The 525,840-nt window shown below is 39.4% G+C and overlaps 1 protein-coding gene and 1 pseudogene across 7 annotated transcripts; one reads left to right on the top strand and one right to left on the bottom strand.

Annotated features, from left to right (window-relative positions):
• Positions 1-45,009: 45,009 nt before the first annotated feature.
• On the top strand, positions 45,010-367,111 carry Enox2 (ecto-NOX disulfide-thiol exchanger 2). Of its 7 annotated transcripts, XM_039100556.2 has the most exons (16): positions 45,010-45,167; positions 46,452-46,511; positions 181,271-181,414; positions 199,572-199,673; positions 281,379-281,513; positions 292,284-292,439; positions 301,951-302,157; positions 312,979-313,212; positions 317,650-317,862; positions 320,528-320,634; positions 336,952-337,066; positions 352,034-352,215; positions 354,132-354,239; positions 358,465-358,576; positions 364,003-364,088; positions 366,003-367,111. In XM_039100556.2, the coding sequence occupies exons 4-16, from the start codon at positions 199,667-199,669 to the stop codon at positions 366,132-366,134; spliced, it is 1,794 nt and encodes a 597-aa protein (XP_038956484.1). In that variant the 5' UTR covers positions 45,010-45,167; positions 46,452-46,511; positions 181,271-181,414; positions 199,572-199,666; the 3' UTR covers positions 366,135-367,111. The 7 variants fall into 7 exon arrangements, with proteins under 7 accessions (XP_038956484.1, XP_017457887.1, NP_001413977.1 ...); NM_001427048.1 differs by lacking the exon at positions 199,572-199,673 and having other exon boundaries at positions 45,033-45,167; positions 358,468-358,576; XM_017602398.3 differs by lacking the exons at positions 181,271-181,414; positions 199,572-199,673.
• LOC134484113 (eukaryotic translation initiation factor 4B-like) lies at positions 190,876-192,815 on the bottom strand (annotated as a pseudogene).
• Positions 367,112-525,840: the final 158,729 nt, after the last annotated feature.

Here is a 525,840-nt window from a genome sequence, read left to right as displayed (position 1 = left end):
AAACCAGGTAACTTATTAATGCCACAAATTTGTTAGTAGAAGTTCTGGGGATTGGAAAGTCTGAGATCAGGAATGTCAGCATGGTCTAGGTTCTGGTGAAGGGTCACTTATGTGCTGCATACAAGCAGCTACTTGCTGTGTCCCCAGCAGAAAGAGCTCTAGTTCTCTAGCTTATTATAAGTGACCTCATCCCATTGTAAAGACTTCATTGGCATGATTTAGTTATATAGTAGATTCATCTCAATAGAAATTTTTATTTCAAAATATGGGTTTTAGAGAATAAAATGTGTCAGTCACAGGATTAAATGAATAGGATGTATGTATGTATATATGTATGTATGTATGTATTATGTGTGTATTGAATACTTTTAGAATAAAGTAAATAAATAATTTTTTTATTTATTTTTTTTTCTATTTCCAATTTTATTTTGAATGCTCGTGCTTTTTCTTTGTATACTCGCAAATACTTTGGACTTCACTTTTTTTTTTTATTTTATTTTATTTTTTTATTAACTTGAGTATTTCTTATATACATTTCGAGTGTTATTCCCTTTCCCGGTTTCCGGGCAAACATCCCCCTCCCCCCTCCCCTTCCTTATGGGTGTTCCCCTCCCAACCCTCCCCCCATTGCCGCCCTCCCCCCACCAGTCTAGTTCACTGTGGGTTCAGTCTTAGCAGGACCCAGGGCTTCCCCTTCCACTGGTGCTCTTACTAGGATATTCATTGCTACCTATGAGGTCAGAGTCCAGGGTCAGTCCATGTATAGTCTTTAGTTACTGGCTTAGTCCCTGGAAGCTCTGGTTGCTTGGCATTGTTGTACCTATGGGGTCTCGAGCCCCTTCAAGCTCTTCCAGTTCTTTCTCTGATTCCTTCAACGGGGGACCTATTCTCAGTTCAGTGGTTTGCTGCTGGCATTCGCCTCTGTATTTGCTGTATTCTGGCTGTGTCTCTCAGGAGCGATCTACATCCGGCTCCTGTCGGTCTGCACTTCTTTGCTTCATCCATCTTGTCTTATTGGGTGGCTGTATATGTATGGGCCACATGTGGGGCAGGATCTGAATGAGTGTTCCTTCACTCTCTGTTTTAATCTTTGCCTCTCTCTTCCCTGCCAAGGGTATTCTTGTTCCCCTTTTAAAGAAGTGAAGCATTCACGTTTTGATCATCCGTCTTGAGTTTCATTTGTTCTAGGCATCTAGGGTAATTCAAGCATTTGGGCTAATAGCCACTTATCAATGAGTGCATACCATGTATGTCTTTCTGTGATTGGGTTAGCTCACTCAGGATGATGTTTTCCAGTTCCAACCATTTGCCTACGAATTTCATAAAGCCGTTGTTTTTGATAGCTGAGTAATATTCCATTGTGCAGATGTACCACATTTTCTCTATCCATTCCTCTGTTGAAGGGCATCTGGGTTCTTTCCAGCTTCTGGCTATTATAAATAAGGCTGCAATGAACATAGTGGAGCACGTGTCTTTTTTATATGTTGGGGTATCTTTTGGGTATATGCCCAAGAGAGGTATAGCTGGATCCTCAGGCAGTTCAATGTCCAAATTTCTGAGGATCCTCCAGACTGATTTCCAGAATGGTTGTACCAGTTTGCAACCCCACCAACAATGGAGGAGTGTTCCTCTTTCTCCGCATCCTCGCCAGCATCTGCTGTCCCCTGAGTTTTTGATCTTAGCCATTCTCATTGGTGTGAGGTGAAATCTCAGGGTTGTTTTGATTTGCATTTCCCTTATGACTAAAGATGTTGAACATTTCTTTAGGTGTTTCTCAGCCATTCGGCATTCCTCAGCTGTGAATTCTTTGTTTAGCTCTGAGCCCCATTTTTTAATGGGGTTATTTGTTTCCCTGCGGTCTAACTTCTTGAATTCTTTGTATATTTTGGATATAAGGCCTCTATCTGTTGTAGGATTGGTAAAGATCTTTTCCCAATCTGTTGGTTGCCGTTTTGTCCTAACCACAGTGTCCTTTGCCTTACAGAAGCTTTGCAGTTTTATGAGATCCCATTTGTCGATTCTTGATCTTAGAGCGTAAGCCATTGGTGTTTTGTTCAGGAAATTTTTTCCAGTGCCCATGTGTTCCAGATGCTTCCCTAGTTTTTCTTCTATTAGTTTGAGTGTGTCTGGTTTGATGTGGAGGTCCTTGATCCACTTGGACTTAAGCCTTGTACAGGGTGATAAGCATGGATCGATCTGCATTCTTCTACATGTTGACTTCCAGTTGAACCAGCACCATTTGCTGAAAATGCTTTTTTCAATTGGATGGTTTTGGCTCCTTTGTCAAAAATCAAGTGACCAGAGGTGTGTGCGTTCATTTCTGGGACTTCAATTCTATTCCATTGGTCTATCTGTCTGTCTCTGTACCAATACCATGCAGTTTTTATCACTATTGCTCTGTAATACTGCTTGAGTTCAGGGATAGTGATTCCCCCTGAAGTCCTTTTATTGTTGAGGATAGCTTTAGCTATCCTGGGTTTTTTGTTATTCCAGATGAATTTGCAAATTGTTCTGTCTAACTCTTTGAAGAATTGGATTGGTATTTTGATGGGGATTGCATTGAATCTGTAGATCGCTTTTGGTAAAATGGCCATTTTTACTATATTAATCCTGCCAGTCCATGAGCATGGGAGATCTTTCCATCTTCTGAGGTCTTCTTCAATTTCCTTCTTCAGTGTCTTGAAGTTCTTATTGTACAGATATTTTACTTGCTTGGTTAAAGTCACACCGAGGTACTTTATATTATTTGGGTCTATTATGAAGGGTGTCGTTTCCCTAATTTCTTTCTCGGCTTGTTTCTCTTTTGTATAGAGGAAGGCAACTGATTTATTTGAGTTAATTTTATACCCAGCCACTTTGCTGAAGTTGTTTATCAGCTTTAGTAGTTCTCTGGTGGAACTTTTGGGATCACTTAAATATACTATCATGTCATCTGCAAATAGTGATATTTTGACTTCTTCTTTTCCGATCTGTATCCCCTTGACCTCCTTTTGTTGTCTGATTGCTCTGGCTAGAACTTCAAGAACTATATTGAATAAGTAGGGAGAGAGTGGGCAGCCTTGTCTAGTCCCTGATTTTAGTGGGATTGCTTCAAGTTTCTCTCCATTTAGTTTAATGTTAGCAACTGGTTTGCTGTATATGGCTTTTACTATGTTCAGGTATGGGCCTTGAATTCCTATTCTTTCCAGGACTTTTATCATGAAGGGGTGATGAATTTTGTCAAATGCTTTCTCAGCGTCTAATGAAATGATCATGTGGTTCTGTTCTTTCAGTTTGTTTATATAATGGATCACGTTGATTGTTTTCGTATATTAAACCATCCCTGCATGCCTGGGATGAAGCCTACCTGGTCATGGTGGATGATTGTTTTGATGTGCTCTTGGATTCGGTTTGCCAGAATTTTGTTGAGTATTTTTGCGTCGATATTCATAAGGGAAATTGGTCTGAAGTTCTCTTTCTTTGTTGTGTCTTTGTGTGGTTTAGGTATAAGAGTAATTGTGGCTTCGTAGAAGGTATTCGCTAGTGATACATCTGTTTCAATTTTGTGGAATAGTTTGGATAATATTGGTATGAGGTCTTCTATGAAGGTTTGATAGAATTCTGCACTAAACCCGTCTGGACCTGGGCTCTTTTTGTTTGGGAGACCTTTAATGACTGCTTCTATTTCCTTAGGAGTTATGTGGTTGTTTAACTGGTTTATCTGTTCCCGATTTAACTTCGGTACCTGGTATCTGTCTAGGAAATTGTCCATTTCCTGAAGATTTTCAAGTTTTGTTGAATATAGGTTTTTATAGTAAGATCTGATGATTTTTTGAATTTCCTCTGAATCTGTTGTTATGTCTCCCTTTTCATTTCTGATTTTGTTAATTTGGACGCACTCTCTGTGTCCTCTCGTTAGTCTGGCTAAGGGTTTATCTATCTTGTTGATTTTCTCAAAGAACCAACTTTTGGTTCTGTTGATTCTTTCTATGGTCCTTTTCGTTTCTACTTGGTTGATTTCCGCTCTGAGTTTGATTATTTCCTGCCTTCTACTCCTCCTGGGTGTATTTGCTTCTTTTTGTTCTAGAGCTTTTAGGTGTGCTGTCAAGCTGCTGACATATGCTCTTTCCTGTTTCTTTCTGCAGGCACTCAGCGCTATGAGTTTTCCTCTTAGCACAGCTTTCATTGTGTCCCATAAGATTGGGTATGTTGTACCTTCATTTTCATTAAATTCTAAAAAGTTTTTAATTTTCTTCTTTATTTCTTCCTTGACCAGGTTATCATTGAGTAGAGCATTGTTCAATTTCCAAGTATATGTGGGCATTCTTCCTTGATTTTTATTGAAGACCACTTTTAGGCCGTGGTGGTCCGATAGCACGCATGGGATTATTTCTATCTTTCTGTACCTGTTGAGGCCCGTTTTTTGACCAATTATATGGTCATTTTTGGAGAAAGTACCATGAGGAGCTGAGAAGAAGGTATATCCTTTTGCTTTAGGATAGAATGTTCTATAAATATCCATTAAGTCCATTTGGCTCATGACTTCTCTTAGTCTGTCGACATCCCTGTTTAATTTCTGTTTCCATGATCTGTCCATTGATGAGAGTGGGGTGTTGAAATCTCCCACTATTATTGTGTGAGGTGCAATGTGTGTTTTGAGCTTTAGTAAGGTTTCTTTTACATATGTAGGTGCCCTTGTATTTGGGGCATAGATATTTAGGATTGAGAGTTCATCTTGGTGGATTTTTCCTTTGATGAATATGAAGTGTCCTTCCTTATCTTTTTTGATGACTTTTAGTTGAAAATTGATTTTATTTGATATTAGAATGGCTACTCCAGCTTGCTTCTTCTGACCATTTGCTTGGAAAATTGTTTTCCAGCCTTTCACTCTGAGGTAATATCTGCCTTTGTCTCTGAGGTGTGTTTCCTGTAGGCAGCAGAATGCAGGGTCCTCGTTGCGTATCCAGTTTGTTAATCTATGTCTTTTTATTGGGGAGTTGAGGCCATTGATGTTGAGAGATATTAAGGAATAGTGATTATTGCTTCCCGTTATATTCATATTTGGATGTGAGGTTATGTTTGTGTGCTTTCATTCTCTTTGTTTTGTTGCCAAGACGATTAGTTTCTTGCTTCTTCTAGGGTATAGCTTGCCTCCTTATGTTGGGCTTTACCATTTATTATCCTTTGTAGTGCTGGATTTGTAGAAAGATATTGTGTAAATTTTGTTTTGTCATGGAATATCTTGTTTTCTCCATCTATGTTAATTGAGAGTTTTGCAGGATACAGTAACCTGGGCTGGCATTTGTGTTCTCTTAGGGTCTGTATGACATCAGTCCAGGATCTTCTGGCCTTCATAGTTTCTGGCGATAAGTCTGGTGTGATTCTGATAGGTCTCCCTTTATATGTTACTTGACCTTTTTCCCTTACTGCTTTTAATATTCTTTCTTTATTTTGTGCGTTTGGTGTTTTGACTATTATGTGACGGGAGGTGTTTCTTTTCTGGTCCAATCTATTTGGAGTTCTGTAGGCTTCTTGTATGCCTATGGGTAACTCTTTTTTTAGGTTAGGGAAGTTTTCTTCTATGATTTTGTTGAAGATATTTACTGGTCCTTTGAGCTGGGAGTCTTCACTCTCTTCTATACCTATTATCCTTAGGTTTGATCTTCTCATTGAGTCCTGGATTTCCTGTATGTTTTGGACCAATAGCTTTTTCCACTTTACATTATCTTTGACAGTTGAGTCAATGATTTCTATGGAATCTTCTGCTCCTGAGATTCTCTCTTCCATCTCTTGTATTCTGTTGGTGAGGCTTGTATCTACAGCTCCTTGTCTCTTCTTTTGGTTTTCTATATCCAGGGTTGTTTCCATGTGTTCTTTCTTGATTGCTTCTATTTCCATTTTTAATTCCTTCAACTGTTTGATTGTGTTTTCCTGGAATTCTTTCAGGGATTTTTGCGATTCTTTCACGGATTTTTGCGATTCCTCTCTGTAGGCTTCTACTTGTTTATTGATGTTTTCCTGTGTTTCCCTAAGGGAGTTCTTCATGTCTTTCTTGAAGTCCTCCAGCATCATGATCAAATATGATTTTGAAACTAGATCTTGCTTTTCTGGTGTGTTTGGATATTCCATGTTTGTTTTGGTGGGAGAATTGGGCTCCGATGATGCCATGTAGTCTTGGTTTCTGTTGCTTGGGTTCCTGAGCTTGCCTCTCGCCATCAGATTATCTCTAGTGTTACTTTGTTCTGCTATTTCTGACAGTGGCTAGAATGTCCTATAAGCCTGTGTGTCAGGAGTGCTGTAGACCTGTTTTCCTCTCTTTCAGTCAGTTATGGGGACAGAGTGTTCTGCTTTCGGTCGTGTAGTTTTTCCTCTCTACAGGTCTTCAGCTGTTCCTGTGAGCCTGTGTCTTGAGTTCACCAGGCAGCTTTCTTGCAGCAGAAAAGTTGGTCTTACCTGTGGTCCCGAGGCTCAAGTTCGCTCGTGGGGTGCTGCCCACGGGCTCTCTGCAGCGGCAGCAACCAGGAAGATATGCGCCGCCCCTTCTGGGAGCTTCAGTGCACCAGGGTTCCAGATGGCATTTGATGTTTTCCTCTGGCGTCTGAGATGTGTATGCAGAGTGCAGTCTCTTCTGGTTTTCCAGGCGTGTCTGCCTCTCTGAAGGTTTAGCTCTCCCTCCCACGGGATTTGGGTGTAGAGAACTGTTTATCCGGTCTGTTTCCTTCAGGTTCTGGCGGTGTCTCAGGCAGGGGTCCTGCCGCTCCTGGGCCCTCCCCCACGGGAGCCCAGAGGCCTTATACAGTTTCCTCTTGGGCCAGGGATGTGGGCAGGGGTGGGCAGTGTTGGTGGTCTCTTCCGCTCTGCAGCCTTAGGAGTGCCCACCTGACCAGGCGGTGAGGTCTCTTTCCCACGGTGTCTGGGAGCAGAGAGCTACTGCGGGCCGGGATCCACGGGTGTGGGACTTCTGGTAAACACAGGACGTGCCCGGTCCTAGAGGAATTCTGCCTCTGTGTCCCGATTTCACCAGGCAGCTTTCTTGCAGCAGATAAGTTGGTTTTACCTGTGGTCCCGAGGCTCAAGTTTGCTCTCGGGGTGCTGCCCACTGGCTCTCTGCTGCGGCAGCAACCAGGAAGATCTGTGCCGCCCCTTCCAGGAGCTTCAGTGCACCAGGGTTCCAGATGGCCTTTGGTGTTTTCCTCTGGCGTCCGAGATGTGTATGCAGAGTGCAGTCTCTTATGGTTTCCCAGTCGTGTCTGCCTCTCTGAGGTTTTAGCTCTCCCTCCCATGGGATTTGGGTGCAGAGAACTGTTTATCCGGTCTGTTTCCTTCAGGTTCCAGCAGTGTCTCAGTCAGGGGTCCTGCCGCTCCTGGGCCCTCCCCCATAGGAGCCCAGAGGCCTTATACAGTTTCCTCTTGGGCCAGGGATGTGGGCAGGGGTGGGCAGTGTTGGTGGTCTCTTCCGCTCTGCAGCCTTAGGAGTGCCCACCTGACCAGGCGGTGAGGTCTCTTTCCCACGGTGTCTGGGAGCAGAGAGCTGCTTCGGGCCGGGATCCGTGGGTGTAAATAAATAATTTTACAACTGTTATCAGAACAAAAGTTTCGATGATATGAGACAATACACACGCCACTCCAGCCAGACCTCACTCAAAATCTAAAGCCTTAGCTAGAAGAACAGGACATTTACTACTAGGTGGTATCTGCTAGACATAACAGGGATGAAATCTTAACAATATGGTTGGCTAAACAAGACCTGCACAATGGCAACACTAGTCTACATGCCAATATGAATCAGGAAAACTTCACAAGGTTCCATCTCTAACTAAATGAACAACCACAGGTTATCAATGGCATTTATGAGAGGGAGAATCAGCTCTCTCCAGGGATGAGCTAGGGGATGGGGTTCAATCTCAAGTGCTCAGCCATAAGCACATGTATGTGCGAGCAACATTAAATGAACTCAGTAAGGTGTGTTTGTGTGTGTGTGTGTGTGTGTGTGTGTGTGTGTGTGTCTGTTGTGTTGTGTTTTGTAAAACATTAATAATGAATTTGATATGGAGTTGAGGGAACAAAGGGGGACTTAGAGGAGAAGTTGGAGGAGTGGAGATAATAGAAGATAATATATGAAATTCAAAAAACATATCTTCCACCCTTGCCAGGTTATAAAGAAGCTCTCCAAAACTTCAATGATCATGGCAGCGCCAGAGAAGACTGAGACTCTCATCCTTCCTTCGCAGCAGTGATCTCAGGCCACACTCCTACACTGTCTACACAACTGTGTATGGTCTTGGGCTCTTTTGTGGAAGCCAGAATGAAAGGGCATGGCTTTTTTTTTTTACCCACGGAAGCAAAAGAACTGTAGTATTGGGTTCCTATATCCAGAGGAGGAAGTTTGAGAATTTGTCTTTAAATTTAAATTTAAGAAGCTTTAAGACTTTTTAAAATTACCCGCAATTCTCTGTGTGGGTATGTGCATGTAGGCATGTAGGTGCCCAGACAGTCTAAGAGGCATCAAATGTCCTGGGGCTGGAGTTCCAGGTGGTTGTAAGCTGCCTTATGTAGGTGCTGGAAACCAAACTCATGCCCTCTACAAGAGCAGTTCACACTCTTAGCCACAGGGCCTTCTCTCCTGCTCCTTAAACTTTAATTTTTAAAGTGTCAGAACTATCCTAAAAGAATGGGTTTTAAAAGTTCTTTAAAAAGGAAAAGGAAATGACCAGAGAGAAGTCATCTTGGAAAATCAACAAAGAAATCACAAAAGGGAAAGTGTGGTTAAATATCAGAGACTTTTCCTATTCCTTTCAATTTTGAGTATATGTAATATGTGGATATATGAATATATGAATGGATTATAGGATATGGTTCATTTAGTACAAAAATGGTTATCTCAACTTCCAAAGGCCAAGAACCCACAGCTGTTCTATCCAAGAGGCTGATGTGTCAGCAGTACGAATCTGGCAGAAATACTGGCGGGTTCCTGAAGAGCTGGTGATGTTAACTCTATGTTAGAATTCCAAAGAAGCAGGTTCTAATACCAATGCAGGCTGGCTCGGCAACAGGATGGATGAACTTGCCAGTGAGAGTGAGGGCAAGCAGGCAAAATGCAAAAGCTTCTTTCTTCCATATCCTTTTTATAAACTGCACCAGAAGGTGTGTGGTCCAGATGTAGAATAGGTAGGTCTTCCTGCTTCAAAAACTCTAATTAAGAAAACGCATCAGAAGTTCAGATTTTAGTGGATTCCAGATGTAGCCAAGTTGACAACCAAAAGTAGCCATTGAGGGTTAATAATACTTAAGATCACTGTAAAAATTGAATGAAATATGTTATTTATAACATTTAGCATGTTTTTTTATCTAGCACATTATAAAGACACAAGTAAATGATGATTGCAATTTCAAGCAGATTTTTAAAATCTTTGCAAATGGTAAACAATTCTTCAGTATAAAAGCTTATTCTTCTGCTTATAATTGTGCCACTTATTAAAATATGGGCATTTGTCTTTAAATACTCTCTTCTAGATTTAGCTTCAAAACATAAGGTTGAAACTTGGCCAAACATATTCTGATCTTGTTGACAGTTCTCTGCTACTTACTCATTCCCAGTCTTGTAGCAAAAATTTTAATAATGCTTTTGAATTTACTTAATACTGAATAGCATTCTTCAGTAGCTTTCAATTTTATAGTGTTTATTTTCATAAATTATATCTTTCAAATTATTTTTTCTCCTTTATACAAAATTAAGTTATTGGAATGAAGTTTTTTGCAATATCCCATTATATTTTCTAATATAGAGAGTTCATATAGTGATTACCTGCTCTTTTATTCACGAGGTTGACATTTTTCACTTTATTTACTTGGTAAATCACACTATGGGATTTGCCCATTCATATTTTTACTTTCTGAATTGATATATTCTTAATTATTTTAGTATTTCTTCTAAATACATATATGTGACTGCTTGATTTATATATTATATATATGTGCATATATATGATATATACAATTTTCCATAAGTAGTGCTTTAACAGTTTTCCATAAGTTTTAATGCAAATGTCTTTTTAAATGTAATTATTGTTTGGAAAGTAACAGCATACAGTTTTGCTAAATTTTAACAAATGTCATTAGCATCATCAAAATCATTATATAAACTATGTTAATTGTGGGGGTACATACATGTGATGACAGCACTCAGGAAGATGATGCAGGAGGATCAAATATTTAAGTCTAGACTAGGCTACTTAGCAAGACTATGTATCAAGAAAATTTCATAGACTATTATAGTTACAATGGAGTTTCTCCCAACTCCTTTTACAATTATTACCTACTTCCAGATAGATGAAAGCTAAATCCTGAATCATACTCAGTTATGTAAAAAGTCATACTTTTCTTATGCATGATACATTTTTGAGACAGCATCTCAGACATGCACTACCATATCTGGCTGAATTATACTTTTGATAGATATTTAAACTGTTATGCAAGTTCAGTTATTCTGAACAATGCTTTAGTGGCTGTTCTTGGGATGTCTTGAGGCTATATTCTTTCATGTAATAATTATCTAGAATTGAATTGGTAAGTTATATATTAGGTATTTGCCATGGTCAATTTTATGTGCACAAGATTACATGTTGACCATATATTTGTTTAAACATTGCTTCTAGTTGTTTCTCTTAGGACATCTATAAATTAGACTAACATTTAATCAATAGTTTGAGTAGAAGTGAGCCCAAGACCATCTAATAAGGACCTTTTGAAGGAAAAGCTAAAGGAAAGGTGAATTCTCTCTCTCTCTCTCTCTCTCTCTCTCTCTCTCTCCTATTGATGTAAGACATCTGTCATCTCCTACTCTGTATGGGAGCTTTTGAATCTCATGTCTTTAATGCACTGAAATTGTTATCAGCAGACCACTTTCTTATGCCCATTTCTATCAGCCTCCAGTCTGAGATGGAATTATATACTATACGATATGCAGATGACATAACATAGGACTTCTGGACCTCCTATAACACATGAGTTAGTTCTCATAAGAAATCATCTTCTTACTTACTTACACAAATGTCCTATGGAGAACGTTAACATAAATTTCTAGAGTTGGAAGAAAGTAAGGGAAAAAGGAAAAGCAATTTCATTCATATTTCATTTTCAGCAATGTGTGAAATACAGTTTCTCTACAATCTCTGAAACATTTGGTATTACTAAAGTAATACCCATTTGATATGTGTATAATCATATAATTGTGTTTTTACCTCAAGATGTAATATTGTGGAACATCTTTCTGGGCCACTTACATTTCCTACACGCAACCAATTTGCCAGTGTGGTTTCTGATTGCAGTTCTTCTTGGAAACAGAATCTTACTGTACAATTGAGACCAGTCATGAACTCATCAAGTTCTTGAGCCAAACACCTTGTGTTCATGATATATTTTGAATATAATGCTTACTGAATTTGTGTTAATAGTATTTTGTTACAGTGTGTGTGTGTGTGTGTGTGTGTGTGTGTGTGTGTGTGTGCTGTTCATGACAGATGTTGGTTTGATGTTTGCTCTTGTAATGCTTTCACTACATGAAGACTTGATGCGTAAATTGTGAGACCAAACACAAATGAAATGTGGTTTCTGTAGTGAAAGCAAAAACAAACAAACAAACAAACAAACAAATTATTGGGTTGGAGGATTGGAGAGATGGCTCATTGACTGCTCTTCCAGATGTCCTGAGTTCAATTCCCAGCAACCACATGGTGGCTCACAACCAATTGTAATGCCCTTTTCTGGTATGTCTGAAGACAGCTACAGTGTACTTGTATACATTAAATAAATAAATCTTAAAAAAGAAACAAAAATATCAATAATATCTCTTAAAATAGTGTATTACACATAAAATATATTAATAATAGAGATATTAAAATTTCATGAAAGGCAATATAAACGTGAACGTAAAAAAGGTTGTACATGTTTATATAACATCTTCTCACTGTGATACATTGCTTATCATGCTTATATCTAGTGAGTGTCTTCCTATGTAATGGCAATGTAGCTTCAAACTCAATCTTTCTGTTTCAACCTCTTAACTGGAAGAAATACAGGTGATCTCACCACTAAGCCTGCTTCTTTCTTTTCAGTTTAAAGCTTTTAAACTCACTTTTCTGAAAAATCATTTATTGGAGTCTGAGAATGTGTTCTCTTTGCAACCACATTTTCTTTCTTGATCATTAAAACATTTGTATTAATTCTCTTGATCTTCTCTTATTGAAAATAGATTATTTTCTCAGGCAGTATATACACTGATTACAATTTTCCCTCCCTCTATTATCCCATCTCCCCTCCCCTCCAGATCCATTCCTTTTCTGCCTCACATTAGAACAGGTATCTAAGAGATAACAACCAAATGTCAAACTAAAATATAATAAGATATAGCCAAAAGCACCTCATCGAAGTTGGCTAAAGGCAAACCAAGTGAAGGAAAGGAGCCCAAGAGCAGGCTTGAAGTTCTTATTGTACAGATCTTTTACTTGCTTTGTTAAAGTCACACCGAGGTACTTTATATTATTTGGGTCTATTATGAAGGATGTCGTTTCCCTAATTTCTTTCTCGGCTTGTTTCTCTTTTGTATAGAGGAAGGCAACTGATTTATTTGAGTTAATTTTATACCCAGCCACTTTGCTGAAGTTGTTTATCAGCTTTAGTAGTTCTCTGGTGGAACTTTTGGGATCACTTAAATATACTATCATATCATCTGCAAATAGTGATATTTTGACTTCTTCTTTTCCGATCTGTATCCCCTTGACCTCCTTTTGTTGTCTGATTGCTCTGGCTAGAACTTCAAGAACTATATTGAATAAGTAGGGAGAGAGTGGGCAGCCTTGTCTAGTCCCTGATTTTAGTGGGATTGCTTCAAGTTTCTCTCCATTTAGTTTAATGTTAGCAACTGGTTTGCTGTATATGGCTTTTACTATGTTCAGGTATGGGCCTTGATTTCCTATTCTTTCCAGGACTTTTATCATGAAGGGGTGTTGAATTTTGTCAAATGCTTTCTCAGCGTCTAATGAAATGATCATGTGGTTCTGTCCTTTCAGTTTTAAACCCATGATTCTTAAAAAAACTGTTTGCATTTGGCTATTGTTAGTCTCTGTGCTTGTACATGTGTGTGTACTTGTAACTATACATATGTATGTAGATGTGTGTAAACATGTGGAGGTCAGAGAACAACATCAGGTGCCATCCATCAGGAGACATCCACCTTGTTTGTTGACAGAGGGTCTATAAATGGTCTAGAGTTCACCATGTAAAGTAGGGTGGCTAACTAACTAGAGAGGCCAAGAGACCTACCTCTTTAACATCTGGATAGCGCAAGCATGTGTCACTACATCCAGCTTTTCCCATGGATTCTGGGGATCAAATTCTATTCTACATGCTTGTATGACAAGCTCTTTGTAGATGGTACTGTCTCCCCAACCCCAAGACAATTTTTAAGGTAGAGATATATATCCAAGAGGGTCTCTAACTCATGTAATTTGCCTGGCCCAAGTACTGGAATTACAGTTGTGAGTCGCCATGCCCATCACAGAAAAAATTCAGTAAAGACCTAGTGCTTCAAATGAATTAGTTTCTTTTTAAGTATATATATATATATATATATATATATATATATATATATATATATATATATATATATATATATATATATATATATATTTTAAGTATATATATATATATATATACTTAAAAAGTATGTATTATATATAATATTCTAGGTAACATTTTAAAATAGTTCCTAAAATATCAATATATATGAACATGGTGAGATATATTTATTATATGGCACAAATGATCTTCAAATCAGAAACTTATACAGAAGCTAATAAAATCCTATCGACACCTTTGGAGGCAGCCATTTTCTCAAGAGAGTAAGAGAATTGGAAGGTAAAAGGATTTGAAAAATGTGGGAGGGAATTTAACATAAGGAATCCTGCTGCTGGCTATAATTCTTTGCAAAGGCTTCTATTCTCTAAAGTTGATTTGTCCCCATTTAGATGGAATTCACTAAGACTTATCCACACTCAAGGGGATAGAGGTGCTGATAACTAAATTCTATCTCCTAGCGGAGTGAGACTGTACAAATAAAATTATATAGAGCTGTTTTATAAAGATGAATTGCCTCATTCCCTGTTCATTTATTTAAACACTTATTTATACAATTAAAGATCCAAATATATTCACTTCATATTTTAATTATAACTTAGCCCTTAGAATTTTCCATGTCTGTCCAATTGGAAGTTTTTTGTTATTGGTCATTTGGTCCTTTGATATGAGCTGTTTTGTTAAACTTCTTTCCTTTCTGGTGCTACAAAATAATCCACATTCCTTATACTTTCCCTGAACCATTTTTCAAATGTTATTATCCTATTCATGTTATTGATATATGGGCGATCTGTTTATTTATTTTCAACTTTGTCATATAAATTTATTTTACAATTAGTATGTGCATCACCCAAGATAAACCAAAGAAGGAGAAAAATAGGGTGCATGGGGGCATTTGCATAGACATTTGTTCCAAGGCATGGCCTATGCAGCTGTGGGGGCTAGATAAGCGATCCTAGAACATTAAGTCAATAAGTCATAAGGCAAAGAGCAATGACAGGCAGGTAGGGGCTGATGCAGATGTTTAGAAGCATAGCTTCTTTCTTGGAAGATTTCAAGCTTGACTTGCATTCCTAAATGATTTTAGTCAGGCCCATTGCGTTTATCCATGGTAATCTCCCTTATGTGAAATCAGTGGGTTAGAAGATTAATTTGCATGTGAAAGACTTTTTTTTAGTAACAACCTCTAGATTAGTGTTTGAAAGAATAGTGGGACTGCAACTTCACCAGAATAACACATCATAATCATGCTGTGATGTACTTACTGTGTCCATTTACTGGCAACTTCTCTTTGCATTTAAGCTGGTTTTTCATTTTGTACCAGTGGATATCTTGGTGTCAGTGCCTTTCGAATGTTCCAGACTTCTCTTCCCTGCTTATCTTCTATTACCTGAAGATTAAGACTCAGTGTTTGTTATCCTTTGTATCCATGTGTTAACTATGCAATAATAAAATCATATTATTTAAAGTTGCAAAGTAAAGAAATGTTTTTTTAAGAAATAGGGCATGTAAATTGTCTGTAAACCCAATACTTAGAAGCTGAGGCTAGAGAATAGAAGATCATAATTTCAATGCTAGCCTTAGATACGTAGCAAAACTATGACTCAACAAACACTATATTTTAATTTTAATTCATATGCTTTACCTGATTAAATTATATAAATATTATGCAAATTATGTTCAGTCATCCACATTTGTTCCTGGTGGGCTTGGAGGACAAAAGAGGCCATTTGGATACCCCTGGAACTGCAGTTACACACAGTGATGAGTCATATGGATTCTGGAAAATCAACCTGGGTCATCTGAAAGACTTCAAACTTCTCTTAACCAATGGACCTCTCAAGGCTCAGGGATCTATGCAGAAGAGGAGGCAGAAATATTTGTAAAAGCCAGAGTTAAGGACAACTCCAAGGAAACAGTATCTTCCCAGACACAACAGAAGTAACACATAAAATCACAGAGACTAACCACATATTTAGGACCTGCACAGGTTCAAACCAGACAGAATCCCAGTCCTGAGAAGAAGTGGATACAAATGGCCCACCCCTATCCATGAGGATCTCTGTATAAGAGCTAAAAAGAACAAGAAATTGAGGGAAGATCTGGGAAGAGTTGGAGGAAAGAAATGAATATGACCAAAACATATATGAAGAATTGAAAAGAAATGAAGTCGATGCTGTCTAAAAATGATAAATGAAAGGATATAGAGTCTAACTGGTTTTTTGATTCAAGAATGAACTTTATTTTGGTGCAACAAAAGTGAGGTATTTGGGGTAATGCTGATGGTGATGACCCTATTAGTGCTTATGTGCTTTTGAAAATTATTATTCTGTTTTTGTTCTTTCTGCAGCTTAAAGCTCTCTATAGTACACCCGTCTTCCTTTTCAGCAAGTCTCAGTTTCCCAGAAGTAGGAGTTTCATGAAGCTTCCTCCTGTGCTCCCAAGAGCATTGTAATTAAATTCTCATTTTGAGATAAATGTACTTTCATATGCATGTCTAATGAGTAATAATTAAACATCCTGTATACCCTTTCCCCAGCTTCCCCCTCTGGTATTGTGTTAAATAAGTATTTAAAGCAGAATAATTATGATAGGTACATGGACAGTCAAGGTATACAACATTCACATCACCATCATGATTGGCCATGATGTACTTCTATATTCATCTTTATTTCTCTCCCCCTACTTCCTCTTTAATTTTTCTCAATCCTTAATGCATACATACATACATACATACATGTGTTTATATATGTGAATGTCTATTAAGTAAATGGAATTATGTAGCATGTGATCTTGAGACTGGTTTAACATAATTCTTTGGAACTCTTTGTGTACGTCACTGTGTATATCAGCAATTTGCTCTGTATAATTTTATTGTTTTATTGTATTACAATAACTTAAAAATTCACTTATTAGCTGATTTGTGAGTTGTTTCCAAGTTTTAGCCATCACAGATATAGGTTTTATGAATATTTATGTGGTTGTTCTGTGTGGAAGTAAGTTTCTTTTTGGATATATTCAGGAGTGTGATTCCTGGTTATATGACAAATGTTTAATTTATTTTTTTACATATCAAGTGCTTTATTTATTTGGAAAAATACATCCAATTGGACATCATTAAGAACATGCCTATGTTTAAAATAACATGATTTTTATATAATAGTAATATTTTTATTTTTTGAAATTATTATATAATTACCTCATTCTCTCCTTTCATTTTGTTTCCTTTTTCCATCCTCCCTTTCATTCATCCCCCTTGCTGTCTTTCAAATTCGTTTTCTCTTCTCCTTTAATGATGCTACATACACATATACACATACACACACATACACACAAATATATATATATATATATATATATATATAGAGAGAGAGAGAGAGAGAGAGAGAGAGAGAGAGAGAGAGAGAGCGCTTGCTCAGTCCATGTAATGTTAGCTGGTAACATTACAATACTTGGTAGTATTAGATAACCAAATTCGGGCCCTTTTGTGATATTTTTACATGGAAGCATATACTGCTCTCTTCTCTTTTGGACACGAAAGAGAAGTGACTTTCCTAGAGAATATGTGAGTTTGTATTAGTAATGTATGAAAGATTCAGATTCCAAGTATTCACAACATCATGACACTTTATCTATTTCACTCAGTTTTGATAAGAGAGTCTGAAAGAGTTACCCCTCATGTATCTGTGACCAAATACCTGACAAGAAGCACCTTAGCAGAAGAAGAACATTTCTTCTTACAGTTAAAGGTGATACAATCCATCTTGTCAAGGATTCCGGTAGGAGCCAGGAGTGGTAGACAATATTAAGGAAACTGCGTCTTCAAGATACAAGGCTGATATTCACATGAACTCACAAAGACTATGACAACATGAACAAGACCTGTGCAGACCTGAGCCAGGCAATGGGAGGACATCCCACTCCTAGCCAAGAAGGTATTTGCAATTGAAATCTATAAGAGATGAAAAATCAATTTCATTGAAGTGACACTGGGTATATCAACAACTATTCAACTATTCAGAGTATGCCCTACGCAAACACAAATCAGACTCCATTGTTTTTGTTTTTGTTTTTTTTTTACTTGTTTGTGCTTCTTTTTCTTCTTGTTGTGATTTGGTTTGTTTAAAGATCACACAAGAGCATGAAGTTAGATGGGTACAGAAGTGGGGAGGACCTATGAGGACTTCAGGGCAGGGAATAATACCATATTGTACAAAGTTTTTAAAAATAAATATAAACATTAAAAATTGGCCCAATTAAGATAAATCACCATAGCAAATCTCATCATGGAAGTAGGACAGCTGGAACTTTAATATGTTGTTGTTCTGAGTGTAAGTTACTTCATCTACTTTGGAAAATTATTTGGTAAAATGCTCTAAATAAGCCTGTGCCATGATGTAGTGATTCCACGTCTGAGATTTTTTCCAAAAAAAAATGAATGCATGTACATTTCTTTCATTCAAATAAATAACCACCCACCTATGTTCATGCATGCAACTCGAATAAAGTGTGGTGGTACACACACACACACACACACACACACACACACACACACAGAGAGAGAGGGGGGGAGGGAGAATTAAGGGGGACTTGTGAACGAGGAGGACTCTAATAAGAGGAGAAGATATAATATATAATAATGAACTAACATCTGCATGAACTTGTGAAAGAATAAATAACTTTTTAAGGAATGAATGTATATGTCTTAGTTGGGGTTTTATTGCTCTGAAGACATACCATAACCAAGGCAACTTTATTATTTTTATTAATCATTCCATTTATTTACATCTCAAATGATATCCTCCTTCCCTCCACAACCCCCCATCCAATATCTGCACTCTCCCCACACCCCTTTGCCTCTATGAGGGTGCTTCCCCACCATTCCACCTTTTCCTGCCCACAGCTCCAGCATCTCTGTACACTGGGGCATCAAATGTCCACAGGACCAAGGGCCTCCCCTCCCATTGATGTCAGACAAGGCCATCCTCTGCTACATATGTATATGGAGCCATGGATTCATCCCTGTACACTTCTTAGTTGGTGGTCTAGTTCCTGAGAACACAGGGTGGTCGAGCTAGTAAGGCAACTTTTATAAGGGACAACATTTAATTGGGGCTGGCTTACAGGTTCAGAGATTCAGTCCATTATCATCATGGCAAGAAGCGTGGCAGTATCCAGGTAGGTATGGTGCTGGAACAGAAGGCAGTCAGGAAAAGACTCTCTTCCTTGCTGGGCAGAGTTTGAGCTCTAGGAACCCTGAAAGCCTGCCTACACAGTGACACATGTCCTCTAACAAGGGCACACCTACTCCAAAAAGGCCATACCTCCTAACACTGCCACTTCCCTGGGCCAAGCATATCCAAACCACACACACTGTATATAAAAAGTATGTATACAAAAAGTATTTCAGTTGTTTTACTCCTAAGAGTCTCAAAAGGAAAACAAAAAAATTCCATTGACATATTAACAATAGACAGGACAAGTATTATAGTCACATGGTAGACTGTTACACAGAAATTTTAGAACATGCCCCCAAATGGAGAATACTATGAAAAACTATTTAATGAATATCATTTAGATAAAATGGAAATGTTCTTCAAGAAACATTGCTCACTAATAATGGTATTAGAAGAAATGAGAAATATGTTTAGTCTTTTCTATTAAGTAATTTTGTTATTAAAATGGTTTCCACAAGAAAAATTTCAGTTTCAGATGGTTTTGTACGTGAATTTAATTTTATGTTGACCTCTATGGCTACTCATATGATTAAAAAATAATTTTAACACTTATTCTCTCCAAAGACAGAGGGAAATGTTTCCCAATTAACATTATAAAGTCAGTGTGTTATCCTAATATTCGCAAGTGTTATTATGCTGTGACCAGTGATTTTCAACCTTTCTTCTGTTGTAACTCTTTAATACAGTTCCTTATGCTGTGGTGACCCCCAACCATAAATTATTGCCATTGCTACTTCATAACTGTAATTTGCTGCTGTTATTAATCACAAAGTTAATATCTGATATGTAGGATCTCTGATATGTGATCCACAGTAAAGGGTGTTTTTATATAGGAGAATGGGATGTTTCAGAGGAGCATGAACTAAATAGGAACCTATTTCAAAAACCCAGCAACAACAAAAACATAATGTAAGAAAAGAGAATAATAGATCATTATTCCACTCCTTTTTTTTTTTGGATATTATCTTTACTTACATTTCAAATGTTATCCCTTTTCCTGATTTCCCAACTGGAGTCCCCCTATCCCTTCTCCCTGCCCCTGCCTCTCTGAGAGTGTTCCCCCACCCAACCACCCACTCTTTCCCATCTCCCTGCCATGGCATTCTGCTACACGAGGCATTGAGCCTTTATAGGGCCAAGGGTCTCTCCTCTCATTGATGCCCAATAAGGTCATCCTCTGCTACATATGTAGGTGGAGCCATGGGTCCCTCCATGTGTACTCATTGGTTCGTGGTTTAGTCTCTGGGAGCTCTGGGAGTTCTGGGAGGTCTGGGTTGGGTGGTATTGTTGTTCTTCCTATGGGGTTGCAAACCCCTTCAGCTCTTTCTGTCCTTTCTCTAACTCCTCCATTGGGGACCCTGTTCTCAATTCAATGGTTGGCTGTGAGCACCTGCCTCTGTATTTGTCAGGCTCTGGCAGAACCTCTCAGGAGACAGCTATATCAGGCTCCTGTCAGCATGCACTTCTTGGCATCCGCAATATTGACTGGGTTTGGTGACAGTATATGGGATACATCCCTGGGTGGAGCCATCTCTGGATGACCTTTCCCTCAGTCTCTGCTCCACAATTTGTCAACGAATTTCCTCCTGTGAAAATTTTGTTCCACTTTCTAAGAAGAACTAAAGCATTGGCATTTTGGCCATCCTTCTTTTTGAGCTTCATGTGGTCTGTGGATTGCATCTTCCGCAATTCGAGCTTTTGGGCTAATAGCCACTTATCAATGAGTGCATACCAAGTATGTTTTTCTGTGATTGGGTTACCTCACTCAGGATGACATTTTCCAGTTCTATCCATTTGCCTATGGATTTCATAAAGTCATTGATTTGATAGCTGAGTAGTATTCCATTGTGTAGATGTACCACATTTTCTGTATCCATTCCTCTGTTGAAGGGCATCTGGGTTCTTTCCAGCTTCTGGCTATTATAAATAAGGCTGCTATGAACATAGTGGAGCACGTGTCTTTTTTATATGTTGGGGCATCTTTTGGGTATATGCCCAAGAGAGGTATAGCTGGATCCTCAGGTAGTTCAATGTCCAATTTTCTGAGGAACCTCCAGATTGATTTCCAGAATGGTTGTACCAGTCTGCAATCCCACCAACAATGGAGGAGTGTTCCTCTTTCTCCACATCCTCGCCAGCATCTGCTGTCACCTGAGTTTTTGATCTTAGCCATTTTCACTGGTGTGAGGTGAAATCTCAGGGTTGTTTTGATTTGCATTTCCCTTATGACTAAAGATGTTGAACATTTCTTTAGGTGCTTCTCAGGCATTCGATATTCCTTAGCTGTGAATGCTTTAGCTCTGTACCCCATTTTCAATAGGGTCATTTGATTCTCAGGAGCCTAACTTCTTGATTTCCTTGTATTTATTGGATATTAGTCCTCTATCGGATGTAGGATTGGTAAAGATCTTTTCCCAATCTGTCTTAGCAAGGGTAAATCTAGTATATTTTGAGAAATTGAGTTATATATATATATATATATATATATATATATATATATATATATAAACTGATTTCCCATGCTGCAATAGATGGTACTATACTGAAGCACATATGCAAAGCTCTAATTGTAATCAGTGGTTTGTCAGAAAAAAAGAGAATGTGAAATTGGACGGAAATGTGACAAGGTCATTGAGAAATTTAGGGGGATAGGTAGTGGATATTTATAAATACTTTGCAAACCTTATTTATAATAGCCAGAAGCTGGAAAGAACCCAGATGCCCTTCAACAGAGGAATGGATACAGAAAATGTGGTACATCTACACAATGGAATATTACTCAGCTATCAAAAACAATGCCTTTATGAAATTCGTAGGCAAATGGTTGGAACTGGAAAATATCATCCTGAGTGAGCTAACCCAATCACAGAAAGACATACATGGTATGCACTCACTGATAAGTGGCTATTAGTCCAAATGCTTGAATTACCCTAGATGCCTAGAACACATGAAACTCAAGACGGATGATCAAAATGTGAATGCTTCACTCCTTCTTTAAAAGGGGAACAAGAATACCCTTGGCAGGGAATAGAGAGGCAAAGATTAAAACAGACACAGAAGGAACACCCATTCAGAGCCTGCCCCACATGTGGCCCATACATATACAGCCATCCAATTAGACAAGATGGATGAAGCAAAGAAGTGCAGACCGACAGGAGCCGGATGTAGATCTCTCCTGAGAGACACAGCCAGAATACAGCAAACACAGAGGTGAATGCCAGCAGCAAACCACTGAACTGAGAACGGGACCCCCGCTGAAGGAATCAGAGAAAGAACTGGAAGAGCTTGAAGGGGCTCGAGACCCCATATGTACAACAATGCCAAGCAACCAGAGCTTCCAGGGCCTAAGCCACTACCTAAAGACTATACATGGACTGACCCTGGACTCTGACCCCATAGGTAGCAATGAATATCCTAGTAGGAGCACCAGTGGAAAGGGAAGCCCTGGGTCCTGCTAAGACTGAACCCCCAGTGAACTAGACTGTTGGGGGGAGGGCGGCAATGGGGGGGGAGGATGGGGAAAGGAACACCCACATAGAACGGGTGGAGAAGGGGTTAGGGGGATGTTGGCCTGGAAACTAGGAAAGGGAATAACATTTGAAATGTAAATAAGAAGTACCCAATTTAATAAAGATTGGGAAAAAAGAAATACCCAATTAATAAAGATGGAGAAAAAATAAAAATAAAAATAAATACTTTGCAAACGTGTGAAGTGTGTGTGTGTGTTAGTTGTGTAGTTATATTTTTAAATTCTGTGACCAAGAACCATTCCTAATCAACTTATAAAAGAAAGTACTTAATTCACAGACCACAGTTCAGAGGATTAGAGCATGGATTACTGTGGGGAGTATAGCAGCAGGCAGACCATTATGGCATTGGAGCAGTAACTAGGACAGCAACAACCAACCACAGTCAGTACAAGGCACTTTCACTCAAACCCCCACGTGAGGTTTATCCCATGGCAGGAGTATTTTAACATTGGAGAGGCAGTGAAATTTCCATATTTTTTGAATATAAGAGAAAATCTACATAAAAACTAAACGTTTGCAGAAAACATGCTTGGTAAAATTTGCTAAACTTATCTTAGCAATTGGGAGGAGAAGACAATTTCTTTAACTTCACAAAGGGTACACACACACATACACAGACACAGACATAGACAGACAGACAGACACACACACACAGAAGCAGCGGTCAGGAGAGAAAGAGAGAGAGAGAGAGAGAGAGAGAGAGAGAGAGAGAGAGAGAGAGAGAGAGAGTTAGTTTGATGAACAAAGGAATGCTCTATTCCTATTATCAGGAAAAAGCAATGGCGTGTACTACCATTGCTTTTGTTGAGAATTGTAATCCCAGTCACAAAAAATGAAACAGCAATATGAAATAAGAAGACTATATATGAGACAGGAAGATATTAACTTCTATATTATGCTTATCATTACAGAAAATTTGAAGCAATCTAAAGAAAAGGGTCACTAAAACTTATGTGATGGTTGCATCAACATACATGACACCAATATGAACGTATCCGTTGCAATTCTGTATAACAATGAAAATATAGAAGTGATCTTAGAGACAATTCCATTTACAATGGGATCTGAATATAGAGGGACAAACAGGTATTAATGTTGAAAAAGTATTTCATGAGATCTCCCCAGTGAAAACCAAAAACATTAGCAAGAGAAAGTAAGAGCAGACCTAAATAATATGTAGCATATTCCAGTTGAATTTTATGAAAAGACTCAAATTTGTGTAAGTCCTTTCCCATGTTAACTCCTTGGCACTAGTCAAGATCCTAAAAGTTGATAAAGTAAATATTTAGCATGTTTATTGCAGACACCACTATCACTCGATGTTGGAAAAATAATGCTATTCCGAGTGAACCTTGTATGTAAAAATTAACTATCAGCTCACACTATAATCCAACATCAACTAACCCTAGGAAAAAAATCGAGTAATGTTTTCATTTTATTCAAGGAAACAAATATTACTTAAGAAGACCACATAAAACACGAGCAAAAAGTTAAAGATGTGCTGGAGCTATGGTCCAGTATTTAAGAGCATTAGTTGCTCTTCCAGAGGACCCAGGTTCAATTCTGAACATCTACATACGGCACAGAAAAGGCTCTGCAACTCAATTCCAATGATATACTGCCCTCCTCTGGACTCTGTGGACACTGCATGCACTTGGTTCACAGACATTTATGTATCCCAAATTTCACATGAAATAAAAATAAATAAGTCCTTATAAATGAAAGATGAATTCAACTTCATTTTTCTAAGACTAATTTTTAACTAAAAAACACAAAGTTGTTAGAAAAGCTTAACAATCTTATCAAAAACTGTTTGTCAACATACTGGAGTTTAGCAAAATGCAAGAATGAAAAATGCAGAAGCTGTGATTTTATAAATTTGAGCATAGACTATATGGCATTACAGGTTCTCAAGCTAAAGGGGACAAAATCATAGCAACATAGATACAGGTAGGGAATCATTATGCTAAGCAACATTGACCAGACACAGAAAGATAAGTATCATGGGACCTAAAATTATTGGTTTTATAGAAGCTAAGAGTAGAATGGGGGGTTCTCAGAAGCAGGAGAGAATGCAGTAGGATGGGGGTAGGAAACTTAATGATAAGTTACAGTTAGGAGCAAGAAATTCTGATGTCTGCAATACAGTGACTGCATGTGGCCATTATATATAAGCATTTCAAACACCAGAAGGATGCTGAACATTTTCACAACAAAGATTGACAAATATTTTAGAAAATAAAAATGTTTAACGTGGTTCAATCATTAAATAGTGTGTCCATATACAAACTATTACACAGTACCCCATTAATATGTGTATTTTTTTAATATCTTGAATTTTTTTATTAACTTGAGTATTTCTTATATACATTTCAAGTGTTATTCCCTTTCCCGGTTTCCGGGCAAACATCCCCCTGTTCCTTTACAAACTTCCCTCCAAGGCAGTTGGTTTTCTCTCAAAGGAAATTGCTACAGACCACCAAACATGCATAAACAAGTAAATAATGAGTAATAATGCCAATAGAATTGGTAAAACTCCAAATATATGAAAAATAATTTGTGATAGATTTGTCAAATTTCAGCTACAAATAATTTCATATGTTTATTAAGATCAGAGTAGTCACCACGTAGTATTTCATGAGTATACATAATTAAGTTCAATTAATCATGAAGAAAGAATATTTTTATAACTCAATTGGAAAACATTAAGACAAGTTAATCTATTTTGATGAGTGAGGTCACCATGTAATATTAGTCATGTGCTCCAGGATACAGGCACAAGGGAATTTAAACAGAGTCTTCTTATTGTCTCCTTCGGCCTAAAGTAATTTTTAAATTGGTGTAGATGATCACCTATATGTAAGGATTGGGTTGTTCTTTTAAAGATTTTAGTTTTCTTCATACTCAATTGCACTTTCTCAAAAAGAGAAGAAACAATTGTAGAAAGCCCGAGAACTATGGATCTACAGAACTGTGATTCTGGGCAAGATTTCTCATTTGTCTAAACTTTTGTTCTTTATCTGTTGTGGCATCCATCTAAATCCAACATAAATCCAGCATAACTCATGTCAATGCAGATGACGAAAATGTATTGGAGTCAAGCCACTATTGGTCGATTGATCAGGGCCACAGGGCAGACCCGAGAGCTGAACTACAACCCTGAAGGGGAAATTTCAAATCATATTTTAAGGATGAGGCCACAAAGCAAGGGGGAGCAGGATGGACTGTAGCATTATCCAATCTCATTTTGACTTAAGGGGTTCTACAAGGGGATATCCACTCAGGATAGCATTAGTAGCTTCCTGGGCCTGGGAACTTAGTTTGACCCCACCAACAAGATGGAGAAGTTGTCCCTGAGATGTCTGGACTCAGACTGTTTGCATAGAACAGAAGCTGTTCACATATTGGGAAGTCCCCAGCTTCCCTAAGGCCTGGGTCCATGGCTTTAGTTTGTCCCTATGAATAAATGGAGTCTGAAAATGAGACCATAGGACTTAGAATAAGTCACAGTAAGTGGTCATTCCTAACATATCCATGAAAAGGAAGATAATATTGGGGACATCGTGATTATCGCGTTTCCAGTTGGGATGATTTATAATCTTCTACCTCTATATTGAATGATATTATAAACCTTCTGTTTAGAATGTAATACATTTTTGTTATACAGAAATATTATATTTAACCTGATTTTGGCAATATTGAAAATTATTTTTGAAATAATTTATTATAGTCAGGTGCTTTTACAAATAAATGTGAGCATAACAAATTGAAATTTGAACAGTTGGGCAACCTGTATTGATTACCCATTTTCTTTTTTTTTTTTTTTGAATTTCAGAAATATTGATTTTATTTCGTACAAGTTATTTAATTGGGATTGAACTAACTAAAAGTAGTTAAATATTTGTGAATATCCTATAAGCATATTATGCCTAAATATTTAGCAATATATTTAAATTATAATCAGCAGAGACTTAAATCTATTCGATATGTTATATCAATTTTGTTATCACTTTGACAAGGACTTATTTTTTTTCTTTTTTTTAATTTATTTAATACTTAATAATAATTCTTTGGCTTCCGGGCAAACATCCCCCTCCCCCCTCCCCTTCCTTATGGGTGTTCCCCTCCCAACCCTCCCCCCATTGCCGCCCTCCCCCCAACAGTCTAGTTCACTGGGGGTTCAGTCTTAGCAGGACCCAGGGCTTCCCCTTCCACTGGTGCTCTTACTAGGATATTCATTGCTACCTATGATGTCAGAGTCCAGGGTCAGTCCATGTATAGTCTTTAGGTAGTGGCTTAGTACCTGGAAGCTCTGGTTGCTTGGCATTGTTGTACCTATGGGGTCTCGAGCCCCTTCAAGCTCTTCCAGTTCTTTCTCTGATTCCTTCAACGGGGGTCCTATTCTCAGTTCAGTGGTTTGCTGCTGGAATGTGCCTCTGTATTTGCTGTATTCTGGCTGTGTCTCTCAGGAGCGATCTACATCCGGCTCCTGTCGGTCTGCACTTCTTTCCTTCATCCATCTTGTCTAATTGGGTGGCTGTATATGTATGGGCCACATGTGGGGCAGGCTCTGAATGGGTGTTCCTTCAGTCTCTGTTTTAATCTTTGCCTTTCTATTCCCTGCCAAGGGTATTCTTGTTCCCCTTTTAGAGAAGGAGTGAAGCATTCACATTTTGATCATCTGTCTTGAGTTTCATTTGTTCTAGGCATCTAGGGTAATTCAAGCATTTGGACTAATAGCCACTTATCAGTGAGTGCATACCATGTATGTCTTTCTGTGATTGGGTTACCTCACTCAGGATGATATTTTCCAGTTCCAACCAGTGGCCTATGAATTTCATAAAGCCGTTGGTTTTGATAGCTGAGTAATATTCCATTGTGTAGATGTACCACATTTTCTGTATCCATTCCTCTGTTGAAGGGCATCTGGGTTCTTTCCAGCTTCTGGCTATTATAAATAAGGCTGCTATGAACATAGTGGAGCACGTGTCTTTTTTATATGTTGGGGCATCTTTTGGGTATATGCCCAAGAGAGGTATACCTGGATCCTCAGGCAGTTCAATGTCCAATTTTCTGAGGAACCTCCAGACTGATTTCCAGAATGGTTGTACCAGTCTGCAATCCCACCAACAATGGAGGAGTGTTCCTCTTTCTCCACATCCTCGCCAGCATCTGCTGTCACCTGAGTTTTTGATCTTAGCCATTCTCACTGGTGTGAGGTGAAATCTCAGGGTTGTTTTGATTTGCATTTCCCTTATGACTAAAGATGTTGAACATTTCTTTAGGTGTTTCTCAGCCATTCGGCATTCCTCAGCTGTGAATTCTTTGTTTAGCTCTGAACCCCATTTTTAATAGGGTTATTTGTCTCCCTTCGGTCTAACTTCTTCAGTTCTTTGTATATTTTGGATATAAGGCCTCTATCTGTTGTAGGATTGGTAAAGATCTTTTCCCAATCTGTTGGTTGCCGATTTGTCCTAACCACAGTGTCCTTTGCCTTACAGAAGCTTTGCAGTTTTATGAGATCCCGTTTGTCGATTCTTGATCTTAGAGCATAAGCCATTGGTGTTTTGTTCAGGAAATTTTTTCCAGTGCCCATGTGTTCCAGATGCTTCCCTAGTTTTTCTTCTATTAGTTTGAGTGTATCAGGTTTGATGTGGAGGTCCTTGATCCACTTGGACTTAAGCTTTGTACAGGGTGATAAGCCTGGATCAATCTGCATTCTTCTACATGTTGACCTCCAGTTGAACCAGCACCATTTGCTGAAAATGCTGTCTTTTTTCCATTGGATGGTTTTGGCTCCTTTGTCAAAAATCAAGTGACCATAGGTGTGTGGGTTCATTTCTGTGTCTTCAATTCTATTCCATTGGTCTATCTGTCTGTCTCTGTACCAATACCATGCAGTTTTTATCACTATTGCTCTGTAATACTGCTTGAGTTCAGGGATAGTGATTCCCCCTGAAGTCCTTTTATTGTTGAGGATAGTTTTAGCTATCCTTGGTTTTTTGTTATTCCAGATGAATTTGCAAATTGTTCTGTCTAACTCTTTGAAGAATTGGATTGGTATTTTGATGGGGATTGCATTGAATCTGTAGATCGCTTTTGGTAAAATGGCCATTTTTACTATATTAATCCTGCCAGTCCATGAGCATGGTAGATCTTTCCATCTTCTGAGGTCTTCTTCAATTTCTTTCTTCAGAGTCTTGAAGTTCTTATTGTACAGATCTTTTACTTGCTTTGTTAAAGTCACACCGAGGTACTTTATATTATTTGGGTCTATTATGAAGGGTGTCATTTCCCTAATTTCTTTCTCGGCTTGTTTCTCTTTTGTATAGAGGAAGGCAACTGATTTATTTGAGTTAATTTTATACACAGCCACTTTGCTGAAGTTGTTTATCAGCTTTAGTAGTTCTCTGGTGGAACTTTTGGGATCACTTAAATAAACTGTCATATCATCTGCAAATAGTGATATTTTGACTTCTTCTTTTCCGATCTGTATCCCCTTGACCTCCTTTTGTTGTCTGATTGCTCTGGCTAGAACTTCAAGAACTATATTGAATAAGTAGGGAGAGAGTGGGCAGCCTTGTCTAGTCCCTGGTTTTAGTGGGATTGCTTCAAGTTTCTCTCCATTTAGTTTAATGTTAGCAACTGGTTTGCTGTATATGGCTTTTACTATGTTTAGGTATGGGCCTTGAATTCCTATTCTTTCCAGGACTTTTATCATGAAGGGGTGTTGAATTTTGTCAAATGCTTTCTCAGCATCTAATGAAATGATCATGTGGTTTTGTTCTTTCAGTTTGTTTATATAATGAATCACGTTTTGATGGTTTTCCATATATTAAACCATCCCTGCATGCCTGGGATGAAGCCTACCTGGTCATGGTGGATGATTGTTTTGATGTGCTCTTGGATTCGGTTTGCCAGAATTTTATTGAGTATTTTTGCGTCGATATTCATAAGGGAAATCGGTCTGAAGTTCTCCTTCTTTGTTGGGTCTTTGTGTGGTTTAGGTATAAGAGTAATTGTGGCTTCATAGAAGGAATTCGGTAGTGCTCCATCTGTTTCAATTTTGTGGAATAGTTTGGATAATATTGGTATGAGGTCTTCTATGAAGGTTTGATAGAATTCTGCACTAAACCTGTCTGGACCTGGGCTCTTTTTGGTTGGGAGACCTTTAATGACTGCTTCTATTTCCTTAGGAGTTATGGGGTTGTTTAACTGGTTTATCTGTTCCTGATTTAACTTCGGTACCTGGTATTTGTCTAGGAAATTGTCCATTTCTTGTAGATTTTCAAGTTTTGTTGAATATAGGCTTTTATAGTAAGATCTGATGATTTTTTGAATTTCCTCTGAATCTGTAGTTATGTCTCCCTTTTCATTTCTGATTTTGTTAATTTGGACACACTCTCTGTGTCCTCTTGTTAGTCTGGCTAAGGGTTTATCTATCCTGTTGATTTTCTCAAAGAACCAACTTTTGGTTCTGTTGATTGTTTCTATGGTCCTTTTTGTTTGTACTTGGTTGATTTCAGCTCTGAGTTTGATTATTTCCTGCCTTCTACTCCTCCTGGATGTATTTGCTTCTTTTTGCTCTAGAGCTTTTAGGTGTGCTGTCAAGCTGTTGACATATGCTCTTTCCTGTTTCTTTCTGCAGGCACACAGCGCTATGAGTTTTCCTCTTAGCACAGCTTTCATTGTGTCCCATAAGTTTGGGTATGTTGTACCTTCATTTTCATTAAATTCTAAAAAGTTTTTATTTCTTTCTTTATTTCTTCCTTGACTAGGTTATCATTGAGTAGAGCATTGTTCAATTTCCACGTATATGTGGGCATTCTTCCCTTATTGTTATTGAAGACCAGTTTTAGGCCGTGGTGGTCCGATAGCACGCGTGGGATTATTTCTATCTTTCTGTACCTGTTGAGGCCCGTTTTTTGACCAACTATATGGTCAATTTTGGAGAAAGTACCATGAGGAGCTGAGAATACTTTAGGATAGAATGTTCTATAAATATCCGTTAAGTCCATTTGGCTCATGACTTCTCTTATTCTGTCTACATCTCTGTTTAATTTCTGTTTCCATGATCTGTCCATTGATGAGAGTGGGGTGTTGAAATCTCCCACTATTATTGTGTGAGGTGCAATGTGTGTTTTGAGCTTTAGTAAGGTTTCTTTTACGTATGTAGGTGCCCTTGTATTTGGGGCATAGATATTTAGGATTGAGAGTTCATCTTGGTGGATTTTTCCTTTGATGAATATGAAGTGTCCTTCCTTATCTTTTTTGATGACTTTTAATTGAAAATTGATTTTATTTGATATTAGAATGGCTACTCCAGCTTGCTTCTTCTTACCATTTGCTTGGAAAGTTGTTTTCCAGCCTTTCACTCTGAGGTAGTGTCTGTCTTTGTCTCTGAGGTGTGTTTCCTGCAGGCAGCAGAATGCAGGGTCCTCGTTGTGTATCCAGTTTGTTAATCTATGTCTTTTTATTGGGGAGTTGAGGCCATTGATGTTGAGAGATATTAAGGAATAGTGATTATTGCTTCCTGTTAATTCATATTTGGATGTGAAGTTATGTTTGTGTGCTTTTCTTCTCTTTGTTTTGTTGCCAAGTCGATTAGTTTCTTGCTTCTTCTAGGGTATAGCTTGCCTCCTTATGTTGGGCTTTACCCTTTATTATCTTTTGTAGTGCTGGATTTGTAGAAAGATATTGTGTAAATTTGGTTTTGTCATGGAATATCTTGGTTTCTCCATCTATGTTAATTGAGAGTTTTGCAGGATACAGTAACCTGGGTTGGCATTTGTGTTCTCTTAGGGTCTGTATGACATCTGTCCAGGATCTTCTGGCCTTCATAGTTTCTGGCAAAAAGTCTGGTGTGATTCTGATAGGTCTGCCTTTATATGTTACTTGACCTTTTTCCCTTACTGCTTTTAATATTCTTTCTTTATTTTGTGCGTTTGGTGTTTTAACTATTATGTGACGGGAGGTGTTTCTTTTCTGGTCCAATCTATTTGGAGTTCTGTAGGCTTCTTGTATGTCTATGGGTATCTCTTTTTTTAGGTTAGGGAAGTTTTCTTCTATGATTTTGTTGAAGATATTTACTGGTCCTTTGAGCTGGGAGTCTTCACTCTCTTCTATACCTATTATCCTGAGGTTTGATCTTCTCATTGAGTCCTGGATTTCCTGTATGTTTTGGACCAGTAGCTTTTTCTGCTTTACATTATCTTTGACAGTTGAGTCAATGATTTCTATGGAATCTTCTGCTCCCGAGATTCTCTCTTCCATCTCTTGTATTCTGTGGGTGAAGCTTGTATCTACAGCTCCTTGTCTCTTCTTTTGATTTTCTATATCCAGGGTTGTTTCCATGTGTTCTTTCTTGATTGCTTCTATTTCCATTTTTAATTCCTTCAACTGTTTGATTGTGTTTTCCTGGAATTCTTTCAGGGATTTTTGTGATTCCTCTCTGTAGGCTTCTACTTGTTTATTAATGTTTTCCTGTGTTTCCCTAAGGGAGTTCTTCACGTCTTTCTTGAAGTCCTCCAGCATCATGATCAAATATGATTTTGAAACTAGATCTTGCTTTTCTGGTGTGTTTGGATATTCCATGTTTGTTTTGGTGGGAGAATTGGGCTCCGATGATGCCATGTAGTCTTGGTTTCTATTGCTTGGATTCCTGTGCTTGCCTCTCGCCATCAGATTATCTCTAGTGTTACTTTGTTCTGCTATTTCTGACAGTGGCTAGAATGTCCTATAAGCCTGTGTGTCAGGAGTGCTGTAGACCCGTTTTCCTCTCTTTCAGTCAGTTATGGGGACAGAGTGTTCTGCTTTCGGGCGTGTAGTTTTTCCTCTCTACAGGTCTTCAGCTGTTCCTGTGGGCCTGTGTCTTGAGTTCACCAGGCAGCTTTCTTGCAGCAGAAAAGTTGGTCTTACCTGTGGTCCCCGAGGCTCAAGTTCGCTCGTGGGGTGCTGCCCATGGGCTCTCTGCAGCGGCAGCAACCAGGAAGACCTGCGCCGCCCCTTCCGGGAGCTTCAGTGCATCAGGGTTCCAGATTGCCTTTGGTGTTTTCCTCTGGCGTCCGAGATGTGTGTGCAGAGAGCAGTCTCTTCTGGTTTCCCAGGCTTGTCTGCTTCTCTGAAGGTTTAGCTCTCCCTCCCACGGGATTTGGGTGCAGAGAACTGTTTATCCGGTCTGTTTCCTTCAGGTTTCGGCGGTGTCTCAGGCAGGGGTCCTGCCGCTCCTGGGCCCTCCCCCACGGGAGCCCAGAGGCCTTATACAGTTTCCTCTTGGGCCATGGATGTAGTCAGGGGTGGGCAGTGTTAGTGGTCTCTTCTGCTCTGCAGCCTCAGGAGTGCCCACCTGACCAGGCGGTTGGGTCTCTCTCTCACGGGGTCTGGGAGCAGAGAGCTGCTAATATGTGTATTTTTATGACTCCTTTGCCTTCACTAAAAAAATCAAAGTCTTCAAAACATAAAGGTCAAAATATCAGCAATCAACTAGGAGTATATCCAAATATAGAAAGATAATATAACAAAGGAAAGGTGCACATTCCAAATCTGTATGCAAAAAGTTGTTCTTCAACATCTGTATTCATCAGACCAGAAAAATGTGAGCTACAAAGTGAAGCATCCCCTCCACCCTTGCCCACAGCAATTAGAATAGCTAAAACAAGATAAACATCAATAGAAATGGCACTATGAACAAGAAACCATTTATAGTCTTGTGACTGCGGGAAGGGATGAAATCTTGATATGACCATATTAGAATATATTTTGGTATATATATACATATATTTTTTCATGTAATGAATCTGTTGGGGGTTATTCATGAAGTGTATGCATTTTCCATATCAAGAAACAAGAAAAGAGGAATTATATGATGTGATAGAGAAGTTTTAATAGAAAGTATATATGTGGAAATATAAAATTATTAGAATTAATTTTGTAAACCTCGTAAATACTGTTAGTTTAAAATCCGGCATGTTTTAGAAATGCTTTCTGAATCAAGTATAGGATTTGCTTAAAGTAATCCTTTCTGATGGGAGAAGATAGGTGGGAGGACACAAAATGATTTGGACTCTCTGTATAATCATTACAACTTGATGATAAGTAAAAGAGGTTTTATTATCATATTATCTTTACTTCTCACTTAACTGAACATTTTCCACAATAACAAATACCTTCCATCATTTGGAGAAAAAAAAAACAGGCCAGGTTTTGTGGTCACAGAATCTAGGACGGTCCCATAAGTCTGCTCTTATAAGCAGTTAGCCGAATAGCTAGCAGGCATACATCAGGTGCTCGATACCAACTGATTGCCTTTGCCCCTGCTCCTTTCGACCAAGCTCTTCCTGATTTCTCCATTTGGTCAGTACACATAGCATTTGGCCTTTTGCTTCCCATGGCGCAGCATGTTCTAAAATGTATAGCAGTGTACTCTTCCTCCTAAGGACATGAGGGGATGTGATGTGTAGTTTGAGGTGATACACTAATGCTAGCACGCTGGTTCAGTGCTGTGGGCTGGTGATGTCCTTCGTCACTCAAGCCCTGGGTTGAGAAGATGACTAAAATATACCTCCTGGCTGAAGAACTAGGTGGTTTTACACTGAATCGCCTTTTCCTTTGGTTGAATGTTTGAAGGTAGAGGTGTCCAAGGCAATGGTCTGTGTGACACCTCTCCCTCCCTTTTCTTCCACTGGCACAGCAGCCTCCTTGACTCAGACTCAAAAGTGCTCAGGGCACCTTCTTGGTATTTCAAATTCCATCGTGTCATCACAAGTGTGATGGACAGCAGCGACCATTTATAGCATAGTGATTAAAAGCTTAAACAGCCTGCTACTACATAGCTCCAAAAATTATCGAGCCATTCCGAGTCTCACTTTACATATCTGAAAAATGGAAAGGTTGTGATAAGTGGCTGTTATTCTCAAATGGGAAGAAATGCATATAAAGTTCTTAGCACAACATTGGCATGGTATAAGCAGTTACTGTGGACTATCTGATGCTGTTACAGACGAGCCTCTAGAGTAGTCACATTTCACATTCCTTTGGTCATTTTCACACTCGCCAGCCTTTTGGGGCCCCTAGTTGATCCTAACGTTCCTCGGTGCCTAACTGCTCTCCCACCCTGGTTCAATTTCATGTACCCTCTTCCCTTCCAAACGTAACTGCCCAATTTTTTTGTAACCTGACTCACTTTGCTCTTATTGTCCACCAGGTGGCGCCAGAGAATGTTACAAGCCTGTCGGCTCGGCTCCATGTGAATCTTCAGAATAATTTGTTTTAGGAGGTGGGCTTCCTGGAGGAATAAATGGCACTTTTTTTTTCTAAGGATATTTGAGGAGTTTTGTTTAAGGTCATCCTGAATTTGTGTTTCACTTCATGGACCATCTTAGCCCATAAGGTGTTTGCTACCCGGCCTGAACTTTTCATACTTTCTTTTTTTTTGTTCTTGGGTTCAGAAAGGCCTTTGTTTTAAAGCAAGCACCCTCGCCCTGAATGCTTTCAAAGGGTGCCTAAATTTCCCTTAAATCTCTTAAACTATATTTCCTGGGATCCATCTACCTGCACTTCTAACAATCTTCCCCTTCCTGTAAAGCCACTCACTGTTGGCTTCCTGGGGTGGTGGCAGTGGGGAGGGGAGTGGTTCCTTTAAGGGCTCTTCCAGAAGAAAGAAAATCAGGTACCCCTGGTTGGCTAGATTTGTAGGGTGTCTGACTCAGGAATCCTCAAAATACTAGACTGAAATTTTTATCTGATACACAAGAAGCTATTTTGGAATGAAATACTATCCAGACATCGGATTCGCCATTAGAAAGGCTCCAGGGAGGCTGAGAAAATTCTGAGAAAAAGGGTGATGCAGACCGTTTCACATGTTTCCATTTGTACAACTGTATGGTGGAGATCACTATCGTTCCAGCCAGGTAAGATTGTTACAAAGAAAAGGATGTTATTGCCTGTAAGGCATGTAGCAGTGCCTGGCATGTAGCAAATGCTATCTTTCATGTGCCAAAAGCCATGCAGTCCTCTTGTTGTTGGGAGTCTTTGCAGTACCAAGGTCCCGCATGCAGAACATTTAGGAAGTTATTCTTTTCTGGGCCTTCACTGTCTTTACTTCCAGGTATTACTGAATTCCTCTCGGAATATCTCACAGGAAGGGAGATAGCACCCACCATGCTGTTTTTGTTCTCGTTGCTGTTGTTGGTAAATACTTACTTAAAATCAATGATCAGCAAGGCATTGGATGCTGTATGAATGAGGCAACCTGTGCTACTTGAGAGGTATCCGAATGAGAAAATTTTAGCATCGACATGAAACCTGAGGCCTTATCCCCTGTACCAGTGTGGTTCTCAACCTTCCTAATGCTGCGATCCTTAATACAGTTCCTCATGTTGTGGCGATCCCCAACCATAACATTACTTCATTGCTACTTCATAACCGTAATGTTGCTACTGTTCTGAATTGTAACACAAAATCTTTAATATACAGGATATCTGACATCTTCACATCAAAATGTAGGTCACAAACCACTGCCCTATCCTATCTCCCACTCCCCTCTTATTTGTAGCTCAAACCATTGTGTCTCTCTATAGCTTTCCAGACTAGGTAGAGTGTTTATTGCCTCACTCTGTCACTCTGTGTCACATGCTGCTTGATGGTTATTGTTTCAGGACAATGGGAAGCACCAAACATTTAAAGTTCTAAGTGGTAAACCATCATTTGACAGAAAAGGACCTCACTGCAACCCAGACAAAGGAGGGAACTTGCTCATGGATATGAAGTTAGCAGAGAGTTTAGGTTTTGCAAGGACAAGGACAAGGACTGTGATTTCTAGTCAACTTGCATATTATCTAGTAGATGTAAAAGCAGCATCTTCCCTGCAAAATGGGACCCGTTGCCCTCTAATCTACAACACCAGGTTACATTGTGATCAGAGCTGTGGAAGCCATAAGGAGCACATGAAGGCTTGAAGAAGACTAAGTATTCTGATCGTACCCTGACTCTCCTCACTCCTGCTGTCTGGAAGTCTTTATAACCTTTAGCTTTCTAGGCTCTTTAAATCCATCTCAAAAAAAATGAGATTATATTTGCAGGTGCAATTCCTGGTCCTTGTAGTCCCCAAAGCATTAAGAGTTTCCCACTCCTTCATTATTTCCCACTGGGTAGTCAGAGTATGCACCCAGCACAGTACTGTGGTGAGAGTGGGAAGCAACAGTACAGTTGCCTCTGTGCTTGTGAGCTACGTCAATTGCATTCTGTACTGTCCACTACTGCCAATACAATTTGACTAGTGCACCTTGCACACCTCTTGCCTCCTGCCTGTGTTTATCAACAGGCTATGCCAGCGTTTCTTAACCTGTGGGTCCCGACCCCTTTGGAGGTGTAACTACCCTTTCACGAGAGCCGCCTAAGACCACCAGAAAACAGAAATGTGCATTGTGATTCATAGCAGTAGCAAAACGACAGTTATGAAGTAACAATGAAAATAGTTTTGTCATTGGGGATCATCACAACACGAGGAACTGTGGTAAAGGGTTGCAGCATTAGGACGGGTTCGAATCACTGGGCTATGTGCTTTATCTGAAATGTTCAATTTCCCTCTTTTCCACACTGTCCAAGCGTCACCACACTGACCATCTGCTCAACTACACCAGGCAGATTATGACGTCAACCCTTCTGTTCAGCTTCTCTATCTCTCTGAGGTTCAAATCACTGCGGCGGATGACACAAGGTTGCTTACCACTGAAGTCGTCCCTGTTTCACTCTGCATCGAGTCCTGACGTCTATCAAAGATAATTCCTGGTGATAAATTTTAAAAAAGGCTTCAACAGAGAGTTTGTTCTCTTTAGGTTTTAATTTTTGCTTTGCTACTCATAAGCTGTGTGACATTACAAATACTTCCTCTCTGAACATGTTTCCCCAGTTGAATAAAGAAGATAATAATAACACACACTACTTTTTCAGAGTTGTGAAAATAAAATAACACACAATAAAGTCAAAGTAAGATGTCAGTCTCACATATATAATACAGATGGAATGCTGTCATACAAAGATATAGAGGTTTGGAGTCTGAATAACACTGGATTTTCAATCTGGTCCTTTATCAACCCCTTCAAGCTTCTTAATGAGATTAGTGGGTTTTCTTATTTGTACAGTGGACATAATACCACTCACATAAATGTCATGAAGCTACAATGTGAGAATGAGAGTGACAATATGAGCCAGGAGAGTGGGTTATGCACATGTAACCAGGGCACTTGGGAGCCAAGACAAGAGGCTTATGATTTCAAGTCTAGCCTGGTTGAGTCATGGCATCTCATCTCACACAAGAACAATCAAACAAGAAAGAAAAGAGGCATGCGTGCTGTGGTGGATCGTCTGTGCCAGCTTGATACAAGCTAAAGGCAACTCAGAGGCCAGAACCTCAATGTAAGAAAATGTCTTCATAAGATCAGGCTGCAGACAAGCTCCCATGGCATTGTCTTAATTAGTGACTGATGGGGGGGGCACCAATTGTGGGCGGGCCCACATCTGGCCTGTGTTCTATATGTAGACGTCTAACTCTGGATTTAGACATTTAGCTTAATTTGGGACCAATCTCTTGACCCAGCCAAAGATAGAGTCCTTAACTCTAGCCATAAACTAATCTCTTTCTGGTCACACTCTGAATTCTTAACCCTGAGAAAATTGAGTCACTGGACCTAATTACATACTCACTTCTGAATTGTAGCCTAATTATAAATACCTATAGCTGGTCCAGAAAAAATATGCCATGCTCTGCCCCTATTGTATTCTAACCATGAGCCCTAAATGAGAATCCAATATAGTATCAGACACATCCCCTAAACTTGCCTCCAGTCTGAATGACTAGCCTAAGCTACAGATTGACCTACCCCTGGAATATAGTTAATATTTCACACAAGCACACACACACACACACACACACACACACACACACACACACACACACGAGGGATCAACGTGGTACTGTGAACTATTACCTTCAGCACAGACTGACTTTCTAACTCAGTCACAACCTGAGATCTGATCTTGGAAACTAAACCAGCTACAATTTCCACAGACTTAGCACTAACCAGAACATAACTCCAACACTGGCAAGAGAATGACTACTAAACTTGGACTCAGACAGAGACGAAAACATGTACAGAAAACAAACTCTAAACTTGGCCTAAGACTGCTGTGATTGTGGCCAAGAAGTGTAACCCAATCTTCTATAAAACCTAAGGTTTATCCAGACTACAGAGATGCCTTAAACTGACAGACAGAAGCTTGACTATGGCCACAGACTGAGAGTTAACCTTATTTAAAGACAAAATTCAAATTCCTAGCTAGGAATGGGCTTGTAAATCTGACCATGGAATAATCTACTTAGGATAGACTGAGGCCTATCACTGGGCACTGATTTAATTCCTAAATATTAAAGTCTCAAGCTGGTCTTAGATAAGATCTCAAATTTGTATCACAGAGTGAATCTGTAATTCTTATCATAGACTGAATTTATAAGCTTATCTAACCTAACTTTAGAAACTGAAAGTAAATCTACCCCCTATCCCAGACACACACACACACACACACACACACACACACACACACACACACACACAAAATCAGCCAAGTAGCTAATGAGCGATCTTATATCTTAAAGATAAAGTGATAAAGTGAACTGTATTTCTGGTTAAATATTACTGCCAAAATGGATCCAAACTGCAACAAACCACAGATTTAAACTTGACCCTAGACATAGTAAAATTTTCTAATAGCAGAATCTAAACTGCTTGCTAGAACTGGGATGGGACCTGAAGCAAAATTTTAAATGTAAATTAAGGACAAACATGACAAAGATAATGCAAACATATCTCATATTCTTCTTTTTTAATCTTTATTAACTTGAGTATTTCTTATTTACATTTCGAGTGTTATTCCCTTTCCCGGTTTCCGGGCAAACATCCCCCTAATCCCTCCCCCTCCCCTTCTTTATGGGTGTTCCCCTCCCAACCCTCCCCCCATTGCCGCCCTCCCCCCATAGACTAGTTCACTGGGGGTTCAGTCTTAGCAGGACCCAGGGCTTCCCCTTCCACTGGTGCTCTTACTAGGATATTCATTGCTACCTATGGGGTCAGAGTCCAGGGTCAGTCCATGTATAGTCTTCAGTTAGTGGCTTAGTCCCTGGAAGCTCTGGTTGCTTGGCATTGTTGTTCATATGGGGTCTCGAGCCCCTTCGAGCTCTTCCAGTTCTTTCTCTGATTCCTTCAACGCATATCTCATATTCTTACACTGAAATCCACCAACATATTAAAATCTGTATCTAAGCACAGACTAAATTTACCAAAGTGAAGAACCGAATGCTATCACTGGTCACATCCAGAGCACTGACCCTTTAAACCATGACCACAGTTAGAAACCTAAAAACTAACCTCCAATCATGGCTAGACAGTGATTCCTAACACTATTGGGCTAAATCAAAACCTGCTTCACAGTACTGAAGTGGTCAAGACTGACTAATAATATTAACCATAGAGTTTTAAGCCAATAAATAAAGTTCACCTTATTTGTGGCCACAGACTGAGTTCAGGCACTATACTCATAAAAGTCTCTGTTTCCAACAGACAACAGGGCATGGACATTTTGGGTTTCAATCAAGTGAGTGGGCTGATGATCCCCAAAGCCTGATGATGGTGAAGCTTCTTAACTTGAATTCAAGCTGGATCCTGTGAGTTTTAAATTCTTATTCCAGCCTTTTCCACAGACTGCCATGTTCTGATAAAAAGTTCTGACACCTTTAGCTTTAAAAGTCTCCTTAAACCTTACCCTAACTATTGCTAACCCCTTAATTTTTGAGAGAGTTTAAATAAATAGCATAGCCTCAAGCACTCAGTAAACAGACACTCTAGAAAAGGTAAAAGTTGAACCTCTACCTTCGGATTCTACAGGTCTGGGATGGTTGGAGTTGTCAAGTTGACAGAATGGATTTCTAGGCTTGCTTTGAGGGAGTATCTTGATTATGTTAGTGAGGTGGGAAGACCTGTCCACTATAGGTGGCACGATTCCCTGGCTAGGATTTTGTAGTATATATAAGTGAAGAAAGGGGGCTGAGAAGCATGCACTTATCTCTGCTTCCTGTTGTTAATGTGATAGGATTGGTTGCTTTGAGCTGCTGATGTCTTGACTTCAGCTATCATAATGGACTATACCTTGAACGGTGAGCCAAAACAAATCCTTTCTCCTTTGAGTTGCTTTTATCAGAATATTTTATCAGAGCAACAGAAAAAGAAACAAACTTAGAGACAACATTGAAATAATAACAGAGATCAAAGTTACAGAGTCATATTTTGTCCACTGAATGAAGACCAATACTAGCCACTGAAACACAACTCCTAATGGAGGTAAACATCTTAACATTGACTAAATTCAGAAATCACAAATTGAACTCAGCCAAAAATTCACCTCCCATTCCTATTCATATTCACAGTTGAAATCCTGACCACAATGCATGCTGTCCATAGATAAAATTTTAGATATGGTTTTAAAACTCCAGGGCACTCCTTTGGCTCTGGTGTAATTTGCCATTTATCTAAATGTCCAAATGTAAAGATGTGATTTCCCCAAAGTGACAGTATTGGGAGTTGAAGCATTATGAGATGTTCTTGGTGAGGTCTGACCTTAGAAGGGATCGTGGAACATTGTTCATCTTCTCTCTGTTTCCTGGTTTGGAATGTAAATTCCCAGTTCATTAAGAGGTCCAACCATTTGTATGCAGTGTATTTGCCAGAAAGTTTTAATCAATAGTACTGTTTGATTTTAGAATTAATCTGCCAAAACTATGAGCTAAATAAACCATGACTATGTTGTCTTAAATATTTTATTGTAATATAGCACAAAGCTACACCACAGATCATGTCCTACCATGACACCATACTGGATATGATACACTGGATGAACCTGGTCATTGAATATAGACTATTATCTAATTATGGGTCAAGCATGATCTCTATTGTTGACATTGATTGACACTTTACTTGATGAATGGATCACTGAATATACACTGTATTTATGTTCCTGTATAACCTTTCTCTAGGCAGCAGAATCACTATAAATTTGAACTCCAAACAGAGATAAGTCTGGCTTTTATTAAGTCTCAATTCTAGAAATAAAAGTGAATACATGTTGGCTGTGATCTGTACATGGATGGTCCAGAGACAGCCCTGGTGGCAACCTTATAACCAGAGTTCTTACACATTGTGCTTCCAGTGATGTATAATCCAGTCCATTCTGGATTACTGTCCACCTCAGTATGAATTTTTACACTGATCAAAGCTTCATATTGGTCCATTGGCTAAAACTATAACTCTGTTCATTAGTAACATTTGCTTGATGGCCCACTACCATGTATCCACAATGGCCTGTAACTATAGCTACAGACCAACTTACCCTGATACAAGTTTTAAGTTAAACATTCACATGTAAACCTGAATCTAACTGTAACCTGATGAGGTCTACACTGTCTCTGTAGAGAGTGCAAAAGTTTTCCTTTAACTACTCTCTGAATCCATACAGCATTATTTACCAATATTTCAGAAATGGGCCACCACTTCATAGATTTGCCTTACTATAGAATAGTGTGTCAAAAAGTATCCTAACAGTATGAATCAGCGTATAGGGTTTCTACATACGCTTTAATAAGCCATGCAGGAAATCTATACATATACATACTCAAGGTAAGTAGTATACGCATATATCCATATATACAATAAAACATACAAGTATGTATGTATATATATACACACACTACACACACACATATACACACATACACTCACCAACATATACATACACATATACCCGTTGTTCTTGTTCCTTTATAAAACCCTAATTAATATATTGTCTTGTTTGTATCCCTTTTATACCCCTCTTTTGTCTTACTGCTTTATCTAAGACTTCAAGCACTATATGAATGGAGAGGAGAAAAGTTGACATCCTTGTCTGTTACATAATTTTTGTGGAAATAATTTGAGCTTTTTCTCTGTTTAGCGTAGTGTTGACTGTGGTTGGTACACCAAGAATTTTATCATGAAGGGATGTTGGATTTTATCAGAAGCCTTTTCTGTATCTAATCAGAAAATTATGTGGTTACTACCTATGAGTCTACTTAGGTCATGGGTTACATTTACTGATTCACATATGTTAAAACATCTCTGTATCACTGGGATGAGGCCAGCTGGGTGGTAGAGGATGAACCTTTTGATGTGTTCTTGAATTTTATAAATTCATATTCCCCTAAAAAGAAAAATCTAAAATAATGAATAAACTTCTAGATTCATATGACTTACCAAACTTGAGCTAAGACGATGTAAGCAATATAAAGATACAAATGAGATATAAACAATGGATCACTGAGCACATACCTGATTGTACTCCTGTACAATATTTTGCTGGGCAGCTATCTAAGTATTTTACTGAGTATTTTCAACTATGTTCAACAGGGATATTGGTCTGGGTTTATTTATCCATTTTTAGTATAAGGGTAATACTGATTTTATAAAAAAAATTGAAAACATTCTTTCTTTCCTATTTTATGGAATGATGGTAGGAGTATGGATATTAGTTCTTCTTCAATGGACAGGAGTATTATATGCTGGGTCCATCTGGTCTTAGGAATTTTTTAGCTGGGAGAGTTATTACTCCTGCTTATATCTCATTGGTTGCTGTGTGTCTTTTTATATTACTTCATCTTAGCTCAAGTTTGGTAAGTCATGGGTATCTAGAAGTTTATCCACTTCTTTTAGATTTTTACTTTTAGTGTAATATGAACTTGTAATGATTCTCTGAATTTCTTCACTGTCTGCTGTAATGTCTTCCCTTTCATCTCTAATTTTGTTAATTTGGATCGTCTTTCTTCTCTCTTTTGATTAATTTACAATCCATCAAGTTTTGTTTGTTTGTTTTGAAACATGGTCTCACTATGTATCCTTGGCTGGCTTAGAACTCATTATGTAAACCGGTCAAACCTTGAATTCATAGAGCCTTGCCTGCCTCAACATCCTTAGCACCAGGAAAGATGGGCACCACCACACCTAGCTCTCAGTTTTCTCTTGCTTTGAATGTAGGCATTTAGTGCTATAACCCTTCCCCTTAGCCCAGGCTTCATTGTGTGCTATTTATTTTGATGTGCTGTGTTTTCATTTTCTATCAATTCTAAGAATTTTCTTCTTGAGCTTTTTGACCCAATTATCATCCACCAATGTGTTTTGTTTCTTTGTGTTTGTGTATTTCCTATAGTTTTTTTATTGCTGTTGATATCCAGCTTTATTCCACTGTGGTTCAAGAAAATCATTCTTTTCTTTGTTTTTTTTTTTCAGCCTTGATTTGTGTTCTAATAGGCTAATTTTGGAGAAATTTCCATGGACCGATGAGAAGAATATGCACTCTTTAGTGTCTGAATGTAATTTTCTGTAGATGTCTGTTTAGACTATTTGATTTTTGATGTTGTGTAAGCTCCAGAATGTCTCTGTTTAATTTTCATCCAGATGACCTGCCTACTGGTTGGAGTGGGGTATTGAAGTCACTCACTTTAGATGTGTTGGTATTAGTATGTGCTTTTAGATCTAATGTGTCTTTTATGAAGTTAGGTTTATCAGTGTTTATCCGTCCATTTATTTACTGGTCTCTTTTCACATAGTTTTACTTAAAAGTTGTTTTCTTAAAGATATATAAAGTTACTTTCTATTGCAGTTGCATTGTTTGTCTGTTATGAGCTATATCATTATACCAGAATATGGCACAGCCCCATTGATCTTCATTGCAAGAATACAGCTTCACTGCCTATTTATTTAATAGATAGGTTTCTTTTGGGATCTCCTACATCACATTTCTACATTTAAGTATGACAAGTTCTAAGGAAAAATCTGATTCCTAATTAGAAGTATCTAGTTTTCTAATGACTCTTATAAAGGGCAAAGGTACGTTTTTAATTAAAATTTTAATCTTAACAGAACAGAAATTGTGTGTGTGTGTGTGTGTGTGTGTGTGTGTGTGTGTGTGTGTGTGTGTGTGTTGATAGCACATGTGTTTAATTATGTATCTTAAGAGATTTAGGCAGTAGGATTCTTAACTTAATGGCAGTTCTGCGCTAGATAGCAACATTCTGCCTAGAAAAAAAAAATTAACCGTACTCAGACTTCAAGTGAAAATGTCAAATTATGTCAGTGTAAACGTGCTTTCTCAAAACATAAATATTTTTATAGTATTCAAGAGTCTAGAACATTAATCTGCCTCTGCAAGCTCTTTATCCTAAACTTGTTTGAGGAGCCTTGCACACTAAACTACAATACCCATAATACTCTCCGGTTTTTGAACTCGGGGAATTTTTCGGAAGCTTGGTGTGAGAGGAATTGTGGGTATCTAGAAGAAAGTATTCTGACTTCATCTCCCAGAATCCTCTAGCGTCCCTTGAGTAACTCAACCAGAGCAAATATTGGATAGTTCGGAGGAAGAAAAGTCTCCAGTGACTTCAAACTACATTTCCCATGAGGACACACTCTTAGGCCTCCGCATTTTCCTAACGCTGTAGCCAATGGGCGAGGCCTCAATAGTCACCCTGTAGATTAGAGTCCAGCTATTGGGCCCCATTGCCTGGCCTAGGCCATCTAATAGAATGTGCACAGTTGGGAAGACAGTTGTGGGGCACGCAGCACTCTGAGGGCACTCCGGGTCCAGGAACTTCCGAGCCGGCCCGATTTTCCGCGGCTGTTTAAGGAGTAGCGCTTCGGTAGCCGGGGAGCTGGAGGTCAGCGAGGCAGAAAGCCCGAGTGGCAGTGGCTGGGGACTGTGGGACCGAGAGGGTCTAGGGAGGAGGGTGCTTCCGGGGCCACCGTCTTTGGCGCCTAACTCCGCCCAGCCCTCTTCTTCAGGGGTGGGGGTGTTGTGACTGGGAGTTAGGGAGTGGGCACCAGTTGCCTGAGCATCCAGAGCACAAGCACGCCACCCTCCCAACTCTTTTGTTTTATTTCCGATCACCACTCGTCCCCCCACCCGACACCCCCCCCCCCAGCATGTGCTCCTTCACAGAATGAGAGAATCTCCAGTAAGTGGCATCTGGATTCTCTTTCATTCAGGAGTTGGGTGCTCTGTTTTTTCCTCTCTCTCTCTCTCTCCTCAATTTGTTGTTCAGGTCTGAGCACCTACCACTGCAAGTACACATACATAGAAACACACCCCAGCCCACCCCACCCTGCACCCCTGTTCCCTCTGGGTGAGTGGAAATTCCTTGCTGTACCTAGGGCTTGATTTTCTGTCACTTTCCATTTCTGCTTCCTGATAATGAAGTTCCTTTCCTTCCTTCCTTCCTCCCTCCCTCTCTCCTTTCTTTCCTTCTTTCTATTTTCTTTCTTTTAAATCGACTCATTTCTCTTTACTGTCCTTTTTCAACTAGTCATTGGAGTGGAAAAGGTGTTCTTCAATTTCCAGAAGGGATAGGAAACAGAAAAAAGGAATCTTACTTTTGAGAAATACATAAGTAAGGTTCAGGACAGTGTTCTGGTGGGAATAGAAGGCAAATTGGACCATTTAAACACCTGAAACATTTTAAGAGCTTCCAGCAAAGTCCAACACCAATATTGATAGACACGCAGTGGGCACACCATCTAAGAAACACAGTATAGAGTGGGAAACACAATGCATTAATTATTGTGTATTACAAATGTGTGCTGAAACTTCCTCTTCCCTTAGAACAAGAGTTCAGAAAAGTAGTCTGGTGTGCTTTGTTGATACCTTTAATTTGGGCTTCAGTTGAATAAAGGAGATTCAAAAGGAGCAACAGAGGAAGAAAATGCTTCCTGATGATGCAGGACTTGGAGATTAAGAAGTAGTGGGTAGAAAAGGGAGGAGTGTATGACAGAGGTGCCTGTGGTTATATAAGGGAGGACTATATTGGGAGATAATACTAGGATAATATTGGGAGATCATAGTAACATGACAGGTTGAAGAAGATACAAAGTTTGGATTTTATTCTGTATTGAATAAAATTAAAGACAAAAAAATTAAGACTGGGTGATTTTCCTTTTCATCCTAGGGGAACCTGATTTGAGATCAATTCTTGGAGAACACAAAGAAGTGTGGTGGTGTGTTCCAGGTGTGAGTTTAATTTAAATATAAGGAGAAACTTTTGTCTTGTAGATGTTTTGTTTGTGGCTAATCTTTGCCACAACGTGTATTCTTCAATTAGAAGGCAAAATCGCCACAAACATATTTTCTTGAGAAATGAGTTTGCTGTCCTCCTGTAGCAGATACCTGAATTGTAATCATCTGATTAGATGACAATAATGACTCCTACTTATTGAGCCCACATAATGTCCCAAGTATCATAAACACTTTGCTACATTGTCTGAGAGTCTCCTATGTACTATCATTTCCATTATTTCTCTAGAAGAAGAAACTAAAATGGATATTTTAAGCAAATATTTGAGGACAAATAGATTGGAGGTCATCGAGGTGGAGTTTTAGTGTACAGACTTCTGACTTGAAAACCCATGCTCTTTCCCGCATGGTTTCCTAGTTCTGATGTACATTTTTGTTCTTGATTTTCCAACTGTGGCAAGGAAAGGATTGCTTTAAGGTACAATTGTTTATCCTGGAAGAAACCCAAATGAGTCCTTTGGATTTTTGTATCAGAGTGTGTCTGCTATAAAGTAGTTGCCAATACCAAATTAGCTTAACTATTATAGCCATAGTTGATTATGTCTGCCAAAATTATATCCAATGTATCTTTTTCTTAATTAGATGATTCCATACAGAAACTATGTCCTACCTTTGAACCATTTGGATCTAGACATTTCTTTGGAATTTATTTCATTTCTGTTCTTTGAAAGGGACCCAGCTTACTAGATACCCTCTGGGACCTGAGCACACACAAAATGTAAGAAGATGCAATCAAATACACGACCTGAACGGTCACTGGGTTTAGGAGAGCTAGGTGATCCATACAGTGGAAAATTGTAGGATAACAGAAACAGGTACAAAGCTTTGTGTCATGGTAGAGGAAAGAGTGGCTAATCAGAGGAGAGGGTTTTGGAGATGTCTTTGGTAAGGAGGTGACATGACATCGAGGCCTTGAAAGGTAAAGAGTTTGCCAGGCAAAGAAGGGTAGACGGCAGTCCTTGGGAGATAAGGGAATCACTGTGTGAAAGACATGTGTCTATATAAGAGTAGAATAAGTTTTTTTCAATATGATCAGTTTGTCACAGCTTGGTACAGATGGTCTAGGATAAGGAAGGTTCAACCAAAGTATGCTACAGCACTTTGAGGGTGATTTTTTGAAGAATCAGCTGTAATGCTATGAAATATGAATGTGTTCCCCCAGGCCCATTGGCTCTCAAAATGGGGGGCATGGACCAGTGGTAGTCATTTTGTGCTTCCGCACACACTTCCAAGTTTCATTCGTTGCATATTTGAATGTTTCTGATAAAAAAAATCTGGATTAGTTCATCAAACCTAAGGTAACATAGGACTTGATTTAATAAAGTAGAAACTATATTAGTCTTGAGTTGATCTAAGGACAAATAGTAAGTAAGTAAGAGTATGAATATATTCTATATCACCAAGTTATAACCTCATATAATTAGATGTAAGAAATCTAGTAGGCAATAGAAAATAACTTGACATTTTTAGCAAAGGAGAATCACTAGCACACTTTCACTGGAGGGAGGCTTGATCAGTGTACGAGGAGAGTGTTTTCCTTCGGAGAGATAAGTAGTGACTGGGAGAGGAGGAAACAGACTTAAGAGATACTTACACTTATTAGCTAGAATTAGTAGGAATTGTACATGTAAATATTATCCTATTAGTGTTGCTACTTGCTTGTCCTTTATCTTTTATGTTGGGCGTAATATTGCCAGAGCATGCTATTTCATACATTAAGGTAACAGTCAGGGGAATGGTCACTCTTCAGGAGAGTGGATTTGGATTATACAAAAGCACCCCTCTTGCTTCACTGAGTGTTACTGAGACCCTTCAAAATTCAATTGAAATATGACCATCTCTGTGTAGCCTTCCCATTAAACAATCCACATATGTATGAATAGACACACAATGCAAGGTTCATGATCTCCCTCTGAGGGACCTATACTGCCTACCTCTCTTCTGGAGCAGATCATACTGTAGTGTTCGTTCTGTGGATCTTTCTGTCTCAGTAGGTTGTAAGCTCCTGAGGGCAGGGACCACATCTTGTTCCTCTCCATACACTTAGAAAGAGCACCTGGAATATTAGACATCTAAGAAGTGATTATTGTGTGACAAAAATGTAACAAACATCTCCATGAATCCAACTGTGGACCTTGGTAATGCAGGAAATTAAAAAGTATGGAAAATGTAAATTGACAGGTACAGCAGTTTTCTGCACTTGTTCCTTTTACTGAACCTAGCAGTTAAAACTCTCATACTTTGACTTTTAAATTTTTTAGACATTTTTGTTTTCTTTTTCAGGCCATACAACTCCCAGTGGAGTATAACATATGCCAACTTAAAGGTGTACTTAACTTACACATGGCACATACATAAGTCTTTGTATGTACACACAGAAAAATTGCTGTACTATTAAATATATACAAATAGGGGTTTGCCACAAATGATAAGATTACATATGACTTATACTTGTATCTCTTATATGTATTTATTATCCTAATTTTACAAAGAAACATTTATTATTTTGAAATAATTTTTGTAATACTGGATTTCTACTAGCTCTAGACCAACTTTCTTCCCATCTGTTTTACATATAAAAGATATTTTATAAATCACAAATCTGATGCTATTCAGCCTCAGAACTATATAAATAGTTCAAAGGCTGCCCACCATCCTTGGGATAATATCTACAGTTTTTTAGCTGGCTGATGAAAGCTTTGCAAATCACCTCCAGTAGCATCAATTTTACTTCATATAACTTATTTTTTTCTTGGGATTGTAGGCTACTGTCAGGAAGATGTGAAATGTTTGTAGTTGACTAAATGTTGATGTAGATTATATAGAACACACAAACTACTGGTATTCTATCCTCAGAACAGCGTATTAAATACATCCAATAGTTATTACTATATTAAGTTGGCTGGCAGAGACAAAATTATGTGAGTTTGAGGACAGCCTAATCTATATAGTAAGTCCCAGACCAGCTGGAGCTACACAGCAAAACCCTGTTTCAGAAAAAAACATATTACTATTTTACAGACAGGGTAGATTAATTTAAATAAATGATAGAAGCAAAGTTATAATAAGGAACTTTGTTAAGAAGAACCATCAACCCCCTGCGGTGACTTAGTGTTTTGCATTTTCCTGCAATCACCTGTCTTTGTCATTCCCTCCGGCAAGTTATATGTGATCATAGCATAGCAAGAACAGTCCAAAACTGATGTGGTTTTAACATGTACTGCTTTGCATCATGTAATGTACAGAAGCCTTTCCTTACACAATACTTCAGGCAAGGGAAGTGGACCAGCTCCAATTTCTCTGCATTTCTCTCTGATTTGGAAGTCTGTCTTTGGGAACAGGGGTGCTAATAGAAAGCTAGAGAAAATCAGGATAAAATTGAGTATACAAGAAGGAGTGCATGCCATGGGGCCAATGTCATTGGTTAATTTCTTTTTTAATGCCATGTGAATGCATTTTTCGTAGTGTATCCCCGGGGAAGATGTTGGTTGGATTATACAGTTAATCCTATTTGTAGAATATAGCCCATGCATGCACTGTATTCTTGTGTTAAGTGATCTTAGACATATATATGGGGATTACTATAATGACATACAATTACATGAATGTCAGGTATCAAATTTTTCTCTACAAAAGTATATTTGTTGTCATATAGTCACTTAGTATCCTGCAGCCTGATTTATCCTTCATTTTCCTTACAGAATAATAACCATTGTGCAAAACTAGATGATCTTTAGAGGACAGAAGTTATGGGCATAAATCATCTGGAAATGAAATAATATTTCTTTGCATCGACTATGATATCCCTTTTAAGCCCATTAGTTTTACAATTAACATGCCTATATACTAATAAAAAAGAATCTGTAATTCTCCAGTTCAACATCAAAATTACAGTTAAGGTTTCAAATTATTCCGTGAATTATTGCAGGCTTATTATATGGAATTACTGTTCCAGGCTCTACACCACATACTCATAAATACTCATTTTGATGTCTTGGAGTTTGTGTGTGTGGTGTGTGTGTGTGGTGTGTGTGTGTGGGTGTGTGTGTGTGTGTGAGAGAGAGAGAGAGAGAGAGAGAGAGAGAGAGAGAGAGAGAGAGAGAGAGAACTTAAAGAGACAGACACACAGAGACAGAGATATTAGTGAACGAACTTCAAGAGTTAGGGAAAGAAAGAGAACATTTAACAAGCAAGTCCATCTTCTAAGTATACATTTACCCAGCTGAACATTGGGGTGTGCCAGAGGGGGTTCATTTTTCTTTTCCCCTTTTTCCCTCTGTGGGATAACTAGGCAGAAGTAAGCTACCAGAGAGCTGATAAGCAAATGAAACACTTGTGTGTTTGTAAACAGTATTACCTAAGAAAGGCTGGGGTTCTGCAGCTCTAGCCCTACACAAGCTTGCCAGTGATGTGAGAATTATGATTGTGTCAGCTTTTCCAGGGCTTCTGTCTCTGCTGCAGAGATTTGGCAGACACCTCAGACAAATTTTATGTCTCTTAAATCTTCCTCAAGCGAGACTTGGCCCTTAGATTTATATGTACAAAAAAAGTGAAGTGTTTACCAGTTTGACATTTTTGAAGATCAAAACAGACTCAGTTGTTTTTCTCTTTTAAGTTCAGCAAAGCACTTCAGTTTAGTCTAAAGAAAAAGGATCATTTCTGTGTACCAACTTTTAAGAAACAGCCCCAATGTTGACTAGAAGTCAACTGATCAGACACTCGAAGATGTATAATCTTCCGCTTAGTTTGTTTTTCTATTTCTTGCCTACAAGGTTTAATGTTGAGCTGGCCTTAATTTTCCTTCTTTAAACTTTACTGATAACATTGTAAAATGGAGACACAGTGAAGTGCACTGGTGATGTCTGATGAACAAAGATTTTTTTAAAGCTCTGTTTACCTTCTCTTTGTGAAGTTTTGTTTACTGGTCTCTTAAAAATAGTGTTCTTGGCACAATAATGATAGGTGAGAATAGAAATTGGAGAGCATTCAATGACTATCCATTAACAGGGCTTGTCGAAAGGCATCTGTAGGCAGATCACAAATGAAAGTTTGGCTGTAATTCAGAGGAACTGAAGCATTATATGGAGAATATTATATAAACAGTTTTGCTTCCGTGGCATACTGTGAAAAACAAAGATGGAGAACTCCCTGGTAAGGCCCCTTCTCATCTGCTCCAGCTGCTCTTTTTAGCAACAACAACTGCCAGGAAGAATTTCCTGGGATAGAAACAGTTCCACAGGAAGACCTCTTGATATATCCTCCTACTGTTTCTTCTTCAGTTGCGTCATCAGACACACTTCACAAATATAGTGCCCACGTAGTATTCTAATGTTCATCTTGCGGGTGATGCCGGGGACAGTGAAATGAATGTGTCGTGAAAGCAGAAAGGGAACTATTTGGGGATATCAGGAAGCGGACTGGCCAGAAAGGGGGTGGAGAACACAGCTAAGGAGGAAAGAACAAAGTGTAATATTTATGTATGAAAATGCCACAGTCATACCTACTTCTTTCTCTGCTAACCAAAAATTTAGTTTTTTAAAGGTGCTGAATTTTGAAATCAAGGAACTTCTGATATTCAAGGTCATTCATTTGATAAACATTTGATCACTTACAAAGCTCTGAACCTCATGCTAAGCACTGAAAATATAATATGGAATTATATATAATCTTAATGAGCTCCCAGTCTAGCAGGGGAGCTAGAACTTAAAGAAATAATTATACTCAATATATATAAGGGTGCTCAAAAAGTGAGGTATATACAAGGCTTCCTAGGAACACAGGGAAAGAATTACTGCTGGGTCCAGGCAATCTGTAGATCAAAGCTTTGACTTCGCTGGATCTGAAGGAGTGAATGGGAGTTGCCTATATTCTAGGTCAATAAAGAAGTGGCTAGCAAGGGCCATAGCAGGAAGACCAGCACATGAAAAGGCATTCGGGTAAACTTGGAGAGTTGTAGTAAAGGTATGATGCTGTATGTATTCTACAAGGAATGTGTCAGAGGGATTCAGAAGAGGAATGTGTTAAGTTCATAAAATTGCGACTAAGTGTGGTCATTGTCTCATAGGCACAGAGTTTTAAGTAGGGGAGTAAAATGACTGGATTAGAGGATAGGAAAAAGACAGAAACAAAGTCCACTTGAAATTTAGCAACTTTAAAGAGGTGTTCTCACAATTATTTACCACTCTCCAGCAGAAGTGTAATTCTTTCAGGGTACAGAGAGTAATATTGTCGCCTTATATATACACAAGACATACCTTCCTGTGCCTCTTCATATATTACTTAGTTGATTATTCAAGTTTTCTACCTCAAATCAGTGATCTTTGCAGCAATTGGGGTTTGACTACCACAAAGGGAATCTGTTTCAGAGCCCAACAGCTTCATTTCAAAAACATTATGTGAATCTTATTTACTGCTTGCTGGGTCAGACGAGTTGAGGGCACAAGGAGGGAAAGGGATATAGACTGAAATGTGTAAGGAAGTGTCTGCCTGGAAAGTGACCAGTGTCCACAATGCTGGAAACTTCTATGGGCCAAGTCCAAATGTGAAAAATATAAGGGACAGAAGTATATAGATATAAGCCAAGTGCATGTTGAAGGTACATTTGCCTAAATGTACTATTTAGCTAATGAGTTTTAGTTAATTTTCTTTCTCTGACTCAGAAGCCATAAATAGCTTCTTGTTGTCCTTAGGAGGAAGGCCAGATTTTGTAGCCTGGCATTGTCTGCAATTTAGCTCCAGCCTGTTTCCAATAGTTATACTTCTCTCTTAACAGAACTACGGTCCAGGCAGTTACCGTTTTCAGATACCACTTTGACATTCCTTCATCTATATTGTTAACCTGCAGTGGGCAAGGACTAATGTTTTAGAATAGTATCTACTATAGTGTCTTGAACATAACTGTACAGCCACGGTCTTTCTATTGGTTGATGATTGTTATTCTTCCACCCATCTGCCATTCTTTTTAATATCTATCACTATAGGCCTCACTGAAAATGGTAACTGTAACAGCATGTGGCATATTTCTGTGATTTTGACATTTGGGAGGTTGAGGCATGGTCATGACTATGACTTTAAGGCCATCCTGGGTTCTATAGTGAGTTCGGTGGCCAGCAAATCAACCAACCATCCAATAAAGGAATGAATAAAATTTTAAAATGACAACTGAGATACCGAATGAAATGGATCACTGCTCAACAAAGTTGCCTTGTAACTCTGTACTATGTATGTATATTTGTGTGTGTGTCATACATATGTGTTTACACTGGGGAGCATGTGAAGGCCAGAGGAGGGTTCCAGGTGTCTTGTATTACTCTCTGTATTACTCTGAGGCAGGCTCTCTCCTTTAACTTGGAGTTCACATTTTTCAGATTGTCCTGCAGGCAGAAAGCCCCAATGAGCCTCCTAGTTTTGGCCAAAGCTATGGCCCCTGACAAAAGCCATCTCTCTAGTCTTTTAAGCACTTTTAAATATGGAAAAATTCATTCAGAATCACTAATTTTGTGTAGCCTGATGTTTGGCTACTGCTAGGGCTCTTCTTACTTCCACCCATCTCCACTCCTCTTCTCCCATTTCAACCCCCTAACACTAAATAAAGAGGAAACAGGATAGAGGGGAAAGGGGTTGGTGACATTATTGTTAGACTGCTTCCTACTGATTAGGGGCAAGTTTGATCTTTGCCATCAGCATATCTAATTTCTTCTTGTTTTGTGTTTGTACACTACTAGTTTACAAACCACAATTAAGCAACAATGCCCCACTTTTCTGTGTCAAAGCATTTATGCATCCACTGAAAAGTCCCCAGAATTCGAGATGTCACCAAGTTGTAGGAACTTTTTGCAGATGGCAAAATCACACTCCTGCTAGAACACAAGGCAAATCATCATTAGCTGCTGTGGGCGATCTGAAGCAGACCCACATCCCACATCTGGGATAAACACAAGAACCCATTCTTATATTTCTGTGTTTTTCTAAGAAACAAAAATTCTCACTACAATTTTGCCCTAATTGCCTTATGCTTTTACAATGTATGACTATTTTCCTCTGGGAATTTGAAGTTTAATCAGGTACACTTTTTATCTTTAACCTCTAATTATGAAAAATATCAAATGTAAGACAAAAGCTGAAAAAACTATATTATGAGCCCTCTCATAATAATCATGTTATTGTACTTAATTTCTGAATTTATATTTTGTCTCTTGGTCTGTCTGTCTCTCTGTCTTTGTGTGTGTGTGTGTGTGTGTGTGTGTGTGTGTGTGTGTGTGTATGTTTGTGTGTATGAGAGAGAGAGAGAGAGAGAGAGAGACAGACAGACAGACAGACAGACAGACAGTTAGTTGGTATGTATGTGTGTATACCATAGCATATACATGCAGGTTAGAAGACAACTTGTGGATCAGACTCAGTTCATGAGATTTGGTGGCAAGTGCCTTCACCGGCTAAGCCATTTTGCCAGTCCCTGTATTTCTTTTTATTACCTGCATTGCCACCTATTCATCCTCTTATGCCTTTCAAACTAAGTTTTACCATAACTACAATTTTTCTAAATACTTCAGTATTCATATCATTAGCTGCATAAAGAAATGTTTTTGTGCTCTGAAATCAATCAAACCCTCCAATTATACCTGCATTCGCTATATGCTGCCAAAACTCTAATCTGCTTGGATGTTGTAGGTCTGCTTTTCAATGGAACATGTATTTCTTTGACTAATTTTGAAATGTCCTCCTGTTTTATCTAGTGCAGTGCCAGGCACATAGTCCATAAATACCACTTGATGTTGTTGAACAGAGACAGCGTTAGGTCATGGGGAAGAAATGCTAAAAGTCAGAATACACAGAGGAAGGGAGGGGGAAAGGAGTGTATTAGAAGGTCACAGTGGAATGGGAGGTAGTCATTCAGGACTTGAAGTATTCTGGGAAGAAGGATGCTACAGTTCACTAAGTACTCCCTGCAGTACCTCTATTTTCTTAGCTCTCTCTTTAGAAGCAGTGGTTCTAGGAAACTAGACAAAATTGTTGCTTGGTATAGCACATGGTAAGTCTCCTTGTTAAATACCACCAATTAATATTTCGTTCTCCTTTATTAACCAATGCACCTTAATTTTGGACACCGTGGTTGGGCTATCTGTGCTATATCCTTTAGAGCACCTGAGCTCTGTAACCCTGGTTTCTGTTTTCCTCATAACATTTCCTCTTTTGCCATATCACTTAAGTTACAAAGAGAACTCTAATCTGCTTTGATTGAGCAGTAATTTTGTGTCAAGTATTGTGCTAGCTGCTATCACATCAGTAACACTTTACAAAAATCTGACAACACACTTCTTTCTCCATTCGCCAGACACCCCAACCCCCACAAACAAAACAAAACAAAACACAAGTTAGAATTCATGAAGCTCAAGTCTGTCCACCTAGAGAACCTAACAGTCTCAAGTATTACATTAGATCATCTGATGGCATTTTAAAACATCAATTAACAAATAACCACAACAGCACAACCAGGGACCAGAGAGGTGGCTTAATGGGTTAAGATACTTTCTGCCAGTCCTGATGAGCTGAATTAAACCCCTGGAATTCACAAAGTAGAATGAGAGAACCACTCCCTTTGATCCACACGTGCTGTATGTAATATTTATGTCCATGTGCAAGCACACAAGTGCACATGAGCGAACACAAAGACAATAAACAAAGGTTAGAAAAGACAAATAGAAATACAAGGAACTCTACCTTTACTTGGTGGCTCAGCATGTGATTTATTCATTAAGCATTTTCAGTTGTATGATTGAATTAGAAAGTATGCCCTAATCATTAAGATGTTGGTTTAGTAAGGATTCTGGTTGCTTGAGTTCAAATCTCAATCTTTTCATGGTAGTTGATTGACTAAGTTCTCATTTAACATAAGGTGGCCAATTTTCTTGCTTAGAAATGTATATAATACCTAAACAACATTGTATTGTGTGGACTGATTAATGCAACTATTTGAAATACTGTGCCGTGTCTAGTATACACTAGATGATCACCATATTTTAGATTACTCCCCTCCTTTCATATTTTTTTGGGGGGAATCACACTGTTCAACTATAACTTTCACTTGAAAATGACAAAGTTGTAAATGTAACTTTTATTGACTAAATGTAATTGTCTCAGAGGCTGACTGCTGAATAAGCTCACCCTTTCTAGTTCTTTCTGAACTCTGGCTGGCTGGTTCAACTCAACTGTTTTTGCTCAAACTTCTCTCCGTGCTAACTGATACAAACTGGCTTCTCTTGCCTTCTCCCTGAATTTCTCTGGTCTCAAAGTAATTTTGGCAATTTGTTTTAATCTTCTAGCTCCTTCTGATTCTCTGACTTTAACTGCCTCTGCTGAACTGCACTGTACAAACTGCACAAACTGAACTCCACTGCATTGTTTGAACTTAACATCACTCTAGCCTTCCATTTCCTGACATCTCTGTCAAATCTTTCTCTGATTCCTCACTGTGTCTGCCCCTGTTGGATTGATTATATATCATTTCAAATACCGCTGCTTTCTTTCACAAACTAACTTTACCTTCACTGTTTAAGATTAAAGGTGTGGGGCTGGGGATTTAGCTCAGTGGTAGAGCGCTTACCTAGGAAGCGCAAGGCCCTGGGTTCGGTCCCCAGCTCCGAAAAAAAAAAAGAACAAAAAAAAAGATTAAAGGTGTATACTAAGGGAGTGTTTGTATTCCAGCAGATTATACTGTAATCCAGAATGTGACTGAATTTCTGCCAGATCACATAGGCCTAGAACATTTTTGGACCTGATCCCTTGCCAGAGTAGCTATGTTACTGGATTAAAATTCCTCTACACAAAGTGTCCCTAAAACATTTTTTTCGAGCAAATATCTTTTTAAAAAAGGACTGTTGAGGTGCTTTTTCTTTTGAGTCTTAACAAGACAAGCTACCAACTCTTATGTAAAACCTATTTCAAAATAAGCTATGTAAAATAGGAGGTATCAATTCACAAGACAGCTAGTTGTGGTAAGGATAGGCACTGAGGGAGTATTGACAAGTTGTATAGCTTGGTGTTCTTATGCGACTCCCAACAGGATGAGTCTTTTACCTGACTCTTTTGCCTGCTCTTGGGACCCTTTTTTCCTGCTGGGTTGCCTCCTCCAACTTTGTTATGAGGGTTTGTGCCTAGTCTTATCAAAAGTTGATATGCCATGTTTGGTTGATATCCCTGGGCAGCTGGCTCTTTTCTGAAGGGAAACTGGAGGAGGAGTGGCTAGAGGAGAGATGAGTGGGGACTGGAAGGAGAGTAGACAGGGGAAACTTCAGTTGGGATGTAATGTATAAGAGACGAATGAGAGCAAGAGAGACTTGTGATGAGTATCTGTGCTTCTTAGCTCTCGGGGCCAAGTTGCGATGTCATTTAATTTTTTCACTACACTAGATATTGACAATACTAGCACAGGCCGTTTCAAAGCCAGCAAGACAAGGCTAAGAGAATGGAAGTGACTTGAACAAGGTCAAACTGCTAAAAAAATAAAAATGAATAAAACAGAAGAGTCTGTTCTCCTGATTCTTTTCCCCTTTGAGAGCTTTTAAGCTTTTAAGTCTGCTTACAGTATGCCCTTTACAGAAACTTGAACTGTATGTTCTATGAGGGTTTGTCAAATGTGATGGATTCCAAAAACCTGAAGGTTAGTCATGGTTCAAATTAGTTCATTATTTCTTACTTTACTGTATTCTTAAATTTTCATTTTAAGGTTTAGCAAATTAATGTTGTTCCTTTCTGTTGAAGTTTATGGCTTGGTTCAAATTCTTGATTCAGTTACATCTTCCATTGGGACTTTTGTTTTTGACAAATACACCTGGAATCCCAGATGGTTAATGACCTAATTTATGTGACCAGTGACTTGCGATATGGAGTGACTGCTGAGGGGAAGCTCAAGGATCTCATTCATGCTTGGGTTTTAACATTTGAAGTCAGGGTAATATGAACATTGCAGTAGTTACTGGCATTTCGTCTCCTCAGGATACTTTGATTTTCCATTTTGGCTCATGTGGGTTGAAGGAGCTGCACACCCCACCTCACAGGAACACACATTATTGTCATTGTGAATAGTCTATCAGTCGTCTTTTACACAGGGCCCTTATATTTGGACTGAAGGAATAGTGCTGACAAAAGAAATCATTTTTCTAGTCCTTTTGCCTTTACTTTGTGTGGCACTTCTGAGGAACTTGAGGGATTTGAATTTCAAACTTGAATTTGTATAAGTTCTTTATAATGCCCAAAGATAGAACACCCTGATTCCAAAGTACAGCCATTATTTCAGTCCTATCATGCCCAATTTAAAGCTTCAGCAACCGCCTTTTGTGGAATCCATAGTTGGGCTGGTACCTTTCTTTGCAGCCAGCCATACTAAGGTGAGCTTGTGATAGAGGGTTGTAGCTGGGCCTCTGGGGATCTGTACTTGACATTTTAGGCTTTCTGTACGCCAGTGGAAGAAAGCAAACGCTGGCGTTAGGACCTCCAGTGTTGTGAGCTCTTGTTTATCCATATAAGCAGCTGGAAGGCGAGGTTGCAGCTTTGGTTATAAAAAGTATCACTCACAGTGCTTCCAAAGGGAAGCAGGAAAGATTTGCCACGATACGGCAAGTGTGTGATTAGAAAGAGAAGTCACTTATTCTCTCTTCTCCTTTCTCCCCCTGCTGGCCTGTTTCCTCTCTCATCTTTCTAGCCTCTCCTTCCCTTTTCCCCTTAAATGGCTCTTTTGGTCTTAAGCTACTAGTCAGGTAACCCTTTGTGTTTCATATCATCTACTTTCCCCGTTGATTTAAAATAGATTTCAGATAAATATTTTACTGGCATTTTTAGCAATGCCAATGGTATTTTTTTTAGCAATGCCAATGGTATTTGAGAGAACAATTAGAAAGTTTTCTTTCTTATTGCAAGGATTGCCTAAACACTTGTTTGAAGTCACAGATGGCACTGGAGGGGGCCAAGATGAGCTGACATCTGATATTTCTGCTTTTTTTTTTTGGCCGTTTCACATTTGTCTCATGTGGACAGACACACACTTGGGTAACCACCATACAGATGGAAATCAGGACATGTGGGATTTGGCTGAACCAGAGGTCCCCAAACATTGCCTGGATCATTTAGTACCCCAGGTGTGGCCACCCCAGGACTTCATGTGCTAAAATTGCGTCCCAGTATAAGCCAGCTGGTCACTGTATATATAGTATCAAGGCAACTTGTAGCCTTAGAAAGCATGACTTTTGATTTTTACCTTGTGGATTTAGACATAACCAACTTAAATCTTTTCCCTACATAGTGAGCATAGAGGATGTGGCAGGTAAATAGAAAGGTTTAGCAAAAGGAGACGTTTATGTTTCAATAGTTAGTTTCAACATTTCTTTTTACAAAATCCTTTTCTGGAGACGTCTAAGAACAAACAATGATCCTAACTTTAAAATTGGAAGAATTGAACAGTGCTTTTTAAAAAAAAATATATTAGTCCTTTCTGCCTACCTGTGTGAGAGCGGTGCTTCACTTGAGCATTTAAGCAGGAGTTGGGTCCTAGTGCACTAATCACTTTACTCAGGTGTCTGTCCCTTTCCAGTTTACAGAAGAGCCTTAACTATTATCTCCTGAGCTTCTTAGGATAGGTAAAGCAGTCCGGCTCCCTACTGGCATCTCCAACTTATAAGTAAGGAAGCTTAGGCTCAGAGCAGTTTTGTTTCTTGTCTGTATCACAAAGCTGTAGAAATGGAATCCCTACTTTCCCTGAAACCCGCCCCTAGATGTTCCTTGAAGTGTGTCATTTTCTTCATAAGAAAGTCCTTCCTTGCTGTTTCTATTCATAGATCATTTTAAAAATCAGTCTGAAGAAGTGTGCTTCACTTTAGCAGATGAACAAAAGCAAAGCATTTTCTGATTAAGGTCACTTAGCATATGAGTCCTGCAGTAGCCTTGCTTTCTTAGCTTGGTTTTAAATGAATTGTTTGGAGAGAGATTGTTTTCAGTGTTAAACAGATGCACAAAAGTTGTCTGATTATAGGTGAGGATGCTGCACCTGGAGAATGGGAGTAAGGTTGAAAAGTTGGCTTAAAATAATTAGCCTCTTGTGTTTTTGTTAAGAGATGCCATGTTCAATAGAATTTAATTTCTTTATACTTCCCGTGCTGTCAGCTTTTAAAATATAATTCTTTAGTGAAAAGGAGCAAATATCCATTCAGAGTGTTGATCTGTCAGGAACAGGGGTAGCCAGAGGGAAAAGAAAGTAGAGGGGTGACTGTCTATACCCTGAAGTGTGGGTAAGTGTTATTTTGTTTGGAGCTGCGAGCTAAGATTTCTTTTAAGGCATGCAAATGGTAAAGTTGTGATTTGTCAACTGCACGCTGTTTCTTTAGGCACTGATGTATGAAATCCTGAACGAATTCTCCAATGAACATACTGCTAATTGCTTCTCCACCTGCTCTCCAACCTCCCCTCACCCCACCCCCTCCACTCTCAATTCAGCCTATAAGTGTCCGTCATTGGAGATGGATGGTGACACATGCAGTAATAGCAATTCATAAAAGGCAGTTCCAGCCCTTGTCTTCAAGGCTCCTGGATTTCCCACTGCCTGCTTTTGTGTAAGTGAAGTGGATGGAAGTGCTACTGGCATCAGAATCCACCTCCCCGTGCTCCGGCGCTAGAGCTCAGTTGCTCGGCTGGAGCTGAGCTTAACAGAAGCATCGGATCTGAGCAGAATTGTAGCAGCAGTGATTTTCTCCCCCCTCCATGGGGGGTGGGTTAGGGATAGTGTGTAGTGGGGGCTTAGGTTGTTTTAGCTTTTCTTTTTGAGGACAGAGACGGTCGGGAGAGAATAACTCCCGGCAGGATACAACGTGAAACAGTTCCCTGAAGAGTGTAACAATGTTCCTGGTACAGTATACAGGTATAGTATGTTTTATTTTCTCTGAAATTTCCCTGTGGTTTCAAAGTGAATTTCTTTCTTTTCTTTTGCTTCCTGTTCTTTTGGACTGAAAGACAAATGGGCTTCTAATAAGCTAAACAAAAAAGCTGCCTAAAACTCGCCTGTCCCTAGCTATGTGTGTGGTAGATTGTTGTGTGAAATCTGGGGTTTCTGTTAAATTGGTAGTCGCGATCTCTTAATTGTGCATGCTACTCTGCTGTGTTCTTGTATTGAATTTCTCAAGTCTTACGTCTGCAACTGGTAGTATGTGATAATGCCTACAGTGTTTGCACACAAAACAGTGTTTTGGAAGGAAAAAAGCAATTTTTAAACTCTCAGTATGTTGCTTTTCTCTTGAGTTTTAAGCTGCTGTATTTGTTAATTGGTTGTATGGATTTCCATGTACTTAAGAGTGAGGAAACTTCTAATGGGGAGCATTCCAGGGTACATCTTTTACACCAATTTATTTTCCTTTCAGTATTGAACTCAGGGTGATGAATATCGTGTATTGTTGTTGTTTATTCTGGTAGAAACCAAAAAGTGCTGGAAACAGCAAGGGTAAAAATGCATTCCTATGACACAGTATTGTAACGTATCATCAGATCTAAAATGGTCCTTTAAGTATTTGCTTAAGCGTTCAGAAAGATATTGGTGTATACTAATGCACTTTTGGGCTCTAGTTAGACACTTATGCCTGTTCCTTTAAAGGGTTACTATATAGCAAATCAGAAACCTTGAGAAAGTTTCACTTTCCCACTGAGCAGAGCAGAAGCTTACTTAGTTCCTCTTGCCACGATTTTTGATAACTTAGGATATCATTTACTGTCAAGGACTTTCACCTACATTCTTGGTTCATTCTTAAAAGAATGTGCTCACGTGCTGAAAAGCTAACAGATCATATTGTGTTTTGATGCGTGGTTTGACATTTGATTTCACCCCTCATTAATTGGGCAGCATGCAGATGATGTAGCAAAGGGAATGAGAGACTGTATTTCAAGGGTGCATTGAAGAGCATACAGTGAACCTGACTTAGTGCCTGGACCAACAGCTGCTGAATTGAATTGTCTGCAATTAAAGCAACAGCAGGTTTGTGTAGTCTCCCTGCAGCCCATTTCTTTGAATTTATGGCTTTGGTTTCCTTCCAGGGTTATCAGTTGGTGTGTTTCTCTAAGTGTTGGAAAGTTGTGCTTGTTAGATGTTTTCTCCATATACCAATGCAGGTATGACTCCCAAAGAGCTTATCTGTACATTTTAATGTGCGAAGTTGCTGAGCTTGTACTCCTTCCTCTGGTTAAATCCAGACTTGTCCCATTTTTTATTATATCATTTTTAATAAATTAAATAGATATATTCTCACAGAAAACATCACTTTGTTCAATACCTAGAGGTTTCCTGTGTGTTGGTAATACTGGTCTAGATGTCTGCAGTGAAAACTGGACTTTGTTATGCTCCTGGAATTACTGCATCTGGGAAGCACTTCTCTTTGCTAATACACTGTTTACATGAAAAGACACGGTGACATCCTTTTGTCATGTCTCCACTGAAGTGAGCACGTGAACATCTCAAATTCAATCAGGTGGCCTTAATGATAACATTTTATTTGCCTGTCAGTAATTGATATGTTTAATTCTTTAAGGGTTTTATTCTGTTAAAGTTGTACTTGCAATACAGCTGTTGGATCACAGTGGATGTGTAAAGCATTTCTACCATGAATAGCTCATACTCTCAGTTGGAGATCTTAACAATCTTATGTGGCAATAGTGGCTAGGAGATCTGTATTTTGTAGGTAAGAAAACCGAGACTCAGAGAATAAGCAGCTAGCCTCAGCCTGAGCCTCAGAGTATAAAGGTCTTATACCTAGTCAGTGCCAGAGCCTGAACTCACAGGTTAAGTCATGTGATTAAAAAACCTGTGTTTATTTTTTCTCTCTTATACCACACACCTCTTGTAGATAATGGGTCCCAAGTAAATTGAACATATGCAACTAGTTGGGAAAACTATGTTTAGTTATTTACAGAAATAATCTATGTTTTGATCACACACTAGTTAGTGTTTGATGGATTATATAGCAATATAAATGAAAGTAAAAATTTATAATTTTGAGGAATCAAATTCTTGCCTAAGTTAAAGGTTAAATTCTTGTCTAAGTTAAAGGTTAAGGTAAAATGTTTTTCCATCTAAAAAATAATTTGTTGTAATATTTTGCTCAGTGGGCTTTTGGTTTTCATAAGTGTGTGTATATTTTTAAATGTCCTGGCTATGAATGTGAATGTGAATGGCTGTGAATGTGTATCCTGGCTATGAACGATTTCAAAATTAGAATATATTTTTTGTACAGATAATATATGTAGCTCATTCTCCCTTCCTCCCTCCATTCTCCTCTTTCTTCCTCCCTTCCTTCCTTCATTCTTCACTCCTCATTTGTCAGTCTGCCTAGCTTTTTAATTTGCTTTTTGCAGTGAACAGTTATACTTTGTGTACCACCAAAGAAGGGAATGATGCTGTTTAAAGATTTGTTAGAAATTCAGCAGAGGGACCCAACATTAAGTAATTCATACTATAGCTCTCTGATCAAACTTTTTTAAAAACCCTTTCAGGAGACATTATTCAAGGGATTGTTCTTACATCAGCTTATTGAAGATCCCATGTACTAGGGAAATGACTGTGCACTTACGCCATACACAATTTTCCCACATTTAACAGTATTCAGCAATGTTATTAAGGAAATGAGTCAGACCAGGTGGCACACACTTGCAATCCCTGCACCCCAGAGGCAGGGGCAGGGGCAAGGGCAGGGGCAGGGGTAGGGGCAGGGGCAGAGGGTCACCAAAAGTTCAAGGTTAGCTAGTAATACAGAGTGAGACCCTTACTCAAGGCTAATCAAAACAAGAGGAAAGAAAATGAATTAGATGTAAGACAACTATTGTTATGACATGTCATTCAACTTTTAGAAAAATGGCATACAAAGATGACAATGACTATATTGCTTCCGTCACTGTGTGGTTAGAATTTATCTTCATCCAAGATTATGTCCTTGATGTTTGTCCTGGTTGGTTAAAGGAAAGGAGGAATATATGAATGAGATTTGGTAGTTTATAAAGGAGGAAATGTAGGGGACTAGGTCAAGATTACAGAATGGAGAGTTGGGAAATCTTAGGCATATAATTGGAAGCTCCATATTAAAAAAATCTTGATTTTTAGTGGAAAATCTCTTGTGCAGTTAGAAGCTCTGAACAATACCCCTTTTCCCTACCCCCAACACCTACTGATTCCTTTTTGTGGAAATGAGCCCACTGAATTTAAATAAAAAAGAGCTTATTGGAGGCTTTTAAAAGAAATCGACATTTTTTTTTATTGGTGAAGGAAAAAGAACCTTTGATCTGTATAATATTCATGTCCCTGCACTGAGCCCCAGAAAAACTAGAAAGTCAGATTTGTGACTTCAGCTCTGCAGGATCGTACAGCTGGGTTGTGCCGGATTACTTCAGTACGCTTGTTAAGTGTGTTTTAATGAACTAAAGTGCAGGCCTAGCTCACTCAAGAAGAACACTGTGAATACTTACAGATTGTAATTACTAATTTTTAGAAAATGACTTAATATACTCATTAAGAATAATACTCAAGGGCTGACAAGCTGACTCACCAGGTGAAGGTGCTTGTCACGAGGCCTGGTGACTTGAGTTTGATCCCTAGGACTCACATGATGGAAGGAGAGAACCAGTTCCTGCACCTATTTCCATGGGGCACATCCCCCCCCAAAAAAGTAAAAATAATTTAAAAATGAATAATAATCAAAGCATGCTCTTTATGCAGGACCATATATATACTACCGATGATTCTTGGGATGCTAAACAGGATTAATGACAGCCTAGTTATATAGCACTTGTACCTTTTAATTTAAAGGATTTCTGTGCACTGTACAGTTAAGTGGGATCTCCACTCATGCATAGACATTTTTGAATGATTACTGTGTATCAGGCTATTGTTTTAAATAAATTCATTATATGTATGAGGCCAGTAATAAACCTTTGCAATACTTGAATTAGCTAGATAGTAATATTTCCATTCCAATGTTTAAAAAAACTGAGACACATACCTATTTTTTTTCTTTTCTTTTACTCCTGGCTTGTTTGGGGACTTGCATGCGATTCCTTTGGCAAACAACTGAATTGAACGTAACCCAGTACAGTCTTTTAAGTAACCTGCTTAGTAAGTCTTAAAATTACTAGACATCATAAGTGAGTTGTTGTTTTGTTTTTTTTTTAATTGCTCTTGTTTGAGATGTTGTCTTACTATGTACTTCACACCTGTTTCAGATCTTCTATGTAACACAGACTAGCCAAGATCTTAAATCCTTCTGCTTCCTCCTTCTTAAGTACTGGTTTTTTATCATGTAGGCACTACCACATATACTATATCGCCTCAAGATTTTTTCACGGAAAGTTTGGCCCAGAATGCTTGTTGTTAACCACATGCAATCTGTGAAGAGTCTAAGTATACTTCACTGAAGAAGCTGTGTGCACTAGTGTGCAGTCAAAAGCTGGTATTCAATTGCCCATGACTCCAGAAGGCCTAGGCAGTGTAGAGCCATCTGCTCACCAGACCATTGAAAACATTTTTACTTTCTTTTTGATCCCTGTCATAGATACTCTTTATTGACAGAGTCACAAAGGATCACTGAACTCCCAGGAGTTTCTAAATGCTGTCACTGTTCAGGTTGTTTCTTCAGATTTTCAGCTTTGTTTTAGAAAATCATTCATATTCTGTTGTTTTTCTCTTAATATTTAGCTTTTTTGCAACAAGAACCATTGCCAAGGAGTTTAATTTTTCTTCCATGCAGCCAAGTGAACAATCATAGCACATCGTCTCAGCTTCTTCTACCTGTCGCACTACCTATTCTGTCCAGATATGATATTATATATATATATATATATATATATATATATATATATATGTGTGTGTGTGTGTGTGTATAGATGTATATAATACTTATACTATCACTTTGCATCTCAATTTTTTTGCTAAATAATTTTTTTCTTTAACCAAAGAGACATTTCAGACAATCTCTAGGCACATCCAACTCTATGTATACCCTATTTCTTTCTTTCTTTCTGGGTCGCTGGGTACACTCCATATTTTAAAGCACCTGTGCTTCCTCCACGCTGTTCTCCACATTTAAATGACACCTTTCCACATCTCCAGCAATGTTACAATCACTTGACACTTAAGATTCAGCTCAAATCACACCTGCTATTGAATTATAATGCTTATCTTTGCTCTGTCTTCCCCTGGTAGACTGAGTTCTTGAAGCCATTAGCTGTATTTTTACCCATCTTTAGAACAGTCTAGTGTCTCACACGTAAGCATTGACATATAATATTAGGCCATCTGCAGCTGCACCAAGGTTTTCCTCCTCTCCTACTAGTTCAAGTTTCAGAATCATTTCAGAGTCCAGACTCTCTGTTGTATAGGTATATATTTTGGGTAGATAGATGTTTCTACTTTGCACAGATATTCTAGAATATTCTGTTCAACAGATTTATTCCTAATGCTTTATTTTTTCTTATCTATACATAATCTTTGCACAGATCCACTGTGCCTTCAATGTTTTTGGAGAACACTTAGTAATTTTACATAGAAAGTCTATTTTATATATATATATATATATACATATATAAATATATAAATATTATATAGTATATATTCAAGAAAACAAATCAGTATATATATTTATATATTTATAGAAACTGACAAATACGGACACATATATACACATATACATATACACATACATGTATATATAATGATAATTGGATTTTTCTCCATGGTACTATGTTAGGCAAAACTTTTAAAATTTAAATTGCATTTATTTTTAAAGGTATGCATCATCATTGCCCGTACATTTATTTCTAAACTAGTACATAAAAAACCAAAAATGTTACCAACTAATGGGGTGCTATGTAAATTAATGTTAACATATCCATATATTTTGTAATGTTCAAATTAGGTTAAGTATATCTTTCCCCACAAACATCATTTCTTTTCACTTGGTCAGAGGGGAAAGTGGGTTGCAATATAGTCCAGGTTGGTGTGTAACTCTCTATGCAGTCCAGAGTGACTTCCCCCTCATTATTTTCTTGTGTCAGCCTCCCAAGGGTTGGGATTATAGGTTTGGCCTCCAGGCCCAACTCATTTATCATTTCTTGATGGTGAAAACTCCATCAATTGTTTCCTTCCAGACATTTTAGATATACAACTCATAGCTGTTGTCTTTGACTTCTTTATTATGAAATAATACACCAAGTGTCTTTATCTCTACTTATAACACTGATCAACCTCTACCCACTCTGCCCTTCCTCCGCTCTTCTGAGAAGCCTTTGTAACCAACATTCCATTCTAAACTTCAGTTAAATAAATTATTATCGGCATACAAATGAGATTGTGCATACAAATTAGATTGTGCAGTGTTTGTCTTTCTATGTCTTGATTTTTATGACTAACAAAAATTCCATTCATCATTCATTCATATTATTGGAAATGAGAACATTTTTCTTCTTTGTGGCTGAATAATATTTCATTGTATATTAGTACCATATTTTCTTTATCCATTTATCAGTTGTTAAAATTAACTGAAATAATTTGATGCACAATCATAACATTTATTTAAAATATAGTTTAGGAACTATCTGTGACTGCATTATCTAGAACATGTTTTAAATGCACATTCCTGGATCCAGACCTAACTTTTTTTTAGTAATAACCATTTAATAAAACCCCTCAAATTATTCTTCTGCACAATTGACTTGTGATAAACACTTTCAAAGTAAAACATAAAATGTTAAGTGCAGATCTGTACTTTCTATGGTATGAACACTATTTAAACTTGCAATTGAGATAGTTTGAGTTTTGGTTCTATCATTGTATAAGCCTTATCCTTCTGATAGTTAACCCAGTACTATCTGAGAAATCTATTTATGATGATAAAATATTCTGACCTATCTCCTTCTAACACAGTAGCCACTAGGGAAATGTGGCGTGTAAGCTTGGAAAGATGGCTGTTTCAACTGAATGCGTTCTTTTATTGGATTTTAGTTGTTGGATACACTATTAGGAGTGCAATTGGAAAAGCCTTGGTGATGGTATCAGTGATGATTGTATCAAAGGCAAATCAAACAGGGACTCCTTTGACATATAGGGAATTGCATTTCTTTTGATGGATAATTTAAATTTTAAACATGGCCTAAAATGACTTATTCTCAGAAGTGATTTACAAATTATGATCTCAATTAAATTTAAATGAGAGCTACACTGCATTTCTCATCAGTACTGTTTTTCTCATCATACTGGGTGCTGTTGAGTTCTGGCTTGATTTCTAAACTAAAGTGTAGTTAATCAGAAGAAAGAGCTCCTAGCTACAGTGCTTAGATCATGGATACTTGCATGCATTTTAGCTCTCATAGACCTTTTCAGGTTCCTCTGTTAGATTATTCCACCCTTCAGACACTCATGACTCACTACTTTCCTGGTTCCATTTCTTCCTCTGACAAGTCTTCCTTGAACATGTTATGCCCTTTCCAGATCATTTCACTACTTAAAAGAACATTAAAAGTTTGGAAGCCTTTGAATGAGAAATACACTGTGGACTGAACACAGACATGCTACCTCTGCTTTTATTATTATGTGAGCTCATGCTTATTATTTGTTCTTGGTGGCTTTAAAAAAGCCCAGGTTCAAAGTCTATAGTATTATGAAAAAAACACATGGTAATATACTTAAAGATCTCTGTCTGCTTATCTATATGGTGATAATTATGACTTCTTGACCCGCCCTATGTTGCCTGGATCCTAGTTCTTCGTGTTCTTTTCAAATGCTAAAAGATATGCACATCCTGAAATTCCCATTCCTTCCCTTGGCGTTCCTCACTTTCTTTGTAGGCTTTCAGTTTTCAATGAACAGAAGAAACCCTCCTCTTTTTTGTATCATTTAAATTCATTCCCAGAATTCACTGTTGTATCTATCCTCACTGGGTTGCCTAGGGGAGTTCAAACTAGTTTTTCTTAAAGCTTTTAAGCATTGCCAAAGACCCCCCTGCAGCACTCAGAAAATAAGTTCTTTTGTTTTTAGGACTAAAAAGAGTGTAACTCAGCTACAGTTTTGAGAAATATGTAAAGTCAAAATACATTTGATTCTAAAGGAAAAGTTTAACCCGTTCTCTCTCCCTTCCTTTATAAAACAGCCCTAAGTTTTGGAGACTAAGAAAAGAAACTATATTAAGAAATTGAGACATTTGTGTTTTCAGTAACAGAAGTTCTGTATGATCAAGCCCCTTCATTATTGAAGTTTATGAGAAATGTGTCTTAAAGGTATACTGTAGGACTTTGTTAGGATTCTTTCGTAAATTATTTTTATTTACTCCCCAGCATCCCCAACAAGTGTTAGTTGTTCTTCTCATTCTAGGTTGCTATAACAATAGCTCTGTTTACAGCTCTGGTTTTAAACTGCAAAGTCTGCGTTCTTGTAGAACTCCTGTGTAATTGTGAATGGTTGTGCTCCTTCGTTCTGTGTCGAACATGAGGAGGAGGAGAAGTGGGGGAGGAGGAGGGTGGGGAGGAGGAGGAGGAGGAGGGGAAGAGCGTTATCAGCGTTAAGGTGTTCTCTTGAAAAAATCTCAGATCCGTGAAAGTGAGAAATGTAAAGAAAATAGCCCATAATTCTACTAGACCAGAATTGGGATGTGGCCAGTCGGTGCCTCTGAGAGTTGTAAAGAATGTGTTTAGATTCTTTATATATTCTCCCATTGCCACTCCTCTGCCCTATACTCCTGGCTCTTCTCACCAAATATCGTTGGCATTTTCATCGTTGGCATTGTCTTAAACCCTGTCACCTGTGGGTTTGGACGCAGAAGAGGTATGAAGAACATCAGCTTTTACATACTTGACCGAGTCATCGAAATTTGCCCAGCTTACTTAGTGGAAGTTGTATAATCCTAATTCACCTCCATTTGTGATACAGAATGAGAAGAATGTAAAACAATTATGACAGTGCATATTTAATAAAGCTAATAATATTCAGATTAGTAAGTTGACTACTCTGGAAAAGATTTTCTTCTTTGCTTCTATGTTACATTTTTATCATGATTATTAAATATTGAATGAATTGATTTCAAACAGGTCATTAAAAGTAAATTTGTTTTAGGCTTTTATAACTCTGTGGGTGACAGGCTTAGTATATTAGAGGTATGTAATGTGATATAGCAGTTTAAAAGCCAGTAGAGTTTTGAATAAGTGACATGGCCATTCTTGGATTTAAGACAACTTCTTAGATCCAAGTAATGCGAATCCCATTTTAAACTGTAATAAGACCATGCTGGAGTTTGCTTTCTCTACAGTTGTGATTCTTGAAATGGAAGAAAAGCAATTGGAATGCTTCAGGGATTTGTGGAGAGTGGGTTATGAGGGTAGGACACAAAGTAAACACAATAAAGATAGCTTGAGTAATTCATGAATATTGGCACTCATGGCTATTTTGAATGGTGTGAGCAGTAACGAGTACAATCTGGCACAAAGGGGATGAGCTTGGTCAGAAATATGATCATTGGGAAAATAAGCCTGGTATTACAATAATATCTTTCCCTCTCAGTAGTGTTCTCTGAGTGCCCTACTCATGACGTTTTTAATAAAAAGGAAACAAATAGTTTGGGACTGAAGTGAGGAAGGCATAATTTTTCGTGAGTATTTATATCTAGGGGCTGACAGTGTGGTTCACTACTAGAGTGCTTGACTAGCATGTGTGCAAGCAGCCCTGGTTTCTATCCCCAACCCTTGAAGAAGAGTCCTACAAAGCACTGAAAATACCAGAATTAACACTCATACACGGAGATGCCTTCTGTGGTACTGTTGCACGGTAGGGAAAGAGTATATGAGTTATGCTCTATATGTTTCGTATACCTACAAGAAAGCATTGGGGATTTCTTTTTACAGAGAGAAGTAGTAAATGTTTGAGGAGCCAAATATATCTATTCTGATATAAATGTTACATAATGTATACCTGTGGTGAACAGTAACATCTATATCTTTTAATTTATCAGTTAAAATCTGAAAAATTGCATGTATTTAATATGAAAAGAATACTAGCCTAGCAACAAATTCTGCAGAACATTCTTTTTGGCTGGCCTCTCATGGAGATAAGCTGTAGAGAAGATCTTCACTCTAGCATGAAATATGATCTAAGGCAGTGCCCTTCTTGGACGTTCTCCACAGGGATTTATTACTGGAAATAAGCAAAGGGCTGTGTCAAAACATTAGAACACAGTTCCAAGGCATGAAACTAACTCAAGGTTAACATGAGTACAATTTCACTGTGGATGGTTTCATTTAAAAATTTTGATACAGAGTATTTTTGCATGCCTAAGTTGTCAGTAAGCACCTGCTACGTATGTTGACTCCCCTTGACCAATTTGGTACAGGAAGAACGTGATGCTAGTTGGTCTTTTCTAATCCCTTAGGTGCTATTGGTAGGCTTCCTACAAGAATATTAGACTATCTATTAGTACTATAAAACATGATAGATGCATAACCAGATTTCTCATAGTGTCTGGACTTGAATGCTCTCAATAGAGAGCAATTCAAGAACTTTTAAAAGAGACTGCTGCCCCATGAGGTTTTAAGTCTAGATCATAGTGCCAAATGATTTCCCTTTATGATCTCAACTTAAGGTTCTCAACAGAGAATGAAGTATTGCAGTATGACCAAATGCCAGTTTCTTATGGCTTTATGCCAAACTATTTTAGATGTCCAGCCAAATGGTTCATTCTAGAGCTTTAGAACTAACTTATAAATATCAACAGCCTGCATATTCCATATATGGGGAAAGGCCAGAAGTTGGTATAAAGAAAGGACACAATCCACAGTGCTTTGCAGTTGTTAACTGTTATTAGTCTTAAGTACAGGGTAGGATATTTTTCTTGATGAAACTCATGTTACCCTTAAAGCTGCAGACAAAAAGTAACTGCGATTTAACACACAATCAATCTTTATGAAATGACTGATCCAGAGACAACTTGTGTAGATTAGAGATGGCCTAAACCACAAGATCAAGTTTTTTTATTTTATAAGAAATTATTATTGTGATTTACAACTTATATGAACATATGCAAGTATTCATTGAATCTTGGCTAATGTTGAAATTACTACATGGGGGAAAATATAGATACAAGTTTTGATAAACTTTGTAATATGAATTTTAATACAACATATATACATAATCTGTTACATATACCCATCTACTCCATTCTTAACTGGTCAACTATGTTTACGTCTGGAAACTACCAATAATTGGGTTCGCCCTACTTGAAGATGAAAAATTTGAATTTTAAATGTCTCCAGTTACTGAACATTTATGTAAATGAATCAAAATCTTCCCCTTTTCTTAGGCATGCTAGCAAAAACTACACAAAATACTATATGAACTGGATGCTCTGTTGTGCCTTGTTTCGCACATTCCTTAGGACCACACCAAGCAAACAACTCTGCTTCTATATGGTAGCCCCTTGTGATGGTTAGTGTTCATTGTCAGCTTGATAGACTTTTGAATCACTCGGAAGTTGGATCTCTAAGCCTGCCTGTAGGGCATTACCATGATTTACTTTATTGAGTTGGAAAGACTGCTTGCATCGAATTGGAAAGACCTACCCACTGTGGGTGTCACCCTTCCCTAACTGGGATCCCCAACGCTCTGAGTGGGGCAATGGAATTATGTAGTAGCATGCACGTTACTTTTCACTGTGGAAATTCCTACTGCCTTGACTTCCCTGAAATGGTGGACATATTCTGGAACTGTGACTAGAATAAGCCACTTTCTCCTTAAGTTGCCTTTACAGCAACAGGGAAAAAACACTAAGACTTCTATCAAATGATAGCAAAGAATCATGTATATGCACCCCAAGTTTTGTTTGTTGTTAAAAGTTTTATTGAGGTAATTTTTACATACCACAGAATTCACCCATTTTTAAATAAATAATTCAATCAGAACTTTAGTGTGTTCATAGTTATCTAACCATCACAATTATTTTCAGTTATGTATTTGCATGTATGTGTTATGTGTTGTATGTGCACACACACGTGTGAGCATGCCATGGTGCATGCATGGAAGACAGAGGACAACTTTGAGGAGTTCTCTCATTCCACTAGACTACTTTACCTAACTAAGCCATTTCACTGACCCCCAAACTCTAGTTTTTGAACATTTTCAATATCGTCAAAGTACATAAACCTTGATGCCCTTTAGCCATCACCTTGCAACCTTCTATATCTCATTGCTATCCCACTGTGTTTCAATAAATTTGCCTATTTTAGACATCTCCAATGAATTAAATCATAAATCTGTGGCTCTGGCCTTAGTTGTCTAGCTGGAAGGTTTTTCTTTTTAGAGAACCACATCTATACTGAGTTTTGGTTTTCATATTGGGAGTTAGCCTTCTAAAATGTATTTAAAAGTATCCCTTCCTCCTTTGTTTGTTTTGGAATAAATTAAAGTGCATGAGTATCATATCTTTGATATTTGTCAGAATTCAGCTGTGACAGTGGCTGCTCTTCGGCTTTCTTTTAATTGTGACTTTCCATTACTAACTCAGTCACATTACTTGGGACTAGTCTATTTGGGCTTTCTGTTTCTTTATGATTCAGTCTTGTTAAGGTATGTATATGTAGACATTTTTTGTCCTTTGCCTTACAGAAGCTTTGCAGTTTTATGGAGTCCCATTTGTCAATTCTTGTTCTTAGAGCAGGGGAATGTTGGGGGAGGAGCAGTGGCAGTAGGGAGGATTAGATGGGGGGCACTTTATGGGGGAGGGGATAAGGGGCTTAGGGACAGGAAACTGGGAAATGGAATAACATTTGAAATGTAAATAAAGAAATATATCCAACAAAAATAAGGAAAGAAATTTTTTCATTTATCTAGATTATTAACTTTGTGGACATATAGCTGGCAATAATAATCTCTGATGTGAGTTATAATGTTTTCTATAAATCTTTACTTTGTTAGTTTGAATAGTAATTTCTATTGAATGTCTATTTCTTTTCAAAGAACAGGCACCATCCATTCTTTAGCTGTAGGTGTTTACATCCATATGAGTCAGCTGCTGGTTAGAGCCTCTCAGAGGACAGTTTTGCTAGGCTCTTCTCTGCAAGAATAACAAAAGTATCATTAATAATATCAAGGCTTGGTGCTTATGCATGTGATGGGTCTCACATTGGGCCAGTTATTGGTTGGCCATTCCCTCAGTAAGTTGTCTACCTTACATGTATTTGTACGTTTTCTGTTTTTCCTTTGTTCTAGATTTGTTGCATTGTAGTCAGAAATATACTTAATAGAATCAGTGATTCCTACTTTGGACCTCCTTTCCCTAAGTCTCTCTTTCTCACACACATACACACACACACACACACATACACACACACACACACACACAGATGCACACAGACATACACACACAGATACACACACAGACACACACATACACACAGAGACACACACATACAGACATACACACACAGACACACACACAGACACACACATACACACAGAGACACACACATACAGACATACACACACAGACACACACAGAGACACACACATACAGACATACACACACAGACACACACACAGACACACACACACAAACACCACACACACACACACACACACACACACACACACACATACACCACAAAACTGTATGGGGGATTTTATGTACAAACTAATGCATGTCTCAGTGTTTAAGAAATTGTTGAGTATTGCTTTGGCTCCTACCATCTGATCTCTTCTGGATTATGTTCCCTGTGTTGAAAAAAAATGTGTTCTTCAGTGTTGGAGAGGGTATAATTTAACTCTGATGTTTCTCTGTTGATTTTTCTGTCTGGATGTTCATTGCTAAAGAAGTGATGGTCCCCAGATATTGTGTTCAATTCTACCATTTTTTTTGTCATTACTATTTGCTATAGATAGATAGATAGATAGATAGATAGATAGATAGATAGATAGATAGATAGATAGATAGGCAGATTTAGGTATATATACACATTTACTTTTATTTCTCCTTGATAAATTAAGCCCTTTATCATTACATAATAAACGTTCTAGTTTCTTTTTATTGCTTTTAATATAAATTCTATTTTGCCTTACTATGGCTATCATTCTTGCTCTATTTCAATTTCCATTTCCATGCACCATTCACCAGCTATGCACTTTCAGTCAGTCAAGGTAGTGTGCATTTCTTCTAAGTTGGTTTTATTCATTTTTCCTTGATTCTTTTTTATCAGATATTTTTATTTACATTTCAAATGATATCTCGTTTCCTAGTTTCCCATCCATAAATACCCTATCCCATCCCCCCTCCCCGTGCTTCTATGAGGGTGTTCCCCAACCCACCCACCTACGCCTTCCCACCTCCTCACCCTGACGTTCCCCAATACTGGGGCATTGGCAGGACCAAGGGCTTCTCCATCCATTGTTGCCCAATAAGGCCATCATCTGCTACACATGTCTGTCCGTGTGTACTCTTTGGATGGTGGTTTAATTGCTGGGGGTTCTGGTTGGTTGATACTGTTGTTCTTATGGGGTTGCAAATCCATTCAGCTCATTCAATCCTTTCACAACCTTCTCCAATGAGAACTCTGTTCTTAGTTCAATGGTTGGCTGTCAGCATCTGCCTCTATATTTGTCATGCTCTGTCAGAACCTCTCAAGAGACAGCTATATCAGGCTCCTGTCATCATGCATTTCTTGGCTTCATCAATATTGCCTGGGTTTGATGGCTCTATGTATATGGGCTGGATCCCCAGGTGGGCCAGTCTCTGGATGGCCTTTCCTTCAGTGTCTGCTCTACATTTTGTCTCTGTATTTCCTCCTGTGAGTATTTGGTTCCCCTTCTAACAAAGACTGAAACATCCACACTTTGGTCTTCTTTCTTCTTGAGCTTCATATGGTCTGTTGATTGTATCTTGGGTAATCTGAGCTTTTGGGCTAATATCCACTTACCAGTGAATGTATACCATGTGTGTTTTTTGTGATTGGGTTACCTCACTCAGGATGATATTTTCTAGTTCCCTCCATTTGCCTATGAATTTCATGAAGTCATTGTTTTTAATAGCTGAGTAGTACTCCATTATGTAAATGTACCACATTTTCTGTATCCATTCCTATTTTGAAGGACAACTGGTTTCTTTACATTTTCTGGATATTATAAATAAAGCTGCTATGGACATAGTGGAGCGTGTGTCCTTGTTATATACATTGGAGCATCTTTTGGATATATGCCCAGTAGTAGTATAGCTCGGTCCTCAAGTAGAACTATTTCCAGTTTTCCAGGGAAATAGATTGATTTCCAGAATGGTTGTACCAGCTTGCAATCCCACCAACAATGGAGGAGTGTTCCTCTTTCTCCACATCCTTACCAGCATCTGTTGTCACCTGAGTTTTTGACCTTAGCCATTCTGACTGGTATGAGGTGGAATCTCAGGGTTGTTTTGATTTGTATTTCCCTGATGACTTAGGATGTTGAACACTTCTTTAGGTACTTCTCAGGTGGTCAATATTCCTCAGTTGAGAATTCTTTGTTTGCCACTTTGCCCCATTTTTAATATGGTTATTTAATTTGGAGTCTAACTTTTTGAGTTCTTTGTACATAATGGATATTAGCCCTCTATGAGATGTAGGATTGGTAAAGATTTTTTCCCAATCTGTTGATTGCCATTTTGTCCTAATGACAGTGTCCTTTGCCTTACACAAGCTTTGAAATTTTATGAGGTTCCAATTGTCAATTCTTGATCTTAGAGCATAAGCCATTGGTGTTTTTTTCAGGAAATTTTCCCCAGTGCCCATGTGTTTGAGGCTCTTCCCCACTTTTTCTTCTATTAGTTTCAATGTATCTGGTTTTATGTAGAGGTCCTTGATCTACTTTGACTTGAACTTTGTATAGGGTGATACGAATGGATCAATCTGCATTCTTCTAAATGCTGACCTCCATTTGAACCAACACCATTTGTTGAAAGTGCTCTCTTTTTTCACACCAGATGATTTTAGCTCCTTTGTCAAAAATCAAGTGACCATAGGTGTGCAGGTACATTTCTGGGTCTTCAATTCTATTCCATTGATCTACCTGCCTATCTCTGTATCAATACCATACAGTTTTTATGACTATTAGTCTGTAATACTGCATGAGGTCAGGATGGTGATTTCCCCATAAATTCTTTTATTGTGGAGGATAGTTTTCGCTATCCTGGGTTTTTTGTTATTCCAAAAGAATTCGTAAATGGCTCTTTCTAACTCTATGAAGAATTGAGTTGAAATTTTGTTGTGGATTGCATTGAATCTGTAGATTTCTTTTGGCAAGGGCCATTTTTACAATATTAATCCTTCTAATCTATGAGCATGGGAGGTCTTTCCATCATCTGAGATCTCCTTTGATTCCTTTCTTTAGAGACTTGATGTTTTCTTTTTTTTTCTTCTTTTTTTTTCTTTTTTCGGAGCTGGGGACCGAACCCAGGGCCTTGTGCTCACTAGGCAAGCGCTCTACCACTGAGCTAAATCCCCAACCCCGAGACTTGATGTTTTCGTCAAACAAATCTTTCACTTGCATAGTTAGGGTCACACCAATGTATTTCATATTATTTGTAACTATTGTGAAGGGTGTTCTTTCTCTATTCTTTCTCAGCTTGTTTATCCTTTGAGTAAAGGGAAGCTACTGATTTGTTGGAAGTAATTTTATACCCAGCCACTTTGCTGAAGGTGTTTATCAGGTTTAGGACTTCTCTGGTGGAACTTTTGGGGTCACTTAACTATACCATCATATCATCTGAAAATAGTGATATTTTTACTTCTTCCCTTCCAATTTCTATCCCTTTCATCTCCTTTTGTTGTCTGATTGCTCTGGCTAGGACTTCGAGTACTATATTGAATAGATAGAGAGAGTGGGTAGTCTTGTCTAGGCCCCGATTTTAGTGGGATTGCTGCAAGTTTCTCTCCATTTAGTTTAATGTTGACTACAGGTTTGCTGTATATTGCTTTAACTATGGTTAGGTATGAGTCTTGAATTCCTGATCTTTCCAAGACTTTTATCATGAAGAGGTGTTGAATTTTGTCAACTGCTTTTTCAGCATCTAATGAGATGATCATATCATTTTTTTGTTTGAGTTTGTTTATATTGTGGCTTATGTTGATGGATTTCCATATATTGAACCATCTCTGCATCCCTGGGATGAAGCCTACTTGATCATGATTGATCATCATTTTGATGTGTTCTTGGATTCGGTTTGCAAGAATTTTATTGAATATTTTTGCATCAATTTTCAAAATGGAAATTGGTCTGAACTTCTCTTTCTTTGTTGGGTCTTTCTATGGTTTAGGTATGAGAGTAATTGTGGCTTTGTAGAAGGAATTGCTAGTGTTCCTTCTGTTTCTAGTTTGTGGGATATTTTGGAGAGTAATGAAGTCTTCTGTGATGGTCTGATAGAGTTCTGCACTGTACACATCCAGTCCTGATTTTTTTTTTTTTTGGCTGGGAGACTTTTAATGACTGCTTCTATTTTTTTTAAGGAGTTATTGGATTGTTTAGATTGTTTATGTGGTCCTGATTTAACTTTGGTACCTGGTACCTGTCTAGAAAATTGCCCATTTCATCCAAATATTCCAGTTTTGTTGAGTAGAGGCTTTTGAAGGAGGATCTGATAATTTTTTGAATTTACTCAGCTTCTGTTGTTATGTCTCCCATTTTATTTCTGAGTTTCTTAATTTGGTAACACTGTCTGTGCCTTCTGGTTAGTCTGGATAAGGATTTATCTATCTTTTTATTTTCTCAAAGATCCAGCTCCTAGTTTTGTTAATTCTTTGTATATTTCTTTTTGTTTCTACTTGGTTGATTTCAGCTCCTAGTTTGATTATTTCCTGATATCTACCTGTCTTGGGTTTATTTGCTTCTTTTTGTTCTAGAACTTTTAGGTGTACTGTCAACTTGCTAATGTATGCTCTCTCCAGTTTCTTTCTGGAGGTACTCAGCGCTATGAGTTTTCCTCTTAGCACAGCTTTCATTGTGTCCCACAAGTTTGGCTATGTTGTACCTTCGTTTTCATTACATTCTAAAAAGTCTTTAATTTCTTTCTTTATTTCTTCCTTGACAGAGTTATCATTGAGTAGAGCATCTTTCAGCTTCCATGTACATGTGGGCTTTCTGTACTTTTTGTTGTTATTGAAGACCAGACTTAGTACATGGGTGACCTGATAGGATGCATGGGATTATTTCAATCTCCTTGTATTTGTGAAGGCCTGTTTTGTAAACATTTATAGGGCCAATTTTAGAGAAAGTATAATGAGGTACTGAGAAGAAGGTATATTCTTTTGTTTGAGGATGAAATTTTCTATAGATATGTTAAATCCATTTGGTTCATAACTTCTGTTAGTTTCTCTATGTCTCTGTTTAGTTTCTGTTTCCATGATCTGTCCATTGATGAGAGTGCTGTGTTGAAATCTCCTACTATTATTGTGTGAGGTGTAATGTGAACTTTGAGCTTTAGTAAGCTTTCTTTTATGTATGTAGGTGCCCTTGCATTTGGAGCATAGATATTTAGGATTGAGAGTTCATGTTTGTGGATTTCTTTTGATGAATATGAAGTATCCTTGTTATCTTTTTAAATAACTTTTGATTGATTATTTTATTGATTGTTAATTTTATTTGATATTAAAATGGCTACTCCTGCTTGTTTTTTGGGACCATTTGCTTGGAAAATTGTTTTCCAGGATTTTACTGTTAGCTTGTGTCTGTCTTTGTCACTGAGGTGTGTTTTCTGCATGTAGCAAAATGCTAGATCCTCTTTAAGTATCCAGTCTGTTAGTCTCTGTCTTTTTATTGGAGCACTGCATCCATTGATGTTAATAGTGATTTTTGTTTATTGTTGTTTTTGTTCGTAGAGGTGGAATTATGTTTATGTGGCTATCTTCTTTTGGGTTAGTTGAAATTCGATTACTTTCTTGCTTTTGCTAGGGTGTAGTTTCCCTTCTGTGTTGGAGTTTTCATCTTTATCCTTTGTAGGGTTGGATTTGTGGAAAGATATTATATAAATTTGGTTTTGTCATGGAATACCTTGGTTTCTCCATGTTAATTGAGAGTTTTGCTGGATATAGTAGCCTCGGCTGGCATTTGTGTTCTCTTAGGGTCTGTATGACATCTGCCCAGGATCTTCTTGAGTTGAAAAGTCTGATGTTATTCTGATAAGTTTGCCTTCATATGTTATTTGACCTTTTTCCCTTACTGCTTTTAATTTTCTTTGTTTTGTGCGTTTGGTGTTTTGACTAATATATGACGGGAGGAGTTTCTTTTCTGATCTAATCTATTTGGAGTTCTGTAGGATTCTTAGATATTTATGGGCATGCCTTTCTTTAGGTTAGGGAAGTTTTCTTCTATAATTTTGTTGAAGATATTTACTGGTCCTTTATGTTGGGAATCTTTGCTTTCTTCTATACCCATTATCTTTAGGTTTGATAATCTCATTGTATCCTGAATTTCCTTGGTGTTTTGGATTATGACTTTTTTGCATTTTACATTTTCTTCGATGGTTGTGTCAATGTTTTCTATGGTATCTTCTTCGCCTGAGAATCTATCTTTTGTTGGTGATATTTGCATCTATGACTCCTGATCTCTTTCCTAGATTTTCTATATCCATGGATGTCTCCCTTTGTGATTTCTTTATTGTTTCTATTTCCATTTTTAGACCCTAGATGGCTTTTTTCAATTCCTTCACTTGTTTATTTGTGTGGTCCTGTAATTCTTTAAGGGATTTTTATGTTTCCTCTTTAAGGGTTTCTACCTGTTTACCTGTCTTGTCCTGCATTTCTTTAAGGGAGTTATTTATGTCCTTGAAGTCCTCTAACATCTTCTTGAGTTGTAATTTTAAATCAAAATTTTGCTTTTCCGGTGTATTGGGGTTATCTTGGGCTTGCTCTGGTTGGAGAACTGGGTTCTGATGATGCCAAGTGGCCTTGGCTTCTGTTGATTAGGTTCTTGCCCTCGCCTTTCTGCATCTGCTTATCTCTGGTGTTAGGTGGTCTTGCTGTCTCTGTCAGAATCTTGACCATCCTGTAAGCCTGTGTGTTACCACTACTGGGTGACCAGCTCTCTACCAGGGGGATCTGGGTATAGAGAGCTGTGTCACAGTGTCAGCTCTGGGAGCAAGTGGAAACTGAAACATTCCTGTCCCAAACTGCTCCTGTGTTCCTGTATCCAGAAGGCTCCAGGAGGGTTCCTCTTGGCCCAGGAATGAGTAGAAGTGGTTATCTCACCTATGCTCTCATGATTGTCAGCCCTTCTGGGAATCCCTCTCTATGCCAGCGAGATCAGGGTACAGAGAACTGTTGCACATGGTCAGCTCCAGGTACAAGCAGAAACTGGAAGGATCCTGTCCCAGACTTCTCCTTGGTTCCTGTGTCCTGAGGGCTCTTGACGGGTTCCTCGGAGCAGAAGTGGTAGTCTCACCTGTGCTCTCAGTCTTGTAGCTACTTCTGAGAATCCAGCTCTCTCCCCACAGGATCTGCTGTGGCACAGGGTCAGCTCCGGGTGCAGACCAGTTTTATTTTTTATCCATCCAGTCACTGCATGTCTTTTAATTGGACTATTTAATCCATTTGCATCCGAGGTAATTATTGATAAGTAAGCTCTTACTTCATTCACTGTGAAACTTTTTTACTAGCTTTGCTGTAGTTGTTTTCTTTCAGATTCCTTTTCTTACTCTGCCTCCATGTTTATGTGAGTTGCTATAGTAGTGTGGATTGGATTCCATGCTTGTTACAAATTGGTCCATTACAAAAAATGTCCATTAGAAACTTGCTTTGTAGCTTGATTATAGCAAACTATTTTGAGATGGAAATGGGTTATTTAGGATCTGCCCACTGTTACATTTTAGCAGCCCAGTGCCCATTTTGAGAGCAAAGTCCTAAGCTAAAAAATGAAGCCTAGTGTGTACTATTCAACCTCATGTGGAGACACATTCATAAAGGCAGTTCCTTGGCCACCTGGACTGATCTTACTGTGATTCACACCATAGTCTAATAGCTATGAGTACTCCAAGTCTTAGTGGTGCACCAAAATATGTGTCTGTCCCATTGGATTAAGATCTCTGTTGGTGTTGGGTCCTTCTCTTCTAAATCCCTGTCTATGATCACTGAGATGACAATAGCTAGGTGGTCTGAGGTTGGAGGATTAGTTGTAGAGATAATTCCTTGGCCACAAAGTTTAGTGCTAAGCTTGGTTGATCTAAGTATTACAGCGAAACTAGTGTTTCATAGTGTTAAGAGTAGGGTGTTCATTTGAAACTGTGCTTTACCCCACCCCACTCCACATGCGAGCAGCTCTTTTGGTGCTGGAGCCAGTCTGTGATCTTTGGCCTTTGTATAATAGCATCTATTTCTACAGGATACTCTGTCTTACCACAGAAGACCTTAGACATGTCTCCAAGACAGCTCTATATGAGGATTTGTGCTCTGCCTCTTTAGTGGCTTGAGTACTGTCCTCAGCTCTATAGCAGAAGGTTGAAGGAGGTGTGGTGGATTGATCCCATTTCTCTTGGCCTAGTGCAGTTGGAACAGCACTGTTCATATAAATATTGGCCTGGGAAAATGAACAGTGTACAGCACTGACTTTCACCACGATAGGTGATGTACTGTTTTAACTTCAACACCTAGATTTCATTAATTGCCATCCCTCAAATGGGAGGTGCCTTTCTTCTGCATTGCTTGTCAGAAAGGGGAAAAAAGAACAGGGCCTAGAACTTCCTTGCCTTTTCTGATGCATTTGCTTATAATGCTCTTTTACCTAATTTCCTTAGTTCTGGTGATGCTAGTTAGGCACTTGGTATGTTTGTGGAGAAAAATCATTGGAGCGTCTTGGCTGTCATATTACTTGTGTCCCAGTAAGTGTTTATTTCTAGCACTGATCTATATATGCCCTTATGCTTGTATCGTCCTACCTTGATTCTTAGCCTTTGTAGTAATATTTGAATTCAGGAAGTGTGAGTTCTTCAGTTTCTTTGTCAAGAAAGTGTATTTCCTTACTCCGATCTTCTTCTTCTGTGTCTTGTCCCCTTGTTTGAAAGTTGATTCCACATTTGCTTTTGTGTTGTGAAGCTTTACCTCTGCATGATTTCATAGCACACATGGAACTTTGACTGTGTGTTCTAACAATCTTGTGATGCTAGATTATTGATTTTCACCCTTTCCCCCCTCACACTTTTCAAAACAAGTATTCAGTTGTTTTACAAAAATTTATAATTCCTTTATACCCCATGCTTCAGAGGGTACTCAAATCACACGGCCATGTGTTCCTTGTCCGTGACTCTTTTGCTTGCTCACAAGACCCTTTCCCTCCCACTGGCTTTCCTCATCCAGCCTTAATATGAGGTTATGTACACAGTTTTATTGTAACTTGACATGCCATGTTCTGGTGATATCCCTGGGAGGCTCTTTTCTGAAGAGAAATGGACTAGCAGTTGATCTGGGGTATAGGAGAGATGGGGGAGGACTGGGAAAAGGGAAGGGAGGGGGGCTGCAGTGGAGATGTATGAGAGAAGAATAAAAAAATAAAACAGTGCTTTTAGGAAAAGTCCAGGCTATAGCAAATAACACATTTATTAGAGAATAGAGAAGAGATAATAAATCCCTAAAAATGAATGGCATTTAGTCTGTACTTTGGACTTACTCAGCTGGAAACCCAGAGGTATCTTGTTCTCTTTTGCTTTTAAAATACTGGTTCTCAACCCTTCTAATGCTGTGACCATTTACTGCAGTTCCACACATTGTGATGACCCTCCAACCATAAAATTATTTTCATTGCTATTTCATAGCTGTAATTTTGCTACTGTTATGAATCATAATGTATACCTGTGTTTTTCAATGGTGATGGTCTTAGGACCCCTGTGAAAGGGCCATTTGGCTGTCAAGACCCACAGATTGCAAACCACTGCTTTAAAAGCTTACTTTGTCTTTTTTCTTTCCCTTCCTTTCCTTCATTCTTTCTATTAGCATTATGAAAATTAGGAAAATTAGAAATGAAAGTTCATAATAGCTTACAAACATTAAGTCTAGACTAATATTGAAATCATGTGGAGGAAAAAATTTAGAAGTTGAAGAGACATTGCTTGAAAAATATTTCATAAATATTCTCATATGAACATTGATAAGTACTATGCTATAATTGTTGAGAATCATTTAGAGAAATAAAAATGGCTCCCTATTACCGATGCAAATTTTATAATTTTAGCATATGTATCTATGCAGTGGTCTGCAATATCCTAATGAATGCTTTTGCCTTATACAATGAAACAGGACAAAGCTACTGCTAAAGAAAATAGAAAGTTGCCAAGAATAACTTCTCTGGTTATTTCCAGTCTTTGCAGTCCATAATATCCACCAATTATGATTATCAAATAAGGGTTAAAATTTCTTACAAATAAGGGGGAAAGCAGGTAACCATGCATTTCATTAACTCTAGCTTTCTGTAGGGAAAGAAAACACATTTTCCTCAAATGGGGAAAGAGCAGAAAAATACATTGTGAGGCTTTCTCTAGAATCAGATTCTTTCCCCACATCATTACAGCACTTAGTTTATTATCTCTCTTTTCTTTCTATTGTGATCTCATCCTTGCTCTAATATGCAAATGTTTTACAGAAAGGGTAAATGTCAGTCATATTTTAGTGCTTATTGATTAAATATTTCAGGTCAATTTGTATCAAAGGTTTCTGTTCCTGATTAGATTAGAAATGACACATGGGGATCACATTCAGAATGCCTCCGGATGTAAAGAATTCATTTTGGGCTGGGGATATAGTTGGTAAAGCGCTTGCCAGGCAAGTATGAAGACCTGAGTTCTATTTCTAGAACATATGTTTAAAAAACCATGGTGGCAGCATATGCTTGTAGTCTCAGTGCTGGGAAGGTGGAGCTAGATAGATCCCTGGAGTTTGCTGGCCTACCACCAAGCTTGGTGACCTCTAGGCCAGTGTGAGGAGCTCTGAAAGCACAAGGCACCTGAGGAATAACAACAAAGCCATCTTTCACCTACAGAGAGAGAGAGAGAGAGAGAGAGAGAGAGAGAGAGAGAGAGAGAGAGAGAGAGAGAGAGAGAGGAAGGAGGAGGAGGAGGAGGAGGAGGAGGAGGAGGAGGAGGAAGAGGAGGAGGAGGAGGAGAGAATAGGACAGGAGAGGAGAGGAGATTGAGACTCAGGCACAATAAAGGAGCTCAAGAGTTGGGATAGGGTTAATGTACATGGTGTTGATTAATTTGATCTCCCTCTTAAGCTTTCTAAATTTCAACCCACTTGATCCAACTCAAATCCTATACCTCATAGGAAAGCCTGCCTTCCTTTGAGTAGTCTAATTTCCCCCTTCTCAGGAACTGTAATCGTATTTATTAATACTACCCCCAATCTAATGTTTGATTAAGTATTATATTCTCCTGTTCTTTAATGGGCTTATATGTGCTGAACTATTCTCCATTATGTGAGACTGTTGGTAGATTTGCAGTATAATGTACTATTGGAGAAAATGATTCTAAATTCTTTTCTTAATTGAAAATGGATTTAAAAATATAATATATTCTGATTATGGTTTCCCCTTCCTCAACTCCTCCCAGATCCTTCCTGCATCCCCACCCACCCAAATCCACACCCTTTCTCTCTTTCAAAGGTACCCCCCAAAACATAATTAGCTGAAATAAAAACAGATAAACCAGAATAAAACAAAACAAACACAAACAAAAGAAAAGAACCAAAAGAATAGCTCAAGAAACAGGGAAGCACACACAGGAATCCCATAAAAACACCAAACTAGAATCCCTAATGTATGTGCAAAGCCTATAAGGGCACGGGGGAAAGCCCTCACATAGCATTAAGAAACAAAAACCCTCCAAAAATCCTATTTTGGCTGTATCTATAAGTATTTTGGAGTTCCTTTGTGTTGGCTATCTATTGCTAGGCATGGAACCTGGTCTTAAGAGTTGCTTGTATCCCCCCATAATTGCCCAGTGGGACTCCACTGGAGAAAACAAGTTTTTCATTTGCAGGTGGTTATCCATTAGAGATAACTTCTGGGTTAAGGATATAGGCTTGTGTCCACTTCTTTTCTCGATGGTGGGACCCCATCGGGGTGAGATCTGCTCAGGCCCTGTGCATGCTGCTTGTACCCAACATTGTTTGGGTGGCCAGGTAATTGATACTAGATAGGCTAGGGTTCTAGGGAAAAACCAAATGCCACTATTCTGCTAAAAAGGAACGAAGCAATAAAATGACTCCTAATGGCATTCTGCTATATCCATATGTCTGTGTCTCACTCAGCCATTATCAGAGAAGCTTCTTCTTACAGTAGATGGGAACTAATAAATGATTGTAAGCTCTTGCAAGCAAAAATGGTATTTTTCTTACTTCCTGCTTCGGTATTTATTCATCATGACATATTAATCAATACATTTAGATTTATGGAAAAATCAACAAATTGCAATTGTAATTAAGTTTTCACTCAATGCTATCATCCACCATAAAACACCCTATGTTTGCAAGTAGCCTGCAGGACTATGATGTGTATGCTGTACAGAAATAGCTGTAGTCACTCTGCCTAAGTTGGCAGCATTCTTTTCTTGCTCATTATAAGCTTTTTGCAGCAAAGCAGGTAGTTGTAGCTTTTCATACTACAAGCCATTTCTTTTGGCCTTGCTATTTTCTTTTTCTCACAGTGACTACTGGGAGCATTTAGAAAGACCACCTAGTAGCTTCATACAATAGCATAGGGACACTGACAAAGATCTATAACACACTGGCTAGCTATTTTGTTTTTCTTGTTTCTTAAATCCTCTCCATAGAGCACAGAGGAAAAAATGTTAATTTAGGTATAGCCATTTGATTAAATTTTTTGACATAGACTTAAGAGAGCAAAAATAAGAATACCCTTCTAGAAAGATACAGCAGCTTTTAATTTTCAGCAGTTTGTTGAACAAGAAAACATAGTCCCATTAGCAGAGTGTGTGTTAAAGGGATTTATATATTTAATTAATCCCCCTGCACTTCTTCGCCCTTGTACGTCTTCCTTGTAGCAGCAGGTAGAACACAGTGCTGACAACTAAACACCCTGAGTTGAAGTTTAAAATTATGAGTGCTGTATAATGAAATGGTGATTTTTATTCTGTCCTGGTGGTAGAAATGGATTTGCTGATGTGTAAAATGAGACAAAGATAAATAACAAACAGATGTTCTCACAAAATGTTCATTAAATCCCTGCCTAGTAAAAGATGCTGGATTACATGTGTTCAAACTCTAAATGTGTTAGAGAATAAGGAGCTTTTATACCTTAATGCTCAATTTAGGAAAGACTATATAACTTTCTCAGTAAAAATCATAGTAATCAGTGACTTAGAGTCTCTTCCTCATTTCAATGTAGCTTGTCATGACTGTTTTTAAACTTTTATTATTGCTTTTCACAGGTCCAATTATCCAAGCAGACATCACTTTATTGGGGCTTATAATGTGGGGTTAAGCTTTTATTTAGCTCCAGATAGGGGTGTTCCACAGGTGGAAATTACAGCTTTCACTTGGACCACCTGTATGTGGTGTGAATATGTGATAATGGTTGTAGGGAGCTGCGAAGGGGGCATGGCAATAAGACCACCCTTTATCATCCTGGGACTCTTCTATAGTCATAGCAAAGGTAATATTTTCTGCTGTTTTAAGTGATGGAATGTCTCACCCTGCCAGGCAGTGCAGGCAGTTCTTTTAAAAACGATATATTTAATTGTGTATATGTGGGTGGAGGAGTATGTGTATATGAATGTGTCTGCAGAGACCAGAGGCCGGCTTCCTCTGGAGCCAGATTTACAGGCAGTTATAAGCTACCTGCATGGATAATGGGAGCAAAACTCGTGTCTTGGAAAAGAATAGTACATGTTCTTAACTGATGAACCATCTGTCCAGCCTACAGTAGGTAGTTCTTGATGCATCGTACTGCTTTCAGCAAGGCCGACTGGGCACTAAGTCACTGATCTGATGTGTTAAGTGTTAGTTAGTTGTGCTCTTCAGAGAAGTTATACATGAACTTTATGCTCCAGTGAAAAGAAATCCCTAGTTTTATGTGGGAAAGGTGGTACCAGAGAAAATATAATACTTGGTCCTGTTCTTGAAAGGTGGTAGAAGTCATTAGGACTGGGAACCAAAAAAAAAAAAAAAAAAAAATCAGAGGGAACTGCATGTGCAAAACTACAGAACCTGAAACAGTATGAGAAACTTTTGAACCCTCAATGATTCAGCTTGCCTTTGTGTCTCAGGTTACTTTTCTATAAATAGATATGGTAACAACACTATCTTATAATGATGAAATGATTTAATATATGTAGTTTAGAATACTTACTTGTGCATGGTAAATGACATAAAATCTTAGTTCTTATGATTTGATGTCTGTTGTTTGTTCTGTGGTTAGGAAAGTGGAGAAATGTCAAGTTGAAGGAATTAGTGTGCAGTGGGGAACAAATTATTTACTTACACTATACTAAGGATGAACATTTTCCCTCTTTTAGCTGAGGGAAAACTGTTATGGAGTTTTGTTCTGAATTTGAAATATGTGCCAAGACTTGAATTTTTAGAAAGACCATTCTTTTGCCTTTTAAAAGATAAATTTGCATAGAGAGAGAAGGGAGAAAGATTTGGAAAACTGTTATATGTGTGGTCACGTTTAACTATTTGAAGCAGTCCAGAGAAAAGATGATGGAGGATCTAAATTAGAGGAGTGGTGGTAGAAATGAAAGATGGGTGCAGTCTGCATGGAATGGAGCAAGTGTGTTCTGTTTGGCCTACAGTGTTTAAATTTGGATCACATTATAGGGAACGCTTGTTCTCTAATTTGACCTAGGCTCCTTTATTTTATTATATTTCAAATTTATAATGCTTGGCTGGCTCTTTTGTGAGCAGGGGAGGAGAGGAAAACATTAAAAATGACACCTAAAATAGGAAAAGAGAGATCATGAAATTGGGAGGGAATTAGGGACTGCTGTAGGAATACCTGCAGGGAAGGAGTAGAGAGGTTAGATATGGTCAGGATACACTATACATGTATGGCATTTTCAAAGCACTTAAAAGTGAGTCCTAGAAAGGCAAAATAAAGGCTACTTTGCAATTCTCTATCACAGTCACAATGGTTATCATGAAACAGATGATGTGCTGGGAATGTCGTTCACTCATTTAGTAGACATTGTGCTTAGCCTTCATGAAGTCTTGGATTCAGTCAACAGCACCCCATAAAACCAGAAATGGTGACGCAAATATGCGACCCTCTCTCCAAACAAAATAAACAGGGAAGAAGAAATAAACAATAGAAGAGGAGGAAAGGCTATCCTGTGAACAACCTAGGCCATTCCTGGGTGTATAAACAAAGGACATCAAGTCCTAGCACAGACATACCTGGTTGTTGCTGAACTATACACATTGGCCAAGATGTGGAATCTACCTAAATGTTCACCAGTAGATGAATGAATAATGAAATATGGGGCATGCATATATATATATATATATATATATATATATATATATACATATATATACATATATATATATATGAATGTAATTCATCAAAAAAAGAAAACTGAATCATAGCATTTACAAGAGAATGGATGAAAGTAGAAATTATCTTAAGTGAAGTATCTCAGACTTGGGGTGAATATTATGGTATGTTTTTTTATATGTGGATCCTAGATTTGATAGATGTTTGTATAGTACATGTCATGAAACTAGAAAAATCATGAGAGAGGGTCTCATAGTATTCTATTACTCTAAAGAGACACCACGACCATGTTAAGTGTCATAAAAGAATGAATTTAATTGGTCCTAGCTTATAGTTTCAGAGGTTTAGTCCATTGTCATCATGGCAGGAGGCATGATGGAATGCAGGCAGACATAGTTCTGGAGAAGGAGATGAGAGTTGGTGTCCAGGTCTGTAGGGAACTGGAAGAGAAAGACACTGGGACTGGCTTGGACTTTTGAAACCTCAAAACCCACCCCTAGTGAGACACGTCCTCTCACCAGGCCATACCTCCTAATCCTTTCAAATAGTGCCATTCCCTGGTAACCAAACATTTAAATTATGAGCCTACTGACGTGATGTTATTGTTATGCCTATTGGTGCTCTTGTACTCTTGTCATAGCTCACCTGTGGAAGTCAGCAGATGATCTCCAGGAATTGGTTCTTTCCTTCTTCTACCTTTATATGGATTTCAGAGATTGGAATCAGGTTGCATCTTACATGGCAAGCATGTATATATCTAAGTCATCTCAGCAGCTTGAAAAACAGATCTTAAGGGAGCATTGGGGATGGGGAAGGTAACTGAATGCATACAGAATGAAGAGGATGGGTGTTAGGTGGAAAGCGGACTATCAGGAGGAGTGCAGGGAAGGTAGTGTATGATCAGGGAAGAAGGATAAGCCATAACAAATTAGAAAGAGAAATTTATCTATTCTATTTATAAATATCAGAAACAGGCCTGAAGTTGAAGAGATAAATCTCCACTAAATGTATAGATTTGGGAATCATTTATTAGCTTACATAGGACAGCTGAAACAATTTCAGCCAATGATAGATATAATGTGGGGCAGTGCCACCAGAAAGAAAACCTTGTAAGGTCAAGGGGATTCAGGAACCCTGGCAATTGTCATAATGGAGAATGGTAAGCATTTAATTCTATTCCTGATTAGGTTTCTGTCCTGGAAGATATGACCATGAAACCCCATGGAGAGGACTGTGACAATCTGTCACATAGGACAACCTGAAATCCTTCTATATGTAGATGAGGCATCCCTAACATCTCAGACCAAGCCAATAGAAACCATCTGCCTTTAGACCCCAACACACCCCCAAATGTTTTTAAGGTCCTATCCACAAGGAATAAAGTGTGTGAGTTATTTCACTGAAGCCCATCTGAGACTGCCTGTCTTAGGGAGATGTAACACTCTAGAAAAGGAAATGTTCTCTTCATGCTCATGAGTTTGAGCCCTTGATGCATAGCTGGTGATGCTCTTTTGGTAAGTGGGGCCCCTTTCCACATGGGACCTGCCTAGCAGACATAAGGTTGAAGGGCCATAGAGGCAGGGCTTATGAATTATAGCTTGCCGCTGTGTTGGCCCAAGTCTCTCTTTGGTTCATTATTCATCACAAATATTAAATGTTCCAACCACTTGCTCCCATCATCATGAACTCACCATTCCTTTCCCACCATGATGGACTGTGCCCTCTCCAACAATGAGCCAAATAAGTTCTTCCTTTTTCAAGTTCCTTCAGCTGCTTTGTCACGGCAGCAAGAAAAGTAACACATAGCTTGCATTTACAATGCTGGGAAGAAAAGTCCGAGCTCAGTACCAAACCATTGAAGGGCCCAGATGTAATGCTAAATGAAGAGAATTTCAGGCATAATATAGACCATTTGCTCTGAAAGTATGGTTTATGGGTCCCTGGGGCTCCCCAAGATTGTCCCACAGGCTTTAAAAATGTCAAAGCAATTTTAAAAATAATTCTAAGATGTTTCTTGCTGTATTTGCTGTGTTAACGATTCACTGATGGTGCAAAAGTACATGTGAATAAGACTGCTAGTGACTTGGCAAGAATTATTCTGCATTATTTCGTAATTTTATTCTTGGCTATTGCCTACTCAACATTAGGAAAACAAAACTGAGCTCAATAATGTAAATGTGAAAGCTATTTTCACTTACTAATATTGTTTTTTATAATTGATAGATACTGATCTTATTAATTTTAACTTCATGACATTTTAATATCCTGTATATCAAAACTAGGAACTATTTCTGATGTGTCCTAGAATATAATGATGTCTCTGAGTGTAAACCACTTTCATGAATGACTTGCAAGCCCAACTCACAGAGTTTTACATGAGACTCTAGCTTCCCTTAAAACTGACAAAGCATGGTTATACTGTGTTACTGGGTATTTGGAAGGCATAAATCCCAAAATAAAGTGGGCCTTTTATTTTAAGAATAACAACTTCAGACTTGATTTGTATTTCGAGTGAATAAAAGCAAGATCCAAAAGCTGGGGGGTGGGGGGGAAATTATACGCCTAACAGATAGAAGAGCTAGAATGCAGACCTAGTGTGCCTTTGACACTATAAAGAATATGTTAAGTATCCTAATGAACTATTTGCTTTCATTTTGAAAATTCAAGGCACTTCATTCCTCATTATACCTTGTCTTATTTAGGGTTTTACTGATGTGAACAGACACCATGACCAAGGCAACTCTTATAAAGGACAACATTTAATTGAGGCTGGCTTACAGGTTCAGAGGTGCAGTCCATTATCATCAAGGCAGGAGCATGGCCGCATCCGGGCATGCATGGAGCAGGGGGAACTGGGAGTTCTACATCTTCAACTGAAGGCTGCTAGTGGAAGACTGCCTTCTGGGCAGCTAGGGTGAGGATCTTAATAAGACCACGCCCACAATGACACACCTACTCCAAGGGCACACCTCCTAATAGTGCCACTCCCTGGGCCAAGCATATACAAACCATCACATATAAAATAAATATATGAATATGAAAGTATAAGAAATGAAGAAAGGAAAATAGAATAATAGAAGGAAGAGAGAGGGGAGGAGAGGGAGGAGGAGAGGAGGGAGGAGGGATGGATGGTGGAGGGAGTTACATAGTTCACAGTTCATAACATAATGTTTAAAAGGCAACCATAAAATCAGTAGATGCACTGTTGTGATTTTATGGTTCAAGTTTCAGTATTTCTTTTTTGTTATAGTTGTTTTATCTGTGTTTTTATATATATTAAGGCTTAAAAGAAATTTTATAAAATATTTAGAGATCAAGATAAACAGGTCTTCGTAGCATGGATGTTGCTTGCAAAAACTCTGGAATTGCATGTACATGGGCCCCAAAACTCTTAGCTTTGTAATGGTATTGCTTTTCATAGTTCTATTTAAATCCTATGTCTTCACAGAATCATCATCAGCTTATTTAATAGAAAGTATATAAATTTTGTGTATTCTAACAAAAAATAACAACTAACATTTTATTTCTTGCCAAGGACAAGTATAAACTTTCAAGTTCAAATTAGACTTTTGATACTTATTTCTGCCATCATGAACTTGAGAGCTTCCCAATACTTCATGACATTTTTGATGACGCCAGCAGTAATATGAACCAATACGATTTTCAAATCTTGTGTAATTAAATATGTCACCATCTGGAAGATTTTTGCAACTAAGCAAATAAATATTTGTTAAATGATTAATATATGATGATATAAAATCACACTTAGAAAAATCTTTCAGTGTGCAGAGATGAAATCTGATTTTAATTCAACTAAGTCTGTTTTAATATTTTTAATTTACATTTCAAATGTTATTCCCTTTCCTGGTTTCCCCTTCAGAAAATCAGTATCTCCCCCTTCTATGAGGATCTTCCCCAACCCACCCACTCCCTCCTTCTTCCCCAACCTGGCATTCCCCTACAAGTCTTGACAAGATCAAGGGCATTTCCTCCCATTAATGCCCAATAAGGCCACTCTCTTCTACAAAGGCAGCTGGAACCATAGGTCCATCCCTGTGTACTCTTGGGATGGTGGTTTAGTTCCTGGGAGCTCTGAGAATCTGGTTGGTTGATACTGCTGTTCTTCCTATGGAATTGCAAACCCCTTCAGCTCCTTCAGTCTTTTCTCTGACTCCTCCATTGAGTCCCCATGCTCAGTCTGGTGGTTGGCTGTGAGCATCCACCTCTGTACTTGTCAGGCTCTGGCAGAGCCTATCAGGAGACAGCTATATCAGGCTCCATTCAGCATGCACTTCTTGGCATCAGCAATATTGTCTGGGTGTGATGGCTGTATATGGGATGGGTCTCCAGGTGGGGCAGTCTCTGGATGGTGTTTCCTTCAGTCTCTGTTCCACACTTTGTCTCCGTATTTCCTCCTGTAAGTATTTTGTTTCCCCTTCTAAGAAGGACTGAAGCATCCACAATTCAGTCTTCCTTCTTCTTGAGCTTCATGTGGTTTGTGGATTTTATCTTGGGTAATCCGAGCTTTGGAGCTAATATCCACTTATCAGTGAGTGCATATCATGGGTGTTTTTTGTGTTTGGGTTACCTCACTCAGGATGATATTTTGTAGTTCCATCCATTTGTGTATGAATTTCAGGAAGTCATTATTTTTTTAAATATTTCTCTATTTTTTATATCCAGCTATACCTATATCTCTATCTATAGCTTTTTTTGGGGGGTGTTCCCCTCCCAATCCTCCCCCCATTGCCGCCCTCCCCCCAACAATCTAGTTCACTGGGGGTTCAGTCTTAGCAGGACCCAGGGCTTCCCCTTCCACTGGTGCTCTTACTAGGATATTCATTGCTACCTATGAGGTCAGAGTCCAGGGTCAGTCCATGTATAGTCTTTAGGTAGTGGCTTAGTCCCTGGAAGCTCTGGTTGCTTGACATTGTTGTACTTTTGGGGTCTCGAGCCCCTTCAAGCTCTTCCAGTTCTTTCTCTGATTCCTTCAACGGGGGTCCTATTCTCAGTTCAGTGGTTTGCTGCTGGCATTCGCCTCTGTATTTGCTGTATTCCGGCTGTGTCTCTCAGGAGCGATCTACATCCGGCTCCTGTCGGCCTGCACGTCTTTGCTTCATCTATCTTGTCTAATTGGATGGCTGTATATGTGTGGGCCAGGAAGTCATTATTTTTAACAGCTCAATAGTACTTCATTGTGTAGATGTACCACATTTTCTGTAACCATTCCTCTGTTGAAGGTCGTCTGGGGTCTTTCCAGCTTCTGGCTATTATAAATAAGGCTGCTATGAACATAGTGGAGCATGTGTCCTTGTTATATGTTGGAACATCTTTTGGGTATATGCCCAGAAGTGGTATAGCTGGGTCCTCAGGAGGTGGAATGTCCAATTTTCTGAGGAACCTCCAGACTGATTTCCAGAGTGGTTGTACCAGCTTGCAATCCTACCAACAATGGAGGAGTGTTCCTCTTTCTCCACATCCTTGACAGCATCTGTTGTTACCTCAGTATTTGATCTTAGCCATTCTTACTTGTGTGAGGTAGAATCTCAGGGTTGTTTTGATTTCATTTCTTTGGAAACTAAGGATGCTGAACATTTCTTTAGGTGCTTCTCAGCCATTCCCTATTCCTCAGCTGTGAATTCTTTCTTTAGCTCTGTACCCCATTTTTAATAGGGTTATTTGATTCTCTGGAGTCTAACTTCTTAAGTTCTTTGTATATATTAGACATTAGCCCTCTATCACTTGTAGGATTGGTAGAGATCAATTCCCAATCTGTTGGTTGCCATTTTGTCCTAATGATAGTGTCCTTTCCCTTATAGAAGCTTTGCAATTTTATGAAGTCCCATGTGTTGATTCTTGTTCTTAGAGCATAAGCCATTAGTGTTTTTTTTTTTTTCAGGAAATTTTCTCCAGTGCCCATGTATTTGAGATTCTTCCACACTTTTTCTTTTATTAGTTTGATTGTATCTGGTTTGATCTGGAGGTCCTTGATTCACTTGGACTTGAGCTGTGTACAGGGCAATAAGAGTGGATCGATTTGCATTCTTCTAAATGCTGACCTCTAGTTGAACCAGCACCATTTGTTGAAAACCCTTTTATTAGATTACTTGTTTGCTTTTTCTAGGGTATACTTCCCTCCTTCTGTTGGAGTTTTCCATATATTATTCTTTGTAGTGCTGGATTTGTAGAAAGATATTGTGTAAGTTTGGTTTTGCCATGGAATTCCTTGGTTTCTCCATCTATGATAATTGAGAGTTTTGCTGGATACAGTAACCTGGGCTGGCATTTGTGTACTCTTAGGGTCTGTATGACATCTGTCCAGGATCTTCTGGCTTTCATAGTCTCTAGCTAGAGGTCTGGTGTAATTCTGATAGGTCTGCCTTTATACGTTACTTGACCTTTTTCCCTTACTGCTTTTAATATTCTTTCTTTGTTTTGTGCATTTGGTGTTTTGACTATTATGTGACAGGAGGAGTTTCTTTTCTGGTCCAATCTATTTGGAGTTCTGTAGGCTTCTTGTATGCTTATGGGCATCTCTTTCTTTAGGTTAGGGAAGTTTTCTTCTATGATTTTGTTGAAGATATTTACTGGTCCTTTGAGTTGGGAGTCTTCATACTCTTCTCTACCTATTATCCTTAGGTTTGATCTTCTCATTGAGTCCTGGATTTCCTGTACGTTTTGTGTTTTGCATTTTCTTTGATGGTTGTGTCATGTTTTCTATGGTGTCTTCTGCCCCTGAGATTTTCTCTTCTATTTCTTGTATTCTATGGGTGATGCTTGTGTCTATGACTTCTGGTCTCATTCCTAGGTTTTCTATCTCCAGGATTGTATCCTTTTGTGATTTCTTAATTGTTTGTATTTCCACTTTTAGATCCTGGATAGTTTTGTTCAATTCCTTTACCTGTTTGGTTGTATTTTCCCAGAAGGACTTCTACCTGTTAACCTTTTTTGTCCTGTAAGTATTTTTTTGTGGGGGGGCTTTATTTATTTATTTATTTATTATTGATATTTTAATTTACATTTTAAATATTATTTCCTTTCCTGATTTCTTATCCATGTGCATCTTGATCAATGGCTCTGTCCATGTGTAGTCTTTTGATAGTGGTTTTCTCCCTGGGAGCTCTGGTTGGTTGATATTGTTGTTCTTATGGGGTTTGTAAACCCCATCAGCTCCTTCAATCCTTTCTCTAACTCCTCCAACAGGGGGCCAGTACTTAGTTCAATGGTTGGCTGCTAGCATTCTCCTCTGTATTTGTCATGCTCTTACAGAGCCTCTCAGGAGACAGCTATATCAGGCTCCTGTCTGCATGCACTTTTCGGCTTCATCAATATTGTCTAGTTTTGGTGGCTATCTACATACTGTATTTTCTTTAAGGGAGTTATTTATGTCCTTAAAGTACTCTATCATCATCATGAAATGTGATTTTAAATCAGAGTCTTGCTATCTGTGTGTGTGTGTGTGTGTGTGTGTGTGTGTGTGTGTGTGTGTGTGTGTGTGTGTTAGGCTGGATCCCTAGGTGGGGCAGGCTCTGAATGGCCTTTCCTTCAGTTTCTGCTCCAGTCTCCATATCTCCTCCTATGAATATTCTTGTTCCCCCTTTTTAGAAGGACTGAAGCATCCACACTTTGGTCATCCTTCTTCTTGAGCTTCATGTGATCTGTGTATTGTATCTTGGGTAAGTTGACCTTTTGGGCTAATAAATCCACTTATCAGTGAGTGCATACCTTTGTGTGTGTGTGTGTGTGTGTGTGTGTGTGTGTGTGTGTGTGTGTATGTGTGTGTGTGTGTGTGTGTGTGTGTGTGTGTGTGTGTGTGTGTGTGTGAGATTGGGTTATCTTACTCAGGATGATATTTTCTAGTTCCATCCAGTTGCCTATGAATTTCATAAAGTCATTGTGTTTGATAGCCTAGTAGTACTCCATTGTGTAGATGTACCATATTTTTTGTATCCATTCCTCTGTTGAAGGTTTCTTTCCAGCTTCTGGCTATTATGAATAAGGCTGCTATGAGCATAGTGGAGCATGTGTCTTTTTTGTATGTTGGATCATCATTTAGGTATATGCCCAGGAGTGGTATAGTAGTATATCCAATTTTCTGAGGAACCTCCAGACTGATTTCCAGAGTAAAATTGTACCAGCTTACAATCCCACCAACAATGGAGGAGTGTTCCTCTTTCTTCACATCTTCGCAGTATGTGTTGTCTCCTGAGTTTTTGTCCTGTATTTCTTTAAGGGAGTTATTTACGTCTTTAAAGTACTCTATCATCATCATGAAATGTGATTCTAAAATAGAGTCTTGCTTTTCAGGTGTTTTGTGATATCTTGGACTTGCTGTTGTGGCAGAACTGGGCTCTGATAATGCCAAGTGGCCTTGGTTTCTGTTGCTTAGGTTCTTGCACTTGCCTCTTGCCATCTGGTTATCTCTGGTGTTAGCTAGTCTTTCTGTCTCTGACAGTGTGTGACCCTCCAAATCAACCTGTGTGTCAGCCCTCGTGGGAGACCAGCTCTCTCCTAGTGGGATATGGTTACAGAGAGCTGTGGCACAGGGTCAGCTCCAGGTGCAGAGGGAAACTGGAAGGATTTTGTCCAGACTACTCCTCAGTTCCTGTGTCCTGAGGGCTGTAGGCGGGTCCCTCTGAGCAGAAGTGGCAGTCTCACTTGTGCTCTCAGGTGTGTTAGCACTCCTGGGAGACCAGCTGTCTCCCAGTGGGACCTGGGTACAGAGAGCTATAGCACAGGTCACTTCAGGGCACAGACAGAAACTGGAAGAATACAACTAAGTCTTAACAATTCATTAATATATATTCATATTTCCATTGCTCCTGAATAAACTACTATTGTCAAATTTTAATGTATTAGTAAAGAATATCAAAATTCTAGAAAAAATCCTACTCAAATACTTCTTTATTATCTAGCTCTATATTTGGGAGGCTAGATTTTCTTTGTTCACTTCTATTGAAGACCACAGAACAGGTTTAATGCCAGTACACTAAGTTTCTACATAAAATATCATAATAAGCCAGTATTATGTATAACTAATGTATACTAATATAGCTTTAAAAATAATTTAAAAGAAATCTCACTGTTTTTTATAAAACTAAACTTGCAATACAATGCTGTAATTATCACTGCTTTTACTTGTGATTATATTTATAAATGATTTATGTTAACATACCGGATTTGTTATTTTTCAAATAAATGAACATAAAACATACACACACACACACACACACACACACACACACACACATATATATATATATATATATATATATATATATATATGTATATGTGTATATATCCACCAAAAACCAAAGTAGTTTAAAAAATTTATCAAAAAAGGGCTTGCCAGAATAGAAATTTGGAGATCAGAGGACAACTTACAGGAGTCTGTTTTTTGTTTTTGTTTTTGTTTTTGTTTTTTTCTTTTACCATGTGGGTCCCAGCAATTGAATTCAGGTCATCAGACTTGGCAACAAATACCCACTAGACCATCTTGCTGTCTCCCAAAAACAGTCTTTGGGGGTCCTTCATATCCTTCAAAAATAGAAAGGGGTCTCAGTACCAAAAAGCATTGCAGCTGAACTGTTGTTATAGAGGACTGAAAGTTGTGAGGAAAATATATGGTAAAACTATCACATTGTTAGCACCTGCATTTTCTATAAGGAAATGGAGACAATGGAAAATCAGAATATGGAAAAATATAATAGGACCTAGAGCTAGACTGCACTAAATTAAGTTGAAAACTAATATGGATTTGAGTGATTAAGAATCCTTTAGACATAGAGACTTAAGCATATCTAAGATTTTTGTAACACAGGAAAAGAGGTACATTCCAAGCATGATGACCAATATTAGGAAATGTTCCAGATATTAAAAACACAAATAAGAACAAGTAAACTATGAGAGAATAAATAATGTTGGTTAGTAGTGAGAGTTTTGTTGGATAAACAGTATCAAGCCACATTATGAAAAAAAAATCTTAAAGAGCAAGGTAGGAGATTAAGTTCTTATTGGCAATGGGAGTCTCTCATAGGTCCATAATTTAGTATGAGGGTATTATGAAAGTGATATTTTATGAAATTTTATCCAGAAACATCATAAAATTGAGATTGGAAAGAGAACCTAGTAGTGGGAATTGAAAATAAATAATGGCTATGAAAGATATTAGAGTGATGTAATGAACAGAACTTGATTGATTGATAAAAGAAGATTAATTTTAGACTAGATTAGAAGTTAGTGAGGCATTTGACAAAAAATGAAGGAACCTAGGTAGATTTATTTCAAGCAGTTAATGACTGTGTTGTTATTTATTTGTTGAATGTCTTAGATTATCTTATTAGAACTATGGATGTTTTGGGACTAATTATCGTGAAGTGATCATTGTAGTTGAAAAAATTAATTAATTAAATGAGGAGCAAATTATGTAAATAAGGAGCCTAGGAAATACGTCCTTATCTTATTAGGTTTCAAAGGGGCAGCCAGTAAAGGAGGCTAAACACATGACTGGAGATTTTTAGAACAAAATAATATTATATTGGAGACACCAATTCAACAGTTTCACGAAGATTGGATGAGTCGTGCAAAGGTCTACACAGAATAAGATGTTTCACATATAATGTAAGTTCTCTGAAAGTTTTCTTTGTATGTCCTCTGTTTTATTTAATGATATTTCCAAAATGCCTGCAAGTAGATTTGGTACATAATAGGTAATGAAAAAAATATATACTTGGCTACCAAATGCCAAAGTTTTTTAGTAAACCTTATAAACACATCTAAGAAAATTAATTAATGGGAATGTCTTCTGATACAATCCTCTTTCTACACATTGATTGTTTCTGTTTGTTTATCAGACCCTATTATTGGAATTCAGCATAGCATTATTGAAATGCACAGTGAAAATAAGATAGATCAGTCAGCTTTGACTCATATATAAGGCAGCCCAAAGGTACACAACATAGGGGTGTTTGCAAACCTCCCCAGGCTACTGCACAGCTCCTGGCCTTACATTCTAGTCTTTTTAAGTTGTGGTCTTCATCTGAGTAGGACATAACCTTATTTTTATGAGGTCTTATACATATATCATCCTACATCAAAGTGAAGAATGCCTAAGAGATTAAATAGTTGTAATTACATTCATTAAGACATTTGATTTGAGCTTCAACTTATTTTGATACTAGTTCATGAATGTCAGTTGTACATCTTTCATAACACCTATGTATTGCTTTATTAACCCAACTTTTGTTGTTGTTGTTGTTATTATTTTTAACAAAACTAATATCTAATTTGGTAATTTGTTTACTTCACTTTAGATGTTAGTAACCATAATTTATTATAAAGGGGAAAATAAGTGATTTTAGTAGAAAACAGTAGTTATCTGATATTTTTTTATTCCCTTTTAAGCTAACGATATGAGAAATTAGTATTTTGAGGCTAGGTGTTTTATTATCCATCAATTATTCTGTAACAAATTATGCCAAAATGTAGTATGTTAAAGAGGTACATCTCAATGTTTTTAAGGGTTCAGAATCTAGAAATAGTCTAGTTAGATGGCCATGCCTCCTGAGGATGCAGCTAAACTGACTGTTGTGGTTCTTATCTCACCATGAGGGTTCGCCAGATGTACTTTCAAACTTCCAGTTTTGCTTCCTTCAGACCGTAGTCCCTTTTTCATGATCTTTTCACAGGGCTGGTCAAAAAAATTGCAGGGACCATTCCAGAGATTGTAACTCAGGAAAGAATACCCAAGACAGTAAGCAGAGGAATTTACAAATCTAGTTTCAAAGATGATATATCATCACTTTGAAGTGAATCAAAGATGTGTTAATATCAGACAGTGAGGATCACTGGTGTTGGGGTAGAAATCTCGGTTTGCACCTGGACAAAGCACACAAAGCCAACATGGTTCCATGTGGACAGGTTTAATGAGAGAAGGGGAGAGGGGAGGAAAGGCCAGCCGTGAGCATGTGGAGGGAAGGGGATGGTAAAGAGAAGAGAAAGGGAAGAGGAGGAGAGCAGGGAAGAGAATAGAACAAAGAGAGAGCAAGAGGGAGAGGAGGGAGAGGAGGGGGCAAGCACCCCCTTTATAGTCAAGCATAGCTGGCTGTTGCCAGGTAACTGTGGGGCAGAGCATAACTGGCTGTTGCCAGGTAGCTGTGGGGGTGAAGCTTAGACAAAAAAAAACAACATTCCCCCATTTTGGTTTAATTTAAACAAGAAAAGTTAGAAAGGCAATGGTGAAGCAGGAATAGGGTCACTGTGATCTCTGACTACTTCCTGCTTGCTTTGGGGTGACATGTCTCTAGGAAACCTAGAGAAGTGGGTATGGAGCTATTTGTTCAGTCTTAGAGTTGACTGTTTCCTTTGTTGATCAGGGTCTGTGGCACCATCTGAGGATAGGTCAGAAGGAACAGGTCCAATAGAAGTTCTTTGTCTGTGAGAGGAGATTGGAACATCTGGAGGTCTACCTGAGAAGCTGGTAAAGGAAGCAACATGTCCGTGTTAGTAGGTTGGCTGGCTAGAAAGAGCAGAAGGGCTGCTGGTGAGCTTGAGTTTGGGCAAATGGGTGGAGTAAAACAGAGGCTCCCAACTTAGCTAGAAGATCCCTTCCCAATAAGGGGACCAGGCGTGTTGGCACTACCAAAAAGGAATGGGTGAGAGGTACACCCCTAAAAATGTAACTATGTGGTGGGGTTTGGTGAGGAAGGTAAGGTTACCCCCTACCTTGACAATGAGGAAACGGGTGCCCAAAACTCTGTTAGGACTGACCAAGTGGCCCCAATGTGCAAGAGGAAGGAGATGGGCTACCCACACATACTATGATGGTTACACAAGGCTCTGCTGGTGATGGCAGTGGTCAGGTCCAGGGAACTCAGGCCTCTTCATTGGTCCATAGCCAAGCTTAGGAGATCAGCTGAAGGGTTACTTGGACGTGATGTCCTTCTGTCCTGTGGAACATGAGGGCAATCCACAGCCCAGTATCCCTCTTGATGGCATCTAGGACATGGCCCTCTTGGTTTGTGGATGTTAGGGTAAGCCCTTGCCCAATGACCTTCTTGACTACATTTGTAGCAGGAGCCTGGTGGTCTCCTAGCCTTGGAAGACCCAGAGTTCCAGTCAGTGGCTGAGGCTGGTCCGACAGCCATTGCTAGCATATGGTACTGTTGTCTGTGAGCCTTCTCATCTCTCCCATGGCACACTTTAAAGGCCAGTGCCAAAACTTCTGCCTGTGGAGTTAGGGGCCCCCCTCTCTACCATTTAAAGTTGTCTTTTAGGCCAGGATTGCTCTGGGAAAAGAAATAGGTCATCAGAAGTTGTTTACCTTATGGATTTTCAGGGTCCAAATTAGTGTATTGCAATAAAGCCTTTGTAGGGCGTTCTAAAAATTTGGATGGGCCTTCTTGTTTTTCCTGGATGACCTTTTGCAGTTTTTCTAAATTCACTGGTTTTAAGGCTGCTCTGTGGAGACTGCCCAGGAGACAGGTTATAAATCTATATCTGGCTAGGAAACCACCTGTGGAATTATAATTCCATTGGGGATCTTGGTCAGGTAGTACCTCAGATCCAATAGAGTATGTTCCATTTATTTGATGTATCTCATCTGCATGTATTTTCCACTGCTCCCAAACTTGCCAGCATTCCCCAGGAAGTAAATTATTAGTAAGAATCATATGGACATCATGAAAGGTCAAGCTGTAAGATTGGGTAATGTACTGGAACTCTTTAATAAAGGTGGATGAGTTAGAGGCATAGGAACCCAGTCTGCTTTCTATTTGAGAAAGTTCATTCAGCGAAAAGGGACATGTACCCTAACCAGCCCATCTACAGGGCCACCTCTCTTAATGGAAGGACGGGTGCTGGGTCAGGCATCTCTTGCATTGAGGGGCTTGGGGGTCTGGCTATGGTCTTGGAGTGGATGATAGGAGGGGTGAAAGTGGGTGCCAGTGTAGGGAGATTGGAGTGTCCTGCAGCTGGCACAGGAGGGGAGGGGTCTGGAGAGATCGATCAAGGGGCTCTGGGGTAACCTGGTGAGAAGGAGAAACTGAGGTGGCAGCTTGGGTTTTTGGAAGTGTGGAAGCAGGCCTGTGGTGAAGAGGAGGCAGTTGTTAGCTGGGGCAAGAGTTGTACTGTCATCTGGTGCCTGTTTCATGGCTAAGAGGAGTTGGCCGTGGCTACAAGAGGAACACAGAGAGTGGTTAGAGTGAAGATACATGAATGCTTGGACATAAAGAATCTCTTTCCATTTACCAGACTGCTGACAATAATTGTGAAGATCCCATAAAATTGAGGAATTTAGAGTGCCGTTATGCGGCCATCTTGAACCATTTTCGAATGAATACTGTCCAGACACTACTGCATAGGTGTATCAATTTTGGTGTCGTCCTAATTTGAATTTGGGGGTACGTTCGAAGACCACAAATAGCTCATTGGGTGAAGTCACCAATTAATTTGCACCAGTGTCCCAGGAGGAATTAATGGTAACAGTAATACTCTGCCAGGCCAGGTGTCTGAGTCATCACTTAGATTCCTGGAGGCTATAAACGACATATCCCAGACCCACCAAACAGTGTTCCTACCCAGGCCTGGGATTTCATGTTGGCTTCAAGAGCCCAGGGTGGGAGGGGAGCAAGGAATTGCTTTTGAGGGAAACTCCACCCAATGATCGAGGTCCTGTCGCATATGTTAGCTAAGAAAATTCCAGTAATCTCAGAAAAGCTGGCCAGGCTTTATCTGGGAAATTGGGGTCCTCCTTGCCCACTGGAATAGACCTACCAATCTGCTAGTGTTTGTGTGGAAGTTGTAGCTGCAGTCTGGTAGCAGGAAAAGTGGCGTGGTTGGAGAGGGCCTGTCTAAGCGGCAAGAGCTGGCACCAAGTAGTGAAGCAGGGAGGGTAGTGGTCATACAGAAGTCTGCATGCATGCCAGCTGAAGCAGTAACTCACGTGGTGGAAGTTCTGAATCCCACAGCAGCCAGCAGGTGGTGGTGGTCGGATGGCATAGCTGGCATAGAGGAGGCAGCAGCTGCGATGAATTCGGGTGGTGCCCGCGGAAGCAGTGGTGGATGTAACAGCAGGACGCAACAGTGGGAAGCATGGCGGCACACATCTCTATCCCTCCTCGTCAAACTGATTCCTGGGCCCAGGGTGGGCTGAGGGCCAGTGGACGCTGTGGTGGGAACACGTGGCTCCATCCCTCCCAACCAGGGGCCGAGGCTCTTTTCGAACATTGGCAGGCGGCAGAGGCAAGTGGTGGCAGAGGCCTATCCTCTGCCCCAGGTCTGCCGCGGTGGGGCAGCAGGCCATGTAGGCACATGGAGATCAGTCACTGAGTATGGGTCACCAATGTTGGGGTAGAAATCTTGGTTTGCACCTGGACAAGGTGCACCAAACCAACATGATTCCATGTGGAGAGGTTTAATGAGAGAAGAGTAGAAGGGGGGTTATGAGTAAAGGAGGCCAGCTATGGGCGTGTAGAGGGAAGGGGGACGATGGGGAGAGAAGGAACAGGGACAAAGGGGGCACAGGAAGAGTAAGAGTAAGAGAGCAACAGGGAGAGGAGGGGGCAAGCAGTCCCCTTTATAGTCAGGCACAGCTGGCTGTTGCCAGAAAACTTTGTGGGTGGAGCTTAGAATACCAACAATTGTGACTCATGTTAGAAGTTGTCCACCACAGATTATTTGGCAACAAATTTACCTTTATAGCATAGAACTGAGGTTATGGAAAAAGGAAAGATACAGACCCATTTTTCCTGGTATATCTGTTTTTAAACGGTTTTATCGTTTTCATTATTTTTTAGTTAGCATACAAAATAATAGGTTTTATTATGGATCTCTAGTAATGAAACTAGGAACATATTCTATCTGCTGAAGCATGAAATGTTGAAGTATATGCTATAAAGAAAGAAGAACTTAGGAAGTTGTAGGAAGCTTGTGCACGTGCGCCTGTGTCTGTCTGTGGATGGTTATGTAATTATATGCATATATTAATATATGTTCACTAAGATACATATAAATCACATAGGCAGGCTTTTTATTAATATTTTTATTTTGTTTTATTGTTGTGTTGGGAATTGAACAGTAGGCTTCAAGCAGGCTTGACAAGTGCTTTTTCCCACAGCTATGCCTAAGTTCTGTATACAATCTTTAAAGGCACCTTGTACTTACTACAATACCAACTGAGAAGAAACTGACAAGCTGAATCCGAAAGAGGTCAACATAAGGAAATAAAAATTTTCAATTTACTCCCGTACTTCTAATTCCCTGAAAGACAGCAAAAATGTTTGATATTATCAGCAGCCCTATGTACATTTCAATATTATTATTGAATTAATGGAAGTTAGTATGAACTGAGATACAGACTGCAGTTAAATATGGCCATTGTGTGCTGATTTGTGTGCTGATTTGAAGGCAGAGAAAGAGAGAAAATTTGACTGATCATATAAAAAGTCAAATTTTATACAGATATAGATTTGCTAATAGTTCATATCTTTTCCTATGTTACATTTTAGATTAATAAGGGAAATCATTAAATGCACAGTTTTGATCATGGGATGGTAATTTAGAAGGAAGCAGAACAATGCTATTTTTCAGCAGATCTTTAAATCCAATTTTTAATTAAATTAATTAGGTGAGGACTAGGCTGTTCTTTCTGGATCCTGAAATTATAGGTATTAATTCAGATTCACAAACCATATCCCATTTATCCCAAATAAAAGATACAACCCTGTACTTGTCTACAGAGAAAAGGAAAGGATTAAAGGACAAGAAAAGTGTCTTATCAATTATAAGACCTGTCTGTTTGAATCTGAGGAAAAAATTATGTTTAACATAATTTGTAGGATGTGTATTTGTGTACGTTCATTTCAAAAGGGATGTACTTCTAAATTAGAATTTCCTTGTTTGGAAATAGACACATATTTGATATCCCAAAGGAAAACATTAAGTAAAAAATGAAGAGTTTTGGATTAAGTGGTCTTTGAGGAGACTTCCTAGCCTTGACATTTGGAATGATTGTTCAATTTAGGTATTTGAGGTATAATTCTTGATTAATTTTCTTAAGAAGAATGCAAAATCAAATCTATATTTTTTTACTTTAAATTTTGCCACCTGAACATTCTTCTTGAATAAGCTTTAAAAGATTGGTAGATTTTTAAACTGTTTTAATATATTCTTTGAGAATTCCATGTAGTATACTTTGATCATACTCTTTGCTTCCTCCACCCCAAGATCCTCACATACCTTCCTACCCACCTGACATCATGTTCGTTTTCTCTTTTAAGAAGTAGACTCTGGTTTGTGTTGGCCAGCTACTCTTGTATATGGGGTCTGCCCTGGAGTGGTTGATAAACCCAGTGTTACTCCACTGAAGAAACCTGATTTTTCCTCTTCCAGCAGCTATCAGTTGTCAATACTTCTTAGGCAGGAGTGAGACTTTGTGAATACTTCCCCACCTCCATGCTGGGACTTTGATTTTAGCTTGTGTAAGTCTTGTGTGTGCTGTCACAGTCTCTATGAGTTCATATATGCAGACAGTGTTTCCTTAGAACTTTCACATTTCCTGACTCCTCTTCCTTAGACATCCCAAGCCTCAGGAGGAAGGAGTATGATAAAGATGTTTCATTTGTGGATGAGTGCTCCAATGACTCTTACTCTGTATATTGTCTACTTGTAAGTGTATGTGTATGTTTTACTCAGCATCAACTCTCAGAAGCTTGTTTGATGAAAGTTGAGACATTACCTTACCTGTAGTATTGCAATAGCTTCTTAACGTCTCCTTTTCTTCTTGTGTTTAACAAAGGTTTCTTTCTCCTATTCTCTCATCTCCTGTAGGTTTTCTTTGTTACTTATTCATTTATTGATCATATATACTTATTGTGTAGTATGACCTATCCTCTTCTCTGTGTGTGTGACAACAGTACTTACCAGAAGAAACACTGTCACAGCAAACTTTTAACTCATTCTTACAGTATTTTTAACAATTAGTATTATATTAGCTCTCTAAGATTTAACCATCTTGTGTATTGAAATTATACCATTACATAATACCCTCCTTTCTGTTTCTTCCCCTTAATCCCTAACTACCATCTCTAATAGTCTGATTCTATGAGTTTGGCTACTTTTGAATGATGGTGAAACTCCTACCATTGTATCCTACCATTCTATTACCCCTTCTCTGTCTGCTTCATTCCTTTAGGTTAATATTCTTCAGATTTACTCACATTGTTCCAAATGAATGTTTTTTGAATGTTTTTCTTTTTAGGACTGAATAATATTCTGCTATTTTTCATATATACAAATATAGTATGTATAGTTTGATAGTAAGTAGATTTTCTTAATCCATATATAGGAATTGTATTTGTTTCCAGGTCTCAGTTTTTGGTTAGACTATTTCAGTGATCTTAGCACTCTAGATACCTCTTCAAGATACTTATTTCAGTTCTTCTGGGTGTATGTACAGAAATGGGGCCAATGCACTTTAGCAGTTCAATTTTAATTGAGTGGGACTGGGACAACATACTATTTTTCTATTCTGACCATACCAATTTTATTTTGACTAGCAATATATAACTACTTCTCCTTATTCTTCGTAACACTTTCTATCTTTTCAAAATTATAACCAGCCATATGACTATGTAGTAATGACTTTATTGTGGTTTTGATTCGCATATTTCAAATGATCAGTGATGTGGAACCCCTTTTAATATACCTGCTGTACATTTTACCTTCTTCAGTGAAGTGTTCATTCATGCATTTTTTCCAGTTTTTAGTCACTCTTTTTAATTGTTATCGAGCTGTAGGAGTCCCTTCTATGTTTTGAATAATAATGTTTTATCAGATGATTGTTTGTTTTGCATATAGTTCCTATCATTATATGGGTTGTCTTTCATTTTATTGTTTTCTGTTTTGTGTAAAAACTTTGGCTATCTAAAGAAGTGATTATTAAAGCCATTGCAAAGTACAAGCCAAGATTCCTAATAGAAAGCTATTCCAGGAACTTAGGCAAGAGTTGATCATTATTGGAGTAGGGTGGAAACAACTATTAATATCGCAAAATATGTAAGATTTTTTTTGTACGGAATATGAAATGGAGACAGCAAGAATGAATCCCATAGCTTTGGCCCTATAGGAGGAGATGATACTTGCTATGGTGTGAAAGACTGTAGATAGATTAAGTTTGGCATGAGAGAGTTCAGATTTAGACATGTCACTTTTAAATCCTTACTAGTCTCGAAGTGGCAGTTAGGTAGTGTATGCATTAAGAGTATGAAGAAGAGGTCTGGATTGGAGCTGTACATTTAGGGTACCATCACTATATCTATAATTAAAGCCAAGAGTTTGAAGGCAAAATGAAAACTATAAGGATTGAGCCCTGTGCTAGCATACTGTTAAAATGTTGCTAGCAAGAGGAAGAGTGTGCAAAGATAACTGAAAAGAAGTTGCCATTAAGTGGTAGGAAGACCATAACTTTTGACGTTTTGAAATTATGGAAGTTGAACTTTGGACCCTAAACTTTTGTTCTACTTTATCTGTTACCAGTGCACTATTGTCCTTTGTTCAGCAGGACTGTCATTACTTGTCTAACCTGCAGAGTCTTTTAACTGACCTTCTTGTCTCCATTCTGTTTTCTCTAATGTACCCACACTGCCAGTCTTCTTAATCTAAAACAAATTTAATCTTAAATTTAATCTTGTCTCTCTTTTGCTCCAAAAAATCTCTTTGTACTTTCTGCATATTCTGCTGCTTTTCTCTTTCATGTCTCTACTTTTCTTTATGTCCATCACTGTCCCTGCTCTCTACATCCCCCATCACCTGGCTAACACTCAATTCTTCATCCTTCAGGAAGTCAGTTTAGGTTCTCTTCCTATCTGCATAATCTTCTCTAGTTTCCTGTCTATAGTTTCGTTTGGTCTTTGCATATTTCAGTTGTTGCTATGGCTTTATTTTTAATTAAGATGAAGCTTTTTGACAGCATCATATATAAACAATCCATTTACACCCATACTTCCCGCCCTTCCTATTCCATTAGTTGGAGTGTATCTGGTTTTATATGGAGGTCCTTGATCTTCTTTGACTTGAGCTTTGTACAAGGACATAAGAATGGGTCAATTTGCATTTGTCTGCATGCTGACCACTGGTTGAACCAGCACCATTTGTTGAAATTGCTGTTCCACACACACACACACACACACACACACACACACACACACACACACACACTGGATGGTTTTAGCTCTTTTGTCACAGATCAAGTGACCATAGGTGTGTGGGTTCATTTCTGGGCTTCAATTCTATTCCATTGATCTACCTTTCTGTCTCTGTACCAATACCATGCAGTTTTTAATCACTATAATACAGCTTAAGTTCAGGGATGTTGATTCCCCCAGAAGTTCTCTTATTGTTGAGAATATTTTTCGCTATCCTGGGTTTTTTATTACTCCAGGTGAATTTGAGAATTGCTTTTTCTATATCTGTGATGAATTGAGTTGGAATTTTGATGGAGATTGCATTGAATCTGTAGATTGCTTTTAGTAAGATGGCCAATTTTACTATGTTAACCCTGCTGATCCATGAGCATGGGAGTTCTTTCCATCTTCTTAGGTATTCTTCAATTTCTTTCTTTAGAGGCTTGAAGTTCTTATCATATAGATCTTTCTTTTCTTGCTTGTTTAGGGTCACACCAAGATTGGGATGAAATCTTGCTGTATAGTCTAAGCTGTCTTTGAAATTCTCCTGCTTTAGCCTTCAGAGTTCTTTGATTACAAGTGTGCATCACCATGCCGCTATTCTTTTTAAGAAAAATTTTGTCACATAAGCTAAAATGGTTAACTAGTCAGTAGGTTTCCTAGTGAATCTTTAGGATTTTTTTTTATCTATATAATCAAAAATTCGTAGCCTTCTTTGACTTCCCATTTTCTTCCTCCCCTAGTTCTCAGCTACCACTTTCTACTTTCATGAGTTAGACCATTTTCTTGTTTGCTTTGTTTTGAGTTAGGGTCTCACTTCTGTAGCCCTTGCTAGCTTGAAACTCCCTGTATAATCCAGGCTGGCCTTGAATTCACAGGGATCTGACTACCTCTGTCTTCCAAGTGCTGGGATTAAAGGTGTGCACTACTGATCAGTCTGTTAGACTGCTCTTCATTCATTTTCTCTTTTTAAAAATTAATTGTTTACATCCCAAGTATTGCCCCTTTCCAGTCAGCCCCCAGAGTACTTCAACCCATCCCCCCTCCCCTTTTCCTCTGAGAGGGTGCCCCTCCCCACCCTTGCAACTCCCTTCTGAAATCTTTACAGAATTAGGTGCATTCTCTGTGGGTCCAAACAAGGCAGTCAGTCCTCTGTTACATATGTGCCTGGAGCCTTGGACCAGGCCATGTATGCTCTTTACTTGGTGGCTTAGTTTCTTGGAGCTCCCAGGCCTGGGTTAGTTGACACTGTTGGTTTCCCTATGTGGTTGCCATCCCCTTCTAATTCTTCAATCCTTCTCCTAACTCTTCCATAGGGGTCCATGACCTCAGAACAATACTTGGCTATAAGTATCTGCATCTATCTCAGTCAGCTGCTGGTAGAGCCTCTCAGAGGACAGCCCTGCTAAGCTCCTGCCTGCAAGCACAGCATAGCATCAGCAATAGTGTCAGGGATTGGTGCCCATCCATGGAATGAATCCCAAGTTGGGCTGGCCACTGGATGGCCTTTCCTTCAGTCTCTGCTCCATTTTTGTCCCTGCATCTTTTTTAAAGTTAGGAACAATTCTAGGTCAAATACTTTGAAGATGTGGTGTCCATATCACTGCACTGGGGGCCTTGTCTATCTACTGGTCTTTTCAGGTTCCTTCTCCCCACTGTTGGACATTTCTCCTATGCTTATTCACATCGAGTCCTAGGTTCCTCTCCCATCCCAGGTTCCTGGGACTTTCTAGAGGTTTACTCTACCCGCTACCCGCAGCAGCAGCATATTTCCATTCATTCTCCTTGGCCTCTGCTTCTCTCCTATCTCCAGCCCCATAACTGATCCCCCTCCTCTTCCCTTTCCCACCCACCTCTCTCCCTCCCTCTGTCTCCTATGCTCATTTTGTTCCCCTTTCTTGGTTCTAGCATCCTTACCTAGGCTTTCCTTCTTGTTAAACTTCTAACAGTCTGTGGGTTGTATCATGGGTATTTTTTACCTTTTAGCTAATATCCACTTATCAGTAAATCCCATGCCTGTCATTTTGGGTCTGGGTTACATTTCTCAGGATGATATTTTCTAGTTTCATCCATTTGCCTGAAAAATTCATGATGTCCTTGTAACTGACCATGGTAGCTTGTTCACTTTTTAATTGGAGAAGTATTTCATTTGTATCATCTACAGCTAGCATATTACCTGGCCAACTGATAAATATTTTTGTTACTTCCATTTTCCCCTGTATTATGGATTAATCTGTGATCTGGTGAGCCCTTCATGTTATGCATTCTACTCTAAACACCTCTTGTATCATCTCACAATTTTTGATATAGTATATTTTTATTTTATCTTAGATTCAAGTGCTTTTCCATTCACTGTGTTCTTTCTTTGACACAACAACCATTCATAATTTTCATATATTTCTGTTGATTTCGAATTTAATTCCATTGTGCTCAAATATGTGTATTCTATGATTTGAATTTATTAAAATGTATGCTATGACATGAGTGGAACCTGTCATGAATGGGCTATGATATTTTAGCAACTATAACTTTAGTTCCCTATGGAACTAAGATCTTTAGATTGTAGTGCCAAATGTCTTGGGAACTGGGAAATATTGCTTAAGTCACTTGAAGAATAGTGAAGCAAGTTACTCTCATTTTCACCCCTAATAATTATTGTCATATTCATGAATTATGGTGTTGAATAAGTATCAACCATATCTTAGGTATTAACTAAGAGACCTGGAAGATACTCCTTCTAGAATACATTGCCTATTAATCGGTGCTGTAGCTCAGTCTTTAAAAAGACATTTTATCAGTATATCAAATCTACTTCTTCAGGATGGTTGGAAACATGAACATACTGCATAGTCTATAACATGAGTGTCTTGAACTAATCCATGCCATGATGATAAATAATGTCTCTCATACTTTCTTTTTAATAAAACTAATAAAACTGTATCCTAGGGAAGCAATGCCATTTTACATTTTTATTAGCAGAATTTAAATCGAATAAAAAAGTAGTTGATTACTCTCATAATGTTTTTGCCACTATTGTACCATTGGGCATGCCTTGCCAGGCTAGTCATTTTTGCAGCTTGCCAAGTTTGCAGTAGGGTAAGATTACTTTTCTTCTCTACTGGAACACACAATGAAAGCTTAATGGAAGCTAGCCCATAAGGATGTAGCTTCCGAGTCAGTACTAGTTTGATATTTATTTTCTTCTCTCATTAGCACTCATCCACTGTATCATCATCTACAAATATCTTTATTTCTTCCTCTCAGATTTTAACATTTTCATCTTATTACACTGGGCAGAACTTCCAGTACTATATATTGAATATTAAATGGATGGTGATGAGAGATATCATTTCTATCATTAAGAGGAAGCTATTCAGTTATTAGCCTTTATATAATATGTTAATAGGAGCTTTTGTAGATATCCTTTAACAAGTGGAAAAAATTCCTTCAGCTTTTCTGTGTTTTCCAAGGTCTTTAAATAATGTATTAGTGTTGAATTTCTTGAAATGCTTTTTCTACACCAACTGCAATAACTCTATGATTTCTCCCATTTAGCATTTTAGTTTGATGAGTTCCATTGATTGATTTTTGAGTATTAATGCAGCCTTACATCTCTGGATCAAACCTTTCTTGAATATAATATATAATTTTTCATGTTTTTCTTTGAAAATAGATTTTTCTCATACATTGTATCCTGATTATAGTTTTCCCTCTTTCTACTCCTACCAGATCCTCCCTACCTCCCCCCGCCCCCATCCAGCTCCACTCCCTTTCTGTCTCTCTTTAGAAAAGAGCAGGCTTCTAAGAGATAATACAAAACAGGACAAGATAAAACAATACAGTGTGAAACCAAAGCAGTCACATTGAAGTTGGGCCAGACAAATCAACAGAAGGAAAGGAGGCCAAGAGAAAGCACAAGAATTACCTACCTATTCACGAACTCAGGAATCCCAAAAAGCTCAAACTTAAAGCTATAATATACACAGAGGGCCTGGTGCAGACCTAAGTAGCCCTGTGCTTGGTGCTTCAGTCTCTGTAAGCGCATATGACTTTTGTTCTCCTGCTGTCCTCCATCCCCTCTAGTCCTCACACTATTCTCACCTCCTCTTCTTCAGGGTTCCCTGAGCTCAATGTGGAGGGATTTGACAGAGACAACTCATTTACACACTCTCTGCTCTAACTTCTGGTTGGTGGGTCTCTACATCTGTTCCCATCTGCTGCCAAAGAAAGCTCTGATTATGACAAAAATTTTAAAAAATTAATTAAAAAATTTAAAAAATTAGTTTTAATCTGAGTCTGGCCTTAAGGGTTCTGAGGCAGGGTGATTGCCATAAGTTCGAGCCTATCAACTCAAAAGGAAAAAGATCCTATTTCAAAAAAAATAAATAAATTACAAAACTCTAAATTGTAATATTATCTTTATTGGAATGTTTTCATTATACATAGTACTGGGTTTTATAAAAACAGTGTCATTCAGTTGAATCGTGTAATTTGACCATGTTTACTTCTACTCCTTTATCTTACTTCCCTCTTTTTCTTTCTGCTATTGTTCTTCCTTCTTCCAGTCTTCCTTCTGCTTTCATGTTGTGTGCATGCGTGTGTGTGTGTGTGTGTGTGTGTGTGTGTGTGTGTGTGTGTGTGTGAGCTTCTGTGTATCTATAAAGAATTTTAGTACCCACCAGTAATGAAAGAATACATATTGTTTTTTATCTTTCTGCATATGGCTTATTTGCTCAGCCTTATCTTCAATTCTATCAAATTTCTAGCACATGACATCGATTATTCTTTGTTGGTGGCTGATAATGCTACACACACACACACACACACACACACACACACACACATGCACACACATATGCACAGGCACACACATATAGTGGTCATAGTTTTTGTCAACTTACAGACAGACATAGGAAGAGAATCTCTGGGGGGGGGGGTTCTTGATTGCAGATGATGTGAGAGGGTGAGCCTAGTGTGGGCAGTGTTACCTCAGGACAGGGGACCCAGGGCTGTAAGAATAAGGTAGGTGAGCAAGCTAATAAAGCAGCATCCCACAGTGATGTCTGCATCAGTTCACCCTTCAGCTTCTGCCCTGGCTTCCCTTAATAATGGTCTCTAACCTGCAAGATGTGAAAGATCATTTCCTCTCTAAGTTGCCTTTGGTTATGGTGTTTATCATAGCAACAAAGACCAAATTAGGGTGATGCCCCAATCCTTTAATCTCTTCATCTCTTAGTGGACAAATAGGCTTATTCCATATCTTGGCTAGTGAGAGTACTGCTACAGTCAGCACTGATCTATGGGCTTCTCTATATTTTTTCTTATAGTCCTATGGATATATAACCAGAAATAGCATAGCTTGGCCATATGGTAGCTCTATTTTGTTCTTTTGAGGACTCTCCATATTGATTTCCACAGTGGCTGGACCAATGTGCATTGTCATTAGCAATGTATGAGTTCCCTTCCTCCCTCATCCTTACCAGTATTTGAAGTTGCTAGTTTCCTTGATGATAGGCATGGGGTGTTATGACATCTCAGTATGGTGTTTGATTTGCATTTCCCTAATGGCTAAGTATATTTAACATTTTTCATATATTAATTCCCCATTTGTATTTCATGTATTAAGAACTGTTAGTTCATTTCGTTAGTACATTTATTGTGCTGTTTGGTTTCTGATGCCCAGTTTTTATGCTTTATATAGTCTAGGTAGTGATGCTCTGTTAGGTATACAACTGGCAAAGCTTTGCTCCTTTTCTTCAGGCTAGCTCTTCTCTTGATTAATTCCTTTGTTGTGCATAGTTCTATATAAATGTCATGTTATCTCATTTGTCAATGCTTGGTATTACTGAAGAGTCTTGGACAGAAATTCCTACATTTTGCTTAGAAGATAGAAGCAGTTACCAATTTGGCCAGCTGCCGCGGATGCACTATAACTCATATGGTCTTTTGAATAGCTGGAACCATTCCAAATGCAAGTCTCCCAGATGAAGCTCACGACCTTGAATTGCATTTGTATTTTACAGAGGCATGGTGAAAATTAATAAGAGGAGTTAGAGATGTCATCTGTGGACTTGGCTACTGACTTTGTTTTCCCCTCAATATGCCTTTGTAGCAGGTACCTATGGACATCTCCATAAACTGCAATGTCTATCCTTGTCATAGCAGATGCAGACATGCAACCTTCCCATAAGGTGCCATTGAACCATGGAGAAAAGCTAGAATGAGTTGAGCTATTTTATTTAATCCATTAATTTGATATCTCTCTAAATTCCTCTGGTATTAGCCAAGCACAGTAGATTAAAAAAAACATGCTTTATACCTGCCAATGTTTATAAAAATGTCAACTTATATGACATATTTAAAATTACTGACTATGCTAACACAAAAAAATGAAATTTAAATTTTCCTTAATCTGCTTTCAAACTGTGTGTCTTCCAGGGACACGTAGTTGAGATTTAGAACAGTTATGCACACTTGTCCTGGGTAACATTGATCACCTGGCCCTTTCTGCAAAGATTTCCCCCAGAAGGTCTATTGTACTTTGAACAGGAAAAGCTTTCACTAAAATGTTCTTTCTCCAATAAACTTTCCAACAAATTCGCTGCCATAGGGGCTGTTGTCTTAATTTTATTTAAGTGCTGGCTGGCCGATTTTGAATCCAAAGACAAAAGAATGTTATTATTGGGCAGAATTTAAGGTTCAGAGGAGAAAAATAACAGTTGCCTTCTGTTTGACCTTTCTGCCTTCTCACTGTTAATGAAGATGAGAGGAGGAGAGAGAAAATGTTTCTTATTTTAACTTGACTTAGCTACTTCGGAGACTTGCATCATATGGAATTGTTACATATAAAGAAGCTCGTTGCAGGACAAAATTTCTGTCAAAGCCAAAGTCAGTCTAATGGCTTGTTCCTAACAAAATAATATTTTAAATAGCAGAGATGTATTTTGCATTGGCTTTGACGACTCAAATAGAGGGGCTAACATGATTGGGTAAGTTTTTTTGGTTTGTTTTTATTCTAATAAATTATCACTGTTTGTAATTGTAATGGTAGATTAAATAATGGAGAAATGTGGTTATTTTTCCTGGCACCCTGTACATACATGAAAACATTCTGTAAAATATGGACTGTACTATAAAATCTTCACATTTTTGGATGAATTCAGGGAATGTAGGTGGGCATTTGTTTACTTCACTTGAGTGCTTGCTTCCCAGGCAATAACAACAAAACAAAAAAGATACGGGGCTAGACCTTTACTACAGTGGGCACTTGATAGCATCCTATTCCTTCAAATCCCTGTTAAACAGCCTCCTCATAGTCTTGATTTGGATTTGCTCCACAAAATGGAAAGCTGTTTTAAAGGTAGGAATATTATTTTGTGGTTTCTTATTATGCTGTATATTCAACAAATACTTAGTGATCTGGGTAGAGGAAAGACTTTGGAAGATGTAGGTAAGGAAAGTTTTAGTTCCTCATAGAATACAGGCATTGGAAAGAACCTTAAAATTTATGTGGCAAAAATTTCAGTGTTCCAAGTCAGTGTAAATACCTTTCAGGGAGGAGGGGATGCCCAGTGGAGGGGAAAGAGGCATGGGGTTGTTATGATGACACTGTGGTTCAGGTATAAGATTTCCTCATTTTAGTCTTTTAAATGTCGGATGTTCCTTATTTCAAGAAAGCATTGGCTATTTAAAGAAACGCAAATAAAGCCAGGTATGAAAGTACATTCAGGACCCAGAAGACAGTCTGGTAGATCTCTGTATGTTCTCAGCCAGCTCAGTCTCCATAACAAGTTCCAGGCAGCCCAGACTACACAGTGAGACTCTATAAAAGGGGAGGGGAGGGAGGGGAGGGAAGGGAAGGACAGAAGGAAAACTGACTAGTCTAACATCTTTATGCATACATCCACTGATGTCTAAGTTTATTTTATATTTTAGCTATTGTCAATTCTGCTACAGTGAATATGGGGGTTCAAGTCTCTTAAGTAAAATGAGTAAATTTCCTTTAGGTTGTTACCCAGTAGTACAGTATTTGTATCTATACATCTCTATCTTTTAGCTATGCCCAAGAATATGAGAGATCTGTCCATGTTCATGCATATAATTCATAATATTCTTAAAACTAAACCTAAATCTTCAGATTGAAATTTTGTGGGGTTTTGACTTTTGATATTCTGTTGAGTACTAATTTTCACTTGCTGCTCAGCACTGTGTTTACCACAGAGACAGCACAAATGAGCAAGTGTGAAAGCTGTGGACATAATGACATAAAACTGTAATTGTTTTAATGCTGATGCTTGTGCTGTTGTGCTGTCCTTGCTTGACTGCCATCTTTCCTGATTAAAGCATCATGGTCTTTCTTAATGTATAACCATAATCTCTCCCCACCCACTGTCCTTTCAAATATATTTCTCTCTTTTATTTTTTGACTATATTCCTCGAGGCAGATTTAGAGGACCAGAAGCAAGAGAGGTAGTTCTAAGCATAGGTATCATATAAGTGCTTTGAAATTTTATTTATGTGTGTGTGTGCAGGCACATGTGTGTGTTTGTATATCTGTGTCTATATATGTACCACAGCATGTGTTATTGTCAGAGAGCAGCTTGGGATCATGAGTTAGTTCCCTTCTTCCATGTGGGTTCTAGGGATCAAACTCCAGTTGTCAGGCTTAACAGCAAGCTCCTTTACCTACTAAACCATTTCACCAACACATAAATGTCTTTATCTTACACATTACTTATATAACCCTTCACAGTTGTCTTTTGCCACAATTAAGAAAATAAATTGTGGATAGAGATCATTCATTAGTTGAGAGTCCTGGCTATTCTTCAAATAAAAATAAAATTCTATTAATAACACTAATTGTACTGAGATGTTTTTGTGAATTCACATGCTACATGTTCTGTGTGCTTTAATCAAAGCACTGTTGAGGGTCTTTAAGATGACTCAGCAGGTAAAAGCACTTGCCTAAGTTACTACTTACTGCTTTGAAAAGGCACCATAGCCAATACAACTCTTATAAAAGAAAAAAATTTAATTGGGAATTTGCTCACTTACTCTATGACATAGGATTACTCTATGATCATCTTGGCAGGAAGCAGACAGGAATGGTGCTGGGGCAGTAGATGAGAGCTTTACACCCTGACCTACACTTTCTCACATCCTACAGATGGATCTTCAAGGACAAGAATATTTTGCCAGGATATTTTCTTTATGACATTATGACTCCCTCAGGTTTGGGCTAGTGTGACCAGCCTCTGCTGCCAATGCTTCTGCCAGTGAAATAAAAAGGAGGAAATTGGTTCTGAGGACAGACGAAATTAGATTTTGTTTTCTAGCATATTCTTGTTTTGGAATACTAGGATGTCATTCTTATTAGCATTGTACTAGTGGAGAAAAATATTAAAATTCAGAGTTGAGGCTTCTAGTTAGGTAACAAAAATCCAACTTCCACTTGTAAAGTTCATGATAGGTATGCAATCTTTAAGGCTGTTTTCTTAGTTTTTTTTTTTTTTTACTCCTTTTTATTGGTACTCCTATATTTTTGTTATAATAAATATAAAATATGTCCCATCATTTTCTATTATTTTGGATTAGGTAGGCTTTCTTATAATAGGATTTATCAAGGTATAAGTTTGATGTTAGATATTGAGTCTTATTTTAGAAGTATAGTTTATTAATTCTTTGAGAATTTTGTATTTATCTCACTCTGGCTCTAATTCTTAGAACTGTTTTTACATTGCCATGCCTATTTTCATGTCCTTTTTAAAAACAACCCCTGGAGTCAAATTTATGTTGCTTGTAATTCAATATTTTATCAGTGTTTATCTTCATTTTATAATATTGATAAATTAAATTATAGTTTTATATTAATATTGCTTTTTATACATATATCTTAGAGTAAATATCACATAACAATTTTGAACATTATATAATAGACAACAGTTTGCATATATCATAGTAAAGAAATTTTGTAACCATCTTAGAAATGAAGGTTGTAGTTCTAAATCATGTGGTCAGAGTTTTACTCCTTTTGAAGTTGCTATGTACCTGGGTGGACAGAGGACTTATGACTTTGTCCATATTTTAGTCCTGACTTTTTTGATGAGCTTTCTATTATTGAAGGGTTTTTGTTTTGTTTTGTTTTGTTTTGTTTTGTTTTCATAGAGCTTACCTAATTGATACTACACAGCTGATGCATCAACTTAGCTGCTTTTAATAATTGGATTCAAGGCAACATCTGTCTGTCAGAAATTGAATTAATGCTTAAGTGTCCTATTTATATAATGGAATTACATATTTTCACAAAATGGATCAACTTGAAAACAAGATATGTCAATCAAAAACACCAACTAGGAACATATTCAGCTAGACCTGGCAGTTGTGTGTTAGTATACATAAACAGTGAGGGACAGACTCCAAAAGCTCAAAGGGCCCTGTATTTCTATGTATTCATTTGAAGATATGAAGTATGTCACACAAATACATAAAGAGGTTGTAACAGCACTTTGCCTTCTACTAAATTAGACTTCTATGCTTACTTTACTCTAAGTCACTTGAAAGGCTACTGTTTTGAAGATTTACTTTTTAAATGTCTGAGTGTTTGCCTACAAGCATGAGTCCCAGGCACGCACATGGAGGCCCGAAAAAAGTGTAAAATCCATTGAAACTGGACTTACTGGCAGTCCGAAGCCACCATGTAGATTCTGTAACCTGAACCTGGGTCCAGTTGTAAGAGAGCAACTGCTCTTAGCTACTGAGCCATCTCTCCAACCTCTCAAACATTCATTTTTAATGTGTGTGTGAATTTTTTTCCCACGTACACAATTTGATACAATTTTCTCAGGAGATTTTAGAGTACTTTTTTATATCTCTTTCATTACAAAATCCTAAATTTGGCCCTGGACTTGTGTTTTCACAGTTTGAACATTATTTTCTTACCCTCTTTTGTAATGAAACCCAACTTTCTTAATGGGGATTTTTTTCAGATATTATCTCAGCCTGTTGGTTTTTAAGTACAAATTTTCCCTCTCTGCTTAACTCCTCCCCCATGGACCCACCCTCTATATTATAAATATACACATTAAGCAGAACCAGTAGGCCAGGATTCATATTTAGATAAAATAATGCAAATACAATTCCACATGAAGCTTGTTGGTATGGAATACTTCATTTCAGACACAAAACTGTGTTTATAAGAAACTTAATATTTAAATTCCATATTTATAGAAACAAATTTTACTTAAAAGTACAATAGTAGCCTGACATTTTACAAGGCTACCATGTGGAATGGTTCTGTAATACAAATAGCCTTTCCTACATTTTCTGATTTTAGACTGAATAAAGGAATAATGAATTTTCTTAAAGTAGGACACGCTGTACCCAGAGTTCTTATTTCGAGAAATGACTGTTTTGTCAACCCAATTTCTTGGTCTTGAGATTTCATTGTATTTCATTAGCCTACTGATTCAGATGTACCTTCCTGACTCCTGATCTCTGCTTTGCTGTTATGTAGTGTGTTTCAAAATATTTGTGCATTTACATATTAAATATAGGAGAAATTTTGCAGGAGCCTCTTAAACATGTATTTTATTTTCTATACAGCGGTTTCTAAGATCACTGGGAATAGGGTGCATTGCTAAGGTTTATTTTCTTTTAAATATTGTTATTTACTAAATATTTTCTAATTGTTTTAATTTTCTCTCTTAGTTTTTTCATCCCATACTAACTACTGTTTTCACTACGAGGTATAATCACTTCTAGAATTAAATAGTATCTATGGAACCATGTTGAAAGTTCTGTTGGCTTTGTTTAGAATAGAAAGTGACACTCATCTTTCTTTTTTGGCACTGAAACAGGTTAGCCTGTCTTCAATGTTAACAAAGGATGTTGGTCCTTTTGAATTGTTTTAAAAAGGCTCTGCACTGGTGATCTCATTTGTTCTTTTCCTTTTCCTTTTCCTTTTCACTACTTTGTTCCCTTGGACCCACTTGCTCCTTTATGGGGAAGAATGCATCAGAGGCTTTCTTTGCTTTTGCTTTTACCATGATATGTAGACCAGTTTATGGAGAAATACATCAGGTTTTTTGCTGTGCATTTAAATTCCCCACTTCCCTGTTCCATTCGTATGTGCAACTGAAAGACAAAGAGATGAATGAAGGGCCATTTTTGTCACCATAAGTTTTTGAATGCATACATTAGCAAGCACACATATCATTAAATATGGGAAGCAAAAGTGGTAGTATATCAACTTTGTCCACAGAGGAGAAAAAGGTTCACTGTCTATGAGAACTAAATGGAAGCATATCTTTCCTTATTAATCAAGCAAATTAGGAGATGGGAACTGCCTTTGTAGGCCATCTGGTTCTTACCCCCCACCCCCAGAGACTAGTAGATATGATCTTTTCATTATTTTGCTTTTTGTGCTGGTTTCTGTTACATGTTTTCATAGTTTTGTAGTAATTTCAAATGGTTCTATAACTATAGTTTCTCCACTTGTCGTGACTAGGGAATTCAGGTTGAAGCTCATTCTGAAGGCAGTATCACTTTTTGTTTTCATCTTGCAGTAAGCCTATGCCAGTTTACTGTGATTCAAACTTTAAAAGGTAAATAACTCACTTGTTTCTTTACATTTTAAATTTTACCTGTTCTGGAGTACTCATATAATTTTAGTAATTTTCATATCATTATGTAATTTAACATCATGAACTTCTCAAAACTGGACCTCAACTTTATTTTTATAAAACTTAGAAATATGTTTTCTTTTAAAAGCCCCCCTTCCCTTTGTCTATCCACACATTCCTGTGATAGTTTCAATTGTCAACTGCCACAATGGAGAATTACCTAGGAAGAGTCTCAATGAAGATTGTGAAGATCACATTTGCCTGAGAGGGATTTTAATTGGCTTAAGTGAATTAGAAAGACCCATTCTGAATGTGCATGGTACCCTTTTATAGGCTGGGCTCTGAACTGTGCAAAAGTTAACAACAAGCAACAACAGCAGCAACAACAACAACAGCAGCAGCAACAACAGCAATAACAATAATAAAAGCCAAATAAGAAGTATGAGTGCCTTCATATATTTCTTTGTGTTCTTGACACTGGATGTAATCTGCCTAGCTGCTTCAAATTTCTCTCTTGAATTCCCTGCAATGGTGGACTATAACCCAAGATTGTGTACTGAATAAACCCTTGCTCCTAAGTTACTTTTTGTTAGTGTATTTTGACCATAGCAACAGAAATGAAACATATTGCCTCCCTCCTCACTCACTTCTGTCTTTCATTTAGAGTCTTGCATTCTTTTTCTCAGATCTCTCTCTCTACCTTTCTCTCACATATATACAAAGAAATGTATTATGTCTTAACCTTTACAGAACCTACCTTCAAATGTCTAAACCAGATTATCACAATGCTGTTAGGATGACAGGGAGTAAGTGTAGGTGAGAGTTGAGATGGTTTGGGAGATGAAATTTAGATCTGGTAAGAAAACTGAAAGTTACTGAGTTTCTAAGATAGGAGGAAACATACAGAACTTATCCTTGATTATCAAAATGAGAAACATGCGGCCTCAACAGTTCATTCCTAAGGCAATTGACTTCTAGAATCTATTTACCTTCCAAACATTCCAATACTAGAGGAAAATAAAGATTGTGGATATTAAGAGTATGGGGTAAAATCCTTGAATTTCCAACTGCCCAGTAATTTCTTAAATTATTTATCACATATTTGATGGCAAACAGTGTTGTGCCAGTTGTTATTCTGTTTGTTCCTGTACCATATAGTCCAATTTTAGTTGGGGGTCATAAGAAAAACAGTCAGTCACAACACAGAATGATGTTTGCTTAGCAGTGTATGATATCTGAGTATATAAGAGCTACCTTTATTGGAATCTAAGAGACCTGTGATGGCTTCTTAGCAAAGATTTCCGAAAGCAATGTAGACAAGGAAATGGTGAATTTAAATGCACAGCAGTATAGTGCTCTACATATCATGGTAAAGTAGAAAGAAAACCAGCCTCAGGTGCATTCTTCCAAAAGCAGCAAATGAGACCAAGGATTCAGCTAGATCGTGTAGAGTAGTTAAGAACTGACCTTGACAAGCTACAGAGTATGGACAAGCTATACAGATGAGAAGGAAATAGGTGATGGAGGACCTTATTGCCATGCCAGGGACTTTGAGGGTCTGTGGTCCAAAAGCAGTAAATAGTCAAGAGAATGACGAGATCATATTTTTGCTTTAGGAATGTCACTCTGCAACTGAGGGTTAGTGACAGAAAGACATATGAGGAGGCTATTATATAGTTCATCTTGACTGATCCTGAGGTAGAGGGTAGAAGATAAAGAGCCAATACACCATAAGATGTCCATATTGAGAATAATTATGACTAAAGATCTGCGAGTTTGGCATTAGTGGCATTTCTGGAGAGATGATTTCAAGTTTGGGGTCAATCACTGTCAATTGTAAAATCAGTTTACCTTATATCTTATGTTCCTTCACACTCATTTATGAATCTTGATAACTATAGAGCCCCCATACATAGAACTTGTATGCACTGCTTAAACATAGTTTGAAGAAAGTCCACAGACTTGAAGCATACCAAGGGACTTTTATGGTGTCCAAGTTTAAAACTTGTAGATGTAGAATGAGACTGGAGTGCCATAAAAATGGGACACTGGGGAACACTGTACAGGAAATGGGTAGACATGAAGACTTTGAAAGAAACTGAGAAAGAGAAAGCCAAGAGTCCCCACGTATTAGAGAAAGCCAGGGAAAAGAGAGTTTCAAGAAAGCAGGACTGATTCATGGTCATTGGTGACCCAGTTGAAAGGTAGGTAAAGACTACAGTGTGATCACTGGCTTTGGCAAGAGTGGCAGTAACCTTTCCAGGGCTTTCAGTAAATTACTGTGGACAGAATTCTGAAGGCAATGATTGAAGCATGGCTGAGGAGGGAGAAAGTGGAAGAGCCAATGTAGGCCATCTGCTCCTAAGAGAGCAGTGTTTGCAGTGGGGTGTGGGGCATGTCTTTGTTAATTTAGGACTTTATAGAGCAGGCTGAGAGGGGTTTTTGGTATTTTCTCTGAACTACCTAATTTTTTGATTTTTTAAAAAGGTATACTGTGTGGAAAAATGGGTTTTTATTGATATCTAATGAGTATGCCAAATAATAATAAATGAATTGTGGGTTTACATTTTTATAACTTTATATCTCTCTTAGTTATGTTTAAGGATTTGTACACTACTCAGAATCCACAATTCCTTTAGCTGTACTAAATTAGCATTGTAGTGTGTATATTCAGGCTGCCCTTGCTGGATAAGAGAGCCAATAAGGCTGGACTTTGACCCTTCAATCAGGAGCCAGCTTTGTAATACCCAGCTTAGTAATCATGGGGGCTTTATGTTTGCATGTGTGAGCCTTAGTTAAGCTTTGTCATAGGTTTCCAAAACAGCTGGGGCTTTGGACTATGAAGACATTAATTTGTGTCTAGGGGCTATGCATAAATCAAACTAGGAAAGAGGGGAGGACTCACAAGGAATTTCTTTCTTTGTGTGAGCAGCTCCCTGTTAACTGTTTAATTGAGGAGAAGAAAAGAGTCCTATGACAATTGTAGCATTAGTGATGTACTATTATCTTTGCTTCATGAATACTTGCTTGGAGTATGCAAGGCCATAAATGCTGCCTTTCCTAAGAAGCTCCCCCCTCCCCCCACTGCTTTCTTTGACCTTCAACAGAAATGTAGACTCCGTTTCCACAGTTCCTGTTGATTCAAAGGGAGGCTTAATATGGGTTAGTGGTGGTTGTTAGTTTAAACTTTAGTAGTCCTTTTTTTTTTGTTTTTTACCATCTGTTGTGCAGTTGTCACAGGTTGGGAACAATAGCAAAGATCCCAACCAGGTAAAGCCAAGTAGTAACAAAGCCCCTTAGAAATACTGCTGCCTCTCCTCTCCAGCCTTGCAGCACATTATTTGGAGGCAGCATATACCATCTTGTAAGTACATGTCATGTTAGAGTGAACTCAGGACAGGGTGTGAGCTCCACTCAAAATGTGTGTTACAACTGCTTAAAGTACCAGTCTAAATCCCACTGTCCTAAGCCAAGGTGTCTTCCTTCCCCACTGTTTTGGATTTATCCTTTAGCCACTGCATGTATCTAACAGAAATGACAAAAATTTAGAGCAAGGAAGAGGCTTTCTGTATTTACTACCTTTTTAGTCCAACAGAGTGATAGATGAAAACAAATATACACTGCGCAACAGACTCAGAACTCCCATTCTGCCATTGTATGTGTGATTTACCAAACATTTGGCACCCAAGAATAAGTTTCTAGAGGTAAAGCACTGTATTCTCTAATAAAATAGTTGTGTGATGCCATTTAAAGTGTCTAAATACTAAAACACATACCCCAATGACTTTATATAGTGTTTTCCAAGTTAGAAGACAAAAAAGGAAGACAGAAAAAAATCCATAGGGTTTATATGTTTTAAGGATTAGTTTAAAATAATTATAAACAGATACATTAATTCTTAGAGCTACTGTTGGGTATCTTCAGGTTTCATACAAGAAAAAAGTAGAATGGTAGTAATAATGTCTATCACTGATTGCAAAGTGGGAAAGAGTCTCGATCATATGGGCACTGGGGAAAACTGAACAGAACTCCAATAGCTTATGCTCTAAGATCAAGAATAGACAAATGGGACCTCATAAAACTGCAAAGCTTTTGTAAAGCAAAGGACACTGTCATTAGGACAAAATGGCAACCAACAGATTGGGAAAAGATCTTGACCAATCCTACATCTGATAGAGGGCTAATATCCAAGTTATACAAAGAACAAACAAAGTTAGACTCCAGAGAGCCAAATCACCCTATTAAAAAATGGTGTACAGAGTTAAAGAAAGAATTCACAGCTGAGGAATATCGAATGGCTGAAAAGTACCTAAAGAAATGCTCAACATCCTTAGTCATCAGAGAAATGCAAATCAAAACAACCCTGAGATCCTACCTCACACCAGTCAGAATGCTTAGGATAAAAAACTCAGATGACAACAGATGCTAGTGAGGATGTGGAGAAAGAGGAACACTCACTCCTCCATTGTTGGTGGGATTGCAGACTGGTACAACCATTCTGGAAATCAGTCTGGACGTTCCTCAGAAAATTGGACATTCCACTACCGGAGGACTCAGCTATACCACTCCTGGGCAGATACCCAAAAGATGCCCCAACATATAACAAAGACACATGCTCAACTATGTTCATAGCAGCCTTATTTATAATATCCAGAAGCTGGAAAGACCCCAGATGCCCTTCAACAGATTGAATGGATACAGAAATTATGGTACATCTACCCAATGGAGTACTACTCATCTATCAAAAATAATAACTTCACGAAATTCATAGGCAAATGGATTGAACTTTCTAGTTCATCCTGAGTGAGGTAACCCAATCACAAAAAGACCACACATGGTATGCAGTCACTGATAAGTGGATATTAGACCAAAAGCTCGGATCACCCAAGATGCAATCCACAGACCACATGAACCTAAAGAAGAAGGATGACCAAAGTGCGGATCCTTTAGTCCTTAAAAATGGGAACAAAAGTATTTATAGGAGGGGATATGGAGGCAGAGTTTGGGGCAGAGACTGAAGGAAGAGCCATTCAGAGCCTGCCCCACATGTGCCCCATATATATACAGTCACCAATACTAGATAAGTTTGATGAAGCTAAGAAGTGCATGCTTTCAGGAACCTCATATAGATGTTTCCTGAGAGACACGGCCAGAACATGTCAAATGCAGAGGTGAATGCTATCAGCAAACCACTGAACTGAGAATTGGATCCCTGTTGGAGGAATGAGAGAAAGGACTGGAAGAGCTGAAGGGGCTTGCAACTCCATATGAACAACAATGCCAACCAACAACAGCTCCCAGGGACTAAACCACCACCCAAAGATTATACATGGACCGACCCAGGGCTCCAACTGCGTACATGGCAAAGGATAGCCTTGTTGGTCACCAATGGAAGGAGAAGACCTTGGTCCTGCCAAGGTTGGAACCCCAGAGTAGGGGAATATCGGGGGAGAGGAAGGGGGGATGAGTAAGGGAACACCCTTATAGAAGAAGGGGAGGAGGATGGGATAGGGGACTTATGTCCAGACAACTGGGAAAGGGAATAACATTTGAAATATAAATAAAAATCCAATAAAAAATAAAAATATAAAAGGTAGATTCACAAACTATCAAAAAATATATACTTACTTTAGAGTGTTTTTTTTATTAAAATATGTACCTTCTTGAAAAACAAAGAGTTCACAGTAGGCTGTGTTGTGCTGTACATCTCATTTAACAGACTCAATGGTCACTTGACTGCTTCATGACCACATAGAATCATTTATTTACACCATTCAGATTTTATTAGTACACTCTATGACATCTCTTAATGCATTTCTCAGAGCATATCCGTATTTTCAGGTGTGACTGTGATGTGAGCAAAAATGGTAAGGAACCAAAAATGAAGCAAAAAAGGTAAGGAATGTGTGTGTGTGTGTGTGTGTGTGTGTGTGTGTGTGTGTGTGTGTGTGTGTACGTGCGCATGCTATAATATGTGCTTGTGTGCATGGGTGTGTATCCATAAATGAATGTGTGGACTGAAGATGTTAATGGTGACTGTCTTCCTCTAAGGCTCTCTACCTTATTTTTTGAAACAAGGTCACTTGTAGAACCTGGGACTTACTGATTGGCTACACTGTCTGATCAGTTAGCCCTCAGGATCTGCTTGCCTCTGCCAGTAAGCACAGACAATACACATTTATGACAGCACAATTGGATTTCCATGTGATTGCTGGTTGTCCAAACTCAGGGCTCATGATTGTATAGCAAGCACCTTACCCACGGAGTTATCCCAGTCATACCTTCTTGCTGCAGGAATGTGAGTTTTAATAAACTGTTCTTAGAGAATAATAAAACAATTGAATAGAGCTCCTTTACCCATGGAGTTATGCCTCCCTCCCTCCGCCAGCATGTAATCTTGTTGTTAGAGTATTAAAAAAAAAATGACTAGAGCCCCTTTAAAAGAATGGTCTGCACATGGCAAATATCTTATAAACAACTCATTTTATATGCAGTAGAGACAAAAGCTATTGCCTTGTAGTGATTTTGACTCTCTCTTTAAGGTTTAAATTAATAACAAAATTTTAAGTATTATTTCTGATGCAAAATGATGGGTGATATATGTTCTCGGACTTTCAATGTACTATTTGATATTGAGCTCTGAGGAATATAGTATTTTCAGAAGGTCAAGTTGCCAGCCATTTCCTATATTGTCGCTCAGTTATAGATAGTGAACTTTCCACTTCCACTTAAATATGCAGCGGTGATCTTCATACTTCTGATGATCTTCACAATTCATTGCTTGAACATTATATACACATAAGGCATGGAGAGGGAAACGTTCCACTTCAGTTCTATAGTGAAATTACAAAACCTGATTAACACTTTTTTCCCTGCTCTATTCTTCACAGAAATGGAGTAAAATAGCAAGGATGGTATGGAAAAGAATAAATCTTTAATTAGCCATAAGTTTATGAAGTAGAGCTATATATGATTGGGCCCAGAAGAGACATCAGAATTTGTATACTCAAATGTTCCTTTTTATGAGTTAGTAAGTTATCTAATCTAAAAGGTTAAACGAGTGATCCAGGATCATACAACATAGATAGAGTTTGATCTTGAGTCTATGAATAGTTTTTTTCTCTTTGTTATCTCAGTACTCCATGCTGTCAACAAGCATTGGAGTCCATAAGGACAGAACACTGGCTTCATGTGTTCCACACCTGTATATCCTTAGGGTCTAATTAAAACTTACCAACAGAATCAAAACTCTTAAATTTAGTAAACTGTTTTAGAAAACAACCATATAAAATGAATTGGACGAAAAATTTTAGTAGTTTGTCTTAAGGGGTATTCCCTACCTGGATATATTTATGTGATATCTAGGTGCCATTGTCATGCATGCTGTGAAGAACAAAGTTAAAAGTAAGATAATTTCAGAGGACTATAACTTGTGTTGTGTGAAAGTGCTGGGCATACATACTATGTTAGTCAACATTTATACTCTTTCAAAGACAGGCTTCCTGAGTCCTAGGCTGGCTTCAAAATCTCTATGTAGATGAGGATGACTTTGAACTCTAATATGCCTGCTTTCACCTCTTCAGTCCTGAGATTGCAGTGTTTAATATCACACCTTGTTTAAGAAGTGCTGGGGATATAAGCTAGGCCTTTGTGTGCTGAGGAAACACTGTAACAACTGTGCAACATCACCACTTTACATTTCACTTTTGTTACTCTGTACATGAGCTCTAAGCATAGGAAACTATAAGTTAACAGAAAGAAGCCTTTCCAAAGGTGTTTGAAGAAACAGAGAAACCAGTGGACAAGGTCCAGAGAAATCCATTGGTAAAAACTGATTAGTCCCCGAAGTTCTCTTTTCTAATCACAATAATTTATAGTCCAAATGAATTAAGTACCCTCTTTTTAGCTCCAACTCTCTCATTTTATATTAATAATCCCGTGCATTAACCTGCCATATGGTTCTTTCTTTTCCAGTCCTGCAATAATATCATGTACTATTCATTCAGATACTTTTGTATTTTTATTATTAGTCAGTTACAAAAGCCATCAGGGAAGTCATATAGCATACTCACTAAAAGCATAAGAGTTTCATATAATTTAAAATCATGAACAAGAGCATGCCATGAGAAAAATAACACAGAGATATAACTAAATAAATAGCTAACTCTTCTCTCTCTGCCTTAGAGTCTATCCATTTTTCTTTGTCGACTTTTCTAAAATAAAGTAACTCAGGAAAAAAAAAATGAGCTCTCTGGGAATTCCATCACTGTCAGTGGCAAACACAAGGAGACATTATCATTAACCTCCCTTTGCTCTGTTGCTCTTTAGAGCTTTGACAAAGCAGCTAGCAGTGTGACTTATCATTGTTTCTATGTCAAACATGACAATAGGTAGTCACCTGGGAAGGCAACAGGCAGAGGGAAGTAAGCCAGGAACTGCTGTGGAGAGGTATGACTGGAAAATCTCAAGACTTGAACAGTTGCTCATTGAACTGACTGGAACCACTCTATATATAGGGGACCAAGCGAGTCTTTTAATGAGTCCATTCTTTCTGATGACTCACTGATCAGTTCAACATTGTGCATTATGTAGTCAAAAGGCTGCATATGATCATTGTGATTTTATATCTTATCAAAGTTACTGCTGAGGTTTTCCCTGGGAAACTGAATTCTCTATAGCCTAGTTGCATTTCACAGCTAGCTTTTCTCTCAATTCAGCTTTACTTAAATCACCAGTAGTATTTCAGAAACAGTATATGGAACTTTTACATTATTAGAGCCATTTTTATGACCTAACTGAGGCCTTTGGTTTAGTCACCCATAAATACTTTCTTTAGCAATCCCATGATTCTGGGCTTAGCATTGACCCTGTAAAATGGTTTTCTCTCCATTTAGTTCTTGCCAGCTTAGCCTCGACCTGGAGGTCCAAGATCCTTGCAGACTGTCATTTTTAGTGAAGATTAAGTGAAGTTTATCTTTGGCTCATGGTGAAGGAGAGTTCAAAGACTGTGCTGGCAGCACCACGTACTATCACAAAAGGCTTTTCTGTTGAATTCCTTGCTCCAGCAGATCTACTGTGGTGAGGGTAAATCATTTAGGAGAATTTACACCTTGAATTAGTTATGGTATAAGTTATCTCCAACAGTGAAACATTTATGATGATTCATGTGTCATAACTTACTAAAAAGAATAATAAAGTGGTGGGATTGAAAGGGATCTTTCATTAAATGGCTCACATAATATCATACAATGCTTAGTTTTAGAGACTGATTTGAACCCAGTTCTCAGAGCTCCTACTTGGATGCTGTTTCTACTGCATTAAGCCACATTCTGCCTTGCTGATTTCTTTGGAATTTATCTATTATAGATATGCATTTATATGACATGAGAATACCTGCTAGACAGAACTACTTGTTGCCTCTTCTGTGCGTGGCATTATGGCCTAGCAATTCATAGGAGACCTGGATCAGAATTCCTCCCTTACTATTGTCTGGCTTTCTACATCTCACATGATATTTGACCCAAGCTATTTCCTTAATTAAATTGGTAAGATTACTATATGTCCAGTTGTCTAAATGATTCTGAAAGTTGAACGAGCAAATGTATGAGAAACATTTTGCAAAGTGCCATTCAGATAGTAGATGTTCACTAAATGGTAACTTATTGGGGTATTTACTTGGTTCATGTATGCTCAATTTGTGTCCACCTCACCTCCTTCCTACAGGAGAATTCTCTTGGGAATATTAATTTAGGTTTAAAATAAAGTTTGGTTTTATCAAAAGAGCAAGCAAATGTATTGAAAAGCAGCAACGTTCTTTTCCCTAAACTGAATCTTTATGATCTGTTTTTCCCCTAAGCTAATTGCAGCCTGATTGGGTTCTGTTCAGTATTGCATCTATTTCTACAAACAGGAGATTGTCTTTTGTATATTTTGATTGGCATGGATGATTTTATAGATGGTATTGAATTGTGCTAGTACTGCTGTATGGTGGGGGACACAATTTCATTAAAAACCTCTGTTTCTAGGTGTTCATCTTTTTCATAAATTACCCTTTGGACTGAAAAATTTTCAGATGAGGTAGAAAAAAATCGGAGGGTGTAAAAAATGAAATTTTTGTGTAACATTTTATTTGACTACTTAGTAATCACATTTTGAGTTTTTTTTATTTGCTTCTGCAGTTACAACATGTCAACCCCTCCCCCCAAGAACCCAGAAATACACAACACAATTATTTTAAAGAACAGCTTCCAGAAATATCAAGGGAAGGAACAGTATATATGTATGTATGTGCATATATGAGAGCACAGTTTTATGAAGATATTGTGCCTGGTCCTACAGGATTTCTTTTTCATATCATCTTTGACAGTACAGATTTTTTGATAACAAATACATTTCTTGAAATTGGACCATGCTATTTCATATTCCCAACTATCCTCAATTTTTTACTTTGCTTGAGAAGTTATCATCAGGAAGGAATGTATGCGAAGTAAACATTGCATAAAGACTCTAGAGGTACGGGTTGCAAGAATTGTAAATGGAGCTGGAGTCTCAGCTAAGAGTCTGAGGAAAAGACTAATTAGAGATGCTCGAAACCAGAAGCCAGAGACCAATGCCTTAGGGGTTTTTTATCAAATTTATGTCATCAGGATCTGAGAGACGTGGAGTATCACTGTAACGAAAGTTCTCTTCATTAGTGTTAATAACAACTACAGGGGATAGGGGAGGTGAAGCTGGCTGAAAAAGGTCACTAGGTTTGGTATGGAGATGAAAGAATTTTCAGAAACAGAAAAAAATATTCCCCGGTGTTGAGCCTGTCAGAAGCTGGAGAGTATAGTTAAAAAAAAGAGGGGTTTCTGAATCATGTACACTAGCATTATTTTAGATGGTTATTGCAGTTTTTAATAACTCAACTAAGCAAACGTCATTTTAAAATGTAAGCTTCGGAATCAGAGAAAGAACTGGAAGAGCTTGAAGGGGCTCGAGACCCCAAAAGTACAACAATGCCAAGCAACCAGAGCTTCCAGGGACTAAGCCACTACCTAAAGACTATACATGGACTGACCCTGGACTCTGACCCCATAGGTAGCAATGAATATCCTAGTAAGAGCACCAGTGGAAGGGGAAGCCCTGGGTCCTGCTAAGACTGAACCCCCAGTGAACTAGTCTATGGGGGGAGGGCGGCAATGGGGGGAGGGTTGGGAGGGGAACACCCATAAGGAAGGGGAGGGGGGAGGGGGATGTTTGCCCGGAAACCGGGAAAGGGAATAACACTCGAAATGTATATAAGAAATACTCAAGTTAATAAAAAAAAAAAAAAAGGAAAAAAAAATGTAAGCTTCGTAGCAGCCAGCCTTATTATGGTTGGTTCCTGGTAGATACCATCATTAAGAACCAGAGGTGTGGTATATAGATGGACCAAGTACACTTGTGCTGAATCTATGAATGATCGATGCAGAAAGTTACTTTGGGGTTTCTTCTAAATGAGATGAATTCATTTACTTCACTGTCTCTGTGTGTTCCTTGGCCGATGAGACAAAGATAAAGATCTTAAACCCACCGTTTAGATCAAACAACAACAGGGGTCTGAGCTCAGGCATGTGGAACTTGGAGTACTTTAGAAGATGTTTTATTTTTTTCAGTTTACCTAGCACAAAATTGGTTTTACTTTTAAGTTATCTGTCACTAGAACCTGGGATATGTTATGCTGGAACTAATAAAGACAAAAGCTAGAATCAGGGATCCCTGAGGAAGTGGCTCCCTTTCTATCTCACCTGCTGCTAGCAGCCATTTCTATTCTATTACGTGATTAAAAACAACAACAAAAGGGCAGCCCCTTACACATCAGAAACTCTTCGCTTCTTCTTGGATGAGCCTGGGAAGCTATTCTGGGGCCCTTTACTGCCACTTCCTCAAACAGCACCTGGTACTAAATGAGCTCTCAATAAATATTTGTTGAATGTATGAGCCTGCCTGGTCATGTGTTTGTGAAGGACACCTAGTATATTGCACCACTTTTTAGTTCCGTCAAGAAGACAGAAGCGTATCAGGGAGAACAATTATGGAGAAATTGGAGAAGAGGAGTGGAAAGTAATTACAATTTCATATGTGCTCGGATTCCTGTGCATTTTGGGAAACCTCCTAAGTTTCTCAGATGAGATACTGCCCCATTCTGTAAAGAAGTTACTTACTTCAAATGTGCCAATGCTAAGACTCAAGAAAGTTCAGCCACTACTGTCCTGTACAGTGGAATTGAAATAGTACTGCTGTACATAAATACTGATTTTCTTTTTTGAAATATACATGTGTAGATACATACATATGTACATACATATATATGCATATATATATGACAGTGTTCAAACATTTATGTATTCTTTGAGGTTCTCTGGATCACCAACTATGGGAGCTATACTTAAGTATATAATAAAGACTTTTTGAACCTTAATCCCAAATATTTGTGCACAAGCAACTTTTTGCTAATAAAGTATGTGATGTAAAGTCAAATATGCCTTCTAGAGAATGCAGTTGAGAATTTTGAGAAGTATAGGTAAGTCTGGGATAGTCTTGCTCTAGAAACCAGGAAATAAACAAGCAAGGGCAATATTCTTTTTTTTAAAATTTTTTTTATTAACTTAAGTATTTCTTATATACATTTCGAGTGTTATTCCCTTTCCCGGTTTCCGGGCAAACATCCCCCTCCCCCCTCCCCTTCCTTATGGGTGTTCCCCTCCCAACCCTCCCCCCATTGCCGCCCTCCCCCCATAGACTAGTTCACTGGGGGTTCAGTCTTAGCAGGACCCAGGGCTTCCCCTTCCACTGGTGCTCTTACTAGGATATTCATTGCTACCTATGGGGTCAGAGTCCAGGGTCAGTCCATGTATAGCCTTTAGGTAGTGGCTTAGTCCCTGGAAGCTCTGGTTGCTTGGCATTGTTGTACTTTTGGGGTCTCGAGCCCCTTCAAGCTCTTCCAGTCCTTTCTCTGATTCCTTCAACGGGGGTCCTATTCTCAATTCAGTGGTTTGCTGCTGGCATTTGCCTCTGTATTTGCTGTATTCTTAATAATAGGGCTAGATGTGGAGGATGCAAAACTAATACAGGAAATACAAGAACATCTGGCCTCTTTGTGCTTCCTGTGCAAAATGACTCTTACAGAACATCAGTGGGAGGCAATAGGCTATAGTGGATTATAACTTTTTTTCTTGTCAGGTTCTTATATTCCTGAATTTTTCTTCTGCTTAGATTTTTGGCTGTTTTAATTTTGTCTTTTGTTCTTACAAAGGCCACATCCTACAAGTGTGTGTGTGTGTGTGTGTGTGTGTGTGTGTGTGTGTGTGTGTGTGTGTGTACGTACATGGTAATATCTGTATTTATTTTCTGTCTTTGGGTACATTTGTTTTCTTGAGTTACTTCAACAACTGACATGGTATTGTTTGGGCAAGTCATTTATTTTGAACACTCTAAGGTTTCTGATGAGAATGCTGTAAACTGTTCCTCTAAATTGATGTTGAACAATCGATAAACTACTTAGCAGAGGAATAAATGGCTTGAGGTAAAAATAACCGAGCAAAAAATTCTTTTCAACTGGATAGTGGGAGGCAGAAGACCTGATAAAAAGACTGTGTCTCTCTGTGTGTGTGTGTGTGTGTGTGTGTGTGTGTGTGTGTGTGTGTGTGTGAGAGAGAGAGAGAGAGAGAGAGAGAGAAAGAGAGAGAGAGAGAGAGAGACTCTCTCTGACTGCCTTAAGGTTCTTTCTGTTATCTGAGTTAACGTCTCTGTCTCTCTCTTTGTCTGTCTCTCTCTCTGTCTCTCTGTCTCTGTCTGTCTGTCTGTCTGTCTGTCTGTCTCTCTCTCTCTCTCTCTCTCTCTCTCTCTACCTCACACTATCTTACTCTCTCTGTGTGTATCTTTGTGAGCATGTCTGCCTGACTTTGTCTCTCTGTCTGTCAGTGTCTCACTTTCTCTTTGTGCATGTCTGCCTGTATCTGTCGCTCTCCCTCCTTCTCCCTCCCTGTCTGTGTCTCTCTGTCTCTCTCTAAAGCTGATAAGAACATTTTGGTTACCATTTGTCAATAAACCTGAATCTCTTCCTAAAGATGTCATAATTGTTTTTATTTGTTCAGACTGCGATTAATGGTTATAAAGCCCCTATTAAAAAGCTCTTCATGTGAAGCTTTTTAACTTTATAGTTTACTGGCACTAATAATGGACTAATTATTTCTTCTTTCTTTTTGGTTTGTTCTGAGTACTGTGTCTTTGTCTACTTGTCTATTGTCTCAGATACTATTCAGTGAGATTCAAGAATTAGTCCATTCCTAATTCAGCAATTACTTAATGAACACCTGTTTGCTGCCAGATATTCCATTAGACACTGGAAGAGGAACAGTAGAAAGATGTACAAGGGTCCTTGTCTTCAGTGAGCTTTGAGATGGTCCGATAACATATAAATACATCACAGCAATATAAAATACTAACTGCTTGTAGGACGTGCCAGCACAGCTGTGGTTGAGGGAAATGGGGAGGACCTGCTTAGTTCTCATGGAATATTTCCCTGAGAAGATAAATTTAGATTGAGACTTGGCAAATAAAGACATTCATTGTGCAGAGTTGCTAGGGAAAAACACACACAGGCCTCTGGGACAGAAAAAGGCTGGTGTGTTGCAGGAACAGAGGAATGGGCAGCATAGTGAAGCTGACTTAGGTCAATGGGGGCCACATCATACAGGCCACACAGGCTCCATGTTGGAATTCTGTTCGAAGAGCAATGAGAGCCCAGAGAGAAAGTTTTAAGCAAGGGAGAGAGATGAACAATTTTAAAAAAGAAGTTTTCATGTTTTGTTTGTTTGACTGATTGATTTTTATTCATATAAAAGCTCTTTGCTAGTACCTTTTAGCCTAATATGTTTTCTTACCTAGACTCCTGACGTAAATAAATAACCTTATATTGGTTATTTATTGGTTGTGGGATGCCATTCTTGTTTAGCTTCTCTGTATGCCTTTTGTTTTCTTCATACAATATAAAGCAAAATTGTCAGCTAAATGCTACAAGGAGGAGGAGGAGATTTTGGAATATTGAGGAGAGGAGTGAAGATACATTCATGTGGAAGCATGAGAACTCTAGATTGATGTGAAAATAGTATTGATGGGAAAAATAAGGACTCAGATGAATTTTATGAATATTTTCAGTACAGGTCAAGCCCATCAGTTCACCTATGTGCATTTCCCCCAGTGAATTTTAGTAGCTTAGGAGCAGGCACAGAAGTGGGGATTTAACTGAGCTCAGCCATATTTTCCGGTGTGAGTGCACCTGAGATAATATACCGCAATGTAATGGAACACACACTTGCCTATAGGGTCAGATGACCTAGGCTCTGATATGGGCTCAGCTGCTTGTAAACCATATGACCCTGGACCTCCTTGCTCTGCTTCTCTTTTCACTCTAAGAGCATAAGGAAGACTAAGTCTTACTTTTTTAAAAAAAACTCTTAAACCTCGCTGTTTCAGGTTTCTGTTGGGGAAGTTTGTGATCTCAACCAGTTTCTTCTTATTACCATGCTTTGTTTACCTATAGGGGCTCTGCAGCCATTCTACTTGGACATGATTTTCCCTCTGATTTCCAGGTCATGTGACCTTGAATAAGTTATTTCATCACTGAGTGCCAGAATTTCTTCTTCATTGCTATGGGCATAATGACCACACATACCTTAGGAAGATCATTATGAAGATAAAATAAGCCATGGATGTGGGAATTTTAGCATAAGTTCCCATCAAATGTTATGCCCTAAATTAATGATAGCCTGTAAAAGGCTTCAAATGGACTGAAAGCTTGGATTTTCTTCTACTTATGAGCCTATACCACCTGGCCCCATTCTGTTTTGTTTATTCATAATTTACTACTGTTGCATAATATATGATTGTATGAGTACCCATGCCATAGTGCATGTGTAGAAGCCAGTGGACAGCTTTTATGGCATAGGTTTTATCTTTCCATTTTTTACATAGTTCAAACTCAGGTCACCACATTGCTATGAGAAGTGCCTTTACCTGCTGACCCATGTTACCAGCTCCCTAGTCCTTCAAGTCTCTGCTAGGCTAGGCGGTTTGTCTCCCATTGAGGTTACACAAGGCAGCTCAGCTAGAACGTATCCCACCTACAGGTAAGAGCTTTAGGGACAGCCCCCATTCCAGTTGTTCAGGACCCGCATGAAGACCAAGGTACACATCTGCTACATAGGTGCAGGGAGGCCTAGGTCCAGCCCCATATGTTCTTTGACTTGTGGTTAGTTTCTGTGAGCCCCAAGCATCTAGGTTAGTTGACTCTGTTGGTCTTCCTGTGGAGTTCCTATCCCCTTAGGGGCTTCAGTTGTTCCTTGTTCCTCATGTTCTTCCATAAGACTCCAGAAGCTCCATCTACTGTTTGTCTGTGGGTATCTGTATCTGTCTGAATCAGCTGCTGGGTGGAGCCTCTCAGAGAACAGTTGTGCTAGGCTCCTGTCTGCAAGCAGATTAGAATATCATCAATAGTGTCAGGGATTGGTGCTTGTAATGGCATGGATCTAAAGTTGGGCTGGTTATTGGTTGGCTGTCCCTTCAGTGTCTGCTCCATCCCCAATCCCTGCATTTCCTATTGACACGATAAGTTTTGGGTCAAAAGTTTTGTGGGTGGTTTGTATACCTATTGCTCCACCTGGGTTCCTGACTTGCATAGGAGGTAGCCTGCCAAGGCTCTATATCCCCAATGCTGTATGCTGTGCTAACGGCAACACCATTGATTCTTGGGCAACTCTCCTATCCCAGGTTTTTTTGTCTCTTCCAGGAGATGCCCCCTACCTGCCCACTTCTGGTGGTTGTAGATTTGCATTCATTCTCATGGCTATTTGGCTATCACCCTTTCCCCTCTCCATACCTGACTCTAAACCCTGCAGACTCCACTTTCCATTCTCTCTCCTACCCAGTTCCCTCCCTCTACCTTCCATGACTATTCAGTTTCCTCTATGAAAGTGAGGCTCAAGCATCTTTGCTTGTGCCCTCCTTTTTGTCCAGCCTCCTTGAGTCTGTGGAGTGTAGCATGGGCATCCTCTATTTTATGGCTAATATCCACTTAAGTGAGTACAGAGTACATGCCCTGATACCTTATTTTAGAGATTCGGTGGATACCACTTAGAATGGATTAATAGAGCTAAGATTGTAATTAATATGCCCAACCTGCTTAGCAATTCATACTGGGACATAACCTTTGCCTTGTACTTCTAGTCAAAGGCACTCACAGAGTCCTCCTGATCAGGCTTCAGGACAATGGCCATTCCTAGAAATTCCAAGAATTTCTCAATGAAAAGGCATTATTAATTACATGCAGCTGAAAAAATATAATAAAATGTTATTCATGGAATTCTTTAAAACTGCAGTGGGAGCTGTAACTATTGCTGTGTGAGTTTGAAAACACCTTCCAGAATTGGGGGGTTTAGGTCTTATGTTGTTTGTTTTGGGGGGTATTTATTTTTATTTTCTTCCTTCCTTCCTTCCTTTTTACACAAGGGAAATGCAGCGCTGACATGATGGCTCAGTGATTAGGAGCATGTATTGCTCTTACAAAGTAACCAAGTTCAGTTCCCAGCACCCATGTTGGATGATGCATTAATGCCTGTAACTACAGTTCTATTGGATCTGATGCTGTTTTGGACTCCACAGGTGTCTGTACCCATATGCATGCATGTATGCACATATTTAAAATAATTAAAATAAATAAATAAGATTATTATGGGAAAGAACTCCTCATTTAAATGCTTTTTGATAGTATAAACTTTGTCATATAAGGCCAAAAAGGATCCGAATTAATATAGCTATTTTCCTTGCAATTTTACATTACACATGGTATTAATTACAAATATAGATTAGACCAAAGGTATGTTTTTCTTCTTAATTGCATTTTAGGAAAATGTTAGATTTAATTACTCTAGCTTAGACCTTGGTCACTCTTGTTAAATGTATTTCATTTCATTAGCCTGATAATTTCTTCTAGTTAACCGAATGCCTAATGTTAATACAAAATTTTATCAACTCAAAATGGAAAATAAACGGCCATACACCAGCCCTAATTTACCCTTATATGTGCTTGTTAAGTAAGTAATTTGAACCCAGAAGCTAAATTACTTTACCAGAGCAAAACCCATTAGTCAGTATGAATTATGGACTTACTTTCTGTATCAGATATTTGCTCTTATCTGTTTCTCTCACTCTAAAAGGTTGTGGTGATAATAATTGTGGTCTTCCCAGAGTACACTTTTCTGGTAGCTGGAGCATCAAATCGGATATTGGGATACCATTTGGAGATGGGAAAGTTCACTTCACTTCTCAATCCATTTCCTCTTCAGAAAAGTGACAGTGATAGTATCTGCCCTTATCTATCTTAGTCAGAATTTGTAAAAACTAAATGAAACATTGATGGAAGCAGTTTGAGCATAAATTCATAACTGTGGGATTACTCCTCTGGACTTATTTAATCATACCATCATCTGTGTTCTTATAAATCACCTCTTTTCCCATTAGCACATGTATAACCCACTCTGCTGTCATCTTAAAATTTAAAGAGACATGTGTACCTTAAAGTTACCTAGTATATGACCTTTTAAAAATGGGAACATCGCGGTGTATATAATTTGACTTTAATATACTTATATCTGACCATTTATGAATCAGGCCATGAGGTCATTAATATAGCCAACAATTATTTATCAAGTTCCTACTCTATGCTAGGTATGGTTCTATGATGAGAAATAGATATAGTAATTAAAATTAAACATATTCTTTCTTCACAGCTTATGATTGAGGAAGGAAAAGTAACAAAATATTGAACTTTTAACTGCTCTTAATGTGGTTGTCAAAGGTAGAATACCTAGAAGGAACACAGGACTTGGGATGAGGGAAAGGTAAAAAATAGAATTGATGTTCATTCTGAGGCTTAAAGAATGAGTTAATATAACCAAGCAAAGAGGTGTGACAAAGGACATTCAAAGGGGACAGTATAAGGGACAGTATAACTGTGTGATACATTGTTGTGTGGATTTGATCATATTTACAAAGCAGCCCATTCAGAGTTAGCTGTGGCTCTGGCTCATAGCTTCCAAACATTGCAGTGTTCACTCTTTGTTTAGGTTCACTAAATGCATGAAACTTCTCCAGTATGAATTGCTCTTGTTCATTATTTGATTTTCTAGTTCCTAAAAATCAAGCTCTCAATCTTATGTGTTTATTGTGATAATTCTGAAAAGTTTTTTATTATCAAAGCTATAGATTATTCCACATTTACATTTAACAAATTTCTATGCTTTTAGTAAGTTTCTGCATTTTACCTCAGTTAATTAATCTTTTGATGAAGAGTTGTATCCGTCAATACACAGGTGCTTTATAAGCCTAGCAACCATGTGTAATTTACTAATATTAACATAGATTCATAAGCCAGTGATCTGTGTAATTTGGGCAGTGACCATTTATTTATTTATACACTATTTTAAGACCATGCAAAAGACCATGTAATCCACTTTCTAAAACAGTTGAAATCGGTTCCCTCTCCAGATTTCTAAGTTTTCATAATCCTTGAGTTCTAGAGAGTTAGCAAAAGTCTTTCAACTAAATGTTAGGTCTATTGCTTGTTGACTTGAAATAATTTTTCTATACTATTTCCAAAGCATCAAGCCACTCTCTTGTGTTTTTCTTAACCTAAAATTGTTTATCCTTCAACATAATGCCAGAGCCACATTCTGGCAAAGCAAAGTTCACCTGGTTTGTAGAGAATTTGGGGTGTAAATAGCAAAGGGCCATGAATTGTTATGCTAATATCTGCAGAGGCTATCACTTTTCAGTAACAGAAAATGGCTGGTTTAATATGTGCACATATTCACCTGACAGGATATCAGATGACAATGTGTAGTGTGTGGTTACATATGGTTATATCTTGTGGGGCTTTTTGGAGTGCAAGTAGGCTATATGTGGATCCACACCTCTCCTTCTGTTTCTCCAGATCCAATCCTCCAGTCTCATCCCTAGCTCTGCAGCAGAAAACCTGCTGTGGCCCCCCTTTCCTCTCTGACCCCATCTCCAATGGGTCACAAAGATCTCTCCAACTTTCCTCCCCACAACTCATCCCATTATCCCAGCTCCAACAGCAGCAGGCATTCCCTGTGCTCACACTAGCTGAGCTTGACAGGAGAACAGGTGAAGACCTTCATCACTCCCCCCTCCCCTCCAAGTCCAAACTTCCAGTCTCACCACAGTCTCTGCAACATAACACCAGCCTAAGCCTTCTGTAATGGTTTGAATATGCTTGGCCCAGGGAGTGGCACTACTAGGAGGTGTGGCCTTGTTAGAGTAGCTTTGGCCCTGTTGGAGTTGGTGTCATCCTAGCTATCTTGAAGTCAGTATTCTGCTAGCAGCCTTCAGATGAAAATGTAGAACTCTCAGCTCCTCCTGGATCATGCCTGCCTGGATGCTGCCATGTTCCTTCTTTGATGATAATGGACTGAACCTCTGAACCTGTAAGCCAACTCCAATTAAATGTCCTTAAGAGTTGCCTTGGTCATGGTGTCTGTTTGCAGCAGTAAAACCCTAACTAAGGCACCTTCCTACCTACTTCCCACAGACAATGCTCTCCTACCTTGCTTCCTAGACTCATTACTTTATCCCAGTCCCAACACCAGCACACACTCCCGGCTAATCCATGGGCCACTACTGCCAAAAAACCAAGTAGCCTGCCTGCTGATATTCTCTTCTCCCTCTGTTCCCCCAGATCTAATCCTCCAGTCTCATTTCCAACTCTGCAGCAGAACACTTGGATCCCATCTTCTGTCGACCTTATGGGTTCCCCCCATCTGAATCTTTGCTTTATTCCAGCCCCCAACTCCAGCAGGCACCTCCTGCTAACTCAAGGGCCACTACTCCCAGGGTAATAAGTAGGCTAAAGGGACTTCTTTGGGTACTGGGGATTAAACCTAGTCTTCATGCATGTCAGATAAGCACATAACTTCTAAGCTACGTCCACATCCCTGTGAGACTTTCTTTTGTCTTTTTGGTTGAGAACCTAACTTTGAACAGCTGAGCCATCAGCCCTTTGTGAGACTCTTAAAAAAAGACATCAAAGCTCTAAAGTTTGCACTGAATAAGTGGCCGGTTGAAATAATGTCTGCGGTTTTATAACGTGGACCATTGGTGGTTATAAAGGAAATACATGTCTCTGTCCTTTAATTAAACATTGCAATATAAAAAATTGAAATTATCAATGTGATGTGAAACTCTCCTCAATATATTTGTATGTATGTATGCATCTAGGCATAGTGTTCATGTTTTTCAAAGGTTGTAATGCACTGTTGAACGAGGCAGCCAGCTGTTTTCATTCAACATTGTGTTTTTCATACTCATCTTTATGACATGCTTCTTCTTTTCCTTTCCATTTTAAGCAACTGTAAAAATACTTCACCTGATAAATAACAGCTTTTCAATGGTTATATTCATTTTCTGTCCATGGGATATTTTTAGAATGTTCATGTTTTTAAACTGTCATAAGAAGTTCTTACCTGTCTCTTGAAAGTGCACGAGGTGTCTTTCATTGTGAAGTGATACTGCTGGGTTGTGGCATGTACAGTTTCAATTCTGCTGGCTCCAACTCTTCTCCTTCCTTAAGAAGTTTATTATGGTTCCTGTTTCTCCACATACTGTAGTCCTCAGTACTGTAAGATAGAAAAAGCTTTTCAATGTTGTGAGTAAGAAAGAGTCACTGGGGTCTTATGTGTATTCTGTATTTATTAGTGAGGTTTAATATCATTCTGTGTATTTATTGAGCATAGCCTTTGTGTTTTATTTTGTTTACTTGTTGTTTTTCTTATGACATAAAAACAATACCCACTCTATATATTAATCTCATTTTAAAAATATTATTTAATATTCCACAGCTTGTCTTTAACATTATTTAATGCTTCCACTATTAAACAGACCTTTTATTCTTTAAATACAAAACTTTATAAGAGACTGTATTCCCATATAACCTACAATATATCTCATTAAAGAAAAGTGAAGCAACTTAAACTTGGGAAATTGGTCACAAATACACAAGACTTTTGATCAGCAAAAATATACCTTCAAAAGATTATTAAAGAAAACTATAAATGTTAGCATGTACAATGTTCTGCGTTTAATCTCCAGTCCTCTTCCGAAATAAAAACTAAAGATATGTAAGATATACACACAGATAAGTGTACTGTATTTTAGTGTGTGTGTACTGGAGGGGGTCGTTCATATTTGCCATGGCACATGTGCAGAGGCTAGACAACTACTTGTGGCAATCCATTCTCCCACTGTGTGGGTTCCTGGGATTGAACACAGTTTTTTAGGCTTGGTAACACTTAGTTCCTCCTACTGAGCAATCTAGCCAGCTCAGTACTATGCTATACAGTTTAACATTTGAGAAAACATTTGAGATTTCATATTGTACTGGATAGTTTTGTATGTCAACTTGATTCAAGCTGGAGTCATCCCAGAGAAAGGAGCCTCCTTTGAGAAAATGCCTCTATGGGATCCAGCTGTAAGGCATTTTCTCAGTTAGTGATCAAGGTGGGGAGAGCCCTATGTGAGTGGTACCATCCCTGGGCTGGTTGTTCTATAAGATAGCAAGCTGAGCAAGCCAGGGGAAGCAAGTCAGTAAGTAACATCCCTCCATGGCCTCTGCATCAGCTCCTGCCTCCCAGTTCCTGCCTTGTGTGATTCCGAGTCCTGACTTCCCTTGGTGATGACCAGCAATGTGGAAGTGTAAGCTGAATAAACCTTTTCCTCCTCAACTTGCTTCTTGGTCATGATGTTTGTACAGGAATAGAAACACTCACTAAGACACATATTATTTGAGTGTTTTCAACTTGAGAAAGGAAAATAAGGAAATACTTTCATATATCTTCTTTAAACTAAAATATCTCAGTGTCCTAAGAAATCTCAGCATCAGTTCCTGCCTTGATAATTGTACATCTTAGACATGTCATTTTTACCTCACCATTTTTCGTATGTAAGGTGAGTAAATTCTGTAATGTGGGTTGTAGTAGATATTCCACCTCTTAAAGTTACATGATTTTACAAACATTAATGAATGACTTGGAAGTATTCTTTTTTTTTTTATTAACTGGAGTATTTCTTATATACATTTCCAGTGTTATTCCCTTTCCCGGTTTCCGGGCAAACATCCCCCTCCCCCCTCCCCTTCCTTATGGGTGTTCCCCTCCCAACCCTCCCACCATTGCCGCCCTCCCCCCACCAGTCTAGTTCACTGTGGGTTCAGTCTTAGCAGGACCCAGGGCTTCCCCTTCCACTGGTGCTCTTACTAGGATATTCATTGCTACCTATGGGGTCAGAGTCCAGGGTCAGTCCATGTATAGTCTTTAGGTAGTGGCTTAGTCCCTGGAAGCTCTGGTTGCTTGGCATTGTTGTACTTTTGGGGTCTCGAGCCCCTTCAAGCTCTTCCAGTTCTTTCTCTGATTCCTTCAATAGGGGACCTATTCTCAGTTCAGTGGTTTGCTGCTGGCATTCGCCTCTATATTTGCTGTATTCTGGCTGTGTCTCTCAGGAGCGATCTACATCCGGCTCCTGTCGGTCTGCACTTCTTTGCTTCATCCATCTTGTCTAATTGGATGGCTGTATATGTATGGGCCACATGTGGGGCAGGCTCTGAATGGGTGTTCCTTAAGTCTCTGTTTTAATCTTTGCCTCTCCCTTCCCTGCCAAGGGTATTCTTTTTCCTCATTTAACGAAGGAGTGAAGCATTCACATTTTGATCATCCGTCTTGAGTTTTGTTTGTTCTAGGGATCTAGGGTAATTCAAGCATTTGGGCTAATAGCCACTTATCAATGAGTGCATACCATGTATGTCTTTCTGTGATTGGGTTAGCTCACTCAGGATGATATTTTCCAGTTCCAACCATTTGCCTACGAATTTCATAAACTCGTTGTTTTTGATAGCTGAGTAATATTCCATTGTGTAGATGTACCACATTTTCTGTATCCATTCCTCTGTTGAAGGGCATCTGGGTTCTTTCCATTTTCTGGCTATTATAAATAAGGCTGCGATGAACATAGTGGAGCACGTGTCTCTTTTATATGTTAAGGCATCTTTTGGGTATATGCCCAAGAGAGGTATAGCTGGATCCTCAGGCAGTTCAATGTCCAATTTTCTGAGGAACCTCCAGACTGATTTCCAGAATGGTTTTACCAGTCTGCAATTGGAAGTATTCTTATGGTTTCAAACTTTCTTTAGGAATTGTCTCCAATTTCAAATCATGCAGATTTTCTCAGAAATTCCACTAGTGTCTCCTAAAACGTCTTTTTCTTTACATCTACAGTCCCACATGAAACCTGGAAGTCCTTGACAAGCAGTTTCCATAGGTGTCTTTAAAATACCTAAACTAAGAAAGAAGAACATAATATAGGAAGGAAGAGCAGTTGTAGAAGATCAGAGCAGAAAGAAGAAATGAGGACCCTGATGACTGTTCAGAGGGGATAATATTCTGGAGTACTAGAGCCATAACTTGTTGTTTGTATTCAGAAATACTTGTGTTTTTTTTTTAAATTTATTATGTATTTCTTTACTTACATTTCAAAGGTTATTCCCCTTCCCAGTTTTCTGTCCAAAAGCCCCCATTCCCTCCTCTCCGCCTCCCCCATACGGGTATTCTCCCTATACACCTCCCTTATCCCCCCCCATATTCCCCTGCACTGGGGTCCAACCTTGGCAGGACCAAAGGCTTCCCCTTCCATTGGTGCCCAACAAGGCTATTCTCTGCTACATATGCAGTTGGAGCCCAGGGTCAGTCCATGTACAGTCTTTCGGTAGTGGTTTAGTCCCTGGAAGCTCTGGTTGCTTGGCATTGTTGTTCTTATGGGGTTGCAAGCCCCTTCTGCCCTTTCAGTCCTTCCTCTAATTTTCCCCAAGGGGGTCCTGTTCTCAGTTCAGTGGTTTGCTGCTAGCACTGACCTCTGTGTTGGACATGCTCTGGATGTGTCTCTCAGGAGAGATATATATCCAGTCCCTTTCAGCATGCATTTTTTAGCTTCATCAGTCTTATCTAGTTTTGGTGGCTGTATATATATGGACCACATGTGAGGCAGGCTCTGAGTGGTCATTTCTTTTTTTTTTTTTTCTTTTTTTCGGAGCTGGGGACTGAACCCAGGGCCTTGCGCTCCTTAGGCAAGCACTCCACCGCTGAGCTAAATCCCCAACCCCCTGAGTGGTCATTTCCTGACTCACTGCTCTAAACTTTGCTTCCATATCCCCTCCTATGGATATTTTCCCCACTTTGAAGAAGGAGTGGGAGCATCCGCATTTTGGTCATCCTTCTTGAGCTTTTTGTAGTCTGTGGATTGCATCTTGGGTAATTTGAACTTTTTGGCTAATATTCACTTATCAATGAGTGCATACCAAGTGTGTTTTTCTGTGATTGACTAATCTCACTCAGGATATTTTCTAGTTCATTCCATTTGCCTATGAATTTCATGAAGTCATTGTTTTTGATAGCTAAGTAGTACTCCATTGTGTAGATGTACCACATTTTCTGTATCCATTCCTCTGCTGAAGGGCATCTGGGTTCGTTCCAGTTTCTGGCTACTATAAATAAGGCTGCTATGAACATAGTAGAGCATGTGTCTGTTATATGTTGGGGCATCTTTTGGGTATATGCCCAAGAGAGGTATAGTTGGGTCCTCAGGTAGTTTTCTGAGGAACCTCCAGACTGATTTCCAGAATGGTTGTACCAGTCTGCAATCCCACCAACAATGGAGGAGTGTTCCTTTTTCTCCACATCCTCGCCAGCATTTGCTGCCACCTGAGTTTTTGATCTTAGCCATTCTGACTGGTGTGAGGTGAAATCTCAGGGTTGCTTTGATTTGCATTTCCCTTATGACTAAAGATGTTGAACATTTCTTTAGGTGTTTCCTAGCCATTCGGCATTCCTCAGCTGTGAATTCTTTGTTTAGCTCTGAACTCCATTTTTTAATAGGGTTATTTGTCTCCCTGTGGTCTAACTTCTTGAGTTCTTTGTATATTTTGGATATAAGCCCTCGATCAGTTGCAGGATTGGTAAAGATCTTTTCCCAATCTGTTGGTGGCTGTTTTGTCCTAATAACAGTGTCCTTTGCCCTACAGAAGCTTTATGAGATCCCATTTGTCGTTTCTTGATCTTAGAGCATAAACCATTGGTGTTTTGTTCAGGAAATTTTTTCCAGTGCCCATGTGTTCAAGATGCTTCCCCACTTTTTCTTTTATTAGTTTGAGTGTATCTGGTTTGATGTGGAGGTCCTTGATCCACTTGGACTTAAGCTTTGTACAGGGTGATAAGCATGGATCGATTTGCATTCTTCTACATACTGATCTCCAATTGAACCAGCACCATTTGATGAAAGTGCTATCAGAAAAACTTGTTTTATGTTTTGTTATTTTATGTTTGTTTTTCAGTAGGCTAGTATTTTATTTCCTTGTCTTTGGAGGAAAGAGATTCATAGGGTTTTGTGTTTTTGTTTTTCTTTTTTTTTATATTATAACGTCTTCCAGGATCACTGATATTAATGTAAATTTTAATATTTCCTCACTTTTAAAAATTAGTTGATTTTATAATTACTGCACTTTCTTTATATATTCATTCATTTATGTACATGTATATTATTTCTGCATCATGGCCATTGTGACTTTTGGCTTAATGATCATGACAGTGGACATACCTGATGTGTAGAATTTCCTTTCTTTGGATATAGACACAATAGTGAGATTGCTCAATTATGCAGTAATTATTTATTTTTGAGGGGCCTCCATTCTGTTTTACATAATGGTTATACTAATTTACGTTACCACCAACTTTGTTCAAGGGATGCCTTCTTTTTACATTCTAACCAATACTTACATTTCATCTTTTTTTATATTACGTATAATTACAGGTGTGAGGTTATAATTTGTTGTCATTTTAATTTACATTTTCCAGAAGACTGATGACATTGATCATTGTTTTCATAATTTAGTAGGCCAATTGCATGTTTTCTTTTGGGAAATATTCTCTGTAGCAGAATAATAATAGTAGGTTAACTCCTGAGGGCTGTGAGTTCCTCAACCATGGGTTCTCAGCCACGTTTATAGTACTAGGCAAAGCATTTCCTCCTGTGAAGCAGACCTTAAAATCAATCAGGATTTGTTGGTAATATTTTAAATCTTAAATAGGAACAAAACTGGTTTTGACAGAGCGGGTCAATCCCCAGTGGCCTCCAAGCCTGAAAGGATATTGAATTTCATCAAATACATTTTCTTCTCTCTATTGAAATGAAGATAAGATTTATTTGGTAAATATAGTGATTATAGGTTCTCCTCTAAGATCTATGATTTCACCAGCCCCTGGTAGTTCACTATGCTTCCAGTAGCAGGTATCATTTTCCTCCTGTGAGTGGATCTTAAGTTCAATTAGAGAAATATTGATTGACACTAAGATATACGTGTGCCACCGCTGCATCCTTCTGGTTATTGTGCCATCTGCTCATTGTTGTGGCTCATAAATGCTGTAGCTGAGTAGACTACAAGACGAGCATTGCCAGCCCAGATGTGAAATTTTTATTTAAACAATATGTATAATATATAAATAAGTCTTACTGTATAACTATATATACATATATTTATATAATACATATAAAGATTTATATGTATTACTGATATTTTAGGTAAATAGCTAATAGTATGATTTCTTATGACTTTTTTTAAGTGTACTTACCATTTTTTCACTCTCTTCTGTCTTCATTCTGTGTTTACCTCCCATTCTTTTTTTTTTAAATCAGTCACCTATTTTACCATTTTTCCTTTCTAAACATTGTACCCTGCTATTCACCTCCTATTGCCTATCCTCCACCCGTCAATGGCTCTGTTTTACATTTCCATGGTTATATAATCATATCAAAAGATTTATAGCTAGGAGCCTCAAATAAGAGAGAACTTATGACCAGTGTCCTTCTGAGTCTTTGTTACATCACTCAGTTTGATCCTTGCTAGTCATCTCTTCAGCAGCAAAGTTCACGATCTTATTTTTTCATTATAGATGAATAGTATTCCTTAGCGTATATGTACAACATTTTCATTATCTATTCATCACTTGAAGATTGATTCTATTTCCTAGCCCTTGAGAATAGAGCATCTGAACAACTTGGCTGAACAAGTATTCATGGAGTAGAATGTCAAGTCCTTTGGGCACATGCCAAGGTGCGTTATATGGGGATTTACTTTTAAGATTCTGAGGATTTTCCACACTGGTTTCTGGAGTTGCTGGACCAGTTTGTAATTCCATCAAGAGTGAATGAGGGCTCTCTTTTCTCCATATCCTATCAAACATTTAATGTCAGTCACTTTTGATCTTTGCCATTCTGGTTTGGGTAACATAAAATCATGAAGTTGTTTTGATTTCAGTTTCCCTATGCTAGAGACACTCAACACTTTTTGAGATATATTTTAGCCAATTTTTAATTTCTTCTTTTTGAAATTATCTGTTGAAATCTCATACCTAATTTGTAAATGAGTCATTTAGCTTTTCTTTTGTTATTTTTCTTTTGGTTTTTTTAACATTTTTTTAGTTCTTTATATATTCTGGATAGTAATACTATGTCAGATGTATAGTTGACAAAGATTATCTCTTATTCTAGACTTCTTCTTATTCAACTGTTGTAACAAACATTTTAGTTTTTGAAGTCCTACTTATAAAATGTTTAGCCTTAAATCTTGAGAACATTGAATACTTCTCAGAAGTCCTTTCCTTCATCTATATCATATAGGGTACTGCTGGTATTTTCTTCTAGAACTTTCAGTGTTTGCGGTTTCCCCTTTTGTCTTTGACCCATTTGGGGTTAGGTTTTGTGAAATTCTTTTGCATGTGGAAAACCAGTTTTCCAAGAACCATTTGTTGAAGATATTTTCTATTCCTCAGCCTATGGTTTTAGCATATTTTTCAAATATTAATTGGCTGAAGTTATATGTACCCATGTTCAGGCCTTTGTTTTTATTCCATTAGTCCACATGTCTGTTTTTGTGCCAGTGTCATATTGTTTTTATTACTAAGTCTCTGTGATATATCATGGGATCTGGAATGGTAGTCCCTCTAGCAGTGTTCTTTGTGCTCAGCATTATTTTGGCTGTCTAGGGTTTTTTGTGGTTCTATATGGACTTTTTGAAAGTACCAGGTAGGTAATGGGATAAGTCTCGCATTTTGATATACTATGCCATATTAAGATTCGGAGATACCATGTCATATCAAGAGCCCGAGTTCAGTGGAACTGGCTTAACACTGGCATCTGTCTGTAACTTGGATCTGTGGGGATTGGCCCAGCTCTAATGTATACTAGGCTGGGTCTCGACCCCACTGGTTCTGCTGGAGGAGGTTTAGGAACTTGAGCATTGTATAGTTATCACAGGCTCACTGAGGATAGCAGTTCCAATACATGTACCCAGGGTAACTGTCTGACCCCTATGCTTGAGGTGTTGAACTAATGTTGCGGCAAGTAAAAGACCTGGATGTTTTGGGACCAAAGTAGATATAGCTAGTCTCATCTGGACCTTGGAGTTAGAGAGACTGGGCAGGCACAGGGCAGTTGCATGTCCTGTATCTAATAGTGCTGGTTTGCTGACTAGAAGAACTTCAGTGGTGCTGGAATAGGTCCTTGGGTGCCTCCCATGTGACGAGTTTTACTGAGGCAGGTTTGATGTTGGGATCTAGAGCAGAGTCTAGTGCTCCCTTTCTTCTCCTTTCCCAGAAAAAAGTGGCATCTTTCTCCATTCTGTGGTAGCTGGTGTTGAGTGAAAGTTATTGGCACCAATTTAAAACCGTAATTCGTATTCTCTCCCAGGAAACTTTTTAATTTTTGTTTTACCCTAGTTGCTATAATCTGCCCCCTGATTGTCTCAGTGCCTGTGATGGTACTTTTGTATTTAGATAGTTAGCAAATTAATTTATCTGTGGTAGGGTTTCATTGCTGTGAACAGACACTTTGAACAAGGCAGCTCTTATAAGGACACCATTTAATTGGGACTGGCTTACAGGTTCAGAGGTTCTGTCTATTGTTAGCAAGGCAGGAACATGACAGCTTCCAGGCAGGCGTAGTGCAGGAGGAGCTGAAAGTTCTACATCTTCATGTGAACTCTGCTACAAGACCCACTCCCACGTGTTTAGGAGGGTCTCACTGCCCACATCCACAATATGTACACTTCCTCCAACAATGCCACACCTACTCCAACAAGGCCACACCTCCTAATAGTGCCACTCTCTGGGCCAAGCATATTCAAACCACCACAGGATGTGAATGCTCAAAAGTCCTACTGAGCATCTTTCTCTGGTTTCTCACTTGACTAAACTTTCATTTTTATAAGTAGTTCTTGCAGAGTGGTGATACTTGCTTATATCTAATCTGACAGTCAACAAATGAGAGCATTCTTGGGGTACAGAATTAATTTGAAATTGTGCTACAAGTATACCCCTTTCCCAATTGTACCCGCAATCTTCGTTGCAATGTCTTCTGCTCACAGCTTTACTCTATGAAGAATGAAATGAACAGCTCTAGCCAAAGATATAACTTCATCGTGTCTATCAAAACAAACTTTGATTTATCCCTACCCAAACAGGAGAAAGTTTAATTTAAGGAACATAAAAGTTAGTAACCTTGGACATATGCCTCGACATTGTTTAGAGACCATGAAATCATGAATTTTCCTTGTCACTCTGGTAGAACCCAGGACAGTAGCAGTGATAGCTCTCCCGGCAAGTGGAGAATTAGCATTATTACATCGGGTAGTGTACTGTAAACTCGGTCCGTGACAGCATTATAGACCCTATCAGAAGTGGGTATGTCAGCATCAACACTTGTTACAATTGTGGTGAGTGGTTCATTGTGTTTTCAACAGCCTCACATAAATCAGCATCTCTTCTGTTATGGAATAGCTAGTTCAGCTACCAGCAAAGATAAAACAAACTGACTCTCTGTATCTCAAGGTAGCAAAAGCATTGTATCTCTGTTAATAAACTTAATAAAACTCTCATGAACATCTTCCTATGCCCCCTTGTCACTTTATCAATGTCATTGTTGAGCATCTGGATTATAATAAGAACTTACTTCCAGGCCAGAATAGTTTGAAAAGAAGATTGACCAGCCTTAGCTAATTAAAAACAACTAAAACTGTACTGATTTTTATGTCTCACACAAGGGCAATTAGGAACCTCCTATAATTGCTTACTTTATGGTATGCTAAAAGACATATAAAAATAGTAGTTGTGTGTCTAATTCTGTGAAGTGAGAAGCAATGAACAAAATAAAGTTGTATACATTCCACAGTTTGATGAGCTAAGAGGGACTTAGGGTGCTTCGAGAATGCAAATTAAGGTGAGGTCTTTATAATGAATAGTTCTTCTCACAGACTTTTTTAGTTTTGTTTTTCCAGTTATCATCTCTCCTAAATCACACTTGCCAGGCCTTACAGAATACTCTTTCTGCTACAGTAAATAACAGATCCCTGTAAATTTTTCACACTTGAAAGTTTTCAAATTCTTTTGAAAATTAAGTGTGTGTGTGTGTGTGTGTGTGTGTGTGTGTGTGTGTGTGTATTGCTTTATGCCTAATTGGTACAGTTTTATATTTGTTTTTAAAAATCAGTTCAGTGGCTAAATATTGGAAGCTTTTCTTCTATTAATTTAGTTCCCTAAATATATATTTACTTTGTTTATTTTCTGTGGTTTCTACAAGACTATTGAGTTTCACAAATGCAGATTCTTTTTTATGTTTTGTTCACTGTAATATTTCCAGGACCTAACATGTAGTAATTGCTCATCAAATGTCAATTATTTAAACAAAGGTAGAATCATACAAAATTCACTTGGTCAGTGAAACCACAGTTTGCCAAGGTGCCCAAGGCAGCTGTTGCTAGGGAAAACTAAGAACATGTTATGTCACTTTTACTACATTGCTATGTGGTGATTATACTTTTCTTGGATTGTCTCTTCAGTACTACAGAATCTATGAAGAGACAGTGTACAATATGAAAGCATTTAATCCTACTGTTGAATAAAATGACAGTGACATTTGCCAATGCATATAAGACAAAAATTGCTGGTCAAGAAATTAGGTTTCTATTTTATGTTTGTTTGGTTTTTTTTTTTTTTTTTGGTTCTTTTTTTTTTTTTTTTCGGAGCTGGGGACCGAACCCAGGGCCTTGCGCTTCCTAGGCAAGCGCTATACCACTGAGCTAAATCCCCAACCCTCTATTTTATGTTTTTATTTGTGCCTATAAATCATGTGCTTCAGGACGATATTTGCATTCATGAGAAGAAATTAACTTTGTTCATACCCATGCCCTCCTTCTCATTACCCTCTTTTGGCCACATCCCCTTGCTGGTCCCCTTCTTATTTACAGATAATTCCACTTCTTCCTTTCAAGTTTCTCTTTCTACATATATAATATTTATCATATATATGTATATATATATAACATATATATGATATATTTTGCTTTTAGATCTCGATTCTGTGTATGAGAGAAAACATAAGATACATCTCCAAACATTAATTTATATACATATTCATATACATGTTTATATTTATATATGTTCATATAAATATATATTTATATATAAATATCTTTTTAAATTTAAATTTTGGGGCTGAGGAGATAGCTCAATAAGTACATTGCTTGCCACCCTTTCATAAGGACCTCTAGCACCTATGTAAAAAGCTAGTTACCTGTGCTTGTCATTCTTAGTCCTGAGGGGGCAGAAACAAGAGGATCCCTAGAGATCTCTGGCCATCTAACCTTGCAGAATTGGTGAGTTCCAGTTCCAGTGAGAGACAGCTTCTTTAAAAAATTAAGTGTTGCAGGCATGGTGTGTTGGTTGGTGCATACCTTTAATCCCAGATGTCAGTGGAAAGAGTAAAGTAGAATTCTCTGAATTCCTGGTCTACAGAGCAAGTTGAGGATAATCAGGGCTACATAGAGAGACCTTGCCTTAAAAAAAGTAGCAGTGAGCATATAGGATGACATCAGATAGCAACATGCACATGAATGCACACAGTCTATGCCACCCATCCATCCTCCCCATATTAGTTTCATCACCATCATCATTGTTGTCATCTAGATTGTCTATAGAAGGATGAACACGTTTGTGTTTCATAATCTGGTTTATTTCATTTAAAATATCTATCCTTTTTCTGCAAATGATATAATTTCATTCTTCATAGCTGAATGAAACTCCCTTTGTATATATGTCACATTTACCTTTTAGCAGACATCTAAGCTGGTATAATAAACTTGGCTGTTGTGAATAGTGTTGCAGTGAACATAGTTGTGCAGATATCTCTGTGGTAGATTCCTCCATTTATAAACCCAAGAGTGATGTAATAGAGTTACATGGAAATTACATTTTTTTCTTTTTTCAGAGGAATCTCTATACTTATTTCCATAGTGATGGCACTAACTGCATCCATGTAAGGATCCCTAACCACTCCAGCCAGCATAGCCAGCACTTGTTGTTCTTTGTTTTCTCTGACTGCAGCGAGATGGGATCTCGGTGTATTTTAATTTGTTGTTTCCTGATCTCTGAGGATCTTTTTTCATCTTTTATTGGCTGTTTTTACTTCTGCTTTTAAGAACTTTCTGTTCAGTTCATTTCCCTTTATATTTATCAGATCATTTAATATTTTACATGTTTATTTTATGTTATTTGTAATTTTAAATATTAATTCCTTGTCTGGTTACAGTAGGCCATTAACTCTGTTAATTGTTTCCCTCACTGTACAAAAGGCTTTTATATTTCATTTGCTCCTACATGAATTCTTACTATTATCTCCTGGATTATGAGTCCTTTTCTGTAAGTCCTTGCTTATGTCTATATCCTGAAGTATTTTCCCTATGTATTCATGTAGAAGTTTTAAAGTTCTATATCTTACACTAATGCCTTTGATCCTTTTTTGAATTGATTTTTATGCTGTGTGAAAGAGATGGAATTTCATTCTTTATCATATACTCATTCAGTTTCTCCAGCATCATTTATTGAAGAGGTATCCTTTCTCCACTGTATATTTTGGGTACCTTGGTTGAAAATCACATGGTCTTAGCTGTATAAGTTTATTTCTGTGTCATCTATTTTATTGCATTGCTCAATGCATTGTGCTAATGTCATTTTGTTATCATCGCTATTGTTTTTGTTATTATGGATCTTTGATACAATGTTAGATCAAATACAGTGGCCATCTCCAGCACTGTTTAAATAAAAACACATGTTAATTACTTTATCTATTTATGATCTTTCATACTTCTATTCAAATCATAGGATTGTTTTTTAAAATTTTTTTTTCTGGAATTTTCATGGGCAATCATATTAAATCTAAAATCAGGATTAAAAAAGAGTATACAGTCTTTCCATTCTTAAATTTCCTTCATAATGCACTGCTTGTATTAATATTTTAGCATTCCTTAGACCACTAATGTTGTTATTTGCATAAGACCTGAAATAGTTACACAAGTATTTTTAATTGCTTTTGTTTGTGCATGTCATTATATTCTTTGAATTTATTTTTAAGTAACTTCTAGAAAATAATTTCTTATTCAGACATACTTGCTCATAGAAGTGATATTCTTTAACAACAGAAAGACTTGAATGAAATATAAAAGTGTGAAATTGACCCATTGGGAATTTACCCCTTCTCACAGGAAGGCTCAGGATTAGCTGCATTTTGTATGCTATCTTCAGAAATGTGCTGGTTTTATCCATGATCCATAGCATCCTTTCCTTAAAAGAAAATTCATTATAGATGCACAGACATTTATGCAAGCAAAACACCTCTTGACATAAAATAAATCTTAAAGTAATTTTAAGGCACCCAGCCTTTCTTACCTCTAAGGTTCTATATTTAAACTGCAAGCTTGCATCCTTTGCTCACTTTACAGAGTAGCTCTGATGTAGGTGGAAACAAAAGTCAAAATCAGTAGTGATCTCTGAATGGAAGTTGTTTTTAGAATACTATAGTGAAACATCAATTTAATTGTAGTGGTGAATGAATGCTCCCACTTTTGCAGCTGCTTCATGTTTATCCTCATCTTGTATACACATCCCAACTTCTCATTGAATCTGACATGTCAGATTCAGTACATTTGATGATACAGTTCACCTCAGTGCAACTATTCGTTTAAAATAATGTATCTTGCTAGAGGGGAATCTCGGTAGGAAGCAGGTATAGATAGATTGCCATTTGGAGCAGATCATTTTGTTGACCACAAGGCAGAACTGTAGCACAAGGCAGAAGCTCAGATGGGAGAACTGTAGTCATTATCCAAAAGTCAGACTTGATAAGCAGACTCTGCTGTTTCTTTCCCCAACTCCCATATGTCTGGGAGGGACAGTGAGTAGCACAGGGAGCCAGAATTTCACTGTTAAAAAAGTATTTAAGTAATTTTCTGCAAACAGCCCTGGTTATATTGTGTGCCGAACGACAGATTTGTATGTCTTCAAGGAGTTCTTAGTTTAAGGAAGTATGGCAGCTGCAGGAGCTTCGCAGAGCCAACATCTGTCATGACGTTTGCCTCAATCTAAGCATTCCATAAATGTCACTTGAATGAGTGCCTGAGTGAATAGGTGTACAGACATAAAATAAATGAACAATAACCTTTGAAAAGTAATTCATTAGAATTAATTCAGTAGAAATCAGAAGTGACATATTGAAAATACTTAGAAATATAAGTAAGTTGTGCTTCTTTCTCCATTTGATATATGAATCTGAAAGCTGGAAATTCAGATTAACTGTGAGGAATAAATTATTTTTTCTAATTTGTATAAAACAGTAAAACAAACTTAAAATTAGGGATTCTATCTTTTATATTAAGTCATACCCAAACTAATTACTTTATTATTAAGTTATACATTTGACTGAGTAACTCATGGTTTTAATCTCTTTGACTCATGTCCTATCTAGATCTGCTGGAGATAATTGTTATGCTTTCCCTTTCACCACTGATGAACAACACATCAATTACCAGCCTTAGTCCCCAGTTCAGGCAGCAGAGCACAGGAAGGAAGACTTTCAGCTCATCTACATTTATCATGACCTAGCACAAGTTGGTGAACGTCTTCTGATCTACAGCTTCCACATCAGCTAACAATTGACATGTATTCCTTTCCCCCACCACAGAAATGTTGCAGAAGTAATTAATAAGCTCTAAGATTCTCTAATAACGGCAGATATTTTCAGAGTTAGAAGTAAAGTCATATTGTGGCATTCCAGTATCAAAGGCAGTGTGTGGTCCCTGAATTTTCACCACCGACATAAGGATGTTCCTATGAAAATTATTTGTATGAAAGATTTTACAATTTCACAGCCTTCTCCCCTGCCACCTACGATTACCTACACAGTACCTACGCAATACTGGGCCCATCAATATTTTCTCATAAAGGAGGGAGGGATATTCTCTTCAGAGATGGAGACACTGGTAAGGTGCCAATGGTTCTATAAGCAACCATAATAACCATAATGCAAACCAGAGGGCTACACAGGCATATATCATTCACACACATACACACACACACACACACACACACACACACACACACAGTGGGAGGGACAGTAGTTGAAAAAGGAAATCAGGTTAAATGAGAAGGCTATAAGAGAGAAGGTAAAGGGGGATTATGATCAAAGTGTGTTATATATGTTTCATACATGCCTATGTATGATAATAGCATAACAAAACACACCATCGAGTATAATTAATATATTTTAATCAAAAATATGAAAAATAAAACAATTTCTCATAAAAGTAAAAACAGTTTCATAGATTGTAAGAGATAGTTTATACTCCTTAGATTACACTGCTCAGTTAGAGACCTGTCTAAATTTCACCTGGTAGTCAGCCCGAATGGCATATACATTGTACTGCTCTATGTTATACTGAATAAAATGGATGGGCCCTCATAGCATTTGGCAAGTGCCAAAGTTATTTTTAAAAGCTTTGCTGCAATATAATTGTATCTCTTACTGAACTATAAAATGAGCATTTACGCCTGGAGGATTAGTATCCTTATAAACACAACTCAATTCACTACCCTCCAACATGTAACTATGTTTAAAATCAATAGAGAAGCCACATTGCTAAATGGGATTGTAAATGTATAACCAAATGTTCAAATCAGACTGTCTTGGAAGCACAAGAAGGAGACAACTATTAAGAATGGGCTTTAGAAAAAGACATTTTGTAGATGTGCTACAATAGGAAACATAAGCTGATTAGGCAAAGTTCCAAAGATTCATTAGTTTATTAAAGTAGATTGTAATGAATGTTTGAGAGATTTAAATAAATTAACCTTTAATGAGTACCCAGGGGCCAAGGAAAAAGAATGACAGAGGATTAGGAGTATTTTGTCTGATTATTGCATAATGCACACTGATTAGTTTTTTTCTGAGTGCTCATTGCTGTATAACAATACTAATAAATAAAAAAGATTAAATCGAAAACATCTCTAGATTGTAATTCCTGCCTCCTCTTATTTGTACACAGATGCCATGGTTGGCTTTAATAGCAATTCTCTAAATTTGGCAGTTGGAGACAAGAATTTTTATCCTTACATCATTACATTTTGAAATGTCTCTTATGTGAGCAATGCTATGTTCAATTAGGGTAATTTATTCCTACTGTTCTGGACATGCTTTTAACATTTCAGCATTAGACTCTAAATATTAATTGTGGCCCGTTAGATAGAGGATATATTGGTATTTAAACATCATTAATGTTTTTTCTCTGCACCTCCCAAGTTATTGCTTATGATTAGAAAAATTCCCAAGAAGCTTCTTTTTTTTGATGCTGTATTAGAAATGCTTTGATTTTTTCCCTAGCGTCTTAACTGTACTACTACTAAATCATTAAGTGGCTGCTAAGTAAGTTTTATGTAGGTGGTACTAGAAAGATGTCTCAGTACGTCCACTTCTCCTTTGCCAGCCATTTTCCTGGAGTTTATTTCGGGTTTCTGTTGATGTGTTCCATGTCGGATTTTTCCCCCTGAAGTTCAGAGCTAGGAGACCCCATTTTTCAGATAATATTTTACCAAATTTTTCTCCAACATTTCAGTTCCTCTTCTTTTTACCACGAACCCGTCTTTCTTTCCAAATGGTGAACTCTGAAAGCCTCACAAACCAGGCAGCTTTAGGTCTATTGTATTCGTGCCAGACAACCAATATCATTTCATGCCTGTTAGAGGTAATGAATGAGCAAACTTCTAAGTATTTTTCTGGTTTTAACTTTAAAGGAAAATGAAAGGCTAGGTAGTAAATTCTCACTTTCTGACCTCAAATTTTAAAAGGTGTTGTCATTTTGGCTTGGGCATAAGAAGAATCGCCTGGTGTGTATTTAAGCCCTAACCTGACCATTTTGGGGTGTGTGTGTGTGTGTGTGTGTGTGTGTGTGTGTGTGTGTGTGTGTACATATGTGTGTACACATGTGTTTACATTGGTGTTCTTCAAAAAAAATCCCCCAAGTTATTTTAATTTGTAGCCATGATTAAATTATGCTGTGTTAAAGTCTTAGCCTGGGAACTAAAGTCTGGGTAAATCTGAAATTCAGGACCAGATTGAAGCAAGTGAAGAGCTGATGGAAATGAAAAGATTTTGTAGCCTGCTTTTGTTTCTCTTTGCTTTGCAAGACACCACCACACGGGTTACATGTACCATAGTCAACTATTGTCATTCAAATGACCAAAGAAGGGGCCCTTAATAGAATAGACCTAATAAACTTTGCTTATATAGTAATGATGGGTATCTTCCTAGGATGCTACATGTAGGATTAGGTTTCCTGAGCCTTAGTTCATTCTGATTGTATTTCCTCCTTTCCCCCATCACCCTAGGCAAGTGCCCAATTTCCACAAATCTTTGCTTGTAAATGAAACTAATCTAATTCTGTTTACAAAAGATGTTTCCCTAAGTCTAAGGAGTGGGACTTACAAAAACATAAAATGAAAATCACAAAGGAAGATGTAGATGTATTTTCTTAAGGAGGAAATAAAAATGCAAACGACCCTCTAATGCAGAATAATACCTTGACTTTTGAGAACTCACTGCCAGGCCCCAGTGACATTAGTTGGACTTAGGTGTTTAGCTCTGGTCAATCATTGCTATCCTAAAGGCGCTTTTGGAAAGTTACTGTGATTTTACAGTCACGCTTTGTTTGGAACAATAGCTTCATCTATTTAATTGAATCAAATGCTGTGTACAACTGCTGCTTCTGGGGTACCATACATTCTTAGGTGTGACAAATTTAAATCATGATTCCTATGATGTAATATGATTCTAAGTCCTATCCAGTTTTTTTGTTGCAGAGACACTCTTAAGTTGAAAATGTTCATAGAATTGAATTCAACTGTAGCATACGGTTTCAGTCAATCCATCACTTTGCAATCTCCTAGGAGCCCTAGTTTTCTCTTTCAACTGTCTCAGAGCACCTTCCTGAAAGAAATTTAAAGTTAAAGATGATTATAGTGCCTCTTCTCCAATAGACAATTATATTGCTGTATTCTTTGGCAGGAAGAAAAACAACATAGTATTATTTTTTCAAGTTTTCTTTGAGTATTGTTAAAAGAATTGTCAGTTTATTCTAGCATAGTATAATAAAGACACTTGCTATAAAATGTGATATTTTCTAATGGGATCATTTGGAGAAGTTACTTGTGAAGAGGAGAGAAGAAAAAAGTTGAAAAGGGAGCACAGGGATTTATTAAATATTATTGTCCTTCAAAGACACCTTTGTTTGTGAATGCTACACAGAAAATAAACAAAGTCTACAACCTATTATTAAAATGTTTTTTACTCTCCTTAGCTTATCCTGCCTCTTACAATATTGTACTTTTTCTTCTGGATGAATTTATATCTTTTGACAGGCTTCGTTAGGAATACATACTAAAGGTCAAGTATAAGCCATTTGCTGGCATTTCTTGACAGCCTATAATACGAGGGTAAATAGAGACTGGAAGCAGCCCTATTTTTGCAGCATAGTCATATGGAAATGACTTTCAATGAAATTTACTGTTTCTCATACTGATTACCACAAAGATTGAAGTTTTTATTATGTTTGATATGAGCATGACCTATGTCAAGGCATGCCTGCAGGTGGTCAGAGGACAATTTTCAGGATTGGGTTTTTTTCTTTCCACTGTGCGTACCAGGAATTGAACTTAGGTCATCAAGTTTCAAAATCAAGCATATTTTCACCTCACTGAGCCACCTTGCTAACTTAGGTTGTAATATTTCAAGATTCAAGTGTTTTTAGTAGAGTTGTTTTGGATTCCTCTATTCTCCAACCCAAGATCCAGTAAGACACTACTCCCAGACAATTCTTTATAAATATCTCTGAAACACATCCATTTCTTTCTATCCTACAGATTCCATTTTACTGAGTTCCTGCTACTGCCATATTTCCACAGGATGACTGTTGTCTTCCTCATTTGTATGTCTATTTTTAGTCCTTTCTAGTTTTCTTTATATCCTCCATTTTAATAGCAGATGACATAGATCAAATTTTACAGTGCCCACCTAGAACACAGAGAGAGAGAGAGAGAGAGAGAGAGAGAGAGAGAGAGAGGAAGAGAGAGAGAGAGGAAGAGAGAGAGAGAGAAAGGAAGAGAGAGAGAGAGAGAGAGAGAGAGAGAGAGAGAGAGAGAGAGAGAGAATGAAGTCTCATGTCATGCTTTAAAGTCCTCTGATATAAATGCTCCATGAAGAGAGCCTTTTGACGTTAAGGCAAACATCACTGGAAAGGTAACATCTCTGTAGGGTTTAGAAAGCTGAGTACCACTCTCCATGTGGAGTACAGGGAAAATTGATTTTCAAGCAGGGAATGTATATAGAGTAGTACAGGAACATGAATGTGGATAGCATGTTTGAAGAATTTTGAGAAGTTAGATGCAAATGACATAGGTTACTTAGGGAAAGTAGAAGGAGGTGAACTAGTGCAGGCCAGATTGCATATATGCTGGTCTTCCCTTTTGGCTGTCACCTCCTTGAGGAAAGAAATTTTCATACCTCATCATAAACTCCCCAGGACTTGCATACTGATGGGCACACAGAATTGTTTTAATGAATTGGTTGAATAGGGAGGGAGATACTGGGTCCATAATAATTCATTAGCTCATTCATTCCAACACAAATCGACCACTTTAACTAGACTTCATGCCAGAACAAAATTAATTTTCTACTTCTTCTGTATAACAGCAGTAGTGCTACTTGCTTCAAACATAAAGTTGCTGTTTTTTACAAGCTTCTCTTAATAAAGTTATGCTGTCTTCCCAAGAGGCAGAATCTAGCTTCTGCAGGATTGAATTTGACTTCTGCTCTGGCAGTGGCTTCACTAAAGAAGTTAATCACTTGTCAGCTCCCTGTATTAATGATACTCCTGAGATGAAGTAGTTATAGGGTGGTATGCATCTCTAAAAATGCATTAGTATATTATAGGAACCTGTGTTCTTTCCTGTGTGTTTAATTTCTCAGTCAATAGGAGCCTCTTATCATACATATTTGAAAGATGAATCCAAATGCTGATCAAAGATAAAGGATGCAGAAAGCATAATTCCAGTGCATCAGTGAAAGAATGTAGCAAAATTAAGGGAGGAGAGAAGGAAGGAGCGTACATTTTTTGAGCATATAAATGAAGATTTACCATATTTCTGCAGTTCTATCTTTAGGGAATGCTAAATCACAAACTCATCATTGGTTAATTAGAAGGTAATTAAAATTGTAGTACAGTGATTGGATAAATAGTTAATGATGGCTGGGGAAATGAAGGAAGGAAATCTGGTGAAATTCATGTATATATTTTTGGGAAAGCAAGCATTCAGATGCTTTTCATGCAGTATAGTTCTCATAAAAGATACAAATATCCCTCTAGTATTAATTGATAAAATTAACTCTCCAAAGATCAGAAGAATTCCAGCTCTCCCTCTCCCTTTCAGAGCATCTTATGCTGAAATACAGATTGATCTGACAGCTCGTTCAATTTTCATTCACTCACAGCATGCGAAATTATTTTGCTAAATTTGTTTACAACTTATTTACTGGCATCTTAAGAATCTATTAGGGGAAATTGGTGTGCTCTGTGCATTGTAACTGTTCCTGTTGAAAGAGCTGGCTCAGCCTAGCCTCCCCACCAGATCTACCTGATGAGCTACTTTTCAAAACCATTGATGGAGGTTTTGCAGCAACTGTGCTTGCTTTTGATAATTGCCCCAGCTTTGTGAAATCAATCAGCCTCAAGGTAAGACCTCATTACAGATCTGACAAGGTAGACTACAATTTCAATACCAAAGCAACTGTCTGCCCTCAGGCTCAGAAATCTGCAATTATTTGTTATATTGAGACAAAGAAACTCATAATACAGTACCTGTGGGCACATTCACAGGCAAGAACTAAACAGATAACCTAATGGTCAATGTGTTAAGAACCTGCCTTTTCCTGTCACTGAGGTAGAAAATTAGTCAACAAGAATTGCAACATGGCTTAAAGCCAACTCAAGGCAGGTACTGATGAATCACCATTTTTCTCTAGTGGCTCTTAAACATGTGGTGAGGAGAGAGGCTGCTGTAACTGGTCCAGAGGGCTAAATTACAGCAAACTTTGGACCATTCTTCTCCATTCCTCTGAGGAATGCCAGACTTTATCCTAAAGAAAATGATAGATTGCCCATCTACCATCTGTCATTGTGAACTGTTCTATCAAATTGAAAAAAAATTTGAACCTTGTTTTCATTGAGTAATGTGATTTTGCTGTGTTTCCCGGCATTAAATTGTATAAAGGGAAAGAGTTCTGAAGCATTTTTCTTCTTAAAGTTGGAAATCTATATTTGGTTTTCCTACTCATGAAACTTAAATGCCCTAATGGGTTTAGTTCAGGCCTGCTCAAATAATTCACCATTACCAGACCTAGTAGATGTCATTCCCACAGGAAAAAAAAGACACAGAGAAACCACAAGTTAGGGAAAATATGAATTTAGAGAAATGATCCTTGTTCATCACCAGCCCAGTACCTCTCCAGTGTTCCCATAGTATAGCCACTTATTAATGTGTTGGGATGAGGGATTTCAGCTGTAATTTATTTTTGTATTTGGAAAGTCCAAAGTGATAATAGGAGCATTCTAAAGATATTCCAAACAAAGAACAGTCACTATTCCAGTATTCTTTATTAATGAATTACTTGAATACTTATGCATTACCTGCAAGGAAAAGAAATGACCTAGAAGAGTACACAACTAACATCTCCTAGTCCTTAGTCTGAAAGCATAGGATTCACAGTACTATATTACAAATATTCCTAATGCAATTTCTGAGACAAATTCATATAAATTCCTGACTGAGTCACTATGCTAGTTACTTTTCTTGTTGCTATGTCAAAATACTTAACACAACACAACTTAACGGAGACAGGATTTATTTTGGCTAATGGTTGGAATTTGCAGTCCCGCACAATGGGGAAGGTATAGAAAATCAATATAAAGTGCCTGCATATACAGTCAGAAGACTGGGAGATATGAATGCTGGTATTCCACCCTGTTTCTCCTCTTTATTCAGACTCTATTCTGCTAACATTTCAGGGCAAGTCATCCCTCATCAGTTGAACCTGTCTAGAAATGCTCTCACAGATATTCTCATAGATTTGCCTCCATGTTTGTTCTAAATCTCATCAAGTTAACAATCAAGATAAAGCATCATAAGCACTTTTCAGTATTTGATATGGAGCAGACCTTAAATGGTTGTTGGCCCACTAATAGTTAATATTGATTGGCAACATCTCAGGATCTAAAATCAGCAAGTGGGCCAGCAAGCAAGTGAGTGATTATATAAATTAGAGTAATTGAGGTGGGAAGATACTCCTAAATGTACTTGTCAATGCAAATTGCAGAGGCTGGCATCTGGAATTTCATAAAAAGGAGAAGGAAGCTGAGTATCAGTTCAGCTTCATGAACTGTGAGCCAAAATAAACCATTTTTTCTTCACGTACTTTTGGTTGGGTATTTCGTCCTAGCAACACATAAAATAACTAATATGGTCCCATTTAATTTTCTTCATGTCCCAAAAAGGTAGAGGCATTACTATTCCTTTTTTTTATAATGCAAAACTAGAAGAGATAAGATGACTTCTCAAGCACCTTATGAAAGACACAATGTCTGGGACACTGGGTAAGTGGTGTAAGTCCAGTTCTAACTATACAACTGCAGGATCCTGTGGTACTTTCTGCAATTATTGGGATGTTCTGTCTATGCTGTCCAATATAACAGTCCGTAGCTACAAATGGCTGATAAGCTCTTTAAATATGACTAGTGCTACTGGAGTTTTCATTGCTATTCCATTCTTAGTTCATTCAAACTTAAGTCATAATAGCTACATGTAACGTATGCCTATTTTATTAGAAAATACATTTTTAGAATCTGTTTTAACCTATACTTTATGACGTACTATGATTCGTTTATAAAGAAATGATTCATAAGTGCAATTTCTTCTGTGGTGTTTTGTTATATTGGAGTCTTAGACAATGGAAAGACCATTTTGACTTGCAGAAATAGAGAATGAAGTTGGGCAAAAACACAGTCCACTAGTCAGTTTTCCAACACTGGGACAAAATAACAGACAATTAACTTGAACTGTGAAATGATATCTTTTTGTTCATGGTTTTAGAGATTTCAATCTGGGGTCACTCATTTCTGGTGTTTGGGGACATGTGGCAACAAGTTTGTGGAATAAACGTGCTTATGTGATAGTGAGTAAAGTGCTTGTCATACCAACATCAGGTGAATCCCCCCAGTGTTCTAGCTTCCTTCTTCTATTTGTGACTACTTCAGCAATAGGTCCATTGGTCTCTGGAATGAGAAACACCATTACTATATCAAAGAAAAGAGAAAATATCAAAAGAGCCATAATACAAATAATCTTTTAAAATATATAAGTAACATACAGATTAAAATATAAGAAAAACTAAGAATATTTTGAATTTTAAAGAGTCTGTGTTTCTCTTACTGTATGACCTACATAGGTCATATAGCTTATAAGCAACATTAAGAAAAACTTCATGCTGTAAGTCTCCCATTCCTTGTAAATGGGAGTGATGACTAGAGAATAAAATATAGAATATATGTAATTTAGGGGATAAACTATAAAACCAATGATAGTTTTTTTTGATGGCAACTGTCTTCCTTGCATTGCTCTGTATATATTAGTTTGGGTATAAGCAAATAATGTATTTCACCACTATGTCAATGCAGCTAGTAAAATAAAACCTAAGGGAAGGCTACTATTTAAAGTTTGAGCATCAAGAAGAAGAAGAAGAAGAAGAAGAAGAAGAAGAAGAAGAAGAAGAAGAAGAAGAAGAAGAAGAAGAAGAAGAAGAAGAAGAAGAGGAGGAGGAGGAGGAGGAGGAGGAGGAGGAGGAGGAGGAGGAGGAGGAAGAGAAGAAGAAGAAGAAGAAGAAGAAGAAGAAGAAGAAGAAGAAGAAGAAGAAGAAGAAGAAGAAGAAGAAGAAGAAGAAGAAGAAGAAGAAGAAGAAGAAAGAAGCAACAGCAGCAATGGAGTCTTACTGGTCACATTAACCACAATAAGAGCAGGCTCCATGCCCATCAATAGATGGCCAGCAGAAAATGAACTCAGTGGTATTTTTGTAGATTTTTTTCTAATACTGTCTTATCTAAACATATTTTGTCTTACTGGTCGTTTGCTTTTATATACAGTTTCTGATATTTGTAGTTTTATGGTGTGTATGTGTGTGTGTGTGTGTGTGTGTGTGTGTGTGTGTGTGTGTGTGTGCGTGCGTGCATCTGTCTGTGTGTGTGTCTGTCTCCCTTGCTTTGTGCATATGTGTCTATGGAAGCCTATGTGTGCATTTTTTTTAAAAAAGTTCTAGTTTCTTTTTTGATTTGTTTCCTTTTTTCCTGTTTGTTTTCTGAAGAGTGAAAAGGGTGTACAATTGATGGGGAAACGAGAAGAGGATCTAAAAGTAGCAGGGGGTGGGGAAACTGTGATCAAAATGTATTGTAGAAAATTCTTCAAAAATACTAAAATGAACAAAAAAGAAGTAGGCAGAGGACAGTATGGGCTGAAGATATGGAAGTATACAATAATGGATATATTCATGAATGCTAAGTAATCTCAAAGGGACTCTATCCCATCATATTAAGCAATATCCAAGAATTTGTCAAGAAAGCTGTGAAAGTAAGTTCAAGCTTACCTATTCTGAATCTTTGACAGCCACAGTCTCTGGGGAATACGCATACATGTTAAAAAATTACTGTTGGGGTAAAGTTCAAGCTGAGTATAGTATAAGCCTGAATTGGATGCAGCATTTGTTTGTTTGTTTGTTTGTTTTTATGAAAACTGTAGTGCCCATGCCTTGATTGAGTAGTCTGGGCAGTCATTAAAATTTGCCAAAGGACTATCTTTTATGAAAATTGGCTAGGTAAGTATGTTGTACTTTGGGGGAAAGATGAGTTTAATGTGAATTTTACTCTAAAAGTTATAATTCAAACAAAACATTTACAAAAGAAAGCATATGTATGCATGTGTATCTGTGTATGGGTATGTACATCTGAGTGCAGATCCCTTGTAGCTGTTATGGTTATGAGCCAGCCCACATAGGTGTTGGACATCAAGCTGTAGTCCTCAGCAGGAGCTCAGTGTGCACTTCTCAATGTGCTGTCTCTGAAGCTGTTCAAGGAAGACCTTGCAGTGAACTACTTTTTCTAATACTGTCTTAGCTGAACATTTTTGTCTTACTAGTCTTTTGCTTTTATATACAGTTTCTGATTTTTTGTAGTTTTATAGTGTGTCTTTTTGGTTCTTTTCCATCTCTTCCCCCATTATCTTTATGCACCAATTATTCATTACCATCCCCTCTATTTTCAGCTAAAACATATACACATCATATTGGTTTCATACTGTTGAAAAATAAGTTTTATTTATTTGGTCTGAAAAATGCTCAGTTGTTTTAACTGCTACGCCTTTGATTGGAGACTGATATTAAAATAAAATAATTTTCAGTACTGTAAAATAATCCTTCAGAATTATTGGTTAGAATAACAGGGTGGCAAAAGATATCAAATGTGGAGTCAATGGTTTTCTGACCTATAAGAGATAGAGAATGAATGGGTGGAGGCTTCCTGAAAGAATAGAACAATTACAAGATGACCTTCTGGTTTGTTTATGGCCTAGCCATTACTGTTTGGCAAAAGTTTAAAATTAAAAACTATATAGACTGAACAGATTATATTTAGGAATATATGTATACATATATTCATGCAGTAACAATTAAAAATATGTCATGAATTTGGAGGAGAGCAAGGAGGAATATATGCATGGTTTTGAAGGGAGGGAAGGAGGGGGAGAAATATTGTAATTCTACCACAATCTCAAACCACTCCACACTAATTTGTTGCTAGATGTGGTAAAATACAACTGTCAAATGAGACTTCATCACCTGGGAGACAGAAGCAGGAGGATCAAAAATTGGTTTGAGGATAAGCTTTAAAGTGAGACCTCCATCTCAACCAATCACATGCTAAGGATGGGACCCAAGTAGAGCACTTAACAGAGCCTCATATGAGAAATAAGGAAAAGAAAGCCACCTCATTTTAAGGACTCACTACCAACTGTCATAGTGCCATAATTGATTTTAAACTCAAGTTATTTAGAAAATAGAACAGATTCTACAGGACATATTGCCAAAAATCTGCTTGTTTGTTTCAACATTAATTCCTATATGATAATTGCTACCTTCAGTTCCTAGATTTTTCAGACTGTAAATCATTGCCATTTAAAGTGAATGTGTCCAGAGGAGGTATTTAAGGTCATATAGTGTATGAGCCAGAGCTTTAGACAGGAAGTTGGCTCCACAGGTCATATTTTAACCCTATAACATGGACAATCCATTGAAAAATGTTAGAATATGTGGTAAAAGGTGTTCATAATTTGAACTGATAGTGGAATACTGTATACAATTTATATATTGTACAAAATGAAATTAACACCCTCAAAAGTTTCTTCTGACTACAATATTTTCCAGTTAATCATGTCTAGTAGAAAGTTGAAGTAATTGCTTCCATTAAAGATTTGAAAATAAATTCCGTGGTTTTATTGAGAGTTACAATATGGCCATTATTGCTGTTTTTGTTTATGTCATCATTAAAATTTACCAAGAACTCTTGGCATTAAAGTGAGTGTTTTCTTTTAATATTCAAATAATTTTTTGGATATTTTTATTTACATTTCAAATGTTATTCCCTTTCCGAGCTTCCCTTCCATAAGCCTCCTATCCTGTAGGCCTCCCCTTTTACTGTAAAAGTGTTTTTAGAACCACCCCTTCTTCCCACATCCCAGCCTTAGAATTCCCCTACACTGGGGAGTCCAGCCTTGGCAGGACCAAGGCCTTCTCCTCCCATTGCTGCCCAATAAAGCCATCCTCTGCTTCATATACAGCTGGAGCCCAGGGTCAGTCCATGTATAGTCTTTGGGTAGTGGTTTAGTCCCTGGGAGCTCTGGTTGGTTAATATTGTTGTTCTTATGGGATTGGAAGCCCTTTCAGCTCCTTCCATCCTTTCTCAAATTCGTCCAATGGGGACCCTGTTCTCAGTTCAGTGATTTGCTCCTAACATTTTCCTCTGTATTTGTCACACTCCAGCTGAGCCTCTCAGGAGACAGCTATATCAGGCTCCTGTCAGCATGCACTTCTTGGCTTCATCAATATTGTCTAATTTTGGTGGCAGTATGTATATGGGCTGGATTCCCATATGGGGCAGGCTCTGAATGGCCATTCCTTCAGTCTCTGATGCAAACTTTGACTCCATTATCTCCTCCTCTGAATATTTTTGTTCCCCCATTTAAGGAGGACCGAATAATCTGATCTTTGGTCATCCTTCGTTAGCTTCATGTGGTCTGTGGATTGTATCTTGGGTAATTCAAGCTTTTTGGCTAATATCCACCTATCAGTGAGTGCATAGTATGTGTGAGTTTTTGTGATTGGGTTACCTCACTCAGGATTATATTTTCTAGTTCCATCCATTTGCCTATGAATTTCATAAAGTCGTTGTTTTTGATAGCTGAATAGTACTCCATTGTGTAGATGTACCACATTTTCTGTATCCATTCCTCTGTTGAAGAGCATCTGGGTTCTTTCCAGCTTCTGGCTATTATAAATAAGGCTGCTATGAACATAGTGGAGCACTTGTCTTTTTTATATGTTGGGGCATCTTGTGGGTATATGCCCAAGAGAGGTATAGCTGGGTCCTCAGATAGTTCAATGTCCAATTTTCTGAGGAACCTCCAGACTGATTTCCAGAATGGTTGTACCAGCTTGCAATCCCACCAACAATGGAGGAGTGTTCCTCTTTCTCCGCATCCTCGCCAGCATCTGCTGTCACCTGAGTTTTTGATCTTAGCCATTCTCACTGGTGTGAGGTGGAATCTCAGGGTTGTTTGGACTTGCATTTCCCTGATGACTAAAGATGTTGAACATTTCTTTAGGTGTTTCTCAGCCATTTGATATTCCTCAGCTGAAAGTTCTTTATTTAGCTCTGTACCCCATTTTTAATAGGGTGATTTGCCTCTCTGGAGTCTACCTTCTGAGTTCTTTATATATTTTGGATAATAGCCCCAGTTTTTCTTCCATTAGTTTGAATGTACCTTGTTTGATGTGGAGGTCCTTGATCCACTTGTATATAAGCTTTGTACAGGGCGAAGGAATGTGTCAATTTGCATTCTTCTATATGTTGACCTCCAGTTGAACCAGAACCATTTTTTGAAATTGCTACATTTTCCCACTGGATGGTTTTGGCACCTTTGTCAAAGGTCAAGTGACCATAGGTGTGTAGGTTCATTTCTGGGTCTTCAATTCTATTCCACTGATCTACCTACCTATCTCTGTACCAATATCATACAGTTTGTATCACTAGTGCTCTGTAATACTGCTTGAGGTCACAGGTGATGATTCCGCCAGAAGTTCTTTTATTGTTGAAGATAGTTTTCGCTATTCTGGGGATTTTGTTATTCCAAATGAATTTGCAAATTGCTCTTTCTATCTCCATGAAAAATTGAGTTGGAATTTTGATGGGAATTGCACTGAATCTGTAGATTGCTTTTTGCAAAATGGACATTTTTACTATATTAATCCTGCCAATCCATAGGCATGGGAGGTCTTTCCATCTTCTGAGATCTTCTTCAATTTCTGGCTTCAGAGGCTTGAAATTCTTGTCATACAAATCTTACACTTGCTTTGTTAGACTCACACTGAGGTATTTTATGTTATTTGGGACTATTGTGAAGGGTGCCATTTCCCTAATTTCTTTCTCAGCCTGTTTATCCTTTGAGTAGAGGAAGGCTACTGATTTGTTTGAGTTAATTTTATACCCAGCCACTTTGCTGAAGTTGTTTATCAGGCTTAGTAGTTCTCTGGTGGAACTTTTGGGGTCACTTATGTATACTATCATATCATCTGCAAATAGTGATATTTTGACTTCTTTCTTTCTGATTTGTATCCCTTTCACCTCCTTTTGTTGTCTGATTGCTCTGGCTAGGACTTCCATTACTATATTGAATAAGTAGAGAGAGAGTGTGTGTGCACCCTTGTCTATTCCCGGATTTTTGTGGGATTGCTTCAAGGTTTTCCCCATTTAGTTTGATGTTGGCTACTGGTTTGCTGTATATTGCTTTTACTTTGTTTAGGTATGGGCCTTAAATTCCTGATCTTTCCAAGACTTTTAACATGAAGGGGTGTTGAATTTTATCAACTGCTTTCTCAGCATCTTATAAGGTGATCATGTGTTTTTTTTTTTAGTTTGTTTACATAGTGGAGTATATTACTAGTGGATTTCTGTATATTGGACCATCCCTACATCCCTGGGATGAACCTTACTTGATCAGGATGGATGATCATTTTGATGTGTTCTTGGATTCCATTTGTGAGTATTTTTGTGTCGATATTCATAAGGGAAATTTGTCTGAAGTTCTCTTTCTTTGTTGGGTTTTTGTGTATTTTAGGTATAAGAATAATTATGGCTTCATAGAAGGAATTGTGTAGTGTTTCTTCAGTTTGTATTTTGTGGAATACTTTGTATAGTATTGGTTTTAGGTCTTCTATGAAGGGCTGATAGAATTCTGCACTAAACCTATCTGACCTTGGGATTATTTTTTTTTTATTAACTTGAGTATTTCTTATATACATTTCGAGTGTTATTCCCTTTCCCGGTTTCCGGGCAAACATCCCCCTCCCCCCTCCCCTTCCTTATGGGTGTTCCCCTCCCAACCCTCCCCCCATTGCCGCCCTCCCCCCATAGACTAGTTCACTGGGGGTTCAGTCTTAGCAGGACCCAGGGCTTCCCCTTCCACTGGTGCTCTTACTAGGATATTCATTGCTACCTATGGGGTCAAAGTGCAGGGTCAGTCCATGTATAGTCTTTAGGTAGTGGCTTAGTCCCTGGAAGCTCTGATTGCTTGGCATTGTTGTACTTTTGGGGTCTCGAGCCCCTTCAAGCTCTTCCAGTTCTTTCTCTGATTCCTTCAATAGGGGACCTATTCTCAGTTCAGTGGTTTGCTGCTGGCATTCGCCTCTGTATTTGCTGTATTCTGGCTGTGTCTCTTAGGAGAGATCTACATCCGGCTCCTGTCGGTCTGCACTTCTTTGCTTCATCCATCTTGTCTAATTGGGTGGCTGTATATGTATGGGCCACATGTGGGGCAGGCTCTGAATGGGTGTTCCTTCAGTCTCTGTTTTAATCTTTGCCTCTCCCTTCCCTGCCAAGGGTATTCTTTTTCCTCATTTAAAGAAGGAGTGAAGCATTCACATTTTGATCATCCGTCTTGAGTTTCGTTTGTTCTAGGGATCTAGGGTAATTCAAGCATTTGGGCTAATAGCCACTTATCAATGAGTGCATACCATGTATGTCTTTCTGTGATTGGGTTAGCTCACTCAGGATGATATTTTCCAGTTCCAACCATTTGCCTACGAATTTCATAATTTTTTTGTTGTGAGACTTTTAATAACTTATTTCTTTACGAGTTGTGTGACTTTTTAGATAGTTTATCTGTTCCTAATTTAACTTTGGTACCTGGTATCTGTCTAGAAAATTATCCATTTCCTCCAGATTTTCCAGTTTTGTTGAATATAGGCTTTTGTAGTATGATCTGAAGATGTTCTCAATTTCTTCAGATTCTGTTGTTATGTCTCCCTTTTCATTTCTGATTTTCTTAATTTGGAAACTTTCTCTCTGCCCTCTCATTAGTCTGGCTAAGTGTTTATCTATCTTGTTGATTTTTCTCAAAGAACCAGCTCCTGGCTTTGTTGATTCTTTGTATAGTTCTTTCTGTTTCTACTTGTTTGTTTTCAGCCCTTAGTTTGATTATGTCCTGCCTTCTACTCCTCTTGGGTGCATTTGCTTCTTTTTCTTCTAGAGCTTTTATGTGTTCTGTTAAGCTGTGCATGTAGGTTCTCTTGAGTTTCTTTTTGGAAGCTCTTATAGCTATGAGTTTTGCTCTTAGCACTGCTTTTATTGTGTCCCATAATTTTGTATATGTTGTGCCTTCATTTTCATTAAATTCTAAAAAGTCTTTAATTTCTTTCTTATTTCTTCCTTGGCCATGTTATCATTGAGTAGAGTGTTGTTTAGCCTCCCTGTATATGTGGGCTTTCTATTGTTTTTATTTTTTTTTTGAAGGCCAGCATTAGTCCCTAGTGATCTGATCGAATGCATTGGATTACTTCAATCTTCTTGTATCTGTTGAGGCCTGTTTTGTGATGGATTATATGGTCAGTTCTGGAGAAGGTACCATGAGATGCTGAGAATAACATATGTTCTTTTGTTCTAGGATGAAATGTTTATAAATATCTGTTAAATCCATTCTGTTAGTTTCTGTATATCTCTGTTTAGTTTTTGTTTCCATCATCTTTTCATTGATGAGATTAGGGTGTTGAAATCTCCCACTATCATTGTTTGATGGGCAATATATGCTTTGAGATTTAGTGAGATTTCTTTTTTGAATGTAGGTTCCCTTGCATTTGAAGCATAGATATTCAGGACTGAGAGTTCATCTTGGTGGATTTTTCCTTTGATGAATATGAAATGTCCTTCTTTATCTTTTTTGATAACTTTTGGTTGAAAGTCGATTTTATTCAATATTAGAATGGCTGCTCTAGCTTATTTCTTTGGACCATTTGCTTGGAAAATTGTTTTCCACACTTTTACTGTTAGGTTGTGTCTGTCTTTGTCACTGAGGTGTGTTTCCTGCCTGGGTCCTCTTTTACATCTCCAGTCTGTTAGTCTATGTCTTTTTTTTATTGGGGAATTGAGTCCATTGATGTTGAGATATTAAGGAATAGTGATTGTTGTTTCCTGTTATTTTTGTTGTTAGAGGTGGGATTATATTTGTGTATCTCTCCTCTTGGTTTTGTTGCAAGGAGATTACTTTCTCACTTTTTCTAGAGTGTACTTTCCCTCCTTGTGTTGGAGTTTTTCATCTATTATCCTTTGTAGGCTTGGATTTGTAGAAAGATATTGTGTATATTTGGTTTTGTCCTGTAATATCTTTGTTTCTCCATGTATGTTGATTGAGAGTTTTGCTGGATATAGTAGCCTGTGCTATCATTTGTGTTCTCTTAGTGTCTGTCTGATATCTGTCTAGGATATTTTGGCTTCATCGTCTCCAGTGAGAGGTCTGTTATAATTCTGATAGATCGGCCTTTATATATTACTTGGCTTTTTTCTCTTACTGCTTTTAATATTCTTTCTTTGTTTTGTATGTTTGGTGTTTGACTATTATTTGATGGGAGGAATTTCTTTTCTGGTCCAATCTATTTGGAGTTCCATATGTTTCTTGTATGTTTATAGCCATCTCTTTTTTTATGTTAGGAATGTTTTCTTCTATGATTTTGTTGAAGATATTTACTGGCCCTTTAAGTTGGGAGTCTTCACTCTCTTCTATATCTATTATCCTTAGGTTTGATCTTCTCATTGTGTCCTGGATTTCCTGGATGTTTTTGGGTAGGAACTTTTTGCATTTTACATCATCTTTGAAGATTATGACAGTGTTTTTTGTAGTATCTTCTGCTCCTGTGATTCTCTCTTCTATCTCTTGTATTCTATTGGTGATGCTTGTATCTAAGATACCTGATCTTTTCCCTAGGTTTTCTATCCCCAGTGTTGTCTCCCTTTGTGCTTTCTTGTTTCTATTTCCATTTTTAAATCCTGGATCGTTTTGTTCAATCCCTTCACCTATTTTATTGTATTTTCCTGTAATTCTTTAAGGGATTTTTATGTTTCCTTTTTAAGCACTTCTCCTTGTTTACCGGGTTCTCCTATATTTCTTTAAGGGAGTTAATTATCTCCTTCTTAAAGCCCTTTGTCCTCCTCATGAGATGTGATTTTAAATCCAAATCTTACTTTTCCAGTGTGTTTGGATGTCCAGTATTTGCTTGGGTAGTAGAACTGTTCTCTGATGATGCCTAGTAGTCTCTGCTTCTGTTGTTTAGTTTCCTGCGCTTGCCTCTCGCCATCAGGTTGTCTCTGGTGTTAGCTTGTCTTGCTGTGTCTGACAGTGGCTTGACCCTCCTGTAAGCCTGTATGTCAGCACTTCTGTAGATCTGTTTTCTTTCAGGGGTATCTGGGAATAGAGAGCTGCTCCTGGGTTTGTGTGACCTGAAGTCTCCAGGCGGGTTGCTTAGAGCAGAACAGTTGGTCTTACCTCTGGCTTCAGGTGTGTCAGAGCTTCAGGCTACTGGCTGTAGGCTCTTGGCTCAGACAAAAACCAGAAGGTTCCTGCTGCTGACTGCTCCTAGATTCCTGTATCCACTGTGTACTAGGCAGGTTTCTCTTGGGCCAGGAATATGAGGAGTAGAGGTTACTCCTGAGCTCTCAGGATTATCAGCACTTCTGAGAGTCCAGCTCTCACCCCCACAGGATTTTGGTACATAGATCAGTGGGAGTGGTTCAGCTCAGGGCACAGGCAGAAACAGGAAGTGTCCTGTCCCAGATGACTTCTGTCTTTGTGTGTCCTGAGGTCACTGGGCAGTTCACTTGGAACAGAAGAGTTGGTTTTTCCTCTTGCTTTCAGGTATGTCAGAGGTTCAGGGGACTGGCTTTAGGCTCTGGGTGCAGGCAAATTCCTGAAGGTTCCTGCTGCTGACTGCTCCTATATTCCTGTATCCAGTGGGCACTAGGCAGGTTCCTCTTGGGCCAAGAACATGAGCAGCAGTGATGGTCTCCCCTGTGCTCTTAGGATTGTCAACACTTCTGAGAGTTTAGCTTTCCCTCCCCATGGGATTTGGGTACAGAGTTCAAATAATTTTTATGGAGTCTTAAAACACCTTTTGACATAGTCACATAGACATAGCAGAGCAAAAAACCTGGAGGGACCTATTGATTTACTGATTTATTGGTTTATTTGATGCTGTCTTCAGGGAAGAATGAAGCAATACAATGAAAACAGCGAGGATTCACTAGTGTCTCAGGATTTCACTACCTCCATAGCTTTTGCTCTCAAGCTACAAATCTTTGCAGATTATATTGGGTCCTAGATAATATAAAATGTGGATTTGTGGTCAGTGATTTGGCTTACTGGGTGAGATGTCTCTCTCTTTATCTTGAGATCTTTCACTATTTTCAAAAAAGACCTGAGGTGCTGCATTATATTTTTATGTATCTGGATCTCATCAGAGGTCAATTCACACAATACTCTTGAAATCTCTCTTATTCAGTGTCAAAAAATCTGTACATTTGTATGAGGCATATAATATCCAAATCTCTGAAGTTATTTTCTGGAACCAAGTAGAATAGAATTTTGACCAAATCACTAAGACTATAGATCTTTAACTCACCAGATTTTTATTTGCTAGACTTCTTCAACTTTTACAAAAACATAAAAGCCGGAATGAAAAAGTTGAGTGAGGAAAGTAGGCGATGGTTTTGGATTTCGTCAAATTCAGATCAACTTCCTCGGCTTCCACTTTCTCAATATGAGGAATTTAAAGATTTAAATCAATATTACAGTAGTTTGGGTCAATTTTTATTGAGCTTACCATGTCCATTCAGTCTTGACATCTCACCCACTCTCTCCAGGAGGAAATAGAAAGTGCGCTGACCCAAGCAGAAGCAAGAAGCAGGAAAGCACTGATATGGATCAGAAAATTCAATAATACATATTATACATACATACATATACACACACATAAATATACACCTACATATGTTCATACATCCATATATATACATCCATATATTTGGTTTATTAAGCATTAACTTTCACCCAGCCAAATGTGATCACAACCAAAATGTCTCACCTACAGATCTGGTTTTATATTTTTACTGGTCCCAGAAGTTAGGTACTTTTACTAGATTCTATTTATAGATCATGGCTCAGAAGTTCTGTTAGTTCCTTTGCTGTCTACTTTATAAACAGGGAAATGGACTAACATATTATTCTTAATATTATTAAAGGCAATACAAAATAATAAAGAATCTTATGATTAGCAGTCATTAATCAGAATGTTCTAATCTCTGAGAATTTCTTTTAATCAGTATTTTGCCCATCCTGTAGCATATTACTCAAATGATGGAGTTGCATTTAAAATCTAATTATTTTAAGTAATGTTGCTCCAATCAGCATTAGAACTTTTCATTTGTGGCATTAATTCTTGATTATCATCTGCCAAGGTTTTAATCATGTGGCTTAATATAATGAGCTACCTGTCTCCATTTGTTGAGAGTAAATTAATCCATTCAATATTCACTGTGCAGTACTGTGCTAGGCACAATGGGGTACAATTGTGGGATACACAGTCCTCATCAGAAGAACTTATAACTTTATAACAAAAATCTTTCATTCACTTACAATAAAATATTTGCTACAAACATCTATTTTTTAATATCTGCAGCAACCTTGTGAAGTGTTATCACTCCCATTTGACACATTGTGAGACTCGGGCTAGGAGAGATTATATGGCTTGCCAATCCTATGTAGCTAGTCAAGGAACCTGAGGATTTACAGTCTCAGTCTGTCAGAGCATTCTGTTTTCCTTGGAACTTGATCTGATCAGAGTGTTCACTAATGCAGGAGGAAATGCTAAGAAAAATGTTGGAATCCTACACAATCAATTCAGAGTGATTGCGTACCCACACCACTGCATCTACGTTGTTTCTTTTTTCTTTGTTTTTTCATTCTTGTCATAATGCATAACTAATAGGACATAGATAGGATTTAGTGAACAGTTGACTTAAGGCATAGAAGCAAGTTGGATTATTTCATATTGGATTATTTCATATATTTACTTACATGTTGTAAAAGAAGAAGGTTTGGCAAGTCCCAAAGAACACTTAATGGAATTTTTCCTAGTGGAGTTTAGTTGTTAGGGAAAAATATTATCTTTTATATGGTCTGAAATCATTAGCAAAAGGATATTTATTAGAAACAATAATGTAAAAGCATTTTGCTCAGCATTTGTTTTACTGAGATTTTGTTGACTTGTAGCTGACTCTCTTCCAACCCTTTTTTTATTATTATGTTTTGCAATATTGTCTCAAGAATTGTACAATGATGGGTCATAGAAAAATTTAGAGGTAAAAATAATGAACCAAATCACACCATCCTTATTTCCCTTTTGATAGGGATGGTGGATAAAAGGTTTGGAAGAAATACCTTTTCTTAGGGCTTTGGCAAAGCTTTTCTTCCCATATTTCATGAAATCTTTCTTGAAGCACTTGAAATTCCATGTACTGCTGCTGGAGTTAGAACTTGTCTCTACCCAACCCCCAACCCCCTACCCCCAATCCCAACCCTCACTTTAGATGTGACTAACCAGAAGAGTCTAATGCTTGTATATGTATCACTTCAACAAACCTTATAACAAAATAATGGGAAAGATGTTATGTGGTAATTCAAAGATAGCCTTTTTCAAAGAAAAATAAACCCTACTACAGAAACATCTAAAAAAAACCACATCATTTTTTGCTTCAGATGAAGTCTTCCTATGTAGTCTAGGTGGCGTCAAACTTCTGTATTTCTATGATGGCCTTGCCTCAGTGTCTGAGTACCTAGGTGTATAGTTAGGGACCACAGCGTATCTGGATAGCCCTGTAGTTTGAATGGAAGAAGTACAGTGCAAACATGAGAGGATTCTAACAAATGACACAGTCACTATCTTGTATTTTAATTCAGACCTTGTCAACAAATCTGCAAAAATCATGAAGGGCAGCTCTCTTTAAGGATTTCCCTTTTTCCACCAAGACTCTCTTAAAACTTAGAGTCCCCCTGGGGGGGCTCATATAATAAAGCCTGGGGATGATCCCAGTCCTCAATAGAGTCTGGACTTTGGATTTCTTTTTCTTCTTTAGGATTGAATCAGCTGCCCTTTGACCCTGCCAACAACAACGAACCCCTGCAGTTTGGTAGTGCCAGTGGCCCTCTGGTCCCAGAAGGCCTCATTGAGAATGGAGGGGAATCAAGCAAGAAAAGAAAGAGAACAAATGCTCCTTCAGGTAAGCTAGGTGATATGACTCTCCTAAGTCAGTGCTAGGGTCATTTTCCTATAGCATCACGGTTGTGTGCACTATGCTAAGCCCCATACAAAATTCAGAAACAAGTCAGAGTCCCTCGTTCTTTCCATCTTGTGAAGGAGTCACAAACTAATATTGTCAGGAGTGCTGTGGTAAATGTGTGCAAGGGAGAAAAGCAGAAATAAGGGACATTTTGATTCACCTTTAGAGATTAAGGAAGGCTTCGTAGCACAAGTGACATCTTTACCAGATCTTTGCAGAATGGGTAGATTTGAAGCAGGAGGAGGTAAACAATTTTAATTTTTATAGAAAAGGAATCATATATTTCAACAACTATTTCCCTACCCACTTGTCTTTTTATGACTATGGGATAATTGCACATATTTCAATATATCCAACTACAGCCTCTCCAATGTACATTATGTTTATGTGTCTACTGTAATTTTGAGACAATATTTCACTGTGTGCCACAAGCTAGCCTCAAAATTATCTTCCTGCCTCAGGACTGAGTTGTATGATTAGAGGTTGCACCATGCTACCAGGCCTCACAAGTCTGTTTATTCCCTTAGCATTCCTTAGAATGCCTGGGAAATAGTTTCCAAGTCCCTTCCAACCCTGCAGTGTCTCATTAGCATTTCCTGCAATCCTTTCCTCATTCCTCTTTCTCATTAGCATGTCATCTGAAATTTCTCTAAACACAATGAGAAAACAACAGGAAAAACCAATATTAACTGACCATTTGCTACGTCAGGTCTCATCATTTTATTACTTCGTTATTCATTTGAAAGTGGGTCAGACATCTACCCAAGATATTGGGGTGGACCTTTTAGACAGGTTCATAGGTTTATTTTTATTTAATTTTTTACTATTTTATTTTCAGCTTGTGAAACCAAGTATGTTTATAAACACAGTATTATTTTCTGTCTCTTAGATCATAGTCAAGTTGTTTGCTAAATATATGTTTGGAAAATAAAAGCACAGCATAAATATTGCCTTGTGAAACCCTTAATAAGGACAGAGTTCTAGTTTGTAGATCTCAGGAGCTGGCTTGAGTTCTAAGCCTGGAATTAGCTAGCTTGCTCTTGTGTTTTTCTCTCTCTCTCTCTCTCTCTCTCTCTCTCTCTCTCTCTCTCTCTCTCTCTCTCTCTCTGTGCATGTATTTGTGTGTATGTGTGTGTGTGTGTGTGTGTCCCTCCCTCCCACCTTCCCACCTTCCCACCTTCCCTCCTTTCTTCCTCTCAGCTGAGTGCAATTTCCTTAGCTTCTCTTAGTTTCCCTTTGCTTCACGTGAAGCAGAAATGATGTTAAAGCCTGCTTCAAAGGGTTGTTATGTAAAGTAATTGATGTGAGTGGTATTTAATGTCATATCTACACACAATAACCACTTTAATAAAATGCTATTATTTTCTTATGATATGATCCCCATCTTTTTAAGCATCAATATATTTCACTTTTCAAGGTTATTACAATAGATACAAATTATGCCTGTCTAATATATGTGTGCTTGTGAACTTCATTGCCTTTTTGAAACATCTTCAACATAGTTCAAATTTGGTTAATCATTTAGGGACATCATTAGTTATTTCTGCACTTTAATACTTCTATTAAAGTTTTCAAAGTTTACTAGGAAAGAGTATACAACTTTTACCTCTATACTAATTTAGCCTGGGTTATATTAAATTTCTAGTTGTTACAGCTACATTTATACAAGGCCTGTTTCTTTTCCGCTATCTGCAGTCACTTATTTTTTCAGTGTTGCTTCAGCAGTTCTTTTTCTAGTTAGTTAATGAACTTTGAAACAAGCAATCCTTAAAAGAAACCTATCTAGCCTTCTAAGTTCATTTGTCACATGTATATGTTAAATAAGGGCAAAATTGTCTGTCGGTCAAACCTGCCATGGAGAGTGTACTCAGGATTTAGAGCATCGGCGTTAAAACATGGCTCTTGGCTGCTCTGGGGTTTTTTGATCATTAGTTTGGTTTTGCACTGTAATCATAAGTGATGGGTTAGTTTCAGGCAATACCCTCCTAACTGTGGTGAACTCATGGAGGTGGGGAAAGGGGAGTCTGTATTAGTCTGAATGGGGAACCAGCTTTAAAGAATTGGCATTTTATTTCTAATGAGCATATTCAATTGAGAGCCAAGTTAACTGTTGCAGATAAAGGATTTTAACAGTAGATTACACTAATCTATAATTAGCAAAATCAATTTGCATTCAAATAATGAGTATTCTGAAGTTCCTTAAAAATGGTGTGCTCTTTAAAATAGATAGAATAAACTCCTGCAAGGCTAAATTAACTTCCTTGAAATCCTGTCCACATTGTTTGCTTAGTGAGCCCTTTCTTTGTTAAGTAGCACAAAGGTAACACTAACCTGGTAAAATGACCACAAATTCCAAATTAGTGTAGTCTAAATTAATGAGATTTTGCTATAGAAGGAATATGTTTTTAGCTCCTGTAACATTACAAATGTGTGGATTGCTTTATAATTTTCTCTCTGTCATCTGTAGTCCTAGACAAAAGGAAAAGGGAAGGGAGTTTGTAAACAGGGACTTTTCTCTTTTGTCACCATTCACTCCAGCATGGCAAAGAGGGAACCAGGATTCAAAGCTCTCATAAGTTCAGGTAGGAGCCATTGTATGTCAGTCCGTCTGGCTCCTCCATCAGCTGAAGTGCAGTGGGCCTTCAAATCAAGCGCAGCTCCCCTTCCTCACTCCACACCTTTGTCTTTCCTTTCCCAGTCCTACCAGGTCTCCCCTCCTCAGCAAACCACTTGCCTCCTTTTGTACTAAAGCTAATTTCTTGAAGCTTACTGATAATTTCTGCTGTTGTTTTAGTCTCCCAAAGGTTGCTGTGGTTTATTTGCTCAATGGTTCTTATGCTAGAAGTTTGGTACTAAATATGGACCATTAAGGTGATGAAACTTTAAGAGCTGGGCCCTAGTGCAATGTATTTAGGTCAGGAGAGCTGCCCCTACCCCTGGTAAATAGATCAATGCTGGCCTCTGAGTGGGTTTGTTCTTGCAGGCATATATTGATTTTCACAAAACTACATTTTTATAGAAGATTATGCCTGGCCTCTTCTTTTCTCTTGCTTTTTTGTGTACACACGTGCCCCTTCTCTACATCGTTGGTTCATTTTCTACCTCTCTGAAATGTGATGATATACTCAGATGGAGGCATAGTGCTCTCTAGACTTTTGAACCACCAGAATTATAAACAAAATAAACATTTTGACAACGTGCCCAGCTTTAAATATTTTGATATTGTGATATAAAATGAGCAGAGACAACCTCAAACATTGTAGTTTGTACTAATAGCTTCCACCAGCTTAGCCAGGTTGCCTGTCTTCCAAATTAACCTATGCGAAGGCAACAGTAGTGCTTATCTTCCTCTGGACCACACATCCCAGCCTGGCCTTCCCGTTGATGTGCCTCAGGATACCCTATTTTGTCATATGAGAAGACCAATAGGCCACAGGAGTCTACATCATGTGTATTCACTCCAAGCTTAGCCTTCTTCTCCACTAAGATAGTGACAGTGTAGACCCTACTTGAAGGGCAGGTAGTCTCTTAGTGCGGAACCTGCCTTGCCAGAAGCTATTTTTGCCTGGCCTATGCCAATAGCATCTTTTTTTTTTCTCTCTCACTTTGTCTCCGGCCTCCTCTTGGAGTCAAGCATAAGCAGCTGAAAGTCTACTAGTTCAAGACTTCAGTGAACTGCCTCAGTGAACTTACCCACAAGAGGCATTTTAGCAGAGGAAAACCTTTGTAGCGATGGCTGTGCAGGGCGAGAGGAGCTGGTATTTGACAAATCAGGTGAGGTCCCTTTTGATCTGGATGTACTATCCAATGTCAAATTTCTCTAACCTTTCCTCAGAAGATTCAGCGCCAGTTTGGTTTCTTGCTTCATGACCATGGAATCTGGGGTCAACTTCTTTCCCTTAATCCTCATTACTTTTACTTGACTGATGGGCAAATTATTTAATTTGATGCAATGAAAATCTTTCCTTGAATTGTCTTTCCTTTTACATTCCATAGTTCCCATTGCTAAGAAATCCACACATTCTTTGTACATTTTTCTCCACCCATCTTGAGTTTATTTATTATAAGCCTTTATAGAAAATAAATACATACAAGTTAAATAAACTTACCTAAGGGTGAACATTTACCCAAGCCAGTGACTCATTTTAGACTCTCACTCCAAAGCCTATTTCTAACTACTATGTTGTAGTTACTATGTCTATCAATAACAGGAGCTCAGACTCATTACCGAAGCATATATTAAACATCAGTGGTAGACTAGGGAAAGCTGTATTTGAAAGTAAATTCTACAGAAAAAGATGGGCGGAGCTTGAATTTCATCTTCTCTGTAGATCTCTTCAAATTCTAAGATGCTATGTTTTTTTCTTTACAGTTTTCTTTCCTGCTACACCCCCAAACAAGTCTTCTATTTTAGGCAAGTTAATGATCTTCTTTCTTCCAAGGTACTACCTTACCTACCCCCCTTCATTCATTTGCATAGCCTCACTTGTGTACACTGGTCAAATTCAATTCCTTGTGAGAGCACAGTCCTTGAACAACCACAAAGATTTTGTTAAAATAAAAAAAGAAGAAAGAAAAAGAAAGAATGTGTTCTTAATGGACTCCTTGTCACATTAGCAGGTGAATGTTTTAAGTGCCTAAGAGACACTTATGGGTACAGTTTTAGTGTTCTATTATCAGTGTCAGTGAAGTAGATTAGCAATTGTGATTCAATTTTTTGCCACATTTGACCACAAACTCTTAAGTATCTGACTGCTTTGTATCTTTTATCATAAGGGGGTTAGAAATCTTCAAACTGTGCTTGCTTTCACATTATAAGCTTATACCTGTAGAAATATTTCCTTGGTCATGCGCCAGTTCCATAAGTTGCTAAGATAACAATGAAGTAATTGCTTTGAAATGGCACTTTATGTCAAATGAATTTGTTAAACTCTGGAAGATTATAATTCCAAGTTCCTTTCTATAAGATGACACTTTTGCTAGATTTGATAACTGTGTGGATTGGAAGGACGGATACCAAGCATTAAAGTGGAAGAATCCACGAGGCTAAGGTGGCAGACTGAATAATGACTAAAAGAAACGGATTACAACATTGTTCACTAGTACTCAAAGAAAGTATCAATAGTCTATGGGACTAGGCATGAAGGCAATCAACTGGAATAATTAGAATGTACTGGTGAATACCCATACATTGATATGGTCCTTTACCATTGTTTTTTATCTATAACCTGTACTGAAAGGCATGATTGCATTTAAATGTCTGATGCTAAGCCGGGGGCTTATTGATTAGTGGTACTGTATATACCTAGCATGTGCAAGGTCTCAGGTTTGCTTCCCAGTGTTACAATAAACAAAGATACAAGCAAATAAATCACGGTATCTAATATCTAGTGGTATTGCCCAAGTTAATGTGAGTAATGAATTACTCAGGAGAGACAGAGACAGAGAATTTTTACCCATTTTTCCATTTACAATTATGATTCAATCCCAAGAGTCAGTTCCTTCAGGAAAACAATTTATTAGTGATCCACATAAGTACAGTGATTCTCTTAAAGGATTTTCATATTTGTTAGTTATACAGATGAAATACTAATAACCCGAGAGGAAAACCAGCTTTGACTATATATATATATATATATATATATATATATATATATACACACACACACACACACACATATATATATATATATATATATATAATCATCACTGGGAATACTTCATTAAGATAAGGACCCCTAGAATATATCTAATCCTGATCACAGATATCCTAGCTATTCTAATTTGCTGTGATAAACTATAGAGTTTGTTTGTTTGCACTTCCAGGTCATAGTTTATCATTAGGGGAAATTAGGGCAGGAACTGCACCAGGAACGTGGTGGTTAGAAGTGAAGCAGAACCAGGAAAGAATGCTAATTACTGGCTTGCTCTCAGGTTCATATTCACCTACCTTTCTTACATAGCCCACAGCTACTTACCTAGCATTGGTACTGCACACAGTGGGCTAGGCTTTCCTATGCCTTTACAGTTATGCCCACAAGCCAATCTACTGGAGGCCGTTCTTCAAACAAGGTCCTCTCTTCTCAGTATGTCAAGTTGACAACAGAGATTACTCTTCACACTGACTTATTATCAAAAATTTCTATTACGATTTCTGACAATCAAAGCAAGAGTCTACAATGTAAAGACGTGAACATTTCCACCAATGCTAAGTCTATAATAGTATAAATAAGTGAGCCTGCAGAGCAGCAAGAAAGAGCTTTGGTCAGATATAAGGAAGAACTGTTTTGGAATGAATTATTGAGCTCAAGCTCAATACAAAATTAGATGAGAGCAATCATCTCTGCCGGGGAGTGTTTTCATTTCCTTTCTTGCCTAGAAAAGGGCAACAAACCAGGGAACTTTTCTGTGACACTTAAGGCCCTTTGATTTACCTCAGACTTGCAAGGCTAAGACTTTTATTTCACATATACTTTGAAGTCTACAAATGAAAGCATTGATTGTTTTTAAAGAGAAAGAATGCCACCATTTTTTTTTGCCCTGGTGTGTGGTGTTTCTAGAAAGTCAGCTGAATTATTATATTGCCAAAGGCAAGAAGAGCCTATTGTTCCTTCTGGTTGAATTAAAATAAGAAAAAGAATAGACTAATCACCCAACTCAGTTTCTTTAGTCCTTTGGACATTTTTTATCTAATTATAGTTTCAAAAATAAAGCCATTATCTTGATAACTGAAGGAATCAAAAGTAACCAGAATACTTTCTTCCTCGGGTCTGATAGAATCTCGATGTGAGAAGATTTGTCTTCAGTGACAAACTTGAGAAGGGGAGAATGGAGATGGCACAGAAAAGGCAGGGTTGAAAAATGCAAATCCTTATCTTAATGACCTCAATTATTAATATAGCTTTAAAATGATTCTGTAAGTTCATTGCACCAGAGCCTGTAGCAGTTAGCCTAGCAGCCAAAGAATGTAAAGTTAACCTCATACATTAGTGATAAAGAGGTTTGTGGTTGAAACTGAATCATAATATTTTAAAATTGGAAACCACTTTGTCTGACTACAACATTTTTAGTAGTGAAGAAACAGACCAGGAGAAGGGATTTGTCTGAGGTCACATGATTAATCCTGAGAACTGGATGTAATTATGGCCAAACCTATGTAAAAATTTCAATTCAGCTAACATTGTGTGATTGATTTATTGTTACTAGAAGTGTTGACTTCCCCTATGCTAATAGCATTATATAATTCGCAGCAAACTAACCTATTGGAATATGAGACTTCTGCTTCCCAGGCCAGAGCTCTTTGACCTTCAGATAAGAGAAAGACTTTGATATTAGTAAACAGCACATTTGTGAGGGAATTACTTATGGTGAATTGTACGCATGCAGTTTAACAATTCACAGAAGGAATTCTTCATATCTGCTTACTTTTCTATGCTCACTACCAACCCACCCTTAAGTCCACTTCATCCATATAAAAGCATTTATAAGTATGATTTCTCTGTGACTTGAACTTTTGTATAATGACAAGGGGTTATCTGTCTCTTGATTTTTTTTAACTTAGTTTTTTTTTTTTTGAGAATTTTATACGTGTCATATTTATTTGCAGTTCTCCATTTCTCCCTTCCAACTTCTTTTAGCCCTCCCAAATTCATGATCCTGTCTTATATTATGTATGCTATATATTAAACAATATATTATATGTTATATATTATATATACATATGTCTATATAAACACAGCTTTATGAATCTATTTAGTGGTGTTCATATGTATATATGTATATGGTTGTCTGGGAGTAGACAACCTATGATTGTGTTCATTCCTGAAGTGATTCACCCTCTCTAAAGGTTAATTGACTATAGCTCTTCATCTAGGCCTATGACCTTATAAGTATTTCCCTATCTACCTTGGCATGTCATTGTGCAGGTGTCAATTAGCAACCACATTTTTGAGAATTCTAGGTGTATCTTACAAGTTACTATCTCACAGGAGAAGTCCTGGTCTCTTGTTCATTGCAATCTTTCTGGTCTCTCTTTTGTAATGTTCCCTGAGCATTAGGTTTCGAAACTGTGTTATAGATGCATCAATTAGGGATGGAGAATCCCAATAAGTTGTCTGCATTTTGACCAGTTGTAGCTTTTTGTAATGGTCTGTCTGCTGTAGAAAGAAAACCTTTGTGAAGGTGAGAGCTACACTTATCTGTGGGTATAAGGATAGAATGAAGGACATAGTTAGAAGCCCAATCAATATGAGGAAATCTATGTATGATTCTGTCAATATACTCAACTACCTGTGGCCAGTAAGGTCATAGTCCCTAGAAGAGAACCCAACACCACCCCTATTTTCGGTTTTTTTTTTTTTAGTCAGACTTCTTTTAGAGGGTGGGAAGGGGGAAGAGAGGGAAAGTAGGAGCGAGCACTTTGGTTCCCTGAATCTCAATTTCAGAGAAAGGAAACTCTTGTATTTTGGAAGGTTCTGTTCCTGTCTGTTAGTTCAGTAAAGTTAAGGCCCCCTTTTCATGTCTTTTAGGTCTCTAAGAACTTCTTGGCATTTGTAAGTAAAAGAGCATGCTTAGACATTCAGTGAAAATTAGTTTTGGTGCTGAATTTATTACTAACTAGTCTTTGACCTCGAGTAAATCGCAGAAGCAGCCATTTCTAAGTGTCAGTTTTCAAATGTATTTAATATGAAAAGCATTTTAAAGCTGTCAAATACTACTTTTGTGATTAATGCATTGAACATTGGAATTTCAAAGTCTGAATGTACCATATTGCTTTCTCTGTTGTTTGGGTTTTTTTTGTTTTGTTTTGTTTTGTTTTGTTTTAATGGGTTAAACCAAGAAAAAAAAAACTTTATGCTGAACAATATACAACCTTAGTCTCATTTTATATAAAACCATTCTGAGGAATGTAACTTAAGGCCTATAAACACCTCTAGCTCTAAATGCATGTTTCAGTAAATGATGATGTCTGTGTCACTGATATCACACTTGAGAGACTAGAACGTAAGTGCAAGGAGGTCATACGAGCATTGTTCTACCTCCGCAGTAGGGTGACACCCTGCAGAGGTTTCTAGAGAATTTTCACTACTCCCTCACAAATATGGGGAAATTTCCTCCTCCCCATGAAATGAAAAAAAAATGAGAAAAGAACCTCCACATTCCTAAATATTGAAATTTATTTTAAGAGTAACATGACTTGCATTTCTAAAACCTATCCTTAGGATTCTTCTATATAGTGGGTAGCTGGCAACGATATTCTCTTGTGTTAGAATTAAGAAATAGTGTTGTTCTAATACACTTATCTTACATTTAAATGTTTTTTCTCCCCAACTTACATCAAGACAGATTCTAAGTGAAACTAGCCTCATATTAGTTCTACACAGGAACAGGTTTTCTTTTTTTCAGGAGATGGTGAGTTTATTTTGTCTTGTCTGGATGAAGGTTTGATTTGCTCTTGAATGTTCCCTGATGGAGACTAGGAGGAAGCACAGGGTGTCTTCCCTCTCATTTTCATCTTCACCAACCACAGACAGAGCAGCATATTTGCAGAACTGAACTTAGAGGCTGGATTCTCCTCAAAATTCTTTGACTCAGACTCAGGTATGGATCTGGAGTCTCGATCTTTTTTGCCCTTCTTCCTATCCAAGTCCTTCCAGTGGTCTCTGTTCTCTCCATCTCCAGCACTATGACTGGAGTTCCCACTTTCACCTTTTGTAACATTACCCTGTCCATTTTATTTTCCTCTTTTTTTTTTTGATGGTCTTTCCTCAGAGGGCTGAGCTGGACCTACTTTCTCTCCACTACTTGTTGGAGATATGGTACTCTGTGTCTGACCTCTAAGATCAAGTAAGAGGGTTAGAGCTTTGCTTCACCCATGTATTCTTTGGTGGAGGGGCTGACATTATTTTTAAAGGCGGATCCAGTTCAGGAGGCTTAGAGGTTGGAGAGTGACAGTCTTCTTTATTGAGGATTTCATTTTCTAGAAACTTCTCATTCTATGTTGTGTATTTCTGTCAGATGTGGCCAAGATCACAATCAGCTATGACTCACTTCCTGTCCTCAAGTGTTCTCTTTCCTGAGTTTCTTCACTTGACCAACTTGGGTGTCTCTCTTTGGCTGGCGGTATAGTTTTCGCTCATCCAGCTGACATTGCAACTTCGCCTTCTCCTTCTGTAACCTCTCCTCTACTTCTCTTTCTCTAGCAGCTGTGTCAACCAACTTTGGCTCTGCAAAGACAGAAGCTGCTTGACTGGATTGTGAAGTGATAGCAGAGGAATCATCCTCTTTAAGAGTGCTCAAAGGCTTGAGAATCAGTTTCAGTCCTTGGCAAGGGTGGGGGTGTCTGTCATCATGTATATAATTGTCCCAAGAGTAGTCATCTCTGAAGCTACGTGACTAATTGCCTAGTCTTTCATACAGCTCTTCATAGTGGTCCTCACCTCCTCTGTAGTCCTCATCCCTCCTGTGCCCACTTCCAAATGTTCTTCTGCTACTGCCTATCCTGGAGTCATAGCCTTGGTTATAGTCTACTTCCCTAGTCATAGTCGCAAGTGATCCTGTCCCTCCTGGTAGCACATGTCTCTGCATGGGCCATCCAGATAACCTACCCCATACCAGTTTGAATAGTAAAAATCTTGATACTTGTCTCCAAAGCTATCATCACCTCTTCTAGGTGGATAATCATCAAAGCTGTCTGTAGCAAGATTGGCCCTCCAATCTCAGTCTGATTTGTCAGAATCTTGACTTCTACCTCTACCAAAGAAACAGCTGGTCATCCCTGTCTTTAACCTGTGCTTGAACTGCAACATGCAGTCTACTTTTCCTGTTACCTAGAGATGGTTCATTGAGACCTAAAACACTGAGCAGAGAATTCAGGTTCTCAAATTCTGCATAGCCAAAACCTATCAACTTGTCTGGATTGCTAGATTAAATGGTAAGCATACAGTGCTGGTATGTAATTCTCTAAAGAATTTCTTAATAGAGTCTTCTGTCACATCATAGCACAGATTCCATAGGAAAGCTGTGTAGGGTAGCAATTTGGTTCCCAAGTAGCCCATGGACCAGTGGGAAGGATGGAATATTCAACTATCCCACATAGTTGACCTATCTCCTTGCAGATATCTGTTTTGTCATCCCAGTTGACTGCTTTGGGGACTTAGACACCTCCTCCAGCAGTTCCCCCATCCTCAGTTAGAAAGTCTGTTAGCAAGATGCTCTTACCTGTCTTATTCTTATGTTTGCTGAGGCTGCCATACTGGGAGAGGAAGAGAGAACGCAAAGGAAGCGAGATTTCATTTTTGTGAATTTCAAATGCAGAACATCTCTGATGCTTTTTCAACATGTTCATTTATATGAGGTCGCAAATTTTAAAATTCTATCTCTTCTAACATATAACAATGAAAATACGTTTTAGAGAGCTAATGAGATGGTTCAGCAGGTAAAATCACTTGCTGGCAAGCTTGATGACCTGTGTTTGATCCCCAGGGTCTGTCACCACTCTAGAGGGGGTGGGACTGTTGAGAAGAGAGCTGATAAATGAGGTGGACTAGTGTATCATACAATAGCCAATTTTATTCAGCACTTCAGACCATTCGTATTCTGAGGGTTAAGGACACGTGGGTAATGTTCTCATGAGTTCATGCTATATACAGTCACAAAGATAAGCCACACATGGCAAAAAACATTATTCCATAGAGCTGTATTAAAGGATGGCTCAAACATGTAATTGAATAAGAACAGTACACAATAATGAATTATCTAAAGTAAACTCACTACTACCCACTACACACTAAAGTCACAAGATTCTTGTCCTGTTTTCTTGGAGTGTTCTAACAAGCACACAAAATTCTCCTCACATGACTCCATTCCTGGACCATGTTCCAACAAGGACCCACACAGTGGAAGTCAAAAAGCAGTTGCTGCTTGAGTTGTCTCTGACCTCCCTCCTGCAGCATGTCTTTAGATAAGTGCATGTTAATGGGAGGACCCACAGAAGTTAGAAAACTAGTAAGGGAATGGGAGGGTTTCAAGAGAAAGAGGAAAGAGATACAAGTGGTATGATGAGAGAAGAGAGAATAACAGAACAAAAGGGGCTAAATGGGGTAGGGAGCAATATAGAAAAGTTAGTAGTGTGAGAGATAGGTAAAACGAGAGACCTTTACAAAAGCCATGTGAAACCCCACTACTGTAGAAGCTTCCTTACACAAATACATATGCAGATACTTACACCAAAAGTCAGTTTGTGGTTACCCAATAAGAGGGAAACAGTGCTTCTCCCAGACACTAAAGGCTATCACATAAAAAGCCCAGTGACAGGTACAAGTTAGCCTTTTTTGAAGTGTTGGTCAGTAGAGTCCTATTCCCCTAACTCAGACATTGTAACTTATTGCCAGTGTTCTTTGGTATGCTGTAGAACCATAGTTCTCAACTTGTGGGTCTTGACCCCCCACATGGGTTATCTATCTGTTATCCTGGTAGTTATTAATTGGGTCAAACCCTGTGATTGGCTAGGGCATAGATGATAGGGATAACCTAACACTATTATACTGCTAAATTAGACACAGTAATAACCTGTCCCTGTCTCTTAGTAAATGTATATTAGTGTACATCTCAACTCTTTTAGAGGATCTTGTTTGTGCATGGATGCTGATTAATACAGAGACGTGAATTTGGTCAACAGGAAGAGAGACTATGGAGTGCTCATCTCTAAACAGCACATTTTCATCACACCTCTTCCCCCATGGTGAAGTATGATTTAGAAAAGACATGATTGAAATACTGCAAGAGCAAGAAGTAGTAGATGTCTCCAAGTAAAACAATTTTCTGGACATGACATTGTTCATTCTTGAACTCATACCATCTTTGACTAGATGTACAAATCCTGCACAAATTAAAGCCAGCCAGAATACCAGAATACCAGAATACCAGCATGTAGTGGAGTGGAGCTCTTGACAATTAGAGTAAGGAGAGTCCACTTTCCTCAGGGATGTGGCTACTGTGAAACTAGCCAGCTCCAGTATATTGTCCTTCATGTGCACACAAACAGGTCACACTAAGCAATTTCTATGGCTTTGATTTTTACTTTTTAAAAGAAAAGCACATGAGCCTATAGAGATTGTTCAGTGATACCAGTGCATATTGCTCTCACAGAGAGTCAGAGTTAGCTCCCAGCACCCACATCAGTTGGCTAACAACCACCTGTAACTCACACTTCAGGGTATTCTGTATCTGTGTCCTTCCAGAGCACCCAGACAAATATATGCCTGTGCACATTAGGCATACACATATCCATACACCATAACTAAAAATAATAAAAATATTATTTGTGTAAATAATAATGTCATTTAGGAAATGTGATATAACAAAAATAACTCTTAAAGAAAAGAATATATGGAGTTTGGAGGGAAAATCATGTGGACATAGAGTAGGAATTAGTAGGGAGAGATTGGGGTAGGTTGACCAAATACATCATATGTATCGATGAAATTGTCACCAATAAGTAAAAGAAAAACATTAGCAGTGTACACTATTTTATGACTGAATATGTCTAGAATGTCCTGTTTGAAGCTAAGGTGACAGAAAAATAAATTTGGCAAATAAAGCAGTTATGTAAATGTTGACATTTCTGTGTATGTAAATACAGAACAAAGAGACCTCCTTAGCTGCAATTTTTTTCTCTGCTCTGTTTCATGATATATACTTATTTGCTGAGATCCATGAAGATGAAAATCCCTATGGTTATGAACAAGAGGACCTTCTTGATTTTGTTCACTCTTGAATTTCATTTATAGTGTAAATTAATATTTATAGTCTATAGTACTCCTCATTTGGGCCATTTGTTGTATGACAGAATTAATTTTAAAGAAGTTGTTTTATTTCATATTGTATTTTGAGCAAAGAAAGATCTCCTGTGTAAGCCGTATTATAAAACACTCTGAGGGTTGATGGAAGTCGCACACATGTCCAGCAGAAACATGCAGAACCGAGTGTCTTAATTTGCAGGGTAGGGCCAGTGCTTAGCAGGTAGCCTCCCCCAACTATGGCCACTTTTTCTGCAAATTGGCTTTAATGACAGTAATAGCAGCCACAGCAGCAGTACCTTTTATTTATTAAATATTGATTGTATGCCAGCTACTCTGACCAAGTGGCTCACACATAGAAACGCAAGCAGTCTTTACAACAAATCTATAAGACAGCCATTCGTTCCTTTGTTTTGAGGTATTTCTAAAAATTGAGGCTTGGACAATATGAAACCTTCTCAGGCTACAAGTGCTAAGTTGTAGAAGAGGTCTTTAAAGAGAGAAACAGTAATAGTTGTTATCAGCACATATTCAGGGTTCTGGCTCTGTCTTTAGACAATTTACTGCAGCCCTGTAAGCCTCAGTTTCCTTATTATGAAATGCGGGTCATGATACTAAATATGATGCTGTTTTAGAATTCATTCAAAAATTAAATGAAGAGAAAATTGCTGTTTTGTTCAATTAATATTTATTTATTCTTAATCAGTGTTAGTCATTTTGGTAGGCATTAAGCTGTTACAATAAGCTGTGAATAAGACAGACATTGACCCTTGTCTTGTGACAAAGCCTAATGAGAAAGACAGCCATTAAGCAAATAATTAAATATTTGCACTTATGCTAAGTGCTATGTAGGAGGGACTGCTAGAATAAAGCACGGTAAATAAGAGTAAATATTTACTGCATGTGTATTATATGCTGGGAACTATGCCAGGTAAAGAATTGAGTACAAGTACATCATCAAAATGAACAGAGGGCACGATTTCATAAGCTTGTATGTTGGTTTAAAATGAGCTTGGAGAAGCCTGCCCTCAGTCAGCCAAGGAAACGTTGAGAGAAGGGAGTAAAACCTATGAAGATGTTTGGTTGAAACCATTGGAAAGGGAAGAAACAAGTTGTAAATATGCTTTCTTTCTGCAAGATTAATTCCTGAAGGTCATGTAATCCTTGAAGTATAAGAGGCATCCCCGGCTTGAAAGTACACAAGAAAAATTTTAGGAAACTTGTCTGACTAACCATGGGCACTAGGCCTTCCTTCTCCAATGCTAGGAGTTGAGTTTGCGTCAGAATTTGGCATAAAGGCTGTGAAAGTGACAAGTCACAGCTATCCCCTGTTTTCAGATTTTAATGTCGTTTCATACAAATATAGTGACTCTTCTGGCAAGCTGTTTTTATTCCCTTTCATAATTACCCTGATGTACTATGAACAGCCTGAGAAACATTGACTAATGCATCTCAAATTATCTCAGCAGGGTAACCACAAGGTTTCAGCTTCTCCTGATTTTGTGCCAGGTCTCTGTTAAGCTGCTCTTGTCACATTAGGTATGTGAAGGGAGGAGTCTAGATCATTCAGGATGGGGCTTGCCATCAATTAAGACAGTTGTTCTTTGCTGTAGGGTGCCACTCTCTGTGGCAAGACCTATAGAGAGGAAATGCCTTTACTTTCTGTTCTCCTATCTAGTGACCTGTTGGTTGATTGGGAAGCTGTGTGTTGCCACTCAGATGGCTTAGAAGTGTTTTCTGCCTTGATTGGTATGAGCCAAGTAGTAGAGGTTGAAGGACTTGATTCTTTTCTTTTTCCCTAGGCCCCTAGCTAGCAAAGTGAAGTGTGGTTTAGGCCTTCACATACAGATAGGTGAAAGTTGTTTTATCATGAGTCTTTGAAAATCTTGTTATTATACTTGATCCTTTAGGTTGCAAATCCTTGGATTCAAAGAACCCTGGATCAAAGATAGTGGCAAAATCATGTTGGACCAGGAATATAGTTCAGTGTTAGAATGCTTGCCTAGCTAGCATGTGTGAGGCCCTAAGTTCAATTCCTAGTAACATACATATAAAATACTGTTTGTACTGAATAAGGACAGATGACTTACTGGTCTCTAGCACCCACCACACCAATCATTTACATTGTATTAGATTCTAGAAATAATCTACCAACGGCTTAAGTATATAAGAGGACAAATACAAGTCATTTACACATGCATTGAGGACACAAAGTATGATGGAAAAATAGGCAGAGTAACCTCTTCAAAGCCAGGGTTTTAGATGGCAGTTCCTATGTGCATTTCATTGTGTCCTATTGCAAAGAACACAACGATAGAGACCTAAGCTGTACTTTCAGGGAATATAAATAAACTATAAATTGCAAAGAGAAATAACTAGTTTTGAATGACAAGACTGGACATATACAAAGCAAATAATATTTGTAGCTCAATAAATGTATGAGAATAGGGATGGAGAAGATGAGGATAAGAAAAAGAAATTTAGTAGATGATTAGGACTTGAAAAGTCAGGAAACATAGAAATGAAAAGTATTTAAATTCAATGATTCCTCTTTAAACAGAGTATAATTATCCTACTTTTATGCATAAGTCAGTTATGACGTGGCTTGGATAATTTTCCTAGTGTTAAAAAAAAGCTGCTACACACACACACACACACACACACACACACACACACACACACACACACAGAGTCCCCGTCTCTCTACATATATGTGTATGATAACAATTAATAAAAAGTAAGCCATGAATTTGAAAGGGAGCAAAGAGTATTATGTGGGGAGAGTTGGAGGGAGGAAAGGAAAGGGGAAAATAATATAATTATGGTATAATCTAGAAAAATAAAATGCAACTCAGGATTTCTTCTCTGTAGTCTATCCCTCTTTCCATTAAAGCATGGTGTTCATAAACTTGATTTTTTTAACTTTAAAATATTTTTGCAGTGTATACTAACACATAACCATATATACAATCCAATGGACTTCCACAACCAGCTTATTCACATAAAAGTGCTTGATACAAGGCACAGATCATCTGTGGCCTGTAGAAGTTTCCTGTACCTCTTGTAGACTTTCACCACAACTGCTTCCCTTATTTTATCTCCCTATTTCTAATAACTGTATTATTGTGTTAAGAGTTGGGCCATTTACTCTTTGGATATTTAATTATTATTATATGGATCTAGAGCCCAACATGTAAGAGTCCAGAGTTCAGTGGCTAAGGGCTTAGGACAATTGATGACTAAACTCCCCCAATTAGTTTATAAACCCTTCATCATGTCATACTCTGAACCCTGGTATTTGATATTCAATGTCTTCTTTTCAACCATGAGCATCTTGAATCCTGTGAATGTGGCCAGTTTGACAGTTGAGAAGTAGTAGCTATACTTAGGTTTCTTTTTTCTCTGGTGAATAATGAATTTAATCGTATTTTTAAATGTTTGCTAGCCTTTTGGGTTTCTGTTAGAACTCATTTGTGATCTCCTTCACCATTTTCTATAGTTTTTTAGTTTTTAAATTTATAGACTTGTAAGAGTTTTTTTAATCTCATATCAGTTCATGCTTTTTCTGTTAAATGTGTTTCCAAAGTTATCTCATTTGTTTGTTGGTTTGTTTGACTGTTTTCATTGTTTATGCTGTATGCATCACATCTGGTCCAGATTTTTTAGAGTACCCTCAATGTCACATACCCTTATCCCATTGAGCCCAAAAGTATAAATACATAGATCAAATTATGTTTTCCCTGCTGTCGAGTCATCTGGCCTATGGTAGTTGGCAGAGAAGCTCTTGTTTTGTTTACCAGACTGGTTCCAGATGCTCTTTGAGAGAAAAAGAGGGTAGCAGGACACACGTGCCTTTAAAGCTTTGGGATTTGGTATGTGTTAAAGGGAACGTGAACAGTCATTCTAACATCATATACCCAGCTGTTTTGTGCTGTGGTTCTCATATAGCTTAGGCAATTTGGAATGTGTAATTGCTGCTTGAAAATGTTTGGTTATAGAGAAAGAGTTGTGGAACAGTTCTATCTATAAGGAGATCTAAACATCTTTTGGCAAAGGGGAAACTCTCCTAAATCCTCAACCATATTCTTCAGAAATACAAGGTTATGTACACTTTGTATATTATATATAATAACATTTGCTCAAATAAAATAGCAAATACATAAAAACATTTACTAATAAAAATTAAGCCTGCCAGGATAATATTTTGCTACTTATATAAACAGTTTAGAAGCCTTTATGGAAGAAGGCAGTTAGAATCAAATAATATGCTTATATTTGTATTTGGTCACTATTTATAGTACACTTCCTGTGTGTCAAGTAGTGCCCGATAGAAGATGGAAGAATCTGGCAATTTTGAACAGCAAGTGAGAGATGAATAAGATCTGGCCTCTGTATGCAAGGTATTTACACTTAGTAAATAGAAACTGTCCACTTTTGTTGATGAAAATTCCTTCTCTAGAAATTTTAAAGGACCCAAATTTGTTAGTGTGAAGTCGGAATAGTGAGGTTGCATGCAAATAATGAAAGTAAACGCTGTCTTTAATCAGGACCAGTGTGTTATACCTGTGCTTTCTCTCAGCAAGTCCATTAGTAGGCTATTTTCAGGAAAAGTCAATGCAAACATTCAAGTAAGCAAAAAAGATGCCATTTCCCTTTTCAGAATTTCCTTTGGCCAAGGGCTAGTGACACCTTTAATCTATCAAAGGGAAAATGATGTCCATTTGGGTTGATGGGTGCTCAGTTGGTAAAAATAAAAAAGCTGTTTTGGGGTGGTAGAAGCACTGGAGAAGGTCTAAAAGTCAGACCTTCAAGAATAGCTTTATAATTCAGACTTCCAACTTCCGTGCACCCTGTTTCCAGCCCCCTCCACCTACATAGTTCTCACAAACCTTCTTTGAAAGGCTCAGGCTGTTCTGGCTTCCTGGTGAACCTCAGAGTTATTTTTGCAAGTTAGCACTGGCAGGGTAATTCTATCCCCTTCTTTGTGGAACAGGTGCTCAAGTCTTTCAAATTTCATTGGCCACTAGTGGTAAGTTTTTTTCCAGGGCAAGACTTTATAGCCCTGAGTACCTCCAGAAGGTCCAAGTATTCCCCCAGAGACTCTCAATACTAAACTGAAAGCTTATCCGAGCATACGGAAAGAGCCCAAACATGCAATGGTGCTGTGAGGGGCAGGACAGGGTATTTGGAAAGAGCGATCACTTAGAGATCATCTTTCGATGATTTAGAACCACCATGACAAGGGGTGTAGTGAGTATATAAATATTTGTCCCTATAGAGTAATCCAACAGTGAGGGGAAAAGTACCTAAAGCAGAGACTCTTAAGAAAAAGCTTATAAGAAGGATTTCCAAAGAGTTGTGTGTATCAACTGTTGGGAAACTCACCCTCCCCCAGCATTAACTGAACTAGACTCCAAATATCATGTAGTACTGTAGTGGCAAAATTGACTTGATGTCATACCTCTCAGTCCTTACTCTTTCTTATTTTTTTGTTGTTTACTGTTATGAGTGAAGAAGGATGGGAAAGGAAGTAAGACAACCATCAAAAAGACAAAGAAAAATGCACCCTTGGCAGGAAACTCAAGTATTGGATCAAATGTTTCCTGAATTAATTTTAGGACAAAAGATCAACACTATCTTTTTCATAATCTAGGCGAGTATTTTCTTCTTAAACCATGGTCCTTCAGCGGCAGGAAGTGATCACCCCAGACAATTTCCCAGTGACAACTATTACTCTCATCTCAGCCTTTGTATTTTTACCATCTGAATACCCATCAGTCCACATGACCATCATTTTACCTCTCATATCTTTTTAAAATTAATCATTTTATTTATTTATATCCCAAATATTGCCCCCTCCCAGCCTCTCTTCCAGAGTTCCTCCCTGTCCTTTGCCTCTGATGTGGTAATCCCCCAGTTTCCCTGCCTCTCTAGAGCATTAAGTCTCTACAGGATTAGACTCATCCTCTCCCACTGAGACCAGACAAGGCAGGCCTCTGCTACCTATGTGCCAGGGCCTTCAGACCAGCCTGTGTATCCCTTTTCCTCGGCGACTCGGTCTCTGGGAGCTCCCAGGTTAGTTGACACTGTTGGTCTTCCTACGGCGTGTCATCCCCTTCAGCTCCTTAAATGCTTCCCCTAACTCTTCTATTAGGGTCCTCAACCTCAGTTTAATGACTGGCTGATAATATCTGCATCTATGTCAGTCGGCTGCTTGTAGAGCCTCTCAGAGGACTGCCATGTTAGACTCCTGTCTGCAAGCACAACATAGCATCAGTAAGAGTGTCAGGGATTGGTGCCTGCACATGGGATGGGTCCCAAGTTGGACCTGCCACTCGATGGCCTTTCCTTCAGTCTGTTCCATTTTTGTTCCTATATTTCTTTTAGGCAGAAGCAATTTGGGGGCAAAAGATGGTGTAGATGGGTTGGTGTCCCCATCCCTCTACTGGGGGCCCTCTCTAACTGCTGGAGGTAGTCTCTTCAGGTTCCATTTCCTGGAATGGGGAGGTTCCCCTTTCATATCTTAAAGGTGTCAGTAGTACTTGATTACAGGAAATCCTGGAAAGGGACAAGACATCCATTTTTTCTTACTTGAATGATTTCATTGACTTCTTCCTCTATCTGCCCCATTCTCTTGCTCCATTCTCACATTTTACTCTTGATATTTCAAATATCTTGACTCCTCATATTTAAGAACAAGTCAGTTGGATCTTCTTACCAACAGTCGTTTTTCCTGAGAGCATCCTGTTACAATACTGGATGCTTTGCCAGAATGTCTTATGTGCTTTCAGTTCAGTCTGAATAAAATTTTCTTGTAATTCAAATTCACATTTCCCCATTCCAACATATATTATAGACATTTATATGCACAAGTAAATTCCAACTATGCTGTTTATTGTGAGCATCTTCACAATATAGTAATAATAAAGGTAAATAAAAGCCTTCAGAATCTAATGAAGTTCCTAGAACTAGACCCATGTATGTATGAAGCTCTTATATACAACAGAGGTAGCTTATAAGAATAATGGAAAATATAAATGGTATTTAATAAGTAGAGGTATGAAATGGGTTATTTAGTCACAGTTCTTGGGAATAGGAAGTGCAGAATCAGTGGGTTGTATCTGGTGGGGGCCTTCCTACTAATTTAACATAAGGCAGAGGCTACAAGAAAAAGGGAGAGGAGAGAAAGCGAGGGAGCCAGGCTGAATTGATCCATGTGTTCAGGAACTTGATCCCACCAACCCCCTCCTAAAATAGTATTAATTCATTCATGATTTAGGCATCTTCTTAAAATTCCTAACTTCAAATAATGTTACAATTCAGCATGACTTCTAGATGGAATTCAAACATTATCAACTACAAAACTCAAAAGCTAAATTTTAAAACATACAGTGGAAAATATCATTGAACATCTTACTAACCTCGGGAAAGTGAATATGATTTAAGACACAAAACCGAGTATATTAAACAGTTCTGTAAAGGGCAACAAGATGGTTCAGCAGGTAAAGGTGTTTATAGCAAAGCCTGAGGATCTAAGTTCAATCTTTGGGTCCCAAACAGTGGAAGGAAAGAATTGACTCCTGAAGGTTGCCTTCTGACTACAAACATGCCAACACACACACACACACACACACACACACACACACACACACACACGTACTTATTTTTATAATTAAAAATTTGTTGATATGTCTGAATATACCTTAAACTATATAAAATGCAAAATATAGACTAAGAAAACAAAACCGGTGGAGGGATAATACTGAGTATATGTAAAGAAATTATACCAATTATTAAGAAAATGTAAACTGGAAGCTGGGGAGAGAGATGGCTCAGTGGTAAAGTGTGCTTTCGAAAGCTTGCAAAGGACTAGAATTTGATTTGCAGCACCCATATTGGGTGTCTCACAAGTGCCTATAACTCCAGTTGCAGAAGGATCCATGTGGCCTTTGCTGGCACATGTACTCAGGTGCACACACCCCCATATGAACATGCATACATACCCATGAATTAAAATAAAATAATAAAAATAGATTATTTTTAAAGAAATGTATGCACATATGGCTAGTTAACTTCTGAAGAGTGATTCAATGTCATTCCTAATCAGAAATATATGCTTTAAATAATACTATATATTTAAATATTAGCTTTAAACAAATTGGTTAAAATAATAAATAAGGGAAGTCCCACACCCGCGGATCCCGGCCCGCAGCAGCTCTCTGCTCCCAGACCAGGTGAGAGAGAGACCCAACCGCCTGGTCAGGTGGGCACTCCTGAGGCTGCAGAGCGGAAGAGACCACCAACACTGCTCACCCCTGCCCACATCCCTGGCCCAAGAGGAAACTGTATAAGGCCTCTGGGCTCCCGTGGGGGAGGGCCCAGGAGCGGCAGGACCCCTGTGCCTGAGACACCGCGGGAACCTGAAAGAAACAGACCGGATAAACAGTTCTCTGCACCCAAATCCCGTGGGAGGGAGAGCTAAACCTTCAGAGAGGCAGACAAGCCTGGGAAACCAGAAGAGACTGCTCCCTGCACACACATCTTGGACGCCAGAGGAAAAAGCCAAAGACCATCTGGAACCCTGGTGCACTGAAGCTCCCGGAAGGGGCTGCACAGGTCTTCCTGGTTGCTGCCACTGCAGAGAGCCCCTGGGCAGCAGCCCACGAGCGAACCTGAGCCTCGGGACCACAGGTAAGACCAAAATTTCTGCTGCAAGAAAGCTGCCTGGTGAGCTTGGGACACACGGAAGCAGAATTTCTCTAGGACCGGGCACGTTCTCTGTTTACCGGAAGTCCCACACCCGCGGATCCCGGCCCGCAGCAGCTCTCTGCTCCCAGACCCGGTGAGAGAGAGACCCAACCGCCTGGTCAGGTGGGCACTCCTGAGGCTGCAGAGCGGAAGAGACCACCAACACTGCTCACCCCTGCCCACATCCCTGGCCCAAGAGGAAACTGTATAAGGCCTCTGGGCTCCCGTGGGGGAGGGCCCAGGAGCGGCAGGACCCCTGCCTGAGACACCTCCGGAACCTGAAAGACACAGACCGGATAAACAGTTCTCTGCACCCAAATCCCGTGGGAGGGAGAGCTAAACCTTCAGAGAGGCAGACAAGCCTGGGAAACCAGAAGAGACTGCTCCCTGCACACACATCTCGGACGCCAGAGGAAAAAGCCAAAGACCATCTGGAACCCTGGTGCACTGAAGCTCCCGGAAGGGCGGCACAGGTCTTCCTGATTGCTGCCGCTGCAGAGAGCCCGTGGGCAGCACCCCATGAGCGAACTTGAGCCTCAGGACCACAGGTAAGACCAAATTTTCTGCTGCAAGAAAGCTGCCTGGTGAACTCAAGACACAGGCCCACAGGAACAGCTGAAGACCTGTAGAGAGGAAAAACTACACGCCCGAAAGCAGAACACTCTGTCACCATAACTGACTGAAAGAGAGGAAAACAGGTCTACAGCACTCCTGACACACAGGCTTATAGGACAGTCTAGCCACTGTCAGAAACAGCAGAACAAAGTAACACTAGAGATAATCTGATGGCGAGAGGCAAGCGCAGGAACACAAGCAACAGAAACCAAGACTACATGGCATCATCGGAGCCCAATTCTCCCACCAAGGCAAACACGGAATATCCAAACACACCAGAAAAGCAAGATCTAGTTTCAAAATCATATTTGATCATGATGCTGGAGGACTTCAAGAAAGACATGAAGAACTCCCTTAGAGAACAAGTAGAAGCCTACAGAGAGGAATCGCAAAAATCCCTGAAAGAATTCCAGGAAAACATAAATAAACAAGTAGAAGCCCATAGAGAGGAGACACAAAAATCCCTGAAAGAATTCCAGGAAAACACAATCAAACAGTTGAAGGAATTAAAAATGGAAATAGAAGCAATCAAGAAAGAACACATGGAAACAACCCTGGATATAGAAAACCAAAAGAAGAGACAAGGAGCTGTAGATACAAGCTTCACCAACACAATACAAGAGATGGAAGAGAGAATCTCAGGAGCAGAAGATTCCATAGAAATCATTGACTCAACTGTCAAAGATAATGTAAAGCGAAAAAAGCTACTGGTCCAAAACATACAGGAAATCCAGGACGCAATGAGAAGATCAAACCTAAGGATAATAGGTATAGAAGAGAGTGAAGACTCCCAGCTCAAAGGACCAGTAAATATCTTCAACAAAATCATAGAAGAAAACTTCCCTAACCTAAAAAAAGACATAGACATACAAGGACATACCCATAGACATACAAGAAGCCTACAGAACTCCAAATAGATTGGAAAAGAAAAGAAACACCTCCCGTCACATAATTGTCAAAACACCAAACGCACAAAATAAAGAAAGAATATTAAAAGCAGTAAGGGAAAAAGGTCAAGTAACATATAAAGGGAGACCTATCAGAATCACACCAGACTTCTCGCCAGAAACTATGAAGGCCAGAAGATCCTGGACTGATGTCATACAGACCCTAAGAGAACACAAATGCCAGCCCAGGTTACTGTATCCAGCAAAACTCTCAATTAACATTGATGGAGAAACCAAGATATTCCATGACAAAACCAAATTTACACAATATCTTTCTACAAATCCAGCACTACAAAGGATAATAAAGGGTAAAGCCCAACATAAGGAGGCAAGCTATACCCTAGAAGAAGCAAGAAACTAATCGTCTTGGCAACAAAACAAAGAGAATGAAAGCACACAAACATAACCTCACATCCAAATATGAATATAATGGGAAACAATAATCACTATTCCTTAATATCTCTCAATATCAATGGCCTCAACTCCCCAATAAAAAGACATAGATTAATAAACTGGATACGCAACGAGGACCCTGCATTCTGCTGCCTACAGGAAACACACCTCAGAGACAAAGACAGACACTACCTCAGAGTGAAAGGCTGGAAAACAACTTTCCAAGCAAATGGTCAGAAGAAGCAAGCTGGAGTAGCCATTCTAATATCAAATAAAATCAATTTCCAACTAAAAGTCATCAAAAAAGATAAGGAAGGACACTTCATATTCATCAAAGGAAAAATCCACCAAGATGAACTCTCAATCCTAAATATCTATGCCCCAAATACAAGGGTACCTACATACGTAAAAGAAACCTTACTAAAGCTCAAAACACACATAGCACCTCACACAATAATAGTGGGAGATTTCAACACCCCACTCTCATCAATGGACAGATCATGGAAACAGAAATTAAACAGTGATGTCGACAGACTAAGAGAAGTCATGAGCCAAATGGACTTAACGGATATTTATAGAACATTCTATCCTAAAGCAAAAGGATATACCTTCTTCTCAGCTCCTCATGGTACTTTCTCCAAAATTGACCATATAATTGGTCAAAAAACGGGCCTCAACAGGTACAGAAAGATAGAAATAATCCCATGCGTGCTATCGGACCACCACGGCCTAAAACTGGTCTTCAATAACAATAAGGGAAGAATGCCCACATATACGTGGAAATTGAACAATGCTCTACTCAATGATAACCTGGTCAAGGAAGAAATAAAGAAAGAAATTAAAAACTTTTTAGAATTTAATGAAAATGAAGATACAACATACTCAAACTTATGGGACACAATGAAAGCTGTGCTAAGAGGAAAACTCATAGCGCTGAGTGCCTGCAGAAAGAAACAGGAAAGAGCATATGTCAGCAGCTTGACAGCACACCTAAAAGCTCTAGAACAAAAAGAAGCAAATACACCCATGAGGAGTAGAAGGCAGGAAATAATCAAACTCAGAGCTGAAATCAACCAAGTAGAAACAAAAAGGACCATAGAAAGAATCAACAGAACCAAAAGTTGGTTCTTTGAGAAAATCAACAAGATAGATAAACCCTTAGCCAGACTAACGAGAGGACACAGAGAGTGCGTCCAAATTAACAAAATCAGAAATGAAAAGGGAGACATAACTACAGATTCAGAGGAAATTCAAAAAATCATCAGATCTTACTATAAAAACCTATATTCAACAAAATTTGAAAATCTTCAGGAAATGGACAATTTCCTAGACAGATACCAGGTATCGAAGTTAAATCAGGAACAGATAAACCAGTTAAACAACCCCATAACTCCTAAGGAAATAGAAGCAGTCATTAAAGGTCTCCCAACCAAAAAGAGCCCAGGTCCAGACGGGTTTAGTGCAGAATTCTATCAAACCTTCATAGAAGACCTCATACCAATATTATCCAAACTATTGCACAAAATTGAAACAGATGGAGCCCTACCGAATTCCTTCTACAAAGCCACAATTACTCTTATACCTAAACCACACAAAGACACAACAAAGAAAGAGAACTTCAGACCAATTTCCCTTATGAATATCGACGCAAAAATACTCAACAAAATTCTGGCAAACCGAATTCAAGAGCACATCAAAACAATCATCCACCATGATCAAGTAGGCTTCATCCCAGGCATGCAGGGATGGTTTAATATACGGAAAACCATCAACGTGATCCATTATATAAACAAACTGAAAGAACAAAACCACATGATCATTTCATTAGATGCTGAAAAAACATTTTACAAAATTCAACACCCCTTCATGATAAAAGTCCTGGAAAGAATAGGAATTCAAGGCCCATACCTAAACATAGTAAAAGCCATATACAGCAAACCAGTTGCTAACATTAAACTAAATGGAGAGAAACTTGAAGCAATCCCACTAAAATCAGGGACTAGACAAGGCTGCCCACTCTCTCCCTACTTATTCAATATAGTTCTTGAAGTTCTAGCCAGAGCAATCAGACAACAAAAGGAGATCAAAGGGATACAGATCGGAAAAGAAGAGGTCAAAATATCACTATTTGCAGATGACATGATAGTATATTTAAGTGATCCCAAAAGTTCCACCAGAGAACTACTAAAGCTGATAAACAACTTCAGCAAAGTGGCTGGGTATAAAATTAACTCAAATAAATCAGTTGCCTTCCTCTATACAAAAGAGAAACAAGCCGAGAAAGAAATTAGGGAAACGACACCCTTCATAATAGACCCAAATAATATGAAGTACCTCGGTGTGACTTTAACCAAGCAAGTAAAAGATCTGTACAATAAGAACTTCAAGACACTGAGGAAAGAAATTGAAGAAGACCTCAGAAGATGGAAAGATCTCCCATGCTCATGGATTGGCAGGATTAATATAGTAAAAATGGCCATTTTACCAAAAGCAATCTACAGATTCAATGCAATCCCCATCAAAATACCAATCCAATTCTTCAAAGAGTTAGACAGAACAATTTGCAAATTCATCTGGAATAACAAAAAACCCAGGATAGCTAAAGCTATCCTCAACAATAAAAGGACTTCAGGGGGAATCACTATCCCTGAACTCAAGCAGTATTACAGAGCAATAGTGATAAAAACTGCATGGTATTGGTACAGAGACAGACAGATAGACCAATGGAATAGAATTGAAGACCCAGAAATGAACCCACACACCTATGGTCACTTGATTTTTGACAAAGGAGCCAAAACCATCCAATGGAAAAAAGATAGCATTTTCAGCAAATGGTGCTGGTTCAACTGGAGGGCAACATGTAGAAGAATGCAGATCGATCCATGCTTATCACCCTGTACAAAGCTTAAGTCCAAGTGGATCAAGGACCTCCACATCAAACCAGACACACTCAAACTAATAGAAGAAAAACTAGGGAAGCATCTGGAACACATGGGCACTGGAAAAAATTTCCTGAACAAAACACCAATGGCTTATGCTCTAAGATCAAGAATCGACAAATGGGATCTCATAAAACTGCAAAGCTTCTGTAAGGCAAAGGACACTGTGGTTAGGACAAAACGGCAACCAACAGATTGGGAAAAGATCTTTACCAATCCTACAACAGATAGAGGCCTTATATCCAAAATATACAAAGAACTCAAGAAGTTAGACCGCAGGGAAACAAATAACCCTATTAAAAAATGGGGTTCAGAGCTAAACAAAGAATTCACAGCTGAGGAATGCCGAATGGCTGAGAAACACCTAAAGAAATGTTCAACATCTTTAGTCCTAAGGGAAATGCACATCAAAACAACCCTGAGATTTCACCTCACACCAGTGAGAATGGCTAAGATCAAAAACTCAGGTGACAGCAGATGCTGGCGAGGATGTGGAGAAAGAGGAACACTCCTCCATTGTTGGTGGGATTGCAGACTGGTAAAACCATTCTGGAAATCAGTCTGGAGGTTCCTCAGAAAATTGGACATTGAACTGCCTGAGGATCCAGCTATACCTCTCTTGGGCATATACCCAAAAGATGCCTCAACATATAAAAGAGACACGTGCTCCACTATGTTCATCGCAGCCTTATTTATAATAGCCAGAAACTGGAAAGAACCCAGATGCCCTTCAACAGAGGAATGGATACAGAAAATGTGGTACATCTACACAATGGAATATTACTCAGCTATCAAAAACAACGAGTTTATGAAATTCGTAGGCAAATGGTTGGAACTGGAAAGTATCATCCTGAGTGAGCTAACCCAATCACAGAAAGACATACATGGTATGCACTCATTGATAAGTGGCTATTAGCCCAAATGCTTGAATTACCCTAGATCCCTAGAACAAACGAAACTCAAGACGGATGATCAAAATGTGAATGCTTCACTCCTTCTTTAAATGAGGAAAAAAATACCCTTGGCAGGGAAGGGAGAAGCAAAGATTAAAACAGAGACTGAAGGAACACCCATTCAGAGCCTGCCCCACATGTGGCCCATACATATACAGCCACCCAATTAGACAAGATGGATGAAGCAAAGAAGTGCAGACCGACAGGAGCCGGATGTAGATCTCTCCTGAGAGACACAGCCAGAATACAGCAAATACAGAGGCGAATGCCAGCAGCAAACCACTGAACTGAGAATAGGTCCCCTATTGAAGGAATCAGAGAAAGAACTGGAAGAGCTTGAAGGGGCTCGAGACCCCAAAAGTACAACAATGCCAAGCAATCAGAGCTTCCAGGGACTAAGCCACTACCTAAAGACTATACATGGACTGACCCTGCACTCTGACCCCATAGGTAGCAATGAATATCCTAGTAAGAGCACCAGTGGAAGGGGAAGCCCTGGGTCCTGCTAAGACTGAACCCCCAGTGAACTAGTCTATGGGGGGAGGGCGGCAATGGGGGGAGGGTTGGGAGGGGAACACCCATAAGGAAGGGGAGGGGGGAGGGGGATGTTTGCCCGGAAACCGGGAAAGGGAATAACACTCGAAATATATATAAGAAATACTCAAGTTAATAAAAAAAAAGAAATAAAAAAATAAATAAATAAGAAGTGAGAGTACACGACAGCCTTTCCACTGCGATTCATTGCAAAAACAAACTATTAATGCCCTGTAGAATCTACTCTTTAGACAATGTTAGCATCTATGTGTATCTAAAATGGTACTAGCTACTTTCTACCCTTGAGAAAATTGAAGAAATAGTCACTCATACAATCTTCTGAGTTTTATGTTTCAGAGGAAAAATTTCAGCTGAGAAAGGCAAATATTGAAGCTGTACAATTTTTCTAATGATATAGGGATCCTTGAAATGAGGTGCTCTGTGTGTGTGTGTGTGTGTGTGTGTGTGTGTGTGTGTGTGTGTTTGTGTGTGTTGGTAGAAAGGAAAGATTGCAAATTGCTGCAAAACCTCTATAATAAATTAATAAATTTAGGCATATATAGAGATCAGAAGACATAGAGCATTATATTTACAATAACCCAGTTTGCATCACAACAATCCAGAAACCACCTAAATTCTCATCATCATTAATCTATGTTTTACAGTGACATATTGTAAAGCTTTCATACTATAGCCACACATAAAAATATTAATTAATCATAGCAGTATAGCATTTTATGAAAATAAGTCCTAAAAGATCCATAGAGCACATTATAGTTTTATAAACTTAAATTTTTTGACACAAGTAGGAAGATAAGAGCTTCAAGGTTGAACTTAGCTTGGGGTATATAGTGAGTACCAAGACAGCATGGGCCACAGAATGAGAAGACCTATATGAGAACCTCAAAGCAAAGCAATAGAAACATAATTTTGATGGTACATATAGGCTTAATAGAACTATATAAAAGAAAGGGGATATAAAAGAAGCGAGAGCTTTATACAATGGTTAGCTTGTCTATGGGAAAGGGTATGTAGGATTACAGAGGAGGGAAACCTTACGGTTTGATGTCAGTTACTGATTGTCCAAATCTTACATTTCATTTTCTATTGTTAGCTTATGGGTCCTTATTACCTTATTAAAAACAATTGGTTAAAACAGGAACCAGCGATGAAGTGAAAAAAATTGTCAGATTTCATGTACTTGAAACCGTGAAATAAATGCATGAATAACAAAATTATTCTTGATAAAAGTCAGGCTAGGTAAATGACAGTTTTCATTGCTAATTTTTTTTCTCTTCCTACTACTTATATTTCATTTGCTCAGTCATTTGTTATCTTTCTATTATGTCTGAGAACTAATAATTCTGAGAGGTATTAATTTGCCTGAAAATTTCCCAGATAACTGAGAACTGAGTTTAAACTTTAATGCTTTCAGAATTACCAACAATTAATAAAGCCCATGAAGCCTCCTTAACTGAGTTCTTTTCAATTATAAAAGTACCCTGCACACATCCTTTTAAAATCTTCCACCACCAAAAGCTTTAACCTGCATATTATGACTGTAGTACTCAAAGTCAGAAATGGTGTGGTAGTCTAATAGTGGTAGATGGTACTGAATTAGTGCACTCAGCTAGATTATGGCATGTTAGAGGGGGGGAAATGAAGGAAAAAAACCTATGCTCTTATCCTAAATCTGAAAGTCTGCTAAGTAAGTTTATTTATGAGACCTTACTTAGTACATCTGTTCATTCCCTGCTACAAATATTCCTCTATCTTCACCATCAGAGAGCTAAAGTAGACCTATTTGAATTTTTTTTTCAAGTCTCAAGGGGGAGGTGAATTAGAGGTAGTTATCTTATTTTAGTGTACTATTTTGTTGTTGAGCTTCAATGTATAAAAAGAGAAAACTAAATGACTAGGAGAAGAGGAAATCAAAGACCATGGATGTGCCATCCAGTGTGAGTATCTTAAAAGTTAACACAAATAAGAAAACTTCTGTTCTCAGGTGAATGAAATTGTTTATGTGCTTTTACTTAATTTTAAATTTTTTACTTAAATTTAATCTAAATATATGTGACACATGCATAACACTATTTTTTAAACAAATTAATATTTTGAAATCTGTGTTATTTACACATGGAATAAAGCAGGTGTTACTGAGAAGCCCACACAGGTGCTTATTTTGTATCCATTCAAATCGAATGCTGTATACAGTCTCCAAGAGCCATAATATTGGAACTGTGCTTTTTCTCCCCAGTGGCCAGGATGATGATCTAATGTTTACTCATGACTCTTATGCCCTCAGGTTAATAATAAATTTAGGCATTATCTCTGAAAGCTTAGCACTCATATACGAAGATCTGAATATTTTATTTCTTCTTACATAGAGATCAGAAGATATAGAGCATTATATTTACAATAATCCAGTTCACATCACAACAATCCAGAAACCACCTACATTTTCATCATCATTAATCTATGTTTTACACAGTGGCATATTGTATTGGACTTAAGAGCTGCTCAAAAGGAGGGAATTTATGCCTGACTCTAACCATTGCCCACTACCTATGCTTAGTGTAGGCAATGAACCTATAGGAGAACCTAGGACTGCTTTCATTCATTATTTACTCTGAGTACAACTAAAATCCTGTGGTGCAATATTGAAATATAGAATTAAACTGAGAAGTAAAGAGAAAAAGGCTATCTAATGACCTCAGAATATGAAGAGACATGTGACAGCAAGGTCCTTGGGACTTCTTTTGCCTGGTATATCTCATGTTGACAGTTTGAAAAATAATGTGATAATCCAGAAACAATAATGTATGCAAACGAAATTAACCCCCAATTAAAACCTGATCTCTCTACCCAAAGAAATAGGAAAGGACAGCCTAGAAAAATAGGAAGGGTTCAACTGTGTGTCACAGGAAAACAGCACAGGCATAGCTGTAGTCCTATTCCAAGGAAATCCAGGGTTCTATTATGAAGCTCCAATGATGCACACCAACATTTTACCCTGAGCATTCTGTAGGGTAGTATAATCGAATGTAAAGTACAAAGCTGGAAATTTCATCCCCACTGGTTATCAATACACCAGTCATTCTTCCTCCCCACCATGTCAGGAAATACCATCTGAAGAGCCTAGCCTTCTGTTCTTCCCCCATAACTGCTAGTTATGAAACTACCCTACCCACTAAACTGGAGTTGGAGGAGACCTAGTAGATACTGATAACTGTCTTTGTTGTCTAGAAGTAACAAGACCACACCTATACACTGTCATTATAGACCACTGGGGTACTACAACTCACCACTGCCCATCAGTGGTGAAGATACTACCACAGGCAGATGTTAGTGTAAGTCAAGGATTTGATTGGGAGTTCTGCATCCACCTGGCAGCAGAGAGGCAGTACCACCTTCCTCTGCTAGAGTAAAGCTGAATAACGCCAGCTAAAATGAAAGGTTTAAGTAAGATCCATCATTTCATAGTTCCCCAACTGCCAGTCCTTTACATAAAAACAATTCGTTGTTTCAAGAGCCCAGAAGACTTCAAACTGAATGAAAAGTTATTATGAACAAATTCTGACACATAGGTGACAGAAGTGTTAAGGGTTATAAGTGATTACTAGGAAGGCATGATTCAAATCCTTCCGTAAGTAAATAGGAGCCCACGAGAGGTAAATGAAAATAAAACTTGAATAATGAAAAGTTTCAGTAAAGATAGGGAGATATAAAGAACAAAAAGATAATTTAAAACAGAAAATACAATGCTAAACAAAATATAAAGCTCTGTGAATGAGATCAATAATGGGATGGAGATAATGGGGAACAATTGGTGAGCTAGAAGTTAAAATATTAGACATTATCTAACCTGAGCAATAAAGAGAACATAGTCTTGTTAATAAGAAATGGTGCTTAAGCTACCTGTGGCACTCAAAATCTAACATTAAATTTTATTAGAATTAAGGAGAGAAGAAAGAAATTAGAGGTGATAAAGCATTTGAACAAATACTATTTGCAAACTTTCCATTTTTTCAGAATATAAACCAACATGTTCAAATGAGAAATTTGTAATAGGATAAATTCAAAAACACACCAATACCTATGGAAACTTCTTAAAACTAAAAATTAGATGGTCAAAAATACCCAGATCTCAATCTATAAAAATTGGCAAATGAGACAGCCAGAATTCAGCCTTATTCATTAGGAAACCCTATTGACAAGCTATGCAGTAGCTATGGAGTAGGAAATTTTGAAAGGATTATTACTTACAATATAAAAAGAACAATTAAACAGGCTGTGGGACCAGAAAGAAGCAGGGAAGAGAGAGAAGAAAAAAGGGAAGAGAGGAGAGAAGAGAAAAGGAGCAGGCACATTCAATTTAAAAAGGACTGACCCAGGGCTCCAACTGCATAGGTAGCAGAGAATAGCCTTGTTGGACCACCAGGGGAAGGGGAAGCCCTTAGTCGTGCCAAGGTTGGCCCCCCAGTGCAGGAGAATGTCTTGAGGGGCTGAGTGGTAAGAGGAGTGGATGGGGGTTTATGGACAAGAAACTGGGAAAGGGAATAACATTTGAAATGTAAATAAAGAAAAATATCTAATAAAAAATAAAATAAAAAAGATAGACAAAAGACAGATATTTCTTGGAAGAGCATATGCTAATAACAACGAATTACTTTAAAATATCTGCTCTATTAGTAACCACTAAGAAACTGTAAATTAAAATCACAAGACATCATCTATAAGAATGGACGGATATCTATATCTGTATATCTATCTGTATCTATATCTATATCTACATCTATATGTGGCACCAATTGTTGACAAATTATTTGTTTAAAAGGAAAACCTCATTAATAGTGTTACAGGTTGGCTCTCTCCCATGGGTCTCAAGTCGGGCCAGTCATTGGTTGGCCATTCCCTCGTCTTTGCCTCTGCAGTTCCTGTAGGCAGGACTAATGTGGAGTTGAAGGTTTTGTGAGTGAGATGGTATCTTTATCCCTCCACTGTGAGTTCTGCCTGGCTATAGGAGGCAGCTACTTCAGGCTCCATATCCTCCAGTGCTAGGAGTCTCAGCTAGACTCAGCCTAATATCCTCCCTGGAGTCTTCCCCATCTCTGGCATATCCTAGCGATGCCCTCACCTCCTGCTACCAATTCCCATTCATTCTTCTGACCCTTTCTCTTCAGCTGTCTCTGTTTCCTCCCCACACCCTGACTCCCCTCCGCATCCCCTCTGCCACCCAATTCCTTCCCTCCATCCACTTCCTTTGATTATTCCCCCTTCTGAGTTAGAGTCAAGCATCCTAACTCCTTGGGCCCTCCTTGTTATTTAGCTTCTTTGTGTCTGTGGATTGTAACATGGATCCTATACTTTTTGACAAATATCTACCTATAAGTGAGTACATACCATGCATGTGCTTTTGGGTCTAGGTTACCTCACTCAATCATATTTTCTAGTTCCATCCATTTGCCTGAAAATTTCATGGTGTCCTTGTTTTTATTTTTTTATTTATTTTTATATCTATTCACTTATTTACATCTCAGTGCTGCTCCCTGCCCTCTCCCGTTGCAGAGACCCTCCCCCACACCCCTTCTCTTTTTCTCTGCCAGAGTGGGGCCTTGCAGGCTATCCCCTACCTTGGCACATCAAGTCTACAGGGTTGAGCACATCCCCTCCCACTGAAGACAGGCAAGGAATGGGAATGGATGTCACAGTCAGGCTACAGCTTTAGGGAGAGCCTCTGCTCTCCAGTTGTTGGCAGAGCCACATGGAAACCGAAGTGCATGTCCACTCAATATGTGCCAGGGGCCTTGTCCCAGCTCATGTGTGTTCTTTGGTTGTTGACTCGATCTCTGAGAGCTCCTAGAAGTCCAGTTTAGTTGAGTCTATTGTTCCTCTTGTGGGGTCCCCATCCAACTCAGGCCCTTTAATCCTTCCCCAAATTCTTTCATAAGGTCCCCAACCACTGTCCAATGTTTGGCTGTGGGTATCTGCATCTGTTTCAGTCAGCTGCTGGGTAGAGTGTCTCAGAGGACAGTTGTGCTAGCATCCTAACAGAGTATCGTTAATAATGTCAGAGATTGGATCTGGTTTACTCAGATGAATGGCAAGAAAGAATCACTCAGGATGATAATTCTCAAATTCCACCCATTTCCCTGCAAAACTCATGATGTCTTTAATAGCTGAGTAGTATTCCATTGTGTAAATGAACCACATTTTCTTTATTTATACTTGAGGGAATCTAGGTTGTTCCCAGTTTCTGGCTATTATAAAGAAAACTTATATGAACATAGTCGAGCAAATGTCCTGTTGCTATCACTTCTCAAGTATTAGAGGTATGTACATGCTTGCTTCCTTGCAAATTTATGTTCTCACAGTGAAACCATTCATAATATTTTTTGTATAATTGTAGTATAAATGTAACTGGGCCCCCATTCTGAAAGGCATTATTAAGATAAGTGAAACAGTAGGAGTTGGCCAGGACTGCTTCTGGATTGGGAGCCTTTTAATTTTCTTTCTTGTCATTCAGGACACACATGTATATGCACTTATACCTGTGTGTGCATATGCACGCATACACACACACACACACACACACACACACACACACACACACATACACACACCAACAAACAAAACTCAACAATAAATGACTCCTTCGTCTGCTGAGTCCTGTCAGGCCTTATTGTAGATAGTGTGAAAATGCAGGAAGTAACTAGGCTTTTCTTGGAAGCATATTATATACATTCTGGGTGGATCTGCCCCATTCCTTGGTTCTATAATCTTGCTTTGTTACCTGTCCCGCTAGGATAAAATATATTGTGAATGGTTCCAGTGGGAGAAAATAAATTCGCAAAGAAGCAAGCATGTACACAGGAACCCTGATCCTAGCCAAGTTAGGAGAGCAAGGACATTGTAGACTTTAACCATATATGGATATTTCCAAGTCCCCACAGACAATTTGATGTTTTTATTCCAAAGAAAATATTGAGTGGAAGAAAGCAAAGAGTAATTAAGAAGAAAATTCTCATATGATTTGTATAAATTGGCAATTTTGTCATAAAATATATTCTAATATTTAATATTTAACATTGTACTTTCAAAGGTAAAACTTTATTTACCATAGAGAAGTACACATTATGCTAAGATATGTGGAAATAACAGCTTTTGCCTGAATAAGTACCCTTCATATTTCCACAGATTTCATCTTTCTTAAAGATAATCATTGCTATTAGCCCAGTCAACTGATGAGACTGAATTTTTGCTATGAAGTATGCTCAAAGTACTGATCCACATTTCTTTACTCTTAATCAGTCCAATATTTAGTTGATCCATTTAGAAAATAAGGCAAGCCTGCCAAGAGACTATATTAACTCTGTGTGTTTGTGTGCATATGTGTGTGTGTGTGTTGTATGTTGTGTGTCTTTGCATACTACTGTTTGTGCAGGTGCACATGTGGATGTCTGTGCCAGCAATTGCAGACCAGAGGACAGTTAACAATATCATTACTTATGTGCCATCTACCTTTTGTTTTCTCTTTTAAGACAGCATTTCTCGTGACTTTAACACAGTAACTATGCCAGACTAGCTTGTCAGAGTGACTTAGGAATCCTCTTCTCTATCCCTACAAGTACTGGAACTATAATTACATTCCATCATGGCCAGCATTTCTATGCATGTTCTGGTGGTAAAACTCAAGTCCTTGTGTTCGATTACCAAGCACCTTACTAACAGCTATCTCCCCAGCCATAGTGAATATGGTTTTCCAAAAGTATAGGTCCCTGCAGGATGTAGAGCAGGCTGAGAATGATATATAAAGAGACAAAAGTGAAACTAGGTTCATCCTAATTTAGGTACCTGTGCTGGTCCAAGACTATGAGCATTGGCCATTAGTTCATTTAAATTAGCCATACTTAAGCACAGCACAATTTTGGGAAAAGATTTCTGGTAATAATTAACTTATTCCCATGAATACTACAATGTTAAGACATGTTTATATCCTGGAGACGGCCCTCTGAAAGCAAGGGTTCAAGGTATCTATGGTAGCAATCTAGCTGAGACTCGTAAGAGTAGGAGTTATGGATCCTCAAATAGCCACTTCCTGTAGCCAGGCAGGACTCCCAGTGGATGCATAAGGACAGCATTCCACCGACAAAACCCCCAAAATGTGTGCAGGAACAAAGTCTGAGCAGAGACAGAGGGAATGGCCAACCAATCCCTGACACTATTAATCATACTCTGCTATGCTTGCAGACAGGAACCTAGCATAACTGTCCACTGAGAGGCTCCACTCAACTGCTGACTGAAACAGATGCAGAGACCCACAGCCAAACATTGGACAGAGCTCAGGGATTCTTAAGGAAGAGTTAGGGGAAGGATTGGGGTACCCAAAGAGGACAGAAACTCCACAAAAAGACCAACAGAGTCAACTAACCTGGACTCTTCGGGGCTCCCAGAGACTGAACCACCAAATAGCAAGCATGGACCGGACATAGGCCCCCTTCAGACATGAAGCAGATGTGCACTTTGGTCTTCATGTGGTTCCCCCAACAACTGGAGCAGGGGCTGTCCCTGAATTTGTTGCCTGCCTGTGGATTCCGTTACCCTAATTGGGTTGCCTTATCTAACATCAGTGGGAAAGGATGCACATATCCTGGTTGAGGAGAGGGGTTGTACTCAGGGCCTCTTCCATTTCAGAGCTGAAGGGTGGGGGAAATGGCAATAGGACCTGGATGCTTGGGTAGTGGGAGGAAAATACTGCTATCGGATATAAAGTTAATAAATAAGCAAATTTACATATATATGTATATATATATATCTTTTTTAAAGATATGTTTACATTGACGCTCTGCATAAAGTGCTTATGGTTCCTCGGTAAGATGGTTTCTTGTTGGCTTAGAAACAATGCTGAAGATAAAATTCTAGGGAGAATGACTAAGGTAAACATAATCTCGTTGTGGTCTGCCCAACAAAAACGTGGTAGTCACTTAGGCTGTCGTAAAGTACAAATGACTTCTCTCATAAGGATGAGTTTTATGGCCTAGAAATAATACTTGGAGTTTTAGGGTGACAAAAAATATTCTGAGGGATCCAGATGGAGCATGGCTGTACAAGTTGCAAGGATTACCAGGTGTAGACTACATCCATGCTCAGCATGCCAGTAGGAGAACAGGTTAAACATCTCCTTTGTTTCAAGGATGCCTATGTGCCTAATTTCCTTTGCTTCTCCAGTGCTTATCTGTATACACAGGTCATTTTATGCTCTGTAACAGTTTTCAGCATCATAGCCATTCAGTCTGTAGAAAATATTAATCAGTTTGCCAAAAGTCCATGCGCGCGCGCACAGACACACACACACACACTCACACAGTTTACCAGAAACATGGTTTTGCAATGGCCCGTTTACACTGTACAGAAGAACAGCTTTAAAGACAAAACAAAGTTTTGAAGGTTTATCAAATGCTATTGAAGATTTCCTCAAATAGGGAGATGATTTCATTTCAACGAGCATCCAAAGTAAGTGTGTGCTGTGCTGTGCTTGGGGAGCTCAGAGAACTAGTGAGGGAGTTAGTTCTCTCTCTCAATTATGTGATGCGTATGGATTAATCTCAGAATTGCTCCTTGCCCAGGGGTCCAACTTTGTGATAGAAAAATGGAAGTAGGTAACTTCTAGATTTTGGATTGGTTTGGTTTGGTTTGGTTTCTTTGTTTTCCAGATTCCAGAAATGGTAAGAAGTGCCATTACCCATTAAGCCATCTCTCTGGCCTAACATCTCCTTTAAAATAAGGCATGTTAGCTTAGTTCTAAGTCGTGTGTGTATGTGTGTGTGTGTGTGTGTGTGTGTGTGTGAGAGAGAGAGAGAGAGAGAGAGAGAGAGAGAGAGAGAGAGAATATTACCTACCCTACCCTAACTATCCAATGTTGCAAGCATTGGAGGAAAAAGTTAGAATGAAAGTTGTTCTCAAATTTACTTTTTTTCCTCCGTAAGAGAGATATAAGTAAAGAAAACAAAAAATTATACATAAAAAGTTTGCTTCACAAGTTGTTGAAAATCTGGCTCTCTTCTTTCCATTGTAATTTTCAAGTCAGATACACTATGAGGAAAGAGAAATGAACCAAGAAATTCATCTCAAATATGATCTCCTGTGTCTAAGACAACCACGGTCACATGGAATTCTAAAACCACAGAACCATAAAGACCTTAGCGGTACATCTTCATTCTTTAGACAGGAAAACTGTATGGACAGACTTGCCCAGAGCCACAGGGCTCTTGATTCCCACTCCAGTGCACAATACAGTCACATGTCTTATAACAATGGATATATATTTTGTTATTGTTATTTATTTTGGTTAATTTTGAAATATTTTGTTGCTATGTAGTTCAGACTGGCTTTGAACTAAAAATCTTCCTGACTCAGCCTTCTGAGTGCTGGGATTAGAGACATGTGCCTCCATAAAATTGTTGTTTGGAAATACGCTTTGTGATGTGGGATTTGGCTATTTTGTCATTGTATGAACATGATAGAGTGTAATGAACAATATATAAATGGGTACAATGTCCTTGGGTAATACAGACTTACACTACCACTATTATGTGTCATCGATGTAAACCTTAGAATGTAGTGCATGATTACAGTCACCTAACATTGGTTCAGGGTCTGCTTCTGTACAAAATAGTATAGTGTAGTGTTCTGAAAAACTTTACATACATGCCTCATTTAACCCTTATAACAACTACATGAGTTCATATATTGCCATAAGCTCAAATGTGTGTACAAAGCATCTGAGACACACAGAGATTTAATGACTGTGTTCCTTAATGTAAGTAAATATTTCTTAGTTTTTGATGACTTGAGGCAAAAGATTACTGATCTGGATTATCAGGCAAAAGCCTGAGATTACTCTAATTCAATAATAAAAGTTTTAGATTACATGGTGTTTCACTGATATAAATTTTAAATACAATCCATTCAGTGTCTATATTGCATGTAGTCCATCCTTTAATTGCTATTTCCCTTAGAAGAGTTTCTCAACCTTGGCTCACTTCTGGAAGCTTAGTGAAGACATAAACCCAGTGAAAGGTTTACAGTCTATATTTTTCCATTAATGGACAGCTGAATAACCATATTTGAAACATTAAAGGTTGTGTACATCGATAGTTTAAAGTATCCAGATGATATATTAGATTTGTATTTCTAACATCGATATACTCCATTAGTTTTGGCAAACCAAGGATTGTCATCCCATTCTCTGAGATGTATATGTTTATCTGTCACAGGGTAGGAAGAAATTTATATTTCAGATGTTATAAAATGCTAGTGTCATTCAGGTCAGTATCTATAGAACTTTCAAAGTAGAGTTAGAAACAGACAGGCATATGGCCACAGAGAGATAGACAAGCAGATATAGAAGATGGGTTGGACCATATGTATAGGGTCAAGAATAGGCAAACAGATAAAGATAGACTTAGAATAAGAGACAAACAGGCAGATGGTGGGAAAGTAAGAGGAAAATAGATATATAAAGAGATTGGGCCAAGTAGGATCTAGAGAGATAGAAGCAGAGACATAAACAGAGATGGCCAGGAAGTTAGACAGACAGAATGCCACAGAGCCATTAGAAGAAAGAAAAGGACAGACATAGAACAGTGACTGCTAATCTTGGTTGTCAACTTGAGTGTACCTTGAATCAATTAAAACACAAGCTGTTTGGGCATACCTGTGAAGAATTTTCTTTAACAGGTTATTCAAAACAGGGAAGCCCACCCTAAATCTATGTAGCATCTTGTTTTGGCAGTCTAGGTAAAAGGACACAGAAGAAAACTTGGCTTTTTATCTCCTAGCCCTTACTCTATCTGGCAAGTTCTCTGTTCCCCTGTTGCATCATTATTTTGCTAGTCTCAGAACCAGAATTGTCAGAGTTCCAATACCAACTGACGACCAGCAGCAGTCCAGGAAGATTCTAGGACTTCAGTGCCCTATTGGGACTTCCAAACCATCCAGCCTTATGGACAGAATAGCTGCCAGATTTTCAGCTTTTCGATTTTGAGATTACTAGATTCCCAATGCCCCCTTTTGGACTCATCAGACTACATCCTGATATATATTCATTCTGCCAGTTTTTTTTTCCTTTAGAGAACCCTGACTAAGACTAATATGGGGTTACAGCAAGGTACAGACAATCAGGAGTATCCCAAAATACAAGGACCTGACGTAGAGATAAATGAGTACACAGGGAAAGAGACACAGAGAGACTCCAGTAGCTTAAAATCTATAGAGAGACCTAAATGATAGAAACTGAGGAAGGAAAATGGAGAAACAATGGGAAAAAGACGAGCTAGGGAAGGAGGAAGAAAAGGAGCAAGTGAGCTACTCTCGGGTTTTCAAATGTGAACAGAGAACACAGGAACACAGACTGAAAATAATGTAATAAAAAGACAGAATGGACTGGGTATCAGAGGGTATACACAGAATCAGGGCACAAACACAGAAACAGAGACTGCAAGAGACTCAGGATGTTAGAGAAAGTTACTAGGACAAGTAAGGAAAAGGGGAGAGAAGGAAGCAGAGGGAGGGAATTAGGGGGAGAAAAGGAGGAAGTTTCCCAAGGATCATGAAGTACATAACAGAGGCTCAAATTGAGGGGCATAGTAAAACACACACCTAGGAAATGTTGAAAGAGACAGGAGAGAGGATAGAAGAAAGGAGACATTGATAAAGAGAGTACCAAAAAAGATAGCATGTGGAAGATTGCATAGAGAAGGAGTTAAGATAGAAGTCAGGAATGCATGAACGGAGAAAGATGGAGGAGGGCACTGCACAGAAGACTAGAATGAAAGTAGAAGTCAAGAAAACAAATGAAGGAGAGAAGACAACAACAGAAGATGGTAAGTAAGTAGAACTGAAAATAAGTGGAGCTTTACACACACACACACACACACACACACACACACACACACACACACACACATTCTGAGGGCCTGGCGTCTAAAAACACACAAGAAACTCTTAGAGTTCAACAACAGAAGACTCTAGTTTTGTAGGCAACTGTACTGAAGGTATGAAATGTGCAAAGAAAAATATAATATCTAACTAAAGGAATCTTTTATTCTGTTTAGTATGCTTTAAGGTAGATCCCCCTTCCTGAGGTGTGGTTCTACCTTCCTGAGCTGTGTGCTCTCTTAGCTAGGCGATTGAACAGCCCAACTCAAATGCTAGGTTTCCACTTCGTGCACAGATTATATGCACTGGACCTGAATGCGCTTTTAATGTTTCTGTGACAAAAGATGGGCTAAGGACGGAGACATTTTCAAAAACTATGCATTCAAATGATTAATAAGGATATAAAGATGTGCTCGGTGTCACTGATCGTTCGCAAAGTGCTAATGATTTTGAGATATTACTTTATTATACTTTCTACAATGGCTACAATCTAAAACACACAACTCAGCTGTTTTGAAGGATATCGAAAAATTAAAACACTGCCAAATTTCTAATATAAAACGTTTTAGTCCTTTGTAAAACAGTTTGATGTTGCACATGACTTAGTAATTCTACTCCTGTGTATCTAACCAAAAAGAAAAAAGAAAGCAGGTTCTCAGACAAGTAAATATGAATGTGTGTTTACAGCTGCTCTACTGCGAATAGGCAGAAGATTGGAAACAGCCCTAATGTCTGTCAATGGATGAACAGATGATAAAGGCAGGTATCTGTACAATGCATATTATTTGGCCATAAAAAGAAATGAAATATTGACGAATGCTACATGACAAACCTTATAAAACATAATTCTAAGTTATATAGCAACCAGACACACAATTTCACATTCTATATGATTTCATTAGTATGAAATAGCCAGAGTCAGTAAATCCCTAGAAAAGAAGATTGCTGGTGGCCAGTAGTTGGGAACAAGAAGGGAAGAACAACTGCTTAATGAGTGTCGGCATTCCCTTGAGAGTGATAAAAATGTTCCAGGACTAGTGAGAGGTGATGACTGCACAACCTTGGGGATGTACAAAATACCACTGAATTGACCACTTTAAACTGTCCTATTTTATTCATGGGAAGGAGAGGGAGATGGTCAAAACAGAGGACAGACCTCAAGGAGAAATTGATGGGCAATCTAGGAAGCTTACAGGGAAACAAGGAAAAACAGAAAACCAAGTGCACTGACATTGAGATCGACTGATGAGAAATACAGAAGGATAGATCAATTGCACAATAAATGGAGAGTCCCTGCCCCATGCTCAGTTTAACTCTTGCCACCACTACCACTACAACTGCCCTTGCTTTTGAGCTCTGGGTGAAGGACAGAGGGAAGAAGCATTTCAGCGCTATACATGGATCATGGAGGATATTTAAGGGAAAAATGGAGTCTGCCAAATGTGTTCAGATCATGATGGGCAAACACTGAGTCTGAATGTCTATGCTGTTTGGAAATATCCCAGAGCCCATGTGCTATTTTGTTAAGAGAGTGCTTGTCGTATGTCAACACTATGGGTCTTTGTCCCTTGTCAATACTGTAAGGCTTGGTTATTGTTATTTTGGTTTCTAAGTAAACACTTTTGAAATCTTTCAGAAATCCATTGTTTGCAGATTTCCCATTGTGCCCCCCCCCCCCCGTTCCCTAGAGGAAAACCCTTTGTTTCTTTGATAAAGAAAACTTACTGCTTTTCTTTTTTATGGTTTTCTACTTGGAGTCTTATTTTCATAGTTTAGAATTCATATAGCTCTCAGGCAAGGTTCTCTAAGATGTTTCTATTTAATATTCAGCTGTAGCACAAAAGAGTTTACCATTATTTTCATTTTTTTAGATTAGAATCTGGAGAAGTGTCTCTTCCTGTAGGCACGTTGCCTTAATGTTGTCAAGGGACTGCTAGTTTTTAAAAATTATATCTGGCACCTAATATTTGCTACCCCTTACTATACAAAAATGTGTAAATAAATTAAAACGTGACTCCATAGTTCCTCAAGTGCTCAGAGCTTCAAGGGGTTGTGGGTAGGCCAGCTCCTGACCAGGAATAGAATCTTAAGCAGTGGGGCATTTGTTATTTGTCCTCAGGGAAGCAGAAAATAAGAGTGAATCTCCAGTCTTAGGATGTGAAGGGATGGGGCCTCCTGTCCTGCCAAGTTCTCCAATGTGCTTTATAGAGCTTATTCCCATCCTAAAAGGAGCGGAACAGTAACATTAGTACTGCAGAGCATCAAAAACCTCATGTCCTCCAGAAAAACTCACAGCCTATCAAAGATCGAGTAAGAAAAAAAGAATCTAGTGAGAATTCTGTCTTCTGTCTATCCACACTGCATAAAGCAAGCTGTCCCTGCCTCTTTATGGAATTATCATTATTTTATGCCTAGAGGGTTAGGCGAGTACCCAGCCTAAAAGTGTCACCAGTAAGTGAATAAGTGAAAGAAGCAGAAAACTGATTTAATAAATTGTGTAAACTAGAAAATCAGGAAGGAACACAAAACTGAAAAAATGAATTCGGCTTCTGTATAGACTGTGTTACACTAGTCCCATGTCTAGCCTCTCTGAAGAGATAACAACACTTAAAAATGTAAAGAAATAAGGGAGACAATAAGACAAGGTCATGACATAATTTCTGATGCATGACTAGGAGTTTAGCAGGTCATTTTTTATTATCTAAGAAAGAAGTGACTTGGAGTTATGGCCTCTTGCTTACTGGTCCAATTCTCCTTGAAACCCAAGATCTGCTGACTATGTAGCAATACTGCCATTGAAGCACAGACCTCCTATGCCCTTCCTTGTTGTTTTTCTGAATTTGCATAACTTTGGGAGAAACAAGAGCCTAATGAGCATTTTCCTCAAACCACATCACTCCACATTTGCTACTAATCTTTGTTATTGTCTGCAGGCCTCCTTCAGTGGTGGTGGCAGCCTGAGCTACAATCTGAATTGCCCACAGGCCTCTGCATGTTGAATAAACACATCTGTCCAAAGACACCAAAGACCCCGAATTCCATCCTCAGTAATGCTGAAAATCTGGTATGCAGTGCTGCAAGTCTTTATTTCTGTAGCACACATAGGCCGAGGAACTGTTTGTCTACTGGTTGGGCCTAATTACTGTGTGCGAAGAGCTTGCTCAGCAAAGCAGCTCTTTGAAAAGCCCTATTTTAGGGGCACAATGCCTATACTTCAGGCCTGCTTTGTGCCTGAAAACAGGTCTTCTGCACACAGTATCTGGAGTCACCTGAGAAATAACACTCCAAAGTCAACCAGGGATGTAGTGATCGATTCTCCACAAAAGGCAGAAGGCTCTGCGGCTCCTTTTATCTACCCTGATAATTACGAAGTTGAACTGGGGAATTAAAGTCTGAAAATAAGTTGAAACTATTGGTATTGAAAGGGTCTTAAGCTGAATAATTGATCCTGACTTCTTTTTATCATTCAGTTATTTTCATTTGAAAGGCCATTGCCTCCATTAAGAGGATTATGGGAAATCAAAGCTTTTATTTAGTGCTAATTTCCATCTTAAGTATATAGAAAAAAGGACAAATTTGCCTCTTGTCTTCTAGGAGACTGCGAAAACCTTTATTCAACAACCATTGGCTCCATTTGCAGGTCTTTTAAAAGTGACAATTCATGTATTCTTTATGACTTGATCCCCTTGTCTCCCCATGGATACCTGGAGTATTTAATTACCCTTCCACCTAAACTTAAAATTTATGTTTGACGGACGGTTCTAGCTGCTATCATAAAACAACTTGAACTGATTCCATGCATGTTCCAGGTCTCTTTATCACATTTCAGTTAATATCTCACAATGGGAAATGAACAGATAATCTTCATTGCCTGTTTTGCCTGTTTTCATTGTTTATAGCCTATGCTACACTCTTAATAGTGAGTGTGTGTGTGTGTGTGTGTGTGTGTGTGTGTGTGTGTGTGTAGATAGGCAGACAGGCATACTTACATGTATCTTTATAAAAATCTACAATCCACAAATGAGACAAAGCACGTCATATTTATGTTTCTAAATCTAGCTTATATTACTTAATTTTCATTATCTCCAGTTGGATCCTTTTCCTGTAAATGATATAACTTTCTTCTTTATGACTGAACAAAACTTTATTGTGTATATACTTTTTCCTTTCCTGATTCATCTACTGATAGATACCTAGGTTGATCCAGAAGTTGACAATTCCAAATAGTACTTTCAGTATATATTTGGAATGTTAATTTAATTCCTTAGCTTATACTAGCTTTCTGGGCTCCAGATATTTTCTCATCTTTGACTTGCACATGGCTGTTCTCTTATAATGAAAATAGAAGACACTTTTTGCATCCCTGTTTCTGGCTGTCAGTAGCTAACTAGGTACAGACACAACCATCCTACTTGGTTTGAGGCTAGAGACAGTAGGCCAGAATGTAGTCATCTTCCTCGTGCCTCCTTGATTAGATACTAGACTCACTTCCACTGCACTCATCATGGGATATGGGATTGCTTTGGCTTAGAGACTATCCTAGTTGTATGCTCTTTCTCTTTTAGAAGGTAGTTTGAAAGTGGAAAGTGATATTGGAAGGAAATAGAGATCTGTAGTCAGTATCAAGTTGGAGATGAATACAAGGATATTTAGAAAATGGTGCCAATTAAGGCTTCTTGTAAACACATAGAACTGGTTTGCACCTGCTATATTACTACCCCCCTACTTAAAACAAGGAGAGTATCAACCCAAGCACAAAAAAAGCACAAAGTAAGATCCAAATTTAAGGGACTGTGAGGCTGTTAAGTTTGTGTCAGTGAGGCAGTGACAGGATAATACACCAGAGAAATGAAGTTGTGCTGGCCCACATTCATGATTTTAAAATTGTTCATCAAGTGCCCTATCTTGATTAGACACATGGTGAACACAAGCAGTGGTTTCTTATAAGAGCATTGCCTTTCGTTAACAGGAAGCTTAAGAAGAATGTGGACAGTGTAAAAATGTACTGGCCATTCATCCCGCATTCGAATTGTCATGGAAGCAATTTCTGTTTGTACTGTGCATAGATTTTCAGAAATGAGAACTTGTGATCTGTTTGATTGAAAGGCTATGTAATTCATCACAGGCTATGGAGAAGAAATGTCATGTTCTGACCAACGATTTAATATATCAAGTGGCTTGCCAAAAATTTCCTGGCAATATTTAGTACTTCATTATCAACTTTTGTTATTTTCTTCTTTCAATTATTTTCTTTCCATTATTTACTTCCTTTTAAAATATTTTTAATTATTTTAGAATTTCACACAATTCTAAATTGAGGGGACAATACCCCTACTGGACACAACTCCTTCTCCAACTCCTCCCAGATCCACCCTTTACCCCTCCCAACTTCTTGTGCATACTGTCAAAACTGCCATGAGTTCATGTGAGGCTGCCCTGTTGTGTCCAATTAAATACTGTAGTCCTCCACTGCCATTGTTTCTTACACTCTTTCTACCACCAGCCCTTCCTCAGTAGACCCTGAGCCTTGTGGGATGATGTGTGATATAGATACCCCTTTTCCATTATTCTCTGCATATTGACCCATTTGGAATCTATGTTGATTGCCATCTACTACAAAAAGTTTCTCTGAGGAGGACTGAGAGTGACACCAATCAGTGGATATAGCTCTAAGTCATTAGGAGTTATTTTAATACTATGTCTATTTAGTAGCACATTTAGTCTGTAACCTACTTAGCCACAGGTTCTTGGCCAAGATAATCGTACCAGGGATGAATTCTATCTTGTGGAAAAGATCTTAAATCCAATCATAAAAGTATTTGGTTACTCCTATAACATTCATGCCACTATTGCACAAGTGGGAATATATCATCAGGACAGTTCATTTATGTAATTCACAGGGTTTACAGTAAGTAACATTTACTTTTCTCTTTCAGTTTTCCTATAATCAGGGGACAATACCCCTACCAGGCACAATATGCTAGCAAGTAATCTTCCTGTAACAGGAATAAGTTACTGTTTTTGTTTTGTTTGGTTTGGTTTGGTTTGGTTTGGGTAGCCATTGTTGTTCCATAGACTGAAAAAAATGCATTCCAGGCAATTGCTATTGCTCTCTGTCACCCTCTGGAATCTGGCTGTAAGACTCTGTTACTGAAGACACTGTATACGTGAGTAATAAAACATGAAATCAAGCTGGTACTGACCTGACGGTTCTCCTTAACTAGCTTTCATAGCTCTTCTTTAAATTCTTAACCAAGAGCCAGCAGAAGCCAAGAAGTTTTTAAAAGTTTACTAATTTATTGTAAAGGAAGAAGGTAGAATGAAGATGACCATTAAGAACAGAACTGCCCTTCCAGCAGATATTAGACTGCTCAGAAAATCCATGCCATTGCTTTACTGCCTTGACCAGAGGTACACTTCATCTAAGAGCTCACCCATGGAAAAAACGATGTCTACTTCCTTCTCCATCCAAATCTTCCTAAATAACTATTGCAGTGTTCTGCACATCGTGAGCAAATGTAGGTGATAGCGCCTCAATTATTTGCTCTCATCTCTTGACATGTTTGAATCTTGATTGAGAAAACAATGAAAGACCTAGTTCTCTGCCTTCACCATGCAATATCTCTTCAAGAATATTCTTTTGGGGCTATAGTCGTGCCTATAAAAGAGGCCAGCAATCTCCAAATATATCACTAAAAGTGCTAAAGATGTTAGGCTTCCCATTAGGATTACTAAGTTTTTAGAGCGTTGGAAACATAGTTTAGCAGCTAAGAGAATGTTGATATGATGCCAGAACTGTACATGGGAAATAGTATCTTTGCACTGAACTTCTAAACTTCTTGCAAGGATTAGATTTGGTAATGAACTTCAAAATTGTGGCATAGTGGATACTAAGTTGGAATTAATTGTAAATTAATTATGTCTTATTACTTGTAAAGTATTAAGTCTATGTGCCTCAAAAAGCAGAATCATCATTCTGAGATTCAACCATTAAGATGAAGTGATGTTGAGATTTAAATTTCTAATTTTCCTTAAGTGATGTAATTTCTGATCAGTGTAAACAAAGCACATAGTATTTTTGTACTTTCTCATTAATACACTATTGCTAGGATTCAAAATTATTTTTAGCTTTCAAATATCCAGAAGATATCATCATCTATCTTTTTTATCCTTGGCACATATGTGATTTTTAAAAATTTTTGTGCATGCAACAATAATTAAAAGTTAAAAACAAGCCAAAAATGTATTACATCTCATGTTAATGGGAGTCATGACTCAATCTAATTCAACTCCACTATCACCTCACCATAAAATTCCTTATGGCACATTTGGATCAGGTATTCATCTATCATGTGTTCAAGTATTTCCCATAACGTTAAGACCACTGTTGACAGTTGGGGATTTAGCTCAGTGGTAGAGCGCTTGCCTAGCAAGCGCAAGACCCTGGGTTCAGTCCCCAGCTCCAAAAAAAAAAGAAAAAAGAAAAAAAAAAGACCACCGTTGACACTAAATTGCTCCCTTCTCCATGGCCCTCATATAATTCTTGTGGGGATCCCATAAGCTGTGTGTTAACAGTAGACCTTAATTCTTACCATTTAGTAACCTTCACTAAATTCAACCTATTACATATGTCATTCAGTGGTTGTACTTCTATAATTATTAGAAATAATTTTTTTCTGGATAGTTTTATCAACTTGAGCTGGATAGCTCTATCAACCTGACATAACCATTTGGAAAGAGGGAACCTCTATTGAGTAAAACGCCTCCACTAAATTGGCCTATGGGCAAGCATGTAGGACGTATTCTTGATTTATGATTGATGTGAGAGGGCCCAGCTCACTTTGAGTGATGCCACCCCTGGGCTGGTAGGGATTGTTTCTATATGAAAGCAGAATGAGCAAGCTATGAGGAAAGAACAATCCAGTAACCATTGTTCCTCCTTGGCCTCTGCTTCACTTCCTACTAATAGGTTTCTGCCCTTTTTGAATATCTGCCCTGAGTTCCTTCAGTGATGGATGGTTACATGGAAGTATTTTCTAAATAAACCCCTGCTGTCCAAGTTACTTTTAGTCATAGTATTTTATCACAGAAATATAAACCTTAGCAAAGGCATATACTTAACCATGAACTCCTAGGTCCAAGCTTCATAACATAAAGCATATCACAACAAGCCTAATCATCTTTTTAACCTGATGGTCCTTGAAATACATAAAACTTCCACAAACTCACAGTTTCTCCCACAGAAGCCAAATATTCTGTTAACTTTAAATGGCCCACATAGGAAATAGTTTTTAAACATTTCTCCCCAGTTATTTTTCTCTAGTATGTTCATGTTGCTCTTTTTGCTGCCTTTCACAGTAGAATCCAGTGGCCAGGAGCAGACAACAATGGTTCTACTTCTCAGGCTCTAGGGTTTACTTACTTATGAGTTTGTTTGTTTGTTTGTTTGTTTGTTTGTTTATTCATTCATTTGTCTTGTTTTTTAAAGCTCCAGGACAGTGTTAGTAGAGTTTAAGAAGAGAAAACCAGCTCAAACAAGCTGTAAATCTCAGCAACTACCCAAAGGTGGCAAATGGAAAATACAAAGAGAGAAAGCCATGTTATTTGAGCTAAGCCAGGATGGAAGTCAGCCACATGGCAGGGAGAGAAACATTAGAGAAGGAGTGAAAAAGCCCAAGGTATCAGCAAGCATGGTTAGGCTGTAGCCAGCATCTGAATGCACTTAGTGGTTTTATTAATATAGCCCAAGTGGTACCTGATTTTAAAAGCTGTTTCATAATGTTGGCTCCTATTAACTTTGCAAACTAAACTACCTATGTCTATAAAACACAAGCTACAGTAATGCCATATTTTCTTCATTTCATTCTTGGATGATCTGTATTATTTTTCATTTTCATAGTTTCAGGCCCATTAGTTCAGCCATTCTGCCTCATAAAAATAGAGATGTAATAATAAACCAAAAAGTCATAGTATTCACTGTCTTCTTGCTCAGAATATTTTTAGTATGTCATTTAGTCCAGGTGCTGCTTTTCCCCATCGCCTTAGCTTCCCTCAGATCTTCAAGGAAAACAGGTAACCAACCTGGTTGCATATGGAATGATCCTCTTTCCCATAACTTCCAACTTCTGCTTAGTTCTACTGAATCTTCAGGAGGAAATATATTCTAGTGTAGTTTGTCAAGACCATGTAGAATAATTTCTAGAAGAATAGTTTGTTCTTTAAAAGCCTCACATTTATTAGAAAGCACAGTTGGCTTTCAGTACTGACATTGTTAACTAACTAGCTGTATAGTTTTAGGTAAGTTATTTACAACCTCTCTGTGCTCTACTTCTCCTGATTTACAGTGTTAAAACTAGATCATCTATGTACATACAGTAGTGTTGAAATGATAATAAAGAACGGTAATAATTATTATTGAAACTTAGTATCCTCAAAGAAGTTTACTCCCCATGGTTGTCTTATCTACACTTATGATAAGCCCACTTTTAATTCAGTCATCCAAATAAAGCCATACATTAAAATACCAAGCATGACATGGGAAATAGAGAGCAATATAGCATCTAATGGAGACAACCTGCAAAGTTGTCAGTCTGTGCATTCACTGTTTGAACACCGTTTTTAATGACTAATCTGAGTAATGAAGTTATATGATTTGCATTGCTCCATCTTTAAAATACGAAAACTGTGAAAGCTTTACTGCAAAGCTGCTAATCTAGTGTCCTTTCAAAGCATAACAATTAAAGGAAACCATCTTTACTTAAGAGACATGCTTTTACATTGACTTCACTGGTCAGCACTTATTTTCCTAAGTGCTTGTATATCATCTCTCTAATAAGCCATTCTTGAACTAGTGAAAGCCAACCAGCTCAGCAGTTTTAGAACCCAAATTTCCCATCTGTTTGAAAAAGAAAGAGGAAGAGACCCAAGAAAGTCGTTACATGTGGTTATAACCAATGATTTTCCAGCCTTCCTTTAATTCAAAATCAAGACCCTGGGCAAAGGACAATTGTATATAATGGCTCTTTAGATTTAAAAGAAAACAGTTTATTTACTCTAGATTTTTCTCTTTAATTGAACATAGATATTTTTCTCACATAACATTTTCTGGTTATGGTTTGATCTCCACTCCTTCCAGCTCCTCCCCACCCGCTCCTATCCAGATCCACCCCCTTTCTGTCTCTCATTAGAAAACAAACAGGCTTCTCTTTTCTTCCTATTGGATTTGCCTCATCCATCCTCAATATAGGAGCTTTCGCCTTGCGTTACTGGATCTGGTTTTGTCCTAGTTAGCCTTTATCTCTTGGAAGCCTGTTCTTCTCTGAAAAAGAAATAAAGGTGGAATAGATGTGGGGGGAGAAAAGAGGTGGTGGGTGAAACTGGGAGGAATAGAAGAAGAGGAAAATATGGTCAAGATGTAGTGTATGAGAGAAGAATCTATTTTCAATAAAAAGAAAACTCAAAGTTCTAAGGGAAATTTTTAAAATAAATCATTGCTGATGATTATAAGATAAAACAAAATAAAAAGGATAAAATAGTAAGATAAAACAACTAACACATTGGAATTGGATCAAACAGACAGAAGGAAAAGAACACAGGAGAAGGCACAAGAAACAAAGATCAACTCATTCCCACACTCAGCAATCCCGTAAAAACACTAAACTGAAAGCCATAATATATCTACAAAGTATCTATAGGGTAAAAAGAAAGAAGAAGAAAACATAAATAAAATCACTGTGACACAATATTATGAGACAAGCAATCTCCAGAGACGTCATAGAGTTCATTTTCCGATGGCCATCTACTGCTGGGCACACAGCCTACCCTGGGAGGAAACCAGTTTTTATTTGCAAGGAGTTATCAATTTGAGGTTGTTTCTGGGATAGGGATATTGGGGAGGGCATGTATCCACTTCTCCTTTCAGCTCTACAATCCCAAGTGGTGCAGACCAGTACAGCCACTGTGCATGCGGCCTCACTCTGTGTGAGTTCATATGTGTGTCAGTCATGTTGATTTAAAGGGTTCTTACACTTTAGCCAACATCTGATGTAGGGTTGAGTGTTTCAGGAGCTCCCATTCTCTGGGTGATGTCTGGCAGTATTCGTTCCAATTGCTTCAGGAGGACGCTTCTCTACCAATGAATGAACAAGCCACTGATCTATGAGTATAACAGAATATAATGAGAAGTCATTTTATTACTTTGTTTGGGAGGTTATTTTTTGTTTGTTTTCTAGAATAATAAGCAGTATTTGGTTTAGTCCTAGGTAGCTGGGCTATCCAGTTTCAGGTTCTTGGTAACCTAAGCGGTGCTGGTATGAGTCCCAGCTTGTGAAGTGGGCCATAAGTCGAATCAGATGTCTTTTATCATTTTTTTATCGGATGTCTTGATCAATGTGCTGTTACTGTGAAGAGATGCCATTGACCACAGCAACTCTTACAGAGGAAAACATTGAATTTCGATTGAATTCCAGATTCAGAGGTTTAGCCCACTGTTATGTCAGGAAGCATGGTGGCATGCAGGGAGACACGATACTGGAGAAGGAGCTGAGAGCTAGATATCTGGATCTGCAGGTGACAGGGGACAGACAGACAGACAGACAGACAGACAGACAGACAGACAGACAGGGGTGGAGAGACTGAGCCAGGCCTAGAAACTTCAAAGCTTTCCCTATCTCCATTCCCTGTGACACACTTCCTCCAAGAATGCCACACCTACACGTAGAAGGCCACATATGCTAATACCCCACTCTCTAATGACCAAGTATTCAAATACATGAGCCTTTAGGGGCCATTATTTTCTAGATCACCACATGGGATATTGGTTGGTTATTCCCACAAACTTTGTGCCACCACTGTACTAGCTTGTGGCTGAAATGGTGTTGATATTTCTCATTTGGTAGCATGTAGAATACTTTCCTGTACCAAAAATGCTAACACATATGGGTAAAGGCTTTATCTAGGCACCAGCTTGTCTTCTCCATGTTCAATGAGTTGTGTAGGTGTTGTCCTCAGCAATATGACCTTGCTGTCAGCTTGTGGAGAGCAACTTAGAATCTTAGCAACACCCGGGGTTTGTTTGTAAGTTCTCATAGGGCTCTTTTGGCCAAGAACTCAATTAGATGATTTTTTCTAGATTTTATAGATGGTTAGAACTATAGGACTTGAAACAAGATGCTTTTCTTATTCACAAACGGTTTGTCTCTTGAGTTCCTCCTGTTTAAATGTTACATTGTTCATTGTCTCTCCCCCCTTTTCATTAGTGTATGCATCTGTTTTTCTCGCACCAGAGGGAGGTTCGTTGGTTGGTAATTACAGCAGTGTCCCTGGGCTCCTCTTTAAAAATGTGTTCCACATTCATGACCTTCCAGGCTCAGGTAACAGTTTCTCTTTTCCTGGGATTCTTTTTTTCTTTTATTAGATATTTTCTTTATATTTCAAATGTTATCCCCTTTCCTGGTTTTCCCGCCAAAAACCCCCATCCCGTCCCCCTTCCCCTGCTTCTATGAGGGTGATCCCCACCCACCCACCTACTCCCTCCTGCCTCCCCGCCCTGACATTCCCTTAGAATGGGGAAGTGAGCCCTCACATGACCCAGGGACTCTCCTCCCATTGATTCTGGACTATGCCATTCTCTGCTCCATGTGTCTGGAGCCATGGGTCCCTCCATGTGTACTCGTTGGTTGGTGCTTTAGTCCTCGGGAGCTCTGGAGGGTCTGGTTAGTTGATATTGCTGTTATTCCTATGGGGTTGGATTCTGTTGCTATCATTGTTGGTACATATTATTTCCTTCAGTTTCCTTCATGTCAGGGATTTACTTCCTTGAAATTTCTCAAGTACTCCCGAGGATATGTGACTCTTTGCTTGAATGTCTCTGACCTCTTAGGAGAAAGTGATTATACCCAGGTCCTGGACAACAAAATGTTCATTGGAACTTCTCATCCATTAGAAAGTATATGGGGGAAGGCTAGTACACCAAGCATGGCATACCTTTAAGAAATGCTCCTTTCACAACAATGCCAAGCGACCAGAGCCTCCAGGGACTAAGCCACTACCTAAAGACTATACATGGACTGACCCTGGACTCTGACCTCATAGGTAGCAATGAATATCCTAGTAAGAGCACCAGTGGAAGGGGAAGCCCTGGGTCCTGCTAAGACTGAACCCCCAGTGAACTAGACTGTTGGGGGGAGGGCGGCAATGGGGGGAGGATGGGGAGAGGAACACCCATAAGGAAGGGGAGGGGGAGGGGGATGTTTGCCCGGAAACCGGGAAAGGGAATAACACTCGAAATGTATATAAGAAATACTCAAGTTAATTAAAAAAAAAAAAGAAATGCTCCTTTGAAAGGCTGAGTGCCCAGTGGATGCAGATAAGGATGAACTTTTTTCAGGTTTGAGCCACTTTTGCTAGCAGTTTGTTAAGTTCCCTCCAGCAGGTTCCTGTGGTTCTTTTTCTATAGTCGGAAGGCATATGTGTTCCCTGTAGGGCAGTCTCCTCAGACCAACCATGAAAGTTCCGCAAAATCCGACCTTAACTTTCCTTGTCAACACTCTTGCAACTCTGTTCCAGCTGCTGTGATTATTGTGGGGTTTTTCTTTGATCAGAATGTGAAGAAAAGGAATGGTTGAGCCATTTTTTATTTTTTTATTTTATCCATATGAAAAAGCTTCAAAATATGAAAACACAAAGTATCATCTATTAAATTACCTTATTATATTTCCCATTCAATGACTACTTACCATGTATTAGTACTTCGCTCAGTATTCCCTGAGATCATATCATAGGTTCCACATTACAGGCCCATTTTAAGGGAAGGAAACTATAGTGTTTGAACACCTTTGGCCCACACAGACTCATGTTTTTAAATATGTTTGCCAAGGGAGTGGCAATATTAAGAGGTATGGCCTTGTTGGAGTAAGTGTGTCACTGTTAGGATGTACCTTGAGACCCTCACCCTAGCTGGCTGAAAGACAGTCTTCTCCTGACTGCCTTTGGATCAAGATGTAGAACCCTGGCTCTCTCTCTAGCCCCAGGTCTGGCTGGACACTGCCATGCTTCCCCAATGATGATAATGAACTAATGGACAGAACCTCTGAACCGATAAGCCAGCCTCAATTAAATGTTGTCCCTTATAAGAGTTGCCTTGGTCATGATGTCTCTTCACAGCAGTAAAACCCTAGGACAGAAACTAATCTCCCAAGCAATTAATTAAGGATACATTCATCAGAGAGTTATTAGTATTCCTGGTACTCAATCCCATATCTGATTTCATAACCTAGGCTCTTGGCCATTGTTATGCATATCCTTCAATATTGTTTTATTCATGAGTAAGTAAAACGTGAGAAGAAAGCCCTCCTCCTGAGCACTTATGTAAAACATGGCCCAACCTGACACTTTCCCATATTCGCACAGTAGCACAGTATACTCTGAGATTCCTTCTCTGGGTTTATCTCATTGTTTTCTCGGGGCACTCTCTGCTCACCTTTTCTACAGAATCTCTCTTCTTCTTCTGACAATTAAATTCACTCTTGCCTCTAGTGCTGAATCTAACTCCATTATTTCATGAATACTTCTCTTACTGATTTCTCTCTTTCCCATGACACTAACATTGGTTGTTATGACTGTAATATATGATTCCATTATACATTGTTTGGTACTTATACATTTCTTTGAGGTCAAGAACAAGGTTTTATATTTTCGCAAATCCACAAAACATTTGTACAGAATCAGTTAAATGGATGTCCCATGAATACTTGCTTTGACTTTTTTATATGCATAATAACTGAATTTAAATAAGTCATCTAGCAATGCATGTTTCTAGAGTCTTCCTGGCCTATGATCATAGTATGAGAAATTATGCAAATGTAATAACTCAATCTTTTCACTCTTTAGATCTAGTACTTAAAACCTCACATTTCCAACTGGCACTCTTGACAACACATAATAGGACAACTGGTAAAATGCATTGGTGAATTAGCCAAACCAATTAAACTGTGGGTGCTCTTCTCATTAAACTTGAAACATGTTATTGACTTCTCTAAGCCTTAGCTTCCTTGTCTAGTAAATGAAGATAATATCAATGCTAACTTTAGTAGATTCTTAGGAAAGTGTAATTGAGCAAATACATTTATTGGCACATGTTATAAAATATATAGCACTATGGCAAATCAGATTATAATTAGTATATTTTCTAAGCATTTTACCATTCTAGAAAAGAAACATTTTTATCAATGACTTAGTAGTAATTCTATCACTCTCCTCTGAAAGGGGCTCTGGTTTAGTCCTCAAAGCCAGGGTTAGATCGGGACCAGCATTTCGCTGAGTTGGCTGAAATTCCTTCAGTAATAGAATCTCATGTTCCTGATCTAAAAATTGACCAGTGCCAGCACAAAGAGGAAACCACTTTGTTTTCACTAGGCAATAGGGCAGCTCTCTCTGGATACACAGTTGGGGCCCTTTGTAATCATACTCACTTGCTGTGCTTCCCATGGGGTGACTTAATGAACCACTAGAGAGCTGTTCTGAATTTAAAAGGTCACACCTGACATGAGCCATTTCAGTTCCAGCATCCTGTTCTTTCCCCTCTTCAAGGAGAAATTTTTATTTAAGGCCATCTGCAATTTGACAAAAACTTAAATCATATGAGTGGCAAGATGACCCTTGCAAATAAATATCAAGAGAGAAAACTTCCCAGGAATTATAGAATCATAAAATATTAGAGGCAAAAGATCACTTTGAGTGGAGAGAGCAAACTCCTCTCATCCAATAGACGAAGATTCTAATGTCCAAAGAAAGGAAGTGACCGAGTCAAGAACATGCAGTAAGTTTTGTGTCAGAACTGATGCTGGAAAACAAGTTTCCCTAGGTCTTCACATTTCTTGTTGACAATGATTTCCTGTGTCAGTTCCTGTAGGTTACACATTTGAAGGGCTGTAAGTAGCTGTGTCAATTTTACTATCTTGCCCTACAATGGAAAGACTTTCTCTAATCCACGAACAAGGAACAGAATTTCATACCTCCATTCATTCATAATTTGGCACTTACAGGTTTTAAAGCTGTCGGTTTCCATATCTTCACCCTCATCAGTTGACATCTTTACACTGTACAGTGTTTCCAGACTGTGTTCAGTGGTTCTCAACCTTTGAGTATCCTGCATATCACATATTCACATTACAGTTTATAATATTAGCCAAAATACACTTATAAAGTAGCAACAAAATAACTTTATGTTAACTACAACATGAGGAACTGTATTAAACGGTTGCAGCATTAGGAAGGTTGAGAAGCACTGGTTTAAACTGTCAGAAAAATGAGTAGGTACGAGCCTCACAAACAGTTGGGTAGCGTTGGGGGATATGACGTTACAGTAGAAGCTGAAGGAGTGAATTTATTTCTCAAGATAAATGCTGAAAGGAACCCTAATAAAGCTCATTAAGTTATTATATTAGTTTGTCATGAGACAGCCATTGTTGGACTACATGAACCATAGTCATTCTCTCAGTTCTCTGTCCTTAGAGAACTCTGAGTAATATAGACCTTCTTACATATGGCCTAGCACCAGAAGTTGTTGCCCACATTCACAACTGTCTTCCCAATTCAGTTAACCTAACCAAGCTAAAAGGATTTTCTCTTAGTTGATTCCAGATCCAATCTAGTTTTGACAACCAAGATTAACCATAATAATCATCTACAATAAAATTAAAAGGGATAATGGTAGAAAGGAGATTAGATGGAGGATCCGCAGCAATGGGGAAAAGAAAGGGTAATGGTGACTTAGTATGTTCAAAGTACATTGGGTGCATGCATGTGCGTGCACATGTATAAAATTTTCTAATGAAACCTCTTATTAAATATAATTAGTGCATACTGGTAAACTATTTTTAAAGATAACTCCTGATGACCTTGAATAAATCACTTAACCTTCGTCTGTCAAATAGAAACCACAGTTCTTACTACCATGTTTGGGATATGTCTCTCTGCTCCGCTTTCCCTGCTAAGTCATACTTACCTAACCAGCATCTTGAGTCCAACCCATAGCCCCTCTTGAACCTTTAAAACATTGTCACTTTCTCAATTCTCTTGAAGACTCTCTTCAACTTTTTTTTCTTTAGCTTGCTTCTGTCCACCTTCCACCCACACCCCTCACTTCTGAATGACTTTTTATGGTAGGAGAGCTGCTGCACAAGTAATCAAGGCTGCCGTCAAGCCCTCAAATTCTGTATCAATTACTAATTGATGCTGTATCTCAAAATGTCCAAGGTTAAGGGTTTCAGACATCTGGCTCTGTGTACCTCAGAATCCTCATGAGTTGCCTTTGGCTCCCTGAATCCTAGAACTAATACATTCTATTCTTAGATGACTACTATGAAGTGGTCAGAACATTACAGAACATTAGGTGTGATTTAATATCTTAGATGGCAACATTTGCATCGCCTAAAATTTAGTTAATTTAGAAGCATTTCATGAGTATGTTTTTGTGCACATATGTGCCAATGTATGTTTGAATAGCATGCACATACAGTATTGAAATCTTACTTGGCAAGAAATAAAATTCATAGTTTAGATGTGTCCAACTGCTTTTTTAAAACTGCACCATTATACACACACATGGTTGATAGACACGTACACAGTCAATACACACATGCACATAAAATTTTAAAAGAAAAAAAACTGCATCTCCTATTGGAACTCAATGCAAAGAAAAGGAGTGAAGGAAACTCAGGTAACCTTGTTGTACTGCTGGTCTAAGGACCACAGATGACTCTGTCCAAGGTCCAAGAATGACTCTGGTCACATTTCTTTTTTTTAATAAATATGTACATATAAGTATTTATTTATTCACTTTGCATCCTAATATCAGACTCCTCCTCCAACGAGCATCCCCTTACAGAGATCCTCCCCCACTCTCCCCTTCCCTTCTCCTTATTTGCATGGGAGGATGATACCCAGGCAGTTCACACAATCATGTTTATAAAGTTTTATTGAAGCCATTGTTTTCTTGATGTATATAGCTGCTTTGAAATGAGAAAGGTAGAGAGACCATGTAGGATATTTCTTTCCCAGCCTGAGATCCTCTCTGCTGAATTCTCTCACAGGAGACATTAGTAATTGTAGCCAGAGTTACAGGATTTTTAGGGACTCTACACACTGTGACTCTATTTCTGAGCTTCTTAACCTTAGTTAATTATACGAGACATCCCACAGTTCCCAAACTGGTAAGAACAGTGGCTAATATTCCACTGAGAGGAGGAAGTGCTTTCTCCATTAAGACTCTGCTTTGCTTTCTTACCGAAGGGGAGATCTCTGCTGTCAAGCTGGAAACCCCAAGAGAAGCTGGGGTACACATCTGTACTCTATACAGCTGTTTCTTCTTTACTTCTTCCTCTATGAATGTCTTTGTTCCCTTTCCCTTTTTAAACTGAACTTTTGAATTTGGGGATCAAGACTTATGTACAACCATAATAGTAGATTCCTTGTGGTACCCTTGACCCCTCTGGTCCTACAACCTTTGTTCCCCCTCTTCTGGAGGAATTTCCCAAGCTCTGCCTAATGTTTGGCTGTAGATCGTTGCTATATTGGGCCCCTAGGGGCTCAGAGAGACTGAATCTGCAGCCAGGAAGGCTGCATGGGAGTGGTCTAGGTCCTCTGCATTATGTTGCCATTGTGTAGCTTGGTCTTCTTGTGACACTCGTAACAGTGGAAGTGAGGGCTGTCTTTGACTCTTTTGCTGGCTTTTGGGACCTCTTTCCTCCTACTGTTTCCTAGTCCAGCCTTAATATAAAGCTAGTTACCTAATCTTACTGCAACTTGATATGCCATATGTCCTTTTCTGAAGAAAAATGGAGAAACCTGTGCTTAGGATGTAAACCATCATCATCATTATCATCATCTAAAAAAAGAAATAGTACAGATTCCATATACCTTTTACCAAATCCTATCTTGCAACACTCTCAGACACTCTATAACCAGCATATTGCTATTGGAATCGAAATGCAGAATGCTTCCATTTCTACAAGAATCACTGTTCTGCTTCCCCCACCCCACTGTCTACTAATCTCTCCTATATAAATGGAGTCATAAAATATGTAGCTTTCTAGTTTTTTTCTCAGTTTAATCCCCTTAATATTCATTTGGCTAATTGTGTGTATCAGGAGTTGATTTTGTTGTGTTATATTTTATTGCATGCATGTGCTACAGTGTAACCATTCATGTATCAAAAGTATCAGAATTTTTTCACGTTTTGTGGTTATGAAAAGCTACTATACATAACCACATAGAGTATTTTAATATGAATATAAAGTTTCACTTCTCGGATTAGTACTCTGTAGTATGATTCCTGGGTAAGTTATCTTTTTAAAGAAACAGCCTAAGATTTCCAGAGTGACCATATGAAATTTCCACCAGCAAGTATGAGTGATCAGTGGTCCCACACCCTCATCAGCTTTTACTGTTGTTGTTTTAAAGGAAGTTAGTGTTTTCCATTTGATGGAATCCAATCGATCAGTCTTTAATATCTTGGGTTTGGGTATGATATATGAATTCTCACCTAGCCCAACACCAAGACACATTTCACCTTTTTGTAGGATCTTTATGGTTTCAGGTCTTACATTTAAATATTTAATCCATTTCTATTTTATTTTTGTGTTTCATGAAAATTATGGGTTAAATTTCATGGGTTTTTTTTTTTTTTGCATGTATACATCCAGTTATCCCAAAACTGTGTCTTCAGCAAACTGATTTCCACCTCGCTAAATGTATTTCTATATATATTTAATGCTTTTCATGCTATTTTAATTGGAATTGTTTCGCTTGTTTTCCTTTCACATGGTTCATACCATACTACACGTATGGAAGTCAGAGTGAAATTGTGTGGAGTGAGTTCTTTCCTTCCACCTTTAAATGAGTTCCAAGAATCAGACTCAGATCTTCATGCTTTTATGGGAAGCACTTTGACCCATGGAGCCATCGCACCAGGCCCAAGAGATTTTTCTTTTTAACCCTGAAAGGTTATTGAAATTTGTCAAATGCTTTTCCTGTATCTCTTGAGACAATCCTGTGATATTTTTTCTTTACCCCATTAAAATAGTGTAACACATTTTTGCTTTCTTTTTTAATTAAAATTTTAAAATAGTTTACAAACTAATGGGTATGTATCGTTGTGGCCTTTTCATTTTTATATATACACAGACACATGTGGTTTTATTTTTTCTTTTATCCTGCATCCCTCTTGCTTGTTCCCTTCCTTCCTCCCACAAAATAGCCCTCCCTTATGATTTCATACAACATGTATTCCATTGCCCTCTCATATTCTCTGCTTCTATCTCCTTTAAGATCTCTTCCTCTCTCATATTTACAGGTTTATTAATGCTGATCTACTCTTGCTTATTGCCCTGTACTAAAGTCACATTTGACCATGGTCTGTGGTCATCTTAATATAACATCAGATTCAGTTTGTGCTAGCATTTTGTTGAGAATTTTTGAATCTGTATTATCAATGATATCATATTTCGTTTTGAGTTAAATGTTTGTAAAGCATATGAGTTGATTGAGGAAAGAAGCACTAATTTCTGGGGCTGGAGAGACTTTGATAAGTTCCTAGCATCCACATGGTAACCCACAATCATCCATAATAACGATTCCATAGAATCTGACACCCTTTTTTTCCTCTGTGGACACCAAACATGCAAATGGTACACAGACGTCTATTCAGGCAAAATATTCATACATCCAAAGAGAATAAATAAATCTGTTTTAAAAGTAAAGAAATCACCACCAGTTCAATCCCGGCATAAGCTTTTAATTGCTGCAGCAGCACTTGTTAAAAACCCTTGAATTGTTTTTACAATGTGATCAAAAATAAATATTGACCATTTGCACATGTAGCATCTTTTCCTCGCTGATAAAACCTCCTTTGTCATTTTATTGCTTTCTAAATATTTGTTTATACCCATAGATTAATGTTGCTCTCAGCCTTGGTAATAGAACCTTCTCTAGTCCCAATAGAATCTCACAACTGGCCAAAGTGTTAAGAATGATGGACAGGGTTGGGGATTTAGCTCAGTGGTAGAGCGCTTGCCTAGCAAGTGCAAGGCCCTGGGTTCGGTCCCCAGCTCTGAAAAAAAGAAAAAGAAAAAAAAAAGAATGATGGACAATTGACTTCCTGGCCCTAAAATGGGTTCTCAATGCCATTTATTCCATGGAATATGGCAGATGACTGTCAGAGTCAAAGGATGGGGAGAAACACTATAAAATGCAGTCATGGGGTATACCATGGTCATTAGAAGCGTGAACACACTGCAGCAGTAAGTGCCTGCCCAAGACCTGTACAGAGCAAAACTAAAAGGCATGAAGAGTGGGAGGTGGCAGAGTTAAAGAAAGATGTCAGCAAGAGTGACGTAATAAGTAATAAGAGTGAATATGACCACAAATGTGGACTTCTTAACTAGGTCAAAGAAAATGAGGCAGCAGAAAATTTTGTATGTTTGTATTTTTCAGTTAGAAATACTTTTACATGAATAGTACTTAACACATATGGATTATTTGCTATTCTAGAAACTTCATTGTGTTATTAGAGTCATATATTATTATCACCATTTTACAGACAGGAAAACTAACTCAAAGATTAAAGTTTTGCTCGTTAATAGGTGTAAATCTGGGAGTCAAACCCAAGAGGGGACCGTTCTTCTTGTTTTTGTTGTGAGAGGTGGCCTGGAACATCCTATGTAAACGAGGTTATTCTGGAACTCACAGAAATCAATCTATTTCTACCTCTGTAGTGTTGGAATTAAAGGCATGCATTATCATACCCATCTAAAGCCCTGATCTTGATCTCAAAGCATACCTTAAATTGTCGGCTACCTCTTATGTCAATACCATTTTCTTGTTTCAATCCACCTAGCCATTCATGGAATCAATGTGTAGTGGTTTAAATGAAAATGGCCCATGTCATTGCTATAATAAAAGATCATGACTATAAAGGAAAGTGTTTAATTGGGTCTTGGATACTCTGAGCCTCTGACCTTCATGGCAGGAAGCATGGCAGCAGGCAAGCATGCTCACTGCTGGAGCAGTTATTGGAAACTCACATCTTGAGACAAATATGAAGAAGAGTGACAAAGAGAAACCTGGAATGGTGTGAATCTTTTAACAAGGTCACACCCCCTAGTCCTTCCCAAACAGTTCCACCAAGAGGGTAAGGATGGGGGTCCAAGTATTCACACATATGAGCTGATGGGGGCCATTCTTAACCACCACACTCCCCGGAGGTTCAGATATTTGAATATTTGGTCTCTAGTTAGTGGCATTGTTTGGGTAGGTTTGGGAAATGTAGCCTTCTTGGAAGAAGTATGTTACTTGGTGGACTTTGAAGTTTCAAAGCGACATTCCATTCTGATATGCTCTTTTGGTATTTTGTTCTTGTGAATTGAGATATAAGCTCTCAGCTTCCAGCTCTGACTACCTGCTGCCACAGTTTCTTGCCATTGTAGAAATAGACATTTATCTATGAAATCATATGCAAAAGTAATGAATCATTCCTTCTATAAGTTACCTTGATCATGGTGTTTTTACCACACCAATAGAAAAGTAACTAATTTACAATTGGTGCTCTGATGTATAATCATTACAATGGCAACATCAAATGATTTGATTTTAATGAAAGTGAAGGCACTGTGTTAAAGTGAAACCTGGCCTATACTGGTTTTCAGCAATTCTTAGTCGATATCCATTGAATTTCTGTGTCTTTATGAAGAAGTAACAGCTAGAACACCAAACTCCTACAGGTCACCTTCTTCTGTCCACGTCTGCTGTTGCAGTATAAACCATCAAAGTGCTCTGAAGTAATACTCTTTTTCCTACTCCACATTTGAACTTCCTCCATATGAAACAAAGGAGAAAAAAAAACCAATTGAAGTTTCCTAGAATTGGGCTAAAATCAAGATTAGAGTCAACTCCTCTACTAGAGGAGAAGCAGAGGCTGTAGTTACAATAAATTTGCAGAGCTCCAGTGGGTTAGTGCTGTAGGAGGAGAAAAATACTTTGCAGAATAGTTCCAAGTTCTCTTCTTCATCTGTTCTGATCAGATCCTTCACCTGTGCACAAAACACCATGTTTTACATGATCCAGAGAACCAAGGAATTCTCTAAGACTATCGGTATTTATAGGGACTCTGTCTAAACACCCTTAAGTGGAAGGCGCTATTGCTTCCAAATGCAGTTGTTATTACTATACATGAATATTTACTAGAAACATCCTAGTGATTGAGCAAGCTGATTAACTATGAAGCTTTCTGTGTGTTTAAATTTGATCTGGGCCAATACTTCCTAAATACTCCAGAGATTGATTTGTGTTGCATATAGAGAACATTTTAGTTGATTACCAGACCTTGGTATTTACATTTTCTTATTCATATCTATTTATCTATATTCTTCCACTTAGCATTTGTTGTATAAGCTACTCAGGACAGGAAGACATAAAGACTATAAAAGTAGAAACTTAGCAGTTAATTACCAAGTGTTTTGGAAAACATTTTATGCAAAAATGAACTCAGCTGTACAAATCCATGAGTAATGTGAAAATTATGATGGTGTTCTGTCACTGGTGCAAACCAATTCTCCTTATAATTCTTGCAAAATATGCTGTCATGCAAACTCTGATCAGCTAACCTCTATGCTGAAGGTTAAGAAGTGTTTCTTTTTTTCAACATGACTCTTTCTGTTGTCTAAACATTTTATGTGTTTCTAAGTGAAGGTAAGGTGTAAGAAAAAATGAAATGAGTTGCTCTCTTGATTGGATGGAATGAGCCTTGAGCTTTGACGAAGGGTCCTGTCAGTCATCAAACATTCTGAATTTAGTATTGATTATTTTACTAAGGATAGCAATAATTTTAGGCTGTTACAACAAATGCTTATTTGCTGTAGAAAACCTGACCTGTGTAACATCAAGTATTTCTACAATTGACTTGAAAGGTGTCATAAACCAGCTGAGTGCTGTGACCCCTGGATTCCTCAGACTCCAATTGCCTTTCCTATCTGACTAGTTTTTTGCATCTTCATTGAGCAATTTCCAGCACCCAAGAAACCACATATGTTGTACCTAGTTTATTTTCTTAGAAAGAACAGACAAGTAATCCCCAGCCCCTCCTAGGGCAGGGGATGAGACACTAGTTCCTTATTTCTTCTTTGGACCTCATCTCTAGGAACATATCACCCTACCAGTCCACACTGTTCCTAGAAGCAGCTCTGCCTTGATAGTAATGAACACTGAGAGTGAGGGGAAGGAATTCATTACATTGGCCTGGGAAAATCAGTATAGAAACCACACACAGTGATCCAAATAACACAAGTTTACCATAAACATCAGCTGTAACAGAGGACTAGCTATTAAGAAGCAAAGGTATATACAAAGAGTATACTATTAATATATCAGGCACAACTATTAAGACAGTCGAGCTCCAAGATCTAGGATGAAACATTCTCCCTGTGTTAAAATCTAGATCTTACAAGAAAGGGCCCAGTCAAGGCTCCAATGATTGGCAGCAGAATTGCTGTAGCAAGGCTTCAGCAAGGCGTTTTGGAATTCTGCGCTGTACGAGTTCTGGGAAATCCGTCCTCCACATACTATGAGAAGCTGGTCACAGGGGGCTGTCTCACGATTAGGTACTAAACCCTCTGATTGGAGAGTCCTAGAGAAAGCATTTGGCTGCTGGGTGCCCTGATAACCATCAGTACAGGGCCTGCATGCTTGGGAAGTTTCATGCCCTGCAAAAATCAGTACTTTTTGGGCTGGTGGAACTGCTTACTGAAGATACTGCATGCCTCCATTACAGAAATCAAAAAGATGTCTTTCCTTGATGAAAAGAATCTGTCTAGTACCCTCTACTGACAAACTTTAAAACTCTCCCGAACAGGAAAAGGGAAGTATTTAAAGGGCCCATAACAGTTTTCCACAGAGCAGACAGGGTGATTGTGGAGACGAGAGCAACAGTACTGAGATAAAAGTAAGTCATATACTATTATATTATCCTGCTAGTTCTGACTATGTTCTGAATGATCTCTTATCCTCTTACTGTAGATTTGGGACAAAGCGATAGACGTTAGTTATTCCTTTTCTCCCTGTGTCTTTTGCTAACCTTTCTATAGCCTGTAACATTGGAGAAAATGGGATATAATTCCTACTCAAGTGTGCAAGCTTTCCTGTTCTTAATGACAAATATCCAGGTTGCTTTTCCATCCACCTGCCTGTACCAGTTGATTTATATTGGAACATTATCCAATTGCAGTAGATATGGCAAAATTCATAGGTTAAGAACTTTCTGTCTGTCTGTTTCTCTGTGTTTAGGTTGGTATGGGTGTAAGTCATACCATATGTATGTAAGTCAGAAGACAAGGACATATGTAAGGAGTCAGTCACCTCCTTACACCTTGTTAGGCATAGAGACTCTTGTTTGCTGCTGCCTGTGTAAAGCTAGCAGGCCTGTAAGAGGGGATGTCTGCTCCACCTCGCATCTTGCTTTAAGAGTGCTAGGATCGCTTAAGTATACTACAGTGTCTAGCTTTATGTGGGTCCTATGGATCCAAAGTGATATCTTCTTGCTAACACAGAAAGCTCGTTACCCACTAAGCCATCTCCCCAGCTAAACAGCATGAACTTTTTAAATACAAGCTTGGGTTTTAATCCTCTGACACTTCTATATAATCTTGAACAAGTTACTTAGCCTCTTAAAATCAGTATCTGTCTATCTGCTTCTCTATCTACCTTGCATACATATGTACATGCACACACATGATGCACACAAACACACACACAGCACCTACCTATAAATAGAAATGATGTATATATACAACTGAAGAGTGCTGTGAGACTTTGGCATAACTAATCTATGAAACACAATTCTTGAAACACAGGGACTAAATATAAGTACTGGCTTCACGAGCTCCCCATCTTTTACTAGCTTTGGAGTCTTTGATCAGATTACTTAAATTTGAGAGAGCTGTTTTGCTTCCCAATAAAGTTAGAATCATAGTATTATCTACCTTATAAGGTAGACAGAATGGTTAGATGCATACTTAACGCTTAGCACCATAAGCACATAGGAAGTACTTGGTAAGCTGTAGCTAGTATGTGCATGTCAGGTATTTTGACATATACTTTGGATCTGTGTGTTTATTTATGATCTTACTTTAACTGTCTTCCTTTTACCCACTCTAGCCTCCCTATTGTGGTGCTTCTATCTAATGAGTAGAACATAACATTATTCTTGGACTAATGACTGCCTGCTGGTTTACTGAGCAGTCCTACCTACCATCAGACATTCCTCTCAACCAGAGGCCTGTATCTTGAGATAGTTAGAGGGCTTAGTTCTTCCTTGTGGCTTCTGACAAAAGGTCTCCATCCCTTTGAATTAATTTCCTCCGTAATTGCACAGTTGCTTCTTTGAAGTATGTTGCATGCCAAGGAAAGAAAGACCACTCACCTCTAAATCATCATAAAATCAGATTCGTATCCTACTACCAGTCATTACAGAGGAACTGGAAAGAAAGGGGAAATGAGACTAAACTTTTGAAAAGAATACATGTGTTTCTACTGTCAGCAGCATGAAATACCCCTGACCTTCAGACCAACTGAAAGATAGAACTTTGCCTTTCTTGGAAAGGTCATTTGTATGCATGTGCAAGCTTTCCACTGGTCTCTTGCACTGGATGAAATCTCCAGCGCGACGTCTTTTCATTTGAACCTGATGCAACATAGTAAGAGGTAGAAAGCGGCATGAAAAGTGGACATTCCTCTAACTTCCCTATCACTCTCTTCATTAAGCATGCATGTCTGAGCTCTTCTGTGTTACATGAATGCCCCAGCCCCACTTTCAGTGTAAATTCTGGAGGCTTGATCCTGCACAGGAAACCCCAGCTTTATGAGGAAATCCCTTAGGGAAAGAGCATTGCTTTGTTGGAATTTCAAGAAAATGCTCCAGAAATAACCTCTTTACCCTTTATCAACTGCAATTAAAGACTTCTGGTGGGTCTTCTTTCTCTGCACTATTCTGTGGCCTGCCATTTGAAACTATTAATTACTGCATCCTCTAATGTCTTTTTGTGTGTGAAGCTTATAATCTGAGAGGTATCCATTATGGTAAGATATATGTAATGCTTCTGAGCTTTTCTTTAATATACACATAATAATTACTACATTTAAAAGATTTACCCTTTTGTATTTCTTTGATAATTTTATGAGTACTGTACATCATTTCCACCTGTCTCTCTACCCACGATAATTCTTTCGGTGCTTCCCTCCCTCTCAAATTCACAACTTCTTTAATCACCACTGTTACACACACCACACACGTGCACAGATTCCCTGTCATATCCAGAACACACTGTCTCTCAGTAGGCATTCTGGTCCTATGGCTTTTAAAATTATTGCTCCCCTAGTTCCATTATGTTCCCTCAACCTTGGGTGTGGGAAATGTGCTATAGATCTGTCTGTTGGGGGTTGGGCACCATGGCCAATTGTTCTCTTCATTTTGACTGGTTCTTGGATCTCTGTAATGGTCCCTCTTTGCTGCAATAAGAAGCTTCTTTGATGAATATTAGAGATATAAATATCTGTTGATATAAGAACAAATACTTATAATGCAGTTAAAAGGGACATTGCTTTAGGAAAATAGCAGTAGTAGGTTCTCCTCTGGGGCCTATCATATCTTCAGTTATAGATGATTGCCTAGGTTTATAGTACTAGGCATGACTTTTTCTCCTGAATAGGCCTTAAGTTCAATTAAATAGCTATTGGTTACAGCCAAGATTAAAGTGCCACTGTTATACTATTGGATATCTTTCCAGGCCTGTCATTATTGTGTCTGTAGGCTTAACAACTGGGTAAGAGTATTTGTTGCTGGAATTTCCAACCCCAATAAGCCTGTATAAAAAGCACACAATCAAGTTATTATAATTATAAGCTACGAGCTTAGATTGTGCAGATCTAATACTGTAGTAACTCATTCCCCAGCTATACGACCACTTGTTACTTACAGTTACTCCTGGCCACATAGTTCTGCTCCATCAGGGCCTCCTCCTCTTCAGTCCTCTCTGCATGCTTTACCCCTCCTCGCTAGTCCTCAGGGAGGAAGCTACAGGATCTGTCCAAGCTCAATTCCTCCAGGTCCTGTGTCCGAAGTGTGTGGTATCTTCAGCAATAAGGTCTTCTCTCAATTTCTGGGAGCCAAACAAGTCCTTTGACAATAGCCTATATTACTTGTTGAGTCTCTCAGCCCCGTCCCTATACACTCAGAGAGCTAGCCAAATAGTTATGAACACATGCTGCTCTTCTACAGGCCCTGACTTTGCTTCCTGGCACCCAAATCTGCCAGCTCACAGTCCCCTGTAACTCCAACTCCAGGAGATCCAGCTGTGCTTGAGGGCATCTGCAATCACACATACTACTCATCTGCATAATTTAAAAAGAAATGATAAAATAAATCTTTAAATATATTGAAATAATTTCTATACTGGTGGCTAAGTAGAAAGTTCTAGAAGATCTCTAAATGATCCTTTGTCACTAAGTGCACCTTGCTATTTCTCCAGGTTGTTTCCTGTTGCAATGATGTCATAGCAAAAATATCTTCCAGAACTGTCTCTAGTGGTAGTGTGTCTGTTTGTTTGTTTACCAATATCATGCTGATGTTTATTTTAAACTATATTCCTGAACTCTGTGGCATTTTACCCATAGTGATTCGAGAACATGTTTTAGGCAAAATCAACCAGCTTATCAGAAGACTCCTCATAATTTATTAATTCTAATATAAAGTAAGTATAATTAGTGGTAGAAGAGATAATCATGGAAAATAGTAGTAAGATTAGCTTGAAGAAAAATATACACAATTTCACAATAGCACTTCTAATTTTAAAGACAACAAATAGTGAAAGGCAGTCACAATTATGGTCAGGCATTACCAAGCAGTCAAGAGTGTCCTCATATTGAAACAGAAAAATATGATAGAGTTGCAATGCCTATTTGATCATTATATGATGGGAGAGGTCGCATAATTGAAGTGTATTACATACCTTCCCTGCCATTGGGAGCTCTCACAACCTAGCAGGGAAAATTATTCAGGTACCTGTTTGACTATTCATATAAGACAAAATTCTATTTTCCATTAAGAGAATCACACTAATGGTAAAAAAAAAAAACTCTTAGAAAAGTACTGTTTCTGGGCTACAGAGGTGCTCTCAGTCTGAGAAATGTTCAGTTCCTGGGGAACAAATGAGGAGGGCCCCTTACTGGAGACTGGACTGTCTCTGTGAGGTTATTTGTGACTTCCTCTGTGATGATAAATGAGATCTAATGCCACAAACCTTAACTAGTAAAAATAAACTTACTGACAGGAGTAGAGCAATGTGAAAACAGACCATTGCATTGAAGGATTCTTTCTACGCCTATGATGGAAAGAAATTGGATAATTTTTAATCCCTTATCATCCTCTAGGAATTATATTTGCTAATAGAATGTAAATATCATTGGTAAAGAAACTGTAGAGATGAATCATTATAATGACTGTTCAAATAAAGAGCATCAGATTTAAAAAGCTACTTTATTCTGTTGCCTAATTCAAGTCAGCCAGTCTTTCCCACTTTGCATATAGTCATAGGCCTTTGAGTGCAGTGACTGGAATGCTAAGTCCTCCTGGGTAGTGCTTAGTACTATTACAGAGGCTTTCTGGAAACCCAAGAGGGTTCTCCTGTGGAGGTTCTCTTACCCATTTGAGGAAGATTCATCCTTCCCTGTGTTCTTTGTCTTTGAATAACAGACTCCTGCTACAGACTCACTAATACCAGTTGGCATAGGAAAAATAATGCAGAGCGGTGTCTTTTTTCTTTTTTAAGATTTATTTATTTATTATTTATATGAATACACTGTCACTGTCTGCAGACGCACCAGAAGAGGTCATTGGATCTCATTACAGATGGTTGTGAGCCACCATGTGGTTGCTGGGAATTGAACTCTCGACCTCTGAAAGAACAGTCAGTGCTCTTAACTGCTGAGTCATCTCTCCAGCCCCAACAGAGGGGCATCTTGATTGTACAGTCTCCATTCTATGCACCTTCTATTCTCACCCAGAACCCTGATACTTGCCAAATATTCTCCATATGTACAAAGCTTCTCAAGCTTGAAGTTTTTTCTGTATGTGGTAGAGGGGAGCTTGGCTAGGTATCAGACATTCATTCACTTTATTCATTAATATCATTCCATAAATCGATTCTTGATAGGTGCTTATTATATAACATATATATGTTAAATATATGCATATGCATATATACACACATATATATGCATATATACATATACGTGTGTATAGATATAGATATTGATATAGTAAGTTGTTATACGTCATTCCTAGAAGTCTGTAGCTCTGTTCCAACATAGTTCTGCCACTGTACTGGGATTCGGAAATACATCAACCTCAATTCTCCCCTCTGATGAGCTTAACTGGACTTTAATAATCCCTGCTAAATTGCCTTGTGACTTTGTCATGTGAATAAAGACTACAGACTCTAGGTTAGATTGTAAGCATCAAATTAATTTTATTGCAAAGGTCAGGCTGCTCTCCTAGTGTTCTGTTGTGCTTGAAGGTTAGTCCCTGCATGCTTGGCCAGAACTTTCCTGTCTGAGTTGTATTCAAAACAGATTTCAAGATATAGCCAGATTGAAAACCAGACACCTGGGGATAAAAGGCTCTCGACTCTGACCCCTTGGAAATAACAAGCAGCTCCAGTGATTCCATCTGCGTATATTATAGATCCTAATCTCCCAGAGCTGATGGCCAGAAAGCTCAGCACCTTTTGCTCCCAAAGCAAATGTCTTCTCATCTTTTCCACCTAGCTGCTCATGTCAGAACTAAGAAATATTTCTCACCAAATGACTTCTAATCCTGCTTGTCTCTAAGAAGTGACGCCCCTGGGAAAGTGAGACCTATCAGTGGCGTTTGACTCAAAAAAAGATATAATCACATCTGGATAACAGCAGACACCTCCATCCTGGTTCCATTTAACCTTCCTCTGTCTTCCCAGTTTAATATAGGCTCAGTCTTAAGAGCTCACCTCCTTGGGCCAGCCCTATTATGAGTCATGTACTCTTGACATATGATTTTAATGTATTCATCAATTCAAGTTCTACAAGAAGCATTCACGAACTTCTTGTCATTTATACATCCAGAAAAAAAAATCTATTTGAGTTTTTATGGAATCTTGTTTGACCTTTACTTTGTGTAAGAATTTGCCTCCTGCTTTATAAGTTCCCTTAGAGAAGGACTTCATTCTTCTGAGAATGAAGTTTTCTGCTTTCCCCATGTCTCTCGGCCATTAGAAAACACTACAGTGTCTCAATAAGTATATGTTAGTTTGTTTGTAACTAGAGAACAATCCAAATGGATTATACTGGTTTCAGAATGCGAGTATACCATTTTCTTCTTAGAAGTAAAATTTTATCTTTGAGGTCACATTGTACTCTTCAGAAGTAAAAACCCTTCCACAGTTCTGTGCTAGAAGCTACAATACATTTTGCCAAGTGCAGTGGTTAAGGATCACATGCCTTTCACTGTAGTTGAGAGGGGACTGAACACCAGGACTTACTGCATTTTCTAAATTATCCCTCTTGAAATCACAGCCCCAGAGCCCCTGTGTGAGCTCTCTTTATAACCCCAATCCTGTTTTGTGATAGTGGGTACCAGCTCTTCTCATCTTCCTTAAACTCTCCTTGCCTTTCTGTTTCCCTCAGCAGAGCTCATCAATAGCCATCTGCTTTCCAGGGATGTTTTGAGGACACAATGCTGATAAGGACACACTCTCTGAGAGAATATTGATGGCAGTTGTTTTGGAGGCACAAAGGAGAGGGCACTCAGTAGTAATTGGGGGCCATGTTGAGCTACCCAACCACCCAGTGTCGTTGGTACTCAGATTGAATCTAACACATCATAATAATGCAGCATGGGCTACACATGGAGACTGGGAATTTATTCTCATGTGTCGATTGTTAGCCATGATAAGCTGTTTGAACACATTCCCAATAGAGTTGTATGCATCTTTTGTTTCTCCTTTCCTTGTTTGGAAATCTGATGTTTACTCTTCGCTTCTCCTATTTTTCTCCTTTTAAATTGCATGTTAAAATATTGTCTTTATTTCTTTTTAAGCTTTATTTCTAAATGAACATTTAGACCACAGAAGATGGATTTAGAACAGTTAAAGTAGCAAAGTCCAATTTAAGAATGGTGGCAGATTTTATCACTGGGCTTTATTAATGGACCTCATCCTGGCTACATTGTACTTCTTTCCCTATGCATTTGTATAAAAGCCCTTGCCTACCTCATTAACCTCTTTGACTGGTGTTAACTCATTCCTGGGCATTTGTTGCCATAATTGCAGCTGTCACTCAGCTGGAACCCCATGCTGGCTCCTCTGTGGGCCATATGGGGCTGCCTTATTTGTTCCAGACATCATCTGTTCTGCAGAGGGCAAGAGTCTAGCAACCTCTGAGGTTAAACAGCCTGTCCTATTTGCTTTAGTCCTGTCTGTCTGTTTGTTTGTTTATCTGTCTGTCTGTCTGTCTGTCTATCTATTTATCTATCTATCTATCTATCTATCTATCTATCTATCTATCTATCTATCTATCTCAGCAGATGGGCAATGTTGCTATCTAGCCCCAGGGCTTGGAAACATGTATTGGATGACTGGTCTTCATCTTTTCCCATCCACTGTAGGAAGCAAAGTAGGTACCCTAAGTCCATGTTCAAATATGATCAATAATTCCTCTCATTGTCTGAATCTCTTCAGTCACCACCCAAGGCAGCTGTGGGGAATTGTTTGAAACTTCTTTCTGTTCACAGAAACAATTGCCAGCAGTTTTATGGAGAATCTCTGGTGTGTGTTTCTGCCCATTTGCAGATTTGATTATCTTATCCTTTGCAGAAAAGTAAACAGCAGCTTACCACTGCTTGCTTGCTTTCTCATAGGTCTTTCAGGAGTCACTTCTCCTTTTAAAACAAGTTGGAAATGCTTTGCAAAATGGCTATGTTCCTATCACACACATGGGCAAAAGTCAGGTCTTGCGGAAGGTTCCTCAGACACAAAGTGATCAAGTGATAAACACATCTTACATCCATTTCTGTTTGAGACAGCATCACTGTCCCAGTACTTATATAAACCAGAGCCAACACAACATGCACAAGTATAATAGCTATTGAAGGAAGTAGAAAGGTGGAAAATCTCCACATAGACCAGAAGCATAGCACTAGAGAAGAAAGTTTAACTTTGCCTGTGTTATGCCACAAAGATTAATATGCAAATTAGGACTGTGCTCATAAAATTCCTGAATATCGTTTACCTTGACTTTAATAGAATTGATCATATGCCATCAATAACAGTAGCAGAATAGCTGCACAACTGATAACTAGCATTCCCACAGTGCTTTACAGCTTTGCAAATCTCTTTGCAGTCGACATCTTGTATTTAACTATCTCATCAACCCTGTAAGATTGTTCTAAATGTTATCTATGCTTTTGTGTTTAAAAAGAAAGATAGGCCAGAGACATAGACATTAGTGATTTGCTCAAGATTACATAAGTAGTAAATAATACCGTCTTCTGACTCCAGCCCTCTAAGGTGCTCATGTTACGCAATACCCTCTGCTCTGTCATCATACAATCCAGCCCACTACTACCTATGTCCCCAAATCTCCCTGAAATTCTGGGTAAATGAATTCATGCCCTGCAGGGATTCACTTGAAAAGCAAAAGGAAAGTAACCACATTGCTAGGGAATTAGTGCCTTCACATGTGGATTTACTGCTAATTGATATCTTTGGCACTTCTGTTTTTTCCTAGATCGCAAACTACTGATGTAGCTGAGAAAGAAGGGTTGGTGAAGAAGCAGGCAGAGAGTGAGAGCAAAGTAACTGTGCTGACAAATTTTCTATCAGCTTGACACAGGCTAGTCATTTAGGGAGCAGGAACCTCACCTGAGAATCTTTCCCCATTAAATTCGCCTGTGGACAAGCCTGTAGTGCATTTTTATATTGATGATTGATGTGGGAGGACCAAGCTCACTAAAAGTGGTACCAATACAGGCTGGTTTTCCTGAGTGCTATAAACAGGTAATGTCAGCAAGTCATAAGCAATGTGTTAGTAAGCAGCACTCCTCTATTGCTCCTGCTCGAATCGCTGTCTCCAGGTTCCTGCCCTGCTTGAGTTCCTGCCCTAACTTCCTTTAATTAATGGACCTGTGATGTGATCCTATAAGCTGAAATAAACCCCTCCTCCCAAAGTTGCTGTTAGTCATGGTCTTTATTCCAAGCAATAGAAACCTTTTATTCCAAGACAAGCAGAGCAGTAAGCACTTGATAACTAAAGAATCCGTTAGAAATTAAGATAAAATATTTCTGAAGTGATACCATTGAGATATGTAATAGAACTGGGAAAATAAACAAGGAATGATTAGCACAAAATCCAAGCCAGTGGTCATCCTTGAGGGATGCGAGGAGTCAAGGAGGGACATGAGGTGAACTTGAAAAAGAATCCTCATTTTTTTCTTAAACACATCTTGACCATACAGTTTTCATTACATTTTATTTAATGTAACTAATATATCTTTTTATAACTATTCAATCTTTCGTTAAAAGAGGTTGGCACCAGTGTACTCAGTGGATGTAAGTCAGGAGAGAGACATTGAAAGGGGTTGAAGAAGAGAGTGGTAGTGGATGTCATCTATATAATTATATTCATATACCAAAGAATAGGTAATAAAAAGTGAAATGAACAAAAACGGTAAAAGACAATGTATGTCAGTAGAAAAATAGGATTTTCTATATAGATATAGCTTTATTGCTTTTGAGAATAAGATGCATGATGGAAAAAGAAAACCTTGACCAGTTTATTCAGGTGGTATCTCCAGTAATATACCAGTTAGTTTCTCAGAAGTACTGACATGTATAGAAGGTATGCTTTCCCAGAACGTTCCTAGAATCTTCAAATATATACATGGCCTTGCCTCTCACTTTGCCTTCTTTCTGTGTGCTAGCTTCAGTGAGGGATAAGAAGAGTTATGCAGTCATTTGGGGATGCTTAAACTGTGACCCTGGGTTTATCCACTGTTACCCAAAGACTAGTGGCATTTCTTGGGCTTGGCCCTGATAGAGAATGCGTAAATGGGTAGGCTGGTATATTTCCTTTCATCCTGAATGGGTTTCACTCTGGCCAATCTAGATACCATGTAAGCATGGGCTGTCAGGAATTACAGCTTGTCTTCCATGTGGAAATAAGTGGATAAGCAAATACTCCCAGGCTGATTTTCTTTCCTATTCATTATTTACAGGGAATTCACCCTTTGCAATCATTTTCAAATCAAATTTGCTCTACCAATCCCTGGAAGGTTTGCTCTGGAGATGATTGCCAAATTAGATGCCTTGTATTTTTTAATACCTCATGTCTCCTCCATGTTAATGACATTAAACACACACACACACACACACACACACACACACACACACACACACACACACGCACGCACACACGCACACACGGATTAAACCCATATCACTTAGTGGCCTAGAGATTCACTCAAGAAGAAAATTTAATTTACAGCAGAAATGCATATAAAGGAAATAACTCACATCTTCTGCTTCTACTGTTGCTGCATTAAAATATTCACAAGAGCTATGAAACTAGATGAGAAAAACTATGACATATAAGATAGTTTTCAGGTAAGGAACAATTATTATACTGTCTCAGTGTCATAAACTGACAATAAAATTGTTCTTAGTCAAGGTTGATCCAATAGGCTTCCTCTGTTCAGCTGACAAAGGTCACAATTATGCCCTTGACCCCTTTGTCCTTTTTATAAAGTTGGAAATAAAAAACAATCCTTGCCGTCAATCTTCCAAGGATCATCACAGATAATCAAGATTTGTAACTGAATGGTTCTACCTTTCTATCATCACTGATGGTGGGTGGTCAGAAAAAGAAAGTGTGGATGTACTTCTAGGAGAATAAAAAGCAAATGAGCTTTGGAACTAGTTTGATGGAGGTGGGTATAAACTGGAGAAGAGTAACACAGGAAAATATTTTCGGGAAAATGTATCAATGAGACTACGGAGGCAGCTCATCATGTAAAGAAGGTGCTTGCTGCACCAGCCCAATGATCTGAGTTCCATCTCCAGAACCAATATAAAGAGAAAACAAACTCTACGAAGTTATACTCTGATATCCATATGTGTGTACCTCCACACAAGTCAACATAATAATAATAACAACAACAACAATAATAATAATAATAATAATAATAAGTGGAAAGTAGCTATTGGTTATAGCTATTATTATGATAAATAATTTAAATAAATAAAATAAAATGCATCACTTGGATGAGAGAATTTAAATTAGTCTTGTTGGCCTTCCTGGCCATGTTCTTAATATAAAAACAATGTTACAGAGAAGCCATTCTGTTCTTTTGTTGATGCTGTTGTAAATGTATTCCCAAGTATTATTGTTGGCTTGTTCGTACACTGGTTCACTCCCTTCTCTATGAAGGAATCAAAACATTCCCCACTCCTCACCTCTGACACCCATTTTTAAAGATATCAGAGGCAGAGCTCACAGTTGTTACTATATTAGTAATTACCTATATTCTGCGACCATCTTATTGAGATAAATTCTACAGTAAATCTTTCCATATGTTTTCTCCCTTAATTTTCACTACCACTCTATTAGACAAGTACTACTATGATTCTCATTTTTAGACATAAAGTATAAAGACTTTAGTTCACTGCTCAAGCATTCCACATCTAAATAGTAATAGCCCAGGATTGGAATTCAATTCTAATCCAAAGAGTGATCTTAACTGCTGTTATAACCTCAGTTGTCTTCAATCAGGGGCATATTGCATTGAAGGTTGAGAGGTCTCATTTTTTTATTAATTCTTCTGTCATTGCATGGATGTATGCAAAACACATTGAACATATTCACCCCTCACTCCTCTAACTCCCCCCATGTCTACTCCCTAATCCCATATCCCATTCTAATTTAATGTCATTTTATTTTATAGATCACTATGGACAATTTGTACTTCCCATGTATATAGGCATGGATGTCTGGCCATCCACTGGATCATGGTTAACCTATAAGTGAGCACACCCCTAAAGAAAACTTCCCTAGAAGCTATAAATGATCAGTAATTCCCCAGATAAACATGGCTGCTCTTGTGCTCCTCCCTGTCCATGTTGTAATGTTGACTGGCTTTATTTTATACCTGTCTTGGACAGACCATCACAGCTATTGTGAGCTCATGAGTGCACTTTTCCTATCATATTCAAAATACACGGTTGCATTCCAGTCCCCCCTGACCTCTAGCTCTTACACAATCTTTCTTCCACATTTTCTGCGGTGGTGTCTAAACCTTGGGGAGGAGGTGGGATAAAGATATTGTATTTGTAGATGAGCCCTCCACCGACACTTATTCTCTACAATTTGATCATTGTCCAGTACAGGAAGAAACTTCGTTAATGAAGTGTGAGAGCTAAACTAATGTATAGATATACTTTTTGAGAGTACAGTTTGATACTAAGTCCATTTAACAAAATAATAGCATTAGGTTGATTCCTAGGGCCTAAGAGTTCCCTAACCATATTGTATGTATTTTCTCCTATAAAGACAGCATTGAAAAAGCATTTAGAAAGAACCTGGTTACTGCACAAGTCATTCGTTCCACTGCTGCTCTCTTGGATGGTCTCACTTAGTTGGTATTGTTAGTTCACAGTGTTCACAACTGGGTAAGGTTATTGGTGACTTTTCTCTTTTAGCAGCCTATATAGCACCTTCTCCCAGAGGAAAGAAGCATCCTAGCCAGTCTCAGCATGGCTTTTCCATGTCCTGTGACAAAATTATGGGTTGTCTCCAGCAATAGAGTCTTACTCTCAAAATCAGGCATGCTACTGAAAGCAAATAGCCTAAATGCATATATGGGTTTTTTTTTCTTGAGTAATTGGCCAGGAATATCTGGAGTTCCTCCAAAGAATACAGAATTAAGAATTGACCCATGACTCCAACTGCATATGTAGCAGAAGATGGCCTTGTTGGGTACCAATGGTTGAACCCCCAGTGTAGGGGAATGTTGGGGGGGCGGGAAGGGGTTGGATGGGAATGGGAACACCCTTATAGAAGAAGGGAAGGGGGTGGGATAGGGGGCTTATGTCCAGGAAACTGGGAAAGAATAATATTTGAAATGTAAATTTAGAAAATCCAATAAAAAAAGAAAACATTAGAAAAAAAGAATTTTCTAATTGTTCTGGTCAATTACATGCTGGTAGCTGATGCAAAGGAAGCAGTTTTCAGAAAAACCAAATGAGTTCTTTTGAAACATGAGGGGTGATGGGAGTAATGTGAAAATTCTGTATAGTGAAGGCTATCATTTTCAGATTATTTTTAATTGGGAATAAAGTTTAGAAATTCTGTTTCTGCTGTTCATGGAGGTAAAAGGTAATAAGAAGTTCAGAAGGAGCCAGGGCCGCTGGCCCAACACAGAGGCTGCCATTAGTCACTGCCTCCTGTAGCTGTTTGTGTATATATAGCACTGCCCTTAATATTTGAGAATGACCCTGCTGAGACAGGTAGTTCTCAAGCCAAAGTTCCCATTATCACTAGGATTTAACACTTGACTTGTTTATAGTTATCGTGGCCAGGGTCCCACCTCCCTGACCTAGACCATAGCCCTGTATTTGGTGGCCTTGCCCAGCAAGTCAACAATATACTCTCAGAGACTAACTAACTGAAGAATAGAAAATGGCTCCATTCATTCAGCATTCTACTTTTAGGATAGAAGCATAGATTCAGGTATGGAAAACATATATTAACCACACATGTGATCTTCAGTATAGCCCCATGAAAGGGATGATATTGGTGACATTCTTAGATGAAGAAATTGAAGCTCTGTGACCCTCAGACTTGTAGTAGGCTACTTGATCACAAGGCAGATTCTCCATTACCACCTAAACGAAAATCTCAGTGGTGGACCCTAGAAATCTGCCTTTTTAGCCCCGCTACAAGTGAACAGAATTACATGGTTGGAAGGCAAAGCAATTTGACAAATGCAAGGGTGATTACTGCATAGAGTACAGGGCAGAGCAGAGTTCAGACAAGCACTCTTAATTCCACATGGAGTTCATGCTATGTTTTTTCTTTGTTCTACTGTATGTCCTATGGCAAAGAAGCTGAGATGAACATGTTAGAAAGATTTCAGAAACAGTAAAGCACAGCATTTTGTGGATTTCCTACAGGACTGTTCTTTTCCTTTTTCTACAAGAGAGCTTGCAAGATTTTCAATCACATAGCATCAGGCTGTCGAATAACCTTTTATGCAGTCTGCCTTCGGAAAGGATGGACAGCAGAGCTTTAGGAAGTCACTCTGTTTATGCTACTACTTTTCATCATCTCTCTTACCGCAACTCTAGCCACAACCACTGTCAGCTGCACCATTAACATAATGAGTATGCTCAGTACCTGATTTGTTAAATCTGAAGACTCTAGTTAAAAAAAAAAAACCTACAAAAGAACTGAGATTCTCGTAATAATTTTTGCATGTCTGCATCAAAATTGGGGTATGTGATGGGTTGCTTAATAAGAAACTAGGAAAGCTGTTGAAGGAGCTTGGGTAAGTAGTCTTTTTTTTTTTAATTTTATTAACTTGAGTATTTCTTATATACATTTCGAGTGTTATTCCCTTTCCCGGTTTCCGGGCAAACATCCCCCTAATCCCTCCCCCTCCGCTTATTTATGGGTGTTCCCCTCCCCATCCTCCCCCCATTGCCGCCCTACCCCCAACAATCTAGTTCACTGGGGGTTCAGTCTTAGCAGGACCCAGGGCTTCCCTTCCACTGGTGCTCTTACTAGGATATCCATTGCTACCTATGAGGTCAGAGTCCAGGGTCAGTCCATGTATAGTCTTTAGGTAGTGGCTTAGTCCCTGGAAGCTCTGGTTGCTTGGCATTGTTGTACATATGGGGTCTCGAGCCCCTTCGAGCTCTTCCAGTTCTTTCTCTGATTCCTTCAACGGGGGTCCTATTCTCAGTTCAGTGGTTTGCTGCTGGCATTCGCCTCTGTGTTTGCTGTATTCTGGCTGTGTCTCTCAGGAGCGATCTACATCCGGCTCCTGTCGGCCTGCACTTCTTTGCTTCATCCATCTTGTCTAATTGGATGGCTGTATATGTATGGGCCACATGTGGGGCAGGCTCTGAATGGGTGTTCCTTCTGTCTCTGTTTTAATCTTTGCCTCTCTATTCCCTGCCAAGGGTATTCTCGTTCCCCTTTTAAAGAAGGAGTGAAGCATTCACATTTTGATCTTCCGTCTTGAGTTTCATTTGTTCTAGGCATCTAGGGTAATTCAAGCATTTGGGCTAATAGCCACTTATCAATGAGTGCATACCATGTGTGTTTTTCTGTGATTGGGTTACCTCACTCAGGATGATATTTTCCAGTTCCAACCATTTCCCTACGAATTTCATAAAGTCATTGTTTTTGATAGCTGAGTAATATTCCATTGTGTAGATGTACCACATTTTCTGTATCCATTCCTCTGTTGAAGGGTATCTGGGTTCTTTCCAGCTTCTGGCTATTATAAATAAGGCTGCTATGAACATAGTGGAGCACGTGTCTTTTTTATATGTTGGGGCATCTTTTGGGTATATGCCCAAGAGAGGTATAGCTGGATCCTCAGGCAGTTCAATGTCCAATTTTCTGAGGAACCTCCAGACTGATTTCCAGAATGGTTGTACCAGTCTGCAATCCCACCAACAATGGAGGAGTGTTCCTCTTTCTCTGCATCCTTGCCAGCATCTGCTGTCACCTGAGTAAGTAGTCTTTTTTAGAGCACATTTATTCACGTTGGTGTTCTCTACCTAAATAGTAAGTGAAGAGATATTGAATAAATGCCATGATGCCATTCTAAAGATTAGGAGACAACAATGAAGCATTTGTTCTACCTAGTCTAAAACCATATTAGTCACTTATACCTCAGAAAGTTCAGAAGTCATGTGTTTATCAGGTATCGACTATAGTCCAGAAAACCCCAAAACCATGTGCTTCTAAGTACACTACAGTGGGAGCTTGGTGAATTTTCAGGTCTGCTGTACCCAACCTCAACTTAGTTTCCTGGCTCCCATTCTCTAAATAACCTTCTAGTAACAAGAAACATACCTGGGAGTCTTTAAATGCACCCCAAAGCAAGGGAAGCTCTGTGTCTAGCTCAGAAGTGTGTAACAAGGCACCTCCACAAGGAAGCCAATTGTTTCTTTCTCACCAAGAAAAAGGAACGGAAATATATAAGAAATTGAGTGTAGTACAAGATAGCATGCTTATTTAGTCTCAGACATTAGAATCAGCCTTCTTAATAGTCTAATGTTTGGTGTTTAAAAGAGTGCACTCTGGAACCATACTTCCCCAGATTGGAATTCTAGCTCCAGAATTACATATACTGTGGTAACCTAGGCAATTTGGTAAGTTACTTGCATTTCATTTTCATAATCTGTAAAATTGGCATACTTGATAAATATTACCTGTGTTTCATCATTAAGGAAAACATGTAATGATTATGCTCAGGACCTGAAAGGCAACTTCTTGTTGTAATTATCAACATTTATATTTGAAAAAATTGTTAACTATGAAACTGTTTTTGCACAATTTCCACTGATTCAATATTAGAAATCAGAATAATTATAATTGGGACTGTGAGTTTCTCAGTGGTTAAACACTTTCTCCATACACATGGGGACCAGAATTCAGATATGTAGAACCCATACACCTGCTACACAGTCATGGTAGGCACTGTGGCCCACCTGTTTTCCCAGTCTTCAGAGATGGAGACAGGGCAAGCTGGCTAGCAGGAGTACTCATGTCAGCAGGTTCTAGCTTTTCAGTGAGAGACTGCTTCAATGAATAAGGTAAAAAAAAAGTAATAGTGGGTGATTCCCAACATTACCCTCAAGCATCCACATGTACACACACATACATTTACATATCCATACACATGGTTACCCATACACATGCAAAATATATATATACATATATATGTTTCACTTCATATCACACATATGAAAGGGCGCAAATGACAGAATGTGTCATCATTATTAGTACCTGAAAAACAGATATCTTCATCTATAGGTGAATAAACTAGTTTAAAAATTGTTATAGAACTGTCAGTTCACACAAATCATAAATACTAGAATTATGGTTAGACGTTTATATCTATCTGACTTCCCTATAACATTTTGCACTCATAAATAAAGGATGCATACTATGAGTTCCTGAATGGGCATGGGCCAAAACCTGTGATATTCCTTCTCACTACCACCACTCCATTCTCACTGTAATGATTACTAGAGGAATTGTTTACAAATATACACAGGGACTGCTGAAAGCCAGGCCTGGGGAGCAAATGCAGGCCCGAGACCAGTGGTAAGACCAACTTTTCTGCACCAAGTGACCTGCCTGGTGGGCTCAGGACACACAAAGGCAAAATTCCTCTGGGACCAGACACTTCCAGTTTCTAGCTGGCACCAGAACCTCGCTGATCCCAGCCCACAGCTCCCTGCTCCCAAACCCCGTGGGAGAGAGAGCTCATTGCCCAGTCACGTGGGCACTCCTGAGACTGCAGAGCAGGAGAGACAGCCAGTACTGCATACCTTGCCCACATCCTTGGCACAAGAGGAAACTGTATATGGCCTCTAGGCATGGGAAGATTGCAGCAGTAAAGCTGCAGGAGCTCTGTGGCCCGGATATGAAAGGACCAGATCAAACAGCTCCCTGCACCCAAATCCTGTGGGAGGGAGAGCTAGACCTTCAGAGGGGCAGACAAGCCTGGGGGAGCATAGGAGACTACTCTCTGCCCACATTTCTGACCCTAGAGGAAAACACCTAGCTCCATCTGAGCACCCTGCACACAGGGACCTAGGAGAAGTAGGGGCAGGACCTTCTGTTTGCTGCCCTCACAGAGAGCTGAAACCCAGCACTAAGGAGTGACTTCAGGCCTGAGACCAGAGGTACGACCAACTTTTCTGCTACAAGTGACCTACCTGGTGGACACAGGACAAACACCCACAAGAACAGCTGAAGCCAGTAAACAGGAACAGCTACACACCTGAAAGCAGAACACACTGCTCCCATAACTGGCTGAAAGAAAACAGGAAAACAAGTCTACAGCACTCCTGACACACAAGCCTATAGGATAGTCAAGCCACTGCCAGAAATAGAAGAACAAGGTAACACCAGAGAAAACCTGATGGTAAGAGGCACGCACAGGAACACAAGCAACAGAAACCAAGACTACATGGCATCATCTGAGCCCAATTCTCCCACCAAAGCGAACACTGAATATCCAAACACACCAGAAAAGCAAGATCTAGATTTAAAATCACATTTGATCATGATGATGGAGGACTGTAAGAAAGACATGTAAGAAAGACATAAAGAACTCCTTTAGAGAAATACAGAAAAAAACAAGTGAACAAGTAGAAGCCCTTAGAGAGGAAACACAAAAATCGCTGAAAGAATTACAGTAAAACACAATCAAAAGATGAAGGAATTGAAAGTGAAAATAGAAACAATAAAGAAAGCACAAAGGGAAACAACACTGGATATAGAAAACCAAAGGAAGAGACAAGGAGCCACACATACAAGCATCACCAACAGAATACAAGAGAGAGAAGACAGAATCTCAGGAACAGAAGATTCCATAGAAATCATCAACACAGCTGTCAAAGATAATGGAAAACAGAAATAGCTACTGGCACAAAACATACAGAAAATCCAGGACACAATGAGAAGATCAAACCTAAGGACAATAGGTATAAAAGAGAGTGAAGACTCCCAACTCAAAGGACCAGTGAATATCTTCAACAAAATCATAGAAGAGAACTTCCCTAACCTAAAGAAAGAGATCCCCATCAACATACAAGAAGCCTACAGAACTCCAAATGGATTGGACCAGAAAATAAACTCCTCCTGTCACATAACAGTCAAAACACCAAATGCAAAAAACAAGAAAGAATATTAAAAGCACAAAGGGAAAAAGGTCGAATACCATATAAAGGCAGATCTATCAGAATTATACCAGACTTCTCACAAGACTATGAAAGCCAGAAGATCCTGGACAGGTGTCATACAGACCCTAAGAGAACACAAATGCCAGCCCAGGTTACTGTATCCAGCAAAACTCTCAATTAACATAGATGGAGAAACCAAGATATTCCATGACAAAACCGAATTTACACAATATCTTTCTACAAATCCAACCCTACAAAGGATAATAAATGGTAAAGCCCAACACAAGGAGGCAGGGTAAAAGAGTTTCTTGCTAGAGAAAGCAAGAAACTAATCGTTTTGCAACAAAATAAAGAGAAGACAAGCACAAAAACATAATCTCACCTCCAAATACAAAGATAACAGGAAGCAACAATCACTATTCCTTAATATCTCTCAGCATCAATGGACTCAATTCCCCAATAAAAAGACACAGATTAACAAACTGGATACATAATGAGGACCCTATATTTTGCTGCCTACAGGAAACACACCTCAAAGACAAAGACAGACACTACCTCAGAGTAAAGGGCTGGAAAACAATTTTCCAAGCAAATCATCTGAAGAAGGAAGCTGGAGTAGCCATTCCAATATCAAATAAAATCTATTTTCAACCAAAACTCGTGAAAAAAGATAAGGAATTAAAGAAGGACACTTCATATTCAGCAAAGGAAAAATCCACCAAGAAGAACTCTCAATCCTAAATATCTATGCTCCAAATACAAGGGGACCTACATACATAAAAGAATCCTTACTAAAGCTCAAAGCACACATTGCACCTCACACAATAATAGTAGGGGATTTCAACACCCCACTCTCATCAAAGGACAGATCATGGATACAAAAATGAATCAGAGACATAGACAGACTAACAGAAATCATGAACCAAATGGACTTAACAGATATTTATAGAACATTCTATCCCAAAACAAAAGGATATAACTTCTTCTAACCACCTCATGGAACTTTCTCCAAAATTGACCATATACTTGGGCACAAAACGGGCCTCAACAGATATAATAAGATAGAAATGATCCCATTCATCCTATCAGACCAACACGGGCTAAAGCTGGTCTTCAATAACAAAAAGGAAAGAACAGCCACATATACATGGAAGTTGAACAATGCTCTAATCAATGATAACCTTGTCAGGGAAGAAATAAAATAAGATATTAAAGGCTTCTTAGAATTTAATGAAAATGAAGGTACAACATACCCAAACTTATGGGACAAAATGGAAGCTGTACTAAGAGGAAAACTCATAGCTCTGAGTGCATCCAGAAAGAAACAGGAGACAGCATATATCAGCAGCTTGACAGCACACCTAAAAGCTCTAGAAAAAAAATAAGCAAATACACCCAGGAGGAGTAGAAGGCAGGAAATAATCAAGCTCAAAGCTGAAATCAACCAAGTAGAAACAAAAGGACTATACAAAGAATCAACAAAACTAAAAGATGATTCTTTGATAAAATCAACACAATAGATAAACCCTTAGCCAGACTAACCAGAGGACACAGAGAGTATGTCCAAATTAACAAAATCAGAAATGAAAAGGGAGACATAACTACAGAATCAGAGGAAATTCAAAAAATCATCAGATCCTACTACAAAAGCCTATATTCGACAAAACTTGAAAATCTGCAGGAAATGAACAATTTCATAGACAGATACCATGTACCAAAGTTAAATCAGGAACAGGTAAACCATTTAAACAACCCCATAACTCCTAAAGATTTATAAGCAGTCATTAAAAGTCTTCCAACCAAAAAGAACCCAGGTCCAGATGAGGTCAGTGCAGATTTCTATCAGACCTTCATAGAAGACCTCATACCAATATTATCCAAACTATTCCACAAAATTGAAACAGATGGAGCGCTACCAAATTCCTTCTATGAAGCCACAATTTCTCTTATACCTAAACCACACAGAGACCCAACAAAGAAAGAGAACTTCAGACCAATTTCCCTTATGAATATGAATGCCAAAGTACTCAATAAAATTCTTACAAACGGAATACAAGAGCACATCAAAACAGTCATCCATCATGATCAAGTAGGCTTCATCTCAGGGATGCAGGGATGGTTTAATATACAGAAGACCACCAACATAATCCACTATATATAAAAACTGAAAGATAAAAACCACATATCATTTCTTTAGATGCTGAGAAAGCATTTGACAAAATTCAACACCCCTTCATCATAAAAGTCCTGGAAAGAATGGGAATTCAAGGCCCATACCTAAACATAGTAAAAGACATACACAGCAAACCAGTAGCTAATATTAAACTAAATGGAGAGAAACTTGAATTAATCCCGCTAAAATCAGGGACTAGACAATACTGCCCACTCTCTCCCTACTTATTCAATATAGTTCTTGAAGTTCTAGCCAGAGCAATCAGACAACAAAAGGAGATCTAAGGGATACAGATTGGAAAGGAAGAAGTCAAAATATCACTATTTGCAGATGATATGATAGTATATTTAAGTGAGCCCAAAAGTTCCACCAGAGAACTACTAAAGCTGATAAACAACTTCAGCAACGTGGCTGGGTATAAAATTAACTCAAATAAATCAGTAGCCTTCCTCTACACAAAAGAGAAACAAGAAGAGAAAGAAATTAGGGAAACGACACCCTTCATAATAGTCCCAAATAATATAAAATACCTCGGTGTGACTTTAACCAAGCAAGTAAATGATCTGTACAATAAGAACTTCAAGCCTCTGAAAAAAGAAATTGAAGAAGACCTTAGAAGATGGAAAGATCTCCTATGCTCATGGATTGGCAGGATTAATATAGTAAAAATGGCCAACTTGCTAAAAGTGATCTACAGATTCAACGCAATCCCCATCAAAATACCAATCCAATTCTTCAAAGAGTTAGACAGAACAATTTGCAAATTCATCTGGAATAACAAAAAAACCAGAATAGCTAAAACAATCCTCAACAATAAAAGGACTTCAGGGGGAATCACTATCCCTGAACTCAAGAAGTATTACAGAGCAATAATGATAAAAACTGCATGTTATTGGTACAGAGACAGACAGATAGACCATTGGATAGAATTGAAGACCCAGAAATGAACCCACACACCTATGGTCACTTGATTTTTGACAAAAGAGTCAAAACCATCCAATGGAAAAAAGATAGCATTTTCAGCAAATGGTGCTGGTTCAACTGGAGGTCAACATGTAGAAGAATGCAGATCGATCCATGCTTATCACCCTGTACAAAGCTTAAGTCCAAGTGGATCAAGGACCTCCACATCAAACCAGATACACTCAAACTAATATAAGAAAAAGTGGGGAAGAGTCTGAAACGCATGGGCACTGGAGAAAATTTCCTGAACAAAACACCAATGGCTTATGCTCTAAGATCAAGAATCGACAAATGGGATCTCATAAAACTGCAAAGCTTCTGTAAGGCAAAGGACACTGTGGTTAGGACAAAAGGGCAACCAACAGATTGGGAAAAGATCTTTACCAAGCCTACAACTGATAGAGGGCTTATATCCAAAATATACAAAGAATTCATGAAGTTAGATGGCAGGGAAACAAATAACCCTATTAAAATTGGGGTTCAGAGCTAAACAAAGAATTCACAGCTGAGGAATGCTGTATGGCTGACAAGAACCTAAAGAAATGTTCGACATCTTTAGTCATAAAGGAAATGCGAATCAAAACAACCCTGAGATTTCACCTCACACCAGTGAGAATGGCTAAGATCAAAAACTCAGGTGACAGCAGATGCTGGTGAGGATGTGGAGAAAGGGCAACACTCCTCCATTGTTTGTGGGATTGCAGACTGGTACAACCATTCTGGAAATCAGTCTGGAGGTTCCTCAGAAAATTGGATATTGTACTACCTGAGGACCAAGCTATACCTCTCTTGGGTATATTCCCAAAAGATGCCTCAACATATAAAAAAGACATGCTCCACTATGTTCATCGCAGCCTTATTTATAATAGCCAGAAGCTGCAAAGAAACCAGATGCCCTTCAACAGAGGAATGGATACAGAAAATGTGGTACATCTACACAATGGAATACTACTCCACTATCAAATCAATGACTTTATGAAATTCAGAGGCGTATGGATGGAACTGGAAAATATCATCCTTAATGAGGTAACCCAATCACAGAAAAACCCACATGGTGTGCACTCACTGATAAGTGGCTATTAGTCCAAATGCTCAAATTCCCCTAGATGCACAGAACACATGAAACTCAAGAAGGATTACCAAAATGCAAATGCTTCACTCCTTCTTTAAAAGGGGAACAAGAATATCCTTGGGAGGGCATAGGGAGGCAAAGTGTAGAACAGAGGCAGAAGGAACACCCATTCAGAGCCTGCCCCACATGTGGCCCATACATATACAGCCACCCAATTAGACAAAATGGATGAAGCAATGAAGTGCAGGCCTACAGGAACCGGATGTAGATCGCTCCTGAGAGACACAGCCAGAATACAGCAAATACAGAGGCGAATGCCAGCAGCAAACCACTGAACTGAGAACAGAACCCCCGTTGAAGGAATCAGAGAAAGGACTGGAAGAACTTGAAGGGGCTCGAGACCCCATATGAACAACATTGCCAACCAACCAGAGCTTCCAGGGACTAAGCCACTACCCACAGACTATATGTACATGGAGTGACCCTGGGCTCCAACTGCAGCAATGAATAGCCTAGTAAGAGCACCCGTGGAAGGGGAAGCCCTTGGTCCTGCCAAGACTGAACCCCCAGTGAACGTGATTGTTGGGGGAGGGCGGTAATGGGGGGAGGATGGGGAGGGGAACACCCATATCGAAGGGGAAGGGGAGGAGTTAGGGGGATGTTGGCCCGGAAACCAGGAAGGGGAATAACAATCGAAATGTAAATAAGAAATACTCAAGTTAATAAAGATAAAAAAATAAATAAAAGGGGAGCACGAATACCATTGGCAGGGACTAGGGAGGCAAAGTTTAGAACAGAGGCAGAAGGAACACCCATTCAGAGCCTGCCCCACATGTGGCCCATACATATACAGCCACCAAACTAGATAAGATGGCTGAAGCAAAGAGGTACAGGGTGCCTGGAACCGGATGTATATCTTTCCTGAGAGACTCCGCTGGAATATGGCAAATATATAGGCAAATTCCAGCAACAAACCACTGAAGTGAGTACTGGACCCCCTTCGAAGGAATCAGAGAAAGGACTGAAAGAGCTGAAAGGTCTTGAGACCCCATATGAACATCAATGCCAACCAACCAGAGCTTCTAGGGACTAAGCCACTACCCACAGACTATATGTACATGGACTGACCCTGGGCTCCATCTGCAGCAATGAATATCCTAGTAAGAGCACCCGTGGAAGGGGAAGCCCTTGGTCCTGCCACAGCTGGACCCCCATTGAATGGGACTATTGCGGGGAGGGCGGTAATGGGAAGAGGAATGGGAGGGGAATACCCATATAGAAGGAGAGGGGGATGTTGGCCTGGAAACCGGGAAAATGAATAACATTTAAAATGTAAATAAGAAATATCCAATTTAATAAAGATGGAAAAAATAAAAGATAACTGTTCTGTCAAAGGGAGGGAATGGGCATGATGGATAAACCTATTTCATCCTGTCCTTTTGTAGGCTAAGTGCCTCCCCCTAGCTACTCTTCTCTTAAGTTTCAAAATATTCTTGCTGGCTTGGAGTAAGAAAAAAAAGATACCTGCAGTAGCATGGGCTGGCATCCCAGGGAGAGCCTTGGGCCAGATTTAATGATTCAGTCTCTGCAAACTCAGTAGAGTCTCAGTATGCAAGACCAGCTGCATTTAGCACCTTCAAGGTACAGCCCTGTTTGCCTGGGAACTGTTGAGCTTCACATGGGCATTCCAACCCATATCTACCAAGCTTATTTCCATGGAATTGCTTAAAATATTGTGGTATACTCATCTTTTACTGTAATTCTGATTCCTGCTGTAAAATATCATCCCTGGTGCGACCATTGATTTTCTTTAGTCTCTCTTATGAAAAGAAAAAGCCTGAAACCCTTAGATTCTTTGCTTTTGATTTCTATTATTTCGTCATGCTATTAGAAAAGTGGTGGCAGTAGGCGTTTTGCTCACATATTGACCAATTAGTATCCCATCCTCTGCATTATACTAATTCCCTAAAATAATCATGCTGTTAGCATACAGTCAACAAAATTAAAGAACGTTTTCTAGAAAGGGGGTGAGCATGAGCACCTCATTTCTCTTGCCCTCTTTTCTCTGTAGAAAATAGAATCAACATATGCAGTCAACTTGCAAAGCCAAGGCTGAATCTGATAACTCAAGTCTATATTCATGTTACTGTCCCTTGTATGTCCTATCTGAGTATGCAGAATAAACTAGAAAGGGCATTTTAAAAATCCCTTTAGGACTACTTTAAAGAAAATCCATCAGCTCCATCACTAGGAAGAAAAGCACGTTTTATTTTTCTAAGTAGGTACCAGACTATATAATCTCCAACTCTTCTTTGAACACCAGAAATAGAACAGGCTAAGTCAAGATGAGCAGATGTCTTATTCTAGTCCGGAGCAAGACATCAAAGGTCTGACAAACAGTCCCTGAACATGGTGACCAACATCTCAATCTGTGGCATCCTTCCTTTATCAGAGATTACAGGGTGCAGGTGCCCTTCATTGCTGGTAATGTATGTTCTCCAAAAATCTATTTTTAAATCAAAATTTGCAATTAAACTGCTATGAAAATGTGGTGCTTATTATTGATGAGTCACTTGATAGGATCTCTTCTTAAATCAATAAATTATCTGTTCAATTGTAAAATCAAAAAAAATACGTGTTTTTATCAAGTCCACCCTCATTACCTCCTTTCCAACTCTTTCGGTATCCCCCCACCATATGCACTTTTTTCTTAATCTTCTCAGTCAAGTTAGTGTTGCCAGTATGTGCATGGGTGTAAAGCCATTCATTGGCACATCGACTTCCTATCACTGGCTACATATCTGAAGAAAAATGACCCTTCCCCAGAAGCCATCAGTGGCAATATCTCCTTAGCTATGTGTAACTTTTAATGAGTTCTTGCCCCATTCATGCTAGAATTTTGGCCGGCATGATTCTGTGCAGGTCTAATTGAACTAGTTTAAAACCTGTAATGTCCTCATAACTGTTCCAATACTGTCTCACGAACTATCTTGCTTGTGTACAAGAACAGTGAGTCATTGGACTGTTGTTTAGTTTGTGAAAGTGCCTTCTTCTTAAGGATTTAGCTACCATCTCCACGTCATGCTGCACACACACAGTCCATGTGAGGACGATTACTTACTATATATACTAACATTAAGAACCTTTTCTCTTCTCTGCTCTTCTTTCTTTTCCCCTTTGCTCCCTTCCTCTTATTCCCTTCCCCTTCCATTCCCTTTTCAGTAAGAATAAGCTGGGACATCCTAATTTTCTTGATGCTCTTTGATGCATCCTAAATAACACTCACAAGGAGGTCAACCCCCTGCTTGTCTAATAGCGTCATCTGTCTGCTGTCTCAGAGCTTTGAATTACAGCCCGCATGACCGTGATGCAAGTTGTAGCGTCACTGCCAGTGACATGTGCAACAGGAGAGTGGGTACCTGGAGCTCCAGTGCATTGTTCACAAGCAATGATGTATTGTTAATTTTCAAGGAAAATGAACAAGGTCTCAAAATAGCACTTGCAGAGCATAATATATTGCTTCATGAGCAATAAATACCAAGCAGGAGATAAAACCTTGAGCCTTAGGCTTAATGCAATCCAAAAACATGATTTATTCTGCTGTTTCCTTTCCATTAACCAAAGAACAGAAAGCACAATGTTATTCAATGCTGGGACACACAATCCTATCTGTATGCCATAATTTATCAAAGAAAATATTTTTCCATGCGTGTTATGTACAGAATACTATGCCATGTGCCAAAATGTTTTTTCCTGTGTTCAACACAAACATTTTCTAAAATTTTCTCACTTCCTTTCATCATACTTGAGTTCTTAGTACTATTGCCAGTACCACTCTCTAAACAGCAACCTATCAGCCTTCTGTAGTGTGTGTCTTCCCGCCATGGCAAAAATGATTTCTTTGATGTATAGCATAGAAAAAGTAGACAATGATATTAAATAGATTCCTGGGAGTCCAACCAGATTAGTCTTAGTATTTACTGCATAGTAGCATGAGGCAATGGGCCAAGAACTGTAAACATGAGATTGGCTGTGCAACTGATAGATGACTCAGGGTTATGAAGAAACCAAGAGTACGAGCCACTCTTAATTAAGAATCCACAAAATTGTGAACTATGGAGATGGCTCAGTGGATACAAGCACTAGCTTCAAAAGCAAGCATGGTGACACAAGTTCAATGGTGATCCAAATGCAATCTCTGGGACTCACCCAAAGGTGCTAAATGTGCTGGCATAGGTCTAAGTCTGGCACATCTACCACAAAATGTCAGAGAGACAGATAAATACCCCAGCAGCTCATGCGCCACAACGGAAATAAGATCCTGCTTGGTCAAGTTGTGGTCTCCACACATGAAGGATAGCATACTTGCATGTGCCCATGCTCGCGCGTGCACACAAACACACACACACACACACACACACACACACACACGCACACACACACACACAAATAAATGTTTTTTGAGGAGCACACAAAATTTCTGCCATGGAGAAAAGCCTCTCAGTCTTACCACAGGAGACATTTGGAGCTAGATAATTCTTCATTCCAGAGGAATTCCCTGTAGGACAGAAGATGATTACCAGCTTCTTTGGCCTTAACCTATCCACTAGACAGATTTCATCAGTAACTCCCTATTGCCAAGTGGTACAAAAAGAAATGTCTCCAGACTGTCAAATTTCCATTGAGGAGAATTTTAGATCCAAATGAGAACCAGTAGAATAGAAAACATGGGGAATACCCTTATGTCCAAGTTCAAATCTTGTCTAACTTTTTTGACTGTGCTTTAGTATAGCATAATAGGTAAAAGCAGAAATTGTAGAGACAGATTTTATAAATTTGTATTCCGGCTCCACTGTCTGGCCTCTATTCTTATTAATTCATCAATACAATGAGATAATGAGAAGAATTTATTTCATGAAGTTGTTTTGGGTTTTAAATTTATATACATAAAATGCCAGAACATGCCTGGCACATAGTAAGTATGATGAAGTTATTAGTCCTAGTATGGTTTCTGTTATATTATTCAATATTTTATTAGTACTGGTAGGATCCAGAGAGCTGGGGTCTATTATCTTCCTTCTACAGAAATGATACAGAGCTAAGTCCACAATCCAGGACCACACAGTATAAAGAGAGCTTGAATGGCTTTAAATCTATTAAATCTAGCAGGTAATCACCACATTGTACATTTACAGAGTTCTCTTATTTAAAAGTAGATTTATTGCTAGAAGTAACAGAAGTCAATGGGGTTTTTGTCTCCTGGCCAATGTCCACAAATCATCCTCTAACCTCCATGCATGGCACATGCTTACCCATACACAAACAAAAAATAAATAAGTGCTATTATTTAAAAAAAAAAAAAGAAGCGGAGAACAGCAAATTTCCAAGAAAGTTCTTATCTTAATAAAAGGATATAGTTGGAGAGATGGCGCCAACATATTTTACATATTTCAAAGTGAAAAAAGAGATACATTTATGAACTTCAGTATGATAGAATTGTAATCTTCATTTTCAAATAGCTTTTGCAGAATTGGATAATCAGTGGTTCATAAACAGGCACTGACTTGGTAGTTATGGAGTGACATCAAGTTAAAGTGGATAATCACTTCCAAAACTTTTATTCCTTTGATGTTTATGCACTTATTCCAAAATGCCTTATGCTCAATTCAGTTACTTTGAAGGCACTTATGGACATCTACTCTATAACTTCTGATCTCCTAAGGAGTTGTCACACAGCAAAGTAGGAGAACTAGGGAAGGTATTTTGAAGAGCATTTTGTATCACTGGCACTTACTTTGTGAGTATTCCTTTCTTTTTAAAAAAGGTTGTGTGTGTGTGTGTATGTGTGTGTGTATGTATGTACATGTATTTATGTGCATATATGTCTGTAAGTGGGTGGGGCACACATGCATAGAATTGAGAAGAGAGCCTGATGTACCCTCTTCTATTACTCTGCTGTGTGTCTTCCTCTATTACTCTCTGCTTATTGGTTTGAGGCAGGGTCTCTCCATAAGCCTGGAGGTTGTGTTTTTTTAGGTAGGCTGCAATCCTCAAACACCAGCGAGTCCCTCCTTTCTACTCACTTCAGAACTGGGTTATAGGCAGATACAGGATACTCACTTGCTATGTGGGAGCTTGGATCTGAACTTTGGTCCTCAGAATCGCACGCCAAGTACCCCTAACCACTTAGCCATCTTCACATCCCCTTCTGAGTACTCTTGGCTGCTTCTAGTACTTATAGGAGTCATAGAAAATTGAGTAATATCCTTCTCTGTGATGTGGAACTCATTTGCTAAGATACTAAAGAAATTGCTTGATATCCATATTTAGGCATGAAAGCAAGTTTGAATAAGCCTCAACTTTTCTACCACTTCGTGATAATTCTACAGATATATTTAGCATAGCACATCTTATTAATGTGAACCATTAACCTAGACATCTGTGAAACAAAGGATCACCTAAAAATTGTGTTTGAATGAAAACTTTTGTAATCTTGCTTATATAAATGATTGTGCTGATTCAAGAGCATGATTATAGGTATTAAGATCAGACCAAATTATTAGTTAGCTAGATCTGTCTCTGATTGTAATTGTAAATAAATTTGTAAATTGTAAATTGTAAATATATTTAGTTACTATTGAGAACTGACTTAGCAATAATGGTGTCTATATGTTAAAACAGTTTATTATTCTGAACATGGCTGTAGACTATCCATGAATGTCATTCCATGCATTGCCTATGTACCAAAGTCAGTACAATTTAATTTTTGTTAGATGTTTATCCAATTATACCTTGACTTGATACTTTTTACCACACATGGCATTAAAAATTGGAGTCATAAAAAGAATCCATAGCTGGGTGTGGTAGTACAAACCTTTAACCCAGCACTTACAAGGCAGAGACAGACAGAACTCTGTCAATTCCAAAGTGCTACATAGTGCTACAAGCTAGAAGATAGAAAATTAGCCAAGAGCTATAATTCAGGACCATCATTGATGAATATTCAGTTGTTCTTGGTTCCCACATTCCTCTAACCTCATCTACTACTCATTATCTGAAATAAAATCATAAATCTCCTTACTGACCCAATGAAATAATTCTTTTCCAGTGAAGGCTTCTCTGGCAACTCATCTCCTCCACCCTTCCTGTCCCCAAATCCATATACCCAAACCCATTCCTATAGCTTTAGGTAATCTTCTGGAGTCCCAGAACACTTTACTCTCAGTTTTATTGTCGTTCTTATTAAAATAATTAGTATTTGGTTCTCTGTGTATCTGTCCCTCCTGCTATATTACAAACTCTTTCAGAGCAGTCAACAAGTTTTCATCCCTGTTTCCTAATCACTAGCACAGAATCCACTGTATAGCATGACAGACTACAAAAAGGGGGGGGGGTGGTTTGAGGAGTCAGATTCTGATAATAAGTATATAAAAATCGCATAAGATAAAAGTAATGAGAGCATATAGGAAAAAATAATTAATTCCAGTGAAGTGGCTTCACAGGTAAATTCATATTTGAGATTACGTTTGGAAAATGAGGAGAACTTGACAAGTAGAGATAGGAGGTAGAAGAAGCTAGGGAGATGAGAAGAACACTTAAAACAGACTTGGGAATTTAGGAATGACAGTCATTGTGGTAAAATAACACTCCTAGTTACACAGGGTCTCTAGCTGTTCTTATAAACAATCATTAACAGAATGTTTGCTAACGAACATTTTAAGACACTTTAATTAATAGACATTTTGGAAAGAAGAGTACTGTATTGTCCTTTATAACTGACAATTTAGTCCTTATCCTTCTCACCTCTGACTCCCAAATTTGTCCAGAGTTTGGAGAGGTTGGTATGTTAGAAATTACAATATTTGATTTTAAAATTCCATGTTGAGAAGAGTTCCCAGGTTGTTTGGTTGATTGATTTCTTTTTCACAAGCATATATAGCTATGCTGGGAATAAACGAAAGACCCAGAAGAAAAGCATTTTGACATTGTGACATCATTCCTATGGAACTACTTGTGTTCCCTGGGAGACATTCTGCAGTCTCCAATGAGAGATCCCCCAAATGCTTTCTACCTGGAAATTGGAAATTGGATATCCAGATAGACCTGATTATGGCCTCTGTAACTTTGTATTTGAGGAATTTTTTTTTGTTTTCTTCTTAGTATTTACAGGTGAACTCTGTTTAGCTTAAGCTATGCCTCCATGAGAGAGCTCTAAAAATGGATGTGAGGACTAGAGTTTCTACAAGTGGGGCAGTTCAGCAGCTTAGAGTGTAGTGTGGATCGCTTATGGCTCCCCCCTCTCTTCCCCTTGCCTTCCTCTATATCTATGGGTGTGAGCATGGTTGGAGGATTCAACACAGAAAAATGACAAAAAGTAGAATTTCAAAACTAGTATCTTTGGACATTTGTTTGTTCTCACCCAGACTAAAATAGCACAAGTATAAATAACACAGCCAAGGACCATCCCCGATGTTGCCAGCTTGGAAGGACATGATGGACATTAACAAGCTACTCTTAGAACAGAGTTGCCTTCAGGGGTCTAATTGGCAGCTGTTCATATTGGGAGGTAGTGGGAAGGCTACGTGTTTTTCTTTTACCCAGAGGCTATCAGCTATCAAGGAGAAATGTCCTAAATTAAAACCCTTGTGTGCTCAGATGACTCATTGATTAAATCTCACCTAACTCCTCAGTGGCACTTGCCCTTGCATATATGACCCACTTCATAGTCTTTGCTTATGTCATCTTTTTCAGGGAGCCCCTTTCTTTTCTTTACTAGCTAACACCCACCTATCACTCAAAATATAGTCCACACAATTCTACCCTACTCTTTCAACATCTGTTCTCTGTAAAGTAATTTCTACCTACTCAGGCCACAGAATCTCTTTATTCCTTGAACTTCAATAATCTCGTCTGTATTACTCATGTATTTCATTGGCTCTTAATTACTTTATTAAGGGCAGTAAAGAGTAAAGCGTGGTTACTAAAATGTATGTATTCTGTACAACCAGGGGTAATAGAGGTAACATTTTGAAATCTCTCATTTGTTGAATGAAGATATAAATCCTCCTCATCACATAGATTTGTCCTGAAAGTTAAATGACAATAACGCATGCCAGCTGCTTTAATTGACATATGGTCCACACACAATAATGAGTGATGGTGGTAGGGTGAGACAGTCCTGGTACTAACAGTAACTATCACCATCATCTATCTCCTCAACTGGATTGCGCTGTCTTTGGGGATGGGAACAATGTCTGCTCTTCCATCCGTTTCCCCTAACCCCCAGAATATTTTATTAGCTGAAGACCTGCTCAGCTCTGTCAACCATAATGCTGCTAGGACCTAAAATTTTGCCAGGAGTATATTTTTCACATTTTATTACCAACTACAGAAGCCCTTAGGTAATTTTTTTCTCTTGGTTTGCATCCCTGAACAGTTTGGATGAAGTCTGCTAAAGTAATAATAGGCTAGTAGACAAACAAGAATAAGAAACTTCTTAATTATTCCAAATTCCTTTGATGTCTACATTTAGGATGGGTAAAAAGGGGAGACAGTGGAAAGACACTAAAATGCCATCAGATAAAATGCTTTCAAATTTCATGACTTCCTGCCACTTTAAAGCTATATTATTTCAATCATTGCAAGAGAACTAGCACCACTTGTCCACTGACCATTTTTCAAAAATATTTGCCAGAATTTACTCTTAAGAACTAAAGAACATAGTGGAACCTCAACACAACAAATCATTTGGTCTGTCTTTTCATTTCAGCTGATAATACTAGAACTCTGAATGTAGATTCTGCTGCAATGACGCTACCTGTATCTGATCCAACTGCATGGGCCACAGCAATGAATAATCTTGGAATGGCGCCTCTGGGAATTGCTGGACAACCAATTTTACCTGGTGTGTTATTTTTAATTACTTTACAAGTACTTTTTATTGACCATGTAGTACTAAGTATAACAATATGATACAACTTATTTTGAAGTTGACATTTTCTAGGTTCTGCCTAGAGTGAACAATCTCATGAGTTTATTAACTGGATGGCCAGTGGTTACTAGTGCACTAGTGGTGGCACCTTAGGCAATCTAAGAGTACACCTGATGCAGGATGGGGTCACTGAACATGTATTGGAATAAAAGGCAACAGGGTTTTGACAAGTAATAACCAAGCTTGTCTACTTTTATAAACTTCTTAGAGCAGACAAATAAACATGCATGTGGAAAGAGAACTTATTTAAACATATTTTAAATCCTAGATTACTAAAGAGGAAGAAGGAAGGTGGCAGGTGCATCCAAGATCATTTTGACACTGAATGACACTGTTTACATATTGTACATACACATACACACTAATGGACGTGGTGGGCCTAATGCCATCTCCACTAAGTTTGAAGTCAAGGACCAGCAAAATAGCTCAGAAGGTGAAATGCATTTTACCCCAAAGAGTGAGCTTGAGCTTGATTCCCAGAACCCACCTGATAGAGAGACTCAAATCCTGCAAGTTGTCCTCTTTACTTCTACATGTGCACCATAGCATGAGTGTAGTACGTGAGACTCTGTGTGTGTGTGTGTGTGTGTGTGTGTGTGTTAAATGTTTATTTAAACAATGAAATCAGGAGAAAAACATCACAGTATAAAATGGGGTTTGTAGAGATACAACACAGCTTCCTGGCTAGTAAGAGCTAATTAATGCCATCTCAGGGAGCCTGGGGTGGCTTTTTAAATAGTCTAAACATTAATCTCCTTAGATTTATTTAATTGTGGCCCTACACAAATGCACATCAGGCCCTAATCAAGCTAGACGCTTGCTGCTCAAAGTATGTTCTTGTATAATCCTGGAATTGTTTTGATTCCTAAAATATAAGGCCCCATCCCAGACTTACTGAAACAGAAACTTCATTTTACAAGACACTCAAATAATTCCTTGGCATTGTCCTATCAATATGTGCCCTTTTCTTTATATAATTAGTTCCTTCTTCTCTTTCACAATTCCAGCCTGAATTTTAAATCTTTATGGATTATAATGGAATTGATAACAATATTAACAATCACTTAAGAGAGCTGCTATTATGTTAAATACTGGGAAACAACTACAAAAGAGATCAATCAAAAAATAAATGAAAAATGAATGGGTGCCAATCCAGAAAATTTATCAATACCTTATAAATTTCATAGTGCCAGGAGGTTCTGTTTATGCTATCACTGAAAAAAATTAATAATCTTTCCCCAGTGTGAACCCTACAAACTATTATAATGATTGACCTGACTTAGCAAGATGTGTCTACTGGTACAGTAGTTATATTGTAGGAGTAACCGACCACATTCTGATTGGATTTAAGCCTATTCTGTAAGATTTGGCTTGGCTAGGTCATAGACACTAAGGGAAAACATAACTTGTGGCACACATGAACTTATTAAAGCTCTGAGTATATACCCAAGACGTGCATAAGATCAGTTATGCCAAAATCCCAACGTGGATTGAATTGAAAGATGTCTGATGGTAGCAAAGCATACCACTAGATATGTCTGTGGTAATTTACACACACACAATGACTGACATAGGAGGGCAACAGAGGAGGAAAGACCCATGATGAATATAAACAATACCATCACCAGGTAAAATAAAAGTAGAAAAATAAAAACAAACAGGTGCAAATTCCCTTTGCTGAAGTCACTGTATCTCATACTGTTGCTTAAGCACACCAGAGTCCCACTGCTTTAGACTTTTAATGTGGGCTCTTACCACATCTTCTCTAGGAAGCTTCTAGTTCTCTTCTGTCTTAGGCTTGGACTGTATCATTGATTCTCCCCCCTAGTCTTGCAGCTTACAGCTTAAGAAAAGATATGATCATGACGGGGAATGCATAGTGGAAGCAGATGGAGTTGTTGGTCACATTATGTCTGCAGACAGTCCTAAAGGTTTCAGACATTTCTAACGTAGTGTCACCAACTGGACCTATGACAAGCCCTTCAGATTCACACAACAAGCATTATACTCCAGTGAATGCTGCCTACCTTACTGCTTGTCAAGGTCTAGGGGACAGGGTATCTGCCATCTTGGTGCAGTTTTAGAGTAACTTTTATGATTGTTGCCCAATTGTCTAGAAAGAGGGCCAACGTGAGGGGAAAGAGATAGGAAATGTGGTGAAGTGTATATATAAATCACACTACCTATATACATGTATGGAAATGTCATGATGAAAACCATTATTTTGTGCAATTATTATATGCTAATTAAAAATGACCCTCAGGGAGCTATTCTCCAAACTACCTTTATTGATATCAGGCTTAGCAATTTAGCCACTTTTTTGTGGCTCTCAGGCAGTTTTCTGCTGAGCCAGTAGACTGCTCTTTGGCTTGCCTGATATGGCCTCCCTATGGCAATAGAATACGCTTTGCATAGATGAGAAACAAATGATACCTAAGGTTTTTTGGCCTTCCCCCAAGAGTTTGAATCTCCACTGTTAGGGATGGTATTGATAAACACATACTTGTCATTTAAAACAATGACCGGCATAATTAAAAGCTTCAAGTGGGAATCAGAAATGAGCCATCTCATGTTTAGAGTGGAGCTGCCTTTGATCTACCATGCTGTTTTGTGAAACTCCTATTCAATAAAATTCATTAGCAATGATGACAGGACAGGATCTTACACCAATTCTCTGCAAGAGTGTTTTGCCAAAGCATTCCTAAAAGACTGTACATTGTTACATGAAAGGGGTCAACCAAAAATGCCATAACTTCTTGTTAAAGGACGGTGTTCTAGTCCAGTCATCCCAGTCCAGTCATCCCAGATAAAACCAAGAACGAACCAACAGAGAATTATTCATTGAATATTATTTGCCCATCTGGTATTTTCATCCTAAGCCAAATGACCTTAGCAGCTTCATAGTAAACTATGAACCATGAATGTAGAAGAATCTCTCATTATGATATCTCCAGTATAAGGACACAGTAGGAATAAGAATGGAAAATGTGGATTCATGGATCTTATTCCCAGAGCAAGATCAAGCCCCACCATGGGTATTGTCATTCTAGAAATAACAGTTCTCCTTGAACTTGTTGGGTTAACTATTGCAGAAGCAGAATGTGTTTACATATCTCATGACCAGCCCCTTTTCTGTCAGACACCTAAGGAAGTGTGGACTTAGGTTTGTATTACTTTTTATATCTTCCACAGGTACAAGATTCTTTCAGTGACAAATAGGGTGAGATCCTGAGAAAGACTAGTATGTATCATCATGGTGGACACTTGACCAATAGCCAGTGATGTGTATAACAGGATACCAAGTAGAATTAATATTTCTCTAAAGCAAACTGAGAATGTTTCCAGTAATACTAATCCTAACATACCATATATCTACATCTGGATATGTGTTACTAATCTCTGAGAGGCCATAAGTGTTCCACACTTATACAGAAGCTAGAAGGGTGATTAGGGAAATGCAAGTTGTCATTATTTGGGGTGGGCATGACTGAGGTTATATACAATATAATGGAAAATGTTTAAAATTGCCTATTTAGAAAGGTACCCAACTATAAGGAAATGTAGAAGCTGTATGATCCGAGTTCTACCATGCCTTTCCCAGATACAAGCTCATCCTGATTGACTTGGAAGCTGGTAGCATGACGATTAACTAGAGTGTAGGGGTAAAAGAAGCAGTGAGTGTCCCGGTAGAGACATACCTCCCAAGTACCATTCCATGGAAATGATACTTGGTCACTTAGCATAAGTGTGTGTTGATAAATGCTACACATTTTCGTATAGAAACGTTTTAAACTACTTAGAGCATTTAGAAAAATACCCAAAAATCAAGGACTTCAGAAACTTCAAAATAAAGATAGCATGGTCCTAATTCATTGAAATACACAAATATATAACCAGACATAAGAAAAACCTTACTTTAAAGGCTCCTTATTTTACAGTGTTATAACGGATTATCAGAGTGGTAATGTTTATTCATTCACTCATACAAGCAATATCCACTGACGCCTGCTGTATCCATGGCACTCTGAGGAGCCCTAGGGAGAAAGCAGGTAAACACAAAGATCCCTGCTCTGAAATTGGCTCCAATACTTTAACTGAATCACATTTTCTCCCTACTAAAATGTGTTTTCAGTTATAAGTTGCTTCTTGATTGACAACAGCTCAAAAGCTTCCTTTCCACTTTATTAGTTTCTTCTTTCATTTCAGCATTCCTTTATTAATTCAGATTCTGAGCTCAGTTAAAGTGGAGATCTAAAAGGCTCAATACTTGCCTTGAGCTCAGACTCCATTGGTAGGAGCAATGAAATAAATACCACTGTAGAAAGATTCAGAATAAAAGCTTGTACAGAAGTGTTATTTTTAACTGCTAGATAAACAGTGTTGATCAGAGAAGGGTCACAGAAGAGGAGACATTTGCATCAGAGATAACTAGGGGCACATTGGGGATCAAGAACTAAAGAAGAGTCTGAACAGGGGAAACTGTCAATAATTGGAACGTAAGTAAGAGAAGATGATATTCAAACAGGGGTGAACTACTGAGTTCAACCAGATCACCATATTGCACAAAGATGTTGACGTAGTTTATTAAAAAATGAATACAGTATAAGAGAAATGACTCTACTACACATAAAATGAATGATCACCTGGGATGATGTAATAAGAATTGAAGGAGAAGACGATGTAAAAAGGAAAATTAGAAGTCATATATGTAAATCTTAGGATTGGAGCTAATCTCCAAAGTTCAGTGGGAAAAAAACTGACCTGATCAGTTATGAAGATAAAATACATAAATGTTCCAGTCCTTGAGGAAATGGAAACATGTATATATGTGTATCTGTACACATGTATGTCTTTGTAGTGTGTGAGAGTAAGGGTGCACATGTGTGGGAGTGCACATGCCTTTGTGCTGTACAGAGACCAGAGGAGAACATTGAGTATCTGCTCTATTGTTTTCTTCCTTACTCCCTTGAGAGGCCCTAGGATCTACCGATCTGCCTTGTCCCAGCCTACACTGGAATTAAAAATATACCACTGCAACATTCCCAGCATTTACATGGATGCGCTTTACCCAAATTCAGGTCCTCATACTTGCACAACAAGCTTCTTCACTCACGGAGCCATTTTCTATGCCCAAGAAGAACCATTTCATCATAGTATTCTGGGTTTGTAATATGTTTCTAAAAGAATTATTTTATGGAGAGTTTCATATGTCATGGTTCAAAGTAAATGAAATGCCTGAGTGCTCTCAGAGAACTGGTGTGTGGCCCAGGACTAGTGAATAATATTTTAACTAGTCTGCTGAAAAATATAAAAATGAAAAATATAAGGATTTTTTTGTGAAAATAAATTTGACTGAAAAAAAGTATTGATTCATTAAATATTGGGTTCTAAAATGTTCTGTTCCTTATGAACTACATTATTATACATTGCTTAGGTCCTCTATTATTTTTCCCACACATCTTTTCTTGGCAAATTCAAAGATTATATATATATATATATATATATATATATATATATATATATATATTGAGAGAGAGAGAGAGAGAGAGAGAGAATGAGAGAAAGGGTTGTCTCTGAAAGCAAAAAATTTAGGAACTGGGGATCAAGTGGCAAATATTCTCATTAATTCTCCAAAGGTATTCACAACATCCCACTGACCTTCAAATTGATGGCTATTAGGCTCTCTCTGGTGTCATGGCTTCTTTGAGCAAAGAACTGCCAGCCAAGAAGACAGATACATTTTCCTCATTATCAACAGTAGCTGCTTCATACACTCTATGGACATGCTAAAGTAACTACATGGCAACCATAGATGCACATTGCTTAAAGCACAACTCTAGTCCAAAGAGGACTATCCCTATCATGACTGTTTTAAATCACGTACAGTAGACGTTTTACCAGAACAAGCCTTTGTGAAGTCTAGATAACTCTAAAGCAATTTCTGCCCAAGCCGGAAGAAACACACATCCTCTGGACACCCAGCAGAAAACCTGTGAGTGGTGCAAACACATTTATTAATTTGCTTGAAGGACTCCTGTGGTTGGGATAAGCATGGTTCCACATTCGACTGAGTGCTAGTCTCACTAGTGGTCCACACAGAGCCTTTCATTTGCATGAAAGTGTACCTTGATTAGTGCAAACTCCCTTGATAAATCCCCTTTCCAGTTAGATAAATGGATTTTTTGACTCACTCTTACAGTAAGTCTGCAGACACCACTCTATACTGCTCCCTGGTGTTGCAAGATTCTCTCTAATAAAGGCTTCCCTTGAGTAGTGCTTTAAGCAAACTGCTTATTATAAACAGAGAGGAGAGAATAGGACAGCAGTAGCACCAATAACAGCAACAAGAGAACAACTGAAGACTTCTAAAGAGAGGTGAGAACAGAAATACTAACGAACAAAACCATTAAAGACAACCCAAAGATGAGAACCTGAAGGCCCTGTTCACTAAAAGAGTGCCAGGGAGTGACCAATCTAAGGGATAGGAGCCTTGACTACCCTAAACCCAAAAAATTTGTGCATGCCACTCTCAAAGCCTGAAAATGCCAACTCTCTGGACCAGAGAGTTATAAAAATTGTCACAATCGAGCTGTGGGTCCCAGCATGGGAAACCTGTCTGAGAGCTTTAAAACAAAAAGGTACAGCTTGCTTTTGCTATCTTGTCACCTGCACCTGCTGCTGTTAACCAGTAATTACAATAGCTGCCTTGACTGGGTCAAGAGAGCACCATTCAAGGGAAGCCTTTATTGGGGTGAACCTTAAAGCAGCAGGGCTCAGCATAGGATGGAGTCTTCAGGCTTACTGTAACTGGTAAGTAAGCCCAGAACAGCTAGCCCCCAACATGAATGAAAGAGTCACACACGTATAGTTTCTAAAGCCCGGACAGTGTGTCCTAATCTCAGGGTTTAGAGCTCTAAGACAGGGGCTTCAGCTCCAGTCCCTAGCCATTGGGTACTCAAGGGCCCAGAACTGCCAGCCAGAAAATTTTCACCTCACCTACCCAGAATTCTTACCTTGTCAGAACAAAGGACCCCAGCCAACTGACTGTTGAACGGTTGGATAATAGTGTGGATATGACTCTGTGTCCACTCTCAGTCATTGGCCCATATATGTACAGTGTGTCAGATGATTTTACCAAAATTGGGGAATGCAAGTTGCTAAGTAGCAGGAATGTTAAAGTTTACACTGAACAATTACTTGAAATCCTGTGGTAGATCTGAGCAGAAAGCTTGCCCAGCTAAGTCAGAATTGGCAGAATTCCCAATAGGGTGGGACTTTGACAATTACATGACTCAAAAGGAAGTATGCAAATGAATATTTTATGGCCTACCCAGCAGTGGCTGTGCCAAGAGTCAAAAAGGCTATAGGAAATGGGTGGCAAAAAAAAAAAAGAAATAATAAAAGCAAAACTGAATAGAGTAATTTTTGTCCAGTGAACTTTGGAGGAATACCTTGACCTTTTCCACACCCTTTCATGTGCATGATTTCTAATCTCTTTCAGGTATTTGAACTATGAATGGTAGGAGGCAGTAATCTATATGTTGGCAGAACTCCTCAATCCAGGCTAGGAGCCAGGAAAAGGGAAAGGATTTCTTTTGTGTTCTGCTCCCAGTGTGTTCTAAATTTCACTTTGATTTTTCACATTCTGTAATACTCATATGAAGGACCAGTACCTAATTGCTTTTCCCCATTGGCATTGGAAATTCAGCTCTACTTTATATCTTAATGGTTAAATGTAAACAAAAGAATAATTAATGGGATGGGAGCATTTGAAGATCACAAGCAACCTGCCCTCTAACAAGCCCTCTTGGGCAGTTTAGGCTATGGAACCCTTGACCTACTGAACTAAAGGGAGGTTATTTATTCTGTCTTTAACCATATGCCATGAATACATTTGCTTTTAAATGAATTTATAAAATATTAATGTAATCATACCAAACTGCAGAATGGTGAGTACATCTATCAGGAGTTATATTATCCTTTATAATGTGTGTCTCAATTTATTAGTAGACAATACAGAAAGGCAGGCATTTCCTTCTCGGTGGAAGCAGCAGAAATTGTTTAATGAAGTGATGTTTCTGTAATCTGTGGTAAGGTAGAGTTGTGAGTGACAGAGTTATATGAATAACAATGAGGAGGCAGGCAGAACAATAAGAGGAAGACAAACATTTCGATAGCAGGGGAAATAGATGGAATTGTTTAGGTGGCATACAATCTAATCTGATCTTTTCCTAAAGAAAATTAGCAGTTTGTAAATGGGGGAGATAATGTTAACAATTTCTCCAAAATCTTCTGCACAAGGCATCAAATTTTTCAAACACATAAATGGCACTCTGAGTCAGAGTGTTCTTATTCTGCTATCAAGACAGAGGGTCAGGGACCTTAAGTTCTCTGAGATGAAAAAGGAAACTAGACACCCTCCCTAGCAACTGTGTAGAGCCCAATGTAGAGAATTCTTGTCATAAATGTTGTGGACTGTATTGGTGAGTATCTGAAGTAGTAAGCTTATCAGTGTGTGTTTCATAAGTGACACAGAAGAAAGAATACTTATCTATGAGGACTATCATGCCAGAGGTCTTCAGACCTGTTTTGTTCTTTCATTGTTTCAGCTGAATTTCATTATGTGCCCCTGTTTACCAAAGGGGAACTAGAAATACAGAGATATAAGAAACTTTCCTCAAGGTTACATACTGTTGAGTACAAAAGAAGACATTCATGAGAGCCTCAGGAGAGAGGGTGTGTATAGGTGTACAGGCATGTTGAATGACATAACATGTGATAGCTGAAAGTAAGTGGTAATATAAAATAAAATAGCCCTTGGGAGATAGTTTTTCTTCCTAAACCTCTCTAGGGTGTCAGCACCTCAAGAACACAGACATTAGAAGAAGGAGATGGCCTAGCTTGCTTGGCTTGTCTCTGCAGAAGAGGGTGTCCATGGGCTATTGACTCGTCCATGTGCCCAGACACAGAGTTCCTTCAATACTTGGCATGCTAGTGCTAAAGGTCTGCTTCTTTTCAAACCAGAGAGTCTCTTGGTAGTTTATTTCTGCCTCCTCCAGCATCTAGAGAACCACCCAGGAACTTTGGGACCACCTTAAGGACATACTAAGAGACTTTATTCCACTGAGGTCTATGGCTATCATGATGAAGTCTTTGGGAGCAGGGCTCACCACTGCTAAGGCAACTGTTCCTTCTTCACCGGAACAACCTTTTACAATGCTTCCTCTGTCCACAGTCCTCTGTGTGTGTATCTGTAGTGAGATACGTATGGGAAATGGGAAGTCAAAGAAATTCAGCGAAGTCCCTTCTCTCAAAGAAACTGACATTTTCTTTTTTTACAGAAACAATTTAGACAATGAAATTAGGCCTGCTCTTAGCTTCAGTCAAATGAGGCCCTTGCTCTGAGCCTATGCACATCAGTGGGGGCACTGCAGGGTTAGAAGGCGTACCTTGAGATTTATCTAAGTCTCTCTCTCTAGTCCTGTACACAGGCCAGGCAGTCAGTGCCACGAGCTCAGGTAGCAAGTCCAGAGCAGGGTCTGCCTTTTCTACCCACCAGAAAAACATTTCTTGAAAATTGTACATCTCCTTTCCATGTCAAAGACTGATAAGAACTGACAGTGTTCTGAGTACACAGTCCTAATCTCACTCTAGGCCTCTATGGGCCCCAGTTTTTATTTCTGTGGCTTGGGTTATTCTCTAATCAACTGATGCCTCTAGGTGCTTTGGGGCCTATGCCTATGAGTCCTCCCAGAGTCTTGTTTCCAGGAGGAATGGTCCATGAAGTGAGTCACCCTATAGATTGAAGTGATACGGTTTCACAGTGTATCACATGAGATGCCATCAGAATGGTATTGATGCTGACTATGGGTGGGTCAATTTGTTTACATAGATAAACCCCACAAAAATTCTTTGGATACCCTCATACTTCCTAGAGTCACACTTCTGTGTGAAACAAAAAACAGTGCAAAGTAAAATAAAATTCAGTGGCAAAAAGTTTGGACAGATTTTAGACAGAATTAAGAATGCACCAGAACAATCTCTAAAGAACTCTGCATGTAAGGCTTAAGCCTTGAAGCACAGAGAGAATTCAGAGAGCCTCAGATGATTCCAGCCATGGAAAACAACATGTAAAAAGACACATAGATTAGTTATTTGTTGAACAACTTTATGCTCTGTGTTCTACTAAGCACATTTCATTCATCATCCTTCTCCTCCTGTAAGGTAGGAGATATAAACCACATCTTGCTACTGAGGAAATGGAAGTGCATCTTGCTAAGCAAATGACAGAAGCAGAACCTAAATCCCCAAAGTGTATACTGTTAATCACCGCACTGTAAGAGGATAGAAAAGGTGCCAGGGACAGCAAGAAGCCTTGCCTAAATGGAGCCCAGGATGTGTACCGGAAACAAATGAAGATGTGATCCTGACAAGGCACAGCGATGTTATAAAAGACCCGGAATATCAAACAGACATGTAAAGGCTAAGTAGACTGGGATCAAAGAAAATAATACCTACATCCTGAAAGAAAACAGCATAGCTATATGATAATTAAGACAGGATTGTAACTATGAAGAGGCGTTTGCTTGATTGCTTTGATTTGATGTTTATAATGTTTAACATTCTGCCTCCCTTTGACCTTGCCTGCTATCATTTATTGTCTTTGTTTTTGTACTTTTTCAGAATTTGATCCCGCCCTTGGAATGATGACTGGAATACCACCAATAACTCCAATGATGCCTGGTTTGGGAATAGTACCTCCACCAATTCCTCCAGATATGCCTGTAGTAAAGGAGATCATACACTGCAAAAGCTGCACGCTCTTCCCTCCCAACCCAAGTACAAGCCTGTTTTTGTTATTGTTGGTTGTTAGTTAAATTCTTTTCTTCAGATCCATATATTGAATTATTAGAAGCTATTCCTAGCCATGACCCAAGCCTCATTAATGTTCTCCCTAGAGTACTGAGAGTACTGTACAATCTATCTAGAAAGCAGCTGCTGCTGTGCCTAGATTAGAACGATTGGCTTTAAAAAATCCATCCGGGTATTTAGACCATAGATCAAAGGAACTTGCCTCATCAAGATAAATAGGAACGGTTCACATGTGTCTTTAGACAAATATTTCATCTTCTACCATAAATAGGAATCAGTTCATCATGAATCAGATGCTGCCAGGACCATTGTATTTAGTGTGACCTGCTCATAATTGAGGTGGCTTTACAGTCAGTCAGAGTTGCCTTGACAGGTCCTCTTGGTCACTTCTGCAAGTGAAAAATAGCTTGATGCCCTCTGAATTTTTTTAACTGAGTTGTTAACATCTTTTTAGACTAATAAGAAGCCTAGGAGGCCAGCATTTAAAAAGACTGAATTTAGAAAAGGGTATTTTGTTCCAAAAACAATTAGGGAATAAACAATAAGATAGCCTTTTCTAGCCTTTCATTAAAACTCCCATGGCCATTCCTGGATATTGGTTTTATTCATAGCTGGACAAACAGTGACATTAAAACCTGTATCTTACTCTTAGTTCTACTATCCCAATACATGCCATGTCTCTTTTCCCCCTTTATTCTGCCATTTTGTATTTAGTTCATGGAAAGGCGTACATCCCCAATTGTTCCTTTATCATGTAAATACAACCCATGAATGTAGACATTGCCAGTGTTAAGGCTGAAAAAGCAGAGCCCTGCTGATTTAATCTTTCATGTATTGTGTGAGCAGCCTGTGCTAGACTTTCAGTATTTCAGTCAAGTCAAACTAACAGGATGGCGCATAACCTGTAATGTCCAGGGTTGGTGCAGTCAATGTTCAGCTTAAGAGACCATTTTCTAAGTCTCCAAAGAATTGTACAAATGTCCTGTTTTTGCTTTGTTTTGTTTTTAATGCATAGGCGACATTATTAAGCAGTCTTGGAATGCATGTCAAAACATGTCAAAACATATCTTAAAGAGGTTGTAGCTTCATATTCTTTAGAAAATAAGTAAATTTCTCAAATACGTTTTCTTCTCTTTCTACCTGCAGCCATGCTTTCTTGGTTCTGAGTTGGAAGAGCTGCAGAGTAAGAAGGCAGCATTTTACCCAACAGCCCAATCAGCTAGTTCTTCATCTTTGTACTAAGGAAGGCTGACAGGGTAATTAATGTCAGTAAATGAGTGGCTTCTGGGAATGAATCTGCTTTAGAATTGAATTAAAAAATAACACTCCCATGAAGCTTAAATCAAACTGGTGTCTTATTTGCTTTTTAGAAATAGATTTTGTTTAAAGGGAAGTACTCAGATTAATTGTGTACAAAAATCTCTAAGGCATGTGTCTCTTAATTCTTTGCTGCAAGTGTGGCAATTATGCCATTTTTATTAACAGTTTAAGACAGGAAAGCAGGCAGTTGATGTGACTTGAACCCCTTAGACTACCTCCTGGTCCAAGAAAACCTAATTTATTATAAGGCTTTGATTAAAAGCCTCACTACTTACTCCTTCCTGACTCTGGTATATTCTCTTAGATTCAGTGGCCTCTGACTCTAAAGTCTGTCTCATCACTGAGATCCTATTACTCAGAGATAATTTCAATGTCTTTAGTCACCATCCAGACTGCTACTGACTCCTGTTGCTTTATTAGAAAATACATTTACTATTATTTCCTTCCTCTGTCCCACCAGACTATCATTCCAAATGATTGCCGTATAAACAGCACAGGGATACTATATAATATTGCCCTGAGGCTCTCAATTCATAACCTAACTCAGTGGTTCTCAACCTTCCTAATGATGCAACCCTTTATAATACAGCTCTTCACGTTGTGATGACCCCCAGCCATAAGATTATTTTTGTTGCTACTTTAGAACTATAATTTTGCAACTGATATAAATCATACTGTAACTATCTGTGTTTTCTAATAGTCTTCGGATACCTCTGTGAGAGGGTTATTGACCCCCCCCCCAAAGGAATTGAGACCTACAAGTTGAGGGCCACTTGTCTGACAATTGACCTCAGAAACCTTTCTTACTCTGATTCATGGCTGTTTTCAATCTATCCTTTCTACTTGCCAAATACCTACCCTTTAGTCAGATTCAACTACTTCCTGACCTCACACTCGTACATCCAGCCCTGCTACAAATGTACTCTCTTTTGGAGTACTTTAGCCTGTGAGGTACAAAATTAATTAAATCTGTAGTAAATCCTTCTAATAAATTTATATTTAAATGCTTAATCCAATGGAATCATTTCATTCCTTACTTTATCTATCTGCTGTATTTAATACTATTGACCCACTTGCCTTTCTTGAAAGCTTAATTGATTTAAAGGAATAAGAATGACTCGGACCATCCAGATAAAGAATATCAAAATGCTACATGCTGAGGAACCCAAACATTTTGTAATGTTAAAAAGAGGTAGAAAACTGAGCTATGAAATAAGGCCTGTGCTATTTCAGAGACAAAGTACTTAACTATTAATGCCTGATCTAGCAAGTGCAGAGAGCTCCATGGATTATAATCCAGTCCCCTTTTGATTTTCAAGTGTATTTTGAGTTTAACCCAGAGAAAGAGGGGGCAGGTTCTGTAGGCAAAGTGCTTGCCATGCAAGCCTGGGGACCTTAATTCAGATCAGCAGCACTACGAGCTGGGTGTGGTATGACCCCAGCACTAGGAACCAGAGGCAGGCAGATCCCAGGGGCTTGCTTGCCAACCCGTGTAGCCAATCAGTAATCTTCAGGTTCACTGAGATGCTCTATGTCCACAAACAGGCGGGCATTAAGACAGTAATAGCAGAATATCAACGTCTAACACACAAACACGTACACAGAGAGAGAGAGCGTGCATAAAATTCTGTGTATTCCTTACTAGCAAAAGGCCTCTAAATACTTCATTTGTGTCTGGTATTTGCAGTTCTCCCTCCCTTACCATTTAAATCCTCCCTGATGTTTTTGCACTTATAAGAGCATGTCCCTCATTTGAGACAACTCATAACCTTCAATGCCCCAGTGCTCAATTGTCTATTCTTTGTTTATGTTCCGCTCTCCGCTTTGTCACTAGTGAATTATGAGACCCTAGCCAGTCATCTAACTACCTTTTGTCTCAGTTTCTTTAGCTGTAAAGTCAGGATATCTGGTTACATTAGCCTAGATACCTATAGCTTCACTCAGCCATAAAACTCTGGTTACTACATTTTAAAAAGCTGCCTCTACAAATTTCTCTCTGGGTTAAACTCAAAATACACTTGAAAATCAAAAGGGGACTGGATTATAATCCATGGAGCTCTCTGCACTTGCTAGATCAGGCATTAATAGTTAAGTACTTTGTCTCTGAAATAACACAGGCCTTATTTCATAGCTCAGTTTTCTACCTCTTTTTAACCATGTAGTGTTGATAAGTAACTGAACCTCTCTGATCTAGAGTAGGGAAGATAATACCTAAGCTAAAACTTCAGTGAAAGTTAGCAAGGAGAAGCAGACCTAGTACTAGGGCTCCTGTTTCCAGGATTTGGAGTATAGCAAATACCTACAGCACATATACTTTTTCCACAGGTTGGCTATCCAGGAATTACTGTTTCTCAATTAGTGGGTTTTTTCCAATGAGAGAAGAAAGCAATACCATCTCTCTAGGGAAGTCAGTTTGGTCAAGATTTTTCACTTGAGCTGTAACACCTGTATGGTCAGGTGACGTTTTGGATCTATTGAAAGTAACAGTGAATGAAGAATGACTGATGGAATGTCATCTGTCCCATGTGCAAACACATGTGAAAACACCCAGGAGCTGCAAAAGGCAACACTGTTTTTTATTTCACCATATCAAAAGAGACAGAATCCATTTTGCCTCTGAAGGGTGGATTCTATAAAGAGAATTAAAATAAATGAGTAAACTGAGCATTAATAACAATTTGCCAGCCTTCTGATTGTTTCCCATTAGCTGGGATTACATTAAAAATGCATCTGACCCTTACTGATTGTAAGGCATTCGCTCTTGGGCTGTCTAATAAAATCTACTCACAGACCTTTCATTGCATACATTCTGACAAACCAACTGAGTGTTCGCTGATGCTCCTCTGAAAAGCAGGATGTCATATAAATGGTATTTGGGTCATTTGTGGTGCTCTCTGTCTCCCCTCTCAAAGACCAGCAGTGGATTCTGATCTTACTAATATTGATAGTCTTACCACAACTTCCCAGAGTGGATGCTTCAATGTAATTAGAATTGCTAGATGTTCCTCCTTTTCCATTTCCAAAGACTAATTAGTTTTTGTTTGCTTTTGTTTTTTATTGGTTATTTTATTATTTACACTTCAAATGTTATCCCCCTTCCTGGTTTCCCTTCCTCAAGCCTCCATCCCCCTCCTCCCTGCTTCTATGAGGGAACTCTTCCACCTCCAGCTCACCACCCTAGCATTCCCCTACACTGGGGCATCCAGTCTCTACAGGACCAAGGGCCTCTCCTCCCATTAATGCCAGACAAGGCCATCCTCTGCTACACAAGCATCTGGCCCATGGGTGTCTCCATGGGTCCTCTTTGGTTGATGGGAGCTCTGGGGGATCTGGTTGGTTGATACTGTTGTTCATCCTTCGGGGTTGCAAACCCATTCAGTCCTTTCTCTTACTCTTCCATTAGGGTCCCTGTGCTCAGTCTGATGGTTGGTGGTGAGCATCTGCATCTGTATTAGTCAGACTCTGGCATATCGTCTCAGGGGACAACCAAAGAGGCTCCTGTCAGCACACACTTCTTGGCATCAGCAATAGTGCCTGGGTTTGGAGTCTGCAGATGGGATGGATCCCTAGGTGGGGCAGTCTCTGGATGGCCTTTCCTTCTGCCTCTGCTCCTCTCTTTGTCCCTGCATTTCCTTAGTTAGGAACAATTCTGTGTTAATATTTTTGAGATGGGTAGGTGGCCCCCTTCCTCAACCAGCAACTGTGCCTAACTTCTGGATATGGCCTCTACAGGTTCTCCCTCCCCTCTGTTGGTATTTCAGCTAATTTCATCACCATTGGGTCCTGGGAGCCTCTTGCTTTCCTGGTATCTGGGACTTTCTAGTGGCTACCCACACTTCCCTACCCCCCACTGCTACACACCTCTGTTCAGTTCCCTGACCCTCTGGTCATCTCCCCCATCTCCTTCCACAGCTGATCCTGCCTCCTTTTCCTAAACATTCCCTCTCCCTCTCAGGTCCCTCCTTCCCTCTACCTTCCGGGACTATTTTGTTTCCCTTTCTAAGTAGGGCTGAAGAATCTAAACGTTGGTCTTCCTTCTTCTTGAGATTCTTATGGTGTATAAGTTGTATTGTGGGTATTCCAAGCTTTTAACCTAATATCCACTTATCAGTGAGTGCATACCATGTGTGTTCTTTTATGCCTGGGTTACCTCACTCAGGATATTTTCTAGTTCCAACCATTTGCCTGTTAATTTCATAAAGTCATTGTTTTTAATAGCTGAGTAGTACTCCATTGTGTAAATGTATCACATTTTCTGTATCCATTCTTCTGTTGAACGACATCTGGATTCTTTCCAGCTTCTGAGTATTATAAATAAGGCTGCTATGAATATAGTGGATCATGTGTCCTTGTTATATGTTGGAGCTTCTTTTGGATATATGCCCAGGAGTGGTATAGCTGGGTCCTCAGGTAGTACTTACTATATCCAATTTTCTGAGGAAATGCCAGACTGATATCTAGAGTGATTGTACCAGCTTGCAATCCCACCAACAAGGGAGGAATGTTCCTCTTTCTCCACATCTTCTCCAGTGTCTACTGTCACCTGAGTTTTTGATCTTAGCTATTCTCACTGGTGTGAGGTGAAATCTCAGGGTTGTTTTGATTTGCATTTCCCTGATGAAAAAGGATATTGAACATTTCTGTAGGTGCCTCTTGGCCATGTGAGATTCCTCAATGGAGAATTCTTTGTTTAGCTCTATACTCCATTTTTAATAAGGTTATTTGTTTCTCTGGAGTCTAACTTCTTGATTTTTTTTGTATATTTTGGATATTAGCCCTCTATCAGATATCGGGTTGGTAAAAACCTTTTCCCAATCTGTTGGCTGCCATTTTGTCCTAAAGACAGTGTCGTTTGCCTTACAAAAGCTTTGCAGTTTTATGAGGTCCCATTTGTCGATTCTTGATCTTAGAGCATAGCCATTGGTGTTTTGTTCAGGAAAATTTCCCCAATGCCCATGTGTTCAAGGCTCTTCCCCACTTTTTCTTCTATTAGTTTGAGTGTATCTGGTTTTATGTGGAGATCCTTGATCAACTTGGACTTAAGCTTTGTACAGGGTGATAAGAATGGGTCAATTCGCATTCTTCTGCATACTGACCTCCAGGTGAACCAGCACCATTTGTTGAAAATGCTATCTTTTTTCCACTGGATGGTTTTAGCTCCTTTGTCAAAGATCAGTTGACCATACGCATGTGTGTTCATTTCTGGGTCTTCAAATTCTATTCCAGTGATCTACATGCCTGTCTCTGTACCAATGCCATGCAATTTTTATCACTATTGCTCTATAACACTGCTTGAGGTCAGGGATGGTGATTCTCCCAGAAGTTCTTTTATTATTGAAAGTAGATTTTGCAAATGCTAGTTCTTTGTTTTCCCAATTATCTTGAATCTTTACATGAACTTTTCTTTGTCTCCATACTGAGTGTTGATTTAGGCACTACCCGTTTAGCACATGAACTGATAAATTGGTAGAGTTTAAATATTTCCTCCTATGGAGTTCTCATTGCTGTGCAATGGGATTGGAAATTGGGCCGAGAGAAGAAAAGCATTGAACTGTTAATTAAAAACAGACGCTATACTTTAATGAAGACAGTGCCCTTTTCCCTGCTTACAGGCATACACTTAAATCTCAGCAAATGGTATCACAAGGTCTTCTATGTTTACTTAAGGAAAATAGATACATCTCTGGCATTCTTGACATTACTCTCAGTAGATGTTATGCTTCGTTACTTAACAGAAGTCACCATAGAAGAATCACAGTTCCTGAATAATGGCTTCATTACAAAATGTTAAACCCCACAAATGTGGTCAGGGGATGAACATTTGCATTCTGGTATGGTATATATCTTCCAGAATAACCATATATTACTCAGTCTGTCAGTGGGCATAAAGTAAATTCCAGTCATGTAATTAATGTGATATTTGCTTCACAGAATATTATTTACCATGCAGCTTCTTTAACAATGAGTTCCAGATGGCTTTTTTATTCTAAAGTAGGATATTATTCTGAAGTTTTTTGTTTGTAAACAACTGTATCTAAACAGATGTTCTTGAAAATTCTTTACATGTGAATAGAACGGCTGGGTTGTATTCTGTGGTCAAAGCTCCATGCACCTTGATGACCATAACTTCTTCAAGCTCAGATTTATCTGGATAAATGAAGCGGGTTTGTATTTCACAAGTTGAGGTCATCACTAATCCTCACTCCAGACCTGTGATAAGGTATTAAAAAGCGCAGATTGGGAGTTAAGAGACCTGCATCCAATAGTAAATATTAACATTGCAGTAGCTCCTGTTTTTTAGGAAGCCAAGAAGTACTACGGTTTGCACAACATCCAAGATGTACAGTGTGGTATATCAATAGTAATACCAAAACCAAAATCACTTAAGGAAGGCAGTGGTATCCCCATTGGATAGATTGAAAACAGAAGTTTTCAGAGGCTGTGTAATTTCTGCATGGCCACAAAGATACAGACTAAGCTTTAAATGCGCGTTTCTCTGTTCCGTGATTAAGATGTGTTTATCCAATGTGATATCCTTGAATGAGACATTTCATTCAGCCGAGAATTTTCCTTTATCATATCACAAGTTTAGAATACTTGGTGGCTTTTACCCCTACATACACACTAAGTCTGTCTGATAGGCTAATGTAGAGCATAGACTGCATCCTGAAGGAATGAAATCCGATCTTATTGGTATGGGGCCAAGTATCATTGGCTTAACTCCTCAGTTGAGTCTTTCATGCTACCAGAGTTAAGAATAACTGGAATTATGATGGTGACACTATTTGCAGTTATTACAAAACTCAAACACCTAAGCCTAAAGCAATTCTCAAGCCCTTTCCTAGCTTTCTGCTAAATAACAGTGTCACTTAAGAGCCATAAGTAAGTCCTTTCGCCCTAAGCCTCCCAAGGAAACACACAAGGAAAAACTAAAATGGTGAGTTCTTTAAATTATAAAATTCAAAAGTTAGCAGTTTATAAGTTCTTCCTTCGTGCTCTTTATCAACTACAAAAGTGGGAAAGGTTATCATGAAAAATTCCATCTTCTCAGCCACACCAGTAAGGTGTGCAGCAGTAGCCCAGTGAGGTAAGTAGGGCTAATGCCAACCAAGGATGCTCCCAAATCGACTGCTTGCCAGCTCGGCTATGAGTCAGGTAGATGCTTCATCCTCATCTGCGAAGGAGTCTCATTCATTTTCACAAGGGAGCTGTAATCCCTGATTATTGAGCTCTCCAAAGCTTGAGCTGGGAGAATTGTTGAGAGCTGAATGGGAAGAATGGATTACACAAAATAAATCCTTGCAGACAAAAACCATCACTGGAAGAGAAGGAAAAAACATGGCCAGCATGCCCTGTTTTGTTGGGGTTTCAACTATAGGATTTGACTTTAAAATCCTTTGACACATATAAAGAGTAGCACAGAGTTGATGGATCCAACAAGCTTTATATATACAGGAACGGAAAGCAGTTTTTCAGCAGAGGAAAAATCTTCTCATTTTAATGACTCTCAGTGGCAAGATTTATCTTACTTTAGTTAATGTTTTCCAGGCAAGCTTTAAGTCTCTGCTGTGTTATACCCCTTTTAAATGCTGCAAGATTAGCTTTGGGACTGACTACTCCAGCAAGAAATTAAAGGAAGGGCGTATTTGTATTTATATCTTTTAAAATCCTCAAAAATATAAAAAGGATGTTTTGTACTCTAATTTGTTTAACTGTGCCATTCTAACAGCTATAAATGCTTTTGTAAATATTCACCCTGTAATTGTCAAGTTAGTCCTGAAGCACTTCTTTCAATAAATATAAATAGAATGTGTCACTGGTTAATATAAGTGAGATTTCCCCTACTTACTATTGTTAATACAAACAACCAATAATAACAGCATCACTGGCTTATCACAGCAAAAACAAGGGACTAAACTAAAGATCTCAAGATGGGACAGACATACAGAAAGGGTCTTCATTCCATAGCAATCACAGTCACCAAATCATTGGATAAAATGCTTTTCATGTTCATGCAACAAGTTTTCTATAGAGCAAAGATAAACACCATGGGGGGCTAAAGTTTTGTGGGACAATAGGACTATCTCTGAGAAAAAGCCAGGTTTCAAAGAGCTTGAGTGAATGTTGTTATTTCAGATGCTTTTGCTTTTCAATTTAGATCTCCCGCCACCTGCAACACGAGAAAGACCACCAGGCTGTAAGACTGTATTTGTGGGTGGCCTGCCTGAAAATGGGACAGAGCAGATCATTGTGGAAGTGTTTGAGCAGTGTGGAGAGATCATTGCTATCCGGAAGAGCAAAAAGAACTTCTGTCACATTCGCTTTGCTGAGGAGTACATGGTGGACAAAGCCCTCTATCTGTCTGGTAAGTGTTGAGATGTGGCAATTGTGCTCGCACGGCACAATGCAGAGATCTGAGACCAGAGTCATTTGAGTCGGCAGCAGCAGTGTGTGAACTAAAAGGGACTCCCTTTGCCTTAAAAAATATGTAAGAGGCATGTTACCTCTTCTCCAGCCTTCTTCCATAAAGCCATCAGATGGTCTACATGGTCTTGTGGCATTAAAGATATGGATGATAGGCTCTGACTCTCAGTGTCTCATCCCAATTCTTCCTACACACATGTCCCACATACACAGGAGATTCTAGGTTCCAGAATGTGCCACAGTGTTTTATGTCTATCCTTCTGCTGTCATTGTCATTACTTTGCCCATATCACACACACACACACACACACACACACACACACACACACACACACACACAAATGTACACATCTTCATATCCTAGTGCTACAGCTCATGTATGGAAACTTTCTCTAATTTATCTGTCCAATCTGTTCCCAAGATGCTTTATGCACCCTTTCATGGGTGATCCCATAGTACATGGTACTTTAACATGATGTCTACTAAACGATTCTAGAACTCATGCTTCTTGCATAAGGCATACCCACTACTACTACTAATGATAACTGACAATAACAAATACCATAGGGAAAGAAAACAAATAAAAGGAGCATGAAAGAGGGATGGAAAATATGAATTTTTTCTGAATCCTAACAAGGATATGCAGAAAGATCACTTTTTACATTGTATTTAACATATATCTGTTGTGTGTGTGTCTATGTGTGTTTGTGTGTTTCCATGCATGCCATGGCCTGCATTTGGAGGCCAGATGACAATTTACAGGAATCAGTTCTCTCCTAGTATCATTTTTTTTCTTTTTTTTTTTTATTATTAACTTGAGTATTTCTTATATACATTTCGAGTGTTATTCCCTTTCCCGGTTTCCGGGCAAACATCCCCCTCCCCCCTCCCCTTCCTTATGGGTGTTCCCCTCCCAACCCTCCCCCCATTACCGCCCTCCCCCCATAGACTAGTTCACTGGGGGTTCAGTCTTAGCAGGACCCAGGGCTTCCCCTTCCACTGGTGCTCTTACTAGGATATTCATTGCTACCTATGGGGTCAGAGTCCAGGGTCAGTCCATGTATAGTCTTTAGGTAGTGGCTTAGTCTCTGGAAGCTCTGGTTGCTTGGCATTGTTGTACTTTTTGGGTCTCGAGCCCCTTCAAGCTCTTCCAGTTCTTTCTCTGATTCCTTCAATAGGGGACCTATTCTCAGTTCAGTGGTTTGCTGCTGGCATTCGCCTCTGTATTTGCTGTATTCTGGCTGTGTCTCTCAGGAGCGATCTACATCCGGCTCCTGTCAGTCTGCACTTCTTTGCTTCATCCATCTTGTCTAATTGGGTGGCTGTATATGTATGGGCCACATGTGGGGCAGGCTCTGAATGGGTGTTCCTTCAGTCTCTGTTTTAATCTTTGCCTCTCCCTTCCCTGCCAAGGGTATTCTTTTTCCTCATTTAAAGAAGGAGTGAAGCATTCACATTTTGATCATCCGTCTTGAGTTTCGTTTGTTCTAGGGATCTAGGGTAATTCAAGCATTTGGGCTAATAGCCACTTATCAATGAGTGCATACCATGTATGTCTTTCTGTGATTGGGTTAGCTCACTCAGGATGATATTTTCCAGTTCCAACCATTTGCCTACGAATTTCATAAACTCGTTGTTTTTGATAGCTGAGTAATATTCCATTGTGTAGATGTACCACATTTTCTGTATCCATTCCTCTGTTGAAGGGCATCTGGGTTCTTTCCATTTTCTGGCTATTATAAATAAGGCTGCGATGAACATAGTGGAGCACGTGTCTCTTTTATATGTTGAGGCATCTTTTGGGTATATGCCCAAGAGAGGTATAGCTGGATCCTCAGGCAGTTCAATGTCCAATTTTCTGAGGAACCTCCAGACTGATTTCCAGAATGGTTTTACCAGTCTGCAACCCCACCAACAATGGAGGAGTGTTCCTCTTTCTCCACATCCTCGCCAGCATCTGCTGTCACCTGAGTTTTTGATCTTAGCCAATCGCACTGGTGTGAGGTGAAATCTCAGGGTTGTTTTGATTTGCATTTCCCTTATGACTAAAGATGTTGAACATTTCTTTAGGTGTTTCTCAGCCATTCGGCATTCCTCAGCTGTGAATTCTTTGTTTAGCTCTGAACCCCATTTTTTAATAGGGTTATTTGTTTCCCTGCGGTCTAACTTCTTGAGTTCTTTGTATATTTTGGATATAAGGCCTCTATCTGTTGTAGGATTGGTAAAGATCTTTTCCCAATCTGTTGGTTGCCGTTTTGTCCTAACCACAGTGTCCTTTGCCTTACAGAAGCTTTGCAGTTTTAGGAGATCCCATTTGTCGATTCTTGATCTTAGAGCATAAGCCATTGGTGTTTTGTTCAGGAAATTTTTTCCAGTGCCCATGTGTTCCAGATGCTTCCCTAGTTTTTCTTCTATTAGTTTGAGTGTGTCTGGTTTGATGTGGAGGTCCTTGATCCACTTGGACTTAAGCTTTGTACAGGGTGATAAGCATGGATCGATCTGCATTCTTCTACATGTTGCCCTCCAGTTGAACCAGCACCATTTGCTGAAAATGCTATCTTTTTTCCATTGGATGGTTTTGGCTCCTTTGTCAAAAATCAAGTGACCATAGGTGTGTGGGTTCATTTCTGGGTCTTCAATTCTATTCCATTGGTCTATCTGTCTGTCTCTGTACCAATACCATGCAGTTTTTATCACTTTTGCTCTGTAATACTGCTTGAGTTCAGGGATAGTGATTCCCCCTGAAGTCCTTTTATTGTTGAGGATAGCTTTAGCTATCCTGGGTTTTTTGTTATTCCAGATGAATTTGCAAATTGTTCTGTCTAACTCTTTGAAGAATTGGATTGGTATTTTGATGGGGATTGCATTGAATCTGTAGATTGCTTTTGGTAAAATGGCCATTTTTACTATATTAATCCTGCCAATCCATGAGCATGGGAGATCTTTCCATCTTCTGAGGTCTTCTTCAATTTCTTTCCTCAGTGTCTTGAAGTTCTTATTGTACAGATCTTTTACTTGCTTGGTTAAAGTCACACCGAGGTACTTTATATTATTTGGGTCTATTATGAAGGGTGTCGTTTCCCTACTTTCTTTCTCGGCTTGTTTCTCTTTTGTATAGAGGAAGGCAACTGATTTATTTGAGTTAATTTTATACCCAGCCACTTTGCTGAAGTTGTTTATCAGCTTTAGTAGTTCTCTGGTGGAACTTTTGGGATCACTTAAATATACTATCATGTCATCTGCAAATAGTGATATTTTGACCTCTTCTTTTCCGATCTGTATCCCTTTGATCTCCTTTTGTTGTCTGATTGCTCTGGCTAGAACTTCAAGAACTATATTGAATAAGTAGGGAGAGAGTGGGCAGCCTTGTCTAGTCCCTGATTTTAGTGGGATTGCTTCAAGTTTCTCTCCATTTAGTTTAATGTTAGCAACTGGTTTGCTGTATATGGCTTTTACTATGTTTAGGTATGGGCCTTGAATTCCTATTCTTTCCAGGACTTTTATCATGAAGGGGTGTTGAATTTTGTCAAATGCTTTCTCAGCATCTAATGAAATGATCATGTGGTTCTGTTCTTTCAGTTTGTTTATATAATGGATCACGTTGATGGTTTTCCGTATATTAAACCATCCCTGCATGCCTGGGATGAAGCCTACTTGATCATGGTGGATGATTGTTTTGATGTGCTCTTGAATTCGGTTTGCCAGAATTTTATTGAGTATTTTTGCGTCGATATTCATAAGGGAAATTGGTCTGAAGTTCTCTTTCTTTGTTGTGTCTTTGTGTGGTTTAGGTATAAGAGTAATTGTGGCTTTGTAGAAGGAATTCGGTAGGGCTCCATCTGTTTCAATTTTGTGGAATAGTTTGGATAATATTGGTATGAGGTCTTCTATGAATGTTTGATAGAATTCTGCACTAAACCCGTCTGGACCTGGGCTCTTTTTGGTTGGGAGACCTTTAATGACTGCTTCTATTTCCTTAGGAGTTATGGGGTTGTTTAACTGGTTTATCTGTTCCTGATTTAACTTCGATACCTGGTATATGTCTAGGAAATTGTCCATTTCCTGAAGATTTTCAAATTTTGTTGAATATAGGTTTTTATAGTAAGATCTGATGATTTTTTGAATTTCCTCCGAATCTGTAGTTATGTCTCCCTTTTCATTTCTGATTTTGTTAATTTGGACGCACTCTCTGTGTCCTCTCGTTAGTCTGGCTAAGGGTTTATCTATCTTGTTGATTTTCTCAAAGAACCAACTTTTGGTTCTGTTGATTCTTTCTATGGTCCTTTTTGTTTCTACTTGGTTGATTTCAGCTCTGAGTTTGATTATTTCCTGCCTTCTACTCCTCCTGGGTGTATTTGCTTCTTTTTGTTCTAGATCTTTTAGGTGTGCTGTCAAGCTGCTGACATATGCTCTTTCCTGTTTCTTTCTGCAGGCACTCAGCGCTATGAGTTTTCCTCTTAGCACAGCTTTCATTGTGTCCCATAAGTTTGAGTATGTTGTATCTTCATTTTCATTAAATTCTAAAAAGTTTTTAATTTCTTTCTTTATTTCTTCCTTGACCAGGTTATCATTGAGTAGAGCATTGTTCAATTTCCACGTATATGTGGGCATTCTTCCCTTATTGTTATTGAAGACCAGTTTTAGGCCGTGGTGGTCCGATAGCACGCATGGGATTATTTCTATCTTTCTGTACCTGTTGAGGCCCGTTTTTTGACCAATTATATGGTCAATTTTGGAGAAAGTACCATGAGGAGCTGAGAAGAAGGTATATCCTTTTGCTTTAGGATAGAATGTTCTATAAATATCCGTTAAGTCCATTTGGCTCATGACTTCTCTTAGTCTGTCGACATCACTGTTTAATTTCTGTTTCCATGATCTGTCCATTGATGAGAGTGGGGTGTTGAAATCTCCCACTATTATTGTGTGAGGTGCAATGTGTGTTTTGAGCTTTAGTAAGGTTTCTTTTACGTACGTAGGTGCCCTTGTATTTGGGGCATAGATATTTAGGATTGAGAGTTCATCTTGGTTGATTTTTCCTTTGATGAATATGAAGTGTCCTTCCTTATCTTTTTTGATGACTTTTAATTGAAAATTGATTTCATTTGATATTAGAATGGCTACTCCAGCTTGCTTCTTCTGACCATTTGCTTGGAAAGTTGTTTTCCAGCCTTTCACTCTGAGGTAGTGTCTGTCTTTGTCTCTGAGGTGTGTTTCCTGGAGGCAGCAGAATGCAGGGTCCTCGTTGCGTATCCAGTTTGTTAATCTATGTCTTTTTATTGGGGAGTTGAGGCCATTGATATTGAGAGATATTAAGGAATACTGATTATTGCTTCCCGTTATAGTCATATTTGGATGTGAGGTTATGTTTGTGTGCTTTCATTCTCTTTGTTTTGTTGCCAAGACGATTAGTTTCTTGCTTCTTCTAGGGTATAGCTTGCCTCCTTATGTTGGGCTTTACCATTTATTATCCTTTGTAGTGCTGGATTTGTAGAAACATATTGTGTAAATTTGGTTTTGTCATGGAATATCTTGGTCTCTCCATCAATGTTAATTGAGAGTTTTGCAGGATACAGTAACCTGGGCTGGCATTTGTGTTCTCTTAGGGTCTGTATGACATCAGTCCAGGATCTTCTGGCCTTCATAGTTTCTGGCGAGAAGTCTGGTGTGATTCTGATAGGTCTCCCTTTATATGTTACTTGACCTTTTTCCCTTACTGCTTTTAATATTCTTTCTTTATTTTGTGCGTTTGGTGTTTTGACAATTATGTGACGGGAGGTGTTTCTTTTCTGGTCCAATCTATTTGGAGTTCTGTAGGCTTCTTGTATGTCTATGGGTATCTCTTTTTTTAGGTTAGGGAAGTTTTCTTCTATGATTTTGTTGAAGATATTTACTGGTCCTTTGAGCTGGGAGTCTTCACTCTCTTCTATACCTATTATCCTTAGGTTTGATCTTCTCATTGAGTCCTGGATTTCCTGTATGTTTTGGACCAGTAGCTTTTTCCGCTTTACATTATCTTTGACAGTTGAGTCAATGATTTCTATGGAATCTTCTGCTCCTGAGATTCTCTCTTCCATCTCTTGTATTCTGTTGGTGAAGCTTGTATCTACAGCTCCTTGTCTCTTCTTTTGGTTTTCTATATCCAGGGTTGTTTCCATGTGTTCTTTCTTGATTGCTTCTATTTCCGTTTTTAATTCCTTCAACTGTTTGATTGTGTTTTCCTGGAATTCTTTCAGGGATTTTTGCGGTTCCTCTCTGTAGGCTTCTACTTGTTTATTAATGTTTTCCTGTGTTTCCCTAAGTGTGTTCATGTCTTTCTTGAAGTCCTCCAGCATCATGATCAAATATGATTTTGAAACTAGATCTTGCTTTTCTGGTGTGTTTGGATATTCCATGTTTGTTTTGGTGGGAGAACTGGGCTCCGATGATGGCATGTAGTCTTGGTTTCTGTTGCTTGGGTTCCTGCGCTTGCCTCTCGCCATCAGATTATCTCTAGTGTTACTTTGTTCTGCTATTTCTGACAGTGGCTAGACTGTCCTATAAGCCTGTGTGTCAGGAGTGCTGTAGACCTGTTTTCCTCTCTTTCAGTCAGTTCTGGGGACAGAGTGTTCTGCTTTCGGGCGTGTAGTTTTTCCTCTCTACAGGTCTTCCTACAAACATCCATGGTGCTGCCAAAGGGAAAGACATCACTGGCAATCGATGCTATAAAAATGACTAAATTTTGCTCATTAAATGTGAGCATTCTCCTAGGGAAGGTCACAGGTGCCACAATTCTCTTGAATGGGATTCTTTTTATGTAAATTATAAAATAAAGTGGCAAAAAAGAAACAAAAGAACAAAATCCACTCTGAAAGATATTGCATGGATGCAGGAAGACTCGTTTTCGTTGGAGTGGAAGCTCTTATGGGTGTACACAATCTGTAGCATCTTTAGCATCTTTACTGTTGTTTGTAGGGTTTTCGTATCCTCACCCCTTGTGTGACTCATTTGTGACTTAGATGTTGTGTAAAATGAGTGATTTTTTAAGTACCCCACCAATCTGTACAGGGTCTTTAACAAGTTTGTTGGTAAAATGTGATTTTTTTTCTAAAATAACTTGTGGTACCCTTTGTTACGAGGCATTATCTATTATAACACTAAATAGAAACAGAGGCACGATAATTGATGCACATAATTCAAAATACAATTACATAATATGTGATATATGATACAAATATGAACCTATTAGCAACCATTAAAAGAATTAATATGCCATCCATTCTCCAAAATGTCCTTTGTGTCTCTTTGATAATTCTTTCCTCCCTCTTAGTCATTGGCAATCTGTTCTTTATCAGATTGCTCTGCATTTCTTGGAACTTCCTGTAAGTACAATTATACATTATGTATGTGCTTTCCCTTGCGGAGATCCACATTTCCATTTGCTGTCATTTCCCTGGTTCTTGAATTTCCTTTAACATTTTTCATAGCACTGGTTCCGGATGGCCTCTTTCAGAATTTGTATGTTTCAGAAAGAATGATTTTTAGCATTCAGGTGGCTAAGAGACAAGAATCATGAGTTTCAGCCCAGTCTTGGCTATATAGCAAGAACCTGTCTCAAAAGGAAAAAAATGACTTTTTGTATGAGAAAGATCTTTTATATTTTTATGAGATTATAATTATATCATAATATATATCATATATTATATATAAGTATATATAATATAAATAAATATATATACTCACTTCTTTAAACTATTCCATATACCTCTCTTTGCTTTTTTCAAATGCAGGCCTCTTCTTATTAACTGTAGTTACATCATATATGTATATACAAATATTTTCTAAATACAATGTGCTCGGTCTATATTATGTTACTTGTATATATGTTTTCAGGGCTAACCATTTGGTATTGGTAGCCAGTTGGTAGAGATACACATTTTTTATTCTTATAAATAATGCTCTTGGGCTTTGTTCTGAGATAAAAGCATGAAACTTGGGAAATCTTTATCCTTTTACAGCTTCTTCTCTAGGCACTGTTCAGCAGGACAAAGCAAGCCTAGGGCTAATTTTTCTTCACTAGTAAGGCAAAACCTTTCTGATACCTTGTCTCTCTTACGTATGAGTTTTTGTCCTCTGTCTGGTAGAGAAAGGAGCTGTTTCCAGACGTATGTGAGCTCCAGAGATTACATCTTCTAACACTTAGATGCTTTCCACTTATGATCACTACTCCAAAAAATTATTGGGGCAGTCTCTGAAGAACTCTCCTACAAATCTCTTAAATCCTTGCCCTGTGCAGATTCCTTCCTTCGGACAGTCTGCATCATGAACACTGTTTACCATAGTCTTCAGCAAATCCCAAAGAAGAAGAGCAGTCTGGGTCTGAGCTTCCCGGTCTGCACTCAGACCTGGAAACCTTGTCTGGACAGTAGCCAGGGGCAATCACAGGGACCATCTCATTTCATTGCCTCCCACTGCTTCATTTTCCAGTATCTTCAACACCATTATTTCACATAACTATAACTATATATATATATACGTATATATACACACATATATACACACATCTATAAATATATACATATACATACATAAATACATATATAATTGCATGTGCTAAATTATTTATAATTCATATCTATATACAGATATATAGATACCATTTTACTTTTAAAGGAGGAAAATAGATATGATTCTCTGTTGCTTATCCAGGAACAAGATCTCTATTGGGCATTGCTCAGCAAAAGAGAAGAGACCTCCACAGCTTTGCAAATCTAACATCCTGGATTCAAGTTCTGACTCTTCCGGCTACACCGCACCCCTCCCCACCTCACCCCTGCCACCTAGGGCAAACTGCATACCTCTCTACCTTCTCTAATATACATTTTCCTCTTTGGTAAAATATCCTGGGCTTTGAATGAAGTAACATGGATGCATATATTTGTGTGTGTGTGTGTGTGTGTGTGTGTGTGTGTGTGTGTGTATATTTGTCTCAGCTCCTGAAACATGAAATATACTTAACAATATCTTAATTGTTTGTTAGGAACTTTGCTTAGACCAATATAACTGGCACAAAACGGAGATTTAGGAAGTTGAACCTGGTTTTCTAAATCCAAGTTCTACGATTGTTCTAATTACATCAACATGTTTTAGTATATCCCAAACTATGTACTCTCCCTGTCTCTCTAGTTTCTCCCCCAGAAATGAAAGTAGTCCAGAGTTCCCAACTACACCCAGGAAACAAATTTTAAATGTCAAATTATAAACTAGTGTATTTACATTTTGCTAAAATTCTGTGGGATATTTGTAACTTATATTCTTGAAGTTATCCAAAAGCACCATGGTAGAGAAATGCCACTCTTCCCAGCCCTTGGTATATTATAAGGCTCATTCTTTCATTAATGTTCTTTTGTTTTTTCTTACTCTTGTGTTTATATGCCAATATATGATGTGTGTGCATGTGTGCGCGCGCGTGTGTATGCATGTATGTTTGAACACCTTGTGTGTGTGACTGTGAGTTTGTTTGTGAGCCCCTGTCCTCCATCTTGTTTGAGACAGGATCTCGTACTTGCTGCTGTGGTGGTACAATACCTTGACCTTGAGCTCCTACGCGTCATCCTGTCTCCAGCTCCCAGCTCACCATAAGACCATTAGGATCACAGACACTTGCTACAATGCCTAGCTTTTTATGGGGATTCTGGTGATTTAAACTCAGTTCCTCGCAGCTACGTAGCAAGCGCTTTACTCACTGAGTCATATCCTGAGCCCCCAGTGCATGTCCTTGATGTCATATCAAGTGGCAAAATAGAGGAAGGGCATCCTAAAAACAAGATCATCCAAAAGCATAGAATACAAAACTGTATTTAAAATGTGTTCTGTGTGCTCTGGAGAATGATCTGTTGATAGCCATACTTTCTGCTGTTAATAAGTGGGTTTACTAAGTGTATGATAAATCAAAGTAAAAGAAAATGATAAAGCAGAATAGCATCAAGTTGAGTACTCCCAATACCCACCATAAATCCACTAGGGAAGCTCCATCGAGGTGGTCAGCAGAAATTACTGATTGAGAGAGTCAGGCAGAGCAGAATATCCACTTAGATAAGAACTCCAAGTAAAAGCAACAACACAAAGATGACATTCTAACAACGGAGGTTTACAAGCAACCAGCAGAGACAGAGTGGGGATGCCCTGATAAGGCAGCCAGATGAAGTTCCCAAACAAGATTCCTTCCTGGGCAGAGCACAGTATTCCCTCACTGATGCTTCCAGGTTTGGTTTTCGTTGTTGTTGTTTGGTTTTTGTTTTGTTTTGTTTTTTAAGGGAACATATAGAAATTGCATTGTCAGATTGGGGCCTCACAGCATCCATCAGAAACCAACTGGGAAAGTTCAACTAGTCATCTGGAGTTGCCAGTTGACCTTTGTCTCCACAGATGGGCCTTCTATGGCTGAACTTCTGGATCTTTCCGACTATACATAATTTTATACCATGGGATAAATGATAGTAACATCTGTTGGAAATGACTTACCTTCTAGCTACTCTCAAGGGTCTACTGATTTTTACTCTTAGACTATTTGGCGCTTCTTTATCCCTCCTTGTGACAGTATATAGAGTGAGATGTTAATCTAAGTCCTTTGATGATTCACTTTGATACCACTGGGAGAGAATTTGGTGTTACGTGATCACATAGAATTACTGAAACCCTCTCTATGACACTGAACTTCAAAAGGTACATATGGTTGTTGGCTTACTAGTCTCTTCTCCCTTTCCCCACTCCCATTTTAATTTAGGTTACAGAATTCGCCTGGGCTCTAGTACTGACAAGAAGGACACAGGCCGGCTCCATGTTGACTTTGCCCAGGCTCGGGATGACTTATACGAATGGGAGTGTAAACAGCGTATGCTAGCAAGAGAGGAGCGGCACCGTAGACGGATGGAAGAAGAAAGAATGCGTCCACCATCCCCACCCCCAGTGGTCCACTATTCAGATCATGAATGCAGCATTGTTGCTGAAAAACTAAAAGGTACAGAAGATATTCAAGCCCCAAGATTACGTGAACACCTTTCTTAAAGCATTGTAATAAATATCATTGCACTGTTGCCAGTTACCCTTTCTATTTCTAACTAATAGATAGATCCCGGCATGTCTTCTGTTGGAGGCTTGCTGATAGTACCAAGTAACTTCAGAACCAGGAGATTTGTTCATCCCACTTGTGTCTCTGGTCCTTCATTGTCTCAAAGGTTGATACTATCTAGAGATCAGATAACTAAGAAGAAATATTTTCCCACTTACCACACTCAAAAATTTTAGATGTGATTAATGGTTTAGGACCTACATGTGTGCCCACTTTCTCAGAGGGTACAAGAGAGATTTGAATTTTCAATCAGTGAGTACATCATCATGCTATAACTTGATATGACCCTGTGAAATTCCAACAAAGTTCTCATTTTATTTTTTTCCCTTTTTTTTATTAACTTGAGTATTTCTTATATACATTTCGAGTGTTATTCCCTTTCCCGGTTTCCGGGCAAACATCCCCCTCCCTCCTCCCCTTCTTTATGGGTGTTCCCATCCCCATCCTCCCCACCTTGCCGCCCTCCCCCCAACAATCTAGTTCACTGGGGGTTCAGTCTTAGCAGGACCCAGGGCTTCCCCTTCCACTGGTGCTCTTACTAGGATATTCATTGCTACCTATGAGGTCAGAGTCCAGGGTCAGTCCATGTATAGTCTTTAGGTACTGGCTTAGTCCCTGGAAGCTCTGGTTGCTTGGCATTGTTGTACATATGGGGTCTCGAGCCCCTTCAAGCTCTTCCAGTTCTTTCTCTGATTCCTTCAACGGGGGTCCTATTCTTAGTTCAGTGGTTTGCTGCTGGCATTCGCCTCTGTATTTGCTGTATTCTGGCTGTGTCTCTCAGGAGCGATCTACATCCGGCTCCTGTCAGTCTGCACTTCTTTGCTTCATCCATCTTGTCTAATTGGATGGCTGTATATGCATGGGCCACATGTGGGGCAGGCTCTGAATGGTTGTTCCTTCTGTGTCTGTTTTAATCTTTGCCTCTCTAACATCTTTAGTCATAAGGGAAATGCAAATCAAAACAACCCTGAGATTTCACCTCACACCAGTGAGAATGGCTAAGATCAAAAAGTCAGGTGACAGCAGATGCTGGCGAGGATGCGGAGAAAGAGGAACACTCCTCCATTGTTGGTGGGATTGCAGACTGGTACAACCATTCTGGAAATCAGTCTGGAGGTTCCTCAGAAAATTGGACATTGAACTGCCTGAGGATCCAGCTATACCTCTCTTGGGCATATACCCAAAAGATGCCCCAACATATAAAAAAGACACGTGCTCCACTATGTTCATCGCAGCCTTATTTATAATAGCCAGAGGCTGGAAAGAACCCAGATGCCCTTCAACAGAGGAATGGATACAGAAAATATGGTACATCTACACAATGGAATATTACTCAGCTATCAAAAACAACGAGTTTATGAAATTCGTAGGCAAATGGTTGGAACTGGAAAATATCATCCTGAGTGAGCTAACCCAAACACAGAAAGACATACATGGTATTCACTCACTGATAAGTGGCTATTAGCCCAAATGCTTGAATTACCCTAGATGCCTAGAACAAATGAAACTCGAGAAGGATGATCAAAATGTGAATGCTTCACTTCTTCTCTAAAAGGGGAACAAGAATACCCTTGGCAGGGAAGAGAGAGGCAAAGATTAAAACAGAGACTGAAGGAACTCCCATTCAGAGCCTGCCCCACATGTGGCCCATACATATACAGCCACCCAATTAGACAAGATGGATGAAGCAAAGAAGTGCAGACCTACAGGAGCCGGATGTAGATCTCTCCTGAGAGACACAGCCAGAATACAGCAAATACAGAGGCGAATGCCAGCAGCAAACCACTGAACTGAGAATAGAACCCCTGTTGAAGGAATCAGAGAAAGAACTGGAAGAACTTGAAGGGGCTCGAGACCCCAAAAGTACAACAATGCCAAGCAACCAGAGCTTCCAGGTACTAAGCCACTACCTAAAGACTATACATGGACTGACCCTGGACTCTGACCTCATAGGTAGCAATGAATATCCTAGTAAGAGCACCAGTGGAAGGGGAAGCCCTGGGTCCTGCTAAGACTGAACCCCCAGTGAACTAGACTTTTGGGGGGAGGGCGGCAATGGGGGGATGGTTGGGAGGGGAACACCCTTAAGGAAGGGGAGGTGGGAGGGGGATGTTTACCGGGAAACCAAAGAATTATTATTACGTATTAAATAAATTAAAAAAAAATTAAAAAAAATTTTTCCTAAAAAAAAAAAAAACAATGACTTTATGAAATTCGTAGGCAAATGGTCAGAACTGGAAAATAACATCCTGAGTGAGGTAACCCAATCACAGATAAACACACATGGTATGCACTCATTGATAAGTGGCTGTTAGCCCAAATGCTTGAATTACCCTAGATGCCTCGAACAAATGAAATTCAAGACGGATGATCAAAATGTGAATGCTTCACTCCTTCTTTAAAAGGGGAACAAGTTCTCATTTTAAAGATGGCAAAATGAGCTGGTACAGTGGGACATGCTTGTACTCCCATCACTCTGGAGGCTGAGGCAGGAGGATCACCAAGAATTGCAAGCCAGGCTGGGTTTTAGAATGAACTCCTATCTCAAAATAAATAGACAGAACCAAACAAAGTTGTCAAAATGAAGGCTCAAAAAGTATTCACCATGTGCATGTATTGATTACCCTGAAGACTTAAATACTACCCATGAAATAAAGTCTCTATCTTTGTTAAAGCCCAAGATATTGCATAAAACAACTATGGATACTGCTAGATATTGCTAAGACCAACTCCTTTTTTTCTTGTTGTTTTGTTTTTATTCCTGTTCTTGCTTCATTCTTAGAGCTACTTTCTAATTTGACTTAATCACCTTGCCTGTTCTCTTGTCATTATGACTTCAACCCAGCCTCTCATTTTTCTGAGTACAGTTGATTTTATTTAATGAATGCTGCTGTCCCATTCATCTTACTCATGACATTGACAGAGCTCTAATGGTATGAATTTGCCCTGCTTCTGGGCTTTCATTTCAGCAAGATCCCACTAATTCTACTTTCCAAATAAATAGGTCTCACTTGCCCAACTTGTTTGCATTACATTTAAGAAATCTCTTTGGATTAATTTTGACTTTCTGCAAGGGAAAAACAGGAAGCGTAGCCTCCCAAAGTGAACTGAAATAACAGTGCACTTTGAAACCCTGGAGAAGCTTTCGAGTTAGTAAGATGCCAGTTCCAAGACTTGTCTATTCACAAGACACCAAACAAGACACTTTACCTTTAAGAAGAAAAAAAAGAGTGTGCTGGTTGCACAGCCCTCAAGGAAAGCACAAGCAGCATCAACATCAAAGACAATCCAAGTAATAAATGAAAAGTTGCTCCTAGGGAGGACTCACCTACCATTGTGTCTGCACTGAAAAGGGGGTTGGCAAGAAAAGAAAACTGCACAGCAACATAGAACTACTTGTCTAAGAGCTTCTAGCCAGAGAGGGGCGTAGAGCTCTAGAATATGGTTTCAGTTGAATGTTCTAGTGTGTCACAAATCTCTAAGTAGCAAGCTTGGGAGGCTAGTTGGGAGGCTTAGAAGAGCAGTGTTGCTCTATGAACATTAACACTAACAGAGTGACTCCTGAGGAACTGCACAAATCTACTTGGAGGGAAGAGAAAAAAGGTGTGAGGACACACAGAAATACAAGGAACTGCATCAAAAGAAATCCTGGCTGGGACTAAGGGGATAGGCTAGAGTTCAGGATGGGACTCCAGAATACTGTTATAAAAGGTTGAAGGTGGGAAGGCCTATATGGGAAGAAGAACCCACTGAATTCTCTCCTTAGGCTCTTTCCATAAGTACAAGTTCATGAATCAGGGTAACCGTGCTACATATCCAGTTAAATGCAACCGTCTCATTGGCTGTCCCTTATTAAAATGCAAGATTACAGAATAATGGAAGTTCCCTCATTGCTAATTCATTCTCCTCTCTCTCTCTCTCTCTCTCTCTCTCTCTCTCTCTCTCTCTCTCTCTCGCGCGCGCGCGCGCGCGCGCGCGCGCACGTGTGTGTGTGTGTGTGTGTGTGTGTGTGTGTGTGTGTGTGTGTTTACTGGTAAAAGTAGAAACTAAGGCCTCACACACCCTTACAGCCCTTACAGAAGTTTTAGGAAAGAAAGAAGCCATCCTCTTTCTGAAGCTCTTCATAAGCCACAACCAATGGGCCTAGCCTTTCCTTGTTTGTTTCTTTCAGTCTGCTCCCTCCATGTGCATGTGTGGATGTTAGCTTCCTTACATTAATTCATATAACTATAACTGCCAAAAAGCCATGATGACCTCTTTGCCAGCATATTGAGAAAATGGAATGAGATTTGATCATTGTTTCCCAAATAAATTCTTCTGTTTCAGATGATTCCAAATTCTCAGAAGCTGTGCAGACTTTGCTCACCTGGATAGAGAGGGGGGAGGTGAACCGCCGCAGTGCCAACCACTTCTACTCGATGATCCAGTCAGCCAACAGCCATGTCCGCCGACTAGTGAATGAGAAAGCTGCCCACGAAAAAGAAATGGAGGAAGCAAAAGAGAAGTTCAAGCAGGCCCTTTCTGGAATTCTCATTCAGTGTAAGTGGAACTTACACTTCTGCCGGAGGGACGAGAGAGCCCTTCACTTAATCACCCTGTGCCCTCCCTACACAGGATCCCAGGCCTGCAAAGCTATCTATTTCAAGTGGCAAGATAACCTTCTTAACTGCCTTGTGCTCTCCCTGTAGCAGTGGATCTCAACCTTCCTGATGCTGTGACCCTTTAGCATAGTTCCTCATGCTGTAGTGACCCCCAACCAAAACCTTATTCTCATTGCTACCTCATAACTGTAATTATGCTACTGTTAGGAATTGTAATGTAGATATCCAATATGCAGGATATCTATGCAACCATCAAAGGGGTGGTGACCCACATGCTTAGAGCTGCTTTCTTGTGCTGTCAAATCCCAAAGCTCTAATCGCAGGACACAAGTGAGCACCCCCTGTTTCAAGTTTCTCTGCTTTGATTTGTTCTGTTCTGCAGATGCACTGGAATATAGGTAGGCCACAGCTCATGCTTTTACAGCCCTGGTCCTCAGTGGATGGCTAGGAATTTTATTGCTGAACTTAGAAAATGATGTTAGGATTTTATACCTCGGTTTCTTCAGATTTTCACGCTAATCATCATGTAACATGTTTATAAAAACCCGTCGTAATAAATAAGTTTATATTTTCCCAGGATGATTACATAAAAAATAAATTTGCTAATTCTACATTTTCAATTTACTTTTCTTCCTTCCATTATCTTCACTCGATATGATAAACACCACAGAAGTGAGAACCCATTGAAATGGCCATTTTTAAAAGTTATGCCACTTCAGATCTATCCAAGTTCTCTTAAATGAAATAGATCAGATAAATTCTCAAGTGCTGTTTTCCCCTCACCGTGTAACAAAATTATATGATCCCATCTTTTCAATAAGGAGCTAGATTCACCTTTAGAATCAGGGCAGGTTTATGAGTTTGCTTTTAAGCAATTATGCTCTACTCTGCCTATAATTTTCTCTCCATACTTGACTCAGATGTAATTGAGATTAAGGAGTTCTTCTATTTCCACTCATATTTTAGAAGTATATTTGGACATAAAATCTAAGAGGGGAAAGCATGGGTCTTCAGGACTTCAGAATAAGGAGGAAAAGAGAGCAGCAAGAATTGTGAGAAACCTTAAATCGTAAAAATGCAATGAAGACATGCTGTAATGAAAAAATTCTGTCTCTGAATTTTCTTTCTGTGAGAATCAGGTGTTCTTCTACTGCTTTCTTTCTCCCAAACACTCACAGCCAACCTTTACTTCACTTGAGCCAGAGAGATGGCCTCCCCGGTTAAAATGGAGTCTAAAATCCGAGTCTAACAGCTGAAGCTCAATCCACAGATCCAACATGGTAGAATGAGAAGACTGGCTCCCACAGCGCGCTCGCTCTCTCTCTCTCTCCCCCCCCCACCTCTCTCTCTCTCTCTACCTCTCTCTCTCTCTTTCTCTCTTCCTTTCTCTCTCTCTCTCTCTCTCTCTCTCACACACACACACACACACACACACACACACACACACACACCACATGTTTCCCTCTCTTGAAATGGATAGCAGAAAACCCCAAAACATTCATGTATATTTCCCCTTTTAAGGGCCCTTGAAATATATTCTCTACGACTGCATTGACAAAGATTTCTTTCATAATTTTTTCTCTAGTCAACAAGCCTATGTAGGTGTACTTAATGTACACTCAATCATTTCATATTTTGATTTGATGCTGCTAGCTAAACATACCTTAGAATAGTAAAAAACAATTTTTCCTTGAAGCTAAGCATTCCAGTTTATTTCAGAGGGCTACTTAATAAAAAAAGACAGTGAATATGAGTAACACACAATCATATATATATATATATATATATATGAAATATTATGGTGAAACCCATTATTTTGTGTGTTATCTACAAATTAACTTAAAATAATAGTGAATAGATTAAATAATGGAACTCAGTGGTATAGTTTCTGGTATAGTTGCAAAGTTAATAGCACTCAACTAAATATAAAATCTGAACCTAAAACACATATATTTTGACTCTTGGTGGGGTTTTTTTGCCTAAATAGATACACAATTTTTATATTAAAAACTTTGTTCCTCATCTCACCCCAAACTAAGAGATTCTTCTTAATGTATATTGATGTCTCTTTCCTTCAGTCTCTTTTCAAATCATAGAACCCATTCTTATTTGAAGTGAACTGCCCCATAGGCTCATATGTTTGAACTGTCAGTTCCCACTTAGTGATAGTTTGAAAGCTGTAGAACATTAAGAAGATACACATTCACTGGAAGCAGAAGATCACTAAGAGCAGCTATGAGGTTTTCTAGTCCTGCCCCACTTCCTGTCTGCTCTGTGCTTCTTGACTGACAGGCATATTCTGACCACCTCACACTTCTTCCACCATGCCTTCCCTGCTATAATTAAATGTATCCCATGTTAAACTGTGCACTAAGACCCTCCCTTCCTTAAGTTGCTTCTTGTCAGTATTGTATCACAGCCATGAGAAGAGTAACTAGTACAGTACCCCGGCACAAGTAGTCTTATCCAAGTTCAGCCATAACCTAGTTTGTATCAGAACAACTTGATGAAACAAGCCTCATGTTTCTCTTTTACTTTTGTCTCTCACTTTGCATCCCTGGATGATGATATGGCATGACCTGATGGCTGCTTTGATACTGCAGTTGAGCAGATAGTAGCTGTGTACCATTCCGCTTCCAAACAGAAGGCATGGGACCACTTCACAAAAGCACAACGTAAAAACATCAGCGTTTGGTGCAAACAAGCTGAGGTTGGTAACTTTCTACTTTGGTAGCATCTCATGGGAACAGTTTTCTTCCTTAACAAGTTATTGATTTGGAGTTTAACCAGAATTAAATAGAGCCAAGCTCCCACTGACAAAACAAGGCCTCAATGAAACACTGAAATGTATTGTATACCCTGTCAACATCCAGACCACCTGCTGTCAAAGGGATAATAAAGGTGCACATGTTGTCCTAAATGTATGTGCTGTCTAGGAATCTTAGTAGTGAAATGTAGTTGTGATAGCTGTACTTTACTTCTCTACACTGGCTAGTTTTAAGTAGAATAATAATTACTGACCTATGTTTCTAGCATTAGCAATATTCAGACTGTCTTCCATTTATTAGAGTGCTTTGATGGTCAAGGCTAGCAGCTGTCTGCTGGTACATTGGAGCAAAGACATTTCCGAGCTTCTTTTATCAAATCTGTTCAGCTATCTGTAGAATTGGAAGATTTAAAGGGAAAAGAGGTCCGGGATCTTAGATCAAGGTTGACACACATCATTCCACTTGTGGTCAAGTGAATCTCTAGCATAACACTACAGCATGTGTAATGTGATTAGGTTACTAGCCTGAGTCTGCAGGTAAAACACCCGCGGAGATGCTTTTACAGTTACCTCAGGTTCTTCTGTGCCAACATGAAGCTTACTTCCCTGAACCTGATTGATTGATTGATTGATGCCTGTCTATATATGCAACAACTTTTCAACTTCATTTATGATTCATTTGACCATTCTGGTAACAAATGCATGGCTCAAGTTCTCCTGTTCCTGTTTTTTTTTTCCACACTGGCAATTGAATTCAGGGCCCTTACACTAGACAGACACTTTACCGCTGAGCTACAGCCTCGGTACCTAACACTTACATTCAGAAGGCATCTCTGCACTGGTTACCTCATCTAAGTAAGCCTTATGACCCATGGAATGCAGTACAGAGTAGTGTGGACAGAGTCTAATAGGAATTCCAGTATCAGCCTTTATTAGGTGTGTAGCTTTGTGGATTGAGCAAGTATTTCTTTACCTGTTAATCAGTGATGGTAATAATGAAACCAGTTTTATAAGACTAAATGTTTAAGAAATGTACAAGCAGTTTGAAAATGTAAATGGTGTTATTTTAATTCATTAATAACTCAATAAGAGTATATAATCTATGCTTTGCATGTAATAAAGAAGAAATTCAAAAATGTTAAATGATTTTATAAAAACTATACAAGTAGGAAGTACAGTAAAAAGGATTCTCCTCTGATGTCAGCTGCAGACTTCAGTGCCGTTTTGAACAGGTCATGTAATCTCTTTGAGATTTTTGTCTCCAAGCCTTTGAAGTGAAGGCAATATTCTCTCCACTCTGTCCTTCTGTGAATAGGTACTATGGTTTGTGTGGGAACAGCTTAAAACTTTGAGAAATGTTTAAAGGAAAATAAGCCAAGCCCTGGTCCTAAACTTATAGTCTAAGACATCAGTTCCAGCTCAGCAGAGAGAACCCGGAGTCCCTGAGAAATCTCATATAGACAATGTCGAACCAGTGTATAGAATCACACAAAGCTAATCGTGTCTTCATTAATTTTACATCTCTAGCATCACTTTGGAATTCAAACATTTTCAACTTTGGACATTGCCAATAGCCATCTCGGCATCCAGGGGTCTGTAGACCGAGGTAGGCAGTGGGTGATGGTCAGTGCTCATAGTGGTTGATGAGGATCAGTCCAGATATTGACAGGGGCTACTGCCTATGGCAACCAGTGATTGGAGAAATTACTCAGCAGACTTTTCTCTGAGGGAACAAAGCTTAATTTACTGGGGCTGGTACTCCCTGTGGCCACAGAAAACTCTGAACTCTTTTAACTCCTTGAGACCAGCAAAAAAAGAAAAGAAAAAAGAAATTCCATGCGCACACATATATTTATATGCACACGGAGTGAAGGAAGCAAAAGGATTCCAATTATCTTACACATATGAATATAAACATGCTTACATAAATATATGCATACATACATAAAGACATATACATATACACATGTATATACAATTGTTGGATGGAGCAAGCATCAACCCACACCCAGACAAGCTTTACATTTATACAAGCATACAGATTTGATGAATGGAACAAAGCTCTAACATATTGTCACACACACATGCATGTATACATATACACATACATACGTATAGTTGATAGGTGGAAGGAACAATTTCCAACATACTCTCCCACAAACCTTACACATATACATCCATACACATAGTTAATGGGTGGAATGAACAATGTTCAAACAACTTTATTCATTCTCCATGGCAAATATATGCCAGCAAAATCTTTCAAGCAGTATAAAATGCCAATGTGACTATGTTTTTGTTTTCTTCTAATGAATGACTATGAAAAGGCAATACCTTTACAAAAAAATAACATTACATAGTACAGGTAAAAAAGGGAATTATTCCCAAGAACCCATGTACATTTATAAATTAACAAAGTATGAGCAAGCGAGTACTATTCTTATCCAGATTCTTTTACTAGCCATCAGCAATTTGCAGTTATAAAGAAAGGATTCTTTTATTATTTATCTTTAAAAGTAATCTTGTAAGGATCTAGCTAAAGGAGTAGATCCTTTATACTTAAATTCTGTCATAGTAAAGATAGCTATTGTGGTGAACCAGACATTTCTGCCAAGCTAAGAGAATAGGGAATCAGAGACCCTCCTACAGGATTGTTCTGAAGCCTCCTTGGCGGGTGATGGTGAAAAGATGCATGGGCAGCTTGGCTATATGAGTAATCTGTGCCTGGATGTGTTTCCGGTTTCATCAACTGGATTAAATCAAAGCCTACCTTCCTCTGTCTTGGTAACTAAAACTACTACTGGCAGTGAGACATAGCAAGCTCGTGACTTTCCTCTGGTTTTCCATTCAACAGTGAGACAATCTCGTGACCTTCCTCTGAGTTCACCTTCCTTAAAGCCCAGAGAGTCCTTCCATTTTATCCTGCTGTCTCTTAGACTGCACTTTAGTTTTCCTATTGTTTTTATTTTTGCTTTCAACTCTGCAAATTTTCCACTGACTGCAGACCACTGAAAAGTCTCAAAAGATATATCCTATGGAAAGTGGGAAACTGCCTTCTTAAGATGTGACTGCCTTTTAGCATCCCAGTGAAAAATCAGAACAGCTCAAAGTCAGGTGTTTCATCAAGTTAGACATTTTTGACAACTTCTTACCAGTTGCCTCAGGGAACAAATCAGCTGGGGGGAGTCAGAAGGGTCTCATTCCTTGTCTCACTGCCATGCATCTATCAGTATTCTCTCTCTGCTGAATGAGAGACGGAGCATGAACTTAGAAAAAGCCCCATCTCCAACTTAGGTTCTACCAAAGTACATGCCAAGCTTTTACTCTAATTGCTTTACTTGTCTGGTTTGTACGTGTGCAAGGCGCCTGGTAATGAAATCGGAAAGGATGCTAAGAGAGGGCTGAAGCCGCTCCTCTTACTACAGTTTGATGCATCCCATCACAGCTATATATATTGCAGGGACTCTTTTATTTTTGAGTTTTAATGATTTATTTTTGTCAGTGTCTAAATTAGATTGACCATAACAGTACTTTTTAAAACTGTAATGGATAAAACACCTCATTTTAATTCCTAGTGGCTCTTGTGTTTACCGTGACAGAGGTATCTCCCTAAAAGGTTTATTTTTAACATGAAAATGATGAAATGAAATCTTAAATAATTAGTAACAGGGACTCTTTTCTACAAAATCATTTGAAACTTTTGTTTCTCTCAACCTGGCCTACGCTAGGTGGTACACCTTGGATAATGTATAAAAAACTAGAGCCATAGCCATGGACATTAAGATGATACCCTCTCACATCCTTCGTCATATAAGATTTCACACCACTGAGCTCAGGGAACAGGGTTTACAAGTGGATACTAACATCATCAGTGTGCTGTTGTTTGGTACTCACTTGCATTAAGACTGGTTGTTGGTCTTCAATCATCGAAAAGCATTCTAACCACTTTTGCATCAACCTAATTGGTATTACCATTATTTGCCATACAAGAAACAAACTTGTCTTTATGAGTTGTTTCATTGTATTAAATGCTGTCTGAGAATCAGATTGTTATGTCAGTGTACCAGCTACTTACTTCCCTGGCCTCTGTTCTTACCCATTCCCTTGTGACTCCTTTCCTACCATGTTTCTTGTTAATGTTGAAAAAATATATAAGCTAGTAGGGTCTCGTTACCCATTTAATATGGAGTCTTGATATTCTGGTAATCATGTTCCTATCGTAAAACATGAATAACATCAATTTAAGTCCACATAAATATTTGTGAAACTGTGATTAAATAATTAATGTATAATGATTTATGGTTTGCTTAGTTCATAATAAATCAAAGATGTCAACTGGTACATAGTGATTCTTTGCATACATTTCCTTCTGTCTCTGGTTTGTTTCATTGTATATGAAAGTGGGTTGTTGTTCTACATTTTGGAGCAGTAAGAATTTCTAAGTTCCAGAAAAGTTCGCCACCATTAGAACAGATTCAAAGTCATTAAATTGTAGTTGCAGTACTGTATTAAGAAGTTAGAATGACAACTGGAGCAAATCGAGAGACAGCTATTACCTTTGATGTCTGTACTTCAGTAGCTAAGAATTCACTCCCTACTTGTGCCCATGTCTAAGCTATTTAGAATGCTTTGGGGGGTTACATGGTAGTCTTTTACTCTGAAAGTATTTGTAAGTGTTTGTTTCTCAAAGCTTTTCTGATTTAACCAGAAAATGCAGAAAAGAGGTAGTGACTACTCTAACAGTAAGGTTTGCCAGGAATTAACATCTTCCTTTTCTTAGAAGTACTGTCATTTACCAAATGATCCTTCTACAGTTCCTTTAATATGGTAGCCTCTGCTGTTCTCTTTGCTTTTGTTGTGCTTGTATGACTTAATATTGGGTATTTGTAGAAAGATAATAAAACCCTTAGGGTTTTTTGTCCAAAAGGATTGTATAGTGTATACAGCAGTCCACCGATTAACTTAGAAAACACTTCCCCTGAGTTTTTCTTATTTTCATCTTATTAGTAGCAAAAATAACTTGTCCCTGCAGTATTTTAAAGCATTTAGGTAAAATTTGACCCTAATTATGTTATGTTTCTAGGGGCATTTGAAACTGTAAAAGATCTCCAGTTAAGACATATTGTGTAGTTATTAAAGTTTTTACATTTCTAGAAAATCTTACGCTGTCTTGTCAACTGGAAGCAAAAAGCTGATGCTGGTTAACTATAGGACAGGTCTTTGTTTTTAAGATGTTGCTTTCCTGGGATATTTCCCAAGAACGAACACAATTTACTCTCGATGTTAGTGACATGCATGGAGGTTAGGGTTGGTTTCTGATTATACCCTGTGACAGCCTACATTTTTGTTAGAGTTCTATTTTAGTATATGTGCTGCCGAAGCGAGCACTTGTTAGAGTTCTAGAAAGCCACAGCTTTTCCTGATGAAGTAAACTGTATAATATTTGAACTTGTCAGTGTGTCAAGCTTTGTTATAGTCACCTTCCTGTAGGAGCTCTGATGAAAATGGAAACGAAATCTCATGAGATAGAATGCTTTCACAGGAATAGGAAAATTCCTTACTGCCCTCAGTGCAGTGAGTCTGCATAAGACATAGAACATCTTTATCATGACAAGGCCATTTAAGGTTCATTTGTTATAAGCAAGTCATCATTTTCTAGTGTAAGTAAAGTCCCTGCTTCATGAGAGGTACTGTGTTAGCATCTGGTTTTTCTGCTACTTCTTAACAATCAATGATGATACTAAAGAGCTTACTTTTTAAAGAGTCCTTCATTTAGTATTAATGAAAACTTAACTAGAACAAGAAATCCGTTTTCCTGGTAAATGAATAAAAAAGGAGGACATTAAGATGGTGACTGACTATGACACTGTCAATAAATGCATTCGAAAGCCAGGCATCGCAGCACATGCCTTAATCCCAGCACTCAGGAGACGCAAGCAAATCTTTAAGTTGGAGGACAGCCTGATCTACAAAGTGAGTTTCAGGACTGCTAGAAGTACTTAGTAAGAACTTGTCTGAAAATAAATGAAAAGATAGATAGATAGATAGATAGATAGATAGATAGATAGATAGATAGATAGATAGGCAAGAGAATGGAGAAAGAAAAGGAATGAAAGAAATATACATGATATTTATAAATGGGATAAATTACATTGAACAGCTTTCGATGTTTCCTATATTAAAACCCAGTATGAATTAGCCTAGGTAGGACATTCTCAGCTTAGAACCTAACAAATGAAAAGCAAGCCAGTAGTGTCTAAATGATTGCCAGTTGCTCTAAAATGCATATTTCTCATTCTTACTGTTTCACTGTATGTGTTTATATGTGTATGCATGCATACATATATACTTTCACATGTGTCTGATGGTGTGTGTGTGGGGGGGTGGGGGGTGTGTTCTGTGCGTATATTTGAAGGCCAGAGGACCATACTCAATGTCTTTCTCAATTGTTTCTCCACCTTATTTCTTCAAAGTGTCTCACTAACCCTGGAGCTTGCTGATTTAGACTGGATGGCCAGCAAGCCACAGGATCCTCCTGCCTCCAGCTCCCAGCACTGTACCAAGGTTTTACTTGGGAACTAAGGATCTAACTAGAATCCTCACCTTTGCCTGACAAGCACTTTCCCAGCTGGGCCATTTTCAAAGCCCCTCATACTTTTAAGGAGACTTTTTCCAATGATTACTATGGCTTTCCCAGCTCCCTTTCAGCATGGAGAAACCTCATTCATCATTTTCAAGGCTAATAACTCTTTTGATGGTGACTTATTACAATTATCTTTATCTGGAAAAATCTTCATTTTATCTTTGTTCTTGAAATTTTCTTCAAAAGCAAAATTCTGAATTGGTAGGCATTTTAATTTCTCCACAAACTTTAATGAGATTGTTTCGCTGTTGATTTTCCTTCATACATAATATAGCATTGTCCTCTAGCTACTTTTAAAAGTGTCTTTTACTGTTTTTAATATCCTGTGGATAGACTATGATGTTCATACTTTACTTCACATAGCTTCTGCCTTGGGTTACTCAGCACTTTGAATAAGTAGATTAATACCCTTAGTCAATTTTAAGAAATCATCAGCCATTATTTCTTCTTTCCCTACCCTCTTTCTAAAATTCAGTCACATATAGTTTTAACTTCAATATCCAATCCCACAATTTCCTGAGGCTCTGATAATATCCATCCCATTCATTTTATTTGGTGGTATTAATGTATTAAACTGTCAGTAGTCTTTAAGTCCCTAACTTATTTTTTTTAAATACTGTTTCCCACCTCACTCCAATACAAGGGGTGGAACTCTAAATCTTGTCTTTGTACACCACTCTATCACTGAGCTGTGTCCAAATCCCTCTTTCTTTTATTTAAAACCAAGGTCTCACTACATCACCCAGGCAGCCTTGGCCTTGCTATCTTCCTGCCTCAGCCTCTCCAGTAGCTGAAGTCCCTAACTTATAATACACAGCACTGCTTTTTTTTCATTTTTATTGGATATTTTATGTATTTGCATTTCAAATGTTATCCCCTTTACCCCTTCCCCACACCCTTTTCCCCATCCCCCTGATTCTATGAAGGTTTTCCCATTCCCAACCAGTCACTCACACCTCAACACCCTGGCATTCCCCTACACTGGGGAAATGAGCCTTCACAAGACAAAGGGCTTCTCCTATTGATGCCGGACAATGCCGTCCTCTGCTACATAAGTGGCTGGAGCCATGGGTCCCTTCATATGTACATATTGGTTGGTGATTTAGTTCATGGGAGCTCTGCTGGGTCTGCGTGGTTGATATTATTCTTCCTATAGGGTTAAAAACTCCTTCAGTCCTTCCTCTAACTCCTCCATTGGGGACCCCATTCTTAGTCAAGTGGTTGGCTGCAAGCATCTGCCTCTATATTTGTCATGCTCTGGCAGAGCCTCTCAAGAGACAGCTATATCAGTCTCCTGTAAGCATACAACTCTTGCTATCCCAAATTGGTGACTGCATGTAGGATGGATCCCAATGTGTGGCAGTCTCTGGATGGCCTTTCCTTCAGTTTCTACTCAACTCTTTGTCCCTCTATTTCCTCCCATGAGTATTTTGTTACCCCTTCTAATAAGAACTGAAGCATCTGCATTTTGGTCTTTCTTCTTGAGCTTCATATGGTCTGTGAACTGTTTCTTGGGTACTCTGAGCTTTTGGGCTAATATCTACTTATCAGTGAGTGCATACCATGTGTGTTCTTTTGAGACTGGGTTACCTCACTCAGGATGATATTTTCTAGTTCCATATACTTGCCTAAGAATTTCATGTAATCCTTGGTTTTAATAGCTGAGTAGTACTCCATTGTGTAAATGTACCACACCTTCTGTATCCATTTCTCTATTGAAGGGCATCTGGGTTCTTTCCAGCTTCTGGCTATTATAAATAAGGCTGCTATGAACATAGTGGAGTATGTGTCCTTGTTATATAATGGTATGGCTGGGTCCTCAGGTAGTACTATGTCCAATTTTCTCAGGATGCTGAACATTTCTTTGGGTACTTCTAAGCCATTCGATATTCCTTAGCTGAGAATTCATTGTTTATCTCTGTACTGCATTTTTCCATCTTTATCAAATTGGGTATTTCTTATTTACATTTCAATTGTTCTTCCCTTTCCCAGTTTCCAGCCAACATCCCCCAAACACCTCCCCCTACCCTACTATATGGGTGTTCCCCTCCCCATCCATCCCCCATTACAACCCTTGCCCCAACAATCCCGTTCACTGGGGGTCCAGCCTTGGCAGGACCAAGGTCTTCCCCTTCCACTGGTGTCCTTACTAGGCTATTCATTGCTACCTATGAGGTCAGAGTCCAGGGTCAGTCCATGTATAGTCTTTGGGTACTGGCTTAGTCCCTGGAAGCTCTGGTTGGTTGGCATTGTTGTTCATATGGGGTCTCAAGCCCCTTCAGCTCTTTCAGTCCTCTCTCTGATTCCTTCAACAGGTGTCCCATTCTCAGTTCAGTGGCTGGCTGCTGGCATTCACCTATGTATTTGCCATATTCTGGCTGTGTCTCTCAGGAGACTACTGATGTGTTTGAGTTCATTTTATACCCCAACACTTTGCTGAAGTTGTTTATCACCTATAGGAGTTTTCTGGTAGAATTTTTGGGGTCACAAGTATACTATCATATCATCTGCAAATAGTGATATTTTGAATTCTTCCTTTCCAGTTTGTATACTGTTGACCTCTTTTTGTTGTCTAATTGCGCTGGCTAGGACTTCAATACATATGGAATAGGTAGGAGGAGAGTGGGTAGTCTTGTCTAGTCCCTGGTTTTAGAGGGATTGCTTCAAGTTTCTCTGCAATTAGTTTGATGTTGGCTACTTGTTAGGTATGTATTGCACTTACTATGTTTAGGTATGGCCCTTGAATCGCTGACCTTTTCAAGATGTTTATCATGAAGGGGTGTTGAATTTTTGCAAATGCTTTCTCGGCATGTAAAAAAATGATCATGTGGGTTCTTTTTTTAGTTTGTTTTTATAGTGGATTATCTTGATGGATTTTGATATATTGAACCATCCTTGCATCCTTGGGATGCAGCCTACTTGATCTTGGTGAATAATCATTTTAATGTGTTCTTTCATTCGAGTTGCAGGAATTTTGTTGAGTATTTTTGCATCCATATTCGTGTGGGAAATTGGTCTGAAGTTTTCTTTCTTTGTAGGGTCTTTGTGTGGTTTAGGTATAAATTTAATTGTGACTTCAAAGAACAAATTGCATAGTGTTCCTTCTACTTCTATTTTGTGGAATAGTTTGAAGAGTACTCCTATGAGGTCTTCTTTGAAGGTCTGATAGAATTCTGCACTAAATCCATCTGGTCCTGGGATTATTTGTTGGAAGATGTTTAATGACTGCTTCTATTTCTTTGGGGGTTATGGACTATTTAGATGGTTTATCTGATCCTGATTTAACTTTGGTACCTGGTATCTGTCTAGAGAGTTGTCTATTTCCTCCATACTTTCCTGTTTTGTTGAGTATAGGCTTTTGTAGGATCTGATGATTTTTTGAATTTCCTCTGATTCTGTAGTTATGTCTCCCTTTTCATTTCTGATTTGTTAATTTGGACGCACTCTCTGTGTCCTCTCGTTAGTCTGGCTAAGGGTTTATCTATCTTGTTGATTTTCTCAAAGAACCAACTTTTGGTTCTGTTGATTCTTTCTATGGTCCTTTTTGTTTCTACTTGGTTGATTTCAGCTCTGAGTTTGATTATTTCCTGCCTTCTACTCCTCCTGGGTGTATTTGCTTCTTTTTGTTCTAGAGCTTTTAGGTGTGCTGTCAAGCTGCTGACATATGCTCTTTCCTGTTTCTTTCTGCAGGCACTCAGCGCTATGAGTTTTCCTCTTAGCACAGCTTTCATTGTGTCCCATAAGTTTGGGTATGTTGTACCTTCATTTTCATTAAATTCAAAGAAATCTTTAATTTCTTTCCTTATTTCTTCCTTGACCAGGTTATCATTGAGTAGAGCATTGTTAACTTCCATGTATATGTGGCTCTCCTTTCCTTATTGTTATTGAAGACCAGCTTTAGGCCGTGGTGGTCCGATAGCACGCATGGGATTATTTCTATCTTCCTGTATCTGTTGAGGCCTGTTTTATGACCGATTATATGGTCAGTTTTGGAGAAAGTACCATGAGGTGTTGAGAAGAAGGTATATCCTTTTGTTTTGGGATAGAATGTTCTATAAATATCTGTTAGGTCCACTTGGTTTATAACTTCTGTTAGTCTGTCTATGTCTCTGTTTAATTTCTGTTTCCATGATCTGTCCATTGATGAGAGTGGGGTGTTGAAATTTCCTACTGTTATTGTATGAGGTGCAATGTGTGTTTTGAGCTTTAGTAAGGTTTCTTTTATATATGTAGGTGCCCTTGTATTTGGGGCATAGATATTTAGGATTGAGAGTTCATCTTGGTGGATTTTTCCTTTGATGAATATGAAGTGTCCTTCCTTATCTTTTTTGATGACTTTTAGTTGAAAATCTATTTTATTCGATATGAGAATGGCTACTCCAGCTTGCTTCTTCAGATCATTTGATTGGAAAGTTGTTTTCCAGCCTTTTACTCTGAGGTAGTGTCTGTCTTTGTCTCCTAGGTGTGTTTCCTGTAGGCAGCAGAATGCAGGGTCCTCGTTGCGTATCCAGTTTGTTAATCTATGTCTTTATTGGTGAATTGAGTCCATTGATGTTGAGAGATATTAAGGAATAGTGATTGTTGCTTACTGTTATATTTGTATTTAGATGTGACATTATTTTTGTGTGCTTGTCTTCTCTTTGTTTTATTGCAAAACGATTAGTTTCTAGCTTTTTCCAGGTTGTACCTTGCCTCCTTCTGTTGGGCTTTACCATTTACTATCTTTTGTAGTGCTGGATTTGTAGAAAGATATTGTGTAAATTTGGTTTTGTTATGGAATATCTTAGTTTTTCCATCTATGTTAATTGAAAGCTTTGCTGGATACAGTAGCCTGGGCTGGCATTGGGGTTTTCTTAGGGTCTGTATGACATCTGTCCAGGATCTTCTGACTTTCATATTCTCTGCTGAGAAGTGTGGTGTAATTCTGATAGGTCTGCCTTTATATGTTACTTGACCTTTTTCCCTTACTGCTTTTAATATTCTTTCTTAGTTTTGTGCATTTGGTGTTTTGACTATTATGTGATGGGAGGAGTTTCTTTTCTGGTCCAATCTATTTGGAGTTCTGTAGGCTTCTTGTATGTTTATGGGCATCTCTTTCTTTAGGTTAGGGAAGTTTTCTTGTATAATTTTTTGAAGATATTTATTGGCCCTTTACATTGGGAATCTTCGCTCTCTTCTATACCTATTATCTTTAGGTTTTGATGTCCTCCTTGTGTCCTGGATTTCCCGGATGTTTTTGGTTAGGAGCTTTTTGCATTTTGCATTATCTTTGACAGTTGTGTCGATGATTTCTATGGAATCTTCTGTTCCTGAGATCCTCTCTTCTATCTATTGTATTCTGTTGGTGATGCTTGTATCTGTGACTCCTTGTCTCTTCCTTTGGTTTTCTATATCCAGGGTTGTTTCCCTGTGTTCTTTCTTGATTGCTTCTATTTCTATTTTTAATTCCTTCAACTGTTTGATTGTGTTTTCCTGGAATTCTTTCAGGGATTTTTGTGATTCCTCTCTATAGGCTTCTACTTGTTTATTTATGTTTTCCTGCGTTTCTCTAAGGGGGTTCTTCATGTCTTTCTTGAAGTCCTCCAGCATCATGATCAAATGTGATTTTAAATCTAGATCTTGCTTTTCTGGTGTGTTTGGATATTCCATGTTTGTTTTGATGGGAGAATTGGGCTCCGATGATGCCATGTAGTCTTGGTTTCTGTTGCTTGGGTTCTGTGCTTGCCTCTCGCCATCAGATTATCTCTAGTGTTACTTTGTTCTGCTATTTCTGACAGTGGCTAGACTGTCCTATAGGCCTGTGTGTCAGGAGTACTGTAGACCTGTTTTCCTGTTTTCTTTCAGCCAGTTATGGGAACAGAGTGTTCTGCTTTCGGGCGTGTAGTCTTTTCCTCTCTACTGGTTTTCAGCTGTTCCTGTGGACCTGTGTCCTGAGTCTACCAGTCAGGTTGCTTGGAGCAGAAAAGTTGGTCTTATCTGTGGTCCCGCAGCTCAAGTTTGCTCGTGGGGTGTTGCTTTTGAGCTCTCCGTGAGGCTGGCAACCAGGAGGGCCTGCACCACCTTTTCCAGGAGCCCCCCGTGCACCGGGGTCCCAGATGGTGTTAGGTGTTTTCCTCTGGAGTCAGAAATGTGGGCAGAGTGTAGTCTCTTCTGGCTTCCAAGGCGTGTCTGCCCCTCTGAAGGTTTAGCTCTCCCTCCCATGGGATTTGGGTGCAGAGAACTGTTGATCCGGTCCCTTCAGGTCTCGGCGGTGTCTGGAGCACAGGGGACCTGCAGCTCCAGTGCTCCTATCTTCCTGTAACTCTTTAAGGTATTTTTAGTTTCCTCCTTAAGGGCTTCTACTTGTTTACCTGTGTTGTCCTGTATTTCTTTAAGGTGTTATTTTCGTCCTTCTTAAAGTCCTCTATCATCATCATGGGATGTGTTTTTAAGTCCAAATCTTGGTTTTCCAGTGTTGCGATACCCAGTATTTGCTGTGGTGGCAGAACTGGGTTCTGATGATGCCAAGTGGCCTTGGTTTCTGTTGCTTAGGTTCTTGCACTTGCCTCTCACCATCTTGTTATCTCTAATGTGAGTTGGTATTGCTGTCTCAGACTGGAGCTTGTTCCTCCTGAGGGCCTGTGAGTCCGTGATCTTAGGAGTGAGAGCACTCCTGGGACACCAGCTCTCTCCAAGCAGGTTTTGGGTCTGGAAGGCTATGGGACAGCCTTAGCTCTTGGCACCAGAGTATCCTGTCCCAGACTGCTCCATGGTTCCTATATGCTGTGTATTCCTAGAGGTCCCTCTTTGGACAATTAGTGGAATGAAAGTAGGGTCTCTCTCACCTGTGGGCTTAATAGTAAAGAGCAGTCTTGGGAGACCAGCTCTCTTTGGGCCAATTTGGGGTCTGGAGAGCTGTGGGACAGGGTTAACTCACACAAAGCACTTCTCATAAGACATTTTTCTCTACAGAGATTTCCTCAGTAGAGGAATTGTAATCCAGCAACATGCCTGCTCTGATTACATCTAAACCCCTTCTAGGTCTGTGTGATCTGGCTAGAATGCAGACATGCCCTTAGTACATAGCTTTAATCTCTCTGGCTGGAATCCTTTAGTGTACATCTTTAATCCCAAACAATGACAGCTAATTGAGGGACAAAGTGACAAATCAGGCAAAAAGTTGACAGATGAGCCAGAGATAGGATACACTCAACTCTCAGGAGAACAGCGAAGAGAATGCAGTCAGTTGCAAGTTGAGTTAATTGAGACTCAGCACAGCCAGTTTAGTTGAATAGAGCCGAGTTCCATTCTGTTCTGTTCAGTCAGTTGAGTTCAGTACAGTGGAGTTAAGTCAGTTGGGAGTCAGTGCAGTGTGTGAGCTTAGTTCATTCATGAGTTCATGCAGTTCAGTTCATACAGCAGAGACTGTTGAAGCCAGAGAGTAAGGAGTCAGATTAGAAAAACTTACCAGAGTCAGTTTGAGGCACAGTAATTCACTAAGAAGCTAAGAGAAACCAGTTTGAATCAGTCAGCTTGGAGAGGCATTTGAGCCAAAACAGCTGAGTTGAACCACCCAGAGCTCAAAAAGGACTTTAGGAAGGAGTGAGCTTATTCATCAGTAAATCTCAGAGGCTGAAAATATTCTAGGTCTAGATTAGATTGTACAGAGTCTAAAAGTTTCCAGGTGTAGGCCTAGGGATAGTTTGTATAGAGAGAAATGCTCTGGATTCAGCCCAAGCCACATATTTGTACAGCTTAGGTATGGCTCTCATCTCATCCCTACATCTGAAGGGATAAAAGCTATTTTACATTCCTCACACCCAGAAGTTGAATTTCTAGAAAAGTCTATCTATACAGTGGATTTCAATCCAATTCTGGTCACTGAGCTTTGTGATTCATAAGTGTAGTGTTAAACAGGAGCTACTTAGCCTTGAGTTAGTATGAACATGTGGGTGTGCATGTGCACATGTTCATATCCATGTGTTTGTGCATGTGTATGTGTCTGTCTATGTAGGTTTCTTATTCATATTACTTCTTGGATATACTAACTGTTCTTGGATCTGCTGTTGTCTTATTTTGTAGAGTGATTTTTATCACCTAATCAATTCCTCATTATTCAACTCCTTTCTATGATAAAAAATTCTTCACATTAAGTATTTCTTGATTAAATTTTTGTTCTGCTGATTGAACTCTATAACCAGATGTTGAAAAATCATTCTGTCAAAAAGTTTACTATGCAAAGATATGTGGAAGTAACTAACAATAACATCATAAAGATGTACATAGGATCTTTTTGTTTCTTAGTTCATTATTTCCATATCGAAAGGAGGGAAGGAAGGAAAGAAGGAAGGAAGGAAGGAAGAAAGGAAGGAAGGAAGGAAGGAAGGAAGGAAGGAAGGAAGGAAGGATGATCTTTTATCCTTTTATCCTCTCTTATTTTAAGCTAAATGAATCTGTGGGATAAGTTTAAGGTCTCTGACCTTCTGATGAGATTCTCCATCTTTTTATTCAATATGAGCAAAATGTCTTTATTCCAGGAGGATAATTAGCTAGATATGTTGATTCTTTGTTTACTGAATACCACATCTGGATCATTTCAAGGTTGGTCTCTAAGCTAGAGGTTTTTAATCTGTTGGATAGCAGTTCCAAATAACAATTTAACTCCTTGAGTTTAGCTAAACTACTTGGAGACTCCCGTGCTTCTTTGGTTGAGAAAGCAGGCAAAAATGTGAACATGTGTTTGTATGTAGACTGTAAAGAATGTGTGTGTGTGTGTGTGTGTGTGTGTGTGTGTGTGTGTGTGTGTTCCTCTCTCCATTATCCTCCCTTTCCTCCATTCTGTCCTCTCCCCACAATACACACTTCTTCACTTCTTTCTAAGATACCTTCCTTACTTTCTAGTGGCTGCTTTTCTACCAGCCACTCTCTTCCAATTGTTTAAGCCACAAAGGCCAGGTTTTCTACTAGAAATTTAACTACTCTGTGACTAAATCTCATCTACTCTCAAACTAAGAGGACTTTTAAAACTTGGGAAACTTGTCTGTAGGGTTTTTTTTCTTCCAAATGTCACTTCCTCCTTATAATAATATTCTTACATTTATTCACTCCCCAATGACATTGAGTGGTATGTGTTTCATTTTGTCCAAATATTATAGTTATTGTCCATGAGAGAGTTAGCCTGGTAGAAGTTTACTCTTAACAGTTAATTTTTTCTGTATCTTCTAAAATTCTAAAAATCTTGGTTTAGAACTCTGTTCAGTAGAGCTATTAGAGGACAGGAAATAGCAAGCAGCAAAATTAAAGTGACCAATATGGAAAGGTGTAAATGACAAAACACTAAAGGAAAATTCAAGAGATCCATACAGGTAAGAAGTGAGCCTTTTGTGGCCAGCTGACCTTTTTAATATGGAATGACCTAAGAATCATAGGCTGCTAGAGCTCTGGGTCTAGAAAGAAAGCTTAGTGTAAAATAGAGTGTACCCACGTGTGCCTTCTAGTGAGATAGTTTAGCCTCAGTGTGTCCTTGTCTTTTTGTCTTAATGGCACTCTGAGAGTGTTTAATATGTCCCCATAACTCAGTCCATTTCCCCAACATGTTCCAGATTTCTCTCACTAAAAACCATACCTTTTAACCATAGGAAATTCGCAACATTCATAATGATGAATTAATGGGAATCAGGAGAGAAGAAGAAATGGAAATGTCTGATGATGAAATAGAAGAGACAACAGAAACAAAAGAAACAGAAGAATCAGGTAATGATAATTCTGCTTTGTTTTATGTAATAAGAATTTACCTGCAGTAAATACAAATGTTGATCATATAGTTTAGGATAAACTGTCAAGACTTTTTACGGGTTCATAGATGTCCAGTCTTAACTGACTTAAGTGCTTACATGCAAGCATAAAGGCCTGAGTTCAGATCTCTAATACCATATAAAAAAAATTTTTAAAAAGCTGAGAACAGGGGCACCATGTCTGGTCACAGTACTGAGCAGATGGAGACTAGAGAATCCCTGGAACTTGTTATCCAGCCAATCTAGCCAAATCGGTAAGCTCCAGATTTAGCAAGAAACACTGTTTCAAAACATGAAGTGGTATGTGGCGGAGAGAAAACTGCAGCAGTATTTTCCAATTCCGTGTCTATGTACACACACACATACACACACAGTAACATATGCACCATTTTAAATAACAGTTTTGAATAATGCACAAAATTAAATATTTCCATAAAGTCACAATGTTTAAAATCTACAAAGTAAAGAATATATCTGAAATATATAACATTGCAGTTACTTAGCAAATATGTTGAGAACCAAATAAAAGCCCACAAATAGTTCTGTGTATAGATGTTTATTCTAATCTAGTACATTAAGAAACTCACACTAAGACAAAAACTATGGTGTTGACACCCAGTAAGCCTATAGGGTAATCTTGAACAATAAGACAACACTTTACCCATCAGTTTCATCACAAATTATCATAGGTGGAAGATGACTACACAAGCAAATACCAGCCACCATTGCAAACTATCTTAGGACGTCAATCATAAGAAAGTACAGTAGAACAAGCATTGGGCCGAGGACATGGCTCAGTATGTAAGAGCATTTACTATGCAAACAAGAGGACCTGAGTTCAAATCCCCAATAACCACGTAAAAAAACCAAGCATGGCCACAAATGCCTATAATCACAATACTGTGTAGGAGTGGGGATCACACAAGATGATCACTTGAAAATGATAAACCAAAATACCGAACATACTTCTCTGGCCTCTATGCACATGTGGTTGTGCATATCTGTACATCACATACCACATAACCCTACAATATTTTAATCAGAGTGACAGGCCTAACGTTCAAATCTCTGATTTCTAGACCCAGATCTCGGAGAGACTTTTCTCCCACTGTCAACCATCTTCTGTGTCATAACATCTCACTTGGAATTTGCGGTGCTCAGATTAATTTATCCAGTCATTGGCACCTAGGTGCCAAGCAAGGTGTATCAATGGAAACTATACAAGTAATTTTATGTCTCTGCCTTTTGCTAGGGGGATGGATTGACCAAAACTTAAATGTGCAGTTCCCGGCCCCAGTGTTTATATATTGAAGTCAGAGGCTCTAGCTCATAATCACTCTATAAATGGAAAGAACACCATCAAGTCAGACTTTGTAAAGGCATCCATTAGCTGTTGCATGGAATTTTCTCTTTTGTAATATGCGTGTTCCATAAATATGCAAAGTGCCCTAAGTGCTAGATACTTTATAAGCAGTGGTTAGCATTTCCAGAATGGTGGGTTGCTGCAAATAAATACTGCAAACCTATAGCCAAATAAAGAAAAGACTGTAACACAGTGGAGCCATGCAACTTATTTAAGTGCTTCTCTAAGATATATCATAGCAGATTAATTATGACTCATAGGCTGGCCTCTACCTCAGTATCTCTAGCATCATATACACTGTTTCTACATTGTTATAGTAGAATAAATGCAACCTAAGTTTGAGCACCCACTTGATGGATTGTAGAGTTTTTGGAGTTATTGGGGGAAGTGCAGGGTGTGTGGGAAATTCATATTGAATGCACTTACTAGGGATATATAATTGCATTTTGCTTCTGTATCTCTTCTGAGTTAAAAGCTGTATTGGCTACTGCACAGAATCTTATTCGTTTAGAGACTGGAAACTCCCTGACAGATCATCTTATAGCTATTTTCTTTCCTCTTCCACATGCCAGGATGCTGCTTTGTCAAATAAAGCTATCTACAATAGACTTAATGGAGCTTACCAAATAGCTTTTCTCCCAGAAGGTTTCAATTCATTTTAATTCAAGGACTTTTGTGCATTCTTCTTCCCCTCGATCGTATCTAATTCTGTTATCTCGCTTCTGTAGTACTCAACTGCAGAAATCCTGCTCGACGTGAGCCAGCAAGAGGCTCCTTGGTTTTTATCTAAATCAGCTACATGTTTTAGCTATCACTTGTTTCCAATTAAAAGCTTAAGCATGTAGATCTTCAAGTTGTTGTTTTCTCTCACTGTGCTTTCTAAGCCTGAATTCCAGGGGCCTGTAGTGCATTCCTGGTTATCTTTTACTTCGAAAGCAAAGTAAAACCAGTCATACCTTGGAATGCCTCAGAATTTCTGTTCTTCCAGAGACTCAGTATTAGCCCATATTTGTGGTACAGTACTCACAATGGAAGAAAGGACTGCATGCCAAAAGCAATCTGTTCAACAGGGGGAAATCACATTGAAGCAAATTGGATATTGCGAAATTGCTACAATCTATTGTTAATCATGTACCCAGTAAGCAGAAGGGCTAAGAGAAACTGTTCTTTTCTCTGTCTCCATTTTTTTCCTTCTTCAGTAAGACTAGTGGTTATCAGGGATGGTCCACCTAAAAATTGTTCCTGAAGCATATGTCAGTCACAAGATACACATTGTATAATGAATAATGTATTATATGTGAAATTTGCTGTAAAAGTAGACATTAAATACTAACAACCTCCACGTACCTTTGTTCACTGGTAGATATGTTAATTAGATTGCTAAATCACTGTACAAAGGATATTTCTATAGAAAAACACCTGGTAAATCTTGGAGTCTATATAATTCTATATCAGTCATAACTCCATTAAGCTGAAGAAAATTAAAATTAAAAAACAGTTATGAGATATAAAGAGTCTGATGCAATAGGTCTTTAATGGGCTTTCAGAAACTTCAATTATTTACATTCTGGCAGTCCAACATATTTGGAAAACAGCAAACTAAACAAAGTCTCCTTGATGTTCTAGCCAAAATATTCTTTTCCCTGTTTTCTCTTCCCCGTCCTCTATCTTCCACTATTCTCACTTTAAGAATTTGACCAATTAATTATATCTATGTCCTGCAAGTTAATATAAATATGAATAAATCTGAATAAGGTAAAAATAAAAACTACTTGCTGCTAACCTAGAAAATACTGATTAGCGTCCAGCCTGAGCAATAGATGTCAGTGTGATCCAGAGTAGTCACAGTTGTTCAGGTCCTTGAAAGGTGAAAAGGTCTGGAATAGAGGAAAGAGAGCATCCTGATTGTGTGCATGAGTAGAAGTAGGGAGTTGATGACAGACGGAGGCAAGCTATGTGTTGGAGGATAAAAGATTAGGTAGGCACATTGGGTCTAATGTCTAGAGGGGAATGCATTCTAAGCTTATATTTAGCATAATAAGCAATAGGGCACCATAAGCACATCAGATCACAGCACTGCTATGATGAAAGCAGCATGAAATCTACTTTTTAGAATATGATTTTAGAGAAAGACAGAGCAGTCAGATCCTGTTATAGGGATATGGTTGTGAAATAATGAACACCGTGGGTAGAGTGGTGTCACCAGGATAAAGAGGATGCAAGAACCCTTCATAGAGGGACACACTCGAAGGACTTTAGTGTACGGCTGCAGGGTAGGTGACGGAAACTAAAGAGCATGGAACGAGCCTCTTCTCTAGTCTCAGAGACTAGACAGCAGAGGACACAGCTAGAGCTGGAATAGCGAAGTGCTGTATACAGTGAGAGACTTAAACAGTTGAGGGTTTATTGTCTTAATTTTTTGAAGACCAGGAAAGTAAGGTTGAAGTATCAGCAGTATCTTTCTTTCAGGTGGGGGGTGGGGAAAGGGTTTATCTTACATTTCATAACTGAGGAAAGTCAGGAAATAAATTCAAGCAGGAGCAGTGGTAGCAAACATAGACGAACACTGCTTACTTTCTCCCCAGCCTTTGCTCTCCTAGCCACCTTATATAGGATCCAAGGAATCCTGCCAAGAGTTGGTTCCTTCTAAAGATGGAATTGTTGTGAGACTTTTGGTTTCTTTAAAAAAAAAACCCAGTTTCATTATGTTTTTGCTTCATCCCTGGTGTAGGGTAAGAGGCTGCTTCACAGCAGGTGATAATCTGTCCCCTGCACTAGCAAGGGTGTGATTTTTGCCAGCTGTGGATAGTTTAATTATGGGGACTCTGGAGAGGGATAAATGGAGGAGCCCTGAGAAGGGTGTGGTGGTGGCTGCTGCTCCCCCAGCTGCCCCAGTCGCCCTAGCTGCCCTGGCTGCTACTGGTCCCTGCAGGTTCCTACTGCTGCATTTCCTGGATTGCTGAATTCTTATGACAGTGAAGATTGGATTTCCCCTGGGTACCCAATAACCCTAATCAACAGGAAGTAGTCTAAAGAGGTCTATGGCCACTTTCCCCTCTAACCTTTCTCTTCTACCTAGTGCTGGGGGTGGGAGGTGGAAGGGATTGGGTTGGAATAGGGTGGGAAAGGTAGAGGCATAAGAACCCAATTAAATAGCCAAAAAGTGTGCCAACGTGGAACATAATGAGTTCTAACCCCTCCCAATTCCTGGCTGTTTGGCAGCATCATTTGGCATAGAAGTATATTACCCCAATCTCTGTCTTGATGCTTACATGAAATCTGTCTGTCTCCATGCCCAAATTTCTCCTTTCTGTAAGGAAACCAATCAGATAGGATTGTAGCCCACCATAGTGACTAGAGTATAACTTGGTTACTTCTGCAAATGCCTTGTTACTAAACAAGATCTCATTCTTAGAGCTTCATCATTTTTGAGATGGGGAGGATCACAGAGTAAACCAAAGAGCAGAGCGTACATAAATGGAATGACATTAAAGGACTTGTTGTTGTTTTGGTTGAGGTTGAGGTGGAGGACGCATGGGGAATCAGAGTCTTGCTGTGAGCCCAGATTGCTCTGGAACTCGCTCTGTCACCCAAGTTGATCATAAACTTACAGTATTCCTCCTGCCTCTTCCTCCTGAGTTCTGGAATTGCAAATGTGCACTTTTAAAGTTGAGATTTGATGTTCGATAAAAGGGAAGATGATCATAAAGAATGTGATGTCTTCAATACTAGAAGATGGGAAAATGTTTATGGGAAATTGTAGAAGAAAAAAGCAGAAACAAACTGGGCCCAGACTCGGATGAAGCTTACATTTTAAAGAGAATTTTCTCTGCATGGCCTTTCATTCAGTCTCTGCTCCACTCTGTCACTGCAATTCTTTTTGACAGGAGGAATTCTGGATCAATATTTTTGAGGTGGGTGGCCCCATCCCTCAACTGCTATGCCTATCCACTGGATATGGTTTCTACAGTTCTATCTCCCCTTTGTTGGGTATTTTGGCTAAAGTCCTCCCTGTTGGGTCCTGGGAACCTCTTGGGTCCCTAGCATCTGGGTCTTTCTAGTGGCTACCCCCAGATCCCCCTCTCCCACTGCTATACACCTACTTTCAAATTCCTGACACTCTGTACTTCTACCCCATCTCCTCACATATCTGAATCCACCCTTTTTCCCTCCCCCTCCTTTCTCCCTCCTAGATCCCTCCATCTACTTTCCAAAGATTATTTTTCTTCCCACTACTGAGTAGGGCTGTAGCATCCACACTTTGGTGTGATCTTCTTTCTTCTTGGGTTTCATATGGTCTGTGAGTTGTATCATGGGTATTCTGATCTTCTTTTTGCCTAATATCCACTTATCAGTGAATACATACCATGTGCAGGGTGTTAGAGTGTGTGTGTGTGTGTGTGTGTGTGTGTGTGTGTGTGTGTGTGAGAGAGAGAGAGAGAGAGAGAGAGAGAGAGAGAGAGAGAGAGATTGGGTTACCTCACTCAGGATGATATTTTCAAGCCCATTTGCCTGTGAATTTTATGAAATCATTGTTTTTAATAGCTGAGTAGTACTCCACACTTTCTGTATCCATTCCTTTGTTGAGGACATCTGGGTTCTTTCCAACTTCTAGCTATTATAAATAAGGCTTCTATGAACATAGTGGAGCATGTGTCTTTGTTATATGTTGGAGCATCGTTTGGGTATATGCTCAGGAGAAGTATAGCTGGGTCCTCAGCTAGTACTATGTCCAGCTTTCTCAGGAACCACCAGACTGATTTCCAGAGTGGTTGTACCAGTCTGCAATCCCACCAACATCTGCTGTCACTTGAGTCTTTGTTCTTAGCCATGCTGACTGATGTGAGGTGGAATCTCAGGGTTGTTTTGATTTGCATTTCCCTGCCCCACCTAGGGATCCATCCCAGACCCTATTAATGATGTAATATTGCTTACTGACAGGAGCTCAGTATAGCTGCCCCTGAGAGGCTCTGCTAGAGCCGGACTAATTCAGATGTGGATGTACACAGTCAAACACTGGTCTGTGCCTGCAAACAGGGACCCCAAATGGGGAAGTTAGGGCAAGGACTGTAGGAGCTGAATGGGGTTTGCAACCTCATAGGAAGAACAACAGTATCAACCACCCAGACCCCCCCAAAGCTCCCAGAGACTGATCCACCAAAAGCTCCCAGAAACTAATCCACCAACCAAAGAGTACACAAGGAGGTTCTGGCATCACTGAGAGGGGAGCCCCTTGGACCTGTGGAGGCTTGATGACCCAGGATAGGAAAATGCTAGGCCACTGAAGCAGGAGAGGGTGAGTGGGTTGGGGAGCACCCTCATAGAGGTAGGGGGAGAGAGGAAGGGATAGGGAGCTTGTGGAGAGGAAACTGGAAAGGGGGGATAACATTTGAAATGTAAATAAATAAAGTAACCAAAAAATATTCTTTAAAAAAAGAGAATTTTCTCTGACAAAAGAGAGTAGTAAACTGAAAGTATATGTGCAACCCAGACTTCTGTGTATATAGTAAAAGATCAATCATCCATTATCACAGAATCTATTTAGAAATAAGACTGTGAAGTGTGAGGACTAGATATCAAGTACATATTGCAGAAAGCAGGGAAGGAACAAGAAACAGTTGAGAGAGCCCATAAGCAAGGGCCCCTGAGTCCATATTAACCTGTTGCTAGCCCCACAGCTTCCTTTAAAAGTGCTCTGAGGCCCAGGAAAAAGAGCAGAGAAAGTTGAGTCTAGTGACTATGAATTCCAGGCCAGTGTGGTCAGCTTGGTCAAAGGTTTTCAGGAGACTGGAGAAACATAGGGTGCTGAGGAGTTTTTAGTAGAATTGATCCAAAAAACAATTAGGAGACTAAATGAAGTTGGTCTTTCCAAGAAATTAAGGATTTAGGAAAGAGAACAGTCTTGGAGTGATCAAGGGCAAAGAAACAATTAGCCAGGGGGATCCTATATTTGACAAAGAGATGTAGGTGTCATATAGTCGAACTATGGTGATGCATCTATGCTGGCAGAAGACTGGATGTAGTCGAAATAATGGCATATAGAGGCAAAGAAAATGAAGGATCACTTGAAAATTTGCTTGAAGCACCTTGTAGCCACCTCTATAGGTTGTACTTAAATCATCTCCCTGTCTGTTCTTTCTAGCTTTCACCCTTTGAGACTTGCTCAGGCTCAGATGTTTTCTGAGCTTGGAGAGGAATGCTTAACATTTTCTATCATCTTGTAACATTGTTTAGCATCTTCTATAATGAAATTTTATAAGAGTAGCTGAATCGCTGAATGCAACTGTTATTATTTGGTTTTGTTTGTTTGTTTGTTTGTTTCCTTTACACCATTGAATATTTTTAACATTCAAAACAAAATCTGTTTTGATTCTTCATTGTACAGACACATGTCTGAGATTTTGCTTTCGGTGGCTCCTCTAGGAGTAGGTGTTCACAGCTGCCTTCGTATTTTCACATTGTCATGAGAAACTGGCAGCCCTCAGATCTAAGAAGCAGTTGGCATAAAGAAAACTGTTTCCCACATAGGAAATAGTCAGAAAAGAGAAGCTGAAAACTAATGATGGCAGAATATGAATACATTCACCATACTGTGCTCTTCAATATCAAGACCGATGAGTTCACCTACTCAAACATATTATTAAAAGGTAATATCGAACTTTTCAATGTTCTGGCAATGTACAAAAGACTCCCACTCCAAGAATGGGACCAATTAATATTAAGCTGTGAAAGGAAAGACTTCATGCCCTCATTAAAATGACAAAAACCTTTACTTCAGAGAATGGGAAATACATTTTGTGAGGAAGCATTCCCACCCCGCTAGCTTTATAGTAGATGATCATTACCTCTTTTTTTTTTTGCCTAGTGACAAGTATAAACTGAGAAGATCATTGTCTGTCCTTGCTTGCCTTCACCTATCTGTCAGTGTTCATCAGCCGGGCCTTTACCCCACACAGGACACAGCACCCTGTCTTCCTCATTTTCTCCAGAGAAAATATTTTCACATTCAAACTAGACATTATCCCTGTAAGTGCTCTCCTGGATCTGCCCTTTCTTCCTTTGAGCCTCTCCATGCAACATGTACAACATGAACATAATCACTGGCCTGTAGAACAGGAAGAAACAAAAGGGACGCAAACAAAATGTTATTTCCTTTTTTTTTTTTTTTTTGAGCCACGTGGATCACCAAATTACATTGGAACCAAAGTAGAAACAAACAACTATCCATCTGTAGGTATCGTGCTTTACAGAGGAACCTGTATGCTATGCAGAACAACTCCAGCTTGATACTGTCCTTGGTACTGATCCAGGAAACAAACCAAATATTACATTCTGTTTGACAGATGGTTAATGTCCCTTTTCCCATACCATTTTCTCTACACACCAATCACTTATATCATCCTCCTGTGGTGCTGTGAATGCCTGATGAAAAATAACCCAGCCACTATGAGACGGCAAGGGTAGATAATATTTAGAGGTCTGGGGATGCAAGTCTCGATGTAATGGCTTTCCCTTCAAAGACAAAATCCATATGGATACAGAAGTAATTAAAATCAGTTCTAGAAACCACACATATAATGATCGTGCCCTGAAAAGGGTCCTTTATAACTGATAAAGTGAAATGTGAGATTTAAAACTACCATATCGAGATAATTACATGAGCATTCATTGAAAACAAATGTGGGCACAGATAGATGCTTCCTATTACAGTGACTCTCTCTCTGCGTTAGATAGGACAATCTAGCCATAGTAGCATAATAACATTAGGAACACTCTTAGGTTCGAAGTATTTAATTAAACTCAGTTCTTCCTAAAGGCAGACTCCTTTAAGGAATAAGGTAAGTCTCAGGTTGAGGATAGAGTTCTCTTTTAAATTCAGATGTGGTAGCCTATGCTTGTAATCTTGGCACTTGCGAGGGAAGGCAGGTAAAACAAGAGTTCAAGATCGTAGTTGACTACATACTGAATTCAAAGCCAGCTTGGACTTTCTGAGACTCTGCAGAAAAACAAGAAGATTCTTCCTATATATAACTCATCTTCTAATCCATATTCTGTACACATTGGTTGGGTCTTTGAATCCTTCATGAGCCTCTTCATCTGTCGCTTTTAAGGGGGTAGAGGGTACTTCTCCATCAAGGTTTCGGAGGTTTTGGTTCATCATAGCAAAGAAGGAATAGGTGAATTGCTTACATCATGGTAAACAGGAATCAGAGAGAGGACTGCTTGAATTGTAAGTTTCTTTTTCCCTTTTGACTCCATGTGAGCATCTAGTCTACAAGATGATGCTGTTTCCACTAAGAATCGAAAGGAGGGATGTGACAGAAATGACCAATTCCACCAGGACACTATCCTGCCATTTGCAGTCCCCATGGTCACTCTCCTGGGCTGGCTTCGCTCCTGATCTGTAGTTCTCCTAAATGAACACTCATTGTTCCTGCCGTCTCAGACAGCCTGAGGTTCTTGTTACTCTTCACATTCATTCTCAGAGCTTCAAACATTGCCTTTCCAAGGCCTGCCTGCAGCAGTCATGACTGACACGTATGCCCTGGCCGCCAAAGCTTTCCTTTGAAATATAGATTCTTCTACCATTTATTAGGATAGATCATTTTAATTGTTTGAATTCATTATTTTTCTTTTACTTTCTACAAATCAAAAATCAACCCCCATAGACAACTGAGAAAATATACATGTTGTCCAGGTGCCTTTTAACCTACTTACACACTTAATATATAGTTTTGTAACTTGGGTCCAACTTGATATCTTCATTTCCAGATTTCATGTCCTATTGGCATTTTTTTTTTCGGAGCTGGGGACCGAACCCAGGGCCTTGCGCTTGCTAGGCAAGCGCTCTACCACTGAGCTAAATCCCCAACCCCTCTATTGGCATTTTTAAGAGGTGGAGTGAAAAAATAACTAAGCTCTAGCCTAACATGTACATGACCCTAACACATGAAAAAGGAAAACATTTCCTTTGAAATAGTGGGTAAGCAATAGAGATTAATGGAATCACCTTTTTTTTAACCATACCCATGACCCTGGAATACATAAAGTACTCAATAAATGATTGTTTGATCAATGAAAGTCTCTGACTAAATATTTGGAAATAGGCTTTATAATTTTGACCTTAAAATATGCACAAACTCATAAATAATGAAATTTAGCATGGGTTTCTCCATGCATCTTTATTTTTATTAATAAACTTTCCTTTAAAGGGTTTTTTTTTTGTTCACAGTAAAAGGGAAAAGAAAATAAAGACTCCCTGTATAACCCTTGTCTCAACAGAGAATGTCTCCTGCACCACCCGCCATCAGCCTCTCTCACCTTAACAGTGCATTTCTCTCAATCAGTGAGCCTAATTGGCACATCTTCACTAGAAGCTTTTCAGTAGGACTCCTCTGCTATGGTACCTAATTCTGTAGGTATTACCACATGTATAATGGCCTGTCTCCTCCATGGTAGTAGCATACAAAATAGTTTTACTGCCCTAAAGTTTGTGTTCTGCCTGTTCTTTACCTGTCTCTGGTGGCCTTTAGCAGCTATGAATAATTTGCTGTCTCCATGGTGTTTCCTTTTCCAGAATGTTACATAATGGGTATCAACTAGGATCGAACATTTTCAGGCTGGCCTGTTTCACTTAGTATCATACCTTTGCTTCTTTTGTGACTTTTCTTTGTTTGAGGATTCATTTCCTTTACCACTGAATGACATTACATTGCCTGAATATATCACAACTTATTTCTTCGTTAACCCACTAAGGGAAATCTTTGGTGCTTCCAAGGTTGGAGAATTATGAGTAAATGGGACTATATACAAACATGGGATTATGGGAGGGGCATTTAGAAAACACAAATGGTATGGTTGGGGCCATTAATTTCTAGTTGCCTCCCGTTGTTCTTAGTTTTATTGAAAAAATAATAAAGAGGTCTCATTATATAGCCCTCGATGGCTCAAAACTTACTATGTATCACAGTAAGTGGCTTGAGTATGTCATGGGGCTAATGCCTTTGCTGTTTGTAGTCCAACTACAAATGGCTTAAAGGTACAATACGCGGGGCTGGGGATTTAGCTCAGTGGTAGAGCGCTTACCTAGGAAGCGCAAAGCTCTGGGTTCGGTCCCCAGCTCAAAAAAAAAAAAAAAAAAAAAGGTACAATACGCACACCATTCACTTTAGTTTACATTTACGACTATTCTACACTTATTTTATTTCATAGTGTAGGTTAAATAAATTCAAGTATTGACTATGGTGTGCATTTGTAGAAAGTATTCTATAGAGTGATTGCTTTGTTAACTGAATACAGAGAATGGACTGCTCATTAAAAATAAATTGCTGTGTAGACCAGACTGGCCTCAAACTTGAAGCCATCCTCCTGCTGTGGCCTCATGAGTCCTGACAATATAGACATGCTGCTGTTTTCTTGGATCGGCCTTGCCCCATCCCCAATTTGTCCTCCAGACTTTTTCTTCTTTATATGGTTTCAGTCAAGCATTATCTTTGATTTTTTTCTCTTCCCTCCTTATATTTCATTGCACTTGTTTCTAGCTGATGTACAATAACAAAATATTTCCAGTTCCTCTCTCGTCCCATGCATCATTGCTGTCATTCATTTGACAGCAATGCATTCCTAAATGTATGCCTAGTCACCACTGCCATTTTGAGCAATACACTCTAGATCATTTAATAAGAAAAAATAAAAGATGCTATTTTACCATCGACTCATCTTTTACGTTTATTTCTTTGTGTAGATCTGAATTTCTGAACTATATAATTTTTCTTTGCTCTAAACAACCTTTTTAATATTCCTGTCAGAATTCCCCCTCGGTTTTTATTTAGCCAAAGAAATCTTTATTTATTTTTAGTTCCATTTGAACAGAATTTCACAGGGCACAAAATTCCACATTAGTGACTTTTTTTTTTTTGCTAAAATATTTTCCTCCCTTTTCTTGATTTGTGTAGTTCTAAGAAATCATATTTAATGTTCCTATTTACCCTAGGTAATGGTTTTCTTCTGTCCTATTTAATAAAGAATCGTTTCCATTTTGATTAGCTAAACTGTGTATATTTGAGGGCATTTATCTTTAATGCTCTGTGAGCTTCATGGATCTCTATGTAGTTTTGTGTATGGCATAAGTTTGGGGAAATATTTAATCATTGTTGTTTCAAATGTTGCTTTTTCTCTTCTTTTGGCTTTCCCATTACTCAAGCTTAAACTTTCTGTGTTTGTACCAAGTTGTTGGATATTCTATTATTTTTCAATGAGTCATTTTTTTCTTCCTTTCTTCATTGGGACCTGGATGCTTATATAGCCCAAAATCCATATGGTGAAACCTATTCACCATATAGGTAGTAGAGCTTTGGGATGGTGCTTAGTATTAGTGCAGTTATGAAAGAGGCCCCAGAGAGCTGCCTTGCACTGTGTGAGAATACAAAAGAAACCATTGATGAACCTGAAAGTAGGCATTCACCAAACACTGGAGAGCTGGTGCTTTGACCTTAGGTTGCCCAGCTTCCAAAACTGTAAAGTAATAAATTTCTGTTGAGCATATGCTCTCCAGTCTTGGGTTGTTTCTTATACAATCCTAAATAGGCTAAAGCATGTTTTCAGTTACAGCATTTTACACTCTTCTAGCCCCAGTCTCAGAGTTTCTTTCCGCAGCCATATCCAGTCTACTGGCTCGCCAAAGGTCTTCTGCCTATTATAGTGCTTTGGATTGCTAGTGTTTCTTCTTCTTCCTTAGCATTTCTAACTCTGCCTACATTATTCATCTGTTCTTCTGTGCTGCCTATTTTCACAAGCAACCTTGTCAAATAGAAGTCAATTTTGATGTGCCTTTGTGTTCTCAAACTTGTCTTTGAAATTTATTATTTCTTGTAATTTTTTGTTAAATATCAGATACTACTATTCTGGATATAATGAACTCTAGCAAATGGCCCTTCATTTGTGTAGAGGAGAAGAGGAACTACATTCTTCATTTCAATAACTAAGTCTTACCCTTTTCTTGAGACAGAATCTTATGTAGCCCTAGCTGTGGATCACCTCGAAGTTCTAATATCCCTGCCTCCACCTCATGGGTTGTGGGATACAGGTATGTGTCACAGTACCAGATTTCATGTGGCACTAGGGTGTAAGCACTGTAGCATCTGAAGCGCATCCCAGCCCTAACTCTAAGACCTTGATAACCCTGTGCCTATGGACAGCAAACTTCACTGGTGAATCTCACATTTGTTCCCACCTTCAGCTGAAATAAGATGGCTAGAAGAGTTCTCAGCCTTCCTAAGGCTATGATCCTTTAATACAGTTCCTCATGTTGTGGTGATCCCCAACAATAAATTATTTCATTGCTACATCAGAACTATAATCTTGCTACTGTTATGAATCGTAATGTAAGTATCTGATATACAAGATACCTGTTATGTGGGCCTCCAAACGGGTTATGACCCACAGGTTGAGAACCAGTGGTGCAGAGTTAAGTATCTCCCTTTCTTCACTTCATTTATGCCCCTTTAAAACTCCAAAAGGTTCTGATAAAAGTTTCTCCCGCCCTAGGGGCAAGTCTTGTTAAGAACAGAATGTTCTGGTATTTCAACCTTCAAACCTGTTCCTTTCCTCCTGTGAAGCAAGAAGAGATTTTTCTCTGATATTCACTGTTAGGACCTACAGGGAAAAGTCATCACTTTTGGAGTTTTTAATTCATAGGCTTGTCCATGCTGTGCCTCCAGTAATTCAATTTGTTTCTCTACCCTAGCACTGGTTCCCATGAGGGTTTCTGCTCATGGCGTTCTATTTCTATCAACTGTCATTTGTTGTATTCAGTGTCTCTAACTCTGGTTTAAGAGGTCATTTGCCTACTATCCTCGATTCTCTGAAGACATTAAGAAATGTTTCTGGGCCGGACTTGGTGGCCCCACGCATTTCATGGCAGCACTCGGGAGGCAGAGACAGGTCACTATGTTTTCAAGGCTGGCCAGTCTGGTCTACACCAGCCCCAGGCTAGGCAAGGCTACAGTCCTTGGAAGGTACAGGCCAGCCAAGGCTATGAAGAGAGAGCCTATAACAAACAAACAAGAAGGTGATTTGTTTCCCACTTGTTGAGCTTCCTACAGTGGGCATTTCTTCCTATACAGAAAGCAGAGATGTGGTTATTTTTCTCTAATAGCGAGTGTCCGCTCCTTTTCACATGTTTGTGTATGTGGTTGTGTGTTAAGGCAATCAGTCCTGAATTTGGTCATTGCGGCACTTCCATCTCTTGGTCTACTTCAAATCAAAGTGATAGACGCCACTTGCAAGTGGTTACATTTGGTAGGGAGAATATGAAGCACAATGTAGACATTCATGTGTTGGAATCCTGTTTTATTTTTGAAAGCAAGCCTTTCTGCCTTTGTGCCCATCTATTACTACCATCTAAAAATGGACTTGAAATTTTTTATCAAGCAGCTTTTTGTACACATTGATCTGAAGTACCAACTTACTAAGCAAGTTACTACCAAGTTACCATAGCACTCAGGTGTAACATGAAAACATCGAGGCAGAAGGTTTACTGTTTTCCATCTTCCATTGACTTAGCCTTAGTGTCACAGGCTGAAGCTCTGAAGGAGGAAAACGATAGCCTCCGTTGGCAGCTGGATGCCTACCGGAATGAGGTAGAACTGCTCAAGCAGGAACAAGGCAAGGCTCACAGGGAGGATGACCCAAACAAGGAGCAGCAGCTGAAACTTCTGCAGCAAGCCCTACAGGGGATGCAGCAGGTAAGGACGGGTTGTTTGGAAGAACAGCATCCGCTGTTTCCTAACAGGTGTGCTGAAGCAAAAAGATCAGAAGTTACTTCAGGCTATAGGTACTGCTGGGGTCTTTATGAAAAGTCTCAATTACTTGCATATGATAAAATGAGGATCAGTAAGTATATACTTGGTTAAAACAACAAAATATAGTCTTTTAGAAGAAACAACAAAGCATTTCCTTCTTGATTTTCATGAAAATGGAGACCATGTAGGAAGAATCAGTGTTTTAGGATTGTAACACCAGTTCAGCTTTCATTTTATTTTCACAGTTATGTATGTGACTTTACAAACATGCAGTTCCAAATAGAGACATTAAACTGCAGGGCTGGAGACATGACTCCATGATTAAGAGCACTTTCCCCTCCAACAGAGGATTAGCATTTGGTTCCCAGCAGCCACCTGGGACAACTAACAACCACCTGTGCCTCCAGCTTCATGGGATCTGATCATCTCCCCTGGCCTCCATGGTACTCACACACATGCAGGCATGTGTGCACACATACAAACACACATAATAAAAATAAAACGAGTGGTAAAGAGTCATCTGAATAAAAAGAAAACGGAAATAATTAAATCCAATGGAAATTGAATAACAGGTAGTCAGTATCTCAAATGTGATGTGGCCATCACCACAGTGTTCTAGTTCACTACAGTGAAGGACCAGTGTTTCTAAGAAAGGATATGGTCAGATTCTGTCATCACTGTCTACCAACCATCTTCATACATTTTAAATTGTGCAGCGCACTTCAACTCTGTGCCTTGAAATTATCTAGGGCAAACTAATTGCTGCTTGGAACTTATAAATGTCGAACAGGGAGTCTCCTGGCATCCCTGTGCTATTACTGCTGCAACTATTGTCTTCACATTAATATTCCACCCTTCCCATTAGCAAAATGTGTGAAAATGCTTACCTTCCTCTGCTTGCCACCACAGAGTTTAATTAGAATACATAAATTATATCAGAGATCTTTCTACCGAAAAGTGTCCCTGTAGCTAGCCTTCAAAAGGCTTTCACAGCATACATTGTACTTTGTTTTTTAGCTGATGATCTTTTGAAAGTCTGAAAATAAGACTTTGGAAATACTTTTATCACTGTTTCTTCTTCATGTGTTGCTTTTGAAACCATGACTCATATGAAAAGTTGTGCCACTTCCGTGCACAGATCTCAGACTCCTAAAAATTAACTTCATTCATTTTGATTTTTTTCTCCCTTGGGAAAATAGTTCTATAAAGAATGAGCAACATTTTCCCATTTTATCTCAAAAGATGTATAATAAATGTGTATTAAGGCAAAGGAATGTCAGACATACCTGGCCTGGTTTGAAATCTAACTATTCTGCTTCTTATCTGAACTAATGCCCTTGTGTGCTAATATACTTACCATGCTGCCTAGTAAATACAAGGAAATTCAATAAATTGTATTTGTTGCCGCTACTGATAACAAATCCACTTCCTTGCCTTCTGATTATGGAAGCTAACATATGTGAAATTTGGATTCATGAGTATCTTCTCTACACAAACCAAACTTGGTGAGCCAGATGACTTTTTAAGAATGTTTTTCAACATTAAGTTCATGTCTCTTCAACAATCAAAATACAGTTTGTACAGTATTCACTACATGGCTGGGACAGAGAAGAAGCTAAGTTACTGTGTTAGGGAGATTCTCTGGCCCTTTAGAAAATATAAACAAGTTCAGAAGAAATACATAAGAACCAAATTTTTAAAGACGGAAAAAGTATCTTGATTTTCCCGAGATACTTTTTCTCCATGTGGAAAAAGGGATGATTGGTAGAGGGCTCGTTCACATAATAACTGACATCAGCCAAAGATTGTGAAGTGTAAGTCTGAATGAGTAATGCCATGATCTGTGATCTTTCATGAAGCATCTGCTCAAAGTCCAAGAGGAATACAAAAAGAAAGAAGCTGAACTTGACAGAATCAAAGACGACAAGTTACAGGTGGAAAAACTGTTGGAAAATCTTCATGAAAAGGTACAGAGTCTACGTCAATCTTTTCTTTTTATCTCTCCCGCTCTTCCCCTCTCAGTGATAATAAAAATGCCCTAGAACTTTCTGCAACAGAAGTCAGTGTGAAATACTGCCAGTTGGGAATTAAAAGTCCCTGTCTGGGCCCGGTAGTGGTGCACACCTTTAATCCCAGCACTCAGGAGGCAGAGGCAATCATATCTCTGTGAGTTCAAAAAACCCTTTTCTGAGAAACCTTTTCTCAAAAGAACAAAAAAAAAGCCTCCCTCTCTGTGGCAATTCTTGTATCAAGAGCTCTGTTTGTAAGTATGAGAACTTTAGCTTTTCTAAAGGTTCAGGTTTATATACTTCACAATGAGTAAAATGCCATTCTAATTACCATAGTCCTCCATCTTTGCTGTTGAAGGGATACATACTGCATACTTTGTTCGCTGCTTCACCTCCTCATACCAATAACAACACAGAAGGCCCATATGTTCTGGTTTGCTTCTTATTGCTCTGATAAACACTGTGCCCAAAAGTAACTTGGAGAAGGGTTTGTTTCCCTTTGCAGCTTACAGTCCATCTAGGCAGGAAATGAAGATAGGAAACTGGGGTTCTGACTGCAGCAGAGACCATAGAGAAATGTGACTTACTGGCTTGGTCCTCGTAGCTCACGCTGTTTGCTTTTTTATAAAACAGCAGGACCATCGCTCAAAGATGGCACCACCCAGAGTGGGCTTGGTCATCTATCAATCATTAATTAGAAAAGGGTGCCCTACTGATTTTCCTACAAAGCAATCTGATAGAGTCCATTCCTTCCCTTCTATCTTCCCAAATGAGCAGACCTTTAACTAAACATTTCATTAAAGCAGAAATGCAGCTAGAACACGGACAGTTCTTTACACCCACTCTATCAGGTCAGAGTAACAGCCAAAACCAAGTCAGGCGTGGTGACACACAGCTGAATGCCAAAACTTAGGACATTGAGACAGGAGAATCAGGACTTCAGTGTCACCCTCAGCTACATAGCAAGTTAGGAGTCAGCCTGGAGTATATAAGACCCTGTCTCAAACAAACAAATAGCCAACACCAAAATGGGGGTGGGGGTGGAGCCTTGTGGAGAAACAAGGAGACACAGTTTTCTAAAGCCAAATAGTAGTAACAAAGGGAAGGTGAAACTTAATTAAGAGAGAGCCTACTGCAAAAAGAACACAGTGAAGACACCTGGGCCAGGCTGTTTACTTTTTGGCTGGGTCTGTGGATCACAACAGACGTGTGTCTTTTTGATGTGTAAAATCTGTTGTCTGTGTCATACCTCTCCAGTCCCATAGGCCTCAATATTCAGCTGAAATTGTACTGGGGGGTGGGGGGGAATAACTCATTAACCAGAACTTCCTGCTGTGTGTAATTAAGAAGGAAGAGGAAACGTAGGAGTTTGAAGCAAGAGTTCAACACCAGTAATGGTACAGTTCTGCAAGAGCTGCTATTGTTGATCTTCCTTGCTCAGCTTGGAGAGACAGAACATATACAGGCCCTGGGTGTATTTACCAGCGTGGGGATGTGCCCTAGAGAGCCATTAGGAACTGGCAACCTTGGTGTAGTTGAAACAAATGATTGAAAATGTTTTCTTTCAGAGGCCATTTGCAATATGCTTTTAATTCTTCCACATCATAAAATCAAGTCACTTTCCACTTTTGTGGGTGCTATTAAAGAAATGAGCACAATCCCAGAGAAATTCATTTATCAAGCATTTAATTGAAAAGTGCCAAACCTGCTATACTATCAGGACTTCCCTCATGCTACCAGAGTTTCTAAATTGTCCCAGAGCTGCAACATAGCTGTTTCTCTTCCTGAATAAAATACCCTAAGTCTCCAGAAGATCCTAGCTAGATCAGGGGCTGTGCCGCTGACAGCACACTTACCATCACTCTTTAGATTGCCATGACAATTGACTTAAGCACATTTGTAGTATAGGCTGCTTTCTGCTTTGTGAAGAATTTTATTTAAAGAAACAACAGGTCAAATGGCACAGAAGAAACTTGTCAGAATGTGCTCAATGGCAACTGTTTCTCATCTGAGAGGAAATATGCCCCAGAATGACAGCTAAGGAGGAACAGGGAGCCATCTGACTATCAGAAAACTGTGAGTCGAATTTTTTTCCCTGTTATTTTGAGCAAAACCTCTTTTAGAAGAATTCATGACAGATCATTACAAACTGATTGTCTCCGTGAAACTGATTTGTGACCAAATATTTCAACCTGACACAATTAGGTTAGGAAGCAAGAGACCATTGCTATCACATTAGACTACAAAAATAATTTCAGGTTGAAAGGCAAGCAGTAAGTTTTGGGTTGCTTAGTTTTGCTTCTGTTTGGGTTTCTTGACAGTAAGCCACCACATGAGCTGTTGGCAGTGTTTTGCAGTATAACAGTGTCACTTATGTCTGTCTTGCTGGTGGAAAGAACTACCCCCTTGAACATGCTAGCGAAGTTCAAGGAAACAAACATCTAATATCGCTTCTAATTGATTTAATGCCAGGCATGATGAATTTTAAATCAGATTCGTTGAGTCACAGTTCCATTCAAGATGAATAAAACTTCTCAGAAAACCAGAGCATCTTAAATCAAACTCTAGTTGTTAAATGCCCACACTTAGGAAATGCATTCCTGGATCACTTAAGGTCCTAAGGGAGTCAAAGCAGATGCACAGCCCCTGCCTTAGAAATGAACCAGTGCTTCAAATCAGATGTGCCAGAAAACAGTATGTCTTGCAGCCATAGACCCTTCACTTCACTCCAAGCTGGTATCTAAGCTTTGAAGACACCTTTAAAGAACACAGAGGTGCCCCTCCCCTCCTCCCCCTCACCCCGCTGAGGCCCTGTGGGAGGGCAGAAGTGAATCCAGCTTGACCTGCCCACGCCTGCTGAGCGCTCCCCCAGCAGAAGCAGTGAGACTGATGCAGGGATTTCTTTTATTCCTTCCTCTGAAAGCTCTTACTTCATGTATACAATACAGAAAGGTGTTTTCCCTGCACCTAAAGACAGAAAGATTCACAGTAGTATAGCACTTCTCAAATTCAGTGCCTGCCGGGCATGAAATTCACCTGTGGATCTAGTATCTCCTAAAACCAACTGCTACATTCAGAAAAGGCCTCCACAACAAAGATGGCAACTGACAGTCGATATTTTTATTCATGGTCAGAAGTATTTTATTGATCTTTAACTTACCAGAGAAGAGAAACAGAATCTCTAGTCTAGAGATAAATGTTCTAATTTCTAGTTCAAAAGCCAGGTCTGATACCTGAGTAGACTGGCTGTACCACACAACCTCTACTCAGATGTGGGACTTGCCATAAGCAGAATGTGGATCTAATGTTGGGAAAGAAGGGGAGGGAGGAAGATGAGGATGTGAATGAACATTCACTCAGATGAATGAATATAACCCGAGATGAAATGTTAACTCTCCCATTCTGTTATCTAACAATGCAATCATAGCAAACCTTCCCAATTCATCTGTACTCTCCTTTGCCTTCCTCTTCTGTATGATGGAGATGGTTTGTGTTTAAGCAGTACCTAATGTGTAATACACAATGGCATTGAGTCCGCTTCCCACGATTACTCATATAGAGCCTATGAATGATAAAGCCAGGAAAACACAACTGGTAAAGGTGAATGTCTACATCCTTGTGCATTTTGAAGCCATATGAAAATGCTCTGGAACCAGTGAGATGGCTCAGATGGTAACAGTACTTCCTGCCTAGCCTGAAAACATAGGTTTAATCCTCAGGAACCACATGGTAGCTGTCCTTTGACCTCCACAAGTATAGCATGGTAAAAGCATGCGTGAGTATGCGTGTACGCGCGCGCACAGGCACAGTCATCACACACACACACACACACACACACACACACACACACACACACACACACACACACACCAAATAAATGTTTTTAAATGATAGTTTGGATTATCTGTGGTGTTTGTAGAATTTGTCTTTTCAGCTATCCAAACTGGACTACGTTGCTTTAATAGTACTGTGCTGCTTTTGTGGACCTGTTGCTGGGCACAATGTAGTACACCTGCCTTTCCTGCTGAGTAGAAAGCTGAGTTGAAGTATCCCGTGTCTGGAAGTTTGAGAATAGACTAGGCAACATAGTGAGAACTTATCTCTCATCTTTTAATAAAAGTTATCAGCTGTACAATTATTTGGCTAAATAAGGCGAACTGACCCAGGAAGCATTTTATTCCAGCAGGAAAACTGTACTTCAAGACTGTGTGCATCAAGCCAAGAAAGTGACCACCCTCTTGAGAAGGCCATAATCGGCAACCCTGTCAAATCGGAACGTGAGGCACTGCTAGTGGGTAAGGAAACCAACACACACACAAAACCATAAAGTACAGAAAGATGAAAGTGTCTGGCAGGAATGTATGAAGTATGACAGTACAAGAGTTCTAAATGTGATAGAGAAAGAGCAAGGAAATTTTTCCAATAAAAATTCTCTTTTTAAATGTTATTTTTATTGGATATTTTATGTATTTACATTTCAAATGTTATCCCTTTCCCCCCTCCCCCCTCTCCCCTCCATCCACTCCCATCTCAACTTCCTGGCATTCCCCTACATTGGGGAAACGAGCTTTCACAGGGCCAAGGGCTTTTCCTCCTACTGATTCTGGACTATGCCATCCTCTCCTACATATTGTTGTTCTTCCTATGGTGTTGCAAACCCATTCAGCTCCAAACCACTTCTGGCCCCTCCTAGCCACTGTCATCCCAAGTGTGCTATAGTCATCATTGTACCAAGAGTGGGTGAGGTACAGAAGAAGCACATTGTGTGCTTTTAATCTCTCTGTAAGGAGAGATGCGTCCTTTCCCATTCATTCAGAGGGCTAGTCCAGACACTGGTAAGAAAGGCTTTCTCGATAAGGAAGAAGGAATGCAGAACCAGCCCGAAGTATCAGAACTGACTAATGGGCCATCTGGCAGGAAGGGATAAGTCCCTAGCCCCTGACATTCCGGATGCCCCAGCCTGCACATACTCTTTTGCTGTGTTTTAACTTCATTTGAATATATTTGAAATAGCCAATTGTGTAACCATACCTCTGTGCCTCATTTGAATATGTTTGAAATAGCCAATTGGGTGTAACCATGCATCCGTGCCTCATTTGAATTCACCAATCAAGTCCCTGTAACCATGCATCTGCTTCTGTATGCCTGCTTCTGCTCCCCAGAACGCTATAAAAACCCGTCCCTGGTTCTGCTGGGCGCGCCAGTCCTTCTGAGCTGACTGAGACGCCCGCAGGTACCTGTGTATCTGGACAATAAACCCTCTTGCTGATTGCAAAAAAAAAAAAAGAAAAAAAAAAAAAGAAAGGCTTTCTCAGATGAGCCTCTGTACTGTCTGCTTTTCTGATACCAGATGAAGGGGTATTTGTCTCTACTTCTCAGCACAGCACATGTTCTTTGCAATACTACTTTTCCAAATCTCCAACACCAAGTAGGTATCTGACAGCTTTATTCAATTCCACTCTGATATCAGCTACCTGAAGTTACATTCCACAGGTTTAAAGACACAGTGTCTTTGGTTGATGGTTCAATCTCTGAGAGCCCCAAGAGTCCAGGTTAGTTGACTCTGTTGGTCTTCCTGTGGAGTTCCTATCCCCTTTACCCTCCCCTCATATGTAGCAGATATGCAGCATGGTCTTCATGTGGGTCTCAAACAAATGGAGCAGGAGCTGTCCCGAGCTATTGCCTGTCCATGGGATATGTTCTTCTAGCTGGACTACCTTGTCTGGCCTAAGTAGGAGAGGATACACCTAGCCCCACAGAGACTTGAAGTGACAGGGTAGGGGGATACCCAGGGAAGTTCTCACCTGCTCAAAGAAGAAGGGGAGAAGTGATGGGAGAAGGACTGTGGGACAGAGTAACCAGGAGGGGCAGTGAGTGGGATGTAAAGTGAATAAGTAAATGAATGATTCATTCTCACAAGTAAGTCCTCACTTTAGATACCAGACTCATACATCAAATCCCCAAATGTTCGGTCAACATTCCTTTATGAAAAGAAAAAGCTTATTTGGGTAGACGATGTTAGTTTCAGTCCATGTTTGGTTAGCACAATTGGTACTTTGGGGCCTACAACAAGGCACCACATCAGAATGGCAACATGTGGCAGCATCGTTTACCCCATAAACAGGATAAATGACAGACAAGAGAGAAAAGGGCTAAGAACCTACTGTGTTTTGAGAAAGCATGCTTTCAAGACTGTCCACTAGGCCTCATATCTTAAAAGTTCTACAACATCCACATGGTGCCACAGCATGGGGACTTATGGTTTATCATGTGAACCTTTGGGTATTATTCCAGATCCACACTATAACAGTAAGTCACCCACACTCTGTCCTGTCTTGCTACAAAATCAGGAAATTCCCCAATACCCCCACCCGCCAGATTCTATAACTTGTGATAGCAATTCACAGAACTCCAAGTAGTGCTTAACTATTTCCAGCATATTATAGAGCAGCAGTTCTCAACCTATGCCTTGTGACCCCTTTCGGGCTTCAAGAAAACCTTTCAAGGGGGTCCCCTCAGCCCATCTGAAAATACAGGTATTTATATAAGATTCATAATAGCAAACGTAGAGTTATGAAGTGGCAATGAAAATAATGTTATGGTTGGGGTCAGTTCAACATGAGGAACTATATTAAAGGGTTGCAGCATTAGGAGAACCCTTCCCAGCATGTTTATGTGTTCACCAACTGGAATTCTCTCCGAATGCCATCATGTCTTTATGGAGGCTTCATTATGTCAGTTTGAAGGTAGAGAACCTAAAAGCTCCATGCTCTTAATCACATCTTAGTCTTATTGCTCTGTTGGCCAGTCCCTACCCTGAAGCTAGCAAAGGGCTCTCAACCACCACTCACCATCAAACAAGTAGACATCTAACTAGGCTAGTAGACTATGCCTGTAATCCCAGCACTGGAAGACAGAGTCAGGAGGATTGTAAATTCAAGACCAGTCTGGACTACATAGCAAGACTCTGATTCCCATAACAAATTATATTGGGGACAGCAAGGTGGCTGAGCAGTTAAAGGAACTTTCTACCAAGCATTACCACCTGAATTTAATCCCAAAGAGAGAAATGACTCTTGCAAGTTGTCTGTGACTTCTTGATATACTGTGGTTCAGCCCACACATGTGCACAAATAATAAATAAATGATGGTAGATGGATAGGTAGGTAGGTAGGTAGATAGATAGATAGATAGATAGATAGATAGATAGATAGATAGATAGATAGATAAATAGATAGATACATAGATACATAGATACATAGATACATAGATACATAGATACATGGATACATGGATACATAGATACATAGATACATAGATACATAGACAGATGGACATGTGACTCAATGTTTTAAAATTATAATCTATGCAAAAACTCTAAATCTAAAATGTTCTAAGATCTCTGTACCAAGAACTGGGACAAAGGCTGTATTTTGTCATTGTATCACATTGACAAATGACTCAGGAAACTGTCAATAACTTGTTAGACACTTGTATGCTTTAATACTCTAAACACTAGACTTGAGCTCACTATCTAAAACATTCAAAGTTGGATAGTTAAAGAATTAGGCGACCATAGCTTCCAATCTTAATGCCACCGTGTAGCTGCCGAGATTCTGTTCCTCCATGTGCAAACTGGGCAAGCTATTACTTGTCTTACACGTATTACCATGGCAGTTCTCCCATGCAGGACTATAGTCAGCCCTCAGTACACTTACAGTACTAGTCACAAATACGTGTTGGCTTTATGTTCCGTTTGGAAGCTGATGGAAAATTGAGGCTCAGATTATTTACTCCTTTAACAAGGATCGGTTAACCCAAGCTTCCTTCCAGGAAGCTGAACCAGAAGGTAACTCTACCCCACACTCCGAAGCCCTCCATGCTGACTGGCTTCTGCATATTTAGGAGGTATATGTCTTCTTGGCAAAGGGGTACTGTACTCAGAACACTTCGATATGCTCATAAAGATGCACAGAGGGATCTGCCATTGAGACTTCTAAAAAAACTCAACAACTTTTTAACATTTTTCTACTCAGAAGTATTTAACAAATTGTCATGGTGACAGAATTATTGGGGAGAGAGGGGAGTCTCTGTAAATGAATATCCCTAGACAATAAAATAGATCCTTCAATAGCTAGCACTTGTTTTGCTTTTTAAAGACTGTAGTCTTTAGCTGCCGGAGAAATCTCCTTTTTAAAGTAAGTTCTTTGACTGGGAACTCACCAAAACTGGTTAGTGTTTTTAAACCTCTGAACTTATTTCTTAGCATTTGATACTTTTCCTTAGCCATGACATTTAGACTTTCTTTGAATATGGACGTTTTTCTTCAGAACCAAAGTTATTCAACTCAAATCAGAGCTTAGAAATTCAATTTACTTGGTCATTTAAGAATAAAGTAATGATAAAAGTAATAGTATCCCTTTTGAATGGGTTTTGTGACTCACCCTCAGTTCCTCCTAGGTTCTCCCAGCCCACCCTTTGCCATCTAATATTTGAAAGGTTTTCATAAAAAATAATTGAATTTCAAGCTATAATTTCAGCCTGTGCTATTCTTTGTTGCCTCTGAAAGGACAGAAAAGTTGTACTTTCTAAACCAAATCAGTGTCCACTTATATTTCCTGGTAGTTTTTGAGAAACTCAATTCTGGAAGATCTGATTAAAAAGATTTATAAATTCACAAGCATTTAAAAATGAAACTGTACAATTTTTTGGATTTGTTGCTACTTCAGTATTAGAAAAATTAATGGGACATCGGTAAGAACCAAGACAGTATTTGCCATGGCCTCTAACCCCAGAATTAGACTGAGTGGTAATCCCCCAGGCTTTCCTGAAAGCTAGAAACTGCTATTAAGAACTCCATTATAGGAACACATTTGGGGCTCTCAAGACACAATGGCAGTGACCAGTCATGTCAGTGAAAAGGAAATTTTTGGCTTTCTACATAGATCAACTCACAAAACAAAGTCTCAATAGAAGGGGGTCTCTGCCTTCCTAATGCTGTGACCCTTTACTACAGTTCCTCATGTTTCAGGGACCCTCAACTATAATGTTATTGTTGTTGCTACTTCATAAATGCAATTTTGCTGCTCTTATGAGTCACAATGTTTGCAGGATATCTGATGTGTGACTCTTGTGAAAGGGTAATTTGCCTCCCCAAGTAGGTCACAAATCACAAAATCACAGGGTGGATTTTATGATTCACTCTCCATTCCTCCTAGGTTCTCCCAGTACTAGGTTAATAAGCGAGTGATGTGTGTTTCTCACAAGACATTCTTAATTCTTAAAAACACAAAAGCTAACTTAATGACTGTCAAAACACCCATCATAATCTAAATTCATCTTAAAATTCTAGGATTCACATTGTTTTCAATGGTGATGAATGATGAGAGTGACCTCACATGCCAGCTTCACTCTGGGTGGCATAGCACAGTAAAAGGCAATGAGTGGTAAGAGCCACTGAGTTCACATACCTGCTCTACCACTTTTCAGCTATATGCTGACACTTCTGTCTTGGTGTTCTCATCTGTAAAATGGGGTTGTCACGTACCTATGCCATGGGGTTGGAAAAAGAGTAAATGAATAAAATAAATACAAACTTAAAATACTGATCAGTTTATAGATAGTGTGCATATGTATGTTTGTGTATTGAGTTTACTCACTGTGGAATCTCAAAGAATTTCATGCTGAAGTGTAACCTCTGGGGCATTCATTGTCTCCACAGGGATCATCTCCACATTCCTTCACGTGCACCCATTTGGAGCAAGCATTGAATACATCTGTTCCTACTTGAATCGTCTTGATAATAAGGTATGTGTGGAACTCAAATTCAGACAAGAGGATGAAGGGTTATTTCTGTGTAGGTGACCTTACTCTCTTCAGGCATTAGAAGGCCTTATTACCTGTGGCCCTAAGCAAGTGTCCCTTACTTCCAGTCTCTGTGATTCAATGTAAGACCTCCTTCTTAGAAATAGTATGACTGTCCTTAGCTTACCGAAAACTGAACAATTTTCTGAGACTTGACATTTTAGTAGTAAAACTAAGGAAATCCCATGGAAACTAAAATTAATTGGCTAGTCTACTTCTAAGATACATTTTAGAAGATTCTGCCTTACTTCCCTTGATTTCCAGGCATGATACCAAATTAACCCAGCAAATTAGCCACTCCTTGTACTCTTACCCATTTGTCCCAGGCCTCTAGCCATTATCAGATGCCCCTCCCTCCATTACTTCTGCTGTTGTCTGCTATGAAATCAGTTGAGGAATGTAAAAAAATGAATGATGATCTGTGGGCCACTTATCTGCATGTTATCCTCACGGGATGAGCTCAGTTCACATGAAGTAAGGGGAAGTGTTAATTCCAGTGAAAGTCAAGGCTGCTTCGTAGCAATAGGGGCAGACTCTTGACACTTCCTCGGAACAAATCAGCTCATGAAATTTTTTTTTCAGAAACAGCAGATTATATCACTATTATTTCACCAAACCAGGCCTCCATTGACTGTGGATTCCTGACATTATGTTGTCCAAGATGTTAAATCAGGAGGACTCTTGTCTAATTAGCAAAGGCACTGGCCTTCTGGGAAGCAGAAGGCACTAAGCATATTCTAATTCAGTGATACACTTTCCCCAAAGGCCTTTGTGTGAGTTCGAGCTTGCATTGCTTCCTTATTTCCCTCTAGTAAGTAATTCTATTCTGCAGCCATATGCCCCACTGGGCAGTTAACGGAAAAATGGAGAGGTAGTATCTGGACTGTGTGGTCAGTTATAGTTCAGGATATTGAATTACATGTCAGTAAAACATCTCAGGTCTTTTTTTTTTTTAGTTTTAAAAATAATACACATTGTCATTGAAGGAAAAGAAGACAGAAATATAATGAAGAAAAAGTAAGGTAGCCTCAACCCAAGGATACCATTTTAGCCTCTAATTTCAAGGCTCTCTTTCCATGTCTGTACTACAGCTATCCAGTATAGCTGCATCCATTATGTAGTCCCAGTGTTTGAAGTGGGAGTTCTACTCTTTGTAACAACCTGCAGTGTGCTTTTTTCACTCCAGTGCATCTGGTTTACCACAACCATCAGGAGGAGGACACAACTTCATTCCTAGCCAGGGTCCAGCCCCCACCCACCCCCAGCAGCATCCTGCCACAATAATGTCAAGACCTCCCAGTGAGGGCTTTAAAGGACACCTAAGTTCTGTGTGGCAGTAAACTCCAGGCTTCTTTAAGGTTTCCCCTGTTGGTCATCAGTGTGTGGGTGGTGGGGGAAAGAAAGAAACACACACACATCAAAGTAGGAAGAGTTACCGTTTTTTCTTTGTGGGCTGATGCATATGTGGGCAATTCTATCCCACTGACAGATACTTATGCCTCTGCCCCCACCAAAAAGATGTTATAGCTTCGGTGGGCCTTCCCGGATATAGCATCCCCAACACTGAGCTGCCTTCACTCAATTGACTACAAGCCCAAACTTAGGTACAAAATGGACACCAGCTCTTGGCAAAAGCAATTCAGTAGACAGCATCCAATAATCGCATATGAACATTGGGACTATTGGATGAAAACTACTCCAGCAACACACACACACACACACACACACACACACACACACACACACACAATACATAAGACCAGATAGGAGATATCCACCATCCTCAGCGCACATGGCAGTAGGTGGCCAGGGATAGAAAACTAGTTTTGATTGGATGATGTCCTCTCTGTTCCACAGATCTGCACCAGTGATGTGGAATCTCTCATGAGTAGACTCCAACATACCTTCAGGCAGGAAATGACCGGAGTTGGAGCCAGCCTAGAGAAGAGATGGAAATTCTGTGGTTTTGAAGGCTTGAAGCTGACCTGAAGCTCTTTGACTAATAATTTGGGATCCTGGAAAAAAATGCGTGCTGGACAAGCTTAGGATGTGATTTTTTTTTTTATTCTCAGTGGTTTTCAAGAGGACATTGCTTTCAATTTGTCAATTCATTCCTGAATATCTTTCAACTTAAAATAAGGATCCTAGAACAGCATCTCAAGCTACAGGTCCTAAAAGATATTGCCTCAAACCACAAGTGCTGTAACTTCCTCCTATTTCTGGCAATTGGTTGACTTCTCTTAAGTAATAGTGAAAAATTCCTGAGACTAAAGAGTATTTGGCGTGTGTTCAGTGTTGTACTACTGTTGTAGACCTTGTACTTTGTCAGCGCTGTTAACTGCAATGTTTTGATGATCTGTAAGTGCTTTGTGTTTCCAGATTTCTCTCCACATGTTGCTACTGGTAAAAGGAGTGAGAGCATTGCTAGGACCCCCTATAACTGCCATTGTCTTCTCCATCTGCAGTAAACACTAACTGAATAATCCATCAGTGTCTTCTATAAGGTGCTTCACCAGTTCACCTTTGAAATAAAAAAGCATGAACTGTGGCTTTTTGTAAAAATACTGTGAACCAAAAGTTGACAAACGTTCCAAAGTTATTTTCTCTAATAGATAAAAGGTCTATCTCAGAATTTTAAAACAAGAAATCTAGATGGACTCATGGAAAGTCTCCAGTATAACTACCGTGTCTGTGCTTTTCAGAATTACTTGTAAATAGTCTGCTTTTAAAAGAGGGCATGTTTAGTTTTCTATGAATTAAAATGCAGTCAGGCGTGGGCACATGTGTGCTCACATTGGCAGAAGGGATTTATTTTAATAGTCCTTCCTACTGTCTGTTGGTCCATTTTTTCCTGCTGTTAGTGTGTTGAATTACAAACTGTGTACTGCTGTAAATGCTGTTTACTTTGTGCTGGATGTTTGTAAACAACTGATGTGAGTATTGAAAGTAAAGAACTAATGAATAAATGATGGGCTTGGGTGTGTGGCTTCCTGCACATGTGTCAGATCCACCCAGAATGCTGACTGACAGGGATTCCTCTCATTCACTCATGCCCAACTGTACATTGCAATGGCCTCGCCAACTGTTAAGAGAACCATTCAGGAAGTCCTACTTGGTAGAAAAAGAAAAGAAAGGGTAGACTTGGATGCAGGCTGTTCCCTGGAGGTTAAGATGGTCTTTATTATTTTTTGTGGTGGTGATGGTGTTACTTCTAATTACACAAGCATGCCCTCCCTTGGCTCCGTTGAAGGTAAGAAAATACACTGAGTGTAGCCAGTAATAGTATTTCCCGAAAATACTTTGCAAATGAGCAGTGATGTGAGCAGTGTTCAAAGATGTATTTTTAAAATATAAATCTTCCTTTTTATACCTCAGCTTTGTGTTCCGTTTTGAATGGCTTGTCTCCTGTGTGATCCTTAGATCATCTCAGATCTTCCCTTTGAGTTACCAAGATGTTGGAAGAAGATGCTAAACTTGCTTGGCAACTAGAAACAGCATTCCACAGACCATTCATGCTGAAAGTTGGCTTGCCCCTTAGCACCCCATTGTGGCCCCAGCAGGAACCTAGAGTTATTTTTACACTAGCCTCCTTGCTAGCACATCTTTGTCATCTAGGCTGCTGCTCTGGAAAGTTTGATTCTTCTATCTCAGGGGCTCTTTAAAATACCTTCTTTTTGACCATATCTGTAAAATCAAGAGAAAGTTCTCCACTCATCACTTATTTCTTGAATAAGTTAAATAAATTTCAAGGCAACAGCTGCCATACATAGACACCTTGTTTATCTTCGCTTAAGCTTTCTCTTTTTCATTTCTGTTCTTTTCCTTTTTCTTGAGATGGGGTCTTCCTATGTAACTCTCAGTCTGGCCTAGAATTTGTAGTCCTCCCACAGAACGCTTCCAAGCTCTGATATTACAGGTGTGTACCATTATGCCTAGCCAAACTGTTTCAGTTATACATTCCAGTTTAGTTTAGGTATAATTCTCCTAGCATGCTTCCAAATACTAGTTGTGACAGTAAACTTTCTGTCTCAAATTAGCCATTTGTTTAGTCCCATGCCAGAAAACATGTTAGCATGAAGTTCTTTTTTCTTCCCTCAGAGGTGGTTAAAATTTAAATGAACAGTGTCCGAGTAGTGCAATTTCTCCACCAAAATGTCCTCATCAAATTCATTAAAAACCTCAACTGTTCACTATTAAGTGCCCAGAGAAGGACATCTGCTTCCAGGCTGTCTTCCTTTGGAGTTAAAAATGCAACATCAACTCTTGCCGGTAGCCCTTGCTTCATTGGCCAGCTCTACAAATTTAAGGCCCTCACATTGACATAAGCCACATTCTTTCTTTTCTCCATCTTTATTAACTTGAGTATTACTTATTTGCATTTTAATTGTTATTCCCTTTCCCGTTTTCCGGGCCAACATCCCCCTAAACCCTCCCCCTCCCCTTCCTTATGGGTGTTCCCCTCCCCATCCTCCCCCCATTACCACCCTCCCCCCAACAATCACGTTCACTGGGGGTTCAGTCTTAGCAGGACCCAAGGGCTTCCCCTTCCACTGGTGCTCTTACTAGGCTATTCATTGCTACCTATGAGGTTGGAGCCCAGGGTCAGTCCATGTGTAGTCTTTGGGTAGTGGCATAATTCTTACAATGTGTGTGTAAGAATTCTGTGTGTGTGTGTATGTGGGCATGTGCACTCATGCACGCACAAACAAGTGTGATGTCTGTCTACAATACAGTCTGTCCCATTGGTTCTCTTTTCTGGAAAATCCTGACAGATATAGCATTATAAAGTTGTTATAATACAGCTACAATTAAGCATAGCACTTGGGAGACAGATGCAAGACGATAAGGAATACAAGGCCATCCTCAGCTGTATATCAAGTTTGGTACTAGCCTGGGCTACATACCACCTTTACAATCCTTTTTGTTTCCATTTGATTATCTATTAATGAAGCTATTTTTCTTTAAAATTCGTCAATGTTTTATGGTTATGTTGTTTGCCCTAAATTTTGAAATACTGTTGTCTTATTATTTGATGAGATATAATAATATTTTTCTATATAATAAGAAATACAAGGTTCCTTCTACTTTTACAAATGCATTTTCCACTTCCTTCCCTTGCCCTATGCCATCTCTAATTCTGATTTTTTAAAAAAAATACCAAGTTGTTTGACTCATCAGTACAAATGTAAAAAGTTATTTTTCAAAAAAAATTGATATATCTGTGTTCAGGTGACATAGAATTTGAAAAATTCCTGGCCCCTAAATGTATGATTTGGGTAATACAGGATGAAATGAATTGTTTAAAAAGACTGCAGAGTTAGAAGAAAATACTTTTAACTTTCTGAGCATGTGAGCCCTGAGTTTCTCAACTGCCTAGGATAGTCCATCAACTGTATCTGCCTTTATTTTCTTATCCACAACTTCTACCATTCGCTGAGCATCTATCATGATCCATATTTTGTTAGGAAAAATAATGGGAGCTTCAACTCTCATAGGCAAAACAATGAGAATTAGTGCATACCTCACAGGGTGATAGTTAATATTTAGCATCTGTGGGTTTCCCAGGCAGCGCATGGCCCATGATGAATTCTCAATGGGGTAATAATTACAAATGTGATTCAAAGAAAATGTATACCCTCCCCTATATTTTCAAAATGTTTTTCATGTCTTACCTCAAATCATAGGGCCATGTCACATCTCCTGACCCTAAGAAAGGAAATTCACTTACTTGAACACATTCCCAATATTTCCTTTGCCCCACACATCTTGCCATGCATTGTAGAATACCAGAGGTGTATGTCTGACTCTTGCATCAGGATCCTAGAAAGGTGCCACGCCTGATAAAGCATGGAAGTTAGCAGGAGGATCAGGGGTTCGAGGCTTTTCCTGAGCTAGATAGCATGTTCAAAGGCAGCCTAGGCAGCATAATGAGGTCGTGACTCAAAACAAAAAGTAAAAATGAAGACTGTGGATATAGCTCTGTGACAGAACCTGTGACCAGCATGTGTGAAAGCCCTCGGGTCAAACCCACCTGTATCATAAGGAAAGGAGGTGGAGAAGGAAGGGGAAGAGGAGAAGGTGATGATAACGGAAAGAGTAGCTTTTTCCGGCATCAGCCTTGAGTGCTTCACCAGAGGCCATAGAAACTCAACATAAAATGCAGTGTTGACCATGAATGGTGTAGACAAAATGGGAGCAATGTATTATGACTAAACCCTGAGTGCTCAACTAACAGGATACAAGTTCTATGACCCATATGTGTCCTGTTCACTGCAGTGTCTGGTATTCCTGATGCATTGGAGGTTCTCAGTAATCCCCAAAATGAGTCATATTATTAAAAGCTAACATTATTTAGTGATTTCTGAAAATAAAACAGACTATAAATAGACGAGCCATAGATGGGGAGGTGTGGCAGCAGGCACATGACTTAGCTGCACAGGTTGCATCTGCAGTCAAGTAGAGAGAAACGAGTGCCGGTGCTCTACTGGCCGCGTCCTCTTCCCCTTTTTATTTACTCTGGGACCCCACCCCACTGGATGGTGCCAGCCACGTTCACATTTAGCTCAGAAGATTTTAGGGGATTCCACTGGCCAATGTTCCATCAAAGGTAAGTAATGCTGAGTGTGCTTACTCTCTCCTAAATCTCAAATCTACAATGTCTTTGCCGTCTTTTAGTTTAACAGTAAGTTTTGAAAGTCTTGGCTTACCTAAATATTATTCTTTATCTGTAAGAAGCGTTTCAAAGGCACATTGGAACAATTAATTATAGCAGCAACAGAAGGAAAGAAATTGATTATACACAGGTATGAGCCCTCCAGGCTGCGCAGCCTTATGGCGAAACTATCAGATCTTAGGAGGGAAATGGTATGCATGACACATTAAAGAGCACTCTGCCAAACTGTGTTCATTCTGAGAATATTTGAGCATCACGGTACCCGAAAATTAATAGTCATCTTTAGCACTAGACTTCCGAAACCTTAATTCATTAGACTCCCTAGATAAAAACCTTATGTGGTGCTTTAAAGGGGTTTCAAAGCAAGAGATGCACATTATGCCATGTGATCCTCACAGCACTGAGGCAGCAGGGGCAGGTAACCTCCTCACTCTTAAGACAGCCAAGGAAACCCATACCTAAACATAGTAAAAGCCATATACAGCAAACCAGTTGCTAACATTAAACTAAATGGAGAGAAACTTGAAGCAATCCCACTAAAATCAGGGACTAGACAAGGCTGCCCACTCTCTCCCTACTTATTCAATATAGTTCTTGAAGTTCTAGCCAGAGCAATCAGACAACAAAAGGAGATCAAGGGGATACAGATCAGAAAAGAAGAGGTCAAAATATCACTATTTGCAGATGATATGATAGTATATTTAAGTAATCCCAAAAGTTCCACCAGAGAACTACTAAACCTGATAAACAACTTCAGCAAAGTGGCTGGGTATAAAATTAACTCAAATAAATCAGTTGCCTTCCTCTATACAAAAGAGAAACAAGCCGAGAAAGAAATTAGGGAAACGACACCCTTCATAATAGACCCAAATAATATAAAGTACCTCGGTGTGACTTTAACCAAGCAAGTAAAAGATCTGTACAATAAGAACTTCAAGACACTGAAGAAAGAAATTGAAGAAGACCTCAGAAGATGGAAAGATCTCCCATGCTCATGGATTGGCAGGATTAATATAGTAAAAATGGCCATTTTACCAAAAGCAATCTACAGATTCAATGCAATCCCCATCAAAATACCAATGCAATTCTTCAAAGAGTTAGACAGAACAATTTGCAAATTCAGCTGGAATAACAAAAAACCCAGGATAGCTAAAGCTATCCTCAACAATAAAAGGACTTCAGGGGGAATCACTATCCCTGAACTCAAGCAGTATTACAGAGCAATAGTGATAAAAACTGCATGGTATTGGTACAGAGACAGACAGATAGACCAATGGAATAGAATTGAAGACCCAGAAATGAACCCACACACCTATGGTCACTTGATTTTTGACAAAGGAGCCAAAACCATCCAATGGAAAAAAGATAGCATTTTCAGCAAATGGTGCTGGTTCAACTGGAGGGCAACATGTAGAAGAATGCAGATCGATCCATGCTTATCACCCTGTACAAAGCTTAAGTCCAAGTGGATCAAGGACCTCCACATCAAACCAGACACACTCAAACTAATAGAAGAAAAACTAGGGAAGCATCTGGAACACATAGGCACTGGAAAAAATTTCCTGAACAAAACACCAATGGCTTATGCTCTAAGATTAAGAATCGGCAAATGGGATCTCATAAAACTGCAAAGCTTCTGTAAGGCAAAGGACACTGTGGTTAGGACAAAACGGCAACCAACAGATTGGGAAAAGATCTTTACCAATCCTACAACAGATAGAGGCCTTATATCCAAAATATACAAAGAACTCAAGAAGTTAGACCGCAGGGAAACAAATAACCCTATTAAAAATGGGGTTCAGAGCTAAACAAAGAATTCACAGCTGAGGAATGCCGAATGGCTGAGAAACACCTAAAGAAATGTTCAACATCTTTAGTCATAAGGGAAATAAATGCAAATCAAAACAACCCTGAGATTTCACCTCACACCAGTGAGAATGGCTAAGATCAAAAACTCAGGTGACAGCAGATGCTGGCGAGGATGTGGAGAAAGAGGAACACTCCTCCATTGTTGGTGGGATTGCAGACTGGTTCAACCATTCTGGAAATCAGTCTGGAGGTTCCTCAGAAAATTGGACATTGAACTGCCTGAGGATCCAGCTATACCTCTCTTGGGCATATACCCAAAAGATGCCTCAACATATAAAAGAGACACGTGCTCCACTATGTTCATCGCAGCCTTATTTATAATAGCCAGAAGCTGGAAAGAACCCAGATGCCCTTCAACAGAGGAATGGATACAGAAAATGTGGTACATCTACACAATGGAATATTACTCAGCTATCAAAAACAACGGCTTTATGAAATTCGTAGGCAAATGGTTGGAACTGGAAAATATCATCCTGAGTGAGCTAACCCAATCACAGAAAGACATACATGGTATGCACTCATTGATAAGTGGCTATTAGCCCAAATGCTTGAATTACCCTAGATCCCTAGAACAAACGAAACTCAAGACGGATGATCAAAATGTGAATGCTTCACTCCTTCTTTAAATGAGGAAAAAGAATACCCTTGGCAGGGAAGGGAGAGGCAAAGATTAAAACAGAGACTGAAGGAACACCCATTCAGAGCCTGCCCCACATGTGGCCCATACATATACAGCCACCCAATTAGACAAGATGGATGAAGCAAAGAAGTGCAGACCGACAGGAGCCGGATGTAGATCTCTCCTGAGAGACACAGCCAGAATACAGCAAACACAGAGGCGAATGCCAGCAGCAAACCACTGAACTGAGAATAGGTCCCCTGTTGAAGGAATCAGAGAAAGAACTGGAAGAGCTTGAAGGGGCTCGAGACCCCAAAAGTACAACAATGCCAAGCAACCAGAGCTTCCAGGGACTAAGCCACTACCTAAAGACTATACATGGACTGACCCTGGACTCTGACCTCATAGGTAGCAATGAATATCCTAGTAAGAGCACCAGTGGAAGGGGAAGCCCTGGGTCCTGCTAAGACTGAACCCCCAGTGAACTAGACTGGTGGGGGGAGGGCGGCAATGGGGGGAGGGTTGGGAGGGGAACACCCATAAGGAAGGGGAGGGGGAGGGGGATGTTTGCCCGGAAACCGGGAAAGGGAATAACACTCGAAATGTATATAAGAAATACTCAAGTTAATAAAAAAGAAAAGAAAAAAAAAGAAAAAAAAAAGACAGCCAAGGAAAACAAGTCTAAGGGATGGACTGCTAAGTGAATGATGGAGCTGGGATGAGAATGGAGGGTTCCCAAACTCCTAATGCCTTAGCCTTCCTCAGTCCCAGCCTCGACATTGTATAGCTAAAGGAAAGAATACAAAATAGGAGATCTTAAGGGTATTTTGGGTACCATGAACCCAATATTAGAATAAACATAAAGACATGAAATAATATACAATAGATTGCAAAGGAAAAACCACTTATATCCAAGGAATACAGTTCCCAAAGATTTGGAAGTGTGGAATTCATTTCATCACACATGTTAATAGTCATAAATTATTTATATTTATTTTTAAAAAGGCCCCATTGCATAGTAAATTCTAAGCAAATGTTTGTTGGAAAAAATAACTTTCTAAACAAGATTTATAACTGGATGAGATGCTGTATCTGTGCACAGGGTGAAATTCTTAGTGAATGCATGAATGGCAGGAGGCTCCTTCAAGCTTGTATTTTTGTGTGAAAAGTGACAGAGAAGCTTCAGTGTGAGCAAGTAGGAAGTACTGTGTTTAGGGGGGAAATGAGCCCAATGCTGTTCTCAGGCTGTTAGTCTCCAAAACATCACTGCTGGCACAGATAAGGGATATGAGAGTTGTCAGAGAAGTCCCTGAAGACATCTACCCAATGTGTGGATGGAATCATAAAAAAGCTACACACATTCTAAACAGTTAAAAAAACCTCATGGCATTTTTTATAAGTATTTCCTTTTATTTTTTTATTGGTTACTTGATTTATTTACATTTCAAATGTTATACCCCTTCCCAGTTAAACCCCCATCCCCTCCCCCATTCCATTCCCCATTCCCCCTTTTCCTATAATCACCCACTCCCATTTCACTGTCCTGGCATTCCACTACACTGGTACATCAAGCCTTCCCAGGACCAAGGCCCTCTCCTCCCATTGATGCCCAATAAGGCCATTCTCTGCTACATATGTGGCTTGAGCCGTGTTTCCCCCAATGTGTACTCTTTGGTTGCTGGTTTAGTCCCTGGGAGCTCTGTGGTGCCCAGTTGGTTAATATTGTTGTTTTTCCTGTATGAAAGGGGTTGCAAACTCCTTCAGTTCCTTCCTCTAACTCCTCCATTGGGGTCCCTGTGCTCAGTCTGATGGTTGGCTGTGAACATCTGCATCTGTATTGGTCAGACTCTGGCACAGCCTCTCAGGGGACAGCTATAGCAGGCTCCTGTCAGCAGGTGCTTCTGGGCATCACCATTTTTGTATCCTGTCTTTAAAAACCTAAATTTGAATCCACGCCAGTAAACCAGTATGGTTCATAGGACTGGGCCTAAAACATGGAGTTCAACATCTCAGTCTGCATGTTGTTCAAGGGCTTACTCTGTCAAGACATTCTGACAACCATTGAAGAATGCAAAGATAGATCTGACACGGACATGGACTTGTCCTTGAAGCTTTTAAAGGGGAGATCAAAGGATCAAAGATGTGTGTCAATGTTAAAACATTAAGGAAACATGTTCTGCCCCTGTTGTAAGACCCTGAAGTGGCCTTACCTAAGGAGCGCAACCCACAGATCACAAACTGAAAAAGAGACCGCTAATAGCAAGAGGTTTAATGATCCACATACGCGGGGTTGCTCATCCACGCAGGGAGCCGCAACCCCGAACCCAAAAAGCACACAACTTTTATTCGTTACAGAGGGCAGATTTCAGCAACAGGGTTAGCTGGCCTATTCTCATTGGTGGTACACAGGACAAAGGATCTGGTCAGGTATTGGCTGGCCAGCTCAAGGGGCTATTCTTGGTTCAGTTGGTCACTTTCCTCACCTAGTCCTGCCTGCACTTGGCCTTGGAAAATCACTGGGAAAGGGCTAAGTTGGCACATCCCTTAGAGGGGGTAGGAACTGGGTGGTCGGGCAGAGTCAGGATGACACCTTGTGGTTGTTCTCAGGATTTATCACAGGGAGTGGGTAGAGGAAGTCTTCTGAGAACAGTTATCTTTGTTTTGTCCTAATTAGCTTGGCCTTGGTCAGTGAGGCCTGGTCGTTCTTGACTACCAAAACTTTGTCGTATCATTAGGCAACCTGACGTCAGATGTATTTCTCAAAACCTTGTTTTTACATCTTTGTTTTTCACATCTATGAAACTTTATTTCTTCACCCCCTCTGAACCAAAATCATATAACTTGAGAAAGAAAAAGCTCTGTTGCTCAATCCAGTGGCTGAGGAGATGGTTCAATGGGTATAGGACTTGTCATCCATGCAAAAGTACCTGAGTTCAAATCTCTAGAACCCATGTAGAGCCAGAGACATGATAGTGCATGTCTGTGACCCAGTATTACTAGAAGATCAGAGGTGGACCCTGGAGGATCCCAGGAAGCTCTTAGACCAGCTAGCCTGGCATACACACAGGCAAGCAACAAAGAAACGTCTCAAAAATGGTGAAAGATAAGGACTAACACACCAGGTTGTCATTTAACCTCCATGTGTGGACTCTGGTGCATATGCTCCCTCCCCCTACACACACTGTACTCACATACCATACACACAAACTAAGCTAGAAAAAAATGAATGCTCGTCAGTTTATAATAGCTAATATCCTGCTAATTTCATCCTAAGCTGAACATATCAGTAAGTGAAAATGCATGAAATTCACGTTATCCAAATGTGAATTCAAACCCACTGTACCCAAAGCTTAGCCACAGAGAACATGGGCTGTTGTTGACCCTCATGATGGTGTTGCTTACCGAGAGTTGTGGAAGCCATTACCTGGCATCACAAGCCAAAAGTCAACTTGAAGTATAGTTTCTACTGAGTGTATATTGCTTACATACTATAATGGAAATTTAAAAACTGGTTATGTTGGACTTTGATAATTGAAGACTGAACACCTTACTCTTCTTCCGTGCAGGTGTATTGTATGTGTACCATATACACAAAAGTCAACTTGTGCAAGTCTTCATAAGGCCAGTATTATGCCTTGCTTATTCATTAGGAAAGAGCATCTTAGCATTTAACACACATGAATTTACCAGATAACTGCACCATGACCTTTGTGATACTGTTGTCTCTTTTCTAAATGAAAAGATGTCTGAGATGCTCTGTATCCTTTTCTCCATAGTTAAGCAGAGGGGTCCAGACTTGACCTGACTGTTGTATGAAATGCTATGGCAAAGAGCATTTCTTTAAAAATTATGCAGTGACAGAAGCTCTAAGCTAATTCTGCAGTTTTCATATTCACCCTCCAGGGCAAGAAGTTACCTAGTTCTTTCCCCAAAGGTTCATTTACTTTCATACTCAAAATCTCCCTCTACTTTCTCCTCCTACTTCATATCTGTAACAGGTTAGGAATCATAACTTGTCCCTGGAGAACTTGTAGTTCTTACTTGAGATAATTAAGGAAAAAGTAAATCAGAGAGGGTCAATGATAGCTCACACTTTTATAGTCAGTTCTGTAACCCTCATACCCACTGTACTTTAGCCCACACCTAAAGACAAAGCTCTTGAATGTGGCATTCAATGACCATCATTGCTTCCCACACTCCATTATAGGCTTAGTTTCTACTTCTATCACTCACTTGTCCTACTTCAAACTGACTGAATTCCTTATCTTTCCCTACATCCCCAAATCCAAATCTTACACTTCCTGCATGGCAACTATTCAGTAAAAATTTCCTAGCTCCTCTCTCTTTCATCCCTTGCTTCGTTCAACTAGAGGAGGCCCTTATCTGTAGCTGTATCATAAAACAGAAGTACTCTGGGTATTGTAGCATGTTTACACATGTGCTATCTTCTTTGCAAGGACCATATCTGACTCATTCATGCATGTGTTCACTTGAGAAATACTTACAGAGACCCACAATGTGGAAGAGAAATTTTCTGACCATTGCCATTATAACAGTAAGCAATAACCATCTTTGTAATTGAGTTTTACTTATAATGAACCACCTTGTTTTCATCTGTGTGACCTGCTATAATGACATAGATTGTGTGACTTCTGGAGGCTAAAAAGTCCAAGATCAACTTACTGACCGCTTTGATTCTCTAGTGAAAGGTTTCCTCCTGACTTGTAAAGGGCTGCAGGTTTCACTGCATCAGAGTTTCACCATGAAGTGGGGATGAAAATTAATGAATCTAAAATTAGGCTTTCAGACAAATCCACCAGGACTGTGTTGATCTTTGAGTTCCTCTGAGCCTCAGACTGTAAGACAGAAATTTCTGTTGTTTATAAGCCTATGGTGTTTGTCATATTAACCCAAACGAACTAAGATGCTTGCCAATATGGACGCTAATTAGAATTCCAAGTTGTAGCACAAAGAAAAAGAAGCTGGGAGACAAGGAGTCAAACAGAAAAATAATAACCTTTGCCAGACATAAGATAATCAATGCTTGAACACAGTAATAGGAATGGTACGTACTAGGAGACAGAGAAATATGAAGAAAGTCTACGAAAAAGTAAATGGAGAAATGGTTCAGAAATACAATTCAGTTTATCCTAAAGAAAGCAGTTAGAGAATGTTTAAAAAAATAAACAGTAAAGCTATCATCAATATAAAGTTCATCAGAACTGCAAGAACACAGAATTGTTAAGCTCAAAATTTTAAACTTCTTACCACTGGTAGCTGTGCACATTACTCTGGTAAACAGAAGTAAAAATATTTAACTATTAAAGATTGCCCCTAATTATAGATTTAGATTCCCACATGATAATTTCTCCTATTACTTCTCCCATTGGCTGCGACCAAGTATTGAGGAGAATAAAGGATTCCACAGAAAGTACAGGAATAAAGTCTGCTAGCCTGACTCCTCCAGAGAAACCAACAATGTTCCATAGATGGATAGATCAATCCATGGATAGACATGGGGGAGAAGTGGAATCGGTTGGCATGATTGTGTAGACTAAATAAGCTCACAGTATCTGGAGTTGGACAGCTAGTTAAGTCAGAAAAGCTGGTATTATACTTACAGCCCAAGTTTTAAGACCTGAAAGCCAGAGAATTGATGGCATAAGTTCTGGTCTGAAGACAGGAACAGGCCAATATCCCAGATCAAGGAGACAGGTGAAGACAGTTAAGTCTCCCTTCCTCTATCTCTGTTTGTTCCATTCATACCCTCAATAGGTTATAAGAAGCCCAGAGGGCCATCTGCTTACCAAGTCTATTAATTTTAATATTAATCACACACACACACACACACACACACACACACACACACACACACACACACACACACAGGCACTTTTAGAAGTGATTTTTACTCAACATAAAACTGGACACACAGAATCTAACAGAAGCAAAAGCGGGGAACTGTCTTTAACTCATTGGCACAGGAGACAAATTCCTGAACAGAACACCAGGAGCTCAAGCACTAAAATCAACAATTAATAAATGGGACCTCATGAAACTAAAAAGATTTTGCAAGGCTAAAATCATCATCAACAGGACAAATGGCAGTCTACAGAATGGCAAAAGGTCTTGACCAACCCTACATCTGACAGAGGACTACTTGTACTACTACTACTACTACTACTACTACTACTAATAATAATAATAATAATAATAATAATAATAATAATAATAATAATAATAATACATTTATTTATTTATTTATTTATTTATTTATTTATTTAAAAAACAACAAAACAAAACCAAAAATCAAGAGAGGATTTGGAGTGAGAACGAAAATCAGTGAAGTGTGTCTCTGGGATATGTTCCCCTAAATGGGCTACCTTGTGTGGCCTCAGTGGGAGAAAAAGCACCTAGCTTCACAGACACTTGAAATCCCATGGTGGGGGACTTCAAGGGGGGACCCAGGGGGAGTCTGCCAGCTCAGAGGACAAGGGGAGGGGGAGGCAGGACGCAGGGCACAGGAAGGATTTTGGAGGGGGTGAGCATGAGAGGGGCAGTGAGTGGGATGTAAATTCAATAAGTAAAAAAAATACATTTAAATTTAAAAAATGAGATACAGAGCTAACAGAGAATTCTAATCAGAGGAATCTCAAATAGCCAAGAAGCACTTAAAGGAATGTTCATTATTCTTAGACGTCAAGGAACTGCAAACAAAAACAAATCTGAGATTCTGTCGTACACCCATCAGATTGACTAAGATCAAAAACTCAAAGGGTAGCAAATAATGGCAAGGTGGTGGAGCAAGGGAAACACTCCTCCACTGCTGGTGGGAGTGTGAGCTGGTACAACCACTCTGGAAATCAATTTCTTGGAAAATTGGGAATAGTTCTACCTCAAGACCCATCTATACCACTCCAGGGCATATACCCAGAAGATGCCCCACTATACCACAAAGATGCTTGTTCAGCTATGTTCATAGCAGCTCTATTCATAATAGTCACAAACCGGAAATAACCTAGATGTCCTTCAACTGAAGAATGGATTTAAAAAATATGGTTGGTACATTTACATGGGTACTCATAAAACCGAAAAGCTTTTGCAAGGCTAACGACATAATCAATGGGACAAACAGCAGCCTACAGAATGGGATAAGTACTTCAACAACCCTAGCCTGACAGAAGACTAATACCTAAAATAATAATAATAATAATAATAATAATAATAATAATAATAATAATAATACTCAAGAAATAAGACACCAGTAAACCAAATAGTGTTTAATAGTATTTGAATACAATAAGCTAATACAATTCAGCTGTTAAAAGAAAGACACCACAAAATTTGCAGGCCAATGAATGGAACTGGAAAATACCATCTTGAGTGAGGTAACCCAAACCCAGAAAGATAAACATGGTAAGCACTCACAAGTGGATATTAGCCATAAAGTACATTATAACCACGCTATATCCAGGGACTCAAAGAAACTAAGTACTAAGGGCCCAAGGGAAGGAAGCAACTGGGTGGGAGAGGGGGTAAAGAGGAAATGGGAGTAGGGGGTCAGGTGTGGAAAGGGGAGGCAGGAGAGGATTGGGAGTGAGAATGGAAATCGGTGAGGGGTATCTCTGGGACTAGTGGAGACCTGGGACAGGGGAGAATATGGGGAGTCTTTGTGGTGATCCTGGCTGAGATTTCTACCTGGAGTACCTGGAGAGGATATAGAGACTGAAGTGGCCACCTCCTATAGTCAGGCAAGACTTCCAGAGGAAGGAGGGGGATTATCAATCTACCCACAAAACCTTCAATCCATGATATGCCCTGACTACAATATGTACAGGGATAAAGATGGGAAGAGCCAACCAACGACCGGCACAATTTGAGACATGTCCAATGTAAAAAAGCCAACCTCTAAAACGATTAATGATACTCTGCTATGCTTGCAGACAGGAATCTAGCATAACTGTTTCCTGAGAAGCTTCATCCATCTGGCAGTGGATGGAAACAGATACAGAGACCCACAGCCAAACATCAGGTGGTACTTGGAGAGTCTTGTGAAAGAGTCAGGGATAGAATTGAGCAAATTGGAGAGGTCAAGGACACCACAAGATGATTTACAGTGTCAGCTAGCCTGGGGCCATGAGGGCTCACATAGACTGAACCACCGGCCACAGAGCATGCAGGGGCTGGACCTAGGCCCCCTACACATTTGTAGCAGATGTGCAGCTTGGTCTTCTTGTGGGTCCCTTAATATTTGGATTGGGTGCTGTCTGATTCTTTTGCCTGCCACTGGATCCCCATCCTCTAACTGGGTTACCTGGTTGGGCCTCAATTGGAGAGGATATGCCTAGTCCTGCCGAGTCTACAAATCCCAGGAGGGACAGAAATCTCTCATCACCCATCATCACTCATCATCACTCATCATCACCCATCATCACCCATCATCACCCATCATCACCCATCATCACCCATCATCACCCATCATCACCCATCATCACCCATCATCACCCATCATCACCCATCATCACCCATCATCACCCATCATCACCCATGTGTTGTCCTTAGGCAGTTGTCATTAACTAGTATGTGGATTCTGCAAGAGTACACAGACTCACCAGGAACCTTTTACTTTTTTTTTATTGCATACTCCTCTTTTTTTTTTTTTTTTATTAACTTGAGTATTTCTTATATACATTTCGAGTGTTATTCCATTTCCCGGTTTCCGGGCAAACATCCCCCTAATCCCTCCCTCTCCCCTTCTTTATGGGTGTTCCCCTCCCCATCCTCTTCCCATTGCCGCCCTCCCCCCAACAATCTAGTTCACTGGGGGTTCAGTCTTAGCAGGACCCAGGGCTTCCCCTTCCACTGGTGCTCTTACTAGGATATTCATTGCTACCTATGAGGTCAGAGTCCAGGGTCAGTCTATGTATAGTCTTTAGGTAGTGGCTTAGTCCCTGGAAGCTCTGGTTGCTTGGCATTGTTGTACATATGGGGTCTCGAGCCCCTTCAAGCTCTTCCAGTTCTTTCTCTGATTCCTTCAACGGGGGTCCTGTTCTCAGTTGAATGGTTTGCTGCTGGCATTCACCTCTGTATTTGCTGTATTCTGGCTGTGTCTCCCGGGAGAGATCTACATCCGGCTCCTGTCGGCCTGCACTTCTTTGCTTCATCCATCTTGTCTAATTGGATGGCTGTATATGTGTGGGCCACATGTGGGGCAGGCTCTGAATGGGTGTTCCTTCTGTGTCTGTTTTAATCTTTGCCTCTCTATTCCCTGCCAAGGGTATTCTTGTTCCCCTTTTAAAGAAGGAGTGAAGCATTCACATTTTGATCATCCGTCTTGAGTTTCATTTGTTCTAGGCATCTAGGGTAATTCAAGCATTTGGGCTAATAGCCACTTATCAATGAGTGCATACCATGTGTGTTTTTCTGTGATTGGGTTACCTCACTCAGGATGATATTTTCCAGTTCCAACCATTTGCCTACGAATTTCATAAAGTCATTGTTTTTGATAGCTGAGTAATATTCCATTGTGTAGATGTACCACATTTTCTGTATCCATTCCTCTGTTGAAGGGCATCTGGGTTCTTTCCAGCTTCTGGCTATTATAAATAAGGCTTCTATGAACATAGTGGAGCACGTGTCTTTTTTATATGTTGGGGCATCTTTTGGGTATATGCCCAAGAGAGGTATAGCTGGATCCTCAGGCAGTTCAATGTCCAATTTTCTGAGGAACCTCCAGACTGATTTCCAGAATGGTTTTACCAGTCTGCAATCCCACCAACAATGGAGGAGTGTTCCTCTTTCTCCACATCATTGCCAGCATCTGCTGTCACCTGAGTTTTTGATCTTAGCCATTCTCACTGGTGTGAAGTGAAATCTCAGGGTTGTTTTGATTTGCATTTCCCTTATGACTAAAGATGTTGAACATTTCTTTAGGTGTTTCTCAGCCATTCGGCATTCCTCAGCTGTGAATTCTTTGTTTAGTTCTGAACCCCATTTTTTAATAGGGTTATGTGTCTCTCTGTGGTCTAACTTCTTGAGTTCTTTGTATATTTTGGATATAAGGCCTCTATCTGTTGTAGGATTGGTAAAGATCTTTTCCCAATCTGTTGGTTGCCGTTTTGTCCTAACCACAGTGTCCTTTGCCTTACAGAAGCTTTGCAGTTTTATGAGATCCCATTTGCCGATTCTTGATCTTAGAGCATAAGCCATTCGTGTTTTGTTCAGGAAATTTTTTCCAGTGCCCATGTGATCCAGATGCTTCCCTAGTTTTTCTTCTATTAGTTTGAGTGTATCTGGTTTGATGTGGAGGTCCTTGATCCACTTGGACTTAAGCTTTGTACAGGGTGATAAGCATGGATCGATCTGCATTCTTCTACATGTTGACCTCCAGTTGAACCAGCACCATTTGCTGAAAATGCTGTCTTTTTTCCATTTGATGGTTTTGGCTCCTTTGTCAAAAATCAAGTGACCATAGGTGTGTAGGTTCATTTCTGGGTCTTCAATTCTGTTCCATTTGTCTATCTGTCTGTCTCTGTACCAATACCATGCAGTTTTTATCACTATTGCTCTGTAATACTGCTTGAGTTCAGGGATAGTGATTCCCCCTGAAGTCCTTTTATTGTTGAGTATAGTTTTAGCTATCCTGAGTTTTTTGTTATTCCAGATGAATTTGCAAATTGTTCTGTCTAACTCTTTGAAGAATTGGATTGGTATTTTGATGGGGATTGCATTGAATCTGTAGATTGCTTTTGGAAAAATGGCCATTTTTACTATATTAATCCTGCCAATCCATGAGCATGGGAGATCTTTCTAAAGAAGCATGCAGCCCATCCTTTACAGCCTCCCCATTCTTAGTCAGTTCCCTCCCTCATTCCAAAACTCTGGGAATAAAGGTCTTCGTTTGTATGTGCTTTGCTTGATCCATCTCTCTATTCTCTTTCACAAGATTCCGTGTCCAGTGCTAGCCTTGGAAAACTCAGAAATACTTAGGGAAAATCTGAATGAACTTGGTTTTCAGCTGGTGAACCTGATGGAACTCATAGGTAGGTAAACCAAAAAAGTAAGTGTGACAGCCATAGAGACAGGAGTGCTATTAGAAGTGTGTGTGTGTGTGTGTGTGTGTGTGTGTGTGTGTGTGTATGTGTTCACATGACTGTACACACACACACATACACACATTCATATATATAAGTTATATATATGTTATATATTATATATATAAATTTGTGTGTGCATGCACAAGTGTGCATGTTTAAGCAGTAAAACACAACCACAAAGACAAACCAGGACAAAGATCAAATATCAAAGGAAAGGCCTATATTTGCCTTTGCTCGTTACATTTCCGGTCTCCTAACACCCAAGTCATATTAACGATACTAACACCTGTGGAAAAGGAGACCTGAGAGATGCCACAAAGAGCTCTTCAAACAGTGCCTTCACCTCTAGAGAGCTACAGGTGAGGATATTAAGTCTGAGAGTGTCCCATGATGTTTCCAGCACTATGGGATGCAGCCTGGAGTAAATCCTAATTTTCAAATCCCAGCCTCAAAAAAAGAAAGACTGAGAAAAGTAATGTCGGTAGTACAGACTCCTGTTGTGGTTGTTGTTGTAGCATTTGGACACAGAATCTTGCAAAAGAAAATGTAGAGATGGATCACGCAGAACAGATACAAGGCTACCAAAACAACACATTTAATTACAATGGCAAAGGGTGGAGGGTGGAGGGGTTCATCACAGCCATCCAGTTCAAGCCTCTCTTTAGCAGATGAAAACAACTGAGTCGAAGTGAAGGAAATGGCCTGTCCATTCACAGTTATACAATAACTCCTCTCAAACTCCATCCCCAGCTCGATGCTTTTTTTTCCAGTACGCCTGAGCATGTACTAATGGAAAACAAATTAAAGAAGAAGATTGCAAAAGGCTTAGAAAACCTGAAATTGCTCATAAAGGATTGTTATTTTCTCAACTGGTTTTTGGCAGTGCCGGAAGTCTAAGTAAAGTTATCCACAAAGCAAAGCAGAGTGGTGACAGTAAAATCCCATCGTCACTCTCATTTGAAAGGATTGTGTTTATAGCTTTTTTTTCTCTTTACATGACGAGTCCCCAAATTCATAGAAACCACCTTGAATGCCCATTGAAAATTTGTTAGCACAATTACCTGGAACCATGGGTGATTCACGTTCTCCCAGGCACGCTCACTCTTTCATGCAAAAGTTAAAATTCCTTGCCATCGAAGCCCACTCAGGGCTTTCTGCTGAAGACGTGATTAGCAAAGGGGGACAGCAGTGCATGTCCTTGTACCCACTTCTCCTCCTCTGGGAGTTTAAACAATGATATTTGTGAGAATTTTTCCTGCATTGTTCTGCTTTTACTCATGAAAGCTACAGTGTAGCAGTCTCTACTGTTCCTTGAAAAACAGTCACCTTTGTCTTGGCTGGTCCAATCAAGACTAATTGAGAGATTAGGCACTTACTTTTTCCTGATGTCTGCCAGAGAATTCTTCAGGCAGACATCTCTTTCTTCTCAGTTTATCTGGAATTAGAGAATCTAGGCTTCTACTCCTCTGCCAACCTAAACAGAGCATCCAGAAGGTGAATGCAATTACCAAAGGCTTTTCATCAGAGCTCTCTGCCCATCCTCGAGAAGAAACGTGACAATGCCACAGTTGGAATGAAAGACAGCCCAAAAGTTCTTTCTATTTCAATTCAACATTGACACCAATTATGGGACACACACACATACACACACTCACAAAAAATGGGGACAAAAGCAAGGGGGATGCAGGTGGGCTGTTACATTGGCCAGTCATACTTTGACACAAGAGGTTAAGCAACTGTTGATGACTGGGCCTTATCTGGGTCACCTGGTTCCAGGGTCCTTGAGTCAGCTTTTTCAGTGATGTCCCGGACTCCTGGACTCTGACCTGGAATCCAGAGAGATCATTAAGTCAAGACAGGCAGCACATTCATGGCTTCTGTGCCTTAGTTTAGCTAAGACGATAACAGCATCGTCCTTCTTTACATCCCTTTCTGGTCATGAGACATCTGAAGAAGCAGGATAGGCATTGGGTTCCGGGGCCTGGGAACCTAAACTCAGTTTTGACCCTGTCAGCAAGATGGAACTTGTTCCAGAGATGACTGAACTCAGGAAACTACCTCCTAACACCAAGTGGGGTTTGGGAAAGGCATTGGTAAATACAGAAGTGAAGTCAATATCACTACAGTCAGTAGTCATGTGACAGGACATCCAGCATCATGACCTTAGTCATCAGCATCAGCAAAATGACACGTGAAGCACTACTGTGAGTTGTGTGCCACTATACCAACATTTAAGTAAGTATTGGTGACCATGCACATCAGCTAGAGCTCCCCTGTATGTTGTTGATAAAAATGCTAGAAGCTCTTTGCAGGGGGAGAGGTGACATTCACTGGAATTAAGCATGTACTCAACCTCAGGAAATTGATTCCCTGCTATTTAGCCAGCCCAGACCGACAGGAAACAAGTAACAAGGAATTTGCAACCATTTTAAAGTCTACCACATTCCTTCCCCTAACCACACAATGCTAAGACACAAACAGCAAACAACAACCAGACCAAAATCAACAGGTAACAATAGTAACTTTAAAATATGAGCAGCCTCAATCACCCCCAAACAAAAGATACAGGCTGGCTGAATGTTTTAAGAAACAAAATCGCCCAGGAAAAGCCAACGCAGGCCCTCCTGGTTGCCGCCCTCACGGAGAACTCAAAAGCAGCCCCCCAGGAGCAACTTCAGCCGCAGGACCACAGGTAAGACCAACTTTTCTGCTCCAAGCGACCTGCCTGGTGGACTCAGGACACACAGGGGCAAAATTCCTCTGGAAACGGACACTTCCAGTTTTTAACTGGAGCCCCAACCTCACTGATTTCAGCCCACAGTTCCCTGTTCCCAAACCCCTTGGGAGAGAGAGCTCAATGCCCTGACAGGTGGGCACTCCTGAAACTGCAGAGCAGGAGAGACCACCAATATTGTCCACCCCTGCTCACATCCCTGGCCCAAGAAGAAACTGTATATGGCCTCTGGGAACCGGAAGACAGGGGCACTCAAGCGACAGGTCCGCTGCGGTCTAGAAACCGCCCACATTTCTGCCCACATTTCTGACTCCAGAGGAAAACACCTAACACCATCTGGGACCCTGGTGCACTGGGGGGATGGGGGGGAAGGTGGCGCAGGCCCTCCTGGTTGCTGACAGGAACCGGATGTAGATCTCTCCTGAGAGACACAGCCAGAATACAGCAAATACAGAGGCGAATGCCAGCAGCAAACCACTGAACTGAGAATAGGACCCCCTGTTGAAGGAATCAGAGAAAGAACTGGAAGAGCTTGAAGGGGCTGGAGACCCCATATGAACAACAATGCCAAGCAACCAGAGCTTCCAGGGACTAAGCCACTACCTAAAGACTATACATGGACTGACCCTGGACTCTGACCTCATAGGTAGCAGTGAATAGTCTAGTAAGAGCACCAGTGGAAGGGGAAGCCCTTGATCCTGCCAAGACTGAACCCCCAGTGAACGTGATTGTTGGGGGGAGGGTGGTAATGGGGGGAGGATGGGGAGGGGAACACCCATACAGAAGGGGAGGGGGAGGAGTTAGGGGAATGTTGGCCCAGAAACCGGGAAGGGGAATAACAATCGAAATGTAAATAAGAAATACTCAAGTTAATAAAGATGGAGAAAAAAGAAATAAAAAAAAAAGAAATAAAATAATTAGGAGCACAATTGCAAAAAAAAAAAAAGAAACAAAATCCACTTTCAAGTTGGAGCCCTTGTGCGCATGCAGTCACAGGCCTCGTGAGTCCATCTGTGTATTATCTTAGTTGTAAGTAAAAGACACTGTTTCCTTGGAGCCATCCATTACCTCTAACTCTCACCATCTTTCTGCCTCCACTTCTACATAGATCCCGGAGCCTTGAGGGGACAGGTTTGTCAAAGAAATGCAATTTAGTACTGGGTGCTCCAAAGTCTCTTACTGTCTGCACACCATCCGGTTGGGAGTCTCTTTTAATTCCCATCTACGAAAAATGAAAAGAGGCTTCTCTGATGTCAGTTGAAAGAATCCCTGATCTGTGGGTGTAGCAATATGTTACTCAGAGTCATTTTATTGCTATGTTTGTTTAGCAGATTAATAGTTGTAGATTTTTCCCTAGAGCGCAGGACCTATCCAGGCTCAGGTCCTGGCCTCATTAACAGTATCAGATACAGGTTCCAATGCAAGACAAACAAAAATACCAGAATGAGAAATGGAAGAGGGCACAAAATCCCACCCTTAACCTAGAAACTATCTGTAATCAATAAGTGCTGGAAGAGAGAAAATCGATTTCTCCAATAGAGTGACACTGGATATATCAACCACATCCTAGAGCAAGTCTCATGCTCAGGAGTAAATGACCACTTTATCTACTTAATGATAATTTGGAGGTTAAAAAAATCCTAATTTCAGAGGGTGGAGCCAAGGACTATGGACAATCGGTTCAAGAGAACAGCACTGACTTTTAATAAAAGAGCTAGTGACATATCCAACTGTATTTTAGAATGGCTTTGTGTCTTCAGTTCCTCTCTGAGAATAAAAAGTATCTGGGGGGGTTGGGGATTTAGCTCAGTGGTAGAGCGCTTGCCTAGCAAGTGTAAGGCCCTGGGTTCGGTCCCCAGCTCCGGAAAAAAAAAAGTATCTGGTAAGCTAATTACATTTCTTTTATAAATGATTTATTTATTATTATTTTATATGTATGAGTGGTTTTCCTACATATATGTGTGTGCACCATCTGTGTGTCTGGTCCCCAAGGAGGAATAATGGAGAGATTGTTGGGTTCCCAGAAACTAGAGTTATGGGCAACTGTTAAAAGCTGGGGACCAAACCTGGGTCCTCTGGAAAAGGAGTAAATACTTTTAACCATGGCGCCAATTTTCCAGTAACAAGATTTCCTTATTTTTTTTCCTGTATTTTTTCTTTTTCTTTTTTTTCATCTTTATTAACTTGGGTATTTCTTATTTACATTTCGATTGTTATTCCCCTTCCTGGATTCCGGGCAAACATCCCCCTAACCCCTCCCCCTCCCCTTCTTTATGGGTGTTCCCCTCCCCATCCTCCCCCCATTACCACCCTCCCCCCAACAATCTAGTTCACTGGGGTTCAGTCTTAGCAGGACCCAGGGCTTCCCCTTCCACTGGTGCTCTTACTAGGATATTCATTGCTACCTATGAGGTTAGAGCCCAGGGTCAGTCCATGTATAGTCTTTGGGTACTGGCTTAGTCCCTGGAAGCTCTGGTTGGTTGGCATTGTTGTACATATGGGGGTCCCACTTTTCCACACTGGGCTGGAGAGATGGCTCAGTGGTTAAGAGCACTGACCGCTCTTCCAGAGGTCCTGAGTTCAATTCCCAGGAACCACATGGTGACTTACAACCATCTGTAAAGGGATCCTATGTCCCCTTCTGGTGTGTCTTATCATAGCAACAGTGTACTCATATACATAAAATAAATCTTAACAAAAACACTTTTTCACAAATGTGTCTCGATCATATTCTTTTTTTCTCCTCTAACTCCTTCCTAAACCTCCACTCACCCACTCGAATTCATATTATTTCTTTTTCAATAAACAAATGAACAAAATTAACACCCCCCCCAAAACACCAAAACAAACACAACACACACACACACACACACACACACACACACTGGAGTCCATAGCCTTTAACTATAGCAGATGCTTCTGATATCTGAACTATGACCTTCTCCTACATCCCACCCAAAAGGCTCTGAAATTTCTACACTGGGCAAGTGGAAACACAAAGATGGGGTACGCCTTTGGCAACAACTTCTACTCTAGGACTTCAGAATTGCCTTGGAGGGGCAGGGTGCTAGTGTCTCATGTTTTCAAGCCACAGGTTGCAAGAATTCTGCTTGCAGCAGGAAAGCCACTGCTACTTCTTTCCCCTTGCAGCTTCCACCAGAAGGGCAAGGATGCTACCTGAATCACAAGAGGTTCAGAAACATAGCATCCAATGGGTCCACAAGCTTATTCAGAACACAAAAGTTCTATTAGAAGTCAAGCCACTTGATGGGATGAGGGCCTACCAACCATCCACGATGCCTACTGAAAAAGTAGAAGAAACAAGTCACCATGCCTATTCTTTTTTTTTTTTTTATTAACTTGAGTATTTCTTATATACATTTCGAGTGTTATTCCCTTTCCCGGTTTCCGGGCAAACATCCCCCTCCCCCCTCCCCTTCCTTATGAGTGTTCCCCTCCCAACCCTCCCCCCATTGTCGCCCTCCCCCCAACAATCTAGTTCACTGGGGGTTCAGTCTTAGCAGGACCCAGGGCTTCCCCTTCCACTGGTGCTCTTACTAGGATATTCATTGCTACATATGAGGTCAGAGTCCAGGGTCAGTCCGTGTATAGTCTTTAGGTAGTGGCTTCGTCCCTGGAAGCTCTGGTTGCTCACCATGCCTATTCTTAGCTCCAGTGCAGGGGTGCAGAAGTTCAGCCCAAGGGAAGGCAGAACATAAGCTCTGAGAACCCCTCAGTTCTGCTGGAGATGGTGAACAGATGCACCTAAGGGTATTGTCAAAAACGGGTAAGATTTTTGGGGGCAAGCAATGAAGAGAGGCTGATAGACTCTTGAGATTGGCTATAATAAACAAAATGTCAGACCAATAAAAATGCCATCTGAAAGAAACAGAGAAAGACACATAAGAAAAGCCCTTCTGGGATACAGCCACAAGTATTTCTGAAAATACAAGGAAAACACTATACTTTCTGAAAATACTGTACTTTGCTTCCTGGAGCAAGGTTTATGTCAATCCTTTGAATCTCTGACTAATAGCTGCTCAGAAGCTTGTGTCTTTCTGGAATTATATTACATCTAAAGCAGTTTGTTGCACCACTTCAATTATTAGTGTTGATAATTTGGCACCTTCATTAAGATAGTGATCCTCAGACTTCATTACATAACAGTATCCTTTGTCCTTTGTAAATAATATGAAAAGCATCCTAGATTAATGAGTGGGAGACTGCTTAAATCAAGTCTTTGTAACTCTTGTCTACTCCACCTAGTCTTTGAGCAATCCAGCTTTTTTAGGTCCCATGAAGTATTCCCGGTTTACTTGATTCCACACCTGGACACACCCAACCTTTTAAGGAAATAGACGGAGAGCTCTAGTTTTATATAGGGACTCCAGTTCTCTTTGATCATCTCATAAAAGCTAATGCATTTGTCAATCACGCTTATGTAAACTCCTACAAATCTCAGTTGCTTGGATACTGAAATAGACTTGCTTCATGCTAGGCAATCCTTAGACTAGTCCCCAGTCTCCTTTGGAATCCTGATATTTGGTGATTTATTTAATGTCAACAGAGACATTTAAAAAGTAATTGTTTAATACAGAAATAGTGTTCACTGTCACATAATTCTTAAGATAATACTTTTATTATTTTTGAGGATTTCATTCAGGCATAGAATTGATCATATTCACCCCAACATCCTTCCCCCCAACTCTTCCTCAATCCACCTACACCCTCACCTCGCTCCAAACTTTATATTTTTTTTCTATGTAACCCATTGGGTTCAATTTGTGCTACCTGTATACTCATGGGTGTGAGGCTATCCACTAGTTGACCTAGCAGGGAACATACGCCCTGAAGGAAACACTATCCCTCCTCTAGCAGGAATCAGTTGTCAATAGTGCCACAGCTACGGGTGGAGGTTCATGAAAATCTCCCTGTTCTAGGCTGAAAAGTTGACTGACTTGTTCCTGTGCAGACAACCACTGTCGCTGTGAGTTAGTGTATTCATCCTATCAATTGTAAGGGAAGCTATTTCTCCTGGTCCCTCCAGACTGTTTCCTCTTACAATTTTTCTGCTCCCTCTTCTTGCTGTTTCCTGAGCCTTAGGGAGAAGTGGATGATATAGATGTACCATTTATACGATGCTATGTTTGCAGAGAACTTTTAAGCTATCTGATAGGCCAAGTTAACTCAGTTTCTGCTTACAGTTAGGTTTATTCAGCGTCTGAGAAGAAAATTCACGCAGAATCCTGTTGACTTCCTTCTTTTCTACATGGTTTCAGGAATGAGCCTTATGTTCATGCTTCCTGAAAGAGTCTAAGCACCCTTCTGAGTCCTGGGCCATTCTCTCTGCTCATTTCATCACTGCAAAGTACAAGCCCTCAGGTATGTTTCATCCCCTTGCCACAATTGCTGTGTCTCCTGGGCTCTCCTATACTTGTGATATGATGACTAACATCAATTGTCAAGAGACTGAGAATCACCTAGTAAACAAGCCTCTGGGGATGTCTGTAAGACGTTATCTAGAATAGATTATCCTCTGGGCATATCTGTGAGGGGACGATATTGATGAGTTAATTGAGGTGGGAAGATCCACCTTAACTTATCCTGCGGGCTGGAGTCTGGAGTGAATAAACAGATAAAAATGAACTGAACACCATCATCCCTCTCCCTTTGCTTTCTAGTGGTGAATGCAATGTGACCAGCCTTCACCATAACTTCTAATCATGATAGATTTTTTCCTATAGCTGCACCAAAATAAACCTCACCATCCATACGTTTCTTCTGTCAGGATTGTTTTTGTCACAGCAACAAGACAAGTAACCAGCATCTGTGATGATAGAGAGGGCTGCAATCTTTCTAGCTTTCCTTGTCCTTAAATCCTTCTCCTTTTAAGAGCTTTACTGCTGATCACGCAAAGAAACATGCAGAACTCAGGAAACAAAAAACAAAACACTAGGAATTCTTCAGTTATGATCTCTCTTCTGTTAACCATTAGCATGAGGTAGGATACTCAATGTAAGCTTTTTCCCAAACTCTGAATGACAGAAGACTAAACCCCACATAATAAATGTAGTTTTCAATCTCTGGGTCTGTTTCTCTTGGCCCCACTCTGCCTCACATCCTACTCAATGGATGATGAGTTTGCTAATAAGGGACCTTAGTTTTGTTTTTTTTTTTAATGCCAGTTCTCACTATGTAGTCCTGACTGTCCTGGAACTCACTATATAGACCAGGCTGGCCTGGAATTCACAGAGACCCACTTGCCTCTGCCTCCTGAGTGCTGGGATTGAGGGTGCACACCACCATGCCTGGATGGGAAATTGATATTCTAAAGAGTTCTTTGACTATGTCAATATCAGTATGGCAAATGCATACATACATCAGCAGCCATAAGTAGAACTCAATGAAATTCTGATTTGATCAGGGAGAGAAAAAATGTTCTTTACAAATCTATTTTTTAAATTTTTTATTAATTATTTTCAAATGCTATCTCCCTTCCTAGTTTCCCATCTGTTTTTTAGCAAACAATACCAGAGGTGTTGTCTCTTTTTTTTTTTTTTTGGTTCTTTTTTTCGGAGCTGGGAACCGAACCCAGGGCCTTGCGCTTCCTAGGCAAGCGCTCTACCACTGAGCTAAATCCCCAACCCCGTGTTGTCTCTTTCTTTATGAGAGAATGGATGTAAAGGAAGAGAGCCAATTTGTCCCTCATACAGCTAGTGTTCAAATACTCCATCTTAAGCCATTTCCCCTGAACACAATTTCATCAAGTTTCTTTCAGACTGTTTTGTACCAGATAAAACCAAATTGGATAATTATCACGAGTATTCATACAGCACAATTCATGTAGTTTAGACATCTTGTTTTGACTCTTGAAATCAGGGCTTTTGATGAACTCTCATATGTGTCTTTCTGAAAAAGAAGGGAAGACATGATTTAGAAAATATTTAAGTCTATATATTTACTGATCATATGACCTGAGGCCAAGTGTGAAGAGCTCTGTTAGGGGAGAAAAAAAAAAAAAAAACCCTGAACGTTCAATCCTCTTTCAGTAATCCACAGATTGTTATCGTACTGTTTATAGATCCCGGGGTTGGGGCTGTAATAGACTTCAGGAAGACTTTGAACTTTTCCAAATAGTGAATTGTGGAAAGAGTGGAGCATTTGGACTTATGCCCATCTGTGAGAAGGGAGTCCTGGATTTTATTATATTCCCTAAGATATTCAGAATCTTTAGCAAAATAGTTGGTGTGGTAGATAAAAATGGTTAAATGTCTGATCCTGTTAGCCCCATGCTAGCCAAAAGCCTTTTGCAGCAGAATTTTTGAAGAAGTGGGTGTAAATGATCCTAATTGGCATATTAAAGGTCTAGGACCTACAACCTATTATGATCTCTTATACGGCATGTTGATTGTAAGTCATGATGAACAAGGACTGGATGAATCTTATCCTTGGCCTCTCTCCCACTTCAGAGCCCTGACAAAACAGCATATGCACCTGCTCTGCAAACCAGTATCTCAAAGGTCATTTATCTGGTGTGCGGCTAATGCAAGGTACCAAGTAGTAAAGAGAAAAAAAATTCCAGCATCTAATGCCTATTAAAAATTTAGTCTGTATTAGATACTATGCTTAATGTTTTCTATATTTAGTGTGTAGATAGATAGATAGATAGATAGATAGATAGATAGATAGATAGAGACTGATTTACTGTAAAACTGATGTTATTAACCCCATTTTACTGATAAACAAATTGAGTCTTGAAAAGGATTGTGTGATAAGCCCAGTGTCACAGCCGGTAACAGCTGTTTCAATGTTCATGAACTTTACCCATTTCTCCCCAAGTTTCCTTCTTCCCTCACACTGCCTTCTCCTACACTTACCTAGTACAATCTGTATACTTTCCAGCTAGTGTTAACCACTGAAATTTTTTAAAATATATACTACTTACTATAGGGACTTAAGGTAGGCTTAGTGGTCAAGAGCATTTGCTGCTCCTAAAGGGAACCCGGCTTCAGTCCTCAGCCCCCACATGGGGCTCGAACTGTCTGTGCCTCCAGTTTCAGAGTGTCTAGCTCTGTCTTCTGCCCTCCATAGTGCCGGACATGCACATGATGCACATACATGGATTCAGGCAAACATTCATTCATACAAAATAAAAATAAATAAATCTTGCAAAAATAATTACTGTGGACTAAGTACCAAGTTCCCTTCACATATTACTCTTAACTACAAAATCCAAAACCCTATCACATGTTATACAATGAAGCAACACAATTAGTAGTTAATATGTAGTATTCAGGGTTCAACTGCTGCTTTATATGTAAGAAAACAAATACCTTGGCAAAGGCTAAGGCTAATAGTAAAACTGATAAATCAACCTGAGATTATCTGAATCAAGTGACTGTGTTCTTATACATATGAAAAATATTTTTGAAAATATTTTGATACATTAAAAATTAATCATCAAAAAGTGTACTGTTTTAATGAAGTTGACACCTGCTTCATTTATCCTGTTCTGTGACATTTTCTCTTTTCCATGTCCCTTTCCTTTGTTAGTAAATTACTGCATGTAAAGCATAATGTTCAGAGTAATTTGTCCTCCTCAAGCACAATGAGACAGTGCCTAGGTACTGTGTATATATAAGCCAAAGAATGCGCCAACGTCTCAATCCACTAAATCAGTTATGTTGGATTTATGAAGAGAAAAGGAATGGACAGAAAACGTGTCCAAAATATCCTCTCACTGAATACCACTTTGTGTCCACTCCACCCCCTGCTTTATGGCCGTGTTAAACAAGAATTATAGCATAAAGCTCACGGCTTATATCGCAAGCAGGTCACATGTGGTGCTGGTGACCTACAGCTCTTATCTCCCCCTAGCAGATTCCCTTCCAGCCCTCTTCTGTCTCTGAACACTTACCTGAATATAAACGGACTTGCTAAGTATCTTGCTCTGATTCCTTCCTTGCACTTGTCTTAGGTAGCAAACACATGCACATTCTCACACCGACCGTGAGGATCCTTTAGTGACACAATGGATCTTAGTTTAAAAAAAAAGTGCGAGGGAGGGAGGTGTATGTGTGTGTGGGTGCTCTTCTGTCTCTGCTACTGATGGCATTAAGGGAGGAGGAGAAGTGGTCAGAATACTCAGTTACCTTTCTTTGTACACAAGGTCAGATTTCTTCCTCGCCATTCAGAAAGCTCTGCAAGCTGGAGTTGTCTCCAGGCTTGGTAGCTCCTCCTTCTCTGTGGGGATGAGGGTCTTTCCTCCGGGAGTGTTTCCTTTAGATGTCAGCTGCACACTTTGCCCAGATAAATCTTATTCCAAAGCACCCCAATAGCAACGGAGAGGCAGGTTAGATGGCAGGTAGGCCAAGCTGCTTGTGCAGAAAGGCAAAGAAACAGAGATGGCATACTGTCGATAAATGGTTTACAAGATAGAAAACATCATTGAGGCTTGTTTTAAAATAGTCTTATGCTCTTTTCACCAGGTTGGCATGAGTATCTGCATTGAAGTTACCTTTTGAATAATTCCTCAGCTCCAGATTTTAATGTCTCAGGAAAAAATATGCTCCTTAGGAAAGACTGGAACCTTTCCAGTATGCTACTTAGAGACAGCATGACAAGAAAATTCACACAAAGACATTAGCACTACCATCACGAAGGCTTACTCATTTGCACAATGCCTCAGCAAATATTGCAAAAAATATCTCATGTTTATAGAACACTGAGTGTTTTCTAAGTACACTAATGGGACTTACTTCATCAGATAAAGGTAAAACTTTTCTGTATTTTACAGGCTAATGAATGAAAAATGGTTATTGTGAGGCTACTCCCCACAAAGGATTAATTCATATTTCACACTACTAGATGAAGGAATATTGAAGTGCTGCCTCTGGTAGTTAAAAGAATGGGTTTAAGAGATGTACTTGCCTATCACGCCTGCTGATCTGGAACCATACAGGTTAGATTCCCTTAATGCACCCATCTTCCCTACCTGCTGAGTCCTCTGGAACATCCCTAGCTTTCCCAAGCAGTCTGCTATCTGTGGTAGACCTCTGTTGTCCCACCACCTCTCAGGCTACTTTCATCATACCTGCTGATCCTGAACCATACATGTAGCACAAGGATACCCATTAGAGGACTGCCACACCGAGATCATCAAGGATAGGCACCACCCAATAGCTACTACAACAGGAATATCCAGGGACTAAAACCATCCAGATAATTAAAGGCCCTCAAAAGAATACAATCAACAAAAACCAGAGCAAAATGGCACCTTCAGAATACAGCTACCCTACTAGCAAGCGCTGAATATCCTAATGCAACAGAAACACAAGAAAATTCTCTTAAATCCAATGTTAAAATATGATAAAGGCCTTTTAAGAGGAAATGAATGAATCCCTTAAAGAAGTACAGGAATATAAAATTAAACTGGTAAAGGAAAAAATAAAACTCTTCAAGACCTGAAAATTGAAGAGAACAAGAACAACAGATGCAAAGATCATCAACAAAATAAAAGGGATCGAAGAGAGAACCTCAGGCATAGATGATACAATAGAAAAAACTGATACATCGGTCAAAGTGAAATCTAAACAATTACTGACATAAAACATCCAGGAAATCTGGGATATGATGAAAAGGTCTAACCTAAGAATGATAGGAATAGGGGGGGAAGTTTAGGAGTTGAGGAAAGAAGATTAAAGAGCGCGAGGAGTAAGTGACTAATTTAAATAATGAAAGAAAACCTATAAGCACAAGGGACTGAAACAACATATAAAAGACAAGATTTCGAAGCTATAAAAGAGAAATTATCACAACGAGAAAGGTGAATAATTGGAAGACATTGTATCAACTAGAAGCAAGCCAGTTCCCACTCTAGAACTTAGGAATGCTAAGTACTGTGTCTCATGTACAGCAATAGCAGAAAAAAATGCAGGTAATATAGTAGAACATAGTGATTCCTGGGACACTCCTGAGGCTGCAGAGAGGAAGAGACCACCAACACTGCCCACCCCTGCCCACATCCCTGGCCCAAGAGGAAACTGTATAAGGCCTCTGGGCTCCCGTGGGGGAGGGCCCAGGAGCGGCAGGACCCCTGCCTGAAACACCTCCGGAACCTGAAGGAAACAGACCGGATAAACAGTTCTCTGCACCCAAATCCCGTGGGAGGGAGAGCTAAACCTTCAGAGAGGCAGACAAGCCTGGGAAACCAGAAGAAACTGCTCTCTGCACATATATCTCGGACGCCAGAGGAAAAAGCCAAAGACCATCTGGAACCCTGGTGCACTGAAGCTCCTGGAAGGGGCGGCACAGGTCTTCCTGGTTGCTGCCGCTGCAGAGAGCCCGTGGACAGCACCCCACGAGCGAACTTGAGCCTCGGGACCACAGGTAAGACCAAATTTTCTGCTGCAAGAAAGCTGCCTGGTGAGCTTGGGACACACGGAAGCAGAATTCCTCTAGGACCGGGCATGTTCTGTGTTTACCGGAAGTCCCACACCCGCGGATCCCAGCCCACAGCAGCTCTCTGCTCCCAAACCCCGTGAGAGAGAGACCCAACCGCCTGGTCAGGTGGGCAATCCTGAGGCTGCAGAGCGGAAGAGACCACCAACACTGCTCACCCCTGCCAACATCCCTGGCCCAAGAGGAAACTGTATAAGGCCTCTGGGCTCCCGTGGGGGAGGGCCCAGGAGCGGCAGGACCTCTGCCTGAGACACCTCCGGAACCTGAAGGAAACAGACCGGATAAACAGTTCTCTGCACCCAAATCCCGTGGGAGGGAGAGCTAAACCTTCAGAGAGGCAGACAAGCCTGGGAAACCAGAAGAGACTGCTCTCTGCACATACATCTCGGATGCCAGAGGAAAAAGCCAAAGACCATCTGGAACCCTGGTGCACTGAAGCTCCCGGAAGGGGTGGCACAGGTCTTCCTGGTTGCTGCTGCTGCAGAGAGCCCGTGGGCAGCACCCCGCGAGCAAACTTGAGCCTCGGGACCACAGGTAAGACCAAATTTTCTGCTGCAAGAAAGCTGCCTGGTGAACTCAAGACACAGGCCCACAGGAACAGCTGAAGACCTGTAGAGAGGAAAAACTACACGCCCGAAAGCAGAACACTCTGTCCCCATAACTGACTGAAAGAGAGGAAAACAGGTCTACAGCACTCCTGACACACAGGCTTATAGGACAGTCTAGCCACTGTCAGAAATAGCAGAACAAAGTAACACTAGAGATAATCTGATGGCGAGAGGCAAGAGCAGGAACCCAAGCAACAGAAACCAAGACTACATGGCACCATCGGAGCCCAATTCTCCCATCAAAACAAACATGGAATATCCAAACACACCAGAAAAGCAAGATCTAGTTTCAAAATCATTTTTGATCATGATGCTGGAGGACTTCAAGAAAGACATGAAGAACTCCCTTAGAGAACAAGTAGAAGCCTACAGACAGGAATCGCAAAAATGCCTGAAAGAATTCCAGGAAAACATAAATAAACAAGTAGAAGCCCATAGAGAGGAGACACAAAAATCCCTGAAAGAATTCCAGGAAAACATAAATAAACAAGTAGAGGCCCATAGAGAGGAGACACAAAAATCCCTGAAAGAATTCCAGGAAAACACAATCAAACAGTTGAAGGAATTAAAAATGGAAATAGAAGCAATCAAGAAAGAACACATGGAAACAACCCTGGATATAGAAAACCAAAAGAAGAGACAAGGAGCTGTAGATACAAGCTTCACCAACAGAATACAAGAGATGGAAGAGAGAATCTCAGGAGCAGAAGATTCCATAGAAATCATTGACTCAACTGTCAAAGATAATGTAAAGCGGAAAAAGGTACTAGTCCAAAACATACAGGAAATTCAGGACTCAATGAGAATATCAAACCTAAGGATAATAGGTATAGAAGAGAGTGAAGACTCCCAGCTCAAAGGACCAGTAAATATCTTCAACAAAATCATAGAAGAAAACTCCCCTAACCTAAAAAAAGAGATACCCATAGACATACAAGAAGCCTACAGAACTCCAAATAGATTGGACCAGAAAAGAAACACCTCCCGTCACATAATTGTCAAAACACCAAACGCACAAAATAAAGAAAGAATATTAAAAGCAGTAAGGGAAAAAGGTCAAGTAACATATAAAGGCAGACCTATCAGAATCACACCAGACTTCTCGCCAGAAACTATGAAGGCCAGAAGATCCTGGACTGATGTCATACAGACCCTAAGAGAACACAAATGCCAGCCCAGGTTACTGTATCCAGCAAAACTCTCAATTAACATTGATGGAGAAACCAAGATATTTCATGACAAAACCAAATTTACACAATATCTTTCTACAAATCCAGCACTACAAAGGATAATAAATGGTAAAGCCCAACATAAGGAGGCAAGCTATACCCTAGAAGAAGCAAGAAACTAATCGTCTTGGCAACAAAACAAAGAGAATGAAAGCACACAAACATAACCTCACATCCAAATATGAATATAACGGGAAGCAATAGTCACTATTCCTTAATATCTCTCAATATCAATGGCCTCAACTCCCCAATAATAAGACATAGATTAACAAACTGGATACGCAACGAGGACCCTGCATTCTGCTGCCTACAGGAAACACACCCCAGAGACAAAGACAGACACTACCTCAGAGTGAAAGGCTGGAAAACAACTTTCCAAGCAAATGGTCAGAAGAAGCAAGCTGGAGTAGCCATTCTAATATCAAATAAAATCAATTTCCAACTAAAAGTCATCAAAAAAGATAAGGAAGGACACTTCATATTCATCAAAGGAAAAATCAACCAAGATGAACTCTCAATCCTAAATATCTATGCCCCAAATACAAGGGCACCTACATATGTAAAAGAAACCTTACTAAAGCTCAAAACACACATTGCACCTCACACAATAATAGTGGGAGATTTCAACACCCCACTCTCATCAATGGACAGATCATGGAAACAGAAATTAAACAGAGATGTAGACAGACTAAGAGAAGTCATGAGCCAAATGGACTTAACGGATATTTATAGAACATTCTATCCTAAAGCAAAAGGATATACCTTCTTCTCAGCTCCTCATGGTACTTTCTCCAAAATTGACCATATAATTGGTCAAAAAATGGGCCTCAACAGGTATAGAAAGATAGAAATAATCCCATGCGTGCTATCGGACCACCACGGCCTAAAACTGGTCTTCAATAACAATAAGGGAAGAATGCCCACATATACGTGGAAATTGAACAATGCTCTACCCAATGATAACCTGGTCAAGGAAGAAATAAAGAAAGAAATTAAAGACTTTTTAGAATTTAATGAAAATGAAGGTACAACATACCCAAACTTATGGGACACAATGAAAGCTGTGCTAAGAGGAAAACTCATAGCGCTGAGTGCCTGCAGAAAGAAACAGGAAAGAGCATATGTCAGCAGCTTGACAGCACACCTAAAAGCTCTAGAACAAAAAGAAGCAAATACACCCAGGAGGAGTAGAAGGCAGGAAATAATCAAACTCAGAGCTGAAATCAACCAAGTAGAAAAAAAAAGGACCATAGAAAGAATCAACAGAACCAAAAGTTGGTTCTTTGAGAAAATCAACAAGATAGATAAACCCTTAGCCAGACTAACGAGAGGACCCAGAGAGTGTGTCCAAATTAACAAAATCAGAAATGAAAAGGGAGACATAACTACAGATTCAGAGGAAATTCAAAAAATCATCAGATCTTACTATAAAAGCCTATATTCAACAAAACTTGAAAATCTGCAGGAAATGGACAATTTCCTAGACAAATACCAGGTACCGAAGTTAAATCAGGAACAGATAAACCAGTTAAACAACCCCATAACTCCTAAGGAAATAGAAGCAGTCATTAAAGATCTCCCAACCAAAAAGAGCCCAGGTCCAGACGGGTTTAGTGCAGAATTCTATCAAACCTTCATAGAAGACCTCATACCAATATTATCCAAACTATTCCACAAAATTGAAACAGATGGAGCCCTACCGAATTCCTTCTATGAAGCCACAATTACTCTTATACCTAAACCAAACAAAGACACAACAAAGAAAGAGAACTTCAGACCAATTTCCCTTATGAATATCGACGCAAAAATACTCAATAAAATTCTGGCAAACCGAATTCAAGAGCACATCAAAACAATCATCCACCATGATCAAGTAGGCTTCATCCCAGGCATGCAGGGATGGTTTAATATACGGAAAACCATCAATGTGATCCATTATATAAACAAACTGAAAGAACAGAACCACATGATCATTTCATTAGATGCTGAGAAAGCATTTGACAAAATTCAACACCCCTTCATGATAAAAGTCCTGGAAAGAATAGGAATTCAAGGCCCATACCTAAACATAGTAAAAGCCATATACAGCAAACCAGTTGCTAACATTAAACTAAATGGAGAGAAACTTGAAGCAATCCCACTAAAATCAGGGACTAGACAAAGCTGCCCACTCTCTCCCTACTTATTCAATATAGTTCTTGAAGTTCTAGCCAGAGCAATCAGACAAGAAAAGGAGGTCAAGGGGATACAGATCGGAAAAGAAGAAGTCAAAATATCACTATTTGCAGATGACATGATTGTATATTTAAGTGATCCCAAAAGTTCCACCAGAGAACTACTAAAGCTGATAAACAACTTCAGCAAAGTGGCTGGGTATAAAATTAACTCAAATAAATCAGTTGCCTTCCTCTATACAAAAGAGAAACAAGCCGAGAAAGAAATTAGGGAAACCACACCCTTCATAATAGACCCAAATAATATAAAGTACCTCGGTGTGACTTTAACCAAGCAAGTAAAAGATCTGTACAATAAGAACTTCAAGACACTGAGGAAAGAAATTGAAGAAGACCTCAGAAGATGGAAAGATCTCCCATGCTCATGGATTGGCAGGATTAATATAGTAAAAATGGCCATTTTACCAAAAGCAATCTACAGATTCAATGCAATCCCCATCAAAATACCAATCCAATTCTTCAAAGAGTTAGACAGAACAATTTGCAAATTCATCTGGAATAACAAAAAACCCAGGATAGCTAAAGCTATCCTCAACAATAAAAGGACTTCAGGGGGAATCACTATCCCTGAACTCAAGCAGTATTACAGAGCAATAGTGATAAAAACTGCATGGTATTGGTACAGAGACAGACAGATAGACTAATGGAATAGAATTGAAGACCCAGAAATGAACCCACACACCTATGGTCACTTGATTTTTGACAAAGGAGCCAAAACCATCCAATGGAAAAAAGATAGCATTTTCAGCAAATGGTGCTGTTTCAACTGGAGGTCAACATGTAGAAGAATGCAGATCGATCCATCCTTATCACCCTGTACAAAGCTTAAGTCCAATTGGATCAAGGACCTCCACATCAAACCAGACACACTCAAACTAATAGAAGAAAAACTAGGGAAGCATCTGGAACACATGGGCACTGGAAAAAATTTCCTGAACAAAACACCAATGGCTTACGCTCTAAGATCAAGAATTGACAAATGGGATCTCATAAAACTGCAAAGCTTCTGTAAGGCAAAGGACACTGTGGTTAGGACAAAACGGCAACCAACAGATTGGGAAAAGATCTTTACCAATCCTACAACAGATAGAGGCCTTATATCCAAAATATACAAAGAACTAAAGAAGTTAGACCGCAGGGAAACAAATAACCCTATTAAAAAATGGGGTTCACATTCAGAGCCTGCCCCACATGTGGCCCATACATATACAGCCACCCAATTAGACAAGATGGATGAAGCAAAGAAGTGCAGACCGACAGGAGACGGATGTAGATCGCTCCTGAGAGACACAGCCAGAATACAGCAAATACAGAGGCGAATGCCAGCAGCAAACCACTGAACTGAGAATAGGTCCCCCGTTGAAGGAATCAGAGAAAGAACTGGAAGAGCTTGAAGGGGCTCGAGACCCCAAAAGTACAACAATGTCAAGCAACCAGAGCTTCCAGGGACTAAGCCACTACCTAAAGACTATACATGGACTGACCCTGGACTCTGACCCCATAGGTAACAATGAATATCCTAGTAAGAGCACCAGTGGAAGGGGAAGCCCTGGGTCCTGCTAAGACTGAACCCCCAGTGAACCAGACTATGGGGGGAGGGCGGCAATGGGGGGAGGGTTGGGAGGGGAACACCCATAAGGAAGGGGAGGGGGGAGGGGGATGTTTGCCCGGAATCCGGGAAAGGGAATAACACTCGAAATGTATATAAGAAATACTCAAGTTAATAAAAAAAAAAGAATGATAGGAATAGAAGAAGGTCAGCAGTCCCAGATCCAAAGACCAGAAAATGTTTACAACAAAATTGGAGAAGAAATCTTTCCCAACCTAAAGAAAGAGATGCCTATAAACATACAAGAAGCTTATAGAACTGCACCAGGAAAAACTACTTCTGACATATGATGATCAAAACACAAAATCTACAGAACAAAGAAAGAATATTAAAAGCAGCAAGGGAAAGGGCCAGGTAATATACAAAGGTAGATGTATCAGAATTACACCTGACTTCTCAATAGACCCTAAAAGCTAGAAAGTTCTGGAAATTAGAACCTCTAAAAACCACAGATACCAACCAAGACTACTATACCCAGCAAAACTCCCAGTCACCACAGATAGAGAAGACAAGATATTTCAAGGCAAATTCATATTCAAGCAACATCTATCCACAAATCCAGCGCTATAAAACATAGTAGAAGGAAAACTCCCACCAAAGGAGGGTAACTATATTCAAGAAAACACAGGAAATAAGTAATTCCATATCAGCAAAAACAAGACACACACACACACACACACACACACACACACACACACACACACACACAGTAGCAGGAATTAACAATCACTGGAAATTAATATCTCTCAACATCAGTGGATTCCATTCCCCAATAAAAAGACACAGGCGAACATACTGGATGCAAAAACAGGATTCCTCATTCTGCTGCATGCAGGAAACACACCTCAGCAATAAAGGTAGATATGACCTCAGAGTAAAGGGATGGAAAAATGTTTTCCAAGCAAACAGATCCAAGAGGCAAGCTGGAATAGTAATTCTAATACCTGATAAAATATACTTTCAACCAAAATTAATCAAAAAAGACAGGAAAGAATGCTTCATACTCCTCAAAGAAAAAAATCTACCAAGATGATATCTCAATTCTGAATATCTATATCCTACAGACAAGGGTACCCACATTAGTCAAAGAAACATTGTTAAAGCCTAAATCATATATACAACCCCACACATAAATAGTGGGAGACTTTAACACCCCATTCTCACCAACTGACAGATCATCCAGACAAAAACTAAACTAGCTGATGTTATGAATCAAATGGACCTAACAGATGTCTACACAATATTTCACCCCCCCAAAAAAATAATATACTTTCTTCTCAGAACCTCATGGATCCTTCTGCAAAATTGACCACATAGTCAGGCAAAAAGAAAGCCTCAACAGATACAAGAAAATTGAAATAATGCCTTGTATTTTATCAGACCACCATGTATTAAAGCTGGACTTAAAAAACAACAAAAATACCAAAAATCCTACAAACTCATAGAAACTGAATATCTCTCTACTCGATGATCATTGCAGGATCAGAGAAGAAATAAAGATATTAAAGGTTATCAAGAATTCAATAAAAAGGACGCACAATATACTCAAACTTATGGGAAACAATGAAAGTAAACACTATATTTATTCCCAAAGGGTTTTATATCCCACCATTGAGATATGTTCTCATTCATATCTAATCTGTATTTTTTCCTAATAGCTGAGGAATGGTTTAGCCTAACTGTTCATTGATAGAAAAATGGGTAAGAAAAATACAACACGTGTACAACAGTATGTAAAAGCTATGATGAACTGTAGTGCTATGTATACTGATTATTTTTTAAATGGGACACACTCATTTAAAGAATACTACTGACCCCCGCGGATCCCGGCCCGCAGCTCTCTGCTCCCAAACCCCGTGGGAGAGAGACCTCACCGCCTGGTCAGGTGACACTCCTGAGGCTGCAGAGCGGAAGAGACCACCAACACTGCCCACCCCTGCCCACATCCCTGGCCCAAGAGGCAACTGTATAAGGCCTCTGGGTTCCCGTAGGGGAGGGCCCAGGAGCGGCAGGACCCCTGCCTGAGACACCTCCGGAACCTGAAGGAAACAGACCGGATAAACAGTTCTCTGCACCCAAATCCCGTGGGAGGGAGAGCTAAAACTTCAAAAAGGCAGACACGCCTGGGAAAGAGCCCTGCCTTGTAAATTCCAGGCACAGGCCCACAGGAACAGCTGAAGACCTGTAGAGAGGAAAAACTACATGCCCAAAAGCAGAACACTCTATCGCCATAACTGGCTGAAAGAAAACAGGAAAACAGGTCTACAGCACTTCTGACACACAGGCTTATAGGACAGTCTAGCCACTGTCAGAAGTAGCAGAACAAAGTAACACTAGAGATAATCTGATGGCGAGAGGCAAGCGCAGGAACCCAAGCAACAGAAACCAAGACTACATGGCACCATCGGAGCCCAATTCTCCGACCAAAATAAACATGGAATATCCAAACACACCAGAAAAGCAAGATCTAGTTTCAAAATCATTTTTGATCATGATGCTGGAGGACTTCAAGAAAGACGTGAAGAACTCCCTTAGAGAACAAGTAGAAGCCTACAGACAGGAATCGCAAAAATGCCTGAAAGAATTCCAGGAAAACATAAATAAACAAGTAGAAGCCCATAGAGAGGAGACACAAAAATCCCTGAAAGAATTCCAGGAAAACACAATCAAACAGTTGAAGGAATTAAAAATGGAAATAGAAGCAATCAAGAAAGAACACATGGAAACAACCCTGGATATAGAAAATCAAAAGAAGAGACAAGGAGCTGTAGATACAAGCTTCACCAACAGAATACAAGAGATGGAAGAGAGAATCTCGGGAGCAGAAAATTCCATAGAAATCATTGACTCAACTGTCAAAGATAATGTGAAGCAGAAAAAGCTGCTGGTCCAAAACATACAGGAAATCCAGGACTCAATGAGAAGATCAAACCTAAGGATAATAGGTATAGAAGAGAGTGAAGACTCCCAGCTCAAAGGACCAGTAAATATCTTCAACAAAATCATAGAAGAAAACTTCCCTAACCTAAAAAAAGAGATACCCATAGGCATACAAGAAGCCTACAGAACTCCAAATAGATTGGACCAGAAAAGAAACACCTCCCGTCACATAATAGTCAAAACACCAAACGCACAAAATAAAGAATATTAAAAGCAGTAAGGGAAAAAGGTCAAGTAACATATAAAGGCAGACCTATCAGAATCACACCAGACTTTTCGCCAGAAACTATGAAGGCCAGAAGATACTGGACAGATGTCATACAGACCCTAAGAAAACACAAATGCCAGCCCAGGTTACTGTATCCTGCAAAACTCTCAATTAACATAGATGGAGAAACCAAGATATTCCATGACAAAACCAAATTTACACAATATCTTTCTACAAATCCAGCACTACAAAGGATAACTAAGGATAAAGCCCAACATAAGGAGGCAAGCTATACCCTAGAAGAAGCAAGTAACTAATCGTCTTGGCAACAAAACAAAGAGAAGAAAAGCACACAAACATAACCTCACATCCAAATATGAATATAACAGGAAGCAATAATCACCATTCCTTAATATCTCTCAACAGCAATGGCCTCAACTCCCCAATAAAAAGATATAGATTAACAAACTGGATACGCAACGAGGACCCTGCATTCTGCTGCCTACAGGAAACACACCACAGAGACAAAGACAGACACTACCTCAGAGTGAAAGGCTGGAAAACAACTTTCCAAGCAAATGGTCAGAAGAAGCAAGCTGGAGTAGCCATTCTAATATCAAATAAAATCAATTTTCAACTAAAAGTCATCAAAAAAGATAAGGAAGGACACTTCATATTCATCAAAGGAAAAATCCACCAAGATGAACTCTCAGTCCTAAATATCTATGCCCCAAATACAAGGGCACCTACATACGTAAAAGAAACCTTACTAAAGCTCAAAACACACATTGCACCTCACATAATAATAGTGGGAGATTTCAACACCCCACTCTCATCAATGGACAGATCATGGAAACAGAAATTAAACAGAGATGTAGACAGACTAAGAGAAGTCATGAGCCAAATGGACTTAACGGATATTTATAGAACATTCTATCCTAAAGCAAAAGGATATACCTTCTTCTCAGCTCCTCATGGTACTTTCTCCAAAATTGACCATATAATTGGTCAAAAAACGGGCCTCAACAGGTACAGAAAGATAGAAATAATCCCATGCGTGCTATCGGAACACCACGGCCTAAAACTGGTCTTCAATAACAATAAGGGAAGAATGCCCACATATACGTGGAAATTGAACAATGCTCTACTCAATGATAACCTGGTCAAGGAAGAAATAAAGAAAGAAATTAAAAACTTTTTAGAATTTAATGAAAATGAAGGTACAACATACCCAAACTTATGGGACACAATGAAAGCTGTGCTAAGAGAAAACTCATAGCGCTGAGTGCCTGCAGAAAGAAACAGGAAAGAGCATATGTCAGCAGCTTGACAGCACACCTAAAAGCTCTAGAGCAAAAAGAAGCAAATACACCCAGGAGGAGTAGAAGGCAGGAAATAATCAAACTCAGAGCTGAAATCAACCAAGTAGAAACAAAAAGGACCATAGAAAGAATCAACAGAACCAAAAGTTGGTTCTTTGAGAAAATCAACAAGATAGATAAACCCTTAGCCAGACTAACGAGAGGACCCAGAGAGTGTGTCCAAATTAACAAAATCAGAAATGAAAAGGGAGACATAACTACAGATTCAGAGGAAATTCAAAAAATCATCAGATCTTACTATAAAAGCCTATATTCAACAAAACTTGAAAATCTGCAGGAAATGGACAATTTCCTAGACAAATACCAGGTACCGAAGTTAAATCAGGAACAGATAAACCAGTTAAACAACCCCATAACTCCTAAGGAAATAGAAGCAGTCATTAAAGGTCTCCCAACCAAAAAGAGCCCAGCTCCAGACGGGTTCATGCAGAATTCTATCAAACCTTCATAGAAGACCTCATACCAATATTATCCAAACTATTCCACAAAATTGAAACAGATGGATCACTCCTGAATTCCTTCTATGAAGCCACAATTACTCTTATACCTAAACCACACAAAGACCCAACAAAGAAAGAGAACTTCAGACCAATTTCCCTTATGAATATCGACACAAAAATACTCAATAAAATTCTGACAAACCGAATCCAAGAGCACATCAAAAAAATCATCCACCATGATCAAGTAGGCTTCATCCCAGGCATGCAGGGATAGTTTAATATACGGAAAACCATCAACGTGATCCATTATATAAACAAACTGAAAGAACAGAACCACATGATCATTTCATTAGATGCTGAGAAAGCATTTGAAAAAATTCAACACCCCTTCATGATAAAAGTCCTGGAAAGAATAGGAATTCAAGGCCCATACCTAAACATAGTAAAAGCCATATACAGCAAACCAGTTGCTAACATTAAACTAAATGGAGAGAAACTTGAAGCAATCCCACTAAAATCAGGGACTAGACAAGGCTGCCCACTCTCTCCCTACTTATTCAATATAGTTCTTGAGGTTCTAGCCAGAGCAATCAGACAAGAAAAGGAGGTCCAGGGGATACAGATCGGAAAAGAAGAAGTCAAAATATCACTATTTGCAGATGATATGATAGTTTATTTAAGTGATCCCAAAAGTTCCACCAGAGAACTACTAAAGCTGATAAACAACTTCATCAAAGTGGCTGGGTATAAAATTAACTCAAATAAATCAGTAGCCTTCCTCTACACAAAAGAGAAACAAGCCGAGAAAGAAATTAGGGAAACGACACCCTTCATAATAGACCCAAATAATATAAAGTACCTCGGTGTGACTTTAACCAAGCAAGTAAAAGATCTGTACAATAAGAACTTCAAGACACTGAAGAAAGAAATTGAAGAAGACCTCAGAAGATGGAAAGATCTCCCATGCTCATGGATTGGCAGGATTAATATAGTAAAAATGGCCATTTTACCAAAAGCGATCTACAGATTTAATGCAATCCCCATCAAAATACCAATCCAATTCTTCAAAGAGTTAGACAGAACAATTTGCAAATTCATCTGGAATAACAAAAAACCCAGGATAGCTAAAGCTATCCTCAACAATAAAAGGACTTCAGGGGGAATCACTATCCCTGAACTCAAGCAGTATTACAGAGCAATAGTGATAAAAACTGCATGGTATTGGTACAGAGACAGACAGATAGACTAATGGAATAGAATTGAAGACCCAGAAATGAACCCACAAACCTATGGTCACTTGATTTTTGACAAAGGAACCAAAACCATCAAATGGAAAAAAGATAGCATTTTCAGCAAATGGTGCTGGTTCAACTGGAGGTCAACATGTAGAAGAATGCAGATCGATCCATGCTTATCACCCTGTACAAAGCTTAAGTCGAAGTGGATCAAGGACCTACACATCAAACCAGACACACTCAAACTAATAGAAGAAAAACTAGGGAAGCATCTGGAACACATGGGCACTGGAAAAAAATTTCCTAAACAAAACACCAATGGCTTACGCTCTAAGATCAAGAATCGACAAATGGGATCTCATAAAACTACAAAGCTTCTTAAGGCAAAGGACACGGTGGTTAGGACAAAACGGCAACCAACGGATTGGGAAAAGATCTTTACCAATCCTACAACAGATAGAGGCCTTATATCCAAAATATACAAAGAACTAAAGAAGTTAGACCGCAGGGAAACAAATAACCCTATTAAAAAATGGGGTTCACATTCAGAGTCTGCCCCACATGTGGCCCATACATATACAGCCACCCAATTAGACAAGATGGATGAAGCAAAGAAGTGCAGACCGACAGAAGCCGGATGTAGATTGCTCCTGAGAGACACAGCCAGAATACAGCAAATACAGAGGCGAATGCCAGCAGCAAACCACTGAACTGAGAATAGGACCCTCGTTGAAAGAATCAGAGAAAGAACTGGAAGAGCTTGAAGGGGCTCGAGACCCCATATGTACAACAATGCCAAGCAACCAGAGCTTCCAGGGACTAAGCCACTACCCAAAGACTATACATGAACTGACCCTGGACTCTGACCCCATAGGTAGCAATGAATATCCTAGTAAGAGCACCAGTGGAAGGGGAAGCCCTGGGTCCTGCTAAGACTGAACCCCCAGTGAACTAGACTGTTGGGGAGAGGGCGGCAATGGGGGGAGGGTTGGGAGGGGAACACCCATAAGGAAGGGGAGGGGGGAGGGGGATGTTTGCCCGGAAACCGGGAAAGGGAATAACACTCCAAATGTATATAAGAAATACTCAAGTTAATAATAAAAAAAACTGAAAAAAAAGAGTTTTGCAGGATACAGTAAAAGAAAATAAAAGAATACTACTTGAAAATTTGAACTGAATCACTGACACCCAATATAATGTGATTAGCTATCATGCAAAAGGTCACATATTGTATGCTACCACTCTTTTTATTAATTTTCTTATTAGATATATTTCCTTACTTACATTTCAAATGTTATTCCCCTTCCAGGTTTCCTGTCCATAATTCCCCATTCCCTCCCCTCCCCCTCCCCCATATGGGTATTCCCCCATACATCCCCGTTACTCACCCCCCATATCCTCCTGCACTGGGGGTCGAAACTCGGCAGGACCAAGGGCTTTCCCTTCCACTGGTGCCCCAACAAGGCTATTCTCTACTACATATGCAATTGGAGCCCTTGGTCAGTCCATGTATAGGCTTTCAGGAGTGGTTTAGTCTCTGGAAGCTCTGGTTTGCTGGCATTGTTTTTTTTTTTTTTTGATTGTTTGTTTTTGTTTTTTTGTTTTTTTTATGGGGTTGCAAGCTCCTTCAACTCTTTCAATACTTCCTCTAATTCCCTCCAGTGGGTCCTGTTCTCAGTTCAGTGATTTGCTGCTAGCATTGACCTGTATTGGACATGCTCTGGATGTGTCTCTCAGGAGAGATCTATATCTGGTCCCTTTGAGTATGTGTTTTTTAGCTTCATCAATATTATCTAGTTTTGTTGGCTGTATATATATATATATATATATATATATATATATATATATATATATATATATATGGGCCATATGTGGGCCAGACTCTGAATGGCCATTCCTTCAGTCGCTGCTCTAAACTTTGCTTCCATATCCCCTCCTATGGATATTTTCCCCCTTTTAAGAAGGAGTGGGAGCATCTGCATTTTGGTCATCCTTCTTCTTGAGCTTCCTGTGGTCTGTAGATTGCATCTTGGGTAATTCGAGCTTTTTAGTTAATATCCACTTATCAATGAGTGCATACCAAGTGTGTTTTTCTGTGATTGAATTACCTCACTCAGGATAAATTTTTCTAGCTCACTCCATTTGCCTATGAATTTCATGAAGGCATTGTTTTGATAGCTGAGTGTTCTCCATTGTGTAGATGTACCACAATTTTAATCCATTCCTCTCTTGAAGGGCATCTGGGTTCTTTACACCTTCTGGATATTATAAATAAGGCTGCTATGAACATAGTGGAGCATGTGTCTTTGTTGTATGTTGGAGCATCTTTTGGGTATATGCCCAGGAGATGTATAGCTAGGTCCTCAGGTACTGTAATGTCCAGTTTCCTGAGGAACATCCAGAATGATTTCCAGAGTGGTTGAACGAGTTTGCAATCCCACCAACAGTGGAGGAGTGTTCCTCTTTCTCCACATCCTGACCAGCATCTGCTGTCACCTGAGTTTTTGATCTTAGCCATTCTCACTGGTGTAAGGTGAAATCTCAGGGTTGTTTTGATTTGCATTTCCCTGATGACTAAGGATGTTGAACATTTCTTTAGGTGCTTTTTGGCCATTCGATAGTCCTCAGCTGAGAATGTTTTGTTTAGTTCTGTACCCAATTTTTAAATAGAGTTAATTGTTTCAGTGTAGTCTAACTTCATGAGTTCTTTGTATATTTTGGATATTAGCCCTCTATCTGTTGTAGGATTGGTAAAGATCTTTTCCCAATCTGTTGGTTGTCATTTTGTCCTAAGGACAGTGTCCTTTGCCTTACAGAAGCTTTGCAGTTTTATGAGATCCCATTTGTCGATTCTTGATCTTAGAGCATAAGCCATTGGTGTTTTGTTCAGGAAATTCTCAACAATGCCCAGGTGTTCGAGACTCTTTCCCACTTTTTCAAATACAGATTTTTTTACTTATGTCCCTGGTAGGATAAGGTTTGAACACGGGATTTACTAGGGTATAGGGATTTCTGTAGGAAGAGGATAAGTTTCCTGGAATCTCATATACATCTCTACAGATATACTAAATGCTTTTGATTGTATGTTCAAATAAGAAGATAGTTGATAAATAAAATATATATTAGTGTTTTTAAAAAATAATGTGTGCAGTGGTTTGAATATGCCTAGCTGGAGTAGGTGTCTCACTGTGGGCATGGGCTTTAATACCCTAGTCTTAGCTGCCTAGAAGCGCGTATTCTCTTAGCACCCTTCAGATAAATAGCTCCTCCTGTGCCTTGACTGCCTGGACACTGCCATGCTCTGGCCTTGATGATAATGGACTGTACCTCTGAACCTATAAACCAGCCCCAATTAAATGTTGTCCTTATATTTTTGGTTGTGAGCCTAGCCTTTAACGGTTGAGCCATCTCTCCAGCCCAAATGTTGTCCTTATAAGAGTTGCCTTGGTCATGGCATTTCTTCACAGCAGTAAAACCCTAACTAAGACAAAGTGATATAAGAATTTGGAGAATAAAATGATGAAAAATGTATGTTGGGGAACAGTTATTGGACATGAATTGAGAATAGAGTGTTTTGAAAGCTAGAGACAAAAGAGGACAGATGTATTATTAACTGTTGTCATATAATAAAGCTACTCTGTGACTTGTGGCTTAAAATAAAAAAATTATTCTCACTCAAGTTTGCATATAACCTGGCCATCCATTCACCTCAGTTATAGTTGCTTACAAGTGGTAGATGTAAACACAGCTTCTTAACTCTCATCCTCCTCAGACCAGAAGGCCACTGTCCTAATTTGCTTCTCTGTTGTTGCAATAAACACCGTTACCAAAAGCAACTTTGGGAAGGAATAGGGTTATATCAGCTTATAGGCTACCATGTTATACAGTCTGTCATTGAGGAAACATAAGAACTCAAATCAGAAACCTGGAAGGAAGAAATAAGGAGAGACCATAGCTTACTGGTTTGCTCCTTGGTGCACTAATTACCCAGCCTTTTCATACAGCTGAGACCTGCTACATCAATTAGCCGTCAGGAAATAAACCCCACAGACAGGACTGATGGAACAATTCTTCCTTGTAAGCTCCTTCTTCCCAGGTTTGTCAAATTGATAATAAATACTAACCAGCATAACTATGTAGGGAAGTTCTTCTTATTTGAAAGTACAAACACTTGAAGGTTACACCAATAACCCTGGACTTTGATTACTTACATTGTATCTTCTAACATCCAGTTGGTCCAAGTAAGTCCAACCAATTGTCAAGTGCAAAGGCTTGAGAGGAGGAGGAAGGAGAGGCAGAATAAAAGAGTCTCATAGAAAGTGGAAGAATACAGAAATGAACAAAATATTAGGATCAATAACCCAATCAAACGCTGCACTCCACATCAAACAACTATTCTTCCAACATTTACTCTCTATGTCAAATGATTTTGTGATCCAGTATACAAAATGTAAATCACTTGTCTTCCTTTGTGCAGGTGATAGTAGTCAGTAATGTTCAAATATCAAGTTTAATATAGACCAGTACATTAGTACCAAGAACCTCAAATGCCAAGACTTGTGACACAAGTGTTTTAGCAAAGAATAAGACTAAGATAAATAGAATACAAATGAAGATTAAAGAGGCAACTACTACTCAGTTCAGTTGACTGCTGCCAAGAGGACACATGAGTTTACTCCTATGTCCTTCAATTATAAACTCTATTATACAAGCTACAGAAAACTCATGAGGGTAGGATATAGCCTAGAATTCACAAGTTTATTGGCCTCTGAGTAAAAGCAATTGGGATAAGATATGCTACTTGCTATAATGGAATGCCATATGATATTCAGTAGAAACAAAATGAAAAGTCTGTGTTCCTGTCACTACTTAGGGGACTACATGAAGGTTAAAAAAAAAGGTGAGACAGACGTCTATGAAAACTGTCTGGGCAGCAATAAACTCAACGGACAGGATAGAAGCTGGGTATGGTTTAACACACCTGTAATCCCGGCACTCAGTACACTGAGAAAGGAAGATCTCAAATTCAAAGCTAGCCTAGGCTATTGCTAAGCAAGACTTTATCTCAAAAAAAAAACAGAGAAAGAAAGAGAATAGGGGGAGAAAGAGAGGAAGAAAGGAAGAAAGGAAGGAAGAAAAGAAGGGGGAAGAGGGAGAAGAAAGGAGAGAAGGAGGAAAGAAGAGGAAAGAAAGAGAAAGGATGGAAGTGATGAAAAATCTCAAGAGGATGTGTGGATTTTGCATAATCTAAATGACAAGTTCTTCACCAAATAAAACTGCGAGTTTAGTGTCACTTGAAATCAGATACCATTCACGTACAACTCTCAGTCCTGCACTTCAAGGACATGATGGCAAACATCAGATTCTCAAAAGGCCACAGAGTGACCTTATCCTGAATGAGATCCAGAAAGAGGAATTCAAAAGGCACTGGAAAATGCTGACAGAAAGAGAAGCAGAACGGGCTGGAGAGACGGCTCAGAGGTTATGAGCACTGGCTATTGCTCTTCCAGAGGTCCTGAGTTCAAATCCCAGCAACTACATGGTGGCTCACAACCATCTGTAATGGGATCTGATGCCCATTTCTGGCTTGCAGTCATATGTGTAGGCAGAAATTTCTTTAAAAAAATGAAAAAGGGGGGTGACCAAGAAGTGAGTCCAGGATGAGATTACTGCGAAAGAAGAACAGGGTGCCTTAAGGGTGACTAGAGGTGAGACTTAAGATAGGCTAAGCATAGAGGTCAGGATAAGACTCATGGTATTGCCTGGCATCCAAGTTCTAACAGGAATTATGAGGAGCACATTCGTGTCTGGGAAGACACAGTACTGAGCATCCCTAAAGTGATGTGGCATTAATTAGCACCATGTTCCTTCAGCCATATCCCAAGACTGAGTTTCTGAGACCTAGCATTTCAAAAACTCTACAGTCAGATTATTGGTGCCTTAACCCCAACGCTACTTTTGTTATGGGTGTGTGATTTCAGAACACTTACTTAGACTATTCAATAAAAGATAATTAAACTGATATCATAGACTTGTCAAAGAGAGTAAAAGCTACTATGTGTGAAATGACTGGTATGTGGTAAGCACTCAATAAATATTAGCCATATCTTTTTGAAATTTTGGTAAAAAGTAACCTTGGCTTCTCCAGTGAGCATATGTAGCTACTTCACATCACCATGTATGGCCTTCCCAGCTGACTTCTATTATCCAGTACTTTGCTTATGATCTTCTTCATCTAGTCTCAGCACCTTATACCACTTGCCATTTCACCAAACAATATATTCACCCATCCTGCCCCCCCAACCAGAGACTTAGGTAAGATTTTAAAATTATTTCTACAGATTAGATCTCCGTATCAATTTGACCCCTGCCATTTTTATTCACTACGTACCACTCAAGTCTGACCATGCTGCTTCATCTCTACTTCACAATTTTATCTGTGAGCCTGACAATGATTCTGATCTCAGTACCAGCCATTGTCAAGTTCCCCTAAGGCTACCACCTAATTATATTTTTAATTACTTATTAAGCTTTCAATAATGATCTATATATGATAGATAAAAAAGACCATATGAAACATCCAAACATCCACGAAATGTTGGGAATAATTGCCAAATGAACACCTATGTACCACCACCTAGGTCATCATATCAGGTACCTTTACTCATGACTACACATGTATCTCAGTGGTAGAGCACTCACCTAGTATGTGCAAGACCCTGGTTCGCATTGCCAACCCCACAACAAATATGATAGCAATACAATAGAATAAAATGCATGAATAGAGTATCAGCTTTCTGCTTATGTCTGCTTTAAGAATACTGTGTTTATCCTTTACACAGAAAGAAAATCAAAGTATACCATATACATGCATGAAAATATAAACCTTATTATTTGATAAAATTGATATATACGGACTTAAAAAGAAGGGTCTTCATGCCATGTTGCCTTTTCTTTTTTTTTTTTTTTTTTTTTTTATTAACTTGAGTATTTCTTATATACATTTCGAGTGTTATTCCCTTTCCCGGTTTCCGGGCAAACATCCCCCTCCCCCCTCCCCCCTCCACTTCCTTATGGGTGTTCCCCTCCCAACCCTCCCACCATTGCCGCCCTCCCCCCATAGACTAGTTCACTGGGGGTTCAGTCTTAGCAGGACCCAGGGCTTCCCCTTCCACTGGTGCTCTTACTAGGATATTCATTGCTACCTATGGGGTCAGAGTCCAGGGTCAGTCCATGTATAGTCTTTAGGTAGTGGCTTAGTCCCTGGAAGCTCTGGTTGCTTGGCATTGTTGTACTTTTGGGGTCTCGAGCCCCTTCAAGCTCTTCCAGTTCTTTCTCTGATTCCTTCAATAGGGGACCTATTCTCAGTTCAGTGGTTTGCTGCTGGCATTCGCCTCTGTATTTGCTGTATTCTGTCTGTGTCTCTCAGGAGCGATCTACATCCGGCTCCTGTCGGTCTGCACTTCTTTGCTTCATCCATCTAGTCCAATTGGGTGGCTGTATATATATGGGCCAAATGTGGGACAGGCTCTGAATGGGTGTTCCTTCAGTCTCTGTTTTAATCTTTGCCTCTCCCTTCCCTGCCAAGGGTATTCTTTTTCCTCATTTAAAGAAGGAGTGAAGCATTCACATTTTGATCATCCGTCTTGAGTTTCGTTTGTTCTAGGGATCTAGGGTAATTCAAGCATTTGGGCTAATAGCCACTTATCAATGAGTGCATACCATGTATGTCTTTCTGTGATTGGGTTAGTTCACTCAGGATGATATTTTCCAGTTCCAACCATTTGCCTACGAATTTCATAAACTCGTTGTTTTTGATAGCTGAGTAGTATTCCATTGTGTAGATGTACCACATTTTCTGTATCCATTCCTCTGTTGAAGGGCATCTGGGTTCTTTCCATTTTCTGGCTATTATAAATAAGGCTGCGATGAACATAGTGGAGCACGTGTCTCTTTTATATGTTGAGGCATCTTTTGGGTATATGCCCAAGAGAGGTATAGCTGGATCCTCAGGCAGTTCAATGTCCAATTTTCTGAGGAACCTCCAGACTGATTTCCAGAATGGTTTTACCAGTCTGCAATCCCACCAACAATGGAGGAGTGTTCCTCTTTCTCCACAACCTCGCCAGCATCTGCTGTCACCTGAGTTTTTGATCTTAGCCAATCGCACTGGTGTGAGGTGAAATCTCAGGGTTGTTTTGATTTGCATTTCCCTTATGACTAAAGATGTTGAACATTTCTTTAGGTGTTTCTCAGCCATTCGGCATTCCTCAGCTGTGAATTCTTTGTTTAGCTCTGAACCCCATTTTTTAATAGGGTTATTTGTTTCCCTGCGGTCTAACTTCTTGAGTTCTTTGTATATTTTGGATATAAGGCCTCTATCTGTTGTAGGGTTGGTAAAGATCTTTTCCCAATCTGTTGGTTGCCGTTTTGTCCTAACCACAGTGTCCTTTGCCTTACAGAAGCTTTGCAGTTTTATGAGATCCCATTTGTCAATTCTTGATCTTAGAGCATAAGCCATTGGTGTTTTGTTCAGGAAATTTTTTCCAGTGCCCATGTGTTCCAGATGCTTCCCTAGTTTTTCTTCTATTAGTTTGAGTGTGTCTGGTTTGATGTGGAGGTCCTTGATCCACTTCGACTTAAGCTTTGTACAGGGTGATAAGCATGGATCGATGTGCATTCTTCTACATGTTGCCCTCCAGTTGAACCAGCACCATTTGCTGAAAATGCTATCTTTTTTCCATTGGATGGTTTTGGCTCCTTTGTCAAAAATCAAGTGACCATAGGTGTGTGGGTTCATTTCTGGGTCTTCAATTCTATTCCATTGGTCTATCTGTCTGTCTCTGTACCAATACCATGCAGTTTTTATCACTATTGCTCTGTAATACTGCTTGAGTTCAGGGATAGTGATTCCCCCTGAAGTCCTTTTATTGTTGAGGATAGCTTTAGCTATCCTGGGTTTTTTGTTATTCCAGATGAATTTGCAAATTGTTCTGTCTAACTCTTTGAAGAATTGGATTGGTATTTTGATGGGGATTGCATTGAATCTGTAGATTGCTTTTGGTAAAATGGCCATTTTTACCATATTAATCCTGCCAATCCATGAGCATGGGAGATCTTTCCATCTTCTGAGGTCTTCTTCAATTTCTTTCTTCAGTGTCTTGAAGTTCTTATTGTACAGATCTTTTACTTGCTTGGTTAAAGTCACACCGAGGTACTTTATATTATTTGGGTCTATTATGAAGGGTGTCGTTTCCCTAATTTCTTTCTCGGCTTGTTTCTCTTTTGTATAGAGGAAGGCAACTGATTTATTTGAGTTAATTTTATACCCAGCCACTTTGCTGAAGTTGTTTATCAGCTTTAGTAGTTCTCTGGTGGAACTTTTGGGATCACTTAAATATACTATCATATCATCTGCAAATAGTGATATTTTGACCTCTTCTTTTCCGATCTGTATCCATTTGATCTCCTTTTGTTGTCTGATTGCTCTGGCTAGAACTTCAAGAACTATATTGAATAAGTAGGGAGAGAGTGGGCAGCCTTGTCTAGTCCCTGATTTTAGTGGGATTGCTTCAAGTTTCTCTCCATTTAGTTTAATGTTAGCAACTGGTTTGCTGTATATGGCTTTTACTATGTTTAGGTATGGGCCTTGAATTCCTATTCTTTCCAGGACTTTTATCATGAAGGGGTGTTGAATTTTGTCAAATGCTTTCTCAGCATCTAATGAAATGATCATGTGGTTCTGTTCTTTCAGTTTGTTTATATAATGGATCACGTTGATGGTTTTCCGTATATTAAACCATCCCTGCATGCCTGGGATGAAGCCTACTTGATCATGGTGGATGATTGTTTTGATGTGCTCTTGAATTCGGTTTGCCAGAATTTTATTGAGTATTTTTGCGTCGATATTCATAAGGGAAATTGGTCTGAAGTTCTCTTTCTTTGTTGTGTCTTTGTGTGGTTTAGGTATAAGAGTAATTGTAGATTCGTAGAAGGAATTCGGTAGGGCTCCATCTGTTTCAATTTTGTGGAATAGTTTGGATAATATTGGTATGAGGTCTTCTATGAAGGTTTGATAGAATTCTGCACTAAACCCATCTGGACCTGGGCTCTTTTTGGTTGGGAGACCTTTAATGACTGCTTCTATTTCCTTAGGAGTTATGGGGTTGTTTAACTGGTTTATCTGTTCCTGATTTAACTTTGATACCTGGTATCTGTCTAGGAAATAGTCCATTTCCTGAAGATTTTCAAATTTTGTTGAATATAGGTTTTTATAGTAAGATCTGATGATTTTTTGAATTTCCTCTGAATCTGTAGTTATGTCTCCCTTTTCATTTCTGATTTTGTTAATTTGGACGCACTCTCTGTGTCCTCTCGTTAGTCTGGCTAAGGGTTTATCTATCTTGTTGATTTTCTCAAAGAACCAACTTTTGGTCCTGTTGATTCTTTCTATGGTCCTTTTTGTTTCTACTTGGTTGATTTCAGCTCTGAGTTTGATTATTTCCTGCCTTCTACTCCTCCTGGGTGTATTTGCTTCTTTTTGTTCTAGAGCTTTTAGGTGTGCTGTCAAGCTGCTGACATATGCTCTTTCCTGTTTCTTTCTGCAGGCACTCAGCGCTATGAGTTTTCCTCTTAGCACAGCTTTCATTGTGTCCCATAAGTTTTAGTATGTTGTATCTTCATTTTCATTAAATTCTAAAAAGTTTTTAATTTCTTTCTTTATTTCTTCCTTGACCAGGTTATCATTGAGTAGAGCATTGTTCAATTTCCACATATATGTGGGCATTCTTCCCTTATTGTTATTGAAGACCAGTTTTAGGCCGTGGTGGTCCGATAGCACGCATGGGATTATTTCTATCTTTCTGTACCTGTTGAGGCCCGTTTTTTGACCAATTATATGGTCAATTTTGGAGAAAGTACCATGAGGAGCTGAGAAGAAGGTATATCCTTTTGCTTTAGGATAGAATGTTCTATAAATATCCGTTAAGTCCATTTGGCTCATGACTTCTCTTAGTCTGTCGACATCACTGTTTAATTTCTGTTTCCATGATCTGTCCATTGATGAGAGTGGGGTGTTGAAATCTCCCACTATTATTGTGTGAGGTGCTATGTGTGTTTTGAGCTTTAGTAAGGTTTCTTTTACGTATGTAGGTGCCCTTGTATTTGGGGCATAGATATTTAGGATTGAGAGTTCATCTTGGTGGATTTTTCCTTTGATGAATATGAAGTGTCCTTCCTTATCTTTTTTGATGACTTTTAGTTGGAAATTGATTTTATTTGATATTAGAATGGCTACTCCAGCTTGCTTCTTCTGACCATTTGCTTGGAAAGTTGTTTTCCAGCCTTTCACTCTGAGGTAGTGTCTGTCTTTGTCTCTGAGGTGTGTTTCCTGTAGGCAGCAGAATGCAGGGTCCTCGTTGCGTATCCAGTTTGTTAATCTATGTCTTTTTATTGGGGAGTTGAGGCCATTGATATTGAGAGATATTAAGGAATAGTGATTATTGTTTCCCTTTATATTCATATTTGGATGTGAGGTTATGTTTGTGTGCTTTCATTCTCTTTGTTTTGTTGCCAAGACGATTAGTTTCTTGCTTCTTCTAGGGTATAGCTTGCCTCCTTATGTTGGGCTTTACCATTTATTATCCTTTGTAGTGCTGGATTTGTAGAAAGATATTGTGTAAATTTGGTTTTGTCATGGAATATCTTGGTTTCTCCATCAATGTTAATTGAGAGTTTTGCTGGATACAGTAACCTGGGCTGGCATTTGTGTTCTCTTAGGGTCTGTATGACGTCAGTCCAGGATCTTCTGGCCTTCATAGTTTCTGGCGAGAAGTCTGGTGTGATTCTGATAGGTCTCCCTTTATATGTTACTTGACCTTTTTCCCTTACTGCTTTTAATATTCTTTCTTTATTTTGTGCGTTTGGTGTTTTGACAATTATGTGACGGGAGGTGTTTCTTTTCTGGTCCAATCTATTTGGAGTTCTGTAGGCTTCTTGTATGCCTATGGGTATCTCTTTTTTTAGGTTAGGGAAGTTTTCTTCTATGATTTTGTTGAAGATATTTACTGGTCCTTTGAGCTGGGAGTCTTCACTCTCTTTCATACCTATTATCCTTAGGTTTGATCTTCTCATTGAGTCCTGGATTTCCTGTATGTTTTGGACCAGTAGCTTTTTCCGCTTTACATTATCTTTGACAGTTGAGTCAATGATTTCTATGGAATCTTCTGCTCCTGAGATTCTCTCTTCCATCTCTTGTATTCTGTTGGTGAAGCTTGTATCTACAGCTCCTTGTCTCTTCTTTTGGTTTTCTATATCCAGGGTTGTTTCCATGTGTTCTTTCTTGATTGCTTCTATTTCCATTTTTAATTCCTTCATCTGTTTGATTGTGTTTTCCTGGAATTCTTTCAGGGATTTTTGCCATTCCTCTCTGTAGGCCTCTACTTGTTTATTAATGATTTCCTGTGTTTCCCTAAGTGTGTTCATGTCTTTCTTGAAGTCCTCCAGCATCATGATCAAATATGATTTTGAAACTAGATCTTGCTTTTCTGGTGTGTTTGGATATTCCATGTTTGTTTTGGCGGGAGAATTGGGCTCCGATGATGGCATGCAGTCTTGGTTTCTGTTGCTTGGGTTCCTGCGCTTGCCTCTCGCCATCAGATTATCTCTAGTGTTACTTTGTTCTGCTATTTCTGACAGTGGCTAGACTGACCTATAAGCCTGTGTGTCAGGAGTGCTGTAGACCTGTTTTCCTCTCTTTCAGTCAGTTATGGGGACAGTGTGTTCTGCTTTCCGGCGTGTAGTTTTTCCTCTCTACAGGTCTTCAGCTGTTCTTGTGGGCCTGTGTCTTGAGTTCACCAGGCAGCTTTCTTGCAGCAGAAAATTTGGTCTTACCTGTGGTCCCGAGGCTCAGGTTCGCTCGTGGGGTGCTGCCCAGGGGCTCTCTGCAGCGGCAGCAACCAGGAAGACCTGTGCCGCCCCTTCCGGGAGCTTCAGTGCACCAGGGTTCCAGATGGTCTTTGGCTTTTTCCTCTGGCGTCCGAGATGTGTGTGCAGGGAGCAGTCTCTTCTGGTTTCCCAGGCTTGTCTGCCTCTCTGAAGGTTTAGCTCTCCCTCCCACGGGATTTGGGTGCAGAGAACTGTTTATCCGGTCTGTTTCTTTCAGGTTCCGGCGGTGTCTCAGGCGCAGAAGTCCTGCCGCTCCTGGGCCCTCCCCCACGGGAGCCCAGAGGCCTTATACAGTTTCCTCTTGGGCCAGGGATGTGGGCAGGGGTGAGCAGTGTTGGTGGTCTCTTCCGCTCTGCAGCCTCAGGAGTGCCCACCTGACCAGGCGGTTGGGTCTCTCTCTCACCGGGTCTGGGAGCAGAGAGCTGCTGCGGGCCGGGATCCGCGGGTTTGGGACCATGTTGCCTTTTCATTCTACTATTCCAGTCTCCTTAATACTAATTATTACTCTAAACTTTGTGTGACAAATCCCTTGCTTTTGTTTACCACTCCTCTATGTATATAGGTATCCTTAAATAACATTTCCTAGTTATTTCACATGATCTTAGCCAAAAGCTGAGATGCTATTTTTATGCCTTGATTTCATAGACATAGGTCATTCATACACATTCCTTGGCTGCTTCTTTATTATACTCAATGTGTGGTGAAACACATTTATTTTGGTGTGTATAAATTTAGTATGCTTGTTTCTATCCCAAGATTGTACTTCATTGTGTAAATATACCATTAATGATTTATTTTTCTCTATTCTCATTGGGTATTTGCTTTTTTCCAGTTTTGGAGTTTCACAATGTAGCCATGAACATACATGGTTTTACATCTAGTACCTTAACTAGTAGATCAACAGATATGAGATTTTTCTGTTTGTTCAAAACTATATTCCCAAACTATCTGCAATAATTTATATTGTTGTTGATAGTGTTAAATGGGATATTACACATTTCTCCTGGATATAAGGATGGACACTCATTCAGTTTTCACCATGGTGCTTGTAATTCCAGAACGTTTTTTGTAGATACCTTTTACTAAATTTAGAAGTTCCCTTCTTTTCCTGATTTACTCCATTGTAGATTAATATTGATGTCTGTCCATTTTTTTTTCACAATACCTCTTGGAATGATTGTGTGGGTTTTGTCCCTTATTTTATTAATATAGTATACAACATTAATTGATCTTCAGATGTTTAGCCAATCTAGCATTGCTAAAGTAAACCTCATTTGTCTCATGGTGCATAATCCTTCTTATATGTTGCTGGGTTTGATTTGCTAATTGTGTTAGCTTTCTCAAGCTGCATAACAAATTACCACAAACTCAGAAGCTTAAAACAACACCCATTTATTAATACACAGTTATGCAAGTCAGAAGTCAAGTATGCCATGACTGAGTTCTCTGCTCAGACTATCATGAGACTGAAACCTGGGGGCCATCCATACTGACATTCAGCTAGAGACTCTGGGGACAGTCTGCTTCCAAGCTCTTGTTGAGAAATTTGTTTCTTGGCATTGCTGCACTGAGGCACTCATTCTCTTGCTGGTTTACAGCTAAGGAATGATAATATCTCCAACAGCATTTGATATTCTCTGCTAACTCCATGTTCAAGCAGCAATAGCCATGTCAAATTTGGATCTGACTTCTCCTTTTGAAACCATCTAGACAGCTCTCTGCTTGTAAAGGACTCATGTTGTTAAGTCAAACCCACTGTCACTAGTTAGGGTTTTACTGCTGTGAACAGATACCATGACCAAGGCAACTCTTCTAAAGGCAACCTTTCATTGGGGCTGGCTTACAGGTTCAGAGGTTTAGACCAATATCATCAAGGCAGGAACATGGCAGCATCCTTTTCCCCCACCCAATACCAGATCATGTTCCCCTCTCCCGCAGTCCTCAGCCCCTTTCCCTCCCCTGTCACTCCCCGCTCCCCTCTTGTGGTTGCTTTCTACTGCCTCCCAAGTGGAACTGAGGCTCCTCACTTGGGCCTTTCAGCTTGTGGACCTTTTTGAGTTCTGTGGACTGTATCTTGGGTATTCTGTACTTTTGTTTAGCTAATATCCACTTATTAGTGAGAACATACTGTGCATGTCCTTTTGGGTTTGAGTTACCTCACTCAGGATGATATTTTCCAGTTCCATCAATTTGCCTATAAAGTCATTGTTTTTGATAGCTGAGTAGTATTCCATTGTGTAGATGTACCACATTTTCTGTATCCATTCCTCTGTTGAAGGGCATCTGGGTTCTTTCCAGCTTCTGGCTATTATAAATAAGGCTGCTATGAACATAGTGGGGCATGTGTCTTTGTTATATGTTGAGGCATCTTTTGGGTATATGCCCAAGAGAGGTATAGCTGGGTCCTCAGGTAGTGCAATGTCCAATTTTCTGAGGAACCTCCAGACTAATTTCCAGAATGGTTGTGCCAGTCTGCAATCCCACCAACAATGGAGGAGTGTTCCTCTTTCTCCACATCCTCGCCAGCATCTACTGTCGCTGGAGTTTTTGATCTTAGCCATTCTGACTGGTGTGAGGTGGAATCTCAGCATTGTTTTGATTTGCATTTTCCTTATGACTAAAGATGTTGAATATTTCTTTAGGTGCTTCTCAGCCATTCGATATTCCTCAGCTGTGAATTCTTTGTTTAGCTCTGAACCCCATTTTTAATAGGGTTATTTGTCTCCCTGCAGTCTAACTTTGTGAGTTCTTTGTATATTTTGGATATAAGCCCTCTATCAGTTGTAGGATTGGTAAAGATCTTTTCCCAATCTGTGCCAATTTGTCTTATTGACTATGTCCTTTGCCTTACAGAAGCTTTCCAGTTTCATGAGGTCCCATTTATCAATTCTTAATCTTAGAGCCATTGGAGTTCTGTTTAGGAAATTTCTGCCTGTTCCAATGAGTTCAAGGCTCTTTCCCACTTTCTCTTTTATTAGATTGAATGTATCTGGTTTTATGTTGAGGACACTTGGACTTGAGCTTTGTGCTTTGAGTCCAAGCCTCCAATTCTTGATCCTCCTGTCTCCACATCCCCAAGGATTGAATTTAAAGGCATTTCTACCAAGTTTGACATTCTGTTCAGCTTCTCAATTTCTTTCTGATTTTATTTCATTCACCTGGTATTCTAGAAATTGTTCAATTAATCTGTTATCTAATTTGTTGACCCAACGAATTTTCTGTACTTTTATTAGTGCCCCCAAAATATTTGTGTCTACTCAAATTCTTACATTATGATAATATTTGGAAATATAATTTTTGTATATGTAAATAGAGAAGACAATGTCTAACAATTATTGTCCTTATAAGAAGCTCACTAAAGTAACACACAAAATAGAGAAGGTAATGTGAAGACAAAGGTTATATTTATGCCATCATAAACCAAAGAATATTAGGACTGCCCAGCAGCCAATAGAAAATTAAGTTTGTATTCTCCTTGTAGAGCCTTTAGAAAGACTGTTGCTCTCCCACAACTTTAAGACTTCTTACCACCAGATCTATGAAAGATTAACTTCTATTGTTCTGTACCAATATGCTCTTCTTATTTGACACTACTAAGCAACCCAAGGAATGCTAGCACATGCATGTTTCTTGCATAGTTTCTCTCTCTCTCTCTCTCTCTCTCTCTCTCTCTCTCTCTCTCTCTCTCTCTCTCTCCTTCCTTCCTTCCTTCTTTCCCTGTTTGTTTGCTTGTTTCTGGTTTTTTTGTTACTGGGTATAATTTTCAAACTGGCTAGTTTATTAGTCTTCCAGAAGATCTACTTCAGTTTCATTGCTTTTACTTTCTACTACTTTTCTATTTGAACTTTCACTGATTTCCATTCTGCTCGTTAGTTCCTTCCATTTGCCTTGAATGTTATTTATCTTTTCCTAAATTCTTATAGTAGGAGTTTAGATGACTTTAACGCTTTTATACATATTTAGAATCTTGATCATCATAAAACACAGTTCTTGGGCTGCATTCCAAAAGCTTTGATTTCTTTTCAATTCAAAATATTTTCCAATTTCCATTGAGAATTCACATCTTGCTCAAGGATAGTTTGGCAGTGTATTTAACTTCCAAACACTTGCAATTTCCAAGGCTTGACTATTGATTTGTTATTTAGTTATCCTATAATCAGTCAACATATTTTGTATGATTTCACTTCATTCCAATGTGCTGAGACTTGCTTTATGAACTAACATCTGTTTTTTGTTGGATAATGTTCCCTGTGCACTTAAAAATAATATTTTGCAATATTTGGCAGCTGTATTATATACCAGTTAAGTTAAATTGGTAGATAGTATTATTCAGATCTTCTGCAGCTTCAATTTACTGCTTATCCATACTGTCAGTTACTGTGGGTATTGAGCGCTCCAGCTACAAGAAATTGTCTATTTCCTCTAATAAATAGCTAGGTTTAGGGGTGCATTTGTGTGTGTGTGTGTGTGTGTGTGTGTGTGTGTGTGTGTGTGTGTGTGTGAATGTTAAATATTCTTCTTGCATTAACTTATCATGAAATGGCTACTATTAAAGTCCTATTTATCTTAAACTCTATTTTGTCTATTGACACTCCACTTTCTCTTTTAGTTGCTCTTTGGGTGGTCTAAGTCTTACAATCATATGATTTCAACCTATTTGTCTTTAAGTCCAAAGTCTGTCTTTTGAAAGCAGCATATAGCTGGTCCTTTTATTTTGAATGCACTCTGCCAATCTCAGCTCCTTAGTTAGGCTACTTATACAATATGTGATTAATTTAATTCTTGTTATAGTTTAATCATATTTGACATTATTATTTGTATTAGTTCTTTCTCATATATTGCATCTTTTCTGCAGTTTCCCCTCTGTTCTCTCCTCCCAGGCCTTCCTCCTCTCCTCTTCTACCTCATTCACTCCTTGTTTCCTTTCAGAAAAGGGCAGGCCTTCAAGGAATATTTTGCTAGATGTTAGAATGGCCAAGCCAGCTTGCTTCTTGGGTCCATTTGCTCTAAAAAAGTTCTTCCAAACCTTTACTCTGAGGTAATGTTATATTTGGTGTTGAATGTGTTGCCCATATGCAGCAGAAGAATGGATCCTGTTTTCACATCCATTCTGTTAGCCTGTGTCTTTTTATTGAGGAATTGAGACCATTGATATTGAGAGATATTAATGACCAATGGTCGCTAATTCCTGTTATTCTGTTGTTGTTGTTGTTGTGGTGGTGGTGGTGGTGGTGGTGGTGGTGGTGGTGGTGGTGGTGGTGTGTGTGTGTGTGTGTGTGTGTGTGTGTGTGTGTGTGTGTGTCTTTTATCTTCTTTCTTTGATTTTGCTGGTGTCAATTTACTTATTTCCAGTGTTTTCGTGGGAGTAGTTAAATACCTTAGATTGGAGGTTTTCTTCTAGTGCCTTCTGTAGGGCTAGATTTGTAGCTATGTTTAATTTTGACTTTGTCATGGAATATCTTGTTTTCTCCATCTATGGTGACTGAAATAATTCTGCCTTTCTGTGTTGCTTGGCCTTTCCCCGTCACAGCTTTTAATATTCTTTCTTTGTTCAGTATGTTCTGTGTTTTGATTATTATGTGCAGAAGGGACTTTGTTTTCTAGTCCAATGTATTTGGTGATCTGTAAGTTTCTTGTATTTTTACAGGCATCTCCTTCTCTAGGTTAGGAGACTTTTCTTCTACAATTTTGTTGAAAATATTTTCTGGGCCTTTGATCTGGGAATCTTCTCTTTCTTCCGTTCCTTTTATTCTTTAGTTTAGTCTTTTCATAGTATCCAAGATCTCTGGTATATTTTGTGTTATGAATGTTTTAGATCTGGCATTTTCTTTGACTGGTGTATCGACATTTTTTATCATATTTCTTACACCTGAGATTCTCTCTTCCATCCCTTGCGTTCTATTAGTGATGTTTGCATCTGTTGTACCTGTTCTCTTCCCTACGTTTTCCATCTCCCAGACTCCCTCAGTTTGTGTTTTCTTTATTGCTTCTATTTCCATTTTCAGGTTTATAAGTGTTCTATTTTTTTTTCTCTTGGCCCTCTTTAAAGAATTTATTCATTTTCTCTTTTTGAGTTTTCCTGGATTTCTTTAAGTGATTTATTCATTTGCTCCTTAAGGAACTCTTCATAAAGTTGGTGGTAAGTTCAGTTTCTTGTGCTTCAGCTAAGTTGGAATGTTCTAGGGTTGCTATCGTATGCTAGCTGGATTCTGTTGGTGCCACACTACCCTGGCTACTACTGATTTTCTTCTTGCACTGGTGACTAGGTACCTGGATTTCAGATAAATATAGGTCTAGAAGCTAATTTCTGATTTTGTTTTTCTTGAATGCATGGGATTTTTTGTTGTTGATGTTGTTGTTTGTTTGTTTCTTGATTTCTGTTTCCTCTATGATCTTCAGGTTTTTGTGGTCTATATTTCTTGTGGCCAGCATGACCTCAGGTCCAGCAGTGAGTATCCATCAGATTTATGGGCTGAACTTCTGGTAGCTTCCTTGGTCAGCAGGGGATCTTTGCTCTTCAGGTTAGTATGGCCTACACTTGAGCAGCCAGTATCCACTGTTGTAGGGGTGGGGCATGGCAGCAGGGGCAGTTGACAGGGACAAGTCTGGGTGTCCTCAGCTTGGGTCTTTTTTCTCTAAAGTTACTGAGTGAAATGGTTTAGACCACATGTGGGGCTCTTACCTGTTCTAGCTTTTGTGACCTGTACCTGAGTAGTGAGTATCTGTCCTAGGTGGGAGTAGGGGCACCGGGGTTGAGGGTGGGAGGATGATACAGAAAAATGTGTCTCCAGGTGGGTCTTTGAAATCTGAATCAAGGTTGTGGGAGGGTTCTGAGAGCATTTGTGGCTCCTACCTGTTTTGACTTGTCTGGTCTACACCTGAGCACAGGTTGTCTGTCCATACATGTAGAGGTGCGGGACACAGCAGCAGGCAGAGGGCTGTAGCAACTTGGGTCTTTGGGTTCTTTTTATTTTTTTAAAACGTATTCTAGATTCCACATATGAGAAAAAATATGGTATTTCCCTTCCTTTTTAAAAATTTTTATTAGATATATTTCTTTACTTACATTTCAAATGTTATTCCCCTTCTTGATTTCCTATCCATAAACCCCCATTCCCTCCCCTCCCCCTCCCCCATGCGGGTTTCCCCCTATACATCCCCCTTACTGCCCCCCCATATTCCCCTGCACTGGGGGTCCAACCTTGGCAGGACCAAGGGCTTCCCCTTCCATTGGTGCCCAACAAGGCTATTCTCTGCTACATATGCAGTTGGAGCCCTGGGTCAGTCCATGTACAGTCTTTGGGTAGTGGTTTAGTCCCTGGAAGCTCTGGTTGGTTGGCATTGTTTTTATGGGGTTGGGTCTTTGGGTTCTTAAACAAGGGAGTGTGAAGGTTCCAAGTGCAGGTGGGGTTCATACCTGTTATGGCTGACCTGGGCTGCACCTGAGCCAAGGGTGTCCACCTGTGTAGTCATTTCTTTTCTATAACCCAAGCCTTTGTTTTCCCTAGTTGTCCCCTATCTTTTGTGTTGAACAGCTTTGGTGTGCCACATTAATTCCTCTGTTGATCATTATTGTACTTGCAATTGCTTTGTTAGTGGTTGCCCTAGAGATTACTATATAAATCTTAACACTACAATCTGCTTCACATTCACATGAACTTAATTCTAGGTAATTATGAGGCATTTACTCCTAAAAAAAAAACTCCATTACATCTCCCCTCTTTTGTGCTATTATTTTAATGGCATGCTTATTGCAGCTCTATATTTTAAGGCCAGAAATACATTGTACCTGTTGCTTTATACAATTGTTTCTCTTTTTAAAAGAGAGGGAAATGAGTTTACCCTATATATTAACCATTTGTAGTCTACTTTAGATCTCCCTATGAACTCCAGTGACCACCTGCCGTCACTTCCTTTCAAGGTGAAGGATTTCTTAAATCCTTAAAGATGCTTGTTAAGTCAGATGTGCTAATAAATGATCACAGTCTGTTTATCTGGAAAAGTATTTATTTCACCTGCATTTTCAAATGATTGTTCTATGAGATGTAAACTTTTTATTAAACAATTTTTAGTCAACATTTTGAACATAGGCATAATTTCTCTTGCCCCTGACCTTCTAATACTCTACGTCCAAGATACTAATATGAATTGTGTTAATACTCCCACAAATTTAATGAGCTTTATCTGTTATGCCTTCGCATATTTTGTCTTTAAGCAGTTGAGTATGACTCCAGGTATGGTACTCTGTATTTATCTTGGATTGTTTGAGATTCTCAGATCAGTATTTTAACATAAATTCACCAATTCAGAGAGATTTTTGGTCACATATTCTCAAATATTTTTACCCTTTTCCATTCTCCTTGTCTCCCTCCTACCACTCATGCTCACTGAATTTTTTTATAGGCTCTAATATTTGTACCACTGGTCTCTAACAGTCTATGCACTGATTGCTTTTCTATTGATATGATGAAATGCCCTGACCAAGGTAATTTTTAGAATGAAGGGTTTAACTGCCCTTATGGTTCCAGAGAGAGAGAGAGAAAAAGAAGTTCATCATCATCATCACTATCACCACCACCACCACCACCACCACCACCACCACCACCACCACCACCACAATGGAGAGTTTGTAACCCCAGGTACAATTGATGGCTAGAGCAGGAGGATAAGTACTCACACCTTAAGGAAGCAGAGAGGGAACTAGGAATTTTGTGTGGCTTTTAAGACTTCAAAGCCCACTGCATCCCATCCACCCCCACTGATATTATGTTCAACAAACTCACACCTCCTAAGTGTCCCCCGAACAGTGTCATCAACTGGGGAGCAAGTATTCAAACATCCCAACTTCTGGGAGCACATCTCACTCTAACCACCAGTTTTAAACTTTTTGCTTTCCTCCTATATTATTTCTATAGGAAAATCGCTATTCAAATAACCTGTCTTTAAGACCACAGGTGATTGTTTCTGTCATTTGGCACTTTCTCTTGCGTGTATATTACCAAAATTGTAATTATGCATTTATTTATATTTATATTTACATATTTATTTAATTATGCATTAAGTATGCATAACTTCATAGATACCCTTTGATTTTTTGTTTTATAAGTTAATAAAATTTATATAAAAGTCTGGTTCTGCCTATTGGTGTTCTTTGGGCCTCATGTGTTTGAATAGTATCTTAGTTAGGGTTTTCCTGCTGTGAACAGACACCATGACCAATTGGGGCTGGGTTACAGGTTCAAAGGCTCAGTCCATTATCATCAAGGCAGGACAGGGCAACATCCAGGCAGGCATGGCACAGGAGGATCTGAGAGTTCCACATCTTCATCTGAAGGCTACTGGCAGAATACTGGCTTCCAGGCAGCTAGGATGAGACTCTTAAGCCTACACGCACAGTGACACACCTATTCCTGCAGTCTTCTAAGTGCCACTTTCTGGGCTGAGCATATATAAACCCTCACAGAAGGGCACCTCTTTCTGCAGATTTGGGAAGTTTTCTTCTATAATTGTATTGCTTTGAGCTCAGAGTTTTTCTATGACCATCCTTCATAAGATTGATCTTTTTATTTTTTTAAAAAATTTACTTCTTTCCTTTTATTACAAATATATTTTTTTGGTTTTTTTGATTTGTTTGTTTTTGTTTCTTTGGGGTTTTTTGTTTCTCTCTCTCTCTCTCTCTCTCTCTCTCTCTGTGTGTGTGTGTGTGTGTGTGTGTGTGTGTGTATGTGTGTGTGTGTGTGTGTTTGTGTTTGTCCTCCCTACTCTCTGGCTCTTAAGACTCTTTCTGCCTCCTCTTCCACTGGGTTCCCTAAGTGCTGAGAGGAGGGACTTGATGGAGACACCTCATATGAAGTTGAGTGATCTAATCTCTCTCCCTCTCTGCATAATATCTGGCTGTAGGTCTCTGTATTTGTTCACATCTGCTGCAGGAGGAAGCCTCTCTGATGGTGTTTGATGAAGACACTAATTATCATTATAACACAACGTCACTAGGAGTTGTTTATTGCTATATTTTTTAGAGCAGTAGTATTCGGTTTTACTCTGGGTACCTGGGTTATCTAGCATCAAATTCATGGTTACCCAAGCAGAGTCAAGTTTGGTTCCATCTTGTGGAGTGGGCCTTAAATCAAATCAAATATTAGGTTGTCATTCCCATAACCTTTGTGCCACCATTGCACTAGCATATCATAGGGGTGAAGGCTCTGTGTAGGCACCAGTTCAACGTCTTCATGTTCAATGAGTAGTGGTAACATCCTGGGTTATTTAGTGGTTTCATGAGAACCACTTAATATAAAAGTTAATTCTTTGAGATTATCACACATTCATACTATTTTTATCATATTCACCTCATTCTATGTTTTTACAGATTCACTGCCTACCTTCTGTTTCCCCCAACTTTATGTAGAGTTCAGTTTGAGCTCCTTTGGAATGTGGAAGAAGGCAGGGTAGATCTACCAGCCTCCACACATTTAAAGAAAATCACACACTTACCCCCAGATGCCTTCAATTTTTCATCATTACTCCTCAGCTAAATGCTCAATAATTCAAAACACAGGACCTAAGTTTGGTTCCCAGCACCCATGTGGGACAGCTCACATGACTCTGTAATCTCAGATCCAGGGAGCTCTGATCCCTCAGCCTCTGCAGGAACTAGCAATCATGAGCACCTATCTACTAAACTGGTTAGGTTTTTTTAACCACTTGACCCATGCTAGGGTCATCTTGGAAAAAGGAAGATCAGTTTGGTAAATTAGATTGGCCTGTAATAAGACTATGGGCAATTGTCTTGATAAATGACTGATATGGGAGGGTTCAGTCCACTGTTGATGGTGACATTCCTGGGGATATGGCCCTGGATCATATAAGAAAGCAACCGAGCAAGACATGGAGAACAAGTCAGTAAACAGCATTCTTCCACAGTTTCTGCTTTATTCCTGCCTCTAGGTTCCTACCTTGAGTTTCTGTCCTGATTTCCCTTCATGGTGAACTGTGATAGAGACATGCCAACCCTTTTGCTCCAAGATTACTTTTGTCACAGTGTTTTACAAAAGCAATAAAAGCCCTAAGACACCCATACATACACAGGACTTAAAAATTTCAAAAGTGGTTTTAAGAAATATTCCCTTGCTCTGATGATGACTATAGTTGTAGTTAATTGTTCTCTTACTTGAATTTAATTCTTTCAACACAGTTTCCTTCAGCTATTTGAACATGTTAATTAATAGGTGTTTTGAATTCTTTATCTGCTAATGCAACTGTCGGGCACCTTCAGCACAGTCAGGGATTTCCATATATCTACATTTTTCTGAGTATAAATTGTACTTTTCCACTTATTTACATGTTTTCTATTTTCCTTGAAAACTTGACATTTTATATCAACTACGTGGCCTATCTGTGTTATAGCTTTCTTTTGAATGTTAAGGTTGCTGTTTTGTTTATTTATTTCTTTGCTTAATAATTTTGCTTGAACTTTATCTAATAAATCTGTTACTCTTGCACCTGACAAATATGTAATGTCTGATGTACTGCAGCTTTCTCTGCTTAGTTGGTTTTCAATATCTGTGTCTTAATTTTTAAGCCTGGCTTCAAAAGAGGTCAAACTCTGTCTCCCTCTGTCTTTTTGTGTTTGTCTCTGCCTCTCTGTCTCTGTCTGTCTCTCTCACTGTCTCTCTGTCCCTCCTCTCTGTCTCTCTCCATCTCTCCCTCCCCTCACCCCCTCTCTCTTTCTGGATAGAGGTGCTAAAATATCTAAAAGCAGAGTCTCCTGGGGACCTCTAGTTCTGTGGGAGAATGCTTCACAGTTCAGACTGCTCTCAAGATGCCTCTGGTAATCCTTTCTGCCAATCCCTTTTGACCGTATCTACACAGCCTCAGAACAAGTTGATAAAGGGTCACTAGCCAGATACCTCATGAACTATCCACTGATATATGAGTGGCCTCAGTAAGAAATACATTTGTCACAACCACAGCAATAACCACAAATTTCAGCTAGTAAATTGGATTGAATTGTTGGATTTTCTCAGTGGCCAGCCTCTCACAAGTCAACTTCCTAGACAGTTATGTTAAGTGATCATTTATCAAAAAAGAGGGTGGTGCTTCCCCTTCTTTTTGGCAGAGAAGCTTCTAGGTCACAGTCACAACCCTTAGCCTCATAAGCTCCTGACTTTTCAATTTTTACCTATCAAATGGGTACGTAATGGTTTTTCATTATAGCTTTCTTTTGCACTGTCATAATTACTGTTCAATTTTTGCATATTTTGTAATTACTGTCAGGTGTTTCCTCTTTTGAGTGTTTCAATGAATTGCCTTTTTTTAAAAAAAATTAGGTTGTCTTTCTTTTCCCTATTGATTTGTAGGAGTTTCTTACATAAATTCAACATAAGTTAATTACTGGTGTGTAAGTGTTACAACATTTTCTTATCTTTATGACCAGTATTTTTAGTCTATTGGGATACCTATATTTCTTGATGAGCTAAAGTACTTAATTTTGATGTAGTTAAGTTAGTCAACATTCTCCCTTCTGTTTACTACTTTGTTCTTGTGTTATAAGGCCTTATATACTCATAAATTATCAAAGCAGTCATCTACATTAATTATTTTTTATTACTAGCCTTTTAAGTTAACATACAAAATAATAGGTTTCATTATAGAATTTTCACATATTGTTTTTGTAGATCTCCTCTTATAATCTCTTCCCTTGTCCGCATAAACCCGTCCTATTAGAACTTTATCTCCCCTGAGAAGCCCGCCTGCTTTTAAGCCACATTAACTTTTAAAAACAATGTTTGTATCTTTTAAGATTGTAATATATTTGCACAATATGCCCCTTCCCTTTCCTCCCTTAAGCCCTCCCTTGCTTTCTTTCAAATTCATGACCTCTTTTTCTTTAAGTGTTATCCCATGTATGTGTGTGTCCATCCATACATAACATTTTCCCAAATACATGAATACAACTCGCTCAGTCCATATAATGTTACTTATATATAGGATCATAGGGCTAATAACGTGGTATTAGATAACTAATTGGTAGGCTGTTCCCTGGTGAAGACTTTCCCAATCTCAGCATTTCTTCCTTAGTTATCTGTAGTTCTTTGTTTAGGGTTGAGGTACTGTGAGCCCCCTCACCATACAATAAATGTAAAAGGTTATCCCTTTCATATTGAGGTCTTATAGCACATGTCTTTAGGCTCAGCATTCAGGAGTCAAAGGGGGGGTGCATCTGTGTGAATTTATGCCCAACTTGATTTACATAGTTAGTTCCAGACCAGTCAGGGATACACTAAGATCCTGTCTCAAAAAAAAATATAATCATACTATAAACACAATAAGGTCCTTTGCCCTGGAAAATTTAATTTCACATATGATATGTTGTATGGATCATTTTCCTGTTTTCAATGGATACGTATTATTATTGCACTGTTTTTTTAAACATGACAAAATAAAATATAAGATAAAACAAAAATCATCACATCAAGGCTGTACAAAGCAACTCAGCAGAAGGAAAAGATCCCTTAAAACAGGCATAAGAACTAAAGACCCACGTGTTCAAACACTCAGGAATTCCTGTAAATATACTAAGCTGAAAGCTATAATATATACTCAGAGGACCTGGTATAGACCCACATGGGCCCTATGCTTACTGCTTCAGATTCTGTGAGATCTTAGGATCCCCACTCAGTTGATTAAGAATGCCTGGTTCTCTTGCTATTCATCATCCCCTTTGGCTCTTTCCACCTCCTTTCCCACAGAGTTCCCTGAACTCTGAAAGGAGGAATTTGATGGAGACATCCCATTTAGAACTGTGTGTTCCAAGGATTCTCTCTCCACTTGATGTCTAATTCTGGGTCTCTGCATCTGTTCCTGTGTGCTACTGGAGGAAGCTGCTCTGATGAGAGCTGAATGACACGCCGATCTATGAGTAAAGCATACTATGATTAGAAATCACTTTATGCTTTTTTAGATGAGTAGTGTTTGGTTTTATCCTAGTTCTCTGGACTATCTTGTCTCTGGTTCTTGGTTACACAAGCAGTGTTGGCTATGGGTTTCATCTTAGGAAGTAGACCTTAAACCAAGTCAGACATTAGTTGGCTATTCCCACAAGTTCTATTCCGCCATTGTCAGAGTGTATCTTGCAAAAGGTCAAAGGTTTTGTGGTTGGGTTAGTTTCCATGTTAATCATTCAGTAGCCTGCAGAACCTTCCCATACCAAAGACACTACACAGTTCTGTGTAGGTGCCAGCCTGAACATTCTGATGTCCAATGAGTGGTGGCCCTACTGTCAGTTTGCAGAGAGCAAACCGTTGTCTTAACATCAGTGTTGGTTGTATTAGGTTTTCTCAGAGACTCACCTTGACCCAAAACTCAACTGATTGCAACCCAGTCCCTCTCCTTGGAAACTCATTTCGTGACAAGAGATACCCAGTTGAGACTCCATATGCCCCATTATTAGAAAACCTCACTGGATTTATCTTCATATATTTTAGGAAGTTTATAGCACACTAGGCCTCCATATCATTTCTCAAATAACCCTTAATTCTAACTGTATTTCCCCACATTCTCTCCCTCAACCCTCAGCCCAACCATTAAATCTATTCTATTTCACTCTCCCAGGGAGATTCATATATTCACCCTAGATACTTATTGCTCTATATCTAGTGTCTCTGGGTCTATGTATTTTAGCTTGGTTATCATTCACCTAATGAATAATATCCACTTATGAGTGAATACATATAATATTTGTCTTTCTGAGTCTGGCTTACCTCACTCAGGATGATTTTTCTCTAGTTACAGCCATTTGACTGCAAATTTCATGATGTTATCTTTTAAAAACACTTGAGTAATGGTCAATTGTGTAAATGTAGCACATTTCTTTATCCAGTCTCATGTTGAGGGAAATCTAGGTTGTTTCCGGTTTCTGGCTATTATAAATAGAGCGGAATGAAGCAATGAACATGGATAGGCAAGTGCCCATTGTGGTAGGATAAAGCATCCCTAGGTATATGCCTCATAGTGATATAGCTAGATCTTGAAGTAGATAGATTCTGAACTCTCTGAGGAACTGCCTTATGGCTTTCATAGTGGCTGTACAAGTTTGCACTACCCCAGCAATGGAGGAATGTTCCCCTTTTCCACAACCTCTCCAGCATAATCTGTCAATTGTGTTATTATCTTAGCTATATTGATAGGTATAAGAAGGGATATCAAAGTAGTCTTGATTTACATTTCTCTGATGACTAGGGGTGTTGAACATTTTTTGTTTGTCAGTCATTTGAGTTTCCTATCTATTTAGATCTCTACCCTCAGTTTCTTCCAGTCTACTAATGTAAGTAATATGGTTACTTCTTTTGTTCTAGAGCTTTCAAATATTCAGTTAAATTACTGATATGAGATCTCTCTAATTTTTTTCTGTAGGTACTTAATAATATGAACTTTCCTCTTCAAACCATTTGCATTGTGTCCCATAAGTTTAGATATACCATGTATCCACTTTCATTGAATTCTAGAAAGTCTTTAATTACTTTATTTACTAGTTTTCATTCACTAGAGAGATGTTCCCTTTCCATCAATTTCTGCTGCTGTTGGTATACATCTTTAATCTGTACCGGTCTGATACGATACAGGGAGATATTTCAATTTTATTGTGAAAGGCCCCCGGAACAGGGAGACCCTCACTCAAGTCTCAGGATGACGTGACCCCCCCCCAAGAACTCATGAGAGACCGATCTTGATGCAATCAACAAGAGGTTTATTGATAGGGACGACAGAAACCAGTGCACTGGGGTCGAGACTCGTATCCCACGCAGGGATAGAGGAGTTCGACCTCAAATGGTTGGAAGAAGGGGTATTTAAAGGAAAAACCATACTGAATCACAAGGAAGAACCTTCTGTTTCTCATAATTGTTACCGAATCACAAGGAAGAACCTCCGGTTTCTCATGATTGTTCTTTAAGATTTTAATCTATCTTTGCAGTTAACCAGTTCCTGCTATTATGGTCAGCTGACTAAAATCCTAAAGTCTATTACATATACCTTAACTACTTGGATAAGCTTCTTATCCCCCTAAATGAGTCCATTTGAATCTTTTGTTTATTCTCTGGGGAGTATAATTTTCCTCTCAAGTGTGCCATTGTCCTTCCTCTTCTAAGCAATTTGGGCCTTTTCTTCTGTTGTACATTCTAAGTGAGGCCATCCCTTAGTCCAATCCCAGTTCCCAGTGGCTGTCTCTTGCAGGCCTGCAACCAGGATAGGCTCCTGCATAGCCATTTCTTGAGCCACTTGATCTGCTTCGTTATTGCGCCATGCCACTGAATCTCTTCCCTCCTGATGTCCTGGGCAATGAATAATACTCACAGTTGCTGGCTTCATCAGGGCATGCAAGAGATGGCAAGGGATAGGGGCAGTCAGAGATGACCATGAACTAGTGGGTTACCCAGCCCACGCCAAGGTCCACAGTTCTTCGGGTAGTCCATAAGCTTTACTACCCTACGTTCCTACAATGGACCTTGAGAGCTTGTTTGGAGGTTCTAGCAGGGGAGCGCAGCTACTCGTATACCCTGGACCAAAGACCAGTCCAGCTAACCAAAACCACAATCATCACAATACAACCTAAAGCAAAATCAAACTCTAATTGTCCAACGTCTGGGATCCAATTACAATCTTCTAGGCTCCTCCAAGGACTTAGGTCACTTCTCCAGCTCTGCCCTTTGTAACACACACCTTATCTTCTAGGTTCCAGATGCCTGTACTCCACTGCTGCTGCTGCTGCTCTTGTTGGTCATCTCATGTTGCTGGCATCTCCAAAATGCTGCTCTCTTCTACTGCAACCAGGCTTCACCAATAGCCTCTCACAGGCTCTCTTCATGGTGCCAAGCCTCAACTCCTTTGCATGACCCCTTCAGTCCTGGGCCATCAACTACAACTGAGGGTACACCTTCTCCAATGGCCTTCCATGGCCTCTCACAGTGTCCAACCTCAGCTGCTCTTCATGACTCCTTCATGCCTTCAAAACCAATACCACCTGGGTGACTGAAATTTTTGCTGGATATAGTAGTCTGGGCTGGCATCCATGGTCTCTTTGAACCTGCAAGACATCTGTCTAGGCCCTTTTGTATTTTTGAGAAGTTGGATGTAAGTCTAATAAGTCTGCCTTATATATTGCTTGACCTTTTCCCCTTGTAGCTTTTAATATTCTTTATTTGTTTAGTATGTCCAGTGTTTTGATTATTGTGTGCTGAGGGACTTTGTTTTCCCATCCAAACTGTTTGCTGTTCTGTGTGCTTCCTTTATAAACATCTTCTTTAGCTAAGAAATTTTTCTTCTCTGATTTTGTTTTAGAAATACTTTCTGGGCCTTTGATCTGGGATTCTTTTCCTTCTTATACCTATTATTCTTAAGTTTGGTCTTTTCATAGTGGCCCAGGTTTCCTGGATGTTTTGGGCCAGTGCTTTAGATGTAGCATTTTCTTTGACTGATGCATTCATTTCTTCTTTTGTACCTTCAACACCCAAGATTGTCTTTTCTACCCCTGTATTCTGTTGGTGAAGCTTGCTTTTATAGTTTCTGCTTGAATTCCTAAATTTTTCATTTCTAGAATTCCCTCAGTTGGGTTTTCTTTATTTTCCAAATTCAGGTCTTAAACCGTTTGGTTCCCTTCCTTCCTGTTTGTGATTATTGTGAGGTTATTGCATACACCTGAAAAAGGATGGTGGTTAAAACATACAGATAAATAAGCAAGCAGGGTTATTATATACAGTCGAACAGAGGAGACAGAGTTTTTTCATCTTGGTGGGAGCAGTCTTCATATTGTAAACATATTGGAAAGAAAGCAATGGTGGACATTCTCTGCACACACTATCAAAATCCACACACGGACTACAAGAATGACTAGTCATTTCCCGATGAGTTGTATGTGGGTTGTGGAAGGCTTTACCATTCCTTCATGAATCTGATTTGGGGCTTTGAAATGGCCATGGCCATATCAACAGCACTCATTCTCTTAGGACATCACTCAGCTTTATCCATACCACACAGAATCCAAATAATTCCTTCCTCACTTAAGTCATACTGACTTAGTGACAAAATCAAACCAAACCACCACACAGAATATTGGCCCTCAGAGAAGTGGATTGTTTATATGACTACACCTAACCATGTTGTTTATCCTGCTGTTATTTGATGTACCAAGGTGGGTTGGTACCCAGGGGGTGCTCCCATTCTCTGAGAAGGGGATGAGGGTTGGGGGAGTGGGTATAAGGGTAGGACTGGGGAGAGGAGGGAGGGAGGCTTCGATCAGGCTGTAAAGTGAATAAACAAACAAATTAATGGAGAAAAAGACACAGATCAAGTTTCCAAAGTTAGAACTATGTATAGTACTAGGACTCAATTCCAATGAAAGACACTGTACTAGTCATCTCTTTTCTTGGGGAGCTGTAACAATAGCAGGCCCCTTTGATACACAGCCACAGCGGCCTCTGCATGTGTGGGCCACTGAGCACAGTGAAGTGGATCCCAATGAACAGATTTTGTGGGAGCTTTTATAAGTAGAAGGCTCTGCATATGCTCACTTCTCAATGGGGGGTCTCCCATATGGGTTTATTATTCCATATCCTGGGATAATATATTATCCTGATATTATCCTGGTGGGTAATATCATCCCAGTTTGGAGATATTCTGTTGCTACTACATGGATTCTTTTTTTTTTAATGTGTTTGCAGACCACCTATCTGTTCCAGTATATCTTTTTTTTGTGTGTGTCTGCATTTTTTTTATTAACTTGAGTATTTCTTATACACATTATTTTATATATATATATATTTTTTTTTATTAACTTGAGTATTTCTTAGATACATTTCAAGTGTTATTCCCTTTCCCGGTATCCGGGCAAACATCCCCCTCCCCCGTCCCCCCTCCCCTTCCTTATGGGTGTTCCCCTCCCAACCCTCCCCCCATTGCCGCCCTCCCCCCACCAGTCTAGTTCACTGGGGGTTCAGTCTTAGCAGGACCCAGGGCTTCCCCTTCCACTGGTGCTCTTACTAGGATATGCATTGCTACCTATGAGGTCAGAGTCCAGGGTCAGTCCATGTATAGTCTTTGGGTAGGGGCTTAGTCCCTGGAAGCTCTGGTTGCTTGGCATTGTTGTACATATGGAGTCTCGAGCCACTTCAAGCTCTTCCAGTTCTTTCTCTGATTCCTTCAACGGGGGTCCTATTCTCAGTTCAGTGGTTTGCTGCTGGCATTCGCCTCTGTATTTGCTGTATTCTGGCTGTGTCTCTCAGGAGAGATCTACATCCGGCTCCTGTCGGTCTGCACTTCTTTGCTTCATCCATCTGGTCTAATTGGGTGGCTGTATATGTATGGGCCACCTGTGGGGCAGGCTCTGAATGGGTGTTCCTTCAGTCTCTGTTTTAATCTTTGCCTCTCCCTTCCCAGCCAAGGGTATTCTTTATCCTCATTTAAAGAAGGAGTGAAGCATTCACATTTTGATCATCCGTCTTGAGTTTCGTTTGTTCTAGGGATCTAGGGTAATTCAAGCATTTGGGCTAATAGCCACTTATCAATGAGTGCATACCATGTATGTCTTTCTGTGATTGGGTTAGCTCACTCAGGATGATATTTTCCAGTTCCAACCATTTGCCTACGAATTTCATAAACTCGTTGTTTTTGATAGCTGAGTAATATTCCATTGTGTAGATGTACCACATTTTCTGTATCCATTCCTCTGTTGAAGGGCATCTGGGTTCTTTCCAGTTTCTGGCTATTATAAATAAGGCTGCGATGAACATAGTGGAGCACGTGTCTTTTTTATATGTTGAGGCATCTTTTGGGTATATGCCCAAGAGAGGTATAGCTGGATCCTCAGGCAGTTCAATGTCCAATTCTCTGAGGAACCTCCAGACTGATTTCCAGAATGGTTTTACCAGTCTGCAATCCCACCAACAATGGAGGAGTGTTCCTCTTTCTCCGCATCCTCGCCAGCATCTGCTGTCACCTGAGTTTTTGAACTTAGCCATTCTCACTGGTGTGAGGTGAAATCTCAGGGTTGTTTTGATTTGCATTTCCCTTATGACTAAAGATGTTGAACATTTCTTTAGGTGTTTCTCAGCCATTCGGCATTCCTCAGCTGTGAATTCTTTGTTTAGCTCTGAACCCCATTTTTTAATAGGGTTATTTGTTTCCCTGCGGTCTAACTTCTTGAGTTCTTTGTATATTTTGGATATAAGGCCTCTATCTGTTGTAGGATTGGTAAAGATCTTTTCCCAATCTGTTGGTTGCCGTTTTGTCCTAACCACAGTGTCCTTTGCCTTACAGAAGCTTTGCAGTTTTATGAGGTCCCATTTGTCGATTCTTGATCTTAGAGCGTAAGCCATTGGTGTTTTGTTCAGGAAATTTTTTCCAGTGCCCATGTGTTCCAGATGCTTCCCTAGTTTTTCTTCTATTAGTTTGAGTGTGTCTGGTTTGATGTGTAGGTCCTTGATCCACTTGGACTTAAGCTTTGTACAGGGTGATAAGCATGGATCGATCTGCATTCTTCTACATGTTGCCCTCCAGTTGAACCAGCACCATTTGCTGAAAATGCTATCTTTTTTCCATTGGATGGTTTTGGCTCCTTTGTCAAAAATCAAGTGGCCATAGGTGTGTGGGTTCATTTCTGGGTCTTCAATTCTGTTCCATTGGTCTATCTGTCTGTCTCTGTACCAATACCATGCAGTTTTTATCACTATTGCTCTGTAATACTGCTTGAGTTCAGGGATAGTGATTCCCCCTGAAGTCCTTTTATTGTTGAGGATAGCTTTAGCTATCCTGGGTTTTTTGTTATTCCAGATGAATTTGCAAATTGTTCTGTCTAACTCTTTGAAGAATTGGATTGGTATTTTGATGGGGATTGCATTGAATCTGTAGATTGCTTTTGGTAAAATGGCCATTTTTACTATATTAATCCTGCCAATCCATGAGCATGGGAGATCTTTCCATCTTCTGAGGTCTTCTTCAATTTCTTTCCTCAGTGTCTTGAAGTTCTTATTGTACAGATCTTTTACTTGCTTGGTTAAAGTCACACCGAGGTACTTTATATTATTTGGGTCTATTATGAAGGGTGTCGTTTCCCTAATTTCTTTCTCGGCTTGTTTCTCTTTTGTATAGAGGAAGGCAACTGATTTATTTGAGTTAATTTTATACCCAGCCACTTTGATGAAGTTGTTTATCAGCTTTAGTAGTTCTCTGGTGGAACTTTTGGGATCACTTAAATATACTATCATATCATCTGCAAATAGTGATATTTTGACCTCTTCTTTTCCGGTCTGTATCCCCTTGATCTCCTTTTGTTGTCTGATTGCTCTGGCTAGAACTTCAAGAACTATATTGAATAAGTAGGGAGAGAGTGGGCAGCCTTGTCTAGTCCCTGATTTTAGTGGGATTGCTTCAAGTTTCTCTCCATTTAGTTTAATGTTAGCAACTGGTTTGCTGTATATGGCTTTTACTATGTTTAGGTATGGGCCTTGAATTCCTATTCTTTCCAAGACTTTTATCATGAAGGGGTGTTGAATTTTGTCAAATGCTTTCTCAGCATCTAATGAAATAATCATGTGGTTCTGTTCTTTCAGTTTGTTTATATAATGGATCACGTTGATGGTTTTCCGTATATTAAACCATCCCTGCATGCCTGGGATGAAGCCTACTTGATCATGGTGGATGATTGTTTTGATGTGCTCTTGAATTCGGTTTGCCAGAAATTTGTTGAGTATTTTGGCGTCGATATTCATAAGGGAAATTGGTCTGAAGTTCTCTTTCTTTGTTGTGTCTTTGTGTGGTTTAGGTATAAGAGTAATTGTGGCTTCATAGAAGGAATTCGGTAGTGCTCCATCTGTTTCAATTTTGTGGAATAGTTTGGATAATATTGGTATGAGGTCTTCTATGAAGGTTTGATAGAATTCTGCACTAAACCCGTCTGGACCTGGGCTCTTTCTGGTTGGGAGACCTTTAATGACTGCTTCTATTTCCTTAGGAGTTATGGGGTTGTTTAATTGGTTTATCTGTTCCTGATTTAACTTCGATACCTGGTATCTGTCTAGGACATTGTCCATTTCCTGAAGATTTTCAAGTTTTGTTGAATATAGGTTTTTATAGTAAGATCTGATGATTTTTTGAATTTCCTCTGAATCTGTAGTTATGTCTCCCTTTTCATTTCTGATTTTGTTAATTTGGACGCACTCTCTGTGTCCTCTCGTTAGTCTGGCTAAGGGTTTATCTATCTTGTTGATTTTCTCAAAGAACCAACTTTTGGTTCTGTTGATTCTTTCTATGGTCCTTTTTGTTTCTACTTGGTTGATTTCAGCTCTGAGTTTGATTATTTCCTGCCTTCTACTCCTCCTGGGTGTATTTGCTTCTTTTTGTTTTAGAGTTTTTAGGTGTGCTGTCAAGCTGCTGACATATGCTCTTTCCTGTTTCTTTCTGCAGGCACTCAGCGCTATGAGTTTTCCTCTTAGCACAGCTTTCATTGTGTCCCATAAGTTTGGGTATGTTGTACCTTCATTTTCATTAAATTCTAAAAAGTTTTTAATTTCTTTCTTTATTTCTTCCTTGACCAGGTTATCATTGAGTAGAGCATTGTTCAATTTCCACGTATATGTGGGCATACTTCCCTTATTGTTATTGAAGACCAGTTTTAGGCCGTGGTGGTCCGATAGCACGCATGGGATTATTTCTATCTTTCTGTACCTGTTGAGGCCCGTTTTTTGACCAATTATATGGTCAATTTTGGAGAAAGTACCATGAGGAGCTGAGAAGAGGGTATATCCTTTTGCTTTAGGATAGAATGTTCTATAAATATCCATTAAGTCCATTTGGTCATGACTTCTCTTAGTCTGTCGACATCACTGTTTAATTTCTGTTTCCATGATCTGTCCATTGATGAGAGTGGGGTGTTGAAATCTCCCACTATTATTGTGTGAGGTGCTATGTGTGTTTTGAGCTTTAGTAAGGTTTCTTTTACGTATGTAGGTGCCCTTGTATTTGGGGCATAGATATTTAGGATTGAGAGTTCATCTTGGTGGATTTTTCCTTTGATGAATATGAAGTGTCCTTCCTTATCTTTTTTGATGACTTTTAGTTGGAAATTGATTTTATTTGATATTAGAATGGCTACTCCAGCTTGCTTCTTCTGACCATTTGCTTGGAAAGTTGTTTTCCAGCCTTTCACTCTGAGGTAGTGTCTGTCTTTGTCTCTGAGGTGTGTTTCCTGTAGGCAGCAGAATGCAGGGTCCTCGTTGCGTATCCAGTTTGTTAATCTATGTCTTTTTATTGGGGAGTTGAGGCCATTGATATTGAGAGATATTAAGGAATAGTGATTATTGCTTCCCGTTATATTCATATTTGGATGTGAGGTTATGTTTGTGTGCTTTCATTCTCTTTGTTTTGTTGCCAAGACGATTAGTTTCTTGCTTCTTCTAGGGTATAGCTTGCCTCCTTATGTTGGGCTTTACCATTTATTATCCTTTGTAGTGCTGGATTTGTAGAAAGATATTGTGTAAATTTGGTTTAGTCATGGAATATCTTGGTTTCTCCATCAATGTTAATTGAGAGTTTTGCTGGATACAGTAACCTGGGCTGGCATTTGTGTTCTCTTAGGGTCTGTATGACATCAGTCCAGGATCTTCTGGCCTTCATAGTTTCTGGCGAGAAGTCTGGTGTGATTCTGATAGGTCTGCCTTTATATGTTCTTGACCTTTTTCCCTTACTGCTTTTAATATTCTTTCTTTATTTTTTGCGTTTGGTGTTTTGACAATTATGTGACGGGAGGTGTTTCTTTTCTGGTCCAATCTATTTGGAGTTCTGTAGGCTTCTTGTATGTCTATGGGTATCTCTTTTTTTAGGTTAGGGAAGTTTTCTTCTATGATTTTGTTGAAGATATTTACTGGTCCTTTGAGCTGGGAATCTTCACTCTCTTCTATACCTATTATCCTTAGGTTTGATCTTCTCATTGAGTCCTGGATTTCCTGTATGTTTTGGACCAGTAGCTTTTTCTGCTTTACATTATCTTTGACAGTTGAGTCAATGATTTCTATGGAATCTTCTGCTCCTGAGATTCTCTCTTCCATCTCTTGTATTCTGTTGGTGAAGCTTGTATCTACAGCTCCTTGTCTCTTCTTTTGGTTTTCTATATCCAGGGTTGTTTCCATGTGTTCTTTCTTGATTGCTTCTATTTCCATTTTTAATTCCTTCAACTGTTTGATTGTGTTTTCCTGGAATTCTTTCAGGGATTTTTGTGTCTCCTCTCTATGGGCTTCTACTTGTTTATTTATGTTTTCCTGGAATTCTTTCAGGCATTTTTGCGATTCCTCTCTGTAGGCTTCTACTTGTTCTCTAAGGGAGTTCTTCACGTCTTTCTTGAAGTCCTCCAGCATCATGATCAAATATGATTTTGAAACTAGATCTTGCTTTTCTGGTGTGTTTGGATATTCCATGTTTGTTTTGATGGGAGAATTGGGCTCCGATGGTGCCATGTAGTCTTGGTTTCTGTTGCTTGGGTTCCTGCGCTTGCCTCTCGCCATCAGATTATCTCTAGTGTTACTTTGTTCTGCTATTTCTGACAGTGGCTAGACTGTCCTATAAGCCTGTGTGTCAGGAGTGCTGTAGACCTGTTTTCCTCTCTTTCAGTCAGTTATGGGGACAGAGTGTTCTGCTTTCGGGCGTGTAGTTTTTCCTCTCTACAGGTCTTCAGCTGTTCCTGTGGGCCTGTGTCTTGAGTTCACCAGGCAGCTTTCTTGCAGCAGAAAATTTGGTCTTACCTGTGGTGCCGAGGCTCAAGTTTCCTCGTGGGGTGCTGCCCACGGGCTCTCTGCAGCGGCAGCAACCAGGAAGACCTGTGCCGCCCCTTCCGGGAGCTTCAGTGCACCAGGGTTCCAGATGGTCTTTGGCTTTTTCCTCTGGCGTCCGAGATGTGTGTGCAGAGAGCAGTCTCTTCTGGTTTCCCAGGCTTGTCTGCCTCTCTGAAGGTTTAGCTCTCCCTCCCACGGGATTTGGGTGCAGAGAACTGTTTATCCGGTCTGTTTCCTTCAGGTTCCGGCGGTGTCTCAGGCAGGGGTCCTGCCATTCCTGGGCCCTCCCCCACGGGAGCCCAGAGGCCTTATACAGTTTCCTCTTGGTATTCTTATTCCCCTTTTAAAGAAGGAGTGAAGCATTCACATTTTGACCATCCGTCTTGAGTTTCATTTGTTCTAGGCATCTAGGGTAATTCAAGCATTTGGGCTAATAGCCACTTATCAATGAGTGCATACCAGGTGTGTTTTTCTGTGATTGGGTTACCTCACTCAGGATGATATTTTCCAGTTCCAACCATTTGCCTACGAATTTCATAAAGTCGTTGTTTTTGATAGCTGAGTAATATTCCATTGTGTAGATGTACCACGTTTTCTGTATCCATTCCTCTGTTGAAGGGCATCTGGGTTCTTTCCAGTTTCTGGCTATTATAAATAAGGCTGCGATGAACATAGTGGAGCACGTGTCTTTTTTATATGTTGAGGCATCTTTTGGGTATATGCCCAAGAGAGGTATAGCTGGATCCTCAGGCAGTTCAATGTCCAATTTTCTGAGGATCCTCCAGACTGATTTCCAGAATGGTTGTACCAGTCTGCAATCCCACCAACAATGGAGGAGTGTTCCTCTTTCTCCGCATCCTCGCCAGCATCTGCTGTCACCTGAGTTTTTGATCTTAGCCATTCTCACTGGTGTGAGGTGAAATCTCAGGGTTGTTTTGATTTGCATTTCCCTTATGACTAAAGATGTTGAACATTTCTTTAGGTGTTTCTCAGCCATTCGGCATTCCTCAGCTGTGAATTCTTTGTTTAGCTCTGAACCCCATTTTTTAATAGGGTTATTTGTCTCCCTGCGGTCTAACTTCTTGAGTTTTGTATATTTTGTATATAAGGCCTCTATCTGTTGTAGGATTGGTAAAGATCTTTTTCCAACCTGTTGGTTGCCGTTTTTGGGGTTTATTTTTGTTGCTGTATTTGGGCTTATTTATTTATTTATTTATTTATTTTGCCAAACCAAAAGATTTTGAGATATTTCTTCCTCTGATTTTCACTCTCAAGTCTTTTTCTTTTCAATTTAATTTTTTCTATGTATGGATGATCTGTGTCTGTATGTCAGTAGACCATGTGCATGCCTGGTGCTGTGGAGGCTAGAAGAGATCATCAGATGCCACAGAACTGGAGTTAAAGATGATTGTGAACCATCATGTTTGTGCTCAGAATTGAACCAGCATCCTCTGGAAGAGCAATCAGTGCTCATAACCACTGAGCCATTTCTCCAACCCTTTGCCTTATATTCTAATGTGAATGTGACTAAAAGAAATCAGCAAAAACACTGCCATAGTCTGAACCCTCTCCGCATTGTTTCTATTTTTCATTTTAGGTCTTAATCAGTTTTATTCATTTTCTTCCACATTTTCTTCCTGGTTTTCCTTAAGGGACTTATTCATTTCCTCTTTAAGAACCTCCATCAGTTCCATAAAGGCTTTTAAGGTCTTTTTCTTGTGCTTCGACTATGTTGAAATATCCAGGGCCTGCTGTGGTAGGATAGCTGGGCTCTAGTAGAGACATGTTGCCTGAATGGTATCAATTGTGTTTTACAGTGGTGTCTAGGCACCTGGGTTTGGGATGCTTAAAAGTCTAGGTGCAGATTTCTGCTTTTGTCTTTGTTGGGTAGATGTTTTGTTCTTTCGTTTCTGTTCCTCTCTGGATTTTTGGAGAGTTTGATGCCTCTTCCATTGTCTGGGAAAGATTTTTCTTTGAACCTGATAGTTATGGCCACTGGGGGTTCTGATAAAAATATATTTCTCAGTATTTAGGAGCTGGCACTTAGGAATGCAGAGAGGTTAAGGGTCTGAAGTAGTTCACAGGAGTGAGCAGAGCAGAGTATTCCACCAGGTTCTGCTTAGTTTTTTCTTCTCAGAATTGGCGCAGACCGTGAAGAGAAGTTACCTGAGAAGGTCTACTATATATAGCACTGGGGGTGGGATTGCAGCGTTGGATCTTGGTGAGAAAGGAAAATCTACAGATAGATGGCTTGTCTGCTTTCATGACAGGGTGGTCTGCTTAAGTTGGAGGCTAGACAAAATGGGGAGAGGGAAGTTAGGAGGGGAAGAATTGTGAGATCTACAAAAGATGTGGGCAGAGGGGGAAAGGTGTTCTGTTGCAGTAGTAGGGATGAGACTGGGGGTTTGGATTTTGGAGAAGAGAAGCAAAGGTGTAGATCCGCCCTCTGCCCACTTGTTCACTGGGCTGAAGAGGTCTTTGAGAAGCAGGGGGTGACTGCTGGGGTTGGGGGCTGGCCAAGGCAATCAGTGGAAAGAGGCACATTGAAAGGGGTCTGTGGAACTGTGGAGTCCATGAGGACAGGAGCAATTGGTAAAGGAAGGCTGACATAATTGTTCTGCTGCAGAGCCAGGAATGAGACTAGGGGATTAGATCTAGCACAACAGAGATTATATCACTTTTAAAAACCACAGTTCATATCACTTTAGTTTCATATAATGAAACTAAAATTTCGGGGTTCTATTGTTTTATGTTGGCCTGGTGGTGTATTTGTTGGGGGTGGGGGTAAATCAAATATCTTAATTACCATAGTTTTAAAATAAGCTGTGACTTTACTAAAACTATAGATTTTTCTTGGGGTTGGGAGGGATTGTTAGCTATCATATGTTGAGATTACATTTTATTTTCATCCTATAATTTCAAGGTAGTAAAATTACAACAATTCCTTTTATTATTAAACCAATGCTAGAATCTTAAAATGAACCCAGATTGCTTTTTTAAGACTTATTTATTTATTTACTTATTTATTTATTATATATAAATAACTGTAGCTGTCTTCAGACACACCAGAAGAGGGCATCAGATCCCATTACAGATGGTCGTGAGCCACTATGTGGTTACTGGGGTTTGAACTCGGGATCTCTCGAAGAGCAGTCAGGGCTCTTAACCACTGAGCCATCTCTCCAGCCCACTTATTATACTTTTAAGTGTTGCTGATCTCAGTTACCTTTTCATTTATTTTATTTTTTCTTTCTTTTGTTGAAAAATAGATTTTCCATACAATAATATATCATGATTATAGTTTCTCCTCCTTCTACACCTCCTAGCTCCTCCTTATCTCCCCTCACCTCCAGATGCATCCTCCTTTCATCTCTCCTTAGAAAATACCAGACTTCTAAGAGGTAGCAACCAAACACGACAAAATAAAATGGAAGATGAAGCAAAAATATTCATATCAAAGTTGGACAACCCAACAGGAGGAAAAAGGTCTCAAGATCAAGCAAATGAGTAAGAAACTGACTTGTTCTCACTGTCAGGAGTCCCATAAAACTACTAAGCTAAATGCTATAAAATATATCCAGAGGACCTGGTATAGGACCATATAGGCCTTATGCTTGCTGCTCCGGTCTCTGTGAGCTTACATGTACCTTGCTTAATTGATTCAAAGGGCCATATTCCCTTGGTGTCCTCTATCCGCTCTGACCCTTACAATATTTCTACCTCCTCTCCCTCTGTATTCCCCAAGCTCTAGAGGAGAAAGACGTTTGATGGAGACCTCTAATTTAGACTGTTTCTCTGAATAAATGGCTCATCTGTTCCCATCTGCTACCAGTGGGAGCCTTTCTGATGATGACTGGATAAGGAACTGATATATGAGTATAGCAGAATTGTCATTAAGAATCAATATTTTTTATTTATATAATAACTAGCCATGTTTGGTTTTACCCTACATCTCTGGGTTACCTACTCTCTGGGTCCTAGTTATCCTAGCAGTGTTGAGTATGGGTTCCTTCTTGTAGAGTGGCCTTAAGTGAAATCAGAAAATGGTTGGCTACTCCCTCAAATTCTGTACTACCACTGCCCTAGCATATTTTGCAGTCAGGATAGAGAGTAATTCAAAGGTTTTGTGGCTGGAGAGGGTCTGCATTTCTCTTTCAGTAGCCTGCACAGTATCTTCCAAAAAGGAAGAGACTAGACCATAGAGGTGAAGGCTCCATGCAGATACCAGCTTGACTTCTCCATATTCAATGAATCATGTGGGTGTTGTCCTTGGCAGTGGGGCCCCATTGTCAATTTGCAGAAAGAAATGCTTTGTCTTAGTAACAGCTGGCATTATTTGGAGATTTGCTTTGGACCCCCTTGCCCCAAAACTAAATTGAATGTAAACCAGTTCGGCAAATGGAACACTTATATGGCAACAAGACACAGCTAGTTTGAGAATCCATATCCCCCATTATTAGAAATCCTCGTGAGGATTACCTTCACAGACTACCGGCAGTTAGTTTCCCCTATTCTAGGTTTCTACACCACCTCCTCAAAGCCCACCATTTTTTCTCTCTCTGCCTGCATTCTCTTCCTCCACTCCATTTCCCACACCTGATCCCCCAGCTCTAGCTCCCCATCTGCCAATAAAATCTATTCTATTCCTGGCTCCTAGGAAAATTCCTACTTCTTTACTAGACTCATCTCTTTCCCTAGCCTCTCTGGATCTATAGATTGTCATTTACTTAATGCCTAATATCCACTTATTTGTCTTTCTGTATCTGGAATACTCCACTCAGCATGTTTTTTTTTCTACCATTTTGCCAGCATTTTTAACAGCTGAGTAATACCCCATTGTGTAAACATACTACATTTTCTTTGTCCCCCCTTTCATTGAAAGACATCTAAGTTGTTTCCAGTTTTTGGCTATTATATAGAGAGCAGCAATTAACATGGAGCAAGTATCCTTGTGGTAGGATAGAGCATCTTTGGGTATATGCCTAAGAGTGGTGTAGTTAGTTCTTGAAGTAGATTGATTCCAAAGTTTCTGAGGAACTCCCATATTGACTTCCATAATGGCTGTACAACTTTGCACTCCCATCAACAATGGATGAGTGCTTCCCTTATTCCATATCCTTTCAGCACATGAGCTGTCATTTGTGTTGCTGATATTGGTGACTCTAATAGGTGCAAGATGGAATCGCAAAGTAGTTCTTCATTTACATTTACCTGATGGCTAAGAATGTTGAACATTTTGATAGGTTATTTCTCCTCTGCCAGTGAAGTGAGCCAATTCAAGCCAGATCAGATTATATTAAAGGCAGATTTATTGGGAATCTGTTCTTGGGAGAGTTCACTGGCTCCAAGGATTGAGACCAGGGGAGCTGCCCTGGGGAGAGGAGTTGGGAGAGAGAGAGGAAGAAGGAGGAGAAGAAGAAGAAGGAGAAGAAGAAGAAGGAGAAGGAGGAGGAGGAGGAGGAGGAGGAGGAGGAAGAGGAGGAGGAGGAGGAGGAGGAGGAGGAGGAGGAGGAGGAGGAGGAGGAGGAGGAGGAGGAGGAAGAGGAGGAGGCAGCAAAATGTCTCCATTATACAGGAAAAAGTCTCTGGAGGGAACAGCTGGAAAGTTCAGGGCTGGGGCCATGGTGTGGCAGGTAGGGGCTGAGAAATGCTTGGAAGACCTAAAGGTCAGGTCTGTTTTGATATGCAAAATATGTACCTCAGTCCCTTGTGAGAGGTCCTTAATGGATTTATTCATTTCTCCTAGAAGTCTCCATTTGGGTCCCTTCCCTCAGAGATCAAGGAGCCCTAAAGAAAAGGGGGAGGAAAGATTTTAGGAGTCAGGGGTGATAAAGGATACCGGGAGAACATGGCCCACTGACTCACTTAAGCAGTGCTCACATGGGCTCAAAAACACTGAAGAGGCAAACATGGGTCCTGCATTGTTCTGTACCAGGTCCCCAGAATATATATTATGGCTGTTACCTTCATGTTCCTCTGAGACTCCTAACAGTGTGACTGGATGTACTTCTGACTCTTTTGCCTGCTCTGGGGATTCCTTTCCTCCTATTGGTTTACCTTGTCCATCCTCAATATGAGGGCTTTCACCTTCCCTTATTGTATCTTCTTTTGTCCTATTTGGCTGTTGTCTGCCTCTTGAAGACCTGCTCTTTTTTGAAGAGAAAACAGAGAAACTAGATCAGGGAGCTAGAAGGAGTGGAAGGAGGAGAAACTGGTTGGGATATATTATATGAGAGGAGAACGTATTTTTCAACAAAATGTCTTCTTTAAGGGCTTCTAACCTCTTCATACAGGCTGTTTTAAGGTCCTTTTCTTGTGCTTCAGCTATATTAGAATATTCAGGGCCTGCTGTGGTAGGATAGCTGGGCTTTAGTGGAAACGTGTTTTCCTGGATGGTATTACTTGTGTTTTTACATGGCATGTGGGCATCTAGGTTTTAGATGATTATAGCTCTAGATACTCATTTCTGGATTTGTCTTTGTTGGGTAGGTGTTTTGTTCTTTAGTTTCTGTTTCCATCCTGGATTTTCAGAGAATGTGAAGGCTGTGTGTTGCCTGTTTGCCTGGCCTTCCCAGCTGGTGTATTCCAAGAGAATTCCTGCTGATGTTGGAGTTTAGGATACTAAGATGAGTTTGGGGAAGAAAGCTTGGAGTGTAAGTTCTTTGTGATCCCTTAGGGATGGATTCAGAGAGAAAGGGGAGACTACAGAAGATTCCATCCTTCCCAGCTGGGGATGAAACTGGGTGATTGGCTCACAGGAGCAGTAGGAGAGGTATGGGTAAGGCTCCAGTCATTTTTTTTTTGTCCTGGGAATACTAGCTCTTGGATTAGCAAGGGGTGTTTGCTGGGATTGGGCCCTGGAACAAAGCAACAAGTCATGAGAGGAAGGTTATAATGAAGATCTGTGGGATCCACAGGAAATAAGAACATGAGGTCAGGAGAATATTTCCAAGGATGTTCTGCAGCAGAGCTTGGGATAAGACTGGGAAATTGGAACTGGGGACAGAAAGATCAGAGAAGGTCTGTGAGCAGCCTATCTAGTTTTCTGGTGGGGGTGTCCTGTGGTTTAGCAGGGAATGCCTTCTGTATTTAGGGGTTGGGAAATAGCAAACAGTGGGGGGAGGGAGATGAGAAGGGGGCATGGGGGGGCAGGCTGAAGAGCTGGGAAAATGAACTGGGATGTTGGATCTGGAGGGGCAGAGAGAAAGAGCGAAGGCTTGCAGTCAGTCTACCTGGTTTTCTGTCCCCAATTTCAGGTTTCTAATATTTTGTTCAGCAATTTTACACTAATGGTCATGAATGAGATTGACTTGTAATTTTATATAGCTTCTTTGTTGAGTTCTGTTAGCAATGTTAATCTACCTTCATAAAACTAATAGATAAGTTTCTCTCCTGTTCTCTGCATGAGTATGTATACGTTTGGGATTATTTCAATAAATCTTTGATGTAACTGTTGTAAGACCCCATAGTGGCCTTACCTCAGGAGTGCCACCCGCAGAGCACAGATTGACAAAGTGACCGCAGCAATAGCATGAGGGTATAAGGTTTTTAATCCATGTACGTGGGGTTGCTCATCCACACAGGGAGCTGCAACCCCAAACCTAAAAAGCACACAACTTTTATTCCTTGCAGAGGGCAGACTTCAGCAACAGGGTTAGCTGGCCTGTTCTCATTGGTGGTACACAGGACAAAGGATCTGGTCAGGTATTACCTGGCCTGCTCAAGGGTCTGTCCTTGGCTCAGTTGGTCACTTTCCTCATCCAGCCCTACACCTGGCCTTGGAGAATCACTGGGAAAGGGCTAAGTTGGCACCTCCCTTCGATGGGGGGTGAACTGGGTGGTCAGGCAGGGTCAGGATGACACCCTGTGGTTGTTCTCCGGATTCACCACAGGGAGGGGTAACACAATAACAGTTGTTATTGCTTAATTAGCTCAGTCAGAATCTTGATCACTAAAACTTTATCATATCACTGGGCATCCTGACATCAGATGTATCTTTCAGAAAGGTCACAAGTTTGTCATAGGCATCCTGACCACCGGATGTATTTCTCAAAACCTTGTTTTTACAACTTTGTTTTTCACATCTATGAAACTTTATTTCTTCATAACCTACTGGTAGTAGCATTTGGGCTTGGTATTTTCCTTCTTATGAAGGTTTTTTTTTTCATGACAAATTCAGCATACTTAATGCTTATAAGAAAATTCACATTTCTTAGACCTTTGGGATAAGTTTTGATGAACACCTTACTTCTGTCCCAGTTCTCCATAGGTATTCTACACGTAAGATAAAAGAGCTGCTGTTTCAAAATGCAAAGCATCTCATGGCATTCCTCTGTTTATGACATTAACAAGACTTTTAATTCCATTTCAGAACAAATCCAAGAACTACTTGTCTTGGCTTACCACACCCTACATGACCTTACTCTGCATCCTCACTATTTTGCACTCACCCTGTCCTACATTTTCTGTGTTGGACATGCTACCCTTTGCTCTGTGCCATTCACAGAGCCAAGAGTGCTCCTGCCTCAAAGGTTTTTGTTTTGTCTTGGTTTGCTTTGCTTTGGTTTATTTTGCATGTTCTGTGTTCTCTATGAATGCTTTTCTCCCACACTAACAATTCTGACTCTGAGTCATTCTTTATATCTCTGCCGAAGTGTCTCTGAAAGGCATTTCTTGGGCACTATTCCTATAGTAGATTCCTCTATTTTTTTTCCATTGCAGCACTTAGTCATAATTTGTATCCCTAATTGTTTCTTTAACTACTCATTTAGCCCCAATTTCTCTAATGTGTAAAGCCTTTGGGGCCTGTCTTATTTATAGTTATACTCCTAGCAGATAGCCAAGTACTCGAAGCAGGGTTAGACACTTAGTATTCTTTAATTAATAGAACTAAGACATAGAAGAGGCATATCCTTTTTAGGGTTGAATCAAGTTAAAAACAAACTGCTCCTATGGCATTAGTAGACTACAAGCAGGGGAATTCCAAGTGGACTTTTATATCAAGAACATTAAGCAAATTAAATTGGAAAGAGGCCTTGAACACTAACCGAAGGAACTTTGATTATGTTAAAGACAGTTAAGAACCATTGAACGTATGTCAGAAAGAAATTGAACAAAGTGCCTCGGCTCTGATGACCTAATGGTTCTGATGAGGAGGAGATTGAGGTGAGAGGATCACTTTAAAACTCATGGTTTTTAAACCAGCCTGGATAACCTAATGAGAGTCCCCATAAGAAAAAGAAAAGAAAGGTGATGGAGAAAGGAACTAGGGAAGGTGGAAGCTGAGAAAGGGGATGGAGAGTAAAGAGTATTTGTATAGTCTAGGTCTCTATCATCTCATTGGGACAAAATTCTCATTCACATCATCTGTGCAGATATGAATTCCCATCAATAAAGTCACCTTGCGTCTCCCAAATACCTTCTGATGCAAGGCTAGAAGTAGTAATGCTCAAGTTGTATCTGGAGACCTAGTTTTTAAATATAATCATTGAGTATCAGGAGGCTACAAGAAGATTTAAGGGTGCTAATAAAAAAATTTCCAAACTTCTCATTCCCTTATTAAAGGGGATAAGTATGAAATATTGTAAACTCACCCACCGAAGAATTAACTCCCAACCTACCTGGAACTTCAATTTCACACTCTGTTCCTCTTACCTCCAATATCCATGAAAGAAAACTCAACAGGAAAGCACTACTATATAGGCTGGTGTGACTTCAATGTGCTTTGTGTTTCTCAAGTGAAGTCTGAGCAGGACGGTGGAAAGACCACCTCAAACTGAGACTGTGCGCATGAGCAGTCCTGCTTGCTGCTCTTCAATGCCCCTCACAGTCTAACACACGTGTAAAGCAGTTCAGCCCGTTGCCTTCCATTTCCTTTCTGTAAGGTTGTAGGTTTCCAGGGTTGAGTGCCCTAGATACAGTCTAAGTGTCACCTTCTTAACCTTGTAGGCTCCAGGAGGTCAAGGCACTCACTGAAATTCCTTGCCCATTTTGGCATATATGCTTTCATCTAATTTTCAAAGGAGAGTGTGTCCCCAGAGCAGGCACTGCTTTGAGAGATGTAGCTTTACATCTGTTGCTGTTATAATTTATAAGTGCAAAGTACTGAAACCTTGCTGTATTGCATTTTTTAAAGCCATTATAATGAAGAGAGCCTGCATCCTGGTTTAGAAAGCCACGTAAATGGCTTAAATGGAAAGACTTTGAACAGGTCTCCTACCTTAAATAGATAGCTGTCACTGGTTTACTAGGGTGCACAATTTTTCCATTAGCATAACCCTGTAAAGGGCCTCTTTGATTAGGTTCAAAAGCTTCTGAGGACTTCTATTTCCTTTAATGACAAACTAGGCTATTTGGATGAACTCTCCTGCCAAAAGCAACCAAATGTGCTTGATAGAATAAAAAGCATTCCCTTAAAATATTTACGTGATTAAAAGATAGAGTGAGAAGTGCCAGGTCAAATTTTCAGGAGAAAGTCTGATTCCAGAGAAGTAAATTCAATGTCAGAACACAGAAACAACAAAGGCATTTGTTACAGACTGAACATATTTATGTCTCCTCCAATTTATATGTTGAAGTCTTTTCTCTAAATGTAATGAAATTACAAGATGGGGTCTTGGGATATCACAATGGTGAAGTCCTCAGAAATGGAAAGCACCACCACAAAAGAACTAGGTGAAGACAGAAGTTAGGAGTCTAAGCCAGAGGAGGCTCCTCACCCAAATCTACCCTTATTCACACCTTGATTTCAGACTACTATTCTGCAGAACTGCATGCAAGAAATGGTTGTTGTTTAAGCCAAGTCAGTGTCACTGTGTTATTTGCAGCTCAAGCTAACAGAAGCTCCACTTCACTCTGTGAGTGTTTATTTGCAGTACATCCTTTAAGCATCAGCCTCACAGTTTCAAGGGACAAGGTGCGTGAAAGTCAAGGCCCAAGGCTTTCTGAAGACAGGGACTCTTACGGGCAAACCAAGCTACATAAAGCTGAGATGCAGAAGGACCTACACCTGGTTTAAATGAACCACAGCTAAAATAAATCCCTCTGCTAGATTTTGTTCAGGAAAACAAGCATCAACTTTTGCAACAAAGCGGATGACCCTGAAGTGCTCACAGGAAAACAATGTGGCTCTCAAAAAGCACTGCACAGTTTCCATCACTTGCACGTTCATTTCTCACACTCTCACAGAAACTTTCAGTTCCTAACAGTGAGAAACTACTTTACCTGTTTCATCCGATGATACATATTAATGTGCTTCAAAATTTACCATTTATAAAATCCTAAAAAGAAAAGATAAGACACCTTCATTCTTAGAACATGTCTCATTAAGTGCTTATGGCCAGAGAACTATGCTAAAAATATTTACCTTACATATGCAATTTGATGTTTTGAATGTATAGCAAAACTCTGCTAGAGACGTCTAGGTTGTAGATTTTCTTCATAGAAAATATTGTTTTATAATTTTCAAAGGGGCTTGCAACCCCACAACAATGCCAATCAACCAGAGCTTCCAGGGACTAAACTACTACCCAAAGACTATACATGGACAGACCCAGGGCTCGAACTACATATGTAGCAGAGGATGGCCTTGTTGGGCACCAATGGAAGGAGAAGCCCTTGGTCCTGCCAAGGTCAGACCCCCAGTGTAGGGAACTGTCAGGCAGGGGGTTGTAAGAGGGGGTTGGATGGGGAGGGGAACAGCCTTATAAAAGGGGAGGGGGAGGGGTTAAGTGGCTGATGGATAGGAAACCTGGAAAGGGAACAACATTTGAAATGTAAATAAGAAATACCCAGGAACTGATCCCTGCACCCAAATCCCATGGGAGAGAGAGCTGGAACCTCAGAAGTTTGGATACTCCTGAGAAGTCAGAGGAGAATACCCTCTGCCCACAGTCCAGACCCAAGAGGGAATTGCGAAATGCCAACTGTGCCCAAGGGGTGCAAGAACCTAAATGAGCAATCAGGGGCGGGACCCTTTGATTCCTGCCTGTGCCTAGAGCTAGAAGACAGTCTCCAGGAGCACTGCCACAGCTGAGAGCAGGGCACCTATCCTCAGGAAAAGCTGAAAGAAACCAGGAAAACAATTCTACAGGAATGCTGAAACAGAGGCCTACAGCAGGGCCAAGTCACTCCCAAAAGCAGAAAGACAAGCAAAGACCAGAGACAACACAATGTCTAGAGGCAAGCACAAGAACCTAATCAACAGAAACCAAGACTACTTGGCATCATCAGAGCCCAGTTCTTCCACCAAAGAAAATACTGGATATCCAAACATACCAGAAAAGCAAGATTTAGATTTGAAATCACATTTTTTTGATAATGATGGCAAACTTTAAGAAAGACATAAAGAACTCCCTTAGAGAAATGCAAGAAAGCACAAATAAACAAGTAGAAGCCCTTAGAGAGGAAACAAAAAATCCCTAAAAGAATTACAGGAAAACACGACCAAACCGGTGAAGGAATTGAAAATGGAAATAGTAAAATAAAGAAAGCACAAAGGGAGACAACCATGGATATAAAAAAGATCAAAGGAAGAGGCAAGGAGCCATAGACACAAGCATCTCCAACAGAATACAAGAGATAGAAGAGAGAATCTCAGGAGCAGATGATACCATAGAAAACATTGACACAACTATCAAAGATAATGTAAAACGGAAAAAGTTCCTAGCCCAAAACATACAGGAAATCCAGAACACAATGAGAAGCTCAAACGTAAGGATAATAGGTATAGAAGAAAGTGAAGACTCCCAACTTAAAGAGCCAGTAAATGTATTCAACAAAATTATAGAAGAAAACTCCCCTAACCTAAAGAAAGAGATGCCCATAAACATACAAGAAGCCTACAGAACTCCAAATAGATTGGACCAGAAGAGAAATTCCTCCCATCACATAATAGTTAAAACAGCAAATGCACAAAACAAAGAAATAATATTAAAAGCAGCAAGGGAAAAAGGTCAACTGATATATAAAGACAGACCTATAAGAATTACATCAGACTTCTCACCAGAGACTATGAAAGCCAGAAGATCCTGGACAGATGTCATACAGACCCTAAGAGAACACAAATGCAAGCCCAAGTTACTGTATCCAGAAAAACTTTCAATTAACATAGATGGAGAAACCAAGATATTCCATGACAAAACCAAATTTACACAATATCTTTCTACAAATCCAGCCCTACAAAGGATAATAGATTGAAAACTCCAACACAAGGAGAGAAACTACACTATACAGAAAGCAAGAATATAATTTCCTTGCAATGAAACAAAAAGAGAATAAACAAGCATAATTCCACCTCTAAAAATGAAAATAACAGGAAGCAATAATCACTATTCCTTAATATCTCTCAACATCAATGGACTCAATTCACCAATAAAAAGACATAGACTAACAGACTAGATACAGCAACACCTCATGGAACCTTTTCCAATATTGACCATATAATCGGTCACAAAACAGGCCTCAACAGATACAGGAACATAGAAATAATCCCATGTGTCCTATCACACCACACACTAAGACTAGTCTTCAATAACAATAATGACAGAAAGCCCACATGTACATGGAAGTTGAACAATGCTCTACTCAACGATAACCTGGTCAAGGAAGAAATAAAGAAAGAAATTAAAGACTTCTTAGAATTTAATGAAAATGAAGATACAACATTCCCAAATTTATGGGACACAATGAAAGCAGTACTAAGAGGAAAACTCATAGCTCTGAGTGCCTAGTGCCTGCAGAAAGAAACAGGAGAGAGCATATGTCGGCACCTTGACCACACACCTTAAAACTCTAGAACAAAAAGAAGCAAATACACCCAGGAGGACTAGAAGGCAGGAAATAATCAAACACAGAGCAGAAATCAACCAAGTAGAAACAAAAAGGACTATACAAAGAATCAACAGAACCAAAAGTTGGTTCTTTGAGAAAATGAACAAGATAGATAAACCCTTAGCCAGACTAACCAGAGGCCACAGAGAATGTATCCAAATTAAGAAAATCAGAAATGAAAAGGGAGACATAAAAACAGAATCTGAAGAAATTAAAAAATCATCAGATCCTACTACAAAAGCCTATATTCAACAAAACTGGAAAATCTTCAGGAAATGGATAATTTTCTAGACACATACCAGGTACCAAAGTTAAATCAGGAACAATTAAATCATCTAAACAACCCCATAACTCCTAAAGAAATAGAAGCAGTCATTAGAAGTCTCCCAACCAAAAAGAGCCCAGGTCCAGATGGGTTCAGTGTAGAATTCTATCAGACCTTTATAGAAGACCTCATACCAATACTGTCCAAACAATTCCACAAAATTGAAACAGACGGAGCACTACCAAATTCCTTCTATGAAGCCATAATTACTCTTATACCAAAACCACACAAAGACCCAACAAAGAAAGGGAACTTCAGACAAATTTCCCTTGTGAACATTGATGCAAAAATACTCAATAATATTCTTGCAAACTGAATTCAAGAATACATCAAAATGATCATCCATCACGATCAAGTTGGCTTCATCCCAGGGATGCAAGGATGGTTTAATATACAAAAATCCATCAATGTAATCCACTATAAAAACAAACTCAAAGATAAGAACCACATGGTCATTTCATTAGATACTGAGAAAGCATTTGACAAAATTCAACACCCCTTCATGATAAAAGTCCTGGAAAGATCAGGAATTCAAGGCCCATATCTAAACATAGTAAAAGCAATATATACCAAATCAGTAGCTAACATCAAACTAAATGGAGAGAAGCTTGAAGCAACCCCACTAAAATCAGGGACTAGATAAGGCTACCCACTCTCTCTCAACTTATTCAATATAGTAGTCAAAGTCGTAGCCAGAGCAATCAGACAGCAAAAGGAGGTCAAAGGGTTAAAATTGGAAGGGAAGAAATCAAAATATCACTATTTGCAGAAGATATGATAGTATACTTAAGCGACCCCAAAAGTTCCACCAGAGAACTACTTAACCTGATAGACAACTTCAGCAAAGTGTCGAGGTATAAAATTAACTCAAACAAATCAGTAGCTTTCCTCTACTCAAAGGATAAACAGGTTGAGAAAGAATTTAAGGAAAGGACACCCTTCACAATAGTCCCAAATTACATAAAATATTTTGGTGTGACTTTAACCAAGCAAATGAAAGATCTGTATGACAAGAACTTCAAATCTCTGAAGAAAGAAATTGAGGAAGATCTCAGAAGATGGAAAGGCCTTCCATGCTCATGGATTGGCGGGATTAATATAGTAAAGATGGCCATTTTTCCAAAAGCAATCTACAAATTCAATGCAATCTCCCATCAAAATTCCTACTCAATTCTTTATAGAGATAGAGCAATTTGCAAATTCATTTGGAATAACAAAAAAACCCAGAATAGCGAAAACTATACTCAACAATAAAAGAACTTCTGGGGGAATCACCATCCCTGACATCAAGCAGTATTACATACAGAGCAATAGTGATAAAAACAGTATAGTATTGGTACAAAGATAGGCAGGTAGATCAATGGAACAGAACTGAAGACTCAGAAATGAACCCACACACCTATAGCCACTTGATCTTTGACAAAGGAGCTAAAATCATCCAAGGGAAGAAAGATAGCATTTTCAACAAATGGTGCTGGTTCAACTGGAGGTCAGCATGTAGAAGATGCAAATCAATCCATTCTTTTCACCACGTACAAAGCTTAAGTCCAAGTGGATCAAGGACCTCCACATCAAACCAGATACACTCAAACTAATAGAAGAAAAGTGGGAAAGAGTCTTGAACACATGGGCACTGGGGAAAATTTCCTGAACAAAACACCAATGGCTTATGCTCTAAGATCAAGAATCGACAAATGGGACCTCATAAAACTGCAAAGCTTTTGTAAAGCAAAAGACACTGTCATTAGTACAAAACAGCAACCAACAGATTGGCAAAAGATCTTTACCAATCCTACAACTGATATAGGGCTAATATCCAATATATACAAAGAACTCAAGAAGTTAGACTCCAGAGAACCAAACCACCCTATTAAAAATGGGGTATAGAGCTAGACAAAACATTCTTGCTGAGGATTATCGAATGGGCAAAAAGCACCTAAAGAAATGTTCAACATCCTTAGTCATCAGGGAAATGCAAATCAAAACAACCCTGAGATTCCACCTCACACCAGTGAGAATGGCTAAGATCAAAAACTCAGGTGACAGCAGATGAACACTCCTCTGTTGTTAGTGGGATTGCAAACTGGTACAACCACTCTGGAAATCAGTCTGGAGGTTCCTCAGAAATTTGGACATTGAACTACCTGAGGACCCAGCTATACCTCTCTTGGGCATATACCCAAAAGATGGCCAATGTACACCACAGACACATGCTCCACTATGCTCATAGCAGCCTTATTTATAATAGCCAGAAGCTGGAAAGAACCCAGATGCCCTTCAACAGAGGAATGGATTCAAAAATAGTGGTACATCTACTCAGTAGTGGATTACTACTACTCAGCTATCTGATCTTTCCAGTTTTTTTTTTTTTGGTTCTTTTTTTCGGAGCTGGGGACCGAACCCAGGGCCTTGCGCTTCCTAGGCAAGCGCTCTACCACTGAGCTAAATCCCCAGCCCCTACTACTCAGCTATCAAAAACAATGACTTCATGAAATTCATAGGCAAGTGAAATGAACTAGAAAATATCTTCCTGAGTGAGGTTACTCAATCACAGAAAAACACATTTGGTATGTACTTATTGATAAGCGGATATTAGCCAAAAAGCTCAAATTACCCAAGATGCAATGTACAGACCACAGGAAGCTCAAGAAGAAAGATGACCAAAATGCAGATGCTCCCACTCCTTCTTAAAAGGGGGAAAATACTCATAGGAGGGGATATGGAAGCAAAGTTTAGAGCAGCAACTCAAGGAATGGCCATTCAGAGCCTCCCCCTGTCCCCCCGTGGCCCATACATGTACAGCCACCAAACTAGATAAGATTGATGAAGCTAAAAAATGCATGCGGAAAGGCACTGGATATAGATCTCTCCTGAGAGACACATTCAGAGCATATCTTTTTTTTTTTTTTTCATTTTCTTTTTTTTTTTTCCTTTTTTTTTTTTTATTAACTTGAGTATTTCTTATATACATTTCGAGTGTTATTCCCTTTCCCGGTTTCCGGGCAAACATCCCCCTCCCCCTCCCCTTCCTTATGGGTGTTCCCCTCCCAACCCTCCCACCATTGCCGCCCTCCCCCCATAGACTAGTTCACTGGGGGTTCAGTCTTAGCAGGACCCAGGGCTTCCCCTTCCACTGGTGCTCTTACTAGGATATTCATTGCTACCTATGGGGTCAGAGTCCAGGGTCAGTCCATGTATAGTCTTTAGGTAGTGGCTTAGTCCCTGGAAGCTCTGGTTGCTTGGCATTGTTGTACTTTTGGGGTCTCGAGCCCCTTCAAGCTCTTCCAGTTCTTTCTCTGATTCCTTCAATAGGGGACCTATTCTCAGTTCAGTGGTTTGCTGCTGGCATTCGCCTCTGTATTTGCTGTATTCTGTCTGTGTCTCTCAGGAGCGATCTACATCCGGCTCCTGTCGGTCTGCACTTCTTTGCTTCATCCATCTAGTCCAATTGGGTGGCTGTATATATATGGGCCAAATGTGGGACAGGCTCTGAATGGGTGTTCCTTCAGTCTCTGTTTTAATCTTTGCCTCTCCCTTCCCTGCCAAGGGTATTCTTTTTCCTCATTTAAAGAAGGAGTGAAGCATTCACATTTTGATCATCCGTCTTGAGTTTCGTTTGTTCTAGGGATCTAGGGTAATTCAAGCATTTGGGCTAATAGCCACTTATCAATGAGTGCATACCATGTATGCCTTTCTGTGATTGGGTTAGTTCACTCAGGATGATATTTTCCAGTTCCAACCATTTGCCTACGAATTTCATAAACTCGTTGTTTTTGATAGCTGAGTAGTATTCCATTGTGTAGATGTACCACATTTTCTGTATCCATTCCTCTGTTGAAGGGCATCTGGGTTCTTTCCATTTTCTGGCTATTATAAATAAGGCTGCGATGAACATAGTGGAGCACGTGTCTCTTTTATATGTTGAGGCATCTTTTGGGTATATGCCCAAGAGAGGTATAGCTGGATCCTCAGGCAGTTCAATGTCCAATTTTCTGAGGAACCTCCAGACTGATTTCCAGAATGGTTTTACCAGTCTGCAATCCCACCAACAATGGAGGAGTGTTCCTCTTTCTCCACAACCTCGCCAGCATCTGCTGTCACCTGAGTTTTTGATCTTAGCCAATCGCACTGGTGTGAGGTGAAATCTCAGGGTTGTTTTGATTTGCATTTCCCTTATGACTAAAGATGTTGAACATTTCTTTAGGTGTTTCTCAGCCATTCGGCATTCCTCAGCTGTGAATTCTTTGTTTAGCTCTGAACCCCATTTTTTAATAGGGTTATTTGTTTCCCTGCGGTCTAACTTCTTGAGTTCTTTGTATATTTTGGATATAAGGCCTCTATCTGTTGTAGGGTTGGTAAAGATCTTTTCCCAATCTGTTGGTTGCCGTTTTGTCCTAACCACAGTGTCCTTTGCCTTACAGAAGCTTTGCAGTTTTATGAGATCCCATTTGTCAATTCTTGATCTTAGAGCATAAGCCATTGGTGTTTTGTTCAGGAAATTTTTTCCAGTGCCCATGTGTTCCAGATGCTTCCCTAGTTTTTCTTCTATTAGTTTGAGTGTGTCTGGTTTGATGTGGAGGTCCTTGATCCACTTCGACTTAAGCTTTGTACAGGGTGATAAGCATGGATCGATCTGCATTCTTCTACATGTTGCCCTCCAGTTGAACCAGCACCATTTGCTGAAAATGCTATCTTTTTTCCATTGGATGGTTTTGGCTCCTTTGTCAAAAATCAAGTGACCATAGGTGTGTGGGTTCATTTCTGGGTCTTCAATTCTATTCCATTGGTCTATCTGTCTGTCTCTGTACCAATACCATGCAGTTTTTATCACTATTGCTCTGTAATACTGCTTGAGTTCAGGGATAGTGATTCCCCCTGAAGTCCTTTTATTGTTGAGGATAGCTTTAGCTATCCTGGGTTTTTTGTTATTCCAGATGAATTTGCAAATTGTTCTGTCTAACTCTTTGAAGAATTGGATTGGTATTTTGATGGGGATTGCATTGAATCTGTAGATTGCTTTTGGTAAAATGGCCATTTTTACTATATTAATCCTGCCAATCCATGAGCATGGGAGATCTTTCCATCTTCTGAGGTCTTCTTCAATTTCTTTCTTCAGTGTCTTGAAGTTCTTATTGTACAGATCTTTTACTTGCTTGGTTAAAGTCACACCGAGGTACTTTATATTATTTGGGTCTATTATGAAGGGTGTCGTTTCCCTAATTTCTTTCTCGGCTTGTTTCTCTTTTGTATAGAGGAAGGCAACTGATTTATTTGAGTTAATTTTATACCCAGCCACTTTGCTGAAGTTGTTTATCAGCTTTAGTAGTTCTCTGGTGGAACTTTTGGGATCACTTAAATATACTATCATATCATCTGCAAATAGTGATATTTTGACCTCTTCTTTTCCGATCTGTATCCCTTTGATCTCCTTTTGTTGTCTGATTGCTCTGGCTAGAACTTCAAGAACTATATTGAATAAGTAGGGAGAGAGTGGGCAGCCTTGTCTAGTCCCTGATTTTAGTGGGATTGCTTCAAGTTTCTCTCCATTTAGTTTAATGTTAGCAACTGGTTTGCTGTATATGGCTTTTACTATGTTTAGGTATGGGCCTTGAATTCCTATTCTTTCCAGGACTTTTATCATGAAGGGGTGTTGAATTTTGTCAAATGCTTTCTCAGCATCTAATGAAATGATCATGTGGTTCTGTTCTTTCAGTTTGTTTATATAATGGATCACGTTGATGGTTTTCCGTATATTAAACCATCCCTGCATGCCTGGGATGAAGCCTACTTGATCATGGTGGATGATTGTTTTGATGTGCTCTTGAATTCGGTTTGCCAGAATTTTATTGAGTATTTTTGCGTCGATATTCATAAGGGAAATTGGTCTGAAGTTCTCTTTCTTTGTTGTGTCTTTGTGTGGTTTAGGTATAAGAGTAATTGTAGATTCGTAGAAGGAATTCGGTAGGGCTCCATCTGTTTCAATTTTGTGGAATAGTTTGGATAATATTGGTATGAGGTCTTCTATGAAGGTTTGATAGAATTCTGCACTAAACCCATCTGGACCTGGGCTCTTTTTGGTTGGGAGACCTTTAATGACTGCTTCTATTTCCTTAGGAATTATGGGGTTGTTTAACTGGTTTATCTGTTCCTGATTTAACTTTGATACCTGGTATCTGTCTAGGAAATTGTCCATTTCCTGAAGATTTTCAAATTTTGTTGAATATAGGTTTTTATAGTAAGATCTGATGATTTTTTGAATTTCCTCTGAATCTGTAGTTATGTCTCCCTTTTCATTTCTGATTTTGTTAATTTGGACGCACTCTCTGTGTCCTCTCGTTAGTCTGGCTAAGGGTTTATCTATCTTGTTGATTTTCTCAAAGAACCAACTTTTGGTCCTGTTGATTCTTTCTATGGTCCTTTTTGTTTCTACTTGGTTGATTTCAGCTCTGAGTTTGATTATTTCCTGCCTTCTACTCCTCCTGGGTGTATTTGCTTCTTTTTGTTCTAGAGCTTTTAGGTGTGCTGTCAAGCTGCTGACATATGCTCTTTCCTGTTTCTTTCTGCAGGCACTCAGCGCTATGAGTTTTCCTCTTAGCACAGCTTTCATTGTGTCCCATAAGTTTGAGTATGTTGTATCTTCATTTTCATTAAATTCTAAAAAGTTTTTAATTTCTTTCTTTATTTCTTCCTTGACCAGGTTATCATTGAGTAGAGCATTGTTCAATTTCCACGTATATGTGGGCATTCTTCCCTTATTGTTATTGAAGACCAGTTTTAGGCCGTGGTGGTCCGATAGCACGCATGGGATTATTTCTATCTTTCTGTACCTGTTGAGGCCCGTTTTTTGACCAATTATATGATCAATTTTGGAGAAAGTACCATGAGGAGCTGAGAAGAAGGTATATCCTTTTGCTTTAGGATAGAATGTTCTATAAATATCCGTTAAGTCCATTTGGCTCATGACTTCTCTTAGTCTGTCGACATCACTGTTTAATTTCTGTTTCCATGATCTGTCCATTGATGAGAGTGGGGTGTTGAAATCTCCCACTATTATTGTGTGAGGTGTGATGTGTGTTTTGAGCTTTAATAAGGTTTCTTTTACGTATGTAGGTGCCCTTGTATTTGGGGCATAGATATTTAGGATTGAGAGTTCATCTTGGTGGATTTTTCCTTTGATGAATATGAAGTGTCCTTCCTTATCTTTTTTGATGACTTTTAGTTGGAAATTGATTTTATTTGATATTAGAATGGCTACTCCAGCTTGCTTCTTCTGACCATTTGCTTGGAAAGTTGTTTTCCAGCCTTTCACTCTGAGGTAGTGTCTGTCTTTGTCTCTGAGGTGTGTTTCCTGTAGGCAGCAGAATGCAGGGTCCTCGTTGCGTATCCAGTTTGTTAATCTATGTCTTTTTATTGGGGAGTTGAGGCCATTGATATTGAGAGATATTAAGGAATAGTGATTATTGCTTCCCGTTATATTCATATTTGGATGTGAGGTTATGTTTGTGTGCTTTCATTCTCTTTGTTTTGTTGCCAAGACGATTAGTTTCTTGCTTCTTCTAGGGTATAGCTTGCCTCCTTATGTTGGGCTTTACCATTTATTATCCTTTGTAGTGCTGGATTTATAGAAAGATATTGTGTAAATTTGGTTTTGTCATGGAATATCTTGGTTTCTCCATCAATGTTAATTGAGAGTTTTGCTGGATACAGTAACCTGGGCTGACATTTGTGTTCTCTTAGGGTCTGTATGACATCAGTCCAGGATCTTCTGGCCTTCATAGTGTCTGGCGAGAAGTCTGGTGTGATTCTGATAGGTCTCCCTTTATATGTTACTTGACCTTTTTCCCTTACTGCTTTTAATATTCTTTCTTTATTTTGTGCGTTTGGTGTTTTGACAATTATGTGACGGGAGGTGTTTCTTTTCTGGTCCAATCTATTTGGAGTTCTGTAGGCTTCTTGTATGCCTATGGGTATCTCTTTTTTTAGGTTAGGGAAGTTTTCTTCTATGATTTTGTTGAAGATATTTACTGGTCCTTTGAGCTGGGAGTCTTCACTCTCTTCTATACCTATTATCCTTAGGTTTGATCTTCTCATTGAGTCCTGGATTTCCTGTATGTTTTGGACCAGTAGCTTTTTCCGCTTTACATTATCTTTGACAGTTGAGTCAATGATTTCTATGGAATCTTCTGCTCCTGAGATTCTCTCTTCCATCTCTTGTATTCTGTTGGTGAAGCTTGTATCTACAGCTCCTTGTCTCTTCTTTTGGTTTTCTATATCCAGGGTTGTTTCCATGTGTTCTTTCTTGATTGCTTCTATTTCCATTTTTAATTCCTTCATCTGTTTGATTGTGTTTTCCTGGAATTCTTTCAGGGATTTTTGCCATTCCTCTCTGTAGGCCTCTACTTGTTTATTAATGATTTCCTGTGTTTCCCTAAGTGTGTTCATGTCTTTCTTGAAGTCCTCCAGCATCATGATCAAATATGATTTTGAAACTAGATCTTGCTTTTCTGGTGTGTTTGGATATTCCATGTTTGTTTTGGCGGGAGAATTGGGCTCCGATGATGGCATGCAGTCTTGGTTTCTGTTGCTTGGGTTCCTGCGCTTGCCTCTCGCCATCAGATTATCTCTAGTGTTACTTTGTTCTGCTATTTCTGACAGTGGCTAGACTGACCTATAAGCCTGTGTGTCAGGAGTGCTGTAGACCTGTTTTCCTCTCTTTCAGTCAGTTATGGGGACAGTGTGATCTGCTTTCCGGCGTGTAGTTTTTCCTCTCTACAGGTCTTCAGCTGTTCCTGTGGGCCTGTGTCTTGAGTTCACCAGGCAGCTTTCTTGCAGCAGAAAATTTGGTCTTACCTGTGGTCCCGAGGCTCAGGTTCGCTCGTGGGGTGCTGCCCAGGGGCTCTCTGCAGCGGCAGCAACCAGGGAGACCTGTGCAGCCCCTTCAGGGAGCTTCAGTGCACCAGGGTTCCAGATGGTCTTTGGCTTTTTCCTCTGGCGTCCGAGATGTGTGTGCAGGGAGCAGTCTCTTCTGGTTTCCCAGGCTTGTCTGCCTCTCTGAAGGTTTAGCTCTCCCTCCCACGGGATTTGGGTGCAGAGAACTGTTTATCCGGTCTGTTTCTTTCAGGTTCCGGCGGTGTCTCAGGCGCAGAAGTCCTGCCGCTCCTGGGCCCTCCCCCACGGGAGCCCAGAGGCCTTATACAGTTTCCTCTTGGGCCAGGGATGTGGGCAGGGGTGAGCAGTGTTGGTGGTCTCTTCCGCTCTGCAGCCTCAGGAGTGCCCACCTGACCAGGCGGTTGGGTCTCTCTCCCAGAGCATATCTAATACAGAGGTCAATGCTAGCAGCAAACCACGGAACTGAGAACAGGACCCCCTTCGGGGGGATTAGAGGAAGTATTGAAAGAGTTGAAGGAGCTTGCCACTCCATAAAAACAACAATGCCAGCCAACCAGAGCTTCCAGGGACTAAACCACTACCGAAAGACTATACATGGACTGACCCTGGGCTCCAAATAGATATAGAAAATAGCCTTGTTGGGGCATCTGTGGAAGGAAAATCCCTTGGTCTTGCCAAGGTTGGACCCCCAGTGCAGGGGAATGTGAGGGAGGGCAATAAGGGGGATGTATAGGGGGAATACCCGTATGGGGGACGGGGAGGTGAGGGAATGGGGGCTTATGGACAGGAAACTGGGAAGGAGAATAACATTTGAAATGTAAGTAAAGAAATATATAATAAAACATTTAAAAAATACCAAATTTTAAAAATGGGAAAAATAAATAAAATAAAATAAAATAAAAAAGTAAAGTTTAAAATTGTTATACAATTCATGCAATATACCCTCTATGTAAACCTCAAATTTATTAATATGAGTGTTTTGAATGCCTGTATGTATGTATACCACATGCATGCCTGGTGCCTACAGAGGTCAGAAGGAAGCCTCAGATTGCCTGGAACTAGAGTTACAGATAGTTGTGGGCTATCATGTGGTATGTGCTAGGAATTGAACCCACATCCTCTGCAAGAACAATTTTCGTAGCTACTGAGCCATCTCTTCAGCCTCTTTTCCTTTTGGTCTGTTTTTCTATCCTTCACAAACTGATTTCTCTACCTCCCTCTCTTTTCTGCAAATCTTTCAATTTTTATCAGACACTTTCAACTTGCATGAAATGACCCGTTCCATCAATAAGGGATTGAAATACACAATTCTTAAGAAACAACAAGCACATTATATGTAATATATTACAGTTATGTATATGTGTGTGTGCTTTGCTGTTATATGAATTATAATTTCTGTTGATATCCCACAACATAAAATTGTATGGCTCCTCTGCTCAGAACCCTTTATTGTTTTCTATCTCTCACAGGAAAAAAAAGGCAAAAGGCAAAACCCCTCAATGGGATATACCTTCAGAGATATACCTCTCCCTACTTCTCTCGCCTCCTTTCCTGAAGCATTTGCAGTTATCCAAATTGGCCTTATAACTTCTAACTTCCATGCTTTGGCTCCTGTCTGAAATAGCCTCCACGTCAAGCCAATCTGCCTGTGGAGACAGCATCTAGTCCCATCATCTCTGTGGTAAATCTGACCCCTTAGTCACCTATATTCTTGCTAGGCAGGAAGATATATTATCACTTACATATTTCCTACTACCTCAGTGTGAGCTCCTGAAAGGGAACGAACAGGTCTTTTCATCTCTGTATCCCTAGTGCCTGGCACATAGCAAATGACTAAATTAATCAATTTCGAGGTTGGGTTGTAAAAGGAATTCCATAACTGTTTTTAACATCATTTAAATGATTACATAATCCCACAGTGACTACTTTGAAGACAAGAACATTAATTTAGGGACTGTAAATTCTAGCAAGTTGTTAAAAATCAGTCACATTAACTTTATCCTCACTTTTGTGCTGTGTCCTCAATGACACCAGTAAGTATTAGATTAAGAGACACTTTGCCTCCACATTTTAGAGCATATAAATCAAGAAAGGACAGGCTAGACTGCAGCACCAGTTGATTTCAAGATTGAAGTACATTACCACTGCCTGAACTTCATCCCCACACCAACAACTGCAGCTCTGGATGCCTGTTTCAGAAGCTGTAGTCCATTTTATGGCCAACAATCCAACCACACTTGACAAGGTAGAAAAAATATGCACTAGGGAGATGAGAAGTAAAGGCATTTTTCACATTCCATCTGACAGTGATATTTAACTTCAGGAGAGAAGCTAAATGGAGTCCTACTTTGTGTTTAGCAGGAAAAAGGCCAGCAATGGTGATGTATAGGGCTAACACCATCCATAGTGGGTTGGTTCTTAGGCCCAGACTAGGTAGGGAACAATGGTCTTTAACCTATAATTTGAATTATGAATATAGTTTGGATTTGATGACTAATTTCACATCTCTCAACATCTAGTTCTGTATTTCCATTCATTGTACCTTCATTGACTACCTACTTGGGCAAAGCAGCAGGCTGGAAACCATAGGGAGATTTGATAGGGTGTTCCCTCAAATTAGAGGGAGCTAAAAGACAAAATTGTGTCTTCCTCTGAGGAAATGAGTTTCTTCTCTCTGAAAGCCTTTAAATGAATGTTGAGGTACATCTGCGTTGTAGAGGGCATTGTGCTTCACTCAAATTCTACCAATGTCAATGTTAATCTTATTCAAAAATTCCCTTCACAGACATATGGAAGAGTGATGTTTGCCTAAATATCTGGGCACTGTGCCCTAACCAAGCTGATATAGAAAACCAACCATTATATTTACAGCTAATGTACATTGAGCACTCATTTCAGGGACTAACTAGACCTTGTTTTAAAAACCATGTAGTCTAATAGAAGCCTTGTGGATTTCTGACAGATCCTAATTTATATTTAAAAAATAGAAATATAATCTATGACTTCTCTTAAAAAGGCCACAGATATAATAATTAACCCTGTAGTCTGGATCTTCCTACCAACTCTTGCCATTTCAGAAGCAAATTTTACTTTCCTTACATCTATTCTTTTTGAGATCCCATTGCTAATTGTGTTGAATGAATATATAGTGGACTGGGCTGGAGCAGGAAGGATAATATGCTGGAAGAAGGCTAGCCAGTTTAATGCTATAATTGTATTTGTAATACACAACAATAATTTGACAACTTGTTAATGAATTCATTTGTTTGCACTGTTCTTCTTTCTATCTTAGGACACTTGTGATATTGTATTTTTATAACTCTAAGACTAGGGGAATTTATGTCATATTTCTAAAAGTCACATAGAATTCACACTTAATACTGAGCATTACCAAAGCCTATCATGTTTTCCTTCTGCCCCCCCCCCGTACCCATTAGTAATGACCTTCTGTGAAGTTATACTGACTTCCATAGTCAGTTGCTTTAATCATAGCTCCATATCTTATTTCTTCTCCTTGACCTCAGCACAGTCATTGCAGTACACTGTCAGCCATCTAGTTTTCAGCAGCACCACAAACACAGATCTGGGAAAATATCATCAAGAGGATTAAAGGCAAAAATCCCTATTTATGAAATTTTCAAACATCTGTCATGAAGCCTAGTGTGGATATTACCCAATATAAGTTAGCACTGTGTGTTTATTGATGGTCCCTGGCATCAATGTCAGGAGAAAGGAGAGGAGAGTTATTAATATGAGTTCCTTTTCTTTGATGATTAGCGAACGTCAGTCCTGGATCTTATCACTGTCCTATGAGATTGCTGTGAGAACTGTATCAGCACAGTAATGTAAAGGACCTCAGATTAGCTAGGCTCAGATGCATCAGTCTGAAAGCAAGTGAAGAAACAAAGGTATATCTAGAAAGATCCATACAAGTAAAGACTTAACACAATCCTCAAAACTATAACTAAGAGCAGCTCTCTGCTCCCAAACCCCGTGGGAGAGAGACCTCACCGCCTGATCAGGTGGGCACTCCTGAGGCTGCAGAGCGGAGGAGACCACCAACACTGCCCACCCCTGCCCACATCCCTGGCCCAAGAGGCAAATGTATAAGGCCTCTGGGTTCCCATAGGGGAGGGCCCGGGAGCGGCAGGACCCCTGCGTCTGAGACACTGCCGGAACCTGAAGGAAACAGACCGGATAAACAGTTCTCTGCAACCAAATCCCGTGGGAGGGAGAGCTGAACCTTCAGACAGGCGGACACGCCTGGGAAACCAGAAGAGACTGCACTCTGTGCACATCCAGGCGCCAGAGGAAAACACCAAACGTCATCTGAAACCCTGGTGCACGGAGGCTCCCGGAAGGAGCGGCACAGATTTTCCCGGTTGCTGCCACAGCGGAGAGGACTTAGGCAGTACCCCACGAGCAAACTTGAGCCTTGGAACCACAGGTAGGACCAACTTTTCCCCTGCAAGAAACCTGCCTGGTGAACTCAAGACACAGGCCCACAGGAACAGCTGAAGACCTGTAGAGAGGAAAAACTACACGCCCGAAAGCAGAACACTCTGTCCCCAGAACTGGCTGAAAGAAAACAGGAAAACAGGTCTACAGCACTCCTGACACACAGGTTATAGGACAGTCTAGCCACTGTCAGAAAGAGCAGAACAAAGTAACACTAGAGATAATCTGATGGCGAGAGGCAAGCGCAGGAACCCAAGCAACAGAAACCAAGACTACATGGCATCATCGGAGCCCAATTCTCCCACCAAAGCAAACACGGAATATCCAAACACACCAGAAAAGCAAGACCTAGTTTCAAAATCATATTTGATCATGATGCTGGAGGACTTCAAGAAAGACATAAAGAACTCCCTTAGAGAACAAGTAGAAGCCTACAGAGAGGAATCGCAAAAATCCCTGAAAGAATTCCAGGAAAACACAATCAAACAGTTGAAGGAATTAAAAATGGAAATAGAAGCAATCAAGAAAGAACGCATGGAAACAAACCTGGACATAGAAAATCAAAAGAAAAGACAAGGAGCTGTAGATACAAGCTTCACCAACAGAATTCAAGAGATGGAAGAGAGAATCTCGGGAGCAGAAGATTCCATAGAAATCATTGACTCAACTGTCAAAGATAATGTAAAGCGGAAAAAGCTACTGGTCCAAAACATACAGGAAATCCAGGACTCAATGAGAAGATCAAACCTAAGGATAATAGGTATAGAAGAGAGTGAAGACTCCCAGCTCAAAGGACCAGTAAATATCTTCAACAAAATCATAGAAGAAAACTTCCCTAACCTAAAAAAAGAGATACCCATAGGCATACAAGAAGCCTACAGAACTCCAAATAGATTGGACCAGAAAAGAAACACCTCCCGTCACATAATTGTCAAAACACCAAACGCACAAAATAAAGAAAGAATATTAAAAGCAGTAAGGGAAAAAGGTCAAGTAACATATAAAGGCAGACGTATCAGAATAACACCAGACTTTTCGCCAGAAACTATGAAGGCCAGAAGATCCTGGACAGATGTCATACAGACCCTAAGAGAACACAAATGCCAGCCCAGGTTACTGTATCCTGCAAAACTCTCAATTAACATAGATGGAGAAACCAAGATATTCCATGACAAAACCAAATTTACACAATATCTTTCTACAAGTCCAGCACTACAAAGGATAATAAAGGGTAAAGCCCAACATAAGGAGGCAAGCTATACCCTAGAAGCAAGAAACTAATCATCTTGGCAACAAAACAAAGAGAATGAAAGCACACAAACATAACCTCACTTCCAAATATGAATATAACGGGAAGCAATAATCACTATTCCTTAATATCTCTCAATATCAATGGCCTCAACTCCCCAATAAAAAGACATAGATTAACAAACTGGATACGCAACGAGGACCCTGCATTCTGCTGCCTACAGGAAACACACCTCAGAGACAAAGACAGACATTACCTCAGAGTGAAAGGCTAGAAAACAATTTTCCAAGCAAATGGTCAGAAGAAGCAAGCTGGAGTAGCCATTCTAATATCAAATAAAATCAATTTCCAACTAAAAGTCATCAAAAAAGATAAGGAAGGACACTTCATATTCATCAAAGGAAAAATCCACCAAGATGAACTCTCAATCCTAAATATCTATGCCCCAAATACAAGGGCACCTACATACGTAAAAGAAACCTTACTAAAGCTCAAAACACACATTGCACCTCACACAATAATAGTGGGAGATTTCAACACCCCACTCTCATCAATGACAGATCATGGAAACAGAAATTAAACAGAGATGTCGACAGACTAAGAGAAGTCATGAGCCAAATGGACTTAACGGATATTTATAGAACATTCTATCCTAAAGCAAAAGGATATACCTTCTTCTCAGCTCCTCATGGTACTTTCTCCAAAATTGACCATATAATTGGTCAAAAAACGGGCCTCAACAGGTACAGAAAGATAGAAATAATCCCATGCGTGCTATCGGACCACCACGGCCTAAAACTGGTCTTCAATAACAATAAGGGAAGAATGCCCACATATATGTGGAAATTGAACAATGCTCTACTCAATGATAACCTGGTCAAGGAAGAAATAAAGAAAGAAATTAAAAATTTTTTAGAATTTAATGAAAATGAAGGTACAACATACCCAAACTTATGGGACACAATGAAAGCTGTGCTAAGAGGAAAACTCATAGCGCTGAGTGCCTGCAGAAAGAAACAGGAAAGAGCATATGTCAGCAGCTTGACAGCACACCTAAAAGCTCTAGAACAAAAAGAAGCAAATACACCCAGGAGGAGTAGAAGGCAGGAAATAATCAAACTCAGAGCTGAAATCAACCAAGTAGAAACAAAAAGGACCATAGAAAGAATCAACAGAACCAAAAGTTGGTTCTTTGAGAAAATCAACAAGATAGATAAACCCTTAGCCAGACTAACGAGAGGACACAGAGAGTGCGTCCAAATTAACAAAATCAGAAATGAAAAGGGAGACATAACTACAGATTCAGAGGAAATTCAAAAAATCATCAGATCTTACTATAAAAACCTATATTCAACAAAACTTGAAAATCTTCAGGAAATGGACAATTTCCTAGACAGATACCAGGTATCGAAGTTAAATCAGGAACAGATAAACCAGTTAAACAACCCCATAACTCCTAAGGAAATAGAAGCAGTCATTAAAGGTCTCCCAACCAAAAAGAGCCCAGGTCCAGACGGGTTTAGTGCAGAATTCTATCAAACCTTCATAGAAGACCTTATACCAATATTATCCAAACTATTCCACAAAATTGAAACAGATGGAGCCCTACCGAATTCCTTCTATGAAGCCACAATTACTCTTATACCTAAACTACACAAAGACCCAACAAAGAAAGAGAACTTCAGACCAATTTCCCTTATGAATATCGACGCAAAAATACTCAATAAAATTCTGACAAACGGAATTCAAGAGCACATCAAAACAATCATCCACCATGATCAAGTAGGCTTCATCCCAGGCATGCAGGGATGGTTTAATATAAGGAAAACCATCAACGTGATCCATCATATAAACAAACTGAAAGAACAGAACCACATGATCATTTCATTAGATGCTGAGAAAGCATTTGACAAAATTCAACACCCCTTCATGATAAAGTCCTGGAAAGAATAGGTATTCAAGGCCCATACCTAAACATAGTAAAAGCCATATACAGCAAACCAGTTGCTAACATTAAACTAAATGGAGAGAAACTTGAAGCAATCCCACTAAAATCAGGGACTAGACAAGGCTGCCCACTCTCTCCCTACTTATTCAATATAGTTCTTGAAGTTCTAGCCAGAGCAATCAGACAACAAAAGGAGATCAAGGGGATACAGATCGGAAAAGAAGAGGTCAAAATATCACTATTTGCAGACGACATGATACTATATTTAAGTGATCCCAAAAGTTCCACCAGAGAACTACTAAAGCTGATAAACAACTTCAGCAAAGTGGCTGGGTATAAAATTAACTCAAATAAATCAGTTGCCTTCCTCTATACAAAAGAGAAACAAGCCGAGAAAGAAATTAGGGAAACGACACCCTTCATAATAGACCCAAATAATATAAAGTACCTCGGTGTGACTTTAACCAAGCAAGTAAAAGATCTGTACAATAAGAACTTCAAGACACTGAGGAAAGAAATTGAAGAAGACCTCAGAAGATGGAAAGATCTCCCATGCTCATGGATTGGCAGGATTAATATAGTAAAAATGGCCATTTTACCAAAAGCAATCTACAGATTCAATGCAATCCCCATCAAAATACCAATCCAATTCTTCAAAGAGTTAGACAGAACAATTTGCAAATTCATCTGGAATAACAAAAAACCCAGGATAGCTAAAGCTATCCTCAACAATAAGAGGACTTCAGGGGGAATCACTATCCCTGAACTCAAGCAGTATTACAGAGCAATAGTGATAAAAACTGCATGGTATTGGTACAGAGACAGACAGATAGACCAATGGAATAGAATTGAAGACCCAGAAATGAACCCACACACCTATGGTCACTTGATTTTTGACAAAGGAGCCAAAACCATCCAATGGAAAAAAGATAGCATTTTCAGCAAATGGTGCTGGTTCAACTGGAGGGCAACATGTAGAAGAATGCAGATCGATCCATGCTTATCACCCTGTACAAAGCTTAAGTCCAAGTGGATCAAGGACCTCCACATCAAACCAGACACACTCAAACTAATAGAAGAAAAACTAGGGAAGCATCTGGAACACATGGGCACTGGAAAAAATTTCCTGAACAAAACACCAATGGCTTATGCTCTAAGATCAAGAATCGACAAATGGGATCTCATAAAACTGCAAAGCTTCTGTAAGGCAAAGGACACTGTGGTTAGGACAAAACGACAACCAACAGATTGGGAAAAGATCTTTACCAATCCTATAACAGATAGAGGCCTTATATCCAAAATATACAAAGAACTCAAGAAGTTAGACCGCAGGGAAACAAATAACCCTATTAAAAAATGGGGTTCAGAGCTGAACAAAGAATTCACAGCTGAGGAATGCCGAATGGCTGAGAAACACCTAAAGAAATGTTCAACATCTTTAGTCATAAGGGAAATGCAAATCAAAACAACCCTGAGATTTCACCTCACACCAGTGAGAATGGCTAAGATCAAAAACTCAGGTGACAGCAGATGCTGGCGAGGATGTGGGAAAGAGGAACACTCCTCCATTGTTGGTGGGATTGCAGACTGGTAAAACCATTCTGGAAATCAGTCTGGAGGTTCCTCAGAAAATTGGACATTGAACTGCCTGAGGATCCAGCCATACCTCTCTTGGGCATATACCCAAAAGATGCCTCAACATATAAAAGAGACACGTGCTCCAGTATGTTCATCGCAGCCTTATTTATAATAGCTAGAAACTGGAAAGAACCCAGATGCCCTTCAACAGAGGAATGGATACAGAAAATGTGGTACATCTACACAATGGAATATTACTCAGCTATCAAAAACAACGAGTTTATGAAATTCGTAGGCAAATGGTTGGAACTGGAAAATATCATCCTGAGTGAGCTAACCCACTCACAGAAAGACATACATGGTATGCACTCATTGATAAGTGGCTATTAGCCCAAATGCTTGAATTACCCTAGATCCCTAGAACAAAGGAAACTCAAGACGGATGATCAAAATGTGAATGCTTCACTCCTTCTTTAAATGAGGAAAAAGAATACCCTTGGCAGGGAAGGGAGAGGCAAAGATTAAAACAGAGACTGAAGGAACACCCATTCAGAGCCTGCCCCACAGGTGGCCCATACATATACAGCCACCCAATTAGACAAGATGGATGAAGCAAAGAAGTGCAGACCGACAGGAGCCGGATGTAGATCGCTCCTGAGAGACACAGCCAGAATACAGCAAATACAGAGGCGAATGCCAGCAGCAAACCACTGAACTGAGAATAGGTCCCCCGTTGAAGGAATCAGAGAAAGAACTGGAAGAGCTTGAAGGTGCTCGAGACCCCAAAAGTACAACAATGTCAAGCAACCAGAGCTTCCAGGGACTAAGCCACTACCTAAAGACTATACATGGACTGACCCTGGACTCTGTCCCCATAGGTAGCAATGAATATCCTAGTAAGAGCACCAGTGGAAGGAGAAGCCCTGGGTCCTGCTAAGACTGAACCCCCAGTGAACTAGACTATGCGGGGAGGGTGGCAATGGGGGGAGGTTTGGGAGGGGAACACCCACAAGGAAGGGGAGGGGGGAGGGTGATGTCTGTCCGGAAACCGGGAAAGGGAATAACACTTGAAATGTATATAAGAAATACTCAAGATAATAAAAAAAAATAAAATAAAAAAAAAAACTATAACTAAACCTGTAGGAAGATTATTATTTCACATATATACCCAATGTAGCCCCCAACAAAAGCAATTTAAAAAAATTTCTCAAGTCCTAGAAGAAGTACTGATAACAAAATCCTCTTACAGACTCAGTGGGAAAGGTAATAGTTAAATTTTAATGTGTCAATTTGAATAAGAAAAACGATGCTGAACTAACTGGTAAAAACATCGTTTCTGGAAATGTCTATATCGGTATTTGCGTTAGAATGAGTAAAAAAAGATCAGGTTCAACAATGTGTGCATGGTCATTCAGATTACTGATGCCCCGAACAGAAGGCAGAGGATGGGAGAAATTGCTCTCTCTTTAAGGTAAGACATCCATTTTCTCCCTACTTTGGCCATCAGTTACCTTGGTCCTCAGTCTTTGAGAAATCCTAACTAAATCACATAACTGGCTTCCTGGGCCACAAATGTGCAAACAGCAGCAGATGAAATTTTAGCCCCCATAACCATGTGCACCAATTCCTTTAATGAATTTGTCTCTAAAGTAGACAAATCTTGTTCTAGACATTGGCTCCTTTAACAAACTTTTATAGATCTCAACCTTCCTTGGACTTACGAAAGTACTGATTATGATAGGTATATTTCCTATGTACCATAGGAAAATGCCAAAAACTGAATCACTTAAAACAACAGAAATTTATTATCTTAGAGTTCTGTAAGCTGGGAGTCCAAAATCAAGGTATCTTAGTAAGGGTTTTACTGCTATGAGCAGACACCATGACCAAGGCAAGTCTTATAAGGACAACATTTAATTGGAGCTGGCTTACAGGTTCAGAGGTTCAATCCATTATCATCAAGGCAGGAACATGGCAGCATCCAGGCAGGCATGGTGCAGGGGGAACTGGGAGTTCAACATCTTCATCTGAAGGCTACTAGCAGAATACTGACTTCCAGGCAGCTAGAACTAGGATATTAAAGCCCACATCCATAGTAACACACCTACTCCAAGAAGGCCACACCTCTAAATAGTGCCACTCCCTGGGCTGAGCATATACAAACCATCACACAAAACACCAGCAAAAATGTATTCTCTGATAGCTTCCGTACTTCTTTCAGCTTCTATCATGTATGTGTAGTGCCCTTGCATCATCCTAGGTATTTGTCATTGAGCCCAAGTGTCCCTTTTGGGCACAGATACCAGTCATATTAGATAAAGCCCCATCAATAGCTCCATTTAAACTTCATTACCCCTATAAATACATTGTTTCTCAAAGAATATCATATCATAAAGTAAGAGGGAATGGGAGTTCACATTGCAATTTTAACATTTATTTTTTACAGTGTTTTTAATTGGAATAGAATTATATCATTTCTCTCTCCCTTTACTCCCAACATATCCACCCAATTATTGATTGAATCTTTCCTATACCCCCTGCTCTCTAATCAATAGCCTCTCATATTTTTCACAGATATATTTGTATATGCATGCACAAATATATAAAATAAAACCTACTGAGTCTGGTTTTGCTGTTTTAATGTCAATGGTTTCAAGACTGACCACCCTATATTGGACAACCAATATGGGGGCTCATTTCTGGAGGAGGCTAATTCTCCTCCCAGCAGGCAATGAGTTGCCTGTAGTTCTTTTTCTAGGGGTCTGACCAAATGAAAATTTCCCCCTTCCACATTAACTTTCCCATTGCTATTGCCATTGTTCTGGTCTTGTTTGTGCAGACATTTCTAGGACAGACTGTTTTACAGCAGACTCCCCTGTATTCTGGCTCTTACAATCTTTCTGCCTCCTCGTCTGTGGTGCAACCGTATAGATTACTGATGCAGCCCTTGGTCGTCTCTTAAGAGTTGAGGGTGGAACCCTATTGCTGAAGATACCACTCCCTTAGAGCACATGACTCTGATGGTTTGATCTGACAGAAAGCTTGTTTTCTATAATCTATCTTTCATAGTTCCAGAAAATACTATGTAGATGCCAAGGGAGGGAAGGAATTAAATAGTCCTACACAGATGTGACATCTAAGAACATGACAAGTATGTAAATAAAGGTGCAAAAAAAATGGCACTCACATGGCAGTTGCAACAAACAGCCGTCGAATTGGACTTAAGTCCCACTCAACAGGAATTCATTCCTGTTTCTGGAAACCTAACCAGCTTCCCAAGGCCAGTGAAACCATTGCTCTTAGAAGAGTCTACTTCTACCACTCTGCTAGACCAGCATAACCCCTAACTACAGTCTAAATCTTCTACTTATGCCCACAGGTAAGTGTAGCTTTCACCCCTCATCAAAGAAGCTTCTCTGTTCAGCAAATGGAGACCATCAAAGAACACCATAAATGGACACAATGCAGAGATCAATTGATCATGAGGAGCCCAGCCCTAACAGATATGCTATATCATGGCTCCAGAATGTCATTTTGGGGACATAATTCAACCCATTAATGGTAAGGCAGCATCAAGATCCTATTTCCTCTGACTAGGCCCTGCCTCTTAATATTCCATGCACCCATGAAGTAGTCAGTGCATGTATCTATTGATGAGGACAGTGCCCTTATGATCCAGTCATCTCATAATAGTACCACCGCAGGTAACAAACTCTTCAATATGTGAGCCTTTCTAGGGGCCAATTCCTATCCAAACCTCAACAAATATTACAAAACAATAACTAGCATTTGTCAAGTGTTTCCTCTGTGCCTGGCATTTTCATATGTATAATTTAGTCCTCCAAACACTATCACACAATAAATATTATTTTACAGACAAAGACCCTAAGGCTCAGAAGAGTGACTTTCCCAGCAGCTCACAGCTAAGAAATAGTAGAATTGGATGGTCTGGGACAGTGGCTCCTTATACCCTATCAAGCTAACTCACTAATTACAAATGAGAGATGAGGCATCAAAGGAGAGGGGCAAGTGGAGGGAAGAAAGGGCGGCAGCAGAGGTTTATAGGCCTCCCTATAAACTGTGTAGGGTAGCACATGCTCTTAATCCCAGCACTCAGGAAGTAGACACAGGCAGATTGCTCTGAGTTCAAGGCCAGCCTGGTCTAAAAAGGAGTGATGCAAACTGACGAATAATAATATTCTACAGAAATTATTTACAGATAATTTTTCCCAATTCCATTTTAAATGGCCTGAGGCTTAGAAGGTATTGTTAGAGGAGATACTCCAAGAAAGACAAACAATGAGAGGCAGATACACCAAACAACACTGCCTGTGGGTACATATCCTTTTGAAGAGAAGAGAAAGGGCAAAATCAATGATAGATACTGAAGTCATGTTCTCCCTTTGGGGGAAGAGACACTGGACCAGAACATATCACTATAAGGCAAAAGCAAAAGCATCCCAAGCAGAGTGACGTAGAGAGTTCTCATTATCCCATGGAGATGCTCTTTGATCAGGATGCATAATCACTATATTGCATCCAATTCCAAGTTGAAGATGAAATATGATTGCTCCTGTCATATTTATATCTAGTCAGAAGTTGGGAGACAATTATGGTAATAAAGCAGGGTGCTGGGGAGGAGAGGCCATGTCAGAAGAAGGCAAGTTCACTTAAAGACTAATCCCTGCCCTTCAGGAGAGAAATAGAGTTGGCCAGTTGCTCCAAAGCCATGCCATCTGGGTGTGGTGGTGCAACCTGTAATCATAGTCTTCAGCAGATCAAGAAAGAGGATCAAGAGTTCAAAGCCAGCCTCAGGTACATGGTAAGTTAGAGGTCAGCCTGGTGTACATGAGGCCCTATAGAAATATAAATAAATGAAGGAAGGAAAAAAGGAAGGAAGATATCAAGCAAGAAATCTAGCTATGTCAACTAATGAACACAAAGGAGCCTAATGGATCTCAGTAGATAGACTGGTTTGAGTTAGTTGGATATCTTGGGATGTCCAGGAGAGTATTGGAGTCAGGGGATGCTGAATTCCACCAATACATGATTTTCTATGCCTGACTCTGTTTTCTTTTTTTTAATTAAATTATTTTATTTGTCTGCATTCCAAATGTTGCCTCCCTTCAAGTCCCCCCTCCCCAAGTTCTTCACCCCTCCCTGTTGCTTCTGAGAGGATGCTCCCCACCCCTACCTTACCTCTACCAGCATCCCCCTTTTCTGGGGCATCAAGTTTCTTCTACAGGACTCGGTGAAGCCTCTTCCACTAAGGTCAGACAAAGCAGTCCTCTGCTACATATGTGCCTGGGACCATGGACTAGCCCATGTACTCTCTTTGGTTGATCTATGCCTTACTCTTAAAGTCTTGGTGTCTCAGTTACCAATAGTGTCTATGACTTCCAGGATGCATTCCTATCCTCTTGAACTTGAATTTCTAAAGATTTGAACTAAAGTGACTGCATTTTTATAGTACATGCAGCTTCTAATTTTTCACATATACTCATCAAAAAATGCTCAATCAAAAGAAACAAGATGCATATATCTCCGCCAGGTACCAACTCTCAATATATTGCAGAACCGTGGAAGATCACCAATACTAATGATCATGTTATTTGATATGGGTGACAAAATACTCTTGTTACTGACATAATCATTTGCTCTCAAGTTGGTATTGAGACTTTCTCAGTAAGGAGGAATTCATTACTGGTATTGTGAACCCAATTTGAAAATTCATGACTGAGGATGGGTATGGTGATTCACACCTTTGATTCCAGCACTCAGGAGGAAAAGTAGGCCAGCATGGTCTACATAGCAAGTTGCTGTTCCTGGCCAGCCAGGACTATATAGTGAGACCCTGTCTCAAAAAAAAAAAAAAAAGACTAAGGAGCTCTTGAACCCTAGGGAGGTGCTTACTATTGTTATCTAGGTAAACTGATATGACTCCAAGCTAAGTTTAAACCCACAGGAAAAATGCTACTCTCAACCCTAATTAGAGAAGTGCACGGCAGTGCATGCAAAGATTCATGACTTATCAAAGCACTGAAAGTGATAGTTTTCTATGCTGAGCCTTAAACAAGACATTTCTACCACCTCCTCTAAGGCTCAGGAAACATTGTGGAAGGGGGCAGGAAGATCATAAGTGCTGAAAGATAGGAACAACAGTGGTAACATGGTTTTTCCTAGACATGTCAAAGCCAATGCAACAGTGATGTCTCAGGAGCTGGGCTTTCTGTAATGAGCTGAACAATATTTGACTTTCCAACAATCAATCATGGGTCAGATAGCCATTGGTGGGTCCTCCTCCTCCTCTTCCTCTCCTTCTCTTTTGTCAAAGGCAGAAAAGGGAGAGTTTTTTTCCTCAGGGAGAGGGAAAAAAAAGGTTCCATTTTCAGGAGCCTGAAGTGAGATTATAGTCTAAATAGAGGGTCAGAGATATGCACCGTCATTGATCTTCACTGTTTGGGCTTTAGACTCATCCTGCAAGATGGTCTGACAAGTTGTTAGAACTCTGTGAAGTCTGTTTTCTGAAGACAATATTCATCTCTGTCTACTACTAGGCTTCAGTGTTTTTCATCTTTTAGTGTGAGATTCTTGGGAGAAATTTCTGTTTCTTAGATTCTTATTGATTGTTTTCTTTGTTGTTTGTTTTAGTTTTGTTTCTCCCTCCAAACACTCCTTGCTCTCTTTTAAACACACAGGCTCTGTTTTCATTAATTGTTCTTCAATGCATATATGTACATGTATGTCCACATAAATTCCTAAATGTAACCCACTCAGTCTATATATGTTTAGTGTGTATATGTTTTCAAGGCTGACCATTTGATACTGAGCAAGTAAATGATGTGCTTTCCCCTGGAGAAGACTATTTCTCCCAACCTCAGCATTCCCTAGCTGCCTGCAGTTCTGTGTGTAGAGTTGAGACTTCATGGGCTTTCACCATCCGGTTGGCAAGTCTATTGGTATTGTTTGTGTTCAGCTCATGTTTAGGCAGTCATGCTGGCGAAACTTTATTGGTGTAGCTTCTGACATTACTAGGAGACACAATCTCACAGCAAACTCTGATATTCTGACTTTTACAGTCTTTCCAGCCCCTCTTCTACGGGAATATTTTATACACGTATCCATCAGGACCCTGGTCTTTATCTGTTGCAAAGAGAAATTTATATGATGAGGGGAAAAGAATATACTTATCATGCCAGACCTTGGAGAAGGATTCTGGAAGTTTGGGTATAAAGTATGGTGGTAGTGGCAGCACAAAGGAACCTGTGAGTAGATGTAGGTAGCGTGGGTCCTGATCCAAACTAGAGTTGGTCTGCCTTGGGCCAGGACACAGCATATGAGGGCACTGATGGATTCTAAGGGAGATTCACCCATTTTCTTCAATTGTGTACCCATTATTTAGCCTAGCCTGATCCAAAGGATAGTTCCAAACCCACGGTGCCACAGACAGCCTTGGCAAAACCCAGTGGGTTACAAGACAAGACAATAAAACAGCATAACTGTAGAAAAAGATTTGTAGGGAGAATATGGGTTGAAAATTATCAAAAGTGTGTGGGGGGGAGGGAGAGAGGGGGAGAGAGAGAGGGAGAGGGAGGGAGAAATTGAAAAAATAGATTCAATAAAAGATACTTTAAGTCATGGACTTGTTTTTGATTTAAGGTCTTTTTAATGATTTTGTTCATTATTTTTCTGTGCACTAGTGTTTTGCCTGCATGCATGTCTGTGTGAGGGTATCAGATAACCTGGAACTGGAGTCACAGACAGTTGTGAGCCAGCATGTGGGTGCTGCAAATTGAACCTGGGTCCTCTGTAAAGCACCCAGTGCTTTTAACTGCTAATCCATCTCTTCAGACCCTTGATTTTAAGATCTTAATTATGAAATTCTCAAATAGAAATAAAACTTTGGGTTATATATTTTTATACTTAGATATTTGTTCTTCAAAACCCCTTTATTGGGGGGGCAAATAAAATAAATCAACTTTCTAGTGCACATGCACCCAATTTACTCAGCATTTGCTCTAAATGGCTGCTATTGTATCATTAAACAATAATAATTCTTTTAGTACCTATTCTGTGTTTAGTGTCTATTGTGTTAACCACTCCACATGTATTGCTTCGCTCAACATCAACAATCCTCAGGTGAGTACCATTATTATCTCCCTCTTGCCTAGAAAGGACTAATGTTTGGAGAATTTAGGTAATACAGCCAAGGTCACAGAACTGTGAGAACCAGGATAATGAGCTCCTGCACGCCTTATCCTGCATGAAAGAAGGAAGGCGCGAATGCAGATGGCAGCAAACAATATAGAAAGCTCCCCCAATCCACTGGGCAAGGCTGTGCCACATCTATATTTCTGGCACTCAGGATGCTGCGGCAAGGAAATCTCAAGTTTAAGGACATCCTGGACTGCATACTAAGACCCTGTCTCAGGAAAAAAAGATGAAATGAAAACAAAAATCCCCAAGCCCTTTAAATTTGGCTTTGGAATGCACTAGGTGAGTTTTGGCAGCCGAAAAGCTTCCCTAATTAAGTTTGTTTAGGAAATTAGCCTGCTGGCTTCCAACCCTTGTCAGCTGGGGGCACTATGAAGGAAGACCTGGAAATGTTTTAAAAGAAGCAATGAGTAAGTTGAAAAAAATCTCAAATAGAATCGGAGCAGTCTGCAGTGTGGTTTGAAGTCCCCATCTTGAGTAGAAACCCTCCTTGACACTTCCTACTTCTAGCCAATTTATAGATTTCATCGTTGTGTTCCCCATAGATTCCCTCTTTAGATTAATATCCATGTCATGTAATGACAAGATGTGATAACTAATGTGGGGTTGCTCCTGACCCTTAATATTCCCACACTGAGACTCGATTATATTCCACGTTGACAGCTCCTTCTTACTCCAATCTACCAGCTTCTCACTGTGCCAAAGAGTCTAAGGTCTCCCAGGGGCAAAGCAATTTATTTAAATAACATAGTTAAGTAGATGAGAAACTGTATTGCATTCTAAAAGTCCACATTCTTCTGCAGAAAGAAAATAGTCTGGCATGACCACTCCTGATGCTATGGTATGAGGGGCCGTCAGTCCTCTAAAGCCCACTTCAGCCCTTTTGCTGGCTCCTCTCCCAGTTCATTTAAGTGGAACCACCTAAGTTCGTTTCCCAACTGTATAGTTACATTTAGACTACAGCATTTGTATGGGGCAAAACCCAGACTCTGGCTAATTGCACTCAAAACCCAGGGACCTTCCTTTGAGTCTCCAGGAAGGCCAGGCACTGAGAAACTGGCATGATTTTATCTAGAATCTAGACGAATGCAAAAGAGAATAAAACTTGAGATTCCCACTGTTTAAAAAATAAACTGCTTGAACTCCTTTCTGTTCCAAAAAGGATAAAATATCTCTTGCCCACTAAACACAGAGGAAGGTCTTTAGGGATACACACACATTTTGCTTTGAGAAAATGAAGGAGTCTTCTACTGCACAGAAGGTCATGTCTATATTCTGCCCTCGAAGTAGAAGAAACCCCCTGACTGTAAGATTGTAATACATGAGAATGTGGAGGGAAAATTGACTCAACCTGTTCTGAAACTGCCATTGATTCCTTTCAATGGTAATTGTTCAGTTGGTTGATGGATGAAGCGGCCTAGGTACACAGTGTAGCCTGTTCTTAGGGGGAAACCAAGTAGACTGTGTTTGAAGCCTATCAAAAATGGTACCAATTCACTGCAAAAAGATCTGAGCAAGGAACTTCAGAGATGGCTCAGCGGTTAGGAGAAATTGCTCTTCCCAAAGACACAGGTGTGACTCCCAGCATTCTCATAATGACTAGTGGCTCATAACCAGCTGTAACTCCTGTTGCATACTATCTGATGCTCTCTTCTGGCCTCCATGGGTCCTGCACACATGGTATATACAGAATTGCATACAGTCAAACTACCTATACACATTTAAAAAAAATCACAAAAGGTCTGAGCTCGCCAAATCTGTCAGGTTGTCTCTGGCTGAAGCTGAAAAGAATCAGGCCATAAATCTTGAGGAAGTAGTATGGGTAACATGAAAGCATTGAGAAAGATGCTCAGAACGTGTTTGCTGCAACCACAAAGCTCAATATGTAGGACTAATCAAGCTTTCCCCACATGTTCCCATCCTTGTGACTTATTAGCTTCCTTCAGTCATCTCCGTTCATAGCTCTTCCTTTCGCCCTATCTCTGGGAAAGAAAACACTCTACTTTCCAAAGAAAATTAGCTACAGGCTCCCATTTTGGCTTCCATTCTCTCTATGAATCAGTAAGTCATGTTCAATGTCTCCCTCTTCCCAGACTCTTTCCTCTGTATCTTCATTGATGCTCAGGGGTCCAGAGACCTTTTTTTTTGAGACAAGGTCTCATGTAGCCCCACTGGCCTTAAACTCCTGACCCTTCTGATTCAGCCTCCCTCTGATTGCTGATATTACAGCAATGAGGCAGCAGACACAGACTTCCATGAGCTTTTCTTTCAGGCATCTACCTCAGCCCTAGGACTGTGTGCTTTGTTCATCCCCCCTCCACTCCTGTGTTTATTCCTTTAAATCTTTTAAATCGAGCTTCAAGCCAACAATTCTACCAAAAATATTTTTGTGTTGAGGATTTCAATGGATCTAATCACTGAATAGAATAGTCTTTGTCTTCAAATTCATTTTCTTGGCCCTTTTCCATCTATTGTTTCAAACAACCACTGGCAACCAGTTCTGTCATTGGACACACTTTAGAAAACAAATACATGCCATGTGCCATTTTCATTGTCTTAATGCAGCTTGTATCTATTCTTTGAGAATCTCATGCTCATATAAAATATATTTTAGACACATCCATCCCCATTCTTCCCTTTCTAATTCCTCCAGACTTCCCCAACATGTCCACCTCCCAAGTCCTTTTCTTAACCCATTGAGTCCAATTACTGCTGGCCGTATGTGTGCATGATGGAAAACGATTCACTAGAGTATGGGGAGACTACCAGGGGCAATGACTTTGAAGAAAACTGCTGCCCAGCTAAGGGCGCCGTGTCATCTGTTCCATGTGCAATAATCCTCAGTGTCTCCCTGTCATCTGCCTATCACAGGGAAGAATCTTCAGCCTGGCATCCTAGGTCAGGATCTTCCTATCTGCACTCATCTTCATATCTCCTGGACATGCATCATCTACTTGGCCTACATCATTTTCTCTACCCCTGCCACCACTCCTGCCTCTACCACATTGTTCTCATCATTGCCTCAACTTCTATGTCCTTGTCATATGTTATCTGTATGATCCCAATTAATACACATTTATTGGGTACCTGGTTTGTACCAGGGCCAGATCATACATTACTTCCCTTGTGAGTCTTTCCTTGAGTCTACAAACATTTGCCAACATTTTTGCAGCAGGAGGTGGGTGTCTGTATGGATTTTGAGACTCTAAAAGAAGTTAAAGGTTTTTTGTTAGTGGGCTGGCTGGCTGATTGGTTGGTTTTTAACTCTGTACTAACCCATTTGTCCCATAAGGACAGAAACCAGCTCTCTATATTCCTGCAGCCTTCAGCATAACACTTCCTTTATAATTCACATTCAATAATATTCTGTCAAATAGATTCAAACGGTGGTGTTTATGATGATTCTCACTCAAGACTCCAATAATTTTCCAGAGCTCTTAAGCCTACCAAGGCTTTGCTCTCTCCCAGAGGAATTAGATAAAATGTGCCCCTCTTAACCCACTGCTGGGGAACAAACGTGAAACTCTAGGAACACCATATGCCACAAGAACTAAGCAGGATGTGTGTGAGCAGCAACTAAAAGGGCATGCTATTTCAAACGGGAAGAAAAAGCCAACACCACCAAAGCTGTGAAGAGTGTCTAGGGCCAGAGCCAGCAACGCCAGATGCCAAAAAGTTCAAGCCAAGGGTGTGACTGCAGAGTGTTGAGGAAGAGGAAAGAGTGCAAATCTTCAAGTGCACTGTCCGGAAGCCTCTGCATGATCTTGCCTGGCATGTGCGCAGTCCTCCAAAGACACTAAGCCTCCAGAAAATACATTCTAGGCTCTCATATTTGGAGCAGCCATAATTGACCTGCAAGGAACAAGCAACTGAGTAGTAGATGGTTAATAGAAGATGAAAAAGGCTGAAACATCAGAAACACCTTTGTGTCGTCAAAATAATTGTAATTTAGCAGAAAGAGGAAGCTGGCTTTGGAAAAAGAAACATAAATGGAGGTCTTTGGAACCAGAAACAACAAACAGTTCCCTTTCCTTGTAGTGAAATGAACGTGGGGTCGAGGAGTGGGGGGGTGGGTGGGCCCCTCAAGGGGTAGGGAGAATGTCTGAGGTTTGTTCTGGGGTTCGCTCCTGACAGTATTTCTTCACGGACTTTATGCTTCTCCTTTCTGAGCCACATCATGGAGGGATAGAAAGATCATAGGCTTTGAGTGAGACCTAAGTTCAAATTCTCTCCTTGTAACTGTCTCAGTTCCTCAGGCAAACTCTCCAGCCCTTCTAAGCCTCAGCCTGCTCAACTGAAGACCCAGAGCAAATAGATTTGCTTCAGAGGGCGATGGAAAGGCTGATCATAAGTGGGGCAGCATTTATTGGATGGCAGGCATGGTGAGGCCAGTTTTCATATAAAATCTCCACATGTTATTCCATTATCATCTGAGCTCTGTTAGCTCTGCCACTTCGCAGTTGAGAAAGAGGGCGTCTGAACAAAGGGTTTAACCAAGGTCATTTGCTTGGGAGTAGCTCATCTAGCAAGGGTTGAAGTCCAAGTACGTATGCCCTCGCTACCACAGTCGGCCTTCCAAGAGACCATATTCCCATTTTCAAAATCAGCCACATATTATGCGAGGCACACATCTATAATCCCTGTCCTGCCCCTGCCCCTGCCCCTTGTATTTGAGGCCAGCCTGGGCTATGGAGTAACTTCTAAACCAGCCTACACTACATACTAAGATCTCATCTCAAAAACATTGCCTTATCCTCATGACTGGAGTGGGGACAGCTTATGCCTTCCTTTATCTGTTGCTTCTAGATGATTCTTATTCGGCAACATCACAAGAATTGCACTACCCTCTTCCCGACTCCAGCAGTGCACATAGCAGTATACTTTGCTGCTACCCTGCACTTTACTCTTTCAAAGGTATCGGTTGTACCCTTATACCCATCCCATTGACTGAAGAGTTAGCTCACTTACTCACCCAAACAGCTTTCTGGGGTGAGCATACTAAGCTCATGTGAAGTGGCAGGCTGTCACCCGATGCAGTGAACACAATGACAGGCGCTTTTCATACTTTGTAGTATTTTTCAATCAGGCTGCCAAAGGCAAGATCCCAACAGAAAGGAAAGAAATGGGCAGTATCGTGTTCAAAAACAACTGGTTAAAAGCAGGTTAAAACAAACTAATGAAGAACAGTGAAGCTAAATCTATGGGAAAGAATTAAAGAACTTGCACTAGCTGCTGTCCTAATAAAACATAAAACCAAGTAATAAATAAAAGCACATAAATGCAACTTTTATTTTCTATCTAAATAATGAAGAAAGAGACTAAGGGGAAGGGGATTAAAGAGAGAGAATCTCCAAAGGAGGGGGCTCTGCTGGTGTATATTAAGAGGCCTTGGGTTCAAGAAGAGCAAAGAGAAGCATCTCAGAGGCTTTGAGTTCTGACTTTGACTATGGAGAGAAGTTTCTATAAACTGTAAATGGGTCCTTCCCCAGGCGGAGTTTTCAAGTTTATGGTCTCTCTAAATTCCATCTCTGGCACTTCCACCCCACTAGGAGAATGGGACACAGTAAAACCCAGCAAGAGTAAAGGAGAGAAAGAGAAGAAATGAGACAAAGGGGGTACATAAAACCAGCAGCCAGTATGCCCTGCCCGACTATCTCCTTAACCATAGTTTCCAGAAGCCTTTATTTCTGTTCTTCCAGATTTTCTGCCTTCACGATGACTCCCAATTGATATTCAGACAGCTTGGTGGACTCTAAATTGACAAGCCCATATCTACGTTAACTTCTTCCGAAACTCGACAAGATGGTGCAGTCTCTTACCTCTGTGTGAAAACTAGAACACTCTCTGTCTCTGTGTATCTCTTCCTCCTCTCATTCCCTCTCCCCCCTCCTCCTTCTCTCCCTCTCTCTATCTCTCTACCTCTCCTTCTCTCCCCTCTATCTCTGCTAAGGATTTTACACCCAGTTATCTCAGCTGAACTCACATAGCATTCACATTGGACTCAATTCCACAAAAATAGTCTGTTTATGTGTATAGCTGTGTATAGTGGGAAAAGGATAAGTACCTCAGAAAATTGCTTCAAGTTTTACCATGTTAAGCCTCAGGTCACATCCAAATAATAGATCAAAGATTTCTTATCTTTGCACCACAGTATAAAAATAGCTTCTCCCTCTTGATCTCAATTCTTCTCGTTGGCAGCAGCAATAGAATTATTTTTCGCAATCTCTATTTTCAATTCAAGGCTTTGGCACATAACCTACTTCACTTTCCCAATACCATGATGCATTCCTCAGCTTCTGGGACCCCAAACATCAGAATTCAAGGATTCTTGCAGTTCACTGATAGAAAGCAGAAGCAGGTGGGCATTTATAATCCATATATGGGCAATGAATATTACCAATCAGAAGATCAAAGTCACGAATTGCTGCAGAGAAATCCATTGCTTTAGTGTCTGTGCAGTATTCATGATAAAGGGTGAACTTCCTTTTTCATTGAAATGTCTCATTTAGTCAGAAGGAGCATCTGTTAGCTTAGTAATTTTCTAGAAGAAATGGAATTTTACACCTGTCACTGAGACCATTCTCTGTTAGGCCTTTGAAATGAAAAAGAGGTTAATTATTTCAAGTCTGGTTATAACAGCTTCATTGAGGTTTCATGGGCTAGCTGATTAGAAGGGTATTACAACAAATATCTGATTGTTGGTGTGAGAGAGATCACGACTGTGTCTTCTGCAGCTGTGTTGGTGTGAGTCAACTGACAGAAGACCACATGTGGTTCTTTGTAATGAAGAGTGGCTGGTTGGCATTTAATAGCCTGAAAACTTGGCATTAATCAAACATACATTATGGTGGCTTATGTGTTGTATCTAATGACTCTAAAAGGGAAAAATCTTGGAGTATTTTAACTTCAGGCATGATAAAAACAAGTCTTTGTCGAATGCTCAGCCTAAATCGGACATCTGTGTTGGCCCCTCTGTAAGGATTAGGGCACACTGCTGAAGAACGCAAGTGCCAGAGTTAGTGGGGAAGCAGTGTGGAGCTGTCTCCTGGGCATGCCAAGGCCGCTGTACTCCAGAATTCATAGCAGGTGTGATTTCCTGTACAAGAACATCCGTGTTGTGGAAGGGGAAGAGGCTCAAAGGGCCCCACCCCTCCCTGAGGATTTATAGACAGGCAGCGGCTGATGGGGAGATGACATTTTCTTCAGTGGTGTGGACCCCAGTTAGGTGCCCATATTTTCATAAACAGCCCTAAAACAATCCTCATTGGGACACACACACCAGCTATGAAACTAAAAAGGAGGACAGTTGAAATAGAAAGATTAATGAAGGTAAAAGGGATAAATATTATCTAATGTGATCATGCATTATGTGCATGTATAAAATGACATAAACAGAACTGATTATTACATATAATTTGTATGTGCTAATAAAACATTAAAGTATAAAGGCAGTGAGATGGTTCAGCAGGTAGAGACACTCATGTACACAGTTGATGACCAGATCCCACAAAGTCAAAGGAGAGAACCAACACCCCAGACTTGTCTTCTGTATACCACGCCATGGGTGTAACTACACACACACACACACACACACACACACACACACACACACACACACACACAGAGAGAGAGAGAGAGAGAGAGAGAGAGAGAGCTTTGACTAAAATAGAAAAAAATAGTCTTATTTAGACCCTATCAGAGATTTTTAATCTTTCTTTATATTTCTCTATTCTGTTAGCAATTGGGTTTCAGCAGTTATAAAATTCTATGTGTTGCTTCATTTCCCAAATAACAGTACATCACCAAATGCCATCCATTGCCCTAGAGGATATGCTTCCCACGGCCCATCAACTTGCAAACATGTTCTTCATGCCAGCTGTTCAGTTGGCCACTACATTCAACCTTGGCCTTGCATCTACAATATACGCAAATGGGCCTCCCTTCAAGAACTTCATTAATAGCCTTCAGCATCTGCTCACATTTCAAGCATTGGATACTAAATCCAGAGAGGAATTGGCATGTGGCTGCATTGTTTCACTTGTTGAAAATAAGAAATAGAGGTCTGGACTGCTGAGACAGAGTTCCTGTGCATGCACGCATGTGTGTGTGTGTGTGTGTGTGTGTGTGTGTGTGTGTGTGTGTGTGTGCGTGTGTGTTGGTAAATAGATAAAAAAGAACTTGAAAACATTTACATCAATATGCTAGTGGTTCTTCCTATGGTCTGGGACAGGAAATTAAGGGGTAAGGAGCAATTCTTTACACCTCATAGAAGAATCTGTACTGTCTAAAATATTGCATTCGTTATACAATTATTTTATTATTAAAAACCAAATTTCAGGGGCTAGAAAGATGGGTCAGTGTTTAACAGTACTTGTTCCATCATTATTAGGACCAGAGTTCAGATCCAAGCAACCCATAAGGAGCTAATGTTCTACTCAAATGCCTATAACCCCAGCTCCAAGGGAGGCAGAGGCAGGACAACTTGGACTCCATTCCTAACAGGCACAGGCTGGTTCACAACCTCGTTTAACTCCAGTTCCAGGAGATCACTTGCCCTCTTCTGGCCTCCATGGGCATTGCATGCATATGTCACACAAATACAGGCAGGCAAAAAAAAATACAATATTTTAAATTGGTGCTACAAAAATTAAGCAAAGGAATCTAAAACTATAGACAAATGTTCTGTACCTCATAAATTTTGTTAATACATATTTCCCAAGTTCATTTACTACTTTATGGTATTGGTGGTATGGATTTCAAATTGAACAATTTACACTGCGTCCTAATCATTACTAAAGAACTTGGAGTTACAAACAAATGCATTGTTAGGCAGGCCTTTGTCTCATTGGAGAAAGTTAAAGAGTTCTTCAGCACATACTTTGTATTGTATAGAATGTAAGCCTCATATGGCCGTCCAAGGCCAAAGACCCTGTCTCTTTTGTTCACCACTATAGACCCATTACCTAACAGTTTTGCCTGACGAATGAATGATTATATGAGTGGATTTTTCACACTCAAAGACAAAATGAATTACACAGAGATATATATGGCAAAAGAACGGGGGACGTGCCATAGAGACATCAGAGACCAGGAGATTGAAACTGTGTAGTTCAATAACAGAGTACCTCCTTGGCATGTATACAGAGAGTCCCTGGATGCCATCCCTAGCGTGTGTGTGTGTGTGTGTGTGTGTGTGTGTGTGTGTGTGTGTGTGTGTGTGTGTGTGTGCTGGGGTGGAGGGTGGTAACTAAGAAGTCAATAAATTTGGGCCTAATTGATTAAATGGGTGACCTTGAGTAAATCCTATTCTTTCTCTAGAAGTTAATTTTCTATTTGCAAAGAGGGCTGGAATAAATCTGTGGAATTTTAACTGTTTGTAACATCAGAATAATACTTTCAGAAAAGCTTGAGGTCTTATAAAGTAATTACTAACGGAGAAGTTCATAGGTACATCTGAGAGGGTGCTCACCCTCTATGCTAATGTGTTATTTGAGTGTCTTAGAATTTTTCATCATTCTTTCCTCCATTCCTTAAATATTTTATAATGATCATGTATCATTTCTACAAACCAAATATGAGTATACTATTTTAAAGTGATTAGTAGACTAAGAAAATAAAGAGGCTAGCCAGGCATGGTAATTCAGACTGGACGTTCTAGTGAACTGAGAGATTGAACTCTGGAGGTGCTCTGGAGCACAGGAGTTCATTTAGCTTGGGCAACATAGCAAGACTCAGTTCCTCTCACACATAGGAAGGGATGGGAAGGGACAGAGAGTGACAAGATGGGAAGACTCCAACTGCTCAATGGGATAAAAGGGAGGCCCAACACAACCTATATAGTACCATCATGTCTTCTCTTGACATGTCTCATGAGAAGGTCACGTGCTCCTGGGGATATCGCCAATCTGCCTCTTCCATTATCAATCCATTTGCTACAGAAGACACCAGCCTCAAAGTGAACCTACCAATAAAATTGACTGTGTACCCCCAGTAGATATCTTCAGAACTCGATATGTTCTAAATACTTTTATTAAGTTCGCTGACTGAAAAAAAAAATAGTTCACACCGCTTAAGTCATCCATTATCTCTCACACAGAAATGAACTCCTCTAATCTTATTTGACCTCCCAAAAGCTTCCAGTCCCTTTCTCTGAAAAATCCCCTTAGACTCCAAAGTAAAGGCTGTTTGTGTTTTCACACACCATGGACTACTGGGCTCATAGATAAAACATATAGCACCTGCCCTTCTCTTTCATGCTTGTCCATCACCTCTTGTCTTAGTTCCCTACATCACTCTTTCCATGCTATAACGTCTACTGCATCTCATTGCTGTTGTCTACCCTCCTGCTAAGCAGGAGGACCGTTATTACTCAGTTACTGAGAGTTGTAGTTTATGATTCACTTCTGCTATTGACAACTCCTGCCATCATTCTTAGTGGTTTCAATATCTGTATGGATATATATATATATATATATATATATCCTGCCGCTCAGTTGTTTGGACTCATACTGCAAAGTGTTTTCCTCTGGCTATTGTCAGCTGCTTATGTGCCCAGTTCATTCCCAATACATTTTCATTATAAATTGCATCTCAATTTAAGCATCCTATTCTCCTCTTTTTCTCCCTAATGCCATTTAATCCCTCCCCTCTACAATCTTCCACATGTAAGAACCCTTTCCTCCCTACGATACCTTCATATCCTCACTTCCACATGTATCTGAATTGAATCCAATGGCCATAATTATAATCAATGGGCATCCATCCTCAGCTCTCTACATTCCTCCCTTACCATTACTTTTACCTCCAAAAATCTGAATGGAGGTCAATTCAACTCCTCATCCTCACTACGTGTACATCCCAGCAATCAGTCATAGCCAGAGCTTTATGCCTAAAATCACAAACAAGCTCTCAGTTCTCCTACAATCACTCTTAACTTTAAACCCTTTCATTTCTGGAGCCCAGCCTCATATAAGTTGCTGCTTAGTGGGCATTTCAAGTGTTATTTGTTCAAAATTGACCTGTGATTTTATTCAATCATTTCCTCCCTTTGCCACTTCTTATTATCATTAGCTTTTCCCTTCTAGTTCTTCCAACCAAACACCTTAGAGTCTCGTTCCTGTAGGCCTGCTGCTCCTAATTCCTCATCCAAGGCTGGGCTCGAAGTTTACCCATATTCAAACTAGATCAATTCTTAAAGCCGTCTTTTCAGTCACTCTAACTCACATCTCCCTTATCTTTTACTCAAATTACCACAGCCGCCTTGTGTTGTGATTGAAACTGTGATCCTCATTGTGTGCTGACGTTTACATTAGTTAATTTTAGCATCACTGACCCAAATACCTGACAAAAGCAATTTAGGAGGAGAAGTATTTATTTTGGCTCAGAGTTTTTTTAGTTCATATAGCGCATACCTAATCTTCCTGATATCCTCCCTCGTCTGCCTTCCTGGTCTCAACACAGGCAGCTGAAAAGATCCTGTGGAGCCTTTAAGTCAGCTCCACCATCTCTGTTCAGAACCCTGTGGTGTGTCCATTTTCCCTTTGGAATAGGAGGCTTATCCTATTTGATCCCCTTCTACTTACTAATTTACTGACTTTCTCTTCTCCTTCAACATCAGCGGCACTGGCCCACTCTTCATATCCTCTAACTTAAGCAATTAAATAAATGAAGATCCCCAGATTTCTCTTCGCTCATCTGTCAAATGGAAAAATAAACATTTCCACCATATTATTAAATCACATAATACATGCAAAGTGCTGGCCACATTGACAGTATTTAGGAAATATCGGCAAGTATTACTAGTCAATGAACTGCAAAAGAATCTGAAGACAGTGCTGAGACATTAAAATTAAAGTTTGAAAATAAGGCGGATCTCCATTTTGCAGATATGGTTTCCTTCGCTATAGTTTCTGATTTTTAACTTAGTGAAATTGGGATCAAATATTTGAAGAATCCTAGGGTTTCAGCCAGTCAGCACAAGTCTCTCTGATGCTATTTCCAGTGCGCGGCCGTGGGCTTGTCTCCGCCAATGGGATTGTGTCATGGCCAAGTTTTCCAGAGAAAGATTGCTATTCCCAGAAACTTCCTCACAAAACTCAGTTCCTGCTTTCTCCCACACACCCCAACATCAAGACTGGTTTGGTTTTAAAATAAGGAGAGTGCTCTTTATCTCTTTATTGAAAACTGTCGGGCTTCCAGTTTTCAGTGTATAAAATAGTTTCGTAGCTACGATGTGACGGTAAAATATTCAGGACTGGTAAGGCAGTCAGGACGATTCTGCTTCCATGTAAACATGAGAAAATTGGGAGAACCTAGAAAACCTCAAGACGGCTTCTGGCACCTCTGGGAACAAAAGAAGAATTTGACTGGAATGAGAAAGTGCCGTGTTTGACAGCCCCGATGTGAGTGAAAACAGAGCCCACGAAAGAAGTAGCAGGTGCAAAATAAATTTTTAAAATATGTCAAAATCGTATACTCGTGTGTTAGAAGATGGATGGGAGGCTAGTTGAAACTTTTCTTTATTTAGATTTCAAAAACCTGTGACAGGATTGTATTTTCAGAACTTTAATCGCGTTTGATAAGGGTGCGCCCTCTAGTGACTCAAACAGTGACTGACAATGACCGGGCACTCAGCCTTCCAATCTAAGTAATTGTATTTCCTCTAAAAGTTAAAAAAAGAAAAATGACTTCCTTTACTGTAGCTTAAAAATCACCCTCCTATCAAAGACTTACACCATAAAGAATAGTTGATTTTAGTCTTTCGCTTTTTATTTTTAAGGAGATATATCCAGTGTTACTATTTTTGGACAAAGAATTCGTAATTTTTTACTGTCTTTTTTTTCTACAATAAGCAAACATTCCTGTTAGTTCTTAACTGTTTTTATTTTGGAATTTTTAAATCACATACAAAATTATGAGTATCATCATAATAAGAAATTGTGATCATACCATGCAAGTCTCCAGATTTAAATTTTGCCAAATTTCCTTTAACTTTTAGTTCTATTTTGAAATGTGCAAAAAAAAAAGTTGCAAATACTCATATTATTTTTTTTCTGGCTTTCAGTTTGACACCAGAACCACCAAAATCCTTCAATATTTAAGATAAGCAAAAGTATTTTCCTATATAAACCCAAATTTCAGATCTCTGCAAAGTCCTACCCACTGTCCCAGAAATGCTCTCACAGATGCCAGGATCGCTGCAGATGCAGCCAATTTCCTCGCCTTCCATGGACCTCAGCACTCCATGAAAGGTCCCCTTTTCTTCATAGATGGTGTTCCCCCTTATCTGGGCTCTGAAAAACCCACAGGATATGCCTAACAAAGACTTGCTCACTCTGTTTAGGCTCAGAGAACTGACAACCCTCTTCAAACATGCTTTCCTCCCTGGCTCAGACTCCCTTCCCAAGATTTCCCAAGCCTAAAGATCTAGCTTCCATTATCCTGGATCTGACTCTGTACATAAGATACCCTCCCCATCCTGCTCCTGCTCTGATTGAGTTCCCCCGTGCTCAACAACCCACCTCACTGATTAGGCTCTTTAGTGTGTGGAGAAATATGTAAAATTTCAGAACATCGCAGGTATAATTGATTACTGTAAGGTCATATTGGAGTATGGCAAGTCCTTAAACCACCAGCCGTGATATTTTGATAAGAAGGCTGCTACATGAAAACAAACATATGTAGGTAGAGTTTTATGTAATGAGAATTTTAAAAGGCAGCAAAATTGGAGTTACGCAGCAGTAAAAATTGAAACACAAATATTGTTGGTAAGTCATCAGACATTAGGGAAAGGCAATGTTCCCACCTTACAAGTTTCAGAAGATTGTGGCCTGCTTGCTTCTGACTCATGCACTCCAGAACTGTAAGACAAGAAATCTCTATTACTTTAGGTCACTCATTGTATACCACTATACTTCTTATGACAGCTTTGGGACACTAACATAGATTTTGGTATTGGAAACAAGGATACCACCGTAACAAATACTTTGAAATGTGGAAAGAGCTTTTGCATCAGGTACAGTTTGGAGGCTCTAAAAAGTTCACAATAAAAGCCTACACTGCTATTGTAATTTGGGTATGGAGTGAAGAATAGGTTCAGTTTAAAGGCTTGGTCACCAGATAGTAACACTACTGAGAAAGGATTTGAAAATGCTAACTTCATCGATGTGCTTAATCTACTGATGACTTTATGACTGAATAGGCTGTAGAAAGATGGAACCTAATTAGGGGAGTAAGTCCCTGGAAGTGAGTCTTTAAAGATTACGTCTTGTTCCCACATTCTTCTTTTCTTGTTCAGTTTCTCAGACACCATGAGGTGAGCCTCAATTTGCTATATCCTCTCTGACCAGAACACTCATCACAAGTGCATTAATGTGGGGGCAAAACAACCATGAACCAAGACTTTTGAAAACATGAGCCCAAACATTCCTTCTACTACATTTTTATCTCAGATATTTTGCCATAGTGATGCAAAGTGACAACCACAATTGTCCTAAGGTTATCACTTACAATATGAATGTTAATGGTGCTCTACCCTGGACAGAAATGAGGACCAATTTATTGGGTATAGGAAGAAAGGTTGTCCTTACAACAAAGTACAGTGTTATTTTTCTTGACTATCCCTAGAGTTTCACAGCAAGGATGTGTGACTGAGGTAATATGAGCACTGCTTGAGTCAGCAGAGTTCAGGGTCACATCTAACAATAAGGGAGTAAGGCCATCATTTGCATGTCAGAAAACAGTGTCATTGCTCTGGGCTAATATAAAGACAACACTACAATGTTTAAAGTTAGATGCCACTGCCCAGGTCTGGGTGTTTGGAATCACTGACTGGTTTCCAGGCGACTGTCAAGATCTGAGGAGTTGGAATTACTGGCTGAATTACAAAGGACATGGCTCTAGATTTTAGATAGTGGAATGGGAACATTGCTATAGTTGAAAGTAAAATGCCAGGGCTGTGGGGATAAACACATTGACAGAGTTCCAGAGACCATGGCCATAGAGACATGATCTGCTCCTCAAGACTCAGGGGCCTTGTGGATCACTGTGTTTGTTCCAGAAAGGAGGGCCACAGCACAGCATAGGACAAAGGTGGTTGGGGAACAGACATATCTACAGAGAAAAGTTCCACTTCCCAAATCTGAGCAAGTGAAACCATTGCCAGGGGTCCAGACACAGGAGCCATCGCCCAAGATGAACAGGGTGAGACTACTTCTTACATTTCAGAAAAGGGATCAATCTCCCAGGATGGAGTGGTGACACCTCTTCCTGGATCCAAAAAGAAGTTGCAATTAGTGCTAGCGCTTCCAGGGTATTAGAATCCTCCCAGGATTTAAAGTAAAGCATCAATCCAAGGTTTAAGAGTATAGGGATAGGTCCTACAGCCCTCAGACACAAAACCTGCCTGCAGAGAGCTGGTCTGACAGGAGCGCTCTCCCTTCAAAGCCCACAGCTCACAAGTAGAACCTCATTTTCTCTCCATTGACTGTCCAAGGAGAGACCCAATGGGAGCAAAAGGAGCGCAGGAGGCACAGGGTGTCCTAGGATAGGATCCTTCAGGTCTGCTCCCAAAGCCTGGGCTGTCCCACAGCCCTCAGTCACAAAACCTGCCTGCAGAGAGCTGGTCTGTCAGGAACAATCTCACTCCAAAGATCACAGGCGTACAGATTCATGGGCCCACAGGAGGCACAAGCTCCAGTCAGAGACAGCAAGACCAACTAACATCAGAAATAACCAGATGGTGAGAGGCAAGCACAAGAACCTAAGCAACAGAAACCAAGACTACCTGGTATCATCGGAGCCTAGTTCTCCCACCAGAGCAAATACTGGATATCTAAACACACCCAAAAAGCTAGAATTGGATTTAAAAACACATCACATGATTATGAGAGAGGACTTTAAGAAGGACGTAAGTAACTCCTTTAAAGAGATATAGGACAACACAGGTAAACAAATAGGAGCCCTTAAAGAGGAAACACAAAAATCCCTTAAAGAATTGCAGGAAAACACAACCAAAATAGGTGAAGGAATTGAACAAAACCATCCAAGTTTTAAAAATGGAAATAGAAACAATAAAGAAATGACAGAGAGAGACAACCCTGGAGATAGAAAACTTAGGAAAGGGATCAGGAGTCATAGACACCAGCATTACTAGCAGAATACAAGAGATAGAAGAGAGACTCTCAAGGGCAGAAGATACCATAGAAAAAAACATTAACACAACTGTCAAAGAAAGTGTAAAATCCAAAACACTCCTAACCCAAAACATCCAGGAAACCCAGGACTCAATGAGAAGATCAAACCTAAGGATAATAGGTATAGAAGAGAGTGAAGACTCCCAACTTAAAGGGCCAGTAAATATCTTCAACAAAATTATAGAAGAAAACTTCCCTAATCTAAAGAAAGAGATACCCATAAACATACAAGAAGCCTACAGAACTCCAAATAGATTGGACCAGAAAAGAAACACCTCCCGTCACATAATAGTCAAAACACCAAATGCACAAAACAAAGAATTTTAAAAGCGGTAAGGGGAAAAGGTCAAGGAACATATAAAGGCAGACCTACAGAATTACAACAGACTTTTCACCAGAGACTATGAAAGCCAGAAGATCCTGGACAGATGTCATACAGATCCTAAGAGAACACAAATGCCAGCCCAGGCTACCATACTCTCAGTTAAGCAAAATTCTCAATTAAGATAGATGGAGAAACCAAGATATTCCATGACCAAACCAAATTTGCACAATATCTTTCCACAAATCCAGGCCTACAAAAGATAATAGATAATTAAAAAAAAAAAAACTCCAACACGAGGAGGGAAGCTACAACCTAGAAAAAGCAAGAAAGTAATCTTCTTTCAACAAGCCCAAAGGAAGAGAGCCACCCAAACATAATTCCACCTCTAACAACAAAAATAACAGAAAGCAACAATCACTTTTCCTTAATCTCTCTTAACATCAATGGACTCAATTCGCCAATAAAATGACTGACTGGATACATAAACAGGACACAGCATTTTGCTGCCTACAGGAAATGCACTTCACTGACAAAGACAGACACTATCTCAGAGTAAAAGGCTGAAAAAGAATTTCCAAGCAAATGGTCCCAAGAAACAAGCTGGAATAGCCATTCTAATAACAAATAAAATTGATGCTCAAGCAAAAGTAATCAAAAAAGTCAAGGAAGGGCACTTTATACTTGTCAAAGGAAAAATCTACAAAGATAAACTTTCAATTATGAACATTTATGCTCCAAATGCAAGGGTACTGACATTCATAAAAAAAACTTTACTACAGCTCAAAGCACACATTACACCTCACACAATAATAGTGGGAGACTTCAATACCCCTCTTCCATCAATGAACACATCATCAAAACAGAAACTAAACAGAGACACAGTGAAACTTACAGCAGTTATGAACCAAGTGAATTTAACAGATATGTATAGAACATTTCATCCTAAAACAAAAGAATATACTTTCTTCTCAGCACCTCATGGTACCTTCTCCGAAACTGACCATATATTTGGTCACAAAACAGGCCTCAACTGATACAAGAAGATTGACATAAACACTTGCATCCTATCAAATCACAGACTAAGGCTGGTCTTCAATAACAACAGTAACAACAGAACGCCCACATATACATGGAAGTTGAACAATGCTCTACTCAATGATAATTTGGTCAAGGATGAAATAAAGAAATTAAAGACTTTTTAGAATTTCAGGAAAATGAAGGCACAACATACCAAACTTATGAGACACAATAAAAGCAGTGCTAAGAGGCAAACTCATAGCTCTGAGTGCCTCCAAAAAGAAACTGGAAAGAACATACACTAGAAGCTTGACAGCACACCTGGAAGCTCTAGAAAAAAAAGAAGCAAATACACCCAAGAGGAGTAGAGGCTAGAAATAAACTCAGGGCTGAAGTCAAACAAATACAAAAAGAACTATACAAAGAATCAACAAAGACAGGCGCTGGTTCTTTGAGAAAATCAACAAGATAGATAAACCCTTAGCCAGACTTCGCAGAGGGCACATAGTATCCAAACTTAAAAAAATCAGAAATGAAAAGGGAGACAAAACACCAGAAACTGAGGAAATTCAAACTCAGGTGACAACAGATGCTATCGAGGATGTGGAGAAAGAGGAACACTCCTCCACTGTTGGTGGGATTGTAGCTGGTACAACCATTCTGGAAATCAGTCTGGAGGTTCCTCAGAAAGTTGGACATTCAACTACCTGAGGACACAGTTAAACCACTCCTGGGCATATACCCAAAAGATGCTCCAACATACAACAAAGACACATGCTCCACTATGTTCATAGCAGCCTTATTTATAATAGCCAGAAGCTGGAAAGAACCCAGATGCCCTTCAACTGAGGAATGGATACAGAAAATGTGGTACATCTACACAATGGAATGTTACTCAACTATCAAAAACAATGACTTTATGAAATTCTTAGGCAAATGGATAGAATTAGAAAATATCATCCTGAGTGAGGTAACCCAGTCACAAAAGAACACACAGGCTATGCAACCACTGTTAAGTGACTATTAGCCCAAAATCTTGAAATACCTAAGAAATAATTCACAGATCATATGAAACGCAAAAAGAAGGAAGACCAAAATGTGGATACTTCATTCCTTCTTAGAAGGAAGAAGAAAATACATGAGGAAATACAGGGACAAGGAGTGGAGCAGGGACTGCAGGAAAGGTCATCCAGAGACTGTCCCACCTGAGGATCCATCCCATATGGAGCCACCAAACCCATTCCCTATTGCAGACGCCAAGAAATGCTTACTGACAGGAGCCAGATATGGGTATCTCCTGAGAGGTTCTGCCAGAGCCCTACTGATACAGATGAAGATGGTTGTACCTAACCATTGGACTGAACAAGGGGACTCCAATGGAGGAGTTAGAAAAAAAAACTGAAGGAGCTGAAGGAGTTTGCAATCCTATAGGAAAAACAATAATATCAACAAACCAGACTTCACCTCCCACTGCTTCCAGGGACTAAATCACCAACCAAAGAGTACACTTAGAGGGACCTATGGTTCCAGCCGCATATGTAGCAGAGGATGGCCTTGTCCAGCATCAATAGGAGGAAAAGCCCTTGGTTCTGTGAAGGCTGGTTTCCCCAATGTAGGGGAATGCCAGGGCATTGAGGTGGGAGTGGGTGGGTAGGAGTGGGAGCATCCTCATAGAAGCAGGGGAAGGGGGGAGAGTTATGGGGGGAAGGGGATAACATTTGAAATGTAAATACATAAAATATCCAAGAAAAATAAAATTTGAAAAAAAAAAGAGTGTAGGTATACTGTCAGAGTACCAAAATCCAGGGCCAAGTCAAGGAAGTGAGAGGGATGGGGCTAGTACCTAAGTTGCAGTGGGTAGAGGAAAACACTAAGGCTCTTGTAGGGTTGTTACTTCTAGAGTTTCAATGGGTGAGGTCACTGCTTAAAGTCAGATCCAGAGTTAAAACTCACTGAATAAGGATGAAAGAACGGGACCATTGTCCAAGTTCCAAAAAAGAAACCATTGATCAAAACAGAGAGAGGCATCAAAGAGTAACGTTTGACAGTTGTGGAGGATTACTCAAGGTATGGAACCACTGGCAGAGTTTTAGAGGGAGGGTCCACTTCCCAGGGCTGGGTTAGGGAAAGACCACTATCACCGTTGCAGAGGGCGGAACCACTGTCCAGAACTGAGTGGATAAGACCATTATGAGGGTTCCAGAAGGAGGTCCACTGTCCAGAACTGAAGGGGTAAGACTAATACCAATGGCACCAGAGGAAGGGTCCACTGTCTAGGGCTGATGGGGGGAAGTAGCTATGAGGATGCCAGAGGAAGCATACAGTTCCCAGAAATGGAGGGGTAAAACAACTGCCAGAGTTCCAAAGGGAGGATCCATTGCCGGAGGCTGAGAGGATGGGAGGCCATTGACCACAGTTCCAAAGGGCTAGTCCACTTCCCAGGGCTGAGGGGGGAGAGACCACTATCTGAATTCCAGGGTGATTGTCTACTGCTCAAGGCTGAAGGAGACAGAGCAATACTAGAATTTGAGAGAAAATTTCCTCTGCTCAGAGGAGATGGTGTGTGGTGACTTCTGAGGGCTAAGTAGTAGAGTCAGTGCCCACTAATGAGGGAGGCAAAGGACCATACCATCTATATTAGTTACGTTTGTATCACTCAATTCAAAGTACCCAGAGAAATAGCTTAGGAGAGGAAAGCTCTGTTTTGCTTTTTCAGTTTCACGGGATTTCTATCTGTCCTGTTTGGGAAGGCAAGTTAGAGCCATGAATCCATGTCGGCAGGAACGCGTGGCTGAAGCTGTTCACACTGAGGTGAACCATGAAACAAAGAAAGACACTGGAACTGCAAGAGTCACTCCTTTCTGACCTACCTTGTGTTCCACAATTTCCCACAATAGAGCCACTAATTAGGGAACAAGTATTTAATGCATTTGCCTAAGGTGAACATTTCAGATTTAAAGTGTAGCAATCTACTCCTGATCCCCAAAGGCTTATGGTCATCTCATAATGCAAACTTCATTATCTAGATTCCCCAAAGTCTTGATAGTTACAATATTGTGATAGTTAGGTTTTATGGTTGTTTGTTGGGTTTTTTTTCCCGTTGGTTTGTTTGTTTGGTGGACAGTCTTACTATGCAGCTCTGGCTGGCCTGAAATGTGCTAAGTAGATGTAGCTGACCTCAGACTCATGGAGACCTAGTTACCTCTTCCTCTGACTCCCACGTGTCCCAAAAGCAAGCAAACTAAACTAAACTGAACTAAACTGAACTGAGCTAAACAGATTCTGGTTAGTGTTGCTTGGATATATAATTATTTATCCCTGACTCAGAGTGATTGAGTAATTTATCAGGGGCTTTTCCCTGTAGAAAACTGATTCTCCCTTTCTCAGTACACCTTAATTGCCTGTAGCTCTTCATCTAGGGGTAGGGCCTTGTGAGATTGTAGAGGGATATTTAGGTTCATTAATGTGGGAAGACCAACCTACTGTGGACAGCACCATTCCACTGGCTTGGGAGAAAGCTAGAGAATCATTAGCATTAATACACTGGCTCTGCTCTCTACTGCACATGTGATGTGACCAATTTACTTGAGCTCCCAATACCCATGACTGCCCTGCCATGATGAACTCTAACCTGAAACTGTGAGCCAAAGAAGCCCTTTCTCCTTTAAGTTGCTTATGAAATTGCTTAAGTTATTTGTTAGAATATTTTATCATAGTTACAGGAAAGAAAACTAAGAAAAATACTTAAAGTTTTGAACTTCAAAGCTTCTACTAAGACTCAAGGTGTTCCCTTATTATAAGCCTTTGTAAAGTAAAAAAAAAAAAAACAATAAATCCATACACTTAAAATATACAACAGTGTTGAGGAGACATTCTTAATTCAATAGGGATCAAAGGGAGGACAACAAGAGATGAGAGATGATAGAACTAAAACAAGACAGAATCAGGGTCAAACCCTATACCCCAGAGCTCCATATCCTGTATCTGGGACACATTGGCATCTTTGGAGCTCCAACAGGCTCCAGTAGCTTCACCTCTTTGTTCTTATAATTTGTAATACACATAGGTTCTCTCTTGGTAAGCTATAGTAATATACGCATATTTCTTCTGCAGATATTTCATTTTCTTGTAACCACGCTGAGGTCATACTGAACCTACATCCATTACAATGTAAGCTTCACCCATTCCTTCATAACCTCATCTCCCAGGTGCTCCTTGCAGAGAATCTGATTTAGCAACCAGTTGCTTGCCTCATAGACATCCTTAAATATCTTGAGGCAAGACTCTGGGAGCCTATAACACTGCATGTCTGGGAAAGCAGAACCATGTACATGATGCCAAGTTCTGTATTAGTTGTACCCTCTTGGACTACAGCGACAGTAGTCTCTTGCAGACTGTAATCTTTTGGGAGTTTTCTTTTGTGCCTTTTGAACCTGAATAAATGAAGGACATTTCTATGCCTGTTCTAGCCCGTTGTAGCTCCTGGATAATGGACACAGAGACCTAGTATTTTTTTAAAGATTTATTTATTATATATAAGTACACTGTAGCTGTCTTCAGACACATCAGAAGACGGTCTCAGATCTCATTACAGATGGTTGCGAGCCACCATGTGGTTGTTGGGATTTAAACTCAGGACCTCTGGAAGAGCATTCAGTGCTCTTAACCACTGAGCCATCTCTCCAGCCCAGAGAACGGGTATTTTTATTAACAAGCTGCAAGCCTAAACCGGGAAGCTTCTAAGTTATTATAACCCAACTAAAATGTTAATAACCAGATAAATGCCATGTTACTTGCCATCTGATTTTGGTTCAGCTCGCTCTGTCCATGTATGTCCTCATAGCTGCTCTCTCATCATGATCCCATAGAGAAGTCCTTGTTCTCTCCAGGTTGTTTCTCCACAGCTTCCTCTCCTTGTGTTTCTTCCTCTCCCCTCTCTCCCCCTGGGACCCCTGACTGGGATTGGACATCCAGCCTTCCTATTTCCTCTACCAGTCATAGGCTGAATCAGCTCTTTATTGACCAATCAGAGATGGTGGGAAACAATTTTTACATAACATTAGACTGAGATGCTTGACCGCATACCATTGTCAAGACTGTAGCCCGGTCTGGGCATAGAAATCAGCATCTGAATACACAGTGCACAAGATCAACCCCCACCAGTCTCAGACCATCTTAGTATGTCTTCCTGGAAAAGTACTTCCATAGGATTCTCTGTGAGAATAGGAGACCCCAGGGGCACTTTCTAAAATGTCCTTCAAATGAGGGGACTGAAGGACAAGTTGAGAACACTTGTTCTTGCACAGGACCCAGGTTCAGTCCCAAGGACCCACACAGTGGCTCACAAATGCATAACTCCAGTTCCAGGAGGTCCAATGCCCTCTGCTAATCTCCATGAGCACCATGCACATACATACATACAGGCAAATTATTCATACACATAAAATAAAATAAGTCTAAAAAATCTTTCAAATGAATTTATATTTCATACTCTGGAGCCTGTGACAGGTGTAAGTCACCTAATTCCTGAAGTACGTTCTGTTAAATATAAAAAAAGAAGCTAACAGCCACTATCAATCTGGAAATAAAGCTGGTACACAATTCATAATTCCCTTCAGGTACGACAGTTATAAGAATGAAAGGACCATGATTGAGGGTCAAAGTGGGAAGGAAAACACTAAATAGAATATATGGCAAATCAAACATAATGATGCCTTAAAGGGAAAGAGGGGTTTCTTTTAAAGCCTAGAAAGAATCTTCATTAAGTATGAGAGAGACAGAGACAGAACACTATGAGGAATCAAGAAGCATTTTCAGAGCACCTCTCCCAGCAATTCTTCCTGAGGAGTCTCTCAGAACTAAACCCCCAGAGCAAGGAAAAGATCTGAATTTTTATAATCTTTTAGAGATGTTAGAAGTTCTCACCCCATGTGATTCAGTTTAACACATAATATGGGACAAAGAGCTTGGCGGAGCCACATACTGGTTAGCCTAACGAATCAGGGTCTTCTGTTAGGCCACAGCACAGCTTCCTAATTCTGTCCCTAAGAAAACTGTGTGTATACCACCACAGTCCAGGTAGCAGAGAGCAAGGGCAGAATCAGAGTCTGAGCCATAGTTTCAAAGGCCTTCCCTAAGCTTCTGCTAGCTAGATCCCACCTTCTAAAGGTCCCACAGGCCCCCAAAATCACTAGCAAGGAAATGAATGTACAAAACATCAGTCTGTGGTAGATATTTCAGAGTTAAACCATGGCACTTTGCCTCAGTTCTAGAGGGCATTAAAGTCTTATCTAATCTTGAAAGTCTGTAGACAGGACAAAGAAAGGATTACCACCCAAGACTGATGTAACAAGATGTGTTCTAGGTTACAAGGGTCAGACTCCCAAAACATAAATTTGTCTTTCAACCTTCAGAGAATCGAGGCCACTGCTCATGCCCAAGTTCCTTCCCATCATCTCTTTCTAGCCTCTGTTCCCACTCTGTCCTTAGTCCTTGTATTCTCCATCAGATGAATTCAGATGAGACACATTGTAGTAATTTGAATGAAAATGCCCCCCATTAGCTCATAGGGAGTGGCACTATTTGAAAGGATTAGGAGGTGTGACCTCTTGGATTAGGTGTGTTCTTGTTGGCAACTCCTTCTCCAGCGCCATGCCAGCCTGCACGTCAGTGTGCTTCCTACCATGACAATAATGGGCTGCACCTCTGAACCTGCAAACCAGCCATGATTAAATGTTTTCTTTTATAAGAGTTGTCTTGGTCTCTTAACATCAATAGAAACTCTAAGACACACTCAAAGTGTAGTGAAAATGATGGGCAGAGTTTATTACTGAATACTATGAAATATTCTCAAGGGGTGAATGTGGACAATGACCATCTTTAGGTAAGCTGTGTACTATTTCTAGTGTCTCTGAAAACAACAGCTTTCTTGTTCAAATGGATGACTGACAGGTTCGTTTGAATTAACTCTTAAGGACGGGAAGACTTAATCCTTTACCATGAAAGCCCCCTCCTAGATCATGATCATAAAATCTTCATGGATGTTCATATCTCCACTCAGAGCCAGAGATGCAAGTCCCATCTCATTTGCTTAGCAACAAGTCATATAATGGAGTAATTTTTTATAATAAGGAAAGATGGGGCTGGAGAGATGGTTTGGCAGTTAAGAGCTAGTTTTTCTTATTTATCATGTATAGGTACATTGTAGCTGTCTTCCGACACACCAGAAGAGGGCATCAGATCCCATTACAGATGGTTGTGAGCCACCATGTGGTTGCTGGGAATTGAACTCGGGACCTCTGGAAGAGCATTCAGGTGCTCTTAACCACTGAGCCATCTCTCCAGCCCAAGAGCTAGTTTTTCTTGCAGAGGACACAGGTTCAGTTAAATAACATCATCTGTGTGGTTGAAAGTTACCCAAAAGAAGCATACCTTACTTTGAACTATCTACAAGAACAATTAACTGACTGACTAGGACTTGTTGTAGGTCCAGACCCTAATGACAATTGTCTTGAGGCATATTTAGGCTCTTAATAGCCATTGCTTGCCCACCTCATTGTCTTACTTAACTTCCTTGTGACTGTCAGCTGACGGAACATACTAACCCAGTGGACCACAAGCTTCCACCAATGCAAAAGCTGAGGATGTCATCAGATAGCATCCAAGGCCTATAGCAAAGGGTTCCCTGCTTTGCAGTCACCTGCCTACCTGATGTTTCTGATACAGGTGTCTTCATTTTTAAGATTCTTTGTTCTGTTACTAGAAAACTTCATTAAACTACTACCAAGATGAAATATAGAATTTGGGGGTATACTAAACCTGTGTTTCTAGGCCATGGCCTCTCATGTTTGGCTCTAGAATATCCCCTTTGTGGAGAGAGCCGTGTTTCTTGCACAAACAGTCGTAGCACCCAAACTTATGGCTCCAAGAACAATAAACTTTTCACTGGAAGGGTTGCCTCAATTGGAGACAGGTACAAATGTGTGCCCTTTGTTTCCAAACTGCCATACATTTGGCCTGCTATGAGTTGTTTCTAGGGCTCAGAACCCCCTTTGAATTATTAATCATCCATATGCTGACTCTGAGTTGGTTCTTTATGAAATACTTATTTTAGTTTTAGAATTGGCTATTCGAATTCCTATTTATTGAATTCCTGGTTATGTTTTGCTTTCAAAGTATTTAGGGTATCTATATTGTTTGCTTTGAAATCATTTTGGTTTCTGACCATTGAGTTAATATAAGTTGCTAATATTCAATCTTTTCCTCTGAAAATTCCTCTAATATCTAATAAGGAAGAGAAAAACAGCAATTTGGTGCTCTGGCTAGTTTTATATCTAATAAGGCTGTTAATTCAACTCATAAGTATTTTAATGGAAAAACATAACTAATGATAACTTGGTTTTACATTTCCCTCAATGGAGAATATTTATTTTCTCTAAATTGGTTTACTTTTGTGTTTAGCTAAAAGTGATAGGAAATAAATAAAATACATAACAAAAATCATAAATGGGCAGCCTGCTTTAATTAAAAATGCCTTTATGATATTAGGCCAGTTAAAATTCCAGCATGGCCAGGAAAGGGGTTTATGGGGCTCCAGCCCCCAGCCAAGAAGTTATTGGCAGTTGATGACAGTTGACAGAGGGACGTAGGACTGTGACCATTGTTAGGTTACCCATGCTCCAGTGCATGCACATACAGGCTGTACTACTTTGATGCAATGGGATCAATGAAAAGAGCATGAAATTGGGAGGAGGACACTTTGAGGGAATCTTGGAGGGGGGACTAGGGGTGTATGATAATAATCCACTATAAACATGGATGGAATTCTAAAAGAATAGATGGAAACATTAAATAAATGAATTTTGTAGATGTGAGAACTAAAGATAAATTCTCCATTCCAACTTTTCATTCTTTATATTTCATCAGAACAAGCATCTATATTGAAGGTAAAGACTGTGGTGAATTATTTTAGGGGAAAAAGCTTCAGGGAAAAAGTCCCACAGTGTATTAAAAATTCCAATTTAAAATGGCAACTCTCCCTCAGGGCACACATACTCCTACTTGTATGTATCTCACCCTACTCTTGAGTAATTCTCTTTCTCCTAACCCTTGTATTTACTTATATATGTATTTTCTCTACATGTACATGGCCAGAAGAGGGGCTTTGATCCACTGGAACTGGGGCCATGCACTGGAGCATGGCCAACCAAACAACATGCTCAAGGCACATGAAGCTGATTGTTCTTCCCCTATGCCAGTTCTACCAAACTGCATCCTTACCTTTGTACTGACGTGTCTCTTTTCTTCTTTTAACTTTAATTCTAGATCTTCCATAGACAATGTTTTGAGGAAAGAGCTTCCATAACTCACATCAAAAAAGGTTCACAATTCCAGCTGCTATATGTACACTATGCCTTTAAACTTTCTCTGGGGTCTGGAGAGATGGCTCGGAGGTTAAGAGCAATGACTGCTTTCCAGATCCTGAGTTCAAATCCCTGCAACCACATGGTGGCTCACAGCCATCTGTAATGGGATCTGATGCCCTCTTCTGGTGAGTCTGAGGACAGCAACAGTGTACTCATATATACAAAATAAATAAATCTTTAAAATAAAACCTTTTCTGGACAGAATTATTTCCAATGGGGAGCAGATTCAGCAATAGATAACTTTTCATGAGATGGAATGCTTCTGAGCCAAGGACCCCCAGGGATCCTCAGAGAGAAACCAGCCACCTGAGCTTTTGTGGTAACCAAATGCAGACAGTGCCTGACATGAGATGGGCTATATTGCCTGACTCAGGAAGGGAGCTATACTCCAGATTGGCACTGGGCAGATAGATGACCCAGGAATCAGTATTTCTTTTATGAACATCTTGTCTTTTTTTTTTCCTTTCGGATACAAAACAAACATGGAGAATACAGTTTGGTCTCACTATAAATTGAAAGAGTAAAAGGTGTTAGCCCAAAGTGACAATGCAAAGGAGATTTCATCTTTAGGGTGTCTCTTCCTCTGTTATTTAGCCCTGGAACGAGAAGGACTATTGCTTTAGATCGGCGTGACAGCTTCACATTTTGACTTTCGTGCTATTGGTGCTCAGGTTATACTCTGCATTCCAGGGATAGGTCTTCTGCCTGGTTTCTTAAGGAAAACAAAAACTAACCCAGGTATAACTAAGTTAGTTATAATCAAAAGTATTGAAGTCTTTTCAAGTCAAAATTCAATATTGTGAGATAAAAGCAATGCCAGGTTCTCTGTTTACAATAATGTTTTTCTACCAAAAAAAAAAATGGATCTGTTCCTGCTCTTAGAAATGGGTTTTTTTTTATAGAAAACTGGATTTTAAAAGGATTTTACTTTATCCTTTTACTAAGTGAGAAATTTAACACTTGTCATTAGATTTTATAGAAACGCTAAGTTTATTTGTTTTCCCATTGGGTGAAGCCTTCGCTTGCTGCATAGCCACTGGCATAAGCAGAGGTAAGCTAATAAATGTAGAAGTTGGGAAACGCTGTTAGAATTACCCCTATTTGGAGCATTGCAGCTGAATTACATAGTCATCTTGAAACTCATTCTAATGGACTACTTGTTAAATAGAATTTAGAAGTTTTGGCCTATCAAATAAACAGTGACACTGACAACTTGTCATAATTAAGGTTTTTGCTAACTTACAAACTCCTACTCATTTTGAAAGCCTTTCTTATCACTTTATAAAATGAGTACTTGGCATTCTATAAAAATTAAGTAAAAACTATATAAGTCATTTCCATTAATGGGATACATATACTATTAAAAGTGATGTTTCTGTTCGATTTTTGAGACAGTGTCTCTTTACACTGCCATAGCTGTCCTAAAACTCACTATGTAAAGCAGGCTAGCTTCAAATTCACATAGATCCACTTGCCTCTGCCTCCCAGCATTAAAGGCAGTAGCCCAAATACCATCGAAAGGGTGCACCCAGGAGAAACAAGCTTAGAAACTATGCCATTATCAAATTCCTCTTGATCCCTGTGTCAGGTATGAAGAAGACAGAAGATAATATACTTATGTTCATTGTGGACTTCAAGGCCAACAAGTACCAGATCAAATAGGCCATGAAGAAACTCTATGATATTGATGTGTCCAAAGTCAATACCCTGAAAAGGTCTGATGGAGAGAAGAAGGTGTAAGCTCGCTTGGCTCCTGATCATGATTCTCTAGATGCTGCCAACAAGATTGGTATCATCTAAAGTGAGTCCAGATGGCTAATTCTAAATATCCACTCTTTCACCATTAAAACCAATGCTGAATAACTGAGCATTTCTCTCCTTAAATCCTTTTAAATTGGATATTTATAGACTTTTAAGAGAGTCAATATTTTGCTTAGTATTCTTAGGGCTAAAAATAATAATTTTTAGTTTTAGTGAACTTATAGATAAGATAATATGCCTTTTCATTAATCATGTTTTTGTTATGAATGCTAACCCAGCCCCTTACTTAAATGAAGCTTTCATGTCTAAAAACATTCAAAACTTTTCACCATCTTTATACAAGAATTTTCTCATTATTCAATATAATATGGATTTTTTTTCAAGATCTAGTTGTTAAATTGGCAAAGAATTTTTGAAATCTTACAACAGAAACTCCATTTGGGGGATACTGTCATTTTAAATGCAAATTTTTAAATCCAAAAATACATTTAAATTTTAAATTTTTTCCTACCAACAAAAAAGAATATTAACTAAAACCAAGTAATTCTATTCCTAGGTTACTATTGATGCTGCTTAAAAGATTGAGGCACAGGGCCTGGAGAGATGGTTTAGCTGTTAAGAGTACTGGCCCCTGTCTTAGTTTTCTGCGGTTGTGATAAAATATCAGATCCAAATCCAACCTAGGTAGAAAGGGGCTTATTTATTATAACAGTTTACAGCCTGTAGGCCAGCCTACAGAGGAGTCACAGACAGAACTCAAGGCAGGAACCTGGAGGCAGGAGCTGATGCAGAGGCCATGGAGGAATGCTGCTTACCAGGCTTAGTCATCATGGCTTACTCAACCTGCTTTCTGAGAGTTCCCAGGCCTGGCCCCACCCACAGTGAGATCCCCTTCCACATCAATCATTAATCACAAAACTACCCTAGAGTTGCCTATGGGTCAATCAAGTGGAGACAATTCCGCAAATGACATACTCTCTTCCTAGGTGACTCTTTGTGTAAAGTAGACAAAAACTAGTCATCATCTGATACTGTCACTTCATTAGACCAGACGATGTTCTTGATTGCCTTAATTTTAAGTGTGATACTTCTACAGGTCACACTTAAGCTATGTCAGATACAAAGAGAAAAAGAAAGAAAAAAATCAACCCTGGATCATGATGGCTACTGGACTTTGAAGATTGTTGTAGTTTGTATGTATAATGTCCACTATGTCCTTAAATGCTTGGTCCTCAGTTAATGGTGGTATTTAGAAATGTTGGGGAACGTCTAAGAGGTATAGCCTTGCTGGAGGTGTACGTCACTGGAGGAAGACCTTGGGGTTTTATAGCCCAGCACACTTTCTCTTTTCTTCTTCTGTTCTTTTTTTTTTTTTTTTCGGAGTTGAGGACTGAACCCAGAGCCTTGCGCTTGCTAAAGCACTCTACCACTTGAGCTAAATCCCCAACCCCTCTTCTTCTGTTCTTTATTGCCAATGTGACCAGCCAGCTTCAGGATACTGCTGCGGTGCCTTCTGCACTATGAAGGACTGTACCCCCATCCCCCTGTCTCCCTGAGACTGTAATCCAAAATAAACCCTTTCTCCCTTAAGGTGATTTTTATCAAAGAAATTTATAACATCAACAGGAAACTATCTGAAGCAGTAATATATGTGGACGTTTTTCCCTCATAATGGCCTTACCATTTATTCTCTCCTGAACACTGCTTTCCTGTCTGCTGCTCAGACCCATCTACACTAGGAGTTTCCAGACAAAAGCCATATTTTACACTGAACCTATTATGGAATAGTAAACTAACTAGAAACTCAGGAAATGTGCCAGTTGGAATGTTGTAAGCCCAGACCCTAACTGCAAATGGTTTTTGAGCTATCTGTTGTTCCTGAATAGTTATTCCTTGCCCAATACTTAGTCTGACCTAGCATCTATTTGGCCATCAGGTGAAGCCTTTTAGGACATATTATCTCAATAGACCATTAGCTTCTACCAATCCAAAAGTTAGAATATTATCAAGCAACACCTGAGGGCTATAGCAGAGGTTTCCACACTTTCTTATACCCTGCACAGCTGCTGTTTCCACTGTACTGGTAATAGAGTCTTGATTTGAAACATCCTTTGTTCTGTTACTAAGAAACTTCACTTCTGCCACATTAAAATACTGACTTTTTAAATTTAATTTTATTTTGTGTATGAATAGTTTTCCTGCCAGTATGCATGTGTACCGCGTGTGCTTGGTGCCTATAGAAGTCAGAAGAAGGTGTTGGTTACACTAGAAATGGAGTTACAGATGGTAACAAGCCCCCTTGTGGATGCTGGTAATCATGGCCTGGTTTTGCAAAAGCAACCAGTGCTCTTAACCACTGAGCCATCTCTCCAGCCCTGAAATATAGAATTTGAGGTAATCTAATTCTGTTTGTCCAAAGCCATGGTCACTCCTATTGGGTCCAAAATAATCTCAACCCATTGGGGTGAGAGCTGAGTTTCTTGCAATTGACTTTCTCAGTTGCTATAAAAACTACCCCTACAGTGCAATCCCTTCTCAAGAAGCTTTCTAGCTGTTTTTTCCTAGTTAAAGATTTTTATTACATATAAGGAAAAATACAAAATTAACGCAATAACTAAGTGGAAATAACTGAGGTGCCATTTTTAATAGTTGTTTTAGTCTAAGATTTCTTCTTTGTCATTAATCATGCTTCTTATAAAAAAGAAAACACTTTATTATAATTAACTCACAAATAAAAACAACACAAGGTTAGGTTAAGGGAGCCATTCAAACCTTTGTCCTGTTCCAAACTCCATGCATCTCATCGAGCTCCTCCATAGTTAGAATGGCCCTTCTGAAGCCCAGAGCTTTACTTAGGGTTTTACATTTTATTGCCGGCTACAGTTTTTATAGGTGAACCTACCAGGAACAAAGAAAGATCTAAGGCAGAGCAAAATTAGAAAAACGGTTAGCTTTGTGTCCTCGTTCATGACCTCATTTCTTCTATCCTTCCTCATCATGTAAGATTAACCTTTCTTGATCTCCTTTCTAAATGTTTTATGATACCATACTTAGCAGCTGTTACATGTTACATGTATATACAGAATATGCTAACTAGGATCCACATACAAATTTGAACATATGTGGGTTTTTTTCTTTTTTGTTTTCTGCATTTAGGGGACCTCACTTAATATTATACATTCTGAGTCCATCTAATTACCTTATATTTTCTGATTCAATTTTATTTTTCAGCTGAACAATATTCCATTTTGTATACATGCTACATTTTCATTTCATTTGTTGATAGACATTATGCTGGCTAGTTTTATATCAACTCAACACGAGCTTCAGTTATCTAAAAGATGAGAAGTTCAATTAAGAAAATGCCTCTATTCCTCAGAAAACTGGACATTGAACTGCCTGAGGATCCAGCTATACCTCTCTTGGGCATATACCCAAAAGATGCCCCAACATATAAAAAAGACACGTGCTCCACTATGTTCATAGCAGTCTTATTTATAATAGCCAGAAGCTGGAAAGAATCCAGATGCCCTTCAACAGAGGAATGGATACAGAAAATGTGGTACATCTACACAATGGAATATTACTCAGCTATCAAAAACAACGGCTTTATGAAATTCGTAGGCAAATGGTTGGAACTGGAAAATATCATCCTGAGTGAGGTAACCCAATCACAGAAAAACACAGATGGTATGCACTCATTGATAAGTGGCTATTAGCCCAAATGCTTGAATTACCCTAGATGCCTAGAACAAACGAAACTCAAGACGGATGATCAAAATGTGAATGCTTCACTCCTTCTTTAAAAGGGGAACAAGAATACCCTTGGCAGGGAATAGAGAGGCAAAGATTAAAAGAGAGACAGAAGGAATACCCATTCAGAGCCTGCCCCACATGTGGCCCATACATATACAGCCATCCAATTAGACAAGATGGATGAAGCAAAGAAGTGCAGACCGACAGGAGCCGGATGTAGATCTCTCCTGAGAGACACAGCCAGAATACAGCAAACACAGAGGCGAATGCCAGCAGCAAACCACTGAACTGAGAACGGGACCCCCGTTGAAGGAATCAGAGAAAGAACTGGAAGAGCTCGAAGGGGCTCGAGACCCCTTATGAACAACAATGCCAATCAACTAGAGCTTCCAGGGACTAAGCCACTACCCAAAGACTATACATTGACTGACCCTGGGCTCCAACCTCATAGGTAGCAATGAATATCCTAGTAAGAGCACCAGTGGAAGGGGAAGCCCTTGGTCCTGCTAAGACTGAACCCCCAGTGAACTAGATTGTTGGGGGGAGGGCAGCAATGGGGGGAGGATGGGGAGGGGAACACCCATAAAGAAGGGGAGGGGGAGGGATTAGGGGGATGTTTGCCCGGAAAACCGGGAAAGGGAATAACACTCGAAATGTAAATAAGAAATACTCAAGTTAATAAAAAAGAAAAAAAGAAAAGAAAAAAAGAAAGTGCCTCTATAAGATCAGGCCCTAGAAAAGTCTGTAAGACATTTTCTTAGTTAATGATTGATTCTTTTGAGGGTTCCTGGAAAAGACCACGAAAATGAACTAGGGTAGCTGAGAAAACAAAGAAACAGACATCTGATGGAGTGAGGAGAGTGCTTATAGCCTGCCTGCCTACATAGGCCCAGCACCTCTTCCTGACCCGTGGCCTGCAGGTACTGCACATCTGGGCATCTGAGGCTTCCCCACACAACCAACATCTATCTGACCATGAAGCAGATGCCATCATACCCCATCCTCTGATAGACTTCCTCTCCTCCAACATTTGCCCCCTAGACAGGGAAGGAGCACGTGAGTGGTATTTGCCTGCCAAGGCTATGTCTCTAGTCACACTTCCCAATCTGAAAACATATGGGAAATCAGACTAGACCAGGACACAGCATTTCCTCCTCTTCTACCAGTTTCAGTTTGTAAAGTTTCCCCTTAGGTCAATCTGGCCTGATCAATTAGACAACTTTAGCCTTGAAGTGAAACAGATTTCATTTCTATGGGCTGAGAAGATCCTTTTCCCAGAGATTTTCAGGAAAAGGCACACTCAGGAGTTACTATGGTGAGACTGGGTCCCATTTTGGACAATGAAAGAGAGTCACTGCCAAAATGAATAAATATTATACTTTCAGTAGGACCCATGTGCTAGGTCTGAGGCCCTCTATCCCTTCTGGCTCATTCCTGAGACATATTTGGAAAAGCTGGTCCAAGCTTGAGGCCAAGATCCTGACCTCAAAATGTCAGCACATCTCTCCCTACCAAAGAAGAGGTACCCAATTTTAGCTCACTGGCTGATTCATTCCCTACAAATACTTCTTTAGCCCATGTCTACATATGCTTATGTTTCAACCGTTTGCTATCACAGGATCTCTCTAGATGTTTAATTTAAAATCTATGTATTTAAGATACAAATTGTCTACCTTGTTTTTCTACTGAGTGGGCTCTGATTAAATGTAGTCATTCTGTGTGTTGTTTAAGTTTCTAATTCAAGTGTCTATGTAATTGTTTGTGTATCATTTTGTCTGCTTGTCTAACTCTTCTGTATATATTACTTAATATCATATTGCTTTTGAGACTTTCATACATGTAAAGAAATATCATATCTACCCCAATTACCCCTTGCAACTTCCCACATATCTCCCAACTCCTACTCCTCCTCTTTCTCTCTCTCTCTCTCTCTCTCTCTCTCTCTCTCTCTCTCTCTCTCTTTCTTTCTTCCTTCTCCTCCTCCTCTTCCTCCTCCTCCTCCTCCTTCTTCAACCCACTAATACCAATTAGTATTTATCACATACACATGGACTTGGGGTCATTCACTGGAACATGGAAAACCTACTACTAGCTACATCCTCAAAGGAGAGTGATCCTTATTCCCCAACAGTTATCAACTGTCCTCAGTAAGGGGTGAGCCTCAGAGAGCACCAGCCTTGTCTACAACAGAACTTTGATTGGTTTCATCTTGTGCAGACCTTGTGCAGGTAATGCCAGCTGCTGTGAGTTCATGTGTTCACTCCTTATCATCCTTTCATTTTCTCAGATTCTCTCTGTCTCTTCTTCCACAATGATCCCTAAGGCTTGGGAGCTTGATGAAGATGTTCTATTAGGGACTACTTAAGCACTCACAGTCTCTTGTGCTCTGAGTTATGAGTCTCTGCACAACAAAGAGAAGCTTCTCTGCCCAAGGTTGTGAAAAACCCATGTCAATGAACACTAAATTTTGGATGACAATTTGACAACATGACCATTTAGCAAAATAACAATAATGGTTCATGGTCTATGACCATCCGAACCTTGGACTTTTGACCACTGTTATAGAATCAGACATGGCATTCCATCCTGTAGAAAACTTGAATATAATCAGAAAGTGGTTAGTTACCCCATTAACAGTGCTGCCTCTTTTGTCCCAGTGGCATATATAAAGGAACTAAGAAACTTAACTTTTAATTTAATTCTTGGTTTTCATTCAATGCTATTGTTTTTCTGAGATACACATTATATTATGTAGATGCAAATTTTTTTATTAACTTGAGTATTTCTTATATACATTTCGAGTGTTATTCCCTTTCCCGGTTTCCGGGCAAACATCCCCCTCCCCCCTCCCCTTCCTTATGGGTATTCCCCTCCCAACCCTCCCCCCATTGCCGCCCTCCCCCCAACAGTCTAGTTCACTGGGGGTTCAGTCTTAGCAGGACCCAGGGCTTCCCCTTCCACTGGTGCTCTTACTAGGATATTCATTGCTACCTATGAGGTCAGAGTCCAGGGTCAGATCATGTATAGTCTTTAGGTAGTGACTTAGTCCCTGGAAGCTCTGGTTGCTTGGCATTGTTGTACTTTTGGGGTCTCGAGCCCCTTCAAGCTCTTCCAGTTCTTTCTCTGATTCCTTCAACGGGGGTTCTATTCTCAGTTCAGTGGTTGGTGCAAATATTTTAAACTGCTGAATAGACATCAGTATAATCTAAATTTTATTTATATATTCTTTTACTGGCAGGTGTTTAATGTATCTCTATAATTGTAAACATGTCTATTTCTCCTTTTATCTCTACTGTTTTCTGCTTCATGTATTGGGACGCTCTATAATCTAGTATATGAACACTTAGAATTATGATATTTTCCTGGTGGAATGATCTTTTTGTCATTTCATGATGTTCCTTTCTGTCTCTAACAACATGTACTTTAATATATTGCCACAGCCACATTTTACTAGAATTGGTTTTGAATGTTCTTTGTCATGCTATTTTCAACTTATGTCACTGCATTTTATGAACATATTTATAGACAACATAATAGTATTATTTTTTTTATTTATTCTGGCCGTTTCTGTTTCTTAATTGTTGGGTTTAGATGATTTAAATGTAAAATTATTACTGACATTTGAGAGAGTAACTCTTTTATTTTACTTATTTCTTTCTCCTTCCTTAATTTCTCCTTGGTTTCTCTTTTCTTGTATTCCTCTAAGTTTTTAAACACTCTTTTTTTTAAGATTTATTTTACTTTTATTTATGTGCATTTGTGTCTTAGTTCCATTGCTGTGAAGAGACACCATGACCAAGACAACTCTTATAAAGGTAAACACGTAATTCGTAATTGGGGCTGGCTTACAGTTTCAGAGGTTCAGTCCATTATCATCATGGTGGGAAACATAGCAACATCTAGGCAGACATAGTGCTGGAGGACCTAAGAGTTCTAAATCTCCATCTGCAGGTAGTAGAAGGGGGCTGTCCTCCACAGGTAACCAGAAAGAGGCTCTGACTCCATACTGGGCAGAGCTTGAGCATGAGAGACCTCAAAGCCCACACCCAGAGTGACACACCTCCTCCAACAAGGCCACAGCTACTCCAATAAGGCCACACCTAATGGTGCCACTTTCTATGGCCAACCTATGTGGGCCAAACCTATTCAAATCACCACATTCCACTCCCTGACAGACATAACCTTGTTCAAACACATGAGTCTATGGGGGGGGGTTACCTGCCACACCATTATACAAATGCATTTAATCCAACTTCAAAAGTCCCCATAGTCTATCACAGCCTCATCAGTGTAAAAAGTCCAAAGTTCAAAGTCTCTTCTGAGACTGATGCAATCTCTTAACTGTAACTACCCTATAAAATAAAAATCAAAAAGCAGATCACATAATTCCAACATCACCATAATTCCAACATTACCATTCCAAAACATCATGGTGAAGAAATACTGGACCAACGCAGACCAAAAATGAGCAGGACAACCTTCAAATTCTGTATCTCCATGGCTTATGTCCAACTGCTTTGAGATTTGTTGACGGCAACAAACTTCTTTCTCTTTGAATGATTCCAGTCTATGTTAGTAGCTTTCCTTGGCAGGTGTCCAATGACTCTGGAATTTCTAACATCTTGGGGTCTCCA

Source organism: Rattus norvegicus, chromosome X (assembly GCF_036323735.1).
Source record: "Rattus norvegicus strain BN/NHsdMcwi chromosome X, GRCr8, whole genome shotgun sequence".
Classification (NCBI taxonomy): domain Eukaryota; kingdom Metazoa; phylum Chordata; class Mammalia; order Rodentia; family Muridae; genus Rattus; species Rattus norvegicus.
Note: the sequence above shows the minus strand (reverse complement) of the source record. Positions and strands in the feature narration are given on the sequence as shown.

Bases quoted from the DNA above. Each gene is read 5' to 3' on its own strand.
- Enox2 (XM_017602395.3), top strand. From the start codon at position 61,460: ATGTTCCTGGTACAGTATACAG. The intron at 281,514-292,283 runs GTGTGTTATTTT...GTACTTTTTCAG, and splicing joins TGGACAACCAATTTTACCTG to AATTTGATCCCGCCCTTGGA. The intron at 317,863-320,527 runs GTAAGTGGAACT...TTGATACTGCAG, and splicing joins TTCTGGAATTCTCATTCAGT to TTGAGCAGATAGTAGCTGTG.